The sequence below is a fragment of the Hordeum vulgare genome, chromosome 7H, assembly GCF_904849725.1.
Source record: "Hordeum vulgare subsp. vulgare chromosome 7H, MorexV3_pseudomolecules_assembly, whole genome shotgun sequence".
NCBI classification, from domain to species: domain Eukaryota; kingdom Viridiplantae; phylum Streptophyta; class Magnoliopsida; order Poales; family Poaceae; genus Hordeum; species Hordeum vulgare.
Genome location: NC_058524.1, coordinates 588,743,339 through 589,320,054, shown reverse-complemented (window position 1 = coordinate 589,320,054; position 576,716 = coordinate 588,743,339). Strand labels below are relative to the sequence as shown.

The window sequence follows — 576,716 nt, the reverse complement described above, 5'->3', positions numbered from 1 at the left end:
CAAGGTATGAGATTGAGTAAGACTCAGTCGCCGACCACGGCAGCAGATAGAGAGAAGATGAGTTCTGTCCCCTACGCTTCAGCCGTGGGCTCTCTAATGTATGCCATGCTGTGTACCAAACCTGATATAAACCTTGCGATAAGCTTGGTAGGGAGGTACCAAAGTAATCCCGGTGCAGAACACTGGACAGCGGTCAAGTATATCCTTAAGTACCTGAAAAGGACTAAGGAAATGTTTCTCATTTATGGAGGTGACGAAGAGCTCGTCGTAAAGGGTTACGTCGATGCTAGCTTCGACACAGATCCGGATGACTCTAAGTCACAAACCGGATACGTATATGTGTTGAATGGTGGGGCATTGAGCTGGTGCAGCAGCAAGCAAGAAGTCGTGGCAGCATCTACATGTGAAGCGGAGTACATAGCTGCTTCAGAAGCGGCTCATGAAGGAATTTGGATGAAGGAGCTCATCACCGACCTTGGAGTAGTTCCAAGCGCGTCGGGTCCTATGACACTCTTCTGTGATAACACTGGAGCCATTGCCATAGCCAAAGAGCCCAGGTTTCACCGAAAGACGAAGCACATCAAGCGCCGCTACAACTCCATCCAGGACCATGTCCAAACTGGAGTGATAGATATTTGTAAAGTACACACGGATCTGAATATTGCAGACCCGTTGACTAAACCTCTTCCACGAGCAAAACATGATCAGCACCATAATGCTATGGGTGTTCGATACATCACAATGTAACTAGATTATTGTCTCTAGTGCAAGTGGGAGACTGTTGGAAATATGCCCTAGAGGCAATAATAAAATGGCTATTATCATATTTCCTTGTTCATGATAATCGTCTATCGTTCATGCTATAATTGTATTAACAGGAAACAGTAATACATGTGTGAATGAATAGATTACAATGTGTCCCTAGCAAGCCTCTAGTTAGCTAGCTCGTTAGTCAATAGATGATCATGGTTTCCTGATCATGGACATTGGATGTCATTGATAACGGGATCACATCATTGGGAGAATGATGTGGTGGACAAGACCCAATCCTAAGCCTAGAACTAGATCGTATTGTTCGTGTGCTAATGCTTTTCCAATGTCAAGTATCTTTTCCTTCGACCGTGAGATTGTGCAACTCCCGGATACCGTAGGAGTGCTTTGGGTGTATCAAACGTCACAACGTAACTGGGTGACTATAAAGGTGCACTACGGGTACCTCCGAAAGTGTCTGTTGGGTTGGCACGAATCGAGATCGGGATTTGTCACTCCGTGTGACGGAGAGGTATCTCTGGGCCCACTCGGTAGAACATCATCATGAGCTCAATGTGAATAAGGAGTTAGTCACACGATGACGTGCTACGGAACGAGTAAAGAGACTTACCGGTAACAAGATTGAACAAGGTATTGGTATACCGACGATCGAATCTCGGGCAAGTTCTATACCGACAGACAAAGGGAATCGTATACGGGATTGATTGAATCCTTGACATCGTGGTTCATCCGATGAGATCATCGTGGAGCTAGTGGGAGCCACCATGGGTATCCAGACCCCGCTGATGGTGATTGGCCAGAGAGGTGTCTCGGTCATGTCTGCCTGTCTCCCGAACCCGTAGGGTCTACACACTTAAGGTTCGATGACGCTAGGGTTATAGGGAATTGTTATACGAGATTACCGAAAGTTGTTCGGAGTCCCGGATGATATCCCGGACGTCACGAGGAGCTCCGGAATGGTCCGGAGGTAAAGATTGATATATAGGACGGATGGTTTCGGACACCGGAAGTGTTTCGGGCATCACCGGTAACGTACCGGGACCACCAGGACCACCGGAGGTGGTCCCGGGGGACCACCGAAGGGGGGGCTGCGACCCCAAGAGGTAAGATGGGCTAAGTGGGGTGGGAACCAGCCCCTAGTTGGGCTGGTGCGCCTCCCCACTCAGCCCATGGCGCAGGGGAAAGAAAAAGGGGGGGGAACCCTAACTTAGGTGGGCCTTAGGCCCACCAGAGGGGTGCGCCACCCCCTCCTCCCCATCTGGCCGCCACAAACCCCATCTGGGAGGGCTGCCGCACCCCCTAGGGTGGGAACCCTAGGGGTGGCACCCCCTCTCCCCTTCCCCTATATATAGTGGGCACTTTTGGCCTTTGGAGGACACAGTTTTCCCTCTCCCTCGGCGCAGCCCTGCACTTCTTCCTCCTCCTCTCTGCCGGCGCTTGGCGAAGCCCTGCCGGGAGACCTCGTCTCTCCACCAACACCACGCCATCATGTTGCTGGTCTTCTTCCCCAACCTCTCCCTCCTCCTTGCTGGATCAAGGTGCGGGAGACGTCACCGGGCAGCACGTGTGTTGAACGCGGAGGTGCCGTTGTTCGGCACTAGATCGGAATCGCCGCGAGTACGACTCCATCAACCGCGTTCTAGCAACGCTTCCGCTCAGCGATCTTCAAAGGTACGAAGATGCTCTTACCCCTCTCTCGTTGCTGGTCTCTCCATAGGAAGATCTGAACATGCGTAGGAAAATTTTGAATTTATGCTACGTTCCCCAACACGTTTTGCACAGGAAGTGCATCCAGTTTTTGTCGTAGCCCTCTCAACTTTAAAACACATGCTATGTGGGTGAAATGATGATAGCATTGCAACTTTCAACATTTTCAGAGTTCATTTGTAGTGCTTTTCAATTTCAGGCTCAACTAGCTCAAAAAAAAAGTAAATGCACGAAATATACCAAATGAAGTCAGAAATTGTTGAAATTTTGTGATGTGCCTTTGAATGGTGCATTTTGAACACACAAAAAGTATGGAGTTCAAATAAATTCAGAAAAATGAAATCCCTTTGTAAGAGATGAGTTCTCGTTCGAAACCCTGATACTTCGAGAGAGATTGTCCGTTTTGTACACGAAGTGCATCCAGTTTTTGTCGTAGCCCTATCAACATTAAACAGATGCTATGTGGGTGAAATGATGATAGCATGCCAACTTTCAACATTTTCAGAGTTCATTTGTAGTGCATTTCAATTTCAGGGTCAACTAGCTCAAAAAAATAAAAAAAAATGCACGAAATATACCAAATGAAGTCAGAAATTGTTGAAATTTTGTGATGTGCCTTTGAATGGTGCATTTTGAACACACAAAAAGTATGGAGTTCAAATAAGTTCAAAAAAATGAAATCCCTTTGTAAGAGATGAGTTCTCGTTCGAAACCCTAATACTTCGAGAGAGATTGTCCGTTTTGTACACGAAGTGCATCCAGTTTTTGTCGTAGCCCTCTCAACGTTTTAACACATGCTATGTGGGTGAAATGATGATAGCATGCCAACTTTCAACATTTTCAGAGTTCATTTGTAGTGCTTTTCAATTTCAGGGTCAACTAGCTAAAAAAAAAAGTAAAAGCACGAAATATACCAAATGAAGTCAGATATTGTTGAAATTTTGTGATGTGCCTTTGAATGGTGCATTTTGAACACAAAAAAAGTATGGAGTTCAAATAAGTTCAAAAAAAATGAAATCCCTTTGTAAGAGATGAGTTCTCGTTCAAAACCCTGATTCTTCGAGAGAGATTGTCCGTTTTGTCCACGAAGTGTATCCAGTTTTTGTCGTAGCCCTCTCAACTTTTTAACACATGCTATGTGGGTGAAATGATGATAGCATGCCAACTTTCAACATTTTCACAGTTCATTTGTAGTGCTTTTCAATTTCAGGGTCAACTAGCTCAAAGAAAAAAAAGTAAATGCACGAAATATACCAAATGAAGTCAGAAATTGTTGAAATTTTGTGATGTGCCTTTGAATGGTGCATTTTGAACACACAAAAAGTATGGAGTTCAAATAAGTTCAAAAAAATGAAATCCCTTTGTAAGAGATGAGTTCTCGTTCGAAACCCTCATACTTCGAGAGAGATTGTCCGTTTTGTACACGAAGTGCATCTAGTTTTTGTCGTAGCCCTTTCAACGTTTTAACACATGCTATGTGGGTGAAATGATGATAGCATGCCAACTTTCAACATTTTCAGAGTTCACTTGTAGTGCTTTTCAATTTCAGGGTCAACTAGCTAAAAAAATAAGTAAAAGCACGAAATATACCAAATGAAGTCAGAAATTGTTGAAATTTTGTGATGTGCCTTTGATTGGTGCATTTTGAACACACAAAAAGTATGGAGTTCAAATAAGTTCAAAAAAATGAAATCCCTTTGTAAGAGATGAGTTCTCGTTCGAAACCCCGATACTTCGAGAGAGATTGTCCGTTTTGTCCACGAAGTGTATCCAGTTTTTGTCGTAGCCCTCTCAACTTTTTAACACATGCTATGTGGGTGAAATGATGATAGCATGCCAACTTTCAACATTTTCAGAGTTCATTTGTAGTGCTTTTCAATTTCAGGGTCAACTAGCTCAAAAAAAATAAGTAAATGCACGAAATATACCAAATGAAGTCAGAAATTGTTGAAATTTTGTGATGTGCCTTTGAATGGTGCATTTTGAACAGACAAAAAGTATGGAGTTCAAATAAGTTCAAAAAAATGAAATCCCTTTGTAAGAGATGAGTTCTCGTTCCAAACCCTGATACTTCGAGAGAGATTGTCCGTTTTGTACACGAAGTGGATCCAGTTTTTGTCGTAGCCCTCTCAACTTTTTAACTCATGCTATGTGGGTGAAATGATGATAGCATGCCAACTTTCAACATTTTCATAGTTCATTTGTAGTGCTTTTCAATTTCAGGGTCAACTAGCTCAAAAAAAAAAGTAAATGCACGAAATATACCAAATGAAGTCAGAAATTGTTGAAATTTTGTGATGTGCCTTTGAATGGTGCATTTTGAACACAAAAAAAAGTATGGAGTTCAAATAAGTTCAAAAAAATGAAATCCCTTTGTAAGAGATGAGTTCTCGTTCGAAACCGTGATACTTCGAGAGAGATTGTCCGTTTTGTACACGAAGTGCATCCAGTTTTTGTCGTAGCCCTCTCAACTTTTTTAAACATGCTATGTGGGTGAAATGATGATAGCATGCCAACTTTCAACATTTTCAGAGTTCATTTGTAGTGCTTTTCAATTTCAGGGTCAACTAGCTAAAAATAAATAAGTAAATGCACGAAATATACCAAATGAAGTCAGAAATTGTTGAAATTTTATGATGTGCCTTTGAATGGTGCATTTTGAACACACAAAAAGTATGGAGTTCAAATAAGTTCAAAAAAATGAAATCCCTTTGTAAGAGATGAGTTCTCGTTCGAAACCCTGATACTTCGAGAGAGATTGTCCGTTTTGTACACGAAGTGCATCCAGTTTTTGTCGTAGCCCTCTCAACTTTTTAACACATGCTATGTGGGTGAAATGATGATAGCATGCCAACTTTCAACATTTTCAGAGTTCATTTGTAGTGCTTTTCAATTTCAGGGTCAGCTAGCTCAAAAAAAAAGCACGAAATATACCAAATGAAGTCAGAAATTGTTGAAATTTTGTGATGTGCCTTTGAATGGTGCATTTTGAACACACAAAAAGTATGGAGTTCAAATAAGTTCAAAAAAGTGAAATCCCTTTGTAAGAGATGAGTTCTCGTTCGAAACCCTCATACTTCGAGAGAGATTGTCCGTTTTGTACACGAAGTGCATCCAGTTTTTGTCGTAGCCCTCTCAACTTTTTAACACATGCTATGTGGGTGAAATGATGATAGCATGCCAACTTTCAATATTTTTAGAGTTCATTTGTAGTGCTTTTCAATTTCAGGGTCAACTAGCTCAAAAAACCATTGCAGAACATATGACCAAATTAATACAAGTTCATCATCACATTAAAGCCAAAGAACAGTAGTGATCAAATGTTATTATTGCAAAAAATAAATACATAAAGTTCTCTCATAAAACAACATACAACTATGTAAAACATTTAAATGCAACAACAAACGCGATCAAAATCGCAACTAAGGTAACAATTGACCCAACAGCATAATGATACCAAGCCTCTTTATCAATGGCATATTTTCTAATATTCCTAATCTTCAAGCGCATTGCATCCATCTTCAACCGCATCGCATCGATCTTCATCTTGCGATCATCGATGACATCGACGACATGCAACTCCAGTTCCATATTCTTATCCTCAATTATTTTCAATTTTTTCTTCAAGTATTTGTTTTTTTTTCAACCAAATTTAACTTCTCGACAAGAATTTTTATGTGGGTTGGAATTTCCGGTTCACATACCTCCTAGATTAAAAAAATATATGTCACGTTGGTCGTCATAATTGTCATAAACACTAAATAAAACAAATAGTTGTAAAAGATAATATATACCACATCCGAATCATAGACAGGACGAGGGCCGACGGAGGCGGATACCAAAACCATCGCACTATATAATAACAAAAAATAATGAAAGTGAGTAATTTATACAAGTATGTATCTAAATCGTACAAGTAAGATTTTTTTCTTTTAAAAAGAAGATAAGAACAAGAGGCTCACCACGGTGGTGCTCGCGACGAGATCGGCATGGGGCGATCAAAAATGGTGAGGACGGGCACGGGACGGCACCCTACGCATGTGCAGACTCTAAGAAGTTAATTTGAGCATTTGAAATGAGCTACACTAGCAGTGACAAATGAAAGGATGAAGTAGCTAACCTTTTAAAACACTTGTGCAGTTGGTGCACGGCCAAACCTAGACAAATATTAAGGAAAATGGAGCTTGGAGGTCGAGCTTGGAGAGGAGAAAGCTTAAGTAGAGTGGCTCGGACATTTCATCGAACACGTCATGTGCATGAACTAGAGTGGCAAGAGCATGGCATGGTCACACTTCAACAACCAAAAAATAGGGGATATGGTGGGCAAGGGCGAGGGTTTATATAGGCAACACTTTAGTCTCGGTTCTTGCCACGCCCCGGGACTAAAGGCCGCTGCCTCCCGCCTTCTGGTCTGCCAAAAAAGGGCCTTTAGTCCCGGGTCGTGGCCCCACCCGGGACTAAAGGGGTCTTTAGTCCCGGATCGAGCCCCGAATCGGGACTAAAGATCCACCTGTATAAGCGGGAGTTAGAAAATTTCAAACCCAAATCATCCATTTCTCTTCTTCTTCCTCTTGTTCTCCTGCCCGACGCGGCACAGCTAGCGACGAACTCGACGACGCCATCAGGCTGCCCGCCGTCCTGCTCGCCGCCGCCTGCCGTCCTCCTCGCCGTCGTCGTCGTCCTCCTCGCCGCTGCCGTCCTCCTCGCCGCGCGCCGCCCTCCTCGCCGCGCGCCGTCGACACCTCCGGCCGGTAAGCCCCACGCCCCCTCATCCTCAACACTCCGGCCAGCACAAGCAAAGAAGAAAAAGGAGAAGAAAGGAAGAAAAAGGAGAATAAAAGAAGAAAAAGGAGAAGAAAGGAAGAAAAAGGAGAAGAATGGAAGAAAAAGGAGAAGAAAGGAAGAAAAAGGGAAGGAGAGAAGAAAAGAAGAAAAAGGAGAAGAAAAGAAGAAAAAGGGAAGAAAGGAAGAAAAAGGAGAAGAAAGGAAGAAAAAGGAGAAGAAAGGAAGAAAAAGGGAAGAAAAGAAGAAAAAGATTTTTTTGTCATTTAATTCCTATTGTTATTAGGTTTGTGCTAGATTATTAGGGTTAGTAATATGTGAAAAATATTGGAGATAGCTCTATATTGTATACATATACATTCATTTGACGAATGTTTCTCCCTCTTAGGCCTCCACATCGAGCAAATCTACGAAACGAGGCCCGATTAGAAAGTTGGATGCACGGACGCATTACACCTTTGAGGTGATAATGCCTACGGGCGAACCCAAGCTTCCTAAGAATGCTGCTGACACATTCAAGAAACAATGCAGAGTTCTCGTTAGGGATCACGTCCCGATCAGCGTTCGGGAGTGGAACAAGCGCAAAGGGGCAGCCGATAGTGACTATGTCGCCGAAAGGTACAAAGATAATCTTTGGAATGATCTCATGTCACATTTCAACCTGCCAGAATGTGAGAATGAAGACGCCGCAGACAAACTGAGGGCCAAAGTCAAGCAGTGGACTCTAAAGAAGATGGCCGAACTGTTCCGTAGCTGGAAGAAGAAGCTATGGAAAAACTATCTGAAGACAAAGAAAGTGCCAGTATTCGAGGGGTATCTAGCCAAGCAGGCGAATCACTGGAAGGAATTTCAAGAGTACAAGGAGTCAGAAGATGCCCAGGCATTATCAGAAAAGAACAAGATAAATGCCGACAAGAAGAAATATCACCACAAGCTGGGGCCAGGGGGCTATGAGACTGCCATCCCAAAGTGGGATAAGAAAGAGCAAGATCTGATAGATAAAGGCATCGTACCTGAACCACTCCGTGATGAGTGGGAATTGAGAGCAAGAAATTGGTTCCTTGCGCATGGTGGGTCGTACGACGAAACAACAGGGGACCTCATCTGCAATGACGATCTTAGGATACCCAGGGAGAATTTGAAAAGGATAGTGAAAGAAATTAAGGAGGGACAAAGAAAGTTCACTGCAGATAGAGATAAAGATTTGCTCACACTGGTCGTCGGCTATGACGAACATGGAGGATGAACGCGAGGCTTCGGTCCTTCTTACCCGTGGTGGCTTGGGTTTGCCAGAGACCAAGACACTTACATAAGCCGAGAGAGAGCAAAGAAGCGGCAGCAGGATGAGGAGAATGACAAGTTCAACCAGTTGCTTGCCAGGATTAACGAGCAACAGAAGCAGATTGATGAGCTTAGAGGAGTACCGCGCCAGGAAGATCCTGCACTTGATATTACCGGCGCCCCATCTAAGCGGAAAAGCAGCATGACTGAATCTGAGACCCCGCCCGACGATGAACGAAGAATGATAGAGGGCGGTCCCGGCTACCCCGTGGATGGAATCAAGGAGTCAACATCATGTGAACTCCATCAGAAATTCAAGAACATATCCATGAAGGTGGCCGTCAGACAAGCTTTACCTTCTGGCCCTGATGCACGCTGGCATGGCCGTGAGATTCCAGCTGGCTTTGCTAAAGTCGGGGTGGATGAAACCATGACGGGGTTTAATGATATGGAGCTCGACATAGCTGGACCCGAAGATGAGAGGACACTCGGAGAAGTACTGGGTGGAGTCATCCTATGGGACAAGAACTACATCAAGCTTCCACGCTCGCCCCAAGGACAACACCGCCTCCGAGTCGTCGCAGGTCACCTACACCTCCATGACCTCCAAGCCCTCCACATGACGTCGGCCAGCACAACACGAGTCCATCTCGATCACCGCCGCTGGACTTGGGTCGTCCGTCTCCGCCGCCGCCCGCTCCGGATACAAAGCGGGAGCGTGCCACCAAGAACGCTCCACCGACGATTCCTAAACCACAGAGCACCCCAAAGCGCAAACGGTCGCCCTCCCAAAGGTACGTCATGCTAATCTTCCTATCAAACCTGATGATCGTACCCCCGAGGAAAACGCCAGGATAGCAAAGGAACATCATGATGCGCAGATGAAAAAGAAGGAACCCGAGCCCCGCCCGGAATACACCGAGAAGCAAATAGCATTTTCAAAATACTTCACGACCCTTCCATCACAGTATGACTTACACCATAAGCCTGATGACTATACACGCACATTACAGAAGGAAGTGAAAAAGAGCAGATCACGTGCAAGCCCTCCACATGACGTCGGCCAGCACAACATGAGTCCATCTCGATCACCGCCGCCGTACTTGGGTCGTCCGTCTCCGCCGCCGCCCGCTCCGGATACTAAGCGCGAGCGTGCCACCAAGAACGCTCCACCGACGATTTCTAAGCCACAGAGCACCCCAAAGCGCAAACGGTCGCCCCTCCCAAAGGTACGTCATGCTAATCTTCCTATCAGACCTTATGATCGTACCCCCGAGGAAAACGCCAGGATAGCAAAGGAACATCATGATGCGCAGATGAAAAAGAAGGAACCCGAGCCCCGCCCGGAATACACCGAGAAGCAAATAGCATTTGCAAAATACTTCACGACCCTTTCATCACAGTATGACTTACACCATAAGCCTGATGACTATACACGCACATTGCAGAAGGAAGTGAAAAAGAGCAGATCACGTGCAAGTGCAAGTGGGAGCAAATCAAGTTCAACTACAAGCAAGAAAAAATCAGACGTTCCTCAGCTTGGACAACATGCCAAACATTCGATCCCACCCCTCAAGGTGTTAACCGAGAATGTTCCCCCTCCGGTGCAGGGGCTAGCTTTTGAAAGAGCAAAGGAGTTGGCGGCTGCATGTGGTGTCTCGGTTGAAGATTTGCTGGCTTCCCAAGACGACAGGATACCCAAGGCTGTGGTAGCCCCTAAGCCACAGTTTGTCATGGGTGAGCCTTTGTCAGCAAAGATGATCTCCCAACAAATATGCGTTACTTGCATCAATGGTACTTAAGTGAATCAAAGAATGGGAGAACGATGATCGTGCTGAGTATCCTAGAGGAGTACTACGGCCGCCCCGAACAAATCCATATCGACTTTGATGAACTCTTCGAGATGTACAATGGCGACGCCCTCGACAAATCGCTTATGAGTTGCTATTGTCTGTAAGTTTTTCAATTCGTTATCTACATATAACTTGTTTAGTTATTTCAATTCGTTGTCTATATATAACTTGTACTCTATTATGCAGAATGAAGATTCTGGATTGTAAAAGTAAGAGCATCCTAAATATTGGGTTTATTGACCCAGATAAAATACATATAGCGACGCTAACTAATTATCCCAAGGAGACGGAGGAAAACCTTCTAAGGTTTCTAACAGATCAAAATTTCTGTGACCACATACTGTTTCCATACAACTTCAGGTGAGGGTCTTTACTCTGTTGTGTCCATTCACTTATAAGTGTAATTGATAAGTTACTAACACACACACACACACACACACACACATATATATATATATACATGTGCAGCTTCCATTGGATTCTGTTGGACATTCAAATTGATAAGGGAAGAGTTGATGCCTTCGACCCATTATCGAGACCCTTGGAACAGTTCCAAAGCCTGCAGGACATGCTCCAAGGGTAATTTCAATCATTCTTGCGCTCTATCGGTCTCTTTCGATGATTTTCTGATATATCAGTTAATGAAAAACTTAGCAAATCATTATCCTTGTCGGGCAGGGTTTGGAAGCGGTTCAAGTGCGTGACTCCCGGTATCGAGCATGAGAAGCTGACCTTTAGAGCGGCTCAGGTAAGTAGTAGTATGATATACTTCTATTTTCAATACATTTATGATGCTAGATTATTATTTTGATTATATATATTCTATTCTCGTAAAGTGCGACCAGCAGCCACGGAGAACGCATCTATGCGGATACTATGTTTGCGAGACCATTCACACGTTTATCTCTGAGCACAAGGATCACAGATTCGACGTAAGCAATGAACATTCACACCTCTATTTTTACCCGTCATTCTTTGTTATCATGATTGATATTCATATTCATCTCCTCTTCTTATATAGCACACGGCCATGACGACGAAGGTCCTACCAGAGCAACGCGCGATTGTTGTTGCAGAGGAGGTTGCGACCTTTCTGAGGACGGAAGCTATAGATGACAAAGGACGATTTAGTGTAGCTAGGGGCCATTACTGATGTTCGTCCATGTAATCGAATAGATGGGCTCTAGTCCCAATAATTCAGATCTCCATATAATTGTATATATATGCTCGCTTGTAAGATAAGTTAACCTTATATATATATATATATATATATGCATAATTATTTCTATTTAAATTATATGAAAACTAATTCCCGAACACCAAACGGGGCATCACGTTAATCTCCCGAATACCTAAACCCTAAAACCCTAAAACCCAAAAATAATTTCATTAAAAAAACACGAAAATAAGCAAAATCTAAAACTCTTTAGTCCCGGCCCGTGTAATGAACCGGGACTAAAGGTCCTGCCCCTGGGGCGCTACGAGGCGCCCACGTGGAGCACCTTTAGACCCGGCTTGTAACAGGGCCGGGACTAAAGGTTAGGCCTTTAGTCCCACCCCTTTAGTCCCGGTTGGTGAACCGGGACTAAAGCCCCTTACGGGCCGGGGCTAAAGGCCCCGTTCCCACTAGTGCCTAGACAAATATTAAAGAAAAATGGAGATTGGAGGTCGAGCTTGGAGAGGAGAAAGCTTAAGTAGTGTGGCTCGGGCATTTCATCGAACACCTCATGTGCATGAAATAGAAGGGTGGCAAGAGCATGGCATGCACACCTCAACAACCAAAAATTAGAGGAGAGGGTGGCAGGGGCGGGGGTATATATAGGCAAAATTTAGTCCCGGTTTTTGTCTAAAACCGAGACTAATAGCCTACCATTTAGTCCCGGTTCCAGCTCCCAACCGGGACTAATGCTCCGGGGCACGCCACGTGTCTTTTGCTGGATCTTTAGTCCTGGTTTTTGGCACGAACAGGGACTAATGCGTCGAACCGAACCGGAACTATTGCCCTGTGAGGCCCTGGCAGCTCGAACTGGGACCAATGCCTCGCATTGGTCTCGGGTTTATTTCGACCCGGGGCTAATGGATTTTGCCACTCCGGCCGAAAGCCTCTTTTTTTACTAGTGTATCTTTTGTAAATTAACTCGCAACACACGATTTAAGACACGGCCGAACCGTTTTTTCTTCCAGAAAGCCCCTGTTGTTTCAGGTAAAAAATCCGCCATCCATATTTAAGTCAACCGGATCCTTATTTTATTTTAAAAGAAAACCCCCTGCCTTTTTCGGTTAATCAATCCGTAGTTTATCTAAAACAAACTTATTCTTATCTTTTAAACTGCAAATTCGATTTTAACATGTTATATATGAAATTTGATTAGAAAAATGTGTAGAATCTAAATATGATGTTACTTTTAGTTCTTAAATAATTTTTAATATTATTTTTGGTGCAAACTTCTATAGTGCATGGTTCGTTTTTCTTATGTACCGACGACGATCCGAATTGCAAATAGAACACTCATTAAAATTAGATTGAGAGAACAGAAAATATTGATAAGCACGCATGCTCTCCTCTGAAAAATCTCATAGGAAAAATCAATATATTTCACATCTTATTTTAAGCGAGTGTGTGTGCGAGAGAGAGAAAGAGAGAGAGACGTCCTAGAATTGACCATAGTGAGACCATCTTCGATATATAAGTATAATGCCATGTGAAAATAAAGAACGTGGATCTATTTGCTATATAAACAAATAAAAATGAACGAGCGGACCAAACTATGGAGCGGAACGAGATCCGTTGGCAAGGAAAGGAACCTTGCGTTTTTCTTTAGGTAGTAGACATAACGGCGTCAAAGACCGTGAGAGGGGTTTCTAGCTAGAGACATTGACACCCAGAAAGAGACTTCTATGGCTATAACGCTTCAGTTCAATTATCAATGGTTGGTTGTTCGAATAGCTTACCAAGCTTGACCGGGTAGTACGTACAATTAATGATTCCAACGGCCAGTTCAAAATGGGAAAATTAAATAAAATGAACCCTCTAACTGCGTGTGGATCACGTGAGCGTGACGAGGTGCTGCAACGCCGGAGGTACCGGCGGCGCATGGACCTGAACGACGCCTTCCAGCGCCTGCACGACCTGCGCCATGCTCGGCCGTCGCGCCTCTTCGTCCTGGATGCACCAACAAGCAACCCAGCACGCTCGCTCCAGCTCCTCAGGTGTCACGTTGCCGCGTAGTCGCGAGTCTATCACGGCGCTCACCTCCCCTTCCATGACCTTTCCCGCAACCCACACGGGGAAGAAGGTCCATGAATCACTGCTCTCACTCCCTATGGCCTCCACCTCGCTGTATCCTTTAGAGTTTCGTCGTCCCGAGATGAGCTCGAATAGCACCATTCCAAAGCTGTACACATCTGCCTTGGCGTTGATGGGCTGCCCGGAGATCCACTCCGGCGCTAGGTACCCGATGGTGCCCCGCATCGTCGTCAGAGCATGGCTGAAGTCCCTTCTCACCAGCTTTGCCATCCCAAAGTCGGCGATCCTCGGGGACATGTCCTCGTCCAGGAGGATGTTCTCCGGCTTGATGTCGCAGTGTATGATGCACTCATGACAACCGTGGTGCAGGTAGGCCAGCCCTTTTGCCACGCCGATCATGATGCGGTATCGTTCGCGCCAGCTAAGGTTCATGCCGCCGTCGTCAAAGAGATAGCGGTCGAGGGAGCCTCTGGGTATGTACTCGTACACCAGCATCTTCTCGTCGCCGGAGGAGCAGAACCCGAGGAGCCGTACAAGGTTCACGTGTTGGATGAGCCCCAACGTGCTCACCTCGGCTCGGAACTGCTTGTCGCCCTGCTGCCCACCAAGACCTTCAAGCTTCTTCACTGCCACTTGGACTTGGATTGCATTGTCGCCCTCATGCCGCTTCAAGACACCGCGGTACACTGAGCCAAAACTGCCGCCGCCCAGACGCTCCGAGAAGTTCTTCGTGGTGGCACGGAGGTCCTCGTAACTATATACGGTCAAGGAGGATCCCTTCTCGTATTCCATGCTGGCCAGTCGTCTCCGCCGGGCAAGGAGAAACCTCCAGGCGAGTATCACCGATGCGCCCAATGTTGCAACTCCGGCAAATGGGATGCCAAGAACAAACCATAATGTTCTCTCCCGTTTCTTGCTATCTGCGCCATGTAGAATATCCAATCCTTCTTGTGAAAGCCGGAGATGGAGTTCTGACCCGGAGACGCCGGAATCCGCATAGAGCTGCTCAAGGTTGCGGATCTCTCCATGCCACACGGTGCACCCCCCGCCACCGGAGGAGAAGGCGTAAGCCTGGCAAGAGCAGCTATTTTGGCAAGTCGATTCGCATTCTGCTTTGCTCTGGGCGGCGCCCACGGCGAGCGAGCCGTCGGGGAGCTTCATGTCCGGCAGCGCTAGGAACCCGTCCATCATCGACACATTGTGCGCGCAAGTCAGCGGTGAGCTCCGACGGCAGCCACCACTCCAGTCACTGAGCGTCCAGTCCTCCTCCGACACTGGAGCGAACCCGGGCGGGCACCGGCATGGGAGCTGACTCCTGTGCTCACAGACGCCGAACGCGCCGCAGAGCGCGTACACCTCGCACTGCATGGTGGGCGCGCTCCAGAACAATTGCCAGCTCTGTGTTGCGGGCACCCAGATGTACAGCTTCGCTTGCCCGGTGAGGTCGAGCACCAGTCGTGTGATGGTTGCGTTGTCTGTGATGACATTGGTGAGACGCCGGTACGCAGGCGTCTCCTCGTACGACGTGATGCTCTCCGTCGCATCCGGCAGCCTCTCGAAGATTTGCCCCGTCCAGACGCCACTCCGCCAGTACGCGCGGGATCTGTTCCACATGTAGAAGAACTCGCTCGTGCCGTTGGGGTCTATGATGTCTGTGAACATCCCTGGCGCAGGGTCTTGGGCGTTCCGCCACGACGTCAGCGTCTGGTACTCGCCGGTGAGCTTGTTCTCGCCGATCCACGCCCCCGGCACATGCGTGTCCGTCGGGTGGTCGAAGCTTTGCCACAACACGTTGGAATAGTTCCCGCCGTCGACAAGGACCAGGTTGCCGTCGTTGCGGATCTCGGCCGTGTTCGACCCCGGTGATGACGACAGAGAAGAAGACGATGACCGGTTCGAAGACCACACGACGACCGGCGAGGCTGAGGCGCCGGTGGGACCGACGAGCTCGAGGTTGCCGTCGTCGGCGGACACCCGGAGCTCAGCGGAGGCGAGGCCAGACAGAGGACTTGCCCGGTTGCCGACCCATATGACGGTCTGGCCGGGGATGTTCTTGTACCAGATCCCGAGGTAGAACCTGTCGCCGGAGCTGCCAGCGGGGCTGAACAGGCCGAGCTCGAACCTGCCCTGTGCCGAGACCAGCGTGTCGTTGCCCCGCAGCGGACGCCGCGCCGAGACTGTCGCCGCTGCACCCATTGCAGGGGCGAAGCACAGAGCAAGGGCTACAACCGTGGCCATGATCATGAGCGACATGGTGGGGCACTTCCGTTTGCCGGCGAACTCTCATGAATGTCAACGCTCGTGGTGATTGGAGGAAGAAATATGATCTCCTGGTCATCACGGCGTCAGTTATATGTTTGGTGCATGGCTGGTGAGAACATGGATTGGGCTTGCAAAAATGCTAGAGTTACGGAACTTGGGCTTGAGCGGTGAAAATGTGTGTTGCGAGTTCTCCCATCCAACAACTATCGATTTGACTATCAAGGCCTTCCGTCATCGCTGACCCAAACAACAATCACGTGACTGACTATCATTTCGTTATTGACGGCCTCATGTCTTCCGGTTGGTGAGACGCTTCATGCTAAGACCATCTCCAAAAAACGCGCTACGGCGCAGCATGTAAATTATTTTTACAACATCAAAATTGCCTTTTTGTGTATCGGACTACACAGTTGTTTCATTATCGCTGAAAATCTTTAGCACGTCAAAGCGTCGCTTCATCAGGCGCGGGAAAATAGGGCACGAGCCTAATGAAAACAGTATTTTACATTCAATGTGAAACAAAGAAGATCAAACAAGCACAAAATAATTCATCAAAAAACACTTCAATTGTTATTACAACTCAAACAAATAATTAAACTTATATACAATAAATTTAATCTAGCAAGCGTTCTGTCAAACACCTTGTGGACGCCGAGCTGCAAACCCTCGCCCGATGCTGTTCGTCGGCGGACCAGGCGCTCCAGGGACAGCCGCAGGGAAGGAAGCAGCGACGGCCACCGGGGAAGAGGGGGAAGTGACGCGCGAGGTGGGGAACGGCAGGGGGAAGCATCGACGGGTCGCCGTAAAGGATGGGGAAGTCGCGCGCGCGAGTTGATATATCAGATCCGGCGGTTGATGGACATTCGTGCAGACGAGTCGTTGTTCGGCGTCCCGTAGTGGACGCTGGAAAAAACAACGCGTGAAGTAGTTCTACTCGACACGCGGAATGTGTTTAGCGAGCGTGCCAATTTTACGTGTGTACTCGAGTTGTTGATTCGGCCGCACACGTTAAAAGCCTTTTTCCAAGCAGGCTTATTTAGCGTCTCTGTTGGAGATGTTTTAAGTTGAAACTGAAGGATGCTATTCGTGCATACCAGTTCTAGGAAATGATTTACGCACCGGTGATCCTTTCTTTTGCATGGATTTTTTGTCACTAGGGTACACGGATACATGGGCATGTGTTAATTTTTTTATATCCGTACTCATTTTATCCAATGGGTTTGAAATTTTCCTATATTATATATAATATATAATATTTTTCTCATATCCTTATTCTAATATACTCATCAGGTACGTGGGTATGGGTACCTAGTGTTATCCCTAGTAATTACTTGTAACGATTAAAATGCGGCCTTTTTCTATTTTGGGGCGTTGTCCTAAAAGGGAAAGAGACGCATCTAAGCGTTTCGCAAGGGAGATAATCATAGCAAATACATAAACGAAGATTAACAAATAGGGCATACATTTGTCATCTCACATAGTATAATATAAGGTTTACATCCACACAATTATTCAGACAAATTAGTCCCGCTACGGACTACATGAAACAAGGAAAAGACTATGATATCCCGCATGCTGGCCCACGATCACGACCACGGCCTCAGTCCTTCGGATAGTTCACATACAAACTATCATTCTCCTCATCGTACTGCCACGCCAGCTGCGTGCCATCTGGATCTCCTGCGTCGGGCGTACCTGTACCTGTTGGGGTGTTGTAGTAAACTGTGAGCCACGGGGACTCAGCAATCGGATGACCTTGGTACCGAAACTAGTCAAGTTATTAGGTGAGGAAGATTCAGTGTATAGGTTGCAGCATCCTAAGCATATATGGTGGCTAACTTACGAAGATAAGAGTTATTGATAAGGTGGTCTACGCGAGCGGTCGAAGACTAGGTGATCACTAAGTGATCCTGAAACACCTACTTACGTCAAACATAACCCCACCGTGTTCCCGATCGAAGAGAGGTCTTCGAAGGAGACAGTCATGGTTACGCACACAATTGGTAGTTTTATTATAGTTAATTCAAGTTATCTAGAACCGGATGTTAACAAATTATCCATGTTTGCCACATAACCGCGGGCACAACTTTCCGAAAGATTAAACCCTGCAGGGGTGCTACAACTAGTCCATCACAAATGGTCACGTGCCGCAAAGTAATCCTCTATCACGAATCTCGTGATCTTGTTGGATTCCTTGGAGGAAAACCTCAACTTTGAGGAGACCCAAAGTTTCACCGGGATTCCTATACGCAAGATATATCGCTAAGGTAAGACGAACCTAGCAGGACCTCCCGTCGTGTCGACGACCCCGATAAGAGCCGCGTATCTCAGTCTCAGGACATGACGGATAAGCCACGCGCACAGTGGCCTGATAGAAATCACTCAAGTTGACCTGAGTTGGCCCCGCACAATGCTCTAGTTTGGACCAACACTCATGAGGAGCACCGGCGTGGGTTGTTGATTAAATCCTCGGGGTAGCTATTCCCTATGCAAATTATTATTAGGTGATTAGCAAATTAAAACCAATGTTGGGTCCTGCCGGACAAGCCTTAACACTACACGATTTATCAAGGGGGGTCCCCATAACAACCCCGAACGTGTTAGGAGCGATCAGTTATGGAATCAAACACCGGTAGCCGAAACTAAGGCGGCAATAACGAAACAAATCACCCGGCAAAAGGCTAGGCCTTCCGTCATTTACCAAGTATATAGGTGTTGGAATTATGCCCTAGAGGCAATAATAAATATAGTTATTATTATAATTCCTGTATCAAGATAATCGTTTATTATCCATGCTATAATTGTATTGAATGAAGACTTATATACACACTACAGGAATCAGGGAAATTGCCATCTACCTAATCTTTGCCGTCTGCTGGCTGATGGCAAAGAGATTCTTTGCCATCAGCTACCAGCAAACAGATGGCAAAGAACTAACTGATGGCAAAGATACTCTTTGCCATGAGTGCATTCTTTGCCGTCTGCACGCAGATGGCAAAGATGGAATAAGCTGATAGTAAAGACACGGCTGATGACAAAGATGGTTCACACAGACGGCAAAAAATCACCATAACTAAAACCATCCTCTTTACCGTCAGGGGTCTCTTTATCGGCCTCTTTGCCTTCTGCCTCGACCCCTTTGTCGTCAGCTTATCCCCAGGCGGACGGCAAAGGTGACGGCCTTCTAACAGCGCCCCATCTCTCCACCTCCATCTGCCCTCCCCGATCCCCATTCTCTCTCTCCCAGATCCAGACCCCTCTTCCTCTCCTCCCCGCTCCCATCCGACAGGCAGAACGAGCCCCCGCCCCAAACCCTAGCCACCGAGGAACTGGTCTGGGCCAAGACCAAGGGCCACCACCACTGGTGGCCAGCGCGCCTCCACTCCCCCTCCACCCACCCATCCACTGAATCCCTACTCGGTTCCTCCCTCAGCACCGAGTACTCAGATGACCACCACCACACCGCAGCCGTCAAGCCCTTCCTCGCCGCCCTCGCCTGCGCCAACACCGGCCTGACGTGCGGCGCCGAGCACTCTCACGTGCGGCGCCGCCGCCGTCGCCATTCCCCTTTTTCCTCGCCGGCGCGTCACGTTTCACCTATCTCCACCCCGTCTCGGTCTTCAGCCACTGGGGTTCGACTTCGAGGCACCCGACGCACCATCCAGATCCGCCCCTGCTCTCCGCCCGAATCGCCATGGCGGGGCAGTCCGACCAGCATCTCTCCCTCTTCTCGCCCTCCGAGGTAATCCACCCATTCGCCCACCCGTATCTGTATGTATCCTTGTCGACCCAGGATGGCATGTTCCCTCGCTGCTGGCTCCATTTGTGATGGCGGCTGGTTGGTTGGTGCAGGTGGAGTTCGTGGCCGAGGACGAGATCGCCGAGATCGTCCCCAACATCCGCATGGAGGCCCTCAACATGATCTGCGGGCGTGCTCTCAACGAATTTTCAATTTTACTTATCAGTATTTTTCTCCTAGTCCACTAGTAGTTATATACACTGCACCTCCATTTCTTCAGATTTTATCCGGCCATTTATAACACAATACTTGTCTAGATACTTTATGCATCATTTGCTGTCTAGTCACTGGTACACTTCGATGTTCTGCTGACTGTTGGTTGCTGTATAGTATCATTATGTGGGAATTTTTGAGAGGGTTGGGCCAATTTTAGAGGTCAGTCATGTCTTGGTATGTTTGGTTTCTACTGCCAAACATTGGTGAAGCAATCCTCCGCTCTGGGTTGGCTAAAATTTTGGCAACAATTTTTGAATGGAGCATTAAAGGATCTGCAGGGAACCATTTTTTTTGCAACAGGCCAAGCAATAGACAAATGTCAAGTGGTGCTAAACATCTGGCCAGTCTTGACTAACATTGTACTCACCTTCACCATGTAGGGGGATTTCGGACCCTTCTTCCCCCAAATTCCAAGCAAGGTCCCTCTGTGGCTCGCTGTGGCGCTCAAGAGGCGTGGCAAGTGCACCATACGTGCACCCGAGTGGATGATTGTTGGTGAGTGCTCGTTCGCTCGCTTGTTTTAGTAGCTTCATTTCCTGTCAACGCCCTCACTCGCGCCAACACCGGCCTGACCTTCATCGCTGCCATCGCCCATGCTTGGGCCATCACCGTCGGGATGCCCCTGCGCGCGCGACCTCAACTCCTCCTTCGACCGACTCCGAATCCACCGACAAGGTCGTCATCACCACCGTCACCAACCTCGAGCCCCGCGGCTTCCTCGCCGCCCTTGCCAGCGCGGCCAGTGTGTGAGGAGTTGGGGTCCCAGGGATTAACGTGGAGCACATGGACATCTCCGCCCTGCCGCTGCTCAACACCGACCTCGAGACGTCCTGCCCGCCGTCGAGGCCATCCGTGACGACACCTGCGCCGCCGACTGCTTCCTCTTTGGCTCGCCACGCAAGAGCAAAAGTACTCCAACGCAAGTAATTGTTGCCCGTCCGCTCCTCCCCACTCCTTAATTTCAACCTTGTTTTCCTGCCAAGTATTCTCGGATTGCTCAAGCCATGTAAGAGTATCACCCAAATTGGCACTTTGTTGCTGCTGCACCAACTGAAATATAGAGTTAGTATTAGTGGTCAGTATATTTTGGCCACAAAGCAGGGGGAAACCCTTTTGTAAAGAAATGGATACAGTTTACAAGTTAGTATTAGTGGTCAGTATATTTTGGCCAACACATGTTCTGATGTTCCCTCTCAAATTAAACTAAGGATTATGTTATGGTTTCTCGCTGGAATGGGTAAATTTTGGCTGCCTGTGCCAAATCATGCATTTCTGTCTCCATAACTGCGGAGTTTCTATTCCACAAGGTGGATTCATATTTGGTTGTTCATGGTGCAAAACTAGTGGGTTCGGTTCAATTGCCATGATGGAAATTTGGTGGATATGTTTCCCATGCCGTTGTCATGATGCTTAGTTAGTGGAGTCCTGTCCGGACATGACCGGATAGTAGATTGTTCATAAAGTAGAATACTAAATTTCTTAGGCCAACTTAAAAAAACCAAGTAGCCCATTTTGTCTGGTCAGTAAGCATGTCAACATCAAGTGTTAGAACCTCCTTCATTCCTTTCTTACAGATTTTATAAAGAAAAGTGTCTCAATATTCTATCCTTCCCTTTTACTTCAATTTAATATGGTTATGTGACAACTGCTACACCTGAGAAATGCCCAATTCTACTGCACAGAATATCTGTACATTCCCGCTACCCTTGTCCAGGAGAAACCAACATTCATGTACTTATTGCTCTATTAAGTTTAATTCACACGAGTGCCCTTCACATAACAGTTCCATATCTTACTATTCCTTTTTTAGAAAAGGAGTTAAAGCCCCGGCCTCTGCATCAATCGATGCATGCGGCCATCTATTCTTGTCTTCCAGTAGTTATATACTCCAGTAGTTTAGTTCACACCATATCTGAAGTACAAATCAAGTTTATTGCTAAAAATATTTATTATGATGGAACATACAAATCAAGTATTATTTTTATATTAAACTAAAAAAGAAATGCAGATGTTGATTATAGCTAAATGGACAAATATGTCCAGCTGGTGGCGTTGACCTGCGACAAATGTTTTCAGCGGTTGGTCTTGCTGAGAGGGTTATTGTTCATGTCGAATGTATGTACACATGCTTATGTCCAATACTTTAGATTATTCTTTGTTTCCCTCCAACGGGCTAGACTCTGTACATGATTAATTGACATGTTTGCTTGAGTGCATGTAATTGTTTTTCTTCATCTAGTTATATACTCCAGTAGCTTAGTTCACACCATATCTGGAGCACAAATCATGTTCCCTTCATCTAGTTTAATACATGACGTACGTGAGCAAACCATGTGGTGTTGTTTGGGCATGCTTCTTTGGAGCAGAGTTCTTTGTAGTTTAACATGGATTGCTGACTTAGTATTTAGCATAGCTGTATTGGAGTTGGACCCTCAACTTGTCACTCCAATCATCTATGAAGATACTCCCATAGGTGAGGCAAAGTACCCCTATTCTCCCTCAATTTATTCGCTGATTGATATGTATACCGTTAATTAGAACTTTATATTAGGTCTGCAAACTAATTACTATTGCAACTATTAGGTCTGCAAACTTTATATTAGGTCTTTACAGATACTCCCATAGTAACAACTTTATATTAGGTCCGCAAACTAATTACTATTGCAACTATGCAACCACCAGCACACCCTATCACCTTAAATCACAAGCGACGGAGCAGAATCGATGTGAGCTAACATAAGCAACAGTTGCAGACTTGGCTGGGCTAGACCCCTCTCACATCATGGTAATATGCAATGCTCCTAACAACAATATCATCTCCATGCTTACCTTTACGTTTTTTTAAATATGATGGTTTCCTTTGTTAGTTCACCTCTTTTACACATTGTGATTTGAATACCTATATCTCTCACAAACAACTATGGGAAATAGTGTTGTTCGTTGTTAAGCTTGATACGAATGTCATTTATCTCCACGTCTATCTTCCCCATCAAATAACTAAGATCCATAAATATGCATCAATGTGTATGGCATTTTATTTAATTCCAGACTTCAATTTGAAGTTTTTTGAAAAAAATACTAATTTGTATGCAAGGAACATCATATTCTGTTTAAACCTAATTATTATCGCGTTGGTGTATGCTTTGGTGCATGAGTTTGTGCTCATGTAAACTAATGAGCACTGAAATTTGCCTTCCAAAATTAGTATTGTAACCATTGTATTTTACCATCCATTTATCATTATCGATCTACCATTGCCTCTACGGGCGCGGCGTGTCGCCACGCTTTTTGGTGCTAGTTGATATGATTCCTACTTCAGTTAGTGCTCTAAGTGGTTAACTAAACTTCTAAGTTTCAGCTACTAAAATCATGTTGAACTGAATAGTCTTACTGCACTACTTGCCGCAACACTTTTGTTTATTTTTTGGTATTAAGACAAGATTGGTTGGTCTATTTGATAAGATTTCTGGTTCAAAAGCTGTTAGGAATCATTTATAAAACACTAATGCGAGCTAACAGTGCATATACTAAAACACTAATTAGTATTTTTTTTGTCAGGCCTTAACAAGTTGTCTACATATATGCAATGAACATTCCCGCATATATGCACCTTCTACCTCTTCTTCTTCTTTTACTTATTATTCTTTTACTCTTTTTTCTTCTTCTACTTCTTCTAACTTTCTTAATTACTCTCCTTTTTGCAGATTTGAATCATTTCATGGAAGCTGGCATTGATGCTATGCCCTGTTAGTGTTTAGTTTTTTCATTTGTATTGACGAACAATGTAAAACTTATGTATGTATATATATGGATGAACTATGTGAAACTACATATTGTGCTAGCCTATGTGTTCTCTAGCTTGTTAAATATTTCATGATGATGTTGGAAATATATATGCTGTGAAATATATGTGTTGAAGATGTCTAAAACTATATATGCTATGAAATATGTATATATATATAGTATAAAAATGTAGGGAAATAAAAGAAAACAGACAAAAAATGGAGCAATACAGGCTCTTTGCCATCTGCCAGCAGATGGCAAAGCCCTTTGCCATCAGCGAGCAGACGGCAAAGGGCCACCCCACGGTAGACGGCAAAGGGTGGATGGGAGGCAGTCGACAAAGATGGAGGGGGAGGCAGACGGCAAAGCCTCCATTAACCCCTAACGGAGGCAACGCCTGTCGGCTGCCGTCTCAAGCACTTTGCTGACTGCTCCTAACGAAAGCTGACGGCAAAGAGCTTTGCCGTCTGCTTTGGGGGGGGGGGGCAGACGGCAAAGAAGGTCCTATGCCGTCGTAGGCTGACGCAGAAATTTTGCCGGCCGTGAGAATCTTTGCCGTCTGTGATATTGTCTTTGCCGTCCGAGGTATTGTCTTTGCCGTCTGTGATGGCAGACGGCAAAGAAGCTGATTCCTGTAGTGACATGTGTGGATACATAGACAAAACACTGTCCCTAGCAAGCCTCTAGTTGGCTAGCTAGTTGATCAAAGATAGTCAGGGTCTTCTGATTATATACAAGGTGTTGTTGCTTGATAACTGGATCACGTCATTAGGAGAATCACATGATGGACTAGACCCAAACTAATAGACGTAGCATGTTGATCGTGTCATTTTGTTGCTACTGTTTTCTGCGTGTCAAGTATTTGTTCCTATGACCATGAGATCATATAACTCACTGACACCGGAGGAATGCTTTGTGTGTATCAAACGTCTCAACGTAACTGGGTGACTATAAAGATGCTCTACAGGTATCTCCGAAGGTGTTCGTTACGTTAGTATGGATCGAGACTGGGATTTGTCACTCCGTGTGACGGAGAGGTATCTCGAGGCCCACTCGGTAATACAACATCACACACAAGCCTTGCAAGCAATGTGACTTAGCGTAAGTTGCGGGATATTATATTACGGAACGAGTAAAGAGACTTTCCGGTAAACGAGATTGAAATAGGTATGCGGATATTGACGATCGAATCTCGGGCAAGTAACATACCGAAGGACAAAGGAAATGACATACGGGATTATATGAATCCTTGGCACCGAGGTTCAAACGATAAGATCTTCGTAGAATATGTGGGATCCAATATGGGCATCCAGGTCCCGCTATTGGGTATTGACCGAGGAGTCACTCGGGTCATGTCTACATAGTTCTCGAACCCGCAGGGTCTGCACACTTAAGGTTCGACGTTGTTTTATGCGTATCTGAGTTATATGGTTGGTTACCGAATGTTGTTCGGAGTCCCGGATGAGATCACGGACGTCACGAGGGTTTCCGGAATGGTCTGGAAATGAAGATTGATATATAGGATGACCTCATTTGATTACCGGAAGGTTTTCGGAGTTACCGGGAATGTACTCGGAATGACGAATGGGTTCTGGGTGTTCACCGGGCGGGGGGAACAACCCACCCCGGGGAAGCCCATAGGCCTTGGGGGTGGCGCACCAGCCCTTGGTGGTCTGGTGGGACAGCCCAAGAGGGCCCTATGCGCCAAGGATAGAAAATCAAAGAGAAAGAAAAAAAAAGGAGGTGGGAAAGGAGAGAAGGACTCCACTTTCCAATCCTAGTTGGACTAGGATTGGAGGAGGACTCCTCCTCCCTTGGTGGCGCAGCCCTTGGGGCTCCTTGAGCCTCAAGGCAAGCCTCCCCTGCCTCGTCCTATATATATGGAGCAGTTAGGGCTGATTTGAGACAACTTTTCCAAGGCAGCCCGACCACATAACTCCACGGTTTTACCTCTAGATCGCGTTTCTGCGGAGCTCGGGCGGAGCCCTGCCGAGATTAGATCATCACCAATCTCCGGAGCGCCGTCACGCTACCGAAGAACTCTTCTACCTCTCCGTCTCTCTTGCTGGATCAAGAAGGCCGAGATCATCGTCGAGCTGTACGTGTGCTGAACGCGGAGGTGCCGTCCGTTCGGCACTAGATTGTGGGACGGATCGCGGGACGGTTCGTGGGACGGTTCGCGGGGCGGATCGAGGAACGTGAGGACGTTCCACTACATCAACCGCGTTCACTAACGCTTCTTCTATGCGATCTACAAGGGTACGTAGATCGGAAATCCCCTCTCGTAGATGGACATCACCATGATAGGTCTTCGTGCGCGTAGGAAATTTTTGGTTTCCCATGCGACGTTCCCCAACAGTGGCATCATGAGCTAGGTTCATGCGTAGATGTCTTCTCGAGTAGAACACAAAAGTTTTTGTGGGCAGTGATGTGCGTTTTGCTACCCTCCTTAGTCTTTTCTTGGTTCCGCGGTATTGTTGGATTGAAGCGGCTTGGACCGACATTACTCGTACGCTTACGAGAGACTGGTTTCATCGCTACGAGTAGCCCCCTTGCTCAAAGATGACTGGCAAGTGTCGGTTTCTCCAACTTTAGTTGAATCGGATTTGACCGAGGAGGTCCTTGTATAAGGTTAAATAGCAATTCATATATCTCCGTTGTGGTGTTTGCGTAAGTAAGATGCGATCCTACTAGATACCCATGGTCACCACGTAAAACATCCAACAACAAAATTACAGGACGTCTAACTTGTTTTTGCAGGGTATGCTTGTGATGTGATATGGCCAACGATGTGATGTGATATATTGGATGTATGAGATGATCATGTTGTAATAGATAATATCGACTAGCACGTCGATGGTACGGCAACCGGCAGGAGCCATAGAGTTGTCTTTAAAGTAACGTTTGTGCTTGGAGATGCGTTTACTATTTTGCTAGGATGTAGCTTTAGTAGTAATAGCATGAGTAGCACGACAACCACGATGGCGACACGTTGATGGAGATCATGGTGTGGCGCCGGTGACAAGAAGATCGTGCCGGTGCTTTGGTGATGGAGATCAAGGAGCACGTGATGATGGCCATATCATGTCACTTATGAATTGCATATGATGTTAATCCTTTTATGCACCTTGTTTTGCTTAGAACGAAGGTAGCATTATGAGGTGATCTCTCACTAAAATTTCAAGACGAAATTGTGTTCTCCCCGACTGTGCACCGTTGCTAGAGTTTGTCGTTTCGAGACACCACGTGATGATCGGGTGTGATAGACTCAACGTTCACATACAACGGATGCAAAACAGTTGCACACGCGGAACACTCAGGTTAAGCTTGACGAGCCTAGCATGTGCAGACATGGCCTCGGAACACATGAGACCGAAAGGTCGATCATGAATCATATAGTTGATATGATTAGCATAGAGATGCTTACCACTGAAACTATACTCAACTCACGTGATGATCGGACTTGAGCTAGTGCAAGTGGGTCATGAACCACTAAAATGACTAGAGAGATGTACTTTTTGAGTGGGAGTTTAGCAAGTAATTTGATTAAGTTAAACTCTAATTATCTTGAACATAGTCTAAGTCCACTTTGAATATATTTGTGTTGTAGATCATGGCTCACGCGACAGTCACCCTGAATTTTAATACGTTCCTAGAGAAAGCTAAGTTGAAAGATGATGGAAGCAACTTTGTAGACTGGGCTCGTAATCTTAAGTTGATCCTACAAGCTGGGAAGAAGGATTATGTCCTGAATGCTGCGCTAGGAGATGAACCACCCGCTACGGCTGATCAGGATGCTAAGAACGCTTGGTTAACACGTAAGGAGGACTACTCAGTAGTTCAATGTGCAGTCTTGTATGGCTTAGAACCGGGACTTCAACGTCGCTTTGAGCGTCATGGAGCATATGAGATGTTCCAGGAGTTCAAGTTTATCTTTCAGAAGAACGCCCGCATCGAGAGGTATGAGACCTCCGATAAATTCTATGCTTGCAAGATGGAGGAGAATTCGTCTGTCAGTGAACATGTGCTCAAAATGTCTGGGTACTCAAACCGTCTAGCTGAGCTGGGGATTGAACTCCCGCAAGAGGCTATCACTGATATAATTCTTCAATCACTGCCGCCAACCTATAAGGGCTTTGTGTTGAACTACAACATGCAAGGGATGAACAAGTCACCCGACGAGTTGTTTGCGATGCTGAAAGTCGCAGAGTCTGAACTCCGTAAAGAGCATCAAGTGTTGATGGTGAATAAGACCACTAGTTTCAAGAGAAACGGCAAAGGCAAGAAGGGCAATTCAAAGAAGAGCAGCAAGCCTGTTTCCAATCCGACGAAGAAACCCAAAGCTGGACCTAAGCCTGAAACAAAGTGCTACTATTGCAAGGGTATGGGTCACTGGAAGCGCAACTGCCCCAAGTATCTGGCAGATAAGAAGGCGGCCAAAGAAAAATCAGGTATATTTGATATACATGTTATTGATGTGTACTTAACCGGCTCTCGTAGTAGTGCCTGGGTATTCGATACCGGTTCTGTTGCTCATATTTGCAACTCGAAACAGGAACTGCGGAATAGGCGAAGGATGGCGAAAGATGAAGTGACGATGCGCGTAGGAAATGATTCCAAGTTTGATGCAATCGCCGTCGGCACAGTTTCACTTCAGTTACCATCGGGATTAGTTATGAACTTGAATATTTTTTATTTAGTGCCTGCGTTGAGCATGAACATTATATCTGGATCTTGTTTGTTGCGAGACGGTTACTCTTTTAAGTCAGAGAATAATGGTTGTTCTATTTCTATGAGTAACATCTTTTATGGTCATGCACCCAATGTGAGAGGATTGTTCATATTGAATCTTGATAGTGATACACATATACATAACATTGAGACCAAAAGAGTTAGAGTTAACAATGATAGCGCCATGTTTTTGTGGCACTGCCGCTTAGGTCATATTGGTGTAAAGCGCATGAAGAAACTCCATACCGATGGACTTTTGGAGTCACTTGACTTTGATTCACTTGACACGTGCGGACCATGCCTCATGGGCAAGATGACTAAAACTCCGTTCTCCGGAACAATGGAGCGTGCCAGTGACTTATTGGAAATCATACATACCGATGTGTGCGGTCCGATGAGCGTGGAGGCACGCGGCGAATATCGTTATTTTCTCACCTTCACAGACGATTTGAGTAGATATGGTTATGTCTACTTAATGAAGCACAAGTCTGAAATATTTGAAAAGTTCAAGCAGTTTCAGAGTGAAGTTGAAAATCATCGTAACAAGAAGATCAAGTTCCTACGGTCTGATCGTGGGGGTGAATATCTGAGTTTCGAGTTTGGTGCTCACTTAAGACAATGTGGAATTGTTTCACAGTTGACACCGCCTGGAACACCACAGCGTAATGGTGTGTCCGAACGTCGTAATCGTACTTTATTAGAGATGGTGCGATCTATGATGTCTCTTACCGATTTGTCGTTATCGTTTTGGGGTTATGCATTAGACACAGCTGCATTCACTTTAAATAGGGCACCATCAAAATCCATTGAGACGACACCATACGAACTGTGGTATGGCAAAAGGCCAAAGTTGTCGTTTCTTAAAGTTTGGGGATGTGATGCTTATGTCAAAAAGCTTCAGCCTGAAAAGCTGGAACCCAAAGCGGAAAGGTGCGTCTTCATAGGTTACCCAAAAGAGACAGTTGGGTACACCTTCTATATCAAATCCGAGGGCAAAGTGTTTGTTGCTAAAAACGGAGCTTTTCTCGAGAAGGAGTTTCTCTCGAGAGAATTGAGTGGGAGGAAGATAGAACTTGATGAGGTTGTCGAACCTCTCATCCCTCTGGATGGTGGCGCAGGGCAAGGGGAAACCCCTGTCGTTGCGACGCCGGTTGAGGAGGAAGTTAATGATTATGATCATGAAACTCCGGTTCAAGTTCCTATGGAACCATGCAGGTCGACGAGACCACGTGCTGCTCCAGAGTGGTACGGTAATCCCGTTTTGTCAATCATGTTGTTAGACAACAATGAACCTGCAAATTATGAAGAAGCAATGGTGGGCCCAGATTCCAACAAATGGCTGGAGGCCATGAAGTCCGAGATAGGATCCATGTATGAAAACAAAGTGTGGACTTTGGAAGTACTACCTGAAGGCCGCAAGGCTATTCAGAACAAGTGGATCTTTAAGAAGAAGACGGACGCTGACGGCAATGTGACCGTTTATAAAGCTCGACTTGTGGCAAAAGGTTTTTCACAAGTTCAAGGAGTTGACTACGATGAGACATTCTCACCCGTAGCGATGCTTAAGTCCGTCAGAATCATGTTAGCAATAGCTGCATTTTTCGATTATGAAATCTGGCAGATGGATGTCAAAACGGCGTCCCGTAACGGTTTCCTTAAGGAAGAGTTGTATATGATGCAACCCGAAGGTTTTGTCGATCCTAAGAATGCTAACAAGGTGTGCAAGCTCCAACGATCCATTTATGGACTGGTGCAAGCATCTCGAAGTTGGAACAAACGCTTTGATGAGGTGATCAAAGCATTTGGGTTTATACAAGTGGTTGGAGAATCTTGTATTTACAAGAAAGTGAGTGGGAGATCTGTGGCGTTTCTAATATTATATGTGGATGACATATTGCTGATTGGAAACAACGTAGAGTTTTTGGAGAGCATAAAGGATTACTTGAATAAAAGTTTCTCTATGAAGGACCTAGGAGAAGCTGCTTACATTCTAGGCATTAAGATCTATAGGGATAGATCAAAACGCCTGATAGGACTTTCACAAAGCACATACCTTGATAAAGTTTTGAAGAGGTTCAAAATGGAACAGTCCAAGAAAGGGTTCTTGCCGGTTTTACAAGGTACGAGATTGAGTAAGACTCAGTGCCCAGCAACTGATAAGGATAGAGAGTATATGAGCACCGTCCCCTATGCTTCAGCCATAGGTTCTATCATGTATGCAATGCTGTGCACTAGATCGGACGTTAGCCTGGCCATAAGTATGGCAGACAGGTTCCAGAGCAATCCAGGAGTGGATCACTGGACGGCGGTCAAGAATATCCTGAAGTACCTGAAAAGGACTAAGGAGATGTTTCTCGTGTATGGAGGTGACGAAGAGCTCGCCGTAAAGGGTTACGTCGATGCAAGCTTTGACATAGATCCGGACGACTCTAAGTCGTAGACCGGATACGTATTTATTCTTAATGGGGATGCGGTAAGCTGGTGCAGTTCCAAAGAAAGCATCGTAGCTGATTCTACATGTGAAGCGGAGTACATGGCTGCCTCGGAGGCGGCTAAGGAGGGTGTCTGGATGAAGCAGTTCATGACGGATCTTGGAGTGGTGCCAAGCGCACTGAATCCAATAACCTTGTTCTGTGACAACACGGCTGCCATTGCCTTAGCAAAGGAACCACGGTTTCACAAGAAGACCAGACACATCAAACGACGCTTCAACCTCATCCGCGACTACGTCGAAGGGGAGGATGTAAATATATGCAAAGTGCACACGGATCTGAATGTAGCAGACCCGCTGACTAAACCTCTTCCACGGGCAAAGCATGATCAACACCAGAACTGTATGGGTGTTAGATTTATTACAATGTAATTCGCATGATGATGTGAGGGCTAGATTATTGACTCTAGTGCAAGTGGGAGATTGTTGTAATTATGCCCTAGAGGCAATAATAAATATAGTTATTATTATAATTCCTGTATCAAGATAATCGTTTATTATCCATGCTATAATTGTATTGAATGAAGACTTATATACATGTGTGGATACATAGACAAAACACTGTCCCTAGCAAGCCTCTAGTTGGCTAGCCAGTTGATCAAAGATAGTCAGGGTCTTCTGATTATATACAAGGTGTTGTTGCTTGATAACTGGATCACGTCATTAGGAGAATCACGTGATGGACTAGACCCAAACTAATAGACGTAGCATGTTGATCGTGTCATTTTGTTGCTACTGTTTTCTGCGTGTCAAGTACTTGTTCCTATGACCACGAGACCATATAACTCACTGACACCGGAGGAATGCTTTTTGTGTATCAAACGTCGCAACGTAACTGTGTGACTATAAAGATGCTCTACAGGTATCTCCGAAGGTGTTCGTTAAGTTAGTATGGATCGAGACTGGGATTTGTCACTCTGTGTGACGGAGAGGTATCTCGGGGCCCACTCGGTAATACAACATCACACACAAGCCTTGCAAGCAATGTGACTTAGCGTAAGTTGCGGGATCTTGTATTACGGAACGAGTAAAGAGACTTGCCGGTAAACGAGATTGAAATAGGTATGCGGATACTGACGATCGAATCTCGGGCAAGTAACATACCGAAGGACAAAGGGAATGACATACGGGATTATATGAATCCTTGGCACTGAGGTTCAAACGATAAGATCTTCATAGAATATGTGGGATCCAATATGGGCATCCAGGTCCCACTATTGGGTATTGACCGAGGAGTCACTCGGGTCATGTCTACATAGTTCTCGAACCCGCAGGGTCTGCACACTTAAGGTTCGACGTTGTTTTATGCGTATTTGAGTTATATGGTTGGTTACCAAATGTTGTTCGGAGTCCCGAATGAGATCACGGACGTCACGAGAGTTTCCGGAATGGTCCAGAAACGAAGATTGATATATAGGATGACCTCATTTGATTACCGGAAGGTTTTCGGAGTTACCGGGAATGTACCGGGAATGACGAATGGGTTCCGGGTGTTCACCGGGGGGGGGGGGGGCAACCCACCCCGGGGAAGCCCATAGGCCTTGGGGGTGGCGCACCAGCCCTTCGTGGGCTGGTGGGACAGCCCAAGAGGGCCCTATGCGCCAAGGATAGAAAATCAAAGAGAAAGAAAAAAAAGGAGGTGGGAAAGGAGAGAAGGACTCCACTTTCCAATCCTAGTTGGACTAGGATTGGAGGAGGACTCCTCCTCCCTTGGTGGCGCAGCCCTTGGGGCTCCTTGAGCCTCAAGGCAAGCCTCCCCTCCCTCCTCCTATATATATGGAGCAATTAGGGCTGATTTGAGATAACTTTTCCAAGGCAGCCCGACCACATAACTCCACGGTTTTACCTCTAGACCGCGTTTCTGCGGAGCTCGGGCGCAGCCCTGCCGAGATTAGATCATCACCAACCTCCGGAGCGCCGTCATGCTGCCAGAGAACTCTTCTACCTCTCCGTCTCTCTTGCTGGATCAAGAAGGCCGAGATCATCGTCGAGCTGTACGTGTGCTGAACCCGGAGGTGCCGTCCGTTCGGCACTAGATCGTGGGACGGATCGCGGGACGGTTCGTGGGACGGTTCACGGGGCGGTTCGAGGGACTTGAGGACGTTCCACTACATCAACCGCGTTCACTACCTCTTCTGCTGTGCGATCTACAAGGGTACGTAGATCGGAAATCCCCTCTCGTAGATGGACATCACCATGATAGGTCTTCGTGCGCGTAGGAAATTTTTTGTTTCCCATGCGACGTTCCCCAACAATAGGTGCATTAATTAAATAGTAGTTTAATCATAATGATATCAAAATACTCATGTTATCACATGAGACAGCTGGCACCTGCAACTAGCAAAGCTAATCATAGAAGCTGAGCAAGCCTACTTAGCCAAACAACATTAGCTAGGGGGGTGGAAGGTGTTTGGGTTTCATGGCATTGACATGTGGTATTTTATCAAGTCATAGGAAGCGAGCATATATCAAAGGAAACGTGATTCTAAGCATAACAAAGCTAGATACGGTATCAAGGTCACGATCATCTTGCCTGTGATGTCTTCAGCTTGGAACTGCTCTTGATCGTCTTGCACGTACTCTCCAGAATCCACGTACTCGCTCTCCGATCCCGGTGCTACCCAAGATAAAAATAACAGCCAATGAACACCAACACAACATGATGCAACAAACAATATGATGCATGAGATGAGAAGGAAGCATGCATCACTATTCTAGTCACTTTCATATGCATGAGAAGAGAAGATAAACTTCTAGACAGAACTTCACACTAAGCTATCTTGACATGCATGGGAATGGCATAAACAAGTGCATCATGAGAAAACGATGCAAAAACACATAAAGAACATTGAGAACGGAGCTACGAATCAACCGGAAACTACGAAACAAGATATGGAGTCCTATGGTTCAAATCCACCACAAGCACACTCCAATGGCACTCTTCTAGTATTCCCAGGTTGCCACATGATTAAACAAACAAATATAAGTGGAGTGGTGCAAAGAAACTCACCACACCACCAACAATACTCACACAAGCTTCAAAACAACTAAAACATGCAATCTGTCCTAAACAGCATCATAGCAGTTTGTCCACAACATTCAAAGTACCTACAGCCACCCAAATGAGCCAAACAAGATATCCGGCAAAAGCCATTCAAAAGCTCTACAAGCCCGAGGAAGAAGCTACTGCAAAGGCATCACACATAAGAATATCTATGGACACAAACTTTGACAAAAATAACAGACTTCTAGGACTTGGTGAAAATCTCAGATTTTCACTAGCTACTTATGCTCAGAAGCATTTTGGCAGCCCCCAAAAAGATATCTACAGGAAGTGAAAGAGCATAAAATTTAACAGAGAGCTAGACAAACCCAAAAGCTGACAAACCTTAGTTTGTTGCATGGGCTGATCCCCAACACATGAGTGATGACCCACAAGTATAGGGGATCAATCGTAGTCCTTTCGATAAGTAAGAATGTCGAACCCAACGAGGAGCAGAAGGCTCTGATAAGAGGATTTCAGCAAGGTAATAACTGCAAGCACTGAAAGTAGCGGTAACAAGTGATGGTGTAGTGAGGTGAAACGTAGCAAGCAAAGAGTAACAAGTAGTAGCAACGGTGCAGCAAGTGGCCCAATCCCTTTTGTAGCAAGGGACAAGCCTGAACAAAGTCTTATAGGAGGAAAAACGCTCCTGAGGACACACGGGAATTTCTGTCATGCTAGTTTCATCATGTTCATATGATTCGCGTTCGTTACTTTGATAGTTTGATACGTGGGTGGACCGACGCTTGGGTACTGCCCTTACTTGGACATGCATCCCACTTATGATTAACCTCTCTCACAAGCATCCGCAACTACAAAAGAAGAGTTAAGACAAAGTCTAACCATAGCATTAAACTAGTGGATCCAAATCAGCCCCTCACGAAGCAACGCATAGACTGGGGTTTAAGCTTCTGTCACTCCAGCAACCCGTCATCTACTTACTACTTCCCAATGCCTTCCTCTAGGCCCAAATTGTTGGGTAACGCAGCATAAATTCAAAATTTTCCTACGCATATTCAGATCTTCCTATGGAGAGACCAGCAACGAGAGAGGGGTAAGAGCATCTTCATACCTTTGAAGATCGCTAAGCGGAAGCGTTGCTAGAACGCGGTTGATGGAGTCGTACTCGCAGCGATTCCGATCTAGTGCCGAACTACGGCACCTCCGCGTTCAACACACGTGCAGCCCGGTGACGTCTCCCGCACCTTGATCCAGCAAGGAGGAGGGAGAGGTTGGGGAAGAACTCCAGCAGCACGACGGCGTGGTGTCGATGGAGAGACGAGGTCTCCCGGCAGGGCTTCACCAAGCACCGGCACAGAGGAGGAGAAAGAACAGTAGGGCTGCGCCGAGGGAGAGGGAAAAGTCTGTCTCTCAATGGCCAAAAGTGCCCACTATATATAGGGGGAGGGGAGAGGGGGTGCCACCCCTAGGGTTCCCACCCTAGGGGGTACGGCAGCCCCCCATATGGGAGGTGCGGCGGCCAGAGGGGGGAGGAGGGGGTGGCGCACCAACTGGTGGGCCTTAGGCCCACCTGGCTTAGGGTTTGCCCCCCCTTTTCTCTCCCTTGCGCAATGGGCTGAGTGGGGAGGCGCACCAGCCCACCTAGGGGCTGGTTCCCACCCCCACTTGGCCCACCTTACCTCCCGGGGTCGTTGCCCCCCTTCGGTGGTCCCCTGGGGCCACCTCCGGTGGTCCCGGTGGTCCCGGTACATTACCGGTGACGCCCGAAACACTTCCGGTGTCCAAAACCATCCGTCCTATATATCAATATTTACCTCCGGATCATTCCGGAGCTCCTCGTGACGTCCGGGATCTCATCCGGGACTCCGAACAACTTTCGGTAACCTCGTATAATAATTCCCTATAACCCTAGTGTCATCGAACCTGAAGTGTGTAGACCCTACGGGTTCGGGAGACAGGCAGACATGACCGAGACACCTCTCTGGCCAATAACCATCAGCGGGGTCTGGATACCCATGGTGGCTCCCACTTGCTCCACGATGATCTTATCAGATGAACCACGATGTCAAGGATTCAATCAATCCCGTATACGATTCCCTTTGTCTGTCGGTATAGAACTTGCCCGAGATTCGATCGTCGGTATACCTATACCTTGTTCAATCTCGTTACCGGTAAGTCTCTTTACTCGTGCCGTAGCACATCATCGAGTGACTAACTCCTTAGTCACATTGAGCTCATGATGATGTTCTATCGAGTGGGCCCAGAGATACCTCTCCGTCACACGGAGTGACAAATCCCGATCTCGATTCGTACCAACCCAACAGACACTTTCGGAGGTACCCGTAGTGCACCTTTATAGTCACCCAGTTACGTTGTGACGTTTGATACACCAAAAGCACTCCTACGGTATCCGGGAGTTGCACAATCTCACGGTCGAAGGAAAAGATACTTGACATTAGAAAAGCATTAGCATACGAACAATACGATCTAGTGCTAGGCTTAGGATTGGGTCTTGTCCATCACATCATTCTCCCAATGATGTGATCCTGTTATCAATGACATCTAATGCCCATGATCAGGAAACCATGATCATCTATTGACTAACGAGCTAGCCAACTAGAGGCTTGCTAGGGACACATTGTGATCTATTTATTCACACATGTATTATTGTTTCCTGTTAATACAATTATAGCATGAACAATAGACGATTATCATGAACAAGGAAATATGATAATAACCATATTATTATTGCCTCTAGGGCATATTTCCAACAGTGTCCGACTTGCACTAGAGTCAATAATCTAGTTACACTGTGATGTATCGAACACCCATAGCATTATGGTGTTGATCATGTTTTGCTCGTGGAAGAGGTTTAGTCAACGGGTCTGCAATATTCAGATCCATGTGTACTTTACAAATATCTATCACTCCACTGTGGACATGGTCCTGGATGGAGTTGTAGCGGCGTTTGATGTGCTTCGTCTTCCGATGAAACCTGGGCTCCTTGGCTATGGCAATGGCTCCAGTGTTATCACAGAAGAGTGTCATAGGACCCGACGCGCTTGGAACCAATCCAAGGTCGGTGATGAGCTCCTTCATCCAAATTCCTTCATGAGCCGCTTCTGAAGCAGCTATGTACTCCGCTTCACATGTAGATACTGCCACGACTTCTTGCTTGCTGCTGCACCAGCTCACTGCCCCACCAATTAACACATATACGTATCCGGTCTGTGACTTAGAGTCATCCGGATCTGTGTCGAAGCTAGCATCGACGTAACCCTTTACGACGAGCTCTTCGTCACCTCCATAAACGAGAAACATTTCCGTAGTCCTTTTCAGGTACTTAAGGATATTCTTGACCGCTGTCCAGTGTTCCATACCTGGATCACTTTGGTACCTCCCTACCAAACTTATGGCAAGGTTTATATCAGGTCTGGTACACAGCATGGAATACATTAGAGAGCCCACGGCTGAAGCGTAGGGGACAGAACTCATCTTCTCTCTATCTGCTGCCGTGGTCGGCAACTGAGTCTTACTCAATCTTATACCTTGCAAAACTGGCAAGAACCCTTTCTTTGAGTTTTCCATATTGAACTTCTTCAATATCTTGTCAAGGTATGTACTTTGCGAAAGACCTATGAGGCGTCTCGATCTATCTCTATAGATATTGATGCCTAATATGTATGCAGCTTCTCCAAGGTCCTTCATTGAAAAACTCTTGTTCAAATAGGCCTCTATGCTCTCCAACATCTCTATATTATTCCCCATGAATAATATGTCATCCACATACAGTATGAGGAAAGCTACAGAGCTCCCACTCACTTTCTTGTACAGACAGGCTTCTCCGTAAACCTGTATGAACCCAAACGCTTTAATCACCTCATTAAAGCGAATGTTCCAACTCCGAGATGCTTGCACCAGCGCATAGATGGAGCGCTAGAGCTTGCATACTTTGTTAGCACCCTTAGGGTCGACAAAACCTTCTGGTTGCATCATATACAACTCTTCCTTAAGGTTCCCGTTAAGGAACGCTGTTTTGACGTCCATTTGCCAAATTTCATAATCATAAAAGGCGGCAATTGCTAACATGATTCGGACTGATTTCAGCTTCGCTACGGGAGAGAAAGTCTCTTCGTAGTCAACTCCTTGAATTTGTCGAAAACCGTTTGCGACAAGTCGAGCTTTGTAAACAGTTACATTACCATTTGCATCAGTCTTCTTCTTGAAGATCCATTTATTTTCTATGGCTCGCCGGTCATCGGGCAAGTCCACCAAAGTCCATACTTTGTTCTCATACATGGATCCTATCTCGGATTTCATAGCCTCAAGCCATTTGTTGGAATCCGGGCCCGCCATCGCTTCTTCATAGTTCGAAGGTTCACCGCTGTCTAACAACATGATTTCCATCACAGGGTTGCCGTACCACTCTGGTGCGGAGCGTGCCCTTGTGGACCTTCGCGGTTCAGTAGTAACTTGATCTGAAGCTTCATGATCATCATCATTAACTTCCTCTTCAGTCGGTGTAGGCGCCACAGGAACAACTTCCCGCGCTGCGCTACTATCCTGTTCGAGAGGGGGTGTAATTACCTCATCAAGTTCTACCTTCCTCCCACTTACTTCTTTCGAGAGAAGCTCTTTCTCCAGAAAGGATCCGTTCTTGGCAACAAAGGTTTTACCTTCGAATCTAAGATAGAAGGTATACCCAATAGTTTCCTTAGGGTATCCTATGAATACGCATTTCTCCGCTTTGGGTTCGAGCTTTTCTGGTTGAAGTTTCTTCACATAAGCATCGCAGCCCCAAACTTTAAGAAACGACAACTTAGGTTTGTTGCCAAACCATAGTTCATACGGTGTCGTCTCAACGGATTTAGACGGTGCCCTATTTAAAGTGAATGCTGCAGTTTCTAATGCGTATCCCCAAAATGATAGCGGTAAGTCTGTAAGAGACATCATAGATCGTACCATATCTAATAAAGTGTGATTACAACGTTCAGACACTCCGTTGCATTGCGGTGTGCCAGGAGGCGTCAATTGTGAAACGATTCCACACTTCCTTAGGTGTGTGCCAAACTCGTGACTCAAATATTCTCCTCCACGATCAGATCGTAGACATTTAATTTTTCTGTCACGTTGATTCTCAACCTCACTCTGAAATTCTTTGAACTTTTCAAACGTCTCAGATTTGTGCTTCATCAAGTAGATATACCCATACCTACTCAAATCATCGGTGAGAGTGAGAACATAACGATAACCACCGCGAGCTTCAATGTTCATTGGACCACACACATCAGTATGTATTATTTCCAATAAGTCGGTTGCTCTCTCCATTATTCCTGAGAATGGAGTCTTAGTCATCTTGCCCATGAGGCACGGTTCGCATGTGTCAAATGATTCAAAGTCAAGGGACTCTAATAGTCCATCAATATGGAGCTTCTTCATGCGCTTAACGCCGATATGACCAAGGCGGCAGTGCCACAAGTATGTGGGACTATCATTGTCAACTCTACATCTTTTGGTACTCACACTATGAATATGTGTAACATCACGATCGAGATTCATCAAGAATAAACCATTCACCAGCGGAGCATGACCATAAAACATATCACTCATATAAATAGAACAACCATTATTCTCTGACTTAAATGAGTAGCCATCTCGCATTAAGCAAGACCCTGATACAATGTTCATGCTTAAAGCTGGTACTAAATAACAATTGTTAAGGTTTAAAACTAATCCCGATGGTAGACGTAGAGGTAGCGTGCCGACGGCGATCACATCGACCTTTGAACCATTCCCGACGCGCATCGTCACCTCGTCCTTGGTCAGTCTCCGCTTATTCCGTAGTTCCTGCTTTGAGTTGCAAATGTGAGCAACAACACCGGTATCAAATACCCAGGAGCTACTACGAGCGCTGGTAAGGTACACATCAATAACATGTATATCACATATACCTTTAACGTTGCCGGCCTTCTTGTCCGCTAAGTATTTGGGGCAGTTCCGCTTCCAGTGACCTTTTCCTTTGCAATAGAAGCACTCAGTCTCAGGCTTGGGTCCATTCTTTTCTTCTTCCCAGCATCTGGCTTACCGGGCGCGGCAACAGCTTTGCCGTCTTTCTTGAAGTTCTTCTTACCCTTGCCTTTCTTGAAACTAGTGGTCTTGTTGACCATCAACACTTGATGCTCTTTCTTGATTTCTACTTCTGCAGACTTGAGCATCGAGTACAACTCGGGAATGGTCTTCTCCATCCCTTGCATGTTGTAGTTAAGCACAAAGCCTTTGTAGCTTGGTGGGAGAGACTGGAGGATTCTGTCAATTATAGCATCATCCGGAAGTTCGACTCCAAGTGAAGTCAGACGACCGTGTAACCCAGACATTTTGAGTATGTGCTCACTGACAGAACTGTTCTCCTCCATCTTACAACTAAAGAACTTGTCGGAGACATCATATCTCTCGACATGGGCATGATCTTGAAAAACTAGCTTCAGCTCCTGGAACATCTCATATGCCCCGTGTTGCTCAAAACGCCTTTGGAGCCCCGTTTCTAAACTGTATAACATGCCACACCTAACCAGAGAGTAGTCATCACTCCGCGTTTGCCAGATGTTCAGAATGTCCTGGGCTGCTGCGGGAACGGGAGGGTCACCTAGCGGCACATCAAGGACATAAGCCTTTTTAGTTGCTTCAAGGATGAGCTTGAAGTTGCGAACCCAGTCCGCATAGTTTCTACCATAATCTTTCAGCTTGTTTTTCTCTAGGAATGCGTTGAAATTGAGGTTGACGTTGGACATCTACAAAATTTATAAAGACAACTTTTAGACTAAGTTCATGACAATTAAGTTCATTTAATCAAATTAAGTATGAACTCCCACTTAAATCGACATCCCTCTAGTCATCTAAGTGATACATGATCCATGTTGACTAACCCGTGTCCGATCATCACGTGAGACGGAATAGTCACCATGGTGAGCAACTCCATGCTGATCGTATTCAACCATATGACTCATGTTCGACCTTTCGGTCTCTTGTATTCGAGGTCATGTCTGTACATGCTAAGCTCGTCGAGTCAACCTAGGTGTTTCGCGTGTGTAAATCTGGCTTACACCGGTTGTATGCGAACGTTAGAATCTATCACACCCGATCATCACGTGGTGCTTAGAGGAAACGAACCTTCGCAACGGTGCACACTTAGGGGAATACGTGCTCGAAATTTTAAGAGGGGTCATCTTATTATGCTACCGTCGTTCTAAGCAATAAGATGTAAAACATGATAAACATCACAATGCAATCATATAGTGACATGATATGGCCATTATCATCTTTGTTCTTTCGATCTCCATCTTCAGGCATTGCATGATCATCATCGTCACCGGTGTGACACCATGATCTCCATCATCGTGTCTCCGTGAAGTCGTCACGCCAACTACTAATATCACTACTACTATAGCTAACCGTTAGCAATGAAGTAAAAGTAGTAAGCACATGGCGTTGCATCTCATACAATAAATTAAGACAACTCCTATGGCTCCTGCCGGTTGTCATATCATCGACATGCAAGTCGTGAAACCTATTACAATAACATGATCATCTCATACATCATACATGCAACATCACAACTTTGGCCATATCACATCACATGTCAAACCCTGCAAAAACAAGTTAGACGTCCTCTAATTGTTGTTGCAAGTTTTACGTGGCTGATTTGGGTTTCTAGCAAGAACGCCTTCTGACCTACGTGACAGCCACAACGATGATATGCCAAAGCTATTTACCCTTCATAAGGACCCTTTTCATCAAATCCAATCCGACTAGAGTAGGAGAGACAGACACCCGCTAGCCACCTTTATGCACGGTGTGCATGTCTGTCGGTGGAACCAGTCTCACGTAAGCGTACGTGTAAAGTCGGTCCGGGCCGCTTCATCCCACAATACCGCCGAAAAAGAATAAGACTAGTAGCGGCAAGAAAATTGACAAATCATCGCCCACAACTTTTGTGTTCTACTCGTGCATAGAATCTACGCATAGAAAACCTGGCTCGGATGCCACTGTTGGGTAACGTAGCATAAATTCAAAATTTTCCTACGCATATTCAGATCTTCCTATGGAGAGACCAGCAACGAGAAAGGGGTAAGAGCATCTTCATACCTTTGAAGATCGCTAAGCGAAAGCGTTGCTAGAACGCGGTTGATGGAGTCGTACTCGCAGCGATTCCGATCTAGTGCCGAACTACGGCACCTCCGCGTTCAACACACGTGCAGCCCGGTGACGTCTCCCGCACCTTGATCCAGCAAGGAGGAGGGAGAGGTTGGGGAAGAACTCCAGCAGCACGACGGCATGGTGTCGATGGAGAGACGAGGTCTCCCGGCAGGGCTTCGCCAAGCACCGGCAGAGAGGAGGAGAAAGAAGAGCAGGGCTGCGCCGAGGGAGAGGGAAAAGTCTGTCTCTCAATGGCCAAAAGTGCCCACTATATATAGGGGGAGTGGAGAGGGGGTGCCACCCCTAGGGTTCCCACCCTAGGGGGTGCGGCAGCCCCCCAGATGGGAGGTGCGGCGGCCAGAGGGGGGAGGAGGGGGTGGCGCACCAACTGGTGGGCCTTAGGCCCACCTGGCTTAGGGTTTGCCCCCCCCCCTTTTCTCTCCCTTGCGCAATGGGCTGAGTGGGGAGGCGCACCAGCCCACCTAGGGGCTGGTTCCCACCCCCACTTGGCCCACCTTACCTCCCGGGGTCGTTGCCCCCCTTCGGTGGTCCCCCGGGGCCACCTCCGGTGGTCCCAGTGGTCCCGGTACATTACCGGTGACGCCCGAAACACTTCCGGTGTCCAAAACCATCCGTCCTATATATCAATCTTTACCTCCGGACCATTCCGAAGCTCCTCGTAACGTCCGGGATCTCATCCGGGACTCCAAACAACTTTCGGTAACCTCGTATAATAATTCCCTATAACCCTAGCGTCATCGAACCTTAAGTTTGTAGACCCTACGGGTTCGGGAGACAGGCAGACATGACCGAGACACCTCTCTAGCCAATAACCATCAGCGGGGTCTGGATACCCATGGTGGCTCCCACTTGCTCCACGTTGATCTCATCGGATGAACCACGATGTCAAGGATTCAATCAATCCCGTATACGATTCCCTTTGTCTGTCGATATAGAACTTGCCCGAGATCCGATCGTCGGTATACCTATACCTTGTTCAATCTCGTTACCGGTAAGTCTCTTTACTCGTTACGTAGCACGTCATCGAGTGACTAACTCCTTAGTCACATTGAGCTCATGATGATGTTCAACCGAGTGGGCCCAGAGATACCTCTCCGTCACACGGAGTGACAAATCCCGATCTCGATTCGTACCAACCCAACAGACACTTTCGAAGGTACCCGTAGTGCACCTTTATAGTCACCCAGTTACGTTGTGACGTTTGATACACCCAAAGAACTCCTACGGTATCCGGGAGTTGCACAATCTCGCGGTCGAAGGAAAAGATACTTGACATTAGAAAAGCATTAGCATACGAACAATACGATCTAGTGCTAGGCTTAGGATTGGGTCTTGTCCATCACATCATTCTCCCAATGATGTGATCCCGTTTTCAATGACATCTAATGCCCATGATCAGGAAACCATGATCATCTATTGAATAACGAGCTAGCCAACTAGACGCTTGCTAGGGACACATTGTGATCTATTTATTCACACATGTATTATTGTTTCCTGTTAATACAATTATAGCATGAACAATAGACGATTTTCTTGAACAAGGAAATATGATAATAACCATATTATTATTGCCTCTAGGGCATATTTCCAACACAAATATGGTGAAGTATTATGTAGTCGACGTTCACATAACACCACTAGAGGAAAAACAACATACAACATATCAAAATAGCGAACGAATATCAAATTCACATGGCTATTATCAGCATGACTTATCCCATGTCCTCAGGAACAAAAGTAACTACTCACAAGACATAATCATAATCATGACCAGAGGTGTAATGAATAGCATCAAGGATCTGAACATAAACTCTTCCACCAAGTAATCCAACTAGCATCAACTACAAAGAGTAATCAACACTACTACCAACCTAACAAGTACCAATCGGAGTTGCGAGACGAAGATTGGTTACAAGAGATGAAATAGGGATTGGAGAGGAGATGGTGCTGATGAAGATGTTGATGAAGATGCCTCCCCTCCGATGAGAGGAGTGTTGGTGATGATGATGGTGACGATTTCTCCCTCCAGGAGGGAAGTTTCCCCCGCACGATCATCCTGCCGGAGCTCTAGATTGGATCTGCTCAAGTTCCGCCTCGTGGCGGCGGCGAAACCACGAAATAGCTCCCCCTTTATTTTTTTCCAGACCAGGACGCTTCATATAGCAAAAGAGGGGGGCTAGTGGGCCGTTAGGCAGCCCACAAGCCTGCCCTGCGCCACCAGGGGGGATGGTGGCGGTGGGCAAGCTTGTGGAGCCCTGGTGGCCCCCCTCCGGTAGTTCTTTCACCCAGTATTTTTAATATATTCCAGAAAAAATCCACGTAAATTTTCAGAGCATTTGGAGATGTGCAGAATAGTGGACTAGGATTTGCTCCTTTTCATGTCTAGTATTCCAGCTACCTGAATTCTCACTCTTCAAATAATCCTTGCAAAATAAGAGAGAAAAGGCATAAATATGGTACCACAAGTAATATAACAGCCCAAAAAGCAATGAATATCAACATGAAAGCATGATGCAAAATGGACGTCTCAATGAGCTTGTGCAAACAAAACAACAAGGGAAGAAAATAGCAGCAGATTCTCAGACTTAGTGAAAATCACAGATTTTCACAAAGCTGACAATTTCAACCAAGTGTCAACTTTGACAAGGCACAACAAGTTCATACAAAGTCCTATGTATAAAACAAATACTCCATGTTCTAGAGGGGTTGACCCACTACTGCCACATCAAGGATTCATCCTCATAGGCCGAATACACCACATGACACTAAGCTCTAGACATGGCATCAAGACAGAAAAATGACGGTGTATGAAGTTGCGCTAAAGGGAAATCTGATTCCACCAGTGGATTCCTGGGATGATTCTACCCCAAATACATATATAATACATTGGTACTTGCATGGAACATGTAGGCACAAAGTTAGCTCGAAAATCAACCTAGAAACCACTATAAGCATATAAGAGCATTATCACATGTGAATCAATCATATATGGAATCTCTATACCTACCTATGCACACACACAAGGTCATACACTACCTCAACAACATAAGGCAAGCATGAGGGGTTAGTCCTCATGCACAAGTGCATAGGTGCACTCATGCCCTCACACACACATGCATGAACACCTACACACCCACACATCATCATGTGTGCTCACACACACATACACCAACAAGGGGTGCATCTAGAGGGCTGACCTCTTGCACATATGAATGTGTCACCACATGCACACATACACACTCACATTTATGCACCTCTTGTCATTTGCACACACACACAAAGCTAATCACATACACAAACCTACACACCATCTACACACACTAGTGCATGCACAAGCACTTGCACACTCACACACACATACATGTGTTGGTGCACACTTGCACAAATATGTGGGTGTAACCCACACACATACACACATACTTCACCCACATACACATGCATCAACTACACCACACACACACACCAAGCTTGTGCATATCCACACTAGCTAGTACCACACCATCACAAGCTAAACAACATGGGGTGAAACCCACTGGTTTTATGATGAACACAAGTCCCACTTGTTGCCCAAGCAAAGAATAATGCAAACAAAAATCCAAAACAGCAAAAGACAAATAAAGGGGGTGCACTGGGTCGAACTCAGGATCTCTCTGGTACACAAGCAGCACCCCAACAACTGCGCTAGACCATTCGCTAGGCCATTCCCTTCGACAGAGAGGAGGAGGGAAACATGGTAACATCTCCTGTCGAGGTATTGCACCACAAAAACATGAATTAAAAAGGGGGTGCCTCTGGGACTCGAACCCACGACCACCAGGCGACAAAACCACCTACTCACCACTCTGCTACGCTGCGGTACTTAACAGAGAGAGGGGCGTTGCTCTTTTGAGCATCCCCCTCTGTACCTACTACAGATCGACGGTGGCCGGAACAGGGGATGGTCACCAGCGACGCTACGGCCAAAATTGGCAAGGGGGAACTGATACGTCTCCAACGTATCTATAATTTTTGATGGTTTCATGCTATTATCATGTCAAACTTTGGATGTTTTGTATGCCTTCTATCTCTTTTTTGGACTAACTTATTAACTCAGTGCCAAGTGCCAGTTCCTGTTTTTTCCATGTTTTTGACCCCTTTCAGTGGAGGATTTTAAACGGAGTCCAAACGGAACGAAACTTCCAAAAAGTTTTTTCCGAAACAGAAGAAGATCGGGAAACTTGAGAACCAAGGCACGGGGGCACCAGGGACCCCACAAGCCCCCTAGCCGCGGCTAGGGGGCCCACGCCTCCAACGCTTGTGGGCTCCCTGGGCCACCTCTGCCCTAGGTCATTCACCTATATATTCCCAATAATTCCAGAAAAAATCAGGAGAGCCACGAAAAAACTTTTCCGCCGCCGCAAGCTTCTGTCTCCGCAAGATCCCATCTGGGGCACGTTCTGGTGCCCTGCCGGAGGGGGATTCGGACACGGAGGGCTTCTTCATCAACACCATGGCCTCTCCCATGATGCGTGAGTAGTTCACCATAGACCTACTGGTCCATAGCTAGTAGCTAGATGGCTTCTTCTCTCTCTTGGATCTTCAATACAAAGTTCTCCATGATCTTCATTGAGATCTATCCGATGTAATCTTGTTTTGCGGTGTGTTTGTCGAGATCCGATGAATTGTGGATTTATGATCAGATTATCCATGAATCTTATTTGAGTTTCTTCTGATCTCTCTTATGCATGATTTCATATCAGTGTAATCCTCTTCGAGTTGTGGGTTTTGTTTGGCCAGCTTGATCTATGATTCTTGCAATGGGAGAAGTGCTTGGTTTTGGGTTCATACCGTGCGGAGACCTCACCCAATGACAGAAGGGGTAGTGAGGCACGCATCATGTTGTTGCCATCAAGGGTAAAAATATGGGGTTTTCATCATTGGTTTGAGTTTATCCCTCTACATCATGTCATCTTGCTTAAGGCGTTACTCTGTTCGTCATGAACTCAATACACTAGATGCATGCTGGATAGCGGTCGATGTGTGGAGTAATAGTAGTAGATGCAGAAAGTATCGGTCTACTTGTCTCGAATGTGATGCCTATATGTATGATCATTGCCTTAGATATCGTCATGACTTTGCGCAGTTCTATCAATTGCTCGACAGTAATTTGTTCACCCACCGTAATATTTCCTATTTTGAGAGAAGCCTCTAGTGAACACTATGGCCCCCGGGTCTACTTCACACCATATTTTCAGCCTTACTCTTTTACTTCGTTGCACTTTCCGCCTTCAGATCTCAGTTTGCAATCAATCTTGAAGGCATTGACAACCCCTTTATAGCGTTGGGCGCAAGCTCTTTTGTGTTTGCGTAGGTACTCTGCACTTGACGAGATTCTCCTACTGGATTGATACCTTGGTTCTCAAACTGAGGGAAATACTTACTGCTCCTGTGCTGCATCACCCTTTCCTCTTCAAGGGAAAAACCAACGCAAGCAAGTCTCCGTCAATGTGTCAATTTCTGGCGCTGTTGTTTGAGAAGTAGCAGAAGGATTTCTGGCGCCGTTGCCGGGGAGGATCAAGTCAAGAACTCATCCAAGTAAGTGTCGCAAACTCATCTCATGCATTTACTTTTTTGCCTCTCGTTTTCCTCTCCCCAACTTCTGAAAAAAAATTACAAAAATATTTGCCTTTTTCGTTCGCCCTTTTCTTTCGCTTGCCTTTCCTTTGCTTGTGTGCTATGTGCCTTCAATATTCTTGCATCTTCGCTTGCTGAAAATCTAGTGATATGGATCCTCACCCACTTGCTAATCTCTTTAAGAGATCCACTTATGTTGATCCAATTGCTAGCGAGTTGAGTGCACTTGAGTTTCTCTATAGAGTTTTGCTTGAGATGCGTGAATCTGAAAATCGTGATGAAGAAATTTATGAAGTGATTCACAAGGTCTCCTTGAATGAAAAGCATGATTGCAATGGTTTCACTATAAATCCTATTAGTGTCAATCATGCTAAAAATATGCAAAACCCTAAGCTTGGGGATGCTAGTTTTGCTTTTCCCACTACTGGTTGCGATAATCATGATTGGGGCGATGATTTTTCTTATGATCTTGACAATTTGTTTAAGCCCCATGATGCATATGATATTTGCATTAAGATTGAAAGTGGGTTTGGAGAAGTCATGACTTTAGTTGATGATAATCCCACTATTTTTGAAGAGCGTCAACTTTGCATGCATGTGGATCATGAAAAGAATATCCTTTGTGATAGATATATTGTTGAATTTGATTATGATCCCACATGTAATTGCTATGAGAGAGGAAAATATTGTGGTAGAAACTTTCATGTTACCAAATTACCCCTCGTTATATTGAGATTGCTATTGTCTCTTTCTTCTTCCTTGCATTTGGTAACTATTGGTTGTCTTGCCAATTTGTTTTCCTGTAAAATGCCTATGCATAGGAAGTATGTTAGACTTAGATGTGATTTTCACATGCTTTATGATGCTCTCGTTATGCTTCAATTCTTGTCTTTTGTGTGAGCATCATTGAATTATAAATGCCTAGCTAAGGGCGTTGAACAATAGCGCTTGTTGGGAGGCAACCCAATGAACTTATCTTTGCTTTTTTCTTTCTGATTTGTTGCGTCCACACCATCATAATTCTGTTATGATTGTGTTTTTTGTGTTTCTTTTTGTGTTTGAGCCAAGCAAAACCTTTATGACTAGTCTTGGTGATGGTTGTTTTATCCTGCTGGAAAAAGACAGAAACTTTTCGCTCACGAGATTATTTTTCATTTTTATTCAGAAAGAGCTTTTGAGTTGATTCTTTTTGCTGCTGGTTGATATGCCTTTTTCCCAGGCAGTCGTAATGTTTCCGAATTTTTGAGGTACCAGAAGTATACAAAGTATACAGATTGCTACAGACTGGTCTGTTTTTGACAGATTCTGTTTTTGTTGAGTTGGTTGCTTGTTTTGATGAAACTATGGATAGTATCGGCGGGTAGTAGCCATGGAAAAGTGAGAATACAGTGATCTAACACCAATATAAATAGAAATCAAGATTGACATGCAGAAAAATAGTAGCAATAAACTAACACGATCATATGCTACGTTTATAGTTTGGGTCTTGCCCATCACATCATTCTCCTAATGATGTGACCCCATTATCAAGTGACAACACTTGCCTATGGCCAGGAAACATTGACCATATTTGATCAACGAGCTAGTCAACTAGAGGCTCACTAGGGACAGTGTGTTGTCTATGTATCCACACATGTATTTGATTTTCCAATGAATACAATTCTAGCATGGATAATAAACAATTATCATGAACAAGGAAATATAATAACAACCAATTTATTATTGCCTCTAGGACATATTTCCAACACTTAATTGGCTGTGCCTGGAAGTGACCTTGTTGACGTCATTGTTTTGCGAGCACGAATCTTCTCTAGGGTGAAAACCTAAGTTCTAGAATCGGACGATGACGGTGCTTGTGCACTGTTTCCTTTTTGGAGGCGTCACTTTTGGACAGTTTGACTTTGGGTGTTGCCTAGGTGGTGGTTTGATCACCCACAAGTACAGGGGATCAATCGTAGTCCTTTCGATAAGTAAGAGTGTCGAACCCAACGAGGAGCAGAAGGCTCTCATAAACAGTTTTCAGCAAGGTAATAACTGCAAGCACTGAAAGTAGCGGTAACCAGTGATGGTTTAGTGAGGTGAAACGTAGCAAGTGAAAAGTAACAAGTAACAAGTAGTAGCAGTGGTGCAGCAAGGTGGCCCAATCCGTTTTGTAGCAAGGGACAAGCCTGAACAAAGTCTTATAGGAGGAAAAACGCTCTCGAGGACACACGGGAATTTCTGTCATGCTAGTTTCATCATGTTCATATGATTCGCGTTCGTTACTTTGATAGTTTGATATGTGGGTGGACCGGCGCTTGGGTACTGCCCTTACTTGGACAAGCATACCACTTATGATTAACCCCTCTCACAAGCATCCGCAACTACGAAAGAGGAATTAAGACAACGTCTAACCATAGCATTAAACTAGTGGATCCAAATCAGCCCCTTACGAAGCAACGCATAGACTGGGGTTTAAGCTTCTGTCACTCTAGCAACCCATCATCTACTTACTACTCCCCAATGCCTTCCTCTAGGCCCAAAGATGGTGAAGTGTTATGTAGTCGACGTTCACATAACACCACTAGAGGAAAAGACAACATACAACATATCAAAATACCGAACGAATACCAAATTCACATGACTATTATCAGCATGACTTATCCCATGTTCTCAGGAACAAAAGTTACTACTCACAAAGCATAATCATAATCATGATCAGAGGTGTAATGAGTAGCATCAAGGATCTGAACATAAACTCTTCCACCAAGTAATCCAACTAGCATCAACTACAAAGAGTAATCAACACTACTAGCAACCTTACAAGTACCAATCGGAGTCGCGAGACGGAGATTGGTTACAAGAGATGAACTAGGGTTTGGAGAGGAGATGGTGCTGATGAAGATGTTGATGGAGATGACTCCCCTCCGACGAGAGGAGTGTTGGTGATGACGATGGCGACGATTTCCCCCTCCGGGAGGGAAGTTTCCCCGACAGGATCGTCCTGCCGGAGCTCTAGATTGGTTCTGCTCAAGTTCCGCCTCGTGGCGGCGGAGAATCCACGAAAAAGCTCCACCCAGATTTTTTCTCGGTCGAAACCCTTCATGTAGAAAAAGAGGGGGGCCAGTGGGCTGCCAGGGTGCCCACAAGCCTTGTAGCCGCCGCCAGGGGGGGTAGGTGGAGGCTACCAGGCTTGTGGGCTCCTGGTAGTTCCCCTCTGGCACTTTTTTCGCCCAGTATTTTTTATATATTCCCAAAAAATTCCACGTTGATTTTCAGGGCATTTGGAGTTGCGCAGAACAGAGGACTCAAACTTGCTCCTTTTCCAGTCCAGAATTCCAACTGCGAGTATTCTCCCTCTTCAAATAAACCTAGCAAAATAAGAGAGAAAAGGCATAAGTATAGTACCACAAAGTAATATAACAGTCCATAAAGCGATAAATATTAACATGAAAGCATGATGCAAAATGGACGTATCAACTCCCCCAAGCTTAGACCTCGCTTGTCCTCAAGCGAAAACCAAGATCCATAAACATGTCCACATGTTCAGGGATGAAGGTGTCGGTAAAACAAAATACGGACATGAGGGCATCATGATCACACATAGAACAGCAATACATCATAAAGATTCTTATGGGAAAGTAAAAATTCCTTCACAAAGCAAGGTATGAAACAAAAAACCTTACTGAGAAGTAGCCAACAACAATCCATAGTCATTGAGGCAATTGCAATTTATCATAACATCAGAAAGAGTCAAATAAGAGCTTGTAAAGCAAACCCACATACTCAATCATCTCTTTTGTTTTCCACAATTGTTACAACTCACGTGGTACTCATGGTATCAAAGTTTCAGCTGGACACACAGAAAGATAGGGGCTTATAGTTTTGCCTCCCAACCATTTACCTCAAGGGTAAAGTCAACAATAATAAAGCATATGTACTCATCTCCAAGTTGATATATGAATATAGATCTTTCCCTAGCATGTGACGGTAGCCAAGACAAAGGCAAAATAAGGAATTGGTGAAGATCACCATGACTCTTCCAAGGGAAAAAAGTAAAGGTACAAGATAGGCCCTTCGCAGAGGGAAGCAGAGGTTGTCATGCGCTTTTGAGGTTTGGATGCGTGTCCTCTTAGTGCGGAGGAACGTCACTTTACATTGCCTCCTATGTTAAAGAACTTTATTATGCAGTCTGTCGCTTTTATGTCTTCCTCATCACAGGTTCGTATAAAGCTTATTTTCCACACACTAATAGATCATACATATTAGAGAACATTTTTTATTGCTTGCACTGATGACAACTTACTTGAGGGATCTTATTCAATCCATAGGTAGGTATGGTAGACACTCATGGCAAAACTGGGTTGAAGGTTTACGGATGCACAAGTAGTATCTCTACTTGGTGCGGGAGTTTTGGCTAATATGAGGTGGAAGCAATCGTCACATGCTAACGGATCTCTAGACATATAACATTGTTTGGAACCAAGCAAACACAATTCATTATGTTGTCTTCCTTGTCCAACATCTACTTCTAATCATGTAATAGTTTGGTGAGTGCTCACAGTTATAGAAAGTGTCTAAGATGATATATTTATATGTGAACCTCTCTTTCCTTATTACTTCTTATTAATTGCAAAAATGACTGGGGTCTATGTTGGTCTATTCTCAACAAGTTTCAATCATCATACTTGTTATATGTGAAGCTATCACTTTCCATAAGATCATCTCATGATCTTTCATGCTATCGTTCTTTTAATACTTTTGATTACGGCACAAAACAAAGCCCTTGACTAAGATACTCTTTATTATTTAGCTTGCAAGCTCGAATACATCAGGGGAGACACAAGGCAAAAGACTCAAACTAAACACTAAAGACTTACTCCACTAAGAGAAGAAATAAAAACCAAAAAAGGAAAGAACTAAAACAAAGGTAAAAGAAAAAGATATAAAGGTGATACGATACCAGGGCAACTCCCCCAAGCTTGGAAAAAGCCAAGGGGATTGCCCATACCAATGCCTAGTTGTCTTCCTTTGGTGGTGATGGTGGTGGAGTCTTTGCCTTTGATTCCAAGAGATCTATCAATCTTTGATTTATACCTTTGAGATCTGCGACATGGTTTTCCAGAAAAACAACTTCACAAGAAAGGGAAATATTGCGAGCACGAGTTGTTTCACAAAACCTCAAGAGTTCAATCAAGGATGGAGACAGCACGTGGAGGAAGGGTTGGAGAAAATCTACTCCTTCAACGTCTTCAATGTTGAACATAGGTTGAACTTCCTCCCTAGCTTGGGTTTTCTCCTTAGCTTTGTCCCTGGCTTCCGTGACTTCTACTCTTTTCAGATCAGCATCTACTTCTTCATGAACTTGAGGGAGATTATTCTCCCCAACAAATTCCTGAGACATCTTTGCTCTAAACACTACAGGAATCAAATAATTTGCCGTCTGTGAGGATCTTTGCCGTCAGCTTTTTATCATGAATGACGGCAAAGACCTCTTTTGCCGTCATCTGCTGACGGCAAAGAATGCCTGACAGCGTAGACATATTTTGCCGTCTTTAATAAAAACTGCTGACGGCAAAGATATTTTGCCGTCTGTTAAAAAAACCCGATGACGGCAAATATATATTTTGCTGTCTGTAAAAAAAATTTGATGACGACAAATAATTTTTGCGGTCTGTAATAAAAAAGAGAGACAACAAAGAAGAAACACATCTCACATATCAATCTCCTGGATCGATGAGGTGGCATGATCAGGCACCGCATGCTGCCTATCTATGATCTCTCTGTCCCACGCCTACCCCACCACGTTCTCCCTCACACGTTCTCCCTCACACGTTCTCTCTCCCTCGTACATCTCTCTCTCTCACGCATCAGATCCAGAGCACCCCGGCCCCTGCCTCTTCCCGCTTCCTCCCCGGTGCCGGCGCCCCCGACCCCATGCCCCGGCGACCCCGGCCTCGCCGCCGCACCCCCCGGAGACCCCGGCACAACCCCCACACCCCCGCATGCCTCCTCGCCACAGCGCCGCCGGCCTCCTCGCGTGTTGCCACCGGCACCTCCGCCCTCCTCGCCCCAGCGCCGCCGGCTCCTCGCGTGTCGCCCCCGGCACCCCCGCAGGCCTCCTCGCCCCAGCGCCGCCGGCCACCTCGCGTGTCGCCCCCGGCACCTCCGCCCTCCTCGCCCCAACGCCGCCGGCCTCCTCGCGTGTCGCCCCGGCACCTCCGCCCTCCTCGCCCCAGCGCCGCCGGCCTCCTCGCGTGTCGCCCCCGGCACCTCCACCCTCCTCGCCCGTCACCCCCAGCATCGCCGGCTTCCTCACCTGTCGCCCCAGCACGCTTTAACACGAGGTTAAGGTGATGAATTGATGATACATGGCTGCTCTGCTCTATTCCTCAGATAGTTAGTACTGCCATGCCAAGAAAAAAAATCATATGTACGATCAATAGCATTAGTTATTTTAGTAACAAACTGACCATAACCATAGTCTCAAGTTCTTGTTATCTTTTATTTTCGTAGTCATTTATGTTGTATCAATATGAGTTAGCGTTGCTGCCAGATCTATTTGTGTGGCTATATCCTTTTCAATTGCACCTCAGATACTTCATACATCATGACACGTTTATTTCTTCTGTTTCAACTACGCTTATTTACTTCCAAATGATGATGAGGCGTTTGAGCATTTTGGCTCCTTTGTTTCAAGGAAAATTGATGAGGTTAGGATATTTTTCTTGTTGAATTCATTCTGTTCTAAGAAGGATCTTCTTTTTTTTCACAGGGTTATAAATGAGAACTATATGCATGTCATTGCAATGCATTCCAGATGTTTTTTATGCTTCCAACTTTTAGGTTTAGCAAATGACTTTCATTTCAAAAAGGAAAACAGTACCGTGTAAAGTCTCTTTATGCAAATACCATGATAGTTTGAAAACAGTATCGTGTAAATTGCTTTATGCAAATATCATGATAGTTCTTGTTCGAACCACTACATGAAAAGATGACCAATAACAAGTTGTCACATCGAAACTGGAACTCGACTCACAAACATATAAGAGTTGTATTTTTGATTGTCATCTTGTAGTTTTAGGCTTTCAAGGGGTGTCGTATTTCAAGTACCTCTATGTATAAGAACATCTCTTTCACCAGTAGAGATACACCGATTGAACTCTTCTGCTGGTTGCAGTAACCATGTTTTTAGTTACTCGACATATTTCAAGCTGTGCATGCAAATTTGGTCTTACTTTATGAAATGCCTGCATTGATCTTCAATACACTTGAATAATTATTATGGACACATTAGGGATTCAACTTATGGAGTTTACTCATCTCTTTCTTGATGCCAGGCTACTAAAATAGGCAAAATAAATCTTGCTGCTACTGGAAAGGACCTTATGGACGACGAGAAGCAAGAAATAACGATTGATTTATACACAACATTGGAGATGGAAAATGATATAATTGATGAGCGAGCCCCTGAGATAGAAAAGAACCAGAAGCTTGGACTTCTTCTTGGTTTCCTCTCAGTCCATGAATGGTATTATCTCGAGTGCCATTGATTCAAGATGTATTATAATATTGCAAAGTTTCCGCCAATAACATTTTATTGTTATGCTTAGTATATTTCGAATCTGCAGTAAAACACATCTGTCTTTTTGATATGTTATTAAATGTCACTGATTGACTTCTGGTGTTAGTTGCCAGGGACCATGAGTAGCTACTATTTCAACGTCTTGTGCAGCTAAATCCTGTGTAGCGTATTGTGTGTTAGTTTGTCATTCGTGTGCTTACACGTGCTCAGAGCTGCCGTTTTTAATTAGACCAAATTATGTTCAACTAAGATTAAATTAACACTCTGATCATATTCTCACTACCAAACAAAGGAATGGGACTACAAGTCTATTTCCCACATCTCGACCCCTCAGCCAACTCCCACTACTAATTCACATTCCCCTTCGTACTACCAAACGAGTTGTGTGTGGTGTGGTGTGGTGTGGTGTCCCAGCTCGATCGACAAGAGATTTGGGGAGAAGAGCACCATCGAGGCGAGGTAGACGAAAGAGAGGTTCAGACATGTATTGGAGATGAAATTTAGAGTTTGAGCTTCAGAGGAGATTCAGACTTCTTTTTATATTACATTATAATAACTGACCATGTACTGCTAGTTGTGGTTGTCAATAAAAAATAATTGGTTTATGATTCATAATGTCCAGATATTAGCTTTTCTTTTCAACAAATTGGTTTGCAACACATGCCCACGTATTCATTTTAGTTTTAAAGAAAAGAATTGGCTTGTGAATTGTAATGCTTACGCATTAATTTTCATTGTCACATGCACGGTTTCAGATTACTTGTGAGGTCGTCCACATCGACCTTGCCTATTGCGAGCTTGTTTTTTTTCATGCAAACCTTGTTCTGTTGTATCCTAGTTCGTATGTTTACCTAAAATTATATTTATTCTTGTATGTATGTATGATGCATGTGTGCTTTGATTTGGAGCAGCAGTAGGACGACGACGGGAGGGTGAGGACGTCGACGGTGATTGCAACTAGGAGGGATGAAACCATGCACAAGGATGCCGGCGCCAGCCATGGGGACAACGACGACTCGTCCTGCACCACCTTGTGTTGTGGCAGCTACAGGTAATTTTTCGGGGATTGCCTCTGTTTCAATCATATGGATCCGCTGCATGCTTGGTACTACCTGTAATTTGCCTTCAAGTTGATCAAATGAACATCCAAATATCTGAAAATTTAGTTTAGAATTCTATGGAATCCATCAGCAGAGAGAGGGACAAAGGGGTCCATGATCTAAACCGACACTTCATCTGCAATGCAGTCGAGAGAGAGGGAGGGAGGCCAACTAGTTTCCTGAGCCACATGCTTCCCATCTCAATTATTTTCAGGATTGTGTTTCTTTCCTGAGCCGTTCTGTTTAGGGAAAAGATGGGTCACAACTGTTCGTTTGGTACTTCTATAGTTACAAAGGTCACGTGTTACAGACCAAATGCTTATGAATTCCCTACAGAGTTGGAACTCTGAAGATCAGAGTACTGCTTTTATAGCACAAACCAATTTAAGTTGAAGTGCAAATAAGTTGAAGTTATTTTTCCATGTATGTTTATTTCCTATATTTAAGTTGAGAGCAATGACCTATAGCTCATATTATGTATGTTTATTTCCCCAATGCTGAATTTTTAGGTTCACAATCGTCTTAGCACTACCTCTTTCCCTTGCATCCTTGATATATAGTTATGCAATGCTTGATGGTTCCACCTAAAAGCTTTTACTTTACAGTCCAACTCCTTATTATGGCCTTTGCGGTGTACATAAATTCAATTTTTACGCCTTGGTCTTTCAAATTCTTTCATTTAGCTGAACTTGCACATGCCTTCTCGCATTGGTCACGTTTGGCATTCTGCAGGTAAGAAGGATGGAATGATATACAAGACGTGTAAGTAAACATATCTGTAATACCTAAAGGATTATTGTTGCTTTTTTGATTTTACATGTCTGCTCTCAGTTATGTGGGGTTTGGGTAAAAAGGCTAACAACTAAGAACTCTGCAATTTTCTGTATTTCTAGTCACCCTTATATCTTTAGACTCCTGATTCATTTGATATTTCATAGTTCTATGCAATACGTATAGCTAGATTTATGTAAGATTCTAACGTAATGGCTTATTATCTATTTATATGAGACAACAAAGCCTCCTACAACGCTGTAGCATTACTTCAGATGTTTCCATATCTGCATTGGTTGTGGGTCCCGACGGGTCCGATGGCTTTATTTAGGTTTGTCAACTTCCTCTGCATATTCTGCTAGCAGCCTCCGCAGTTGTATACTATTGCCAAAACTTTTGTAAAATATGGCTTATTATGGCATGCCCGAGTATGTTTATCCTAATGGAATGGTTGAGCACCCTAATTTATCTTGTTCAATTCTACTTCCATTTGTACAGAATTATTGAGAAGATAATTGAGGGACAATGCCAAGGATGCAAAGGAGCACCCAGTAGTAAATCTATTCTGTAGTACTGCTTGCATGGAGTACAATTTAATTTGATCACTCGTATTTATTCAGTGTGTTATCTAGTGTATGCCAAGGAACTCAAATAGTGTGTTGTATTTATATATTGCTGATGTTCATCTGATCTGAGCTTGCTAAGGGCAAGGATAAAGCCACAAGGGAGCTTCAAACTTCCACTACTCATCTAAACAAGATTCAAAACATTAGGTACGTATCTTGTACATCACCATCCCACTCACCATGATTTCCATAAATAAATTGTTCCTGCATTTACTCGAAAAATATTGGAAATGCATTACATCAATTTTAGACACCTGTGGGTGGGCATTATTACACATAAAACCATCTAGTATTCTAGCCTTATGCTTTTGTGCCCATGTTGATGCCTAGTGAAGTTATTTTTGTGCCCCAAATAACTGTTTCTTGTGTCCGTTGTATGTGGATGTGAACCTTTCTTGGTCTGTTGTGGTGCAGGTGCTGGATGAACTAGCCGACCTTCTTCGACCAGCAGAAGTTGGCCCAGCGATGATGAAGGAGTAAAAGGAGCAGCAGTTGCCATCGTGCTCAAGAAATGTATGTCGCTTCCTGTAGTGGGTCTAGCCTGTAGCTTGTATCTTAGGTGAACAATCTTGTAGTGCCAAAATTTCTCATAGTGATATATATTTATCTATGTGTGATATGGATCACCATGACATATGTGATATATATGGATCATGCATGAACATGTTCCGTTCATATATGTGATATGGATCATTTGTACTATGTGTGTCAGTTGCATTCGTGTAAACATTTCTGTCTATACGGATCATCGGTGTTTATAAGAATATGTATTGTCTGTTGAAGTACCAAAATAAAGTAATGCAAACAAAAAAAAGTGTGTACATATGCTTTGTCGTCTGCAGATGATCCCTCGCTGACGGCTAAGTGTCATTTTCTTTGCCGTCTGTAGAACCTCGGGAGACGGCAAAACCCTCATTTGCTTTGCCATCTGTAGAACCTCGGGAGACGGCAAAACCCCCATATAATTTGCTGTCTGTAGTTCTTTGGCTGAAGGCAAAGAGTTAACGCCGTCCAGGTGGTTCTGTTATGTATTTTGCCGTCTGCCTCATAATAGCTGACGGCAAACCATTTTCACTGACAGCAAATTTTTTGCCATCTGCTAGAAAAAACGCTGACGGCAAAATTACCCTTTGTGGGCACATGGGTTGACGACATTTTTTGCCGTCATCCCATGCCGTCTGTAATTCTCTCTTTGCCGTCTGTAGCGTCCTGACGGCAAAAATACCCGATTCCTGTAGTGAAATCTGCGGCAGAAACAAGCTCGAAACGAAAACAGAGGAAAACTGCGCGATACGGAGATCAAAACCCTCGAGCGTATATATAATGATTTTTTCTTGACCAGAAGGAGTGCTCCGCACGAAAACGGAGTCCCGGAGGCACACGAGGTGCCCACAAGCCCTGTAGCCGCCGCCAGGGGGGTAGGTGGCGGCTACCAAGCTTGTGGCCGCCTCGTGCGCTCTCTGGACTGCTTTTTATTTTTCTAATTTCCCAAAAATTCCAAAACGGAGAAAATTTCCTATTGGAAAAGTTTCGGAGTCCAATTACTTACCGAAACACAGACCTCTTCGTTTTCAGGGTCTGAAACAGGCTGATAAACATCCCTTATGTACTCCTCTGGAGTTATGGTATTGATGATATTGGTCTCAGCATTTATGGGAGTACCAGAGATATAATGCTTGATTCTTTGCCCATTTACCACTCTAGGAAAATTACCTTCCGTGTTATTTATTTTGATGGCACCGGAATGATATACTTCCTCGACAATGTAAGGACCTTCCCATTTAGAGAGAAGCTTGCCTGCGAAGAATCTTAAGCGAGAATGGTATAGCAGGACATAATCACCTACATTGAACTCTCGTTTTTGTATTCTTTTATCGTGCCATCTCTTAACCTTTTCCTTGAACAACTTGCCATTCTCATATGCCTGGGCCCTCCATTCATCTAATGAGCTGATATCAAACAACCGCTTCTCACCGGCAAGTTTGAAATCGAAGTTGAGCTCTTTGATTGCCCAATAAGCTTTGTGTTCCAACTCAAGAGGTAAATGACAGGCCTTACCGTAAACCATTTTGTACGGCGACATGCCCATGGGATTCTTATAAGCAGTCCTATAAGCCCATAGTGCATCGTCAAGTTTGCTAGACCAGTTCTTCCGAGATCTATTGACAGTCTTTTGTAAGATCAATTTGATCTCCCTATTACTCAACTCCACTTGACCACTAGACTGAGGATGATAAGGAGATGCAACTCTATGGTTGACATCATACTTTGCAAGCATATTGCGGAAAACACCGTGAATGAAGTGTGAACCTCCATCGGTCATTAAATATCTAGGGACTCCAAATCTTGGGAAAATGACTTCTTTAAGCATCTTAATAGAGGTGTGATGATCAACATTTCTAGTGGGGATAGCTTCTACCCACTTAGTGACATAATCAACAGCGACTAAGATGTGAGTATACCCATTGGAACTCGGGAAGGGTCCCATATAATCAAAGCCCCAGACATAAAACAGTTCAATGACAAGTGAATAGTTCATAGGCATTTCCTGACGCTTACTGATGTTCCCTATTCTTTGGCATTCGTCACAAGACAAGACAAACTTACGGGCATCCTTGAAGAGAGTGGGCCAATAGAAACCTGATTGCAATACCTTATGAGCAGTTCTATCTCCAGCATGGTGTCCTCCGTAGGCTTCGGAATGACACTTCTGCAAGATCTGTCCCTCTTCATGTTCAGGTACACAACGTCTAATAACACCATCTACTCCTTCCTTATAAAGGTGAGGATCATCCCAAAAGTAGTGTCTCAAATCAAAGAAGAATTTCTTCTTTTGCTGGTATGGGAAACTGGGTGGTATGTATTTGGCTACGATATAGTTTGCGTAATCAGCATACCACGGTGCACTATGTGAAGTGCGGATGACATTTATTTGCTCATCAGGAAAGCTGTCATCAATAGGTCGTGGGTCATCAAGGACATTCTCTAGCCTGGAAAAGTTATCTGCTACAGGGTTATCAGCACCCTTTCGGTCAACAACATGCAAATCAAATTCCTGTAGCAGGAGAACCCATCTGATTAGCCTAGGTTAGTGTCCTTCTTCTCCATAAGGTACTTAATAGAAGCATGATCAGAGTGAATAGTGACTTTGGAGTCAACTATATAAGATCTGAACTTTTCACATGCAAACACGACTGCTAAAAACTCCTTTTCCGTAGTGGCATAGTTTCTGTGGGCACTGTCTAGAGTTTTACTAGCGTAGTGAATAACATTCAACTTCTTGTCAATTCTTTGTCCTAGTACAACACCAAAAGCATAATCACTAGCGTCGCACATGATTTCAAAAGGCAAGTTCCAATCAGGTGGTTGAACAATAGGTGCGGTTATCAAGGCCTTCTTAAGTATTTCGAAAGCTTCCTCACAATCCTCATCAAAAACAAAAGGAACATCCTTCTGCAAGAGGTTGGTAAGAGGCCTAGAAATCTTAGAGAAGTCTTTAGTGAACCTTCTATAGAAACCAGCATGACCTAGGAAACTTCGTATACCTCTGATATCTGTGGGGCAAGGCATTTTCTCAATTGCATCAACCTTAGCCTTATCAACTTCAATGCCTTTCTCAGAGGTTTTGTGTCCTAAGACGATGCCTTCATTGACCATGAAGTGGCATGACTGGCACTCTCTGGCAATAGCTAGAAGAATGCTGATTCTATGACAACAAACCTTCCCTTGCAACGACACCAAAAGAATGCTACTAGCACTCCCGAGCAATGAAACTAGAAGAATGGTGTTGACGGCCCACCAGCGCGTGGGTTCACAACAGTTTTCGAGGGTAGAGTATTCGACCCAAATTTGTTGATTCGCCAAAGAGGAGGTGAGAGAATACTCTTGAGTATTAGGAGCTGAATGCGTCAGATTCAACCACACCTAAAAGATTAGTATCTGCAAGCAAAGTAGTAACAGCAAAGTAGTATGATAACAACGGTGTCAGAAACGATCTGTTGACACGGCAGACTATTTCTAACGATTGTATCAATGGCGCCAAGTAGTAACAGCAGTAGCAAGTAGCAACAGTAGTGACAGCAGTAGCAAGTAGCAACAGTAGTGACAGCAGTAGCAAGTAGCAAGATTAGCAAGCGACAGTAGTAGCAACAGTAGCAGCAGAGCAAGACAAGTAACAGCAGAAGCAACAGTAGTAACAGCAGTAGGACAAACTCGTAGGCAATGGGTTGGTGATTTGTTTGGATGATATTCATCATGCAATAGTTATAACATGGAGAGATATGTGGCTAGCTCCCGTTCGTCAATGTGATGTAGGCATGCATTCCGTGTGTCATCATACGTGCTTAGGGAAAAGAACTTGCATGACATCTATTGTCCATCCCTCCCATGGCAGCGGGGTCCATAAGGAAACTATGGCATATTAAGGTTCTCCTTCTAATAAAGAACCGTACCAACGCATTAGCACTTGGTGAACACATGAACTCCTCAAACTATGGTCATCACCGGGAGTGGTTCCGGTTATTGTCACTCTGGGGTTGCCGGATCATAACACATAGTAGGTAACTACAACTTGCAAGATCGGATCTTAAACACACATATATTGGTGACAACATAATAGTTTTAGATTTGAAATCATGGCACTCGGGCCCTAGTGACAAGCATTAAGAATGGCAAAGTACTAGCAACATCAATCTCAGAACATAGTGGATACTAGGGATCAATCCCCATCAAAACTAACTCGATTACATGATAGATCTCATCCTACTCATCACCGCCCAGCGAGCCTAAGAATAGATTACTCACGAACGACGAAGAGCTTCATGGAATTGGAGAGCGAAGAAGGTTGATGATGACGATGGCGACGATTTCCCCTCTCCGGAGCCCAAAACGGACTCCAGATCTGCCCTCGAGATGAAGAACAGGTTGTGGCGGCGCCTCCGTATCGCAAACGCGACGAAATCTTCTCTTTTTATTTTTTCTAGGACGAAAGTGAACTTATAGAGCTGAGATTGGGGGCGACAGAGCCGTGTGGGCCCCACAAGCTTGCCCACCGTCACCAGGGGGTGGCGGAGGCAACGCTTGTGGCCCACTGGCCCACCCCCTCAGGTGGATCTTGGCGCATGTATTTTTAATATTTTCCAAAAATGTTCCCCGTAAATTTTCAGGACATTTGGAGAACTTTGATTTCTGCACAAAAATAACACGAAGGCAATTCTGCTGAAAACAGCGTCAGTCCAGGTTAGTTCCATTCAAATCATGCAAATTAGAGTCCAAAACAAGGGCAAAAGAGTTTGGAAAAGTAGATACGATAGAGACATATAAACTCCCCCAAGCTTAAAACCTTGCTTGTCCTCAAGCAACTCAGTTGACAAACTAAGAGAGAAAGAAAAAAACTTTGACAAACTCTGTTTGATCTTGTTGTTGCAACTATGTCTAACTCATAACCAGAATTTCAGCAAGATCACAAGTTAACCACATAAGCAAGTGACACAAAGGTCTCACGGTAAGATAATATCAATGGCATAATCAGCTAACGAGCAAATGATAATGAGTTTCAAATACCAACACTTCAATCAAAACAAGCATGAAGCAATATGAATAGGTGGTATCTCGCTAGCTCTTTTTGAGACCGCAAAACATAAATGCAGAGCACTTTCAAAGATCAAGGGCTGACTAAACATTGTAATTCATAGCAACGAAGATCCAGTCATAGTCATACTCAATATCAATCAAAAGCAAAGCATAAAAATGACAGAGGTGCTCTCTAATTGGTGCTTATAGAAGAGGAGGATGACTCAACAGGAAAATAAATAGACAGACCCTTTGCAGAGGGAAGCATTGATTTGCATTGGTGCCAGAGCTCAAGCTTTGAAAACAGAGATAATAATTTTGGGTGGCATGCTTTCATTATCAACACAATGACCAAGAGTTCTCAATATATTCCATGCTACTCATGCTATAGGCGGTTCCCAAACACAAAACTAAAGTTTTAACTCCCCCACCACCAATCAATCACACTCCACGGCTAGCCGAATCCTCGAGTACCGTCCATACTAACATCAATCCGGGGGAGTCTTGTTTTACAGTTATGTTTTCGATTTAAGTGTGGAACTGGGCATTCCAATTACCGGCCCCTTTCTCGTGAATGACAGTGAATAAACACATGTCGAGGATAACACTCCTAGCATGGAAGATACCAATAGCCCTCTGTCACCACATGAGCAGTTCGGGCATGCAAAACAGATTATTTCTTGAAGATTTAGAGAATGGCACATGCAAATTTACATGGAACGGCAGGTAGATACCGCAAAATAGGTAGGTATGGTGGACTCTCATGGAAAAACTTTTGGGTTTATGGAAGTGGATGCACAAGCAGTATTCCGCTTAGTACAAGTGAAGGCTAGCAAAAGACTGGAAAGCGACCAACTAGAGAGCGACAACAGTCATCAAGATGCAATGAGTTTGACTAACATTGAATGCAAGCATGAATAGGACATAAATCACCATGAACACGAACATCATAGAGGCTATGTTGATTTTGTTTCAACTACATGCATGAACATGCGCCAAGTCAAGCCACTTGAAACATTCAAAGGAGAATATCATCCTATCATACTACATCATAGTCATCTCAGAATCTATGTTGGCATTCAAGACAAACCATTATAGGCTCCTAGCTAAATAAGAATGGCATCAGAAACTATGATCTCTAAGTTGTCATTGCAAACATGGTTCTCTCACAACAAAGCTGAATCTGGGTCGACAAGCTAGTCATATTTACAAAAACAAAATAGATAGAGTTCATACCAGCTTTTCAGTCTCAGTCACTTCATCATATATCATCATTATTGCCTTCCATTTGCACGAACGAACGTTGTGAACAATAATAAGAGTGCTCGTGCATTGGACTAAGCTGAATTTGCAAAAAAACGCAAAGGAGAAGACAAAGTAATATGGCTCTTTGAAAGCTAAATAGGTATGCATGCAACAACCACTAAACATTGTAACCAATATCTTCTACCTTGACCCAAAGAAAAAGAAAACTATTTACACGGGAAAGCTCCCAACAAGCAAAAGAAGAAAGACAAATATTTTTGGGTTTTCTCAAAAGGACACAAAACAAGAAAACAAGAAAACGAAAATAAACTAGTGTGGATAATACAGTGGCAAAGTGTAAACACCGGCTAACAAAGTGAAAGCATAAGCATGAATGTAAAGTCGGTGAGAACACGTACTCCCCCAAGCTTAGGATTTTGGCCTAGCTTGGTCTACTCCCATGGTGGGAAATCATCAGCTTCAGGATACTCCGGCGCAGACTATGGATGCCACTTCTGTGTGAGATCCTCTGGCTCCCACTGATAAACTGGCGTCTGGTACTCGACTGGTGGCTCGGGCACGGGCGCCTGTGGTTGGGCCAAGCCCCAATATGCGTAGATGTCCGAGGGCATAATAGTGTACCTGCCTGCATGAAGAAAGAACAAAGAAGGAACAGGCAAAGTAATAGTCTCTCGAGTACCCTGACTAAATACCAGGTTATAAATCATCTGTCTACTAGCATCTCTATCCAGAAAATCATGGCGAACCATGCTGTCATAATCCATATATTTTTCGGGGAGAAGTATTTCTCCTTCCTCTCCCAGTCTAATGGGTATCTCAAAGTGTCTGGCAAGACGGGTATCATAGATACCTCCATAGACGACACCCTTGGAACGGTTGATGTTCAACCGCTGGGCCACTATATCACCTAGGCTATAAGTCTTATCGCTATAAAGACCTTCGCGCAAAACCGCAAGGTCTGGAGAACTAAGTGATCCAGCCTCCCCACGGCCAATCAAACATTTTCCCCAAATAATGAGAAGTACCGAAGCACAGGAAAATGTATGCCAGCAATTCTAGCGCGAGACACTCCTCTCTCCTCTCCAACAGCAATAGAACCAATGAAATCCTCCAAGTCCCGTGGACGAGGGTAACAGATATCCCCAACATAAGGTAATTTGCATATATTGCAAAAATCATGTAGTGTCATGCACTGGGGGATGTCGTATATCATGAACTCAACCATGGGAGGATTCTTCCTCGGATAAAAGTTGAAGCTTTGAACGAAAATATTGGTGAGGAGGAGGTATTGTGAGCACTTATCTTCAACGAACGCAGTAAGACCTGCGTTCTCCACCAAGTAATAAAAGTCTTCATAAAGCCCAGCGGCGCGCAAAAATTCATCACTTGGCCACTCGCACGCTCGAACTTCTGTGACTCGAGGGACTACATACTTGGGGTGGTTCTTCTCATCCTCCTTGGGGTTACGGCTTGAAGAGCCTCTCAAGAACCTCTTCATCTTTTCATTTCTCTAGCTCTGAAAAATTCTGAAATTTTTAGAAACTTCGAAAGAAAAGTGAATAAAGATTAACCCAACTTGTAGCAACTACTCCTACTAGTGCCTAGAGAACGTATCACGTGCTAAAACTACTTGGGACCAGCTAAAATCAACCTTTCTAGCTCAAGAACAGGGTCACCAAGGTAGCAAGAATACGCGAAAGATAAAGCACTAGAGCAAAAACTAATTGGACCAATGGAGGAGTCACTTACCAAGGAGTAATTTCCCCAAAACGGTTCGGAGAATGGTGCTTTGAGCAAGGAGATCGAAAATCACAGCCAAATGAGCAACAGCACGGGTTTGAGCTGCAAAACAATTTTTTCTGGAGGTGGAAGAAGAGGCTGGGAGCTAGAATGAGTGGAGGGGGTCCCTGTGGGCCCCACAATCTTGCCCTCTGCCACCAGGGGGTGGTGGTGGGAGGGCTTGTGGCCCACTGGTCTGGCCCCCAGGCCAGCTCTGAGGCCCAGTAATTTTCAAAAATTCCAGAAAAAATCATACTAAATTTTCAGGACCATCGGAGAACTTTTATTTTCGAGGTATTTTTCTCCGGGACGCTAAAACAAAAAACAGGAAAAGCTAAACTAATTCCATCATTTTTCTTCTAAGCAAAAGAAAATTAAAGCTCAAAGCAGAGGTATGTGACTCTTTCATTCATCCATTTCATGATCATCGAAAGAAATCCGTCAATACGATTGATCAAGTCCTCATGACAAAACCTTCTCGAATCTCAAGAGAGAACGGAGAATTTTCTAATAGCCACTAAGTCACCTCAATGGGGATATGTATCTCCCCAACAAGCAAATCATACTTCATCTGAACACGAGGAATAGGGCATTCAAAGCTCCCAATAAGAATCGATGAAGTCTTTTCAATAGCATTGATGCAATGTACTTGATATCGTTTCTTTAGAAAGTGCACTGTGTGCTCATTACCGTTGACATGGAAAGTGACATTGCCTTTGTTGCAATCTATAACAGCCCCTGCCGTGTTTAAAAAGGGTCTTCCGAGGATGACAGCCATGGCATCGTCCTCGGGAATATCAAAGATAACAAAGTGTGTTAAGATAGTGGTGTTAGCAACCACAACAGACACATCCTCGCAAATTCCGATAGGGAAAGCAGTTGATTTGTCGGCCATTTGCAGAGAAATTTTAGTGGGTGTCAACTTATCCAACTCAAGTCTACGATAAAGAGAGAGCGGCATAACACTAACACCGACTCCAAGGTCACATAAGGCAGTTCTTACGTAGTTTCCTTTAATGGAGCAAGGTATAGTGGGCACTCCGGGATCACCAAGTTTCTTAGGAGTTCCACCTTTGAAAGTGTAATTGGCAAGCATGGTGGAGATCTCAAGATCTGGTATCTTCCGTTTATTAGTCACGTATCTTTCATGAACTTGGCATACGGAGATATCTTGAGCATATGAGTTAACCGCATCTGCAGAAATATGGGTCTTATCATCTCAACGAAGCGCTCAAAATCCTCATCATCCTTTTTCTTGGATGGCTTAGGAGGAAAGGGCATAGATCTCTGAACCCATGGCTTCCTTTCTTTACCATGCTTCCTAGCAGTAAAGTCATTCTTATCGTATCTCTTAGGTTGTGGGTTATCAGGATTAACCGTAGGTTCAATCTCCACATCCTCATCATTGCTAGGTTGAGCATTATTATGAACATCACTGTCCATATTGTCACCAGGTTCATGTTCATCACCAGATTTTGTTTCCGCATCACACGCAGAAATATCATTAGGTTCTTGAGGTGTGACAGTATTTGGTGAACTGGCATGTAGGTTTCTATCATCCTTCTTCTTCTCCTTAGGATGACTGGGTTTATCAGCATTGATTCCTTGAGAATCTTGATCAATTCTCTTAGGATGACCTTCAGGATACAAAGGTTCGTGAGTCATTTTGCCTCCTCTAGTGATGACTCTGACAGAGTTGTCATTTAATTCATTGAGCAGGTCATTCTGAGCTTTAAGTACTTGTTCTGCCTGAGTAGTAATCATAGAGGCATGTTTACTCAGAAGCTTCAGATCATTGACATTTCTGTCTATACAAGCACTTAAATGGCTAAGCATACGAGTACTTTGTTCCAAATGTCTGCTAACATAATCATTGAAACTCTGTTGTTTGACAACAAAGTTGTCAAATTCATCAAAGCATAGGCTAGCAGGTTTGTCAAAAGGAATATCACTCTCGTCAAACCTACGTAGAGAATTCACTTCTACTACTTGTATCGGGTTATCGAGACCATGGATCTCTTCGATAGGTGGTAGATTTTTGACATCTTCAGATCTAATGCCTTTCTCTTGCATAGATTTCTTGGCTTCTTGCATATCTTCGGGACTGAGGAATATAATACCTCTTTTCTTCGGAGTTGGCTTAGGAGGTGGTTCGGGAATAGTCCAAGCATTATCTTTGATCAAGATGTTATTCAGTAGGGTCTCAGCTTGTTCTACAGTTCGTTCCCTAAAAACACAACCGGCGCAACTATCTAGGTGGTCTCTAGAGGCATCGGTAAGTCCGTTATAGAGGATATCAAGTATCTCGTTCTTCTTAAGAGGGTGATCAGGCAAAGCATTCTGTAGCTGGACGAGCCTCCCCCAAGCTTGTGGGAGACTCTCTTCTTGGAGTTGAGCAAAGTTGTATATTTCCTGCAAGGCAGCTTGCTTCTTATGGGCAGGGAAATATTTCTCACAAAACTAATAGACCATATCCTGGGGACTAATCACACATCCAAGAGCAAGAGAGGTGAACCAGGCTTTAGCGTCATCCTTTAGAGAGAAAGGAAACAACTTAAGGATATAGTAGTGGCAGATCTTCTCCTCATTAGTGAAAAGGTGGCTATATCGTTTAGTTTGGCAAGATGGGCTACGACCGTCTCAGACTCATAACCGTGAAAAGGATCAGATTCGACTAGAGAGATTATCTCAGGATCGACAGAGAATTCATAATCCTTATCGGTGATAAAGATAGGTGAAGTGGCAAACTTCGGGTCGTATTTCATCCTAGCTTTTAGAGATTTTTCCTTCCACTTGAGAAGTAATTTGTCAGTGTCATAGGCATCCTTACACGCAAGAACATCCTCAGCTATCTCTCCCTCCATAACGTAACCCTCAGGTATATCAGGCAATTCATATCTAGGAGAGCTAGATCTAACAGGAGCAAAAGCAGGTTCTATCTCAATAGTATCTGCAGTTTCAGAAGCATCACGAGCATTGGCAGTAACTCTAGCAATATGAGCATCAAGGAATACCCCTAGTGGAACATCAGGCAAAGTAGTATCTCTAGCAGTATCAAGCATAGCATCATCAGGCAAAATAGCATCTCTAGCATCATCAGGCAAAGCAGTATCAGGCATAACATCTCTAGCAATATCAGGCAAAGCAGTATCAGGCATAGTATCAAGCATAACATCTTTAGCAGTAGCATCATAAGCATCATCAAGCACATGTGACATATCAAGATTTCTAGCAGGAGGTGATGTCCCAAACTTACTCATAACTGAAGGTGAATCAAGTGCAGAGCTAGATGGCAATACCTTACCTCCCCTCGTAGTTGAGGGCAAGACTTTGGTTTTTGGATCCTTCAGATTCTTCATAGTGATCAGCAGATATAAATCCCAAGTGACTCAGAGAATATAGCAATACCTCCCCGGCAACGGCGCCAAAAAAATGCTGACTGGCACTCTCTGGCAATAGCTAGACGAATGCTGATTCTGTGATAACAAACCTTCCCTTGCAACGACACCAGAAGAATGCTACTAGCACTCCCCGGCAATGAAACTAGAATAATGTTGTTGACGGCCCACAAGCGCGTGGGTTTGTATCAGTTTTCGAGGGTAGAGTATTCGACCCAAATTTGTTGATTCGCCAAACAGGAGGTGAGAGAATACTCTCGAGTATTAGCAGGTGAATGCGTCAGATTCAACCACACCTGAAAGATTAGTATCTGCAAGAAAAGTAGTAACAACAAAGTAGTATGACAACAACGGTGTCAGAAACGATCTATTGACACGGTAGACTATTTCTAACGATTGTATCAATGGAGCCAAGTTGCCTCGTTGACGGAAATTGTCAGTTCCCGTCAACGACGAGCGAATCAAGATTGTAGCAGGTAGCACAGTGTAACGAGTAATAGCAGTGGCAAGGAACATCAGTAGTGACAGCAGTAGCAACTAGCAACAGTAGCAGCAAAGCAAGACACGTAACAGCAGCAGAGCAAGACAAGTAACAGCAGCAGCAACAGTAGTAACAACATTAGGACAAACTCGTAGGCAATGGGTCGGTGATTTGTTTGGATGATATTCATCATGCAACAGTTATAACACGGAGAGATATGTGGTTAGCTCCCGTTCGTCAATGTGATGTAGGCATGTGAAAGGACATGGATGTCGCCTAGAGGGGGGGTGAATAGGCGCTTTAAAATAATTAAGGTTTAGGCTTGAACAAATGCGGAATAAAACTAACGTTTAATTTGTCAAGCACAAAACCTACAAACAACTAGGCTCACCTATGTGCAACAACAACTTATGCTAAGCAAGATAAACAACTAAGTGATAGCAAGATATATTACAATAAACAATATGTCTATCACAAAGTAAAGTGCATAAGTAAAGGGTTCGGGTAAGAGATAACCGAGGCACGGGGAGACGATGATGTATCCCAAAGTTCACACCCTTGCGGATGCTAATCTCCGTTGGAGCGGTGTGGAGGCACAATGCTCCCCAAGATGCCACTAAGGCTACCGTAATCTCCTCACGCCCTCGCACAATGCAAGATGCCGTGATTCCACTAAGGGACCCTTGAGGGCGGTCACCTAACCCGTACAAATGGCAAACCTTGGGGGCAGTCACCGAACCCGTACACGTGGCAACCCTTGGGGGCGGTTACCGGTACCCGTACAAATTGCTCGGGGCAATCTCGACAACCTAATTGGAGGCCCCAACGCTTGCCCGGAGCTTCACACCACAATGATTGAGCTCCGAGACACCACCAAGCTTCTAGGACGCCAAAGCATCCACGAAGAACAATATCTAGGGTACTAAGTACCAAAGGTAGTAAGCTTCTCAAATTCTCAGTTCCACGTATCACCGTGGAGAACTCAAACCGATGCAACTAATGCAATGGCAAGAACACACAAAGTGGTCAAGTCCCTCACACTCAAATCCCTCCACAACAACGAAAGCTATGGAGAAATATGAGAGGAAGAACAAGGAGCTCACAAAGAACTCCAAGATCTTGATCCAAGGGGTTCCCCTCACATAGAGGAGAAAGTGATTGGTGGAGATGTGGATCTAGATCTCCTCTCTCTTTTCCCTCAAGAACAAGCAAGAATCATTGGAGGGATTGAGAGGTAGCAAGCTCTAAGAATGTCAACAACGGAGGTAGAACAAGAGCTCCACGGATGGATAAGACCAAGGGGGAAGAAGACCCCCTTTATATAGTGGGGGAAGGAATCAGACCATTACCCCCACTTACAGCCCGAGCCCAGCGGTACTACCGCTGGCTCCAGCGGTACTACCGCTGACCCTCCAGTGGTACTACCGCTGGCTGCAACGGTACTACCGCTGAGCCCATGGTAGCGCAAAGATACTACCGGGTCAACCACCGCCAAGAAAGTCTTCGCAAAAAGTCCGACGCAGTACAACCGCAAAGATGACGGTACAAAAAGTTCTGGAGCGGTACTACCGCTGACCGGAGGCGGTACTATCGCTGGGCCAGCGGTACTACCGCCAGCTCTAGCGGTACTACCCTAGGGCCAGCGGTACTACCGCTCGCCACTGAAATAGCCAAAACTTTTGCATACGAGCTCCGAATCGAGCACACCCAAGCTTGTTGGATTCACGACGACAAGAGAAATCCAAACAGTGACCTCTATGAATGAAGAACCGGCAAAAACTCCAACATCGAAAACATCATAGTAGTTGCATATGGACTCCGTTTTCGATGAACTCGAGCTTGTCATGAAGATGACCATAAGCTCTAAAACTCACAAAGAGAAACACCAAATAAGAACGAAGAAGTATGATGCAAGGATGCAAATGGTTTGAGCTCTCAATGAACGATACGATCAAGCTAATCACTTGAGAGCCCCCCTTGACAGTACAACATTCTATCCTAAACAGAAAACCTATCAAGGGCAAACCTATACCTTGCACATCGACCTCTTGAGCTAGATGATGATGATCTTGGCTTCCTCAAGATGGTCCGCCTTTCTTGATTGCGTTGGCTTGATGAATACTAATTGATTGCTCCCCCATACTCACTATGGGTGATCCACTCTTCAGCATATCTTCACAAGTCCATTGCCACCACAATGGACGGCAAGCTTCAAGCATGATATCTTCGTGCTGATCCACTTGAACTTGCACACCGCAATCTTGATGACGATCACAACTTGACGTCATACTCCATGGGTTGTATGAGATCTTCCCTTTGACGCAAGCCCATGGAAACACACCTAACACCCACATAGAACTCTCACGAAGACCATGGGTTAGTACACAAACACGTAATGGACAATGCTTACCATACCATGGGATCACTTGATCCCTCTCGGTACATCTTGTACACTTTGTGTGTTGATCATCTTGATTTACTCTTCGTCTGAGATCTTGATCAACCTTGTGTCTCTATGACCATTCTTTGGATAATACCATCTTGGTCATCATATAAACTCCTTGAACCCAACAGATGGACTTCAAGAAGTGCCTATGGACAAATCCTATAAATGTAACTTAAGGCAACCATTAGTCCATAGGAATTGTCATCAATTACCAAAACCACATATGGAGATATATGCACTAACATCATGCATTCCGTGTGTCGTCATACGTGCTTAGGGAAAAGAACTTGCATGACATCTATTGTCCATCCCTCCCGTGGCAGCGGGGTCCATAAGGAAACTACGGGATATTAAGGTTCTCCTTTTAATAAAGAACCGGACCAACGCATTAGCACTTGGTGAACACATGAACTCCTCAAACTATGGTCATCACTGGGAGTGGTTCCGGTTATTGTCACTCCGGGGTTGCCGGATCATAACACATAGTAGGTAACTACAACTTGCAAGATCGGATCTAAAACACGCATATATTGGTGACAACATAATAATTTCATATCTGAAATCATGGCACTCGGGCCCTAGTGAAAAGCATTAAGCATGGAAAAGTAGTAGCAACATCAATCTAAGAACATAGTGGATACTAGGGATCAATCCCCATCAAAACTAACTCGATTACATGATAGATCTCATCCTACTCATCACCGCCCAGCGAGCCTACGAATAGATTACTCACGGACGACGAAGAGCTTCATGGAATTGGAGAGGGAAGAAGGTTGATGATGACGATGGCGATGATTTCCCCTCTCCGGAGCCCAAAACGGACTCCAGATCTGCTCTCCGGATGAAGAACAGGTTGTGGCGGCGCCTCCGTATCACAAACGCGACGAAATCTTCTCTTTTTATTTTTTCTGGGACGAAAGTGAACTTATAGAGCTGAGATTGGGGGCGGCAGAGCCGTGTGGGCCCCACAAGCTTGCCCACCGCCACCAGGGGGGTGGCGGAGGCAAGGCTTGTGGCCCATTGGCACACCCCCTCAGGTGGATCTTGGCACAGGTGTTTTTCATATTTTCCAAAAATGTTCCCCGTAAATTTTCAAGACGTTTGGAGAACTTTGATTTCTGCACAAAAATAACACCAAGGCAATTCTGCTGAAAACAACGTCAGTCCAGGTTAGTTCCATTCAAATCATGCAAATTAGAGTCCAAAGCAAGGGCAAAATAGTTTGGAAAAGTAGATACGATGGAGACGTATCATGGCACTTCTCCCAGTTCAAGACGAGGTTGGTATCTTTGCATCTCTGTAAGACTCGATCAAGGTTACCGAGGCAATCGTCAAAGGAAGAACCGTAAACGGAGAAATCATCCATGAAAACCTCAACAATCTTTTCACAAAAGTCTAAGAATATAGCCATCATACATCTTTGAAAGGTGGCGGGTGCATTGCATAAGCCAAAAGGAATACGTCTATAAGTAAAGGTACCGAAGGGGCAGGTGAAAGTAGTTTTCTCCTGATCAGATTGTGCAACAGGTATTTGCGAGAAACCTGAATAACCTTCTAGAAAGCAGAAGGTACCGAAGGGGCAGGTGAAAGTAGTTTTCTCCTGATCAGATTGTGCAACAGGTATTTGCGAGAAACCTGAATAACCTTCTAGAAAGCAGAAGTGTGTGTGTTTAGATAGCCTTTCTAGCATTTGGTCGATAAACGTCAAATGATAATGGTCTTTCCTGGTTGCCTTGTTCAGTTTTCGGAAGTCTATCACCATCCTATAGCCAGTAACAATCCTTTGTGGGATTAATTCATTCTTATCATTAGGAACGACGGTGATACCTCCCTTCTTAGGTACGCAATGTACTGGACTTACCCAATCACTATGAGCAACAGGATAAATGATTCCTGCTTCCAGAAGCTTTAATATTTCTTTTCTCACGACCTCTTTCATCTTAGGATTTAATCTCCTTTGATGATCAACAACTGGTTTAGAATTCGGATCAGTTTTAATCTTGTGCTGACACAAAGTGGGACTAATACCCTTAAGATCATCAAGAGTATATCCAATAGCCTCACGGTGCTTCCTCAAGGTTTTTAATAACTTCTTCTCTTCGTGATTCGAGAGGTGAGCACTAATAATAACATGATATATCTCCTTCTCATCAAGATAGGCATACTTAAGAGTATCTCGTGACTATTTTGGTGGGGGAGGATCCTCAAGCAGTTCAACAGGCAGATTATTCTTGAGAATAGGATATTGTTGTAAGACAATTTTATCTATCTCATCTCTTTCATCCATATGCATATCATTTTCATGCTCAAGCAGATATTGCCCTAAAGGATCTGTAGGAGGCACGACAATAGGGGCAAGAGCTATGATTTCATCCCTACCAAACGACTCTTTTTCATGGGGTTGTCTTCCAAACTTGGAGAAGTTAAATTCATGAGACACACCCTCAAAACTAACAGTGACAGTCTGCTTAATGCAATTAGTATGAGCATTGACAGTGTTGAGAAAGGGTCTACCAAATATGATGGGACAAAAGCTATCTTGTGCAGTAGCAAGGACGAGGAAATCAGTAGGATGCTTCGTCTTACCACACAGGACTTCTACGTCTCTCACAATTCCCAGAGGGCAGATAGTGTCTCTATTAGCTAGCGTAATAGTGACATAAATGGGTTCTAACTCAGCAGGTGCAATCTCATCTTTGATTTCATCATATAGGGACCGGGGTATTGCACTAACAGTAGAACCCATATAACATAAACCATGATAACAGTGATCTCCTATCTTGAGAGAAACAACGGGCAGGCCAACTACAAGTTCGTATTCGTCTTTCGCGTGAGGTTTAGCAATTCTAGCGAAGTCCTCACAGAATTTGATAACATGCCCGTCTATGTCTTCGGCTAAGAGATCTTTGATAATAGCAACACTAGGTTCAACTCTAATTTCCTCAGGGGGTGCAAGTGGTCTAATGTAACCCCTACGTATCACAGTGGGAGCTTTAGAATAATCCTTTTTCCTAGCAGGGTAAGGTGGTTTCTCAGCGTAGGCACAAGGAACAATAGGATCACTAAAGGCAATGACTTTCTCTTCAACTAGATTGGGTTTAACTATGTTGATTTCTACAGGAGGATGATACTTAAACCACTTCTCTTCGGGAAGATCAACATGAGCAGCAAAAGATTCACATAGAGAAGCTACTATCTCAGAGTCAAGTCCATACTTAGCGCTAAAATCTCTAGAAATGTTTGTTTCAACAAAAGATTTAATGCAATCAAACTGGAAATTCATACCTGACTCCTTACCTTCTTCAAGCTCCCAATCTTCAGAGTTACGTTTGATTCTTTCCAATAAATTGCACTTGGGGTCAATATCCTTCTTCATAAAAGAACCGGTACAAGAAGTCTCAAGCATGGTACGATCTTCATGAGAAAGCCGAGCATAAAAGTTTTTAGTGATAATTTCTCTCGAGAGCTCATGATTGGGGCATGAATATAGCATTGATTTAAGCCTCCCCCAATCTTGAGCTATGCTTTCCCTGTCACAAGGCCAAAAGTTATAAATATAATTCCGATTACGATGTACTAAATGCATAGGATAAAACTTTTGATGAAATTCCAATTTCAACCGATTGTAGTCCCATGATCCAGTATCATCACATAGCCTATACCATGTCAACGCCTTATCCTTCAAAGATAAAGGAAAGACTTTCTTCTTTACCTCATCCTCGGGCAAACCTGCAAGCTTAAATAAACCACAAACTTCATCTACATAGATTAGATGCAAGTTTGGATGTGATGATCCATCTCCTGTAAAAGGATTAGCCAGCAGTTTCTCAAGCATACCCGAAGGAATTTCATAACAGATATTTTCAGTAGGTACCTCAGGTTGAGGAGCAACTCCTCGTGCTTCCGTTCGTGGTGAAGATACCCCAAACAAATTCCTTAAAGGAACAGTTCCCATAGTGACAAGTGACAATAAATTTCAGCACAGTATGTAAATGTTTCCTTACCAAATTCCACTTACCAAAGGCGCTTCACTCCCCGGCAACGGCGCCAGAAAAGAGTCTTGATGACCCACAAGTATAGGGGATAAATTGTAGTCCTTTCGATAAGTAAGAGTGTCGAACCCAACGAGGAGCAGAAGGCCCTGATAAACAGTTTTCAGCAAGGTAATAACTGCAAGCACTGAAAGTAGCGGTAACCAATGATGGTATAATGAGGTGAAACGTAGCAAGTGAAAAGTAACAAGTAACAAGTAGTAGCAATGGTGCAGCAAGGTGGCCCAATCCCTTTTGTAGCAAGGGACAAGCCTGAACAAAGTCTTATAGGAGGAAAAACGCTCCCGAGGACACACAGGAATTTCTGTCATGCTAATTTCATCATGTTCATATGATTCGCGTTCGTTACTTTGATAGATTGATATGTGGGTGGACCGGCGCTTGGGTACTGCCCTTACTTGGACAAGCATCCCACTTATGATTAACCCCTCTCGCAAGCATCCGCAACTACGGAAGAAGAATTAAGACAACGTCTAACCATAGCATTAAACTAGTGGATCCAAATCAGCCCCTTACGAAGCAACGCATAGACTGGGATTTAAGCTTCTGTCACTCTAGCAACCCATCATCTACTTACTACTCCCCTATTCCTTCCTCTAGGCCCAAAGATGGTGAAGTGTTATGTAGTCGACGTTCACATAACAGCACTAGAGGAAAAGACAACATACAACATATCAAAATACCGAACGAATACCAAATTCACATGACTATTATCAGCATGACTTATCCCATGTTCTCAGGAACAAAAGTTACTACTCACAAAGCATAATCATAATCATGATCAGAGGTGTAATGAGTAGCATCAAGGATCTGAACATAAACTCTTCCACCAAGTAATCCAACTAGCATCAACTACAAAGAGTAATCAACACTACTAGCAACCTTACAAGTACCAATCGGAGTCGCGAGACGGAGATTGGTTACAAGAGATGAACTAGGGTTTGGAGAGGAGATGGTGCTGATGAAGATGTTGATGGAGATGACTCCCCTCCGACGAGAGGAGTGTTGGTGATGACGATGGCGACGATTTCCCCCTCCGGGAGGGAAGTTTCCCCGACAGGATCGTCCTGCCGGAGCTCTAGATTGGTTCTGCTCAAGTTCCGCCTCGTGGCGACGGAGAATCCACGAAAAAGCTCCACCCAGATTTTTTCTCGGTCGAAACCCTTCATGTAGAAAAAGAGGGGGGCCAGTGGGCCGCCAGGGTGCCCACAAGCCCTGTAGCCGCCGCCAGGGGGGGGGGGTAGGTGGCGGCTACCAGGCTTGTGGGCTCCTGGTAGTTCCCCTCTGGCACTTTTTTCGCCCAGTATTTTTTATATATTCCCAAAAAATTCCACGTTGATTTTCAGGGCATTTGGAGTTGCGCAGAACAGAGGACTCAAACTTGCTCCTTTTCCAGTCCAGAATTCCAACTGCGAGTATTCTCCCTCTTCAAATAAACCTAGCAAAATAAGAGAGGAAAGGCATAAGTATAGTACCACAAAGTAATATAACAGTCCATAAAGCGATAAATATTAACATGAAAGCATGATGCAAAATGGACGTATTATGGTTCATGTTGCAGCCACAAGGAATTGATCACCGTATGTCTTTTTTTCCTTCTTCCTCTTTTTTTCTTTTGGTTTTGTGCATCCGTATGTCTTTATGGCATTGCATTGTTGCAAAGGTTGGATGTAATTTGTATCTTCGTGATATTATTAAATTCCCCTTTTAAAAAAGAACCAGGAACCTAATGCTTGAGGACACGTAAGTATCCATTTTTAGCATCAAATTTATGTTTCCAATGAAACTCACATCGTCTTACTCAAAACCTCAATCATCACATCCCATCACTCCGACTTCACACCTCGGAACACATTGTCCTTATAGAGAGAAAGGCGCTTTCCCATCTTAACCTGAAATGAAGAGATCCAGTGGAGACTATTGGGCCGGTATATCTTAGAGGATTAGAGCACGTGGAAACGAACCACGATGTCGGGGGTTCGAGTCCCTCCTCACCCAGAACCTTGCAAAGGGGGAGGGCCTTTACTTTCCCCTTGAGTGTAGGAAAATCATGATCGGGATAGCGGGCCTTTACTTTCCCCTTGAGTGTAGGAAAATCATGATCGGGATAGCACACGTAAAGCTATTGAACATAGGTATGCTCTTTGCTTTTGTCAAAGTGGAATCGTAGAACATAATGTGATACAATACCGCTTCAAACTAGATGGTAATTTACTTCCATCAAAGAGAAAAATGACTGACTTCTTTTAGAAGGATCTCACTCTAGCTTCCAACAACTAGAGATTTGCTTCCAACCAAATAGTAACCTTCCATCAAAAGAGAAAAATAGTTGCACTCCCATAGTTACACATGCTTAAAATGAATTACATTTCAACCTGGCTTTGATCTAGAAGGAAGTTTGTTTCACATAAAATTATTTAAACCCAATGTAGCAAAGTTATGCTTATGTCAAGTTACCAGTTTACATCCACGCTGATGATTTAGGAGAATTTTTTTGTACTACGTAGTGATATATTTTGCTTCCAAATCATCACTACTTCTATCGGCCACTTTAGCTACATGTAAGTTGCATGAAGAGTAATTTTTGATCGATTTTTATGCCATTTATTGCTACGTTAACATTCATGCACTTTTTTCCTCGTCTGCTCTGTGTTGTTTTGGTTTTTTTAATCACTACATATTTGGGCCAGTCAATTCTTTAACGGGCCAAAGCCTATTCTAGTAAGACATAGGTTTCTTCTTTCTCCACCTTCCCCTATTTTAATGTGTTTTTGCTTTTGTTTTCTTTCTTGTATTATCCCTAAGCCTCATAGCTAACTTGCCCGCCTACAAAAATGAGTAGGCGAGGCCAGGCATACTCAACTACTACTTTGACAATATTTGGCTTTCTAGCCTTTTATTTTGTAACTCTTTCTCATGTTCTTTAGTTGTTTTTTTTCTAATTTTCCTTTATTGATATTTTTGGGATGTTGGGTGTGTAAATATATACATCGAAACTCTATATAATAACATGTGCCAAAAATTCATTGTTGTGATTATTCTTTGCATAATACAAAAAATATAATTTCGGTGTTAAGTTGTGTGCAAGTTTTTTATTTTTATTTTATTTATTCTTTCCCCTAATTTATTCTTTTTTGGAAATCTTTATTATCTTAATATTATCTTAGTTTTTATTTCATTTTCATTCTACTTTAAGGGTGATACGAATACCACTAATACATTCGTTCTTATTTATTTTTTTGAAAATTCTAATTTTATATGATTATTCTTGCACATTTTGAAAACCGCAACTTCTGTGTATATTTTGTGCACAATTTGTCATTGTTTGTTTTTTCTTTTTCTTTCTTCTTAAATGGTAATATGAATGCCAGTAATTCATTCTTTCTTAGAAAAAAATAATTATTATGAGTTTTTATATTTTTTATTTTTCCTCTTAACAGGTAATACCAATGTCATTAATTCATTATATCTTAGTATACATATTGTTTTGTGAAATTGCACCATTATATGCTTTGTTTTCCATATAATATAAGATAATTTTTTTGTAAATTATGTGCAAATGTTATCATTTTTTATTGTTTTGACTTGGCTAGCAGCAAGTCACTGTATGGTAGCAGCAGGACTAACATTAGTGTGCAACAGCCTGAGAGTGTGTCTTTGTGTTGTCCATGTAGGAGAGAACATCATGGGGAGGCACATAGTAGACCAGCACAGGAGAAGATCGGGACGACAAGGGGGGTGGCGAGCTTGCTCCGTGCATGATGGCGGGCGTGGTTGGGATGGCAGACCGGAGTGGTCAATCCCACGGTCGTGGAAGTTCGCTGGCGGGGAGAGCCAAGGAGGCGAGGGGAAAGATCAGACATGCAACTGTGTTGGGGGTAGGCGAGATGGGGACGAGGGTCAGGTTGGTCGGTGCGGTGAGATTAATACCACATTTAAAAATATAACACGAACATCCATATTTTTTTTTAGAAACAGATGGGTGTTATGGAGGCAACTCGCCAACAAAAATATCCTTAACTGGCACTATCAAAAACCTAAATTATTAACTATCTCATAAATCATAATATATAGGTATTGGTTTAGAAAGGTGGCTGTTATTGGGCGCATCGGGCCCTTTAGATGTTCATATTTTTGTGGACCTAAGTGTACATACTATGTTATGCGTCCGTAATATTTTGATATCAATAATGCTACATCAACGGGATTGTTAGAGAAGTTTAACATGCCCTTCCTATAATTCTCTCCACCACCCTTGAATTTAAGCTACTGGAAGCCCTTCCTCCCCTGACAACTTGCTAAGTTAAACCAATATTTTAAATAGTGGGCTATGTCATTTAGCGGCGGCTCGAGCAGAAGCTATGAAAGGCTATATCGGAGTTATAGCAGAGCTAAGACTTATTTAGCGTTTCTCTTAAGGAAAACACTTAAAAACAACCGTGTGATTTTTCACTCGCGTAAGCTGCGGCCAACGCCCGCCACGCGTCTCTGTTTGCTCGCTCATCCTTTCCCTTATATCTTCCCCCACAAGCTGGACCGCTCGTTCTTTTTCCTTCCTTTCTTCTTCCTTGAGCACACCGCACCACACACAAGTGCCAGTGCCTGCTGTCGTAGACCACCGCCACCGTTGCCGCTGCAAGCCGGTTTCACAAGGGACGGTGCTTTGATGCAATTTCAGTTGCCGGTCACCTCGTGCTGCTATAGGCTAGGTTGGGAGGACGGTGCTGTCATGGCCGACGGCGGAGCTGCGTTGCAGTATGCGATGCGCGGCGAGGTTGTTACCATGTTGACGGCGGAGCTGCGTTGGAGGAGGAGGGGATACGAGCAACTGCCATGGCCCTCGACAGAGCTGCGGGCAATGCTGCAACGAAGCTTCGCCGGGGCATCAATGAAGCTTTGCCGAAGCTGCAACGAAGCTTCGTCGGGGCGTCAATGAAGCTTCGCCGGTGCTGCACTGAAGCTTCGCCTGCGGCGTCGGTGCTCCATTGCAGTTTCGTCTCGCTGCTGGGGTTGCTATGAAGCTTTTGCCGATGCTTGATGTTGCCATGGACAGCACCTGCAGCTTCGGATGCAGCGCCAGATCGTACGTCCCCTAGCGTCAAATCTAACGGCTGGCTAGGCGGATGATTTCCTGGCGAAATCATCCGCCTGATCCATAGCAGCCGCCTTCTCTTAACTCATAAAAAATCAAAACAACAAGTATATAAGGCATCATATATGATATATTGCATATACTTTACATATACACATGTTCGCACATTAAAACGCGAATACCAAGAGGCATCCTAATTCAAGAACCAAACTTCACATCAATGAATCATATATATCATAAACAAGGACAAAAGATAATGCAGAAGTATAGTTTTGTATAATGGCTTAGCGGGCTAAATGACTTTAAATTTAGCCTTATAGGGGGGAATAGCGGGCTATTGTCTCATTTTCAATTTAACACTAAAAGTGAACAGCTTTAGCGGGAGAGCTCTCAGAGGCTATAACGAAGCTATAGCGGCTATTTAAAACATTGTGTTAAATTCATCTCATAAAATATCCGTAAAGATCCGTCGACGTATAGCTTCCACCGTTCTTAGGCTAGAAATCCATGGTTCCACGCAAGAACCTGTTATGCGGCAAGGTGGCGGTTGACCGTAGGGGGTTGGCTCCAGGTGTAGATAGGATAAAATGTGTTAGGATTTAACTAATCCTATTAATCCATGCTTAAGGAATAGATGACAGTTTTCATATGGAAACCGACGTCGGTTCCTGATGCCTTCTTGAACAGACACCTTTTCACTTCGTGTCTTTTATAACTCTATATATAGATGTACCATCATCAATAAAGATTAACTGATTCACTTTTACATGTCTGTCTTTTTTCATATTTTTACCTTCTAACACGTTATCAACACGCTCTCAGCGGAGCGAATTATTCCAGGCATCATCGACGGCGCACGGGCATAGCGGCGTGAAGAAAACCGATAACTGCGTACGCGACCAAGCCCTTGGCTAGGCCCTTCATAGTGAGGGGACGCGCAGGTACGCGCAGCGGCGTTCGCCGGCCACGGCCCTCGGCCCCGATGGCCTCACAACGTCTGACGTCGACGAAATTGAGATCAGAAACCGGCGACAGGCTACATCAAGTGTTGAGTCAAGAAGATAAAGAACTCGGCAAATCGCATATTGTGAGGTGTTCTTTTCCGATTTCCCTTCTTGCAAATTGATAGCACTTACCAACACTGCAAACCATGATCCCCGCACACAAGCGCTAGGAAGAGGCCAAGACGCCTCCGAGCGCGTGCGACGGCCTTCGGCCTGCGCCCACCCGTGCCGACTGCCAAGGCCTTGCCCTCGCGTCGCGCTGCGCCCGCGCCAAGGCCACGCTCTTGCGATGACTCCTCCGCCTCCACCGTGTACAGGCACTCGCCGCTGCCTCGTGTCCCTCGGCCTCCCGTTGGCGAGCCCGCCGTCGGGCAGCCGCTCCGGCCGATCTGGCACATGGAGCCCAGAGGCACTCGGACTCGTGAATGGCGCCTCCAACGGCGTCGCGCCCGGCACCCACCTCCACGATGGCTCCTACTCCGAGGACGAGCGCGATGGGAGATCCTCTTGCCGCCGGTGGTGCGGTCGGCCGGCTGTGGGCGTCTTCGCCTGTGCCCAATCGGGCCGACACGCCCTCCCCGGAGTCGTCTGGCGCAACCTTCTCCTGCCTCCCAACGCGAGGCTCGACGGCGCTCCGCCCGGGTCGTGGTCTCTCCACGAATTGCCGGAGAAACGGCCGACCGGCCATGGCAGTCGCCGCCCGCGTTGGTCGTGGGGATTGGGGATGGATGCTGGCTGGGAATCGCCATCCCTGGCAGCTTGATCCTTACCCAATTGGTTGACCAGGTCAGACCTGGGCTGGCTTCCCTGGATAAGGTTGGGCCACCGCTTTTTAGCGTTTTTTTGTTGAATTTTAACATTCCAGAAAATATGTGGTCATTACGTGGCATGTTTAATATGTTTGCTTTTTAGCAATCTCTATATGTCTTATTACTATAACGACATTGTTCTGCGATCGAGATTAAGTTTTCTCGCACAACAATATTAATTTATGATTAAGAAATATATATTTTTTTCTTGTAAAACAATCTCATTGCGATTGAGATCAATTTTCTCTCGCAAAATATTAATTCATTCTGCTGAATTATCTTGCAACTTGATACAAAATCTCTCATTTAATTGAGGTCTATACAATTCAAGTTTTCACTTGAGCATCAAGTTTGCAACATCATTACTATTCATTACAATAGTAGTGTATTTCTGTTGAGTACTGAGTTGTATTCCAGAACATATGTGTGATGTAGTATATTTCCATGTTATTCTACATGTTGAGATTATACATCCACGATTTGCAATTGAGATTTTTAATCTCTTGCAAAGATAGATTCAGTACATGTGAGTACTGTTTCTCCGTTAAGTACGGGGTATTCCGAAATATTTCTATGATGTATCTATTTTCATGTTAAACACATGTCGAGATTAATACGTCTATTTGCAATTGGGATTTTCAATTTCTTGCAAAAAAAATGCAAAATTCAACGTGATTTCTTCAAATTGATGCTTGGGATCACAAGGTAGTCATATGGATCTACTGCCTACGCAGATTATCGATGATTAGTGATAAAGCTTACATTTTGTCGTTTCGACATTATGATTGCTTTACAAAGTGCTCTCCCGCATATTTTTGTAAGTCATGACATAAGGCATTACGAGTGAGTATCTACTGATTTTATGAGATTATACTCCCTAGTGCTGCGAGATCCACTCCATTTTCGAGGTTATCTTCAAGGTGTCATACTTGGCAATTTGAGATTCACATCAATGATTTCAAGATAACTTCTTGAAATAGCCATTAATTTTGCTAAATTCATTACAACATCTATACGATTGTCTCAAGTGTGATTTATCCACATGAAACCATTGGCTCATTATCCTGACATCGATTTCAAGCAAATCGAATGGATAACATTGCAAAATTCTCCTTGAGTGCCTATTCTATGGCCCTTGGATTGAAGTTTAGCAATTTATCCTAATGGATAGACTCAAAATGGTTTGGTAGAATCCTTTATCCAAAGAATTAAGCTCATTGCATTATCTTTACTTTGGAATTGCAACTTACCAACTTTACGTTGGAGTCATGCAGTTTACACGCTCATGGCAGAACTGCATAATATTATTTCCCTGTATCTTTGATATGTGGAAATCTACCAAGTATTTTCCATCTGCGATAATTCGGTTGCATACCGATATCGCCACCCGGCATACATCATTGGCCCCTCAACATATAGTTGGGATCTATGTGATGAATAATTGTATTTCCGTCAATACCTCAAGCCCCTCACATGGGGTGTTACTCAAGGCCAGTATGCTGATTCAATGAGGAATATTTCCAGGCATTAGGGGGAGAACTCAAGTACCATAAAGAATGCCAGGAAATTAGTGGAATGTTCAACACATTTCTGCCTCAAATCCACGTACTCAAAGATCTGAACCATGCGTTCAGAAGATTTACAGCACATTGCAAATAACCTGCCAGATTCATTTACTGACTATAAAGGTGTCACCCAATCCTACAATCTTGTAAAAGTACGCCTGAAAGAGTGGAGGTACCAACAAAAACCACTCCACTCCCCGTTCGATGCAACAGGGGGAGTTGTATGGCAAAAGTACATTAGGATTCAGCTTCTTACAAGTAAGGATATCAAGGCCTATGAATCAGTAAATGCAAGTCAACTTCTAGTTGACAGACACCTAATGGGTAGCATACCCAGTGGATGGGAAACCTCCACCAACCCAGGTCATAGTGCACACAATGACCGGGACATCGGAATACCCGTCTCAATCGCATTGGGAAATCGTGAGTAGTCACCATGGGTAACGATATTTCCATCAACTATATATTGATATATAGATTCCGGAGAATCATATAACCAGAAGTCTACAATTGTCGACATACATTTCTCAACTAGATTGTAAAACCTTTCACATGATTCAGGTCCAAAGACCATGGCCATGGCAAAGTGTGAACAACACTCGGACTAAACTCAAGCAAAGGGTTATAATCTAGGTAGAAATAATCTTGCTCAATAATGGAAAGGTATTCATAAGCAATACCTACACAAATTTTTCTTCTGGAAACAGAATTGAGAACAACAAAGTGGCGAAACATACAATAAGTATTGTAGAACAAGGGTTCACGCAGATAGCCAACTATTCTCCAGAGGTGGAATCTCTTTCCGATAAATTATATCATTGACAGTGCAAAATCATCTATCTTTGCAGTTGATAGATGTAGTGATCACATATCCATGTGGATCACTAGATTCAGACATATATGATTGATTCCTGATGAAATCTCACTTCTGAATCGAAATGCAAAATGCAACATATATTGTGCAAAAATCACTAAGTCATCATACGACTTATTCTTGTCGGTACATATGGTACAACCGATGTAGTGAGTTCCTTATGCACAAGGATTACTCCTACAATTATGATTATCCATGTTTGTGTGTCTATAATGACGACACGTGTAATCATCTAAATGACGGAGTTTAAAATGAAGGATTTGGGTAAACCAAAATAGCGCTCGTTACTACACTTGAGCACCTTCATTCATACATTATGGTATACTAGTTAAATGCCCGTACGTTGTTACGGGATTGTATAACAATATCGCTCTAGTTCTATTGCTTTGTTTCATTTACTTCTTTATTGGTTTTATTTTTTCTTTACACGCATCTTATTTCACATACACACTAATAAGACAAAAGTCATTCTTCCTTCTCTTTTTTATCTAAGTACATACTTAGCTTACTTATTTACAAACATAGGTTGAAGTTTCCTACCACGTGTTGAACTAATATCTCTCTTCATGAAATTTTGAAAACTCGTTCACAAACTCAGATGTCTTTTACCCTCCACGGTGATCACCATGTTTGTTCCTCCACACCTAGGTCTCACCCAAAAGACAAGAAAATAAAGTGTGAGGGTGATCTTCCTCATTGGCTACTTCTCTTTTCTGTTGGTCTTCATTCGTGCGTCCGGTTTAGTGTATTGTTGTTTCCTACAAAAAGTGGTAAAACATAGAGAGCACATATTAATAAAAAAATAAAGAAGCTTAAAAAATATAATCAAGGAGGATATATAACAATCACAACATGGTGCAACCAAAACTTAACAATGTGAACTAATGTGCAAACAAATTTGCCTCTCCACATCAACAATTCCTGGGTGGGGTGAAGGGGCTGGAATAAATTTAATAATGTAAACCGAACACATACCATGCTATCTAATATCAAGCAAAAGAATAAAACATAGCTTGGAAACAAAACATACTAATGACCCTATGAGTTTTGGGCTTTGAATTTGCCCTAATAGCTTAACTTTATGTATTTGCCACTTCAATTTCATGAGATCATACTTTTTATACCGATGATAATCCATGGTAAGATGATGTGTACATCACCATGATTGATTGTAGTTTGATGGAAAGAGTAAGGAATGAAGTGGTACACAAAGCAAAGCTTAGATTAACAGCTCCAGCTTCACACAGAAACATCTTAGGTATATGTATATATGGCAATAATGTATAAAATTGTAAGTATTAAGAGCAACTTCAACGGGGTGACCCATTTCGTCTGACGCCGTCCGTTTGGGTCTGTGCGGACAAAAGTGATGGCCCAACGCGCCAACACATTGCCAAAACGCATTCGCGCCGACCCATTTCCGGCCCAAATTTGGGACTGAAATGCGTCGGCGTGAATGCGAAGCGGACGTGCGCGCGCCCTCTCGGTGTATGCCCCAACCACTGGCAGTCAACTTAATTATGACGTCCACACTCCACGCGTGCACGCGTCAAAGACCGCGGTTGGCCTTTTTTTAATCTGAGTGTGCGGTGGGGTTCGGCCTCATCAGCTTCCAGAACCCCCCGTCCCCATCTCGCCACCTAGCCAACAGTCATGGCCGGCTCCTTCCAAAATAAGGGCAAGTCCTCCGTCTACCCCGCACGATCTCCCCACCGGCCTCGCGAGTGTGCCAGCGTCCCGGTGCACCAAGCGCGGTGGCATTGGGAGCACCGCGCCCCGCTGCCGTACCCGAATGTCACCCTCTTGCACCACTGTCATCTGGATCTGACGAGGATCCCGGTGTCGGCCGTGCCGCGGTCAGCGCGGATGCACGCGAATGAGGTGAGTCGCCATCGGCGGCAGCTGACGCGGGAGCAGTGGCTCAACCCTGTGTACACGGCCGACTCTCCTCATTGGGAGGTCTGGTTCGCGATGAAGCACGAGGAGCAGCGCCGACCCAAACGTCGAGAAGGGCTCTGGTGTCCGTCGGGCGGACCAAATGGACAAAAGGCGGACAAAATCGCCGTCCGTTTGGGTCGACCGGTTAGAATTGCTCTAATGGCTTCTAGTCTCAAGTATGAGTTAGAAGGTCTCTCTTTCCCTCGCTAGGTCTAAATGCGTACACCAGAGTTAAAACAACAAGTGGATACTCATTCTCATATTTACTCAACTCAAAACTTATACATGTGTGTATACCTTTTAATGCATATAATTGCCATTATCATCCTGTACTGAGTCTGCAAACAAATGACAGCTTGTCAAGAGAAATGTAATTATCTTCACGAAATCAAGATGACAACCATAAGACAACTATTAGCTTAAAATAATTCATATTATGTTCCATTATACACCATGCATAATCCAAACTTTACATGGGTACAAAATTTTACTTTACTAGAATAAAACTTTGAACATATATAGATCCTGCTACTACTTCTCTTTGTACACTACTGAAAAAAAACAACACCAACCTAAGCATCCAAGGAATTAAAATAATTAAACATTGATTCAAGAAATGTGTTCTGCAAAATATGTGTACCTTCAATTTAGAAATCATATTTTAAGCCTAGAAATTGGTTTTCTCTTTTTCTACTCGGTAATCGTAACCATTCAGGTGTGACATGTTACGAGTTCACATTCTAAACATGGTTACTCAAATCAACTATGCTGAGGACAACCATTCTAAATTATGACCAACGTTGCATAGTAAGGGATAAACTCCTAGAAATTGATAGAAATTTACCAAAAGTATATTTATAGATCGTCTATCTGGTTAAGTCCTTCGTGGCTTTACAAAGGAAGATAATCCAAACCACGCAAACATCTCACAACATTAGATCCTGATGATTGAGTAGGTTATTCTACATGACAATTTTAAACAGAAAGCAAGAACAAGCAGTAGCAATTGTGTGTTGTCTGCAGTGAAAAACACCTTACATGCCGATTTTCAACAGAAAGCAAGAACAAGAAGTAGCAATGGTGTGTTGTCAGTCGAAATAATATTACTAAAGTCTCAATAATATAATGATGGCGTGTGTGATCTTCAGTGGACTAAACGGTCATATGGGCAGCTCAACCTCAAGTGAGAATTGATCTGCACGTCGTAAACAAAAAACCAATCGTGCCATTGTGCCAATGCGTGCAAGCTTTTGTGTGAGATGAACTCATTAACCAAATTCTGACATTAAATTAAACTTTCCTATGCAACTTGTATTGCCACGGAGTTATCAAATAAAATCGGTTTAATGGTTATCACTTGCTGGAAACTTGTCACGTACTAACAGACCATCATGGTACAAAATTTCCTTGGTTAACATCATTAGTGTAGGGGTCTAGATATTAATTAGTGCATATGTTCCTCCTAAATAATATGTTGAACTCTTGGAGAAAAAAAAACTCAGGTAGGGCATTATCACGTGATTTTTCTAATCTCATTTTCTCAGATAGGCGTTACCTGAGGGTGGACTCAAGAATTTAACCATGTGGTTTATGGTCAACTGGGTCGCCGCTACATGTTATCATTATCGCCTTCGGCAGCATGCCCTCTAAGGTAATGACTAATGAATGGTTTTGCTTTGAGAACAAAATATCCGAAGAGACAATAGCTAGAACATCAGACTAATTAATGGGACTGGCACCTGCACAATATGACATTATTCAGATAAACATCCTGCTCTAATCACACGAGGAACACTTGCAATAGAAGATTGATCACACGAGAAACACTTGTAATAGAAGATTAATCACACGAGAAACACGGGAAACAAAAGAAATAGAGCATTAAAAAGTATACATGTTGATTACGTGAAACTGGAACACCAACCAAATGAAGGTCCAACCTTTTTCACACCAACCAAATGAAGGTCCAACCTTTTTCTTTGTATGATGAACATTAAAATGGTCATCTCTTGATTATGCATGTGGCCGTATTCCCTGCACATCGCCTGATTAGCCTCCAGTGCTGGCGCGCTGCCAAAGGGATCGGGTTTATGTGAAGGAAAAAATATATGCCTGACTGCATACCTTACCTTTTGCCGAATATTTTCTGTTTGCAGCAATTGATGGTCCTTTACGCAGGTGGACAACTAATCCTCCAACGGGTCTACTAACAATTCAAACTTGAGAAACGATTGAAATGTAGTACAAGATCAAAATGTGATATAATTATAGGATGACAACAATAATAAATGTAGTACAGGTCGACCAAAATGCAAAATTCAACAGAAGACTGCAAGTTTCAAAAACTTGGAAAGAGATTATATAGTACTGTACAATATTTTAGGATCCTGTCCACACCACATGCCAAAACAAATTTGTATAGAACTGAAGAAAATTAGGACGTTCTGCAGGTATGCTAGTACTAATATGCTAAAACACACACTACGTACCAATATGCTAGTGCTAATCTAAAATGTCAGCTCTATATCTCTTGTGAATGTGTGATGCGTGCCTTAGGACCTCCTGTAGGTATGCCCTAGTTATGTGTGTGTTTTTCTTGGTGAGAAAGTTCTTGTTTTAGTCACAGAGGTAGAGCTGTCATCTTCTTCATCTACTATCTCTACTAAAAATGAAGCTTTGGGTGTCAGCAGTTGTCATTGAATTTTTAGACGACCAGCAATAAAGTTTGCTGCTTAATTTTGGACTGCCAAGTGTAAGTTTTCCAAGTGTGTGGGTGTAGCAAGTAACATCTCTGAACCCTGAAAAAAAGAATCAAAAATCAAATCCATTCTCTATGTCCTCACAATGCCTATGAATTTCACATAGTGGTAGTTTAAGCACCACACACATTGTCCATGCAAAAAAAGTGGAATAAAAGTAAATCTAAACTGAACTTTACAAAATTTTAAAATCAGAACCTTAGTATAGCTGACAATGGATCATCGTACACAACAAGATCTAGTAAGTAATGCAACAACACACGCGTACATAAAAGTCAAAAAATTGATTAGAAGGCAATACCTACATGGATAGACTAAGGTCTCTGCACTGCAAGGATTAGAAAATACGAGCAACACGCCAAGGACAACAATAGTCAAGGGTGGCATCTCCTTCGTCCATACGGTGGTCCATGCTCTCTGCAATCCCAGAAGAACAACAGGCCTTTAAGGGTTGAAATCAGGAGTAAAGAACATATCAAAAGGGTTTAGAAATAGAAAGGAGAAAATTCAAGAGTCGGTACAAAAACAAATAGATCTTTGTATCATAAACTTTGTACATCCAAATAGCTAAGAAGACCCTCTGCTCTACTACTCCTTCGAGAATGCCCGACAATGATGGATTTATATAGAATAATGTACTTACCAATGCAATATTTTTTATGTCTGAAACCTAGCTGCCCAAATATAAATATTTATATTTCAGACCAAATCAAGGAGGAGTGTAGTTACTAATATTGTTTTTTTCATGTCATCATTGTCGTTATGGATACAATCCGCAAAATCAGCAAGATAAAATATTATCTCACATTCCTGCTCTCAAACAAGCGGGAGCAAAAACAAATATCTCAATCCTCTCTGCTCCTCACACAATATCTAAAAACATCAAGCAAATAGACGCACAACAGCAGCAGGCAGAAACAGGGGAATAATAGAAAGGACAAAGGGCTTTGTATTAGATTAAGAATTTGTCTTACCTCCATAGCGCATTCATATATACATTGGAATTGCTATTTAAAATCTTGCAACTTTTATGCATGTCTTTTTCATGCTGTAACAATCAGTAAACTTTGCTTGTAAATCAAATATTGCTCCATCATAACTTGCACAAAGAAAACAGATAACTGCGGTGAAGTAGGCAGAGGCAATGGCTAATGATCTTCTGGCAAAGTCGGTGAAGGCGACATGGATGGAGCCTAAGCTAGGCTCATCTCCATCGTGCACAACTAGGGCGTCCACCGGCGAGCGGCGTGCCCTGGGGAGCCGGCGGCCGGTGCTCTGTCAAGGCTATTAGTTTAACAGCAAGTCGCCCCCACCAACATGCTCGCCTGCTTCATACCATTGTCTCGCTGCTCGCCGCAATACACTTGCCTTCTACTCGTTGTCGCTGTTGGCATCCTGCACACACACCAGCCACGAATTAACATATATGTGCGTCACACAAGAAACCACACACGCATGTCTATACACCGAGGATATCATCTTCTACATACTCTAAATTGACCATGTAGCAGCACAGAAAACAAATTTTGTAGTCACATTTCATCAAACAGTTTTTTCCTCCCTCGAAATAAGAATATCATGGTGGGGGTAATGCGTGATAAGTAGGAGGGTGCCTATGAGTTCATAACAATTTTGGGAGAACTGCTTATATTTGCAATCTACGTGTTCAACCTCATTTAAATTTAGTTCAATATAGTACCAAAAACATGATTCAATGGCTTGTGTTCAGTTGGAGATGTGGAGATGTGGTTATAGAACTGATTATAGATGTGGTTATAGAACTGATTATAGATGTGCATCCAGCACAAGGCTATTTTTTTCTTTTGCAAGATGTTTCAATGTACCTTTCATCCATATTGTACAAACAGGAGCTCTACTAACATCAATTGGCCAAAGTACATCTGCACTTTATGAAATGGACAATATAACTATAATAGGAGAATGAAGAAATAGACACCGAACTATGGAGAAAAACAATCATGACTAAATATCAAGAACTATTTGTGTCGACAAATACGGTGGAATCCTCACAAACAAACCATGTTTGACTCAAGTCAAGTGCTTGGATGTATCACTCTTGCATCTTTTCACTCTCATTCTTCTCAAACATTAGCCTTAGATATTTTCTCCAACCTAAATAAACAAATTAAGAAACAGTTAGTCACTAACAATATTCAGATAATTCACAGTAAAACAATCTGCCAATATATTCTGAATTTCCAATCCCTACAAACATGGAGAGGAAACACGTAGCACTATATCTCAAATATCCATTATTCTCCACCAAGAAGAAACATGCACTCTTTCTCTGCTCGAGTTATCCCGGATGGATCAATTTTTTTTGCAGTCTTGATATGCCACCAAAACTTTCTTTTCATTGACAGAGGCAAGGTAACCATCAATGGCTTGTGTTCAGTTGGAGAAGTGGAGTATATGGTATACCTGCGATTACTTTCTGACAAGCATCGTTGCCGTCGTCACCGCCCAGCTTGTTGATTCCGCGGTGAACGACACATGTCGTCTCGTCGTCACATCATATTTGGGGAGCTCTCCCCGGTGCGGCTTCCACCTTAGGTGGTCATTTCGGCGTGACTGTAAGCACTATCTCCACACTCCTTCTCTGTCTCGCCACCGGCATGCCCCGCCGCCTCTCCGTTCTTCCAGCCGCGCCCACTATCGCTTCGTTCCTCATCTCCATAGAACCCCTTTTCTCTCTGGTCCGTTGCGCGAACAGCCGGTCTACAGCCACTCGTTGCCACTCCCCGCTCCCTCCCATGGGAGATGAGAATGTGGGAGTGGTCCAGTACAGGATACGGGGAGAAGATGGGTTTGAGCAAGGGAGAAAGCGTTACCTGGGCCTCTGTCATTGCTGTCGTGGACGCGGCACTCCTGCTCGTCTCCCTCTCCGCGTAGAGCTCCCGATGGACTCAGTAAAGAACAGATGAGGCAGCGAGGGCTTGGATCCACCGCTCCCGTCTAATTTGGCTGTAGTGTGCAACCGCTTGAGGTCACCGTGGGCGTGAGGAGGTCGGCGGAGACGGGCATCAGAGGGGGTCGGGTAGCTCGGCGGCGGACGCGAACCCCCGCACGATGTCGTCCGGCGCGGTGGCGTAGGGGGAGAGGATGGAGGAGTCGGAGAAGAGCGGGCGGTCGGGCACGGCCTACGCGACGAGCAGGTCGACGACGAAGGACCTGAGCGCGCTGGCATCGACCCTCCGCAGCGCCCGCGCGCCGGCCGCGGTCACCGGGCAGAGGGGGAAGCATGGGGTGGCCGGCGGCGAGGGGGTCAGGGTGGGCGAGGCATTATCTTCTCGGGAGAGAACGGGGGCGACGGGGTCGGGGTTGATTGGATCGTGGGTTCGTGGGCTTCTCGTTGCTTCTTTTTCATTTTTTCTCTCTTGCCGTTTTTCTGTACGGGGGAGGAGGAGGTCGACCGTGCGATGTAGGTTTTTTTTATTAGGTGTACGAGAGGTTCTTGCGAGATGTTTTTTTTCTTCTAGTTAATAGTCTCGCTGGGAGCCGATAGTCTCGCTGGGAGCCGATTTTCTTTACCTGGGAGCCGATTTTCTTTACGTGGGAGGTGGGATCGCTTGCCAATTTTCTTTACGTGGGAGGTGGGATCGCTGGGAGAGGTCAAACCATCGCTAGGTTGAACCATCACGATGTTCGATCCTGCTTCAATAGTAGATACTATGTTGTCTATATCCAAAATATATTGGAGAAATTCAATGTGGACAAATCTTATCCATCCGTAACTCTCATGGTAGTTCATTCTCTAGACGTAGCGAAAGATCTATTTAGACCAAGAGATGATGGAAATGAGATATTGGGACTCAACGTTCCATAATGCCATTGAATCCACCAAACACAATTTGTTGGGAAGAATAGCTTTCAATATCTCCAAGGCATCAAACATCTTGTCTTGGGTTTTCAGTTTCACAGAAATGTGAGCACCGATATTATTGGATACATCGATCAGATCCCCACTATGTCAGATCGGAGACAAGCTTAGTGTTCATACTAGGTGTGGTAGCTCTCTCATGAAGAGTCTTCGAAACAGACCTCATGGCTACATCCACCAACCATTATCTCAAAGATAATGTTTCTTGTGTTGCCCGGATGCAAACAGGATACCTAATAAGCAATATTGCTATATTGCATTTCTTGCAAATCAAATCATGGGACTGATTTGGTCACGGAATCTCTACCAACTTTTACATTCCAGAAACATGTTCATGGAATTGGTATGTGACGACCGGCTTCGAAATTTGCAAGAATCAGGGGGAGTATCTTCCTAAATTGTTCATGCTCAATGCATCATATTATACTCTTTTTCCCTCCATGAGTTACTATATAGTTTCTCATGAAGGTTTTTAATGAGGTAATATCAATACAAGATCATATGTCATACTTTCAGTTTTCCCCATCAGGGTTTTAGGAAAGTATATACGACATATTTCTTGACCTCTTAATTCTATGAGTTTTCTCGTATTGAGTTAAAAGAGGCAATAACCATTATATGTTGCTTCATTTTTCTCCTTATTTTTCCCACTGGGTTTTGAAGGAGTTTTAGCAACATATCAAACACATATATCCTCATTTTTCCCACAGGGTTTTTGGAGGAGCTTTTCAAGATGATGATGCTTACACTAACAAGCATAGATTAGGGGGAGTGTTAGGATTTAACTAATCCTATTAATCCATGCTTAAGGAATAGATGGCAGTTTCCATATGGAAACCGACGTCGGTTCCTGGTGCCTTCTTGAACAGACACCTTTTCACTTCGTGTCTTTTGTAACTCTCTATATTGTAGGGGAACGTCGCATGGGAAACAAAAAATTTCCTACGCGCACGAAGACCTATCATGGTGATGTCCATCTACGAGAGGGGATGAGTGATCTACGTACCCTTGTAGATCGTACAGCAGAAGCATTAGAGAACGCGGTTGATGTAGTGGAACGTCCTCACGTCCCTCGATCCGCCCCGCGAACAATCCCGCGATCAGTCCCACGATCTAGTACCGAACGGACGGCACCTCCGCGTTCAGCACACGTACAGCTCGACGATGATCTCGTCCTTCTTGATCCAGCAAGAGAGACGGAGAGGTAGAAGAGTTCTCCGGCAGCGTGACGGCGCTCTGGAGGTTGGTGATGCCCTTGTCTCAGCAGGGCTCCGCCCGAGCTCCGCAGAAACGCGATCTAGAGGAAAAACCGTGGAGGTATGTGGTCGGGCTGCCGTGGAAAAATCGTCTCAAATCAGCCCTAAAACCTCCGTATATATAGGTGGGAGGGAGGGGGCCTTGCCTTGGGGCTCAATGAGCCCCAAGGGGGTCAGCCGAGTCCAAGGGGGAGGACTCTCCCCCCCCAAACCGAGTTGGACTAGGTTTGGTGGGAGGGAGTCCCCCTTCCTTCCCACCTCCTCCTTTTTTTTCTTTCTCTCTTGATTTTCTTCTCCTTGGCGCATAGGGCACTTGTGGGCTGTCCCACCAGCCCACTAAGGGCTGGTGTGTCTCCCCAAAGGCCTATGAGCTTCCCCGGGGTGGGTTGCCCCCCCCGGTGAACTCCCGAAACCCATTCGTCATTCCCGGTAACTCCGAAAACCTTCCGGTAATCAAATGAGGTCATCCTATATATCAATCTTCGTTTCCGGACCATTCCGGAAACCCTCGTGACGTCCGTGATCTCATCCGGGACTCCGAACAACATTCGGTAACCAACCACATAACTCAAATACGCATAAAACAACGTCGAACCTTAAGTGTGCAGACCCTGCAGGTTCGAGAACTATGTAGACATGACCCGAGAGACTCCTCGGTCACTATCCAATAGCGGGACCTGGATGCCCATATTGGATCCTACATATTCTATGAAGATCTTATCGTTTGAACCTCAGTGCCAAGGATTCGTATAATCCCGTATGTCATTCCCTTTGTCCTTCGGTATGTTACTTGCCCGAGATTCGATCGTCAGTATCCGCATACCTATTTCAATCTCGTTTACCGGCAAGTCTCTTTACTCGTTCCGTAATACAAGATCCCGCAACTTACACTAAGTTACATTGCTTGCAAGGCTTGTGTGTGATGTTGTATTACCGAGTGGGCCCCGAGATACCTCTCCGTCACACGGAGTGACAAATCCCAGTCTTGATCCATACTAACTCAACTAACACCTTCGGAGATACCTGTAGAGCACCTTTATAGTCACCCAGTTACGTTGCGACGTTTGATACACACAAAGCATTCCTCCGGTGTAAGTGAGTTATATGATCTCATGGTCATAGGAACAAATACTTGACACGCAGAAAATAGTAGCAACAAAATGACACGATCAACATGCTACGTCTATTAGTTTGGGTCTAGTCCATCACGTGATTCTCCTAATGACGTGATCCAGTTATCAAGCAACAACACCTTGTTCATAACCAAAAGACACTGACTATCATCGATCAACTGGCTAGCCAACTAGAGACATGCTAGGGATGGTGTTTTGTCTATGTATCCACACATGTAAATGAGTCTTCATTCAATACAATTATAGCATGGATAATAAACTATTATCTTGATACAGGAATTATAATAATAACTATATTTATTATTGCCTCTAGGGCATAATTCCAACAGTCTCCCACTTGCACTAGAGTCAATAATCTAGCCCTCACATCACCATGTGAATTACATTGTAATAAATCTAACACCCATACAGTTCTGGTGTCGATCATGTTTTGGCCGTGGAAGAGGTTTAGTCAGCGGGTCTGCTACATTCAGATCCGTGTGCACTTTGCATATATTTAAGTCCTCTTCCTCGACGTAGTCGCGGATGAGGTTGAAGCGTCGTTTTATGTGTCTGGTCTTCTTGTGAAACCGTGGTTCCTTTGCTAAGGCAATGGCACCAGTGTTGTCACAGAACAAGGTTATTGGATTCAGTGCGCTTGGCACCACTCCAAGATCCGTCATGAACTGCTTCATCCAGACACCCTCCTTAGCCGCCTCCGAGGCAGCCATGTACTCCGCTTCACATGTAGAATCTGCTACGACTCCTTGGAACTGCACCAGCTTACTGCACCCCCATTAAAAATAAATACGTATCCGGTTTGCGACTTAGAGTCGTCCGGATCTGTGTCAAAGCTTGCATCGACGTAACCTTTTACGGCGAGCTCTTCGTCACCTCCATATACGAGAAACATCTCCTTAGTCCTTTTCAGGTACTTCAGGATATTCTTGACCGCTGTCCAGTGACCCACTCCTGGATTACTCTGGAACCTACCTGCCATAATTATGGCCAGGCTAACATCCGGTCTAGTGCACAGCATTGCATACATGATAGAACCTATGGCTGAAGCATAGGGGACGGAGCGCATATGCTCTCTATCTTCATCAGTTGCTGGGCACTGAGTCTTACTCAATCTCATACCTTGTAAAACTGGCAAGAACCCTTTCTTGGACTGTTCCATTTTGAACCTCTTCAAAACTTTATCAAGGTATGTGCTTTGTGAAAGTCCTATCAGGCGTTTTGATCTATCCCTATAGATCTTAATGCCTAGAATGTAAGAAGCTTCTCCTAGGTCCTTCTTAGAGAAACTTTTATTCAAGTAAACTTTTATGCTCTCCAAAAGCTCTACGTTGTTTCCAATCAGTAATATGTCATCCACATATAATATTAGAAACGCCACAGAGCTCCCACTCACTTTCTTGTAAATACAAGATTCTCCAACCACTTGTATAAACCCAAATGCTTTGATCACCTCATCAAAGCGTTTGTTCCAACTCCGAGATGCTTGCACCAGTCCATAAATGGATCGCTGGAGCTTGCACACTTTGTTAGCATTCTTAGGATCGACAAAACCTTCGGGTTGCATCATATACAACTCTTCCTTAAGGAAACCGTTAAGGAACGCCGTTTTGACATCCATCTGCCATATTTCATAATCGAAAAATGCAGCTATTGCTAACATGATTCTGACGGATTTAAGCATCGCTACGGGTGAGAAAGTCTCATCATAGTCAACTCCTGGAACTTATGAAAAACCCTTTGCCACAAGTCGAGCTTTATAAACGGTCACATTGCCGTCAGCGTCCGTCTTCTTTTTAAAGATCCATTTGTTCTGAATAGCCTTGCGGCCCTCAGGTAGTATCTCCAAAGTCCATACTTTGTTCTCATACATGGATCCTATCTCGGACTTCATGGCTTCTAGCCATTTGTTGGAATCTGGGCCCACCATTGCTTCTTCATAATTTGCAGGTTCATTGTTGTCTAACAACATGATTGATAAGACGGGATTACCGTACCACTCTGGAGCAGCACGTGATCTCGTCGACCTGCGTGGTTCAACAGAAACTTGAACTGGAGTTTCATGATCATCATCATTAACTTCCTCCTCAACCGGCGTCGCAATGACAGAGGTTTCCCCTTGCCCTGCGCCACCATCCAGAGGGATGAGAGGTTCGACAACCTCGTCAAGTTCTATCTTCCTCCCACTCAATTCTCTCGAGAGAAACTCCTTCTCGAGAAAAGCTACGTTCTTAGCAACAAACACTTTGCCCTCGGACTTGAGATAGAAGGTGTACCCAACTGTCTCTTTTGGGTAACCTATGAAGACGCACTTTTCCGCTTTGGGTTCCAGCTTTTCAGGCTGAAGCTTTTTGACATAAGCATCACATCCCCAAACTTTAAGAAACGACAACTTAGGCCTTTTGCCATACCACAGTTCGTATGGTGTCGTCTCAACGGATTTTAATGATGCCCTATTTAAAGTGAATGCAGCTGTTTCTAATGCATAACCCCAAAACGATAACGGCAAATCAGTAAGAGACATCATAGATCGCACCATCTCTAACAAAGTACGATTACGACGTTCGGACACACCATTACGCTGTGGTGTTCCAGGCGGTGTTAACTGTGAAACAATTCCACATTTTCTTAAGTGATCGCCAAACTCGAAACTCAGATATTCACCCCCACGATCAGACCGTAGGAATTTGATCTTCTTGTTATGATGATTTTCCACTTCACTCTGAAATTGCTTGAACTTTTCAAATGTTTCAGACTTGTGCTTCATCAAGTAGACATAGGCATACCTACTCAAATCGTCAGTGAAGGTGAGAAAATAACGATATCCGCCGCGTGCCTCCACGCTCATCGGACCACACACATCGGTATGTATGATTTCCAATAAGTCAGTTGCACGCTCCATTGTTCCGGAGAACGGAGTCTTAGTCATCTTGCCCATGAGGCATGGTTCGCACGTGTCAAGTGAATCAAAGTCAAGTGACTCCAAAAGTCCACCAGCATGGAGTTTCTTCATGCGCTTTACACCAATATGACCTAAGCGACAGTGCCACAAAAATATGGCGCTATCATTGTTTACTCTAACTCTTTTGGTCTCAATGTTATGTATATGCGTATCGCTATCAAGATTCAATATGAACAATTCTCTCACATTCGGTGCATGACCATAAAAGATGTTACTCATAGAAATAGAACAACCATTATTCTCTGACATAAAAGAGTAACCGTGTCGCAATAAACAAGATCCAGATATAATGTTCATGCTCAACGCATGCACTAAATAACAATGATTTAAGTTCATCACTAATCCCGATGGTAGCTGAAGTGACACTGTGCCGATGGCGATTGCATCAACCTTGGAACCATTTCCTACGCGCATCGTCACTTCGTCTTTCGCCAGCCTTCGTCTATTCCGCAGTTCCTGTTTCGAGTTGCAAATATGAGCAACAGAACCGGTATCGAATACCCAGGCACTACTACGAGAGCCGGTTAAGTACACATCAATAACATGTATATCAAATATACCTGATTTTTCTTTGCCCGCCTTCTTATCTGCCAGATACTTGGGGCAATTGCGCTTCCAGTGACCCATACCCTTGCAATAGAAACATTTCGTTTCAGGCTTAGGTCCAGCTTTGGGTTTCTTCGGCGGATTGGCAACTGGCTTGCCGCTCTTCTTCGAATTGCCCTTCTTGCCTTTGCCGTTTCTCTTGAAACTAGTGGTCTTATTCACCATCAACACTTGATGCTCTTTACGGAGTTCAGACTCTGCGACTTTCAACATCGCAAACAACTCGCCGGGAGACTTGTGCATCCCTTGCATGTTGTAGTTCAACACAAAGCCTTTGTAGCTTGGCGGCAGTGATTGAAGGATTCTGTGAGTGATAGCCTCTTGCGGGAGTTCAATCCCCAGCTCAGCTAGACGGTTTGAGTACCCAGACATTTTGAGCACATGTTCACTGACAGACGAGTTTTCCTCCATCTTGCAGGCATAGAATTTATCGGAGGTCTCATACCTCTCGATCCGGGCGTTCTTCTGAAAGATAAACTTCAACTCCTGGAACATCTCAAATGCTCCACGACGCTCAAAGCGACGTTGAAGTCCCGGTTCTAAGCCATACAAGACTGCACATTGAACTATTGAGTAGTCCTCCTTACGTGCTAACCAAGCGTTCTTAACATCCTGATCAGCCGTAGTGGGTGGTTCATCTCCTAGCACAGCATTAAGGACATAATCCTTCTTCCCAGCTTGTAAGATTAGCTTAAGATTACGAGCCCAGTCTACAAAGTTGCTTCCATCATCTTTCAATAGCTTTCTCTAGGAACGTATTAAAATTCAGGATGACTGTTGCGTGAGCCATGATCTACAACACAAATATATTCAAAGTGGACTTAGACTATGTTCAAGATAATTAGAGTTCAACTTAATCAAATTATATGCTAAACTCCCACTCAAAAAGTACATCTCTCTAGTCATTTGAGTGGTTCATGATCCACTTACACTATCCCAAGTCCGATCATCACGTGAGTTGAGTATAGTTTCAGTGGTAAGCATCCCTATGCTAATCATATCAACTATATGATTCATGATCGACCTTTCGGTCTCATGTGTTCCGAGGCCATGTCTGCACATGCTAGGCTCGTCAAGCTTAACCCGAGTGTTCCGCGTGCGCAACTGTTTTGCACCCGTTGTATGTGAACATTGAATCTATCACACCCGATCATCACGTGGTGTCTCGAAACGATGAACTGTAGCAACGGTGCACAGTCGGGGAGAACACAATTTCGTCTTGAAATTTCAGTGAGAGATCACCTCATAATGCTACCATCGTTCTAAGCAAAATAAGGTGCACAAAAGGATTAACATCACATGCAATTCATAAGTGACATGATATGGCCATCATCACGTGCTTCTTGATCTCCATCACCAAAGCACCGGCACGATCTTCTTGTCACCGGCGCCACACCATGATCATCCATCAACGTGTTGCCATCGGGGTTGTCGTGCTACTCATGCTATTACTACCAAAGCTACATCCTAGCAAAATAGTAAACGCATCTGCAAGCACAAACGTTAGTATAAAGACAACCCTATGGCTCCTTCCGGTTGCCGTACCATCGACGTGCAAGTCGATATTTCTATTACAACATGATCATCTCATACATCCAATATATCACATCACATCGTTGGCCATATCACATCACAAGCATACCCTGCAAAAACAAGTTAGACGTCCTCTAATTTTGTTGTTGCATGTTTTACGTGGTGACCAAGGGCATCTAGTAGGATCGCATCTTACTTACGCAAACACCACAACGGAGATATATGAGTTGCTATTTAACCTCATCCAAGGACCTCCTTGGTCAAATCCGATTCAACTAAAGTTGGAGAAACTGACACTTGCCAGTCATCTTTGAGCAAAGGGGGTTACTCGTAACGATGAAACCAGTCTCTCGTAAGCGTACGAGTAATGTCGGTCCAAGCCGCTTCAATCCAACAATACCGCGGAATCAAGAAAAGACTAAGGAGGGCAGCAAAACGCACATCACCGCCCACAAAAACTTTTGTGTTCTACTCGAGAAGACATCTACGCATGAACCTAGCTCATGATGCCACTGTAGGGGAACGTCGCATGGGAAACAAAAATTTTCCTACGCGCACGAAGACCTATCATGGTGATGTCCATCTACGAGAGGGGATGAGTGATCTACGTACCCTTGTAGATCGTACAGCAGAAGCGTTAGAGAACGCGGTTGATGTAGTGGAACGTCCTCACGTCCCTCGATCCGCCCCGTGAACAATCCCGCGATCAGTCCCACGATCTAGTACCGAACGGACGGCACCTCCGCGTTCAGCACACGTACAGCTCGACGATGATCTCGGCCTTCTTGATCCAGCAAGAGAGACGGAGAGGTAGAAGAGTTCTCCGGCAGCGTGACGGCGCTCCGGAGGTTGGTGATGACCTTGTCTCAGCAGGGCTCCGCCCGAGCTCCGCAGAAACGCGATCTAGAGGAAAAACCGTGGAGGTATGTGGTCGGGCTGCCGTGGAAAAATCGTCTCAAATCAGCCCTAAAACCTCCGTATATATAGGTGGGAGGGAGGGGGCCTTGCCTTGGGGCTCAAGGAGCCCCAAGGGGGTCGGCCGAGTCCAAGGGGGAGGACTCTCCCCCCCCAAACCGAGTTGGACTAGGTTTGGTGGGAGGGAGTCCCCCTTCCTTCCCACCTCCTCCTTTTTTTTTCTTTCTCTCTTGATTTTCTTCTCCTTGGCGCATAGGGCACTTGTGGGCTGTCCCACCAGCCCACTAAGGGCTGGTGTGTCTCCCCAAAGGCCTATGGGCTTCCCCGGGGTGGGTTGCCCCCCCCCCTCCGGTGAACTCCCGAAACCCATTCGTCATTCCCGGTAACTCCGAAAACCTTCCGGTAATCAAATGAGGTCATCCTATATATCAATCTTCGTTTCCGGACCATTCCGGAAACCCTCGTGACGTCCGTGATCTCATCCGGGACTCCGAACAACATTCGGTAACCAACCACATAACTCAAATACGCATAAAACAACGTCGAACCTTAAGTGTGCAGACCCTGCGGGTTCGAGAACTATGTAGACATGACCCGAGAGACTCCTCGGTCAATATCCAATAGCGGGACCTGGATGCCCATATTGGATCCTACATATTCTACGAAGATCTTATCGTTTGAACCTCAGTGCCAAGGATTCGTATAATCCCGTATGTCATTCCCTTTGTCCTTCGGTATGTTACTTGCCCGAGATTCGATCGTCAGTATCCGCATACCTATTTCAATCTCGTTTACCGGCAAGTCTCTTTACTCGTTCCGTAATACAAGATCCCGCAACTTACACTAAGTTACATTGCTTGCAAGGCTTGTGTGTGATGTTGTATTACCGAGTGGGCCCCGAGATACCTCTCCGTCACAGGGAGTGACAAATCCCAGTCTTGATCCATACTAACTCAACTAACACCTTCGGAGATACCTGTAGAGCACCTTTATAGTCACCCAGTTACGTTGCGACGTTTGATACACACAAAGCATTCCTCCGGTGTCAGTGAGTTATATGATCTCATGGTCATAGGAACAAATACTTGACACGCAGAAAACAGTAGCAACAAAATGACACGATCAACATGCTACGTCTATTAGTTTGGGTCTAGTCCATCACGTGATTCTCCTAATGACGTGATCCAGTTATCAAGCAACAACACCTTGTTCATAATCAGAAGACACTGACTATCATCGATCAACTGGCTTGCCAACTAGAGGCATGCTAGGGATGGTGTTTTGTCTATGTATCCACACATGTAAATGAGTCTTCATTCAATACAATTATAGCATGGATAATAAACTATTATCTTGATACAGGAATTATAATAATATCTATATTTATTATTGCCTCTAGGGCATAATTCCAACATATATAGATGTACCATCATCAATAAAGATTAACTGATTCACTTTTACATGTCTGTCTTTTTTTCATATTTTTACCTTCTAACAAAATGGAGAAGTTCTGGTTGTCCCCCGTACTAGTGGACCTGGACCCTTTATTCCCACCGTCCATTTTTGGATCAAAGTTTGTGCAAGAAAACTTTTGTTTTTTCGTTTCTACCAAATAAAAGAACATTTTATACAATAAGTGACACCTGTGTATGGTTGATCTGTAAAGTTTCAGAATCAAATGCTCTCTTATTTGAAAGAAACCAAAAAAGAGAAATGTCTACATAAGAGCATCTCTAACAGATCCTGCAAAAACCGATACTGCAAAATCATTTTATAGGGAACCCTAAAATGAATTTGCGGGAACACGAAGGTTTCAAGTTTTGACAGAACATGACCTATATCTCACACTGGAAATTTAGAAACTTCTTCACGTTCAAATAAAAAGCATATATCTATAGATAAAATCAACAGCTCTCACTCATCTACGCCAAGGTAATAGACCTCGGCGGCCTTGCGAAGCGCGCGCGTTGGCGTGGGCGTGCTCCTCCTTGGCAGCAAGGACACGTGTTGGCGGCACCTTCTTCCCCGGACGCTACCGCACACTCCACAGCAGCGTCCCGATCCTGCTTGATGTGCGGGAACAGGCGGTTGTGGTCGACCCATGTGCTTTGCCTACCCCTACGGGAGAAGTTGTCGCGGTCCTACACCTGCTTGGACCGCGATAGCTCAACCGGAGGCCGGTTGGAGTTGCGGCTTCCGCGCCGTACCGATTGAGCTTGCGCGAGGGCAATCCGCCATGGCCGCCGCGCCTCGAGCAACACCGGTCATGAAGGAGAAGAAAAAACGGCGAAATGAGGTTTTGCTTCGTCGCTGAAGGTTAGGATGCTAGTGGTGGGTAGACGATTTAGCGGCATAGCGATATGGTTCGGTAACCCTAAATCCCGACTAGACTCGTAGATGTAGTGCCGGAGGAACGGTTTTGCGACCCACCTGTAATTTTTTATAGCCGAGCAAAGTTTACCGGATCTATTCAAGTAAGAAAAAAGTAAGATCCCGCAGAACGGCGGGAGTTTATGGGCCGATGAGTTTTTGCAGGATCTACTATAGATGATCTTATTAATGCAACCCCCTTTGCTTTTGCTGTAGGGGTAAAAAAGTCCAGGTCATTGTAAAAAAAAAGTCCAGGTTATTGTTCAAAAAAAAGTCCAGGTTAAATCCGCAGGGTCATGCAGATACATAGGCCCCTTTCCTTTTGCCGAGCTGTTTAGAAGGCGCTTTGCGATTTGCGTTCCACGGTTTTCTCGGAGCGAAGAAGCCTTGCATCCCCAGAACCCTAAACCCCGATCGAGCCACCCGTGCGCGAAGCGAGAGCAGAGACATGGGGCGGCGGCACGCAGCAAGGGGAAAGAAGAAGAGGAAACTCGAGGACGGCGGGGCCTCCCGTGCCGACGACGCCCAGGAGTTACCGCCACCGCAGGACGACGAAGGGAATGGAGAGGAGGATGCGAGTGCAACGGAGCGGGACGAGACCGTGGAGGTAGCGGAGGGGATTCCCGTCCTGCCCCGGCCAGTAGATGGGAGGAAGCAGCCCAGGGCGATCTTCGTGCTCGAGAGGGCCTGCCTCGAGGTCGGCAAAGTCGGTAAGGTATGTTAGCTAGCGTGGACTCTGGATGAATATTATTTTCTTGATTCTTTGGAGATTGGGAAACGAATTTGTTCTTAAGAATTCGTTTGTTCATTTGTGTATTGCAATCTACCATGGAATAGTTTGGTCAGTGAAGCATGCTTTATTTCCTGATATTTACAGCCAGTAAAGAACAGACTTCAACAAATCTGTTATTCCTCAAGCAGCACTACTTGCAGAGTACTGCAGTCGAATTTGTGAATTATCTGTTTGCTTTGAACCTTCGAGTACTTGGTAATTCGGTATATAATATATTGCAATCATCAAACAGTTAAACATATTATAATTTGATTAATGAGACTACATCTACGATCATTGTTAGTTGTGGTGTTCTGTCTCCGTGAGTTATGTGTGCATGACCGAAAGTTCGATTTACCCTGTTCCTGTAGTTTTGTGATGAGCATAATCAATGCAATATTGACAAGTGAACAAGTTTTATCCTGGTTCCTTTGTTATTTCTGTTGGTTGCTGTGTCCTACGGGTATCATTCCTAACGGAAGAACCTTTGCTTCCCCAATAAGAGTTCTGGTCATGTTAAATATGATTTTCCATTCACTTCATTACAGATTTAGTTTCCGTAGGTTGATTCTATTGTCTTAAAAGTCATCTTCTGATTCCTTGATTTTGAAAACTGAATTGCTTCAAGGATAGTTAAATTGACTGTCTGTTTCTTTTCTAGCTGTGTACCCAAATGGAATTAAGATTGTTTCATCTGCTAATCTCATGTGCTTATGGTGTGTATGGGTAGTCTGGTCCACGAGTAATTGTTTATCCGGATGGGAAATTAGAGGCTGCTAGGATGTAAAGAGCAAGTGCTTTCTATTCCACTTTGATAATTTATATAACTATGTAAACTCGAGTATACTATTAAAAGTTTTCCTAGTAAAACTCCAATCATTAAAGTGGTCAATACATCTTCCACCAAACAAAAATTTACTGTACACTTATGTTTGTTTTGACCACTCTTCTCGTAATTTTGTATAGACTATGCAAATTTTGAACTCAGATGATCATGCGAATTATTTGATGAAGCACAATCGGAATCCTGCTGATTATAGGCCTGATATCATTTACCAGGTATTGTAAATTCTTGTTGTTTTTAGTTTCTTTGGAGTACTGCCTATGATTAGAAAGCTGTTCTTTTTATCTGCCATTTAGAAATCTGTCTTGGTCTATCTCCCATTTAGAAATCTGTCTTGTGTTATAAGGAAATAAAATCAATTTTTTCGGTTAGTGTACTGTATCTCTCTCTCTCTCTCTCTCTCTGATGTTGCATACATGGGTTAGCATTTGTTTTTTTTGTGTCTGTGGATGACCACTGTTTTGGGCCTCTGAATAGAGGATTGCTATGAGAAACTCAGTTGGTTGTTAGGTTGCCTTGAAAGGTGATGATGTTGCGGAATGCCACTTTGGCACTGGTAGATGATTCGACAACATAGTCATTCAATTTAACTGACATAAAGTACCCCCTCTGTTCACGATTATAAGACCTTTCTAACTGTTTTTCTCATGCGGATGTATATAGATGCATTTTAGAGTCCCTGTTCACTCATTTCAGTGCATATGTAGTCCATATTGAAACATCCAAAACATCTTATAATTGTGAACGCAAGGAGAGTACACATATTATTTTATGAAATGCTGGCGGTGCAGTGTTTCACTGAATCAATTAGAAAGAGAAGAACGTCGTTACAGTCATCACAGGTGGTGGTTTACAAAGGCAGTACCCCACCCCGGCACCATCTAGTGTGCACATAGCCCCACTAGTCCTGTTCCCTTGGCCCATTGGTCCTGTTCTTGATGTGAGCAATTACTTGGTTGAAAGTGCGAACATGTTGACTTGTCTTCCAAATTATTTTTCAGGCTCTATTGGCAGTACTTGATAGCCCTCTAACTAAGGCTGGGAGGTTACAAGCTGTTTATGTTAGGACAGAAAAGGGGGTGTTGTTTGAGGTCAGCCCGAATGTTCGCTTGCCACGCACATTCAAACGTTTTTGTGGCTTGATGTGTAAGTTACAAACATCAAAAGAGTAAATATTGTGCATCTTTGTGTTTCTGTCCTGAATTATGCTGAAGTGCAAGTAATTTATGCGACATTGCAGCACAGTTATTGCAAAAGTTGAGCATTGCTGCAGTTGGGACGCATGAGAAGCTCCTTAATGTTATTAAAAATCCTGTTACCCAGTATCTACCTGTTGGCTCACGGAAGATTGGTCAGAATTTTTATTATATTAAGAAAAGTAAAAATATCTACCTGTTGGCTCATGGAAGCTGATTGATGTTTATTTGCTGCCTAGGCCTTTCATATAGCGCGGATAAGTCAGTTAAACTGAATGACTATGTTGCCGAATCCAGTGATGATGAAGCCCTTGTGTTTGTGGTGAGTGAAAACTGTGATGTGGAGCTAATTTGTAGTTTTTTCCCTCCCCCTGTTACCGCCTGGTGCCTAAATCCATCTCATATGTACAAATGTTCCAGGTTGGTGCCATGGCTCATGGAAAGGTTGACAGTGCATATACAGATGATTACATACAGAGTAAGTAGCCATATATGATCTTTTGGTGTGAAAAGAGTATTGTGTCCTGAGAATTACCTAATACATTTCAGAATTATATTCTGTATTTTCAGATTAAATTGGCTTTTGCTGTTGTTTGAATCTGTTATAATAATAGTGTATGATATACCCAGGGTGCACATTGTATAATAGACACTTTGGTCGAGCATACTGTTAGTTGCAGCCAGCAATGATTTATTAAAATGAGATGCACTCAATTTGGCCTGTTGATTTTTTGTTAGTACATTACCGTTAGGTATGGTATGTGTTTGCCAAGCTGTTTAGGATAGGGCTCTGGTTTGCCAGAAACTCTCGAGTAAGTGACTATTGGCTTTACTGTTGGATAACTTGGGAAGTCCATCCCTCTCCTGTATGCTTTTAAGTACTCCCTCTGTCCCAAAATAAGTGTTTTAAGTTTAATACAATTTTGTACTAGAGCTAGTATAAAGTTGAGACGCTTATTTTGAGACGGAGGGAGTAGTTCACAAGTATAGGCTTAGATTTTGCAGTTTCTTTGGATGGATAAGTTGATAAGAATTACATTATGTCTCGAGGTGTATTAATGTAATTTCTCTACTTTCTCATTTTCTTTCATTATGTCTTTTGCATTACATTATGTCTTTTGCAGTTTCTCTACTTTCTCATTTTCTTGAGTATTAATCTTAAAACTATATTTATGATGTACATATTTTCTCTTCGGGGTTTTCTTTGAGACTGTAGTGATATCTTACCTTGTTGCAGTTTCCAGCTCCCCGCTCAGTGCTGCCTGCTGTTTAGGTAAAATATGCACTGCTCTGGAGCAGAAGTGGGACATCCAGTGAGGAAATTTTGGAAACAAGCAGAACTTAGTATTTTTTAAGACATTCTCGCCAGGCTTTATTCAAACTGTCACAACATTTACAGTGTTACGTCCAGAACTTAGTAAGTAGAAGTGTTACATCTAGTGAGGAAATATGCACCGCTCTAGTTGGCTGATAGTGTTGGTCAGTTTTGCATGCCTGCTGCGGATTCTTTTTGTGGAGAGACTTGAAGCTCTGACTGTATAAGTATCAACATGTAACGCTTCGACCGCTTACGTATCTATACATAATGCTTGTGTTCCTTATGATTCTTTGCATTGAGTTAAGAGGGTTGGATAATTTTAGTGAAAAGGTTTGTTATTTGCTTGAGGAAACCTAATGAGGACAGGGTATGCGTTGTAAATCTTGTGAAGCTGTTTTGTTACATTTTGCCGCAATCTTTATTTCTTATTCCTTCTGTGCTTAAATAATTGTAGTCGAAGAAAACTAATCTAGTTCTTTTCAACTATAATTACTTAGGGCGTGTACAATGGTTGATAAGATGGTCATATCTTAAGTCTTGCATATAATTTAGAGATGACAAAAAAAAAAAATCTTACAATGGATCACCTCTTAGCCTTATCTTCAATAACTAGCTATTTCTAAAAACATGATGAGACATATTGTGCTAAGAGGTCACCTCTTGTTCTCTCTTAAATAAGAGGAGACAAACTTTTTTTTATGAGTTGTCTCTCCTCCACCTCATCATTTATCCTACATGACACTTCTAAGATAGCATCATTGTACATCACTAGTAGAAAACAGGGCATTGAGCCAACCACATTGGACCCGGATTGGATATAAACCGGTTCTAAAGGGTTTGTCCGCTGGGCCCCCTCCCTGCAGCAAATGGCCGCAAGGCCTTTAGGACCGGTTTGTAACACAAACCGGTCCTAAAGGGTTTTGGACCGTTTGCTGCAGGGAGGGGGGCCCAGTGGACAGACCCTTTAGAACCGGTTTGTATCACAAATCGGTGCTAAAGGTTTTCTCATTTTTGCAGCAACTGCGGGGCCCCGCTGTCAGACCCTTTAGCACCGGTTTTTAACACAAACCGGTCCTAAAGCCCTCCCCTATATTCCACCCCGAGCTCAGCTCCATTTTTTCCAGCTCGAGCTCAACTCCATTTTTGCTCTCTCCTTCCTCTTGGGAGCTCTAATCCATCCCCATTTTTCTCCACCATTTGTCAAGATTGTTGGCACCCATCGGTCCTACGGTTAGCATCAACATTCCCTCTTCCGGCATTGCAAGTTTTGCTCGTTTTCTTGCTCATTTCATTTTTGTTGTGCTAGCTAGGTGTTTGATGAAATGCCTAAGCTAGAGAGAGTTCATCATTTGTTATGTATACATATGCAATTTGAGCTCAAATTTAATTATGATTTGTGGTTTTTTTTAGTGTCGCGCGCCTTGTCCCCTTCCTCACCGCCGTCGATCGCCCCGTCACCGACACAACCTTGGTGAGCCTATTGTTTTTATTTACCAAAACAAATTTTGATTTGTATGATTTACATATTTACTTGTATATAATTTTCTTATTGTGTAAGATTTTTTTATATGTATAGCGTCATGGTTTTGATATCCGTCCCCGTTGGCCCTCGTCCAGTCTATGATTCGGATGTGGTATATTATCTTTTATAACTACATATTTTCATTTCCTGATTATATGACAATTAATTACGCCGACCAACTTGACATAGATATTTTTATCTAGGAGGTAGTGGAACCGGAAATGCCAATCGACCCTATTGTTGAGAAGTTACACTTAGTTGAACAAGAAAATGTTGGCCTGAAAGAAAGATTGAAAAAAACTGAAGAAAAGTTGGAAAAAACTGAAAGAGAGAAGATGACCTTGGAAAAGGTTCTTGCCGGTGTCGTCGATGGTCACAAGAGCGAGATGGACACAATGCGCCTGAAGATTAGAAAGATTAGAAAATATGCAATTAGTAAAGAGGCTTGGTATCATTATGCCGTCGGGTCAATTGTTACCTTTGTTGCGATTTTGATCGCATTTGTTGTTGTTTTTAAATGCATTAATTAGAGAGAGTTTTTATGGTTGGTTTCAGTGTGTATTTTTATAAGAACTATATATGTATGGTCACTACGCTACTTTGGTTTTAACGTGTGATGAACTTTTTGTATTAATTAATTAATTTAGTCATGATGATTTAGCATAATGGTTTTTGATAAATTTATATAATGCAGATGAACCGACAATGGATGTACAGTGATCGACGTCGTCCCGAATTCCTTAATGGCATGCATAGTTTTCTCAATGTGGCAGAGAAAAACATGCAGAATGGATTTATTTTTTGTCCATGTAAAAAATGCCAGAATTAGAGGAATTTCCCTAACTCAAGAACCATACACACCCACTGTTGCAAGAAGGCTTCATGCCCAGTTATTTTTGTTGGACCAAGCACGGAGAAAGAGGGGTTGTAATGGAAGACAATGAAGAAGAAGAGGATAATGATAACTATCCTATGTTCGGTGAACACGGTGATACTGAAATGGGGGAAGACGAGCCTGAACTTGAGGACATTGTTGATGAGTCTGATGATGATCTTCGTCAGGTCATTCGTGAAGAACAGATAAACTGCGCAAGTGAAAACGAGAGGTTGAAGTTGGAGAGCATGTTAGAAGATCACAAAAAATTGTTGTACCCAAATTGCGAAGATGGCCAGAAAAAGCTGGGCACCACCCTGGAATTGCTGCAATGGAAGGTAGAGAATGGAATATCTGACAAGGGATTTGAAAAGCTGCTGAAAATAATGAAGAAGATGCTTCCAAGAGATAACGTGCTGCCCTGCAGTACGTACGAAGCAAAGAAGGTTGTCTGCCCTCTAGGATTGGAAGTGCATAAGATACATACATGCATCAATGACTGCATCCTCTACCGCGGTCAGCACGAGAATTTAAATGCCTGCCCGGTATGCGGTGCATTTCGGTATAAGATCAGGCGAGATGACCCTGGTGATGTTGAGGGCGACGATCGCCCCGGGAGAGGGTTCCTGCCAAGGTGATGTGGCATGCTCCTATAATACCACGGTTGAAACGTTTGTTCCGAAACAAAGAGCATGCCAAGTTGCTACGATGGCACAAAGAAGACCGTAAGGAAGACGATATGCTGAGACAACCACTACTGGAATCCAGAAATTTGCCGTCAGCCAGTTCTTTACCGTCTGCTGGCTGACGGCAAAGAACCTCTTTGCCATCAGTTGACACAATACAGACGGCAAAGAACTGACACATGGCAAAAATACTATTTGCCATGTGTGGGTCCTTTGTCGTCTGCCAGCAGACGGCAAAGAGCCCCAGGGCAGACGGCAAAGGGGACGCGTGGGTCCCATGCCTGCCGTGTCCGAAATCCGGGGGCCTTTGCCGTCCGCGGGCCTTTGCCGTCTGCCATACGGCCCTTTGCCGTCGGGGGGCGGACGACAAAGGGGCAGCCCTATAACGGCCGTTACCCCCCCCCCCCCCCGCGCTCACTGTCTCTCTCTCTCTCCCTCACCCCGACCACTCTCTCTCTCCACGGCGGCGACCCCCTCCCCGCGAGATCCCCTCCCCGCGGCGAGCCCACCCCCCCGGCGAGCCCACCCCCCTGGCGACCCCCTCCCCGTGGGATCCCCTCCCCGTGAGGGAACCTCCCCGCGGCGACCCACCCCCACGGTGAGCACCTCCCCTGCGGCACGCCCCCTGCCGCCGCCGCCCCCTGCCGCCGCCGCCTGCCGCGCGCCCGCGCCACCTGCATTGCGCCCCCTGCCGTCGCCGCCCCTGCCGCCGCCGCCCCCTGCTGCGCGCCACCTGCATTGCGCCCCTGCCGTCGCCGCCCCCTGCCGCCGACGCCCCCTGCGGCGAGCCCCCAGCCGCTCGCCCCCTGCCGCCGCCGACCCCTGCCGCCGCCCCCTGCCGGTGAGTTTTTCCTGTTTTTCTTTTTAAAAAAGTTAATTACTTTAGTTAGTTTATTAGGTTAGTTTTTTTATTATATATAGGGTAATTTAGTTAGTTTATTTGGTTAGATTATTAGGCTAATTAGGTTAGTTAGTTAGGTTAGAAGAAAAAAAGCAGAAGGAAAAAAAGCAGGAGAAGAAGAAGAAGAAGAAGAAGAAGAAGAAGAGGAGGAGGAGGAGGAGAAAAAAGAAGAAGAAGAAGAAGAAGAAGAAGAAGAAGAAGAAGAAGAAGAAGAAGAAGAAGAAGAAGAAGAGGAGAGGAGGAGGAGGAGAAAGAGGAGGAGAAAGAAGAAGAAGAAGAAGAAGAAGAAGAAGAAGAAGAAGAGGAAGAAGAAGAAGAAGAAGAAGAAGAAGAATAGAAGGAGAAAAAGAGGAGGGGGAGTAGGAGGAGAAAAAAGAAGAAGAAGAAGAAGAAGAAGAAGAAGAAGAAGAAGAAGAAGAAGAAGAAAAAGAGGAGAGAGGAGAAGAAGAAAGAAGAGGAAAAGGGAACCCCGGCACCCCGAAACTGACCCTCGACCCCCGACCCCTGACGCTCGACGCCACTGACCCCCGACCATCGACCTCCGACGCCACTGACCCCCGACCCCCGACCCCCGACGCCACTGACCCCCGACGCCACTAACCCTCGACCCCCATAAATTTTGAGTTCATGTTAGGTATTCAATTTTTATTAGTCATGTTGGTATTTATGTTGTACTAATTTCATTTACTCTTTGTCATGACAGGTGTTGAAAGATGGTGGGAAAGGGTCGAAAGCATGCCGCGGCTGCTTCTTCGTCGGTGGGTGATGGGATGGGTACTTCCATTCCTGCCTCGCCTCTTCGGAGAGTGTTGCTCTCTACTATGCAAGGAGCGGCCCCCGTGAGAGGAGGTCGACCACCCGCGAAGCCGAGAGGCACTAAAGTTACACGTTGTATTCATGTTGGTATTTATGTTGTACTCATGTTGTATGCATATTGGTATTTATATACGTTTTATTACTCATGTTGGTATTTATGTTGTACTAAAGGTACACGTGGCCGCGGAAGAGGTAGGGCTACACGGTAACCGCCACCACCCCAAGCTGATTCACCTGAGCACAGGAGGACTTCTAGGGTGGATTCGTCTGAGGTGGAGGCTACACGGTCTCCGGTTCACGAGCCTCGGGTCGACGAGCCTCAGGTCGACGAGCCTTTGACCCACGAGACTCGTGTCCCAGAGGCTTCCTTCCACACGACTGCGGAGCACAGCAGGGATGAGGGTACGTCCCAAGAGACCCAGTGGGATCCCTGGCCAGAGCCAACTGGCCATGCTGGTAGCGACGAGGAGCTGGGTGAGGGGGATACCGTCTACCAGCGTGGTAGTTCGGGGCTCCCGCTCGTGCCAGCGACCCCCGAGCAGAGGTGCTCGATTAGGCCAAATGGGGACAAGTAAGTTAATTTACTCTTATTTAACCTTTTGCCTTCGCGTTTTCTCAAATATCTAATGTTTTGGCTTTAATTTGTCATACTGTAGGGGTTGGATTGTTGCCAAGGGTGTCCGCAAGCCCAACAGCGTCCTCGGTGTTCTTTGCCGTCAAAACTTCCCAGGGTTTGTTACGTTGCCCGGTCGGGAGCGAGAGGTAGGGATGACCTGGGAGCACTACTTGGGTGCCCCGGCCCCGCCGGAGGTGGAGATCGACGGTGTTTTGTGTGACACGAGGGCGGACATGGTGATCCGAAAGTTCTGGGTAATTTCTCTTTCACACAATTATAAATTAACCATAGCTATTTATTGTACTAATCGGTGTTGTCTCATTTGCAGACCTTCTACAGGTGTGAGGAGGGATACGAGGACGACGCGGCAAAGGTTATCAAAACCGAATGTCGCCGCCTACTTCAAAACTTTCGGCACGAGGCTCGGGTGCAGGCTGTTCGAGACTACTATGCCACGCGGCGTATTAGGATTGATAAGGCGAAGTGCCGTGATGCTAAGATGGAGAAGGAGCATTACATGAAGGTAATTACATATTATTAAGGCTTTGTAGTTAGTTTCCTTGATTTGGTTCTTACGCACTCAAATTTCTCTTTATTAACTTAGGTGCCCCCTAGATGGTGTGTGGATAAGATGGATTGTTGGGAGGCCTTGGTGGACCAGTGGTGCTCCGAAACGTGGGAGACCAGCCACAACAACGCCAAGGAGAGGCGTGGCAAAATGGTTGGCGTGCCACACCATCAAGGGAGCGTCAACTTAATCCAATTTGGCGAGAACTAGGTATGTGGTTTGCTTCATGCCTCATGCAATTCATTCTTAATGCTATCTTGAGCCCTTTACCAATACAATTTTCTGCTCTCTCTCTTTTCGGCACGTCACAATAAGACGGAGGCGCCACAGATGTACGACCTGTATGCGATGGCCCATACTGCCTCGTACAAGAAGTTCAAGGCATTCTGTGAGTCTGACCTCGAGCATCCAGAAAACTTCACCAACATCTCCTCCCACGACAAGCTCGTGAAGTACAGAGATCACGGGAAGGCGAGGAAAGGGGAGGACTTTAACCCGAGCGAGGGGCCTATTGATCCAGAGCTGGTGATGATAGCTGGCAACGGGAGGCCCCATGGCTCGATCGCCATTGGAGACGGCCTTATACGTTGTCCTAGCACTCTCCGGCAGATAAAGGCACGCCAAACGAGCTCTTGTCTGGAGATAACACGTCGTCCACGGCCAGTCGAGCTCGCCATCGAGGTTAGTTTAATGGACTCAACTATCTTTCCGCATTATGTTGTGCGTTGGAACCAATATGATTACATTGCTAACAATGAGTTGTGTTGCAGGCTGCTATTCAGAAAGAGATAGCGGCAATGCAGGCGGCTATGGCGGAGAAGGATAAGGAAATTAGGGAGCTGGAGGAGAGGACGATTGCATTGGTGGAGGCGGAGAGGGCACGAAATGAAGCGTCTACCAGGGCCATATACGAGCTCTTCGTGGTAAGTTTCTTCTTCATGTTATTTCAAATCTTGCATTTGAATGTCCGTTTCATTAATAAATAAAAAGTTTGACTTGTCGAAACCAAATGTACAGTCTATGTGCGAGAAGAACGGCCAAGTCCCTCCGCCGATGCCAGTCATTAACGTGGCGGGGACGGTGAGTTTCATTTCAGTGGAGTGATCTTAAGAGTGTCCTCATGCTAACTACACATTGCAAACGATGTTTGGTGCAGAATATGTCCCGAAACGCATCGCACGACCCTTCTACAGTCGAGCCTTCTCCAGGGCAGCCTTCTCCAGGTGAAACAAGCCAGAGCCACCGTGCTTCACCCTAACTTAGGTATGTTATTTCTAGTGTTTTAATAAAAAATAGCTAGACTTCCATCTAATGACATAATTAGCTTAGTTAGCTCCAAAATAGCTAGACTTCCATCTAATGACATAATTAGCTTAGTTAGCTCCAAAATGGCCTATTTAATAAAAAATGAGCTATACTTAGCTAATTATCCTCGAAATGACATAATTAGCTCCAAAAAGGCATTCTTAGCCAATTTAGCCCGAAGAAGGGGACAAGAAGAGAAAAAGAGGAAAAATGAAAGGAGGGAAGAGGAAAAATGAGGAGAAGAAGGAGGAGAGGGAGGAGGAGAAGAAGAAGGAGAAGAAGGAGAAGAAGGAGGAGAAGGAGAAGGAGCTCCTCCTACTCCTTCTTCTTCCTCCTTCTCCTTCTCCTTCTTCTTCTCCTTCTCCTTCTTCTTTTCTTCTTCTTCTCCTCTTCCTTCTTCTTCTCCTCCTCCTCCTCCTCCTCCTCCTCCTTATTTTACTTCTTCTTCTCTATCTCTTCTTCTACGTAGCTTAGACTCATCCAAGAAAGGCTAAATTAGCCAATTGTCCTACGAAATGACATAATTAGCTTAGTTAGCTCCAAAATGTCTTATTTAATAAAAAATGACCTATACTTAGCTAATTATCCTCAAAATGACATAATTAGCTCCAAAAAGGCATTCCTAGCCAATTTAGGCCGAAGAAGGGGACAAGAAGAGAAAAAGAGGAAAAATGAAAGGAAGGAAGAGGAAAAATGAGGAGAAGAAGGAGGAGAGGGAGGAGGAGAAGAAGAAGGAGAAGAAGGAGGAGAAGGAGAAGGAGCTCCTCCTTCCCCTTCTTCTTCCTCCTTCTCCTTCTCCTTCTCCTTCTCCTTCTTCTTTTCTTCTTCTTCTCCTCTTCCTTCTTCTTCTTCTCCTCCTCCTCCTCCTCCTCCTTATTTTACTTCTTCTTCTCTATCTCTTCTTCTACGTAGCTTAGACTCATCCAAGAAAGGCTAAATTGGCTAATTATCCTACGAAATGACATAATTAGCTTAGTTAGCTCCAAAATGGCCTATTTAATAAAAAATGACCTATACTTAGCTAATTATTCTCGAAATGACATAATTAGCTCCAAAAAGGCATTCTTAGCCAATTTAGCCCGAAGAAGGGGACAAGAAGAGAAAAAGAGGAAAATGAAAGGAAGGAAGAGGAAAAATGAGGAGAAGAAGAAGGAGGAGAGGGAGGAGGAGAAGAAGAAGGAGAAGAAGGAGAAGAAGGAGAAGGAGCTCCTCCTTCCCCTTCTTCTTCCTCCTTCTTCCTCCTTCTCCTTCTCCTTCTCCTTCTCCTTCTTCTCCTTCTTCTTTTCTTCTTCTTCTCCTCTTCCTTCTTCTTGTCCTCCTCCTCCTTCTCCTCCTTATTTTACTTCTTCTTCTCTATCTCTTCTTCTACATAGCTTAGACTCATCCAAGAAAGGCTAAATTGGCTAATTATCCTACGAAATGACATAATTAGCTTAGTTAGCTCCAAAATGGCCTATTTAATAAAAAATGACCTGTACTTAGCTAATTATCCTCGAAATGACATAATTAGCTCCAAAAAGGCATTCTTAGCCAATTTAGCCCGAAGAAGGGGACAAGAAGAGAAAAAGAGGAAACATGAAAGGAGGGAAGAGGAAACATAAGGAGAAGAAGGAGGAGAGGGAGGAGGAGAAGAAGAAGGAGAAGAAGGAGAAGAAGGAGGAGAAGGAGAAGGAGCTCCTCCTACTCCTTCTTCTTCCTCCTCCTCCTTCTCCTTCTTCTTCTCCTTCTCCTTCTTCTTTTCTTCTTCTTCTCCTCTTCCTTCTTCTTCTCCTCCTCCTCCTCCTCCTCCTCCTTATTTTACTTCTTCTTCTCTATCTCTTCTTCTACGTAGCTTAGACTTATCCAAGAAAGGCTAAATTGGCTAATTATCCTACGAAATGACATAATTAGCTTAGTTAGCTCCAAAATGGCCTATTTAATAAGAAATGACCTATACTTAGCTAATTATCCTTGAAATGACATAATTAGCTCCAAAAAGGCATTCTTAGCCAATTTAGCCCGAAGAAGGGGACAAGAAGAGAAAAAGAGGAAAATGAAAGGAAGGAAGAGGAAAAAGGAGAATAAGAAGGAGGAGAGGGAGGAGGAGAAGAAGAAGGAGAAGAAGGAGGAGAAGGAGAAGGAGCTCCTCCTTCCCCTTCTTCTTCCTCCTTCTTCCTCCTTCTCCTTCTCCTTCTCCTTCTCCTTCTTCTTCTCCTTCTCCTTCTTCTTTTCTTCTTCTTCTCCTCTTCCTTCTTCTTCTCCTCCTCCTCCTCCTCCTCCTTATTTTACTTCTTCTTCTCTATCTCTTCTTCTACGTAGCTTAGACTCATCCAAGAAAGGCTAAATTAGCCAATTGTCCTACGAAATGACATAATTAGCTTAGGTAGCTCCAAAATGGCCTATTTAATAAAAAATGACCTATACTTAGCTAATTATCCTCGAAATGACATAATTAGCTCCAAAAAGGCATTCTTAGCCAATTTAGGCCGAAGAAGGGGACAAGAAGAGAAAAAGAGGAAAATGAAAGGAAGGAAGAGGAAAAAGGAGAAGAAGAAGGAGGAGAGGGAGGAGGAGAAGAAGAAGGGGACAAAAGGATAAGAAGAAGAAGGAGAAGAAGGAGAAGAAGAAGGAGAAGAAGGAGAAGAAGAAGGAGAAGGCGCTCCTTCTTCTTTCCTTCTTCTTCTCCTTCTTCTCCTTCTTCTTCTTCTCCTCTTCCTTCTCCTTCTCCTCCTCCTCCTCCTCCTTTTTCTTCTTCTTCTCCTCTTCCTTCTGCTTCTCCTGCTCCTCCTCCTTCTTTTACTTCTTCTTTTCTTTCTCTTCTCCTATAGTTAGCTAGGGTTCCACCTAAATGACATAATTAGCTTAGTTAGCTCCTAAATGGTCTATACTTAGCTAATTTCTCTCCGAAATAACCTATATATACACTACTTCATCTAGTATTATTTTTCTAACTTTCTTATTTGTCATTTTGCAGATTACCTTCACTTCACGGGAAGCTTGGTTGATGGAATGCTTGAAGATGATTTCTTGTACCATGGGTTGTATTGAAACTATTGTAGTATATGAATATATGAAACTTTGTATGCACGTGGATGAAACTGGTGTAATATATGGTTTGGTACGGATGTAACTTCCATAATATGTATGCACTATGGATGAGAGTTATTTTAATATGGTTATGAGTACGGAAAGAAATTTATTTATGTCAAATATATATATATCCTGATTATTGTTAAAAATGCTGGATATAACAAAAAATAAATAAAAAAGGGGCTGGTTCCCCTCTTTGCCGTCTGCCAACACATGGCAAAGGGGTGGAGGCAGACGGCAAAGGGGGAATCTGCCCCCTCTCTCTCCCCTCTTTGCCGTCTGCCCCCACATGGCAAAGGGGGGGAGGCAGACGGCAAAGAGAGAATCTGCCCCCTCTCTCTCCCCTCTTTGCCGTCTGCCCCCACATGGCAAAGGGGGGAGGCAGACGGCAAAGAGAGAATCTGCCCCTCTCTCTCCCCTCTTTGCCGTCTGCCCCCACATGGCAAAGGGGGGGAGGCAGACGGCAAAGAGAGAATCTGCCCCCTCTCTCTCCCCTCTTTGCCGTTTGCCCCCACATGGCAAAGGGGGGGAGGCAGACGGCAAAGAGAGGAGGCCTGCCGTTAACACTTAACGGGGACATAGCAATATATGCCGTCCCACTTATTTTGCCGTCTGCCCCCTCATGGCAAAGATTCTTTGCCGTCCGCTTTGTGAAAGCAGACGGCAAAGAGCCTCTTCACCGGATTTTTTTTTACCGTCTACTTTGCCATGAGGGGGCAGACGGCAAAGCCTTTGCCGTCCGTGGTTGCCCCCTTTGCCGTCCGCCTTGGCAGACGGCAAATTTCTGAATTTCAGTAGTGAACCCGCTGATGGGTCGTAGTGGAGAAACATCGACGATAAGTACGAGGACTTTGCACGTGACGCAAGAAACTTAAGGTTTGGTCTAAGTACAGATGGCCTGAATCCGTTTGGGGAGCAGAGTAGCAGTCATAGCACCTGGCCCGTGACTCTATGTATCTATAACCTTCCTCCTTGGTTATGCATGAAGCGTAAGTTCATTATGATGCCAGTGCTTATCCCAGGCCCGTCGCAACCCGGCAACAACATTGATGTGTACCTGAGGCCACTGGTTGATGAACTTTTAGAGTTGTGGGCTGACGAAGGTGTACGTGTGTGGGACGAGTACAAACAGGAGGAATTTGACCTACGAGGGTTGCTGTTTGTAACCATCAATGATTGGCCCGCTCTTAGTAACATCTCAGGACAGTCAAACAAGGGATACAGCGCATGCACACACTGTTTAGGCGAGACTGAAAGTATACATATAAGCAAGAATGTGTACCCGGGGCATCGTCGATTTCTTCCAGACAGGCATCCCGTAAGAAAGAAAGGAAAGCATTTCAAAGGCGAGGCAGATACACGGAGGAAGCCAACCCTCCCTAAAGGTACTGATATATATGACATGGTCAAAGATATAAAAGTAATCTTTGGTAAGGGTCCTGGCGCACAATCTGTTCCGAATGACGCCGACAACCACGTAGCCATGTGGAAGAAGAAATCTATATTCTGGGAACTACCTTATTGGAAATTCCTAGAGGTTCGCTCTGCGATCGATGTGATGCACGTGACGAAAAATATTTGCGTGAACCTGCTAAATTATTGGGCGTGCATGGGAAGAAGTCGAGAGATACACCAAAAGCACGACTGCACCACCAACGTATGCACGAACGAGACGACCTGATGAATCCAGAGAATTTCAAAGGTCCTGCCAGCTACGCTCTTACCAAGGAAGAGAAGGAGATCTTTTTCCAAGTCCTGAGCAGTATCAAGGTCCCGTCTGGCTACTCGTCGAACATAAAAGGAATACTAAACCTGGAAGAGAAAAAGTTCCAAAACCTAAAGTCTCATGACTGCCACGTGATCATGACCCAGTTACTTCCGATTGCATTGAGGGGGCTTCTGCCAGAAAACGTGCGAGTACCCATTGTGAAGCTATGTGCATTCCTCAACGCAATTTCTCAGAAGGCAATCGATTCAGCAACTCTACCAAGTTTACAGAAGGACGTGGTCCAATGTCTTGCAGCTTCGAGTTGGTGTTCCCACCAACCTTCTTCAATATTATGACGCACCTCATAGTTCAGCTAGTCCAAGAGATTTCCGTTCTCGGTCCTGTATTCTTACACAATATGTTCCCCAATGAGAGGTTCACGGGAGTCTTGAAGAATTATGTTAAAAACCGCGCTAGGCCAGAAGGAAGCATGGTCAAGGGCTATGGAACAGAGGAGGTCATTGAGTTTTGTGTTGACTTTATTCCTGACCTGAACCAGATCGGTGTTCCTCAGTCGCGCCATGAGGGGAGACTGCGTGGAAAAGGCACGCTAGGAAAGAAATCAACAACATGTATGGACGAGCAATCTTTCACTCAAGCACACTACACAGTTCTAGTTAATTCCAGCTTGGCGGCTCCATATATCCAGGAACACAAGGATATTTTACACTCGGAATACCCGGAGCAACCTGAAGATTTCATTGCTAAAGAACACGCGAAGACTTTCGGCGGTTGGTTGCAAAGACGTCTCATTAATGACAACATTGTTGAAGATGAGCTATACTTGTTGGCCAAACAACCATCTTCGACTGTATTGACCTTTAAAGGGTACGAGATAAATGGTAACACATTTTACACGGCAGACCAAGATAAAAAGAGCACCAACCAAAACAGTGGCGTCCGGTTTGATGCAAAAGACGACAACAGGCAAAGGGTCACATACTATGGTTACATAGAGGAGATACGGGAACTTGACTACGGACCTTCCTTTAAGGTCCCTTTGTTCTGGTGCAAATGGTTCAACCTATCAGGCGTGAAGGTAGACCCGAAGTACGGAATGACAACAGTGGATTAGAAGAATCTTGGGTACGGCAATGATCAATTCCTCCTAGCCAATGATGTGGCTCAGGTTTTCTATGTGAAGGACATGTCTAGCAGACCGAGAAAAAGAAAAGATAAGGAAGCGAATACATCAGACGATGAGCCAAGGCGCCACATAGTTCTTTCAAGGAAAAGAAACATCATGGGAGTCAAGGACAAGACAGACATGTCAGAAGATTACAATAAATTTGATGAAATTCCTCCCTTCAAAGTCAAAGATGATCCAAGCATCCCGTTAAATGATGAAGATACTCCATGGTTACGGCGCAATCAGAAGAAAGGCAAGAAGAAAAATAAATAGGGGGTGTTGTTGGTGATGTGTAACAATGTATTAAACCTTTTATGTAATTGTGTTGACCATTTTGATAAATATCAAAAATTTGACCAGTTTCCACTAAATTTGACCATTTTGATAAATATCATTTTTATTTTTTAAGTGTTAAAATGACATTTAGACATTTTGTAAACAAAATATCAGAAAATATAAATATGTTGTTATAATATTTGATTTTACAAAAGCTTTTTGAGTCTACTTTGATTTTATAAATAAATGTAAAAGAAAACAGAAAAGGGAAACAAAAAAGAAAAATAAAAGAAGAAACAGGAAAAAGAAAAAGGAAACAAAAAGAAAAATAAAACAGGAAACAGAAAAAAGGAAAAAAGAAAAAGGAAAAAAACCTTTAGGACCGGTTTTTAACAACAACCGGTCCTAAAGGTGGGTTCGCTCGCGCAATTTGAATGTGGCCCAATTTTTGGACCTTTAGTACCGGTTTGTGTTAACAACCGGTGCTAAAGGGTCTTTAGGACCGGTTGTCAACACCAACCGGTGCTAAAGGCTTGTACAGCCTCGACCTCTTCGGTGCCGCCGTCTTCTCGCCTTCCCGCGCGTCTTCTCTCCTTCCCGCGCGTCTTCTCGCTGTCGTCGCCTCCTCGCCGCCGTCGCCGTCTGCCACGACCTCTCCGGTGCCGCCGCCCGACGTCCGCCTCCACGCCGCCACCGCCGTGCTCGACTTCCGCGCCGCCTCGACCTCGACGCCGCCGCGCGCCCCACGCCGTCCGCCGCCCCGACGCCGCCGCACGCCCCACGCCGTCCGCCCCCCCGACGCCGCCTCGACCTCGACGCCGCCGCACGCCCCACGCCGTCCGCCGCCTCCACGCCGCCCTCCTCGCCGCCGTCCGCCTCGCCGCCCCACGACGTCCGCCGTCCCGACGCCGTCTGCCTCCGCCGCCCCACGCCGTCGTCCGCTGCCCCGACGCCATGCTCGCCCCCACGCCGCCGTCCTCGCCCCCACGCCGCCGTCCTCGCCCCCACGCCGCCGTCGCCTCCACGCCGCCCTTCTCGCCTCCACGTTGCCGTCGCCGTGCTCGCCTCCACGACGCCGTCTGCCTCCGCTGCTCCGGCGCCGTCGTCTCCCCGGCCTCCCCTGCCGTCGGCGTCGTCGTTTTCCCCTAGCCCCCGCCGTCGACCTCTCCGGTAAATTCTTGTTAGTTTAGGGTTAGCAACAATTGGAAAGTTAATCGGAAAGTTTTACGGAATCGTCGGAGTCGGAATCGTCGGAAAGTTTTACGGAATCGTCGGAAAGTGAATCGTCGGAATCGTCGGGAAGTTTTACGGAATCGTCGGAAAGTGAATCGTCGGAATCGTCGGAAAGTTTTACAGAATCGTCGGAAAGTTTTACGGAATCCGTAAAACTTTCCAACGATTCCGACTCCGACGATTCCGTAAAAATTTTCCGTAAACTTTCCGACGATTACGACTCCGACGATTCCGTAAAACTTTTCCGTAAACTTTCCGGTTCCGTAAAACTTTTCCGTAAATAATTTTGCTAAGTTAAATTCTTGTTACTAGTAGGTGTTGAGCTATGGATCCCCAAGAACCACATGATCCGCACGCCGATCAGCTCGCGGAAATGGGTGAGGCGGAGAAGGAAAGATACATGTGCCAGATGATTTTTGAAGATGCAACGGCCATATATCATAATGACGACGGTGGACAGGTGTTTAGCAATCAATTTTTGAACGACTCCGGTGACGGAGCTGAGAATATAGAAGATGTAGTAGATGCAGAAGACCGGCGCCAACGTTGGAGCTACTTATGTCGATGACAGATTGAAAAGAGTGCTTTTCTACACGGTCTGGCTAAATTTCAGTGTAGTGGCAGATAAGAAGAAGAAAGTCGAGGAGTGGGCTTCACACAATTCCAGAGGTGGAAGAAAGACTTGTGGAAGAAATATAAGGACGAAGATCCAGTTTTCACTGGGCACCTACTGAAGATAAGAGACGCTTGGCCTGATTTTAAGGCGTACAAGAAATCGGGTGTCTTTACATCCCGATCAGCCACAAATACGGAGAATGCGAAGAAGAAGAAATATCACCATATTTTGGGGTCAGGTGGCTACATGACTGCCCTGCCTAGGTGGCGACGCTATGAAGATGCGCTTCTGAAAAGAAATATCATTCCACAGACACATGACTGGCCCGATAGGTCCAAGTTCTGGTTGTTCGCGCATGGGGGCAACGTTGGACGCTGAGACTGGGATGATTGTTGCGGAGGGACCATGGTCGGAAAAAATAACACAAGTCGTATCAGATCTAGAGAAGGCAATAGAAGCTGTTCGAAAAGGAACTTTTGTTCCCGATAGAGAGAACGACGAGCTGACGAAGGCACTCGGGAACCTCGAAAAGTGGGGAAGAACACGAGGCTTTGGAGCCACTACCCCGTGGAACCAAGGGTTTCCGGCGGACCTTGGCACTTACAGAAGCCGTGGTAGAAGCAAGAGGAAGGCGCTGGAACGGATATCGACATTAGAAGAAAAGGTGGCGTTTCTCTTGAAGAAAGGGGGACACCCTGTACCTGACACTGAAGAGGAGGAAGAAGATCCTGCACCTGACGCTGATCAGCAGCAATTAGAAGACGATCCTGTAGCAGATGACGTCCCATCTCAGCATAGAAGCAGCGTGGGTTCCACGCAGATGCAGCTAGAAGACGGTCCTGCAGTCGAACCGTCGGCGCCTCACTACCCCGTGGATGATATCACGGAGAAGAAAAACTATGAGATACATATGCCAATGGGGAACATATCCTTCATGGTGGCGTCAGGCTATGCTTTACCGAATCAACCTGGAGCAACCTACCATGGTGGTCAGATTCCAGCATCCCATGCTCGTGTCGGGTTGTCAACAATTACGCCGGGATGCCAGTCAATTGAGCTTGATATTCCTGGAGGTGAAGGCGAGAAGACACTGGGAGAAATGGAGCTTGGTATCATCTTGTGGAAGAAGAAACACATCGTGTTTCCTAACGCGGCGCCAAGGCCACCGACTCCTCCAGGTACAAATGCACCACCCCCAACAATTACTGAATGTTGCACCACATGTAAGCCTATTTTTAATAGTTTTTTCACTTTCGTACAGAGAATGCACGACCTCCAAGTCCACCCCCAAAGCACCTCCAAGTCCACCCCACAACGAAGATTGGGAGCCCGAGGCCGAGAGTCCATCGCCCGTGCACTCCAGTGATCCGACGGATGCGCCCACTACGGGTACGGCAAAGCGGAAGCTGCAGTTCAGAAGAAACGGGACTCCTCCCAAGAAGAGAGAAAGGAAAACCAAGAAAGTCAAGACTCCCCTGAAGTTACCAGGCTTGACGACTCCGGAGGAACTAGACGAGGCCGTGAAAGCCAAAAACAAAGCATGGTTCGCACGGTTTCCCCTGAAGCCCCCTCCAGACATCTGGAAGGAAACTCTGAAGAACATACCAAAGTGGAAAATTGAGCGCACCATCGACAACTTATATTATCCTGAACCGCCGCCACCGCCGCCCCTTTCAGACTATGAACGGTACATTGAAAACATGCACACCGCACAGATGAAGCAGGCGGAGCAGATGAAGCAGGCGGAGCAGACGAAATGCGGGAAACAAGTTCCCCAGCTCGGACAACAAGAAGCACAGTCAATTGCCCCGCTCAAGGTGTTATCTGACCAGGCTTCAGTGTCCGGTCCACGCATGGGTGACGTAGGTTACGCTATTGCTAATGTGGTATATAAATATAAGCCCGAGCACCCTCTGGTCGAAAATCCTAGTGCTCTAACAACCCAACTATGGAATTTACATGTTTGGTACTTGGAGGCCGCAAGGCAAAAGAGAGACTGTATCATGGCGGCAGTTCAGGATCAACACTACTTCGAGGAGTACGGTGTGGAGGTTGGGTTCGATGATTTTTTTCAGATGTACAATCAACGTGCCCTCGACAAACTATCGTCAGCTGCTACTGTTTGTAAGTGATTTATTTGTGTAATTTAATTATTTAGTTAAGCTCGCGTTCATTGCCCGTATAATTATCACTCACGAGACATTCTTTTTGTACGCTACTATGCAGAATGAAGATTCGTGAATGCAGGCTGGCAGGAATCTGGGACTTTGGGTTCATTGACCTGTATTCGTTTCATCAAGAGACAATAGAAAAGTTCAACAAGGATACACCGGATGATTTGCTAAGGTTTTTGAAGCGACAAAGTACCAAAAAAGAAATACTTTGGCCCTACGGATTCAAGTGAGTGTTACTGTCTTGTACACATTCCATTTTGCTTACCTGATGTTAAGTGTAATTGATGAGTATGCATGACTGCATGTGTACACGTGCGCAGGTCCCACTTCGTATTGTTCATCATTAGAATCGATCAAGGACAAGTTGAAGTCTGGGACCCGTTAACCTGGGACGCTGACACATGGAAGAGCGCGCGTCAGATGCTTCAAAGTATATATATATCGGCCTCTTTCGTTCATCGGCCTCTTTTTCGTTCATTTCCTGATATCAAGTAAGTAATAATTAACTCTTGTATTCATTTTTCTTTGTCGGCCAGGGTTTGGCAAATGTTCATCAAGGAAGAATCCGGTACATGGACAGACAAGCTCCACTTTCAGATTAACAAAGTAAGTAGTACTACGTACCCTGGTTTCAATACCATTATCATTCTTTTGATTATTATTAATTTGACTGAATTATGTTCTCGTATATAGGGCGTTCCGCAACAACCACCGGGCACTGATTATTGTGGATACTACGTTTGCGAGTACATTCACAGGATTATCAATGAGAAATCCCGTACTTCCAGAAATCTAGAGGTACGTAACCGGATCTTCACAACTTTATTTATGTTGCCATCAATTATGTTTAGTTTTGTTCATAACTTAATTGTTTTCATCTACTTCTTTTAAAGCTGCAACGAAAGCGGGCGATGGTCAGACCAATCCAACGTTGCAAGGCAGTTGCAGAGGAATTGGCAGGATTTCTCCTCACGCAAGTCATAGATGAAGGCGGAGAATTTTTCCATCCTATGAACCAATAGCCAGCTCCCTTCTCTATGCAAGTATACAGCTATAGGGAACAAACTTCAAATTATGTAATGATAATCGGTCGAGTACTTCGTGTTACATGTATATATGTACTTTTATTTGGTGCATCAACATTTAACCGCAAACACGGAATCGGAAACACTTAACCGCAAACACGGAATCGGTGTTTCCGGATACGTGTTTCCGATTACGTGTTTCCGATTCCGTGTTCGTAAAAACCGGAACACGGACACACGGAATCGGAAACACGGAGTCGGAAATACGGAATCGGAAAGACGTAAACGGAAATACGGAACCGAAAACACGTAAACGGCAACCCTGAAAATACGGAACACGGAAACACCGAAATACGGAATCGGAAACCCTGAAAAGAAAAGGAAAAAAAAAGAAAAAAAAAGCATTAGGACCGGTTGGTGTTACCAACCGGTTCTAAACGTCCTCCGCCTGCGCGCACTCTTCGGCGCCCACGTGGAGGCCTTTAGCACCGGTTTGTAAGAGACCGGTGCTAAAGGGGGCCTTTAGTCCCGGATACGTAGCACCGGATGTGTATCCGGGTCCAAAGGCCCTTACCAACCGGTTCTAATACCCCTTTCTCCACTAGTGCATGTTCTTAGATACAAAGGGAGTTGTTAGGATTTCTTGTCACGCTGGCAGCCTCCCGAGATGGGCGGCGGTACAAGGTGGATGTACCCTTGGACCTTCGCACGTCGCTAAGAACATCCCCAACAGTCTTTCTATAATTCTCTTGTATTGCTAAAAATTGCTTTTTTACAAATTGTGTCAAAGAAAAACTAATTTTAGCTGCATTTGTTTACTGGTCCCCACACCAAAAAAATTGTCCGGCATGCTAGAACTGGACCCTCGCTTTGCATATTTGCAAATTCCAGAGTCGGATTGCAAAACGGCCAAAAGATATGCGGGAGGGCCAACCGCCCCCGCGCGAAAATCTCACACCACGAGATGCCGGCCGCTCCCTCCACGCATGCCCGAGCATTACCACTGCCCCGCCTCACCTTTCGCTACCGGCGCGATCTTTGATGTGGAAAAGATGGGTTAAGCGTATGCAGCAAAGGAAGGGACGCATCTCATATATATGCATAGGCAGCCGGCCAGATTACATAGAGTTAGGTATAGACTTGATCTTCAAGTTAGCTAGACACTAGGAGATAACTCTAACCTAATACGGTAGTTACAAGGGATAAGACCCATGCACACAATTACATGTTTAACACTCCCCCTCAATTACAACTATCTAAGTTGATATTGTGTCTAAATGACTCTAGCTACCAAAGTGTAAGTGGTTTAGTAAACCCGTCTGCAACTTGATCACCGGTAGGGATGAACCTGATATTCAACAGCTAGTTTGCCACCCTTTCTCGAACAAAGTGATAATCAATCTCAATGTGCTTGGTTCTTGCATGGAAGATAGGATTAGCAGACATATATGTAGCACCGAGATTATCACACCAAAGTGATGCAGGCTTTGGGTGTTGAATACCCAATTCAGTCAATAAGTTTTGAACCCAAATGATTTCAGCAGTAGCATTAGCTAACACTTTATACTCAGCTTCTGTGCTCGACCTAGATACAATAGGCTGCTTGCGAGCACTCCATGAAACTAGGTTACCTCCTAGAAACACTGCAAAGCCTCCTATGGTCTCCTATCATCAGGACAGCCAGCCCAATCTGGATCTGAGAAGGCACTTACAAGCATAGAATCTGAATTGCTGATTTTAAAACCATGACTCTTTGTTTCCTGAAGATATCTCAATATCCTTTTAATTGTTGTCCAGTGAATATTGGTAGGAGCATGCAAAAACTGACAGACTTTATTTACTAAAAATGAAATGCATGGCCTAGTCAATGTCAGACATTGTAGTGCTCCTACAATACTCATGTACCTGGTAGAATCGTCTCCTCCAAGTACTTCACCATCCTAGATGGACAGTTTTTCAGAGGTGGACAATGGTGTGGATGAAGGCTTACACCCCAACATACCTATTCTCTGAAGTATCTCTTGAACATATTTCTCTTGTGACACTAAGATGCCATTTGGAACATGTTTTACCTCAATCCCAAGGAAGAAATGAAGGCTACCAAGATCTGTGAGAGCAAAATCCTTGCGCAAATCCTTGAGGAGGGCTTCAACTGCTTGGGATGATGAGCTAGTAACAACTATGTCATCCACATAAATGAGCATAAAGATAGTTATCCCATGCTTATGATAAAAGAAGAGCGATGTATCCCCCTTGGATGGAAAAAACCAAGAGATTGGAGCTTTGAGGATAACCGAGAGTACCAAGCACGAGGTGCTTGTTTCAACCCATATAATGCATTATTAAGTTGGCAAACATAACGTGGTGAGTGTGAACTTTCATACCCAGGAGGTTGTCTCATGAACACTTCCTCTTCCAGAACACCATGCAGAAACGCGTTCTTCACATCTAACTGTCGCATGCATCAGTTCCGTGACACTGCAACTGACATAATTATTCTGATAGTAGCAGCTTTGACTACACGACTAAAGGTGTCCTCACAGTCAATCCCATACCTTTGCTTGAACCTCTTTGCAACAAGACGTGCCTTGTATCTGTCAATACTGCCATCAAATTTGCGCTTTACCTTGTAGATCCATTTGCAGTCAATGATATTGCTGCCTTTGACAGGAGGAACTAGCTGCCAAGTGTTGTTCCTCATGAGTGCAGAGTACTCCTCATCCATAGCCGTTTTCCAACGTGGATCACCAAGGGTTTCTCCCAAGTTTTGGGGTCACCTGTTGCACAAAAAGAGCCCCACCGAATACAGCCATCTGTGTAAACTTTGGGTTTAGTGACACCACCTTGTGATCGTGTATGTGCACGAGCAGGTGGCGGCAGAGCAGGGCACGCAAGCTGCTGTTGTAGTCGGTTGGAAGTTGCAGACACAGGAGAATCAGCGGCAGCGGACGAAGCCGCAGAAGATCCGGTGGCTGCATCGCTACTGGAGTCAGTGCCCACCTCGGAGAGCACATCAAGCGCAACGTCTCCTACACCGTCAGGGAGAGAGGACCCGCCGTGACTTGGGACCGGTGCAGAGTGGCGATTGGGCGAATCAACAGGGGGCGCGGGATCCGGGGCACCTGCTGACCCGGCTGCGGCAGGGGATCCCGAGGGGATTCTGTTGGGGAACGTCGCATGGGAAACAAAAATTTTCCTACGCGCACGAAGACCTATCATGGTGATGTCCATCGACGAGAGGGGATGAGTGATCTACGTACCCTTGTAGATCGTACAGCAGAAGCGTTAGAGAACGCGGTTGATGTAGTGGAACGTCCTCACCTCCCTCGATCCGCCCCGCGAACAATCCCGCGATCAGTCCCACGATCTAGTACCGAACGGACGGCACCTCCGCGTTCAACACACGTACAGCTCGACGATGATCTCGGCCTTCTTGATCCAGCAAGAGAGACGGAGAGGTAGAAGAGTTCTCCGGCAGCGTGACGGCGCTCCGGAGGTTGGTGATGATCTTGTCTCAGCAGGGCTCCGCCCGAGCTCCGCAGAAACGCGATCTAGACGAAAAACCGTGGAGGTATGTGGTCGGGCTGCCGTGGAAAAGTCGTCTCAAATCAGCCCTAAAACCTCCGTATATATAGGTGGGAGGGAGGGGGGCCTTGCCTTGGGGTCCAAGGACCCTCAAGGAGTCGGCCGAGCCAACGGGGAGGACTCTCCCCCCCCCAAACCGAGTTGGACTAGGTTTGGTGGGAGGGAGTCCCCCTCCCTTCCCACCTCCTCCTTTTTTTCTTTTTCCTTTGATTTCTTATCCTTGGCGCATAGGGCCCTTTTGGGCTGTCCCACCAGCCCACTAAGGGCTGGTGCGCCACCCTTATGGCCTACGGGCTTCCCCGGGGTGGGTAGCCCCCCCGGTGAACTCCCGGAACCCATTCGTCATTCCCGGTACATTCCCGGTAACTCCGAAAACCTTCCGGTAATCAAATGAGGTCATCCTATATATCAATCTTCGTTTCCGGACCATTCCGGAAACCCTCGTGACGTCCGTGATCTCATCCGGGACTCCGAACAACATTCGGTAACCAACCATATAACTCAAATACGCATAAAACAACGTCGAACCTTAAGTGTGCAGACCCTGCGGGTTCGAGACTATGTAGACATGACCCGAGAGACTCCTCGGTCAATATCCAATAGCGGGACCTGGATGCCCATATTGGATCCTACATATTCTACGAAGATCTTATCGTTTGAACCTCAGTGCCAAGGATTCGTATAATCCCGTATGTCATTCCCTTTGTCCTTCGGTATGTTACTTGCCCGAGATTCGATCGTCAGTATCCGCATACCTATTTCAATCTCGTTTACCGGCAAGTCTCTTTACTCGTTCCGTAATACAAGATCCCGCAACTTACACTAAGTTACATTGCTTGCAAGGCTTGTGTGTGATGTTGTATTACCGAGTGGGCCCCGAGATACCTCTCCGTCACACGGAGTGACAAATCCCAGTCTTGATCCATACTAACTCAACTAACACCTTCGGAGATACCTGTAGAGCATCTTTATAGTCACCCAGTTACGTTGCGACGTTTGATACACACAAAGCATTCCTCCGGTGTCAGTGAGTTATATGATCTCATGGTCATAGGAATAAATACTTGACACGCAGAAAACAGTAGCAACAAAATGACACGATCAACATGCTACCTCTATTAGTTTGGGTCTAGTCCATCACGTGATTCTCCCAATGACGTGATCCAGTTATCAAGCAACAACACCTTGTTCATAATCAGAAGACACTGACTATCATTGACTAACTGGCTAGCCAACTAGAGGCATGCTAGGGACGGTGTTTTGTCTATGTATCCACACATGTAAATGAGTCTTCATTCAATACAATTATAGCATGGATAATAAACTATTATCTTGATACAGGAATTATAATAATAACCATATTTATTATTGCCTCTAGGGCATAATTCCAACAGTCTCCCACTTGCACTAGAGTCAATAATCCAGCCCTCACATCACCATGTGAATTACATTGTAATAAATATAACACCCATACAGTTCTGGTGTCGATCATGTTTTGGCCGTGGAAGAGGTTTAGTCAGCGGGTCTGCTACATTCAGATCCGTGTGCACTTTGCATATATTTACGTCCTCTTCCTCGACGTAGTCGCGGATGAGGTTGAAGCGTCGTTTGATGTGTCTGGTCTTCTTGTGAAACCGTGGTTCCTTTGCTAAGGCAATGGCACCAGTGTTGTCACAGAACAAGGTTATTGGATCCAGTGCACTTGGCACCACTCCAAGATCCGTCATGAACTGCTTCATCCAGACACCCTCCTTAGCCGCCTCCGAGGCAGCCATGTACTCCGCCTCACATGTAGAATCTGCTACCACGCTTTGCTTGGAACTGCACCAGCTTACTGCACCCCCATGAAGAATAAATACGTATCCGGTTTGCGACTTAGAGTCGTCCGGATCTGTGTCAAAGCTTGCATCGACGTAACCTTTTACGGCGAGCTCTTCGTCACCTCCATACACGAGAAACATCTCCTTAGTCCTTTTCAGGTACTTCAGGATATTCTTGACCGCTGTCCAGTGATCCACTCCTGGATTACTCTGGAACCTACCTGCCATACTTATGGCCAGGCTAACATCTGGTCTAGTGCACAGCATCGCATACATGATAGAACCTATGGCTGAAGCATAGGGGACGGAGCGCATATGCTCTCTATCTTCATCAGTTGCTGGGCACTGAGTCTTACTCAATCTCGTACCTTGTAAAACTGGCAAGAACCCTTTCTTGGACTGTGCCATCTTGAACCTCTTCAACACTTTATCAAGGTATGTGCTTTGTGAAAGTCCTATCAGGCGTTTTGATCTATCCCTATAGATCTTAATGCCTAGAATGTAAGCAGCTTCTCCTAGGTCCTTCATAGAGAAACTTTTATTCAAGTAACCTTTTATGCTCTCCAAAAGCTCTACGTTGTTTCCAATCAGTAATATGGCATCCACATATAATATTAGAAACGCCACAGAGCTCCCACTCACTTTCTTGTAAATACAAGATTCTCCAACCACTTGTATAAACCCGAATGCTTTGATCACCTCATCAAAGCGTTTGTTCCAACTCCGAGATGCTTCCACCAGTCCATAAATGGATTGCTGGAGCTTGCACACCTTGTCAGCATTTTTAGGATCGACAAAACCTTCGGGTTGCATCATATACAACTCTTCCTTAAGGAAACCGTTAAGGAACGCCGTTTTGACATCCATCTGCCAAATTTCATAATCGAAAAATGCAGCTATTGCTAACATGATTCTGACGGACTTAAGCATCGCTACGGGTGAGAAAGTCTCATCGTAGTCAACTCCTGGAACTTGTGAAAAACCCTTTGCCACAAGTCGAGCTTTATAAACGGTCACATTACCGTCAGCGTCCGTCTTCTTCTTAAAGATCCATTTGTTCTGAATAGCCTTGCGGCCCTCAGGTAGTATCTCCAAAGTCCACACTTTGTTCTCATACATGGATCCTATCTCGGATTTCATGGCTTCTAGCCATTTGTTGGAATCTGGGCCCACCATTGCTTCTTCATAATTTGCAGGTTCATTGTTGTCTAACAACATGATTGATAAGACGGGATTACCGTACCACTCTGGAGCAGCGCGTGATCTCGTCGACCTGCGTGGTTCAACAGAAACTTGAACTGGAGTTTCATGATCATCATCATTAACTTCCTGCTCAACCGGCGTCGCAACGACAGAGGTTTCCCCTTGCCCTGCGCCACCATCCAGAGGGATGAGAGGTTCGACAACCTCGTCAAGTTCTATCTTCCTCCCACTCAATTCTCTCTCGAGAAACTCCTTCTCGAGAAAAGCTTCGTTTTTAGCAACAAACACTTTGCCCTCGGATTTGAGATAGAAGGTGTACCCAACTGTCTCTTTTGGGTAACCTATGAAGACACACTTTTCCGCTTTGGGTTCCAGCTTTTCAGGCTGAAGCTTTTTGACATAAGCATCACATCCCCAAACTTTAAGAAATGACAACTTTGGCCTTTTGCCACACCACAGTTCGTATGGTGTCGTCTCAACGGATTTTGATGGTGCCCTATTTAAAGTGAATGCAGCTGTTTCTAATGCATAACCCCAAAATGATAACGGCAAATTAGTAAGAGACATATAGATCGCACCATCTCCAACAAAGTACGATTACGACGTTCGGACACACCATTACGCTGTGGTGTTCCAGGCGGTGTTAACTGCGAAACAATTCCACATTGTCTTAAGTGAGCACCAAACTCGAAACTCAGATATTCACCCCCACGATCAGACCGTAGGAACTTGATCTTCTTGTTACGATGATTTTCCACTTCACTCTGAAATTGCTTGAACTTTTCAAATGTTTCAGACTTGTGCTTCATCAAGTAGACATAACCATATCTACTTAAATCGTCAGTGAAGGTGAGAAAATAACGATATCTGCCGCGTGCCTCTACGCTCATTGGACCACACACATCGGTATGTATGATTTCCAACAAGTCACTTGCACGCTCCATTGTTCCGTAGAACGGAGTCTTAGTCATCTTGCCCATGAGGCATGGTTCGCACGTGTCAAGTGAATCAAAGTCAAGTGACTCCAAAAGTCCATCAGCATGGAGTTTCTTCATGCGCTTTACACCAATATGACCCAAGCGGCAGTGCCACAAAAATATGGCGCTATCATTGTTTACTCTAACTCTTTTGGTCTCAATGTTATGTATATGCGTATCGCTATCAAGATTCAATATGAACAATCCCCTCACATTCGGTGCATGACCATAAAAGATGTTACTCATAGAAATAGAACAACCATTATTCTCAGACTTAAGAGAGTAACCGTCTCGCAATAAACAAGATCCAGATATAATGTTCATGCTCAACGCAGGCACTAAATAACAATGATTTAAGTTCATCACTAATCCCGATGGTAGCTGAAGTGACACTGTGCCGACGGCGATTGCATCAACCTTGGAACCATTTCCTACGCGCATCGTCACTTCGTCTTTCGCCAGCCTTCGTCTATTCCGCAGTTCCTGCTTCGAGTTGCAAATATGAGCAACAGAACCGGTATCAAATACCCAGGCACTACTACGAGAGCCGGTTAAGTACACATCAATAACATGTATATCAAATATACCTGATTTTTCTTTGCCCGCCTTCTTATCTGCCAGATAGTTGGGGCAATTGCTCTTCCAGTGACCCATGCCCTTGCAATAGAAGCACTCTGTTTCAGGCTTAGGTCCAGCCTTGGGTTTCTTCGGCGGATTGGCAACAGGCTTGCCGCTCTTCTTCGAATTGCCCTTCTTGCCTTTGCCGTTTCTCTTGAAACTAGTGGTCTTGCTCACCATCAACACTTGATGCTCTTTACGGAGTTCAGACTCTGCGACTTTCAGCATCGCAAACAACTCGCCGGGAGACTTGTTCATCCCTTGCATGTTGTAGTTCAACACAAAGCCTTTATAGCTTGGCGGCAGTGATTGAAGGATTCTATCAGTGATAGCTTCTTGCGGGAGTTCAATCCCCAGCTCAGCTAGACGGTTTGAGTACCCAGACATTTTGAGCACATGTTCACTGACAGACGAGTTTTCCTCCATCTTGCAAGCATAGAATTTATCGGAGGTCTCATACCTCTCGATCCGGGCGTTCTTCTGAAAGATAAACTCCAACTCCTGGAACATCTCAAATGCTCCATGACGCTCAAAGCGACGTTGAAGTCCTGGTTCTAAGCCATACAAGACTGCACATTGAACTATTGAGTAGTCCTCCTTACGTGCTAACCAAGCGTTCTTAACATCCTGATCAGCCGTAGCGGGTGGTTCATCTCCTAGCGCAGCATTAAGGACATAATGCTTCTTCCCAGCTTGTAAGATTAGCTTAAGATTACGAGCCCAGTCTACAAAGTTGCTTCCATCATCTTTCAACTTAGCTTTCTCTAGGAACGTATTAAAATTCAGGATGACTGTCGCGTGAGCCATGATCTACAACACAAATATATTCAAAGTGGACTTAGACTATGTTCAAGACAATTAGAGTTCAACTTAATCAAATTATATGCTAAACTCCCACTCAAAAAGTACATCTCTCTAGTCATTTGAGTGGTTCATGATCCACTTATACTATCCCAAGTCCGATCATCACGTGAGTGGAGTATAGTTTCAGTGGTAAGCATCCCTATGCTAATCATATCAACTATATGATTCATGATCGACCTTTCGGTCTCATGTGTTCCGAGGCCATATCTGCACATTCTAGGCTCGTCAAGCTTAATCCGAGTGTTCTGCGAGCGCAACTGTTTTGCACCCGTTGTATGTGAACATTGAGTCTATCACACCCGATCATCACGTGGTGTCTCGAAACGACGAACTGTAGCAACGGTGCACAGTCGGGGAGAACACAATTTCGTCTTGAAATTTTAGTGAGAGATCACCTCATAATGCTACCGTCGTTCTAAGCAAAATAAGGTGCATGAAAGGATTAACACCACATGCAATTCATAAGTGACATGATATGGCCATCATCACGTGCTTCTTGATCTCCATCACCAAAGCACCGGCACGATTGTCTTGTCACCGGCGCCACACCATGATCATCTATCAACGTGTTGCCATCGGGGTTGTCGTGCTACTTATGCTATTACTACTAAAGCTACATCCTAGCAAAATAGTAAACGCATCTGCAAGCACAAACGTTAGTATAAGGACAACCCTATGGCTCCTGCCGGTTGCCGTACCATCGACGTGCAAGTCGATATTTCTATTACAACATGATCATCTCATACATCCAATATATCACATCACATCGTTGGCCACATCACATCACAACCATACCCTGCAAAAACAAGTTAGACGTCCTCTAATTTTGTTGTTGCATGTTTTACGTGGTGACCAAGGGTATCTAGTAGGATCGCATCTTACTTACGCAAACACCACAACGGAGATATATGAGTTGCTATTTAACCTCATCCAAGGACCTCCTCGGTCAAATCCGATTCAACTAAAGTTGGAGAAAACGACACTTGCCAGTCATCTTTGAGCAAAGGGGGTTACTCGTAACGATGAAACCAGTCTCTCGTAAGCGTGCGAGTAATGTCGGTCCAAGCCGCTTCAATCCAACAATACCGCGGAATCAAGAAAATACTAAGGAGGGCAGCAAAACGCACATCACCGCCCACAAAAACTTTTGTGTTCTACTCGAGAAGACATCTACGCATGAACCTAGCTCATGATGCCACTGTTGGGGAACGTCGCATGGGAAACAAAAAATTTCCTACGCGCACGAAGACCTATCATGGTGATGTCCATCTACGAGAGGGGATGAGTGATCTACGTACCCTTGTAGATCGTACAGCAGAAGCGTTAGAGAACGCGGTTGATGTAGTGGAACGTCCTCACGTCCCTCGATCCGCCCCGCGAACAATCCCGCGATCAGTCCCACGATCTAGTACCGAACGGACGGCACCTCCGCGTTCAGCACACGTACAGCTCGACGATGATCTCGGCCTTCTTGATCCAGCAAGAGAGACAGAGAGGTAGAAGAGTTCTCCGGCAGCGTGACGGCGCTCCGGAGGTTGGTGATGATCTTGTCTCAGCAGGGCTCCGCCCGAGCTCCACAGAAACGCGATCTAGAGGAAAAACCGTGGAGGTATGTGGTCGGGCTGCCGTGGAAAAGTCGTCTCAAATCAGCCCTAAAACCTCCGTATATATAGGTGGGAGGGAGGGGGGCCTTGCCTTGGGGTCCAAGGACCCTCAAGGAGTCGGCCGAGCCAAGGGGGAGGACTCTCCCCCCCCCCAAACCGAGTTGGACTAGGTTTGGTGGGAGGGAGTCCCCCTCCCTTCCCACCTCCTCCTTTTTTTTCTTTTTCCTTTGATTTCTTATCCTTGGCGCATAGGGCCCTTTTGGGCTGTCCCACCAGCCCACTAAGGGCTGGTGCGCCACCCTTATGGCCTATGGGCTTCCCCGGGGTGGGTTGCCCCCCCCGGTGAACTCCCGGAACCCATTCGTCATTCCCGGTACATTCCCGGTAACTCCGAAAACCTTCCGGTAATCAAATGAGGTCATCCTATATATCAATCTTCGTTTCCGGACCATTCCGGAAACCCTCGTGACATCCGTGATCTCATCCGGGACTCCAAACAACATTCGGTAACCAACCATATAACTCAAATACGCATAAAACAACGTCGAACCTTAAGTGTGCAGACCCTGCGGGTTCGAGAACTATGTAGACATGACCCGAGAGACTCCTCAGTCAATATCCAATAGCGGGACCTGGATGCCCATATTGGATCCTACATATTCTACGAAGATCTTATCGTTTGAACCTCAGTGCCAAGGATTCGTATAATCCCGTATGTCATTCCCTTTGTCCTTCGGTATGTTACTTGCCCGAGATTCGATCGTCAGTATCCGCATACCTATTTAAATCTCGTTTACCGGCAAGTCTCTTTACTCGTTCCGTAATACAAGATCCCGCAACTTACACTAAGTTACATTGCTTGCAAGGCTTGTGTGTGATGTTGTATTACCGAGTGGGCCCCGAGATACCTCTCCGTCACACGGAGTAACAAATCCCAGTCTTGATCCATACTAACTCAACTAACACCTTCGGAGATACCTGTAGAGCATCTTTATAGTCATCCAGTTACGTTGCGACGTTTGATACACACAAGGCATTCCTCCGGTGTCAGTGAGTTATATGATCTCATGGTCATAGGAATAAATACTTGACACGCAGAAAACAGTAGCAACAAAATGACACGATCAACATGCTACGTCTATTAGCTTGGGTCTAGTCCATCACGTGATTCTCCCAATGACGTGATCCAGTTATCAAGAAATAACACCTTGTTCATAATCAGAAGACACTGACTATCATTGACTAACTGGCTAGCCAACTAGAGGCATGCTAGGGATGGTGTTTTGTCTATGTATCCACACATGTAAATGAGTCTTCATTCAATACAATTATAGCATGGATAATAAACTATTATCTTGATACAGGAATTATAATAATAACCATATTTATTATTGCCTCTAGGGCATAATTCCAACAGATTCCACCTGAATCCAACTCGAGAAAGGAGCCAGAACCACCTGCGGCTGTCGGGGCAGACCCAACAGCAGCTGTCGGGCCTGGGGAAGCTCGTGTAGACGTAAAACCATGGGACGAACCCTCATCCAAATCATCAGTGCGATCCTGCACAGTTGCACTAGAAATGGGGTCAGTAGCATGAGACATGGACATATGATCAACAATATTAGCTAGCCCCTCGACAAAAGTAGATGATGGGAGGAGGTGGGTGGGTAAAAGAACAAGTTCTTTCCGTAATTGTGCACCGGCATTGGGGTGTAGTTGTGAAAAAGGGAAGACTTGTTCATCGAAAACCACATCATGGGAAATATAAACACGACCAGATGCAACGTCTAAGCACTTATATCCTTTGTGCATGGTACTGTAACCCAAAAACACGCATTGCTTGGAGCGGAACTCAAGTTTGTGTTTGTTAAAGGGGCGAAGATTTGGCCATACGGCACACCAAAAGATGCAGAGAAAGGTGTAGTTGGATTTAGTACCAAAAATACGTTCAAGTGGTGTTTGGTTTTTGATGACCTTACTAGGGACACGATTTATAAGGTAGACATCGGTAAGGAAGGCTTCATCCCAAAATTTGAGTGGCATAAATGCACGAGCAAGAAGTGATAAGCCTACTTCAAAAATATGTCTGTATTTACATTCGGCGGAGCCATTTTGTTGATGAGCATGAGGGCATGATACATGATGGGAGATACCAATGCGTTCAAAGAAGGAATTTAGTGCTTGGTATTCTCGTCCCCAATTTGTTTGCATGGAAAGAATTTTGCGATCAAAGAGGCGTTCAACATGTTGTTGAAAAATATGAAATTTCTCAAACACATCGGACTTATTTTTAAGCAAATAAACCCAAATAAACTTGCTGAAATCATCAATAAAGCTAACATAATATTTTTGTCTACCTACATAAACGGGTCCAGGACCCGACACATCTGAAAAAATAAGCTCTAAAGAAGCTTTTGACTCACTAGTAGATGGCGAATAGGGAAGTTGATGGCTCTTGGCCATCTGACATGAATCACAAACCAACAAATGGTCTTGTTTATTGGAAACTGGAAGACAGAAATCACGCAAAATTTTCTGGAGCACCGGTAGGGCAGGATGCCCCAGGCGTTTGTGCCACCTTGAGGTAGACGGCTTGACATACCAAGGACTTGACGTTGAGGAGTATCATGGCGACCAGACACATGAAACAAGCGATTTTACTCTTGCTTTGAAGAATGGTTCTCCGAGTGGCCCGATCCTTAACAAAGACAATTTCAGGGTAAACTTCAAGAAAAGCATGATTAGCTTGAATAAGTTGATAGGCAGAGAGGAGGCTTTTATCGGCTTGTGGTGCATGAAGGATATTTTTCTAGTTCTAGCGAGCCATGAGGGGTAGACAAAACTGAATGACCAATATGTGCAATGCTCATACCTTGACCACTTGCAGTGTGGATTTGTTCTGTGCCGGTGTAGCGATCACGGACAACAAGCTTCTTGAGCTCTCCGGTTACGTGATCCGTCGTGTCGGTGTCGAGATACCAACTGGTATCAACTCCATAGGAGTGGGCGATGTTGGCAGTCCTGTGGCCTCCGCCTCCGCCATCGCCAACGCCCGCAGGGTTGCGCATGTTGTTGCTGAAGCCACGGTCGTAGCGCTTCCTGCAGCGCCACGCACCATGCCCGCTCTCCTTACGGATTTGGCAGCGCTCGTATTGCTAATCACCATGGTCGCCGCGGTCACCAGGCTAACACGACTGACCACCGCCGTTGCCACCACCAGGGTTTCAGTCGTCCGTGTTGTTGTTGTTGGAGTAGCCGCGTCCGCCGCCGTTGCCACCTCTGGGGCCGCCTCCCGAGCATCCGTAGCTGCCTCGGCCTCCACCCTTTGCAGCAAGGTTGGCGGTGTAGGCTGCTGTTTGGGCAGTGATTCTGGCCTCGGAAGCGAGCAGCAAGGAGAATAATTCTCCTAGGCTGCTCGGTTGATTGGTGATGGTGCGGGTGGAGATGGCAGAGACGAAGCTGTTGTACTTCGGCTCATGCATGAGGCCTTGGAGGATGTGGGAGACAACGTCATCCTCATCCAAGGCTTTTCCGCAGCAACAAGTTCGTCGGCTAGCCCTTTCATGTTGGTGAAATAGGCAGCCGCAGAGAGGTGACCCTTCCGGGTGTTGCCGATCTGAGAGTGCAGTTGGATGATGCGTGCCCGAGACTGCGAGGTGAAGCTGTGAAGGATCTCCTTCCATGCCGATGCAGCGGTGTCGCAGTTGCTGGCCTGTAGAAGTACATCGCGCGCGAGAGAGGCGAGCAAGAACGTGAGAACCTGGTGGTCTTGCGTTACCCAGACTACATGCTCCGGGTTGGGGTGGCGGTGATCTCCTTCTTGCCGGTGACATCCTTCTCCGACAGAAGTTCAGCGGTTGGCTCCTTGATGGAGCCATCGATGTAGCCCATCATGCCGGCTGTCTTGATGTGCGGCAGCACCTGGGCGCGCCAGACCAGGAAGTTGTCCCGGCCTAGTTTCTCGGTGATGGTGTGTCCAAGGAAAGCGATGGATGGAGCAGCCATAGCAACGGCGGAGGAGGATGTCGACATGGGTAGTTAGATGCGATGTGAAGAAGATGCTCTGTATACCATGTGGAAAAGATGTGTTAAGCGTATGCAGCAGAGGCAGGGACACATCTCATATATATGCATAGGCAGCGGGCCGATTACATAGAGTTAGGTATAGACTTGATCTCCAAGTTAGCTAGATACTAGGAGATAAGTCTAACCAAATACGGTAGTTATAAGGGATAAGACCCACGCACACAATTACATGTTTAACATTTGATGCCGCCGAATTGAGGTCTGCCCTGCCCGCGGAGCTGCCGGTCGATTTAACCCAGTGGACGCCATCAGGAGCGCAAGAGAAGCCACGATGCGGCCCCCAGGTGCGCACGACCATCGTTCGCCGCACCGCCCGCGCCCTCTCGCCACCGCGGCGACCTGGGCCACCGCAGTGAGCTCACTCGGCCCCGCCGTCGGCAATTGGCACTTCTGCCACGAGCTCATGCCGTCTCCCCTTGTCCTCACTCGCACCTGGACGCATCCGCGTCGGCCGACGAGCTCGTGACATCGAGTTCGGCCACGGTCATCCCTTGTCTCCCACCCGTTGATGACCCACCTGCAAGGTGTTCGGCAATTTGCATTTGTTTGCACGGTAGCACGTAGGTGTAGTCTAATTTAATTGTGGTAAAACAAATTGTGGATGAATTGGTATGATATGGATTCATCGTACAAGGAGGAGGATGAATGAGATGAAGATGAGGAGCTCGTCATTCTTATGACGACGGAGAGCAACAAGAAGCCAAAAATGGAGGTTTTGTTGTTGGTCGAGAGGACATTCGTAGAAGGAGCTGAAACTTGTGATTTGCTTCATTCGGATTGTGTTTTATCGATGAACATTCTGTTCTAATAAATATGTACTACTTGTTTCCATTTTTTTTTTCAAATTTTATGTTACCATATTTAAATTTGTTTAGTGATTCGGACTACATTTACATACGTACACGATTCGAGCTTATATGTTGCGACTCTAATTATACAAATCCTATTATACAAAGGCTGTAAAAGCACAACTTACTTTGGATTGCTAAACCTTCTTTCTTCTCTTGCTATATCCACTTTTTACCAATCCATTATAGAAAGTTTGTTGGAGATGCTCGCTCATTTCCTTTTTTGTTGGGGGCACCTGAATGCATTACTCAAGCCACCAAAACGGTAAGGTTACGAGAGGACGCTAGTGCGCAGAACGTGGTATTTGCACCAAGACATGGAAACCACCTTCTAAGTACGGTCCTAAAATCAAAAGATCCAGAGAGAAGAGTCATTTACAATATTCGAAATAGTGGTGGTAACAGAGCGATCCCATTCTGGAAGACACGAGCATTCCTGTGATTGCAAATCTTCCAAAGAATGGTGAGGGCGACCGAGGGCCAAATGTTGTCATTGATCCCTGTGGCTGTGGGCGCACGCATTTCCCAAATCAGAGCATCCCACAATTGAGTTCAAACATTAATATTTGAACGCTTCTCCTTACACCATGCCACTTTATGTGATATATGAGCACACTGTGTAAAGAAAACTAACAAGAAATTTTGTGCAAGACATTGACCGAAATCTATGGAAAATCATGAAGTCCTGCTGCTCATAACATATGATAACGCTTAGTGAGATTTCTAGATGAGAATTTCAAACATCTAACCGATTCATAACTACCAGTATCATATAAGTATGAACAAAATCTGTTGGAAAGCTGAGAATAAAGAAAATGAAATGCATTTCCAAGATTTCCTACAACAAACTAACCTTCTCTGCACCAGTCATTGCAAAAAGGAAACACGGAAATTTTGACAGACACGGTAGATGAACCGTCTATATATGAACCTTCTCTGCACTGGCCAAGCATAGAAAAATACCCACCATGTAAAATTTTGCAAACACAACTAATTCACCTATGACTTTGGTCAAATTTGGTGTCTTCATGATCATCCTACTCCACAGATTAAACTTAATTAGAAAGACCTCCCTTATGTTCAGCAAGTGAAGTTCATTAGCTCCCTCCCCAGAGTGGATTTTTAGCTCCCGGGTGCCTAGGCACCCTCTATGAACAGTAAAATCGAAAAAATAGAAAACAAAATCAAAAATATCTGAAACCTTGCAGCATCAATGCTGATCATACTTTGTAGGTGTTTACAAATTTTCATACCAAAAACCTATTCGTGGAGCTCTACACACGAAAAAGATTTCAGCTCTTGAAGTTTTGAGCACTTTTAGCATCAAAATCTGAAACTTGTTTGTACATCTTTCTCTACAAGATATTTTGGCATGATAATTTGCAGAAATGTACAAAGTTTGATCATCTTCGATGCTGCAAAGTTTCAGATTTTTTTATTTTGTTTTCTGTTTCTTTTGATTTTACTGTTCATAGAGGGTGCCTAGGCACCCGGATGCTGTCACACCTTTCTCCTCCCTGATTGTCAGCTCTGTACTTTGAGCTAGTCAACTGAAGTTCTGAAAATATTCTACATATTAAACCCCTAGAAATGTACGCAATAAAACTTAGGTAACTGAGTTTAATCTTAAAAAATATATGAGGTTGGGTTACATTATCAATTGCATTCCTATTAGTTGTTCCCTAGGTAGATTCATGGGGGCAATAAATTCAGACATTGGATCCAACCAAAGGAAAAGACACTTTGGGGTGAGCCCATAAATTTACATAGGCCACAGGATCAGTCTACAAAAGCTACTCACCTAAACTAAATATGAGGTTTTGTGAGAAATGAGGTACTATTTCTTTGCTTTGGCCAATGAAGGCACCAATGAAGCTGATGCACTATATGGCAGACTGATATGAAGAACAAGCACACAGTAGCTAGTCTCAGGGTCCCCACTCAAACACTGCAAGTATATCCTAAATCGCAAGTCCCAGTGCCTCCCATTTCGATCAGACCACCAAACACACTAGCTAGAAAAAAATGGAAGACCAAGTGGCAGTCACCGGGGGAACGATAGCACCCGTTATCGAAGCTAGACTTACTGTTATAAATACAGATGGAGATGGTGAGATAAGAATCAAGAAGGGTAGCTGAAACTTGAAGTGAGTGATTCCCCCAATAAATAAAAATGAAGTGTACAAAGAAGGGTGACACTGGAGTAAATTGAAGAGGAACAGAGAGGACGATGCAGGACATTACAATCACTTAATCAAGCTTGGAAAATGTACACTGAACTTGATTGCAAGTTCGAGATATAACCATTGTGTGCCACATACACCAAAAAATAAAGGAAATGTGTGTAAAGAAAAAGTAAGGACACAGTTGATCTCATGTGTGTGCGCTGAAAAATAAAGCCTAAATAACCAAAGAGTTCAGACTTCAGACATATGCATGAATGCTAACATTGGGTTATTTTTTGCGGTTACCCCAGCCCTCTGCCCGGAGTACACAGGCAGGTGGGCGGCCGGTTTTGGGTGTTGGCGGATGACGCCTGCGACAACGAGGCTGACGACGACGACATCTGCCAGCCGGAGGTGACCTCGCCGACACCATCGGACTTGATCTGCGAATCCATTCAGGTAGGCTACTCCGAGGAACAGATCGCAAAATGCATTGACGACTTCGTCCCTCCCACCGACTGCGCTTGGGATGGACTGGGAGATGACGATGACGATAGGGTGGAGGTCCTCCGCCGGATCATACACCGGCGAACCTCGGCAGCCGCAGTACGACCATGGTAAGGTCCGTTACCGAAGGTACGTCTACCGGCGCTCGCTCTCGTAGATTTCTTAGACGGTTGGAAAAAAGTTCCTATGAGAAGAAAGAACAACTGACCGGCGGCGGAGAAACGGCCGCCGGCGACATCGCCGGCCGAACCGAATCTAGGGATCCGTGCGGCAAGGAGATTGCGTTTGAATTCGCTAATAGGCCACGATGGGCCGGTAATTCAGCAAGAGGGGCCCGTGACAGCTGGGTATACGGCCCAGCTGAAGACGACGGAAGGCCTGCATGGAGTTGCCGAAGTGGCTTCACGTTCGACGACTACGCGATGCGATCGTGAGTATCGTGGTGCGATAGAAAGCGACCAGACCGCTAGGTCTCGCGACAAAAAAAGGGAGTCGACGGGTCTTGCGACAGGATTCGATTGCTTCGAGGGTTCCCATTGCGACCAGGGAGAACGAGGCGCGTTCCGACGCTGAGTTCCCCTCCGCCGGCACCGATGGCCGCGGGGCTCCGGTCAGACTCCACCCGTTGCCGCTACTAACTTGCAGGGCAAGCCGCCGACTGCTGTTCAAGGAGCAGGCGGGGAAGCCCAACCTACCGCCACACAGCGCACCGGCGAAGGTGGCCGGGCCACTGCTGCTGGTGGTTCGCGTGAGGGTTAGGGGCGCGGCGGTTCCTTCGCCGTACGAGGAGGAACGGGATCGGGTCGCAGTGGCGGCGGCTATCACGGGTACAGTCTACAGATACAACGGGAATCACTGGAACAACAATGTGGGCGGTCCGGGCGGTGGCTACAGTTAGTGGAACGAAGGAGGGGGTACAGGGGGAGGTGCCAATCAGTGGCATCGGCCCTTCCACCCCCCGGAAGGTAACTCTGTTGAAGGTGCAAGGGGTACAAACTATCGGCAGCGCGGCGGCGGCGGAGTGCCTACCTTTGGTCGGAAGAACTCTATTTCGAAGTGAAAGAAAGTAACACCGACAACAACTGATGTGGCTGCGGTTACCACTGCCAGTTCTACTTTGCCTATAGAAGCTATTGCACCCAAGTTGACGGCAGAGGATAGAGACATGGCGCGGGCCAATAAGGCGACTCGTAAGAAAGAAAAGTTGACTTGTTATAGATGTGGGGTTTCTGGTTACTTTGTCGTGGATTGCACCATTGAGCTTTGTGATGTTTGTCAAAAACCATGACACAATGAGGCAGCTTGTCCACTTCTTTTAGCTCCCAAGTCGGTGATCAACATATATGGTGTTTGCCAGAATAGACTTATGTTCTTCGGACACCACGATCGACACGAGTCCTTGTACCTCCATATCTTGAGAGTTCAAGAACACGATTGGTAAAAGTCACAAATGGTACGTTGATAGCCGAGCAAGTTTCTCAGCAACTGAGAAGACTTGTGTCTGAGACTTACCAATGGGCCCCGACTAGAGTGGATGAGCAGATATATCGGGTGGAGTTTCCTAGAAGAGAGGACCTTCAACGTTTGTTGACATTCGGGGTCAGCAAGGTGAGTGGGAGCAAATGCTGGTTAGAGTTTAAGGAATGTAAAAAACCGGAACCACAGGGTACACGATTAGAGAAGGTTTGGATCAGATTTTCAGGCATTCCAGAGATTCTGCTCAATGACTTCCTTATTGTCTGGAGCCTTGGCTCACTGGTTGGTAAGACCGAGAAAGTAGACATGCCATTCACGCGCAAAAGGGGGATCGCCAGATTGCTTGTGACTGTGGTGGATGTTGAGTTTATTCCTGATTTTGCACCATGCTCTTATGACGGTGTGCATTATGATCTCGACGTGGAGGTGGAGGAGGTAATCCAACCACAGTCACAGGATGGTGATGTTCACATGGCTGATGGATATGATCGTGATAGGGACCATGGAGATGCGAATCAGGATGAGCAATCCGAGAGGTCCAAGGAGGACAGAAACCCTTCATCATATACTGCTAATGATAAACCGCTTAATACCGGGGCTGCACCTACGACTACACCCATGTCCACCCTCCGTTTCGGACCGTTTGAGGTGATACCTATGTCGAGTCGACTATGGGGGGGAATATGGTGTGAAGGAGGGATTTGAGCAACCGCTCTAGGAGTTGAAGAACCTGCCACCGGTTATGGACATGAGTCCCCCCATTCTCTAGTACGCGATCGAGCATGTTGGCGCGTCGTGATGATGTGGACTCTCAGGTCTGTGTGTGTTGGGGAACGTTGAATGGGCAACAAAAAAATTTCTACGCACACGAAGACCTATCATGGTGATGATCATCTACGAGAGGGAGATCGGATCCACATACCCTTGTAGATCACTAAGCGGGGAGCGCTAAGAAACGCGGTTGATGTAGTGGAACGTCTTCGGCGATCCAAATCGCCGCCGTCCCACGATCCGTCCCGATCTAGCGCCGAACGAACGACACCTCCGCGTTCAGCACGCGTACAGCTCAATGATGATCTCCGTCTTCTTGATCCAGCAAGAGAGACGAAGAGGTAGCTGAATTCTCCGGCAGCACGAGAGTGTGGTGGTGATGATGGTTGAGCTACTCTATTTCAATATTGTTACCGGCAAGTCTCTTTACTCATTCCGTAATACAAGATACCGTGGCTAACTCTTTAGTCACATTGCTTGCAAGGCTTGTTTGTGATGTTGTATTACCGAGTGGGCCCTGAGATACCTCTCTGTCACACGGAGTGGCAAATCCCGGTCTTGATCCATGCTAACTCAACGGACACCTTCGGAGATGCGTGTAGAGTACCTTTATAGTCACCCAGTAACGTTGCAACGTTTGATACACACAAGGCATTCCTCCGGTGTCAGTGAGTTACATGATCTCATATTCATATTAATGTGTACTTGACATGCAAAAAACAATAGCAACAAAATGACACGATCATATGCTACGTTTATAGTTTGGGTCTTGTCCATCACATCATTCTCCTAATTATGTGATCCCGTCATCAAGTGACAACACTTGTCTATGGCTAGGAAACCTTAAACATCCTTAACCAACAGGCTAGTCAACTAGAGGCTCACTAGGGACATTGTTGTGTCTATATATACACACATGCATTTATGTTTCCATTCAATACAATTATAGAATGGATAATAAATGATTATCTTGAAACAGGAAATATAATAATTATTATTTTATTATTGCCTCTAGGGCATCTTTCCAACAGTTTGGACCAGCTCGGCGGACAGGAGGTTGAAAGTGCGTTATATCGACTAAAGGGGGCGTGAATAGGAGATTTTTAGAATTTCATCACTGAGGAAATTCCTTTTGAGGAAATTCCTCACTGATGACTAACTTACAGCGGAAACAGTTAAGGATCAGTTGTGCAATCGTTCACAACAGCAGTATTACAGAGTGAAGATTATGAAAACAGATTACACAGCAAGCAGGCACGCAGAATACAGATGTTGATTTACTCAAGTGAAGAATTTGGGGTTGAGGAAATTCAGAGAAAGTCTTCAGCAAATTCTTCAAACAGTCACAGTGAAAGTCATCAACACATAATACAGAGAATGTAAAGAGTTGAGGAATTAGAACCCGATTCTTGGTGAAGACTGTTGTTGATGACCCAGTTCCAACTGCTGTGACAGTTGTACATCTGGTTTGGAGCGGCTTGGTATTTAAACCAAAGGACACCCAGTCCCGGGACACACAGTCCCTACCGTATTCTCCTTGAGCTAAGGACACACAGTCCTCGCCCAACACTCGTGGTAAGTCTTCAGGGCAGACTTCCAAACCCTCACAAACTCGGTCACCCGGCGATCCACAATTGACTGCTGGATTGCTCTAGACCATGACGCCTAACCGTCTGGAGGATGCACAGTCCTCAAAGGTAAAAGGCTTCAGTCCCACACAGGAACAAGTTCTTCAGTGATGCTCAATCACTAGGTTTGGTTTGTGGTTTCGGTGGGTGGTGTATTTTCTCACTGATGATTTACTCTCGAAAGCTCTGAGGAATTGGGTTGCTCTTATGACAAGTGTCAGTTTCTAACAGAGCAGCCAACCAGCTAGTGGTTGTCGGGGCGGCTATTTATAGCCTGGGAGCATCCCGACATGATTTGACATTAATACCCTTAAATAATATGACCGTTGGAGTGGATAAGACCAGTGACTTGGCGTGTCTATCGAAACGGTCGGGACTTTCAACTGTGAGAGTCCTCATGTCACTCATATTCCTCACTTGAGGCTTTTGGTAGGATTTGGCTTGGGTTGAGCATCATGAGGAAATTCATTCCATAGCGTTACTTTGACCCCCTTTAATAGTACGGTGTTCCTATTCATCAAATGCGAAGAAAGTAAAACAGAAAGCGAAAATCTTCATGCTTCAATTTCTTCAGAACGATTTTCTTCAGGAACCACCGATCTTCTCAATATCAATATCTTCATGAGGAATATCAATTTCATCACAAATTCTTCGCGATTCATTTCTTCAGCTTCAGACCAATTTCTTCAACTCAAGACATATATTTTTAGGGGTCGATATTCTTCAAATATCTCAAACTCCTCAATGACTTATAGATCGTGTGTACACTTATAAACACATTAGATACTTAACCTATAAGTCTTCAAACCACCAAAATCACTAAGGGGCACTAGATGCACTTACAATCTCCCCCTTTTTGGTGGTTGATGACAATTAGGTTAAGTCTTCAACGGGATCAAAAATATGAAGTGTAAATACATATTTGAGGAATTTAAAAAAAACAAGATTCACAGAGACTCCCCCTGAAGATGTGCATACCTTGAGGATTTTGCTTTTATAGCATATGCACATTGATGATTTGTATCATGAAGATCTCCCCCTGAATCTTGTAAATCATGCATACATATAACATATTATATGAAGAAAATGAAGATGCATGATGGCAAATGGTATCTGACGAATTTCAGCTTGCGTGCATTAAAACTTGAGGAATAAGCATGCGAAGAAAAACGTTCAAAAGCGTCAGAGTACCATCGGGCTTAAGTTACAACTCATTACATAAAAACTTCAGAAGAGCCAAGAGTTTGTAACTTAAATATAGTTCATAAGCCCCAAAAATAAATCCCGTTTGAAGACTAACTCTCAAGTTTCTCCCCCTTTGTCATCAAGTGACAAAAAGGGACAACTGAGGACTAACGCCCGTGAAGACTTCATTGCTTGGCGGTTGATGAAGATCCTTGGCGCTTCTTGGGTGTAGTCTTCTTTCTTGGGCCTGTTGCGGTGTCGAGCTGTTCCTCATCAGATTCGGCGGTGTGGAAGGACGAGAAGGAGCTATCTTCAAGATCTGGCACTGGAATGGGCCTGAACTTCTTCTTGGGAGGCCACGACTAGTCAAAGTCCTGCTCAAAGTTCAATTCTTCAAGCTTAGTCTGGGTCTTCAGATGTGCAAGGGTAGCCCAGGTGCGATCAAAAACCTCATGCAGATAGTGATGATTAAGCTTCACACTGTTCTGTGTCTCAGTGAGGGTTTTCACAATGGCACCAAACTGGCGTTTGACCCATTTGTGGTTATGATCCACCTTCTGATGAAGACTGAGAAGAAGCTCTATGGTGTTTAGCACGCGAGGAGGAACTGGGCTTGGTGGACGAGTCTCAGTATCGTCCCATGAGGAATATGCATCTGGCTCTTTAAATTGACCATCAAGAGGCCTGCTTCCTTCATCAATTACGGACTTTCCTTTTCCCTCAATGGGCTCGAAAGTCTTCTTGTTGACCCGGATAGGAGGCATATAACCAACATGGTTCTGGAAATCTACGTGAAAGTTGATGCCTGTCCTTGTCCTGAGGAATCTCATGATCCATGGTGCATAAATTTTGTGATCATAGGGGCACATTGCATTGTCAGCCAAAGTCCTCAAGAAGAAATCATGGATATTCATGGGGATACCGTGAATGATGTTGAAGAGGATATTCTTCATGAGGCCGACGACATCTTCGTCATCATCATGGCCTTTGATTGGCGCTAGCACACTACAGAGAATGCAGTAGACAGACCGGGGTGTGTACTTTAGCTCATGGACTAGGAATGTGGTTTTTGAGGGTTTTCCTGAAGCCAAAGGCTTCATGAGGACTTCCATCATTCCATTTGGCAGCTCACGCTCACCATAAAGCTTCACTGCCCCTTCTGAAGGAATTGGTACGGGCAGTTCTCTGAGGAGTTCAGACGCTGGAGCCTTGTAGTGAGTATTTTGGGTCATCCAGTCGAACACCCAAGTGTTGATGTCATCAGCATTGCCCGAGATGTGCAGAGTTGAATAGAACTGAAGAATTAGCTCACTATTCCAATCTGATATGTCGGAGCACATAGGGAGCAAACCTGCATCATGTAGTACACTGAGAACTGGTTCCATGCAGGGAATCTCTTCAAGTTCACCATGAGGAATGTGCCTGTGCTGGAATATCTTGTTGCGGCCACAGAGCACAAAAGCATAGTAGTTCATCTGACTCCTTGTCCAAAACTTCAGATGCCTCATTTGAGGCTTGTCATAAGGATTCTCTCCGATGAAATACATGCGTTCCTCAAAGAAATTCTCTTTCTGAAACTTTGGCCTCTTCGAGAATGGCAGGCGCTGAACTGGATTGAGATTGTGCTGAGGAATGGGAGGGGAAACAACCATGGCAGATTCTGGGTTGAGGGCAATGAATTCATTGTCAGGGGCGGGAACATTTTCTTCAGCAGTTTCCTCAGGGTGAGGAATTTCATGCTCTGGCTGAGCATCAGGCTGAGGAATTTCTTCTTCCTTCTCAGCTTGAGGAGTTTGGTCAGCCTGTTCAGTGGGAGGAGCCTGCTCAGACTGGACATTTTCTTCAGCTTGATTTTCATCAGCTGACTTTGTGGCAGAAGCAGATTCATCAGCTGCTGCAGCTGAGGCTTCAGTAGTCTCTTTCTGAGGAATATGAGGTTGAGGACTGTCATCAATTTGTATTTCCTCATCAGTATGCTCCTCAGAGGCAGCATCCTTCATTTCCTCATCTGCCCTCTTAGTGTGGTCACCAACGACGACCATTTCAAATGAGGGTGCAACATTAAGAGGCACCGGGTCCAGTGGGGCAGATTCTTCAGTTTCCTTGAGGCGTTTTGCCTCAATCTTTTCTTCTGCTGAGGAAGCTTTTCTCTTTTTCGCTTCCTTCTCAGCAGCCCTTGTCTTTTTCGCGTCTGATGCAGACGGGATTAACTTCTTCACCTTTGAAGTTTTTGGTGAAGGTGTTTTCTTAACAGATTCTTCAGCTGGCAATGAGGAACCAGCTGGAACATAGTCATCAGCCTGCTTTGGTGAAGCAGCTGGATCAGTAGCAGTTTCATCAGGGTTTGCAGTTTCATCAGGAGCGGTTTCAGTGATAATTTCTTCAATGGCCGACTCATCAGCACGGCGCTCTTGGTGTTGTTCCTCAGCTTGAGGAATTTCCTCCTCAACAGGAGATGCATCTTCTGGCTGTTCAACCAGGGGCTGAGGAGTTGGTGCTGGTGGGGGGTGACGTCTGTTGTAGTCATCAACAGCACTAGTGGCTAGCTTGATGAAATTGCGTTTGATGCTTGTGCGATCTGACAGTTTCTCACACTTGTCAGTCAAGACTTGCAGCTCTGCCTGGGTGGACACCAATGCTTCAGGCGTCAGTTTGAGAACATTTTGCCTGAGGAATTTCTCCTTTCTGGCCTTTGCAACCTTTGCCTGCTTGGCCTTCTGTTCTTTCCACTTGGCTTCGTTTATGAAAGTAGCCACCATGTGGCTGACACCAGGAGGAAGTTTCAAATCATCAATGGGTGTGTTTGGGTCTTCATACCACACATTGATGAAATCGAGGAGGACCTTGGGGTCCATCGCCAGAGGAATAGCACTGCCTGATGCTTGTGCTACCCTTTCTTGCTTGTTCCTGATGATGGCTTCTAGAGTTTCATCATCATATTCTTCACTTCCCTCTGGTGCAGACGGGACTGTGATGATTTTGTTGGGGCTGGGCAGAGGTGCAGGTTCAATTGTTGTCAAAGTCTTCAAAAGAGGTGTTGAAGACTTTGTCTCCGAGCTAGTTGCAGCTGGGAGTGAGGAGCTGGAGCTGGCAGTCGTAGTCTTCACGACTTTCTTCTGTACTGGCTTTGGAGGTGGAGCTGAGGACTTTGGTGTAGATGCGATTGGTGCTGAGGGTTTTGGCGCTGATGGTTTTGGTGTTGACGGTTTTGGAACCGAGGGTTTTGGAGCTGAGGGTTTGGTGACAGAAGTGTGTGCAAACTTCTCTTGAGGTTTTGAAGCTTTTGGCTTTGTTGGCACAGACTTTGGTTGAGGAATCTCGGAGCCTAAGGTTTCTGCTGCTGAGGAATGAGCAGCACCGGAGGCAGCAACTGAGGATTCATGAAATTTCTTCACTGCTGTTTCTGCTTGCTTCTTGAGCTTGGCCAGATCCCTTTCTTTTTCATCTGGGTAGTCATCAAGTGTCATAAGACTTGAGGGATGAGCTACTTGATGATCCTCAAGTGGGGCCCTTCTGCCAGGAGGCTTCAAAGCGAATTTCTTCGCATATTTTGGAGTCACAAACCTGTACTCCTTCCACTCCTTTGCCCATCTGCGTTCAATTTTCTGCAGCCTAATCTTTCTTTTAGGCATAGTCTCAGGTTCATCATCAGGCGTGCAATAGTCCAGGTATATGTCATCAGGAATATCAACTGCCGTGTTCTACTCCAGTTTCTTTCCTCCCTTCTGTTTCCTTTCTTCCTCCATTTTCTTCAGACGAGGAACTTTCTGAGGATTTTGAACTCTTGAGGATTCTGATGAGCCTTGAAGAGTTTCTTCCAGAAACGCTGCAAATGAGTTAATGTGATGAGAACCGAGAGATTCATCAGCTGATATGTGTGTACCTGTGAACAGAGTATAGTTGCGAGGAATTTGGAGAGGTCATATGCGTTCTTAGATTTGAAGAAAATGGAAAAGTTTGACAGTTTGAGAAATATAACCAGTGGTTGAGGAATTTGCTTAAGCATTCTGTTCTTGGGTTCCACAGTTGTACAGATCCGAAAATTCGCACAATTGAGGAATCTCGTGAAAATCTTAGATGCTTAGCTAGTTCATCAATGATTGTGGTGATGGATAGTGTTTGAGGAATCATGTGCGCATCGTATCTTGAGGAAAAACAGATTTCACATGGGAGAGGTAAAATTGCAGATCTAATCTGTTGTAAAAATGGGATGTAATTACCCTGGAAGGTGCGAACGAAGAACACAAAAAGGTGGTGTTGGAGAGGCTCTTCGGTCAAGTGTCCAATGCACCCTAACTTGGCAGCAGAGGACGTCTACGGCGGCGGCGGATGTAGATATTCCGACTCCGGCGTGATCCTGGCGGCGAGAAGGTTGAGGCAGTGAAGCTCTTCCTTGCCGGCGACAAGACTACCAGCGGTGGCGCTAGGGTTCGGTGTGCTGTGGCAGGAGAGCGATGGGGCGAAGAAGATGATACCGAGGGGGTTAAGGACATATTTACAGCCCGAAAGTTACTGTTTGGCGCGAAAGTTTCGGACCGAATAGCCCTTGCCTCTACGTCTCCGCAGGACACGTGTAGCTCCCGTACGATGCGGTGGAGATAGTGGAGATCGTGGCTATCCAATCGTGGGAAGTGGGGGTTCAGTTACTGTTCCTTTGAAGAAAATAATTTTTCGAAGATTTGAGGATTTTTGTTACAAAATCATCAGCTGACAAGGATGCAGTGAGGATTTTAAACAAAGTTTCAAGTAGAACGCATATGATGAATTGAATAGACTGGATAAGTATAGCATAGAGGGAAAATAGGGTCCGATCACATTCACTTAGCAGAAACATCAACTTGAAGAATTAGCAATAAGTGAATGCTGTTGAGGACTAGAAATCACAGTCTACCTAGGCAAATGAAAGTCATCAAGTGTTTTTGAAGATTTTGCAATAGATCATCACAATGAAGAACAGTTGTTTTGAAGAAAAATGCATTGTGAGGAATTTGATAATTTGAAGGAAATCAACTTGAGGAATTTCACTTGGGCGGTGGCGTTGCCCACCATATAAGAATGTTGATTACAGATGCCGCGTACAATTGTCGTAGGGCCCTGAGAATCAATTTCTTCGTTAATTTCTTCACATTCAGAGTGACTTTCTTCATCGGTTGAAGAAAATCGTTTCATCATGTGTTGCACATCTAAGTCATCAACTTTGCATAAGTGTTAGGATGTGTGCATGTTTTTACAAAACATTTGAAGATTCTAAGATATTTAGCTCACACCGCAACTTGCAAAACCTTTTCTCATCCAAGGGCTTAGTGAAGATATCAGCCAGTTGATCATCAGTCTTCACATGGTCGATGAGGATATTGCCCTTGAGGACATGGTCCCGAAGAAAATGATGACGAATCTGGATGTGCTTGGTCTTCGAGTGTTGTACTGGGTTATAGGCAATCTTGATACCACTCTCATTGTCACAGTAGAGAGGCACATTCTTCATGTTGATGCCGTAGTCCTTGAGGGTTTGCTTCATCCATAGTAATTGAGCACAGCAAGAACCAGCAGCAATGTACTCAGCTTCGGCAGTGGAGAGTGATACGCAGTTCTGCTTCTTTGAGGACCAGCAAACCAGTGATCTTCCGAGGAAATGGCATGTGCCAGAAGTTGACTTGCGATCCACACGGTCACCAGCATAGTCTGAATCAGAATACCCTACCAGATGAAGATTGGAGCCCTTGGGATACCATAATCCTAGTGTTGGTGTGTGAGCTAAGTATCGAAGAATATGTTTCACAGCCTTATGGTGTGATTCCTTCGGTTTTGCTTGAAAACGTGCACACATGCAAACACTAAGCATTATGTCTGGCCTAGATGCACATAGATACAATAAAGAACCAATCATAGAACGGTATACCTGCTGATCGAAATCTTTACCATTTTCATCAGTGCCGAGGTGACCGTTGGTAGGCATTGGAGTCTTGGCACCTTTGCATTCATGCATGTCGAATTTCCTCAGAACATCCTTGAGATATTTTTCCTGTGATATGAAGATTCCATTGCTTTGTTGACGAATTTGAAGACCTAAGAAGAATTTCAGCTCCCCCATCATAGACATCTGATATTCTTCACTCATCATATAGGGAAATTCATCACTGTATCTTTTGTCAGTACAGCCAAATATGATATCATCAACATATATTTGACATACAAACAGTTCATTATCATAAGATTTTGTGAAAAGAGTTGGATCGAGTGAACCACGTTTGAAGCCTTTCTTCATGAGGAATTCCTTCAATGTATCATACCATGCCCGAGGGGCTTGCTTGAGGCCATACAGAGCCTTTTTGAGTCTGAAGACTTTGTCTGGATTCTTTGGATCCTCAAAACCTGGGGGCTGAGCAACATATACTTCTTCCTCAAGCTTACCATTGAGGAATGCACTTTTCACATCCATTTGATATAAGATGATGTTATGATGATTAGCATAAGCAAGTAGGATTCGAATAGCTTCAAGTCTAGCAATAGGTGCAAAAGTTTCATCGAAATCTATTCCTTCAACCTGGGTGTAGCCTTGGGCTACAAGTCGTGCCTTGTTCCTCACCACTTGACCGTCCTCATCTTGCTTGTTTCGGAAAATACACTTGGTGCCGATTATGTTATGCTTGCGAGGATCTGGTCGTTTGACGAGCTCCCATACGTCATTCAGCTTGAATTGAAGAAGTTCGTCTTGCATGGCATGGATCCACTCCGGTTCCAGAAAAGCCTCAGCTACTTTTGAGGGTTCTGTGATAGATACAAAAGAAAAATGCCCACAAAAGTTAACTAAGTGTGAAGCTTTTGAGCGAGTGAGAGGACCTGGCGCGTTGATGTCGTTGAGGATTTTGTCAAGTTCTACTTCATTTGCAATCCTCGGATGAGCTGGTTGAGGATTTTGTCTGGGCTGAGGAAGTGGTGTTGTTGCAATTTCCTCAGGAGCATCTTCTTGGTTTTCATCAGCGATGGGAATTGTTTCTTCACCAATTTCCTTAGTGGGGACAACGTCTTCAGTACGCTTAAGCTTTATTGCTTCCTCAGGAGACAGCTTATCTGGATCAGAAGGCAATTGCTCTCTTTGCGAGCCATTAGTTTCATCGAACCGCACATCTACAGTCTCAACAACTTTGTTGTGATAGTTGTTGAAGACTCTGTAGGTGTGCGAGTCCTTTCCATAACCGAGCATAAAACCTTCATGTGCCTTAGGTGCAAATTTTGAGCTATGATGAGGATCTCTAATCCAGCATTTTGCACGGAAGACTTTGAAATAACTTACATTGGGTTTCTTGTCAGTGAGGAGTTCATATGAGGTTTTCTTGAGGAATTTGTGAAGATATACCCTGTTGATGATATGACATGTAGTGTTGATTGCTTCAGGCCAGAAGCGACGAGGAGTCTGATATTCTTCAAGCATAGTTCTTGCCATTTCAACCAGAGTCTTGTTCTTTCTTTCGACGACACCATTCTGCTAAGGAGTATAAGGAGCAGACAATTCGTGAGTAATACCAAGTTCATCAAGATAATCATCAAGACCAGTGTTTTTGAATTCGGTTCCATTATCACTCCTAATATGTTTGATCTTGATGCCGAAGTTCGTCGAGGCCCTTGAAGAAAATCGTTTTAAGATTTCCTGCACTTCAGTTTTATACACTATGATATGCACCCAAGTGTATCTGGAATAATCATCAACTATGACAAAGCCATATAGAGATGCTGCATTGGTTAGTGTTGCATAGTGAGTAGGTCCAAATAAATCCATATGAAGCAATTCAAATGGACGTGTAGTGGTCATGATGGTTTTGGAGGGATGCTTGGATCTGGTCATTTTCCCAGATTCACAAGCACCGCAGAGATGATCCTTGAGGAATTTGACTGATTCGATGCCAATGACATGCTTCTTCTTTGCAAGTGTGTGCAAATTCCTCATGCCTGCATGACCTAGTCTTCTGTGCCACAGCCATCCTTCTGAGGTTTTTGCTAGTAACCAAGTGGCTGGTTGAGGACTTGTAGAGAAGTCAGCAATGTACAAATCCCCTCTTCTTACACCTTCGAAGACTTTGGATCTGTCAGATTCCATGATGACTACACATCTATATCTACCAAAGATAACAATCATATCAAGATCACAAAGCATCGAGACTGACATGAGGTTAAAACCAAGGGATTCAACAAGCATCACTTTGTCCATATGCCTATCCTTGGAAATAGCTACTTTGCCAAGTGCCAATACCTTGCTTTTACCTTTATCAGCATATGTGATTTGCTTCAGAGGTGATGGAGTTAGTGGCATATTCATCAGTGGGCTTTTATCACCAGTCATGTGATGTGTGCAGCCACTATCGAGAACCCACTCAGTATTTTTTGGGTTTGTCATCCTGCAGATGAATTAGTACAGCTTACCATCTCATATGCTTCAAGTTTGAAGAATATGATACTAATTTCATCATAACAGAAATGTAAGAACGTGTGAAATATTTCTATTTCATCAATCATTAGCTTGCGTCCTATCAAGCATTTCCTCAGGTCTCCAGCAAATTCTTCAGATGATGATTTTCATCTGGAGACCTGACCTGCAGAAGTGATTAGTTTGATTTCTTCACCACCCACATTTGAAGGGGTGGCAAAGCGTTCATCATCCTGCGAGCACCATATGAAAAAGGTGGCATTGACGCTAATGCACTTCTCTTAACAGTAGGGGGGTTAAAGTACTCATATGAATATGCAGAGAACTGGTTTGAGGATTTATGAACATAATGATTTGAAGAATAGCGCTCATAATCATATACCTTGTAGTTTCCCTGCATGTTAGACGCATAAGCACGGGTATGAGCATAGTTTTGACCAGTTGAGGATTTTGATCCTCTTGAAGACTTTGGTCCTCCTGAGGAATTTGATCTGGGGTTCAGATTCTTCACAGGTGATGTCATGAGGACATTTACTTGAAGATTTTCAAGACAATTTTTGGGAACCCAGATTTTCCTCAGAGGAGGGCCATTCCTGCAGTTAGTTCCAACATATCGAGCAAATACTTCACCAGATTGATTTTTGAACAGTTTATAGTTGGAATCAAATGACTCATCCGAGGAATAGGATAATTCACATGAGAATCCAGTTAGATTAGATGGATCAAAAGGAGACCCAGTAGCAGCAACCCATGAGGTTTTGGGATACTACTCAGGTTTCCAATAAGATCCATCAGCATTCAATTTCCTCTCAAAGGCAATTCCTTCTTTCCTCGGGTTCCTGTTCAAGATCTTCTTTTTGAGCACATCACAAAGGATTTGATGCCCTTTGAGGCTTTTGTACATGCCTGTCAAGTACAATTCCTTCAACCCTGCATTTTCATCAGTGACATTTGTGTTTTCCTCAAGTGAGGAAATAGACACAACAGGTGCAGTTGAAGAATTTGTAGCAGTGGTAGCATTTGAAGATTCTGGTGAAGAATTAGCAGTTTCACGATCAATGCATTTAAGACATGGAGGAATAAATTCAACTTGACTAGCGCTGATCTGTTGAGCTAGTAATGAATCATTTTCCGTACGAAGATCATCATAAGACATCCTCAGCTTCTCAAGATCAAGCTTCCTTTGAAGAAATTCGTAGGAAAGCTTCTCATGATAAGTGAGGAGTGTATCATAACGATCCTGAAGAATATCAAATCTAGACTGAAGATTTTTCATGTCATCAGCGAGGATTTGATTAAGATTCATTTCATCATTCAACAGATCATCACTTTTGTCTAGCAGTTTTTGAAGCTTTTCCAGAGCAGTTTGTTGTTTAGTGGCAATGATGGCAAGTTTACTGTAACTAGGTTTTTTATAATCATCATGTTCACAGTCACTTGAATCAGATGAGGAGGCATTATGTGATACCTTTGAACCTTTTGCCATGAAGCAATAGGTTGGAGCGAAGTCATCAGCATAGTCATCAGTATGGATGGTGCACTTATTTTCTTCAAGATTGAGGATTGACTTGCTGACGAAATTGGTTGCTAGTGCAAGACTAGCCTGTCCAGATTCTGAATCTTCTCCAGAGCCTTCTTCATCATCACATTCTTCTCATTCTGCCTCGGAATCCATTTCCTTGCCAATAAGTGCCCGAGCCTTTCTGAAGCTAGTCTTCTTGTGTGAGGAGGACTTTGAAGATGAGGATTTTGAAGATTTCTTCTTCTTCTTTGAGTCATCAGAACTGTCATCCTTGTATTTCTTCTTCTTTGATTCCTTTCCCCAGCGAGGACAATCAGCAATGTAATGACCTGATTTCTTGCACTTGTGACAGGTCCGTTTCTTGTAGTCCTCAGATGAAGATTCTGATTTCCTCATGTCTCTTCTTGATGATTTACCGAACTGGCCTCGTCGTGTAAATCTCTGGAATTTCCTCACAAGCATTGCAAGTTCCTGACCAAATTCTTCAGGGTCACAACTGCTGTCATCTGTGTCTTCTTCTTCAGATGAGTAAATTGCTCTTGCCTTCAGTGCACGTGGTCTGGAATAGCTTTGTCCATATAGATCTCTCTTTTCTTCTAGCTGGAATTCATGAGTATTTAGCCTTTCAAGGATATCAGCAGGATCTAGCATCTTGTAATCTGGTCTTTCTTGGATCATCAGAACTAAAGTGTCAAATGAAGAATCCAAAGATCTCAGCAGTTTCTTCACAACTTCGTGATCAGTGATGTCTCGAGCTCCCAGTGCTTGCAGTTCATTTGATATGTCAGTGAGGCGATCAAAGGTGTCTTGGCAGCTTTCGTTTTCATGTCTCTTGAAGCGATTGAAGAGATTGTGAAGAATATCAACACGAGAGTCGCGTTGGGTTGATACTCCTTCATTTACCTTGCACAGTCTCTCCCAGATCAGTGTTGCAGAGCCTAAGGCACTTACTCTTCCAAACTGGCCATGGCTCAGATGACCACAGATGATGTTCTTCGCTTGAGAATCGAGTTGCTTGAATTTCTTCACATCAGCTGCAGTGACACTAGCAGAATTCATGGGGACACCATTTTCCACAATATACCAGAGATCATTGTCTATAGCTTGTAGATGCATTTGCATTTTGTTCTTCCAGAAGGGAAAATTCTTTCCCTCGTAGGTAGGACATGCTGCAGTCACCTTAAACATGCCTGCAGTCGAAATAACTAAAACTCCAGGTGGTTAAACCAAAATCACACAGAACAAGGGAGTACCTTGCTCTGATACCAATTGAAAGTGCGTTATATCGACTAGAGGGGGGGTGAATAGGAGATTTTTAGAATTTCATCACTGAGGAAATTCCTTTTGAGGAAATTCCTCACTGATGACTAACTTACAGCGGAAACAGTTAAGGATCAGTTGTGCAATCATTCACAACAGCAGTATTACAGAGTGAAGATTATGAAAACAGATTACACAGCAAGCAGGCACGCAGAATATAGATGTTGATTTACTCAAGTGAAGAATTTGGGGTTGAGGAAATTCAGAGAAAGTCTTCAGCAAATTCTTCAAACAGTCACAGTGAAAGTCATCAACACATAATACAGAGAATGTAAAGAGTTGAGGAATTAGAACCCGATTCTTGGTGAAGACTGTTGTTGATGACCCAGTTCCAACTACTGTGACAGTTGTACATCTGGTTTGGAGCGGCTTGGTATTTAAACCAAAGGACACCCAGTCCCGGGACACACAGTCCCTACCGTATTCTCCTTGAGCTAAGGACACACAGTCCTCGCCCAACACTCGTGGTAAGTCTTCAGGGCAGACTTCCAAACCCTCACAAACTCGTTCACCCGGCGATCCACAATTGACTGCTGGATTGCTCTAGACCATGACGCCTAACCGTCTGGAGGATGCACAGTCCTCAAAGGTAAAAGGCTTCAGTCCCACACAGGAACAAGTTCTTCAGTGATGCTCAATCACTAGGTTTGGTTTGTGGTTTCGGTGGGTGGTGTATTTCCTCACTGATGATTTACTCTCGAAAGCTCTGAGGAATTGGGTTTCTCTTATGACAAGTGTCAGTTTCTAACGGAGCAGTCAACCAGCTAGTGGTTGTGGGGGCGGCTATTTATAGCCTGGGAGCATCCCGGCATGATTTGACATTAATACCCTTAAATAATATGACCGTTGGAGTGGATAAGACCAGTGACTTGGCGTGTCTATCGAAACGGTCGGGACTTTCAACTGTGAGAGTCCTCATGTCACTCATATTCCTCACTTGAGGCTTTTGGTAGGATTTGGCTTGGGTTGAGCATCATGAGGAAATTCATTCCATAGCGTTACTTTGACCCCCTTTAACAGTACGGTGTTCCTATTCATCAAATGCGAAGAAAGTAAAACAGAAAGCGAAAATCTTCACGCTTCAATTTCTTCAGAACGATTTTCTTCAGGAACCACCGATCTTCTCAATATCAATATCTTCATGAGGAATATCAATTTCATCGCAAATTCTTCACGATTCATTTCTTCAGCTTCAGACCAATTTCTTCAACTGAAGACATATATTTTTAGGGGTCGATATTCTTCAAATATCTCAAACTCCTCAATGACTTATAGATCCTGTGTACACTTATAAACACATTAGATACTTAACCTATAAGTCTTCAAACCACCAAAATCACTAAGGGGCACTAGATGCACTTACAGAGGTCCGCCAGCCAGACCTTCACGTCACGTCGGCCAGCAAGGGTATTGTGGCGATGTCGGTGGGCAGCGGGCAGGTGGCCCATCATACAGGTTTTGCGATGACGCTCGTGGGCAGCGGGAGTCAGGACTTGCTACCATCTTCTCTTCATCATTCCGCTAGTGTGGGGCCTCAGGTCATCGGGCAGGAGGCCCGAGTTTCCTCGCCCTGCATTATAGCTGATTCTGGCCGGTCCATGGAGAGGCAACACTTGCAAGTACCTATTACTACGACTGAGCCACTGGTTCAGATTTTCTCACCAGGACAGGCTAATATTACTCTCGGGATTGAGGCAGGAGGCCACAACTCTACAGTGATATCCACAGATGAGGTGATCATTTGGAGGGATACCAGACCCTACGTCCGGGGATCGACGCTTCAGTCACCGCATCCAGGAGTAGACGGACGCTGATGACATGCTGCTAGGGTGTGCCATGAGGGCCGCAAAGCTTCGAGACGTCGAGGCAACTACAACTATGTCGATCGATCCTAGTGCTTCAAAACTTCATTTTTCGGATGCAGAGATCATACATAATGCTAGTGACATAGGCATTTCTATGGGTACGTCTGGCAAACAATTAGCTAAATCAATTAATGATATTTTAGATTTAGAAGCAGACAGAGCCATAGAGTTTATTCAAAACCTAGCAGCGGTGAAACCAATGAATGGGTCAGATATTAATGATTTAGGAGGCGCAGAAATACAAAATTTATGTGAGAAATTACTGCACTTAGAGGGAGATGAGGAGGATGTAGATGACATGGGATCAGAGGGGTATATGGCCTCTTCGATTGACGGTTGTCATCCACGTGTAATAGCTTCACAGAGTAACACAGAAATGATTCTGGACAAACCAGAGACCTTGGAAAAGGAAGGCTTACCCTGAATCAGCAGCTAGGAGAAGTGCGAGAGTGAAGCACAAGAAAAATTTCATGATGAAATATGAAAGGAATCTTCTGGAATAGAAGAGGTCTAGCAGGCTTGGCTAAAAGGAGGTTTCTTCGAGAGGCATCGTTCGAATATAAGCTTGACTTTATGGCATTACAAGAAACGGGTAGAGATAACTTCACACCGCAATTCCTAAATACTTTATCAGGAGGAGTTGATTTTGATTGGCAGTGCTTGCCACCAAGAGGTAGATCTGGTGGAATCTTACTTGGGGTTAAGTGTGAAACTTTTGAGGTGATAAGTGTGGTTTATGGTGAGTTCTCTGTCAAATTTCGGGTGAGGTCAAAACTTGATGGTTTCAGATGGGCTCTGGTGGCCGTATATGGGGCGGCGCAACCGGAGCTCAAATCCGATTTTCTTGCTGATCTAGTAAGAATTTGTGGAGAAGAAAGACTTCCAATTATGGTGGGGGAGACTTTAATATCATCAGAATACAAGATGAAAGAAAATGATAACTTCGATGCACGGTGGTCACTTATATTCAACATGGCTATTGAGAGTCTCGATTTGAGGGAGATTGACCTCACTCGTAGACAATTCACATGGGCGAACTCACCAACGGTGCCAACATATGAGAAGTTGGACCGGGTACTGACGAGTGTCGAGTGGGAACAGAAGTACCCTCTGGTTTCAGTACAGGCTTTACAGAGAGCCATCTCAGATCACACACATCTCCTGGTTGACTCAGGAGACGCTAACCATGCGGGTAATAGAAATGTCTTCACTTTTGAACTAAGTTGGTTCGAAAGAGAAGGATTCATGGATATCATAGCTACCGAATGGGCTAGGGATTCATGTGGATCTACGAATGTAGAAAGATGGCAAAACAAAATCCGACACTTGCGCCAGCTCTTGAGAGGATGGGCGAAAAATCAGAGTAGTATATATAAAATGGAAAAAGATGAGTCTGCTCATCTCGTCTCATTGATGGGGACGATAACACTCAATGTGACACTCATTCTTCTGATTGATGAATTAGATGTGAAAGCTGAGTCTGCTCATCTCAATCTGACTAATAGGAATAACAAGATTGAAGCTGAGAAGAAGTTACAAAAACTTTTGAGAGAAGAGGAGATGAAATGGGCAATTCGAGCTAAGGTGACAAAGGTGCTTCATGGGGACAATAACACTCAATTCTTTCACATGATTGCAAATGGCAAACATCGAAAGAAGAAAACAACCCAACTCGAACAAGACGAAGGAACAATAGTAGGTCACGAGAACTTAAAACTATATATCTTTGAATATTACAAGAAATTATTTGGTGCACCAGTCGAGACTTTGGTCTCTTTGGATGAAAGCACAACCCATGATATACCTCAACTCAATTCATATGAGAATGAGGTGCTAGCAGCTCCATTTACCGAGAAGGAGGTGTACGACTCAATAGCACAAATGAAACAAAATAAGGCACCAGGGCCGGACGGATTTCTGGCAGAATTTCATAAAAAATGCTGGCATATCATTAAGGGGGATCTGTTGCCTATGTTCCATGATTTATTTAGTGGCCAGTTATAGCTATTCCACCTTAACTTTCGAATAATCACGTTGTTGCCAAAGAAGGTGGAGGTTGTATGCATTGAGCAGTTCAGACCGATATGTTTGCTCAATGTCAGCTTCAAAATCTATACAAAGGTTGGCATGGATAGATTGACGAAGATAGCTCACTCGGTAGTCCAACCGACGCAGACGACGTTTATGCCTGGGAGACACATCTTAGAGGGTGATGTTGTCCTGCATGAAACGCTGCACGAAATTCATACAAAGAAACTAGACGGGGTTATCTTTAAAGTGGATTTCGAGAAAGCATATGATAAAGTCAAATGGCCATTTCTTCAACAGGCCTTACATATGAAAGGATTCAATGAAAGATGGAGAGATCGGGTTGATACTTTCATTCAGAAAGGCAATGTGGGGGTTAAAGTTAATGATGACATAGGCCATTTTTTCAAACACACAAGGGATTATGGCAGGGTGATTCAATGTCCCCAGTGTTGTTCAACATTGTAGCAGACATGTTGACAATACTCATTGCCAGCGCCAAAGAAAAGGGCCAAGTAGGAGGTCTTATTCCACATCTGGTAGAGGGTGGTGTATCCATACTGCAATATGCGGATGATACGATAATTTTCATGGAACACGATATGGCTAAAGCGAGGAATATGAAACTATTATTGTGCTTACTTGAACAACTCTCGGGGCTGAAAATTAATTTCAACAAAAGCGAACTGCTCTGCTTTAGGAAGGCAAAAGAGGAGCAAGACGCTTGCAGGCAGCTATTTGGATGTGAAATGGAATCACTACCGTTTAGCTCTCTAGGGATTCTTATTCATCATAGCCGACTGACGAATAAGGAATGGAAATGTATTGAAGATAGATTTGAAAAAAACTTAGTTTCTGGAAGGGCAAGCTTATTTCATATGGAGGGAGACTAGTACTAATACACTCCGTGTTAACAAGCCTTCCCATGTTCCTCTTGTCTTTTTTTTGAAGTACCAGTAGGGGTACGAAAAAGACTAGATTTTTACAGATCTCGTTTCTTCTGGCAAAGTAACGAGGCTAAGAAGAAATACAGGCTGACACGTTAGGATATTATATGTAGACCAAAAGACCAGGGGGTTTGGGCATTGAAAATCTGGAAGTGTAGAACAGATGCTTGCTGAGCAAATGGCTTTACAAGTTATCCACAGAGAACGAGGGGATGTGGATTCAAATATTGAAGAATAAATACTTACATTCCAAAACTTTAGCCCGGGTTACAACTAGATCAAATGACTCACCTTTCTGAAAAGGGCTAATGAAGATAAAGGTGACTTTGTTTCATAGGGTGAAATTTGTAGTTGGTGATGGTGCATCAACAAGATTTTGGGAAGATACTTGATTTGGGGACACCCCTTTAGCACTTCAATACCCTATGCTTTATAATATTGCACAACGTACAGAGGACTATGTGTCCGCGGTACTACAAGCGATACCTCTTAATATGCAGTTCAGGCGAGCTTTAGTGGGAGTATGTTGGAATGCATGGTTACATCTGGTTAGAAGACTTATGCAGGTGCAACTAACTGACCAGACAGATAGTGTTCGATGGACGTTAGCTGAGAATGGTATATTCTTAGTAAAGTCCATCTACATGGATCTGATAAACACTGGACCGCTCTCCAGATCATTACATATTTGGAATATCAAAGTGCCATTCAGGATTAAAAAAAATTATGTGGTTTATACACAAAGGTGTGGTATTAACCAAAGATAACTTGATAAAACGAAGATGGGGAGGCAGACCTAACTGTTGTTATTGTCATCAGAATGAAACAATAAAACACATCTTTCTAGATTGCCCTCTTGCAAAACTACTATGACGCACGGTTCATATAGCTTTTATTGTTACACCACCTACATGTATAACATCGTTATTTACAACGTGGCTCAATGGAGTAGACGTTAAAATATCGAAACTTATCAGAATTGGGATCCATGCTCTATTTTGGGCTATATGGAATACGAGGAATGACATGATTTTTAATGGCAAGAACTTCAACAACTTTTTGCAGGTTATCTACAAAGTGACGGTGCCTTGAGAAAGGAAACGACACCTGAGCGCCGCCACCATAAAATAGTGTTCTAAATGCTCTTATATTAGTTTACACAGGAAGTACTTTCGGTAGCTCTGTGCTCGTTGGTGCTGTAATAATGTAGGGGTAGTTATGTTCTGGGGATGGCGTAGCAGCTTGCCCCTAAAGGTGTTCATGTATGAATTGTGGTTTCATTTTCAATGAGAACGGAGCAGCGGCTGGTGCCCTTTTCAACTAGAAAAAACAACTCCATATATAACCATAAGTGTCTTGGCAGTTTCACCCAGTTAACAGATGCAATGACTAGTCCGGCACCCCATATTGTTCATAGAAATCTTGTAGCGTTAAAAGATTTGCCTCATGGGAGAACGGAGAACAATACCTTCAAGGTCCTAACTCTTTTGGGTAGCATTTCTATTGCACCTTAGTTTTACTTTGCAGATCACAAACTTCCCATGCCAATCCAGGACAAATGGTTAATTGGGCCAATGAGCTAGCAAAAACAGAAGATCAAGCGACAAGCGGTGAGCGAGATCAGATGAAACAATCATGCCGGACATACTATAAACAGGGCATAGATGGATAACGAGGAATGTGTAAATCGTTCTCTAGAATGAAATATTACATGATGTGGGGCGTTAACAGATTAATGCTGCTTCTACCACCACACATGGCACTACCTAGGTCTGCAGAATGTAGGCTGAATTGCAGATGACCTACACTTGGAATTAGACGTGAGATCTTAATGCTCTTAGTTATGTTTCTGTATTACATACACTGCATCAACAGATTATAGAAACATCTATCTGATAGACATTCACCATGAATGTGTGTTTTTTTTCTCACGGCAAAGAAACTTATACTCCCCAAGACATAAAAATGACTAAGAAACTTAAGACAGATGCCGTCAGCCAAATGCATGCATCTTCTACAGGAACAAGACAATGTGCATGCTCCCCAAGAAACAACTTATACCCTTCCACGATAATTAGCCGTAGAATGAAATATAAAAGCATTTACGGAACAAGTTTGTCTCAAGGTAACAGGACAATAGCCTAAGCTTCATACTGTAATAAATCTTTAGTGTATTACGTTAACTAATCTAAGAAAGGCCGTTAATTTAGCTACAGCTAAAAAATATCAAAACCAAAGTTAAGTGGTCTTTTCTTCATCAAGCCTTACGTATGAAAGGGTTCAATGAAAAGTGGAGACAGCAGGTTGACACTTTCATTAATAAAGGGAGTGTTGGAGTTAAAGTTAATGACGACATTGCTCATTTCTTCCAAACCCATAAGGGGTTAAGACAGGGTGATTCAATGTCTCCTGTATTGTTTAATATAGTAGCAGATATGTTGACAATACTCATTGAAAGAGCCAAAGAGAAAGGTCAAATAGGTGGCCTTATTCCACATCTGGTAGATGGTGGGGTGTCCATTTTACAATATGCTGATGATACAATTATCTTCATGGAACATTATATGGAGAAAGCAAGGAATATGAAATTAATATTGTGTTTATTTGAACAACTATCCCGGTTGAAAATAAATTTTAATAAAAGTGAACTATTATGCTTTAGGAAGGCAAGAGAAGAGCAAGATGCGTATCGACAGCTATTTGGTTGTGAGATGGGTTCTCTACCTTTTAGCTATCTTGGTATCCCTATACATCACATGCGTTTAACAATTAAAGAATGGAAATGTATTGAAGAACGCTTTGAAAAGAAACTAAGTTGCTGGAAGGGAAAGCTTATGTCATATGGAGGCAGGCTGGTTTTAATTAACTCTGTGTTAACAAGCCTACCCATGTTTCTTTTGTCCTTTTTCGAGATACCTAAAGGGGTACGGAAAAGACTGGACTTTTATAGATCACGTTTCTTTTGGCAGTCTGATGAGAATAAGAAAAAATACAAATTAGCGCGTTGGGATATGATTTGTAGACCCAAAGACCAGGGTGGTTTGGGAATTGCAAATTTAGAAGTTAAGAACAAATGCTTACTTAGCAAATGGTTGTATAGACTATCCACTAAGACTGAAGGCATGTGGATTCAAATTTTAAGAAATAAGTACCTTAACACAAGAACTTTAGCTCAAGCAACAATTAGACCCGATGGTTCTCCTTTTTGGAAATGGCTAATGAGGATAAAGATTAATTTTTTCCATAGGGTGAAATTCATTATAGGGGATGGTACTTCGACAAGATTTTGGGAAGATACTTGGCTTGGTAACACACCACTAGCTTTACAATATCCTATGATTTACAATATTGCACAGCGTAAGCAGGACTATGTGTCCACAGTCTTACAATCTATACCTATTAATATGCACTTCAGGCGAGCTCTAGTAGGTGCACGTTGGGAGGCATGGATGCATTTGGTAAGAAGACCTATGCAGGTCCAATTATCAGATCATTCAGATAGCGTTTGGTGGATTTTAACTGCGAATGGGGTATTCTCAGTAAAGTCTATGTATACAGATTTGATTAATTCAGGACCGTTATCTACTTCTTTACATATATGGAATACTAAAGTGCCACTACGGATTAAAAATTTATGTGGTTTGTACACAAAGGTGTGGTATTAACCAAAGATAATTTAATGAAACGTAGTTGGAGGGATAGATCTAACTGTTGTTACTCTGATCAACATGAAACAATTAGACACTTGTTTTTGGATTGCCCTCTCGTAAAACTACTTTGGCGTGCTGTCCATATAACTTTTAATGTGATCCCACCTACATGCATCAATTCAATTTTTACAACGTGGCTCAATGAAGTGGACGTCAGAGTATCTAAACTTATTAGAATTGGGATATGTGCTCTTTTGTGGGCTATATGGAATACGAGGAATAACATAATCTTTAATGGGAAGAAATTCAACAATTTTTTGCAGGTCATATTTCGAACAACCTCCTGGATCCGTACGTGGTCGTTACTCAATCATGTGGACAGCAGGGATATTATAGCTATTGGGTGCAACCAATGGGAGATGGCCGCACGGGTTATCTTCAACCGGTTTGGATGGAGTGCTAGTAATAGACTAGGTGTATAGGCATCGTAGTCTGATATTAGTTACGCCGGATGTGGCAAGTTCTTGAGAGTTGGTTTACTCATCTTATCCTTGAACTATGTTGTTACTTTGGATTTTTAATAATATGGCTGCATGCATCGATTGATGCAGAGGCCGGGGGCTCTTTCCTCCTTTTAAAAAAAAATGTAAAGCGACATTGGTTCGCTTACTGGATGACATCCTTGGACAGCGAAACAACCCCACAGAGCACAAGGTGTGCATGTGTAGGTCGCCCCAACTAAGGTTTCTGCCGCCACCCCAAGCACCGGCAAGGCGGTGACAACGGGCACACAGAGGGTGAAATCGATGGAGGCGAGGCAGAAGGGAGGGGGAACAAGCCAGGCATATCGGAATGCAAAGGGCAACGAGCAGCCTTACCAGATCTCCACAGCCACGATGACACCCGCTTCCAGGCAGGTTCTAGATCCGGCATCGTGGAGACGTGTTAGGCGAGACAGCGCCCGTCGGGAGCAAACTTGTGGCCACGATAGTAAGAGCACGGCGGAGACTTCCTGAGACTAGTGTTAGGGTGACGAACTCCAGATCCTCATCGGAATCCACTTAAGACAACAGGGCCCAAAAAGGGAACCAAGTGACTGCGTCGACTGCACGGATCCACCAGTAGAGAGAGGGCGCACCGGGGAGGTGGGGGAGAGGGGGTTAGGGGGAACGGAGTTGTCACACAACAGGGTGGCCGGCGGGGAGAGGGGTGGGGAGGGGAGAGAAGACATGAGCGGCGACGGGCAAGAGAGCCCCAATTTGTTCCTTTCTAAACACAAATGGCGCATTTGGCTATCTTCCCACTGCAACCTGTCTAGTGGAGTCTGGCTGAGCGGAGCCTGTTTGTGTATGTACAGAGAGAAAACGAAAACTAACATCTGCACATTATTGATCGCCCGCATCTAGGCCTCTTGTATTAGGGGAGAAATTTTTGCAAAGCGTTTGCTATCCTGCATTAGTTCGGATCATGCAACTACATGATGTTTACTTATATACACGGGATATGATTAAGAGCTAACACTTACATTTAACATACAAAGTTACATTATGGTCACGACGGCGGTGACGGTGACCGCGGCACCGCGTCCTACACGACGAGAATAGAGTTTCGGGCAAGCGTTCCTACGGGCACTGCAATGATCTTGCTGCTAGCGTCGCCGTCGTAGAGAAAGTCTGTGCGGAGGAGTGTTGAGGCAGCGAACGGCGGAGTAGAAATGCAATGTGTGCTGGACCATAGCGATGGTGTTGGACAGATAATGTCCGTCGTGCCGCGTCCCAACGACAAGAAGAAAGTCGTGGGTGAGCGACCCCTTGGCGGCACGACGAACTAGTTGCTATCATCTCTGCCACAGAGAAAGTCCGCACATAGACACATGACAAATGATCAGAAATGCAGTGCACGTGCCATAGCAGCGTCAATGCAGTATGACAAGAGAAAGGAGGCCAAGATGAAAGACGCCGAAAGAGACTCCATTGTATTAGGATGCGGGCAAGGAGTGGCGTCGGCGTCGAAAGGGACGACTAGGAGGGCTTTCAGACAGAGGACAAAGAAGAAATAAAATGTGCGTGCCATGACGGTGTTAGTGCAGTAGGATCCTAGAGAGAAGGAGGAGATGAACGATGGCGACAATGGCACTACTGTTACAAGACTCGGAGGAGGAGATGGAGAGGAACCACGTCGATCTAGAGGAATGATTAAGCGTTGTCTTAAATCAGACCGCTCTATTGCATATGATCGTCAAAACAGAAAACTTACAACACGAATGTCGTGTAGAACTGCGAGATGAAGTTACTGGTCAAAGGAAGTTTCAAATGGTTGACTATGCGCGATGAATTTAATAAAATTTATCTAAAATAGCTCCAAACATGAACACAAAATTGAGCATTTACGGTCGAAGAAACTACAAACCAATCGCAAAAATGAAACCATAACATTGAGGTTCATCATTTTCGTGTAGAGCTTATCTCGCATCAAAGCACCGTTGTGTGTAGATTGGAAGGGATAAGGAACAAAGACGGTTAGGGAGGAGCTTAGTACACGTAAAAGAAGATAGCGCGTACATGCTCGGTAGTACCTCGCATCCCTCCAGCCTCCTCTCGGGTAAGGGGACCCTGTTAGGTTGATCTCTTTCCCCAATGGGCCCAACGGCCCATTGGACCTTGACTCACGCCCTGATCGGGGGCGTCCAGCCCAAGTAAGGCTGGTGGGCCCCTGTCGCGCAGTGCTATAAAGAGGAGGTGGGGACCATGGCACAAGTTACGAGGTTCGCTGCTGCCACTGGTTCCCCACTCCTAACCCTAATCCGATCTAGAGGGATGCACTGAAGCGACGGGAAGTCCACCGCCGCCACTACTGGATCTCTCTCCTTCCCCACCGTCGTCACCACTTCACGACGGTCACCGAAGGGAGCTCATCGAGAAGCCACAAGGTATTAATCACTACTCTCACCGAACACATCTAGCCTTGGCGATCCACGGGATCTATCAATGGTATCATGAGCCACGAGGCTTTAGATGAGTTTCGGTTGAAACATGTACAAGAAATTTTTTCCCCTCCCCGATATGAACCCGAGAAGGGCAAAGATCAAAGAAAAGAAAGGTTTCACCGGAGTCCTCTCCGGCAAAGAGCGCTGCCTCGGCCGCGCCTGTTCCTCTCGATCCCCACACGCATCGGCAAGCCGAGGTGTGGGGAAGAAGAACCAACCTCCTCGGAGGCAAAGTATGGATCTAACTAGATCCAAAAGAAAAATGAACAAAGAAATCTGATCGAATCCGAAAAAGAAAAGCAAAAAACAAGGGGGGGAGGAACATGCAATGAATCGGCATAGGCAAAAGGAAAAAGAAAAGGGCACCGCAAACACGCCGTTCGACGGCGGTGCGCTTCCGAAAGGGAAACGCACCACCGACGAAGGGGTGGTCGCGGCGCCATAGGACCAAGGTCGCGAGACAAAGTAACATGGCCATGGGGCACCCTCTCGGCAGGGACAGTAGGCACCCCAACACATCACTTGACGGCGGCGCACTGTCCCTCGAGAGAGGGCGCGCACCGGCAAGGGGAGTGAAGGGGTCCGTCGTTGCAAAAGAAAGGGGAGGGACCATCGGCACAAAGTATTAACGGGACAAGGGAGACCCCGCTCCTCCGCTTGACGGCGACGCGTTCACCGTCAAGGTGTTCGCGCACACCGGCAAAAGGGAGAGGGAGGCCTCCCTGCCTCGACGAGCTCAACGGTGGGGCTACAGAGAGGCATCGATGCCACCGCACGAGAGAAGCCCTCGGCCGCCGCGCTAGGAACGTACCGGTGGGGCATGTAAGCCACCACGGGAGAGGAAATGGGCTCCGCCACCCGCAGGTTACCGCCGGCGGCTGCTGTCCTACCCCGTCGCTCGAGGGCGGCGGGAGCAGTGCCACGGCTCCAACCGGAGCACGACAAGGCTCGGGGATAAGCAGCAGAGGGGCTGCGGGAGCTTCGGCGGGGCATGAGAGCCACCGCTCGAAGGGAAGCGCCCGCAGTCGCTCTGCCACCCACGAGGAGCCCCTGCTCCGGTGGCCTGAGGTACGCCGCGGGGATCCAGATCTGGCGAGAGGGAGAGCCGCCGCTCGAGAAAGGAAGAAGGACCGAGCGGCGCTGCAGGTCGAAAGGAAAGAAAAATGGGACTAGGTTTCGGGTCTGTGGCTGCCGGTTGCGTTTTTGATCTCCCGATCTGGGTGGAGAACCGTTGGATCTCCACCAACGACCATGATTGCCCCAGCGCTAACCCTAGCTGATGCGGGCCAGCAGACCGGCGGGAGCCAGGCCGAGGCCCAGCCCAGGCCGAAGAAGCCGAGGTGGCTCGGCCAAAGGAGCCAAGCCGGCTCGGGCGCTTTTCCCCGGCTGGCCCAGGTAGCGATGGGCACCAGCTCGGGCCAAGTAATCGAAAGGCCCCAGGCCGGTCAATTTTTCCTTTTTTTAAGCAGATTTCTTTTCCTGCTTATTAGAGGAAGAAATAAAAGGCCCTTCTAGACATTTTTCTTACTAAATTATGTCTAGATAACAGGAAATAAAAATGTTGCAATTTTTCTGTTTAAATCAACATAAATATGATAATATTTTTCTGAAAAGAAAAATAAAAGGTTCTGAAAATAAAAGAAAGATTTCCAGAAAAATAAAAGTTCATGAATTTTATAAAAAAAGGATTATAAAGTTCATGAATTTTTAATTATGACAGAATATTTTTCTGTAATAGTAACATGTTTTTTTCTGCAAAGAGAAATAAAAGGTTCTGAAAATAAAAGAAATATTTTCAGAAAGAGAAAAGTTCATGGATTTTATAAAAGGAAAATAAAGTTCATGAATTTTTTTTTAACAGAATAATTTTCTGTAAAGGTATATGAATTTTCATATTCACGTTTTTCCGCTGCAAAGTAAAAAGGTTTAGTCCTCCAATTAAATTGGAACCAACGGGAAAATTTAATTGGAAGAACTGTTATTAGCAAAGTTTTTCGCTTGTGGGTGAAATAAGATTCAAAGAGTTTCCGCTATGACAAAAGAATGAAGTTTGTTTTAAAGTTAAAATATGGTATTGTTGTTTTCTGACCAACGTTGATGATAACAATACTATATTTGTATGAGTCATCTTATGTTTAAAGCTTAAATCTCTGATAAATTTTGTATCAAAGTGATCAATTTTTAGAGCACAGATAAAGAAATGCATATGGTTAATGATGATGATTTTTATTTCTTAGCAAAGTTGTTCAATAGAAATACTATCATCACATTGTTTATGAGTTATATGCATTATTCCCATTTCAGCCCAACGGTGATATGGAATTAATGCAGAAGAATGATGTTTTATTCTAATTCTGCCACAACGGTGTTTTAGAATATTCCAGAAAGTTTTAAAAGGTTTAATGTGCATGATTTTAATCAGACCAACGTAGGGTTATTTTTATGCTCATTACCGTTGGTTATTGGCTAAGTTTTCTCAGACTAAAAGTTATTCAAGCTTTCACTCATGAAAGCGAATGCTTGGGTACTAGTGACCCAAAAGATGGAAAAGAAAGGTCATAACTTGAGGGAATAAATTCTCTCTAAAGAATGGCTTCAAAAGAAAAGAACTCTTGGATATTAATTCAAGAAAAGAAAAGAGATAGATCATTGAGAGTCTTGGTTGACGAATGTCTTTCATGTACTCTCTATGATGGAGTATCCTTTTTTCAGTCAACATGATTCAAATGAAACAAGCAACATGCATGTTTAATTTGACCAACGTCGGATCAAACATGTGTGTCAAAGATAATTCAGATTTATTTCTGAATTTGATGTAGTCAAAAGAGCCAATTATGACATTTATGATGTCCCTTAAAGGGAATTACCCGCATGGCGGGAAAAGTCTGGGAAGAATGCCTGCGTAACCGGGTAAAGTTGACATTGTATTATGTCAACAATCCGTGTATGGCGGGAGAAATTTTGGCAAAGGTCTTATCCTGTATGACAGGAGAAAGTTATGATGACTCATGTGCGGTTAATGTGTCCCACTATGGGAGGAAAAGTATGGAGTAGCTATTAAGCTTTCCTATCATCGACCGTACACGTTATGTGTAACGGTCATTATGCAATCACTAAATCCAGAAAGAATAAAAGTAACAGGCGAACCTAAAGACAAGAATGATATGCAAGTGTGACTTACAAAAGAGACAATGATAAAGAACTTTGTTGAGTTTCTGAAATGAAATGAGGAAAAAGTACTCCCATACTAGTTAACTTATAACTTCATTTTACATGAAGTGATAAGATGAATGAGCTAGATAATCGAAGTTTCCTCATTTCACAAGAGCTATGAGTGGGTTTCGAAATTGTGGCACAAAAGTTCTTGCCACATTTCGAGGGGGAGATAGAGACATGAAATACATTATAGTGTATTTCATGACTCCTCTGTACTTTAGATGATGTGATGCACATTATGCATCTAAAGTGATCCATTAATGAAGAATGTGATTGTCAAGGGGAGTACGACAGTCATCTGAATACCGTCATTATGATACCCCTAAAGAAAAGAAATAGTTGTATTTTCGGATCTTTTATAGTTCCGAAAGCAGACTAAGGAATACAACGGTGGTGCTTAAAGTGCCATAAAGAAGAAAGTTTAAAGATACGTCATTTCTTCAGTGAAGATGGAGTAATCTGGGGGAGCATGTTGTTTGACCTATACAACACTTGTTGTTAGCTGTACAAGGGATCTTGTGATACAGGTTCCTGTAAAACCTATTGCCTTTTGGAAATGGGTGACTAAAGAATGAATTTGCCTCTTGGCAATGACAGAGCAACGACAACCCCATATGAAATAAGTGCCAGTACCTGAGATTTTGATGGTCTCTAGGAATGTGAAAATCAGATACTTGTGACTACTATAAAGTCTATGTTAGTGAAATTCCATCATTTGAATTTCACTAAAATAGACTTTATGAGGGGTCTACAAGGAAAATGTGACCCCAAAGGAAATATGTAAAGGTGTAAAACATGAGTTAAATCGGAAGATTTTGTGCAAAGAAAATGAGAGGACAATTGCATTCATGCAAAGTTATAGAATGAGAAATTCGTTTCCCAATTCCTGTGCATGTGGGATGACGTCCTACTTACTAGTGGTGATGTCAATTCTAGTGCAGGAGGAGAGAAGAAGTTCTTGTCCTCAAAGTTCAAAAGAATAGAAGGGGGTATTAGGAATGTCGCATGGACATGCTAAGAAAGATCTCTAAAGTATGAATACGAGAAAACCTACGCTTGTTCTTATAGTCAAGGGTAATGGAAGTGGAAACTATGGTGTTCCAAAAGTTAATAAGAAAAGATTGTAAACGGATATGGTACCATATGCTTCAGTTGTTGGAAGCTCAAGATATTACCCTGACACAGTTCACGTATATATCCGGGTTGTTTTGGCAATGTCCAGTCCATAGATAAATCAATGGAATGGATTCAAAGATATCGGCCTCATGCTGAAAGAAATAAGTGCTCTCAAAACATTGTGAGTACAAAGGAGGACTTGTGAAATGTATAGCGAAATCCACAATTGTCGCTAACTTTCACACTCGGAGTTTTGTGTGGAAAATCTCCAAATGAGTGAAACCATTGTCATCAATGTGATGCAATGATATATTATAGCTTGATATGAGGCTGAAGGACGGGCAACATGGTTAATGGCTACCTGTACCCGGAGTGGATAATGGTTGACAACGACGATTACCATTTTAAGATCTTTCGCTCCTGTCACAACGAGTCAAGTGTTGATGCCAAACACACTGACAAAGAGTTACGTGTTGTGAAGGAGAAAGTCCGGAACTATGGAAAAATGCTTGAAAGCATAAAAGCGACAAACAAGTGTTTGCAGATCTGCTTATCAAAGGCTTACCGTCCAGTGCGTTCGGAGAACACACAGTCGACATGGGTTTTATGGTATAGTCTAAAATTTCCGGACAATAAAGGACCCAAGGTTAAAGAATCTGTCTCAAAATAGAGAGGTACATTGTGGCTGTCTGATTCCATCGGCAATTGAGCCGTGACGATGAAACATGCCCTATGTATTGATCTGTTACGAAACGGGTAAAGTTAAAAGTATATGACGAGATCAAGGGGGAGAATGTTAGGTTGATCTCTTTCCCCAATGGGCCCAACGGCCCATTGGACCTTGACTCACGCCCTGACCGGAGGTGTCTAGCCCAAGTAAGGCTGGTGGGCCCCTGTCGCGCAGTGCTATAAAGAGGAGGTGGGGACCATGGCACAAGTTACGAGGTTCGCTGCTGCCACTGGTTCCCCACTCCTAACCCTAATCCGATCTAGAGGGATGCACTGAAGCGAGGGGAAGTCCACCGCCGCCACTACTGGATCTCTCTCCTTCCCCACCGTCGTCACCACTTCACGACGGTCACCGAAGGGAGCTCATCGAGAAGCCACAAGGTATTAATCACTACTCTCACCGAACACATCTAGCCTTGGCGATCCACGGGATCTATCAGACCCAACATATATATGCACTCGATGTGGCTCATCTTAGCCTGACTCTCTGCAATCAGACGATTTAAGCATTTTCAGAAGGTGCGTCGGGGAGCTTCTTTAAGTTCCATACAATGCAGGCCTAACAGTGAACACAGGAAAACAAACAAGCCATCTTCATCCAACGCGGGCTTGGTTGGCCTCTATGCGGGCTATCAAACATGCCCCAAAAAGTTCTTTCTCCGAGCCCTAGATTAGACTCGATCAATCCTCCATGTGCATCACCTACCAATAGTCACAATGATTGTTCCCCTCCGTTCGTCCATAATATGAGAAAAAACGCTTTTATATTATAAAACGAAGGGAGTAGAAATTAGCAAATTAATATGCCTATTTTATACTCAGAACGGCAAAAAAACAGTAAGCAGATAGACAAGTCCAGCAAGAAGCTCTTTCAAAATATGATCAACGACAGACATTTTTATCTTGCGTGGGCCTGGTTGACCTTTAGATTCAAGTCGGTACGATTAGAAGTTGTAGCACAGAACAAAGTGTCAACATTTTTTAAGAATTGAGACGCTTATCCGGTTTTAGCAAACTGAAGCCAGGTTCAACAATAAAGAGAAAAGGAAAAAATATGCTCGATAACCCTATAGGGCCAAAGGCTCACATAGACCTCCCAATCATCTACAGATCGGTTGTGCATCTCCTTGAACTTCCTACATTGAAGAAGAAAGTTGTGACTGAGCGGTTGTCAACATGGGATAAGAAGACGTTGGTTCTTCCAATTGACGGCCTGGCAGGGAAGAACATCAGCGAAGAAGGCCGCTTGTTTCATTCTGTCTTGCCATCCAACGGGCCGTTTCTACTTCCACACATCTATTTGTCCCGGTACCTCCATGCCAAACTAATGGCCACGCTACCGCGCCACCAAAAAAAATGGAACTAGGATTAGTAGGCTAAGCTGCAGGAGTGTTTAGAGATTGCCGCACAAACTAAAACATGCATGGACTCATGGTATTAGAGCGAAGAAGATGAAGAGAAGCTTGTATATAAATAAGGACGGTAGTAGATGGTGATATGAAGGGGAGAAAGGCTGAAATGAGTGAAAAATAGATGATGGTAGAGTGAAGGTGCATTTGTAGAGAAGATACGATGACTAAAACGGTAGCGTGGTAGGAATAGAGAGAAAGGTCCATGAACCAACCACTACATGAAAGTAGTTTCACTGCATTTTAGTTAATGCTCACACATGCATGCTTCTACGGGTCCATTGTCGGTGCCTTGCAGTATTTAACACTTACTCGGTCCGAGTTGCAGTATGTTGTTCAATAAGTGTTCCTCCACATGCATGTTCCCCGCGATGCTCACTGGTCTCTAGTGAAGCGGATTCTTCGGTACCGCCGTGGGTCACATGGATGATTGTGTTTGTTGCATGTACCCACGTATTTGTATTACGTGTAGTTGTCCCACATGTCACCCAAGTCTGTATTCTGCAATTAGGATATTAACCGTGGACGAAACTACCTATATATGTGTTATATATGGGCACCTATGAGGTGAATACAATTGTCTTACACTAAATCATGCTTCCACAAGAAAAGGTAGTTCATTTCAATGTGGTGAGGACCATAGCGCGGAGAAAGCACCTCAATGATCATAGGCAGCGCAAGATACCGGAAGAACTCAAGTATGCTTTGGTTCTCCAGGACGACGTACGTCCCAGCAGCTCAGTTTATTTGTTGTCCCAGATACCTACCATCAATGAGCTCAGCGTATGTTTTTCCTGTCTAAGCTAGTTCACGAGTCCAAACCAAACTAGGTTGAATTTGTGTCACGTAGAGTTGGTTGCCGAGTCCGGCAGGGTGTTGGACGCGGCGAGTCTGTATCCTATATATACGTAAGAAAAAGCCTTGAAAAGATGCAAGTTGTAAGCACCACAAAATCACTTTTCATCGACCTGTTTCGTTTGCTACCGCACAAGAGTTTCCATCGAGATCAATTCGATCCAGTGCAAAAACCATCAAGCTTCTACCAGGTCGCGTACGTAACGTATACTTGCATGCAAAATCCATCAAGCTGCTAGCTTGTTTGCTTGTTAGCTTTGCTGCACGTACACGTCATAGCACTGGCAGATTTGATCTAGGGATCAAAAGCCAATACAAGAAAAGATAATCGAACGAACATCTTCGTGTGGTGCTTTGTCTGAACTGGAGTGAAGTCTGAATAAACCTTGAATTTATATGCCTAGTCGAAATCGAACCCTCAACTTTAAATCCCTAAAGTATGTACCCTCTACTCTTTGAGCCCGGTCATTTTTAACCTTGAACCTGTTTGGCGCGCTGGGAAAAGATCATTCCCGCTCAGGATTATATGAAACTCTCACTGTTATGCAGACCCATTGTCATATTCGTCTTGATCTTTCCTTTTTGCGTTGTATTCATCTTATTCTTTAGTCCATGCTAGAGTTGCGATGGCCTAAAAAAAGAAAAAAGAAAATTTGAAGCGTTTTACAGATCATCATCGTCCTTGGTCCATGTTATAGAGTAATAAAGAATAAATAAATCTTAAAATAAAAAAGATCACTTCTGCTTTCTTCTTCCTCCTCCCTTTGTCTTGCCCAAAACTGAACATCTGATCCATCAAACCCATGGCCAAAGACAGTGGATCTGTATGCAGCTTAGCCAAAATGAAATCTCCATACTCTCTTGTGATCACGCATCCCATTTTCACCATTGATTAGATCTTCTAAAGTTCCACTTTCTAAGCTCGGATCTTGATGGGCAAGATAAAAGGAGAGACATGAATCATGGAGTCCACTTTGCCTTCAGCTTGCAGGTGGTGGAGCACCTGTTGGAGGGCCGACGACGGCGCTGCTTCCTAGGCAGCGGGCTCATTCCTTCCCTTCGATGAGGTGGTAGTGACGAGCTCGGCGGCGACGAGCAAAGATCTAGCAGCTCTGGCTTGCATCGATACGGAGCTCAACGCAGTAACTATTTTTTGCCGGTCGTCGTTGCAGCTTTATAACACCCATTAGTATAGTGCAGAGCTGAGCTCCTCTTTGCATCTCCGTCATCGACCACAAGAAATAGAGGCAGGCAAGAGAAGACCACATACCACACACCCACGCATGGATGCGGACAGCAAGATGCAGAGCCAGATGCTGGCATGCTGCCACCAACGGCGGGTAGCATCGGCGAGGAGAGGCACGGGAGGCGAGTAGAAAGTGGCTGGAGAGCATCCTGAGCGACAAGTTGGTGCCGTGGGGCATGACGGGCAGGCGTTCGCGGAGCCGGCGCAGGTAGCGTGATTGCCGCCATGGCGCCCCTGGAACTGAAGAAGTGAGAAACGGGCTACACAAGAGATAGAGATTGGAAGCACAGGAGGAGGAGGATGAAATTGACGTGTGGGGCCGTGCAGTCAGTGAGAGTAGAGATTCATCCTGGATGGGATCGTCCTTGTCCCCGGTACGTCAAACATGAATTCACAGGCATAAGGTCAGGATCGACCGGGATTAGTAAGTATGGGGTATCAATTTCAAGGATTTGAAGGTCGAGGTTTAATTTTGACGGGTTGTATCAGTTTAAGGTTTTTTTTCAGACTTTACCCTGTGAACTGCAATAGGAAAAAATGGACAGAAAGACGTTATGCTGTTTGGTGCTCCAGGCATTGGAAGGGATATATAGGAAGGAAGACTTGCATAAATAAGGAGGGCACGAGGGGTCAGTATGCCTAAATAAGGACTGGGTTACAATTTTAGTTTCAAAAGGGACAAATGGTAACCAAAAACCCCGGGCCGGAGTAAAGATAGGAGATTCTAAGGGATCATCGCCCATAGCGAACTTTGTCAAGTCTAAACTAGCCCACCTGTTACTTCCATTTTTATAAATTAGGAAAAACAGAAAAATATTCGATAAAATTCTATTACTGACAACATGCCAATGTTATTCTGTAATAAAAGCTTGTTCTTTACCCTAAATAAAGTTTACCAAAAATGTGTATACTCTCAACATCTTGGATTTATTTTTCAATTGTTTGACAATATGCTTACTCACTTGCCACGCAGTAGTATTTCCTGGACTTTATCCCTACAGAATACAGACTAAGATTCATGATTTTTTGTCACCATATATTAGAAATGTCATATTAGTTGTCGAAACAACCTCCAAAATGGTTCCAATAGATCAATCAGCTCGTTATGTCAATAGTTTAAAAAAAATATCTTCTGACCTGTAATCTAAATTAAATAAAGAGTTATATATAACCAACATTTCCCGAAGCAACATAAAACTCTAAAATATTTAAGAGAACTAACTAACTGATGGGATGGAGCGTGTCCATTGAGCTCTTCTAGTGAAAGTACTGCATTTGGAATAATGCTAATTTGGGAAGCTTTGCTGACTTGTTTACCCAGAATTATTACTGCTTATAAGGACTTACCATCTTTCGGCTTCATGTTTTAAGCCACCAACAAAGAAATCAGTGCACAGGGCCAGATGCTGTCACGTCATAGGGCATTGGCTCCAGCCAGACAGGTCCTAATTGTTTCTCAAGTCAAAATAGTTTGGTTAGTTCAAATTTTGGTTAGATCTTTCCTTGTTAGTTGCGTCGGTTCAAGTCTTCCCTACTACTGCCAATCTCTCGCATCCTCCTATCATCGACGACTACCCCCTCCGTACCTAAGTCGTGACCGAGGTTTTTTCTCCCATTCCACCGTTTTTTCGGTGGTGGCCAGAATCACTCAAGGTTGATGAGCAAGTCTCCCAGAAGTCTTAAGGAGAAGCATCTATCGAAGACAGCCTTAAGAACAAAGTCTGTTCATTTCAATGTGGTGAGGACAGCGCATGATGCCCGACGAACTCAAGTATGCTTTGGTTCTCTAGGACGACGTACACCAGAGCAAATCAGTGTATTTGCTTTCCCTGATACCTCCCACACCAAACTAATTGTACAAACTAGAAAAGATAGTTGAACCAACATGTACGTGTGATGCTTTGTCTGGATTACAATAGAAAAACTGGAAAACAAGGACACTATGTTGTTTGGTGCTCCAGGCATTGGTAGGGATACATAAGAAGGAAGATTTGCATAAATAAGGAGGGCACGATGAGGGTGAGCATATATGCTTAAATAAATGGGTTGCGGCACAATTTTAGTTGCAAAAGGGACAAATGCAAACCAAAAACCCCCCGGAGAGGAGTAAAGATGGGAGCTTAGTTAAGTGTAACTGGCCCACCTGTTACTTCCATTTTTTCTAATTAGAAAAAAGAGAAAAAGGTTCACTGTTGTATTACCGGCAACATGCCCAACGTTATTCTGTAGTAAAGCTCGTGCTTTAGCCTAAAAAATGTTTACTAAAAAAGTGTAGTCGCAACATCTGGTAGAAAAAGATGTTCCAGTATTTCTTGGATTTATTTTTCAATGGTTTGACAATTTATTACTCTCACCTGCCACGCGCTAGTGTTTCCTGGACTTTATCCCTACATAGTACAGACTAAGATTCATGATTTTTTGTCACCATATAATAGAAATGTCATATTAGTTACCGAAACAACCTCCAAAATGGTTCCAATAGATCAATCAGTTCCTTATGTAAACATTTTTTTAAATATGTTCTGATCTTTAATATAAATTAAATAAAGAGTTATGAACCAGCAGTCCACAAAGGAACGTAAAATTTAAAATATTCAAGAGAACTAACAAACTGACGGGATGGATCCTGTCGATTGATCTCATTCAGTGAAACTACTGCATTTGGAATAATGCTAATTTGTGAACCTTCCTGACTTCCTTAGCCAGAGTTATTACAGCATTTGGAATTTTGCTAATTTGCGAAGCTTTACTTACACCTTTTTACGCTTCTAGTTCTAAGGAACCAACAAACAGGTCAGTGTACACAGCCACATGCTATCACTTCATAGGGAGGGAATAGTTCCCAATTGCTTTTGAAGTCAAATTAGTTTTGTTACTTCAAATTCCGTTTCGATCTTTCCTTGTTAGTTGTGTGGGTTCAGGTTTTTCTACCATCCACGACTACCCCTCCATAACCTAGGTCATCACCGAGTTTTTGTTTTCGATCCTGCTTTTTTTTTGGTGGTAGTCAGACTATTCGGTTTTTGGAAAATCTTGGAAAAATTTAATTTTTTCCGCTTCAATTATTCGAACAAACTTTCAATTCAAAATCAAAATAGTGTTAAAATACATTTTGTTTGACCCACCGATTACATGAACAAGTTTCTGCACATAGTCGGACAGGTGGTTGGACTGAATTCCTAGACGACCCACCATTTCTTTTATCTTTTAATTTTTGAACGGCCACTGACTCAGACTAAAAATTGTAACGGACAGTTATGAGAGATGAACTCGCAACCTGATGAGGTGCTATATAGTCGGTTGCCACTGTTGTAAGTGCTAGTAGAGCTACGATATATGATAGTTTGCCCAGTACAAATTCAAATTTAAATTATATTCATTTCTCACCAGTTTTCGGAGAACCCGTTTGAGAAAACAAAAACTAGTCTCCGGCCTCTCTGTTGTCTTCTTCTCCAAGTTCGCTTGCTTGTATCCTCCTCATGTCCGGCGATAGACGTATCGAAGCGCCATTTGTATGGATGCAATGGATTCCCGCAGGGTTGCGTCCGACTGCAGTCGGATGGACTCCTCCCGGGAGCGGTGAAGGGTCATGCGTAGAACCATTTTCTCCTCAGACCAGCATGGGACGTGGTCCCAGTCAACAAATCGGGATATATTGGAGTCGAATCCGCTGCCCATGATTTCGGAGAGGGTCGAAACAGAGTTTGGGGCGGAGTGGACCGGAGTGGAGTGGAGTGGAGTGGAGTGATTAAGGTTTAATCAATATATGTGAGGATGGAGTTGACCAATGTGGACCGGATCCGACAAGACAAGCGTGCTCGGACGCGTCTGTGCCTCTTGATATCCGTCCTAAATTGGGTTAGATATGTGAGGTGTTAATTAGCCCGGATGTATAAGACCGGTTTGTGGCAAGGTCACTTTTTTTACTCTGCTCACTCATGAGGCCGTCCTTCGAGACGTATAAGGTGAGTTTGAAGAGTTCGGTTATAGATGCTGAGTTTATTATTAGGAGCAGCTTGGTTACGTCAAAGATTAATTGGTCAGCATGCGAGTCTCAAGTTAATCTACCTTACGATCGACAGATAAAAATACCCTTCTAAATTATTTTGGAAGGTACGACGCACGGAAGGCAAACTCACTCGCCCTCTCTCTTGCATGCACATCTTAATTTTACCACCATTTGATTGTTCTTGTAGGCTCCAGAATTTTGCACTGCTGACAAGACCTGTTAAATTACTCGTCTTTCTTTCCCCGCCTTATATATGGAAGAGTCTTCCTTTCCTCTCCTTCTCTCCAACGCACATAGTAAAAAAGTGCAGTCTTTGTCCGTGTGTGTGTATGAACTACAATCTCTGACTTGGATGAAATATATGGTTCAGAGAGAGAAAGTTCAGGTACTCATCCAACAGATCCAGGGTAGTAATTCTTAACCAAAATACATAACCACACTATCGTCAAGATAGAGAACAGTGTTACTTTTCCCTTGTTCATGGCGACAAGTTCTAACTGAAGTCAGTTATGTTCGCAGAGTGGAGAACTAACGATCCGAAATTCCTGGAGAGATATCCTGGGGCGATTCTGAGGCGACAGGAGGGGTGTGCCCTGAGATGGGCTCCCCGCCGGCCGGCAGGGGACTCGGCCTCGTCGGCGGACGATTCTGGGCGCTGCCTGACGACGACGATGACTTACAGAACGCACCAGCGGCTTCTCCAACTCCTTCCGACATCGTATGCGAATCCATTCTGGTGGGATACTCGGAGGAGCAGGTCGCAGAATCCATAGATGGGTTCGTTCCTGATTCCGATCCTGCCTGGGAAGGGCTGACGGCTAATGACGAAGACAGGGTCGAGGTGCTTCGACGCGTCGTCCACCGGCGAACGACGACGAACGTGATAAGACCATGGAAGGGACCTCTACCGAAGGTACGTCTTCCGGCTCTTACGTTAGCAGATTTTTTTCATTCTTGTAAACAAGCACCGGTCAGGAAACCACGTCGATCGGCGGCGACATCTCGACCGGCGGCACATGTTTCAGACAAAACGGATCTTGGGATCCGTGAGGTCAAAGAGTCTCGTTTGAATTCAATTCTATGTCAACATGGGCTGGACTCTAAATCTGATGACTTACGAACGCCTGGGTATATGACCCAGTACGTTGCGCAAACACATCAGATTCTGGACTCTCCTGGTACAATTCTTACCGAGATTGAGGAGGTTACCGACGTGGTCAAGGAAGGTCCATTGTCGGCTGATTCTCCAACAGGTTATAAAGACCGTGGGGTACGATCGGGAATAACTGGAGGGAGCAAGGCGATTCCAGGTTTCCCGTCACGATCTGGTACAGCTAGGAGTATCCCTGCGTTGATGGCGGCGAGGCAAGCGCCCTCTGCGCCCGCGGCAAGTGCGTCCGCTGGGGCAGCGCCTGCGGTGACTGCACCTGCGGCAGCAGGGCCGGTTGCTGGGGTAGCTGCTACAGCGGTGGCAGGCGCGCGGGAGCCTAAGGTGCCTGATGGTCAGGGACGCGGGTCTGCTGGTGCTGGAAGAGGCGGCCCTGGAGCTTATAATCGTGGTGGCGGAGGTGGTTTTCATGGACACAGAGGTTATGCAAACCATTGGAATGATTTTGCCGGTGGATCAGGTGGTGGTCGGTCCAATTGGATGGCCGGAGGAGGTCCTGGGGGAGGAGCCAATCAATGGCGTCGTCCCTTCCAGCCACCCCAAGGCAACTTTGTCGAAGGAACTCGTGGATCGAATTTCCAGCAAAGAGGCGGGGGCGGAGTACGCAATTATGGTCGGAATAATTCTGGGCCGATATGGAAGGAAGTCACACAGGAGGACGGGGGGGAAGATGACACCCCGCCAACACAGCAAATAACGACGGAGGACAGGGAAGTAGCGCGAGCCAACAAGGCGGCTCGCAAAAAAGAAAAATTGACATGTTATAGGTGTGGGATACCCGGACACTTCGTAGTGGACTGTACCACGGATTTATGTGATATCTGTCAAAAGCCTGGGCATATTGATGAGGCAAGCCCATTACTTTTAGCTCCAAAGCCTGTCATGAGTATCTATGGGGTTTGCCATAGCAAACTGATGTTTTTTGAGACACCAGGTTCCACTTCAGTTCTAACTCCACCTCGGCTAGAGAGCTCAAGAACGGGTCTCGTCAAAGTTACGAATGGGGAGTTGACTGCTGAGCAAGTCTCTCAACAGATGAGAAGGCTTGTTTCGGAGGCATACAATTGGGAACCAATAAGGGTGGAGCAAAATACTTACCAAGTTGAGTTTCCTAGACGAGAGGATCTTCAACGTTTACTCGCTTTCGGGGTAAGTAAGGTTAGTGGCAGCAAGTGTTTACTTGAATTTGAGGAATGCATTAAACCAGCACCGCAGGGTACTAGGTTGCAGAAGGTTTGGATCCGATTTACTGGTATTCCAGAAATTCTGCTTAACGATTTCCTAATCACATGGAGCCTTGGTTCGTTAATTGGGAAGACTGAGAAAGTAGATATGCCCTTTACACGCAAGAGGGGGATAGCCAAATTGCTTGTGATGGTGCTTGATGTTGACCAGATTCCTGATTTTGCTCCGTGGTCTTATGATGGTGTGCATTATGATCTTGAGGTGGAGGTCGAGAAGATGTCACAAAATGAGCCAAATGATGATGATATCCTCATGGCAGATGGGGAGGATAGGGATAAAGATCATGATGATGCGAATGATCAACATTCCGAGAAGTCAAGAGATAATAACAATCCTCATGCCTCTTCTAAGAAAGAGAAACTACTTATTGGGGGTGCATCTTCGGCATCAAAAGTTCCCATGGAGACATTACGTTTTGGTTCTTTTGATGTCCCAACTACACCATATAAGCTTGGCAGTGAGTTTGCTAAAAAGGCGGCGAATGGGCAAGCCCCTTCTGTTTCAATTCAAAGATCGGTCTCCACATCTAAGCTGGAAGAAGCCACGCATTTGATCACTAAGGAGAATAGAAAAACATCTTCTGCAGTACCGCTCGCTAGGAGGCTGAGCCACTGCATATGCCTGAACATGATAACACGCAGCAAGCTTGCTGTCAAATGGCTCCGTCATCACCTACTGACAGGGAGGTGCACTCGATTATGAGGGATATCAAGCAGGAGGCGAGTCGGCCTTCTAGTCCTGTTTCTGCCCATATCCTCTCGAACAGTAAGCAGCAAATGACACTTTTGAACTATGATAACATTGTTGAAGGGACAAATTCTGACCAGCACTTTGACTCTGTCCTAACAGGGAATACCCACAATGATATTACTAATGATGATGTGATTTCATTTGGGGGGATCCCGGATCCTTCATCATGTGATAGACGTTTCAGTCAACGTATTCAGGAGAAGCCTGATGCTGATGATATGTCGATAGGTCGTGCCATGCGAGCTGCAAAAATACAAGATGCTGAAACAACTTCAGGTTTGTCTATTGATCAGACTGCATCTATTTTAAAATTATCCGAATCTGAAATCTTGAATAATGCTAGTGAAATAGGAGTCTCTATGGGTACATCTAGTAAAACTATAGCTAAGTCCATCAATGATATTCTTGATCTAGAAGTTGACAGAACCATAGAGTTTATCAAAAATCTAGCAACGGTTAAACCTATGAATGATTCGGATATGACTGAATTAGGAGGTGCTGGTCTTCAAACATTATGTGATAACATTTTTCGGATAGACGGGGAAGTAGACGAAGTGGATGATGTGGGTTTGGAGGGGTATATGGCCCCTTCAGATGCCGACAAGCATTCACAATCTTTACATACACATAATGATTTTAAAAGTGGTCACGAAATTACTAGGAGGCCTTGGAAAAGGAAGGTGTATCATGAATCAGCGGTTAGGAGGAGTGCGAGAGTTAAGCAAAAGAAAAAATTCCATGATGAACTATGAAAGGGATTTTTTGGAATAGCAGAGGTCTGGCGGACTTGGCTAAAAAAAGGTTCCTTAGAGAAGCATCGATACAATATAATCTGGATTTCATGGCATTACAAGAGACTGGGAGAGATAATTTCACAACCCAATTCTTAAATAATTTATCAGGAGGGGTTGATTTTGACTGGCATTGTTTACCACCAAGGGGTAGACCCGGTGGGATCTTACTTGGGGTTAAATGCGAAACGCTAGAAGTGATGAGTGTGGTCTATGGTGAGTTCGCCGTCAAATTTCGTGTAAGGTCGAAAGTTGATGGTTTTAAGTGGGCTCTAGTGGCAGTATATGGGGCGGCACAATTGGAGTTCAAACCCGATTTTCTAGCAGATCTAGTGAGAATCTGTGGAGATGAAACATTACCAATTATGGGGGGGGGACTTTAATATCATTCGTAGACAGAATGAAAAGAATAATGACAACTTTGACACAAGATGGTCAACGATGTTTAATATGGTTATTGAGAGTATGAATCTAAGGGAGATTCATCTTTCTGGCAGACAGTACACTTGGGCAAACTCTTTGCCGATACCAACGTATGAAAAGTTGGATCGGGTATTGACTAGTGTTGAGTGGGAGCAAAAATACCCATTAGTTACGGTACAAGCATTACAGAGGGCAATCTCAGATCACACGCCTCTTCTAGTTGACTCAGGGGAGGCCAATTATAGAGGCAACAAGAATGTCTTTTCTTTCGAACTAAGCTGGTTTGAAAGAGAAGGGTTCATGGATCTAATTACAAAGGAATGGGGTACACACTTAGGTGGTTCCACCAGTGTCGAAATTTGGCAAAACAAAATAAGAAACTTGCGTCGAGTTCTTAGAGGATGGGCCAAAAACCAAAGTGGTATTTATAAGAAATAAAAAGAAAGACTAACAAACCTGATTGATGAACTTGACGTTAAGGCTGAGTCAGCACAGCTAAATTCTATTGATAGGAATATCAAAACAGATGCTGAGATTAGATTGGAAAAATTACTGAGAGAAGAGGAGATGAAATGGGCACTAAGAGCTAAGGTGATGAACGTGGTTCATGGGGATGATAATACTAAGTTCTTTCACATGATTGCAAATGGCAAACATCGAAAGAAGATTATTACTCAGCTAGAGCAAGATGAGGGTACTATTATAGGACATGAAAACTTAAAGGTGTATATCTCAGAATACTATAGGAGTCTTTTTGGTGCACCAGAGGAGAATATGATATATCTGGATGAAACCAATGTTCAGGATATTCCTCAATTAAATGATCAGGAGAATGAGGTTCTATCCGCTAGATTCACAGAGCAAGAGGTGTATGACGCAATAGTACAAATGAAACACAATAAAGCACCGGGACCAGATGGGTTTCCTGCAGAATTTTACAAAAAGTGTTGGCATGTTATTAAGGGAGATCTAATGGCTATGTTTCATGACCTATTCAATGGTCGGTTACAGCTGTTCCACCTTAACTTTGGAACAATAACGTTGTTGCCAAAAAAGATGGACGCCATGCGTATCCAACAATTTAGACCTATTTGTTTACTAAATGTTAGTTTTAAGATTTTTACTAAGACAGCCACCAACAGATTAACAAAGATAGCTGATTCAGTTGTTCAACCAACGCAGTCAGCGTTCATGCCTGGGCGACACATTTTGGAGGGTGTTGTTGTTTTGCATGAAACGCTTCATGAAATCCACACAAAGAAACTAGACGGAGTTATCTTTAAAGTGGATTTTGAAAAGGCTTATGATAAAGTTAAGTGGTCTTTTCTTCAACAAGCCTTACGTATGAAAGGATTTAATGAAAAGTGGAGACAGCAGGTTGACACTTTTATCCAGAAAGGGAGTGTCGGAGTTAAAGTTAATGATGACATTGCTAATTTTTTTCAAACACATAAGGGGTTAAGACAGGGGGATTCAATGTCTCCAATACTATTTAATATAGTAGCAGACATGTTGACAATACTTATTGAAAGAGCCAAAGAGAAAGGACAAATAGGTGGTCTCATTCCACATCTGATAGATGGAGGTGTGTCCATTCTACAATATGCGGATGATACAATCATTTTCATGGAACATGATATGGAGAAAGCGAGGAATATGAAATTAATTTTATGTCTTTTTGAACAACTTTCGGGGTTAAAAATAAACTTTAACAAAAGCGAACTCTTATGCTTTGGGAAGGCAAGAGAAGAGCAAAACGCTTATCGACAGCTATTTGGTTGTGAGATGGGTTCTCTACCTTTTAGCTATCTTAGGATTCCTATTCATCACAGATGGTTAACAATTAAAGAATGGAAATGTATTGAAGAAAGATTTGAAAAGAAACTAAGTTGCTGGAAGGGCAAGCTTATGTCATATGGAGGTAGATTGGTCTTAATAAACTCTGTTTTAACAAGTCTACCAATGTTTCTCTTGTCTTTTTTCGAGATACCTGTAGGGATACGGAAAAGACTGGATTTTTATAGATCTCATTTCTTTTGGCAAAATGATGAGAATAAGAAAAAATACAGATTAGCACGTTGGGATATGATTTGTAGACCCAAAGATCAGAGGGGTTTGGGAATTGAAAATTTAGAAGTAAAGAACAAATGTTTGCTTAGCAAATGGTTATATAGAATTTCCACAGAGACAGAGGGTATGTGGATTCAAATTTTGTGAAATAAATATCTTACATCAAGAACTTTAGCTCAAGCTACAATTAGACCCAATGACTCAACTTTCTGGAAAGGGTTAATGAGGATAAAGAGTAATTTCTTTCAAAGGGTGAAATTTGTTGTAGGGGATGGTACATCAACAAGATTTTGGGAAGATACTTGGCTTGAGGATTCACCACTTGCTTTACAATATCCCATGCTCTACAACATTACGCAACGTAAGCAGGACTATGTGTCCACAGTCTTACAATCGATACCTATCAATATGCACTTCAGATGAGCTCTAGTAGGCACACGTTGGGAGGCATGGATGCATCTAGTAAGAAGGCTTATACAAGTACAACTATCTGATCATTCAGACAGCGTTAGATGGACTTTAACTGTCAATGTGATTTTTTCAGTTAAATCCATGTACACAGATTTGGTTAATTCAGGACCATTAGCTAGATCGTTGCATATTTGAGATATTAAAGTGCCGTTAAAGATTAAAAAATTTATGTGGTTTTTACACAAAGGTGTGGTATTAACCAAAGATAATTTAATTAAGCGTAGTTGGAGAGGTAGATCCAATTGTTGTTATTGCGATCAACATGAAACTATCAGACACTTGTTTTTGGACTGCCCCCTCGCAAAACTACTTTGGCGTACTATCCATATAACTTTTAACGTGATCCCACCTACGTGCATCAATTCAATGTTTACAACATGGCTCAATGGAGTGGACGTTAAACTATCCAGACTTATTAAAATAGGGATATGTGCTCTCTTGTGGGCTATATGGAATACCAGAAACGACATCATATTTAATGGTAAGAAATTCAACAATTTTTTGCAGGTCATTTGCCGAGCAACGTCCTGGATCCGTACGTGGTCATCACTCAGTCTTGCGGACAGCAGGGAGCTTATGGCTACTAGGTGCAACCGGTGGGAGATGGTCGCACGGGTTATCTTCAACCGGTTTGGATGACGTGCTAGTAATAGACTGGGTGTATAGGCATCGTAGTCTGCTATTAGTTACGCCGGATGTGCGTTCTTTCTTAAGAGTTTGTTTAGTTTCAGAACATTTTTATTTTCAGCCTTCAGGATTGCTTTGAACTATTTTGTTACTTTGGATTTTTAATAATATGGCTGCATGCATCGATTGATGCAGAGGCCGGGGGCTCGTTTCCTCTTTTTTTTTTTAAAATGGCGACAAGTTCTAGCTGGGCACGTGAGGTATTGGGATAAGTAAATATGCAGACCTGTCAATTGCTCGGATAGTAAATAGGCTATTAGCTTCTTCGATTTGGGTATCGTGTGTCGGCATCTCATCTTCACTCGCAGCTGCATGTCGATGGGTCAGCTTAGGTCCTTGATGACCTTGTGTTATGAACACGCTTGACAGCCAAGATGTATTGTTGGGCGCAAGGCCGGCGTCTGGTTGCACAATCTCATTGAGCATGTGTGCAACTATTGTGTGTGCGGGGTGGAATTGAGTGGATTGGAAGTCTGTGCCTTGTATCGGGGATAAAGTTAAGTTTGAAGAAATAGAAGTAAAATCTAGTCTCCGCTGTGCCTCATATCGGAGATAAAATTCAGCTTGAAGAGATAAACTGAAATCTCGTCTCCGGCGTGTTTTCTTTTATGGGAAATGATAACCATCCCCCGGCTGATTATAGCGTATGGTCCGCAGCCTCAGACGCACGCCACGCGTCTCATGTGGGTCATCACCAAGCATTCTTTTTTCCTTCTTATCTCCTCATTCATCACATAGCTAGCGACCGTGAGCCATTTGTTCCTTTTTCCCCCTCATTCATCCTCTACATCTAGCTCTGTAGTCACATCATGCCTATCATGCCTCCATGCCATGAGTCTCCCCAGCGAAGTGTTGAGCTCGTCTGTGACGACAAGCGCTCCTTGGCCGGTGGCTGGTGCAGCAACTTGTGAGTACGCACTCGCGGCCAGTGCATAGATGCTAGAGGCTGGCCACTCCGGTTCTGCCTGCCTGCTGCGCTTGCACCGGAAGCCGCTGGACCGCATCGCCCACCTCTGCGAGGCACGCCGCCGCTAGAGCTACATCTGCCGTCACTCGCCGTTCGGTGTCGCTGCCGTCCTGGATGAGCGCCAGCTCTCGCCTCTTTGAGCTCAGACACAACAACAGTTCTATTGCAATTCTGCAACAAGGGTTTTGTTACAGAAAATTAAAAACGAGAGGAGATGTTTAATTATTTTTGCAACAAGGGTCTTGTTGCGAAAAATTAGACGCAAAGGAGATGTTGTTTCAATTTTTATAAAAAGGATCTTGTTGTAGAAAATTAGATGCGGCGCAAGATGTTGTTGCAATTTTTGCATGGGTCTCGTTGCAAGAAATTAGACGTGACATGAGATGTTGTTGCAATTTACAACAAGAATCTTGTTGTAGAAAATTAAATGTGGCGGAAGATGTTGTTGCAATTTATGTATGGGTCTTATTGCAGAAAATTAGAGACGAAGAGGTTTTGCAACATGAGTTTTGTTACAGAAAATTGTAGACTTATAGAAGATGAGGTTTCGCAACAAATATCTTGTTGCGGGGAACCAATAAAAAAAAGATTTTGCTACAAGAGCATTGTTGCAGAAAATTAATGAAAAGGATTCAACGACTCGTGTCACACAATCGAACGGCTCGCGAGGCGTTGGATTTTTTTAAAAAGATCCGCCGGCCGAACGCGTAGCACGTCTCTTTTTTTATCCCCTTTTCCTCGGTGCTGGATGGAATAACCGGTTTTCACTTTTTTAGAAAATTTCATATGTCTTGCCTGAAATATTCCAATCAATTCTCAATTCAGAATCAAAAAGTCTTAGAATATATTTTGTTTGACCGATTAATCACATGACTTAGTTTCCGCACACACTTGGACAGGTCGTGGGATCAAATGCTGCGTTGGCCGAACGGCCACCGGTTCAAACTAAAAAAAACTAAAATGAGTAGTTGTGAGGGATCCAAACTCGCGACCACCTGACAAGGTGCTCTAGAGCCGGATAGGTACCATATATGATCGTTTGTGCACTTCAAGTTCATTTTTTTAATTCATTTGGTATCTTGATTTCTCGGTGGGTAGCTGAATCACCTGTTTTTGGCCAGTTTCCTGAAAACTTGTTTGAGAGAAAAAACAGCATGGAGATGCGCTGAAGTATCATTTTGTTTAGCAATCGCACACAATGTTCCTATTTCCACACATCTGCTTTCCCTAATGGCTACCATGACTAACTAATGGTTAGTGCAACAACCTGCCAAACGAATGCGTTGAGCTAGTATTTGTAGGCTGACCACCTTGAGGTGTTTGTGTACTCTGAATCCACCTTGCTCACAGAGTGCAGCAAACCCTAAAACATGGACTCACTTGCGTGAACACGGATGGTAGTAGAGGGTGATAGAGGGAGAGGAAAAGCTCAAGTGAATCACAACTCACAAAGTGATAATGGCAAAATGAATATGCATTTTAGAGAATATATAGAACACTGAGAATGGTTCAAGAACCAATCACACCATTAAAGTTGTTTCACATGCATGTTTGTAAATGTTCTCTGGCTCAGATTTACCCCTTCACTCCACCACTCTACCACCGAGTGATTTTGTAGTGCCAACAGGTTGTTCCGTTGTTCGCTTATGATGAACTGAACAATAGGACCCAACACTTAATCTGTATGTGTAGCACTTATCTACCTTTTATTCCTCTGTTCCAAAATAAGTGTCTCAACTTTATAGTGCAACTTTGTACTGAAGTTTAGACACTTATTTGGATTTGTACTAAAGTTGAGATATTTATTTTGGGACGGGGTGTAGGAAGGAAACATCCAGGAACAAACGTATGGATGCTCAAGGTGATCTTCCGTGAACTAATAACAATACTTCAAGCATCACCATCATGTCTGGGTATTGAAAAGAAGCATTCATGCATACACCTAAAAGTAAAGTACATATAAATTTTCTATGCACCCAGTTCCTAGAAGGACTTCAGGAGAAGTGAAAACATTTCAAACTCGCACTTCTGTTACACAATGTTATCTAGCTAAGGCAAAGGTGAATGAAAACATATCCAAGTGAATGCTAGAGCTACATGGATGGAGTCAAAGATACTTATCGCGGGATGGCTTTGTCATCGAAGACCTGAAGTATCGGGGAGTTAACGACGTAGTTGAGGTCGTCGACCGGATCTGGTGGCAGGCGGGCGCGGCAAGAGTTGGTATCCACACGCCACTCATCGAGATCGACGGAATGGACACCCGATCTACAGAGAGATGCGAGTTGTTGGGGAAGTGGACGTCACTCGACGGGAGTGGCATACCCATCTCCCAATAGCGCCAATAGATATCGGTGCTAACGTGCGATCGAATGCGCTCTTGTGTCATTGGTGACGAGAGGCTAAACTCGGGCCGCGTGGAGCTAGGTGGAATGGCGGTGACCAGAGGACAACTCCGCCTCATGGTCATGCTTCCCCTTGCGATCGGGGATCCACTTCTAGACCATGGCCGCCGGCATGAAGGTGGAGTAGGAGGAGGTCGAAGAGCGGCAGCCGAGAGCTAGGGTTTGCCTGTGTCGGGGCTCGAGGAGGCAAGCGGGTTCGGAAGTGGAAGTATGTGGACTGACCGGTCCACGACTTCGACACTAAAAAGGACGATGATCGGGCGGTTCGATGGCTAGCAAGTAGGTCCACCCACGCGCTCGTCTTTAATTTGAGAGGTGGAAGGTAGGTGGGCGCTGACACGCGGGCCCAAGCCAAACGAGGAGTGTGCACGTGGGCGTCTGTTTGGTATTTGTCTGAATGCAAACCGGGCGGAAGTTTGCGCTAGAAAATGAATCGAGCCGGACGTCAAATGGGCAGAATTTAAAGATGGGGTCGCGCGCGTTGGGCCGTGACATTTTTCTGTTTGGATAAAAAAACACGTACGGACCAGATGGTGTCATGTACATAGTAAGGAGGGTCCTGTTTTGATTTATCAGGACTAATTTGCCCCTGCGCAACAGTGGTTGGCCGGTGTCATGTACGGATGGTGTCATGTACGGACCAGATGGAGTATGGATGAGTATAGGGAATACATATGCATGCAATGGTTGGCCGGTCTTCCTTCTTTTTCACTGATAAGGTTGAACCCGCCCGCAACCCGCTCAGCCGCATGATGCATGCCGTTGCCTGCTGCCATTTTTCTCGGAAACTGGCACAATGAATGAGGACAGAAGTGGATGGGGTGGGTGCACAGAAGGAAACCAACGCTATGAATCCACAACGCGCAGACTAATAAGAGAAAAATGAGAAAGACTTATACGCAAAGTAAAAAAGAATCGGAGGGAGTAGTTGGCCCTAAGAATGGTGTCGCATATTTATTTCTTCCAATACTCCCTCCTTTCCGGTTTATAGTGCATTGTTGGTATGAGAAACGGATTTTCTGTACAGAGCTTTAGCTCACTGTCGGCTACAAAAAACGGATTTTCTTTTATGTACAGAGCTAAAGCTAGCTCTGTACAGTGACATACCAACATGGGATTTTTTTTATGTGAAAACGGTTCGGCATAGTACATCATATGCCGAACTAAAGCTCTGTACAGTGAGCTAGGTAAAAATAACCTTTATCCCTCTCTTGGTGGAAGATCAGTTATGTATTTCAGCTAGAAGTTAGATGGCTGAGGTTCAGAACTCAGAAGTGTTTGTCATTGAACCATATACTATCACCTTGGTTACAGATTACAACTCACACCCACACATGAACCACAGCAAGATACTCCCTTCGTTATTTTATATAAAATGTATTTGTTTTTGTAAATCGAAGGAATGCATGTTTGCCCGAATTTTTAGAAACATATATCAACATCCACAATACAAAATTTATATTATTTGGTGCATGATGAAAAGTAGTTTCATATGTTACCTATTAGGTACTGGAGACATTGTTATTTTATTGTATAATCTTTGTTAAAAAATTAAATGTTTGACATGAATGGAGATAAATACACTTTATATTCTGAAACAGAGGGAGTAGTTTCAAGCTCGGGTGTGGAGATAAGGATCAGGCCACGAACGAAGACCCTTGCATATATAAATAAGGAAGCAGTAAATAAACAATGTTACTTACAAGGAGTAAAAAAACATGAAGCATGTTAAATAGAACTCTGAGGGGGCTACGACTATGTGGCTCGACAGAGGAACCTCGTGTATTGAGAAACTCTTGCCGTTGGATTGTAGCCCTACCCATTTGAAATAAACTTCTATTGATCTCACAAAACAATATAGAGCTATGGTGGTAAACTAAAATATGTACGGAACAAAGAGTGGGAGTGAGTTTGGCTTTAATATATTGCACCCTGCCAAATTAATACAAAGGGTATTTTTGTATTCTGATGCTAATATAGATTACGAGAATACTAACCTCTAGTCGGCAGGAGTTTAGCAACTGATCCAGACCCGGATCCCGGCAGGAGTTTAGCAACAGATCCAGACCCGGATCCCTTCGCTGAACAGCATCCATCAACGGAGGAAAGAGATGCAGCCGATGTTCAACACCATCCCATGCATGCATGTAAACTAAGAGAAAAAAAGATGACATCAGCAAAAGATTCTTTCTATTTCAAAGCTTTCAAACGTTTTGCAGCTTAAACCATCACTCAGATTCAAAATCCGTTTTCACATAAAAAATCGCCTCAACGAGATCTTCGAAACTAGATTCTATGTTGATATGTTTCGATGACTTTTCTTTCACATCAAAAGTTATCGATGCATGTACTATGTAGCTTATCATGGTCTTTACACTAAAATTACTGGGGTATGTTTTAACTACTTTTTTTGACCAGGTCAAAAATTTACGATGATATACACACAGTCAAGCTGGTAACTGACGTACAAACATCACGACAACTTTTATGACCCGAGAAAAAAGTTGTTCAAAAATACACCACCGGTATTTTCTGTGTAAATAGCATGTAATACATGCACAACATAGTAGATAACCCACGTACAAACACCGTGATTTTTTTGACCTGATTTTTTGTTGTTGAAACATCTCCCAATAATGTTGTGTGAATAATATGGTCATTAACGCATCGCGGATCTGATAACTTACATACAAACACCCTGATAACTGACACATCACATACGTGATAATTTATGTACACCGATCCTGATAACTTTGACGATGACGGAGAGGGGGGTGATGATCAAGTATCCCTGATATCTTTCATGTGAATAGCATGGTAACTAACGCATCGGAGACCCGATAACTTATGCACCCTGGTCCTGGTATTTTTTGCGATGGAGGGGTGATGAAATTGTTGGGGAACGTCGCATGGGAAACAAAAATTTTCCTACACGCACGAAGACCTATCATGGTGATGTCCATCTACGAGAGGGGATGAGTGATCTACGTACCCTTGTAGATCGTACAGCAGAAGCGTTAGAGAACGCGGTTGATGTAGTGGAACGTCCTCACGTCCCTCGATCCACCCCGCGAACAATCCCGCGATCAGTCCCACGATCTAGTACCGAACGGACGGCACCTCCGCGTTCAGCACACGTACAGCTCGACGATGATCTCGGCCTTCTTGATCCAGCAAGAGAGACGGAGAGGTAGAAGAGTTCTCCGGCAGCGTGACGGCGCTCCGGAGGTTGGTGATGACCTTGTCTCAGCAGGGCTCCGCCCGAGCTCCGCAGAAACGCGATCTAGAGGAAAAACCGTGGAGGTATGTGGTCGGGCTGCCGTGGAAAAGTCGTCTCAAATCAGCCCTAAAACCTCCGTATATATAGGTGGGAGGGAGGGGACCTTGCCTTGGGGCTCAAGGAGCCCCAAGGGGGTCGTCCGAGTCCAAGGGGGGAGGACTCCCCCCCCCCCAAACCGAGTTGAACTTGGTTTGGTGGGAGGGAGTCCCCCTTCCTTCCCACCTCCTCCTTTTTTTTCTCTTTGATTTTTTATCTCTATGGTGCATAGGGCTCTTTTGGGCTGTTCCACCAGCCCACTAAGGGCTGGTGTGCCACCCTCAAGGCCTATGGGCTTCCCCGGGGTGGGTTGCCCCCCCCCCCCCCCCCCCGGTGAACTCCCGGAACCCATTCGTCATTCCCGGTACATTCCCGGTAACTCTGAAAACCTTCCGGTAATCAAATGAGGTCATCCTATATATCAATCTTCGTTTCTGGACTATTCCGGAAACCCTCGTGACGTCCGTGATCTCATCCGGGACTCCGAACAACATTCGGTAACCAACCATATAACTCAAATACGCATAAAACAACGTCGAACCTTAAGTGTGCAGACCCTGCGGGTTCGAGAATTATGTAGACATGACCTGAGAGACTCCTCGGTCAATATCCAATAGCGGGACCTGGATGCCCATATTGGATCCTACATATTCTACGAAGATCTTATCGTTTGAACCTCAGTGCCAAGGATTCATATAATCCCGTATGTCATTCCCTTTGTCCTTCGGTATGTTACTTACCCGAGATTCGATCGTCAGTATCCGTATACCTATTTCAATCTCGTTTACCGGTAAGTCTCTTTACTCGTTCCGTAATACAAGATCCCGCAACTTACACTAAGTTACATTGCTTGCAAGGCTTGTGTGTGATGTTGTATTACCGAGTGGGCCCCGAGATACCTCTCCGTCACACGGAGTGACAAATCCCAGTCTTGATCCATACTAACTCAACTAACACCTTCGGAGATACCTGTAGAGCATCTTTATAGTCACCCAGTTACGTTGCGACGTTTGATACACACAAAGTATTCCTCCGGTGTCAGTGAGTTATATGATCTCATGGTCATAGGAATAAATACTTGACACGCAGAAAACAGTAGCAACAAAATGACACGATCAACATGCTACGTCTATTAGTTTGGGTCTAGTCCATCACGTGATTCTTCCAATGACGTGATCCAGTTATCAAGCAACAACATCTTGTTCATAATCAGAAGACACTGACTATCTTTGATCAACTGGCTAGCCAACTAGAGGCTTGCTAGGGACGGTGTTTTGTCTATGTATCCACACATGTAAATAAGTCTTCATTCAATACAATTATAGCATGGATAATAAACGATTATCTTGATACATGAATTATAATAATAACTATATTTATTATTGCCTCTAGGGCATAATTCCAACAGTCTCCCACTTGCACTAGAGTCAATAATCTAGCCCTCACATCATCATGTGAATTACATTGTAATAAATCTAACACCCATACAGTTCTGGTGTTGATCATGCTTTGGCCGTGGAAGAGGTTTAGTCAACGGGTCTGCTACATTCAGATCCGTGTGCACTTTGCATATATTTACGTCCTCTCCCTCGACGTAGTCGCGGATGAGGTTGAAGCGTCGTTTGATGTGTCTGGTCTTCTTGTGAAACTGTGGTTCCTTTGCTAAGGCAATGGCACCCGTGTTGTCACAGAACAAGGTTATTGGATTCAGTGCACTTGGCACCACTCCAAGATCCGTCATGAACTGCTTCATCCAGACACCCTCCTTAGCCGCCTCCGAGGCAGCCATGTACTCCGCTTCACATGTAGAATCTGCTACGACGCTTTGCTTGGAACTGCACCAGCTTACCGCAACCCCATTAAGAATAAATACGTATCCGGTTTGCGACTTAGAGTCGTCCGGATCTGTGTCAAAGCTTGCATCGACGTAACCTTTTACGGCGAGCTCTTCGTCACCTCCATACACGAGAAACATCTCCTTAGTCCTTTTTAGGTACTTCAGGATATTCTTGACCGCTGTCCAGTGATCCACTCCTAGATTACTCTGGAACCTACCTGCCATACTTATGGCCAGGCTAACATCCGGTCTAGTGCACAGCATCGCATACATGGTAGAACCTATGGCTGAAGCATAGGGGACGGAGCGCATATGCTCTCTATCTTCATCAGTTGCTGGGCACTGAGTCTTACTCAATCTCGTACCTTGTAAAACTGGCAAGAACCCTTTCTTGGACTGTTCCATTTTGAACCTCTTCAAAACTTTATCGAGGTATGTGCTTTGTGAAAGTCCTATCAGGCGTTTCGATCTATCCCTATAGATCTTAATACCTAGAATGTAAGCAGCTTCTCCTAGGTCCTTCATAGAGAAACTTTTATTCAAGTAACCTTTTATGCTCTCCAAAAACTCTAGTTGTTTCCAATCAGCAATATGTCATCCACATATAATATCAGAAACGCCACAGAGCTCCCACTCACTTTCTTGTAAATACAAGATTCTCCAACCACTTGTATAAACCCAAATGCTTTGATCACCTCATCAAAACGTTTGTTCCAACTCCGAGATGCTTGCACCAGTCCATAAATGGATCGCTGGAGCTTGCACACCTTGTTAGTATTCTTAGGATCGACAAAACCTTCGGGTTGTATCATATACAACTCTTCCTTAAGGAAACCGTTAAGGAACGCCGTTTTGACATCCATCTGCCAGATTTCATAATCGAAAAATGCAGCTATTGCTAACATGATTCTGACGGACTTAAGCATCGCTACGGGTGAGAAAGTCTCATCGTAGTCAAGTCCTTGAACTTGTGAAAAACCCTTTGCCACAAGTCGAGCTTTATAAACGGTCACATTGCCGTTAGCGTCCGCCTTCCTCTTAAAGATCCATTTGTTCTGAATAGCCTTGCGACCCTCAGGTAGTACCTCCAAAGTCCATACTTTGTTCTCATACATGGATCCTATCTCGGATTTCATGGCTTCTAGCCATTTGTTGGAATCTGGGCCCACCATTGCTTCTTCATAACTTGCAGGTTCGTTGTTGTCTAACAACATGATTGATAAGACGGGATTACCGTACCACTCTGGAGCAGCATGTGGTCTCGTCGACCTGCGTGGTTCGACAGAAACTTGAACTGGAGTTTCATGATCATCATCATTAACTTCCTCCTCAACCGGCGTCGCAACGACAGAGGTTTCCCCTTGCCCTGCGCCACCATCCAGAGGGATGAGAGGTTCGACAACCTCGTCAAGTTCTATCTTCCTCCCACTCAATTCTCTCGAGAGAAACTCCTTCTCGAGAAAAGCTCCGTTTTTTAGCAACAAACACTTTGCCCTCGGATTTGAGATAGAAGGTGTACCCAACTGTCTCCTTTGGGTAACCTATGAAGACGCACTTTTCCGCTTTGGGTTCCAGCTTTTCGGGCTGAAGCTTTTTGACATAAGCATCACATCCCCAAACTTTAAGAAACGACAACTTTGGCCTTTTGCCATACCACAGTTCGTATGGTGTCGTCTCAACGGATTTTGATGGTGCCCTATTTAAAGTGAATGCAGCTGTTTCTAATGCATAACCCCAAAATGATAACGGCAAATCAGTAAGAGACATCATAGATCGCACCATTTCTAATAAAGTACGATTACGACGTTCGGACACACCATTACGCTGTGGTGTTCCAGGCGGTGTTAACCGTGAAACAATTCCACATTGTCTTAAGTGATCACCAAACTCGAAACTCAGATATTCACCCCCACGATCAGACCGTAGGAACTTGATCTTCTTGTTACGATGATTTTCCACTTCACTCTGAAATTGCTTGAACTTTTCAAATGTTTCAGACTTGTGCTTCATCAAGTAGACATAACCATATCTACTCAAATCGTCAGTGAAGATGAGAAAATAACGATATCCGCCGCGTGCCTCCACGCTCATCGGACCACACACATCGGTATGTATGATTTCCAACAAATCACTTGCACGCTCCATTGTTCCGGAGAATGGAGTCTTAGTCATCTTGCCCATGAGGCATGGTTCGCACGTGTCAAGTGAATCAAAGTCAAGTGACTCCAAAAGTCCATCAGCATGGAGTTTCTTATGCGCTTTACACCAATATGACCTAAGCGGCAGTGCCACAAAAATATGGCGCTATCATCGTTTACTCTAACTCTTTTGGTCTCAATGTTATGTATATGCGTATCGCTATCAAGATTCAATATGAACAATCTTCTCACATTCGGTGCATGACCATAAAAGATGTTACTCATAGAAATAGAACAACCATTATTCTCTGACTTAAAAGAGTAACCGTCTCGCAATAAACAAGATCCAGATATAATGTTAATGCTCAACGCATGCACTAAATAACAATGATTTAAGTTCATCACTAATCCCGACGGCAGCTGAAGTGACACTGTGCCGACGGCGATTGCATCAACCTTGGAACCATTTCCTACGCGCATCGTCACTTCATCTTTCGCCAGCCTTCGTCTATTCTGCAGTTCCTGTTTCGAGTTGCAAATATGAGCAACAGAACCGGTATCGAATACCCAGGCACTACTACGAGAGCCGGTTAAGTACACATCAATAACATGTATATCAAATATACCTGATTTTTCTTTGGCCGCCTTCTTATCTGCCAGATACTCGGGGCAATTGCGCTTCCAGTGACCCATACCCTTGCAATAGTAACACTCCGTTTCAGGCTTAGGTCCAGCTTTGGGTTTCTTCGGTGGATTGGCAACAGGCTTGCCGCTCTTCTTCAAATTACCCTTCTTGCCTTTGCCGTTTCTCTTGAAACTAGTGGTCTTATTCACCATCAACACTTGATGCTCTTTACGGAGTTCAGACTCTGCGACTTTCAGCATCGCAAACAACTCGCCGGGAGACTTGTTCATCCCTTGCATGTTGTAGTTCAACACAAAGCCTTTATAGCTTGGCGGCAGTGATTGAAGGATTCTGTCAGTGATAGCCTCTTGCGGGAGTTCAATCCCCAGCTCAGCTAGACGGTTTGAGTACCCAGACATTTTGAGCACATGTTCACTGACAGACGAGTTTTCCTCCATCTTGCAAGCATAGAATTTATCGGAGGTCTCATACCTCTCGATCCGGGCGTTCTTCTGAAAGATAAACTTCAACTCCTGGAACATCTCAAATGCTCCATGACACTCAAAGCGACGTTGAAGTCCCGGTTCTAAGCCATACAAGACTGCACATTGAACTATTGAGTAGTCCTCCTTACGTGCTAACCAAGCGTTCTTAACATCCTGATCAGCCGTAGCGGGTGGTTCATCTCCTAGCACAGCATTAAGGACATAATTCTTCTTCCCAGCTTGTAAGATTAGCTTAAGATTACGAGCCCAGTCTACAAAGTTGCTTCCATCATCTTTCAACTTAGCTTTTTCTAGGAACGTATTAAAATTCAGGATGACTGTCGCGTGAGCCATGATCTACAACATAAATATATTCAAAGTGGACTTAGACTATGTTCAAGATAATTAGAGTTTAACTTAATCAAATTATTCGCTAAACTCCCACTCAAAAAGTACATCTCTCTAGTCATTTGAGTGGTTCATGATCCACTTATACTAGCTCAAGTCCGATCATCACGTGAGTTGAGTATAGTTTCAGTGGTAAGCATCCCTATGCTAATCATATCATCTATATGATTCATGATCGACCTTTCGGTCTCATGTGTTCCGAGGCCATGTCTGCACATGCTAGGCTCGTCAAGCTTAATCCGAGTGTTCCGCGTGCGCAACTGTTTTGCACCCATTGTATGTGAACGTTGAGTCTATCACACCCGATCATCACGTGGTGTCTCGAAACGACGAACTGTAGCAACGGTGCACAGTCGGGGAGAACACAATTTCGTCTTGAAATTTTAGTGATATATCACCTCATAATGCTACCGTCGTTCTAAGCAAAATAAGGTGCATAAAAGGATTAACATCACATGCAATTCATAAGTGACATGATATGGCCATCATCACGTGCTTCTTGATCTCCATCACCAAAGCACCGGCACGATCTTCTTGTCACCGGCGCCACACCATGATCATCCATCAACGTGTTGCCATCGGGGTTGTCATGCTACTCATGCTATTACTACTAAAGCTACATCCTAGCAAAATAGTAAACGCATCTGCAAGCACAAACGTTAGTATAAATACAACCCTATGGCTCCTGCCGGTTGCCGTACCATCGACGTGCAAGTCGATATTTTCTATTACAACATGATCATCTCATACATCCAATATATCACATCACATCGTTGGCCATATCACATCGCAAGCATACCCTGCAAAAACAAGTTAGACGTCCTCTAATTTTGTTGTTGCATGTTTTACGTGGTGACCAAGGGTATCTAGTAGGATCGCATCTTACTTACGCAAACACCACAACGGAGATATATGAGTTGCTATTTAACCTCATCCAAGGACCTCCTCGGTCAAATCCGATTCAATTAAAGTTGGAGAAACCGACACTTGCCAGTCATCTTTGAGCAACGGAGTTACTCGTAACGATGAAACCAGTCTCTCGTAAGCGTACGAGTAATGTCGGTCCAAGCCGCTTCAATCCAACAATACCGCGGAATCAAGAAAAGACTAAAGAGGGCAGCAAAACGCACATCACCGCCCACAAAAACTTTTGTGTTCTACTCGAGAAGACATCTACACATGAACCTAGCTCATGATGCCACTGTTGGGGAACGTCGCATGGGAAACAAAAAATTTCCTACGCGCACGAAGACCTATCATGGTGATGTCCATCTACGAGAGGGGATGAGTGATCTACGTACCCTTGTAGATCGTACAGCAGAAGCATAAGAGAACGCGGTTGATGTAGTGGAACGTCCTCACGTCCCTCGATCCGCCCCGCGAACAATCCCGCGATCAGTCCCACGATCTAGTACCGAACGGACGGCACCTCCGCGTTCAGCACACGTACAGCTCGACGATGATCTCGGCCTTCTTGATCCAGCAAGAGAGACGGAGAGGTAGAAGAGTTCTCCGGCAGCGTGACGGCGCTCCGGAGGTTGGTGATGACCTTGTCTCAGCAGGGCTCCGCCCGAGCTCCGCAGAAACGCGATCTAGAGGAAAAACCGTGGAGGTATGTGGTCGGGCTGCCGTGGAAAAGTCGTCTCAAATCAGCCCTAAAACCTCCGTATATATAGGTGGGAGGGAGGGGACCTTGCCTTGGGGCTCAAGGAGCCCCAAGGGGGTCGGCCGAGTCCAAGGGGGGAGGACTCCCCCCCCAAACCGAGTTGGACTTGGTTTGGTGGGAGGGAGTCCCCCTTCCTTCCCACCTCCTCCTCTTTTTTTCTTTCTCTTTGATTTTTATCTCTATGGCGCATAGGGCTCTTTTGGGCTGTTCCACCAGCCCACTAAGGGCTGGTATGCCACCCACAAGGCCTATGGGCTTCTCTGGGGTGGGTTCCCCCCCCCCCCCCGGTGAACTCCCGGAACCCATTCGTCATTCCCGGTACATTCCCGGTAACTCCGAAAACCTTCCGGTAATCAAATGAGGTCATCCTATATATCAATCTTCGTTTCTGGACTATTCCGGAAACCCTCGTGACGTCCGTGATCTCATCCGGGACTCCGAACAACATTCGGTAACCAACCATATAACTCAAATACGCATAAAACAACGTCGAACCTTAAGTGTGCAGACCCTGCGGGTTCGAGAATTATGTAGACATGACCTGAGAGACTCCTCGGTCAATATCCAATAGCGGGACCTGGATGCCCATATTGGATCCTACATATTCTACGAAGATCTTATCGTTTGAACCTCAGTGCCAAGGATTCATATAATCCCGTATGTCATTCCCTTTGTCCTTCGGTATGTTACTTACCCGAGATTCGATCGTCAGTATCCGTATACCTATTTCAATCTCGTTTACCGGTAAGTCTCTTTACTCGTTCCGTAATACAAGATCCCGCAACTTACACTAAGTTACATTGCTTGCAAGGCTTGTGTGTGATGTTGTATTACCGAGTGGGCCCCGAGATACCTCTCCGTCACACGGAGTGACAAATCCCAGTCTTGATCCATACTAACTCAACTAACACCTTCGGAGATACCTGTAGAGCATCTTTATAGTCACCCAGTTACGTTGCGACGTTTGATACACACAAAGTATTCCTCCGGTGTCAGTGAGTTATATGATCTCATGGTCATAGGAATAAATACTTGACACGCAGAAAACAGTAGCAACAAAATGACACGATCAACATGCTACGTCTATTAGTTTGGGTCTAGTCCATCACGTGATTCTTCCAATGACGTGATCCAGTTATCAAGCAACAACATCTTGTTCATAATCAGAAGACACTGACTATCTTTGATCAACTGGCTAGCCAACTAGAGGCTTGCTAGGGACGGTGTTTTGTCTATGTATCCACACATGTAAATAAGTCTTCATTCAATACAATTATAGCATGGATAATAAACGATTATCTTGATACATGAATTATAATAATAACTATATTTATTATTGCCTCTAGGGCATAATTCCAACAGTCTCCCACTTGCACTAGAGTCAATAATCTAGCCCTCACATCATCATGTGAATTACATTGTAATAAATCTAACACCCATACAGTTCTGGTGTTGATCATGCTTTGGCCGTGGAAGAGGTTTAGTCAACGGGTCTGCTACATTCAGATCCGTGTGCACTTTGCATATATTTACGTCCTCTCCCTCGACGTAGTCGCGGATGAGGTTGAAGCGTCGTTTGATGTGTCTGGTCTTCTTGTGAAACCGTGGTTCCTTTGTTAAGGCAATGGCACCCGTGTTGTCACAGAACAAGGTTATTGGATTCAGTGCACTTGGCACCACTCCAAGATCCGTCATGAACTGCTTCATCCAGACACCCTCCTTAGCCGCCTCCGAGGCAGCCATGTACTCCCCTTCACATGTAGAATCTGCTACGACGCTTTGCTTGGAACTGCACCAGCTTACCGCAACCCCATTAAGAATAAATACGTATCCGGTTTGCGACTTAGAGTCGTCCGGATCTGTGTCAAAGCTTGCATCGACGTAACCTTTTACGGCGAGCTCTTCGTCACGTCCATACACGAGAAACATCTCCTTAGTCCTTTTCAGGTACTTCAGGATATTCTTGACCGCTGTCCAGTGATCCACTCCTGGATTACTCTGGAACCTACCTGTCATACTTATGGCCAGGCTAACATCCGGTCTAGTGCACAGCATCGCATACATGGTAGAACCTATGGCTGAAGCATAGGGGACGGAGCGCATATGCTCTCTATCTTCATCAGTTGCTGGGCACTGAGTCTTACTCAATCTCGTACCTTGTAAAACTGGCAAGAACCCTTTCTTGGACTGTTCCATTTTGAACCTCTTCAAAACTTTATCGAGGTATGTGCTTTGTGAAAGTCCTATCAGGCGTTTCGATCTATCCCTATAGATCTTAATACCTAGAATGTAAGCAGCTTCTCCTAGGTCCTTCATAGAGAAACTTTTATTCAAGTAACCTTTTATGCTCTCCAAAAACTCTAGTTGTTTCCAATCAGCAATATGTCATCCACATATAATATCAGAAACGCCACAGAGCTCCCACTCACTTTCTTGTAAATACAAGATTCTCCAACCACTTGTATAAACCCAAATGCTTTGATCACCTCATCAAAACGTTTGTTCCAACTCCGAGATGCTTGCACCAGTCCATAAATGGATCGCTGGAGCTTGCACACCTTGTTAGTATTCTTAGGATCGACAAAACCTTCGGGTTGTATCATATACAACTCTTCCTTAAGGAAACCGTTAAGGAACGCCGTTTTGACATCCATCTGCCAGATTTCATAATCGAAAAATGCAGCTATTGCTAACATGATTCTGACGGACTTAAGCATCGCTACGGGTGAGAAAGTCTCATCGTAGTCAAGTCCTTGAACTTGTGAGAAACCCTTTGCCACAAGTCGAGCTTTATAAACGGTCACATTGCCGTTAGCGTCCGCCTTCCTCTTAAAGATCCATTTGTTCTGAATAGCCTTGCGACCCTCAGGTAGTACCTCCAAAGTCCATACTTTGTTCTCATACATGGATCCTATCTCGGATTTCATGGCTTCTAGCCATTTGTTGGAATCTGGGCCCACCATTGCTTCTTCATAACTTGCAGGTTCGTTGTTGTCTAACAACATGATTGATAAGACGGGATTACCGTACCACTCTGGAGCAGCATGTGGTCTCGTCGACCTGCGTGGTTCGACAGAAACTTGAACTGGAGTTTCATGATCATCATCATTAACTTCCTCCTCAACCGGCGTCGCAACGACAGAGGTTTCCCCTTGCCCTGCGCCACCATCCAGAGGGATGAGAGGTTCGACAACCTCGTCAAGTTCTATCTTCCTCCCACTCAATTCTCTCGAGAGAAACTCCTTCTCGAGAAAAGCTCCGTTTTTTAGCAACAAACACTTTGCCCTCGGATTTGAGATAGAAGGTGTACCCAACTGTCTCCTTTGGGTAACCTATGAAGACGCACTTTTCCGCTTTGGGTTCCAGCTTTTCAGGCTGAAGCTTTTTGACATAAGCATCACATCCCCAAACTTTAAGAAACGACAACTTTGGCCTTTTGCCATACCACAGTTCGTATGGTGTCGTCTCAACGGATTTTGATGGTGCCCTATTTAAAGTGAATGCAGCTGTTTCTAATGCATAACCCCAAAATGATAACGGCAAATCAGTAAGAGACATCATAGATCGCACCATTTCTAATAAAGTACGATTACGACGTTCGGACACACCATTACGCTGTGGTGTTCCAGGCGGTGTTAACCGTGAAACAATTCCACATTGTCTTAAGTGATCACCAAACTCGAAACTCAGATATTCACCCCCACGATCAGACCGTAGGAACTTGATCTTCTTGTTACGATGATTTTCCACTTCACTCTGAAATTGCTTGAACTTTTCAAATGTTTCAGACTTGTGCTTCATCAAGTAGACATAACCATATCTACTCAAATCGTCAGTGAAGATGAGAACATAACGATATCCGCCGCGTGCCTCCACGCTCATCGGACCACACACATCGGTATGTATGATTTCCAACAAATCACTTGCACGCTCCATTGTTCCGGAGAACGGAGTCTTAGTCATCTTGCCCATGAGGCATGGTTCGCACGTGTCAAGTGAATCAAAGTCAAGTGACTCCAAAAGTCCATCAGCATGGAGTTTCTTATGCGCTTTACACCAATATGACCTAAGCGGCAGTGCCACAAAAATATGGCGCTATCATCGTTTACTCTAACTCTTTTGGTCTCAATGTTATGTATATGCGTATCGCTATCAAGATTCAATATGAACAATCTTCTCACATTCGGTGCATGACCATAAAAGATGTTACTCATAGAAATAGAACAACCATTATTCTCTGACTTAAAAGAGTAACCGTCTCGCAATAAACAAGATCCAGATATAATGTTAATGCTCAACGCATGCACTAAATAACAATGATTTAAGTTCATCACTAATCCCGACGGCAGCTGAAGTGACACTGTGCCGACGGCGATTGCATCAACCTTGGAACCATTTCCTACGCGCATCGTCACTTCATCTTTCGCCAGCCTTCGTCTATTCTGCAGTTCCTGTTTCGAGTTGCAAATATGAGCAACAGAACCGGTATCGAATACCCAGGCACTACTACGAGAGCCGGTTAAGTACACATCAATAACATGTATATCAAATATACCTGATTTTTCTTTGGCCGCCTTCTTATCTGCCAGATACTTGGGGCAATTGCGCTTCCAGTGACCCATACCCTTGCAATAGTAACACTTCGTTTCAGGCTTAGGTCCAGCTTTGGGTTTCTTCGGTGGATTGGCAACAGGCTTGCCGCTCTTCTTCAAATTACCCTTCTTGCCTTTGCCGTTTCTCTTGAAACTAGTGGTCTTATTCACCATCAACACTTGATGCTCTTTACGGAGTTCAGACTCTGCGACTTTCAGCATCGCAAACAACTCGCCGGGAGACTTGTTCATCCCTTGCATGTTGTAGTTCAACACAAAGCCTTTATAGCTTGGCGGCAGTGATTGAAGGATTCTGTCAGTGATAGCCTCTTGCGGGAGTTCAATCCCCAGCTCAGCTAGACGGTTTGAGTACCCAGACATTTTGAGCACATGTTCACTGACAGACGAGTTTTCCTCCATCTTGCAAGCATAGAATTTATCGGAGGTCTCATACCTCTCGATCCGGGCGTTCTTCTGAAAGATAAACTTCAACTCCTGGAACATCTCAAATGCTCCATGACACTCAAAGCGACGTTGAAGTCCCGGTTCTAAGCCATACAAGACTGCACATTGAACTATTGAGTAGTCCTCCTTACGTGCTAACCAAGCGTTCTTAACATCCTGATCAGCCGTAGCGGGTGGTTCATCTCCTAGCGCAGCATTAAGGACATAATCCTTCTTCCCAGCTTGTAAGATTAGCTTAAGATTACGAGCCCAGTCTACAAAGTTGCTTCCATCATCTTTCAACTTAGCTTTTTCTAGGAACGTATTAAAATTCAGGATGACTGTCGCGTGAGCCATGATCTACAACATAAATATATTCAAAGTGGACTTAGACTATGTTCAATATAATTAGAGTTTAACTTAATCAAATTATTCGCTAAACTCCCACTCAAAAAGTACATCTCTCTAGTCATTTGAGTGGTTCAAGATCCACTTATACTAGCTCAAGTCCGATCATCACGTGAGTTGAGTATAGTTTCAGTGGTAAGCATCCCTATGCTAATCATATCATCTATATGATTCATGATCGACCTTTCGGTCTCATGTGTTCCGAGGCCATGTCTGCACATGCTAGGCTCGTCAAGCTTAACCCGAGTGTTCCGCGTGCGCAACTGTTTTGCACCCGTTGTATGTGAACGTTGAGTCTATCACACCCGATCATCACGTGGTGTCTCGAAATGACGAACTGTAGCAACGGTGCACAGTCGGGGAGAACACAATTTCGTCTTGAAATTTTAGTGAGATATCACCTCATAATGCTACCGTCGTTCTAAGCAAAATAAGGTGCATAAAAGGATTAACATCACATGCAATTCATAAGTGACATGATATGGCCATCATCACGTGCTTCTTGATCTCCATCACCAAAGCACCGGCACGATCTTCTTGTCACCGGCGCCACACCATGATCATCCATCAACGTGTTGCCATCGGGGTTGTCGTGCTACTCATGCTATTACTACTAAATCTACATCCTAGCAAAATAGTAAACGCATCTGCAAGCACAAACGTTAGTATAAATACAACCCTATGGCTCCTGCCGGTTGCCGTACCATCGACGTGCAAGTCGATATTTTCTATTACAACATGATCATCTCATACATCCAATATATCACATCACATCGTTGGCCATATCACATCACAAGCATACCCTGCAAAAACAAGTTAGACGTCCTCTAATTTTGTTGTTGCATGTTTTACGTGGTGACCAAGGGTATCTAGTAGGATCGCATCTTACTTACGCAAACACCACAACGGAGATATGAGTTGCTATTTAACCTCATCCAAGGACCTCCTCGGTCAAATCCGATTCAACTAAAGTTGGAGAAACCGACACTTGCCAGTCATCTTTGAGCAACGGAGTTACTCGTAACGATGAAACCAGTCTCTCGTAAGCGTACGAGTAATGTCGGTCCAAGCCGCTTCAATCCAACAATACCGCGGAATCAAGAAAAGACTAAAGAGGGCAGCAAAACGCACATCACCGCCCACAAAAACTTTTGTGTTCTACTCGAGAAGACATCTACACATGAACCTAGCTCATGATGCCACTGTTGGGGAACGTCGCATGGGAAACAAAAAATTTCCTACGCGCACGAAGACCTATCATGGTGATGTCCATCTACGAGAGGGGATGAGTGATCTACGTACCCTTGTAGACCGTACAGCAGAAGCATAAGAGAACGCGGTTGATGTAGTGGAACGTCCTCACGTCCCTCGATCCGCCCCGCGAACAATCCCGCGATCAGTCCCACGATCTAGTACCGAACGGACGGTACCTCCGCGTTCAGCACACGTACAGCTCGACGATGATCTCGGCCTTCTTGATCCAGCAAGAGAGACGGAGAGGTAGAAGAGTTCTCCGGCAGCGTGACGGCGCTCCGGAGGTTGGTGATGACCTTGTCTCAGCAGGGCTCCGCCCGAGCTCCGCAGAAACGCGATCTAGAGGAAAAACCGTGGAGGTATGTGGTCGGGCTGCCGTGGAAAAGTCGTCTCAAATCAGCCCTAAAACCTCCGTATATATAGGTGGGAGGGAGGGGACCTTGCCTTGGGGCTCAAGGAGCCCCAAGGGGGTCGGCCGAGTCCAAGGGGGGAGGACTCCCCCCCCAAACCGAGTTGGACTTGGTTTGGTGGGAGGGAGTCCCCCTTCCTTCCCACCTCCTCCTTTTTTTTCTTTCTCTTTGATTTTTATCTCTATGGCGCATAGGGCTCTTTTGGGCTGTCCCACCAGCCCACTAAGGGCTGGCGTGCCACCCTCAAGGCCTATGGGCTTCCCTGGGGTGGGTTGCCCCCCCCCCCCCCCCCGGTGAACTCCCGGAACCCATTCGTCATTCCCGGTACATTCCCGGTAACTCCGAAAACCTTCCGGTAATCAAATGAGGTCATCCTATATATCAATCTTCGTTTCCAGACTATTCCGGAAACCCTCGTGACGTCCCTGATCTCATCCGGGACTCCGAACAACATTCGGTAACCAACCATATAACTCAAATACGCATAAAACAACGTCGAACCTTAAGTGTGCAGATCCTGCGGGTTCGAGAATTATGTAGACATGACCCGAGAGACTCCTCGGTCAATATCCAATAGCGGGACCTGGATGCCCATATTGGATCCTACATATTCTACGAAGATCTTATCGTTTGAACCTCAGTGCCAAGGATTCATATAATCCCGTATGTCATTCTCTTTGTCCTTCGGTATGTTACTTACCCGAGATTCGATCGTCAGTATCCGTATACCTATTTCAATCTCGTTTACCGGTAAGTCTCTTTACTCGTTCCGTAATACAAGATACCGCAACTTACACTAAGTTACATTGCTTGCAAGGCTTGTGTGTGATGTTCTATTACCGAGTGGGCCCCGAGATACCTCTCCATCACACGGAGTGACAAATCCCAGTCTTGATCCATACTAACTCAACTAACACCTTCGGGGATACCTGTAGAGCATCTTTATAGTCACCCAGTTACGTTGCGACGTTTGATACACACAAAGTATTCCTCCGGTGTCAGTGAGTTATATGATCTCATGGTCATAGGAATAAATACTTGACACGCAGAAAACAGTAGCAACAAAATGACACGATCAACATGCTACGTCTATTAGTTTGGGTCTAGTCCATCACGTGATTCTCCCAATGACGTGATCCAGTTATCAAGCAACAACATCTTGTTCATAATCAGAAGACACTGACTATCTTTGATCAACTGGCTAGCCAACTAGAGGCTTGCTAGGGACGGTGTTTTGTCTATGTATCCACACATGTAAATAAGTCTTCATTCAATACAATTATAGCATGGATAATAAACAATTATCTTGATACATGAATTATAATAATAACTATATTTATTATTGCCTCTAGGGCATAATTCCAACAGAAATATACCCCTGGTAACTTTTATGTGAATAACACGGTAACTCACACATCGTAGACCTGATAACTACTGTACCCTAGTCTTGGTAAATTTCGTGACCAGGTGAGGGGTGATGAAATATACCATTGGTGACTTTTATGTGAATAATATGATAACTCACACATCCCAGACCTGTACTCTAATACATTTGCATGTGAAGAGAATTTTGGAGGAACCATTTTTATGCCCTGGTAATTTCCATGTAAACATGATGGTAACTGGCGTACCCCGTAGGTGACAACTTATTTAGCCTAGGTCTGGTAACTTTTGACTCAAAAAAAATATCATTGAAACATACCAATATAGGATCTAGTTTAGGAGGTCTTGTCGTGACGAATCTTTTATATGAAAACGGTTCTTCAATCAGACCAACGGTTTGACCTACAAAACATATTGAAGGTTCGTTTCTAATGGAATCTTTGATGACACACCTTTTCTTCTTACCTACATGGATGCATTGTTAATTAGGTGCAATACCTGCGCTCCATGCAAACAAAAGAGATATGCATGCAAGATTGCAGGTCAATGTTGCATGCGAGATTGCACCGAAATATAATCGTCCACACGTGTTGCTAAAAACGCGTCGTCCGGAAATTAGTCGCGTCCTTTTGAAATAGCGAGAATTTACAATGACATCAAGTTTCATGTGCTCTACTGCATTTGCATGTGGAGAGAATGTTGGAGGAGCCTTTTTTTTTGCCCCGGTAATTTCCAATGTAAACAGGATGGTAACTCGCATATCACATAGGTGATAACTTATTTAGCCTAGGTCTGATAATTTTTTACCCGAGAAAAAAATTCGTTGAAACATACTGACATCCGATCTAGTTTCGAAGCTCACGTTGCGACGAATCTTTTATGTGAAGACGGTTTTTCAATCCGACAGATGATTTGAGCTATAAACATTTTGAATTTTCAGTTTTAAAAAAAATCTACGCTGACATTATCATTTTTGTAAGCAAACTATACACATTTAAATATTATATTGATGCAAAGTTGGAGGAGAGGGAAAAAAGAAGGTTGTAGATTAAGATCCAATTACACCAAAAGCTCCAAGATACTTTATGAGAGAGTGAGAGGGGCCAGGTATCAATGAAGTGGATTATATTTTCAACAAACTACTACACGTGATGGCTATGAGCTGTTCATAGATGATATGGCTACGTGACATAGCCCACAACTTACTACTGTTACAGGAAAAACATCTAGGCCATCCCAATGGTAGGTGGAAATTAGTTATTGCGATGATCCAGTAATAGAGCGTATTATTCTTCTGGTCTAAAGGATTGGTTTCTATCATTTTACGAAATATAAAAAAAATGGCACCACACATGTATATCATCCTTTTGGGCATGGAGTCACTCGACGAGGTACAACATTGTATGTTCATACAAGAAATAAAGTAGAATATTCAAGAAGCGGGGAAGACAACAAGGAAAACAAGTGAGTTACATAATAAGAACTTCTGAGCAACGGGTTGAGTAACTGCATTTCTTTTACTTTGGCACTTCACTGGTTGAATCGCGATTGCACCACTTGTCCTAACACATGTCATGGAAAATTAAGGATCATCCCAGTGAGCTTGAATAATGCACTACTGCAGAAATGTGTAGCGGTGGCGGGTGGGAAAAGCCCAGCAGTGGCGGGCAAGGCTCCGAGGGCCGCCCGCCACTGACCTCATGTCACTGCTAGAACGATATGAGTGGCGGGCCCCGCCCGCCACTGTTAGGGGCTTAGGGCAGGAGCAGTGGAGGGCCATAGGTCTTGCCCGCCACAACACCTGGTGTTGCCCGCCACAGATTTTGCGCGTTGCTGTGGCAGTCATTCTCAGTCGCTCGTCACTGCTATTGCTGTTTGCACCTCGATCATATCATCATATTGCATTTGGTAAATAAATTTTGGTTTGAACCTTGATCCACATAGAAGCAGCACATTACAATGATCTCAGATTAATGAAAAGTAGTTATAAAGTATAACAAGTTCATTGCAATAATTAATAATAATTTATATAAGTGAAATGAATGTCGGACGATGTTCAACACGCAGACCGTTAGTAGAAGCCGCACATACTACATCAATTAGTACTTGACGAAAAGAACGGCGACCAACGGGCCGCTTGCTTTGGAATTGAAGATTTGGCCTCTCGAAGGGCCCATTGCACAACCTTAGCGGGCGTGGGTATGGTGGTTGAACTCATACCTGGCCAGATCCCCAACCTCTCATTCGGCGCGAATCTGGAATAACTCGTATCCGAATCTGGAATTGTATGATTCGGGGTCGCCTCCAGAAGGATGCACACTGCAAGGTCAATGAACCGCCTCTCCTCAATCTTCTCAGTCGCTGGGAGAGAACAATGGGACATTGGAACACTTTTGACCCAAGCTAACATCGCCTCCTTGAGGTGCTCTCCCCTGATACTTTTCCCGTGTCCATGGAGAGTGCTTCTCCAAGTCTGCCACATAGACCTCCTTCCACATATCTTTTGGTGGTCGCATCTGTTATTTTTAGCAGACAATAACATTCAAAATATATACATATAGAAGAGATCACAGGGTTAATAGATAAACATGTGACACCCATACACATAAACTAGCTAGAGATCACAAGGTAACAATCATTGTGACATAGTTTAATGTTTCTGCGACTTACTAGACTAGAAATGACCATGTATATCGCCATGTTGATGTTTCATTCTCATGTCTCATTCTTCTTGACTCTCTGTCCCGCAGTAGAGCATCCCCTCATCCCTCACTACATGGCAATTGATGATATTCGTGAGCACTGTCTCATGCTCTATACAAAAGTGAGCTAGCTTGACTTCCTTCTCATTGTCTTCGGACCATTTCTGCAACATTGAATCACTTCTTAATAGTGGTCTTACGCACACATAGTCATCCATCAATACCATGGCATAGTAGCAAGGCATGTGCATGGCTTTGCCTTTCAGTTGTTGCGAGCAACAGAAGCTACTGTTAAATTTGTACAACGAATGTGGCATGTTCTTATGGTCGGACTTATAACATATAAGAAGAGAAGCATTGATAATTTCTTCAGATCGGTCCATGCCTTCTTAGGGTCTTTCCTGGAATAAGAGAAATAAGCTTGGTCGTCCTGGGACATCAGTGCGATGACGATCCAGTGTTCATTGCTGCACAAAACAATCGAACAATGCAACATTATTGAGATTGACATCAAAGTACCCATGTGTATATGTGCAAGCAAAAAGAAATGAACTTACGTTTCGAAGTAAGGCACGATACAGTTGTTCTTGTGCCGAGGACTATGAAGAATGGACTTGTGGAGGTGATTCGCCATAAGACATTGACCTTGACCAGAATCCAGATTGGCCCAATGCATGAGATATGGATCAAGGAAGCGAACTTCCTCATTACGGAGTAAGGATATGTAGCATGCGAGAGAGAACAAAGCCTCATTAAGATGGCTTGATTACGTCCACATAAAAAATATTGTCGTTGACCACACTATCAAATCCAAGATATATTTTATCAGCATGGTACTCGTCGACAAATCCAAGGCCCTTTACCACATTGGAGGTGCAATACATCTCACCCTTTCCTGACCTAGCTACTACGCCTTTGTGTAGAAGCTGAATTTCAACGCTTAGTGCACTCAAGTTGTGTTGTGGCAACATCGGTTCACCGAGCTTAAACTTTCTCATGAAGCACCGACTGACAGAAACATTCACCACATCTTCTTCTGGTGCCTTACTGGTGGTAGGTTCATTAGGTGATTTCTTCTTTTGCTTTCTGCCCTTTTTAAAATGTTGAGTTAAAGGGTCCGTAGAAGATGGTTCTCCAGAATGTAGTTGTTGGATTGCTAAAATTTAGTGTGTAATTATGAGTCATCATGCATAAAAATGAAAGAAATTTTTTGACATGATCATTGCTTAAAAGATGGCATAACGAGTGGCAGAAATCCGGCGAAATGGAAATTAATCGATGTTCGCTAAGACATTGACACTCATGTCAATACCTACAAATACTACAATCACTAGTAGAAAATAGGGCTTTGGTCCACTTGTTGAAATCCCATTAGTCCCGGTTCACTTACGAACCGGGACCCATGGGGGCATCGGTCCCGGTTCGTATGGCCCCTTTGGTCCCGGTTCTAGACACGAACAGGGACGAATGTGCCTCGCTCCTGGCCCACAACAATTGATCCCGGTTTTTGGCTGGAACCGGGACCAAATGTTGTCCTTCACTCCCGGTTCTGTCCACAAACCGGGACCAATGCTTGGCCTATATATACCACCCGACCGCAAGCAGAGCAGTCCACTGCTCTGTTTTTTTGGCTGGCCGTGGGAGAGCTTTGTGGTGCTCTAGCTCACCTCCTATGCACATGAGGTGTTCGATGAAATGCCCAAGCCACACTTAATCTTTCTCCTCTCGAAGCTCCTTGTCCAAGCTCCATTTTCATCTAGTTTTGTGTAGCTTTGGCGGTCCGTCCGTGTCCCGTCCCGGTCCTCACCGCCGTCAACCGCCCGCACCCATCTCGGCATCGGCACCACCGTGGTTATTCTCTTCTTCTTATCTTCTTTATAAAATTAAAAAGTTCTTACTTGTATGATTTAGATAGATACTTGTGTAATTGTCTTACTTCTACTATTGTTTGTTATTATATAGTGCTATGGTTTTGCTATCCACCTCCGTCGGCCCTCGTCCTGTCTATGATTCGAATGTGGTATATATTATCTTTTATAACTATTTGTTTTATTTAGTGTTTATGACAATTATGAAGACCAACGTGATATATATTTTTTAATCTAGGAGGTATGTGAACCGGAAATTCCAACCCACATAACAATTCTTGTCGAGAAGTTAAATTTGGTTGAAAAAGAAAAACAATTACTTGAAACAAAAATTACGAAGAGTTGAAGAGGAGAAGATGATATTGGAGTTGGATGTTGCCGATGTGCGTGACGATCACAAGATCAAGATGACTGCATGCGCTTGAAGATTAGAAACATTAGAAAATATGGCATTCATACTGAGGCTTGGTATCATTATGCCGTTGGATCAATTTGTACCTTAGTTGCGGTTATGATCGCATTTATTGTTGCATTTAAATTTAGTAGTTTCAATATATGTTCTAATTAGATGCTCTACAAAGCTATATGTTGTTCAATAATGAGAACTATGTAAGAACGTTACGTATTTATTTTGGTCACTACTATACTTTTGGCTTTAATGTGATGATGAATTTCTATTAATTTGGTCACTTCTCTATTCATGATATGTTGTAATGGTTTTTAATACACGCACCCATGTGGAAAAAATGAAATAAGTTCGAAAAAATGAAATGCCTTTTGTAACAGATGAGTTTTCGTATAAAACCCTCATACTTCGAAAAAGATTGTTCGATTTGTACACGAAGTGCATTCAGTTTTTGCGGCAAGCCTATCAACTTTTTAGCACATGCTATGTGGGCGAAATGATGATACCATGCCAACTTTCAACCTATTAAGAGTTCATTTGTAGTGCTTTCTAATTTCTGGGTCATTTAGCTCCAAAAAATAAGTAAAAGCATGAAAAATACCAAATGAAATCAGAAAGTGTTGAAAATTGATGGTGTGGTCTTGAATGGTTCATTTTGAATACACAAAAAGTCTGGAGTTCAAATAAGTTCAAAAAAATGTAATGCTTTTTTGTAACAGATGAATTTTCATATGAAACCTTCATACTTCGAAAGATATTGTCCGATTTATACACGAAGTGCATCCAGTTTTTGCGGCAACCCTGTCAACTTTTTAGCACATGCTATGTGGGTGAAATGATGATACCATGCCAACTTTCAACCTATATATTAAGAGCTCATTTGTAGTGCTTTTCAATTTCTGGATCATTTAAAACCAAAAAATCACTAAAATCATGAAAAATACCAAATGAAGTCAGAAAATGTTGAAAATTGATGATGTGGACTTGAATGGTTCATGAGGACTCTGTTTTTAGTGTGGATCTATATGACATGTTATGTTTCATGTGTCGAATCATGTAAAGAATAGATCTTGTTGGAATTTCTTGAATCATATCGAATCATGTGGAATCATGTCGAATCGATCATGTGAAGAATAGATCTTGTTGGCATTTCTTGAATCATGTTGAATCATGTGAAGAATAGATCTAGTTGGATTTTCTTGAATCATGTCGAATCATGTCGAATCATCTAGAATCATGTGAAGAATACCAAGCAGTGCCCGTAGGGGCGGTCGCGGGTGCCCGCCTTGAACACGCGCACGATCACCGCCTTCTTCCCGGCGTACCTGCCCTGTAGCGGGATCACTGCCTTGCCCGACTTCAGGAACTTCACCATCTTCCTTCTCCTCTCCTCGCGCCGCGCCGCCGCCGATGGGTTTCGGGTTGGGGAGGGGTTGGAGGCTGTTGGCGGGGGAAAGCTGGCGGCGTAGTTGGGGTTGGCGGTGCTAGGGTTTCGCTGAATCATGTGAAGAATAGATCTTGTTTTTGGTGGTTCTTCACCAAGCACTTCGGTCGTGGCAGGCACAAGCCATTCGTGTCAGTTTGTGGCACCAACCGGGACCAAAGACACCCTTTCGTGTCGGTTGGTGGTACAAACCGGGACCAAAGACCCCCTTTAGTGTCGGTTTGCGGCACAAACCGGGACTAATGGTTTCTTCTTCCCACCCGTTAGGCTGCTGAAATTTGACGTTTAGTCCCGGATTGTTCCTCGGACCGGGACAAGAGGTTTTCGCATATAAGTCGGGAGTTATCAAATTTTCCCCAACCTCTCCCATTTGCCCCGCGCCGTCGCCGCCGATCCATTCCTTCTCCTCGTCGCCGCCGTCGCCGAGCCCGTCGTCGTCGCCGCCCCCGATCCTGTCGCCGTCGCCGCCCCGAGCCCATCGCTGTCACCGCTCCCGCCCTAAGCCCGTCATCGTAACCACCCCCGAGCCCATCGCCGTCGCCGCCCCCGCCCCGAGCCCGTCGCCATCGCCGCCCCGCCCCGAGCCCGTCGTTGCCGCCGCCGCCGAGCCCGTCGCCGTCGCCGCCTCCGCCCCGAGCCCGTCGTCGTTGCCGCCCCTGAGCCCGTCGCCGTCGCCACCCTGCCCCGAGCCCGTCGCCGCCCCGATCCCGTCACCGTCGCCGCCCCCGCCCCGAGCCTGTCGCCGACCTTGACCCCGGCCTCGACCCCAACCTCAACCCCGACACCAACCCAAACCTCTGGTGAGACATCCCCATATCCCCATGCCGAGGGTTCTTGCTAGGATACGATTCTTGTATATTTGCAAAATATTTGCTCAAGCCCCGAATGTTGTTGCGGAAATATTTGCAAAACATATATATTGTGTTTTATTGTTGTATATTTGGTGTCATACTTGCATGTTGAGAAAAATAGGTAGTGGGCGCTAGATAAATTCAAATGAGATGATTATTGTATAAATGATAACTAGAAAGTAAAACAGTAAACAATAAAAAAAATTCTTAGAGGAATCTGTCTTGAGGTCGACGATGCCCGGCCCGCATCCTCGTCGTCGAGTGGTCAGCGAGAGCCTGCTTGATAGGCGCCAGCACGTCCGGGACTGGGCCTTGCCGGGCTGGCACTGGGAGGTGCTACCTTCCGAGGGCGCACCTTGGTGAGGAATCCGGGTCTCATCGTTGACCCGAAGCTTCTTTGGTGGCGGTCGCGTGGGCCATTATCGGTGCCGAGGGAGCTGGCCCCCACGGAGGTGGTACGTCGCCGTGTCAGGGAGGAGCATGAGCACGTCTGTCGCTACATGGTTGCGTTGGATGCCACGTTCTCCAATACCTGGCAGGTTCTCCAGGGACATCACCTGAGCTATGATCTGGTGATGGTTCCTTATCTTTGGGTTGCCACTGCCTGCACCGTGAGACGTCAACTGGTTTTTTATCCGTGATATTGTATGATAATATTCGAGATGTATTAGTGATAATATCGGTTATGTTTCAGTTTGTCGTTGCTCCTTGTATGACTTTAATGAGTTGTTAAATGTGTAAGATGATGATGAGTTATATGTCATTTATTTGATGTATGGAACGGGTTGACTTTAGGTGTCGTGGGGGTCGTTTCTCCTTCTTTTTCCTTGTGTGCTAGATAGAGGAAGAATCCCGACTATTGTCGTGAGGGTCGCTTCTCCTTCTTTTTCTTGTGCTAGATATTTGTAATGCACTAGGGAAAGGAGGAGTAGCGACCATCACCGACGGTCGAAATATCAGAGGGAGTGTCCATCATATACGTGAGATGAGAGTTTAGGAAGGAAAGACTCCACAGACCTAAAGTCAACCCGTTGCATATTGAGTAATAGTGATTTGTGTGTTGATCAGTTTTAGGAAGGAAATGTCTCACGACAAAAGGAAATTTGCTATGTGTGAATACTGCCAAGACGAGTGCGTCATGTGCGACACGTCCCACCTAGTTGATGATAGGCGCTTCAACATCTTGCTGGATGAGGACTTCGAAATGGATACAGTAATTCACAACTATAAGTGTTTTTTCTAATTAAGCATGGCTTCTTTTGCTTCAACTTATAATTTTTATTTTTTACTATTCTACTAGCGTATCCCCTGCCATGCAAGAATTTATGTCTTGGATAAGATTGGTTTCAGTATTGAAAAAACTATGGAGGTAAAGAGAGTTCGCTTGAGGACCGAGCATGATTATACTTTTGCCGTAAAGTTGTACAATGTAGACACCTACTCCTATTTTGAATACACAAATTGGCAAGCACTATGCAAGGCTTATGCATTAGAAATCCGGTATGGACAGGAGTGATGCAAATTAGGTATCTGCATCACTCCTCTCCATACCGGATTTCTAAAAACGATGAAATGACAATCAAAGATTGGAAAAAATGTATGGTCAATCATAGAGAGCTACTTGAAAGCAACATTGTGCGTAGATCAAGAATGGGAGACAAGATGATCTCCATTCTCCATAATGGAGAGTCAGGGCCTATCTTGTTTTATGATATTCTACCTAAGAGAGGGTAGAGTAGGTCCTATGAGAGAGGAGTTGTGATTATGACTAGTGACCAACTTTTGTTATATGATATCTCATTGACGAAAATGATGATTAAATAGTGTTGGTGGTAATGACTATGATGATTATTAGCTATAGTGATGCAAGAGTTTTTGTATTAATATGATGATGATGTTGATCATGATTATCATGATGATTTGTTATTATGATCATGATTGGTTATTATATCATTGGGGGAAGGAAAGCGGATTAGATTCATGTGTGGATGAATCTTCGACGTTGGATTCATTAGCCCAGATGTTGTAAGTGAATGGTCGGTACGCCACAATACCTAAGAGACCGAGGATAACTTGCTAAAGTCATTACTTCTACATCACGGAGAAAGAGAGGACACTTCTCTCTATTAGGAAGCTAACACAATATGAAACCCTTAAATTAACCCTCCAAAACCCCCAACACACCCCCTCATTCATAAAAAAACCACCTCTTGGTCCCGGTTGGTATTACCAACCGGGACTATAGGCCCTCCTGCGTGGGCTCCCCGCAGAGGCCACGTGGAGGCCCTTCTGTCCCGGTTGGTAAAGGAACCGAGACTAAAGGTTTTGGGCTTTAGTCCCGACCCTTTAGTCCCTGTTCCGGAACCGGGGCTAATGGGCCTCTGGAACCGGGACAAATGGGCCATTTTCTACTAGTGAATGTATCCTAGTTAAAAAATGAAAGAAAAATTCAACATAGCCTTTGCTAACAAGATGGCATAACGAGTCACAGAAATTCGACAAAACGGAAATAAATCGATGTTCCACCAAAACATTGTCACTCATGTCATAACTTACAGTCAAACACACTAGAATGGTTCCTACATCTTTTTATAAACTACTAGTATATATTTACCCTAACACAAATCTAACCATGATACAAAATAACACTAAGAAACATTGGCATGTATTTCTAAACTACTAATATTTACACTAGGCACAAATCTGACAATGAATACCAGAGAGGTGTACCGCTTGGAGTTCGAATGCATCCCGAGGTCTTGATGTTGGTGGGGGGGAGACATGCCTGCACCGCTATCCATCGGGGTGGAGCTCGGAGGTGGTGCTCGTGCTGGCGATGAGATGCCTTCTCTGGTGTTGGAGGAGGAGGCCATGCACGCCCGCGACAGCGCGAGAAGGGGCGCAACGACGACTAGGGGCGTGGGAGTGACGGGCAACGAGGGAGCGCGCGACGGCGAGAGGCGACACGATGACTGGGGGCACGCGGCGCGGTGAGGAGCGACGACACCGAGGGGCGCGATGGCGTCTCAGATGAGATGTGAGCGGGGAAGTGACGACGCGGCATGAATGATTTCTGTGTGATAATTGACCCGCCCACTTAGTGGAAATACGAGTGGCGGGCGGTGTATAAGGCCCACCACACGAATGGTAACAAGCTATGGTGGTCCGTAACTTTGGCTTGCCACTGCTTAAATGACACCCCTCCCAAAAGTTACGACCATTTAGTTATGGCGGGTGCAAAGTCGTGCCCGCCACAACTGATAGAAGTAACAGTGGCGGACACGACATGCGGCCCGCCGCTACTGCGTTTCATTGCGGGATAGGATTTGGTATGGTTCACCTATGGTGAGCACGTGTGGGCGCTCGCCTCTGCTATGTGTGCAGCTGTGGCGGGCACTTACTCATATTCGCCACTCCATGGTTTCAGAATTAGCAGTGACGGGTGCCTCGTGAGGCCGTCGCTAATTGGGGTTCACCTATAGTCTTTTTTCAGTAGTGATGTAAAGTAATTCTCCTCATCTACATACCATGGACGTCCCATTGACTCACTTGTTCAGAAATGGTCTGTTTGGCTTGTTGAGGATTTGAGGTGGTTGTGTCTGAACTCACAACTAATTCTCCTCCTCTACATATCATGGAGGTCCACTCACTATCTTGTTCCAAAATGCTCCCAATTGCTTGTTGAGTAGTTGATGTAGTTATTGTGTGTGAACTCAAACTTGATATCATAACATTTAGTATTTGGCACTTTCAGGGATGACCAAGAAGAATGACTTCTTATAAATAAAAAAGACAAGACATGGGTATATGGAAATCTATAGGTGGTACTAAAAAAATGGAGACATTACAAAATTACTAGGAACGGTTGCCTGCATGAAATTACAATGGCAATGCCATTGTGAAGATTAGAAAGGGTTTGGTGAAGAAGATTAAGGGAGGTGAGATTAGAATGTAGGAGGTGAGAATAGAATGCATGTATTGTCACACCACGTGTGCATCATCTTGCTTGCTTGCTCTCTTGCTCTTGCCTATAAAAAAACAGTCAATTCAAGTGTTTCTTCTCAACGAGGCCCATGTCTGATTTGAGGTTTACGTAGGCCAACATTTTTGTGCAGGCCATAGCTTGGCTGGGTGAAATTCATCTAACAAACATGCCCTTAGCGCTTGGCTAATTGGGAATATCCTATATGACGCTTCTTGCGTCAAACTGATGGCGTTTGGCACAGTCGACCAGCCAAAGCGTCGCAATGGGCCGCCCGTTCGCTTACACGGCGTATCTAAGAATAAAAATGAACTGGTTTTGGGAACCTTCTAGAAGGTTCCCTAAACCAGGTATTGTTTTTGTTCTCGGTTTTCCTATTTGCATTCAGCTTTTTCATGCTTTTGTTCCTTTTTTTTAATCTTCTATGTATCTTTCAAAAGACGATCGTTTTTTTTATTTTTGTTCATAAATTCACAAAATGTTTGTCTTTTTAAAAAGTGCTCGCTTATTCAAAAATGGCTTGTGCTTTTGCAAAAAAAAGTTTGGAATGATTCTTCTCCAAAATTTCACAACTTTTCAATAAATATTCATGTTTTCAAAAGATGTTCATGTTTTCATTTTTTTAAGTTTCAAAAAAATGTTCCCATTTAAAAAAATCAGAAATTTTAAAAAATGTTCATGTTTTCAAATTTAGTCTGGAGTTTAAAAATGTTCGCATTGTCCAGTTTTGTTTTAGAATTTCTGAAGAAGTTCCCATTTAAAAATAAGTAGTTCAGGATTTTCTGAAATATTTCAGTTTTTATAGAACCATTCTCAAATTTAATAAGTGTTTGCATTTCACAAACACTCAACTTTTTATTCAAAATTTCCAAAAATAATTCAGATCTGCCCTGTTGGTTGGTTCTTAAAGAGGTGATGCTGCTAATTAATCAGGAATCCTGAATAGCTCAACTGGTTGCAAGGTTCATTTTTTTCTGAGGTACAGTTCATGTTTCCTGGCGGTCATTGACCGGCACAGTCCGACGCCTGTGCAAAGCGACGACCCTTTGCTGCAGAATGAGGTACATAAGAGGTGGCCCTCGCATTGTTTGCCTGCATCATTGTGTACAGGGAGCTCTTGTTCGGCGCCGGCTTAGTCTGACGCCTGTGCAAAGCGATGACCCACTGCGCGTTCTTATTGGACCGGCCCGCAAAAGAAAAGCGCAGCCAATATATAATAACAAAAAAACTCAGTCTCCAGGTTTCAAACTCGGCCCACCACATCCTTGTATAAAATTGGTTAGCCACTAAAACCAATAAGCACTAGTGAATAACAATAACGCTAAGTATATAATAACAAGCGTAACCGCGCTACTTGTTAATCACATACATTTTCTTTGAACGTGAATTTGAAAACGTACATCATTTGGGAATAGAAGTTCACAGACTTAATCATTTTTCAAGAAAATTTCACAAACTTTATAAAGGTTTATCAATTTGTAACTTGTTCTATAAAAAAGTAAAAAAAGTTCATCATTTTTTTTAAATCATCAGCTTATTAAAAAATCATCAATTTTCAAAGAAATCATAAATATAGAAAAAGGTTAATCGAGTTTGGAAAAAAAGTTCACAAAATTTTGAAAAAAGTTCATAAATTTGGAGAAAAAAATATCGATTTAAAAAAAACTCATTGGATTTGAGAAAATGTTCATCAAATTTAATAAAATTTCACAAACTTGAAAAATTGTTCATCGAATTTGAAAAAAGTTCATCAATATGAACAAAATGTGCATGAGTTTGAAAAATCATTCATCCAATTTGCTAAAAGTTAAACAAATTTAAGAAAACTTCATCTATTTTTTTTGAAAGAAAACTTCATCTATTTTGGAAACACGTTGAGAGATCAAAGACGGAAAAGACAAAACAAAACCGTTCCGAATAAAAAGAAAGACAAAAAAAATTATAAGTGATAAAAGAAATAGAAAAAAGGAAAAGACGTATGAAAAAAGAGAGGAAGAAGCCGAAACTGAGCGGCTAACGTGGGAAGTTGGAGTGGTTAGCGCGTCATACCACTGACCGTTAGGTCGCAGAGTCTAAGCCCAGCAAATGCGGGCGTAATTTTTTTGTTCATACAGCAGGAAATAAAAGATTAGATGGGCCGAGCCCAGCTAACGCGCTGCAAGTGCCGCTTTGGGGTAAACCGAAGAAACCGGCGCCTGCAGCGCTAAATAGGAAAAGCCCAGTGTACACCCCTCCCACCACCAGCCTCCCCCTCCATCTGGGCTCAACCCGTTTATTATCACTTTTCTTTTTTGTTCGCACCCATGTGTCTCTCTGCCCTCGCGTTCTCGCCAGGTTAACAAGCCAGTGGTGCAGCTCGATTTTGGAAAACATTTAGATGGTTCCTACTCTATTTTTCCCTATTTGTTATTTCGGTTTTCCTTTCGGTTTTTGATTTTTTGGTTTATTTTTCTATTTTTATAAAAACTGAACATTTCCTTCAAATTCATGAACGTTATTCCCTTATACATGATATATTCCAAATTAGAGGCTTCACTGAAATTCATGAATTTTTTGTTAATTTTGTAGACTTTTTCTTAATCCCAAAAACCTTTCAACTTCATGAGCGTTCTTTTTGTCCATGAACATTCAATTTCACAAACCTTTTGTCATACCCACGACTTCATGATCTTTTTAAGTAATTCCTAAACTATTTGGAATTAAAAACTTATATTTTTTTTACCCCGACACGATGATTTATGACGTCGGCTCTTTCAATCTGGGGGCAAATGACCTAGGAGGAAAAGGAAAAACAAGGCAGGGTGAATCTTTCTACTCAGCATTCTCATGCCACATTTCTAGATACACATATATGTTTTTCGCAATGCGTCACATGTCGAACGAATGCTTAATGCGGTTCACCAGAAAAGAAGGCAACGAGCTAAGATCAGCAGGCTAGTCCTCTGAGTTGTGTGTGTACTCGGAATCCATAGAGTGCAGATGGTGCAGCACACCTAAACTATGTAGTCATGATGTTATAGAGAAGAACGTGAAGGAAGACTTGCATATATAAGAAAAGTACTACCTCCGTTCAAATGTATAGGGCATGCGCGTAGTTTTAGGTTGTCAATTTAACTAGCTAAATATATATTTTATGCGATAAAAATTACATATTTAGAAACTACATCCCCGCACGAATCTAATGGTATATTATTTATTACATATAATACATATTTAAGTGGTTAAATTAACGACCTAGAACTACGCGCATGCCCTATACACCTGGACGGAGGGAGTAGTACAGTATAAAGAGGGGCTGTTCAATTCGTACATCAAACACAAAATCCTGAAATGAGTAAGAAATAGACGACAGTAGAAAAATGAAGATTAATCGAGAAGAAACGACAAGTAGTAAAATGGTACCGTATAGGACTAGAGGGAAAAGTTGCACGAACCAACCACTGCATTCAGAGCAATTTCATTGAATTTCTAGTGACTTTGCACCGACATGTGTGTTTGCACATGTCCACATGGTTACACTTATGCCCCCACAACTCCAATGAGCGGTGATTTTCTCAAGCCAAAACGCCATTCTCAAATGACCCAGGGTCGAGATGAACAGTACACGGACGGGTGGGACGTGTGCCCTTGTCGTCCCCTGGACCGCCCGTTGCTAGCACAGACGCCCATTTTCACTTCAACTGCCCCTCCCTCTACACCCCACCATCGCCGCCACCACCCATCGGTACCGTTTCCAAGGCCGCCTTCCTCGATTTCTTCTTAGGCCGCCCAAACCATGACCACCCCACGCCATAGCTGGTCGACACAAGTGTTTAAGAGGAGTTTTGTCGGTGTATCGTGTCTCTTCCGGTGCAGAGAGAAGCTTCGGCCGCCAACGACACCCATCGACCCCCAACACCTTTTGGCAGGCACTGCATAGCCGTAGGGTGCCGCCCGCCAACGCCAATCTTACCTGCTGCATGTGAACAAGATCTTGACGTGCTCTTCCCATCCGCGTCTCCACCACGACTGCATGGTTTTCGACACTTTCCTCATAAGGTACCATGGATAGTGGGGATGAGTATTTTTTCACAACTTCATTTGTTCATCGGATGACAAAGACCTTGTGGTGGCTGCATTGGTCATCAATGACCACATCGCTAGGCAACAACCTCGGTTTAGGAGATCAATCCCTAGTCATGCTCCGGCCTTAAACCGCAATAGGGAGAGCGGCCACACCCTGCTCTCTGCCAGTTACTTTGAGAATATTGCGCTCTACAAACCACACCAATTTCGCCGCCGATTTTGTATGTCAAGAGATGTGTTCAATCTTATTCAGAAGGGAATTGTAGTACATGATCCATTCTTCTAGGGCCAACAGGCTGCCCTTGGCAAGCTTGAGTTCTCCTCTTATCGGCTATTCGAATGCTTGCGTATGGAATTCCAGGCAATCTTGTGGACGAGTACGTGCGTATGAGTGAGTCCACATTCCTTCTATCAATGTACAATTCCCGCAGGGCTGTGGTGGCAGTGTTTGGCCCTGAGTATCTGGGAGAGCGTATTACCGCTGATACAAAGAGGTTGTTGACGATCAATGTCGAAAGGGGCCTTTTGGGCATGCTTATTAGTATAGATTATGTGGACTAGAAATGGAATAACTGTTCATTTGCTTGCCAGGGGTAGTACAAGGGTCACGTGAAAGTTTCCACTTTCATACTAGAAGCGGTGGCTTCACAAGATCTGTGAATATGGCATTATTTCTTCCGGATGACTATTTCTCACAATGATATCAACTAGCTTCAACATTCTCCAATGTTCGCAAGGCTTGCAGAAGGTCACTCCCTAGAGTTCAACTTTAAGATCAATGGCAACCATTACAATAAAATATACTATCTAGTTGATGGTATCTATCCTCGATGGTGAGCTCTTGTTAAGACAATGTCGAATCCGCAAGGAGAGAGGAGAACACGCTTTGCCCAAATGCAAAAGAGTGGTAGGAAGGGTGTGGGGCATGCTTTTCATGTGCTTTAATCACGATGGTGTGTCATTCGAAACCCCGCAGTGACACGGTGCACCGAGAAGCTTTAGAAGGTGATGACTACTTGTGTAATCATGCACAACGTAATCATGGAGAATGAGCGTGATGACAACATCTACGACCAAGGATTTAATTTTTAGGGTGAAAATGTTGAGCCTGAGCACCAACAAGCGGGAACCTTTGGACAGTTTACCCAATTTCATTGTGAAATGTGTGACTGACATACTCACATGCAGTTCCAGGATGATTTGGTTGAACACATGTCGACTCACATTGGTAACCAGTAGATCTATCGGTTCATTTAGGTTTCATCTATTAAGGACAATTTTGATTGGGTTGTAAATCTATTTGATTGTGTTTTTATTATACGTGAAAATATCTTGTTTGTAAAACTATTTGCAATTTTTGATTTATTTGGTTATTTGCATAGTCATAGGGCCTTTTCCCGACCGTGGCGGACCAGGTGCGGTCCTACGTTGGACACACGACCGGCGCATACAGAAAAACAGTCAGACGCCGCCCCATTGCCATAGCCAAACGGATAAAATCCGGATAAAAATGAATGTTCGTTTGGGGTTGTGCGTTGCAGTTGGTCTAATTTCGGTGTACCTGGGACCGTTGTTGGAGAAAAGCCAATGGCAGTTTACAACTTAGAAGAGCTGCTGGCATCAATAGTATAAAGTACATTACACTGTTTTTCAAATATGAATTAAGCAAAAAAATTGCTGGTAAGAATCAAGTACTTAAATTAAAACTGATAAAAAATGAGCTAGTACTTCTATTTTACAAGAAAAAAATGTAATATAAAATGCCATTATCTTTTTGATTTCAGCTTCACAGTTGATGAACATGTGGAAATCAGTGGAAGAGTTTGATGTAGGCGCAGCAGGGACTTACTAATAAATAGGCAAAACAGTTTACAGGTGCCACCATCGTTTAATCAGACTTGGCTCGGAAGAAAGCTATACAGAAGACATAGCAAGATCGTAGGATTACAACAACACAAGTCACCAAACACTCCTATATATACATGTACTTCAACAGAGCAAGTCCCGCACAAGTCTAAAGAGAAGCCTCTGTGAATTAACCTATCCAAGATAGCCTCAAGCTTCACGTGTAGCTCATATCAACTTTGTGAGGACCATGGCGCGGAGAAAGCACTTGCGATCCTTATAGGCAGCGCAAATATGGTTTCATCTGCATTCTGAGATGATACTACCTCTGATTAGAAGAACTCAAGTACCCTTTGGTTCTCTATGCCGAGACACATCATACAACATTGTATAGTTGCTTTTCCTGATGCCTCCCACACCAAAAAACTTCTATAGGTGTTCAAGTATCCCTTCGGTTGTGGACGAACTAGAAACGATAATTGAACTAACATCTACTTGTGCTTCTGTGCCTCTACTGCAATAGGAAAATTCTAGACACAAAGTAAGTTGTTCGGTGCTCCAGGTATTGGAAGGGATAGGAAGGGAGACTTGCATAAATAAGGAGGGGAGGTGAAGGGCGCATATTCATATAAGGGGGTTGCGGACCGAACTTGCGGTACTGTTTGTGGTTTCTAATACTATCCTCAATTTATGTTTCAGAAGGCATCAATGCAACCGAAAAATCATGGACATCAGTCCCGCAGATCTTCTCACCAAAAAGAAGTGCCCACAAATGACATTATAGCACCAGTCTAATACATGCGGCCACAAGGACAAGAAACTTCCACCATATACTTTGAGGAATGGGCAGATTACTGAGCGTCGCCCATGCTAGGGCGACTCAGGCAGCGCCCAATCCCTAGCCGCTTGGGCGCGCACTCCCTCCTCCCCTCACTCCGTTGCCGTCAGGGGAAGTCGTCGTGCTACGCCCGGGGGCTGTTGGCGGTGGTCAGTGGCGGATACAGGAGGGTGCCAGCCAGGGCCCTGCCCCCCTAACATTAGGGATTTAAGCCTAGAATGAATAGTAATAGTTATTTCTTGTGTGCTAAATGGTGTATTTTGATGGATTGCCCCCCTAACAAGGTTTAACTATACTTGGCCCCCTTGTCGTAATTTTCTGGCTCCGCCATTGGCGGTGGTGGGGGAGTCCCTCTCTCTCACGTCTCAGGGGTGGTGCGGGGTCCCTACACGTGTGGAGGCGCATCCGATTTGTTGGAGCGGCGGGGATGGCTGGGCGCGGGAATAATCCGTAGCCGCCGCCCAAACAAACTGCTCCGGCGGGGTCTGGGGCCAACGGGGGTGCAGGCTGTGGTGAAACTGGAGGCCTTGCCATTGCTCGTGGGTGCGGTGACTACAACGGCGACCAGAGTTTCCAACCACAGAACGAAGGTCGAAACTTCGGGCGCGGATGCTGGGTGACGATGGCTACTATGCCTATGGCAACGATGTGCACCGAGGCTCCGCATCTACCGGCGGTAGCTAGGGGTTCACAGGCCCCCCTGGCCCATTTGATGAAGGAGAAACCAGTCCTTTGTACTGCAACCGGCCGGTGTGTACCGACCTAATTACGATGGTCGGGGGGGTGGAAGAAGGCCACGGGACCCTATTCCCCCACGGGTTGATGCTCCTCCTAAGGCACTAGATGGTGCACAGGCTAGGGCACAACCGACAGCAAGCGCTGATGGTACGGGTACTGGTTCCACGTCTCTTTCGGGAGCTTCCATGGAGGCGGTTCGTGCTCTTGCCATGATCAATGTGCCGGCTGTCAAGGCTGCTGCTAGTCTAGATGTGGTATCTGATAGGGCCAGTGATAAGTTTGATATTGACAGAGCTACAAAGTGGGCTCGGAAAATAGAAAAGATGACTTGCTACCGTTGCGGAGGACCAGTGCATTTTGTGGCTGAGTGCACGGTAGAGCTTTGTGGCATTTGCCGAAAGCCGAAGCATGAGACGGGAGAGTGTACCTTATTCCGGAGGCCGAAACCGGTGGTTACTATTTATGGGGCATGCTACCCAGAGCTAATGTTCTTTGAATCCCCTCGCTCTACCTCGACAACACCGACTTTGGAGAGTTCCCGGATCGGGGTTGTGAGGGTAACTCGTGGAACAATGAGAATAGACCAGATTGTTCAGCGTCTGCGAGAGTTAGTTTCTGCTAGTTTCTAGTGGGACCCGGTCAGGCTCGATGAGCAAGTATTCAGGGTTGACTTTCCTACTAAGGAGGATCTTGTGAGGCTTCTTAAGTTTGGGATGAGCAGAGTTCCAAACAACACATGTGTTTTTGAGTTTGATGCCTGGACTCACAAGGAACGTGAGGGAACTCCTCTATCCCAGCTTTCGGTCAGGTTCCGAGGAGCTCCACGGGTGGCATTAGATGATTTCATGGTGACCTGGATCTTGGATCTCTGATTGGTAAGATAGAGAATGTGGGCATGCCTTTCACATGTGCGCAGGGAGTCGCTCGCCTGCTTGGTAGCATTATCAGTATTGAGCATATTTGTGACACCGCGACATGGACGTATAATGGCAAGAGCTTTGATTTGGATATTGAGCTAGAGGAGAATGCCGACTTTCAGGAGCTGGCTAAGCAGGTTGATATGGACATTGATGATGGGCATGGAGGTGATGGGAACCTACACGAGGGTTCGGTTCAGAGGGATACCATTGACATAGGTTCGACACCGTCGGACAAGCCAGCGGAGACTGGTTCTATTAGGGAGCAAACACATAGCTCTACCACGATGCATCCGTTGAGGTTTGGATCGTTTGGGCTTATTCGGACCCTACCAGACTATGGGGTGTCAGGGCGGACATGAATGATCCGATGGAGCAGGAGTTGCAACCGATATCACCTCCGGCGACACCGAGGGCGTCCAGAACGTCGCCGCCGGCTCCAGGTCTAGTGTCAGATGAGGCCTCACCGAGGACGTATGTGAGATTTACACCGTGTTCTAAGGACCGTACTCTGGTTCGACGGTTGACATCTCCTGTGGCATCAGCCTGCCAAGGAAGGACGAATGTTGTTGGGACCCTAGCAGGTGGCCATACCCCCAACTGTTTCGGCGACGATGCGTTCGGTTGTCGGTGTGGTAGGTGACCACAACCCAGCTATGGCCGGGACTGTCTCGGCAGCGATGCATTCTGCTCGCGATGTGGTAGGTGACCACAACCTAGCTATGAGCGTGTCTGCATTGAGCGATGCAGGAGGATATGCTAGCATCAGCGGGAACACGACAGGTGGTCGCGTTTGTGTCAGTGGCACACGGACTAGCCAAGTTGGACATACGGCAGGCGGCCATGTTCCGACAAGGCCCACCACCGAGGAGGTCATCCAGTTTGCAACAAGGGTTTTGTTATAGAAAATTAAAGACGACATGAGATGTTGTTGTAATTTTTGCAACGAGGGTCTTGTTGCGAAAAATTAGACGCAAAGGAGATGTTGTTTCAATTTTCATAACAAGGATCTTGTTGTAGAAAATTTGATGCGGCGCGAGATGTTCTTGCAATTTGTGCATGGGTCTTGTTGCAAGAAATTAGACGTGACATGATATGTTGCAATTTACAACAAGAATCTTGTTGCAGAAAATTAAATGTGGTGGAAGATGTTGTTGCAATTTTTGTATGGGTCTTATTGCAGAAAATTAGAGACGAAGAGGTTTTGCAACATGAGTTTTGTTACAGAAAATTGAAGAATTATAGAAGATGAGGTTTCGCAACAAATATCTTATTGAAGGAAATCAATAAAAATAAGATTTTGCAACAAGAGCATTGTTGCAGAAAATTAGTGAAGATGATTCAAAGACTCGTGTCACACAATTGAACGGCTCGCGAGGCGTTGGATATTTTAAAAAGATACACTGGCCGACGCGTAGGATGTTTCTTTTTTTATGCCCTTTTCCTCAGTGGTGGTCGGAATATCCGGTTTTCACTTTTTTATGAATTTTTGAATGTTTTGCCAGAAATATTCAAGTGAATTTTCAATTCAGATTCAAAAAGTCTTGGAATATATTTTGTTTGACTGATTAATCACAGGTCGTGGGTCGAATGCCTTGGCCACCCATCATTTTATTTTGCCTTTTAACTTTGAACGGCCACCGGCTCTGACTAAAAAAAACTAAAATGAGTAGTTGTCAGGGATCCAAACTCACGACCTGACGAGGTGCTCTAGAGCCGGATAGGTACCATGTATGATTGTTTGTGCACTTCAAGTTCATTTTTTTAATTCATTCGGTATCTTGATTCCTCTGTGGGTAGCTGAATCACCTGTTTTTGGCCAGTTTCCCCAAAACTTGTTTGAGAGAAAAACAGCATGCAGATGCGCTTAAGTGTCATTTTGTTCAGCAATCGCACACAATGTTCCTATTTCCACACATCTGCTTTCCCTAATGCCTACCATGCCTAACTAATGGTGAGTGCAACAACCTGCCAAACGAATGCGTTGACCTAGTATTTGTAGGCTGACCACCTTGAGGTGTTTGTGTACTCTGAATCCACCTTGCTCACAGAGTGCATCAAACCCCTAAAACATGGACTCACTTGCGTGAACACGGATGGTAGTAGAGGGTGATAGAGGGAGAGGAAAAGCTCAAGTGAATCACAACTCACAAAGTGATAATGGCAAAATGAATATGCATTTTAGAGAATATATAGAACACTGAGAATGGTTCAAGAACCAATCACAGCATTAAAGTTGTTTCACATGCATGTTTGTAAATGTTCTCTGGCTCAGATTTACCCCTTCACTCCACCACTCTACCACCGAGTGATTTTGTAGTGCCAACAGGTTGTTCCGTTGTTCTCTTATGATGAACTGAACAATAGGACCCAACACTTAATCTGTATGTGTAGCACTTATCTACCTTTTATTCCTCTGTTCCAAAATAAGTGTCTCAACTTTATAGTGCAACTTTGTACTGAAGTTTAGACACTTATTTGGATTTGTACTAAAGTTGAGATATTTATTTTGGGACGGGGTGTAGGAAGGAAACATCCAGGAACAAACGTATGGATGCTCAAGGTGATCTTCCGTGAACTAATAACAATACTTCAAGCATCACCATCATGTCTGGGTATTGAAAAGAAGCATTCATGCATACACCTAAAAGTAAAGTACATATAAATTTTCTATGCACCCAGTTCCTAGAAGGACTTTAGGAGAAGTGAAAACATTTCAAACTCGCACTTCTGTTACACAATGTTATCTAGCTAAGGCAAAGGTGAATGAAAACATATCCAAATGAATGCTAGAGCTACATGGATGGAGTCAAAGATACTTATCGCGGGATGGCTTTGTCATCGAAGACCTGAAGTATCGGGGAGTTAACGACGTAGTTGAGGTCGTCGACCGGATCTGGTGGCAGGCGGGCGCGGCAAGAGTTGGTATCCACACGCCACTCATCGAGATCGACGGAATGGACACCCGATCTACAGAGAGATGCGAGTTGTTGGGGAAGTGGACGTCACTCGACGGGAGTGGCATACCCATCTCCCAATAGCGCCAATAGATATCGGTGCTAACGTGCGATCGAATGCGCTCTTGTGTCATTGGTGACGAGAGGCTAAACTCGGGCCGCGTGGAGCTAGGTGGAACGGCGGTGACCAGAGGACAACTCCGCCTCATGGTCATGCTTCCCCTTGCGATCGGGGATCCACTTCTAGACCATGGCCGCCGGCATGAAGGTGGAGTAGGAGGAGGTTGAAGAGCGGCAGCCGAGAGCTAGGGTTTGCCTGTGTCGGGGCTCGAGGAGGCAAGCGGGTTCGGAAGTGGAAGTATGTGGACTGACCGGTCCACGACTTCGACACTAAAAAGGACGATGATCGGGCGGTTCGATGGCTAGCAAGTAGGTCCACCCACGCGCTCGTCTTTAATTTGAGAGGTGGAAGGTAGGTGGGCGCTGACACGCGGGCCCAAGCCAAACGAGGAGTGTGCACGTGGGCGTCTGTTTGGTATTTGTCTGAATGCAAACCGGGCGGAAGTTTGCGCTAGAAAATGAATCGAGCCGGACGTCAAATGGGCAGAATTTAAAGATGGGGTCGCGCGCGTTGGGCCGTGACATTTTTCTGTTTGGATAAAAAAACACGTACGGACCAGATGGTGTCATGTACATAGTAAGGAGGGTCCTGTTTTGATTTATCAGGACTAATTTGCCCCTGCGCAACAGTGGTTGGCCGGTGTCATGTACGGATGGTGTCATGTACGGACCAGATGGAGTATGGATGAGTATAGGGAATACATATGCATGCAATGGTTGGCCGGTCTTCCTTCTTTTTCACTGATAAGGTTGAACCCGCCCGCAACCCGCTCAGCCGCATGATGCATGCCGTTGCCTGCTGCCATTTTTCTCGGAAACTGGCACAATGAATGAGGACAGAAGTGGATGGGGTGGGTGCACAGAAGGAAACCAACGCTATGAATCCACAACGCGCAGACTAATAAGAGAAAAATGAGAAAGACTTATACGCAAAGTAAAAAAGAATCGGAGGGAGTAGTTGGCCCTAAGAATGGTGTCGCATATTTATTTCTTCCAATACTCCCTCCTTTCCGGTTTATAGTGCATTGTTGGTATGAGAAACGGATTTTCTGTACAGAGCTTTAGCTCACTGTCGGCTACAAAAAACGGATTTTCTTTTATGTACAGAGCTAAAGCTAGCTCTGTACAGTGACATACCAACATGGGATTTTTTTTATGTGAAAACGGTTCGGCATAGTACATCATATGCCGAACTAAAGCTCTGTACAGTGAGCTAGGTAAAAATAACCTTTATCCCTCTCTTGGTGGAAGATCAGTTATGTATTTCAGCTAGAAGTTAGATGGCTGAGGTTCAGAACTCAGAAGTGTTTGTCATTGAACCATATACTATCACCTTGGTTACAGATTACAACTCACACCCACACATGAACCACAGCAAGATACTCCCTTCGTTATTTTATATAAAATGTATTTGTTTTTGTAAATCGAAGGAATGCATGTTTGCCCGAATTTTTAGAAACATATATCAACATCCACAATACAAAATTTATATTATTTGGTGCATGATGAAAAGTAGTTTCATATGTTACCTATTAGGTACTGGAGACATTGTTATTTTATTGTATAATCTTTGTTAAAAAATTAAATGTTTGACATGAATGGAGATAAATACACTTTATATTCTGAAACAGAGGGAGTAGTTTCAAGCTCGGGTGTGGAGATAAGGATCAGGCCACGAACGAAGACCCTTGCATATATAAATAAGGAAGCAGTAAATAAACAATGTTACTTACAAGGAGTAAAAAAACATGAAGCATGTTAAATAGAACTCTGAGGGGGCTACGACTATGTGGCTCGACAGAGGAACCTCGTGTATTGAGAAACTCTTGCCGTTGGATTGTAGCCCTACCCATTTGAAATAAACTTCTATTGATCTCACAAAACAATATAGAGCTATGGTGGTAAACTAAAATATGTACGGAACAAAGAGTGGGAGTGAGTTTGGCTTTAATATATTGCACCCTGCCAAATTAATACAAAGGGTATTTTTGTATTCTGATGCTAATATAGATTACGAGAATACTAACCTCTAGTCGGCAGGAGTTTAGCAACTGATCCAGACCCGGATCCCGGCAGGAGTTTAGCAACAGATCCAGACCCGGATCCCTTCGCTGAACAGCATCCATCAACGGAGGAAAGAGATGCAGCCGATGTTCAACACCATCCCATGCATGCATGTAAACTAAGAGAAAAAAAAAGATGACATCAGCAAAAGATTCTTTCTATTTCAAAGGTATGTGGTCGGGCTGCCGTGGAAAAGTCGTCTCAAATCAGCCCTAAAACCTCCGTATATATAGGTGGGAGGGAGGGGACCTTGCCTTGGGGCTCAAGGAGCCCCAAGGGGGTCGTCCGAGTCCAAGGGGGGAGGACTCCCCCCCCCAAACCGAGTTGAACTTGGTTTGGTGGGAGGGAGTCCCCCTTCCTTCCCACCTCCTCCTTTTTTTTTCTCTTTGATTTTTTATCTCTATGGCGCATAGGGCTCTTTTGGGCTGTTCCACCAGCCCACTAAGGGCTGGTGTGCCACCCTCAAGGCCTATGGGCTTCCCCGGGGTGGGTTGCCCCCCCCCCCCCGGTGAACTCCCGGAACCCATTCGTCATTCCCGGTACATTCCCGGTAACTCCGAAAACCTTCCGGTAATCAAATGAGGTCATCCTATATATCAATCTTCGTTTCTGGACTATTTCGGAAACCCTCGTGACGTCCGTGATCTCATCCGGGACTCCGAACAACATTCGGTAACCAACCATATAACTCAAATACGCATAAAACAACGTCGAACCTTAAGAGTGCAGACCCTGCGGGTTCGAGAATTATGTAGACATGACCTGAGAGACTCCTCGGTCAATATCCAATAGCGGGACCTGGATGCCCATATTGGATCCTACATATTCTACGAAGATCTTATTTGAACCTCAGTGCCAAGGATTCATATAATCCCGTATGTCATTCCCTTTGTCCTTCGGTATGTTACTTACCCGAGATTCGATCGTCAGTATCCGTATACCTATTTCAATCTCGTTTACCGGTAAGTCTCTTTACTCGTTCCGTAATACAAGATCCCGCAACTTACACTAAGTTACATTGCTTGCAAGGCTTGTGTGTGATGTTGTATTACCGAGTGGGCCCCGAGATACCTCTCCGTCACACGGAGTGACAAATCCCAGTCTTGATCCATACTAACTCAACTAACACCTTCGGAGATACCTGTAGAGCATCTTTATAGTCACCCAGTTACGTTGCGACGTTTGATACACACAAAGTATTCCTCCGGTGTCAGTGAGTTATATGATCTCATGGTCATAGGAATAAATACTTGACACGCAGAAAACAGTAGCAACAAAATGACACGATCAACATGCTATGTCTATTAGTTTGGGTCTAGTCCATCACGTGATTCTTCCAATGACGTGATCCAGTTATCAAGCAACAACATCTTGTTCATAATCAGAAGACACTGACTATCTTTGATCAACTGGCTAGCCAACTAGAGGCTTGCTAGGGACGGTGTTTTGTCTATGTATCCACACATGTAAATAAGTCTTCATTCAATACAATTATAGCATGGATAATAAACGATTATCTTGATACATGAATTATAATAATAACTATATTTATTATTGCCTCTAGGGCATAATTCCAACAGTCTCCCACTTGCACTAGAGTCAATAATCTAGCCCTCACATCATCATGTGAATTACATTGTAATAAATCTAACACCCATACAGTTCTGGTGTTGATCATGCTTTGGCCGTGGAAGAGGTTTAGTCAACGGGTCTGCTACATTCAGATCCGTGTGCACTTTGCATATATTTACGTCCTCTCCCTCGACGTAGTCGCGGATGAGGTTGAAGCGTCGTTTGATGTGTCTGGTCTTCTTGTGAAACCGTGGTTCCTTTGCTAAGGCAATGGCACCCGTGTTGTCACAGAACAAGGTTATTGGATTCAGTGCACTTGGCACCACTCCAAGATCCGTCATGAACTTCTTCATCCAGACACCCTCCTTAGCCGCCTCCGAGGCAGCCATGTACTCCCCTTCACATGTAGAATCTGCTACGACGCTTTGCTTGGAACTGCACCAGCTTACCGCAACCCCATTAAGAATAAATACGTATCCGGTTTGCGACTTAGAGTCGTCCGGATCTGTGTCAAAGCTTGCATCGACGTAACCTTTTACGGCGAGCTCTTCGTCACCTCCATACACGAGAAACATCTCCTTAGTCCTTTTCAGGTACTTCAGGATATTCTTGACCGCTGTCCAGTGATCCACTCCTGGATTACTCTGGAACCTACCTGCCATACTTATGGCCAGGCTAACATCCGGTCTAGTGCACAACATCGCATACATGGTAGAACCTATGGCTGAAGCATAGGGGACGGAGCGCATATGCTCTCTATCTTCATCAGTTGCTGGGCACTGAGTCTTACTCAATCTCGTACCTTGTAAAACTGGCAAGAACCCTTTCTTGGACTGTTCCATTTTGAACCTCTTCAAAACTTTATCGAGGTATGTGCTTTGTGAAAGTCCTATCAGGCGTTTCGATCTATCCCTATAGATCTTAATACCTAGAATGTAAGCAGCTTCTCCTAGGTCCTTCATAGAGAAACTTTTATTCAAGTAACCTTTTATGCTCTCCAAAAACTCTAGTTGTTTCCAATCAGCAATATGTCATCCACATATAATATCAGAAACGCCACAGAGCTCCCACTCACTTTCTTGTAAATACAAGATTCTCCAACCACTTGTATAAACCCAAATGCTTTGATCACCTCATCAAAACGTTTGTTCCAACTCCGAGATGCTTGCACCAGTCCATAAATGGATCGCTGGAGCTTGCACACCTTGTTAGCATTCTTAGGATCGACAAAACCTTCGGGTTGTATCATATACAACTCTTCCTTAAGGAAACCGTTAAGGAACGCCGTTTTGACATCCATCTGCCAGATTTCATAATCGAAAAATGCAGCTATTGCTAACATGATTCTGACGGACTTAAGCATCGCTACGGGTGAGAAAGTCTCATCGTAGTCAAGTCCTTGAACTTGTGAAAAACCCTTTGCCACAAGTCGAGCTTTATAAACGGTCACATTGCCGTTAGCGTCCGCCTTCCTCTTAAAGATCCATTTGTTCTGAATAGCCTTGCGACCCTCAGGTAGTACCTCCAAAGTCCATACTTTGTTCTCATACATGGATCCTATCTCGGATTTCATGGCTTCTAGCCATTTGTTGGAATCTGGGCCCACCATTGCTTCTTCATAACTTGCAGGTTCGTTGTTGTCTAACAACATGATTGATAAGACGGGATTACCGTACCACTCTGGAGCAGCACGTGGTCTCGTCGACCTGCGTGGTTCGACAGAAACTTGAACTGGAGTTTCATGATCATCATCATTAACTTCCTCCTCAACCGGCGTCACAACGACAGAGGTTTCCCCTTGCCCTGCGCCACCATCCAGAGGGATGAGAGGTTCGACAACCTCGTCAAGTTCTATCTTCCTCCCACTCAATTCTCTCGAGAGAAACTCCTTCTCGAGAAAAGCTCCGTTTTTTAGCAACAAACACTTTGCCCTCGGATTTGAGATAGAAGGTGTACCCAACTGTCTCCTTTGGGTAACCTATGAAGACGCACTTTTCCGCTTTGGGTTCCAGCTTTTCAGGCTGAAGCTTTTTGACATAAGCATCACATCCCCAAACTTTAAGAAACGACAACTTTGGCCTTTTGCCATACCACAGTTCGTATGGTGTCGTCTCAACGGATTTTGATGGTGCCCTATTTAAAGTGAATGCAGCTGTTTCTAATGCATAACCCCAAAATGATAACGGCAAATCAGTAAGAGACATCATAGATCGCACCATTTCTAATAAAGTACGATTACGACGTTCGGACACACCATTACGCTGTGGTGTTCCAGGCGGTGTTAACCGTGAAACAATTCCACATTGTCTTAAGTGATCACCAAACTCGAAACTCAGATATTCACCCCCACGATCAGACCGTAGGAACTTGATCTTCTTGTTACGATGATTTTCCACTTCACTCTGAAATTGCTTGAACTTTTCAAATGTTTCAGACTTGTGCTTCATCAAGTAGACATAACCATATCTACTCAAATCGTCAGTGAAGATGAGAACATAACGATATCCGCCGCGTGCCTCCACGCTCATCGGACCACACACATCGGTATGTATGATTTCCAACAAATCACTTGCACGCTCCATTGTTCCGGAGAACGGAGTCTTAGTCATCTTGCCCATGAGGCATGGTTCGCACGTGTCAAGTGAATCAAAGTCAAGTGACTCCAAAAGTCCATCAGCATGGAGTTTCTTATGCGCTTTACACCAATATGACCTAAGCGGCAGTGCCACAAAAATATGGCGCTATCATCGTTTACTCTAACTCTTTTGGTCTCAATGTTATGTATATGCGTATCGCTATCAAGATTCAATATGAACAATCTTCTCACATTCGGTGCATGACCATAAAAGATGTTACTCATAGAAATAGAACAACCATTATTCTCTGACTTAAAAGAGTAACCGTCTCGCAATAAACAAGATCCAGATATAATGTTAATGCTCAACGCATGCACTAAATAACAATGATTTAAGTTCATCACTAATCCCGACGGCAGCTGAAGTGACACTGTGCCGACGGCGATTGCATCAACCTTGGAACCATTTCCTACGCGCATCGTCACTTCATCTTTCGCCAGCCTTCGTCTATTCTGCAGTTCCTGTTTCGAGTTGCAAATATGAGCAACAGAACCGGTATCGAATACCCAGGCACTACTACGAGAGCCGGTTAAGTACACATCAATAACATGTATATCAAATATACCTGATTTTTCTTTGGCCGCCTTCTTATCTGCCAGATACTTGGGGCAATTGCGCTTCCAGTGACCCATACCCTTGCAATAGTAACACTTCGTTTCAGGCTTAGGTCCAGCTTTGGGTTTCTTCGGTGGATTGGCAACAGGCTTGCCGCTCTTCTTCAAATTACCCTTCTTGCCTTTGCCGTTTCTCTTGAAACTAGTGGTCTTATTCACCATCAACACTTGATGCTCTTTACGGAGTTCAGACTCTGCGACTTTCAGCATCGCAAACAACTCGCCGGGAGACTTGTTCATCCCTTGCATGTTGTAGTTCAACACAAAGCCTTTATAGCTTGGCGGCAGTGATTGAAGGATTCTGTCAGTGATAGCCTCTTGCGGGAGTTCAATCCCCACCTCAGCTAGACGGTTTGAGTACCCAGACATTTTGAGCACATGTTCACTGACAGACGAGTTTTCCTCCATCTTGCAAGCATAGAATTTATCGGAGGTCTCATACCTCTCGATCCGGGCGTTCTTCTGAAAGATAAACTTCAACTCCTGGAACATCTCAAATGCTCCATGACACTCAAAGCGACGTTGAAGTCCCGGTTCTAAGCCATACAAGACTGCACATTGAACTATTGAGTAGTCCTCCTTACGTGCTAACCAAGCGTTCTTAACATCCTGATCAGCCGTAGCGGGTGGTTCATCTCCTAGTGCAGCATTAAGGACATAATCCTTCTTCCCAGCTTGTAAGATTAGCTTAAGATTACGAGCCCAGTCTACAAAGTTGCTTCCATCATCTTTCAACTTAGCTTTTTCTAGGAACGTATTAAAATTCAGGATGACTGTCGCGTGAGCCATGATCTACAACATAAATATATTCAAAGTGGACTTAGACTATGTTCAATATAATTAGAGTTTAACTTAATCAAATTATTCGCTAAACTCCCACTCAAAAAGTACATCTCTCTAGTCATTTGAGTGGTTCAAGATCCACTTATACTAGCTCAAGTCCGATCATCACGTGAGTTGAGTATAGTTTCAGTGGTAAGCATCCCTATGCTAATCATATCATCTATATGATTCATGATCGACCTTTCGGTCTCATGTGTTCCGAGGCCATGTCTGCACATGCTAGGCTCATCAAGCTTAACCCGAGTGTTCCGCGTGCGCAACTGTTTTGCACCCGTTGTATGTGAACGTTGAGTCTATCACACCCGATTATCACGTGGTGTCTCGAAATGACGAACTGTAGCAACGGTGCACAGTCGGGGAGAACACAATTTCGTCTTGAAATTTTAGTGAGATATCACCTCATAATGCTACCGTCGTTCTAAGCAAAATAAGGTGCATAAAAGGATTAACATCACATGCAATTCATAAGTGACATGATATGGCCATCATCACGTGCTTCTTGATCTCCATCACCAAAGCACCGGCACGATCTTCTTGTCACCGGCGCCACACCATGATCATCCATCAACGTGTTGCCATCGGGGTTGTCGTGCTACTCATGCTATTACTACTAAAGCTACATCCTAGCAAAATAGTAAACGCATCTGCAAGCACAAACGTTAGTATAAATACAACCCTATGGCTCCTGCCGGTTGCCGTACCATCGACGTGCAAGTCGATATTTTCTATTACAACATGATCATCTCATACATCCAATATATCACATCACATCGTTGGCCATATCACATCACAAGCATACCCTACAAAAACAAGTTAGACGTCCTCTAATTTTGTTGTTGCATGTTTTACGTGGTGACCAAGGGTATCTAGTAGGATCGCATCTTACTTACGCAAACACCACAACGGAGATATGAGTTGCTATTTAACCTCATCCAAGGACCTCCTCGGTCAAATCCGATTCAACTAAAGTTGGAGAAACCGACACTTGCCAGTCATCTTTGAGCAACGGAGTTACTCGTAACGATGAAACCAGTCTCTCGTAAGCGTACGAGTAATGTCGGTCCAAGCCGCTTCAATCCAACAATACCGCGGAATCAAGAAAAGACTAAAGAGGGCAGCAAAACGCACATCACCGCCCACAAAAACTTTTGTGTTCTACTCGAGAAGACATCTACACATGAACCTAGCTCATGATGCCACTGTTGGGGAACGTCGCATGGGAAACAAAAAATTTCCTACGCGCACGAAGACCTATCATGGTGATGTCCATCTACGAGAGGGGATGAGTGATCTACGTACCCTTGTAGATCGTACAGCAGAAGCATAAGAGAACGCGGTTGATGTAGTGGAACGTCCTCACGTCCCTCGATCCGCCCCGCGAACAATCCCGCGATCAGTCCCACGATCTAGTACCGAACGGACGGCACCTCCGCGTTCAGCACACGTACAGCTCGACGATGATCTCGGCCTTCTTGATCCAGCAAGAGAGACGGAGAGGTAGAAGAGTTCTCCGGCAGCGTGACGGCGCTCCGGAGGTTGGTGATGACCTTGTCTCAGCAGGGCTCCGCCCGAGCTCCGCAGAAACGCGATCTAGAGGAAAAACCGTGGAGGTATGTGGTCGGGCTGCCGTGGAAAAGTCGTCTCAAATCAGCCCTAAAACCTCCGTATATATAGGTGGGAGGGAGGGGACCTTGCCTTGGGGCTCAAGGAGCCCCAAGGGGGTCGGCCGAGTCCAAGGGGGGAGGACTCCCCCCCCAAACCGAGTTGGACTTGGTTTGGTGGGAGGGAGTCCCCCTTCCTTCCCACCTCCTCCTTTTTTTTTCTTTCTCTTTGATTTTTATCTCTATGGTGCATAGGGCTCTTTTGGGCTGTCCCACCAGCCCACTAAGGGCTGGTGTGCCACCCTCAAGGCCTATGGGCTTCCCTGGGGTGGGTTTCCCCCCCCCCCCCGGTGAACTCCCGGAACCCATTCGTCATTCCCGGTACATTCCCGGTAACTCCGAAAACCTTCCGGTAATCAAATGAGGTCATCCTATATATCAATCTTCGTTTCCGGACTATTTCGGAAACCCTCGTGACGTCCGTGATCTCATCCGGGACTCCGAACAACATTCGGTAACCAACCATATAACTCAAATACGCATAAAACAACGTCGAACCTTAAGTGTGCAGACCCTGCGGGTTCGAGAATTATGTAGACATGACCCGAGAGACTCCTCGGTCAATATCCAATAGCGGGACCTGGATGCCCATATTGGATCCTACATATTCTACGAAGATCTTATCGTTTGAACCTCAGTGCCAAGGATTCATATAATCCCGTATGTCATTCTCTTTGTCCTTCGGTATGTTACTTACCCGAGATTCGATCGTCAGTATCCGTATACCTATTTCAATCTCGTTTACCGGTAAGTCTCTTTACTCGTTCCGTAATACAAGATACCGCAACTTACACTAAGTTACATTGCTTGCAAGGCTTGTGTGTGATGTTCTATTACCGAGTGGGCCCCGAGATACCTCTCCATCACACGGAGTGACAAATCCCAGTCTTGATCCATACTAACTCAACTAACACCTTCGGGGATACCTGTAGAGCATCTTTATAGTCACCCAGTTACGTTGCGACGTTTGATACACACAAAGTATTCCTCCGGTGTCAGTGAGTTTTATGATCTCATGGTCATAGGAATAAATACTTGACACGCAGAAAACAGTAGCAACAAAATGACACGATCAACATGCTACGTCTATTAGTTTGGGTCTAGTCCATCACGTGATTCTCCCAATGACGTGATCCAGTTATCAAGCAACAACATCTTGTTCATAATCAGAAGACACTGACTATCTTTGATCAACTGGCTAGCCAACTAGAGGCTTGCTAGGGACGGTGTTTTGTCTATGTATCCACACATGTAAATAAGTCTTCATTCAATACAATTATAGCATGGATAATAAACAATTATCTTGATACATGAATTATAATAATAACTATATTTATTATTGCCTCTAGGGCATAATTCCAACAGAAATATACCCCTGGTAACTTTTATGTGAATAACACGGTAACTCACACATCGTAGACCTGATAACTACTGTACCCTAGTCTTGGTAAATTTCGTGACCAGGTGGGGGGTGATGAAATATACCATTGGTGACTTTTATGTGAATAATATGATAACTCACACATCCCAGACCTGTACTCTAATACATTTGCATGTGAAGAGAATTTTGGAGGAGCCATTTTTATGCCCTGGTAATTTCCATGTAAACATGATGGTAACTGGCGTACCCCGTAGGTGACAACTTATTTAGCCTAGGTCTGGTAACTTTTGACTCAAAAAAAATATCATTGAAACATACCAATATAGGATCTAGTTTAGGAGGTCTTGTCGTGACGAATCTTTTATATGAAAACGGTTCTTCAATCAGACCAACGGTTTGACCTACAAAACATATTGAAGGTTCGTTTCTAATGGAATCTTTGATGACACACCTTTTCTTCTTACCTACATGGATGCATTGTTAATTAGGTGCAATACCTGCGCTCCATGCAAACAAAAGAGATATGCATGCAAGATTGCAGGTCAATGTTGCATGCGAGATTGCACCGAAATATAATCGTCCACACGTGTTGCTAAAAACGCGTCGTCCGGAAGTTAGTCGCGTCCTTTTGAAATAGAGAGAATTTACAATGACATCAAGTTTCATGTGCTCTACTGCATTTGCATGTGGAGAGAATGTTGGAGGAGCCTTTTTTTTGCCCCGGTAATTTCCAATGTAAACAGGATGGTAACTCGCGTATCACATAGGTGATAACTTATTTAGCCTAGGTCTGATAATTTTTTACCCGAGAAAAAAATTCGTTGAAACATACTGACATGGGATCTAGTTTCGAAGCTCACGTTGCGACGAATCTTTTATGTGAAGACGGTTTTTCAATCCGACAGATGATTTGAGCTATAAACATTTTGAATTTTCAGTTTTAAAAAAAATCTACGCTGACATTATCATTTTTGTGTTTTATGCATGCATATCTTAGTTGCTAATTAAACTAATTGTTAGTGGACAACGTACACACCGGCACTGAACATGAAAAAAGAAATGAGATGAGCTAATGTATGCATGTAAATTAGAAAGGTGGATATCTATCAATCGTCTCGATATGTCGATAACGTCCGGTTGACTAGACGTTAGCACAGTCCTATAGATTAATAAGATGCATCTACATGATACATGAGTACTCCCTCCATCCTTTAATAGGTGGACCTTTAGCATTGAAAATTTGTCCACAAAACAATATACAATGCTTCAACCTTCTCAATATACTTTAAAGTAGAAAAATGTTTCTCTCCCATCACACGAGAAATAGACTCAATAACAATCAACACATGGTATACTCATCTTTTACATGTACTTAACTTATTGGAGGTGGGGGAATTATGATAGAGAGAGATTGTGGCTTGCACCTTCCCTATCCATTTTCTACTCCACTCCATAATCTCTCAATAAATCTCTATATGTGCACTTATTTAAGGACGGAGGGAGTAGTCTTTATACTTTCCGTCGAAAATAAACTGTTGAGATCTTGGGAACAAAACTCATTATATGTCATTATTCTTCTGTTCCATGTGTTGTACACAAATGACATACTAATAAATGCTCGTCAAATTTTAAGAGCAACTATGAAAAGGTGTTGTAAGCAAACTATACACATTTAAATATTATATTGATGCAAAGTTGGAGGAGAGGGAAAAAAGAAGGTTGTAGATTAAGATCCAATTACACCAAAAGCTCCAAGATACTTTATGAGAGAGTGAGAGGGGCCAGGTATCAATGAAGTGGATTATATTTTCAACAAACTACTACACGTGATGGCTATGAGCTGTTCATAGATGATATGGCTACGTGACATAGCCCACAACTTACTACTGTTACGGGAAAAACATCTAGGCCATCCCAATGGTAGGTGGAAATTAGTTATTGCGATGATCCAGTAATAGAACGTATTATTCTTCTGGTCTAAAGGATTGGTTTCTATCATTTTACGAAATATATGGCTACGTGACATAGCCCACAACTTACTACTGTTACGGGAAAAACATCTAGGCCATCCCAATGGTAGGTGGAAATTAGTTATTGCGATGATCCAGTAATAGAACGTATTATTCTTCTGGTCTAAAGGATTGGTTTCTATCATTTTACGAAATATAAAAAAAATGGCACCACACATGTATATCATCCTTTTGGGCATGGAGTCACTCGACGAGGTACAACATTGTATGTTCATACAAGAAATAAAGTAGAAGATTCAAGAAGCGGGGAAGACAACAAGGAAAACAAGTGAGTTACATAATAAGAACTTCTGAGCAGCGGGTTGAGTAACTGCATTTTTTTTACTTTGGCACTTCACTGGTTGAATCGCGATTGCACCACTTGTCCTAACACATGTCATGGAAAATTAAGGATCATCCCAGTGAGCTTGAATAATGCACTACTGCAGAAATGTGTAGCGGTGGCGGGTGGGAAAAGCCCAGCAGTGGCGGGCAAGGCTCCGAGGGCCGCCCGCCACTGACCTCATGTCACTGCTAGAACGATATGAGTGGCGGGCCCCGCCCGCCACTGTTAGGGGCTTAGGGCAGGAGCAGTGGAGGGCCATAGGTCTTGCCCGCCACAACACCTGGTGTTGCCCGCCACAGATTTTGCGCGTTGCTGTGGCAGTCATTCTCAGTCGCTCATCACTGCTATTGCTGTTTGCACCTCGATCATATCATCATATTGCATTTGATAAATAAATTTTGGTTTGAACCTTGATCCACATAGAAGCAGCACATTACAATGATCTCAGATTAATGAAAAGTAGTTATAAAATATAACAAGTTCATTGCAATAATTAATAATAATTTATATAAGTGAAATGAATGTCGGGCGATGTTCAACACGCAGACCGTTAGTAGAAGCCGCACATACTACATCAATTAGTACTTGACGAAAAGAACGGCGACCAACGGGCCGCTTGCTTTGGAATTGAAGATTTGGCCTCTCGAAGGGCCCATTGCACAACCTTAGCGGGCGTGGGTATGGTGGTTGAACTCATACCTGGCCAGATCCCCAACCTCTCATTCGGCGCGAATCTGGAATAACTCGTATCCGAATCTGGAATTGTATGATTCGGGGTCGCCTCCAGAAGGATGCACACTGCAAGGTCAATGAACCGCCTCTCCTCAATCTTCTCAGTCGCTGGGAGAGAACAATGGGACATTGGAACACTTTTGACCCAAGCTAACATCGCCTCCTTGAGGTGCTCTCCCCTGATACTTTTCCCGTGTCCATGGAGAGTGCTTCTCCAAGTCTGCCACATAGACCTCCTTCCACATATCTTTTGGTGGTCGCATCTGTTATTTTTAGCAGACAATAACATTCAAAATATATACATATAGAAGAGATCACAGGGTTAATAGATAAACATGTGACACCCATACACATAAACTAGCTAGAGATCACAAGGTAACAATCATTGTGACATAGTTTAATGTTTCTGCGACTTACTAGACTAGAAATGACCATGTATATCGCCATGTTGATGTTTCATTCTCATGTCTCATTCTTCTTGACTCTCTGTCCCGCAGTAGAGCATCCCCTCATCCCTCACTACATGGCAATTGATGATATTCGTGAGCACTGTCTCATGCTCTATACAAAAGTGAGCTAGCTTGACTTCCTTCTCATTGTCTTCGGACCATTTCTGCAACATTGAATCACTTCTTAATAGTGGTCTTACGCACACATAGTCATCCATCAATACCATGGCATAGTAGCAAGGCATGTGCATGGCTTTGCCTTTCAGTTGTTGCAAGCAACAGAAGCTACTGTTAAATTTGTACAACGAATGTGGCATGTTCTTATGGTCGGACTTATAACATATAAGAAGAGAAGCATTGATAATTTCTTCAGATCGGTCCATGCCTTCTTAGGGTCTTTCCTGGAATAAGAGAAATAAGCTTGGTCGTCCTGGGACATCAGTGCGATGACGATCCAGTGTTCATTGCTGCACAAAACAATCGAACAATGCAACATTATTGAGATTGACATCAAAGTACCCATGTGTATATGTGCAAGCAAAAAGAAATGAACTTACGTTTCGAAGTAAGGCACGATACAGTTGTTCTTGTGCCGAGGACTATGAAGAATGGACTTGTGGAGGTGATTCGCCATAAGACATTGACCTTGACCAGAATCCAGATTGGCCCAATGCATGAGATATGGATCAAGGAAGCGAACTTCCTCATTACGGAGTAAGGATATGTAGCATGCGAGAGAGAACAAAGCCTCATTAAGATGGCTTGATTACGTCCACATAAAAAATATTGTCGTTGACCACACTATCAAATCCAAGATATATTTTATCAGCATGGTACTCGTCGACAAATCCAAGGCCCTTTACCACATTGGAGGTGCAATACATCTCACCCTTTCCTGACCTAGCTACTACGCCTTTGTGTAGAAGCTGAATTTCAACGCTTAGTGCACTCAAGTTGTGTTGTGGCAACATCGGTTCACCGAGCTTAAACTTTCTCATGAAGCACCGACTGACAGAAACATTCACCACATCTTCTTCTGGTGCCTTACTGGTGGTAGGTTCATTAGGTGATTTCTTCTTTTGCTTTCTGCCCTTTTTAAAATGTTGAGTTAAAGGGTCCGTAGAAGATGGTTCTCCAGAATGTAGTTGTTGGATTGCTAAAATTTAGTGTGTAATTATGAGTCATCATGCATAAAAATGAAAGAAACTTTTTGACATGATCATTGCTTAAAAGATGGCATAACGAGTGCCAGAAATCCGGCGAAATGGAAATTAATCGATGTTCGCTAAGACATTGACACTCATGTCAATACCTACAAATACTACAATCACTAGTAGAAAATAGGGCTTTGGTCCACTTGTTGAAATCCCATTAGTCCCGGTTCACTTACGAACCGGGACCCATGGGGGCATCGGTCCCGGTTCGTATGGCCCCTTTGGTCCCGGTTCTAGACACGAACAGGGACGAATGTGCCTCGCTCCTGGCCCACAACAATTGATCCCGGTTTTTGGCTGGAACCGGGACCAAATGTTGTCCTTCACTCCCGGTTCTGTCCACAAACCGGGACCAATGCTTGGCCTATATATACCACCCGACCGCAAGCAGAGCAGTCCACTGCTCTGTTTTTTTGGCTGGCCGTGGGAGAGCTTTGTGGTGCTCTAGCTCACCTCCTATGCACATGAGGTGTTCGATGAAATGCCCAAGCCACACTTAATCTTTCTCCTCTCGAAGCTCCTTGTCCAAGCTCCATTTTCATCTAGTTTTGTGTAGCTTTGGCGGTCCGTCCGTGTCCCGTCCCGGTCCTCACCGCCGTCAACCGCCCGCACCCATCTCGGCATCGGCACCACCGTGGTTATTCTCTTCTTCTTATCTTCTTTCTAAAATTAAAAAGTTCTTACTTGTATGATTTAGATAGATACTTGTGTAATTGTCTTACTTCTACTATTGTTTGTTATTATATAGTGCTATGGTTTTGGTATCCACCTCCGTCGGCCCTCGTCCTGTCTATGATTCGGATGTGGTATATATTATCTTTTATAACTATTTGTTTTATTTAGTGTTTATGACAATTATGAAGACCAACGTGATATATATTTTTTAATCTAGGAGGTATGTGAACCGGAAATTCCAACCCACATAACAATTCTTGTCGAGAAGTTAAATTTGGTTGAAAAAGAAAAACAATTACTTGAAACAAAAATTACGAAGAGTTGAAGAGGAGAAGATGATATTGGAGTTGGATGTTGCCGATGTGCGTGACGATCACAAGATCAAGATGACTGCATGCGCTTGAAGATTAGAAACATTAGAAAATATGGCATTCATACTGAGGCTTGGTATCATTATGCCGTTGGATCAATTTGTACCTTAGTTGCGGTTATGATCGCATTTATTGTTGCATTTAAATTTAGTAGTTTCAATATATGTTCTAATTAGGTGCTCTACAAAGCTATATGTTGTTCAATAATGAGAACTATGTAAGAACGTTACGTATTTATTTTGGTCACTACTATACTTTTGGCTTTAATGTGATGATGAATTTCTATTAATTTGGTCACTTCTCTATTCATGATATGTTGTAATGGTTTTTAATACACGCACCCATGTGGAAAAAATGAAATAAGTTCGAAAAAATGAAATGCCTTTTGTAACAGATTAGTTTTCGTATAAAACCCTCATACTTCGAAAAAGATTGTTCGATTTGTACACGAAGTGCATTCAGTTTTTGCGGCAAGCCTATCAACTTTTTAGCACATGCTATGTGGGCGAAATGATGATACCATGCCAACTTTCAACCTATTAAGAGTTCATTTGTAGTGCTTTCTAATTTCTGGGTCATTTAGCTCCAAAAAATAAGTAAAAGCATGAAAAATACCAAATGAAATCAGAAAGTGTTGAAAATTGATGGTGTGGTCTTGAATGGTTCATTTTGAATACACAAAAAGTCTGGAGTTCAAATAAGTTCAAAAAAAATGTAATGCTTTTTTGTAACAGATGAGTTTTCATATGAAACCCTCATACTTCGAAAGATATTGTCCGATTTATACACGAAGTGCATCCAGTTTTTGCGGCAACCCTGTCAACTTTTTAGCACATGCTATGTGGGTGAAATGATGATACCATGCCAACTTTCAACCTATATATTAAGAGCTCATTTGTAGTGCTTTTCAATTTCTGGATCATTTAAAACCAAAAAATCACTAAAATCATGAAAAATACCAAATGAAGTCAGAAAATGTTGAAAATTGATGATGTGGACTTGAATGGTTCATGAAGACTCTGTTTTTAGTGTGGATCTATATGACATGTTATGTTTCATGTGTCGAATCATGTAAAGAATAGATCTTGTTGGAATTTCTTGAATCATATCGAATCATGTGGAATCATGTCGAATCGATCATGTGAAGAATAGATCTTGTTGGCATTTCTTGAATCATGTTGAATCATGTGAAGAATAGATCTAGTTGGATTTTCTTGAATCATGTCGAATCATGTCGAATCATCTAGAATCATGTGAAGAATACCAAGCAGTGCCCGTAGGGGCGGTCGCGGGTGCCCTCCTTGAACACGCGCACGATCACCGCCTTCTTCCCGGCGTACCTGCCCTGTAGCGGGATCACCGCCTTGCCCGACTTCAGGAACTTCACCATCTTCCTTCTCCTCTCCTCGCGCCGCGCCGCCGCCGATGGGTTTCGGGTTGGGGAGGGGTTGGAGGCTGTTGGCGGGGGAAAGCTGGCGGCGTAGTTGGGGTTGGCGGCGCTAGGGTTTCGCTGAATCATGTGAAGAATAGATCTTGTTTTTGGTGGTTCTTCACCAAGCACTTCGGTCGTGGCAGGCACAAGCCATTCGTGTCGGTTTGTGGCACCAACCGGGACCAAAGACACCCTTTCGTGTCGGTTGGTGGTACAAACCGGGACCAAAGACCCCCTTTAGTGTCGGTTTGCGGCACAAACCGGGACTAATGGTTTCTTCTTCCCACCCGTTAGGCTGCTGAAATTTGACGTTTAGTCCCGGTTTGTTCCTCGGACCGGGACAAGAGGTTTTCGCATATAAGTCGGGAGTTATCAAATTCTCCCCAACCTCTCCCATTTGCCCCGCGCCGTCGCCGCCGATCCATTCCTTCTCCTCGTCGCCGCCGTCGCCGAGCCCGTCGTCGTCGCCGCCCCCGATCCTGTCGCCGTCGCCGCCCCGAGCCCATCGCTGTCACCGCTCCCGCCCTAAGCCCGTCATCGTCACCACCCCCGAGCCCATCGTCGTCGCCGCCCCCGCCCCGAGCCCGTCGTCGTCGCCGCCGCCGAGCCCGTCGCCATCGCCGCCCCGCCCCGAGCCCGTCGTTGCCGCCGCCGCCGAGCCCGTCGCCGTCGCCGCCTCCGCCCCGAGCCCGTCGTCGTCGCCGCCCCTGAGCCCGTCGCCATCGCCACCCCGCCCCGAGCCCGTCGCCGCCCCGATCCCGTCACCGTCGCCGCCCCCGCCCCGAGCCTGTCGCCGACCTTGACCCCGGCCTCGACCCCAACCTCAACCCCGACACCAACCCAAACCTCTGGTGAGACATCCCCATATCCCCATGCCGAGGGTTCTTGCTAGGATACGATTCTTGTATATTTGCAAAATATTTGCTCAAGCCCCGAATGTTGTTGCGGAAATATTTGCAGAACATATATATTGTGTTTTATTGTTGTATATTTGGTGTCATACTTGCATGTTGAGAAAAATAGGTAGTGGGCGCTAGATAAATTCAAATGAGATGATTATTGTATAAATGATAACTAGAAAGTAAAACAGTAAACAATAAAAAAAATTCTTAGAGGAATCTGTCTTGAGGTCGACGATGCCCGGCCCGCATCCTCGTCGTCGAGTGGTCAGCGAGAGCCTGCTTGATAGGCGCCAGCACGTCCGGGACTGGGCCTTGTCGGGCTGGCACTGGGAGGAGCTACCTTCCGGGGGCGCACCTTGGTGAGGAATCCGGGTCTCATCGTTGACCCGAAGCTTCTTTGGTGGCGGTCGCGTGGGCCATTATCGGTGGCGAGGGAGCTGGCCCCCACGAAGGTGGTACGTCGCCGTGTCAGGGAGGAGCATGAGCACGTCTGTCACTACATAGTTGCGTTGGATGCCACGTTCTCCAATACCTGGCAGGTTCTCCAGGGACATCACCTGAGCTATGATCTGGTGATGGTTCCTTATCTTTGGGTTGCCACTGCCTGCACCGTGAGACGTCAACTGGTTTTTTATCCGTGATATTGTATGATAATATTCGAGATGTATTAGTGATAATATCGGTTATGTTTCAGTTTGTCGTTGCTCCTTGTATGACTTTAATGAGTTGTTAAATGTGTAAGATGATGATGAGTTATATGTCATTTATTTGATGTATGGAACGGGTTGACTTTAGGTGTCGTGGGGGTCGTTTCTCCTTCTTTTCCTTGTGTGCTAGATAGAGGAAGAATCCCGACTATTGTCGTGAGGGTCGCTTCTCCTTCTTTTTCTTGTGCTAGATATTTGTAATGCACTAGGGAAAGGAGGAGTAGCGACCATCACCGACGGTCGAAATATCAGAGGGAGTGTCCATCATATACGTGAGATGAGAGTTTAGGAAGGAAAGACTCGACAGACCTAAAGTCAACCCGTTGCATATTGAGTAATAGTGATTTGTGTGTTGATCAGTTTTAGGAAGGAAATGTCTCACGACAAAAGGAAATTTGCTATGTGTGAATACTGCCAAGACGAGTGCGTCATGTGCGACACGTCCCACCTAGTTGATGATAGGCGCTTCAACATCTTGCTGGATGAGGACTTCGAAATGGATACAGTAATTCACAACTATAAGTGTTTTTTCTAATTAAGCATGGCTTCTTTTGCTTCAACTTATAATTTTTATTTTTTACTATTCTACTAGCGTATCCCCTGCCATGCAAGAATTTATGTCTTGGATAAGATTGGTTTCAGTATTGAAAAAACTATGGAGGTAAAGAGAGTTCGCTTGAGGACCGAGCATGATTATACTTTTGCCGTAAAGTTGTACAATGTAGACACCTACTCCTATTTTGAATACACAAATTGGCAAGCACTATGCAAGGCTTATGCATTAGAAATCCGGTATGGACAGGAATGATGCAAATTAGGTATCTGCATCACTCCTGTCCATACCGGATTTCTAAAAACGATGAAATGACAATCAAAGATTGGAAAAAATGTATGGTCAATCATAGAGAGCTACTTGAAAGCAACATTGTGCGTAGATCAAGAATGGGAGACAAGATGATCTTCATTCTCCATAATGGAGAGTCAGGGCCTATCTTGTTTTATGATATTCTACCTAAGAGAGGGTAGAGTAGGTCCTATGAGAGAGGAGTTGTGATTATGACTAGTGACCAACTTTTGTTATATGATATCTCATTGACGAAAATGATGATTAAATAGTGTTGGTGGTAATGACTATGATGATTATTAGCTATAGTGATGCAAGAGTTTTTGTATTAATATGATGATGATGTTGATCATGATTATCATGATGATTTGTTATTATGATCATGATTGGTTATTATATCATTGGGGGAAGGAAAGCGGATTAGATTCATGTGTGGATGAATCTTCGACGTTGGATTCATTAGCCCAGATGTTGTAAGTGAATGGTCGGTACGCCACAATACCTAAGAGACCGAGGATAACTTGCTAAAGTCATTACTTCTACATCACGGAGAAAGAGAGGACACTTCTCTCTATTAGGAAGCTAACACAATATGAAACCCTTAAATTAACCCTCCAAAACCCCCAACACACCCCCTCATTCATAAAAAAACCACCTCTTGGTCCCGGTTGGTATTACCAACCGGGACTATAGGCCCTCCTGCGTGGGCTCCCCGCAGAGGCCACGTGGAGGCCCTTCTGTCCCGGTTGGTAAAGGAACCGAGACTAAAGGTTTTGGGCTTTAGTCCCGACCCTTTAGTCCCTGTTCCGGAACCGGGGCTAATGGGCCTCTGGAACCGGGACAAATGGGCCATTTTCTACTAGTGAATGTATCCTAGTTAAAAAATGAAAGAAAAATTCAACATAGCCTTTGCTAACAAGATGGCATAACGAGTCACAGAAATTCGACAAAACGGAAATAAATCGATGTTCCACCAAAACATTGTCACTCATGTCATAACTTACAGTCAAACACACTAGAATGGTTCCTACATCTTTTTATAAACTACTAGTATATATTTACCCTAACACAAATCTAACCATGATACAAAATAACACTAAGAAACATTGGCATGTATTTCTAAACTACTAATATTTACACTAGGCACAAATCTGACAATGAATACCAGAGAGGTGTACCGCTTGGAGTTCGAATGCATCCCGAGGTCTTGATGTTGGTGGGGGGGAGACATGCCTGCACCGCTATCCATCGGGGTGGAGCTCGGAGGTGGTGCTCGTGCTGGCGATGAGATGCCTTCTCTGGTGTTGGAGGAGGAGGCCATGCACGCCCGCGACAGCGCGAGAAGGGGCGCAACGACGACTAGGGGCGTGGGAGTGACGGGCAACGAGGGAGCGCGCGACGGCGAGAGGCGACACGATGACTGGGGGCACGCGGCGCGGTGAGGAGCGACGACACCGAGGGGCGCGGTGGCGTCTCAGATGAGATGTGAGCGGGGAAGTGACGACGCGGCATGAATGATTTCTGTGTGATAATTGACCCGCCCACTTAGTGGAAATACGAGTCGCGAGCGGTGTATAAGGCCCACCACACGAATGGTAACAAGCTATGGTGGTCCGTAACTTTGGCTTGCCACTGCTTAAATGACACCCCTCCCAAAAGTTACGACCATTTAGTTATGGCGGGTGCAAAGTCGTGCCCGCCACAACTGATAGAAGTAACAGTGGCGGACACGACATGCGGCCCGCCGCTACTGCGTTTCATTGCGGGATAGGATTTGGTATGGTTCACCTATGGTGAGCACGTGTGGGCGCTCGCCTCTGCTATGTGTGCAGCTGTGGCGAGCACTTACTCATATTCGCCACTCCATGGTTTCAGAATTAGTAGTGACGGGTGCCTCGTGAGGCCGTCGCTAATTGGGGTTCACCTATAGTCTTTTTTCAGTAGTGATGTAAAGTAATTCTCCTCATCTACATACCATGGACGTCCCATTGACTCACTTGTTCAGAAATGGTCTGTTTGGCTTGTTGAGGATTTGAGGTGGTTGTGTCTGAACTCACAACTAATTCTCCTCCTCTACATATCATGGAGGTCCACTCACTATCTTGTTCCAAAATGCTCCCAATTGCTTGTTGAGTAGTTGATGTAGTTATTGTGTGTGAACTCAAACTTGATATCATAACATTTAGTATTTGGCACTTTCAGGGATGACCAAGAAGAATGACTTCTTATAAATAAAAAAGACAAGACATGGGTATATGGAAATCTATAGGTGGTACTAAAAAAATGGAGACATTACAAAATTAATAGGAACAGTTGCCTGCATGAAATTACAATGGCAATGCCATTGTGAAGATTAGAAAGGGTTTGGTGAAGATTAAGGGAGGTGAGATTAGAATGTAGGAGGTGAGAATAGAATGCATGTATTGTCACACCACGTGTGCATCATCTTGCTTGCTTGCTCTCTTGCTCTTGCCTATAAAAAAACAGTCAATTCAAGTGTTTCTTCTCAACGAGGCCCATGTCTGATTTGAGGTTTACGTAGGCCAACATTTTTGTGCAGGCCATAGCTTGGCTGGGTGAAATTCATCTAACAAACATGCCCTTAGCGCTTGGGTAATTGGGAATATCCTATATGACGCTTCTTGCGTCAAACTGATGGCGTTTGGCACAGTCGACCAGCCAAAGCGTCGCAATGGGCCGCCCGTTCGCTTACACGGCGTATCTAAGAATAAAAATGAACTGGTTTTGGGAACCTTCTAGAAGGTTCCCTAAACCAGGTATTGTTTTTGTTCTCGGTTTTCCTATTTGCATTCAGCTTTTTCATGCTTTTGTTCCTTTTTTTAATCTTCTATGTATCTTTCAAAAGACGATCTTTTTTTTATTTTTGTTCATAAATTCACAAAATGTTTGTCTTTTTAAAAAGTGCTCGCTTATTCAAAAATGGCTTGTGCTTTTGCAAAAAAAAGTTTGGAATGATTCTTCTCCAAAATTTCACAACTTTTCAATAAATATTCATGTTTTCAAAAGATGTTCATGTTTTCATTTTTTTAAGTTTCAAAAAAATGTTCCCATTTAAAAAAATCAGAAATTTTAAAAAATGTTCATGTTTTCAAATTTAGTCTGGAGTTTAAAAATGTTCGCATTGTCCAGTTTTGTTTCAGAATTTCTGAAGAAGTTCCCATTTAAAAATAAGTAGTTCAGGATTTTCTGAAATATTTCAGTTTTTATAGAACCATTCTCAAATTTAATAAGTGTTTGCATTTCACAAACACTCAACTTTTTATTCAAAATTTCCAAAAATAATTCAGATCTGCCCTGTTGGTTGGTTCTTAAAGAGGTGATGCTGCTAATTAATCAGGAATCCTGAATAGCTCAACTGGTTGCAAGGTTCATTTTTTTCTGAGGTACAGTTCATGTTTCCTGGCGGTCATTGACCGGCACAGTCCGACGCCTGTGCAAAGCGACGACCCTTTGCTGCAGAATGAGGTACATAAGAGGTGGCCCTCGCATTGTTTGCCTGCATCATTGTGTACAGGGAGCTCTTGTTCGGCGCCGGCTTAGTCTGACGCCTGTGCAAAGCGATGACCCACTGCGCGTTCTTATTGGACCGGCCCGCAAAAGAAAAGCGCAGCCAATATATAATAACAAAAAAACTCAGTCTCCAGGTTTCAAACTCGGCCCACCACATCCTTGTATAAAATTGGTTAGCCACTAAAACCAATAAGCACTAGTGAATAACAATAACGCTAAGTATATAATAACAAGCGTAACCGCGCTACTTGTTAATCACATACATTTTCTTTGAACGTGAATTTGAAAACGTACATCATTTGGGAATAGAAGTTCACAGACTTAATCATTTTTCAAGAAAATTTCACAAACTTTATAAAGGTTTATCAATTTGTAACTTGTTCTATAAAAAAGTAAAAAAAGTTCATCATTTTTTTTAAATCATCAGCTTATTAAAAAATCATCAATTTTCAAAGAAATCATAAATATAGAAAAAGGTTAATCGAGTTTGGAAAAAAAGTTCACAAAATTTTGAAAAAAGTTCATAAATTTGGAGAAAAAAATATCGATTTAAAAAAAACTCATTGGATTTGAGAAAATGTTCATCAAATTTAATAAAATTTCACAAACTTGAAAAATTGTTCATCGAATTTGAAAAAAGTTCATCAATATGAACAAAATGTGCATGAGTTTGAAAAATCATTCATCCAATTTGCTAAAAGTTAAACAAATTTAAGAAAACTTCATCTATTTTTTTGAAAGAAAACTTCATCTATTTTGGAAACACGTTGAGAGATCAAAGACGGAAAAGACAAAACAAAACCGTTCCGAATAAAAAGAAAGACAAAAAAAATTATAAGTGATAAAAGAAATAGAAAAAAGGAAAAGACGTATGAAAAAAGAGAGGAAGAAGCCGAAACTGAGCGGCTAACGTGGGAAGTTGGAGTGGTTAGCGCGTCATACCACTGACCGTTAGGTCGCAGAGTCTAAGCCCAGCAAATGCGGGCGTAAGTTTTTTGTTCATACAGCAGGAAATAAAAGATTAGATGGGCCGAGCCCAGCTAACGCGCTGCAAGTGCCGCTTTGGGGTAAACCGAAGAAACCGGCGCCTGCAGCGCTAAATAGGAAAAGCCCAGTGTACACCCCTCCCACCACCAGCCTCCCCCTCCATCTGGGCTCAACCCGTTTATTATCACTTTTCTTTTTTGTTCGCACCCATGTGTCTCTCTGCCCTCGCGTTCTCGCCAGGTTAACAAGCCAGTGGTGCAGCTCGATTTTGGAAAACATTTAGATGGTTCCTACTCTATTTTTCCCTATTTGTTATTTCGGTTTTCCTTTCGGTTTTTGATTTTTTGGTTTATTTTTCTATTTTTATAAAAACTGAACATTTCCTTCAAATTCATGAACGTTATTCCCTTATACATGATATATTCCAAATTAGAGGCTTCACTGAAATTCATGAATTTTTTGTTAATTTTGTAGACTTTTTCTTAATCCCAAAAACTTTTCAACTTCATGAGCGTTCTTTTTGTCCATGAACATTCAATTTCACAAACCTTTTGTCATACCCACGACTTCATGATCTTTTTAAGTAATTCCTAAACTATTTGGAATTAAAAACTTATATTTTTTTTACCCCGACACGATGATTTATGACGTCGGCTCTTTCAATCTGGGGGCAAATGACCTAGGAGGAAAAGGAAAAACAAGGCAGGGTGAATCTTTCTACTCAGCATTCTCATGCCACATTTCTAGATACACATATATGTTTTTCGCAATGCGTCACATGTCGAACGAATGCTTAATGCGGTTCACCAGAAAAGAAGGCAACGAGCTAAGATCAGCAGGCTAGTCCTCTGAGTTGTGTGTGTACTCGGAATCCATAGAGTGCAGATGGTGCAGCACACCTAAACTATGTAGTCATGATGTTATAGAGAAGAACGTGAAGGAAGACTTGCATATATAAGAATAGTACTACCTCCGTTCAAATGTATAGGGCATGCGCGTAGTTTTAGGTTGTCAATTTAACTAGCTAAATATATATTTTATGCGATAAAAATTACATATTTAGAAACTACATCCCCGCACGAATCTAATGGTATATTATTTATTACATATAATACATATTTAAGTGGTTAAATTAACGACCTAGAACTACGCGCATGCCCTATACACCTGGACGGAGGGAGTAGTACGGTATAAAGAGGGGCTGTTCAATTCGTACATCAAACACAAAATCCTGAAATGAGTAAGAAATAGACGACAGTAGAAAAATGAAGATTAATCGAGAAGAAACGACAAGTAGTAAAATGGTAACGTATAGGACTAGAGGGAAAAGTTGCACGAACCAACCACTGCATTCAGAGCAATTTCATTGAATTTCTAGTGACTTTGCACCGACATGTGTGTTTGCACATGTCCACATGGTTACACTTATGCCCCCACAACTCCAATGAGCGGTGATTTTCTCAAGCCAAAACGCCATTCTCAAATGACCCAGGGTCGAGATGAACAGTACACGGACGGGTGGGACGTGTGCCCTTGTCGTCCCCTGGACCGCCCGTTGCTAGCACAGACGCCCATTTTCACTTCGACTGCCCCTCCCTCTACACCCCACCATCGCCGCCACCACCCGTCGGTACCGTTTCCAAGGCCGCCTTCCTCGATTTCTTCTTAGGCCGCCCAAACCATGACCACCCCACGCCATAGCTGGTCGACACAAGTGTTTAAGAGGAGTTTTGTCGGTGTATCGTGTCTCTTCCGGTGCAGAGAGAAGCTTCGGCCGCCAACGACACCCATCGACCCCCAACACCTTTTGGCAGGCACTGCATAGCCGTAGGGTGCCGCCCGCCAACGCCAATCTTACCTGCTGCATGTGAACAAGATCTTGACGTGCTCTTCCCATCCGCGTCTCCACCACGACTGCATGGTTTTCGACACTTTCCTCATAAGGTACCATGGATAGTGGGGATGAGTATTTTTTCACAACTTCATTTGTTCATCGGATGACAAAGACCTTGTGGTGGCTGCATTGGTCATCAATGACCACATCGCTAGGCAACAACCTCGGTTTAGGAGATCAATCCCTAGTCATGCTCCGGCCTTAAACCGCAATAGGGAGAGCGGCCACACCCTGCTCTCTGCCAGTTACTTTGAGAATATTGCGCTCTACAAACCACACCAATTTCGCCGCCGATTTTGTATGTCAAGAGATGTGTTCAATCTTATTCAGAAGGGAATTGTAGTACATGATCCATTCTTCTAGGGCCAACAGGCTGCCCTTGGCAAGCTTGAGTTCTCCTCTTATCGGCTATTCGAATGCTTGCGTATGGAATTCCAGGCAATCTTGTGGACGAGTACGTGCGTATGAGTGAGTCCACATTCCTTCTATCAATGTACAATTCCCGCAGGGCTGTGGTGGCAGTGTTTGGCCCTGAGTATCTGGGAGAGCGTATTACCGCTGATACAAAGAGGTTGTTGACGATCAATGTCAAAAGGGGCCTTTTGGGCATGCTTATTAGTATAGATTATGTGGACTAGAAATGGAATAACTGTTCATTTGCTTGCCAGGGGTAGTACAAGGGTCACGTGAAAGTTTCCACTTTCATACTAGAAGCGGTGGCTTCACAAGATCTGTGAATATGGCATTATTTCTTCCGGATGACTATTTCTCACAATGATATCAACTAGCTTCAACATTCTCCAATGTTCGCAAGGCTTGCAGAAGGTCACTCCCTAGAGTTCAACTTTAAGATCAATGGCAACCATTACAATAAAATATACTATCTAGTTGATGGTATCTATCCTCGATGGTGAGCTCTTGTTAAGACAATGTCGAATCCGCAAGGAGAGAGGAGAAAACGCTTTGCCCAAATGCAAAAGAGTGGTAGGAAGGGTGTGGGGCATGCTTTTCATGTGCTTTAATCACGATGGTGTGTCATTCGAAACCCCGCAGTGACACGGTGCACCGAGAAGCTTTAGAAGGTGATGACTACTTGTGTAATCATGCACAACATAATCATGGAGAATGAGCGTGATGACAACATCTACGACCAAGGATTTAATTTTTAGGGTGAAAATGTTGAGCCTGAGCACCAACAAGCGGGAACCTTTGGACAGTTTACCCAATTTCATTGTGAAATGTGTGACTGACATACTCACATGCAGTTCCAGGATGATTTGGTTGAACACATGTCGACTCACATTGGTAACCAGTAGATCTATCGGTTCATTTAGGTTTCATCTATTAAGGACAATTTTGATTGGGTTGTAAATCTATTTGATTGTGTTTTTATTATACGTGAAAATATCTTGTTTGTAAAACTATTTGCAATGTTTGATTTATTTGGTTATTTGCATAGTCATAGGGCCTTTTCCCGACCGTGGCGGACCAGGTGCGGTCCTACGTTGGACACACGACCGGCGCATACAGAAAAACAGTCAGACGCCGCCCCATTGCCATAGCCAAACGGATAAAATCCGGATAAAAATGAATGTTCGTTTGGGGTTGTGTGTTGCAGTTGGTCTAATTTCGGTGTACCTGGGACCGTTGTTGGAGAAAAGCCAATGGCAGTTTACAACTTAGAAGAGCTCCTGGCATCAATAGTATAAAGTACATTACACTGTTTTTCAAATATGAATTAAGCAAAAAAATTGCTGGTAAGAATCAAGTACTTAAATTAAAACTGATAAAAAATGAGCTAGTACTTCTATTTTACAAGAAAAAAATGTAATATAAAATGCCATTATCTTTTTGATTTCAGCTTCACAGTTGATGAACATGTGGAAATCGGTGGAAGAGTTTGATGTAGGCGCAGCAGGGACTTACTAATAAATAGGCAAAACAGTTTACAGGTGCCACCATCGTTTAATCAGACTTGGCTCGGAAGAAAGCTATACAGAAGACATAGCAAGATCGTAGGATTACAACAACACAAGTCACCAAACACTCCTATATATACATGTACTTCAACAGAGCAAGTCCCGCACAAGTCTAAAGAGAAGCCTCTGTGAATTAACCTATCCAAGATAGCCTCAAGCTTCACGTGTAGCTCATATCAACTTTGTGAGGACCATGGCGCGGAGAAAGCACTTGCGATCCTTATAGGCAGCGCAAATATGGTTTCATCTGCATTCTGAGATGATACTACCTCTGATTAGAAGAACTCAAGTACCCTTTGGTTCTCTATGCCGAGACACATCATACAACATTGTATAGTTGCTTTTCCTGATGCCTCCCACACCAAACAACTTCTATAGGTGTTCAAGTATCCCTTCGGTTGTGGACGAACTAGAAACGATAATTGAACTAACATCTACTTGTGCTTCTGTGCCTCTACTGCAATAGGAAAATTCTAGACACAAAGTAAGTTGTTCGGTGCTCCAGGTATTGGAAGGGATAGGAAGGGAGACTTGCATAAATAAGGAGGCGAGGTGAAGGGCGCATATTCATATAAGGGGGTTGCGGACTGAACTTGCGGTACTGTTTTTGGTTTATAATACTATCCTCAATTTATGTTTCAGAAGGCATCAATGCAACCGAAAAATCATGGACATCAGTCCCGCAGATCTTCTCACCAAAAAGAAGTGCCCACAAATGACATTATAGCACCAGTCTAATACATGCGGCCACAAGGACAAGAAACTTCCACCATATACTTTGAGGAATGGGCAGATTACTGAGCGTCGCCCATGCTAGGGCGACTCAGGCAGCGCCCAATCCCTAGCCGCTTGGGCGCGCACTCCCTCCTCCCCTCACTCCGTTGCCGTCAGGGGAAGTCGTCGTGCTACGCCCGGGGGCTGTTGGCGGTGGTCAGTGGCGGATACAGGAGGGTGCCAGCCAGGGCCCTGCCCCCCTAACATTAGGGATTTAAGCCTAGAATGAATAGTAATAGTTATTTCTTGTGTGCTAAATGGTGTATTTTGATGGATTGCCCCCCTAACAAGGTTTAACTATACTTGGCCCCCTTGTCGTAATTTTCTGGCTCCGCCATTGGCGGTGGTGGGGGAGTCCCTCTCTCTCACGTCTCAGGGGTGGTGCGGGGTCCCTACACGTGTGGAGGCGCATCCGATTTGTTGGAGCGGCGGGGATGGCTGGGCGCGGGAATAATCCGTAGCCGCCGCCCAAACAAACTGCTCCGGCGGGGTCTGGGGCCAACGGGGGTGCAGGCTGTGGTGAAACTGGAGGCCTTGCCATTGCTCGTGGGTGCGGTGACTACAACGGCGACCAGAGTTTCCAACCACAGAACGAAGGTCGAAACTTCGGGCGCGGACGCTGGGTGACGATGGCTACTATGCCTATGGAAACGGTGTGCACCGAGGCTCCGCATCTACCGGCGGTAGCTAGGGGTTCACAGGCCCCCCTGGCCCATTTGATGAAGGAGAAACCAGTCCTTTGTACTGCAACCGGCCGGTGTACCGACCTAATTACGATGGTCGGGGGGGTGGAAGAAGGCCACGGGACCCTATTCCCCCACGGGTTGATGCTCCTCCTAAGGCACTAGAGGGTGCACAGGCTAGGGCACAACCGACAGCAAGCGCTGATGGTACGGGTACTGGTTCCACGTCTCTTTCGGGAGCTTCCATGGAGGCGGTTCGTGCTCTTGCCATGATCAATGTGCCGGCTGTCAAGGCTGCTGCTAGTCTAGATGTGGTATCTGATAGGGCCAGTGATAAGTTTGATATTGACAGAGCTACAAAGTGGGCTCGGAAAATAGAAAAGATGACTTGCTACCGTTGCGGAGGACCAGTGCATTTTGTGGCTGAGTGCACGGTAGAGCTTTGTGGCATTTGCCGAAAGCCGAAGCATGAGACGGGAGAGTGTACCTTATTCCGGAGGCCGAAACCGGTGGTTACTATTTATGGGGCATGCTACCCAGAGCTAATGTTCTTTGAATCCCCTCGCTCTACCTCGACAACACCGACTTTGGAGAGTTCCCGGATCGGGGTTGTGAGGGTAACTCGTGGAACAATGAGAATAGACCAGATTGTTCAGCGTCTGCGAGAGTTAGTTTCTGCTAGTTTCTAGTGGGACCCGGTCAGGCTCGATGAGCAAGTATTCAGGGTTGACTTTCCTACTAAGGAGGATCTTGTGAGGCTTCTTAAGTTTGGGATGAGCAGAGTTCCAAACAACACATGTGTTTTTGAGTTTGATGCCTGGACTCACAAGGAACGTGAGGGAACTCCTCTATCCCAGCTTTTGGTCAGGTTCCGAGGAGCTCCACGGGTGGCATTAGATGATTTCATGGTGACCTGGATCTTGGATCTCTGATTGGTAAGATATAGAATGTGGGCATGCCTTTCACATGTGCGCAGGGAGTCGCTCGCCTGCTTGGTAGCATTATCAGTATTGAGCATATTTGTGACACCGCGACATGGACGTATAATGGCAGGAGCTTTGATTTGGATATTGAGCTAGAGGAGAATGCCGACTTTCAGGAGCTGGCTAAGCAGGTTGATATGGACATTGATGATGGGCATGGAGGTGATGGGAACCTACACGAGGGTTCGGTTCAGAGGGATACCATTGACATAGGTTCGACACCGTCGGACAAGCCAGCGGAGACTGGTTCTATTAGGGAGCAAACACATAGCTCTACCACGATGCATCCGTTGAGGTTTGGATCGTTTGGGCTTATTCGGACCCTACCAGACTATGGGGTGTCAGGGCGGACATGAATGATCCGATGGAGCAGGAGTTGCAACCGATATCACCTCCGGCGACACCGAGGGCGTCTAGAACGTCGCCGCCGGCTCCAGGTCTAGTGTCAGATGAGGCCTCACCGAGGACGTATGTGAGATTTACACCGTGTTCTAAGGACCGTACTCTGGTTCGACGGTTGACATCTCCTGTGGCATCAGCCTGCCAAGGAAGGACGAATGTTGTTGGGACGCTAGCAGGTGGCCATACCCCCAACTGTTTCGGCGACGATGCGTTCGGTTGTCGGTGTGGTAGGTGACCACAACCCAGCTATGGCCGGGACTGTCTCGGCAGCGATGCATTCTGCTCGCGATGTGGTAGGTGACCACAACCTAGCTATGAGCGTGTCTGCATTGAGCGATGCAGGAGGACATGCTAGCATCAGCGGGAACACGACAGGTGGTCGCGTTTGTGTCAGTGGCACACGGACTAGCCAAGTTGGACATACGGCAGGCGGCCATGTTCCGACAAGGCCCACCACCGAGGAGGTCATCCAGTTTGCAACAAGGGTTTTGTTATAGAAAATTAAAGACGACATGAGATGTTGTTGTAATTTTTGCAACGAGGGTCTTGTTGCGAAAAATTAGACGCAAAGGAGATGTTGTTTCAATTTTCATAACAAGGATCTTGTTGTAGAAAATTTGATGCGGCGCGAGATGTTCTTGCAATTTGTGCATGGGTCTTGTTGCAAGAAATTAGACGTGACATGATATGTTGCAATTTACAACAAGAATCTTGTTGCAGAAAATTAAATGTGGTGGAAGATGTTGTTGCAATTTTTGTATGGGTCTTATTGCAGAAAATTAGAGACGAAGAGGTTTTGCAACATGAGTTTTGTTACAGAAAATTGAAGAATTATAGAAGATGAGGTTTCGCAACAAATATCTTATTGAAGGAAATCAATAAAAATAAGATTTTGCAACAAGAGCATTGTTGCAGAAAATTAGTGAAGATGATTCAAAGACTCGTGTCACACAATTGAACGGCTCGCGAGGCGTTGGATATTTTAAAAAGATACACCGGCCGACGCGTAGGATGTTTCTTTTTTTATGCCCTTTTCCTCAGTGGTGGTCGGAATATCCGGTTTTCACTTTTTTATGAATTTTTGAATGTTTTGCCAGAAATATTCAAGTGAATTTTCAATTCAGATTCAAAAAGTCTTGGAATATATTTTGTTTGACTGATTAATCACAGGTCGTGGGTCGAATGCCTTGGCCACCCATCATTTTATTTTGCCTTTTAACTTTGAACGGCCACCGGCTCTGACTAAAAAAAACTAAAATGAGTAGTTGTGAGGGATCCAAACTCACGACCTGACGAGGTGCTCTAGAGCCGGATAGGTACTATGTATGATTGTTTGTGCACTTCAAGTTCATTTTTTTAATTCATTCGGTATCTTGATTCCTCTGTGGGTAGCTGAATCACCTGTTTTTGGCCAGTTTCCCCAAAACTTGTTTGAGAGAAAAACAGCATGCAGATGCGCTTAAGTGTCATTTTGTTCAGCAATCGCACACAATGTTCCTATTTCCACACATCTGCTTTCCCTAATGCCTACCATGCCTAACTAATGGTGAGTGCAACAACCTGCCAAACAAATGCGTTGACCTAGTATTTGTAGGCTGACCACCTTGAGGTGTTTGTGTACTCTGAATCCACCTTGCTCACAGAGTGCATCAAACCCCTAAAACATGGACTCACTTGCGTGAACACGGATGGTAGTAGAGGGTGATAGAGGGAGAGGAAAAGCTCAAGTGAATCACAACTCACAAAGTGATAATGGCAAAATGAATATGCATTTTAGAGAATATATAGAACACTGAGAATGGTTCAAGAACCAATCACACCATTAAAGTTGTTTCACATGCATGTTTGTAAATGTTCTCTGGCTCAGATTTACCCCTTCACTCCACCACTCTACCACCGAGTGATTTTGTAGTGCCAACAGGTTGTTCCGTTGTTCGCTTATGATGAACTGAACAATAGGACCCAACACTTAATCTGTATGTGTAGCACTTATCTACCTTTTATTCCTCTGTTCCAAAATAAGTGTCTCAACTTTATAGTGCAACTTTGTACTGAAGTTTAGACACTTATTTGGATTTGTACTAAAGTTGAGATATTTATTTTGGGACGGGGTGTAGGAAGGAAACATCCAGGAACAAACGTATGGATGCTCAAGGTGATCTTTCGTGAACTAATAACAATACTTCAAGCATCACCATCATGTCTGGGTATTGAAAAGAAGCATTCATGCATACACCTAAAAGTAAAGTACATATAAATTTTCTATGCACCCAGTTCCTAGAAGGACTTCAGGAGAAGTGAAAACATTTCAAACTCGCACTTCTGTTACACAATGTTATCTAGCTAAGGCAAAGGTGAATGAAAACATATCCAAGTGAATGCTAGAGCTACATGGATGGAGTCAAAGATACTTATCGCGGGATGGCTTTGTCATCGAAGACCTGAAGTATCGGGGAGTTAACGACGTAGTTGAGGTCGTCGACCGGATCTGGTGGCAGGCGGGCGCGGCAAGAGTTGGTATCCACACGCCACTCATCGAGATCGACGGAATGGACACCCGATCTACAGAGAGATGCGAGTTGTTGGGGAAGTGGACGTCACTCGACGGGAGTGGCATACCCATCTCCCAATAGCGCCAATAGATATCGGTGCTAACGTGCGATCGGATGCGCTCTTGTGTCATTGGTGACGAGAGGCTAAACTCGGGCCACGTGGAGCTAGGTGGAACGGCGGTGACCAGAGGACAACTCCGCCTCATGGTCATGCTTCCCCTTGCGATCGGGGATCCACTTCTAGACCATGGCCGCCGGCATGAAGGTGGAGTAGGAGGAGGTCGAAGAGCGGCAGCCGAGAGCTAGGGTTTGCCTGTGTCGGGGCTCGAGGAGGCAAGCGGGTTCGGAAGTGGAAGTATGTGGACTGACCGGTCCACGACTTCGACACTAAAAAGGACGATGATCGGGCGGTTCGATGGCTAGCAAGTAGGTCCACCCACGCGCTCGTCTTTAATTTGAGAGGTGGAAGGTAGGTGGGCGCTGACACGCGGGCCCAAGCCAAATGAGGAGTGTGCACGTGGGCGTCTGTTTGGTATTTGTCTGAATGCAAACCGGGCGGAAGTTTGCGCTAGAAAATGAATCGAGCCGGACGTCAAATGGGCAGAATTTAAAGATGGGGTCGCGCGCGTTGGGCCGTGACATTTTTCTGTTTGGATAAAAAAACACGTACGGACCAGATGGTGTCATGTACATAGTAAGGAGGGTCCTGTTTTGATTTATCAGGACTAATTTGCCCCTGCGCAACAGTGGTTGGCCGGTGTCATGTACGGATGGTGTCGTGTACGGACCAGATGGAGTATGGATGAGTATAGGGAATACATATGCATGCAATGGTTGGCCGGTCTTCCTTCTTTTTCACTGATAAGGTTGACCCCGCCCGCAACCCGCTCAGCCGCATGATGCATGCCGTTGCCTGCTGCCATTTTTCTCGGAAACTGGCACAATGAATGAGGACAGAAGCGGATGGGGTGGGTGCACAGAAGGAAACCAACGCTATGAATCCACAACGCGCAGACTAATAAGAGAAAAATGAGAAAGACTTATACGCAAAGTAAAAAAGAATCGGAGGGAGTAGTTGGCCCTAAGAATGGTGTCGCATATTTATTTCTTCCAATACTCCCTCCTTTCCGGTTTATAGTGCATTGTTGGTATGAGAAACGGATTTTCTGTACAGAGCTTTAGCTCACTGTCGGCTAGAAAAAACGGATTTTCTTTTATGTACAGAGCTAAAGCTAGCTCTGTACAGTGACATACCAACATGGGATTTTTTTTATGTGAAAACGGTTCGGCATAGTACATCATATGCCGAACTAAAGCTCTGTACAGTGAGCTAGGTAAAAATAACCTTTATCCCTCTCTTGGTGGAAGATCAGTTATGTATTTCAGCTAGAAGTTAGATGGCTGAGGTTCAGAACTCAGAAGTGTTTGTCATTGAACCATATACTATCACCTTGGTTACAGATTACAACTCACACCCACACATGAACCACAGCAAGATACTCCCTTCGTTATTTTATATAAAATGTATTTGTTTTTGTAAATCGAAGGAATGCATGTTTGCCCGAATTTTTAGAAACATATATCAACATCCACAATACAAAATTTATATTATTTGGTGCATGATGAAAAGTAGTTTCATATGTTACCTATTAGGTACTGGAGACATTGTTATTTTATTGTATAATCTTTGTTAAAAAATTAAATGTTTGACATGAATGGAGATAAATACACTTTATATTCTGAAACAGAGGGAGTAGTTTCAAGCTCGGGTGTGGAGATAAGGATCAGGCCACGAACGAAGACCCTTGCATATATAAATAAGGAAGCAGTAAATAAACAATGTTACTTACAAGGAGTAAAAAAACATGAAGCATGTTAAATAGAACTCTGAGGGGGCTACGACTATGTGGCTCGACAGAGGAACCTCGTGTATTGAGAAACTCTTGCCGTTGGATTGTAGCCCTACCCATTTGAAATAAACTTCTATTGATCTCACAAAACAATATAGAGCTATGGTGGTAAACTAAAATATGTACGGAACAAAGAGTGGGAGTGAGTTTGGCTTTAATATATTGCACCCTGCCAAATTAATACAAAGGGTATTTTTGTATTCTGATGCTAATATAGATTACGAGAATACTAACCTCCAGTCGGCAGGAGTTTAGCAACTGATCCAGACCCGGATCCCGGCAGGAGTTTAGCAACAGATCCAGACCCGGATCCCTTCGCTGAACAGCATCCATCAACGGAGGAAAGAGATGCAGCCGATGTTCAACACCATCCCATGCATGCATGTAAACTAAGAGAAAAAAAAAGATGACATCAGCAAAAGATTTTTTCTATTTCAAAGGTATGTGGTCGGGCTGCCGTGGAAAAGTCGTCTCAAATCAGCCCTAAAACCTCCGTATATATAGGTGGGAGGGAGGGGACCTTGCCTTGGGGCTCAAGGAGCCCCAAGGGGGTCGGCCGAGTCCAAGGGGGGAGGACTTCCCCCCCAAACCGAGTTGGACTTGGTTTGGTGGGAGGGAGTCCCCCTTCCTTCCCACCTCCTCCTCTTTTTTTCTTTCTCTTTGATTTTTATCTCTATGGCGCATAGGGCTCTTTTGGGCTGTTCCACCAGCCCACTAAGGGCTGGTATGCCACCCTCAAGGCCTATGGGCTTCTCTGGGGTGGGTTCCCCCCCCCCCCCCCCCCCGGTGAACTCCCGGAACCCATTCGTCATTCCCGGTACATTCCCGGTAACTCCGAAAACCTTCCGGTAATCAAATGAGGTCATCCTATATATCAATCTTCGTTTCTGGACTATTCCGGAAACCCTCGTGACGTCCGTGATCTCATCCGGGACTCCGAACAACATTCGGTAACCAACCATATAACTCAAATACGCATAAAACAACGTCGAACCTTAAGTGTGCAGACCCTGCGGGTTCGAGAATTATGTAGACATGACCTGAGAGACTCCTCGGTCAATATCCAATAGCGGGACCTGGATGCCCATATTGGATCCTACATATTCTACGAAGATCTTATCGTTTGAACCTCAGTGCCAAGGATTCATATAATCCCGTATGTCATTCCCTTTGTCCTTCGGTATGTTACTTACCCGAGATTCGATCGTCAGTATCCGTATACCTATTTCAATCTCGTTTACCGGTAAGTCTCTTTACTCGTTCCGTAATACAAGATCCCGCAACTTACACTAAGTTACATTGCTTGCAAGGCTTGTGTGTGATGTTGTATTACCGAGTGGGCCCCGAGATACCTCTCCGTCACACGGAGTGACAAATCCCAGTCTTGATCCATACTAACTCAACTAACACCTTCGGAGATACCTGTAGAGCATCTTTATAGTCACCCAGTTACGTTGCGACGTTTGATACACACAAAGTATTCCTCCGGTGTCAGTGAGTTATATGATCTCATGGTCATAGGAATAAATACTTGACACGCAGAAAACAGTAGCAACAAAATGACACGATCAACATGCTACGTCTATTAGTTTGGGTCTAGTCCATCACGTGATTCTTCCAATGACGTGATCCAGTTATCAAGCAACAACATCTTGTTCATAATCAGAAGACACTGACTATCTTTGATCAACTGGCTAGCCAACTAGAGGCTTGCTAGGGACGGTGTTTTGTCTATGTATCCACACATGTAAATAAGTCTTCATTCAATACAATTATAGCATGGATAATAAACGATTATATTGATACATGAATTATAATAATAACTATATTTATTATTGCCTCTAGGGCATAATTCCAACAGTCTCCCACTTGCACTAGAGTCAATAATCTAGCCCTCACATCATCATGTGAATTACATTGTAATAAATCTAACACCCATACAGTTCTGGTGTTGATCATGCTTTGGCCGTGGAAGAGGTTTAGTCAACGGGTCTGCTACATTCAGATCCGTGTGCACTTTGCATATATTTACGTCCTCTCCCTCGACGTAGTCGCGGATGAGGTTGAAGCGTCGTTTGATGTGTCTGGTCTTCTTGTGAAACCGTGGTTCCTTTGCTAAGGCAATGGCACCCGTGTTATCACAGAACAAGGTTATTGGATTCAGTGCACTTGGCACCACTCCAAGATCCGTCATGAACTGCTTCATCCAGACACCCTCCTTAGCCGCCTCCGAGGCAGCCATGTACTCCCCTTCACATGTAGAATCTGCTACGACGCTTTGCTTGGAACTGCACCAGCTTACCGCAACCCCGTTAAGAATAAATACGTATCCGGTTTGCGACTTAGAGTCGTCCGGATCTGTGTCAAAGCTTGCATCGACATAACCTTTTACGGCGAGCTCTTCGTCACCTCCATACACGAGAAACATCTCCTTAGTCCTTTTCAGGTACTTCAGGATATTCTTGACCGCTGTCCAGTGATCCACTCCTGGATTACTCTGGAACCTACCTGCCATACTTATGGCCAGGCTAACATCCGGTCTAGTGCACAGCATCGCATACATGGTAGAACCTATGGCTGAAGCATAGGGGACGGAGTGCATATGCTCTCTATCTTCATCAGTTGCTGGGCACTGAGTCTTACTCAATCTCGTACCTTGTAAAACTGGCAAGAACCCTTTTTGGACTGTTCCATTTTGAACCTCTTCAAAACTTCATCGAGGTATGTGCTTTGTGAAAGTCCTATCAGGCATTTCGATCTATCCCTATAGATCTTAATACCTAGAATGTAAGCAGCTTCTCCTAGGTCCTTCATAGAGAAACTTTTATTCAAGTAACCTTTTATGCTCTCCAAAAACTCTAGTTGTTTCCAATCATCAATATGTCATCCACATATAATATCAGAAACGCCACAGAGCTCCCACTCACTTTCTTGTAAATACAAGATTCTCCAACCACTTGTATAAACCCAAATGCTTTGATCACCTCATCAAAACGTTTGTTCCAACTCCGAGATGCTTGCACCAGTCCATAAATGGATCGCTGGAGCTTGCACACCTTGTTAGCATTCTTAGGATCGACAAAACCTTCGGGTTGTATCATATACAACTCTTCCTTAAGGAAACCGTTAAGGAACGCCGTTTTGACATCCATCTGCCAGATTTCATAATCGAAAAATGCAGCTATTGCTAACATGATTCTGACGGACTTAAGCATCGCTACGGGTGAGAAAGTCTCATCGTAGTCAAGTCCTTGAACTTGTGAAAAACCCTTTGCCACAAGTCGAGCTTTATAAACGGTCACATTGCCGTTAGCGTCCGCCTTCCTCTTAAAGATCCATTTGTTCTGAATAGCCTTGCGACCCTCAGGTAGTACCTCCAAAGTCCATACTTTGTTCTCATACATGGATCCTATCTCGGATTTCATGGCTTCTAGCCATTTGTTGGAATCTGGGCCCACCATTGCTTCTTCATAACTTGCAGGTTCGTTGTTGTCTAACAACATGATTGATAAGACGGGATTACCGTACCACTCTGGAGCAGCACGTGGTCTCGTCGACCTGCGTGGTTCGACAGAAACTTGAACTGGAGTTTCATGATCATCATCATTAACTTCCTCCTCAACCGGCATCGCAACGACAGAGGTTTCCCCTTGCCCTGCGCCACCATCCAGAGGGATGAGAGGTTCGACAACCTCGTCAAGTTCTATCTTCCTCCCACTCAATTCTCTCGAGAGAAACTCCTTCTCGAGAAAAGCTCCGTTTTTTAGCAACAAACACTTTGCCCTCGGATTTGAGATAGAAGGTGTACCCAACTGTCTCCTTTGGGTAACCTATGAAGACGCACTTTTTCGCTTTGGGTTCCAGCTTTTCAGGCTGAAGCTTTTTGACATAAGCATCACATCCCCAAACTTTAAGAAACGACAACTTTGGCCTTTTGCCATACCACAGTTCGTATGGTGTCGTCTCAACGGATTTTGATGGTGCCCTATTTAAAGTGAATGCAGCTGTTTCTAATGCATAACCCCAAAATGATAACGGCAAATCAGTAAGAGACATCATAGATCGCACCATTTCTAATAAAGTACGATTACGACGTTCGGACACACCATTACGCTGTGGTGTTCCAGGCGGTGTTAACCGTGAAACAATTCCACATTGTCTTAAGTGATCACCAAACTCGAAACTCAGATATTCACCCCCACGATCAGACCGTAGGAACTTGATCTTCTTGTTACGATGATTTTCCACTTCACTCTGAAATTGCTTGAACTTTTCAAATGTTTCAGACTTGTGCTTCATCAAGTAGACATAACCATATCTACTCAAATCGTTAGTGAAGATGAGAAAATAACGATATCCGCCGCGTGCCTCCACGCTCATCGGACCACACACATCGGTATGTATGATTTCCAACAAATCACTTGCACGCTCCATTGTTCCGGAGAACGGAGTCTTAGTCATCTTGCCCATGAGGCATGGTTCGCACGTGTCAAGTGAATCAAAGTCAAGTGACTCCAAAAGTCCATCAGCATGGAGTTTCTTATGCGCTTTACACCAATATGACCTAAGCGGCAGTGCCACAAAAATATGGCGCTATCATCGTTTACTCAAACTCTTTTGGTCTCAATGTTATGTATATGCGTATCGCTATCAAGATTCAATATGAACAATCTTCTCACATTCGGTGCATGACCATAAAAGATGTTACTCATAGAAATAGAACAACCATTATTCTCTGACTTAAAAGAGTAACCGTCTCGCAATAAACAAGATCCAGATATAATGTTAATGCTCAACGCATGCACTAAATAACAATGATTTAAGTTCATCACTAATCCCGACGGCAACTGAAGTGACACTGTGCCGACGGCGATTGCATCAACCTTGGAACCATTTCCTACGCGCATCGTCACTTCATCTTTCGCCAGCCTTCGTCTATTCTGCAGTTCCTGTTTCGAGTTGCAAATATGAGCAACAGAACCGGTATCGAATACCCAGGCACTACTACGAGAGCCGGTTAAGTACACATCAATAACATGTATATCAAATATACCTGATTTTTCTTTGGCCGCCTTCTTATCTGCCAGATACTTGGGGCAATTGCGCTTCCAGTGACCCATACCCTTGCAATAGTAACACTCCGTTTCAGGCTTAGGTCCAGCTTTGGGTTTCTTTGGTGGATTGGCAACAGGCTTGCCGCTCTTCTTCAAATTACCCTTCTTGCCTTTGCCGTTTCTCTTGAAACTAGTGGTCTTATTCACCATCAACACTTGATGCTCTTTACGAAGTTCAGACTCTGCGACTTTCAGCATCGCAAACAACTCGCCGGGAGACTTGTTCATCCCTTGCATGTTGTAGTTCAACACAAAGCCTTTATAGCTTGGCGGCAGTGATTGAAGGATTCTGTCAGTGATAGCCTCTTGCGGGAGTTCAATCCCCAGCTCAGCTAGACGGTTTGAGTACCCAGACATTTTGAGCACATGTTCACTGACAGACGAGTTTTCCTCCATCTTGCAAGCATAGAATTTATCGGAGGTCTCATACCTCTCGATCCGGGCGTTCTTCTGAAAGATAAAATTCAACTCCTGGAACATCTCAAATGCTCCATGACACTCAAAGCGACGTTGAAGTCCCGGTTCTAAGCCATACAAGACTGCACATTGAACTATTGAGTAGTCCTCCTTACGTGCTAACCAAGCGTTCTTAACATCCTGATCAGCCGTAGCGGGTGGTTCATCTCCTAGCGCAGCATTAAGGACATAATCCTTCTTCCCAGCTTGTAAGATTAGCTTAAGATTACGAGCCCAGTCTACAAAGTTGCTTCCATCATCTTTCAACTTAGCTTTTTCTAGGAACGTATTAAAATTCAGGATGACTGTCGCGTGAGCCATGATCTACAACATAAATATATTCAAAGTGGACTTAGACTATGTTCAATATAATTAGATTTTAACTTAATCAAATTATTCGCTAAACTCCCACTCAAAAAGTACATCTCTCTAGTCATTTGAGTGGTTCAAGATCCACTTATACTAGCTCAAGTCCGATCATCACGTGAGTTGAGTATAGTTTCAGTGGTAAGCATCCCTATGCTAATCATATCATCTATATGATTCATGATCGACCTTTCGGTCTCATGTGTTCCGAGGCCATGTCTGCACATGCTAGGCTCGTCAAGCTTAACCCGAGTGTTCCGCGTGCGCAACTGTTTTGCACCCGTTGTATGTGAACGTTGAGTCTATCACACCCGATTATCACGTGGTGTCTCGAAATGACGAACTGTAGCAACGGTGCACAGTCGGGGAGAACACAATTTCGTCTTGAAATTTTAGTGAGATATCACCTCATAATGCTACCGTCGTTCTAAGCAAAATAAGGTGCATAAAAGGATTAACATCACATGCAATTCATAAGTGACATGATATGGCCATCATCACGTGCTTCTTGATCTCCATCACCAAAGCACCGGCACGATCTTCTTGTCACCGGCGCCACACCATGATCATCCATCAACGTGTTGCCATCGGGGTTGTCGTGCTACTCATGCTATTACTACTAAAGCTACATCCTAGCAAAATAGTAAACGCATCTGCAAGCACAAACGTTAGTATAAATACAACCCTATGGCTCCTGCCGGTTGCCGTACCATCGACGTGCAAGTCGATATTTTCTATTACAACATGATCATCTCATACATCCAATATATCACATCACATCGTTGGCCATATCACATCACAAGCATACCCTGCAAAAACAAGTTAGACGTCCTCTAATTTTGTTGTTGCATGTTTTACGTGGTGACCAAGGGTATCTAGTAGGATCGCATCTTACTTACGCAAACACCACAACGGAGATATGAGTTGCTATTTAACCTCATCCAAGGACCTCCTCGGTCAAATCCGATTCAACTAAAGTTGGAGAAACCGACACTTGCCAGTCATATTTGAGCAACGGAGTTACTCGTAACGATGAAACCAGTCTCTCGTAAGCGTACGAGTAATGTCGGTCCAAGCCGCTTCAATCCAACAATACCGCGGAATCAAGAAAAGACTAAAGAGGGCAGCAAAACGCACATCACCGCCCACAAAAACTTTTGTGTTCTACTCGAGAAGACATCTACACATGAACCTAGCTCATGATGCCACTGTTGGGGAACGTCGCATGGGAAACAAAAAATTTCCTACGCGCACGAAGACCTATCATGGTGATGTCCATCTACGAGAGGGGATGAGTGATCTACGTACCCTTGTAGATCGTACAGCAGAAGCATAAGAGAACGCGGTTGATGTAGTGGAACGTCCTCACGTCCCTCGATCCGCCCCGCGAACAATCCCGCGATCAGTCCCACGATCTAGTACCGAACGGACGGCACCTCCGCGTTCAGCACACGTACAGCTCGACGATGATCTCGGCCTTCTTGATCCAGCAAGAGAGACGGAGAGGTAGAAGAGTTCTTCGGCAGCGTGACGGCGCTCCAGAGGTTGGTGATGACCTTGTCTCAGCAGGGCTCCGCCCGAGCTCCGCAGAAACGCGATCCAGAGGAAAAACCGTGGAGGTATGTGGTCGGGCTGCCGTGGAAAAGTCGTCTCAAATCAGCCCTAAAACCTCCGTATATATAGGTGGGAGGGGGGACCTTGCCTTGGGGCTCAAGGAGCCCCAAGGGGGTCGGCCGAGTCCAAGGGGGGAGGACTCCCCCCCCAAACCGAGTTGGACTTGGTTTGGTGGGAGGGAGTCCCCCTTCCTTCCCACCTCCTCCTTTTTTTTTCTTTCTCTTTGATTTTTATCTCTATGGCGCATAGGGCTCTTTTGGGCTGTCCCACCAGCCCACTAAGGGCTGGTGTGCCACCCTCAAGGCCTATGGGCTTCCCTGGGGTGGGTTGCCCCCCCCCCCCCCGGTGAACTCCCGGAACCCATTCGTCATTCCCGGTACATTCCCGGTAACTCCGAAAACCTTCCGGTAATCAAATGAGGTCATCCTATATATCAATCTTCGTTTCCGGACTATTCCGGAAACCCTCGTGACATCCGTGATCTCATCCGGGACTCCGAACAACATTCGGTAACCAACCATATAACTCAAATACGCATAAAACAACGTCGAACCTTAAGTGTGCAGACCCTGCGGGTTCGAGAATTATGTAGACATGACCCGAGAGACTCCTCGGTCAATATCCAATAGCGGGACCTGGATGCCCATATTGGATCCTACATATTCTACGAAGATCTTATCGTTTGAACCTCAGTGCCAAGGATTCATATAATCCCGTATGTCATTCTCTTTGTCCTTCGGTACGTTACTTACCCGAGATTCGATCGTCAGTATCCGTATACCTATTTCAATCTCGTTTACCGGTAAGTCTCTTTACTCGTTCCGTAATACAAGATACCGCAACTTACACTAAGTTACATTGCTTGCAAGGCTTGTGTGTGATGTTCTATTACCGAGTGGGCCCCGAGATACCTCTCCATCACACGGAGTGACAAATCCCAGTCTTGATCCATACTAACTCAACTAACACCTTCGGGGATACCTGTAGAGCATCTTTATAGTCACCCAGTTACGTTGCGACGTTTGATACACACAAAGTATTCCTCCGGTGTCAGTGAGTTATATGATCTCATGGTCATAGGAATAAATACTTGACACGCAGAAAACAGTAGCAACAAAATGACACGATCAACATGCTACGTCTATTAGTTTGGGTCTAGTCCATCACGTGATTCTCCCAATGACGTGATCCAGTTATCAAGCAACAACATCTTGTTCATAATCAGAAGACACTGACTATCTTTGATCAACTGGCTAGCCAACTAGAGGCTTGCTAGGGACGGTGTTTTGTCTATGTATCCACACATGTAAATAAGTCTTCATTCAATACAATTATAGCATGGATAATAAACAATTATCTTGATACATGAATTATAATAATAACTATATTTATTATTGCCTCTAGGGCATAATTCCAACAGGAATATACCCCTGGTAACTTTTATGTGAATAACACGGTAACTCACACATCGTAGACCTGATAACTACTGTACCCTAGTCTTGGTAAATTTCGTGACCAGGTGGGGGTGATGAAATATACCATTGGTGACTTTTATGTGAATAATATGATAACTCACACATCCCAGACCTGTACTCTAATACATTTGCATGTGAAGAGAATTTTGGAGGAGCCATTTTTATGCCCTGGTAATTTCCATGTAAACATGATGGTAACTGGCGTACCCCGTAGGTGACAACTTATTTAGCCTAGGTCTGGTAACTTTTGACTCAAAAAAAATATCATTGAAACATACCAATATAGGATCTAGTTTAGGAGGTCTTGTCGTGACGAATCTTTTATATGAAAACGGTTCTTCAATCAGACCAACGGTTTGACCTACAAAACATATTGAAGGTTCGTTTCTAATGGAATCTTTGATGACACACCTTTTCTTCTTACCTACATGGATGCATTGTTAATTAGGTGCAATACCTGCGCTCCATGCAAACAAAAGAGATATGCATGCAAGATTGCAGGTCAATGTTGCATGCGAGATTGCACCGAAATATAATCGTCCACACGTGTTGCTAAAAACGCGTCGTCAGGAAGTTAGTCGCGTCCTTTTGAAATAGCGAGAATTTACAATGACATCAAGTTTCATGTGCTCTACTGCATTTGCATGTGGAGAGAATGTTGGAGGAGCCTTTTTTTTTGCCCCGGTAATTTCCAGTGTAAACAGGATGGTAACTCGCGTATCACATAGGTGATAACTTATTTAGCCTAGGTCTGATAATTTTTTACCCGAGAAAAAAATTCGTTGAAACATACTGACATGGGATCTAGTTTCGAAGCTCACGTTGCGACGAATCTTTTATGTGAAGACGGTTTTTCAATCCGACAGATGATTTGAGCTATAAACATTTTGAATTTTCAGTTTTAAAAAAAATCTACGCTGACATTATCATTTTTGTGTTTTATGCATGCATATCTTAGTTGCTAATTAAACTAATTGTTAGTGGACAACGTACACACCGGCACTGAACATGAAAAAAGAAATGAGATGAGCTAATGTATGCATGTAAATTAGAAAGGTGGATATCTATCAATCGTCTCGATATGTCGATAACGTCCGGTTGACTAGACGTTAGCACAGTCCTATAGATTAATAAGATGCATCTACATGATACATGAGTACTCCCTCCATCCTTTAATAGGTGGACCTTTAGCATTGAAAATTTGTCCACAAAACAATATACAATGCTTCAACCTTCTCAATATACTTTAAAGTAGAAAAATGTTTCTCTCCCATCACACTAGAAATAGACTCAATAACAATCAACACATGGTATACTCATCTTTTACATGTACTTAACTTATTGGAGGTGGGGGAATTATGATAGAGAGAGATTGTGGCTTGCAACTTCCCTATCCATTTTCTACTCCACTCCATAATCTCTCAATAAATCTCTATATGTGCACTTATTTAAGGACGGAGGGAGTAGTCTTTATACTTTCCGTCGAAAATAAACTGTTGAGATCTTGGGAACAAAACTCATTATATGTCATTATTCTTCTGTTCCATGTGTTGTACACAAATGACATACTAATAAATGCTCGTCAAATTTTAAGAGCAACTATGAAAAGGTGTTGTAAGCAAACTATACACATTTAAATATTATATTGATGCAAAGTTGGAGGAGAGGGAAAAAAGAAGGTTGTAGATTAAGATCCAATTACACCAAAAGCTCCAAGATACTTTATGAGAGAGTGAGAGGGGCGAGGTATCAATGAAGTGGATTATATTTTCAACAAACTACTACACGTGATGGCTATGAGCTGTTCATAGATGATATGGCTACGTGACATAGCCCACAACTTACTACTGTTACGGGAAAAACATCTAGGCCATCCCAATGGTAGGTGGAAATTAGTTATTGCGATGATCCAGTAATAGAGCGTATTATTCTTCTGGTCTAAAGGATTGGTTTCTATCATTTTACGAAATATAAAAAAAATGGCACCACACATGTATATCATCCTTTTGGGCATGGAGTCACTCGACGAGGTACAACATTGTATGTTCATACAAGAAATAAAGTAGAAGATTCAAGAAGCGGGGAAGACAACAAGGAAAACAAGTGAGTTACATAATAAGAACTTCTGAGCAGAGGGTTGAGTAACTGCATTTTTTTTACTTTGGCACTTCACTGGTTGAATCACGATTGCACCACTTGTCCTAACACATGTCATGGAAAATTAAGGATCATCCCAGTGAGCTTGAATAATGCACTACTGCAGAAATGTGTAGCGGTGGCGGGTGGGAAAAGCCCAGCAGTGGCGGGCAAGGCTCCGAGGGCCGCCCGCCACTGACCTCATGTCACTGCTAGAACGATATGAGTGGCGGTCCCCGCCCGCCACTGTTAGGGGCTTAGTGCAGGAGCAGTGGAGGGCCATAGGTCTTGCCCGCCACAACACCTGGTGTTGCCCGCCACAGATTTTGCGCGTTGCTGTGGCAGTCATTCTCAGTCGCTCGTCACTGCTATTGCTGTTTGCACCTCGATCATATCATCATATTGCATTTGATAAATAAATTTTGGTTTGAACCTTGATCCACATAGAAGCAGCACATTACAATGATCTCAGATTAATGAAAAGTAGTTATAAAATATAACAAGTTCATTGCAATAATTAATAATAATTTATATAAGTGAAATGAATGTCGGGCGATGTTCAACACGCAGACCGTTAGTAGAAGCCGCACATACTACATCAATTAGTACTTGACGAAAAGAACGGCGACCAACGGGCCGCTTGCTTTGGAATTGAAGATTTGGCCTCTCGAAGGGCCCATTGCACAACCTTAGCGGGCGTGGGTATGGTGGTTGAACTCATACCTGGCCAGATCCCCAACCTCTCATTCGGCGCGAATCTGGAATAACTCGTATCCGAATCTGGAATTGTATGATTCGGGGTCGCCTCCAGAAGGATGCACACTGCAAGGTCAATGAACCGCCTCTCCTCAATCTTCTCAGTCGCTGGGAGAGAACAATGGGACATTGGAACACTTTTGACCCAAGCTAACATCGCCTCCTTGAGGTGCTCTCCCCTGATACTTTTCCCGTGTCCATGGAGAGTGCTTCTCCAAGTCTGCCACATAGACCTCCTTCCACATATCTTTTGGTGGTCGCATCTGTTATTTTTAGCAGACAATAACATTCAAAATATATACATATAGAAGAGATCACAGGGTTAATAGATAAACATGTGACACCCATACACATAAACTAGCTAGAGATCACAAGGTAACAATCATTGTGACATAGTTTAATGTTTCTGCGACTTACTAGACTAGAAATGACCATGTATATCGCCATGTTGATGTTTCATTCTCATGTATCATTCTTCTTGACTCTCTGTCCCGCAGTAGAACATCCCCTCATCCCTCACTACATGGCAATTGATGATATTCGTGAGCACTGTCTCATGCTCTATACAAAAGTGAGCTAGCTTGACTTCCTTCTCATTGTCTTCGGACCATTTCTGCAACATTGAATCACTTCTTAATAGTGGTCTTACGCACACATAGTCATCCATCAATACCATGGCATAGTAGCAAGGCATGTGCATGGCTTTGCCTTTCAGTTGTTGCGAGCAACAGAAGCTACTGTTAAATTTGTACAACGAATGTGGCATGTTCTTATGGTCGGACTTATAACATATAAGAAGAGAAGCATTGATAATTTCTTCAGATCGGTCCATGCCTTCTTAGGGTCTTTCCTGGAATAAGAGAAATAAGCTTGGTCGTCCTGGGACATCAGTGCGATGACGATCCAGTGTTCATTGCTGCACAAAACAATCGAACAATGCAACATTATTGAGATTGATATCAAAGTACCCATGTGTATATGTGCAAGCAAAAAGAAATGAACTTACGTTTCGAAGTAAGGCACGATACAGTTGTTCTTGTGCCGAGGACTATGAAGAATGGACTTGTGGAGGTGATTCGCCATAAGACATTGACCTTGACCAGAATCCAGATTGGCCCAATGCATGAGATATGGATCAAGGAAGCGAACTTCCTCATTACGGAGTAAGGATATGTAGCATGCGAGAGAGAACAAAGCCTCATTAAGATGGCTTGATTACGTCCACATAAAAAATATTGTCGTTGACCACACTATCAAATCCAAGATATATTTTATCAGCATGGTACTCGTCGACAAATCCAAGGCCCTTTACCACATTGGAGGTGCAATACATCTCACCCTTTCCTGACCTAGCTACTACGCCTTTGTGTAGAAGCTGAATTTCAACGCTTAGTGCACTCAAGTTGTGTTGTGGCAACATCGGTTCACCGAGCTTAAACTTTCTCATGAAGCACCGACTGACAGAAACATTCACCACATCTTCTTCTGGTGCCTTACTGGTGGTAGGTTCATTAGGTGATTTCTTCTTTTGCTTTCTGCCCTTTTTAAAATGTTGAGTTAAAGGGTCCGTAGAAGATGGTTCTCCAGAATGTAGTTGTTGGATTGCTAAAATTTAGTGTGTAATTATGAGTCATCATGCATAAAAATGAAAGAAATTTTTTGACATGATCATTGCTTAAAAGATGGCATAACGAGTGCCAGAAATCCGGCGAAATGGAAATTAATCCATGTTCGCTAAGACATTGACACTCATGTCAATACCTACAAATACTACAATCACTAGTAGAAAATAGGGCTTTGGTCCACTTGTTGAAATCCCATTAGTCCCGGTTCACTTACGAACCGGGACCCATGGGGGCATCGGTCCCGGTTCGTATGGCCCCTTTGGTCCCGGTTCTAGACACGAATAGGGACGAATGTGCCTCGCTCCTGGCCCACAACAATTGATCCCGGTTTTTGGCTGGAACCGGGACCAAATGTTGTCCTTCACTCCCGGTTCTGTCCACAAACCGGGACCAATGCTTGGCCTATATATACCACCCGACCGCAAGCAGAGCAGTCCACTGCTCTGTTTTTTTGGCTGGCCGTGGGAGAGCTTTGTGGTGCTCTAGCTCACCTCCTATGCACATGAGGTGTTCGATGAAATGCCCAAGCCACACTTAATCTTTCTCCTCTCGAAGCTCCTTGTCCAAGCTCCATTTTCATCTAGTTTTGTGTAGCTTCGGCGGTCCGTCCGTGTCCCGTCCCGGTCCTCACCGCCGTCAACCGCCCGCACCCATCTCGGCATCGGCACCACCGTGGTTATTCTCTTCTTCTTATCTTCTTTCTAAAATTAAAAAGTTCTTACTTGTATGATTTAGATAGATACTTGTGTAATTGTCTTACTTCTACTATTGTTTGTTATTATATAGTGCTATGGTTTTGGTATCCACCTCCGTCGGCCCTCGTCCTGTCTATGATTCGGATGTGGTATATATTATCTTTTATAACTATTTGTTTTATTTAGTGTTTATGACAATTATGAAGACCAACGTGATATATATTTTTTAATCTAGGAGGTATGTGAACCGGAAATTCCAACCCACATAACAATTCTTGTCGAGAAGTTAAATTTGGTTGAAAAAGAAAAACAATTACTTGAAACAAAAATTACGAAGAGTTGAAGAGGAGAAGATGATATTGGAGTTGGATGTTGCCGATGTGCGTGACGATCACAAGATCAAGATGACTGCATGCGCTTGAAGATTAGAAACATTAGAAAATATGGCATTCATACTGAGGCTTGGTATCATTATGCCGTTGGATCAATTTGTACCTTAGTTGCGGTTATGATCGCATTTATTGTTGCATTTAAATTTAGTAGTTTCAATATATGTTCTAATTAGATGCTCTACAAAGCTATATGTTGTTCAATAATGAGAACTATGTAAGAACGTTACGTATTTATTTTGGTCACTACTATACTTTTGGCTTTAATGTGATGATGAATTTTTATTAATTTGGTAACTTCTCTATTCATGATATGTTGTAATGGTTTTTAATACACGCACCCATGTGGAAAAAATGAAATAAGTTCGAAAAAATGAAATGCCTTTTGTAACAGATGAGTTTTCGTATAAAACCCTCATACTTCGAAAAAGATTGTTCGATTTGTACATGAAGTGCATTCAGTTTTTGCGGCAAGCCTATCAACTTTTTAGCACATGCTATGTGGGCGAAATGATGATACCATGCCAACTTTCAACCTATTAAGAGTTCATTTGTAGTGCTTTCTAATTTCTGGGTCATTTAGCTCCAAAAAATAAGTAAAAGCATGAAAAATACCAAATGAAATCAGAAAGTGTTGAAAATTGATGGTGTAGTCTTGAATGGTTCATTTTGAATACACAAAAAGTCTGGAGTTCAAATAAGTTCAAAAAAAATGTAATGCTTTTTTGTAACAGATGAGTTTTCATATGAAACCCTCATACTTCGAAAGATATTGTCCGATTTATACACGAAGTGCATCCAGTTTTTGCGGCAACCCTGTCAACTTTTTAGCACATGCTATGTGGGTGAAATGATGATACCATGCCAACTTTCAACCTATATATTAAGAGCTCATTTGTAGTGCTTTTCAATTTCTGGATCATTTAAAACCAAAAAATCACTAAAATCATGAAAAATACCAAATGAAGTCAGAAAATGTTGAAAATTGATGATGTGGACTTGAATGGTTCATGAAGACTCTGTTTTTAGTGTGGATCTATATGACATGTTATGTTTCATGTGTCGAATCATGTAAAGAATAGATCTTGTTGGAATTTCTTGAATCATATCGAATCATGTGGAATCATGTCGAATCGATCATGTGAAGAATAGATCTTGTTGGCATTTCTTGAATCATGTTGAATCATGTGAAGAATAGATCTAGTTGGATTTTCTTGAATCATGTCGAATCATGTCGAATCATCTAGAATCATGTGAAGAATACCAAGCAGTGCCCGTAGGGGCGGTCGCGGGTGCCCTCCTTGAACACGCGCACGATCACCGCCTTCTTCCCGCGTACCTGCCCTGTAGCGGGTTCACCGCCTTGCCCGACTTTAGGAACTTCACCATCTTCCTTCTCCTCTCCTCGCGCCGCGCCGCCGCCGATGGGTTTCGGGTTGGGGAGGGGTTGGAGGCTGTTGGCGGGGGAAAGCTGGTGGCGTAGTTGGGGTTGGCCGCGCTAGGGTTTCGCTGAATCATGTGAAGAATAGATCTTGTTTTTGGTGGTTCTTCACCAAGCACTTCGGTCGTGGCAGGCACAAGCCATTCGTGTCGGTTTGTGGCACCAACCGGGACCAAAGACACCCTTTCGTGTCGGTTGGTGGTACAAACCGGGACCAAAGACCCCTTTTAGTGTCGGTTTGCGGCACAAACCGGGACTAATGGTTTCTTCTTCCCACCCGTTAGGCTGCTGAAATTTGACGTTTAGTCCCGGTTTGTTCCTCGGACCGGGACAAGAGGTTTTCGCATATAAGTCGGGAGTTATCAAATTTTCCCCAACCTCTCCCATTTGCCCCGCGCCGTCGCCGCCGATCCATTCCTTCTCCTCGTCGCCGCCGTCGCCGAGCCCGTCGTCGTCGCCGCCCCCGATCCTGTCGCCGTCGCCGCCCCGAGCCCATCGCTGTCACCGCTCCCGCCCTAAGCCCGTCATCGTCACCACCCCCGAGCCCATCGCCGTCGCCGCCCCCGCCCCGAGCCCGTCGTCGTCGCCGCCGCCGAGCCCGTCGCCATCGCCGCCCCGCCCCGAGCCCGTCGTTGCCGCCGCCGCCGAGCCCGTCGCCGTCGCCGCCTCCGCCCCGAGCCCGTCGTCGTCGCCGCCCCTGAGCCCGTCGCCGCCCCGATCCCGTCACCGTCGCCGCCCCCGCCCCGAGCCTGTCGCCGACCTTGACCCCGGCCTCGACCCCAACCTCAACCCCGACACCAACCCAAACCTCTGGTGAGACATCCCCATATCCCCATGCCGAGGGTTCTTGCTAGGATACGATTCTTGTATATTTGCAAAATATTTGCTCAAGCCCCGAATGTTGTTGCGGAAATATTTGCAAAACATATATATTGTGTTTTATTGTTGTATATTTGGTGTCATACTTGCATGTTGAGAAAAATAGGTAGTGGGCGCTAGATAAATTCAAATGAGATGATTATTGTATAAATGATAACTAGAAAGTAAAACAGTAAACAATAAAAAAAATTCTTAGAGGAATCTGTCTTGAGGTCGACGATGCCCGGCCCGCATCCTCGTCGTCGAGTGGTCAGCGAGAGCCTGCTTGATAGGCGCCAGCACGTCCGGGACTGGGCTCCGCCGGGCTGGCACTGGGAGGTGCTACCTTCCGGGGGCGCACCTTGGTGAGGAATCCGGGTCTCATCGTTGACCCGAAGCTTCTTTGGTGGCGGTCGCGTGGGCCATTATCGGTGCCGAGGGAGCTGGCCCCCACGGAGGTGGTACGTCGCCGTGTCAGGGAGGAGCATGAGAACGTCTGTCGCTACATGGTTGCGTTGGATGCCACGTTCTCCAATACCTGGCAGGTTCTCCAGGGACATCACCTGAGCTATGATCTGGTGATGGTTCCTTATCTTTGGGTTGCCACTGCCTGCACCATGAGACGTCAACTGGTTTTTTATCCGTGATATTGTATGATAATATTCGAGATGTATTAGTGATAATATCGGTTATGTTTCAGTTTGTCGTTGCTCCTTGTATGACTTTAATGAGTTGTTAAATGTGTAAGATGATGATGAGTTATATGTCATTTATTTGATGTATGGAACGGGTTGACTTTAGGTGTCGTGGGGGTCGTTTCTCCTTCTTTTTCCTTGTGTGCTAGATAGAGGAAGAATCCCGACTATTGTCGTGAGGGTCGCTTCTCCTTCTTTTTCTTGTGCTAGATATTTGTAATGCACTAGGGAAAGGAGGAGTAGCGACCATCACCGACGGTCGAAATATCAAAGGGAGTGTCCACCATATACGTGAGATGAGAGTTTAGGAAGGAAAGACTCGACAGACCTAAAGTCAACCCGTTGCATATTGAGTAATAGTGATTTGTGTGTTGATCAGTTTTAGGAAGGAAATGTCTCACGACAAAAGGAAATTTGCTATGTGTGAATACTGCCAAGACGAGTGCGTCATGTGCGACACGTCCCACCTAGTTGATGATAGGCGCTTCAACATCTTGCTGGATGAGGACTTCGAAATGGATACAGTAATTCACAACTATAAGTGTTTTTTTCTAATTAAGCATGGCTTCTTTTGCTTCAACTTATAATTTTTATTTTTTACTATTCTACTAGCGTATCCCCTGCCATGCAAGAATTTATGTCTTGGATAAGATTGGTTTCAGTATTGAAAAAACTATGGAGGTAAAGAGAGTTCGCTTGAGGACCGAGCATGATTATACTTTTGCCGTAAAGTTGTACAATGTAGACACCTACTCCTATTTTGAATACACAAATTGGCAAGCACTATGCAAGGCTTATGCATTAGAAATCCGGTATGGACAGGAGTGATGCAAATTAGGTATCTGCATCACTCCTCTCCATACCGGATTTCTAAAAACGATGAAATGACAATCAAAGATTGGAAAAAATGTATGGTCAATCATAGAGAGCTACTTGAAAGCAACATTGTGCGTAGATCAAGAATGGGAGACAAGATGATCTCCATTCTCCATAATGGAGAGTCAGGGCCTATCTTGTTTTATGATATTCTACCTAAGAGAGGGTAGAGTAGGTCCTATGAGAGAGGAGTTGTGATTATGACTAGTGACCAACTTTTGTTATATGATATCTCATTGACGAAAATGATGATTAAATAGTGTTGGTGGTAATGACTATGATGATTATTAGCTATAGTGATGCAAGAGTTTTTGTATTAATATGAAGATGATGTTGATCATGATTATCATGATGATTTGTTATTATGATCATGATTGGTTATTATATCATTGGGGGAAGGAAAGCGGATTAGATTCATGTGTGGATGAATCTTCGACGTTGGATTCATTAGCCCAGATGTTGTAAGTGAATGGTCGGTACGCCACAATACCTAAGAGACCGAGGATAACTTGCTAAAGTCATTACTTCTACATCACGGAGAAAGAGAGGACACTTCTCTCTATTAGGAAGCTAACACAATATAAAACCCTTAAATTAACCCTCCAAAACCCCCAACACACCCCCTCATTCATAAAAAAACCACCTCTTGGTCCCGGTTGGTATTACCAACCGGGACTATAGGCCCTCCCGCGTGGGCTCCCCGCAGAGGCCACGTGGAGGCCCTTCTGTCCCGGTTGGTAAAGGAACCGAGACTAAAGGTTTTGGGCTTTAGTCCCGACCCTTTAGTCCCTGTTCCGGAACCGGGGCTAATGGGCCTCTGGAACCGGGACAAATGGGCCATTTTCTACTAGTGAATGTATCCTAGTTAAAAAATGAAAGAAAAATTCAACATAGCCTTTGCTAACAAGATGGCATAACGAGTCACAGAAATTCGACAAAACGGAAATAAATCGATGTTCCACCAAAACATTGTCACTCATGTCATAACTTACAGTCAAACACACTAGAATGGTTCCTACATCTTTTTATAAACTACTAGTATATATTTACCCTAACACAAATCTAACCATGATACAAAATAACACTAAGAAACATTGGCATGTATTTCTAAACTACTAATATTTACACTAGGCACAAATCTGACAATGAATACCAGAGAGGTGTACCGCTTGGAGTTCGAATGCATCCCGAGGTCTTGATGTTGGTGGGGGGGAGACATGCCTGCACCGCTATCCATCGGGGTGGAGCTCGGAGGTGGTGCTCGTGCTGGCGATGAGATGCCTTCTCTGGTGTTGGAGGAGGAGGCCATGCACGCCCGCGACAACGCGAGAAGGGGCGCAACGATGACTAGGGGCGTGGGAGTGACGGGCAACGAGGGAGCGCGCGACGGCGAGAGGCGACACGATGACTGGGGGCACGCGGCGCGGTGAGGAGCGACGACACCGAGGGGCGCGGTGGCGTCTCAGATGAGATGTGAGCGGGGAAGTGACGACGCGGCATGAATGATTTCTGTGTGATAATTGACCCGCCCACTTAGTGGAAATACGAGTGGCGGGCGGTGTATAAGGCCCACCACACGAATGGTAACAAGCTATGGTGGTCCGTAACTTTGGCTTGCCACTGCTTAAATGACACCCCTCCCAAAAGTTACGACCATTTAGTTATGGCGGGTGCAAAGTCGTGCCCGCCACAACTGGTAGAAGTAACAATGGCGGACACGACATGCGGCCCGCCGCTGCTGCGTTTCATTGCGGGATAGGATTTGGTATGGTTCACCTATGGTGAGCACGTGTGGGCGCTCGCCACTGCTATGTGTGCAGCTGTGGCGGGCACTTACTCATATTCGCCACTCCATGGTTTCAGAATTAGCAGTGACGGGTGCCTCGTGAGGCCGTCGCTAATTGGGGTTCACCTATAGTCTTTTTTCAGTAGTGATGTAAAGTAATTCTCCTCATCTACATACCATGGACGTCCCATTGACTCACTTGTTCAGAAATGGTCTGTTTGGCTTGTTGAGGATTTGAGGTGGTTGTGTCTGAACTCACAACTAATTCTCCTCCTCTACATATCATGGAGGTCCACTCACTATCTTGTTCCAAAATGCTCCCAATTGCTTGTTGAGTAGTTGATGTAGTTATTGTGTGTGAACTCAAACTTGATATCATAACATTTAGTATTTGGCACTTTCAGGAATGACCAAGAAGAATGACTTCTTATAAATAAAAAAGACAAGACATGGGTATATGGAAATCTATAGGTGGTACTAAAATAATGGAGACATTACAAAATTAATAGGAACAGTTGCCTGCATGAAATTACAATGGCAATGCCATTGTGAAGATTAGAAAGGGTTTGGTGAAGAAGATTAAGGGAGGTGAGATTAGAATGTAGGAGGTGAGAATAGAATGCATGTATTGTCACACCACGTGTGCATCATCTTGCTTGCTTGCTCTCTTGCTCTTGCCTATAAAAAAACAGTCAATTCAAGTGTTTCTTCTCAACGAGGCCCATGTCTGATTTGAGGTTTACGTAGGCCAACATTTTTGTGCAGGCCATAGCTTGGCTGGGTGAAATTCATCTAACAAACATGCCCTTAGCGCTTGGGTAATTGGGAATATCCTATATGACGCTTCTTGCGTCAAACTGATGGCGTTTGGCACAGTCGACCAGCCAAAGCGTCGCAATGGGCCGCCCGTTCGCTTACACGGCGTATCTAAGAATAAAAATGAACTGGTTTTGGGAACCTTCTAGAAGGTTCCCTAAACCAGGTATTGTTTTTGTTCTCGGTTTTCCTATTTGCATTCAGCTTTTTCATGCTTTTGTTCCTTTTTTTTAATCTTCTATGTATCTTTCAAAAGACGATCTTTTTTTTATTTTTGTTCATAAATTCACAAAATGTTTGTCTTTTTAAAAAGTGCTCGCTTATTCAAAAATGGCTTGTGCTTTTGCAAAAAAAAGTTTGGAATGATTCTTCTCCAAAATTTCACAACTTTTCAATAAATATTCATGTTTTCAAAAGATGTTCATGTTTTCATTTTTTTAAGTTTCAAAAAAATGTTCCCATTTAAAAAAATCAGAAATTTTAAAAAATGTTCATGTTTTCAAATTTAGTCTGGAGTTTAAAAATGTTCGCATTGTCCAGTTTTGTTTCAGAATTTCTGAAGAAGTTCCCATTTAAAAATAAGTAGTTCAGGATTTTCTGAAATATTTCAGTTTTTATAGAACCATTCTCAAATTTAATAAGTGTTTGCATTTCACAAACACTCAACTTTTTATTCAAAATTTCCAAAAATAATTCAGATCTGCCCTGTTGGTTGGTTCTTAAAGAGGTGATGCTGCTAATTAATCAGGAATCCTGAATAGCTCAACTGGTTGCAAGGTTCATTTTTTTCTGAGGTACAGTTCATGTTTCCTGGCGGTCATTGACCGGCACAGTCCGACGCCTGTGCAAAGCGACGACCCTTTGCTGCAGAATGAGGTACATAAGAGGTGGCCCTCGCATTGTTTGCCTGCATCATTGTGTACAGGGAGCTCTTGTTCGGCGCCGGCTTAGTCTGACGCCTGTGCAAAGCGATGACCCACTGCGCGTTCTTATTGGACCGGCCCGCAAAAGAAAAGCGCAGCCAATATATAATAACAAAAAAACTCAGTCTCCAGGTTTCAAACTCGGCCCACCACATCCTTGTATAAAATTGGTTAGCCACTAAAACCAATAAGCACTAGTGAATAACAATAACGCTAAGTATATAATAACAAGCGTAACCGCGCTACTTGTTAATCACATACATTTTCTTTGAACGTGAATTTGAAAACGTACATCATTTGGGAATAGAAGTTCACAGACTTAATCATTTTTCAAGAAAATTTCACAAACTTTATAAAGGTTTATCAATTTGTAACTTGTTCTATAAAAAAGTAAAAAAAGTTCATCATTTTTTTTAAATCATCAGCTTATTAAAAAATCATCAATTTTCAAAGAAATCATAAATATAGAAAAAGGTTAATCGAGTTTGGAAAAAGAGTTCACAAAATTTTGAAAAAAGTTCATAAATTTGGAGAAAAAAATATCGATTTAAAAAAAACTCATTGGATTTGAGAAAATGTTCATCAAATTTAATAAAATTTCACAAACTTGAAAAATTGTTCATCGAATTTGAAAAAAGTTCATCAATATGAACAAAATGTGCATGAGTTTGAAAAATCATTCATCCAATTTGCTAAAAGTTAAACAAATTTAAGAAAACTTCATCTATTTTTTTTGAAAGAAAACTTCATCTATTTTGGAAACACGTTGAGAGATCAAAGACGGAAAAGACAAAACAAAACCGTTCCGAATAAAAAGAAAGACAAAAAAAATTATAAGTGATAAAAGAAATAGAAAAAAGGAAAAGACGTATGAAAAAAGAGAGGAAGAAGCCGAAACTGAGCGGCTAACGTGGGAAGTTGGAGTGGTTAGCGCGTCATACCACTGACCGTTAGGTCGCAGAGTCTAAGCCCAGCAAATGCGGGCGTAAGTTTTTTGTTCATACAGCAGGAAATAAAAGATTAGATGGGCCGAGCCCAGCTAACGCGCTGCAAGTGCCGCTTTGGGGTAAACCGAAGAAACCGGCGCCTGCAGCGCTAAATAGGAAAAGCCCAGTGTACACCCCTCCCACCACCAGCCTCCCCCTCCATCTGGGCTCAACCCGTTTATTATCACTTTTCTTTTTTGTTCGCACCCATGTGTCTCTCTGCCCTCGCGTTCTCGCCAGGTTAACAAGCCAGTGGTGCAGCTCGATTTTGGAAAACATTTAGATGGTTCCTACTCTATTTTTCCCTATTTGTTATTTCGGTTTTCCTTTCGGTTTTTGATTTTTTGGTTTATTTTTCTATTTTTATAAAAACTGAACATTTCCTTCAAATTCATGAACGTTATTCCCTTATACATGATATATTCCAAATTAGAGGCTTCACTGAAATTCATGAAATTTTTGTTAATTTTGTAGACTTTTTCTTAATCCCAAAAACTTTTCAACTTCATGAGCGTTCTTTTTGTCCATGAACATTCAATTTCACAAACCTTTTGTCATACCCACGACTTCATGATCTTTTTAAGTAATTCCTAAACTATTTGGAATTAAAAACTTATATTTTTTTTACCCCGACACGATGATTTATGACGTCGGCTCTTTCAATCTGGGGGCAAATGACCTAGGAGGAAAAGGAAAAACAAGGCAGGGTGAATCTTTCTACTCAGCATTCTCATGCCACATTTCTAGATACACATATATGTTTTTCGCAATGCGTCACATGTCGAACGAATGCTTAATGCGGTTCACCAGAAAAGAAGGCAACGAGCTAAGATCAGCAGGCTAGTCCTCTGAGTTGTGTGTGTACTCGAAATCCATAGAGTGCAGATGGTGCAGCACACCTAAACTATGTAGTCATGATGTTATAGAGAAGAACGTGAAGGAAGACTTGCATATATAAGAATAGTACTACCTCCGTTCAAATGTATAGGGGATGCGCGTAGTTTTAGGTTGTCAATTTAACTAGCTAAATATATATTTTATGCGATAAAAATTACATATTTAGAAACTACATCCCCGCACGAATCTAATGGTATATTATTTATTACATATAATACATATTTAAGTGGTTAAATTAACGACCTAGAACTACGCGCATGCCCTATACACCTGGACGGAGGGAGTAGTACAGTATAAAGAGGGGCTGTTCAATTCGTACATCAAACACAAAATCCTGAAATGAGTAAGAAATAGACGACAGTAGAAAAATGAAGATTAATCGAGAAGAAACGACAAGTAGTAAAATGGTACCGTATAGGACTAGAGGGAAAAGTTGCACGAACCAACCACTGCATTCAGAGCAATTTCATTGAATTTCTAGTGACTTTGCACCGACATGTGTGTTTGCACATGTCCACATGGTTACACTTATGCCCCCACAACTCCAATGAGCGGTGATTTTCTCAAGCCAAAACGCCATTCTCAAATGACCCAGGGTCGAGATGAACAGTACACGGACGGGTGGGACGTGTGCCCTTGTCGTCCCCTGGACCGCCCGTTGCTAGCACAGACGCCCAATATCACTTCAACTGCCCCTCCCTCTACACCCCACCATCGCCGCCACCACACATCGGTACCGTTTCCAAGGCCGCCTTCCTCGATTTCTTCTTAGGCCGCCCAAACCATGACCACCCCACGCCATAGTTGGTCGACACAAGTGTTTAAGAGGAGTTTTGTCGGTGTATCGTGTCTCTTCCGGTGCAGAGAGAAGCTTCGGCCGCCAACGACACCCATCGACCCCCAACACCTTTTGGCAGGCACTGCATAGCCGTAGGGTGCCGCCCGCCAACGCCAATCTTACCTGCTGCATGTGAACAAGATCTTGACGTGCTCTTCCCATCCGCGTCTCCACCACGACTGCATGGTTTTCGACACTTTCCTCATAAGGTACCATGGATAGTGGGGATGAGTATTTTTTCACAACTTCATTTGTTCATCGGATGACAAAGACCTTGTGGTGGCTGCATTGGTCATCAATGACCACATCGCTAGGCAACAACCTCGGTTTAGGAGATCAATCCCTAGTCATGCTCCGGCCTTAAACCGCAATAGGGAGAGCGGCCACACCCTGCTCTCTGCCAGTTACTTTGAGAATATTGCGCTCTACAAACCACACCAATTTCGCCGCCGATTTTGTATGTCAAGAGATGTGTTCAATCTTATTCAGAAGGGAATTGTAGTACATGATCCATTCTTCTAGGGCCAACAGGCTGCCCTTGGCAAGCTTGAGTTCTCCTCTTATCGGCTATTCGAATGCTTGCGTATGGAATTCCAGGCAATCTTGTGGACGAGTACGTGCGTATGAGTGAGTCCACATTCCTTCTATCAATGTACAATTCCCGCAGGGCTGTGGTGGCAGTGTTTGGCCCTGAGTATCTGGGAGAGCGTATTACCGCTGATACAAAGAGGTTGTTGACGATCAATGTCGAAAGGGGCCTTTTGGGCATGCTTATTAGTATAGATTATGTGGACTAGAAATGGAATAACTGTTCATTTGCTTGCCAGGGGTAGTACAAGGGTCACGTGAAAGTTTCCACTTTCATACTAGAAGCGGTGGCTTCACAAGATCTGTGAATATGGCATTATTTCTTCCGGATGACTATTTCTCACAATGATATCAACTAGCTTCAACATTCTCCAATGTTCGCAAGGCTTGCAGAAGGTCACTCCCTAGAGTTCAACTTTAAGATCAATGGCAACCATTACAATAAAATATACTATCTAGTTGATGGTATCTATCCTCGATGGTGAGCTCTTGTTAAGACAATGTCGAATCCGCAAGGAGAGAGGAGAAAACGCTTTGCCCAAATGCAAAAGAGTGGTAGGAAGGGTGTGGGGCATGCTTTTCATGTGCTTTAATCACGATGGTGTGTCATTCGAAACCCCGCAGTGACACGGTGCACCGAGAAGCTTTAGAAGGTGATGACTACTTGTGTAATCATGCACAACGTAATCATGGAGAATGAGCGTGATGACAACATCTACGACCAAGGATTTAATTTTTAGGGTGAAAATGTTGAGCCTGAGCACCAACAAGCGGGAACCTTTGGACAGTTTACCCAATTTCATTGTGAAATGTGTGACTGACATACTCACATGCAGTTCCAGGATGATTTGGTTGAACACATGTCGACTCACATTGGTAACCAGTAGATCTATCGGTTCATTTAGGTTTCATCTATTAAGGACAATTTTGATTGGGTTGTAAATCTATTTGATTGTGTTTTTATTATACGTGAAAATATCTTGTTTGTAAAACTATTTGCAATTTTTGATTTATTTGGTTATTTGCATAGTCATAGGGCCTTTTCCCGACCGTGGCGGACCAGGTGCGGTCCTACGTTGGACACACGACCGGCGCATACAGAAAAACAGTCAGACGCCGCCCCATTGCCATAGCCAAACGGATAAAATCTGGATAAAAATGAATGTTCGTTTGGGGTTGTGCGTTGCAGTTGGTCTAATTTCGGTGTACCTGGGACCGTTGTTGGAGAAAAGCCAATGGCAGTTTACAACTTAGAAGAGCTGCTGGCATCAATAGTATAAAGTACATTACACTGTTTTTCAAATATGAATTAAGCAAAAAAATTGCTGGTAAGAATCAAGTACTTAAATTAAAACTGATAAAAAATGAGCTAGTACTTCTATTTTACAAGAAAAAAATGTAATATAAAATGCCATTATCTTTTTGATTTCAGCTTCACAGTTGATGAACATGTGGAAATCGGTGGAAGAGTTTGATGTAGGCGCAGCAGGGACTTACTAATAAATAGGCAAAACAGTTTACAGGTGCCACCATCGTTTAATCAGACTTGGCTCGGAAGAAAGCTATACAGAAGACATAGCAAGATCGTAGGATTACAACAACACAAGTCACCAAACACTCCTATATATACATGTACTTCAACAGAGCAAGTCCCGCACAAGTCTAAAGAGAAGCCTCTGTGAATTAACCTATCCAAGATAGCCTCAAGCTTCACGTGTAGCTCATATCAACTTTGTGAGGACCATGGCGCGGAGAAAGCACTTGCGATCCTTATAGGCAGCGCAAATATGGTTTCATCTGCATTCTGAGATGATACTACCTCTGATTAGAAGAACTCAAGTACCCTTTGGTTCTCTATGCCGAGACACATCATACAACATTGTATAGTTGCTTTTCCTGATGCCTCCCACACCAAACAACTTCTATAGGTGTTCAAGTATCCCTTCGGTTGTGGACGAACTAGAAACGATAATTGAACTAACATCTACTTGTGCTTCTGTGCCTCTACTGCAATAGGAAAATTCTAGACACAAAGTAAGTTGTTCGGTGCTCCAGGTATTGGAAGGGATAGGAAGGGAGACTTGCATAAATAAGGAGGGGAGGTGAAGGGCGCATATTCATATAAGGGGGTTGCGGACCGAACTTGCGGTACTGTTTTTGGTTTCTAGTACTATCCTCAATTTATGTTTCAGAAGGCATCAATGCAACCGAAAAATCATGGACATCAGTCCCGCAGATCTTCTCACCAAAAAGAAGTGCCCACAAATGACATTATAGCACCAGTCTAATACATGCGGCCACAAGGACAAGAAACTTCCACCATATACTTTGAGGAATGGGCAGATTACTGAGCGTCGCCCATGCTAGGGCGACTCAGGCAGCGCCCAATCCCTAGCCGCTTGGGCGCGCACTCCCTCTTCCCCTCACTCCGTTGCCGTCAGGGGAAGTCGTCGTGCTACGCCCGGGGGCTGTTGGCGGTGGTCAGTGGCGGATACAGGAGGGTGCCAGCCAGGGCCCTGCCCCCCTAACATTAGGGATTTAAGCCTAGAATGAATAGTAATAGTTATTTCTTGTGTGCTAAATGGTGTATTTTGATGGATTGCCCCCCTAACAAGGTTTAACTATACTTGGCCCCCTTGTCGTAATTTTCTGGCTCCGCCATTGGCGGTGGTGGGGGAGTCCCTCTCTCTCACGTCTCAGGGGTGGTGCGGGGTCCCTACACGTGTGGAGGCGCATCCAATTTGTTGGAGCGGCGGGGATGGCTGGGCGCGGGAATAATCCGTAGCCGCCGCCCAAACAAACTGCTCCGGCGGGGTCTGGGGCCAACGGGGGTGCAGGCTGTGGTGAAACTGGAGGCCTTGCCATTGCTCGTGGGTGCGGTGACTACAACGGCGACCAGAGTTTCCAACCACAGAACGAAGGTCGAAACTTCGGGCGCGGACGCTGGGTGACGATGGCTACTATGCCTATGGCAACGGTGTGCACCGAGGCTCCGCATCTACCGGCGGTAGCTAGGGGTTCACAGGCCCCCCTGGCCCATTTCATGAAGGAGAAACCAGTCCTTTGTACTGCAACCGGCCGGTGTACCGACCTAATTACGATGGTCGGGGGGGGGTGGTGGAAGAAGGCCACGGGACCCTATTCCCCCACGGGTTGATGCTCCTCCTAAGGCACTAGAGGGTGCACAGGCTAGGGCACAACCGACAGCAAGCGCTGATGGTACGGGTACTGGTTCCACGTCTCTTTCGGGAGCTTCCATGGAGGCGGTTCGTGCTCTTGCCATGATCAATGTGCCGGCTGTCAAGGCTGCTGCTAGTCTAGATGTGGTATCTGATAGGGCCAGTGATAAGTTTGATATTGACAGAGCTACAAAGTGGGCTCGGAAAATAGAAAAGATGACTTGCTACCGTTGCGGAGGACCAGTGCATTTTGTGGCTGAGTGCACGGTAGAGCTTTGTGGCATTTGCCGAAAGCCGAAGCATGAGACGGGAGAGTGTACCTTATTCCGGAGGCCGAAACCGGTGGTTACTATTTATGGGGCATGCTACCCAGAGCTAATGTTCTTTGAATCCCCTCGCTCTACCTCGACAACACCGACTTTGGAGAGTTCCCGGATCGGGGTTGTGAGGGTAACTCGTGGAACAATGAGAATAGACCAGATTGTTCAGCGTCTGCGAGAGTTAGTTTCTGCTAGTTTCTAGTGGGACCCGGTCAGGCTCGATGAGCAAGTATTCAGGGTTGACTTTCCTACTAAGGAGGATCTTGTGAGGCTTCTTAAGTTTGGGATGAGCAGAGTTCCAAACAACACATGTGTTTTTGAGTTTGATGCCTGGACTCACAAGGAACGTGAGGGAACTCCTCTATCCCAGCTTTCGGTCAGGTTCCGAGGAGCTCCACGGGTGGCATTAGATGATTTCATGGTGACCTGGATCTTGGATCTCTGATTGGTAAGATAGAGAATGTGGGCATGCCTTTCACATGTGCGCAGGGAGTCGCTCGCCTGCTTGGTAGCATTATCAGTATTGAGCATATTTGTGACACCGCGACATGGACGTATAATGGCAGGATCTTTGATTTGGATATTGAGCTAGAGGAGAATGCCGACTTTCAGGAGCTGGCTAAGCAGGTTGATATGGACATTGATGATGGGCATGGAGGTGATGGGAACCTACACGAGGGTTCGGTTCAGAGGGATACCATTGACATAGGTTCGACACCGTCGGACAAGCCAGCGGAGACTGGTTCTATTAGGGAGCAAACACATAGCTCTACCACGATGCATCCGTTGAGGTTTGGATCGTTTGGGCTTATTCGGACCCTACCAGACTATGGGGTGTCAAGGCGGACATGAATGATCCGATGGAGCAGGAGTTGCAACCGATATCACCTCCCGCGACACCGAGGGCGTCCAGAACGTCGCCGCCGGCTCCAGGTCTAGTGTCAGATGAGGCCTCACCGAGGACGTATGTGAGATTTACACCGTGTTCTAAGGACCGTACTCTGGTTCGACGGTTGACATCTCCTGTGGCATCAGCCTGCCAAGGAAGGACGAATGTTGTTGGGACGCTAGCAGGTGGCCATACCCCCAACTGTTTCGGCGACGATGCGTTCGGTTGTCGGTGTGGTAGGTGACCACAACCCAGCTATGGCCGGGACTGTCTCGGCAGCGATGCATTCTGCTCGCGATGTGGTAGGTGACCACAACCTAGCTATGAGCGTGTCTGCATTGAGCGATGCAGGAGGACATGCTAGCATCAGCGGGAACACGACAGGTGGTCGCGTTTGTGTCAGTGGCACACGGACTAGCCAAGTTGGACATACGGCAGGCGGCCATGTTCCGACAAGGCCCACCACCGAGGAGGTCATCCAGTTTGCAACAAGGGTTTTGTTATAGAAAATTAAAGACGACATGAGATGTTGTTGTAATTTTTGCAACGAGGGTCTTGTTGCGAAAAATTAGACGCAAAGGAGATGTTGTTTCAATTTTCATAACAAGGATCTTGTTGTAGAAAATTTGATGCGGCGCGAGATGTTCTTGCAATTTGTGCATGGGTCTTGTTGCAAGAAATTAGACGTGACATGATATGTTGCAATTTACAACAAGAATCTTGTTGCAGAAAATTAAATGTGGTGGAAGATGTTGTTGCAATTTTTGTATGGGTCTTATTGCAGAAAATTAGAGACGAAGAGGTTTTGCAACATGAGTTTTGTTACAGAAAATTGAAGAATTATAGAAGATGAGGTTTCGCAACAAATATCTTATTGAAGGAAATCAATAAAAATAAGATTTTGCAACAAGAGCATTGTTGCAGAAAATTAGTGAAGATGATTCAAAGACTCGTGTCACACAATTGAACGGCTCGCGAGGCGTTGGATATTTTAAAAAGATACACCGGCCGACGCGTAGGATGTTTCTTTTTTTATGCCCTTTTCCTCAGTGGTGGTCGGAATATCCGGTTTTCACTTTTTTATGAATTTTTGAATGTTTTGCCAGAAATATTCAAGTGAATTTTCAATTCAGATTCAAAAAGTCTTGGAATATATTTTGTTTGACTGATTAATCACAGGTCGTGGGTCGAATGCCTTGGCCACCCATCATTTTATTTTGCCTTTTAACTTTGAACGGCCACCGGCTCTGACTAAAAAAAACTAAAATGAGTAGTTGTGAGGGATCCAAACTCACGACCTGACGAGGTGCTCTAGAGCCGGATAGGTACTATGTATGATTGTTTGTGCACTTCAAGTTCATTTTTTTAATTCATTCGGTATCTTGATTCCTCTGTGGGTAGCTGAATCACCTGTTTTTGGCCAGTTTCCCCAAAACTTGTTTGAGAGAAAAACAGCATGCAGATGCGCTTAAGTGTCATTTTGTTCAGCAATCGCACACAATGTTCCTATTTCCACACATCTGCTTTCCCTAATGCCTACCATGCCTAACTAATGGTGAGTGCAACAACCTGCCAAACAAATGCGTTGACCTAGTATTTGTAGGCTGACCACCTTGAGGTGTTTGTGTACTCTGAATCCACCTTGCTCACAGAGTGCATCAAACCCCTAAAACATGGACTCACTTGCGTGAACACGGATGGTAGTAGAGGGTGATAGAGGGAGAGGAAAAGCTCAAGTGAATCACAACTCACAAAGTGATAATGGCAAAATGAATATGCATTTTAGAGAATATATAGAACACTGAGAATGGTTCAAGAACCAATCACACCATTAAAGTTGTTTCACATGCATGTTTGTAAATGTTCTCTGGCTCAGATTTACCCCTTCACTCCACCACTCTACCACCGAGTGATTTTGTAGTGCCAACAGGTTGTTCCGTTGTTCGCTTATGATGAACTGAACAATAGGACCCAACACTTAATCTGTATGTGTAGCACTTATCTACCTTTTATTCCTCTGTTCCAAAATAAGTGTCTCAACTTTATAGTGCAACTTTGTACTGAAGTTTAGACACTTATTTGGATTTGTACTAAAGTTGAGATATTTATTTTGGGACGGGGTGTAGGAAGGAACATCCAGGAACAAACGTATGGATGCTCAAGGTGATCTTCCGTGAACTAATAACAATACTTCAAGCATCACCATCATGTCTGGGTATTGAAAAGAAGCATTCATGCATACACCTAAAAGTAAAGTACATATAAATTTTCTATGCACCCAGTTCCTAGAAGGACTTCAGGAGAAGTGAAAACATTTCAAACTCGCACTTCTGTTACACAATGTTATCTAGCTAAGGCAAAGGTGAATGAAAACATATCCAAATGAATGCTAGAGCTACATGGATGGAGTCAAAGATACTTATCGCGGGATGGCTTTGTCATCGAAGACCTGAAGTATCGGGGAGTTAACGACGTAGTTGAGGTCGTCGACCGGATCTGGTGGCAGGCGGGCGCGGCAAGAGTTGGTATCCACACGCCACTCATCGAGATCGACGAAATGGACACCCGATCTACAGAGAGATGCGAGTTGTTGGGGAAGTGGACGTCACTCGACGGGAGTGGCATACCCATCTCCCAATAGCGCCAATAGATATCGGTGCTAACGTGCGATCGAATGCGCTCTTGTGTCATTGGTGACGAGAGGCTAAACTCGGGCCGCGTGGAGCTAGGTGGAACGGCGGTGACCAGAGGACAACTCCGCCTCATGGTCATGCTTCCCCTTGCGATCGGGGATCCACTTCTAGACCATGGCCGCCGGCATGAAGGTGGAGTAGGAGGAGGTTGAAGAGCGGCAGCCGAGAGCTAGGGTTTGCCTGTGTCGGGGCTCGAGGAGGCAAGCGGGTTCGGAAGTGGAAGTATGTGGACTGACCGGTCCACGACTTCGACACTAAAAAGGACGATGATCGGGCGGTTCGATGGCTAGCAAGTAGGTCCACCCACGCGCTCGTCTTTAATTTGAGAGGTGGAAGGTAGGTGGGCGCTGACACGCGGGCCCAAGCCAAACGAGGAGTGTGCACGTGGGCGTCTGTTTGGTATTTGTCTGAATGCAAACCGGGCGGAAGTTTGCGCTAGAAAATGAATCGAGCCGGACGTCAAATGGGCAGAATTTAAAGATGGGGTCGCGCGCGTTGGGCCGTGACATTTTTCTGTTTGGATAAAAAAACACGTACGGACCAGATGGTGTCATGTACATAGTAAGGAGGGTCCTGTTTTGATTTATCAGGACTAATTTGCCCCTGCGCAACAGTGGTTGGCCGGTGTCATGTACGGATGGTGTCATGTACGGACCAGATGGAGTATGGATGAGTATAGGGAATACATATGCATGCAATGGTTGGCCGGTCTTCCTTCTTTTTCACTGATAAGGTTGACCCCGCCCGCAACCCGCTCAGCCGCATGATGCATGCCGTTGCCTGCTGCCATTTTTCTCGGAAACTGGCACAATGAATGAGGACAGAAGCGGATGGGGTGGGTGCACAGAAGGAAACCAACGCTATGAATCCACAACGCGCAGACTAATAAGAGAAAAATGAGAAAGACTTATACGCAAAGTAAAAAAGAATCGGAGGGAGTAGTTGGCCCTAAGAATGGTGTCGCATATTTATTTCTTCCAATACTCCCTCCTTTCCGGTTTATAGTGCATTGTTGGTATGAGAAACGGATTTTCTGTACAGAGCTTTAGCTCACTGTCGGCTAGAAAAAACGGATTTTCTTTTATGTACAGAGCTAAAGCTAGCTCTGTACAGTGACATACCAACATGGGATTTTTTTTATGTGAAAACGGTTCGGCATAGTACATCATATGCCGAACTAAAGCTCTGTACAGTGAGCTAGGTAAAAATAACCTTTATCCCTCTCTTGGTGGAAGATCAGTTATGTATTTCAGCTAGAAGTTAGATGGCTGAGGTTCAGAACTCAGAAGTGTTTGTCATTGAACCATATACTATCACCTTGGTTACAGATTACAACTCACACCCACACATGAACCACAGCAAGATACTCCCTTCGTTATTTTATATAAAATGTATTTGTTTTTGTAAATCGAAGGAATGCATGTTTGCCCGAATTTTTAGAAACATATATCAACATCCACAATACAAAATTTATATTATTTGGTGCATGATGAAAAGTAGTTTCATATGTTACCTATTAGGTACTGGAGACATTGTTATTTTATTGTATAATCTTTGTTAAAAAATTAAATGTTTGACATGAATGGAGATAAATACACTTTATATTCTGAAACAGAGGGAGTAGTTTCAAGCTCGGGTGTGGAGATAAGGATCAGGCCACGAACGAAGACCCTTGCATATATAAATAAGGAAGCAGTAAATAAACAATGTTACTTACAAGGAGTAAAAAAACATGAAGCATGTTAAATAGAACTCTGAGGGGGCTACGACTATGTGGCTCGACAGAGGAACCTCGTGTATTGAGAAACTCTTGCCGTTGGATTGTAGCCCTACCCATTTGAAATAAACTTCTATTGATCTCACAAAACAATATAGAGCTATGGTGGTAAACTAAAATATGCACGGAACAAAGAGTGGGAGTGAGTTTGGCTTTAATATATTGCACCCTGCCAAATTAATACAAAGGGTATTTTTGTATTCTGATGCTAATATAGATTACGAGAATACTAACCTCCAGTCGGCAGGAGTTTAGCAACTGATCCAGACCCGGATCCCGGCAGGAGTTTAGCAACAGATCCAGACCCGGATCCCTTCGCTGAACAGCATCCATCAACGGAGGAAAGAGATGCAGCCGATGTTCAACACCATCCCATGCATGCATGTAAACTAAGAGAAAAAAAAAGATGACATCAGCAAAAGATTCTTTCTATTTCAAAGGTATGTGGTCGGGCTGCCGTGGAAAAGTCGTCTCAAATCAGCCCTAAAACCTCCGTATATATAGGTGGGAGGGAGGGGACCTTGCCTTGGGGCTCAAGGAGCCCCAAGGGGGTCGTCCGAGTCCAAGGGGGGAGGACTCCCCCCCCCCAAACCGAGTTGAACTTGGTTTGGTGGGAGGGAGTCCCCCTTCCTTCCCACCTCCTCCTTTTTTTTTTCTCTTTGATTTTTTATCTCTATGGCGCATAGGGCTCTTTTGGGCTGTTCCACCAGCCCACTAAGGGCTGGTGTGCCACCCTCAAGGCCTATGGGCTTCCCCGGGGTGGGTTGCCCCCCCCCCCCGGTGAACTCCCGGAACCCATTCGTCATTCCCGGTACATTCCCGGTAACTCCGAAAACCTTCCGGTAATCAAATGAGGTCATCCTATATATCAATCTTCGTTTCTGGACTATTTCGGAAACCCTCGTGACGTCCGTGATCTCATCCGGGACTCCGAACAACATTCGGTAACCAACCATATAACTCAAATACGCATAAAACAACGTCGAACCTTAAGAGTGCAGACCCTGTGGGTTCGAGAATTATGTAGACATGACCTGAGAGACTCCTCGGTCAATATCCAATAGCGGGACCTGGATGCCCATATTGGATCCTACATATTCTACGAAGATCTTATTTGAACCTCAGTGCCAAGGATTCATATAATCCCGTATGTCATTCCCTTTGTCCTTCGGTATGTTACTTACCCTAGATTCGATCGTCAGTATCCGTATACCTATTTCAATCTCGTTTACCGGTAAGTCTCTTTACTCGTTCCGTAATACAAGATCCCGCAACTTACACTAAGTTACATTGCTTGCAAGGCTTGTGTGTGATGTTGTATTACCGAGTGGGCCCCGAGATACCTCTCCGTCACACGGAGTGACAAATCCCAGTCTTGATCCATACTAACTCAACTAACACCTTCGGAGATACCTGTAGAGCATCTTTATAGTCACCCAGTTACGTTGCGACGTTTGATACACACAAAGTATTCCTCCGGTGTCAGTGAGTTATATGATCTCATGGTCATAGGAATAAATACTTGACACGCAGAAAACAGTAGCAACAAAATGACACGATCAACATGCTACGTCTATTAGTTTGGGTCTAGTCCATCACGTGATTCTTCCAATGACGTGATCCAGTTATCAAGCAACAACATCTTGTTCATAATCAGAAGACACTGACTATCTTTGATCAACTGGCTAGCCAACTAGAGGCTTGCTAGGGACGGTGTTTTGTCTATGTATCCACACATGTAAATAAGTCTTCATTCAATACAATTATAGCATGGATAATAAACGATTATCTTGATACATGAATTATAATAATAACTATATTTATTATTGCCTCTAGGGCATAATTCCAACAGTCTCCCACTTGCACTAGAGTCAATAATCTAGCCCTCACATCATCATGTGAATTACATTGTAATAAATCTAACACCCATACAGTTCTGGTGTTGATCATGCTTTGGCCGTGGAAGAGGTTTAGTCAACGGGTCTGCTACATTCAGATCCGTGTGCACTTTGCATATATTTACGTCCTCTCCCTCGACGTAGTCGCGGATGAGGTTGAAGCGTCGTTTGATGTGTCTGGTCTTCTTGTGAAACCGTGGTTCCTTTGCTAAGGCAATGGCACCCGTGTTGTCACAGAACAAGGTTATTGGATTCAGTGCACTTGGCACCACTCCAAGATCCGTCATGAACTTCTTCATCCAGACACCCTCCTTAGCCGCCTCCGAGGCAGCCATGTACTCCCCTTCACATGTAGAATCTGCTACGACGCTTTGCTTGGAACTGCACCAGCTTACCGCAACCCCATTAAGAATAAATACGTATCCGGTTTGCGACTTAGAGTCGTCCGGATCTGTGTCAAAGCTTGCATCGACGTAACCTTTTACGGCGAGCTCTTCGTCACCTCCATACACGAGAAACATCTCCTTAGTCCTTTTCAGGTACTTCAGGATATTCTTGACCGCTGTCCAGTGATCCACTCCTGGATTACTCTGGAACCTACCTGCCATACTTATGGCCAGGCTAACATCCGGTCTAGTGCACAGCATCGCATACATGGTAGAACCTATGGCTGAAGCATAGGGGACGGAGCGCATATGCTCTCTATCTTCATCAGTTGCTGGGCACTGAGTCTTACTCAATCTCGTACCTTGTAAAACTGGCAAGAACCCTTTCTTGGACTGTTCCATTTTGAACCTCTTCAAAACTTTATCGAGGTATGTGCTTTGTGAAAGTCCTATCAGGCGTTTCGATCTATCCCTATAGATCTTAATACCTAGAATGTAAGCAGCTTCTCCTAGGTCCTTCATAGAGAAACTTTTATTCAAGTAACCTTTTATGCTCTCCAAAAACTCTAGTTGTTTCCAATCAGCAATATGTCATCCACATATAATATCAGAAACGCCACAGAGCTCCCACTCACTTTCTTGTAAATACAAGATTCTCCAACCACTTGTATAAACCCAAATGCTTTGATCACCTCATCAAAACGTTTGTTCCAACTCCGAGATGCTTGCACTAGTCCATAAATGGATCGCTGGAGCTTGCACACCTTGTTAGCATTCTTAGGATCGACAAAACCTTCGGGTTGTATCATATACAACTCTTCCTTAAGGAAACCGTTAAGGAACGCCGTTTTGACATCCATCTGCCAGATTTCATAATCGAAAAATGCAGCTATTGCTAAGATGATTCTGACGGACTTAAGCATCGCTACGGGTGAGAAAGTCTCATCGTAGTGAAGTCCTTGAACTTGTGAAAAACCCTTTGCCACAAGTCGAGCTTTATAAACGGTCACATTGCCGTTAGCGTCCGCCTTCCTCTTAAAGATCCATTTGTTCTGAATAGCCTTGCGACCCTCAGGTAGTACCTCCAAAGTCCATACTTTGTTCTCATACATGGATCCTATCTCGGATTTCATGGCTTCTAGCCATTTGTTGGAATCTGGGCCCACCATTGCTTCTTCATAACTTGCAGGTTCGTTGTTGTCTAACAACATGATTGATAAGACGGGATTACCGTACCACTCTGGAGCAGCACGTGGTCTCGTCGACCTGCGTGGTTCGACAGAAACTTGAACTGGAGTTTCATGATCATCATCATTAACTTCCTCCTCAACCGGCGTCACAACGACAGAGGTTTCCCCTTGCCCTGCGCCACCATCCAGAGGGATGAGAGGTTCGACAACCTCGTCAAGTTCTATCTTCCTCCCACTCAATTCTCTCGAGAGAAACTCCTTCTCGAGAAAAGCTCCGTTTTTTAGCAACAAACACTTTGCCCTCGGATTTGAGATAGAAGGTGTACCCAACTGTCTCCTTTGGGTAACCTATGAAGACGCACTTTTCCGCTTTGGGTTCCAGCTTTTCAGGCTGAAGCTTTTTGACATAAGCATCACATCCCCAAACTTTAAGAAACGACAACTTTGGCCTTTTGCCATACCACAGTTCGTATGGTGTCGTCTCAACGGATTTTGATGGTGCCCTATTTAAAGTGAATGCAGCTGTTTCTAATGCATAACCCCAAAATGATAACGGCAAATCAGTAAGAGACATCATAGATCGCACCATTTCTAATAAAGTACGATTACGACGTTCGGACACACCATTACGCTGTGGTGTTCCAGGCGGTGTTAACCGTGAAACAATTCCACATTGTCTTAAGTGATCACCAAACTCGAAACTCAGATATTCACCCCCACGATCAGACCGTAGGAACTTGATCTTCTTGTTACGATGATTTTCCACTTCACTCTGAAATTGCTTGAACTTTTCAAATGTTTCAGACTTGTGCTTCATCAAGTAGACATAACCATATCTACTCAAATCGTCAGTGAAGATGAGAACATAACGATATCCGCCGCGTGCCTCCACGCTCATCGGACCACACACATCGGTATGTATGATTTCCAACAAATCACTTGCACGCTCCATTGTTCCGGAGAACGGAGTCTTAGTCATCTTGCCCATGAGGCATGGTTCGCACGTGTCAAGTGAATCAAAGTCAAGTGACTCCAAAAGTCCATCAGCATGGAGTTTCTTATGCGCTTTACACCAATATGACCTAAGCGGCAGTGCCACAAAAATATGGCGCTATCATCGTTTACTCTAACTCTTTTGGTCTCAATGTTATGTATATGCGTATCGCTATCAAGATTCAATATGAACAATCTTCTCACATTCGGTGCATGACCATAAAAGATGTTACTCATAGAAATAGAACAACCATTATTCTCTGACTTAAAAGAGTAACCGTCTCGCAATAAACAAGATCCAGATATAATGTTAATGCTCAACGCATGCACTAAATAACAATGATTTAAGTTCATCACTAATCCCGACGGCAGCTGAAGTGACACTGTGCCGACGGCGATTGCATCAACCTTGGAACCATTTCCTACGCGCATCGTCACTTCATCTTTCGCCAGCCTTCGTCTATTCTGCAGTTCCTGTTTCGAGTTGCAAATATGAGCAACAGAACCGGTATCGAATACCCAGGCACTACTACGAGAGCCGGTTAAGTACACATCAATAACATGTATATCAAATATACCTGATTTTTCTTTGGCCGCCTTCTTATCTGCCAGATACTTGGGGCAATTGCGCTTCCAGTGACCCATACCCTTGCAATAGTAACACTTCGTTTCAGGCTTAGGTCCAGCTTTGGGTTTCTTCGGTGGATTGGCAACAGGCTTGCCGCTCTTCTTCAAATTACCCTTCTTGCCTTTGCCGTTTCTCTTGAAACTAGTGGTCTTATTCACCATCAACACTTGATGCTCTTTACGGAGTTCAGACTCTGCGACTTTCAGCATCGCAAACAACTCGCCGGGAGACTTGTTCATCCCTTGCATGTTGTAGTTCAACACAAAGCCTTTATAGCTTGGCGGCAGTGATTAAAGGATTCTGTCAGTGATAGCCTCTTGCGGGAGTTCAATCCCCAGCTCAGCTAGACGGTTTGAGTACCCAGACATTTTGAGCACATGTTCACTGACAGACGAGTTTTCCTCCATCTTGCAAGCATAGAATTTATCGGAGGTCTCATACCTCTCGATCCGGGCGTTCTTCTGAAAGATAAACTTCAACTCCTGGAACATCTCAAATGCTCCATGACACTCAAAGCGACGTTGAAGTCCCGGTTCTAAGCCATACAAGACTGCACATTGAACTATTGAGTAGTCCTCCTTACGTGCTAACCAAGCGTTCTTAACATCCTGATCAGCCGTAGCGGGTGGTTCATCTCCTAGCGCAGCATTAAGGACATAATCCTTCTTCCCAGCTTGTAAGATTAGCTTAAGATTACGAGCCCAGTCTACAAAGTTGCTTCCATCATCTTTCAACTTAGCTTTTTCTAGGAACGTATTAAAATTCAGGATGACTGACGCGTGAGCCATGATCTACAACATAAATATATTCAAAGTGGACTTAGACTATGTTCAAGATAATTAGAGTTTAACTTAATCAAATTATTCGCTAAACTCCCACTCAAAAAGTACATCTCTCTAGTCATTTGAGTGGTTCATGATCCACTTATACTAGCTCAAGTCCGATCATCACGTGAGTTGAGTATAGTTTCAGTGGTAAGCATCCCTATGCTAATCATATCATCTATATGATTCATGATCGACCTTTCGGTCTCATGTGTTCCGAGGCCATGTCTGCACATGCTAGGCTCGTCAAGCTTAACCCGAGTGTTCCGCGTGCGCAACTGTTTTGCACCCGTTGTATGTGAACGTTGAGTCTATCACACCCGATCATCACGTGGTGTCTCGAAATGACGAACTGTAGCAACGGTGCACAGTCGGGGAGAACACAATTTCGTCTTGAAATTTTAGTGAGATATCACCTCATAATGCTACCGTCGTTCTAAGCAAAATAAGGTGCATAAAAGGATTAACATCACATGCAATTCATAAGTGACATGATATGGCCATCATCACGTGCTTCTTGATCTCCATCACCAAAGCACCGGCACGATCTTCTTGTCACCGGCGCCACACCATGATCATCCATCAACGTGTTGCCATCGGGGTTGTCGTGCTACTCATGCTATTACTACTAAAGCTACATCCTAGCAAAATAGTAAACGCATCTGCAAGCACAAACGTTAGTATAAATACAACCCTATGGCTCCTGCCGGTTGCCGTACCATCGACGTGCAAGTCGATATTTTCTATTACAACATGATCATCTCATACATCCAATATATCACATCACATCGTTGGCCATATCACATCACAAGCATACCCTGCAAAAACAAGTTAGACGTCCTCTAATTTTGTTGTTGCATGTTTTACGTGGTGACCAAGGGTATCTAGTAGGATCGCATCTTACTTACGCAAACACCACAACGGAGATATGAGTTGCTATTTAACCTCATCCAAGGACCTCCTCGGTCAAATCCGATTCAACTAAAGTTGGAGAAACCGACACTTGCCAGTCATCTTTGAGCAACGGAGTTACTCGTAACGATGAAACCAGTCTCTCGTAAGCGTACGAGTAATGTCGGTCCAAGCCGCTTCAATCCAACAATACCGCGGAATCAAGAAAAGACTAAAGAGGGCAGCAAAACGCACATCACCGCCCACAAAAACTTTTGTGTTCTACTCGAGAAGACATCTACACATGAACCTAGCTCATGATGCCACTGTTGGGGAACGTCGCATGGGAAACAAAAAATTTCCTACGCGCACGAAGACCTATCATGGTGATGTCCATCTACGAGAGGGGATGAGTGATCTACGTACCCTTGTAGATCATACAGCAGAAGCATAAGAAAACGCGGTTGATGTAGTGGAACGTCCTCACGTCCCTCGATCCGCCCCGCGAACAATCCCGCGATCAGTCCCACGATCTAGTACCGAACGGACGGCACCTCCGCGTTCAGCACACGTACAGCTCGACGATGATCTCGGCCTTCTTGATCCAGCAAGAGAGACGGAGAGGTAGAAGAGTTCTCCGGCAGCGTGACGGCGCTCCGGAGGTTGGTGATGACCTTGTCTCAGCAGGGCTCCGCCCGAGCTCCGCAGAAACGCGATCTAGAGGAAAAACCGTGGAGGTATGTGGTCGGGCTGCCGTGGAAAAGTCGTCTCAAATCAGCCCTAAAACCTCCGTATATATAGGTGGGAGGGAGGGGACCTTGCCTTGGGGCTCAAGGAGCCCCAAGGGGGTCGGCCGAGTCCAAGGGGGGAGGACTCCCCCCCCAAACCGAGTTGGACTTGGTTTGGTGGGAGGGAGTCCCCCTTCCTTCCCACCTCCTCCTTTTTTTTCTTTCTCTTTGATTTTTATCTCTATGGCGCATAGGGCTCTTTTGGGCTGTCCCACCAGCCCACTAAGGGCTGGTGTGCCACCCTCAAGGCCTATGGGCTTCCCTGGGGTGGGTTGCCCCCCCCCCCCCGGTGAACTCCCGGAACCCATTCGTCATTCCCGGTACATTCCCGGTAACTCCGAAAACCTTCCGGTAATCAAATGAGGTCATCCTATATATCAATCTTCGTTTCCGGACTATTTCGGAAACCCTCGTGACGTCCGTGATCTCATCCGGGACTCCGAACAACATTCGGTAACCAACCATATAACTCAAATACGCATAAAACAACGTCGAACCTTAAGTGTGCAGACCCTGCGGGTTCGAGAATTATGTAGACATGACCCGAGAGACTCCTCGGTCAATATCCAATAGCGGGACCTGGATGCCCATATTGGATCCTACATATTCTACGAAGATCTTATCGTTTGAACCTCAGTGCCAAGGATTCATATAATCCCGTATGTCATTCTCTTTGTCCTTCGGTATGTTACTTACCCGAGATTCGATCGTCAGTATCCGTATACCTATTTCAATCTCGTTTACCGGTAAGTCTCTTTACTCGTTCCGTAATACAAGATACCGCAACTTACACTAAGTTACATTGCTTGCAAGGCTTGTGTGTGATGTTCTATTACCGAGTGGGCCCCGAGATACCTCTCCATCACACGGAGTGACAAATCCCAGTCTTGATCCATACTAACTCAACTAACACCTTCGGAGATACCTGTAGAGCATCTTTATAGTCACCCAGTTACGTTGCGACGTTTGATACACACAAAGTATTCCTCCGGTGTCAGTGAGTTATATGATCTCATGGTCATAGGAATAAATACTTGACACGCAGAAAACAGTAGCAACAAAATGACACGATCAACATGCTACGTCTATTAGTTTGGGTCTAGTCCATCACGTGATTCTCCCAATGACGTGATCCAGTTATCAAGCAACAACATCTTGTTCATAATCAGAAGACACTGACTATCTTTGATCAACTGGCTAGCCAACTAGAGGCTTGCTAGGGACGGTGTTTTGTCTATGTATCCACACATGTAAATAAGTCTTCATTCAATACAATTATAGCATGGATAATAAACAATTATATTGATACATGAATTATAATAATAACTATATTTATTATTGCCTCTAGGGCATAATTCCAACAGAAATATACCCCTGGTAACTTTTATGTGAATAACACGGTAACTCACACATCGTAGACCTGATAACTACTGTACCCTAGTCTTGGTAAATTTCGTGACCAGGTGGGGGGTGATGAAATATACCATTGGTGACTTTTATGTGAATAATATGATAACTCACACATCCCAGACCTGTACTCTAATACATTTGCATGTGAAGAGAATTTTGGAGGAGCCATTTTTATGCCCTGGTAATTTCCATGTAAACATGATGGTAACTGGCGTACCCCGTAGGTGACAACTTATTTAGCCTAGGTCTGGTAACTTTTGACTCAAAAAAAATATCATTGAAACATACCAATATAGGATCTAGTTTAGGAGGTCTTGTCGTGACGAATCTTTTATATGAAAACGGTTCTTCAATCAGACCAACGGTTTGACCTACAAAACATATTGAAGGTTCGTTTCTAATGGAATCTTTGATGACACACCTTTTCTTCTTACCTACATGGATGCATTGTTAATTAGGTGCAATACCTGCGCTCCATGCAAACAAAAGAGATATGCATGCAAGATTGCAGGTCAATGTTGCATGCGAGATTGCACCGAAATATAATCGTCCACACGTGTTGCTAAAAACGCGTCGTCCGGAAGTTAGTCGCGTCCTTTTGAAATAGCGAGAATTTACAATGACATCAAGTTTCATGTGCTCTACTGCATTTGCATGTGGAGAGAATGTTGGAGGAGCCTTTTTTTTGCCCCGGTAATTTCCAATGTAAACAGGATGGTAACTCGCGTATCACATAGGTGATAACTTATTTAGCCTAGGTCTGATAATTTTTTACCCGAGAAAAAAATTCGTTGAAACATACTGACATGGGATCTAGTTTCGAAGCTCACGTTGCGACGAATCTTTTATGTGAAGACGGTTTTTCAATCCGACAGATGATTTGAGCTATAAACATTTTGAATTTTCAGTTTTAAAAAAAATCTACGCTGACATTATCATTTTTGTGTTTTATGCATGCATATCTTAGTTGCTAATTAAACTAATTGTTAGTGGACAACGTACACACCGGCACTGAACATGAAAAAAGAAATGAGATGAGCTAATGTATGCATGTAAATTAGAAAGGTGGATATCTATCAATCGTCTCGATATGTCGATAACGTCCGGTTGACTAGACGTTAGCACAGTCCTATAGATTAATAAGATGCATCTACATGATACATGAGTACTCCCTCCATCCTTTAATAGGTGGAACTTTAGCATTGAAAATTTGTCCACAAAACAATATACAATGCTTCAACCTTCTCAATATACTTTAAAGTAGAAAAATGTTTTTCTCCCATCACACGAGAAATAGACTCAATAACAATCAACACATGGTATACTTATCTTTTACATGTACTTAACTTATTGGAGGTGGGGGAATTATGATAGAGAGAGATTGTGGCTTGCACCTTCCCTATCCATTTTCTACTCCACTCCATAATCTCTCAATAAATCTCTATATGTGCACTTATTTAAGGACGGAGGGAGTAGTCTTTATACTTTCCGTCGAAAATAAACTGTTGAGATCTTGGGAACAAAACTCATTATATGTCATTATTCTTCTGTTCCATGTGTTGTACACAAATGACATACTAATAAATGCTCGTCAAATTTTAAGAGCAACTATGAAAAGGTGTTGTAAGCAAACTATACACATTTAAATATTATATTGATGCAAAGTTGGAGGAGAGGGAAAAAAGAAGGTTGTAGATTAAGATCCAATTACACCAAAAGCTCCAAGATACTTTATGAGAGAGTGAGAGGGGCCAGGTATCAATGAAGTGGATTATATTTTCAACAAACTACTACACGTGATGGCTATGAGCTGTTCATAGATGATATGGCTACGTGACATAGCCCACAACTTACTACTGTTACGGGAAAAACATCTAGGCCATCCCAATGGTAGGTGGAAATTAGTTATTGCGATGATCCAGTAATAGAACGTATTATTCTTCTGGTCTAAAGGATTGGTTTCTATCATTTTACGAAATATATGGCTACGTGACATAGCCCACAACTTACTACTGTTACGGGAAAAACATCTAGGCCATCCCAATGGTAGGTGGAAATTAGTTATTGCGATGATCCAGTAATAGAACGTATTATTCTTCTGGTCTAAAGGATTGGTTTCTATCATTTTACGAAATATAAAAAAAATGGCACCACACATGTATATCATCCTTTTGGGCATGGAGTCACTCGACGAGGTACAACATTGTATGTTCATACAAGAAATAAAGTAGAAGATTCAAGAAGCGGGGAAGACAACAAGGAAAACAAGTGAGTTACATAATAAGAACTTCTAAGCAGCGGGTTGAGTAACTGCATTTTTTTTACTTTGGCACTTCACTGGTTGAATCGCGATTGCACCACTTGTCCTAACACATGTCATGGAAAATTAAGGATCATCCCAGTGAGCTTGAATAATGCACTACTGCAGAAATGTGTAGCGGTGGCGGGTGGGAAAAGCCCAGCAGTGGCGGGCAAGGCTCCGAGGGCCGCCCGCCACTGACCTCATGTCACTGCTAGAACGATATGAGTGGCGGGCCCCGCCCGCCACTGTTAGGGGCTTAGGGCAGGAGCAGTGGAGGGCCATAGGTCTTGCCCGCCACAACACCTGGTGTTGTCCGCCACAGATTTTGCGCGTTGCTGTGGCAGTCATTCTCAGTCGCTCATCACTGCTATTGCTGTTTGCACCTCGATCATATCATCATATTGCATTTGATAAATAAATTTTGGTTTGAACCTTGATCCACATAGAAGCAGCACATTACAATGATCTCAGATTAATGAAAAGTAGTTATAAAATATAACAAGTTCATTGCAATAATTAATAATAATTTATATAAGTGAAATGAATGTCGGGCGATGTTCAACACGCAGACCGTTAGTAGAAGCCGCACATACTACATCAATTAGTACTTGACGAAAAGAACGGCGACCAACGGGCCGCTTGCTTTGGAATTGAAGATTTGGCCTCTCGAAGGGCCCATTGCACAACCTTAGCGGGCGTGGGTATGGTGGTTGAACTCATACCTGGCCAGATCCCCAACCTCTCATTCGGCGCGAATCTGGAATAACTCGTATCCGAATCTGGAATTGTATGATTCGGGGTCGCCTCCAGAAGGATGCACACTGCAAGGTCAATGAACCGCCTCTCCTCAATCTTCTCAGTCGCTGGGAGAGAACAATGGGACATTGGAACACTTTTGACCCAAGCTAACATCGCCTCCTTGAGGTGCTCTCCCCTGATACTTTTCCCGTGTCCATGGAGAGTGCTTCTCCAAGTCTGCCACATAGACCTCCTTCCACATATCTTTTGGTGGTCGCATCTGTTATTTTTAGCAGACAATAACATTCAAAATATATACATATAGAAGAGATCACAGGGTTAATAGATAAACATGTGACACCCATACACATAAACTAGCTAGAGATCACAAGGTAACAATCATTGTGACATAGTTTAATGTTTCTGCGACTTACTAGACTAGAAATGACCATGTATATCGCCATGTTGATGTTTCATTCTCATGTCTCATTCTTCTTGACTCTCTGTCCCGCAGTAGAACATCCCCTCATCCCTCACTACATGGCAATTGATGATATTCGTGAGCACTGTCTCATGCTCTATACAAAAGTGAGCTAGCTTGACTTCCTTCTCATTGTCTTCGGACCATTTCTGCAACATTGAATCACTTCTTAATAGTGGTCTTACGCACACATAGTCATCCATCAATACCATGGCATAGTAGCAAGGCATGTGCATGGCTTTGCCTTTCAGTTGTTGCGAGCAACAGAAGCTACTGTTAAATTTGTACAACGAATGTGGCATGTTCTTATGGTCGGACTTATAACATATAAGAAGAGAAGCATTGATAATTTCTTCAGATTGGTCCGTGCCTTCTTAGGGTCTTTCCTGGAATAAGAGAAATAAGCTTGGTCGTCCTGGGACATCAGTGCGATGACGATCCAGTGTTCATTGCTGCACAAAACAATCGAACAATGCAACATTATTGAGATTGACATCAAAGTACCCATGTGTATATGTGCAAGCAAAAAGAAATGAACTTACGTTTCGAAGTAAGGCACGATACAGTTGTTCTTGTGCCGAGGACTATGAAGAATGGACTTGTGGAGGTGATTCGCCATAAGACATTGACCTTGACCAGAATCCAGATTGGCCCAATGCATGAGATATGGATCAAGGAAGCGAACTTCCTCATTACGGAGTAAGGATATGTAGCATGCGAGAGAGAACAAAGCCTCATTAAGATGGCTTGATTACGTCCACATAAAAAATATTGTCGTTGACCACACTATCAAATCCAAGATATATTTTATCAGCATGGTACTCGTCGACAAATCCAAGGCCCTTTACCACATTGGAGGTGCAATACATCTCACCCTTTCCTGACCTAGCTACTACGCCTTTGTGTAGAAGCTGAATTTCAACGCTTAGTGCACTCAAGTTGTGTTGTGGCAACATCGGTTCACCGAGCTTAAACTTTCTCATGAAGCACCGACTGACAGAAACATTCACCACATCTTCTTCTGGTGTCTTACTGGTGGTAGGTTCATTAGGTGATTTCTTCTTTTGCTTTCTGCCCTTTTTAAAATGTTGAGTTAAAGGGTCCGTAGAAGATGGTTCTCCAGAATGTAGTTGTTGGATTGCTAAAATTTAGTGTGTAATTATGAGTCATCATGCATAAAAATGAAAGAAATTTTTTGACATGATCATTGCTTAAAAGATGGCATAACGAGTGCCAGAAATCCGGCGAAATGGAAATTAATCCATGTTCGCTAAGACATTGACACTCATGTCAATACCTACAAATACTACAATCACTAGTAGAAAATAGGGCTTTGGTCCACTTGTTGAAATCCCATTAGTCCCGGTTCACTTACGAACCGGGACCCATGGGGGCATCGGTCCCGGTTCGTATGGCCCCTTTGGTCCCGGTTCTAGACACGAACAGGGACGAATGTGCCTCGCTCCTGGCCCACAACAATTGATCCCGGTTTTTGGCTGGAACCGGGACCAAATGTTGTCCTTCACTCCCGGTTCTGTCCACAAACCGGGACCAATGCTTGGCCTATATATACCACCCGACCGCAAGCAGAGCAGTCCACTGCTCTGTTTTTTTGGCTGGCCGTGGGAGAGCTTTGTGGTGCTCTAGCTCACCTCCTATGCACATGAGGTGTTCGATGAAATGCCCAAGCCACACTTAATCTTTCTCCTCTCGAAGCTCCTTGTCCAAGCTCCATTTTCATCTAGTTTTGTGTAGCTTTGGCGGTCCGTCCGTGTCCCGTCCCGGTCCTCACCGCCGTCAACCGCCCGCACCCATCTCGGCATCGGCACCACCGTGGTTATTCTCTTCTTCTTATCTTCTTTCTAAAATTAAAAAGTTCTTACTTGTATGATTTAGATAGATACTTGTGTAATTGTCTTACTTCTACTATTGTTTGTTATTATATAGTGTTATGGTTTTGGTATCCACCTCCGTCGGCCCTCGTCCTGTCTATGATTCGGATGTGGTATATATTATCTTTTATAACTATTTGTTTTATTTAGTGTTTATGACAATTATGAAGACCAACGTGATATATATTTTTTAATCTAGGAGGTATGTGAACCAGAAATTCCAACCCACATAACAATTCTTGTCGAGAAGTTAAATTTGGTTGAAAAAGAAAAACAATTACTTGAAACAAAAATTACGAAGAGTTGAAGAGGAGAAGATGATATTGGAGTTGGATGTTGCCGATGTGCGTGACGATCACAAGATCAAGATGACTGCATGCGCTTGAAGATTAGAAACATTAGAAAATATGGCATTCATACTGAGGCTTGGTATCATTATGCCGTTGGATCAATTTGTACCTTAGTTGCGGTTATGATCGCATTTATTGTTGCATTTAAATTTAGTAGTTTCAATATATGTTCTAATTAGGTGCTCTACAAAGCTATATGTTGTTCAATAATGAGAACTATGTAAGAACGTTACGTATTTATTTTGGTCACTACTATACTTTTGGCTTTAATGTGATGATGAATTTCTATTAATTTGGTCACTTCTCTATTCATGATATGTTGTAATGGTTTTTAATACACGCACCCATGTGGAAAAAATGAAATAAGTTCGAAAAAATGAAATGCCTTTTGTAACAGATTAGTTTTCGTATAAAACCCTCATACTTCGAAAAAGATTGTTCGATTTGTACACGAAGTGCATTCAGTTTTTGCGGCAAGCCTATCAACTTTTTAGCACATGCTATGTGGGCGAAATGATGATACCATGCCAACTTTCAACCTATTAAGAGTTCATTTGTAGTGCTTTCTAATTTCTGGGTCATTTAGCTCCAAAAAATAAGTAAAAGCATGAAAAATACCAAATGAAATCAGAAAGTGTTGAAAATTGATGGTGTGGTCTTGAATGGTTCATTTTGAATACACAAAAAGTCTGGAGTTCAAATAAGTTCAAAAAAAATGTAATGCTTTTTTGTAACAGATGAGTTTTCATATGAAACCCTCATACTTCGAAAGATATTGTCCGATTTATACACGAAGTGCATCCAGTTTTTGCGGCAACCCTGTCAACTTTTTAGCACATGCTATGTGGGTGAAATGATGATACCATGCCAACTTTCAACCTATATATTAAGAGCTCATTTGTAGTGCTTTTCAATTTCTGGATCATTTAAAACCAAAAAATCACTAAAATCATGAAAAATACCCAATGAAGTCAGAAAATGTTGAAAATTGATGATGTGGACTTGAATGGTTCATGAAGACTCTGTATTTAGTGTGGATCTATATGACATGTTATGTTTCATGTGTCGAATCATGTAAAGAATAGATCTTGTTGGAATTTCTTGAATCATATCGAATCATGTGGAATCATGTCGAATCGATCATGTGAAGAATAGATCTTGTTGGCATTTCTTGAATCATGTTGAATCATGTGAAGAATAGATCTAGTTGGATTTTCTTGAATCATGTCGAATCATGTCGAATCATCTAGAATCATGTGAAGAATACCAAGCAGTGCCCGTAGGGGCGGTCGCGGGTGCCCTCCTTGAACACGCGCACGATCACCGCCTTCTTCCCGGCGTACCTGCCTTGTAGCGGGATCACTGCCTTGCCCGACTTCAGGAACTTCACCATCTTCCTTCTCCTCTCCTCGCGCCGCGCCGCCGCCGATGGGTTTCGGGTTGGGGAGGGGTTGGAGGCTGTTGGCGGGGGAAAGCTGGCGGCGTAGTTGGGGTTGGCGGCGCTAGGGTTTCGCTGAATCATGTGAAGAATAGATCTTGTTTTTGGTGGTTCTTCACCAAGCACTTCGGTCGTGGCAGGCACAAGCCATTCGTGTCGGTTTGTGGCACCAACCGGGACCAAAGACACCCTTTCGTGTCGGTTGGTGGTACAAACCGGGACCAAAGACCCCCTTTAGTGTCGGTTTGCGGCACAAACCGGGACTAATGGTTTCTTCTTCCCACCCGTTAGGCTGCTGAAATTTGACGTTTAGTCCCGGTTTGTTCCTCGGACCGGGACAAGAGGTTTTCGCATATAAGTCGGGAGTTATCAAATTTTCCCCAACCTCTCCCATTTGCCCCGCGCCGTCGCCGCCGATCCATTCCTTCTCCTCGTCGCCGCCGTCGCCGAGCCCGTCGTCGTCGCCGCCCCCGATCCTGTCGCCGTCGCCGCCCCGAGCCCATCGCTGTCACCGCTCCCGCCCTAAGCCCGTCATCGTCACCACCCCCGAGCCCATCGCCGTCGCCGCCCCCGCCCCGAGCCCTTCGTCGTCGCCGCCGCCGAGCCCGTCGCCATCGCCGCCCCGCCCCGAGCCCGTCGTTGCCGCCGCCGCCGAGCCCGTCGCCGTCGCCGCCTCCGCCCCGAGCCCGTCGTCGTCGCCGCCCCTGAGCCCGTCGCCATCGCCACCCCGCCCCGAGCCCGTCGCCGCCCCGATCCCGTCACCGTCGCCGCCCCCGCCCCGAGCCTGTCGCCGACCTTGACCCCGGCCTCGACCCCAACCTCAACCCCGACACCAACCCAAACCTCTGGTGAGACATCCCCATATCCCCATGCCGAGGGTTCTTGCTAGGATACGATTCTTGTATATTTGCAAAATATTTGCTCAAGCCCCGAATGTTGTTGCGGAAATATTTGCAAAACATATATATTGTGTTTTATTGTTGTATATTTGGTGTCATACTTGCATGTTGAGAAAAATAGGTAGTGGGCGCTAGATAAATTCAAATGAGATGATTATTGTATAAATGATAACTAGAAAGTAAAACAGTAAACAATAAAAAAAATTCTTAGAGGAATCTGTCTTGAGGTCGACGATGCCCGGCCCGCATCCTCGTCGTCGAGTGGTCAGCGAGAGCCTGCTTGATAGGCGCCTGCACGTCCGGGACTGGGCCTTGTCGGGCTGGCACTGGGAGGTGCTACCTTCCGGGGGCGCACCTTGGTGAGGAATCCGGGTCTCATCGTTGACCCGAAGCTTCTTTGGTGGCGGTCGCGTGGGCCATTATCGGTGGCGAGGGAGCTGGCCCCCACGAAGGTGGTACGTCGCCGTGTCAGGGAGGAGCATGAGCACGTCTGTCACTACATAGTTGCGTTGGATGCCACGTTCTCCAATACCTGGCAGGTTCTCCAGGGACATCACCTGAGCTATGATCTGGTGATGGTTCCTTATCTTTGGGTTGCCACTGCCTGCACTGTGAGACGTCAACTGGTTTTTTATCCGTGATATTGTATGATAATATTCGAGATGTATTAGTGATAATATCGGTTATGTTTCAGTTTGTCGTTGCTCCTTGTATGACTTTAATGAGTTGTTAAATGTGTAAGATGATGATGAGTTATATGTCATTTATTTGATGTATGGAACGGGTTGACTTTAGGTGTCGTGGGGGTCGTTTCTCCTTCTTTTCCTTGTGTGCTAGATAGAGGAAGAATCCCGACTATTGTCGTGAGGGTCGCTTCTCCTTCTTTTTCTTGTGCTAGATATTTGTAATGCACTAGGGAAAGGAGGAGTAGCGACCATCACCGACGGTCGAAATATCAGAGGGAGTGTCCATCATATACGTGAGATGAGAGTTTAGGAAGGAAAGACTCGACAGACCTAAAGTCAACCCGTTGCATATTGAGTAATAGTGATTTGTGTGTTGATCAGTTTTAGGAAGGAAATGTCTCACGACAAAAGGAAATTTGCTATGTGTGAATACTGCCAAGACGAGTGCGTCATGTGCGACACGTCCCACCTAGTTGATGATAGGCGCTTCAACATCTTGCTGGATGAGGACTTCGAAATGGATACAGTAATTCACAACTATAAGTGTTTTTTCTAATTAAGCATGGCTTCTTTTGCTTCAACTTATAATTTTTATTTTTTACTATTCTACTAGCGTATCCCCTGCCATGCAAGAATTTATGTCTTGGATAAGATTGGTTTCAGTATTGAAAAAACTATGGAGGTAAAGAGAGTTCGCTTGAGGACCGAGCATGATTATACTTTTGCCGTAAAGTTGTACAATGTAGACACCTACTCCTATTTTGAATACACAAATTGGCAAGCACTATGCAAGGCTTATGCATTAGAAATCCGGTATGGACAGGAATGATGCAAATTAGGTATCTGCATCACTCCTGTCCATACCGGATTTCTAAAAACGATGAAATGACAATCAAAGATTGGAAAAAATGTATGGTCAATCATAGAGAGCTACTTGAAAGCAACATTGTGCGTAGATCAAGAATGGGAGACAAGATGATCTTCATTCTCCATAATGGAGAGTCAGGGCCTATCTTGTTTTATGATATTCTACCTAAGAGAGGGTAGAGTAGGTCCTATGAGAGAGGAGTTGTGATTATGACTAGTGACCAACTTTTGTTATATGATATCTCATTGACGAAAATGATGATTAAATAGTGTTGGTGGTAATGACTATGATGATTATTAGCTATAGTGATGCAAGAGTTTTTGTATTAATATGATGATGATGTTGATCATGATTATCATGATGATTTGTTATTATGATCATGATTGGTTATTATATCATTGGGGGAAGGAAAGCGGATTAGATTCATGTGTGGATGAATCTTCGACGTTGGATTCATTAGCCCAGATGTTGTAAGTGAATGGTCGGTACGCCACAATACCTAAGAGACCGAGGATAACTTGCTAAAGTCATTACTTCTACATCACGGAGAAAGAGAGGACACTTCTCTCTATTAGGAAGCTAACACAATATGAAACCCTTAAATTAACCCTCCAAAACCCCCAACACACCCCCTCATTCATAAAAAAACCACCTCTTGGTCCCGGTTGGTATTACCAACCGGGACTATAGGCCCTCCTGCGTGGGCTCCCCGCAGAGGCCACGTGGAGGCCCTTCTGTCCCGGTTGGTAAAGGAACCGAGACTAAAGGTTTTGGGCTTTAGTCCCGACCCTTTAGTCCCTGTTCCGGAACCGGGGCTAATGGGCCTCTGGAACCGGGACAAATGGGCCATTTTCTACTAGTGAATGTATCCTAGTTAAAAAATGAAAGAAAAATTCAACATAGCCTTTGCTAACAAGATGGCATAACGAGTCACAGAAATTCGACAAAACGGAAATAAATCGATGTTCCACCAAAACATTGTCACTCATGTCATAACTTACAGTCAAACACACTAGAATGGTTCCTACATCTTTTTATAAACTACTAGTATATATTTACCCTAACACAAATCTAACCATGATACAAAATAACACTAAGAAACATTGGCATGCATTTCTAAACTACTAATATTTACACTAGGCACAAATCTGACAATGAATACCAGAGAGGTGTACCGCTTGGAGTTCGAATGCATCCCGAGGTCTTGATGTTGGTGGGGGGGAGACATGCCTGCACCGCTATCCATCGGGGTGGAGCTCGGAGGTGGTGCTCTTGCTGGCGATGAGATGCCTTCTCTGGTGTTGGAGGAGGAGGCCATGCACGCCCGCGACAACGCGAGAAGGGGCGCAACGACGACTAGGGGCGTGGGAGTGACGGGCAACGAGGGAGCGCGCGACGGCGAGAGGCGACACGATGACTGGGGGCACGCGGCGCGGTGAGGAGCGACGACACCGAGGGGCGCGGTGGCGTCTCAGATGAGATGTGAGCGGGGAAGTGACGACGCGGCATGAATGATTTCTGTGTGATAATTGACCCGCCCACTTAGTGGAAATACGAGTCGCGGGCGGTGTATAAGGCCCACCACACGAATGGTAACAAGCTATGGTGGTCCGTAACTTTGGCTTGCCACTGCTTAAATGACACCCCTCCCAAAAGTTACGACCATTTAGTTATGGCGGGTGCAAAGTCGTGCCCGCCACAACTGATAGAAGTAACAGTGGCGGACACGACATGCGGCCCGCCGCTACTGCGTTTCATTGCGGGATAGGATTTGGTATGGTTCACCTATGGTGAGCACGTGTGGGCGCTCGCCTCTGCTATGTGTGCAGCTGTGGCGGGCACTTACTCATATTCGCCACTCCATGGTTTCAGAATTTGTAGTGACGGGTGCCTCGTGAGGCCGTCGCTAATTGGGGTTCACCTATAGTCTTTTTTCAGTAGTGATGTAAAGTAATTCTCCTCATCTACATACCATGGACGTCCCATTGACTCACTTGTTCAGAAATGGTCTGTTTGGCTTGTTGAGGATTTGAGGTGGTTGTGTCTGAACTCACAACTAATTCTCCTCCTCTACATATCATGGAGGTCCACTCACTATCTTGTTCCAAAATGCTCCCAATTGCTTGTTGAGTAGTTGATGTAGTTATTGTGTGTGAACTCAAACTTGATATCATAACATTTAGTATTTGGCACTTTCAGGGATGACCAAGAAGAATGACTTCTTATAAATAAAAAAGACAAGACATGGGTATATGGAAATCTATAGGTGGTACTAAAAAAATGGAGACATTACAAAATTACTAGGAACAGTTGCCTGCATGAAATTACAATGGCAATGCCATTGTGAAGATTAGAAAGGGTTTGGTGAAGAAGATTAAGGGAGGTGAGATTAGAATGTAGGAGGTGAGAATAGAATGCATGTATTGTCACACCACGTGTGCATCATCTTGCTTGCTTGCTCTCTTGCTCTTGCCTATAAAAAAACAGTCAATTCAAGTGTTTCTTCTCAACGAGGCCCATGTCTGATTTGAGGTTTACGTAGGCCAACATTTTTGTGCAGGCCATAGCTTGGCTGGGTGAAATTCATCTAACAAACATGCCCTTAGCGCTTGGGTAATTGGGAATATCCTATATGACGCTTCTTGCGTCAAACTGATGGCGTTTGGCACAGTCGACCAGCCAAAGCGTCGCAATGGGCCGCCCGTTCGCTTACACGGCGTATCTAAGAATAAAAATGAACTGGTTTTGGGAACCTTCTAGAAGGTTCCCTAAACCAGGTATTGTTTTTGTTCTCGGTTTTCCTATTTGCATTCAGCTTTTTCATGCTTTTGTTCCTTTTTTTTAATCTTCTATGTATCTTTCAAAAGACGATCGTTTTTTTTATTTTTGTTCATAAATTCACAAAATGTTTGTCTTTTTAAAAAGTGCTCGCTTATTCAAAAATGGCTTGTGCTTTTGCAAAAAAAAGTTTGGAATGATTCTTCTCCAAAATTTCACAACTTTTCAATAAATATTCATGTTTTCAAAAGATGTTCATGTTTTCATTTTTTTAAGTTTCAAAAAAATGTTCCCATTTAAAAAAATCAGAAATTTTAAAAAATGTTCATGTTTTCAAATTTAGTCTGGAGTTTAAAAATGTTCGCATTGTCCAGTTTTGTTTCAGAATTTCTGAAGAAGTTCCCATTTAAAAATAAGTAGTTCAGGATTTTCTGAAATATTTCAGTTTTTATAGAACCATTCTCAAATTTAATAAGTGTTTGCATTTCACAAACACTCAACTTTTTATTCAAAATTTCCAAAAATAATTCAGATCTGCCCTGTTGGTTGGTTCTTAAAGAGGTGATGCTGCTAATTAATCAGGAATCCTGAATAGCTCAACTGGTTGCAAGGTTCATTTTTTTCTGAGGTACAGTTCATGTTTCCTGGCGGTCATTGACCGGCACAGTCCGACGCCTGTGCAAAGCGACGACCCTTTGCTGCAGAATGAGGTACATAAGAGGTGGCCCTCGCATTGTTTGCCTGCATCATTGTGTACAGGGAGCTCTTGTTCGGCGCCGGCTTAGTCTGACGCCTGTGCAAAGCGATGACCCACTGCGCGTTCTTATTGGACCGGCCCGCAAAAGAAAAGCGCAGCCAATATATAATAACAAAAAAACTCAGTCTCCAGGTTTCAAACTCGGCCCACCACATCCTTGTATAAAATTGGTTAGCCACTAAAACCAATAAGCACTAGTGAATAACAATAACGCTAAGTATATAATAACAAGCGTAACCGCGCTACTTGTTAATCACATACATTTTCTTTGAACGTGAATTTGAAAACGTACATCATTTGGGAATAGAAGTTCACAGACTTAATCATTTTTCAAGAAAATTTCACAAACTTTATAAAGGTTTATCAATTTGTAACTTGTTCTATAAAAAAGTAAAAAAAGTTCATCATTTTTTTTAAATCATCAGCTTATTAAAAAATCATCAATTTTCAAAGAAATCATAAATATAGAAAAAGGTTAATCGAGTTTGGAAAAAAAGTTCACAAAATTTTGAAAAAAGTTCATAAATTTGGAGAAAAAAATATCGATTTAAAAAAAACTCATTGGATTTGAGAAAATGTTCATCAAATTTAATAAAATTTCACAAACTTGAAAAATTGTTCATCGAATTTGAAAAAAGTTCATCAATATGAAAAAAATGTGCATGAGTTTGAAAAATCATTCATCCAATTTGCTAAAAGTTAAACAAATTTAAGAAAACTTCATCTATTTTTTTTGAAAGAAAACTTCATCTATTTTGGAAACACGTTGAGAGATCAAAGACGGAAAAGACAAAACAAAACCGTTCCGAATAAAAAGAAAGACAAAAAAATTATAAGTGATAAAAGAAATAGAAAAAAGGAAAAGACGTATGAAAAAAGAGAGGAAGAAGCCGAAACTGAGCGGCTAACGTGGGAAGTTGGAGTGGTTAGCGCGTCATACCACTGACCGTTAGGTCGCAGAGTCTAAGCCCAGCAAATGCGGGCGTAAGTTTTTTGTTCATACAGCAGGAAATAAAAGATTAGATGGGCCGAGCCCAGCTAACGCGCTGCAAGTGCCGCTTTGGGGTAAACCGAAGAAACCGGCGCCTGCAGCGCTAAATAGGAAAAGCCCAGTGTACACCCCTCCCACCACCAGCCTCCCCCTCCATCTGGGCTCAACCCGTTTATTATCACTTTTCTTTTTTGTTCGCACCCATGTGTCTCTCTGCCCTCGCGTTCTCGCCAGGTTAACAAGCCAGTGGTGCAGCTCGATTTTGGAAAACATTTAGATGGTTCCTACTCTATTTTTCCCTATTTGTTATTTCGGTTTTCCTTTCGGTTTTTGATTTTTTGGTTTATTTTTCTATTTTTATAAAAACTGAACATTTCCTTCAAATTCATGAACGTTATTCCCTTATACATGATATATTCCAAATTAGAGGCTTCACTGAAATTCATGAAATTTTTGTTAATTTTGTAGACTTTTTCTTAATCCCAAAAACTTTTCAACTTCATGAGCGTTCTTTTTGTCCATGAACATTCAATTTCACAAACCTTTTGTCATACCCACGACTTCATGATCTTTTTAAGTAATTCCTAAACTATTTGGAATTAAAAACTTATATTTTTTTTACCCGGACACGATGATTTATGACGTCGGCTCTTTCAATCTGGGGGCAAATGACCTAGGAGGAAAAGGAAAAACAAGGCAGGGTGAATCTTTCTACTCAGCATTCTCATGCCACATTTCTAGATACACATATATGTTTTTCGCAATGCGTCACATGTCGAACGAATGCTTAATGCGGTTCACCAGAAAAGAAGGCAACGAGCTAAGATCAGCAGGCTAGTCCTCTGAGTTGTGTGTGTACTCGGAATCCATAGAGTGCAGATGGTGCAGCACACCTAAACTATGTAGTCATGATGTTATAGAGAAGAACGTGAAGGAAGACTTGCATATATAAGAATAGTACTACCTCCGTTCAAATGTATAGGGCATGCGCGTAGTTTTAGGTTGTCAATTTAACTAGCTAAATATATATTTTATGCGATAAAAATTACATATTTAGAAACTACATCCCCGCACGAATCTAATGGTATATTATTTATTACATATAATACATATTTAAGTGGTTAAATTAACGACCTAGAACTACGCGCATGCCCTATACACCTGGACGGAGGGAGTAGTACGGTATAAAGAGGGGCTGTTCAATTCGTACATCAAACACAAAATCCTGAAATGAGTAAGAAATAGACGACAGTAGAAAAATGAAGATTAATCGAGAAGAAACGACAAGTAGTAACATGGTAACGTATAGGACTAGAGGGAAAAGTTGCACGAACCAACCACTGCATTCTGAGCAATTTCATTGAATTTCTAGTGACTTTGCACCGACATGTGTGTTTGCACATGTCCACATGGTTACACTTATGCCCCCACAACTCCAATGAGCGGTGATTTTCTCAAGCCAAAACGCCATTCTCAAATGACCCAGGGTCGAGATGAACAGTACACGGACGGGTGGGACGTGTGCCCTTGTCGTCCCCTGGACCGCCCGTTGCTAGCACAGACGCCCATTTTCACTTCAACTGCCCCTCCCTCTACACCCCACCATCGCCGCCACCACCCGTCGGTACCGTTTCCAAGGCCGCCTTCCTCGATTTCTTCTTAGGCCGCCCAAACCATGACCACCCCACGCCATAGCTGGTCGACACAAGTGTTTAAGAGGAGTTTTGTCGGTGTATCGTGTCTCTTCCGGTGCAGAGAGAAGCTTCGGCCGCCAACGACACCCATCGACCCCCAACACCTTTTGGCAGGCACTGCATAGCCGTAGGGTGCCGCCCGCCAACGCCAATCTTACCTGCTGCATGTGAACAAGATCTTGACGTGCTCTTCCCATCCGCGTCTCCACCACGACTGCATGGTTTTCGACACTTTCCTCATAAGGTACCATGGATAGTGGGGATGAGTATTTTTTCACAACTTCATTTGTTCATCGGATGACAAAGACCTTGTGGTGGCTGCATTGGTCATCAATGACCACATCGCTAGGCAACAACCTCGGTTTAGGAGATCAATCCCTAGTCATGCTCCGGCCTTAAACCGCAATAGGGAGAGCGGCCACACCCTGCTCTCTGCCAGTTACTTTGAGAATATTGCGCTCTACAAACCACACCAATTTCGCCGCCGATTTTGTATGTCAAGAGATGTGTTCAATCTTATTCAGAAGGGAATTGTAGTACATGATCCATTCTTCTAGGGCCAACAGGCTGCCCTTGGCAAGCTTGAGTTCTCCTCTTATCGGCTATTCGAATGCTTGCGTATGGAATTCCAGGCAATCTTGTGGACGAGTACGTGCGTATGAGTGAGTCCACATTCCTTCTATCAATGTACAATTCCCGCAGGGCTGTGGTGGCAGTGTTTGGCCCTGAGTATCTGGGAGAGCGTATTACCGCTGATACAAAGAGGTTGTTGACGATCAATGTCGAAAGGGGCCTTTTGGGCATGCTTATTAGTATAGATTATGTGGACTAGAAATGGAATAACTGTTCATTTGCTTGCCAGGGGTAGTACAAGGGTCACGTGAAAGTTTCCACTTTCATACTAGAAGCGGTGGCTTCACAAGATCTGTGAATATGGCATTATTTCTTCCGGATGACTATTTCTCACAATGATATCAACTAGCTTCAACATTCTCCAATGTTCGCAAGGCTTGCAGAAGGTCACTCCCTAGAGTTCAACTTTAAGATCAATGGCAACCATTACAATAAAATATACTATCTAGTTGATGGTATCTATCCTCGATGGTGAGCTCTTGTTAAGACAATGTCGAATCCGCAAGGAGAGAGGAGAAAACGCTTTGCCCAAATGCAAAAGAGTGGTAGGAAGGGTGTGGGGCATGCTTTTCATGTGCTTTAATCACGATGGCGTGTCATTCGAAACCCCGCAGTGACACGGTGCACCGAGAAGCTTTAGAAGGTGATGACTACTTGTGTAATCATGCACAACATAATCATGGAGAATGAGCGTGATGACAACATCTACGACCAAGGATTTAATTTTTAGGGTGAAAATGTTGAGCCTGAGCACCAACAAGCGGGAACCTTTGGACAGTTTACCCAATTTCATTGTGAAATGTGTGACTGACATACTCACATGCAGTTCCAGGATGATTTGGTTGAACACATGTCGACTCACATTGGTAACCAGTAGATCTATCGGTTCATTTAGGTTTCATCTATTAAGGACAATTTTGATTGGGTTGTAAATCTATTTGATTGTGTTTTTATTATACGTGAAAATATCTTGTTTGTAAAACTATTTGCAATGTTTGATTTATTTGGTTATTTGCATAGTCATAGGGCCTTTTCCCGACCGTGGCGGACCAGGTGCGGTCCTACGTTGGACACACGACCGGCGCATACAGAAAAACAGTCAGACGCCGCCCCATTGCCATAGCCAAACGGATAAAATCCGGATAAAAATGAATGTTCGTTTGGGGTTGTGCGTTGCAGTTGGTCTAATTTCGGTGTACCTGGGACCGTTGTTGGAGAAAAGCCAATGGCAGTTTACAACTTAGAAGAGCTCCTGGCATCAATAGTATAAAGTACATTACACTGTTTTTCAAATATGAATTAAGCAAAAAAATTGCTGGTAAGAATCAAGTACTTAAATTAAAACTGATAAAAAATGAGCTAGTACTTCTATTTTACAAGAAAAAAATGTAATATAAAAATGTAATCAAGTACTTCAATTGATTTCAGCTTCACAGTTGATGAACATGTGGAAATCGGTGGAAGAGTTTGATGTAGGCGCAGCAGGGACTTACTAATAAATAGGCAAAACAGTTTACAGGTGCCACCATCGTTTAATCAGACTTGGCTCGGAAGAAAGCTATACAGAAGACATAGCAAGATCGTAGGATTACAACAACACAAGTCACCAAACACTCCTATATATACATGTACTTCAACAGAGCAAGTCCCGCACAAGTCTAAAGAGAAGCCTCTGTGAATTAACCTATCCAAGATAGCCTCAAGCTTCACGTGTAGCTCATATCAACTTTGTGAGGACCATGGCGCGGAGAAAGCACTTGCGATCCTTATAGGCAGCGCAAATATGGTTTCATCTGCATTCTGAGATGATACTACCTCTGATTAGAAGAACTCAAGTACCCTTTGGTTCTCTATGCCGAGACACATCATACAACATTGTATAGTTGCTTTTCCTGATGCCTCCCACACCAAACAACTTCTATAGGTGTTCAAGTATCCCTTCGGTTGTGGACGAACTAGAAACGATAATTGAACTAACATCTACTTGTGCTTCTGTGCCTCTACTGCAATAGGAAAATTCTAGACACAAAGTAAGTTGTTCGGGGCTCCAGGTATTGGAACGGATAGGAAGGGAGACTTGCATAAATAAGGAGGGGAGGTGAAGGGCGCATATTCATATAAGGGGGTTGCGGACCGAACTTGCGGTACTGTTTTTGGTTTCTAATACTATCCTCAATTTATGTTTCAGAAGGCATCAATGCAACCGAAAAATCATGGACATCAGTCCCGCAGATCTTCTCACCAAAAAGAAGTGCCCACAAATGACATTATAGCACCAGTCTAATACATGCGGCCACAAGGACAAGAAACTTCCACCATATACTTTGAGGAATGGGCAGATTACTGAGCGTCGCCCATGCTAGGGCGACTCAGGCAGCGCCCAATCCCTAGCCGCTTGGGCGCGCACTCCCTCCTCCCCTCACTCCGTTGCCGTCAGGGGAAGTCGTCGTGCTACGCCCGGGGGCTGTTGGCGGTGGTCAGTGGCGGATACAGGAGGGTGCCAGCCAGGGCCCTGCCCCCCTAACATTAGGGATTTAAGCCTAGAATGAATAGTAATAGTTATTTCTTGTGTGCTAAATGGTGTATTTTGATGGATTGCCCCCCTAACAAGGTTTAACTATACTTGGCCCCCTTGTCGTAATTTTCTGGCTCCGCCATTGGCGGTGGTGGGGGAGTCCCTCTCTCTCACGTCTCAGGGGTGGTGCGGGGTCCCTACACGTGTGGAGGCGCATCCGATTTGTTGGAGCGGCGGGGATGGCTGGGCGCGGGAATAATCCGTAGCCGCCGCCCAAACAAACTGCTCCGGCGGGGTCTGGGGCCAACGGGGGTGCAGGCTGTGGTGAAACTGGAGGCCTTGCCATTGCTCGTGGGTGCGGTGACTACAACGGCGACCAGAGTTTCCAACCACAGAACGAAGGTCGAAACTTCGGGCGCGGACGCTGGGTGACGATGGCTACTATGCCTATGGAAACGGTGTGCACCGAGGCTCCGCATCTACCGGCGGTAGCTAGGGGTTCACAGGCCCCCCTGGCCCATTTGATGAAGGAGAAACCAGTCCTTTGTACTGCAACCGGCCGGTGTACCGACCTAATTACGATGGTCGGGGGGGGGGGTGGAAGAAGGCCACGGGACCCTATTCCCCCACGGGTTGATGCTCCTCCTAAGGCACTAGAGGGTGCACAGGCTAGGGCACAACCGACAGCAAGCGCTGATGGTACGGGTACTGGTTCCACGTCTCTTTCGGGAGCTTCCATGGAGGCGGTTCGTGCTCTTGCCATGATCAATGTGCCGGCTGTCAAGGCTGCTGCTAGTCTAGATGTGGTATCTGATAGGGCCAGTGATAAGTTTGATATTGACAGAGCTACAAAGTGGGCTCGGAAAATAGAAAAGATGACTTGCTACCGTTGCGGAGGACCAGTGCATTTTGTGGCTGAGTGCACGGTAGAGCTTTGTGGCATTTGCCGAAAGCTGAAGCATGAGACGGGAGAGTGTACCTTATTCCGGAGGCCGAAACCGGTGGTTACTATTTATGGGGCATGCTACCCAGAGCTAATGTTCTTTGAATCCCCTCGCTCTACCTCGACAACACCGACTTTGGAGAGTTCCCGGATCGGGGTTGTGAGGGTAACTCGTGGAACAATGAGAATAGACCAGATTGTTCAGCGTCTGCGAGAGTTAGTTTCTGCTAGTTTCTAGTGGGACCCGGTCAGGCTCGATGAGCAAGTATTCAGGGTTGACTTTCCTACTAAGGAGGATCTTGTGAGGCTTCTTAAGTTTGGGATGAGCAGAGTTCCAAACAACACATGTGTTTTTGAGTTTGATGCCTGGACTCACAAGGAACGTGAGGGAACTCCTCTATCCCAGCTTTTGGTCAGGTTCCGAGGAGCTCCACGGGTGGCATTAGATGATTTCATGGTGACCTGGATCTTGGATCTCTGATTGGTAAGATATAGAATGTGGGCATGCCTTTCACATGTGCGCAGGGAGTCGCTCGCCTGCTTGGTAGCATTATCAGTATTGAGCATATTTGTGACACCGCGACATGGACGTATAATGGCAGGAGCTTTGATTTGGATATTGAGCTAGAGGAGAATGCCGACTTTCAGGAGCTGGCTAAGCAGGTTGATATGGACATTGATGATGGGCATGGAGGTGATGGGAACCTACACGAGGGTTCGGTTCAGAGGGATACCATTGACATAGGTTCGACACCGTCGGACAAGCCAGCGGAGACTGGTTCTATTAGGGAGCAAACACATAGCTCTACCACGATGCATCCGTTGAGGTTTGGATCGTTTGGGCTTATTCGGACCCTACCAGACTATGAGGTGTCAGGGCGGACATGAATGATCCGATGGAGCAGGAGTTGCAACCGATATCACCTCCGGCGACACCGAGGGCGTCTAGAACGTCGCCGCCGGCTCCAGGTCTAGTGTCAGATGAGGCCTCACCGAGGACGTATGTGAGATTTACACCGTGGTCTAAGGACCGTACTCTGGTTCGACGGTTGACATCTCCTGTGGCATCAGCCTGCCAAGGAAGGACGAATGTTGTTGGGACGCTAGCAGGTGGCCATACCCCCAACTGTTTCGGCGACGATGCGTTCGGTTGTCGGTGTGGTAGGTGACCAGAACCCAGCTATGGCCGGGACTGTCTCGGCAGCGATGCATTCTGCTCGCGATGTGGTAGGTGACCACAACCTAGCTATGAGCGTGTCTGCATTGAGCGATGCAGGAGGACATGCTAGCATCAGCGGGAACACGACAGGTGGTCGCGTTTGTGTCAGTGGCACACGGACTAGCCAAGTTGGACATACGGCAGGCGGCCATGTTCCGACAAGGCCCACCACCGAGGAGGTCATCCAGTTTGCAACAAGGGTTTTGTTACAGAAAATTAAAGACGACATGAGATGTTGTTGTAATTTTTGCAACGAGGGTCTTGTTGCGAAAAATTAGACGCAAAGGAGATGTTGTTTCAATTTTCATAACAAGGATCTTGTTGTAGAAAATTTGATGCGGCGCGAGATGTTCTTGCAATTTGTGCATGGGTCTTGTTGCAAGAAATTAGACGTGACATGATATGTTGCAATTTACAACAAGAATCTTGTTGCAGAAAATTAAATGTGGTGGAAGATGTTGTTGCAATTTTTGTATGGGTCTTACTGCAGAAAATTAGAGACGAAGAGGTTTTGCAACATGAGTTTTGTTACAGAAAATTGAAGAATTATAGAAGATGAGGTTTCGCAACAAATATCTTATTGAAGGAAATCAATAAAAATAAGATTTTGCAACAAGAGCATTGTTGCAGAAAATTAGTGAAGATGATTCAAAGACTCGTGTCACACAATTGAACGGCTCGCGAGGCGTTGGATATTTTAAAAAGATACACCGGCCGACGCGTAGGATGTTTCTTTTTTTATGCCCTTTTCCTCAGTGGTGGTCGGAATATCCGGTTTTCACTTTTTTATGAATTTTTGAATGTTTTGCCAGAAATATTCAAGTGAATTTTCAATTCAGATTCAAAAAGTCTTGGAATATATTTTGTTTGACTGATTAATCACAGGTCGTGGGTCGAATGCCTTGGCCACCCATCATTTTATTTTGCCTTTTAACTTTGAACGGCCACCGGCTCTGACTAAAAGAAAACTAAAATGAGTAGTTGTGAGGGATCCAAACTCACGACCTGACGAGGTGCTCTAGAGCCGGATAGGTACCATGTATGATTGTTTGTGCACTTCAAGTTCATTTTTTTAATTCATTAGGTATCTTGATTCCTCTGTGGGTAGCTGAATCACCTGTTTTTGGCCAGTTTCCCCAAAACTTGTTTGAGAGAAAAACAGCATGCAGATGCGCTTAAGTGTCATTTTGTTCAGCAATCGCACACAATGTTCCTATTTCCACACATCTGCTTTCCCTAATGCCTACCATGCCTAACTAATGGTGAGTGCAACAACCTGCCAAACGAATGCGTTGACCTAGTATTTGTAGGCTGACCACCTTGAGGTGTTTGTGTACTCTGAATCCACCTTGCTCACAGAGTGCATCAAACCCCTAAAACATGGACTCACTTGCGTGAACACGGATGGTAGTAGAGGGTGATAGAGGGAGAGGAAAAGCTCAAGTGAATCACAACTCACAAAGTGATAATGGCAGAATGAATATGCATTTTAGAGAATATATAGAACACTGAGAATGGTTCAAGAACCAATCACACCATTAAAGTTGTTTCACATGCATGTTTGTAAATGTTCTCTGGCTCAGATTTACCCCTTAACTCCACCACTCTACCACCAAGTGATTTTGTAGTGCCAACAGGTTGTTCCGTTGTTCGCTTATGATGAACTGAACAATAGGACCCAACACTTAATCTGTATGTGTAGCACTTATCTACCTTTTATTCCTCTGTTCCAAAATAAGTGTCTCAACTTTATAGTGCAACTTTGTACTGAAGTTTAGACACTTATTTGGATTTGTACTAAAGTTGAGATATTTATTTTGGGACGGGGTGTAGGAAGGAAACATCCAGGAACAAACGTATGGATGCTCAAGGTGATCTTTCGTGAACTAATAACAATACTTCAAGCATCACCATCATGTCTGGGTATTGAAAAGAAGCATTCATGCATACACCTAAAAGTAAAGTACATATAAATTTTCTATGCACCCAGTTCCTAGAAGGACTTCAGGAGAAGTGAAAACATTTCAAACTCGCACTTCTGTTACACAATGTTATCTAGCTAAGGCAAAGGTGAATGAAAACATATCCAAGTGAATGCTAGAGCTACATGGATGGAGTCAAAGATACTTATCGCGGGATGGCTTTGTCATCGAAGACCTGAAGTATCGGGGAGTTAACGACGTAGTTGAGGTCGTCGACCGGATCTGGTGGCAGGCGGGCGCGGCAAGAGTTGGTATCGACACGCCACTCATCGAGATCGACGGAATGGACACCCGATCTACAGAGAGATGCGAGTTGTTGGGGAAGTGGACGTCACTCGACAGGAGTGGCATACCCATCTCCCAATAGCGCCAATAGATATCGGTGCTAACGTGCGATCGAATGCGCTCTTGTGTCATTGGTGACGAGAGGCTAAACTCGGGCCACGTGGAGCTAGGTGGAACGGCGGTGACCAGAGGACAACTCCGCCTCATGGTCATGCTTCCCCTTGCGATCGGGGATCCACTTCTAGACCATGGCCGCCGGCATGAAGGTGGAGTAGGAGGAGGTCGAAGAGCGGCAGCCGAGAGCTAGGGTTTGCCTGTGTCGGGGCTCGAGGAGGCAAGCGGGTTCGGAAGTGGAAGTATGTGGACTGACCGGTCCACGACTTCGACACTAAAAAGGACGATGATCGGGCGGTTCGATGGCTAGCAAGTAGGTCCACCCACGCGCTCGTCTTTAATTTGAGAGGTGGAAGGTAGGTGGGCGCTGACACGCGGGCCCAAGCCAAATGAGGAGTGTGCACGTGGGCGTCTGTTTGGTATTTGTCTGAATGCAAACCGGGCGGAAGTTTGCGCTAGAAAATGAATCGAGCCGGACGTCAAATGGGCAGAATTTAAAGATGGGGTCGCGCGCGTTGGGCCGTGACATTTTTCTGTTTGGATAAAAAAACACGTACGGACCAGATGGTGTCATGTACATAGTAAGGAGGGTCCTGTTTTGATTTATCAGGACTAATTTGCCCCTGCGCAACAGTGGTTGGCCGGTGTCATGTACGGATGGTGTCATGTACGGACCAGATGGAGTATGGATGAGTATAGGGAATACATATGCATGCAATGGTTGGCCGGTCTTCCTTCTTTTTCACTGATAAGGTTGACCCCGCCCGCAACCCGCTCAGCCGCATGATGCATGCCGTTGCCTGCTGCCATTTTTCTCGGAAACTGGCACAATGAATGAGGACAGAAGCGGATGGGGTGGGTGCACAGAAGGAAACCAACGCTATGAATCCACAACGCGCAGACTAATAAGAGAAAAATGAGAAAGACTTATACGCAAAGTAAAAAAGAATCGGAGGGAGTAGTTGGCCCTAAGAATGGTGTCGCATATTTATTTCTTCCAATACTCCCTCCTTTCCGGTTTATAGTGCATTGTTGGTATGAGAAACGGATTTTCTGTACAGAGCTTTAGCTCACTGTCGGCTAGAAAAAACGGATTTTCTTTTATGTACAGAGCTAAAGCTAGCTCTGTACAGTGACATACCAACATGGGATTTTTTTTATGTGAAAACGGTTCGGCATAGTACATCATATGCCGAACTAAAGCTCTGTACAGTGAGCTAGGTAAAAATAACCTTTATCCCTCTCTTGGTGGAAGATCAGTTATGTATTTCAGCTAGAAGTTAGATGGCTGAGGTTCAGAACTCAGAAGTGTTTGTCATTGAACCATATACTATCACCTTGGTTACAGATTACAACTCACACCCACACATGAACCACAGCAAGATACTCCCTTCGTTATTTTATATAAAATGTATTTGTTTTTGTAAATCGAAGGAATGCATGTTTGCCCGAATTTTTAGAAACATATATCAACATCCACAATACAAAATTTATATTATTTGGTGCATGATGAAAAGTAGTTTCATATGTTACCTATTAGGTACTGGAGACATTGTTATTTTATTGTATAATCTTTGTTAAAAAATTAAATGTTTGACATGAATGGAGATAAATACACTTTATATTCTGAAACAGAGGAAGTAGTTTCAAGCTCGGGTGTGGAGATAAGGATCAGGCCACGAACGAAGACCCTTGCATATATAAATAAGGAAGCAGTAAATAAACAATGTTACTTACAAGGAGTAAAAAAACATGAAGCATGTTAAATAGAACTCTGAGGGGGCTACGACTATGTGGCTCGACAGAGGAACCTCGTGTATTGAGAAACTCTTGCCGTTGGATTGTAGCCCTACCCATTTGAAATAAACTTCTATTGATCTCACAAAACAATATAGAGCTATGGTGGTAAACTAAAATATGTACGGAACAAAGAGTGGGAGTGAGTTTGGCTTTAATATATTGCACCCTGCCAAATTAATACAAAGGGTATTTTTGTATTCTGATGCTAATATAGATTACGAGAATACTAACCTCCAGTCGGCAGGAGTTTAGCAACTGATCCAGACCCGGATCCCGGCAGGAGTTTAGCAACAGATCTAGACCCGGATCCCTTCGCTGAACAGCATCCATCAACGGAGGAAAGAGATGCAGCCGATGTTCAACACCATCCCATGCATGCATGTAAACTAAGAGAAAAAAAAAGATGACATCAGCAAAAGATTTTTTCTATTTCAAAGGTATGTGGTCGGGCTGCCGTGGAAAAGTCATCTCAAATCAGCCCTAAAACCTCCGTATATATAGGTGGGAGGGAGGGGACCTTGCCTTGGGGCTCAAGGAGCCCCAAGGGGGTCGGCCGAGTCCAAGGGGGGAGGACTCCCCCCCCCCAAACCGAGTTGGACTTGGTTTGGTGGGAGGGAGTCCCCCTTCCTTCCCACCTCCTCCTCTTTTTTTCTTTCTCTTTGATTTTTATCTCTATGGCGCATAGGGCTCTTTTGGGCTGTTCCACCAGCCCACTAAGGGCTGGTATGCCACCCTCAAGGCCTATGGGCTTCTCTGGGGTGGGTTCCCCCCCCCCCGGTGAACTCCCGGAACCCATTCGTCATTCCCGGTACATTCCCGGTAACTCCGAAAACCTTCCGGTAATCAAATGAGGTCATCCTATATATCAATCTTCGTTTCCGGACTATTCCGGAAACCCTCGTGACGTCCGTGATCTCATCCGGGACTCCGAACAACATTCGGTAACCAACCATATAACTCAAATACGCATAAAACAACGTCGAACCTTAAGTGTGCAGACCCTGCGGGTTCGAGAATTATGTAGACATGACCCGAGAGACTCCTCGGTCAATATCCAATAGCGGGACCTGGATGCCCATATTGGATCCTACATATTCTACGAAGATCTTATCGTTTGAACCTCAGTGCCAAGGATTCATATAATCCCGTATGTCATTCCCTTTGTCCTTCGGTATGTTACTTACCCGAGATTCGATCGTCAGTATCCGTATACCTATTTCAATCTCGTTTACCGGTAAGTCTCTTTACTCGTTCCGTAATACAAGATCCCGCAACTTACACTAAGTTACATTGCTTGCAAGGCTTGTGTGTGATGTTGTATTACCGAGTGGGCCCCGAGATACCTCTCCGTCACACGGAGTGACAAATCCCAGTCTTGATCCATACTAACTCAACTAACACCTTCGGAGATACCTGTAGAGCATCTTTATAGTCACCCAGTTACGTTGCGACGTTTGATACACACAAAGTATTCCTCCGGTGTCAGTGAGTTATATGATCTCATGGTCATAGGAATAAATACTTGACACGCAGAAAACAGTAGCAACAAAATGACACGATCAACATGCTACGTCTATTAGTTTGGGTCTAGTCCATCACGTGATTCTTCCAATGACGTGATCCAGTTATCAAGCAACAACATCTTGTTCATAATCAGAAGACACTGACTATCTTTGATCAACTGGCTAGCCAACTAGAGGCTTGCTAGGGACGGTGTTTTGTCTATGTATCCACACATGTAAATAAGTCTTCATTCAATACAATTATACATGAATTATAATAATAACTATATTTATTATTGCCTCTAGGGCATAATTCCAACAGTCTCCCACTTGCACTAGAGTCAATAATCTAGCCCTCACATCATCATGTGAATTACATTGTAATAAATCTAACACCCATACAGTTCTGGTGTTGATCATGCTTTGGCCGTGGAAGAGGTTTAGTCAACGGGTCTGCTACATTCAGATCCGTGTGCACTTTGCATATATTTACGTCCTCTCCCTCGACGTAGTCGCGGATGAGGTTGAAGCGTCGTTTGATGTGTCTGGTCTTCTTGTGAAACCGTGGTTCCTTTGCTAAGGCAATGGCACCCGTGTTATCACAGAACAAGGTTATTGGATTCAGTGCACTTGGCACCACTCCAAGATCCGTCATGAACTGCTTCATCCAGACACCCTCCTTAGCCGCCTCCGAGGCAGCCATGTACTCCCCTTCACATGTAGAATCTGCTACGACGCTTTGCTTGGAACTGCACCAGCTTACCGCAACCCCATTAAGAATAAATACGTATCCGGTTTGCGACTTAGAGTCGTCCGGATCTGTGTCAAAGCTTGCATCGACATAACCTTTTACGGCGAGCTCTTCGTCACCTCCATACACGAGAAACATCTCCTTAGTCCTTTTCAGGTACTTCAGGATATTCTTGACCGCTGTCCAGTGATCCACTCCTGGATTACTCTGGAACCTACCTGCCATACTTATGGCCAGGCTAACATCCGGTCTAGTGCACAGCATCGCATACATGGTAGAACCTATGGCTGAAGCATAGGGGACGGAGCGCATATGCTCTCTATCTTCATCAGTTGCTGGGCACTGAGTCTTACTCAATCTCGTACCTTGTAAAACTGGCAAGAACCCTTTTTGGACTGTTCCATTTTGAACCTCTTCAAAACTTCATCGAGGTATGTGCTTTGTGAAAGTCCTATCAGGCGTTTCGATCTATCCCTATAGATCTTAATACCTAGAATGTAAGCAGCTTCTCCTAGGTCCTTCATAGAGAAACTTTTATTCAAGTAACCTTTTATGCTCTCCAAAAACTCTAGTTGTTTCCAATCATCAATATGTCATCCACATATAATATCAGAAACGCCACAGAGCTCCCACTCACTTTCTTGTAAATACAAGATTCTCCAACCACTTGTATAAACCCAAATGCTTTGATCACCTCATCAAAACGTTTGTTCCAACTCCGAGATGCTTGCACCAGTCCATAAATGGATCGCTGGAGCTTGCACACCTTGTTAGCATTCTTAGGATCGACAAAACCTTCGGGTTGTATCATATACAACTCTTCCTTAAGGAAACCGTTAAGGAACGCCGTTTTGACATCCATCTGCCAGATTTCATAATCGAAAAATGCAGCTATTGCTAACATGATTCTGACGGACTTAAGCATCGCTACGGGTGAGAAAGTCTCATCGTAGTCAAGTCCTTGAACTTGTGAAAAACCCTTTGCCACAAGTCGAGCTTTATAAACGGTCACATTGCCGTTAGCGTCCGCCTTCCTCTTAAAGATCCATTTGTTCTGAATAGCCTTGCGACCCTCAGGTAGTACCTCCAAAGTCCATACTTTGTTCTCATACATGGATCCTATCTCGGATTTCATGGCTTCTAGCCATTTGTTGGAATCTGGGCCCACCATTGCTTCTTCATAACTTGCAGGTTCGTTGTTGTCTAACAACATGATTGATAAGACGGGATTACCGTACCACTCTGGAGCAGCACGTGGTCTCGTCGACCTGCGTGGTTCGACAGAAACTTGAACTGGAGTTTCATGATCATCATCATTAACTTCCTCCTCAACCGGCGTCGCAACGACAGAGGTTTCCCCTTGCCCTGCGCCACCATCCAGAGGGATGAGAGGTTCGACAACCTCGTCAAGTTCTATCTTCCTCCCACTCAATTCTCTCGAGAGAAACTCCTTCTCGAGAAAAGCTCCGTTTTTTAGCAACAAACACTTTGCCCTCGGATTTGAGATAGAAGGTGTACCCAACTGTCTCCTTTGGGTAACCTATGAAGACGCACTTTTTCGCTTTGGGTTCCAGCTTTTCAGGCTGAAGCTTTTTGACATAAGCATCACATCCCCAAACTTTAAGAAACGACAACTTTGGCCTTTTGCCATACCACAGTTCGTATGGTGTCGTCTCAACGGATTTTGATGGTGCCCTATTTAAAGTGAATGCAGCTGTTTCTAATGCATAACCCCAAAATGATAACGGCAAATCAGTAAGAGACATCATAGATCGCACCATTTCTAATAAAGTACGATTACGACGTTCGGACACACCATTACGTTGTGGTGTTCCAGGCGGTGTTAACCGTGAAACAATTCCACATTGTCTTAAGTGATCACCAAACTCGAAACTCAGATATTCACCCCCACGATCAGACCGTAGGAACTTGATCTTCTTGTTACGATGATTTTCCACTTCACTCTGAAATTGCTTGAACTTTTCAAATGTTTCAGACCTGTGCTTCATCAAGTAGACATAACCATATCTACTCAAATCGTTAGTGAAGATGAGAAAATAACGATATCCGCCGCGTGCCTCCACGCTCATCGGACCACACACATCGGTATGTATGATTTCCAACAAATCACTTGCACGCTCCATTGTTCCGGAGAACGGAGTCTTAGTCATCTTGCCCATGAGGCATGGTTCGCACGTGTCAAGTGAATCAAAGTCAAGTGACTCCAAAAGTCCATCAGCATGGAGTTTCTTATGCGCTTTACACCAATATGACCTAAGCGGCAGTGCCACAAAAATATGGCGCTATCATCGTTTACTCAAACTCTTTTGGTCTCAATGTTATGTATATGCGTATCGCTATCAAGATTCAATATGAACAATCTTCTCACATTCGGTGCATGACCATAAAAGATGTTACTCATAGAAATAGAACAACCATTATTCTTTGACTTAAAAGAGTAACCGTCTCGCAATAAACAAGATCCAGATATAATGTTAATGCTCAACGCATGCACTAAATAACAATGATTTAAGTTCATCACTAATCCCGACGGCAGCTGAAGTGACACTGTGCCGACGGCGATTGCATCAACCTTGGAACCATTTCCTACGCGCATCGTCACTTCATCTTTCGCCAGCCTTCGTCTATTCTGCAGTTCCTGTTTCGAGTTGCAAATATGAGCAACAGAACCGGTATCGAATACCCAGGCACTACTACGAGAGCCGGTTAAGTACACATCAATAACATGTATATCAAATATACCTGATTTTTCTTTGGCCGCCTTCTTATCTGCCAGATACTTGGGGCAATTGCGCTTCCAGTGACCCATACCCTTGCAATAGTAACACTCCGTTTCAGGCTTAGGTCCAGCTTTGGGTTTCTTCGGTGGATTGGCAACAGGCTTGCCGCTCTTCTTCAAATTACCCTTCTTGCCTTTGCCGTTTCTCTTGAAACTAGTGGTCTTATTCACCATCAACACTTGATGCTCTTTACGAAGTTCAGACTCTGCGACTTTCAGCATCGCAAACAACTCGCCGGGAGACTTGTTCATCCCTTGCATGTTGTAGTTCAACACAAAGCCTTTATAGCTTGGCGGCAGTGATTGAAGGATTCTGTCAGTGATAGCCTCTTGCGGGAGTTCAATCCCCAGCTCAGCTAGACGGTTTGAGTACCCAGACATTTTGAGCACATGTTCACTGACAGACGAGTTTTCCTCCATCTTGCAAGCATAGAATTTATCGGAGGTCTCATACCTCTCGATCCGGGCGTTCTTCTGAAAGATAAACTTCAACTCCTGGAACATCTCAAATGCTCCATGACACTCAAAGCGACGTTGAAGTCCCGGTTCTAAGCCATACAAGACTGCACATTGAACTATTGAGTAGTCCTCCTTACGTGCTAACCAAGCGTTCTTAACATCCTGATCAGCCGTAGCGGGTGGTTCATCTCCTAGCGCAGCATTAAGGACATAATCCTTCTTCCCAGCTTGTAAGATTAGCTTAAGATTACGAGCCCAGTCTACAAAGTTGCTTCCATCATCTTTCAACTTAGCTTTTTCTAGGAACGTATTAAAATTCAGGATGACTGTCGCGTGAGCCATGATCTACAACATAAATATATTCAAAGTGGACTTAGACTATGTTCAATATAATTAGAGTTTAACTTAATCAAATTATTCGCTAAACTCCCACTCAAAAAGTACATCTCTCTAGTCATTTGAGTGGTTCATGATCCACTTATACTAGCTCAAGTCCGATCATCACGTGAGTTGAGTATAGTTTCAGTGGTAAGCATCCCTATGCTAATCATATCATCTATATGATTCATGATCGACCTTTCGGTCTCATGTGTTCCGAGGCCATGTCCGCACATGCTAGGCTCGTCAAGCTTAACCCGAGTGTTCCGCGTGCGCAACTGTTTTGCACCCGTTGTATGTGAACGTTGAGTCTATCACACCCGATTATCACGTGGTGTCTCGAAATGACGAACTGTAGCAACGGTGCACAGTCGGGGAGAACACAATTTCGTCTTGAAATTTTAGTGAGATATCACCTCATAATGCTACCGTCGTTCTAAGCAAAATAAGGTGCATAAAAGGATTAACATCACATGCAATTCATAAGTGACATGATATGGCCATCATCACGTGCTTCTTGATCTCCATCACCAAAGCACCGGCACGATCTTCTTGTCACCGGCGCCACACCATGATCATCCATCAACGTGTTGCCATCGGGGTTGTCGTGCTACTCATGCTATTACTACTAAAGCTACATCCTAGCAAAATAGTAAACGCATCTGCAAGCACAAACGTTAGTATAAATACAACCCTATGGCTCCTGCCGGTTGCCGTACCATCAACGTGCAAGTCGATATTTCCTATTACAACATGATCATCTCATACATCCAATATATCTCATCACATCGTTGGCCATATCACATCACAAGCATACCCTGCAAAAACAAGTTAGACGTCCTCTAATTTTGTTGTTGCATGTTTTACGTGGTGACCAAGGGTATCTAGTAGGATCGCATCTTACTTACGCAAACACCACAACGGAGATATGAGTTGCTATTTAACCTCATCCAAGGACCTCCTCGGTCAAATCCGATTCAACTAAAGTTGGAGAAACCGACACTTGCCAGTCATCTTTGAGCAACGGAGTTACTCGTAACGATGAAACCAGTCTCTCGTAAGCGTACGAGTAATGTCGGTCCAAGCCGCTTCAATCCAACAATACCGCGGAATCAAGAAAAGACTAAAGAGGGCAGCAAAACGCACATCACCGCCCACAAAAACTTTTGTGTTCTACTCGAGAAGACATCTACACATGAACCTAGCTCATGATGCCACTGTTGGGGAACGTCGCATGGGAAACAAAAAATTTCCTACGCGCACGAAGACCTATCATGGTGATGTCCATCTACGAGAGGGGATGAGTGATTTACGTACCCTTGTAGATCGTACAGCAGAAGCATAAGAGAACGCGGTTGATGTAGTGGAACGTCCTCACGTCCCTCGATCCGCCCCGCGAACAATCCCGCGATCAGTCCCACGATCTAGTACCGAACGGACGGCACCTCCGCGTTCAGCACACGTACAGTTCGACGATGATCTCGGCCTTCTTGATCCAGCAAGAGAGACGGAGAGGTAGAAGAGTTCTTCGGCAGCGTGACGGCGCTCCGGAGGTTGGTGATGACCTTGTCTCAGCAGGGCTCTGCCCGAGCTCCGCAGAAACGCGATCCAGAGGAAAAACCGTGGAGGTATGTGGTCGGGCTGCCGTGGAAAAGTCGTCTCAAATCAGCCCTAAAACCTCCGTATATATAGGTGGGAGGGGGGGACCTTGCCTTGGGGCTCAAGGAGCCCCAAGGGGGTCGGCCGAGTCCAAGGGGGGAGGACTCCCCCCCCAAACCGAGTTGGACTTGGTTTGGTGGGAGGGAGTCCCCCTTCCTTCCCACCTCCTCCTTTTTTTTTCTTTCTCTTTGATTTTTATCTCTATGGCGCATAGGGCTCTTTTGGGCTGTCCCACCAGCCCACTAAGGGCTGGTGTGCCACCCTCAAGGCCTATGGGCTTCCCTGGGGTGGGTTGCCCCCCCGGTGAACTCCCGGAACCCATTCGTCATTCCCGGTACATTCCCGGTAACTCCGAAAACCTTCCGGTAATCAAATGAGGTCATCCTATATATCAATCTTCGTTTCCGGACTATTCCGGAAACCCTCGTGACGTCCGTGATCTCATCCGGGACTCCGAACAACATTCGGTAACCAACCATATAACTCAAATACGCATAAAACAACGTCGAACCTTAAGTGTGCAGACCCTGCGGGTTCGAGAATTATGTAGACATGACCCGAGAGACTCCTCGGTCAATATCCAATAGCGGGACCTGGATGCCCATATTGGATCCTACATATTCTACGAAGATCTTATCGTTTGAACCTCAGTGCCAAGGATTCATATAATCCCGTATGTCATTCTCTTTGTCCTTCGGTATGTTACTTACCCGAGATTCGATCGTCAGTATCCGTATACCTATTTCAATCTCGTTTACCGGTAAGTCTCTTTACTCGTTCCGTAATACAAGATACCGCAACTTACACTAAGTTACATTGCTTGCAAGGCTTGTGTGTGATGTTCTATTACCGAGTGGGCCCCGAGATACCTCTCCATCACACGGAGTGACAAATCCCAGTCTTGATCCATACTAACTCAACTAACACCTTCGGGGATACCTGTAGAGCATCTTTATAGTCACCCAGTTACGTTGCGACGTTTGATACACACAAAGTATTCCTCCGGTGTCAGTGAGTTATATGATCTCATGGTCATAGGAATAAATACTTGACACGCAGAAAACAGTAGCAACAAAATGACACGATCAACATGCTACGTCTATTAGTTTGGGTCTAGTCCATCACGTGATTCTCCCAATGACGTGATCCAGTTATCAAGCAACAACATCTTGTTCATAATCAGAAGACACTGACTATCTTTGATCAACTGGCTAGCCAACTAGAGGCTTGCTAGGGACGGTGTTTTGTCTATGTATCCACACATGTAAATAAGTCTTCATTCAATACAATTATAGCATGGATAATAAACAATTATCTTGATACATGAATTATAATAATAACTATATTTATTATTGCCTCTAGGGCATAATTCCAACAGAAATATACCCCTGGTAACTTTTATGTGAATAACACGGTAACTCACACATCGTAGACCTGATAACTACTGTACCCTAGTCTTGGTAAATTTCGTGACCAGGTGGGGGGTGATGAAATATACCATTGGTGACTTTTATGTGAATAATATGATAACTCACACATCCCAGACCTGTACTCTAATACATTTGCATGTGAAGAGAATTTTGGAGGAGCCATTTTTATGCCCTGGTAATTTCCATGTAAACATGATGGTAACTGGCGTACCCCGTAGGTGACAACTTATTTAGCCTAGGTCTGGTAACTTTTGACTCAAAAAAAATATCATTGAAACATACCAATATAGGATCTAGTTTAGGAGGTCTTGTCGTGACGAATCTTTTATATGAAAACGGTTCTTCAATCAGACCAACGGTTTGACCTACAAAACATATTGAAGGTTCGTTTCTAATGGAATCTTTGATGACACACCTTTTCTTCTTACCTACATGGATGCATTGTTAATTAGGTGCAATACCTGCGCTCCATGCAAACAAAAGAGATATGCATGCAAGATTGCAGGTCAATGTTGCATGCGAGATTGCACCGAAATATAATCGTCCACACGTGTTGCTAAAAACGCGTCGTCCGGAAGTTAGTCGCGTCCTTTTGAAATAGCGAGAATTTACAATGACATCAAGTTTCATGTGCTCTACTGCATTTGCATGTGGAGAGAATGTTGGAGGAGCCTTTTTTTTTGCCCCGGTAATTTCCAGTGTAAACAGGATGGTAACTCGCGTATCACATAGGTGATAACTTATTTAGCCTAGGTCTGATAATTTTTTACCCGAGAAAAAAATTCGTTGAAACATACTGACATGGGATCTAGTTTCGAAGCTCACGTTGTGACGAATCTTTTATGTGAAGACGGTTTTTCAATCCGACAGATGATTTGAGCTATAAACATTTTGAATTTTCAGTTTAAAAAAAAATCTACGCTGACATTATCATTTTTGTGTTTTATGCATGCATATCTTAGTTGCTAATTAAACTAATTGTTAGTGGACAACGTACACACCGGCACTGAACATGAAAAAAGAAATGAGATGAGCTAATGTATGCATGTAAATTAGAAAGGTGGATATCTATCAATCGTCTCGATATGTCGATAACGTCCGGTTGACTAGACGTTAGCACAGTCCTATAGATTAATAAGATGCATCTACATGATACATGAGTACTCCCTCCATCCTTTAATAGGTGGACCTTTAGCATTGAAAATTTGTCCACAAAACAATATACAATGCTTCAACCTTCTCAATATACTTTAAAGTAGAAAAATGTTTCTCTCCCATCACACTAGAAATAGACTCAATAACAATCAACACATGGTATACTCATCTTTTACATGTACTTAACTTATTGGAGGTGGGGGAATTATGATAGAGAGAGATTGTGGCTTGCAACTTCCCTATCCATTTTCTACTCCACTCCATAATCTCTCAATAAATCTCTATATGTGCACTTATTTAAGGACGGAGGGAGTAGTCTTTATACTTTCCGTCGAAAATAAACTGTTGAGATCTTGGGAACAAAACTCATTATATGTCATTATTCTTCTGTTCCATGTGTTTTACACAAATGACATACTAATAAATGCTCGTCAAATTTTAAGAGCAACTATGAAAAGGTGTTGTAAGCAAACTATACACATTTAAATATTATATTGATGCAAAGTTGGAGGAGAGGGAAAAAAGAAGGTCGTAGATTAAGATCCAATTACACCAAAAGCTCCAAGATACTTTATGAGAGAGTGAGAGGGGCCAGGTATCAATGAAGTGGATTATATTTTCAACAAACTACTACACGTGATGGCTATGAGCTGTTCATAGATGATATGGCTACGTGACATAGCCCACAACTTACTACTGTTACGGGAAAAACATCTAGGCCATCCCAATGGTAGGTGGAAATTAGTTATTGCGATGATCCAGTAATAGAGCGTATTATTCTTCTGGTCTAAAGGATTGGTTTCTATCATTTTACGAAATATAAAAAAAATGGCACCACACATGTATATCATCCTTTTGGGCATGGAGTCACTCGACGAGGTACAACATTGTATGTTCATACAAGAAATAAAGTAGAAGATTCAAGAAGCGGGGAAGACAACAAGGAAAACAAGTGAGTTACATAATAAGAACTTCTGAGCAGAGGGTTGAGTAACTGCATTTTTTTTACTTTGGCACTTCACTGGTTGAATCGCGATTGCACCACTTGTCCTAACACATGTCATGGAAAATTAAGGATCATCCCAGTGAGCTTGAATAATGCACTACTGCAGAAATGTGTAGCGGTGGCGGGTGGGAAAAGCCCAGCAGTGGCGGGCAAGGCTCCGAGGGCCGCCCGCCACTGACCTCATGTCACTGCTAGAACGATATGAGTGGCGGTCCCCGCCCGCCACTGTTAGGGGCTTAGTGCAGGAGCAGTGGAGGGCCATAGGTCTTGCCCGCCACAACACCTGGTGTTGCCCGCCACAGATTTTGCGCGTTGCTGTGGCAGTCATTCTCAGTCGCTCGTCACTGCTATTGCTGTTTGCACCTCGATCATATCATCATATTGCATTTGATAAATAAATTTTGGTTTGAACCTTGATCCACATAGAAGCAGCACATTACAATGATCTCAGATTAATGAAAAGTAGTTATAAAATATAACAAGTTCATTGCAATAATTAATAATAATTTATATAAGTGAAATGAATGTCGGGCGATGTTCAACACGCAGACCGTTAGTAGAAGCCGCACATACTACATCAATTAGTACTTGACGAAAAGAACGGCGACCAACGGGCCGCTTGCTTTGGAATTGAAGATTTGGCCTCTCGAAGGGCCCATTGCACAACCTTAGCGGGCGTGGGTATGGTGGTTGAACTCATACCTGGCCAGATCCCCAACCTCTCATTCGGCGCGAATCTGGAATAACTCGTATCCGAATCTGGAATTGTATGATTCGGGGTCGCCTCCAGAAGGATGCACACTGCAAGGTCAATGAACCGCCTCTCCTCAATCTTCTCAGTCGCTGGGAGAGAACAATGGGACATTGGAACACTTTTGACCCAAGCTAACATCGCCTCCTTGAGGTGCTCTCCCCTGATACTTTTCCCGTGTCCATGGAGAGTGCTTCTCCAAGTCTGCCACATAGACCTCCTTCCACATATCTTTTGGTGGTCGCATCTGTTATTTTTAGCAGACAATAACATTCAAAATATATACATATATAAGAGATCACAGGGTTAATAGATAAACATGTGACACCCATACACATAAACTAGCTAGAGATCACAAGGTAACAATCATTGTGACATAGTTTAATGTTTCTGCGACTTACTAGACTAGAAATGACCATGTATATCGCCATGTTGATGTTTCATTCTCATGTATCATTCTTCTTGACTCTCTGTCCCGCAGTAGAACATCCCCTCATCCCTCACTACATGGCAATTGATGATATTCGTGAGCACTGTCTCATGCTCTATACAAAAGTGAGCTAGCTTGACTTCCTTCTCATTGTCTTCGGACCATTTCTGCAACATTGAATCACTTCTTAATAGTGGTCTTACGCACACATAGTCATCCATCAATACCATGGCATAGTAGCAAGGCATGTGCATGGCTTTGCCTTTCAGTTGTTGCGAGCAACAGAAGCTACTGTTAAATTTGTACAACGAATGTGGCATGTTCTTATGGTCGGACTTATAACATATAAGAAGAGAAGCATTGATAATTTCTTCAGATCGGTCCATGCCTTCTTAGGGTCTTTCCTGGAATAAGAGAAATAAGCTTGGTCGTCCTGGGACATCAGTGCGATGACGATCCAGTGTTCATTGCTGCACAAAACAATCGAACAATGCAACATTATTGAGATTGATATCAAAGTACCCATGTGTATATGTGCAAGCAAAAAGAAATGAACTTACGTTTCGAAGTAAGGCACGATACAGTTGTTCTTGTGCCGAGGACTATGAAGAATGGACTTGTGGAGGTGATTCGCCATAAGACATTGACCTTGACCAGAATCCAGATTGGCCCAATGCATGAGATATGGATCAAGGAAGCGAACTTCCTCATTACGGAGTAAGGATATGTAGCATGCGAGAGAGAACAAAGCCTCATTAAGATGGCTTGATTACGTCCACATAAAAATTATTGTCGTTGACCACACTATCAAATCCAAGATATATTTTATCAGCATGGTACTCGTCGACAAATCCAAGGCCCTTTACCACATTGGAGGTGCAATACATCTCACCCTTTCCTGACCTAGCTACTACGCCTTTGTGTAGAAGCTGAATTTCAACGCTTAGTGCACTCAAGTTGTGTTGTGGCAACATCGGTTCACCAAGCTTAAACTTTCTCATGAAGCACCGACTGACAGAAACATTCACCACATCTTCTTCTGGTGCCTTACTGGTGGTAGGTTCATTAGGTGATTTCTTCTTTTGCTTTCTGCCCTTTTTAAAATGTTGAGTTAAAGGGTCCGTAGAAGATGGTTCTCCAGAATGTAGTTGTTGGATTGCTAAAATTTAGTGTGTAATTATGAGTCATCATGCATAAAAATGAAAGAAATTTTTTGACATGATCATTGCTTAAAAGATGGCATAACGAGTGCCAGAAATCCGGCGAAATGGAAATTAATCCATGTTCGCTAAGACATTGACACTCATGTCAATACCTACAAATACTACAATCACTAGTAGAAAATAGGGCTTTGGTCCACTTGTTGAAATCCCATTAGTCCCGGTTCACTTACGAACCGGGACCCATGGGGGCATCGGTCCCGGTTCGTATGGCCCCTTTGGTCCCGGTTCTAGACACGAACAGGGACGAATGTGCCTCGCTCCTGGCCCACAACAATTGATCCCGGTTTTTGGCTGGAACCGGGACCAAATGTTGTCCTTCACTCCCGGTTCTGTCCACAAACCGGGACCAATGCTTGGCCTATATATACCACCCGACCGCAAGCAGAGCAGTCCACTGCTCTGTTTTTTTGGCTGGCCGTGGGAGAGCTTTGTGGTGCTCTAGCTCACCTCCTATGCACATGAGGTGTTCGATGAAATGCCCAAGCCACACTTAATCTTTCTCCTCTCGAAGCTCCTTGTCCAAGCTCCATTTTCATCTAGTTTTGTGTAGCTTCGGCGGTCCGTCCGTGTCCCGTCCCGGTCCTCACCGCCGTCAACCGCCCGCACCCATCTCGGCATCGGCACCACCGTGGTTATTCTCTTCTTCTTATCTTCTTTCTAAAATTAAAAAGTTCTTACTTGTATGATTTAGATAGATACTTGTGTAATTGTCTTACTTCTACTATTGTTTGTTATTATATAGTGCTATGGTTTTGGTATCCACCTCCGTCGGCCCTCGTCCTGTCTATGATTCGGATGTGGTATATATTATCTTTTATAACTATTTGTTTTATTTAGTGTTTATGACAATTATGAAGACCAACGTGATATATATTTTTTAATCTAGGAGGTATGTGAACCGGAAATTCCAACCCACATAACAATTCTTGTCGAGAAGTTAAATTTGGTTGAAAAAGAAAAACAATTACTTGAAACAAAAATTACGAAGAGTTGAAGAGGAGAAGATGATATTGGAGTTGGATGTTGCCGATGTGCGTGACGATCACAAGATCAAGATGACTGCATGCGCTTGAAGATTAGAAACATTAGAAAATATGGCATTCATACTGAGGCTTGGTATCATTATGCCGTTGGATCAATTTGTACCTTAGTTGCGGTTATGATCGCATTTATTGTTGCATTTAAATTTAGTAGTTTCAATATATGTTCTAATTAGATGCTCTACAAAGCTATATGTTGTTCAATAATGAGAACTATGTAAGAACGTTACGTATTTATTTTGGTCACTACTATACTTTTGGCTTTAATGTGATGATGAATTTCTATTAATTTGGTCACTTCTCTATTCATGATATGTTGTAATGGTTTTTAATACACGCACCCATGTGGAAAAAATGAAATAAGTTCGAAAAAATGAAATGCCTTTTGTAACAGATGAGTTTTCGTATAAAACCCTCATACTTCGAAAAAGATTGTTCGATTTGTACACGAAGTGCATTCAGTTTTTGCGGCAAGCCTATCAACTTTTTAGCACATGCTATGTGGGCGAAATGATGATACCATGCCAACTTTCAACCTATTAAGAGTTCATTTGTAGTGCTTTCTAATTTTTGGGTCATTTAGCTCCAAAAAATAAGTAAAAGCATGAAAAATACCAAATGAAATCAGAAAGTGTTGAAAATTGATGGTGTAGTCTTGAATGGTTCATTTTGAATACACAAAAAGTCTGGAGTTCAAATAAGTTCAAAAAAAATGTAATGCTTTTTTGTAACAGATGAGTTTTCATATGAAACCCTCATACTTCGAAAGATATTGTCCGATTTATACACGAAGTGCATCCAGTTTTTGCGGCAACCCTGTCAACTTTTTAGCACATGCTATGTGGGTGAAATGATGATACCATGCCAACTTTCAACCTATATATTAAGAGCTCATTTGTAGTGCTTTTCAATTTCTGAATCATTTAAAACCAAAAAATTACTAAAATCATGAAAAATACCAAATGAAGTCAGAAAATGTTGAAAATTGATGATGTGGACTTGAATGGTTCATGAAGACTCTGTTTTTAGTGTGGATCTATATGACATGTTATGTTTCATGTGTCGAATCATGTAAAGAATAGATCTTGTTGGAATTTCTTGAATCATATCGAATCATGTGGAATCATGTCGAATCGATCATGTGAAGAATAGATCTTGTTGGCATTTCTTGAATCATGTTGAATCATGTGAAGAATAGATCTAGTTGGATTTTCTTGAATCATGTCGAATCATCTAGAATCATGTGAAGAATACCAAGCAGTGCCCGTAGGGGCGGTCGCGGGTGCCCTCCTTGAACACGCGCACGATCACCGCCTTCTTCCCGCGTACCTGCCCTGTAGCGGGATCACCGCCTTGCCCGACTTCAGGAACTTCACCATCTTCCTTCTCCTCTCCTCGCGCCGCGCCGCCGCCGATGGGTTTCGGGTTGGGGAGGGGTTGGAGGCTGTTGGCGGGGGAAAGCTGGCGGCGTAGTTGGGGTTGGCAGCGCTAGGGTTTCGCTGAATCATGTGAAGAATAGATCTTGTTTTTGGTGGTTCTTCACCAAGCACTTCGGTCGTGGCAGGCACAAGCCATTCGTGTCGGTTTGTGGCACCAACCTGGACCAAAGACACCCTTTCGTGTCGGTTGGTGGTACAAACCGGGACCAAAGACCCCTTTTAGTGTCGGTTTGCGGCACAAACCGGGACTAATGGTTTCTTCTTCCCACCCGTTAGGCTGCTGAAATTTGACGTTTAGTCCCGGTTTGTTCCTCGGACCGGGACAAGAGGTTTTCGCATATAAGTCGGGAGTTATCAAATTTTCCCCAACCTCTCCCATTTGCCCCGCGCCGTCGCCGCCGATCCATTCCTTCTCCTCGTCGCCGCCGTCGCCGAGCCCGTCGTCGTCGCCGCCCCCGATCCTGTCGCCGTCGCCGCCCCGAGCCCATCGCTGTCACCGCTCCCGCCCTAAGCCCGTCATCGTCACCACCCCCGAGCCCATCGCCGTCGCCGCCCCCGCCCCGAGCCCGTCGTCGTCGCCGCCGCCGAGCCCGTCGCCATCGCCGCCCCGCCCCGAGCCCGTCGTTGCCGCCGCCGCCGAGCCCGTCGCCGTCGCCGCCTCCGCCCCGAGCCCGTCGTCGTCGCCGCCCCTGAGCCCGTCGCCATCGCCACCCCGCCCCGAGCCCGTCGCCGCCCCGATCCCGTCACCGTCGCCGCCCCCGCCCCGAGCCTGTCGCCGACCTTGACCCCGGCCTCGACCCCAACCTCAACCCCGACACCAACCCAAACCTCTGGTGAGACATCCCCATATCCCCATGCCGAAGGTTCTTGCTAGGATACGATTCTTGTATATTTGCAAAATATTTGCTCAAGCCCCGAATGTTGTTGCGGAAATATTTGCAAAACATATATATTGTGTTTTATTGTTGTATATTTGGTGTCATACTTGCATGTTGAGAAAAATAGGTAGTGGGCGCTAGATAAATTCAAATGAGATGATTATTGTATAAATGATAACTAGAAAGTAAAACAGTAAACAATAAAAAAAATTCTTAAAGGAATCTGTCTTGAGGTCGACGATGCCCGGCCCGCATCCTCGTCGTCGAGTGGTCAGCGAGAGCCTGCTTGATAGGCGCCAGCACGTCCGGGACTGGGCTCCGCCGGGCTGGCACTGGGAGGTGCTACCTTCCGGGGGCGCACCTTGGTGAGGAATCCTGGTCTCATCGTTGACCCGAAGCTTCTTTGGTGGCGGTCGCGTGGGCCATTATCGGTGCCGAGGGAGCTGGCCCCCACGGAGGTGGTACGTCGCCGTGTCAGGGAGGAGCATGAGAACGTCTGTCGCTACATGGTTGCGTTGGATGCCACGTTCTCCAATACCTGGCAGGTTCTCCAGGGACATCACCTGAGCTATGATCTGGTGATGGTTCCTTATCTTTGGGTTGCCACTGCCTGCACCATGAGACGTCAACTGGTTTTTTATCCGTGATATTGTATGATAATATTCGAGATGTATTAGTGATAATATCGGTTATGTTTCAGTTTGTCGTTGCTCCTTGTATGACTTTAATGAGTTGTTAAATGTGTAAGATGATGATGAGTTATATGTCATTTATTTGATGTATGGAACGGGTTGACTTTAGGTGTCGTGGGGGTCGTTTCTCCTTCTTTTTCCTTGTGTGCTAGATAGAGGAAGAATCCCGACTATTGTCGTGAGGGTCGCTTCTCCTTCTTTTTCTTGTGCTAGATATTTGTAATGCACTAGGGAAAGGAGGAGTAGCGACCATCACCGACGGTCGAAATATCAGAGGGAGTGTCCATCATATACGTGAGATGAGAGTTTAGGAAGGAAAGACTCGACAGACCTAAAGTCAACCCGTTGCATATTGAGTAATAGTGATTTGTGTGTTGATCAGTTTTAGGAAGGAAATGTCTCACGACAAAAGGAAATTTGCTATGTGTGAATACTGCCAAGACGAGTGCGTCATGTGCGACACGTCCCACCTAGTTGATGATAGGCGCTTCAACATCTTGCTGGATGAGGACTTCGAAATGGATACAGTAATTCACAACTATAAGTGTTTTTTCTAATTAAGCATGGCTTCTTTTGCTTCAACTTATAATTTTTATTTTTTACTATTCTACTAGCGTATCCCCTGCCATGCAAGAATTTATGTCTTGGATAAGATTGGTTTCAGTATTGAAAAAACTATGGAGGTAAAGAGAGTTCGCTTGAGGACCGAGCATGATTATACTTTTGCCGTAAAGTTGTACAATGTAGACACCTACTCCTATTTTGAATACACAAATTGGCAAGCACTATGCAAGGCTTATGCATTAGAAATCCGGTATGGACAGGAATGATGCAAATTAGGTATCTGCATCACTCCTGTCCATACCGGATTTCTAAAAACGATGAAATGACAATCAAAGATTGGAAAAAATGTATGGTCAATCATAGAGAGCTACTTGAAAGCAACATTGTGCGTAGATCAAGAATGGGAGACAAGATGATCTTCATTCTCCATAATGGAGAGTCAGGGCCTATCTTGTTTTATGATATTCTACCTAAGAGAGGGTAGAGTAGGTCCTATGAGAGAGGAGTTGTGATTATGACTAGTGACCAACTTTTGTTATATGATATCTCATTGACGAAAATGATGATTAAATAGTGTTGGTGGTAATGACTATGATGATTATTAGCTATAGTGATGCAAGAGTTTTTGTATTAATATGATGATGATGTTGATCATGATTATCATGATGATTTGTTATTATGATCATGATTGGTTATTATATCATTGGGGGAAGGAAAGCGGATTAGATTCATGTGTGGATGAATCTTCGACGTTGGATTCATTAGCCCAGATGTTGTAAGTGAATGGTCGGTACGCCACAATACCTAAGAGACCGAGGATAACTTGCTAAAGTCATTACTTCTACATCACGGAGAAAGAGAGGACACTTCTCTCTATTAGGAAGCTAACACAATATGAAACCCTTAAATTAACCCTCCAAAACCCCCAACACACCCCCTCATTCATAAAAAAACCACCTCTTGGTCCCGGTTGGTATTACCAACCGGGACTATAGGCCCTCCTGCGTGGGCTCCCCGCAGAGGCCACGTGGAGGCCCTTCTGTCCCGGTTGGTAAAGGAACCGAGACTAAAGGTTTTGGGCTTTAGTCCCGACCCTTTAGTCCCTGTTCCGGAACCGGGGCTAATGGGCCTCTGGAACCGGGACAAATGGGCCATTTTCTACTAGTGAATGTATCCTAGTTAAAAAATGAAAGAAAAATTCAACATAGCCTTTGCTAACAAGATGGCATAACGAGTCACAGAAATTCGACAAAACGGAAATAAATCGATGTTCCACCAAAACATTGTCACTCATGTCATAACTTACAGTCAAACACACTAGAATGGTTCCTACATCTTTTTATAAACTACTAGTATATATTTACCCTAACACAAATCTAACCATGATACAAAATAACACTAAGAAACATTGGCATGTATTTCTAAACTACTAATATTTACACTAGGCACAAATCTGACAATGAATACCAGAGAGGTGTACCGCTTGGAGTTCGAATGCATCCCGAGGTCTTGATGTTGGTGGGGGGGAGACATGCCTGCACCGCTATCCATCGGGGTGGAGCTCGGAGGTGGTGCTCGTGCTGGCGATGAGATGCCTTCTCTGGTGTTGGAGGAGGAGGCCATGCACGCCCGCGACAACGCGAGAAGGGGCGCAACGATGACTAGGGGCGTGGGAGTGACGGGCAACGAGGGAGCGCGCGACGGCGAGAGGCGACACGATGACTGGGGGCACGCGGCGCGGTGAGGAGCGACGACACCGAGGGGCGCGGTGGCGTCTCAGATGAGATGTGAGCGGGGAAGTGACGACGCGGCATGAATGATTTCTGTGTGATAATTGACCCGCCCACTTAGTGGAAATACGAGTGGCGGGCGGTGTATAAGGCCCACCACACGAATGGTAACAAGCTATGGTGGTCCGTAACTTTGGCTTGCCACTGCTTAAATGACACCCCTCCCAAAAGTTACGACCATTTAGTTATGGCGGGTGCAAAGTCGTGCCCGCCACAACTGGTAGAAGTAACAATGGCGGACACGACATGCGGCCCGCCGCTGCTGCGTTTCATTGCGGGATAGGATTTGGTATGGTTCACCTATGGTGAGCACGTGTGGGCGCTCGCCACTGCTATGTGTGCAGCTGTGGCGGGCACTTACTCATATTCGCCACTCCATGGTTTCAGAATTAGCAGTGACGGGTGCCTCGTGAGGCCGTCGCTAATTGGGGTTCACCTATAGTCTTTTTTCAGTAGTGATGTAAAGTAATTCTCCTCATCTACATACCATGGACGTCCCATTGACTCACTTGTTCAGAAATGGTCTGTTTGGCTTGTTGAGGATTTGAGGTGGTTGTGTCTGAACTCACAACTAATTCTCCTCCTCTACATATCATGGAGGTCCACTCACTATCTTGTTCCAAAATGCTCCCAATTGCTTGTTGAGTAGTTGATGTAGTTATTGTGTGTGAACTCAAACTTGATATCATAACATTTAGTATTTGGCACTTTCAGGAATGACCAAGAAGAATGACTTCTTATAAATAAAAAAGACAAGACATGGGTATATGGAAATCTATAGGTGGTACTAAAAAAATGGAGACATTACAAAATTAATAGGAACAGTTGCCTGCATGAAATTACAATGGCAATGCCATTGTGAAGATTAGAAAGGGTTTGGTGAAGAAGATTAAGGGAGGTGAGATTAGAATGTAGGAGGTGAGAATAGAATGCATGTATTGTCACACCACGTGTGCATCATCTTGCTTGCTTGCTCTCTTGCTCTTGCCTATAAAAAAACAGTCAATTCAAGTGTTTCTTCTCAACGAGGCCCATGTCTGATTTGAGGTTTACGTAGGCCAACATTTTTGTGCAGGCCATAGCTTGGCTGGGTGAAATTCATCTAACAAACATGCCCTTAGCGCTTGGGTAATTGGGAATATCCTATATGACGCTTCTTGCGTCAAACTGATGGCGTTTGGCACAGTCGACCAGCCAAAGCGTTGCAATGGGCCGCCCGTTCGCTTACACGGCGTATCTAAGAATAAAAATGAACTGGTTTTGGGAACCTTCTAGAAGGTTCCCTAAACCAGGTATTGTTTTTGTTCTCGGTTTTCCTATTTGCATTCAGCTTTTTCATGCTTTTGTTCCTTTTTTTTAATCTTCTATGTATCTTTCAAAAGACGATCGTTTTTTTATTTTTGTTCATAAATTCACAAAATGTTTGTCTTTTTAAAAAGTGCTCGCTTATTCAAAAATGGCTTGTGCTTTTGCAAAAAAAAGTTTGGAATGATTCTTCTCCAAAATTTCACAACTTTTCAATAAATATTCATGTTTTCAAAAGATGTTCATGTTTTCATTTTTTTAAGTTTCAAAAAAATGTTCCCATTTAAAAAAATCAGAAATTTTAAAAAATGTTCATGTTTTCAAATTTAGTCTGGAGTTTAAAAATGTTCGCATTGTCCAGTTTTGTTTCAGAATTTCTGAAGAAGTTCCCATTTAAAAATAAGTAGTTCAGGATTTTCTGAAATATTTCAGTTTTTATAGAACCATTCTCAAATTTAATAAGTGTTTGCATTTCACAAACACTCAACTTTTTATTCAAAATTTCCAAAAATAATTCAGATCTGCCCTGTTGGTTGGTTCTTAAAGAGGTGATGCTGCTAATTAATCAGGAATCCTGAATAGCTCAACTGGTTGCAAGGTTCATTTTTTTCTGAGGTACAGTTCATGTTTCCTGGCGGTCATTGACCGGCACAGTCCGACGCCTATGCAAAGCGACGACCCTTTGCTGCAGAATGAGGTACATAAGAGGTGGCCCTCGCATTGTTTGCCTGCATCATTGTGTACAGGGAGCTCTTGTTCGGCGCCGGCTTAGTCTGACGCCTGTGCAAAGCGATGACCCACTGCGCGTTCTTATTGGACCGGCCCGCAAAAGAAAAGCGCAGCCAATATATAATAACAAAAAAACTCAGTCTCCAGGTTTCAAACTCGGCCCACCACATCCTTGTATAAAATTGGTTAGCCACTAAAACCAATAAGCACTAGTGAATAACAATAACGCTAAGTATATAATAACAAGCGTAACCGCGCTACTTGTTAATCACATACATTTTCTTTGAACGTGAATTTGAAAACGTACATCATTTGGGAATAGAAGTTCACAGACTTAATCATTTTTCAAGAAAATTTCACAAACTTTATAAAGGTTTATCAATTTGTAACTTGTTCTATAAAAAAGTAAAAAAAGTTCATCATTTTTTTTAAATCATCAGCTTATTAAAAAATCATCAATTTTCAAAGAAATCATAAATATAGAAAAAGGTTAATCGAGTTTGGAAAAAGAGTTCACAAAATTTTGAAAAAAGTTCATAAATTTGGAGAAAAAAATATCGATTTAAAAAAAACTCATTGGATTTGAGAAAATGTTCATCAAATTTAATAAAATTTCACAAACTTGAAAAATTGTTCATCGAATTTGAAAAAAGTTCATCAATATGAACAAAATGTGCATGAGTTTGAAAAATCATTCATCCAATTTGCTAAAAGTTAAACAAATTTAAGAAAACTTCATCTATTTTTTTTGAAAGAAAACTTCATCTATTTTGGAAACACGTTGAGAGATCAAAGACGGAAAAGACAAAACAAAACCGTTCCGAATAAAAAGAAAGACAAAAAAAATTATAAGTGATAAAAGAAATAGAAAAAAGGAAAAGACGTATGAAAAAAGAGAGGAAGAAGCCGAAACTGAGCGGCTAACGTGGGAAGTTGGAGTGGTTAGCGCGTCATACCACTGACCGTTAGGTCGCAGAGTCTAAGCCCAGCAAATGCGGGCGTAAGTTTTTTGTTCATACAGCAGGAAATAAAAGATTAGATGGGCCGAGCCCAGCTAACGCGCTGCAAGTGCCGCTTTGGGGTAAACCGAAGAAACCGGCGCCTGCAGCGCTAAATAGGAAAAGCCCAGTGTACACCCCTCCCACCACCAGCCTCCCCCTCCATCTGGGCTCAACCCGTTTATTATCACTTTTCTTTTTTGTTCGCACCCATGTGTCTCTCTGCCCTCGCGTTCTCGCCAGGTTAACAAGCCAGTGGTGCAGCTCGATTTTGGAAAACATTTAGATGGTTCCTACTCTATTTTTCCCTATTTGTTATTTCGGTTTTCCTTTCGGTTTTTGATTTTTTGGTTTATTTTTCTATTTTTATAAAAACTGAACATTTCCTTCAAATTCATGAACGTTATTCCCTTATACATGATATATTCCAAATTAGAGGCTTCACTGAAATTCATGAAATTTTTGTTAATTTTGTAGACTTTTTCTTAATCCCAAAAACTTTTCAACTTCATGAGCGTTCTTTTTGTCCATGAACATTCAATTTCACAAACCTTTTGTCATACCCACGACTTCATGATCTTTTTAAGTAATTCCTAAACTATTTGGAATTAAAAACTTATATTTTTTTTACCCCGACACGATGATTTATGACGTCGGCTCTTTCAATCTGGGGGCAAATGACCTAGGAGGAAAAGGAAAAACAAGGCAGGGTGAATCTTTCTACTCAGCATTCTCATGCCACATTTCTAGATACACATATATGTTTTTCGCAATGCTTCACATGTCGAACGAATGCTTAATGCGGTTCACCAGAAAAGAAGGCAACGAGCTAAGATCAGCAGGCTAGTCCTCTGAGTTGTGTGTGTACTCGGAATCCATAGAGTGCAGATGGTGCAGCACACCTAAACTATGTAGTCATGATGTTATAGAGAAGAACGTGAAGGAAGACTTGCATATATAAGAATAGTACTACCTCCGTTCAAATGTATAGGGCATGCGCGTAGTTTTAGGTTGTCAATTTAACTAGCTAAATATATATTTTATGCGATAAAAATTACATATTTAGAAACTACATCCCCGCACGAATCTAATGGTATATTATTTATTACATATAATACATATTTAAGTGGTTAAATTAACGACCTAGAACTACGCGCATGCCCTATACACCTGGACGGAGGGAGTAGTACGGTATAAAGAGGGGCTGTTCAATTCGTACATCAAACACAAAATCCTGAAATGAGTAAGAAATAGACGACAGTAGAAAAATGAAGATTAATCGAGAAGAAACGACAAGTAGTAAAATGGTAACGTATAGGACTAGAGGGAAAAGTTGCACGAACCAACCACTGCATTCAGAGCAATTTCATTGAATTTCTAGTGACTTTGCACCGACATGTGTGTTTGCACATGTCCACATGGTTACACTTATGCCCCCACAACTCCAATGAGCGGTGATTTTCTCAAGCCAAAACGCCATTCTCAAATGACCCAGGGTCGAGATGAACAGTACACGGACGGGTGGGACGTGTGCCCTTGTCGTCCCCTGGACCGCCCGTTGCTAGCACAGACGCCCATTTTCACTTCGACTGCCCCTCCCTCTACACCCCACCATCGCCGCCACCGCCCGTCGGTACCGTTTCCAAGGCCGCCTTCCTCGATTTCTTCTTAGGCCGCCCAAACCATGACCACCCCACGCCATAGCTGGTCGACACAAGTGTTTAAGAGGAGTTTTGTCGGTGTATCGTGTCTCTTCCGGTGCAGAGAGAAGCTTCGGCCGCCAACGACACCCATCGACCCCCAACACCTTTTGGCAGGCACTGCATAGCCGTAGGGTGCCGCCCGCCAACGCCAATCTTACCTGCTGCATGTGAACAAGATCTTGACGTGCTCTTCCCATCCGCGTCTCCACCACGACTGCATGGTTTTCGACACTTTCCTCATAAGGTACCATGGATAGTGGGGATGAGTATTTTTTCACAACTTCATTTGTTCATCGGATGACAAAGACCTTGTGGTGGCTGCATTGGTCATCAATGACCACATCGCTAGGCAACAACCTCGGTTTAGGAGATCAATCCCTAGTCATGCTCCGGCCTTAAACCACAATAGGGAGAGCGGCCACACCCTGCTCTCTGCCAGTTACTTTGAGAATATTGCGCTCTACAAACCACACCAATTTCGCCGCCGATTTTGTATGTCAATAGATGTGTTCAATCTTATTCAGAAGGGAATTGTAGTACATGATCCATTCTTCTAGGGCCAACAGGCTGCCCTTGGCAAGCTTGAGTTCTCCTCTTATCGGCTATTCGAATGCTTGCGTATGGAATTCCAGGCAATCTTGTGGACGAGTACGTGCGTATGAGTGAGTCCACATTCCTTCTATCAATGTACAATTCCCGCAGGGCTGTGGTGGCAGTGTTTGGCCCTGAGTATCTGGGAGAGTGTATTACCGCTGATACAAAGAGGTTGTTGACGATCAATGTCGAAAGGGGCCTTTTGGGCATGCTTATTAGTATAGATTATGTGGACTAGAAATGGAATAACTGTTCATTTGCTTGCCAGGGGTAGTACAAGGGTCACGTGAAAGTTTCCACTTTCATACTAGAAGCGGTGGCTTCACAAGATCTGTGAATATGGCATTATTTCTTCCGGATGACTATTTCTCACAATGATATCAACTAGCTTCAACATTCTCCAATGTTCGCAAGGCTTGCAGAAGGTCACTCCCTAGAGTTCAACTTTAAGATCAATGGCAACCATTACAATAAAATATACTATCTAGTTGATGGTATCTATCCTCGATGGTGAGCTCTTGTTAAGACAATGTCGAATCCGCAAGGAGAGAGGAGAAAACGCTTTGCCCAAATGCAAAAGAGTGGTAGGAAGGGTGTGGGGCATGCTTTTCATGTGCTTTAATCACGATGGTGTGTCATTCGAAACCCCGCAGTGACACGGTGCACCGAGAAGCTTTAGAAGGTGATGACTACTTGTGTAATCATGCACAACATAATCATGGAGAATGAGCGTGATGACAACATCTACGACCAAGGATTTAATTTTTAGGGTGAAAATGTTGAGCCTGAGCACCAACAAGCGGGAACCTTTGGACAGTTTACCCAATTTCATTGTGAAATGTGTGACTGACATACTCACATGCAGTTCCAGGATGATTTGGTTGAACACATGTCGACTCACATTGGTAACCAGTAGATCTATCGGTTCATTTAGGTTTCATCTATTAAGGACAATTTTGATTGGGTTGTAAATCTATTTGATTGTGTTTTTATTATACGTGAAAATATCTTGTTTGTAAAACTATTTGCAATGTTTGATTTATTTGGTTATTTGCATAGTCATAGGGCCTTTTCCCGACCGTGGCGGACCAGGTGCGGTCCTACGTTGGACACACGACCGGCGCATACAGAAAAACAGTCAGACGCCGCCCCATTGCCATAGCCAAACGGATAAAATCCGGATAAAAATGAATGTTCGTTTGGGGTTGTGCGTTGCAGTTGGTCTAATTTCGGTGTACCTGGGACCGTTGTTGGAGAAAAGCCAATGACAGTTTACAACTTAGAAGAGCTGCTGGCATCAATAGTATAAAGTACATTACACTGTTTTTCAAATATGAATTAAGCAAAAAAATTGCTGGTAAGAATCAAGTACTTAAATTAAAACTGATAAAAAATGAGCTAGTACTTCTATTTTACAAGAAAAAAATGTAATATAAAATGCCATTATCTTTTTGATTTCAGCTTCACAGTTGATGAACATGTGGAAATCGGTGGAAGAGTTTGATGTAGGCGCAGCAGGGACTTACTAATAAATAGGCAAAACAGTTTACAGGTGCCACCATCGTTTAATCAGACTTGGCTCGAAAGAAAGCTATACAGAAGACATAGCAAGATCGTAGGATTACAACAACACAAGTCACCAAACACTCCTATATATACATGTACTTCAACAGAGCAAGTCCCGCACAAGTCTAAAGAGAAGCCTCTGTGAATTAACCTATCCAAGATAGCCTCAAGCTTCACGTGTAGCTCATATCAACTTTGTGAGGACCATGGCGCGGAGAAAGCACTTGCGATCCTTATAGGCAGCGCAAATATGGTTTCATCTGCATTTTGAGATGATACTACCTCTGATTAGAAGAACTCAAGTACCCTTTGGTTCTCTATGCCGAGACACATCATACAACATTGTATAGTTGCTTTTCGTGATGCCTCCCACACCAAACAACTTCTATAGGTGTTCAAGTATCCCTTCGGTTGTGGACGAACTAGAAACGATAATTGAACTAACATCTACTTGTGCTTCTGTGCCTCTACTGCAATAGGAAAATTCTAGACACAAAGTAAGTTGTTCGGTGCTCCAGGTATTGGAAGGGATAGGAAGGGAGACTTGCATAAATAAGGAGGGGAGGTGAAGGGCGCATATTCATATAAGGGGGTTGCGGACCGAACTTGCGGTACTGTTTTTGGTTTCTAATACTATCCTCAATTTATGTTTCAGAAGGCATCAATGCAACCGAAAAATCATGGACATCAGTCCCGCAGATCTTCTCACCAAAAAGAAGTGCCAACAAATGACATTATAGCACCAGTCTAATACATGCGGCCACAAGGACAAGAAACTTCCACCATATACTTTGAGGAATGGGCAGATTACTGAGCGTCGCCCATGCTAGGGCGACTCAGGCAGCGCCCAATCCCTAGCCGCTTGGGCGCGCACTCCCTCCTCCCCTCACTCCGTTGCCGTCAGGGGAAGTCGTCGTGCTACGCCCGGGGGCTGTTGGCGGTGGTCAGTGGCGGATACAGGAGGGTGCCAGCCAGGGCCCTGCCCCCCTAACATTAGGGATTTAAGCCTAGAATGAATAGTAATAGTTATTTCTTGTGTGCTAAATGGTGTATTTTGATGGATTGCCCCCCTAACAAGGTTTAACTATACTTGGCCCCCTTGTCGTAATTTTCTGGCTCCGCCATTGGCGGTGGTGGGGGAGTCCCTCTCTCTCACGTCTCAGGGGTGGTGCGGGGTCCCTACACGTGTGGAGGCGCATCCGATTTGTTGGAGCGGCGGGGATGGCTGGGCGCGGGAATAATCCGTAGCCGCCGCCCAAACAAACTGCTCCGGTGGGGTCTGGGGCCAACGGGGGTGCAGGCTGTGGTGAAACTGGAGGCCTTGCCATTGCTCGTGGGTGCGGTGACTACAACGGCGACCAGAGTTTCCAACCACAGAACGAAGGTCGAAACTTCGGGCGCGGACGCTGGGTGACGATGGCTACTATGCCTATGGCAACGGTGTGCACCGAGGCTCCGCATCTACCGGCGGTAGCTAGGGGTTCACAGGCCCCCCTGGCCCATTTGATGAAGGAGAAACCAGTCCTTTGTACTGCAACCGGCCGGTGTACCGACCTAATTACGATGGTCGGGGGGGGGGGGGGTGGAAGAAGGCCACGGGACCCTATTCCCCCACGGGTTGATGCTCCTCCTAAGGCACTAGAGGGTGCACAGGCTAGGGCACAACCGACAACAAGCGCTGATGGTACGGGTACTGGTTCCACGTCTCTTTCGGGAGCTTCCATGGAGGCGGTTCGTGCTCTTGCCATGATCAATGTGCCGGCTGTCAAGGCTGCTGCTAGTCTAGATGTGGTATCTGATAGGGCCAGTGATAAGTTTGATATTGACAGAGCTACAAAGTGGGCTCGGAAAATAGAAAAGATGACTTGCTACCGTTGCGGAGGACCAGTGCATTTTGTGGCTGAGTGCACGGTAGAGCTTTGTGGCATTTGCCGAAAGCCGAAGCATGAGACGGGAGAGTGTACCTTATTCCGGAGGCCGAAACCGGTGGTTACTATTTATGGGGCATGCTACCCAGAGCTAATGTTCTTTGAATCCCCTCGCTCTACCTCGACAACACCGACTTTGGAGAGTTCCCGGATCGGGGTTGTGAGGGTAACTCGTGGAACAATGAGAATAGACCAGATTGTTCAGCGTCTGCGAGAGTTAGTTTCTGCTAGTTTCTAGTGGGACCCGGTCAGGCTCGATGAGCAAGTATTCAGGGTTGACTTTCCTACTAAGGAGGATCTTGTGAGGCTTCTTAAGTTTGGGATGAGCAGAGTTCCAAACAACACATGTGTTTTTGAGTTTGATGCCTGGACTCACAAGGAACGTGAGGGAACTCCTCTATCCCAGCTTTCGGTCAGGTTCCGAGGAGCTCCACGGGTGGCATTAGATGATTTCATGGTGACCTGGATCTTGGATCTCTGATTGGTAAGATAGAGAATGTGGGCATGCCTTTCACATGTGCGCAGGGAGTCGCTCGCCTGCTTGGTAGCATTATCAGTATTGAGCATATTTGTGACACCGCGACATGGACGTATAATGGCAGGAGCTTTGATTTGGATATTGAGCTAGAGGAGAATGCCGACTTTCAGGAGCTGGCTAAGCAGGTTGATATGGACATTGATGATGGGCATGGAGGTGATGGGAACCTACACGAGGGTTCGGTTCAGAGGGATACCATTGACATAGGTTCGACACCGTCGGACAAGCCAGCGGAGACTGGTTCTATTAGGGAGCAAACACATAGCTCTACCACGATGCATCCGTTGAGGTTTGGATCGTTTGGGCTTATTCGGACCCTACCAGACTATGGGGTGTCAGGGCGGACATGAATGATCCGATGGATCAGGAGTTGCAACCGATATCACCTCCGGCGACACCGAGGGCGTCCAGAACGTCGCCGCCGGCTCCAGGTCTAGTGTCAGATGAGGCCTCACCGAGGACGTATGTGAGATTTACACCGTGGTCTAAGGACCGTACTCTGGTTCGACGGTTGACATCTCCTGTGGCATCAGCCTGCCAAGGAAGGACGAATGTTGTTGGGACGCTAGCAGGTGGCCATACCCCCAACTGTTTCGGCGACGATGCGTTCGGTTGTCGGTGTGGTAGGTGACCAGAACCCAGCTATGGCCGGGACTGTCTCGGCAGCGATGCATTCTGCTCGCGATGTGGTAGGTGACCACAACCTAGCTATGAGCGTGTCTGCATTGAGCGATGCAGGAGGACATGCTAGCATCAGCGGGAACACGACAGGTGGTCGCGTTTGTGTCAGTGGCACACGGACTAGCCAAGTTGGACATACGGCAGGCGGCCATGTTCCGACAAGGCCCACCACCGAGGAGGTCATCCAGTTTGCAACAAGGGTTTTGTTACAGAAAATTAAAGACGACATGAGATGTTGTTGTAATTTTTGCAACGAGGGTCTTGTTGCGAAAAATTAGACGCAAAGGAGATGTTGTTTCAATTTTCATAACAAGGATCTTGTTGTAGAAAATTTGATGCGGCGCGAGATGTTCTTGCAATTTGTGCATGGGTCTTGTTGCAAGAAATTAGACGTGACATGATATGTTGCAATTTACAACAAGAATCTTGTTGCAGAAAATTAAATGTGGTGGAAGATGTTGTTGCAATTTTTGTATGGGTCTTACTGCAGAAAATTAGAGACGAAGAGGTTTTGCAACATGAGTTTTGTTACAGAAAATTGAAGAATTATAGAAGATGAGGTTTCACAACAAATATCTTATTGAAGGAAATCAATAAAAATAAGATTTTGCAACAAGAGCATTGTTGCAGAAAATTAGTGAAGATGATTCAAAGACTCGTGTCACACAATTGAACGGCTCGCGAGGCGTTGGATATTTTAAAAAGATACACCGGCCGACGCGTAGGATGTTTCTTTTTTTATGCCCTTTTCCTCAGTGGTGGTCGGAATATCCGGTTTTCACTTTTTTATGAATTTTTGAATGTTTTGCCAGAAATATTCAAGTGAATTTTCAATTCAGATTCAAAAAGTCTTGGAATATATTTTGTTTGACTGATTAATCACAGGTCGTGGGTCGAATGCCTTGGCCACCCATCATTTTATTTTGCCTTTTAACTTTGAACGGCCACCGGCTCTGACTAAAAGAAAACTAAAATGAGTAGTTGTGAGGGATCCAAACTCACGACCTGACGAGGTGCTCTAGAGCCGGATAGGTACCATGTATGATTGTTTGTGCACTTCAAGTTCATTTTTTTAATTCATTAGGTATCTTGATTCCTCTGTGGGTAGCTGAATCACCTGTTTTTGGCCAGTTTCCCCAAAACTTGTTTGAGAGAAAAACAGCATGCAGATGCGCTTAAGTGTCATTTTGTTCAGCAATCGCACACAATGTTCCTATTTCCACACATCTGCTTTCCCTAATGCCTACCATGCCTAACTAATGGTGAGTGCAACAACCTGCCAAACGAATGCGTTGACCTAGTATTTGTAGGCTGACCACCTTGAGGTGTTTGTGTACTCTGAATCCACCTTGCTCACAGAGTGCATCAAACCCCTAAAACATGGACTCACTTGCGTGAACACGGATGGTAGTAGAGGGTGATAGAGGGAGAGGAAAAGCTCAAGGGAATCACAACACACAAAGTGATAATGGCAGAATGAATATGCATTTTAGAGAATATATAGAACACTGAGAAAGGTTCAAGAACCAATCACACCATTAAAGTTGTTTCACATGCATGTTTGTAAATGTTCTCTGGCTCATATTTATAGCCCCTTAACTCCACCACTCTACCACCAAGTGATTTTGTAATGCCAACTTTATAATACAACTTTGTACTAAAGTTTAGACACTTATTTGGATTTGTACTAAAGTCGAGATATTTATTTTGGGACGGGGTGTAGGAAGGAAACATCCAGGAACGAACGTATGGATATTCAAGGTGATCTTCGGTGAACTAATAACAATACTTCAAGCATCACCATCATGTCTGGGAATTGAAAAGAAGCATCCATGCATACACCTAAAGGTAAAGTACATATAAAATTTGTATGCACCCAGTTCCTAGAAGGACTTCAGGAGAAGTGAAAAAGTTTCAAACTTGCATTTCTGTTACACAACGTTATCTAGCTAAGGCAAAGGTGAATGAAACCATATCCAAGTGAATGCTAGAGTTACATGATGGAGTCAAAGATACTTATCGCAGGATGGCTTTGTCATCGAAGACCTGAAGTATCGGGGAGTTAACGACGTAGTTGAGGTCGTCGACCGGATCTGGTGGCAGGCGGGCGCGGCAAGAGTTGGTATCCACACGCCACTCATCGAGATCGATGGAATAGACACCCCATCTGTGGAGAGATGCCAGTTGTTGGGGATGTGGACGTCACTCGACGGGAGTGGCATACCCATCTCCCAATAGCTCCAATAGATATCCACGCTGACGTACGATCGAGTGTGCTACGGTGTCATTGGAGCTGGGTGGAACGGCGGTGACCAAAGGACTACTCCACCTCATGGTCATGCTTCCCCTTGCGATCGGGGATCCACTTCTAGACCATGGCCGCCGACATGAAGGTGGAGTAGGAGGAGGTAGAAGAGCGGCAGCCGAGAGCTAGGGTTTGCCTGTGTCGGGGCTCGAGGAGGCAGGCAGGTTCGGAAGTGGAAGTATGTGGACTGGCCGGTCCATGACTTCGACACTAAAAAGGATGACGATCAGGTGGCTCGATGGCTAGCGAGTAGGTCCACCCACACGTTCGTCTTTTATTTGAGAGGGGGAAGGTAGGTGGGCGGCTGACACGCGGCCCCAAGCCAAACGAGGAGCGTCCGCGTAGGCGTCCGTTCAGTATTTGTCTGAATGCAAACTGGGCGGAAGTTACCGCTAGAAAATGAATGGCTGAGGTAGGAAAAATAACCTTTATCCCTCTCTTGGTGGAAGATCAGTTATGTATTTGAGCTGGAAATTAGATGGCTGAGGTTCAGAACTCAGAAGTGTTTGTCATTGAACCATATACTAGCTATCACCTTATTTAGAGACTACAACTCACACCCACACATGAACCACAGCAAGATACTCCCTTCGTTATTTTATATAAAATGTATTTGGAATAACCCCTATTTGGAATAACCCCATGTATTGAGCAACTCTTGCCGTTGGATTGTGGCCCTACCCATTTGGAATAATCTTCTATTGATCTCAGAAAAAAATATAGAGCTATGGTGGTAAACTAAAATTTGTACGGAACAAAGAGCGAGAGTGAGTTTGGCTTTAGTACACCGCACCCTACGAAATTAATACAAAGGATATTTTTATATTCTGATGCTAATATAGATTACGAGAATACTAACCTCCAGTCGACAGGAGTTTAGCAACACATCCACACGACCCGGATCCCTTCACTAAACAACGTCCATCAACGGAGGAAACAAATGCACCCGACGTTGAACACCATCCCATGCATGCATGCAAACTAAAAGACAAAAAAATGACACCAGCAAAAGATTATTTCGATTTCAAAGCTTTCAAACGTTTTGTAGCTTAAACCATCGCTCAGATTCAAAATCCGTTTCACATTAAAAAAAGCCTCGACGAGATCTTCGAAACTAGATCCCATGTTGATATGTTTCGATGATTTTTTTTCACGTTAAAAGTTATCGATGCATGTAGTATGTAGCTTATCATGGTGTTTACACTAAAATTACCGGGGTATGTTTCAACTACTTCTTTTAACCGGGTCAAAAAAATTACGATGGTATATGCACAGCCAAGCTGGTAACTGACGTACAAACATCACAACAACTTTTTTGACCCGGGAAAAAAGTTGTTCAAAAATACACCACCGGTATTTTCTGTGTAGATAGCATGTAATACATGCACAACATAGTAGATAACCCACTTACAAACACTGTGATTTTTTGACCTGATTTTTGTTGTTGAAACATCTCCCAATAATGTTTTGTGATTAACATGGTCATTAACGCATCATGGACCTGATAACTTACGTACAAAGTCCCTGATAACTCACACATCACATATGTGATAATTTATGTACCCCGGTTCTGATAACTTTGGTGGCGGCAGGGAGGGGGTGACGATCAAGTATCCCCTCATAAGTTTGTGTGAATAGCATGGTAACTAACACATCGGAGACCCGGTAACTTATGCACCATGGTCCTGGTATTTTTCGCGACGGAGGGGTGATGAAATATACCCCTAGTAACTTGTATGTGAATATATAGCACGGTAACTCACACGTCGTAGACCTGATAACTATTGTACCCTAGTCTTGGTAAATTTGGTGATCGGGTGGGGGTGTGGTTGATGAAATATACCATTTGTGACTTTTGTGCGAATAATATGACAACTCACACATCGCAGACCTATGCTCTACTACATTTTCATGTGAAGAGAATGTTGGAGGAGCCATTTTTATACCCTGTTAATTTCCATGTAAACATGATGGTAAGTGGCGTACCACGTGGGTGATAACTTATTTAGCCTAGGTCTGATAACTTTTGAATCAAAAAAAGTCACTGAAACATACCAACATAGGATCTAGTTTTGGAGGTCTCGTCGCGACGAATTTTTTATATGAAAACGTCTTCTCAATCGGACGAACGGTTTGAGCAACAAAACATTTTGAAGGTTCGTCTCTAATGAAATCTTTGATGACATCACCTTTTCTTCTTACCTACATGGATGCATTGTTAATTAGGTGCAATACATGCGCTTCATACAAACAAAACAGATATGCATGCAAGATTGCAGGGCAACGCTCCATGCGAGATTGCACCAAAATGTAATCGCCCGCACCTCTTGCTAAAAACCTGCGGTCCGAAAGTTAGTCGTGTCCTTTTGAAATAGCAAGAATTTACAATGACATCAAGTTTCATGTGCTCTACTGCATTTGCATGTGGAGAAAATGTTGGAGGAGCCATTTTTTGCTCTGGTAATTTCCAATGTAACCAGAATGGTAACTCGCGTAGCACATATGTGATAACTTATTTAGCCTAGGTGTGATAACTTTTGATCCGAGAAAAAAATTCGTCGAAACATACTGACATGGGATCTAGTTCTGAAGGTCTCATTTCGATGAATCTTTTATGCGAAGACAATTTTTCAATCCGACAGATAGTTTGAGCTATAAAACATTTTGAATTTTCAGTTTTAAAAAAGAATCTACAGTGACATCATCATTATTGTTTTTTATGCATGCATATGATTAGTTGCTAATTAAACTAATTGTTAATGGACAATGTACACACTGGCACCGAACATAAAAAAAAGAAACGAGATGACCTAATGTATGCATGTAAATTAGGAATGATGGATATCTATCCAGCGTCCGAATCTGTCGTTAACGACTGGTCGATTGGACGTTAGCACAATCCTATAGATTAATAAGATGCATCTACATGATACATAAGTACTCCCTCCATCCTTTAATAGGTTGACCTTTAGCATTGAATATTTATCCATAAAACAATATACAGTGCTTCAACCTTCTCAATATACTTTAAAGTAGAAAAATGCTTCTCTCCCATCAGACGAGAAACAACCTCAATAACAATCAACACATGGTATACTCATCTTTTACATGCACTTAACTTACTAGAGGTGGGGAAATTATGATAGAGAGAGATTATGGCTTGCAACTTCCCAATCCATTTTCTCCTCCACTCCATAGTCTGTCAATAAATTTCTATATGTGCACTTATTTGAGAACAGAGGTAGGAGTCTTTATACGTTCCGTCGAAAATTGTTGAGATCTTGGGAACAAAACTCATTATATGTCATTATTGTTCTGTTCCATGTGTTGTACACAAATGACGTACTAATAAATGCTCGTCAAATTTTAAGAGCAACTATGAAAAGGTGTAGCAAGCAAACTATACACATTTAAATATTATATTAATGCAAAGTTGCAGGAGAGGGTAAAAAGAAGGTTGTAGATTAAGACCCAATTACACCAAAAGCTTCAAGATACTTTATGAGAGAGTGAGAGGGGCCAAGTATCAATGAAGTGGATTATATTTTCAACAAACTACTTCACGTGATGGCTATGAGCTGTTTATAGATGATATGGCTACGAGTATATCTCGGCATGGGTCGGGCCTTAAAAAGCCTACGGCAGAAAAGTGAGGCCCAGGACCGGCATAGGCCCTGCAATCAGGCCTACTTTGAAGCCCAAGCCTGACCCCTCTGTTGAAAAGCCTGTCGGGCTTGGGGCCGTGGGCCGGGCCTCTTCCTTAAAATCCCAATATGTCAAGACCAAGCCCGACCCAACCCTGTTGGTGGGTTCAAAACTCAGGCCCAAGCCCGGCCCATGGGCAAGCCCATAGGGCCTAGGCCCTTGATTTTGGGGCCGGGCCGGAGATGCCGTATAGCTACGAGACATAGCCCACAACTTACTACTATTACGGGGAAGAACATCTAGGCCATCCCAATGGTAGGTGGAAATTAATTATTGCGATGATCCAGTAATAGAGCGTATTATTCTTCTGGTCTAAAGGATTGGTTTCTATCATTTTTCAAAATATAAAAAAATGGCACCACACATGTATATCATCCTTTTGGTCATCACTAGTAGAAAATGGGTCTTTCGGCCGAAGCCGAAAACAACATTAGTCCCGGTTCAAACTAAAATCGGGACCAATGCCACGCATTGGTCCCGGTTGAGTTTGCCAGGGCATTGGTCCCGGTTTGGTTCACCTCATTAGTCCCGGTTCGTGGCAAAAATCGGGACTAAAGATCCAGTGAGTGCCACATGGCGTGTCGCGGAGCATTATTCCCGTTTTTTTGGTCAGAATCGGGACTAAATGGTAGGCTATTAGTTCCGGTTTTTTTCTTCTAAAACCGAGATTAAAGTGCTGCCTATATATACCCTCGACCCTGCCACCCTCTCCTCTGTTTTTTGGCTGTTGAGGTGTACATGCCATGCTCTTGCCATCCTTCTAGTTCATGCACATGAGGTGTTCGATGAAATGCCCGAGCCACACTACTTAAGCTTTCTCCTCTCCAAGCTCGACCTCCAAGCTCCATTTTCCTCAATATTTGTCTAGGTTTGGCCGTGCACCAACTACACAAGTGTCCCGTACCCGTCCTCACCGTTATCGACCGTCCGCGCTGATCTCGTCACGAGCACCACCGTGGTGAGCCTCTTGTTCTTGTCTTCTTTTTAAAAGAAAAAAAATTCTTAGTTGTATGATTTAGATAGATACTTGTATAATTTACTTACTTTCATTATTTTTTGTTATTACATAGTGCGATCGTTTTGGTATCCACCTCCGTCGGCCCTCGTCCTGTCTATGATTCGAATGTGGTATATATTATCTGTTATAACTATTTGTTTTATTTAATGTTTATGACAATTATAACGACCAACATGACATATATTTTTTAATCTAGGAGGTATGTGAACCGGAAATTCCAACCTACATAGAAATTCTGGCCGAGAAGTTAAATTTGGTTGAAAAACAAAATAATTACTTGAAGAAAAAAATAAAAATAATTGAGGGGAAGAATATGGAACTGGAGTTGCATGTTGCCGATGTCGTCGATGATCGCAAGATGAAGATGGATGCGATGCGGTTGCAGATGGATGCAATGCGCTTGAAGATGGATGAAATGCATTTGAAGATTATGAATATTAAAAAATATGTCATTGATGAAGAGCCTTGGTATCATTATGTTGTTGTTGCATTTAAATGTTTTACATTGTTGTATATTGTTTTATGAGAGAAATTTATGTATTTATTTTTGCAATAATAACATTTGTTCACTACTGTGCTTTGGTTTTAATGTGATGATGAACTTGTATTAATTTGGTCATTTCTCTATACATGATGTTCTCCAATGGTTTTTTTATATACTTAATTTCATAATACAGATAAACCGTCAATGGATGTACGGTGACTAATGCCCGAGTCACACTTAAGTTCACACAAAATGGTATCCTCGACCGAGGTTAACAACCTTATCCTTTTATCTGTAATTGATACAAAAATATTGCATGTGTTAATGTATGGTGGTCATTTCACTATTGATGTATGATGCGAAATCGATGCAGGGAAGCGATGGATGTACGACGAACGACGTGGTTCCGGATTTATTGCAGGCCTGCATAAATTTATCGATGTGGCTGAGGCAAACAAAGTGGATAATTTTATCTGACAAGGATAAATTTATCGATGGATGCCCACATATTATTGTTGGACCATGCACGGAGAAAGAGGGGTTAGGATGGAAGACAATAAAGAAGAAGATGATGATGACAACTATCCTATGTTCACTGAAGAATACGGTGATACTACAATGGAAGACAATGAAGAAGGAGGTGAAGAACAATCGGCACCACATGAGCCCGCTGATGGTCTTGGTCGGGTCATTTCTGACGCAAAGAGAGAATGCGTTACAGAAAAAGGAGAAGCTGAAATTGGAGGCTATGCTAAAGGATCATAAAAAGTTGTTGTACCCAAATTGCGAAGATGGCAGCACAAAGCTCGGTACCACACTGGAACTGTTGAAATGGAAGGCAGAAACTGGTTTATCTGACAAGGGATTTGAGAAGTTACTGAAAATATTGAAGCCGAAGCTTCCAAAGGATAACAAATTTCCCGAGACTACATACGAAGCAAAGAAGGCTACCTGCCCTCTTGGATTAGATGTACAGAAGATACATGCATGCATTAATGACTGCATCCTGTACCACGGTGAGAAGTACGAGAATATGGATAAATGTCCGGTATGCACTGCATGTCGGCAGAAGATCAGACAGGATGACCCTGGTGATGTTGAGGGCGATGGCGAGCCCCCCAGGAAGAAGGTTCCTGCTAAGGTTATCTGGTATGCTCCAATAATACCACGGTTAAAACGTCCATTGAGAAACAATGAGCATGCCAAGTTGATGCGATGGCAGAAAGACGGGCGTAAGAAAGACGGGAAAAAGTTGAGACACCTCGAAGATGGGTCACAGTGGAGGAAAATCGAGAGGGAGTGGCCGGACTTTGCAGATGACCCAAGGAACTTATGGCTTGGTCTAAGTACAGACGACATGAATCCTTTTGGGGAGCAGAGCTGTAGTCACAGCACCTGGCCCGTGACTATGTATCTACAACCTTCCTCCTTGGTTGTGCATGAAGCGGAAGTTCATTATGATGTTCATGCTCATCCAAGGAACGAAGCAAACCGGCAATGACATTGATGTGTACCTAAGGCCATTAGTTAATGAACTTATGCAGTTGTGGGCCAAACCAGGTGTACGTGTGTGGGACGAGCACAAACAACAGGAATTTGACCTACGAGCATTGTTGTTCGTAATCATCAATGGTTGGTCTCCTCTTAGTAACATTTCAGGACAATCAAACAAGGGATACAATGCATGCACGCATTGTTTAGATAAGACTAAAGGTACATATTTGGAAAAATCTAAGAAGGTTGTCTACCTGGGGTGTCGTCAATCTCTTCCAACCAATCATCCCGTAAGAAAGAAAGGCAAGCATTTCAACGATGAGGCAGATCACCGGAAGAAGCCTAACCTCCCTACTGGTGATAAGTTATTGGCTATGGTAAAGGATTTGTATCAAATAGTAATCTATGGAAAGGGTCCTGACGGTCAATCTGTTCAAAAAGACGACGTTACCGGACACGTGCCCATGTGGAAAAAGAAATATTTATTTTGGGAGCTACCCGGTTGGTTTGAAACACCTAGAGGTCCGGTCTTCAATCGACGTGATGCATGTGATACAGAATCTTTGCATGAACCTTCTAGGCTTCCTGAGAGTGTATGGGAAGACAAAAGATACAACAGAAGCACGGGAGGAGAAGCAACGTATGAAAGACCCATATGACAAGAAGATTTATAAAGTGCATCAATACTTAAGCAGCTACGCTCTTACCAAAGCAGAGAAGGATATCTTTTTTGAATGCCTGAGCAGTATGAAGGTCCCCGCTGGCTTCTCATGTAATATAAAAGGAATAATAAATATGGCAGAGAAAAAATTCCAGAACCTGAAGTCTCATGATTGCCACGTGATTATGACGTAGTTGCTTCCCATTGCATTGAGGGGGTGATGACCCACAAGTATAGGAGATCAATCGTACTCCTTTTAGTAAGTAAGAGTGTCGAACCCAATAAGGAGTAGAAGGATCTGACAAGTGGTTTTCAGCAAGGTAAAATCTGCAGGCACTGAAATTGTTGGTAACAAGTGATTGTGTGGTGAGATGATTCGTAGCAAGCAATAAATAACAAAAGTAGCAACGGTGCAGCAAAGTGGCCCAATCCCTTTTGTAACAAGGGACAAGCCTGGACAAAGTCATATCGGAGGAAAAACGCTCCCGAGGACACACGGGAATTTCTGTCATGCTACTTTTCATCACGTTCATATGATTCGCGTTCGTTACTTTGATAGTTTGATATGTGGGTGGATCGGCGCTTGGGTACTGCCCTTACTTGGACAAGCATGCCACTTAATATTAACCCCTCTCGCAAGCATCCGCAACTACGAAATAAGAATTAAGACAAAGTCTAACCATAACATTAAACTAGTGGATCCAAATCAGCCCCTTACGAAGCAACGCATAAACTAGAGTTTAAGCTTCTGTCACTCTAGCAACCCATCATCTACTTACTACTTCCCAATTCCTTCCTCTAGGCCCGAATAATGGTGAAGTGTTATGTAGTAGACGTTCACATAACACCACTAGAGGAAAAAAACATACAACATATCAAATTACCGAACGAATACCAAATTCACATGACTACTATTAGCATGACTTATCCGATGTCCTCAGGAACAAAAGTAACTACTCACAAAGCATAATCATATTCATGACCAAAGAGGTAATGAGTAGCATCAAGGATCTGATCGTAAAGTCTTCCACCAAGTAATCCAACTAGCATCAACTACAAAGAGTAATCAACACTACTAGCAGCCTTACAAGTACCAATCGGAGTCGCAAGACAGAGATTGGTTACAAGTGATGAACTAGGGTTTGGAGATGAGATGGTGTTGATGAAGATGTTGATGGTGACGAGTCCCCTCCGATGAGAGGAGTGTTGGTGATGACGATGGCGACGATTTCCCCCTCCGGGAGGGAAGTTTCCCCGGCAGGATCGTCCTGTCGGAGCTCTAGATTGGTTCTGCTCAAGTTCCGCCTCGTGGCGGCAGCGAAACCACGAAATAGCTCCTCCCTGATTTTTTTCCATACGAAACCCTTCATATAGCAGAAGAGGTGGGCAAGTGGGCCAGCAGGCTGCCCAATAGCTCTCATGGCGCGGCCTAGGGGGGTGGCCGCGCCGTGCAGGCTTGTGGCCATCCCCTGGCGCCCCTCTCGCGCTTCTTCGACCTAGTATTTTTTATAAATCTGGAAAAAAATCCTCATTGATTTTTACGGCGTTTGGAGTTGCACAAAATAGGTATCTCAACTTTGCTCCACTTTCAGGACAGAATTCCAGCTGCCGGCATTCTCCCTCTTCATGTAAACCTTGCAAAATAAGAGAGAAAAGGCATAAGAATTTTACCGTGAAGTGAAATAACAGCCCAAGAAGCGATAAATATCAACATGAAAACATGATGCAAAATGGACGTATCAACTCCCCCAAGCTTAGACCTCGCCTGTCCTCAAGCGAAAGCCTAGCTCAATAAATATGTCCACATGTTTAGGGACAGAGGTGTCGAAAAAACAAGATACGAACATGCATGCATCATGATCATGATCAGAACAGCAATACCAACATATAATCTCTCATGCTAAAGTGATAATTCCTACACAAAGTAAAGCATGGATCAAGAACCTTACCAAGAAGTAACAACCGATAGCCTTTAGTCATTGAAGCAATTGCAATTTATCACAACATCAGAAAGAGTCAATTAAGAGCTTGTAAAGCAAATCCACATACTCAATCATTCTTTCGTTCTCTACAATTGCTACAACTCACGTGGTACTCATGATATCAAAATTTCAGCTGGACACAGAGAAAGATAGGGGCTTACAGTTTAGCCTCCCAACTGCTTACCTCAAGGGTAATGTCAACAATAATAATTCATGAATACTTACCTCCAAGTTGACATATGAATATAGATCTTTCCCAAGCATATGACGTTAGCCAAGATAAAGGCGAGAGAAGGAATTGGTGAAAATCACCATGACTCTTTCAAGGGAAAAAAGTAAAGGTACAAGATAGGCCCTTCGCAGAGGGAAGCAGAGGTTGTCATGCGCTTTGAGGTTTGGATGCGTGTCCTCTTAGTGCGGAGGAACGTCACTTTATATTGCCTCCTGTGATAAAGAACTTTATTATGCAGTCTGTCGCTTTTATGTCTTCGTCATCACAAGTTCGTACAAAGCTTATTTTCCACACACTAATAGATCATACATATTAGAGAGCAATTTTTATTCCTTGCACCGATGACAACTTACTTGAGGGACCTTATTCAATCCATAGGTAGGTATGGTGGACTCACATGGAAAAACTGGGTTGATGGTTTGTGGATGCACAAGTAGTATCTCTACGTAGTGCGGGAGGTTTGGCTAATGTGAGGTGGAAGCAATCGTCACATGCTAAGGGATCTCTAGTCATATAACATTGTTCGGAACCAAGCAAACACAATTCATTATGTTGTCTTCCTTGTCCAACATCTACTTCTAGGCATGCTATATTTTAGTGAGTGTTCACAATCATAGATGGGGTCAGAGATGATATATTTATATGTGAAGCCATTAATTGCAACCATGACCAAGGCCTACGTTTGCCTACCCTCAACAAGTTTCAATCCTCATTCTTTTTATATGTGAAGCCATCACTTCCCATAAGATCATTACATGATCTTTCATGCTTTTGTTCTATTCTCACTCTTTTGATCATGGCAAGAGGCAAAGCCCTTCAACTAATACACTCTTTATTATATGGCTCACGAGCTCGAATACATCAGGGGTGACACAAAGGAAAACTCAAGACTAAAACACTAAGACTTTTAAATCTACTAGAGAAAGAGAAAACTGAAAAGGAAAACTAAAACAAAGGTAAAGGCAAAAGATGTGATGATGATACGATACTGGGGAAACTCCCCCAAGCTTGGCACAAGCCAAGGGGATTGCCCATACCCATGTTTAGTTGTCTTCCTTTGGTGGTGATGGTGGAGGAGTTGTTGCAACATGGGTTTGATCCTCCGTCTTCGAAGGCATAGTTGCTCCATCATGGAAGGATGAACGAGTCTCCGAAATCCTCAAATCTGCAGCCAACCGTATTGATTTAAATCTATACTCATACTCACAGTTTTGGTTCTGCAGGTCATAGATCTGGGCCTGGAGTTGATTAATCTTGTCAAAGAGCCTGGAGAGGTGCTTCTCAATGTCATTGGCATCAATCATTTGCTTGTTGGTGAACTCCGTGATCATCACGTGGTTGGCGTTGAGTCCACGCTCCACCATCCCTTGGCACTTGAAGACTTGTTGCTCCATTGCTTCGAGCCTCGTCTCCACGCTTACGGTCTTCTTGGGCCCCTAAACATCACAGATGTGCAACATCCCCTCACGCATCTCGATAGATTGAGGGTGTTGCAGCACTCCCGTGAGGTAGGGGTTGATGACCTTCTCGAAGATCTTGTCCTTCGGAGCTTTTGGGGAAGTCATAGCGATCTAGATCTGCAACAGAAATAGGCTCGAAACGAAAAACAGAAGAAATCTGCGAGATGCAGGGGTCAGACCAAACGGGAGTATATATAATGATATTTTTCAGACCAGAAGGAGTACCCCGCACGAAAACGGAATCCGGGATGCGCACGAGGTGGCCACAAGCCCTCACGGCGCGGCCACGGGGTGGGCCCGCGCCGTGCAGGCTTGTCGCCTCCTCGCGCACTTTCCGGACAACTTCCAATTTTTGTATTTTTTCAAATATTCCAAAACAGGCTGATAAATATCCCTTAGGTATTGTTCCGGAGTTATGGTATTGATAATATTGCTTTCAACATTTATGGGAGTACCCGAGATATAATGCTTGATTCTCTGCCCATTTACAACTCTCGGACAATTACCTTCCGTGTTGTTGATCTTGATAGCGCCGGAACGATATACTTCGTCAACAACATAGGGACCTTCCCATTTAGAGAGAAGCTTGCCTGCAAAGAATCTTAAACGAGAGTTATATAGCAAGACATAATCACCTACATTGAACTCACGCTTTTGTATCCTCTTATCATGCCACCTCTTAACCTTTTCTTTGAACAACTTGTGTTGGGGATATTATCTGTGGTGTGGCCCGCCCTAGTTGGGCCGGGTCACCAAGTGGGCGACTCATCCTTTGACGATTTAAGATTTGGCCCAATAGGCTTCGGAGCTCGATGGCGGTTCAAGATCCTCGTGGAGAACCTATTATTGGGGAGTACTCCAGTCTTGGAAAGCACGGCGACTTAGAGATAGAAAGAATCATGACTTGAACGATGGCAAGCACTCTTGTAAACCCTAAGGGCTCGACCTATATATAAAGGCGAGTCCCAGGGAAGGAGGGGCAGGTTAGAAATCATCGAGTACTAGGTCAGGCGAGTTACGCCCTCCTTGTAATCGAAATACCATCAATACAACACAAAGCATGACGTAGGCTTTTACCTCCTCACGAGGGGCCGAACCTGGGTAAATCTTTGTCTCGCTCCCGTTCAACCCCTTTGAGTCGCCACCAAGGTGCGATGGCTCCAACACTAAGTCCTTTCATGAGGACATCTGCCGTGACAAAACCACGACAGTTGGCGCCCACCGTGGGGCCTGCGGACGGTGGAGTTGAGTTCTCAAAGGGAGCCCTACCAGGGTTAGGGAGCTACGCAGCGGGGCTCATGACTCGAAGCCGCCGCGGGAAGTACTACATCAATAACTTGCTGTGGGGGCCCGAGGCCGATTCAATCGAATCCGGCTATAGAATCCCCTTCGGCAAGATCAACATCTTTGTCGGCTTGGTTGGATCGCCTATGCCTGAGCCAGACATCTTCACCGACATCATCGAGCCGGCCAGGTATATCCGCCCTGTCGCGATGCCAAATCTAATCCGCCCGGTCTTTGTTGGTTTCACATTGGGATCTGAGGAACCAGATCGATCGGAGACTCAAGAGACCACGCCGGACAACACTGATGACGAATCATCCATGGGCGACTCAGATTCAATTCAGTCTCTACATGGGGGCTGCCTCGGAGGCCTGTCATTGGCAATGGACCCCGAGGTTCTCGACCGGACCCGCCGTCAGATCGCCGTTTACATGGCAGGGGCGACTCAGCCCCCGCCAAACCCGGCAGGCAACGACGGGACTGGCGAAACATCCAGAAGCCCAGCTGCGATCTTGGTGGATTTGGCGTGAGAGATAACAAGGCTCATGGCGACACCTGTAACAACAGAAAACCAGGACACGATAAATGCCGAGTTGACAAAGCTAAGAGATGGGGTGGCAAAGGCTCAGCGAGATGTTGAAATAGAAGCCGCCAGGATCGAGACCCGGCAAGCTCAAATCACCGCTGAGGCAGCCCGCTTGAACACCGAAAACTGGCGGCTCGAGAGGCATCAGCGCGCATCTGACGTTGTCCATCAGCGGAGGCACCAGGGGCGTTTACCCCCTGATCTCAACCCTACCCGCCTATTCGACACTCCACGCACTCCCGGGGCAGGAGACGCTCCGGGAGGAGGGCCGGGCCAGCCGCCAAACCCGCCGCTTTAGCCAGCGGTTGAACGCTTCCCTCAATTCCAGACACCTCGGGGTCACTTTTCCAACCTGGTGGACAACGTGATCGCCGCGACTCGCCATTTAGAGTCCCTTCCGATTCATGGCAACACCCCGGCTGAAATAGAAGCAAGGAACACCATTGAGATGTTGAAGACGGCGGTGGTTCAAAACGCCCAGTTCTCGCACAGCCTCGATCGGCTGCACTCCACCCCCAGGCAATCCACACTAGGAGCCGGCCAGAGGACCAGCCCGCCATAACTAGCGGACCGCGACCCCTTCCCCAGGTTAACCCGCCTGACCATCGGGACCTGCCGGGTCGGGATCACCCGGACATCCAAACCGGCCCAGCACCGCTTGTTGGAGGCGGCAGGCAGGTAGGGGTGCCATGCTTGGGCCCCGCCCTTCGCAATGAGCGAATGCCGAAGGATTTTAAGGGACCAAGAAAGGTGCCTAACCACACCCCGGACCTTGAGCCAGCTTCATGGGTTGAGAGTTACGAAATTGCCATGGACATGCTCGATGTAAATGAAGCAATTTGCGCTAGGTACTTCACAATGATGCTCGAGGGAACGACGCGTACTTGGTTGAAAAACCTGCCCCCCAACTCCATCCAAACTTGGGGCTGAATTGAAAGAGCGTTTCATCAGAAACTTTCGGGGAACTTGCAAGCGCCCAATGACAATAGTTGATTTACAGAACTGCGTTCAGCGCCCTGATGAGTCGGCTCACCACTGGACGCGGCGGGTCGCGGAAATCATTCACTCGTCGGACGGCATCATGGCGGCTCAGGCTATGCTGATCTTGGAGCAAAACTGCCACTATGAGCCCTTGGTACAGAAGTTGGGGCAGCTCATGCGAAAGGTCCAGGATATGGGGGAACTAATGGACACCCTCACTAGGTACGTCGAGGAGGACGATACCAAAGATCCAGGAGAAGATGGCGGCAAGGCCAACTCGCCGAGGAAATGCGAGTCATCCAAAAATCATACCCGGCTTCAGGGACGCGCCCACCATAATCACGGGGGGAACGGCAAGAGAAGGTAGGAGGAAGGATCCACGAACTTCGTTGCCAACACCAATGCCAACAACGGCAACCAGCGCCAGAAGAAGGGGGGTTACAGTGGAAAGAAGCCACGCAATTATAACGAGATACTCAAGGGCCCTTGCCCGCACCACGACATGGTGGACGGACCGGCGACTCACTCCTGGGAGGACTGTTATGTGATGCGGGAATTTCGGGCACAAGTGATCAAAAAGGGCCAAAACGGTGACCCAGACCAACGGTAGGAACAGTTCGGTGCACCTAACCAACGTCAGAACCCGTTCGGCGGCTTCCCGAACCGGGGGCTCATGGCGGCTCGTAGCCAAGCAGCGGCCAGTATCCAGTGCATAACCAACAGCGGTATAACCCGCCCGGGTTTTTTCAGCAGCCACCCGCACAGGGGGCTCCACAGGGGCAAGATGATCATGGAGGGTTCCGCAACAATCCCAAACAATTAAGCAACATGCAATACCACGTCTTCACCACCAATGCCTGCAAGCGTGATAAAAAGGTGAATCACCGAGCGTACAACGTATCTGAGCCGGCACTCCCTAGGTACCTCCACTGGTCCGAGCAGATTATATCATGGAGTAGGGAGGATCACCCGCCCAGAGTTGACGACCCCGACGACTTAGCATTGGTTGTGGCTCCTCAAGTCGGGGGATATACCTTATCGAAGGTACTGATGGATGGTGGTAGCAGCATCAACATACTATACGTCGACACTTTTTGAAGGATGAACCTGCTGGAGAAAGATTTAATGCCGTCAACCACTGTATTCCACGGAATTGTCCCAAGTAAATCGACATACCCCATAGGCCGCGTTAAACCCACAGTTGCGTTTGGAACAACATCCAATTACAGGAGAGTCTCTTATGTTTGAGGTGGTCAAGTTAAAGAGCCCCTATCATGCGTTGTTTGGGCGACCGGCTTACGCCCGTTTCATGGCTCGCCCCTGCTATGTTTACCTAAAACTCAAGATGCCCGGTCCTAAGGGGCCCATCACGGTTGATGGTGACAGGAGGATAGCAAGAGAGTATGAGGAAGGGGATGCGGCTTACGCAGAAGTCGCCTGCGCTGCAGAAGGGCTCAAATATCACCACGCCAATGTTGATCCAGCACATATGTCACCTCTAAAGAAGCCAACAACAGACGCTGAGCCGCCCCTCAAGTTCAAACCAGCAGATGACACTAAGATAGTGGATTTCGTCCCTGGCGACTCAACCAAGCAGTTCACTATCGGGGCGGGTCTGGACCCCAAATAGGAAAGCGCGCTCACAAAATTCATCCTTGAGAATCGGGACATCTTCGCATGGAAACCTTCTGACATGCCTGGTGTACCGAGAGAATTTGTTGAGCACCATCTTAATGTTGACCCAAAAGCAAAGCCGATTCAGCAATATCTTCGCAGGTTCAATGAGGAACGACGCAAGGCAATTGGGGAAGAAGTCGCCCGTCTTTTGGCCGTCGGATTCATCGTAGAGGTCTTCCATCCCAAATGGTTGGCTAACCCGGTCCTGGTGCTCAAGAAGAACGACACCTTCTGCATGTGCATTGATTACACGGATCTTAACAGAGCCTGTCCAAAGGACCCTTTCGCCCTTCCCCGCATCGATGAAATCATTGATTCAGTGGCGGGCTGCGAGCGTTTGTGTTTCCTGGATGCTTATTTCGGATATCATCAAATTAAGATGGCTGTGGAAGATCAGGAGAAGACAACTTTTCTAACACCCTTCGGGGCTTTTTGTTATGTGTCCATGCCGTTTGGGCTCAAAAGCGCTGGGGCGACTTACCAGCGCCGCATCCAAAATTGTCTCCATGGCCAAATCGGACGCAACGTCCACGCTTACGTTGATGACATTGTGGTTAAAACTCATAGGAAGGAGACGCTCTTGGAAGATTTAAGGGAAAATTTTGACAATCTGCGGGTATACCAGATGAAGCTTAATCCCACCAAATGTGTCTTAGGCATTCATGCAGGAAAGTTGTTGGGTTTCCTGGTGTCTGAGCGCGGCATTGGGGCCAACCTAGACAAAATCGAGGCGGTTACTTCGCTTGGGAAACCAGCGAATATGAATCAAGTTCAACGGATGGCGGGTCGTATCGCGGCTTTAAGTCGCTTCATAAGACGCCTGGGAGAAAAAGCTATTCCCCTCTATCAGTTTCTTAAGAAATCTGACCGTTTTGTTTGGACAGACGAGGCCGATGAAGCTTTTGAAGCCTTGAAGCAGCAGCTGGTCAACCCGCCAGTTTTGGCCGCCCCGACTGAAAAAGAGCCTATGCTTCTGTACATTGCGGCAAACTCCAAGGCGGTGAGCGTGTCAGTGGCCGTCAAAAGGAAGGAAGAAGGGAAGGAATATCCGGTGCAACGCCCGGTGTATTTCATTAGTGAGGTTCTAGCTCTCTCCAAACAACGATACCCGCACTGGCAGAAGCTGGTCTATGGGATCTTTATGGCGAGTTGAAAGCTCAAACACTATTTCCAAGAGCATCCCATCACGGTGGTTAGCTCCGCTCCTCTCGGGGACATCATCCAAAACCGAGAAGCAACAGGGCGAATCGCCAAATGGGCGATCGAACTTGGGCCGCACCACGTGCGATACACCCCTCGCACGACTATCAAGTCTCAGGCCTTGGTTGACTTCGTCAACGATTGGACCGAGTTACAGATTCTAGAAGACAGGCCCGACCTCACGTACTGGACTATTTACTTTGACGGGTCTAGGCAATTGGAAGGCTTGGGGGCTGGCGTGGTGTTGATTTCGCCCGAGGGAGACAAATTCTGTTATGTTCTCCGACTCATGTTTCCATGCACCAACAACGCTACGGAGTACGAATCTTTGCTTCATGGTTTGCGACTCGCCAAGGAGATGAACCTCACGTGTGTCAGATGTCTCGGCGATTCTGATCTGGTGGCTCAGCAAGTTTCAGGTACTTGGGACTCTCGGGACCCCCTGATGGCGGCTTACAGAAGGGATGTGTCCGATGTGGCAGGTCATTTCCATGGCTATCAAGTCGACCATATCGACCGGCGCCTTAATGAAGTAGCTGACGCCCTTTCACGTCTCGATTCACAATGTAAGCCGGTTCCTCCCAATGTCTTTTTGAATATTTTGCATAATCCTTCCGTAAGTTTGCCCTCAAAAGAGGAGTTGGCAATACCAGGCCCTGAGTCCCAGTTTGTGGCCGCTCTCCGTGTTACGCCGGATTGGGTTCTTCCATATTTGGCTATTTTGCACGAGGCGAGTTACCTTCGGATGAGGTGTTGGCTCGCCAAATCGTCTGTCGGAGCAAATCCATGGTCATCATCAATGGCGAATTGTTTAAGCGAAGCACTTCTGGGGTATTCCAATGATGCGTTTCTTCCGAAGAAGGATGCGTGATTCTAAACGACATCCATGCCGGAGATTGTGGGCATCATGCTGGGTGACGCTCCCTGGTCTCAAAGGCGTTCCGCCATGGATTCTTTTGGTTGACGGCTCATGCAGATGCAGAAGAGATAGTTTGTCGATGTGATGGTTGCCAACGTTACGGACGACAGGCTCATGTGCCGGCTCAAGAACTAAGGATGATACCTATTACTTGGCCTTTCGCAGTCTAGGGGCTAGACATGGTTGACCCCTTTAAGATGTCGTCCAACAAAAAAACTCATCTGTTGGTGGCGGTTGATAAATTTACCAAGTGGGTCGAAGCAGAACCTGTTGGTGCTTGTGATGCGGAGACAGCGGTCAAGTTCTTGAAAAAACTGATCTTCCGGTACGGATATCCACACAACATTATTACTGATAATGGTACTAATCTATCACAAGGAGCGATGCAGGAGTTTTGCCACCGTGAGCACATCCGGCTTGATGTCTCTGCAGTGGCTCATCCACAATCTAATGGGCAGGCGGAACGAGCGAATCAGGAAGTATTGCGAGGAATCAAACCCCGACTTATGGTTCCCCTGGAACACACCCCAGGGTATTGGGTTGAGGAGTTGCCTTCAGTACTGTGGAGCATCCGGACCATCCCAAACCGTTCTACGGGTTTTACTCCCTTTTTCCTGGTATACGGAGCAGAAGCTGTTCTTCCCACTGACATTAGGCATGACTCGCCCAGAGTTGCTGCTTATGTGAAACAGGACAAAGAGTTGGCGCGTCAAGATTCTTTGGACGCTTTGGAGGAAGCAAGCGACTTGGCTGCCGCCCGATCGGCTATTTATCAGCAGGACTTGCGGCGTAACCACAGCCGCCGGGTCAAGAGCCGAACCTTTCAGGAGGGCGACTTAGTGCTTCGATTGATCCAAGATCGCACTGGCATGCATAGGTTATCACCACCATGGGAAGGACCGTTCGTCGTCAGCAAAAGCCTTCTCAACGGGTCATACTATCTGGTGGATCTTCGGCCTGATCGGCCAACCACGGAGGCTGAGTCAACTCGCCCTGGAACATAGCCCACTTGCGGCCTTATTACACTTGAGCTATTAGCTCCGTTTTTTCTTCTCTTGAAAATTTGTATGTTTTTCATTTTTATGAAGCAATAAAATTGATGCCCACGAGCTCGGGGGCTTTCCTGCTATTTCATCTTATTGAAAGTATGGATCTTTTATTTTGCTCCTTAACAAGTCGCGTAAGCATGGACGCTATCCATACCAGAGAGCATAAGTCTCCATGATGCACTTATTACAACACTCGGTATCGACAAGCCAAAGAGGATCAAGTCGCTACAAGCGCGTGATTCCAACATAGGCGCCTTATATGATTCTGTGGATTAGGCCGGCTTACTTGGGGGTTATTTGTTCCCAAGTCGTTTTGTGGTAATAGCGTATACGCTTCTACAATCCTATGACCGGTCTTTCCCCTAATCATAGGTCACTTGGGGGCTTCCTCTCACTTAGATCAGCCTTACTACCCATTTGGCCTGCGAAAAATTACCGCATTACAAATGGTTATACTGGACTCTGTGTTGGCCGAATCGCCATATGGACCCATGAACTGTTGGCGAGTTACTCCGCTTTATGGACCCTGAACTCGCCTTGGTTAAAACATGTCTGGTACCGGCTAGCGCCCCACATGGAAAATAGAGAAACCATTGGTTCACTGAACCTGCTTCATTGAAGCTTGACTCGTGCCTGATCATCCGGTCTAAATACTTGAGCTTTTTTATACAAAAAGTCTCCCTCGGGTAGCACTTGAGTTTATATAACTCGTCCTATCCTGTCGCGACTTGAATGAGCCGACGAAACTCTTATTTTTCACCTTCCTGGCACTGCCACAAGGTTTTTCAAATTTTGCCGACTCACCCTAACATCTTGAGTCGGTTATTATTTATTATCATCCATTACTCATTGAGGTGGTTTGATGTATGTTTTTAAGCCTAACAGGTTGATGATCAAAATCACTATTTCCATGGCGGGTCAAGCATCATAAGGCGCCTCGAGGGCGACACAAGGGTTTTAAAAAAATCACGACACAAGGTTGTTTTCTATGAATGACTTATTACATGGCTCTGATGGCCAAATCCATGAAGAACTACTCCGCTGATGTCCCCGGGTCAGCCTGCTTTGAGCTCTAACCGACTTCAATTTGCAAGTCGCCCAATACCCAATTACACTTGGATAAGGCGGCGAATTCATCTTCATCGTTCAAAAATGACGAGAGATCCGCCTCCAAATCAAAAGGGTTCTTGGGTCGACGCAGAGTCAAGCTGGTTGTCACAAAGGTTGGCGGATTTACTTTCTTATTCTTGTCATCATAAGCAGCTTGATACTTTGATAAATCCAAGCTTGCTGCAAGCTGAGTCGCTGCCAAGCGGGATTCTTTGACAGCGCGTTGATAATCCTCTTGAGCAAATTCTGACCCGTCGTCCTTGAGCTGGGGAAAGCATGCTGCTACTTCTTCGGGTTTTAACTCTGGAGCGTACGCTAAGCACCGACTCAACGTAGTCAGTACTCCTTTTCGGGCAGCTGACCGGGTTAGCTCACCTATCTGAGGCGGAAGGGTAGATAAGCAGCCAAGCATCTTTTTGATTGATGTTATGGGTTCCTTGGCACCCATCACTGCCTTCACGGTCAGCACGCTTCCGGTATACAGCTGCTCTGTTAAGGTGTAAATCGCCTTCAGCATCAGGACACAATCATTCTGAAGGTTGGCGGCTCTCGGACCTATATAAGGGATAATGATGGTCAGTAACTTCTTCATACTAAGTTATTTTTTACAAAGTGCAAGATCAGGGTTTTGCTTCTTACCAAAGATAGCATGTGCCATGTTGGAGATATGTTGCTTTAAGCCGGCCAGCTCTTGTTGCACGATTTCCAATTTTGCTTCAGCTTTTTCCGCTCGCTTTATGGCGGCGTCTTGATCAGCTTGAGCCTTCTTCTGGGCGGCCTTCAGCTTCTCCATCTCAGATAAGGTTACTTGATATTTCCTTCTGATTTTGCCCGCGCCTCCTGCTGGTTGGCAAAATTTATCTTTAAATCGCCAACTGCCGACTCAGCTTGGGCAAGAGATTCCTGTCAAAATATATTATCAAGGGGTAAGTCTCAGAATTATTGCAAGCAACATCTCTGACACTTGGGGGCTAATATATATTTTTTTAGAAACAAATTATACAATATTAAGACCCAGCTCATCTTTCAACAGATGACCCAGCCCTTGGGGGTTACAGGTCGAAAGATTTTTTCAGATCAAGCCCCAGCTCATCTTTCAACAGATGACCCGGCCCTTGGGGGTTACAGGTCGAAAGATTTTTTCTAATATCAAGACCCGGCTCATCTTTTAACAGATGACCCGACCCTTGGGGGTTATAGTTCGAAAGATTTTTCTAAATATCAAGACCCGACTCATCTTTTAACAGATGACCCGGCCCTTAGGGGTTAATGAGGATGGTATGCATTAAGGCGTACCTCATGTCTGTTCTTCATCATAAGGAGAAGACTCTTCTCCATTTCATAACTCGCCTCCAGGCGACTTGCAAAGCCGGAACAGAGCTCTTTAAATTCAAGATTTTCATATTGAGATAGCTTGGCCTTGGAAATTTCATGTTCAATAGAAGGCTGGGCTGATGTTGATACGTGCTTCAACAAGACTACTGAAGCCGGCTTAGAGGCGCGAGTACCAGCGATGATTACAACATCTGGATTCTCTGTCGTATTCAACGGACTCGGTGGATTGGGCGTTTCCATGCCTTCCTTGGGTGAATTCGGGAGATCCGCTTGGCCATCAGATTTATCCTTGGCCGGGTTATCCTGAGTCGGCGTCGGTTTTTCAATAGACTCTGGAGCTGTGATGGAAGTTGACCGGCCAATTTTCCTTTTCTTCGCTTGTGCCCTAAAAAGAGAAGGGGGTGCGCTTAAAAAAGACATCATCATCATCAGGAAAATGTAAGTACTATAAGAACTTACTGTGGAACGGAGATCATCGGCGGAAGGGCTGACATCACCAAGTCGCCTGACGAAGGGGGAGAATCCTGCAAAAGTAATACCTCAAGATATGAGCAAGTTATAAGTATGATCCAAAAGGAAACGAAAGGGGACGCTGTTAAAAGGATACCTCATTCTGCCTCTTCTTGGTAGGAGTTTTCGTTGGTAACCCGGACACCAAGTCTCCAGAATGACTCCGAGTTTTCCGATTGGAAGCATATTGCGTTTTCTTCAAAAGGAAATTAGGATCCAAACAAGCATTTGGGTGAGACATGGGAACCTTCCCACAAATCCGCCTGGCCGGCTTAGGCGAAGGAGAAGATGAGTCGGAGGAAACAGAAATTACCTCTACGAAGTCTTCTTGGCTTTCGTTGTCCTCATTCTACACAAGAGATACAGAGGTATAAAAAAACTATAGCAATGAATGGCAAGACAAAGAAGATAGAATTTTTACCTATCAAAGTACATCGCCGACTTGAGATTCGTCCACATCAGATGGTTCAGTAACGGCGGCTTTGCCTTTGCCCTTGGATTTCTTCTTTGGTGGCGGCCTGGCTTGCTTCAGGGCCATCTTTTTCGGCCTCTTGGACCAGAATTTGTCACCTTTTTGAAGTGGCATTTTTATGAGAATCATAATTCAAGTAAGTCGGAAGGAATAAAGTAAAGGCGGGTTAAGTTCCTTACCTTCGGAGCCGGGTTGATCTTGCAGAATGGCTTAAGACCTATTTGGCCACACTTGGCCAAGGGCTCACCGGTCAGCTTCTTGATGATGGACACAATGTCATTTACTGTCAGTGGTGTATGGAAGTAGCACTGGGGATGGTCCAAGGTGCCATCAAACTCACACATTATGCCGTCTCGGCGACTTAAGGGGAGGATGCGCCATTCAACCCAGCAACGGATCAAATCAATCCCGGTAAGACCGTTGTTTGTGAGAGATCGTAACTCGGATAGCACCAGGATGAAATCTGAATCCTCTTCTTCAGTAAGCTTGTCTGGAAGTTAAAAGTTCGTAGGAAGGCGTTCCTCCCTGTAGCCAAGGAGCTTGTTTTCACCCTGAGGAGAAGTTTCTTGGCAATAAAACCAAGACTCGCCCAACCTTTGGGATGGCTTGGCATGGCGAGTGATGGGAATGGGCTGTCCCTGCGGCGTTGAATGTTGACGCCTCCAAGTTCCAAGCTAGGGCCATTGGAAAATTCGGTCTGGCGATTCAAATGAAAGAAATACCAGAACAAAGGAACTGAAGGTTCCATCCGCATGTAGGCTTCGCAGAACACTTGGAACTGACATAAGTTGCTAATCGAGTTAGGTCCTAAGTCTTGGAGGCGGACATTCATGAAAGTCATGGCATCTCTGAGGAATTTTGACCCTGGTGGCTTAAACCACCGTTCGAGGTGCTCAGCAAAGACAACTATCTCCCCTTCCTTCGGTTGGGAATTTCTTCTCCAAACCCGAATCGCCATCCGATAACCTCTTTCGGGTCGAGATTTCCCGTCTTCACACAGTCGTTGAGAAAAGCTTCATCAACTTTGGTCGGGAGCCAATCGGCTTTGAAAACGATACCCATGGCTACAAAGGAAAAGATTACGGGTAAATTAACTCGCCGAGCGCTTGCTGAGTGGTTAAAAGATCAATTAACTCGCCGAACATTTGTCAGATGACTAAGGGAGTCTGTTGACTCGCCAACAAGTGGCCGGGTCAGAATACAAGGGCGATTTAGGAATTTCCTACTGCTTAAGAGAGACGACTCAGAGCTTCAGAGATGTTCGTTAAAATGGTGAAGTACGGATCTACAAACAGATTTTATACAACATGCAGTAACATGTAGATCTACAGAGCAGGCAAAGATGAATGAAAAAAGCCTGGATAAAGAAGAACAGCCTGTGGCTAGGGTAAGAATAGTAAAGCTGATTTGACAGGAGCCTTTTTGGATCTTCAAACAGGAGCTAATCAACTGAGGATATGATCTAATCAACGTTTATGGGGGCATTCGAGGTGTTCTAAGAAACCGGCAAGCGATGAACCTTGAGGGGCTAAGATCTACCTCTAATGGCGGAAGACTGACCTGGTGTTGGCGACCGGAGGCGACCAAGGAAGATCCACGATGAGTGCTGCGCGCTTAGCTGGCAGGGGGATGCGTCGGACGCGGCGGCCGGAGACGGAGGTCTTCGGGCGGCGACGGAGCTCTCGGTACAGTCGCAAGGAAGAAGGGGTCGACGAAATGGGTAGGTGGGAATGTTCACTGCCCCCTTCCCCCAGCCTATTTATTGGGTCAGGCGCTGGAATCAAGGCGCCCCGCACGGGAACTAACGAAGGGATGAAGATTCACTATAATGATGCCCAAATTTTTTGGGATATATGTGCCGAAGGATCCGTTGGGGATTGCGTCATCATCTCTTCCGAGATTAAAGGGATAAGATGGTGCCAACAAGAAGTGGTTCGGCGACTTGGGTATCTCCACAACAGATGGCGGTTTAAGCGTATGATGCATAAAAGGAGCAGAATGAGTCGCCCTAACTAGGTAAGAGTATTGGCGTGAACATGTTCAAGTCAATCTGGGGCCTAATGTTGGGGATATTATCTGCGGTGTGACCCGCCCTAGTTGGGCCGGGTCACCAAGTGGGCGACTCATCCTTTGACGATTTAAGCTTTGACCCAATAGGCCCGGGAGCTCGATGGCGGTTCAAGATCCTCGTGGAGAACCTATTATCGGGGAATACTCCAGTCTTGGAAAGCACGGCGACTTAGAGATAGAAAGAATCATGACTAGCACGATGGCAAGGACTCTTGTAAACCCTAAGGGCTCGACCTATATATAAAGGCGAGTCCGAGGGAAGGAGGGGCAGGTTAGAAATCATCGAGTACTAGGTCAGGCGAGTTACGCCCTCCTTGTAATCGAAACACCATCAATACAACACAAAGCAGGACGTAGGCTTTTACCTCCTCACGAGGGGCCGAACCTGGGTAAATCTATGTCTCGCTCGCGTTCAACGTATTTGAGTCGCCACCAAGGTGTGATGGCTCCAACACTAAGTCCTTTCACGAGGACATCTGCCATGACAAAACCACGACAACTTGGCATTCTCATATGCCTGAGTTCTCCATTCATCAAATGAGCTAATATCAGATAACCTCTTCTCACCGGCAAGTTTGAAATCAAAGTTGAGCTCTTTGATTGCCCAATAAGCTTTATGCTCTAGCTCAAGAGGTAAATGACATGCTTTACCGTACACCATTTTGTACGGAGACATGCCCATGGGATTCTTATAGGCAGTTCTATAAGCCCACAGTGCATCATCGAGCTTCTTAGACCAATTCTTTCTAGACCTGTTGACAGTCTTTTGCAGAATTAGTTTAATCTCTCTGTTGCTTAGCTTTACTTGACCACTGGACTGAGGGTGATAGGGAGACGCAATTCTATGGTTGACATCGTACTTAGCAAGCGTTTTACGGAAAGCACCATGAATGAAGTGTGAACCACCGTCAGTTATTAGATATCTAGGGACTCCAAATCTAGGGAAGATAACTTCTTTAAGCATCCTGATAGAAGTGTTGTGATCAACACTACTAGTGGGGATAGCTTCTACCCACTTAGTGACGTAATCAACATCAACTAGGATATGAGTATACCCGTTGGATTTTGCAAAAGGTCCCATATAGGGGGTGTTTGGTTGGGCTTTCAGCCAACTTCTGGCTTCCAGCTTCGAAGCCAAAAGCTCCTATTTAGGGGCTTCCAGCTGCAGCTGTGGCTTTCGGCTGCGGCTGTGACAAGGCCGAAAGCCACACCTGCAACCGGAAGCCCCTAAATAGGAGCTTTTGGCTTAGAAGACGGTAGACGGAACCTGGCTGGAAGCCCAACCAAACACCCTCATAATCAAAGCCCCAGACATCAAATGGTTCAATGACAAGTGAATAGTTCATAGGCATTTCCTGACATTTGCTAATATTACCTATTCTTTGACATTCGTCACAAGACAAGACAAACTTACGGGCATCCTTGAAGAGAGTGGGTCAATAGAAACCTGATTGCAATACCTTGTGTGCAGTTCTATCTCCCGCATGGTGTCCTCCGTAGGCCTCGGAGTGACACTTCTGTAGGATATGTCCCTGTTCATGTTTAGGTACACAATGTCTAATAACACCATCTACTCCTTCCTTATAAAGGTGAGGATCATCCCAAAAGTAGTGTCTCAAGTCAAAGAAGAATTTCTTCTTTTGCTGGTACGTGAAACTAGGTGGTATATATTTGGCAATGATATAGTTTGCATAATCAGCATACCACGATGCACTATGTGAAGCATTGATGACATTCAATTGCTCATCAGGAAAGCTATCATCAATAGGTTGTGGGTCATCAGGAACGTTCTCCAACCTAGACAAGTTATTTGCTACTTGGTTGTCAGCACCCTTTCCGTCGTCGACGTGCAAATCAAATTCTTGTAGCATGAGAACCCATCTAATAAGTCTAGGTTTAGCGTCCTTCTTCTCCATGAGGTACTTAATAGCAGCATGATCAGTGTGAATAGTGACTTTGGAATCAACTATGTAAGACCTAAACTTTTCACATGCAAATACGACTTCTAAAAATTTCTTCTCCGTAGTAGCATAGTTTCTCTGTGCACTGTCTAGAGTTTTACTAGCATAGTGATTAACATTCAACTTCTTATCGACTCTTTGCCCTAGAACAGCACCAACAGCATAATAACTAGCATCACACATGATTTCAAAAGGTAAGTTCCAATCGGGTGGTTGAACAATAGGTGCAGTTATCAAAGCCCTCTTAAGTATTTCGAAGGCTTCCTCACAATCATCGTCAAAGACAAAAGGAATATCCTTTTGTAAGAGATTGGTAAGAGGCCTAGAAATCTTAGAGAAGTCTTTAATGAACCTTCTATAGAAACCAGCATGACCAAGGAAACTTCTTATACCTTTGATATCTGGGGGGTATGGCATTTTCTCGATTGCATCAACCTTAGCCTTATCGACTTCAATACCTCTTTCAGAAATTTTATGTCCTAAGACGATGCCTTCATTAACCATAAAGTGGCACTCCTCCCAATTCAAGAAAAGATTGGTGTCTTTACATCTCTGCAAGACTCGATCAAGGTTGCTGAGGCAATCATCAAAAGAAGACCCGTAAACGGAAAAGTCATCCATGAAAACCTTGACAATCTTTTCACAAAAGTCAGAGAATATAGCCATCATACATCTTTGAAAGGTGGCAGGTGCATTACATAAGCCAAAAGGCATACGTCTATAAGCAAAGGTACCGAAAGGGCAGGTGAAAGTGGTTTTCTCCTGATCAGATTGTTCAACTGGTATTTGGGAGAAACCAGAATAACTGTCTAGAAAGCAGAAGTGTATGTGTTTAGACAACCTTTCTAGCATTTGGTCAATAAAAGGCAGAGGGTAATGATCTTTCCTAGTGGCTTTATTCAATTTCCTAAAATCGATCACCATCCTATAGGCAGTAATAATCCTGTGTGGGATCAATTCATCCTTATCATTAGGGACAACGGTAATGCGTCCCTTCTTAGGGACGCAATGCACCAGACTCACCCAATCGCTATGAGCGACAGGATAGATAATACCCGCTTCCAGGAGCTTTAGTATTTCTTTTCTTACTACTTATTTCATCTTAGGATTCAATCTCCTTTGATGATCAGCAACTGGTTTGAAATTAGGATCAGTTTTAATCTTGTGCTGGCATAGAGTGGGACTAATGCCCTTAAGATCGTCAAGAGTATATCCAATAGCAGCACGGTTCTTCCTCAGAGTTTTTAGTAACTTCTTTTCTTCATGCTCCGAGAGGCTAGCACTAATAATAACATGACATATCTCTTTTCCATCAAGATAAGCATACTTAAGAGTATCAGGCAACTGTTTAACCTCGAACATAGGATCACCCTTTGGTGGAGGTGGATCCCCAAGCAGTTCAACAGGGAGATTATTCTTAAGGATAGGATATTGTTCTTAGACAACTCTATCTATTTCATCCCTTTCATCCATATGCATATCATTTTCATGCTCAAGCAAGTATTGCTCTAAGGGATCAGTAGGAGGCACGGCAATAGAAGCTAAGGCAATAGCTTCATCCCTACTAGGCAACTCTTTTTCATGAGGTTGTCTACCAAACTTGGAGAAATTGAACTCATGTGACACACCTTCAAAGCCAACAGTGACAGTTTGCTTCTCACAGTCAATATGAGCATTGACGGTATTGAGAAAAGGTCTGCCAAATATGATGGGACAAAAGCTATCTTGTGCGGTATCAAGAACGAGGAAATCAGCAGGATACTTCGGTTTACCACACAAGACTTCAACATCCCTAACAATTCCCACAAGGCAGATAGTATCTCTATTGGCAAGCTGAATAGTGACATCGATAGGCTCTATCTCAACAGGTGCAATCTCATCTTTGATTTCATCGTATAAGGATTGAGGTATTGCACTAACACTAGCACCCACGTCACATAAATCATGATAACAATGATCTCCTATCTTAACAGAAACCATAGGCATGCCAACAACAGGCCTATGTTTGTCTCTAACGTGACGTTTAGCAATTCTAGCAGCATCTTCACAGAAGTGAAAATTATGTCCCTCAACATCGTCGGACAGAAGATCTTTGATAATAGAAATGCTAGGTTCAACTCTAATTTTCTCAGGGGGTGTAGATGTTCTAATGTAGCCTCTATGTATCACAGTTGAAGCTTTAGAATGATCCTTTATCCTAACAGGGAAAGGTGGTTTCTCAATGTAAGCACTGGGAACAATAGGATCATTATAGGCAATGACTTTCTCTTCAACTAGAGTGGGTTTAACTATATTGACTTCTAAAGGAGGATGATATTTAAACCACTTCTCTTTGGGGAGATCAATATGAGCAGCAAATGATTCACACAGTGAAGCTACTATCTCAGAGTCAAGTCCATACTTAGTGCTAAAGTCAAAAAAAGTATTTGTCTCAACAAAGGATTTAACGCAATCAAAAGTGAAATTCATACCTGACTCCTTACCTTCTTCAAGCTCCCAATCTTCAGAGTTGCATTTAATTCTCTCCAATAAATTCCATTTGAAGTCAATATCTCTCTTCATAAAAGAACTGGTACAAGAAGTGTCAAGCATGGTGCGATCATCATGAGAAAGCCAAGCATAGAAGTTCTGAATGATAATTTCCCTCGAAAGCTCATGGTTGGGGCATGAATATAGCATTGATTTAAGCCTCCCCCAAGCTTGAGCGATGCTTTCTCTGTCACGAGGCCAAAAATTATAAATATAATTCCGATCACGATGTACTAAATGCATAGGATAAAACTTTTGATGAAATTCCAGTTTCAACCGATTGTAGTCCCATGATCCAGTATCATCACATAGCCTGTACCATCTCAACGCCTTATCCTTCAAAGATAAAGGAAAGATCTTCTTCTTGACCTCATCCTCGGTCAAACCTGCAAGCTTAAATATACCACAAACTTCATCTACATAGATTAGATGCAAGTCTGGATGTGATGTTCCATCTCCTGTAAAAGGATTCGCCAGCAGTTTCTCAAGCATACCTGAAGGAAATTCAAAGAAAATATTTTCAGTAGGTGCAGCAGGTTGAGGAGCAACTCTTTGTGCTTCCGTTCAAGGTGAAGATACCCAGAACAAGCCCCTCAAAGGATTAGTATCCATAGTGACAAGTGACAACAAATTTCAGCACACTATATGAATGTTTCCTTACCAAGTTCCACTTACCAAAGACGCTTCACTCCCCGGCAACGGCGCCAGAAAAGAGTCTTGATGACCCACAAGTATAGGGGATCAATCGCAGTCCTTTCGATAAGTAAGAGTGTGGAACCCAACGAGGAGAAGAAGGATCTGACAAGTGGTTTTCAGCAAGGTAAAATCTGCATGCACTGAAATTGTCGGTAACAAGTGATTGTGTGGTGAGATGATTCGTAGCAAGCAACAAGTAAAAAAAGTAGCAATGGTGCAGCAAAGTGGCCCAATCCCTTTTGTAGCAAGGGACAAGCCCGGACAAAGTCTTATAGGAGGAAAAACGCTCCCGAGGACACACGGGAATTTCTGTCATGCTAGTTTTCATCATGTTCATATGATTCGCGTTCGTTACTTTGATAGTTTCATATGTGGGTGGACCGGCACTTGGGTACTGCCCTTACTTGGACAAGCATCCCACTTATGATTAACCCCTCTCGCAAGCATCCGCAACTACGAAAGAAGAATTAAGACAAAGTCTAACCATAGGATTAAACTAGTGGATCCAAATCAGCCCCTTACGAAGCAACGCATAAACTAGGGTTTAAGCTTCTGTCACTCTAGCAACCCATCATCTACTTACTACTTCCCAATTCCTTCCTCTAGGCCGAAATAATGGTGAAGTGTTATGTAGTCAACGTTCACATAACACCAGTAGAGGGAAAACAACATACAACACATCAAATTACCGAACGAATACCAAATTCACATGACTACTATTAGCATGACTTATCCCATGTCCTCAGGAACAAAAGTACCTACTCACAAAGCATAATCATATTCATGACCAAAGAGGTAATGAGTAGAATCAAGGATCTGAACATAAACTCTTCCACCAAGTAATCCAACTAGCATCAACTAGAAAGAATAATCAACACTACTAGCAACCTTACAAGTACCAATCGGAGTCGCGAGACGGAGATTGGTTACAAGTGACGTACTAGGGTTTGGATATGAGATGGTGCTGATGAAGATGTTGATGGTGACGAGTCCCCTCCGATGAGAGGAGTGTTGGTGATGACGATGGCGACGATTTCCCCCTCCGGGAGGGAAGTTTCCCCGGCAGGATCGTTCTGCCGGAGCTCTAGATTGGTTCTGCTCAAGTTCCGCCTCATGGCGGCGGTGAAACCACGAAAGAGCTCCTCCCTGATTTTTTTCCAGACGAAACCCTTCATATAGTAGAAGAGGGGGGCAAGTGGGCCAGCAGGCTGCCCACAACCCCTCATGGCGCGACCTGGGGGGTGGCCGCGCCGTGCAGTCTTGTGGCCATCCCCTGGCGCACCTCTGGCGCTTCTTCAGCCCAGTATTTTTTATAAATCCGGAATAAAATCCTCGTTGATTTTTACGACGTTTGGAGTTACGTAGAATATGTATCTCAACTTTGCTCCACTTTCAGGCCAGAATTCCAGTGCCGACATTCTCCCTCTTCATGTAAACCTTGCAAAATAAGAGAGAAAAGGCATAATAACTGTACCGTGAAGTGAAATAACAGCCCAAGAAGCGATAAATATCAACATGAAAACATGATGCAAAATGGACGTATCACGGGGCTTCTACCAAAAAATGCTCGATTATCCATTGTGAAGCTACGTGCATTCCTCAATGCAATATCTCAGAAGGAAATTGATCGAGGACGTCTGGAAAGGCTATAGAAGGATGTGATCGAGGACGTCTCATGAATGACAACACTTTTGGAGATCAACTCTACTTGTTGTCTGCGTCACCTTCTTCGATTGTATTACATTTCCAAGGGTACGAGATAAACGGGAATACATTTTACACGACCGCCCAAGATAAAAATAGCACCAACCAAAACAGTGGTGTCCGCTGTGATGCGACGGACGAGATTGGGAAAAAGACACATACTATGATTACATAAAGGAGATATGGGAACTTGACTACGGACCTACTTTTAAGGTCCCTTTGTTTTTGTTTAGTTGGTGAACATGAATGGAGAAGGGGTAAAGGTAGACCAGTTGTACGGAATGACAAATGAGCCATTCGTGCTAGCCAATGATGTGGCTCAGGTTTTCTACGTGAAGGACATGTTCTCCAGACAGAAAAAAGAAAAAAAAAGCAAATGAATACATCAGACGATGAGCCAAAGCGTCACATAGTTATTTCAGGGAAAAGAACATCGTGGGGATTGAGGACAAGACAGACATGTCAGCAGATTATAATAAGTTTGATGAAATTCCGCCCTTCATAGTGAGAATTGACCCAAGCACATCGTTAAATGATGAAGATGCTCCATGGTTACGGCCAAAGCGATCATAGGCAAGGGATAGAAATATAAATCTATGTAATGTATTAAACTTTATGTGATTTGTACTAATGTATTAAACTTTATGTGATGTGTACGAAAAATATCAAATGAAGCCAGAAATTGTTGAAAAATTGTGATGTGCCTTTGAATGGTGCATTTCAAACACAGAAAAAGTATGGAGTTCAAATAAATTCGAAAAAATGAAATCCCTTTGTAACATGTAACGACCAAACCTCGAAGGATTTGAGTCTCAGTGCTTTACTGTGCTAGTCCCTGGATCGACTCGCTAGCACACACAGTATAGATGAAAACCAGATATAACAAGTGCATCATTTATTACAACGTATGATCCAGAATTTGTAAAATATAACAATCTGCATATCACTTAGCTAGCTTTATTCTAATAAACAGCGGAAAAGTAGGAGAATAGTAACGATGAGTCCCATCATAGCCCACTGGCGATGTTGAGTGAAGACTCGCGACCCTAACGGTACCTTACTCCTCGTCTGAATGTCCTGCAACAAGATACGTTGCAGCCATATAGGTCAATACTTTGAATGTATTGGCAAGTTACACAGGAAAAGTAATATAACAGACCTACATGTATATGCATAGTATAACAAGAGAAAGGCTGATGGTTATTTTGCAGAAAGCTGATTTTATCCTCAAATCTACCTAATAGTCAAGTTTTAATTAGTTTGCTACAATAATTCACATATGGTTGAATTGGCATCTCCAACTCCAACCTATTACCATTATTAAGTTTCCCATCAAATTTTATTAAGTGTGTCATCTGTCAAGATCATCCAACAACTGTAATGGCCTAGCTGCTCAAAATTGTCCATAACCGGGGACACGGCTAATCATGATTAGTTTATACACTCTGCAGAGGTTAGTACGCTGTACCCACTGGACCCAACCCGAAGATTGAGATGAAGTCTTTCATGCAGTCACCTAGTCCCACAGGAGGCCCATCCGACCTATCATAGCTACATCAGCTGGCACATCCGGATAAGGTTTCCACGACTGATCAACTAAGCGAGAGCCCATAATAGCCAGTGGTCGCACAAGGAAGCTACTAGTCACTAAGTCTGTTTGATCTTTTTGAACCTGGGCGGCATCCACTTACATTCATAAGGTAGATACCCTGATGTTCTTGAAACCACCCAGCAATACCATATCCGCCAAGAGGTGAATTAAATCCTTAATTACTACTCAAATTTATTTTGTAGTAGTCCTCACATTATCTCAATGAATACAGGAACCAATCCCCGTCTACATAGCATAGGAAAATATATCTAGCACGACCTTCAATGACGAGGGAAATATAGCTCAATAGCATAGCAATAATAATAATATTCCTATACATGCATAATTTACATAGGGTGATATAATACTACATGCATAGAAAAATAATAGGTAAAGGATGATCAACATGTAACTTCCCTTGATTCTGGTTCAGAAAGTCACACTCCTGACAATAGTTTGCGTCGCACTCCGCACAATCTACACGTTGCAAACAATCACACCAATCAATCACCACAATCACATAACACCAAATAAGACCATCGGCAATAAAACAACTTGTTTAAAACCAATGCATAAATAGCATGGCAGCAGGTATAAAATCATCTACATGCTGATACGATGACAACGCAAAAAGAATCAACTAAACCGGGTGATCGGTTTGCAAAATATGGCCTCTAGTAGGTTTAAAATAATCTGTTTCAACAAAAAAATAAATTTTCGTAAAACTGAAAACTACTGGTTCTAACATGTTCTACTCATCAATACGAGATCACAGGAAAAAGAATTTCCTGAATCGGAGTTACGAGTAAAAAGATAAACGCGTTTCAAAATTATACCAAGAATCTGAGAGAGCTAAAATAGATTAAAAACAGATTGAATTTCGTCCTGAAGCTGTTCATCAGAGTTTGATGAATCGGCTCGTGCGTGCGTTCTCACCACGAACAGCGGGGAAAAACGGAAACGTCTCGGTGGGGCTCCTCCGATGATGCTCCGGTGGCGGTCGAACGGACTCCGGCGACGGCGGCTCCGCGAACTCCGACGAACACGGACGAACTCGGACGTGCGCGTCGTTGCTCCGCGGTGCTCGAGGCTACTACGTGTGCGGGGCGGTGGCGCTGTTTGTGCGAGACGGCGACGGGGCGAATCAGGAGCAGGGGATTCAGTTGTGGGACGTATTCCCTGGCCAGGAACAAGAGTCCTAGTCGGTTCCTAGCAGAAAACGAGGCAGGCTATACCGGCTCGGGACAGGAGTCCATGGGACTCGGTCCCTGGAGCTGCCTCGCTGGAAAGTGGCTCGTGGGTAGGAGCACGTGGGCTGCAGCCTCCCTGGTGGCTGTACTCCTGGAGCTAGGAGCAGGGCCGATGGGGCTTGGCTCGGTGGGAGCTGGACTCGTGCTCGGTGCTGGCACCTGGAGCACGTGGCTCGGTCAAAGCCAGGGGCACTGGCTCGGTCTGGAGCCTTTTGCTCTCCTGGCTGGTGCACGTGGTGTGCTAGTGCACGTGATGTGCTGGTGGTGCCTAGGGCGCTGGCCTGCCAGCTTGGTGCTGGTGGGCTGGCCCCTGGTGTTTTTTAAATAAAACCATAAAAAGTAAATAAGTAAATAATATATTTTTTTAAAGAAAAACAAAGAGAAAATAAAATAACGATATACATATATAAATATATATACATATGTATATTAAAAACAAACGCATATAGTAATATATATTTATAGGTATATATAGATACATATATTAAAATCTAATATAGATATATATATAAGTATAAAATAAATATCCTAATAAATACTAAAGGAAACCTAGTTCCACCTAATGTAAATAAAAAAAATAAAAAAATAGTTTTTAATGCAATAGACCATGCAAAAAGCATTTGAAAACTAAACTAAAGATAATTTCGGACATTATAAAAATTTGCAAAACCAAGTCGGTAACTCCAAATAATATTTGAAACGTTATGCACTTTAATTCGACAGGGGAGAAGTCATATTATCTTCACTCCAATAAATTGCCCGCAGTCACATAATGAATAAAATTTCAGAAGAACAAAATAATGCATAGAAGAATATGAGATGCATATGAATGATCTATTAACATCCGAATTTAAGAAAATTGGGGTGTTACAAACCTACCCCCCATTAAGATGAATCTCGCCCTCGAGATTCGGGTTGGCTAGCAAATAGGTGTGGGTGTCCCTACTTGAGATCCTCCTCTCGTTCCCAAGTAGCCTCTTCTTCGGTATGATGATCCCACTGAACTTTGCATAGTCTGATTGCCTTGGTGCGGGTAACTCTCTCTGCTGGCTCCAGAATCTTAACAGGCTTCTCCTCATATGTCAAGTCAGTCTCCAACTGAATTGCTTCAAGTGACACTGTATCTCTCAAAGGAACATCTGCCATCTCGGCATGACACTTCTTCAGCTGGGATACGTGAAACACATTATGAACTCCTGACAAAGCTTCTGGCAACTCCAGCTGATAAGCTACTTCTCCTCGACGCTCCAAGATCTTGTAAGGCCCCACAAAGCGTGGTGCTAACTTACCTTTGATTCCAATCCTCTTAATTCCACGAAGCGGTGAAACTCTAAGGTATGCACGGTCTCCTACCTCATATGTCACCTCCTTACGCTTTGCATCTGCATAACTCTTCTATCTGGACTGTGCTATCTTTAGTCTGTCACGAACCAACCTGACTTTCTCCTCAGCATCTCTAATCAAGTCTGGTCCAAAGAACTGACGCTCTCCAACCTCATCCCACATCAATGGTGTCCTGCACTTCCTACCATACAGAAACTCAAACGGTGCCATGTGCAAACTAGCCTGATAACTGTTATTATATGAGAACTCTGCATATGGTAAATTATCATCCCAACTGGACCCGTAGTCTAAAGCACAAGCTATCAACATGTCCTCCAATATCTGATTCACCCTCTCAGTCTGCCCATCTGTCTGTGGATGGAATGCTGTACTGAACTCCAGTCTAGTACCCAATGATTCATGCAACTGACGCCAAAATTCAGAAGTGAACTGAGTACCTCTATCAGACACTACCTTCTTTGGAACGCCATGCAGACTGACAATTCTGGACATATAAATCTTAGCTAGCTTAGCACTGGTATAAGTAGTCTTTACCGGGATGAAGTGAGCGACTTTAGTCAAATGATCAACAACTACCCAAATAGAATCATAAGCTGATCGAGTCCTGGGTAATCCAGTGATGAAATCCATACCAATCTGATCCCACTTCCAATCAGGTATAGGCAAGGGTTGTAACAAACCTGCTGGTTTCTGATGTTCTGCTTTAACTCTCTGGCACACATCACATACTGCAATATACTCAGCAATTTCCCTCTTCAGGCTAGGCCACCAAAATCTCTCCCTCAAATCCAAATACATCTTAGTATTACCTGGGTGGATAGAATAAGGTGAATCATGCGCCTCCTGAAGAATCAATTTCCTTATATCTGCATCCTGGGGTACACAAATACGCTTCTCAAACCATATGGTTCCATGTTCATCCTCACGGAAATCCTTTGCTTTCCCTTTTAGCATATTCTCCTTTATCTCAGCAATATACTTATCATCCTTTTGAGCTTCTCTAATTCTGTCAAGCAAAGTAGGCCTTACCTCAAGTGTAGCCAAATAGCCTCTAGGGACCATATCCAATCTCAGATTTCTGAACTGCTCACATAACTCCGGTGGCATATCCTCAATATCAATTGCATTAGCATGGCTCCTACGACTCAGTGCATCAGCAACAACATTAGCCTTACCAGGATGATACTACACATTCAAATCATAATCCTTAATAAGCTCCAACCAACTCCTCTGTCTCAGATTCAACTCCCTTTGAGTAAATATGTACTTCAGGCTCTTATGATCAGTAAATATATCACAATGATTACCAACGAGATAGTGCCTCCAAGTTTTCAATGCATGCACAACTGAGGCTAACTCCAAATCATGTGTAGGATAATTATGCTCATGATTCTTAAGCTGTCGTGAAGCATAAGAAACAACTTTACCTTCCTGCATCAAAACACTCCCAAGTCCCTGACGAGAAGCATCACAATATACCTGGAAGTCTTTATGTATATCTGGCAAAGTTAAGACTGGTGCTGTGACTAAACGTTGCTTCAACTCCTGAAAGCTAGCTTCACAATCATCAGTCCAAACAAACTTATTTCCCTTCTTCAACAATTCAGTCATAGGCTTTGCAATCTTTGAGAAATTCTCAATAAACCTCCTGTAATAACCTGCTAAGCCCAAAAAGCTGCGAACCTCACCAACTGACGTGGGTGTCTCCCACTCTGTAACAACAGCAACCTTGGATGGATCAACTGCAACTCCATTACCTGATATAACATGGCCAAGGAATGCTACCTCATCCAGCCAAAACTCACATTTACTGAACTTGGCATACAACTGGTGCTCCCTCAGTTTCTCCAACACCAAACGCAATTGCACTTCATGCTCCTGCTTATTCTTGGAGAACACCAATATATCATCAATGAAAACAACCACAAATTTATCCAAGAACTCCATAAACACCTTGTTCATCATATTCATGAAGTATGCTTGGGCATTAGTCAATCCAAATGACATAACAGTATACTCATACAACCCATACCTTGTAGTGAAAGCAGTCTTTGGAATATCTTGCTCACGAATCTTTAATTGATGATAACGAGAACAAAGATTAATCTTAGAAAACACAGTAGCTCCCTCCAACTGGTCAAACAGATCATTTATCATAGGCAAAGGATACTTATTCTTAATGGTTACCTCATTCAGAGAACGATAATCAATACACATCCTCAAGGTTCCATCCTTCTTCTCCACAAACAATATAGGGGCTCCCCAAGGTGATGAACTTGGGCGAATAAATCCTTGTGCCTGTAACTCCCTCAACTGCTTCTTCAATTCCTCCAACTCTTGAGGAGGCATTCTGTATGGTCTCTTTGCAATAGGTCCAGTACCAGGTATTAAATAAATGAGAAACTCAATATCTCTATCTGGTGGCATACCTGGCAACTCCTCCGGAAACACATCTGGATAATCCTTCACAACTGGCACCTCTTCCAGGCTACCGCCCTTAAGAGAGTTCACCTGCATCCTCTTATGCTGGTACTTACATACATATTTGATTCTCTTCCCTCCTGGTGCACTGCGAGAGATAGATCGACTAGCACAATCGATAACTCCTTCATATAATTGTAACCAGTCCATACCCAAAATAATATCAAGACCTTGTGACTTCAGTATGATCAAATCTGTAGGGAACTCATGCTTCCCAATAGACAAGTTTAACTGATGACAACCAACACCTGCTATCATCTCAGCTCCTGGGGAACTCACTCTAATAGGCATACTAAGGGTTTTGGTTGGCAATCCATGTTTATCAACGAATACCCTCGAAATAAATGAATGTGATGCACCAGTATAAAAAAGAACAAGAGTGGGTACTGAATTGATCAAAAACTTACCAATCACTACCTTTGGCTCATTATAGACCTCCTCCACATTAACATGGTTGACATGACCCTTTTGAAAGGGGTTTGGCTTGATGACTCCAGAATTCCCATTACCATTATTGCTCTCTGGACAAGCATTGGAGTAGTGGCCCATCTTTCTGCACTTGAAGCACTGGACCTGATTAAGGTCCCTCTGCACTGGCACATTCTGGCGGTTCTGGTTATTATTACCACCATTACCATTACCATTACCGTTGCCATTGTTGCCCTTGTGTCCATTATGATGATGGTGGCCATTATGATTGAGGCCATTACCTCCATGATGATGATGCTCATTACCTCCATGGTGATGATGTCCATTACCTCCATGATTATGATATGAAGTGCGTGGCTTCTGGTGTGGTCCTGAATTAAACTTGTTGTTGCTATACTTCCTCTTGCGGTTCTCTATTTCCTGATGCTTTCCCTCAAGCACAATAGCCTTATCAACAAGCTCCTGGTAATTACCAAAAGTGGCCACAGTCAACTGAACTCCCAAATCATCATTCAGGCCCTCCAAGAACTTCTCTTTTCTAGCTGCATCAGTATTAACATCATTAGGAGCATAACGTGCAAGTTTGTTGAACTCCTCCACATACTCATTAACTAAGCGACCTCCCTGACGCAAGCTGCAAAACTCCTTCTTCTTTAGACTCATGGCGCCAGCAGACACATGTGCGGTGCGGAAAGCTGCCTCAAACTGTGCCCATGTGATAGTATCAATGGGATAGGTGACCAAGTAGTTGTCCCACCAAGCTGCGGCAGGACCCTCCAATAGATGTGAGGCAAACCTCACCCTCTCTGCATCTGTGCATCCAACGGTCTGCAGGTTCCTACCAATAGAACGAAGCCAATCATCCGCCATAATAGGTTCAGGGCTGCTGGAGAACCTCTGAGGATTCAACCTTAAGAACCTAGTGAGCATATCCATAGGTGGCAGAGGCGGTGGGTTGTTGTTGTTATTGTTGGCCAAACTCTGGGCAAGCAACTGGATCAACTGGCCTTGTCCCTCAAGTATCTGCCGCACATATTGCGGTGCATCATTGCCATTGCCATCATTGTTGCCTGCTCCTGCATTCCTGTCCATAGGCTCACGTCTCGGTCGCATCTGGTGGGCAAGAATAGATAAGAAAATTGATAGAGTAGGTCTAAAGGAATATAGATATTCTACCCATATGCATATTATGATCAAGGTAATATATACGAGGCAACAAAACAACATAGCTATAACACAAACAAGCATAACAATAATCAAGCATATCTATATATATAGTTGAATAATTCCAACAAGATCCTAATTTAACAAACAAGCAAGATAACAATCAAGCAAGCAACCTAGTATCGTCATGCCACAAAGCGGGCATAAACAGATACGCTAACACGTTAATAGCGCAATAAAAACAAGATAAGTGGTGGTCTCAGCACTAGTTCCTACTTATGCTGGTCAAGATACTAGAGTGGTTGTCTAATGAAAGAGTAAGATGTAGACAAAGTTAATAAAATAAATTTAGACTCCTATGGCTTTTCTAATCCATTTTCTAGGGTCACGACCTACAGTCAACGCATTGCTCTGATACCATCTGTAACGACCAAACCTCGAAGGATTTGAGTCTCTGTGCTTTACTGTGCTAGTCCCTGGATCGACTCACTAGCACACACAGTATAGATGAAAACCAAATATAGCAAGTGCATCATTTATTACAACGTATGATCCAGAATTTATAAAATATAACAATCTGCATAGCACTTAGCTAGCTTTATTCTAATAAACAGTGGAAAAGTAGCAGAATAGTAACGATGAGTCCCATCATAGCCCACTAGCGATGTTGAGTGAAGACTCGCGACCCTAACGGTACCTTACTCCTCGTCTGAATGTCCTGCAACATGATACGTTGCAGCCATATAGGTCAATACTTTGAATGTATTGGCAAGTTAGACAGGAAAAGTAATATAACAGACCTACATGTATATGCATAGTATAACAAGAGAAAGGCTGATGGTTATTTTGCAGAAAGCTGATTTTATCCTCAAATCTACCTAATAGTCAAGTTTTAATTAGTTTGCTACAATAATTCACATATGGTTGAATTGGCATCTCCAACTCCAACCTATTACCATTATTAAGTTTCCCATCAAATTCTATTAAGTGTCATCTGTCAAGATCATCCAACAACTGTAATGGCCTAGCTGCTCAAAATTGTCCATAACCGGGGACACGGCTAATCATGATTAGTTTATACACTCTGCAGAGGTTAGTACGCTGTACCCACTGGACCCAACCCGAAGATTGAGACGAAGTCTTTCAGAAGCAGTGACCTAGTCCCACAGGAGGCCCATCCCACCTATCATAGCTACATCAGCTGGCACATCTGAGTAAGGTTTCCATGACTGATCAACTAAGCGAGAGCCCATAATAGCCAGTGGTGGCACAATGAAGCTACTAGTCACTAAGTCTGTTTGATCTTTTTGAACCTGGGCGGCATCCACTTACATTCAGAGGGTAGATACCATGATGTTCTTGAAACCACCCAGCAATACCATATCCGCCCAGAGGTGAATTAAATCCTTAATTACTACTCAAATTTATTTTGTAGTAATCCTCACATAATCTCAATGAATACAGGAACCAATCCCCGTCTACATAGCATAGCAAAATATATCTAGCACGACCTTCAATGACGAGGGAAATATAGCTCAATAGCATAGCAATAATAATAATATTCCTATACATGCGTAATTTTCATAGGGTGAAATAATACTACAGGCATAGAAAAATAATAGGTAAAGGATGATCAACATGTAACTTGCCTTGATTCTGGTTCAGAAAGTTACACTCCTGACAATAGTTTGCGTCGCACTCTGCACAATCTACACGTCGCAAACAATCACACCAATCAATCACCACAAGCACATAACACCAAATAAGACCATCGGCAATAAAACAACTTGTTTCAAACCAAAGCATAAATAGCATGGCAGCAGGTACAAAAACATCTACATGCTGATACGATGACAACGCAAAAAGAATCAACTAAACCGGGTGATCGGTTTGCAAAATATGGCCTCCAGTAGGTTTAAAATAATCTGTTTTAACAAAAAAAAATCGTAAAACTGAAAACTACTGGTTCTAACATGTTCTACTCATCAATACGAGATCACAGGAAAAAGAATTTCCTGAATCGGAGTTACGAGTAAAAAAGATAAACGCGTTTCAAAATTATACCGAGAATCTGACAGAGCTAAAACAGATTAAAAAAAGATTGAATTTCGTCCTGAAGCTGTTATCAGAGTTTGATGAATCGACTCGTGCGTGCTTTCTCACCACGAACAGCGGGGAAAAACGGAACCGTCTCGGTGGGGCTCCTCCGATGATGCTCCGGTGGCGGTCGAACGGACTCTGGCGACGGCGGCTCCACGAACTGCGACGAACACGGACGAACTCGGACGTGCGCAGCGTTGCTCCGCGGTGCTCGAGGCTACTGCGTGTACGGGGCGGTGGCGCTGTTTGTGCGAGACGGCAGCGGGGCGAATCAGGAGCAGGGGATTCGGTTGTGGGACTTATTCCCTGGCCAGGAACAAGAGCCTACTCGGTTCCTAGCAGAAAAGGAGGCAGGCTATACCGGCTCGGGACAGGAGTCCCTAGGACTCGGTCCCTGGAGCTGCCTCGCTGGAAAGTGGCTCGTGGGTAGGACCACGTGGGCTCCAGCCTCCCTGGTGGCTGTACTCCTGGAGCTAGGAGCAGGGCCGATGGGGCTTGGCTCGGTGGGAGCTGGACTCGTGCTCGGTGCTGGCACCTCGAGCACGTGGCTCGGTCAAAGCCAGGAGCTGGCTCGGTCAAAACCAGGGGCACTGGCTCGGTCTGGAGCCTTTTGCTCTCCTGGCTGGCTGGTGCACGTGGTGTGCTAGATACATATATTAAAATCTAATATAGATATATATATATAAGTATAAAATAAATATCCTAATAAATACTAAAGGAAACCTAGTTCCACCTAATGTAAATTAAAAAAAATAGTTTTTAATGCAATAAACCACGCAAAAAGAATTTGAAAACTTAACGAAAGTTAATTTCGGACATTATAAAAATTTGCAAAACCAAGACGGTAACTCCAAATAATATTCGAAACGTTATGCACTTTAATTCGACAAGGGAGAAGTCATATTATCTCCACTCCAATAAATTGTCCGCAGTCACATAATGAATAAAATTTCAGAAGAACAAAATAATGCATAGAAGATTATGAGATGCATATGAATGATCTACTAACATCCGAATTTAAGAAAATTGGGATGTTACATAACAGATGAGTTCTCGTTTGAAACCCTAATACTTCACGAGAGATTGTTCATTTTGTACACGAAGTGTATCCTGTTTTTGTCGTAACCCTCTCAACTTCCTAGCACATGCTATGTGGATGAAATTATGATACCATGCCAACTTTCAACATTTTCAGAGTTCATTTGTAGTGCTTTTCAATTTCAGGGTCACCTAGCTGAAAAAAATAAGTAAATGCACGAAAAGTATCAAATGAAGTCAGAAATAGTTGAAAGTTTTTTTATGTGCCTTTGAATGGTGCATTTTAAACACACAAAGAGTATGGATTTCAAATAAGTTCAAAAAATGAAATCCCTTTGTAACACATGAGTTCTCGTTCGAAACCCTGATACTTCGACACATATTGCCTGTTGTGTACACAAAGTGCATCCAGTTTTTGTTGTAACCCTCTCAACTTCCTAGCACATGCTATGTGGATGAAATTATGATACCATGCCAACTTTCAACATTTTCAGAGTTCATTTGTAGTGCTTTTCAATTTCAGGGTCACCTAGCTGAAAAAAATAAGTAAATGCACGAAAAGTATCAAATGAAGTCAGAAATAGTTGAAAGTTTTTTTATGTGCCTTTGAATGGTGCATTTTAAACACACAAAGAGTATGGATTTCAAATAAGTTCAAAAAATGAAATCCCTTTGTAACACATGAGTTCTCGTTCGAAACCCTGATACTTCGACACATATTGCCTGTTGTGTACACAAAGTGCATCCAGTTTTTGTTGTAACCCTCTCAACTTTTTATCACATTCTATTTGGGTGAAATGATGATACCATGCCACCTTTCAACATTTTCAGAGTTCATTTGTACTGCTTTTCAATTTCAGGGTCAACTAGCTCAAAAAAATAAGTAAATGCACGAAAAATACCAAATGAAGTCATAAATTGTTGAAAATTTGTGATGTGTCTTTGAATGGTGCATTTTGAACACACAAAAAGTATGGAGTTCAAGTAAGTTCAAAAAAAATGAAATCCTTTTGTAACAGATGAGTTCTCGTTCGAAACCCTTATACTTCGAGAGAGATTGTCCGTTTTGTACCCTAAGTGCATCCAGTTTTTGTCGTAACCCTCTCAACTTTTTATCACATGCTATGTGGGTGAAATTATGATACCATGCCAACTTTCAACATTTTCAGAGTTCATTTGTAGTGCTTTTCAATTTCAGGGTCAACTAACTCAAAACAAATAAGTAAATGCACGAAAAATATCAAATGAAGTCAGAAATTGTTGAAAATTTGTGATGTGCCTTTGAATGCTGCATTTTGAGCACACAAAAAGTATGGAGTTCAAATAAGTTAAAAAAATCTCTTTGTAACAGATGAGTTCTCGTTCGAAACCCTAATACTTCGAGAGAGATTGTCCATTTTCTACACGAAGTGCATCTAGTTTTTGTCATAAACCTCTCAACTTTTTAGCAAATTCTATGTGGGTGGAATGATGATACCATGCCAATTTTCAACATTTTCAAAGTTCATTTGTAGTGCTTTTCAATTTCAGGGTCAAGTAGCTCAAAAAAATGCACGAAAAATATCAAATGAAGTCAGAAATTTTTGAAAATTTATGATGTGCCTTTGAATGGTGCATTTTAAACACACAAAAAGTATGGAGTTCAAATAAGTTCAAAAAAAATGAAATCCCTTTGTAACAGATGAGTTCTCGTTCGAAACCCTGATACTTCGAGAGAGATTGTCCGTTTCGTACACGAAGTGCATCCAGTTTTTTATGTAACCCTCTCAAGTTTTTTATGTAACCCTAGCACATGATATGTGAGTGAAATGATGATACCATGCCAACTTTTAGCATTTTTAGAGTTCATTTGTAGTGCTTTTCAATTGCAGGGTCAACTAGCTCAAAAAAAGTAAATGCACAAAAAATACCAAATGAAGTCAGAAATTGTTGAAAATTTGTGATGTGCCTTTGAATGGTGCATTTTGTACACACAAAAAGTATGGAGTTCAAATAACTTAAAAAAATGAAATCCATTTGTAATAGATGAGTTCTCGTTCGAAACCCTAATACTTCGAGAGAGATTGTCCATTTTGTACACGAAGTGCATCCAATTTTTGTCGTAACCCTCTCAACTTTTTAGCACATGATATGTGGGTGAAATGATGATACCAATGCCAACTTTCAACATTTTTAGAGTTCATTTGTAGTGCTTTTCAATTTCAGGGTCAACTAGCTCAAAAAAGTAAATGCACGAAAAATACCAAATGAAGTCCGAAATTTCATAAATTGTTTTTGTTAAAATACTTAATAGAAAAAAAGAGTCAACTAAAAATAATCAACTAAAACATTAACTAAAAAGAAGAAATTAAAAATAATCAACATAAAATTATCAAAGTGCTTATTTGTTAAAAAGAATCAAGTAAAACATTAACTAAAAAGAAACAAAAAAAATATCAACTCAAAAGAGTTTTCATAAAGTTTTTTGTTTAAAATCTTTAATAGAAAACTAAAATAAAAGAGAAAAAAATCTTTAATAGCAAAAAACGAAAGTAATGTTATTCAAAAAATTCAAAGAATTCAAATTTGAAAACTAAATATTTAGCTGTAAGTATTTAGCTGTAAGTACGAAAAAACAAAATAAATAAAGCAAAGAACAAAACAAAAAATGGAAAAAATTGAAAATAGATGAGAATTTATAGAGAAAATTCAACCCAAATTCAAAGTGAGCTCACTTTGAATTTAGATTGAATTTTGTCTTTAAATTCACATATATTTTCAATTTTTAAATTTAGGCAGAGAGAGTGCGTTTAGACGTGTAAGCCTCCTTTAGAGAGGAGCTCGAAAGAGCACGCGCAGCGGTGCTTATAAAGCACTACGAGAGCCCCCCGCTCAGCGAGGTGGGACTAAACGTTGCGTGTCCTGCGCCGGAGCCAGCCCAGGTCTTTAGTCCCGGGTCGTGACTCGAACCAGGACTAAAGACCCCCTTTAGTCCCGGGTCGAGCCACGACTCGGGACTAAAGGCCCTAACTTCCCGCCCCTCCGCCTGCCGAAAAGGAGTCTTTAATTATTCCCGGGTCGTGGCTCGACATGAGACTAAAGGGGGTCTTTAGTGCCGGTTCGAGCCACGACCCGGGACTAAAGCTCCGCCTATATAAGCGGGAGTTTGAAATTTCCAACCCAAATCGCCATTTCGAGCCCGATCTTTTTCTTCCTCCTCTAGCGCTCGGACGAACTGCTCGACGCCGTCGCCCCGCCGGTGAGCCTCTCTCCTCTCCTCTCTCGATCGATCGTCGATCGTGCATGTAATTTACTACATACGTACGTAGATGCTTAATTAGCTAGATGCTTAAGTAGTAGATTAATTAGGTTATTTGTAGATTAGGTAGATGCTTAATTAGTAGATTAGGTAGATGCTTAATTAGCAGATTAGGTTATGTAAATTGTGTTATTAGGGTTAGGTAGTGAATTAGTGTTAATTAATAGGTTAGTGTTAGCTAGTTTAGGGTTATGTAAATTTAAGTAAGTTAGTTTAGGGCCTTTACTTTAGGTCACATTTAGTGTTTAAGTATATACAAATTAATCGACAATCTACAAATATCACTTAAATCAGTACAAAAATCACTTAAGCATTTATTGTAGTGATTTAAGTGATATTTGTAAACTATAGAATATTTGTAGATTGTAGATTGTACATGTTTAAGTTGATTTTATTTTAGGTGTAGGTTAAGCTAGCGAAAACAACATTGTTAGCTAGTGTTAATAATAGACTTATCAAGACTGCCACATTATGTATGTGCACAAGTTGATTCAATTTTTTATCTCATCTATGTAACCTAGCTAGCTAGATTCTATATGTCATGTTGTCTGTCAAAGTATTGAAGAAATCAATGGCTTCATCATTACCTGGTAGTAACAGACGCATGGCGCTATCAAGCTCTCGAAAGTTGTTTGGGAACGGAGTTCCTGATAGAATAATTCACTTTTTGGTACAAAGTTCAGCAAAGTCCTTCCAAATAGCAATATTTGGACGACTCTTTTTGAACTGCGTACCAAAAAGCTAATTATCCTATTCGGAATTCTGTTACAAAACAACTTTGTAAAGCTTCATATCATCATGCGCCTCTTACTACTAGGTAATGATGAAGTCATGGTCCATGATGACCATTACTTCATCATTACCTGATAGTAACATACGCATGCGCTATCAAGCTTTAGAAAGTTGTTCCGGAACGGAGTTGCTGATAGAATAATTCGGTTTTTGGTAAGAAGTTCAGCAAAGTCCTTCCAAATAGCATTATTCGGATGGCTCTTTTTGAATTGCGTACCAAAAAGCTAATTATCCTATTCGGAATTCCATTACAAAACAACTTTGTAAAGCTTCATAGCATCATGCGCCTATTACTACTAGGTAATGATGAAGTCATGGTTTTCTTCAATCGTTTGACAGTAGACAATGTGACATATAGAAGAAGGGTAGATGAGATCAGGAAAAATATGGATCATTTTCTACACATCCAGAATGTCGCCATTTTGTTAAATCCCTTAAAGGTTAAGAGAATCTGTTAGACATATTTTAGATTATAGATTCACTCATTTTGCTCCGTATGTAGTTTACTGATGAAATCTTTAAAAGGTCTTATATTTTAGAAGGGAGGGAGTACAAGTTTAGAAAAGTTTATTAAACAGTAGGACATACGATGCCCGACCTGCATCCTCGTCGTCAACTCGGTGGCGATCACCTGCTTGATAGGCGCCAGCATGTGCGGGAATGGGATCTGCCGAGCTGGCACTGGGAGGAGTTACCTTCCAGGGTGCGCATCTTGGTGAGGAACAAGGCTTCCATCGTCGACCCAGAGCTTCTTTGGTGGCGGTCGTGGGGACCAGTTTCGGTGCCTAGGTTGCCGGCCCCCGAGGAGATCGTACGTGGCCGTGTCAGGGAGGAGGACGAGCATGTGCGTCGCTACATGGAGGCATTGGATGCCAGGTTCCCCAGTACCTGGCAGGTTGTTCAGAGCTCTCACCCGAGCTATGATCCGGTGATGGTCCCAGCTCTTTGGGTGTCCACCGCCCGCGCCTCACTACATCGACGGCTCTTTGTTGGTTGACCAGTTATATATTATTCGATGTATTACTGTATTCGAGAGATGTATTTCTTGGAAATATGCCCTAGAGGCAATAATAAATTAGTTATTATTATATTTCTTTGTTCATGATAATCATTTATTATCCATGCTATAATTGTATTGATTGGAAACACAATACTTGTGTGGATACATAGACAAAACACTGTCCCTACTAAGCCTCTAGTTGACTAGCTCTTTGATCAAAGATGGTCAAGGTTTCCTGACCATAGGCAAGTGTTGTTACTTGATAATGGGATCAAATCATTAGGAGAATCAAGTGATGGACTAGACCCAAACTAATAAACGTAGCATGTTGATCGTGTCATTTTGTTGCTAATGTTTTCTGCGTGTCAAGTATTTATTCCTATGACCATGAGATCATATAACTCACTGACACCGGAGGAATAATTTGTGTGTATCAAACGTCACAACGTAACTGTGTGGCTATAAAGATGCTCTACAGGTATCTCCGAAGGTGTCTGTTGAGTTAGTATGGATCAAGACTGGGATTTGTCACTCCGTAGGACGGAGAGGTATCTCGGGGCCCACTCAGTAATACAACATCACACACAAGCCTTGCAAGCAATGTGACTTAGTGTATGTCACGGGATCTTGTATTACGGAACGAGTAAAGAGACTTGTCGGTAAACGAGATTGAAATAAGTATGCGGATACTAACGATCGAATCTCGGGGAAGTAACATACCAAAGGACAAAGGGAATGACATACATGATTATATGAATCCTTGGCACTGAGGTTCAAGCGATAAGATCTTCGTCGAATATGTAGGATCCAATATGGGCATCCAGGTCCTGCTATTGGATATTGACAGAGGAGTCCCTCGGGCTACATAGTTCTCGAACCCGCAGGGTCTGCACACTTAAGGTTCAACGTTATTTTATGCGTATTTCAGTTATATGGTTGGTTACCAAATGTTGTTCGGAGTCCCGGATGAGATCACGGACGTTACGAGGGTTTCCAGAATGGTCCGGAAACGAAGATTGATATATAGGATGACCTCATTTGATTACCGGAAGGTTTTCGGAGTTACCGGGAATGTACCGGGAATGACGAATGGGTTCCGGATGTTCATCGGGGGGGGGGGGGCAAGCCCACCCAGGGGAAGCCCATAGGCTTTAGGGGTGCCACACCAGCCCTTAGTGGGCTGGTGGGACAGTCCAAGAAGCCCTATGCGCAGGAGAAAAAAATCAAAGAGAAAAGGAAAAAAAGGGGAAGTGGGAAAGTGGAGAAGGACTCCACCTTCCAATCCTAGTTGGACTAGGATTGGAAGGGGAGGACTCTCCCCCTTGGTTCGGCCGAACCCCTTGGGGATCCTTGAGCCCCAAGGCAAGTACCCTCCCCTCCCACCTATATATACGGAGGTTTTAGGGCTGATTTGAGACAACTTTTGCCACGGCACCCCGACCACATACCTCCACGGTTTTTCCTCTAGATCGCGTTTCTGCGGAGCTCGGGCGGAGCCCTGCTGAGATAGATCATCACCAACCTCCGGAGCGCCGGCATGCTGCCGAAGAACTCATCTACCTCTCCGTCTCTCTTGCTGGATCAAGAAGGCCGAGATCATCGTCGAGCTGTTCGTGGGAACTAGATCGGAGCGGATCGTGGGACGGATCGCGGGACGGTTCGTGGGACGGTTCGCAGGGCGGATCGAGGGACCTGAGGACGTTCCACTACATCAACCGCATTTCTTAATGCTTCCTGTTGTGCGATCTAGAAGGGTACGTAGATCGGAAATCCCCTCTAGTAGATGGACATCACCATGATAGGTCTTCGTGCGCGTAGGAATTTTTTTTCCCATGTGACGTTCCCCAACAGTGGCATCATGAGCTAGGTTCATGCATAGATGTCTTCTCGAGTAGAACACAAAAAATTTTGTGGCCGGTGATGTGCGATTTGCTGCCGTCCTTAGTCTTTTCTTGATTCCGCGGTATTGTTGGATCGAAGCGGCTCGGACCGACATTACTCGTACGCTTACGAGAGACTGGTTTCATCGCTACGAGCAACCCCGTTGCTCAAAGATGACTGGCGAGTGTCGGTTTCTCCAACTTTAGTTGAATCGGATTTGACCGAGGAGGTCCTTGGATGAGGTTAAATAGCAATTCATACATCTCCGTTGTGGTGTTTGTGTAAGTAAGATGCGATCCTACTAGATACCCATGGCAACCACGTAAAACATGCAACAACAATTAGAGGACGTCTAACTTGTTTTTGCAGGGTATGCTTGTGATGTGATATGGCCAACGACGTGATGTGATATATTGGATGTATGAGATGATCATGTTGTAATGGTTAATATCGACTTGCACGTCGATGGTAGGGCAACCGGCACGAGCCATAGGGTTGTCTGTAAACTAACGTTTGTGCTAGTAGATGCGTTTAGTACATTGCTAGGACGTAGCTTTAGTAGTAATAGCATGAGTAGCACGACAACCCCGATGGCGACACATTGATGGAGATCATGATGATGGAGATCATGGTGTGACGCCGGTGACAAGAAGATCGTGCCGGTGCTTTGGTGATGGAGATCAAGAAGCACATGATGAAGGCCATATCATGTCACTTATGAATTGCATGTGATGTTAATCCTTTATGCACCTTATCTTGCTTAGAACGACGGTAGCATTGTGAGGTGATCCCTCACTAAAATTTCAAGACGAAATTGTGTTCTCCCCGACTGTGCACCGTTGTGACAGTTCTTCGTTTCGAGACACCACGTGATGATCGGGTGTGATAGACTCAACGTTCACATACAACGGGTGCAAAACAGTTGCACACGCGGAACACTCGGGTTAAGCTTGACGAGCCTAGCATGTGCAGACATGGCCTCGGAACACATGAGACCTAAAGGTCGAGCATGAATCGTATGGTTGATATGATTAGCATAGAGATGCTTACCACTGAAACTATTCTCGACTCACGTGATGATCGGACTTGAGATAGTGGATTTGGATCATGTACCACTCAAATGACTAGAGAGATGTAATTTTTGAGTGGGAGTTCTTAAGTAATATGATTAATTGAACTAATTGTCATGAACATAGTCTAATGGTCTTTGCGAATTACGATGTAGCTTGCGCTATAGCTCTACTATTTTTTATATGTCCTAGAGAAAATTTAGTTGAAAGTTGATAGTAGCAACTTTGCAGACTGAGTCTGTAAAACTGAGGATTGTCCTCGTTGCTGCGCAGAAGGCTTATGTCCTTAATGCACCACTCAGTGTGCTGCACCTCGAGCGTCGTCTGTGGATGTTGTGAACATCCGACATACACGTTTCTGATGACTACACGATAGTTCAGTGCAAAATACTTAATGGCTTAGAAGCAAGGCGCCGAAGACGTTTTTAAACGTCACGGAACATAAGAGATGTTCTAAAGAGATGAAATTGTGATTTCATGCTTATGCCCTTGTTAAGAGGTATGAGACCTCTGACAAGATTCTTTGTCCACAAAGTAAAGGAGAAAAACTCAATTGTTGAGCGTGTGCTCAGATTGTTTGAGTACGATAATCGCTTGAATCAAGTGGGAGTTGATCTTCCAGCTGAGATAGTGATGGTTCTCCGAAGTCACTGGCACCAAGCTGTGTGAGCTTCGTGATGAACTATAATATATCAAGTATAGATATAATGATCCTTGAGTGATTCACAATGTTTGACACTTCGAAAGTAGAAATCAAGAAGGAGCATCAATTGTTGATGGTTAGTAAAACCACTAAGTTTCGAGAAAGGCAAGGGCCAGAAGGGATACTTCGTGAAACGACAAAACAGTTGGTGCACTAATGAAGAGACCCAAGATTAAACCCAAGCCCAAGACTAAGTGCTTCTGTTATGAGGGAAACAGTCACTGAGGCGGAGCAACCCTAGATACTTGGTAGATAAGAAGGTTGGCAAAGTCGACATAAGTATATTTGATATACATGATATTGATGTGTACTTTACTAGTGCTCCTAGTAGCGCGAGGGTATTGGATACCGGTTCGGTTGCTAAGTGATTAGTAACACGAAATGAAAGCTACGGTATAAAGGGAGACTAGCTAAAGGCGAGGTGACGATACGTGTTGGAAGTGTTTCCAAGGTTGTTATGATCAAATGTCGCACGCTCCCTCTATCATCGGGATTGGTGGTAAAACCTAAATAATTGTTATTTGGTGTTTGCGTTGAGCATGAACATGATTGGATCGTGTTTATTGCAATACGATTATTCATTTAAAGAGAATAATAGTTGTTCTATTTGCTTGAATAATTACCCTCAATGGTTTATTGAATCTCGATCGTAGTGTTACACATGTTCATGATATTAGTACCAAAGATACAAAGTAATAATGATAGTACCACTTAGTTGTGGCACTGCCACTTCAGTCATGTTGGTATAAAATGCATGTAGAAGCTCCATGCTGATGGATCTTTGTATTCACTCATTTTTGAAACGTTTGAGACATGCAAACCATACCTGTTGGTATAAATGCCCGAAGAAACTCCATGAGAGATGGATCGTTTGGACTCGCTTGATTTTGAATCACTTGAGACATGCAAAACATGCCACATGAAACAAGAGTGTAACTTGTTGGGAATAATACATTTTTGATGTGTGCAGTCCAATGAGTACTAAGGCACGCAGTGGATATCGTTATGTTATTACTTCACTGACGATTTGAGTAGATACAGGACTATTTGCTTGATGAATCACAAAGTCTGAAATATTGAAAAGTTCAATTCTGTTTCAGAGTGAAGTTCGTCGTAACAAGAGGATAAATTGTCTACGATATGATCATAGAGATGAATATCTGAGATACGAGTTTTAGTATGCAATTAAGACAATGTGGAAATTGTTTCGCAGTTCATGCCACCTGGAACACCATAGTGTGATGATGTGTCTGAACTTCATAGCCACACCCTATTTGATATGGCGCATACTATGATGTCTCTTATCGAATTACCACTATCGTTTATGGGTTATGCATTAGAGACAACCGCATTCACTTTAAATAGGGCACCACGTATTTCCACTAAGATGACACAGTATAGACTGACGTTTAGATAAATCTAAGCTGTCGTTTCTTGAAAGTTTGGGGCTGCGATGATTATATGAAAAGGTTTCAGTCTGATAAGCTCGAACCCAAAGCGGATGAAAGCATCTTCATAGGATATCCAAAACAGTTGGATACATCTCTTATCTCAGATCTGGAAGCAAAGTGTTTGTTTCTAGAAACGGATCCTTTCTCGAGGAAAGGTTTCTCTCGAAAGAGTTGAGTGGGAGAGTGGTGGAACTTGATGAGGTTATTGAACCGCCACTTCAACCAGTGTGTAGCAGGGCACAGGAAGTTGTTCCTGTGGAGCCTACACCAGTTGAAGTGGAAGTTGATGATAGTGATCATTGAGCATCACATCAAGTTACTACAGACCGCGTAGGTCGACAAGGTCGCGTACTACTATAGAGTGGTACGGTAACCCTGTCTTGGAAATCATGTTGTTGAACAACAATGAACCTACGAGTTATGGAGAAGCAATGGTGGACCCGGATTCCGACAAATGGTTGGGGGCCATGAAATCCGAGAGAGGATCCATATATGAAAACAAAGTGTACACTTTGGAAGAACTACTTGATGGTCGTAGGACTATTGAGTAAAGATGGATCTTTAAAAGGAAGACAGACGATGATGGTGATAAGTCACTATTAAGAAAAGCTCGATTTGTCGCAAAGAGGTTCCCGACAAGTTCAAAAGAGTTGACTATGATGAGACTTTCTCACTCGTAGAGATGCTAAAAGTCTGTTGAAATTATGTTAGTAGTTGCTGCATTATTTATGAAAAATTGCACATAGGATGTCAAAACAGTGTTTCCTCGATGGTTTCCTTGAGGAAAGGTTCTATGTGATACAACCAGAAGGTTTTGTCGATCCTAAGGATACTAACAAGTATGCAAGCTCCAGCGATCCTTCAATGGACTGGTGCAAGCATCTCGGAGTTGGAATATACACTTTGATGAGATGATCAAAGATTTTGGGTTTGTACAAGGTTTATGAGAAACTTGTATTTCCAAAGAAGTGAGTGGGAACACAATAGTATTTCTGATAAAGTATATGTGGTTGACATATTGTTGATCAGAAGTAATGTACAATTCCAATGAAGCATAATAGGTTGTTTGAAAGGAGCTTTTCAAAGGAAGACCTGGGTAGAGCTACTTGAACATTGAGCATCAAGATGTATGGAGATAGATCAAAATGCTAAACAAAACTTTCAAATAAAATGCATGCCTTGACAAGTTTTTGAAGAAGTTCAAAATAGATCAGCAAAGAAAGAGTTCTTGGCTGTGCTGTAAGGTGTGAATTTGAGTAAGATTCAAAAGCCCGACCACGGAAGAAAAAAAGAGAAAGGACGAAGGTCGTCCCCTATGCCTTGGCCGTAGACTCTATAGTATGCCATGCTGTGTACCGCACCTGATGTGTGCCTTGCCACAAGTCTGTTAAGAGGTACGGAGAGTGATCCAGGATTGAATCACTGAACATCGGTCAAAATTTATCCTTAGTAACTAATGGACTAAGGAATTTTTCTCGATTATGGAGGTGGTTAAAGAGTTCGTCGTAAAGGGTTACATCGATGCAAGCTTTGACACTAATCCGAATAACTATGAGTAGTGAAACGGATTCGTATAGTAGAGTAGGTATTTGGAGAATTTCCGAATAGCACGTAGTAGCAGCATCTATAAGATGACATAAAGATTTGTAAAGAACACACGGATCTGAAAGTTTCAGAACCGTTGACTAAAACCTCTCTCACGAGCAAGACGTGATCAGACCCCAGAACTATATGGGTGTTGGATTCATTGAAATCACATGGTGATGTGAACTAGATTATTGACTCTAGTGCAAGTGGGAGACTATTGGAAATATGCCCTAGAGGCAATAATAAATTAGTTATTATTATATTTCTTTGTTCATGATAATCGTTTATTATCCATCCTATAATTGTATTGATTGGAAACACAATACTTGTGTGGATACAGAGACAAAACCCTGTTCCTAGTAAGCATTTAGTTGACTAGCTCGATGATCAAAGATGGTCAAGGTTTCCTGACCATAGGCAAGTGTTGTTACTTGATAATGGGATCACATCATTAGGAGAATCATGTGATGGACTAGACCCAAAGTAATAAACGTAGCATGTTGATCGTGTCATTTTGTTGCTAATGTTTTCTGCGTGTCAAGTATTTATTCCTATGACCATGAGATCATATAACTCACTGACACCGGAGGAATACTTTGTGTGTATCAAACGTCATAACATAACTGGGTGGCTATAAAGATGCTCTACAGGTATCTCCGAAGGTGTGTGTTGAGTTAGTATGGATCAAGACTGGGATTTGTCACTCCGTATGACGGAGAGGTATCTCGGGGCCCACTCGGTAATAAAACATCACACACAAGCCTTGCAAGCAATGTGACTTAGTGTATGCCACGGGATCTTGTATTACGGAACGAGTAAAGAGACGTGCCGGTAAACGAGATTGAAATAAGTATGCAGATACTGACGATCGAATCTCGGGCAAGTAACATACCGAAGGACAAAGGGAATGACATACGGGATTATATGAATATGTAGAATATGTAGGATCCAATATGGGCATCCAGGTCCCGCTATTGGGTATTGACCGAGGAGTCCCTCGGGTCATGTCTACATAGTTCTCGAACCCGCAGGGTCTGCACACTTAAGGTTCAACGTTGTTTTATGTGTATTTGAGTTATATGGTTGGTTACCGAATGTTGTTCGGAGTTCCGGATGAGACCATAGGCATCACGCAGGTTTCCGGAATGGTCCGGAAACGAAGATTGGTATATAGGATGACCTCATTTGATTACAGGAAGGTTTTCGGAGTTACGGAGAATGTACCGGGAATGACGAATGGGTTTTGGATGTTCACCAGGGGGGCAAGTCCACCCAGGGGAAGCCCATAGGCTTTAGGGGTGCCACACCAGCCCTTAGTGGGCTGGTGGGACAGCCCAAGAAGCCTTATGCGCAGGAGAAAGAAAAATCAAAGAGAAAAGGAAAAAAAGGGGAAGTGGGAAAGTGGAGAAGGCCTCCACCTTCCAATCCTAGTTGGACTAGGATTGGAAGGGGAGGACTCTCCCCCTTGGTTCGGCCGAACCCCTTGGGGCTCCTTGAGCCCCAAGGCAAGGCCCCTCCCCTCCCACCTATATATACGGAGGTTTTAGGGCTGATTTGAGACAACTTTTGCCACGGCAGCCCGACCACATACCTCCACGGTTTTTCCTCTAGATCGCGTTTCTGCGGAGCTCGGGCGGAGCCCTGCTGAGATGGATCATCACCAACCTCCGGAGCATCGTCACGCTGCCGGAGAACTCATCTACCTCTCCGTCTCTCTTGCTGGATCAAGAAGGCCAAGATCATCGCCGAGCTGTACGTGTGCTGAACGCAGAGGTGCCGTCCGTTCGGCACTAGATCGGAGCGGATCTTGGGACGGATCGCGAGACGGTTCGTGAGACGGTTCGCGGGGCGGATTGAGGGACGTGAGGAGGTTCCACTACATCAACTGCATTTCATAATGATTCCTGCTGTGCGATCTACAAGGGTACGTAGATCGGAAATCCCCTCTCATAGATGGACATCACCATGATAGGTCTTCGTGCGCGTAGAATTTTTTTTGTTTCCCATGCGACGTTCTCCAACAGTATTATTTATGTATTCCAGATTATGTATTCGATAATATTAAGTTGATTATTCGATGATGCATTAATTAAGTCGATTATTTGATGATGTTTAATTAATTTGTAGATACCACTAGTGGAAAACGGGCTTTTGGCCGGTTCCCTTTAGTCGAGGCTTTAGTCCCGGCCCGTAAGGAGCCTTTAGTCCCGGTTCGTGTCCCAAACCGGGACTAAAGGGCTACGCGGCGGGCAGTGGTGGTGGCAACCGTTCGTATCCCCCTTTAGTCCCGGTTGGTGGCTCAACCCGGGACTAAAGGCCTAACACGTGGCCTGCCGTAGTGGTGGCAACCGTTGGTATACCTCTTTAGTCCCGGTTGGTGGCTCAACCCGGGACTAAAGGCCGAAACGCTTTGCATCCCGCGTTGTTTCGGGCGATGAAAAGCACGAACCGAAGCAGAGTCGCCATTTCTCTGTTTCTTCTTCTCTCTCGCTCTCGCTCTGTTCTTCTCCTCTCTTCTTCCCTTCTCTTCTTCCACCACGCCAACTCACTTTGGAGAGGTGCTCGCACATGGAAAGACCAAGCTAGATGTCGTGTACACGAACGAGAGCAGGGAGATGCCGTATTTTCTTGAACAGTTGAAGGAACGATGGCTTGACGCCGCAATGGATCATGAGAAGTACTTGGGGCTTGCTCTGGAGTACACGGCCGATCAACGCAGTGTTGCCGTCATCCAACTATGCTTCGCACACCATGTCTTGATCTTCCAATGGGCGAGGTAAGTTTTGAGGCTTTCTTTGATCCAAGGTAATGACATTGTAAGTTAATTTGTTTCAATCATAGTTGGTTCCCTTCAAATAGTTGTAGTGAAACAATTTTGATTAGTTGAAGGGGAACACAATCTGATTGGAATAGTGTTCCATAATGTGAAAAATCGTATTAGAATCAACTAGTGTTTAATATGTTCCATTGGAATCATAGTTGGTTCGTTTCAAATAGTTGTAGTGAAACAATTTTGATTAGTTGAAGGGAACACAATCTGATTGGAATAGTGTTCCACAATCGGAAAAATCTGATTGGTTCAATATGTTCCATTGAAATCATAGTTGTAGTGATACAATTTTATGCGGTGTTCTTTGATCCAAGGTTATGAAAATTGCATATAGCTAGTGATCTCTCAAGGTTCCATTGGATAGCAATATGATATGTCATAGTCATGAAAATTGCATATAGCTAGTGATCTCTCTAGGTTCCATTGGATAGCTATAGTGATCTCTCTAGGTTCCATTGCATATGTTCTATTTGAATCCTAAAGATAATTTTCTCTTTAGTTGTAGTGAAACATGTTTCCTTATTGCAGCAGTATGTAACATTTGTTCCATTTTAATTTGTTTCTGTTGCAGTAGTGACAAGCATTGTCCAGAACTCATGGACTTCCTTCGCAGCGGCATCACTTTGCTACCGTTGACATAACGAACGACAAGCTGAATATGAGGTACAGCTTCGGTATTGAGATACCAACTGGTTGCCTCATTGATCTCCAAACGGTATTCAGGCTTCGACATGTCAGGACTTCGATGGCTCATATGGCACTTGCCTTGATCGACGAGGAATATGGTGATATGAAGACCAATTTCCCAAAGTCTCAGCACAAACTTTGGGAGAAGGCCCCACTTGATCGTATCAACATTGAGTATGCAGCAAAAGATGCATACGTTTCATACGAGTTGTACCGCAAGATTCGAGTCGTCAACTATGGCAAGCGTCACCTCGAATAAGGTCGACATTCTGATTCGAGTCGTCAACTATGGCCAGCGTCACCTCGAATATATATATATATATATATATATATATATATATATGATGGCTATTATTATGTACTGTTTGGACTAGTATCATGTACTGCGTTGACCAATTTATATATGTCTAGTTTCTGTTTGTGCCAATTATAGTTTCCAAATTTGAATGGTTTAGCCCTTTCTAACTTCATTTGCTACTTTTGAATGGTTTAGCCCTTTCTAACTTCAAGGTATCATGCATTTCGACCACATATATATACAAAAAGTCTTCAGTTCAAATAAGTTCAAAAAATGAAATCCCTTTTGTAACAGATTTGTTTTTGATTAAAATAGTCATTTAAAAATGAAAGACCATTAGTCCCACGTGGTGTGCAGCGGAACCACGTGGCGTGCCGCGGAACCACTTTTGTTGTGGGGGTCGCTTTTCCTTCTTCTCCTTGTGCTAGATATTTGTTATGCATTAGGGAAAGAAGGAATAGCAACCATCATCGACGGTCAAAAAATCAGGTGAGGGAGTGTCCACCATACATGAGAGAAGAAGAATGCCGACTGTTGTTGTGGGGGTTGCTTCTCCTTCTTCTCTTTGTGCTAGATATTTGTTATGCACAATGGGAAGAAGGAGTAGCGACCATCATCGACGGTCGAAAAATCAGGTGAGGGAGTGTCCACCATACATGAGAGAAGAAGAATGTAAACTCTTGCTGTGGGGGGTCGTTTCTCCTTCTTCTCCTTGTGCTAGATATTGGTTATGCACTAGGGGAAGTAGGAGTAGCGACCATCATCGACGATTGAAAAAACAGGTGAGCTAGTGTCCATCATATATGAGAGAAGAAGAATGTCCACCATATACCATTGTTGAAATTTTGTGATGTGCCCTTGAATGGTGCATTTTGAACACACAAAAAGTATGGAGTTCAAATAAGTTCAAAAAATGAAATCCCTTTGTAAGAGATGAGTTCTCGTTCGAAACGCTGATACTTCGAGAGAGATTGTCCGTTTTGTACATGAAGTGCATCCAGTTTTTGTCGTAGCCCTCTCAACTTTTTAACACATGCTATGTGGGTGAAATGATGATAGCATGCCAACTTTCAACATTTTCAGAGTTCATTTGTAGTGCTTTTCAATTTCAGGGTCAACTAGCTCAAAAAAAATAAGTAAATGCACGAAGAATACCAAATGAAGTCAGAAATTGTTGAAATTTTGTGATGTGCCAATGAATGGTGCATTTTGAACACACAAAAAGTATGGAGTTCAAATAAGTTCAAAAAAATGAAATCCCTTTGTAAGAGATGAGTTCTCGTTCGAAACGCTGATACTTCGTGAGAGATTGTCTGTTTTGTATACGAAGTGCATCCAGTTTTTGTCGTAGCTCTCTCAACTTTTTAACACATGCTATGTGGGTGAAATGATGATAGCATGCCAACTTTCATCATTTTCAGAGTTCATTTGTAGTGCTTTTCAATTTCAGGGTCAACTAGCTCAAAAAAAATAAGTGAATGCACGAAGAATACCAAATGAAGTCAGAAATTGTTGAAATTTTGTGATGTGCCTTTGAATGGTGCATTTTGAACACACAAAAAGTATGGAGTTCAAATAAGTTCAAAAAAATGAAATCCCTTTGTGAGAGATGAGTTCTCGTTCGAAATGCTGATACTTCGAGAGAGATTGTCCGTTTTGTACACGAAGTGCATCCAGTTTTTGTCGTAGCCCTCTCATCTTTTTCACACATGCTATGTGGGTGAAATGATGATAGCATGCCAACTTTCAACATTTTCAAAGTTCATTTGTAGTGCTTTTCAATTTTAGGGTCAACTAGCTCAAAAAAAAAGTAAATGCACGAATAATACCAAATGAAGTCAGAAATTATTGAAATTTTGGTGATGTTCCTTTGAATGGTGCATTTTGAACACACAAAAAGTATGGAGTTCAAATAAGTTCAAAAAAATGAAATCCCTTTGTAAGAGATGTGTTCTCGTTCGAAACGTGATACTTCGAGAGAGATTGTCCCTTTTGTACACGAAGTGCATCCAGTTTTTGTCGTAGCCCTCTCAACTTTTTAACACATGCTATGTGGGTGAAATGATGATAGCATGCCAACTTTCAACATTTTCAGAGTTCATTTGTAGTGCTTTTCAATTTCAGGGTCAACTAGCTCAAAAAAAATAAGTAAATGCACGAAGAATACCAAATGAAGTCAGAAATTGTTGAAATTTTGTGTTGTGCCTTTGAATGGTGCATTTTGAACACACAAAAAGTATGGAGTTCAAATAAGTTCAAAAAAATGAAATCCCTTTGTAAGAGATGAGTTCTCGTTCGAAACGTGATACTTCGAGAGAGATTGTCCGTTTTGTACACGAAGTGCATCCAGTTTTTGTCGTAGCCCTCTCAACTTTTTAACACATGCTATGTGGGTGAAATGATGATAGCATGCCAAATTTCAACATTTTCAGAGTTCATTTGTAGTGCTTTTCAATTTCAGGGTCAACTAGCTCAAAAAAAAAGAGTAAATGCACGAAGAATACCAAATGAAGTCAGAAATTGTTGAAATTTTGTGTTGTGCCTTTGAATGGTGCATTTTGAACACACAAAAAGTATGGAGTTCAAATAAGTTCAAAAAATGAAATCCCTTTGTAAGAGATGAGTTCTCGTTCGAAACACTGATACTTCGAGAGAGATTGTCCGTTTTGTACACGAAGTGCATCCAGTTTTTGTCGTAGCCCTCTCAAGTCTTTAACACATGCTATGTGGGTGAAATTATGATAGCATGCCAACTTTCAACATTTTCAGAGTTGATTTGTAGTGCTTTTAAATTTCAGGGTCAACTAGCTCAAGAAAAATAAGTAAATGCACGAAGAATACCAAATGAAGTCAGAAATTGTTGAAATTTTGTGATGTGCCTTTGAATGGTGCATTTTGAACACACAAAAAGTATGGAGTTCAAATAAGTTCAAAAAAATGAAATCCCTTTGTAAGAGATGAGTTCTCGTTCGAAACGCTGATACTTCGAGAGAGATTGTCCGTTTTGTACACGAAGTGCATCCAGTTTCTGTCGTAGCTCTCTCAACTTTTTAACACATTCTATGTGGGTGAAATGATGATAGCATGCCAACTTTCAACATTTTCAAAGTTCATTTGTAGTGCTTTTCAATTTCAGGGTCGACTAGCTCAAAAAAAAAGTAAATGCACGAATAATACAAATGAAGTTAGAAATTGTTGAAATTTTGTGATGTTCCTTTGAATGGTGCATTTTGAACACACAAAAGTATGGAGTTCAAATAAATTCAAAAAAATGAAATCGCTTTGTAAGAGATGTGTTCTCGTTCGAAACGTGATACTTCGAGAGAGATTGTCCGTTTTGTACACGAAGTGCATCCAGTTTTTGTCGTAGCCCTCTCAACTTTTTAACACATGCTATGTGGGTGAAATGATGATAGCATTGCCAACTTTCAACATTTTCAGAGTTCATTTGTAGTGCTTTTCAATTTCAGGGTCAACTAGCTCAAAAAAATAAGTAAATGCACGAAGAATACCAAATGAAGTCAGAAATTGTTGAAATTTTGTGATGTGCCTTTGAATGGTGCATTTTGAACACACAAAAAGTATGGAGTTCAAATAAGTTGAAAAAAATGAAATCCCTTTGTAAGAGATGAGTTCTCGTTCGAAACGCTGATACTTCGAGAGAGATTGTCCGTTTTGTACACGAAGTGCATCCAGTTTTTGTTGTAGCCCTCTCAACTTTTTAACACATGCTATGTGGGTGAAATGATGATAGCATGCCAAATTTCAACATTTTCAGAGTTCATTTGTAGTGCTTTTCAATTTCAGGGTCAACTAGCTCAGAAAAAAGAGTAAATGCACGAAGAATACCAAATGAAGTCAGAAATTGTTGAAATTTTGTGTTGTGCCTTTGAATGGTGCATTTTGAACACACAAAAAGTATGGAGTTCAAATAAGTTCAAAAAAATGAAATCCCTTTGTAAGAGATGAGTTCTCGTTCGAAACGCTGATACTTCGAGAGAGATTGTCCGTTTTGTACACGAAGTGCATCCAGTTTTTGTCGTAGCCCTATCAACTTTTTAACACATGCTATGTGGGTGAAGTTATGATAGCATGCCAACTTTCAACATTTTCAGAGTTCATTCGTAGTGCTTTTCAATTTCAGGGTCAACTAGCTCAAGAAAAATAAGTAAATGCACGAAGAATACCAAATGAAGTGAGAAATTGTTGAAATTTTGTGATGTGCCTTTGAATGGTGCATTTTGAACACACAAAAAGTATGGAGTTCAAATAAGTTCAAAAAAATGAAATCCCTTTGTAAGAGATGAGTTCTCGTTCGAAACGCTGATACTTCGAGAGAGATTGTCCGTTTTGTACACGAAGTGCATCCAGTTTTTGTCGTAGCCCTCTCAACTTTTTAACACATGCTATGTGGGTGAAATGATGATAGCATGCCAACTTTCAACATTTTCAAAGTTCATTTGTAGTGCTTTGCAATTTCAGGGTCAACTAGCTCAAAAAAAAGTAAATGCACGAATAATACCAAATGAAGTCAGAAATTGTTGAAATTTTGTGATGTTCCTATGAATGGTGCATTTTCAACACACAAAAAGTATGGACTTCAAATAAGTTCAAAAAAATGAAATCCCTTTGTAAGAGATGAGTTCTCGTTCGAAACGCTGATACTTCGAGAGAGATTGTCCGTTTTGTACACGAAGTGCATCCAGTTTTTGTCGTAGCCCTCTCAACTTTTTAACACATGCTATGTGGGTGAAATGATGATAGCATGCCAACTTTCAACATTTTAAGAGTTCATTTGTAGTGCTTTTCAATTTCAGGGTCAACTAGCTCAAAAAAACAAGTAAATGCACGAAGAATACCAAATGAAGTCAAAAATTGTTGAAATTTTGTGATGTGCCTTTGAATGGTGCATTTTGAACACACAGAAAGTATGGAGTTCAAATAAGTTCAAAAAAATGAAATCCCTTTGTAAGAGATGAGTTCTCGTTCGAAACCCTGATACTTCGAGAGAGATTGTCCGTTTTGTACACGAAGTGCATCCAGTTTTTGTCATAGCCCTCTCAACTTTTGAACACATGCCATGTGGGTGAAATGATGATAGCATGCCAAATTTCAACATTTTCAGAGTTCATTTGTAGTGCTTTTCAATTTCAGGGTCAACTAGCTCAAAAAAAGAGTAAATGCACGAAGAATACCAAATGAAGTCAGAAAGTGTTGAAATTTTGTGTTGTGCCTTTGAATGGTGCACTTTGAACACACAAAAAGTATGGAGTTCAAATAAGTTCAAAAAAATGAAATCCCTTTGTAAGAGATGAGTTCTCGTTCGAAACCCTGATACTTCGAGAGAGATTGTCCGTTTTGTACACGAAGTGCATCCAGTTTTTGTCGTAGCCCTCTCAACTTTTTAACACATGCCATGTGGGTGAAATCATGATAGCATGCCAACTTTCAACATTTTCAGAGTTCATTTGTAGTGCTTTTCAATTTCAGGGTCAACTAGCTCAAGAAAAATAAGTAAATGCACGAAGAATACCAAATGAAGTCAGAAATTGTTGAAATTTTGTGATGGGCGTTTGAATGGTGCATTTTGAACACACAAAAAGTATGGAGTTCAAATAAGTTCAAAAAAATGAAATCCCTTTGTAAGAGATGAGTTCTCGTTCGAAACGCTGATACTTCGAGAGAGATTGTCCGTTTTGTACACGAAGTGCATCCAGTTTTTGTCGTAGCCCTCTCAACTTTTTAACACATGCCATGTGGGTGAAATTATGATAGCATGCCAACTTTCAACATTTTCAAAGTTCATTTGTAGTGCTTTTCAATTTCAGGGTCAACTAGCTCAAGAAAAATAAGTAAATGCACGAAGAATACCAAATGAAGTCAGAAATTGTTGAAATTTTGTGATGGGCCTTTGAATGGTGCATTTTGAACACACAAAAAGTATGGAGTTCAAATAAGTTCAAAAAAATGAAATCCCTTTGTAAGAGATGAGTTCTCGTTCGAAACGTGATAATTCGAGAGAGATTGTCCGTTTTGTACACGAAGTGCATCCAGTTTTTGTCGTAGCCCTCTCAACTTTTTAACACATGCTATGTGGGTGAAATTATGATAGCATGCCAACTTTCAAAATTTTCAAAGTTCATTTGTAGTGCTTTTCATTTTCAGGGTCAACTAGCTCAAAAAAAAGTAAATGCACGAAGAATACCAAGTGAAGTCAGAAATTGTTGAAATTTTGTGATGTTCCTTTGAATGGTGCATTTTCAACACACAAAAAGTATGGAGTTCAAATAAGTTCAAAAAAATGAAATCCCTTTGTAAGAGATGAGTTCTCGTTCGAAACGTGATAATTCGAGAGAGATTGTCCGTTTTGTACACGAAGTGCATCCAGTTTTTGTCGTAGCCCTCTCAACTTTTTAACACATGCTATGTGGGTGAAATGATGATAGCATGCCAACTTTCAAAATTTTCAAAGTTCATTTGTAGTGCTTTTCATTTTCAGGGTCAACTAGCTCAAAAAAAAGTAAATGCACGAATAATACCAAATGAAGTTAGAAATTGTTGAAATTTTGTGATGTTCCTTCGAATGGTGCATTTTGAACACACAAAAAGTATGGAGTTCAAATAAATTCAAAAAAATGAAATCTCTTTGTAACAGATGTGTTCTCGTTCGAAACCCTGATACTTCGAGAGAGATTGTCCGTTTTGTACACGAAGTGCATCCAGTTTTTGTCGTAGCCCTCTCAACTTTTTAACACATGCTATGTGGGTGAAATGATGATAGCATGCCAACTTTCAACATTTTCAGAGTTCATTTGTAGTGCTTTTCAATTTCAGGGTCAACTAGCTCAAAAAAATAAGTAAATGCACGAAGAATACCAAATGAAGTCAGAAATTGTTGAAATTTTGTGATGTGCCTTTGAATGGTGCATTTTCAACACACAGAAAGTATGGAGTTCAAATAAGTTCAAAAAAATGAAATCCCTTTGTAAGAGATGAGTTCTCGTTCGAAACCCTGATACTTCGAGAGAGATTGTCCGTTTTGTACACGAAGTGCATCCAGTTTTTGTCGTAGCCCTCTCAACATTTTAACACATGCTATGTGGGTGAAATGATGATAGCATGCCAACTTTCAACATTTTCAGAGTTCATTTGTAGTGCTTTTCAATTTCAGGGTCAACTAGGTCAAAAAAACAAGTAAATGCACGAAGAATACCAAATGAAGTCAAAAATTGTTGAAATTTTGTGATGTGCCTTTGAATGGTGCATTTTGAACACACAGAAAGTATGGAGTTCAAATAAGTTCAAAAAAATGAAATCCCTTTGTAAGAGATGAGTTCTCGTTCGAAACCCTGATACTTCGAGAGAGATTGTCCGTTTTGTACACGAAGTGCATCCAGTTTTTGTCATAGCCCTCTCAACTTTTGAACACATGCTATGTGGGTGAAATGATGATAGCATGCCAAATTTCAACATTTTCAGAGTTCATTTGTAGTGCTTTTCAATTTCAGGGTCAACTAGCTCAAAAAAAGAGTAAATGCACGAATAATACCAAATGAAGTCAGAAATTGTTGAAATTTTGTGTTGTGCCTTTGAATGGTGCATTTTGAACACACAAAAAGTATGGAGTTCAAATAAGTTCAAAAAAATGAAATCCCTTTGTAAGAGATGAGTTCTCGTTCGAAACGCTGATACTTCGAGAGAGATTGTCCGTTTTGTACACGAAGTGCATCCAGTTTTTGTCGTAGCCCTCTCAACTTTTTAACACATGCTATGTGGGTGAAGTTATGATAACATGCCAACTTTCAACATTTTCAGAGTTCATTTGTAGTGCTTTTCAATTTCAGGGTCAACTAGCTCAAGAAAAATAAGTAAATGCACGAAGAATACCAAATGAAGTGAGAAATTGTTGAAAGTTTGTGATGTGCCTTTGAATGGTGCATTTTGAACACAAAAAAAGTATGGAGTTCAAATAAGTTCAAAAAAATGAAATCCCTTTGTAAGAGATGAGTTCTCGTTTGAAACGCTGATACTTCGAGAGAGATTGTCCGTTTTGTACACGAAGTGCATCCAGTTTTTGTCGTAGCCCTCTCAACTTTTTAACACATGCCATGTGGGTGAAATTATGATAGCATGCCAACTTTCAACATTTTCAAAGTTCATTTGTAGTGCTTTTCAATTTCAGGGTCAACTAGCTCAAGAAAAATAAGTAAATGCACGAAGAATACCAAATGAAGTCAGAAATTGTTGAAATTTTGTGATGGGCCTTTGAATGGTGCATTTTGAACACACAAAAAGTATGGAGTTCAAATAAGTTCAAAAAAATGAAATCCCTTTGTAAGAGATGAGTTCTCGTTCGAAACGCTGATACTTCGAGAGAGATTGTCCGTTTTGTACACGAAGTGCATCCAGTTTTTGTCGTAGCCCTCTCAACTTTTTAACACATGCCATGTGGGTGAAATTATGATAGCATGCCAACTTTCAACATTTTCAGAGTTCATTTGTAGTGCTTTTCAATTTCAGGGTCAACTAGCTCAAGAAAAATAAGTAAATGCACGAAGAATATCAAATGAAGTCAGAAATTGTTGAAATTTTGTGTTGTGCCTTTGAATGGTGCATTTTGAACACACAAAAAGTATGGAGTTCAAATAAGTTCAAAAAAATGAAATCCCTTTGTAAGAGATGAGTTCTCGTTCGAAACGCTGATACTTCGAGAGAGATTGTCCGTTTTGTACACGAAGTGCATCCAGTTTTTGTCGTAGCCCTCTCAACTTTTTAACACATGCCATGTGGGTGAAATGATGATAGCATGCCAACTTTCAACATTTTCAGAGTTCATTTGTAGTGCTTTTCAATTTCAGGGTCAACTAGCTCAAGAAAAATAAGTAAATGCACGAAGAATACCAAATGAAGTCAGAAATTGTTGAAATTTTGTGATGGGCCTTTGAATGGTGCATTTTCAACACACAAAAAGTATGGAGTTCAAATAAGTTCAAAAAAATGAAATCCCTTTGTAAGAGATGAGTTCTCGTTCGAAACGCTGATACTTCGAGAGAGATTGTCCGTTTTGTACACGAAGTGCATCCAGTTTTTGTCGTAGCCCTCTCAACTTTTTAACACATGCCATGTGGGTGAAGTTATGATAGCATGCCAACTTTCAACATTTTCAGAGTTCATTTGTAGTGCTTTTCAATTTCATGGTCAACTAGCTCAAGAAAAATAAGTAAATGCACGAAGAATACCAAATGAAGTCAGAAATTGTTGAAATTTTGTGTTGTGCCTTTGAATGGTGCATTTTGAACACACAAAAAGTATGGAGTTCAAATAAGTTCAAAAAAATGAAATCCCTTTGTAAGAGATGAGTTCTCGTTCCAAACGCTGATACTTCGAGAGAGATTGTCCGTTTTGTACACGAAGTGCATCCAGTTTTTGTCGTAGCCCTCTCAACTTTTTAACACATGCTATGTGGGTGAAGTTATGATAGCATGCCAACTTTCAACATTTTCAGAGTTCATTTGTAGTGCTTTTCAATTTCAGGGTCAACTAGCTCAAGAAAAATAAGTAAATGCACGAAGAATACCAAATGAAGTGAGAAATTGTTGAAATTTTGTGATGTGCCTTTGAATGGTGCATTTTGAACACACAAAAAGTATGGAGTTCAAATAAGTTCAAAAAAATGAAATCCCTTTGTAAGAGATGAGTTCTCGTTCGAAACGCTGATACTTTGAGAGAGATTGTCCGTTTTGTACATGAAGTGCATCCAGTTTTTGTCGTAGCCCTCTCAACTTTTTAACACATGCCATGTGGGTGAAATGATGATAGCATGCCAAATTTCAACATTTTCAGAGTTCATTTGTAGTGCTTTTCAATTTCAGGGTCAACTAGCTCAAGAAAAATAAGTAAATGCACGAAGAATACCAAATGAAGTCAGAAATTGTTGAAATTTTGTGATGGGCCTTTGAATGGTGCATTTTGAACACACAAAAAGTATGGAGTTCAAATAAGTTCAAAAAAATGAAATCCCTTTGTAAGAGATGAGTTCTCGTTCGAAACGCTGATACTTCGAGAGAGATTGCCCGTTTTGTACACGAAGTGCATCCAGTTTTTGTCGTAGCCCTCTCAACTTTTTAACACATGCCATGTGGGTGAAGTTATGATAACATGCCAACTTTCAACATTTTCAGAGTTCATTTGTAGTGCTTTTCAATTTCAGGGTCAACTAGCTCAAGAAAAATAAGTAAATGCACGAAGAATACCAAATGAAGTGACAAATTGTTGAAATTTTGTGATGGGCCTTTGAATGGTGCATTTTGAAAACACAAAAAGTATGGAGTTCAAATAAGTTCAAAAAAATGAAATCCCTTTGTAAGAGATGAGTTCTCGTTCGAAACGCTGATACTTCGAGAGAGATTGTCCGTTTTGTACACGAAGTGCATCCAGTTTTTGTCGTAGCCCTCTCAACTTTTTAACACATGCCATGTGGGTGAAGTTATGATAGCATGCCAACTTTCAACATTTTCAGAGTTCATTTGTAGTGCTTTTCAATTTCAGGGTCAACTAGCTCAAGAAAAATAAGTAAATGCACGAAGAATACCAAATGAAGTGAGAAATTGTTGAAATTTTGTGATGGGCCTTTGAATGGTGCATTTTGAACACACAAAAAGTATGGAGTTCAAATAAGTTCAAAAAAATGAAATCCCTTTGTAAGAGATGAGTTCTCGTTCGAAACCCTGATACTTCGAGAGAGATTGTCCGTTTTGTACACGAAGTGCATCCAGTTTTTGTCGTAGCCCTCTCAACTTTTTAACACATGCCATGTGGGTGAAATTATGATAGCATGCCAACTTTCAACATTTTCAGAGTTCATTTGTAGTGCTTTTCAATTTCAGGGTCAACTAGCTCAAGAAAAATAAGTAAATGCACGAAGAATACCAAATGAAGTCAGAAATTGTTGAAATTTTGTGATGGGCCTTTGAATGGTGCATTTTGAACACACAAAAAGTATGGAGTTCAAATAAGTTCAAAAAAATGAAATCCCTTTGTAAGAGATGAGTTCTCGTTCGAAACGCTGATACTTCGAGAGAGATTGTCCGTTTTGTACACGAAGTGCATCCAGTTTTTGTCGTAGCCCTCTCAACTTTTTAACACATGCCATGTGGGTGAAATTATGATAGCATGCCAACTTTCAACATTTTCAGAGTTCATTTGTAGTGCTTTTCAATTTCAGGGTCAACTAGCTCAAGAAAAATAAGTAAATGCACGAAGAATACCAAATGAAGTCAGAAATTGTTGAAATTTTTTGTTGTGCCTTTGGATGGTGCAGTTTGAACACACAAAAAGTATGGAGTTCAAATAAGTTCAAAAAAATGAAATCCCTTTGTAAGAGATGAGTTCTCGTTCGAAACGCTGATACTTCGAGAGAGATTGTCCGTTTTGTACACGAAGTGCATCCAGTTTTTGTCGTACCCCTCTCAACTTTTTAACACATGCTATGTGGGTGAAGTTATGATAACATGCCAACTTTCAACATTTTCAGAGTTCATTTGTAGTGCTTTTCAATTTCAGGGTCAACTAGCTCAAGAAAAATAAGTAAATGCACGAAGAATACCAAATGAAGTGAGAAATTGTTGAAATTTTGTGATGTGCCTTTGAATGGTGCATTTTGAACACACAAAAATTATGGAGTTCAAATAAGTTCAAAAAAATGAAATCCCTTTGTAAGAGATGAGTTCTCGTTCGAAACGCCGATACTTTGAGAGAGATTGTCCGTTTTGTACACGAAGTGCATCCAGTTTTTGTCGTAGCCCTCTCAACTTTTTAACACATGCCATGTGGGTGAAATTATGATAGCATGCCAACTTTCAACATTTTCAGAGTTCATTTGTAGTGCTTTTCAATTTCAGGGTCAACTAGCTCAAGAAAAATAAGTAAATGCACGAAGAATACCAAATGAAGTCAGAAATTGTTGAAATTTTGTGATGGGCCTTTGAATGGTGCATTTTGAACACACAAAAAGTATGGAGTTCAAATAAGTTCAAAAAAATGAAATCCCTTTGTAAGAGATGAGTTCTCGTTCGAAACGCTGATACTTCGAGAGAGATTGCCCGTTTTGTACACGAAGTGCATCCAGTTTTTGTCGTAGCCCTCTCAACTTTTTAACACATGCCATGTGGGTGAAATTATGATAGCATGCCAACTTTCAACATTTTCAGAGTTCATTTGTAGTGCTTTTCAATTTTAGGGTCAACTAGCTCAAGAAAAATAAGTAAATGCACGAAGAATACCAAATGAAGTCAGAAATTGTTGAAATTTTGTGTTGTGCCTTTGAATGGTGCATTTTGAACACACAAAAAGTATGGAGTTCAAATAAGTTCAAAAAAATGAAATCCCTTTGTAAGAGATGAGTTCTCGTTCGAAACGCTGATACTTCGAGAGAGATTGTCCGTTTTGTACACGAAGTGCATCCAGTTTTTGTCGTAGCCCTCTCAACTTTTTAACACATGCTATGTGGGTGAAGTTATGATAACATGCCAACTTTCAACATTTTCAGAGTTCATTTGTAGTGCTTTTCAATTTCAGGGTCAACTAGCTCAAGAAAAATAAGTAAATGCACGAAGAATACCAAATGAAGTGAGAAATTGTTGAAAGTTTGTGATGTGCCTTTGAATGGTGCATTTTGAACACAAAAAAAGTATGGAGTTCAAATAAGTTCAAAAAAATGAAATCCCTTTGTAAGAGATGAGTTCTCGTTCGAAACGCTGATACTTCGAGAGAGATTGTCCGTTTTGTACACGAAGTGCATCCAGTTTTTGTCGTAGCCCTCTCAACTTTTTAACACATGCCATGTGGGTGAAATTATGATAGCATGCCAACTTTCAACATTTTCAGAGTTCATTTGTAGTGCTTTTCAATTTCAGGGTCAACTAGCTCAAGAAAAATAAGTAAATGCACGAAGAATACCAAATGAAGTCAGAAATTGTTGAAATTTTGTGATGGGCCTTTGAATGGTGCATTTTGAACACACAAAAAGTATGGAGTTCAAATAAGTTCAAAAAAATGAAATCCCTTTGTAAGAGATGAGTTCTCGTTCGAAACGCTGATACTTCGAGAGAGATTGCCCGTTTTGTACACGAAGTGCATCCAGTTTTTGTCGTAGCCCTCTCAACTTTTTAACACATGCCATGTGGGTGAAATTATGATAGCATGCCAACTTTCAACATTTTCAGAGTTCATTTGTAGTGCTTTTCAATTTCAGGGTCAACTAGCTCAAGAAAAATAAGTAAATGCACGAAGAATACCAAATGAAGTCAGAAATTGTTGAAATTTTGTGTTGTGCCTTTGAATGGTGCATTTTGAACACACAAAAAGTATGGAGTTCAAATAAGTTCAAAAAAATGAAATCCCTTTGTAAGAGATGAGTTCTCGTTCGAAACGCTGATACTTCGAGAGAGATTGTCCGTTTTGTACACGAAGTGCATCCAGTTTTTGTCGTAGCCCTCTCAACTTTTTAACACATGCTATGTGGGTGAAGTTATGATAACATGCCAACTTTCAACATTTTCAGAGTTCATTTGTAGTGCTTTTCAATTTCAGGGTCAACTAGCTCAAGAAAAATAAGTAAATGCACGAAGAATACCAAATGAAGTGAGAAATTGTTGAAAGTTTGTGATGTGCCTTTGAATGGTGCATTTTGAACACAAAAAAAGTATGGAGTTCAAATAAGTTCAAAAAAATGAAATCCCTTTGTAAGAGATGAGTTCTCGTTCGAAACGCTGATACTTCGAGAGAGATTGTCCGTTTTGTACACGAAGTGCATCCAGTTTTTGTCGTAGCCCTCTCAACTTTTTAACACATGCCATGTGGGTGAAATTATGATAGCATGCCAACTTTCAATATTTTCAGAGTTCATTTGTAGTGCTTTTCAATTTCAGGGTCAACTAGCTCAAGAAAAATAAGTAAATGCACGAAGAATACCAAATGAAGTCAGAAATTGTTGAAATTTTTTGTTGTGCCTTTGGATGGTGCATTTTGAACACACAAAAAGTATGGAGTTCAAATAAGTTCAAAAAAATGAAATCCCTTTGTAAGAGATGAGTTCTCGTTCGAAACGCTGATACTTCGAGAGAGATTGTCCGTTTTGTACACGAAGTGCATCCAGTTTTTGTCGTAGCCCTCTCAACTTTTTAACACATGCTATGTGGGTGAAGTTATGATAGCATGCCAACTTTCAACATATTCAGAGTTCATTTGTAGTGCTTTTCAATTTCAGGGTCAACTAGCTCAAGAAAAATAAGTAAATGCACGAAGAATACCAAATGAAGTGAGAAATTGTCGAAATTTTGTGATGTGCCTTTGAATGGTGCATTTTGAACACACAAAAAGTATGGAGTTCAAATAAGTTCAAAAAAATGAAATCCCTTTGTAAGAGATGAGTTCTCGTTCGAAACGGTGATACTTCGAGAGAGATTGTCCGTTTTGTACACGAAGTGCATCCAGTTTTTGTCGTAGCCCTCTCAACTTTTTAACACATGCTATGTGGGTGAAATGATGATAGCATGCCAACTTTCAACATTTTCAAAGTTCATTTGTAGTGCTTTACAATTTCAGGGTCAACTAGCTCAAAAAAAAAGTAAATGCACGAATAATACCAAATGAAGTCAGAAATTGTTGAAATTTTGTGATGTTCCTTTGAATGGTGCATTTTCAACACACAAAAAGTATGGAATTCAAATAAGTTCAAAAAAATGAAATCCCTTTGTAAGAGATGAGTTCTCGTTCGAAACGTGATAATTCGAGAGAGATTGTCCGTTTTGTACACGAAGTGCATCCAGTATTTTTTGTAGCCCTCTCAACTTTTTAACACATGCTATGTGGGTGAAATGATGATAGCATGCCAACTTTCAAAATTTTCAAAGTTCATTTGTAGTGCTTTTCATTTTCAGGGTCAACTAGCTCAAAAAAAAGTAAATGCACGAATAATACCAAATGAAGTTAGAAATTGTTGAAATTTTGTGATGTTCCTTTGAATGGTGCATTTTGAACACACAAAAAGTATGGAGTTCAAATAAATTCAAAAAAATGAAATCTCTTTGTAACAGATGTGTTCTCGTTCGAAACGTGATACTTCGAGAGAGATTGTCCGTTTTGTACATGAAGTGCATCCAGTTTTTGTCGTAGCCCTCTCAACTTTTTAACACATGCTATGTGGGTGAAGTTATGATAACATGCCAACTTTCAACATTTTCAGAGTTCATTTGTAGTGCTTTTCAATTTCAGGGTCAACTAGCTCAAGAAAAATAAGTAAATGCACGAAGAATACCAAATGAAGTGAGAAATTGTTGAAATTTTGTGATGTGCCTTTGAATGGTGCATTTTGAACACACAAAAAGTATGGAGTTCAAATAAGTTCAAAAAAATGAAATCCCTTTGTAAGAGATGAGTTCTCGTTCGAAACGCCGATACTTTGAGAGAGATTGTCCGTTTTGTACACGAAGTGCATCCAGTTTTTGTCGTAGCCCTCTCAACTTTTTAACACATGCCATGTGGGTGAAATTATGATAGCATGCCAACTTTCAACATTTTCAGAGTTCATTTGTAGTGCTTTTCAATTTCAGGGTCAACTAGCTCAAGAAAAATAAGTAAATGCACGAAGAATACCAAATGAAGTCAGAAATTGTTGAAATTTTGTGATGGGCCTTTGAATGGTGCATTTTGACACACAAAAAGTATGGAGTTCAAATAAGTTCAAAAAAATGAAATCCCTTTGTAAGAGATGAGTTCTCGTTCGAAACGCTGATACTTCGAGAGAGATTGCCCGTTTTGTACACGAAGTGCATCCAGTTTTTGTCGTAGCCCTCTCAACTTTTTAACACATGCCATGTGGGTGAAATTATGATAGCATGCCAACTTTCAACATTTTCAGAGTTCATTTGTAGTGCTTTTCAATTTCAGGGTCAACTAGCTCAAGAAAAATAAGTAAATGCACGAAGAATACCAAATGAAGTCAGAAATTGTTGAAATTTTGTGTTGTGCCTTTGAATGGTGCATTTTGAACACACAAAAAGTATGGAGTTCAAATAAGTTCAAAAAAATGAAATCCCTTTGTAAGAGATGAGTTCTCGTTCGAAACGCTGATACTTCGAGAGAGATTGTCCGTTTTGTACACGAAGTGCATCCAGTTTTTGTCGTAGCCCTCTCATCTTTTTAACACATGCTATGTGGGTGAAGTTATGATAACATGCCAACTTTCAACATTTTCAGAGTTCATTTGTAGTGCTTTTCAATTTCAGGGTCAACTAGCTCAAGAAAAATAAGTAAATGCACGAAGAATACCAAATGAAGTGAGAAATTGTTGAAATTTTGTGATGTGCCTTTGAATGGTGCATTTTGAACACAAAAAAAGTATGGAGTTCAAATAAGTTCAAAAAAATGAAATCCCTTTGTAAGAGATGAGTTCTCGTTCGAAACGCTGATACTTCGAGAGAGATTGTCCGTTTTGTACACGAAGTGCATCCAGTTTTTGTCGTAGCCCTCTCAACATTTTAACACATGCCATGTGGGTGAAATTATGATAGCATGCCAACTTTCAACATTTTCAGAGTTCATTTGTAGTGCTTTTCAATTTCAGGGTCAACTAGCTCAAGAAAAATAAGTAAATGCACGAAGAATACCAAATGAAGTGAGAAATTGTTGAAATTTTGTGATGGGCCTTTGAATGGTGCATTTTGAACACACAAAAAGTATGGAGTTCAAATAAGTTCAAAAAAATGAAATCCCTTTGTAAGAGATGAGTTCTCGTTCGAAACGCTGATACTTCGAGAGAGATTGTCCGTTTTGTACACGAAGTGCATCCAGTTTTTGTCGTAGCCCTCTCAACTTTTTAACACATGCCATGTGGGTGAAATTATGATAGCATGCCAACTTTCAACATTTTCAGAGTTCATTTGTAGTGCTTTTCAATTTCAGGGTCAACTAGCTCAAGAAAAATAAGTAAATGCACGAAGAATACCAAATGAAGTCAGAAATTGTTGAAATTTTTTGTTGTGCCTTTGGATGGTGCATTTTGAACACACAAAAAGTATGGAGTTCAAATAAGTTCAAAAAAATGAAATCCCTTTGTAAGAGATGAGTTCTCGTTCGAAACGCTGATACTTCGAGAGAGATTGTCCGTTTTGTACACGAAGTGCATCCAGTTTTTGTCGTAGCCCTCTCAACTTTTTAACACATGCTATGTGGGTGAAGTTATGATAGCATGCCAACTTTCAACATACTCAGAGTTCATTTGTAGTGCTTTTCAATTTCAGGGTCAACTAGCTCAAGAAAAATAAGTAAATGCACGAAGAATACCAAATGAAGTGAGAAATTGTTGAAATTTTGTGATGTGCCTTTGAATGGTGCATTTTGAACACACAAAAAGTATGGAGTTCAAATAAGTTCAAAAAAATGAAATCCCTTTGTAAGAGATGAGTTCTTGTTCGAAACGGTGATACTTCGAGAGAGATTGTCCGTTTTGTACACGAAGTGCATCCAGTTTTTGTCGTAGCCCTCTCAACTTTTTAACACATGCTATGTGGGTGAAATGATGATAGCATGCCAACTTTCAACATTTTCAAAGTTCATTTGTAGTGCTTTACAATTTCAGGGTCAACTAGCTCAAAAAAAAGTAAATGCACGAATAATACCAAATGAAGTCAGAAATTGTTGAAATTTTGTGATGTTCCTTTGAATGGTGGATTTTCAACACACAAAAAGTATGGAGTTCAAATAAGTTCAAAAAAATGAAATCCCTTTGTAAGAGATGAGTTCTCGTTCGAAACGTGATAATTCGAGAGAGATTGTCCGTTTTGTACACGAAGTGCATCCAGTATTTTTCGTAGCCCTCTCAACTTTTTAACACATGCTATGTGGGTGAAATGATGATAGCATGCCAACTTTCAAAATTTTCAAAGTTCATTTGTAGTGCTTTTCATTTTCAGGGTCAACTAGCTCAAAAAAAAGTAAATGCACGAATAATACCAAATGAAGTTAGAAATTGTTGAAATTTTGTGATGTTCCTTTGAATGGTGCATTTTGAACACACAAAAAGTATGGAGTTCAAATAAATTCAAAAAAATGAAATCTCTTTGTAACAGATGTGTTCTCGTTCGAAACGTGATACTTCGAGAGAGATTGTCCGTTTTGTACACGAAGTGCATCCAGTTTTTGTCGTAGCCCTCTCAACTTTTTAACACATGCTATGTGGGTGAAATTATGATAGCATGCCAACTTTCAACATTTTAAGAGTTCATTTGTAGTGCTTTTCAATTTCAGTGTCAACTAGCTCAAAAAAATAAGTAAATGCACGAAGAGTACCAAATGAAGTCAGAAATTGTTGAAATTTTTTGATGTGCCTTTGAATGGTGCATTTTGAACACACAGAAAGTATGGAGTTCAAATAAGTTCAAAAAAATGAAATCCCTTTGTAAGAGATGAGTTCTCGTTCGAAACCCTGATACTTCGAGAGAGATTGTCCGTTTTGTACACGAAGTGCATCCAGTTTTTGTCGTAGCCCTCTCAACTTTTTAACACATGCTATGTGGGTGAAATGATGATAGCATGCCAAATTTCAACATTTTCAGAGTTCATTTGTAGTGCTTTTCAATTTCAGGGTCAACTAGCTCAAAAAAAATAGTAAATGCACGAAGAATACCAAATGAAGTCAGAAATTGTTGAAATTTTGTGTTGTGCCTTTGAGTGGTGCATTTTGAACACACAAAAAGTATGGAGTTCAAATAAGTTCAAAAAAATGAAATCCCTTTGTAAGAGATGAGTTCTCGTTCGAAACGCTGATACTTCGAGAGAGATTGTCCGTTTTGTACACGAAGTGCATCCAGTTTTTGTCGTAGCCCTCTCAACTTTTTAACACATTCCATGTGGGTGAAATTATGATAGCATGCCAACTTTCAACATTTTCAGAGTTCATTTGTAGTGCTTTTCAATTTCAGGGTCAACTAGCTCAAGAAAAATAAGTAAATGCACGAAGAATACCAAATGAAGTCAGAAATTGTTGAAATTTTGTGATGGGCCTTTGAATGGTGCATTTTGAACACACAAAAAGTATGGAGTTCAAATAAGTTCAAAAAAATGAAATCCCTTTGTAAGAGATGAGTTCTCGTTCGAAACGCTGATACTTCGAGAGAGATTGTCCGTTTTGTACACGAAGTGCATCCAGTTTTTGTCGTAGCTCCCTCAACTTTTTAACACATGCTATGTGGGTGAAATGATGATAGCTTGCCATCTTTCACCATTTTCAGAGTTCATTTGTAGTGCTTTTCAATTTCAGGGTCAACTAGCTCAAAAAAAAAAGTAAATGCACGAAGAATACAAAATGAAGTCAGAAATTGTTGAAATTTTGTGATGTGCCTTTGAATGGTGCATTTTGAACACACAAAAAGTATGGAGTTCAAATAAGTTCAAAAAAATGAAATCCCTTTGTAAGAGATGAGTTCTCGTTCGAAACGTTGATACTTCGAGAGAGATTGTCCGTTTTGTACACGAAGTGCATCCAGTTTTTGTCGTAGCCCTCTCAACTTTTTAACACATGCTATGTGGGTGAAGTTATGATAGCATGCCAACTTTCAACATTTTCAGAGTTCATTTGTAGTGCTTTTCAATTTCAGGGTCAACTAGCTCAAGAAAAATAAGTAAATGCACGAAGAATACCAAATGAAGTGAGAAATTGTTGAAATTTTGTGATGTGCCTTTGAATGGTGCATTTTGAACACACAAAAAGTATGGAGTTCAAATAAGTTCAAAAAAATGAAATCCCTTTGTAAGAGATGAGTTCTCGTTCGAAATGCTCATACTTCGAGATAGATTGTCCGTTTTGTACACGAAGTGCATCCAGTTTTTGTCGTAGCCCTCTCAACTTTTTAACACATGCTATGTGGGTGAAATGATGATAGCATGCCAAATTTCAACATTTTCAGATTTCATTTGTAGTGCTTTTCAATTTCAGGGTCAACTAGCTCAAAAAAAAAGAAGTTAAAAGTTTGGATAGTCAAAATAATTACTTTTGAAAATAGAAAATAGTTTTGCATGATTTATTCAATTTCAAACACTTTCCATTATCATAGTTTTGTCAAATTATCAAATATGCAAAAAGAATTTTAATAAACATAGTTTTTAATTGAAAATAACAAAATAGTTAATAGTTTGGATAGTCAAAATAATTACTTTTGAAAATAGAAAATAGTTTTGCATTATTTATTCAATTTCAAACACTTTTCATTATCATAGTTTTGTCAAATTCTCAAATATGCAAAAAGAATTTTTAATAAACATAGTTTTTAATTGAAAATAACAAAATAGATAATAGTTTGGATAGTCAAAATTATTAATTATGAAAATAGAAAATAGTTTTTCATTATTTATTCAATTTCAAACACTTTTCATTATCATAGTTTTGTCAAATTCTCAAATATGGAAAACTAATTTTTAATAAACATAGTTTTGATTGAAAATAACAAAATAGATAATAGTTTGGATAGTCAAAATTATTAATTATGAAAATAGAAAATAGTTTTGCATTATTTATTCAATTTCAAACACTTTTCATTATCATAGTTTTGTCAAATTCTCAAATATGCAAAAAGAATTTTTAATAAACATAGTTTTTAATTGAAAATAACAAAATAGATAATAGTTTGGATAGTTAAAATTATTAATTATGAAAATAGAAAATAGTTTTGCATTATTTATTCAATTTCAAACACTTTTTATTATCATAGTTTTGTCAAATTCTCAAATATGCAAAAAGAATTTTTAAGAAACATAGTTTTTAATTGAAAATAACAAAATAGTTAATAGTTTGGATAGTCAAAATAATTACTTTTGAAAACAGAAAATAGTTTTGCATTATTTATTCAATTTCAAACACTTTTCATTATGATAGTTTTGTCAAATTCTCAAAAATTTAAAAATAATTTTTAATAAACATAGTTTTTAATTGAAAATAACAAAATAGTTAATAGTTTGGATAGTCAAAATAATTAATTTTGAAAATATAAAAAAATTGAAACTATATGAGAATTCATACAGAAAATTCAATCTAAATTCAACGTGAACTCACTTTGAATTCAGATTGGATTTTCTCCACAATTTCGAATATAGTTTCAATTTTCAGTAAGTTTAGGCTCGTAAGCCTGCTTTAGAGAGGAGCTCGACGGACAAGCTGCGACGGGGCTTATAAACAAGTGTTTGTCCCCCTCGCTAGGCGAGGTGGGACTAAACTTATCGTGCAGCCGAGGAGGGGCTTTAGTTCCGGGTGGAGCCACGCCCCGGGACTAAAGACACCCTTTAGTCCCGGCTGGAGCCACGCACCAGGACTAAATACCCCCTCCTTCCCGCCTCCTGGTCTGCCCGAAAAGAGGCCTTTAGTCCCGGGTCGTGGCTCCAGCCGGGACTAAAGGGGGTGTTTAGTCCCGGGTGGAGCCACGCACCGGGAGTAAAGATCCACCTATATAAGCGGGACTACGAAAATTTCCAACCCATATCGTCCATTTCTCTTCTTCTTCCTCTCGTTCTCCTGCCCGGCGCGGCACATCGATGAACTCGACGACGCCGTCAGGCTGCCCGCCGTCCTTCTCGCCGCCGCCTCCGTCCTCCTCGCCGTCGGCCGTCCTCCTCGCCGCCGCGCGGTCCTCCTCGCCGTCCTCCTCGCCGTCTCGCCGTCCTCCTTGCCGCCATGCTGTCCTCCTCGCCGTCGCGTCGTCCTCCGTGCCATCCTCCTCGCCGTCCTCCTCGCCGCGCGCTGTCGACACCTCCAGCCGGTAAGCCCCCCGCCCCCTCCTCCCCAACACTCCGGCCAGTAGAAGAAAAGAAGAAAAAGGAGAAGAAAGGAAGAAAAAGGGAAGAAAAGAAGAAAAAAAATTGTCATTTAATTCCTATTGTTATTAGGTTTGTGCTAGATTATTAGGGTTAGTAATATTTAGAATTAGGAAAAAGGAAAATAAGAAGAGGAGGAGAAGAAAAGGAGAAAAAGGAGAATAAGAAGAGGAGGAGAGGAGAAGAAGAGGAAAAATAGAAGAAGAGGAGAAGTAGAAGAAGAAAAAAAATTAGAAGAGGAGGAGAGGACAAGTAGAAGAAGAGAAGAGGAGAAGTAGTAGAAGAAGAGGAGAAGTAGAAGTAGAAGAAGAGGAGAAATAGAAGAAGAGGAAAAATTAGTTTAGGGTTACAAGAAGAAGAAATATTGTGTAGTGTATATGCTTAAGTGTTAATAGTGTTTCTTAGATTATTGCTTAATTTTGCTATTGTATATGCTTAAGTGTTAATAGTTTATTTTTAGCAAGAAAATTAATATAACTAGTTTATTTTTTTAGTTCATTTTACGATGCCTATCCCGCATCCTCGTCGTCGACTCGGCGTAGGACACCTGCTTGATCAGAGGGGCCCTGTCCGGGACTGGGCTCCGTCCGGCTGGTATTGGGAGGTGCTACGTTCCGGGGGCGTAGGTTGGTGAGGAGCCAGCCCGTCGTTGACCCGATCCTTGTTTGGTGGCGGTCGCATGGGCCAGTGAGGGTGCCGAGGCTTCCGGACACCGCAGAGGTGGTACGTCGCCGTGTCAGCGAGGAGGATGAGCACGTCCGTCGCTACATGGTTGCTTTGGAGGGCAGGTTCGAGCATACCTGGCAGGTTCTTCGGGGATCTCACTGGAGCTATGATCCTGTGATGGTTCCTTCTCTTTGGGTGTCCACCGCCCGCGCCGATACCCGTCGGGCGCTACGGTTCTAGATGTATCAGTGATGCTATATGTATGATAGTATTCGAGGAGTATTAGTGATAATATTCGACAATGTACGGACAAAAGAGATGATGTATTTGCTTATAATTGAATTCATGCTAATTTGAATACTACTTTATTTTAAGATTTGGTTTTGCCACGACCCGGGACTAAAGTTGTTTTGGAACGGAGTTCCTGATAGAATAATTCTTTTTTGGTACAAAGGTTAAGAGAATCCGTTTTTTGCAGAACTATGGATCCACATATCAGGAACCTCGAAGAGGAAGAACTTCTCGAAGATATAATCAAAGACGGCCCCGATGTTGAACCAGCTGAATCTCCGTCGTCATATCTAAACCACGACGTTGGAATGGAGGTCGAGCGACACGAAGATGAAGCCGATGGGGCAGGAGATAGGTCCAATGACGGAGAAGGTGATAGCTCCACTGATGGAGAAGTCGATGAAGAAATAATAAAGTCCGGCGAGGTATACATATGAAGTTCGACAATCACTTGTAATATGTGAAAAATATTGGAGATAGCTCTATATTGTATACATCACAAATGTTTCTCCCTTTTAGGCCTCCACATCGAGCAAAACTACGAAACGAGGCCCGACTAGAAAGTTGGATGCACGGACGCATTACACCTTTGAGGTGATAATGCCTACGGGCGAACCCAAGCTTCCTAAGAATGCTGCTGACACATTCAAGAAGCAATGCGGAGTTCTCGTTAGGGATCACGTCCCGATCAGCGTTCGGGAGTGGAACAAGCGCAAAGGGGCAGCCGATAGTGAATATGTCGCCGAAAGGTACAAAGATAATCTTTGGAATGATCTCATGTCACATTTCAACCTGCCAGAATGTGACAATGAAGACGCCGCAGACAAACTGAGGGCCAAAGTCAAGCAGTGGACTCTAAAGAAGATGGCCGAACTGTTCCGTAGCTGGAAGAATAAGCTATGGAAAAACTATCCGAAGTCAAAGAAAGTGCCAGTATTCGAGGGGTATCTAGCCAAGCAGGCGAATCACTAGAAGGCATTTCAAGAGTACAAGGAGTCAGAAGATGCCTAGGCATTATCAGAAAAGAACAAGATAAATGCCGACAAGAAGAAATATCACCACATGCTGGGGCCAGGGAGCTATGAGACTGCCATCCCAGAGTGGGATAAGAAAGAGCAAGATCTGCTAGATAAAGGCATCGTACCTGAACCACTCCGTGATGAGTGGGAATTGAGAGCAAGAAATTGGTTCCTTGCGCATGGTGGGTCGTACGACGAAAAAACAGGGGACCTCATCTGCAATGACGGTCTTAGGATACCCAGGGAGAATTGGAAAAGGATAGTGAAAGAAATTAAGGAGGGAAAAAAAGTTCACTGCACATAGAAATAAAGATTTGCTCACACTGGTCCTCGACAATGACGAACATGGAGGACGAACGCGAGGCTTCGGTCCTTCTTACCCGTGGTGGCTTGGGTTTGCTAGAGACCAAGACACTTACAGAAGCCGGGAGAGAGCAAAGAAGCGGCAGCAGGATGAGGAGAATGACAAGTTCAACCAGTTGCTTGCCAGGATTAACGAGCAATAGAAGCAGATTGATGAGCTTAGAGGAGTACCGCGCCAGGAAGATCCTGCACTTGATATTACCGGCGCCCCATCTAAGCGGAAAAGCAGTGTGGCTGAATCTGAGGCCCTGCCCGACGATGCACGAAGAATGATAGAGGGCGGTCCCGGCTACCCCGTGGATGGAATCAAGGAGTCAACATCATGTGAACTCCATCAGAAATTCAAGAACATATCCATGAAGGTGGCCGTCGGACAAGCTTTACCTTCTGTCCCTGATGCACACTGGCATGGCCGTGAGATTCCAGCTGGCTTTGCTAAAGTCGGGGTGGATGAAATCATGATGGGGTTTCATGATATGGAGCTCGACATAGCTGGACCTGAAGATGAGAGGACACTCGGAGAAGTACTCGGTGGAGTCATCCTATGGGACAAGAACTACATCAAGCTTCCAGGCTCGGCCCCAAGGACAACACCGCCTCCGAGTCGTCGCAGGTCACCTACACCTCCATTACCTCCAAGCCCTCCACATGACGTCGGCCAGCACAACACGGGTCCATCTCGATCACCGCCGCCGGACTTGGGTCGTCCGTCTCCGCCGCCGCCCGCTCCGGATACTAAGCGGGAGCGTGCCACCAAGAACACTCCACAGACGATTACACTTATAAGTTCACGACCCTTCCATCACAGTATGACTTACACTATAAGCCTGATGACTATACACGCACATTGCAGAAGGATGTGAAAAAGAGCAGCTCACGTGCAAGTGCAAGTGGGAGCAAATCAAGTTCAACTACAAGCAAGAAAAAATCAGACGTTCCTCAGCTTGGACAACAGGCCAAACAGTCAATCCCACCCCTCAAGGTGTTAACCGAGAATGTTCCCCCTCCGGTGCAGGGGCAAGCTTTTGAAAGAGCAAAGGAGTTGGCGGCTGAATGTTGTATCTCGGTTGAAGATTTGTTGGCTTCCCAAGACGACAGGATACCCAAGGCTGTGGTAGCCCCTAAGCCACAGTTTGTCATGGGAGAGCCTTTGGTCAGCAAAGATGATCTCCCAACAAATATGTGTTACTTGCATCAATGGTACTTAAGGGAATCAAAGAATGGGAGAACGATGATCATGCTGAGTGTCCCACAGGAGTACTACGGCCGCTCCAAAGAAATCCATATCGACTTTGATGAACTCTTCCAAATGTACAATGGCGACGCCCTCGACAAATCGCTTATGAGTTGCTATTGTCTGTAAGTTTTTTAATTCGTTGTCTACATATAACTTGTTTAGTTATTTCAATTCATTGTCTATATATAACTTGTACTCTATTATGCAGAATGAAGATTCTGGATTGTAAAACTAAGACCATCCTAAATATTGGGTTTATTGACCCAGATAAAATACATATAGCGACGCTAACTAATAAACCCAGGGAGACGGAGGAAAACCTTCTAAGGTTTCTAATAGATCAAAATTTCTGTGACCACATACTGTTTCTATACAACTTGAGGTGAGGGTCTTTACTCTGTTGTGTCCATTCACTTATAAGTGTAATTGATAAGTTACTGACACATATATATATATATATACATGTGCAGCTTCCATTGGATTGTGTTGGACATTCAAATTGATAAGGGAAGAATTGATGCCTTCGACCCATTATCGAGACCCTTGGAACAGTTCCAAAGCCTGCAGGACATGCTCCAAGGGTAATTTTAATCATTCTTGCACTCTATCGGTCTATTTCGATGATTTTTTGATATATCAATTAATGAAAAACTTAGCAAATCATTATCCTTGTCGGGCAGGGTTAGGAAGCGGTTCAAGTGCGTGACTCCCGGTAACTTTCATGAGAAGCTGACCTTTAGAGCGGCTCAGGTAAGTAGTAGTATGATATACTTCTATTAATTTTCAATACATTTATGATGCTAGATTATTATTTTGATTATATATATTCTATTCTCATAAAGTGCGACCAGCAGCCACGGGAACGCATCTATGCGGATACTATGTTTGCGAGACCATTCACACGTTTACCTCTGAGCTCAAGGATCACAGATTCGACTTAAGCAATGAACATTCACACCTCTATTTTTACCCGTCATTCTTTGTTATCATGATTGATATTCATATTCATCTCCTCTTCTTATATAGCACACGGCCATGAGGATGAAGGTCATACCAGAGCAACGCGCGATTGCTGTTGCACAGGAGCTTGCGGGATTTCTGAGGACGGAAGCTATAGATGACAAAGGACGATTTAGTGTAACTAGGGGCCATTACTGATGTTCGTCCATGTAATCGAATAGACGGGCTCTAGTCCCGATAATCAGATCTGCATATAATTGTATATATATGCTCGCTTGTAAGATAAGTTAATCTGATATATATATGCATAATTATTTCTATTTAAATTATATGAAAACTAATTCCCGAACACCAAACGTGGCATCACGTTAATCTCCCGAACACATAAACCCTAAAACCCTAAAACCCAAAAATAATTTCATTCAAAAAAACCCAAAAATAAGCAAAATTTGAAAATCTTTAGTCCCGGCCCTTGTAACGAACCGGGACTAAAGGGCCTGCCCCTGGGGCGCTACGAGGCGCCCAGGTGGAGCACCTTTAGTCCCGACTTGTAACAGGGCCGGGTCTAAAGGTTAGGCCTTTAGTCCCACCCCTTTAGTCCCAGTTGGTGAACCGGGACTAAAATCCCTTACGGGCCGGGGCTAAAGGCCCCGTCCCCACTAGTGAAACTTAAAGAATGGATAAACATTTGGCAGAAATGTACTTAAAAACGCAATTATATATGTGGAACCATTTTGAGAAGATAAGGGTTGATGGTGTGCTGAAGAACACAAGATGCAACTACTACAAAAATTGTGTGCATAATTTTGCAGCTGATCTCATGTATCAAACCATCCTACATGTTGTCTGTTGGTGCAGTTTGCGACTGTCTCTAGTTTTTTGTGAGAGAAAACTGTGCGCATTTGCGTGTGTGTGCCTCTTTAACACTTGTTTGCATGTATGTCTCGCGTTTCTTTACTTTTTATGAGTGGATGTGACATTTGTTTGCTACTAGGCCAGATAACAAACAGTTCCCAATCAATCTGCATTAGCAGCTATCTAGCCAACCAGCCGAGCCCAGTGCGGCGAGCCCAGTGCCATGTCTTGCAATAGCATGCCAATCCAGCGGCCCCTCTTGTAGTAGCAGGTCTGTTCGGTCCAGAACCTATCCCATACCAAAATTACAAGAACAATGGATTTTCCGAAGCACTAGAACGTAGGTGTTCCTTAATTGCACCATTATCAACATTTCCGTCCTCAAGCGCGACACATCACTAACAGTATTTGGCGTAAAATATCCCATTTCGGCTAAATTATCTCTAAGGCTCAAAAGGGACCCGACGGAGCGAATCGCAAGAAGGTGAAGTAGAAGATACGGCGAGGCGGCATACCCTGCTCTTGGCCTCGACGGCGTGCTCGTCGTTGATGTGGCAGCAGAGGCCTATGAAGTCGAAATCAAAGCCACAAAAGGGGCAGTTGTAGGCCTCCGCCCCGCATGCCTCCACCTCGTCCGCGCCGGCGTCTGCGTCGTCGAACCCCATGTACAGATTTGGCGAGCCACCGTAGCCAATCGCGCATCAGCCCCAAACGCCGAACCAAAGAAAGACGAAACCAGTCGGTCGATCGATGGATCGTTACCGTAGCGGGACTGCAGGCGCCTCGCGACTACGGCGACGGCGGAGGAGGAGGTGAAGGAGGAGCGGCCCCACGCGTCGCCGAATCCATGGCGGGATTGGTAGTACCCCTCCCAAACCGTCGCTGGCCCGACGCGCATCACCAGCCTACGCCACCGCCCGCGCCCGCCCTCCTCGCGGCCCCGAGCGGCGCGGTGAAGGGGCGGAGCCCCGTGGCCGCCGCAACCTCCATGGTTGGCCGGCGCAGGGGTTGACCCTGCGGAGTGCGGAGGAATAGTTTGCGGAGTGCGGTTCGGGAGGGGGCGGGGATGGGGAGGAGTGGCGGTGGTCGCGAGGAGATGGGGATGAGGGGATATGAGATAGGGTTTGCGCTGCGGATATGGTTATCTCTTTTTTAGTTTTTTTAGATAGATGGAGGGATGGATGTGGGATGGAGAGATGGATGGATGTGGGATGGACAGATGGATGGATGGATGGATGAGCGCCCTGTTATCGATCCGTGGGAAGGGTTTTAATTGGTTCGAAAAATCAGTGATTTAAAATAGTTTGCAAGTACTAAAAATAGAGGAATTTTGTGAAACATCTATCAACAATGTTTTTCAAAAGGGCACCACACAAATTTTCACTAAAGTTAGACCAAATTTTACGGATGAGGACCAATTTGTATGCATTTCTACTCTTTCTAGCTATTTTTAATTATTTTCTGAATGGAAAATTTTGGTTTTTTGTGAAGAACCTACCAAATATTTGTTACGAAAGTTTTCATGAGGCAATGATTTGGATAGGAAAGAGTGCCCAAAAAATATGAGGGTAATCAAAGAAATAGAATAACACTTCCTTCACAAAGTGCTATTCTGCAAAGAATAGAAAAATGAATATTGTTGAATTATTTTTGAACTATGGAAGGACGGGTTTTGACATATTTGAGGAATATATGATCCAAAGTATTTATGAGAATTTTTCGAGAATTTTTGGAATGACAGAATAGTAGGTTGTTTCACAAACTAGGATGAGGTGGGATAGAATGGACCCACGAGTGACATGTCAACATAGTTAGAACATGTTACGACATTTTTATAATCATCATAAAAGTTATGACGATTTCATCTTATGCGGTTACGACATTTTTGACTCACATCGTCATAATTTATATGTAGATTTGATCCCCTCAAACGGCTTACGACAATCTTGGATGAAATCGTCATAGATTTATGACGAATTCATCAACGACATCTTACAGAACGTCATGTATGAGCATATTTCTTGTAGTGAACATAACTCTAAATATTACCAAATCCACGTCTCAAAACTAATTGAGAGGAATCAAAACTTCTCTTTATATTCAATGCACATGAAGATGGAGGTTTTTGTATCCTCTTTGGGTACCTATCTCGTTTGGGACTACTTTCATAGCACAAGCCAACTACCAAGTCACGCACCGCAGTGCTCTAAAAGATCTAAGTGAAGCACCTAGAGCAAAATTATCTAGCTCAAAAGATATAAGTGAAGCACGATGAGCATTCTAGCAAATTCACAATGAGTACATGTCTCTCTCAAAAGGTGTGCAGCAAGGATTATTGTGACACAACAAAAAAGAAAAGACTCCTACGATACAAGACACTCCAAGCAAAACACATATCATGTGGTGAATAAAAATATAGCTCCAAGTAATGTTACCGATGGATTGAAGACGAAAGAGGGGATTCCTTCCCGGGGCATCCCCAAGCTTAGGCTTTTTGGTGTCCTTGAATTTGGCTTGGGATGCTTAGGGAATCCCCAAGCTTGTGCTCTTTCCACTCTTTATCCCTTTGTCCATGAGAACATCACCCAAAACATGAAAACTTCACAACACAAAACTTAAACAGAAACTCGTGATATCATTAGCACAAGAAAACAAACTACCACCTCTTTAGGTAGTGTAGCAATCTTGATTCCTATTTTTATTGGTGTGAGATTACTGTACTCTCACTTTTCCATGGCTAGTACCCCCGATACTATCCATAGTTTCATCAAAACAAGCAACCAACTCAACAAAAACAGAATGTGTCAAAAACAGACCAGTCTGTAGCAATCTGTATACTTCGTATACTTCTGGTACCTCAAAATTCTGAAAAATTATGACTGCCTGGGAAAAAGGCATATCAACGAGAAGCAAAAAGAATCAACTCAAAATCTCTTTCTGAATAAAAGTGAAAAATAATCTCGTGAGTGAAAAGATTCTGTCTTTTTCCAGCGGGATCAAACAACGATCATCAAGGCTAGTCATAAAAGTTTTGCTTGGCTCAAACACAATAATAAACACAAAAAAACACAATCATAACAGAATTATGGTGGTGTAGACGCAACAAAACATAAAGAAAAAGATAAATTCATTGGGTTGCCTCCCAACAAGCGCTATTGTTTAACGCCCTTAGCTAGGCATAAAGCGATAGAATCATGTATCGTCGTCTTTGGTGCTCGAACCATAAGTAGCCCTCATCATGGATTCATAAGGCAATCTTATTTTGTTTATAGGAAAGTGCTCCATGCCCTTCTTTAAAGGAAATTGAAATCTAATATTCCCTTCCTTCATATCGATGATAGCACCGATAGTCCTTAGGAAAGGTCTACCAAGAATAATAGGGCAAGTAGGATTGCAATGAATATCAAGCACAATGAAATCCACGGGTACATAGTTCCTATTTGGAATAATAAGAACATCATTGATCCTTCCCATGGGCTTCTTGACAGTAGAATCCGCAGGATGCAAATTAAGAGAACACTCCTCAATCTCATTAAAACCCAGAACATCACATAAAGACTTTGGAATCGTGGAAACACTAGCACCCAAATCACACAAAGCATTGCATTCATAGTTTTTGATTTTGATTTTGATAGTAGGTTCCCACTCATCATGAAGCTTTCTAGGGATATAGACTTCCAATTCAAGTTTCTCTTCAAGAGATTTTATCATAGCTTCGACGATATGATCGGTAACGGCCTTGTTTTGGTTATAAGCGTGTGGAGAGTTTAGCATGGATTGCATCAAGGAAATGCATTCAATCAAGGAGAAACTATCATTATTGAATTCCTTGAAATCCAAAGTAGTAATTTCATTACTACTCAAGGTTTTAATATCTTCTACTCCACTTTTAATGCTTTTAGCATCAAGATAGATGGACTCCGAATCATTGGGGCGTTTTTCAACCGAAGTGGATTCATATCCAGCCCCATCATCATTAGGTTTGACAAAAGAGAACAAAGATTCAATGGGAGTCACACCAAGCACTTTAAGATCTTCGTGATTCTTATCACGAGAACACGCCTTTTTAAGCCATTCATGTCTAGCACGAATTTGGGCGGTTCTTTCTTTGCTCTCACTCATGGAAACACGCATAGCTTTCAAATTTTCATCCATATTGATCTTGGGAGGAGCACATCTAACTTTCAAAGCATCAATATCACTAGACATTCTATCAACGCTCCTAGCCAAATCGTCAATTTTGAGTAGTTTTTCATCTATGGACGCATTGAAAATCTTTTGTGAGTTGATAAACTCTTTGATATTGCTCTCTAGATCAGAGAGTAATCTATTGTAGTTTCCATGAGTATTGTTGTAGGAGTTGCCAAAGTTGTTAGAAGAGTTACTAGGAAAAGGCCTCGGAACATAGTTTCCTCTAAAAGCATTGTTGTTGCTAAAATTATTCCTACCAACAAAATTAACGTCCAAGCTAGCGTTGCTACTCTCAATCAAGGAAGGCAAGGGCATATCATTAGGATCTAAAGGAGGACTTCTACTAGCAACCAAATTCATTAACTCATCCATCTGAGCACTCAATGAGTTAATTTCTTCTATAGCCTGTACTTTCTTACTAGTAGGTGACCTTTCACTGTGCCACTAAGAGTAGTTCGTCATGGTATTGTCTAGGAGTTTTGTGGCTTCTCCTAACATGATTTCCATGAACGTTCCACCTCAGGCGGAGTCCAGGATATTTCTAGAAGCGAAATTCAAGCCAGCGTAGAAGATTTGTATAATCATCCAAACACTCAAGCCATGAGCGGGACAATTTCAAATCATCAATTTCATTCTCTCCCAAGATTGTGCAACATGTTCATGACCAAGTTGCCTAAAATTCATGATATCATTACGGAGAGAGATAATCTTAGTTGGTGGTAAATACTTGGATATATAAGCATCTTTGCACTTGTTCCAAGAATCAATACTATTTTTGGGCAAAGACGAAAACCAAGTTTTTGCTCGATCTCGCAACGAGAAAGGAAAAATCTTCAATTTAATCACATCATTATCCACATCTTTCTTCTTTTGCATATCGCAAAGCTCAATGAAGGTATTAAGATGGGATGCGGCATCTTCACTAGGAAGGCCGGAGAATTGCTCTTTCATAACAAGATTCAGCAAAGCAGCATTGATTTCGTATGATTCCGCACTAGTGCCGGGAGCAATCGAAGTACTAATAAAATCATTATTATTAGTATTCAGAAGTCACAAAGTTTGGTGTTTTCAGTCATGGTGATTTCAGCAAGCAAGCAAGCACACAAGCGAACAGAAAGCAAGCGAGAGAAAAAGGCGAACGTAAAAGGCAAATTTTTTTGTAAATTTTTGTTTTTCAGATGTGGGGGAGAGGAAAACGAGACGCAAAAAAGTAAATGCAAGAGATGAGTTTGTTACACTTACTTGGATGAGTTCTTGACTTGATCCTCCCCGGCAACGGCGCCAGAAATCCTTCTGCTACTTCTCAAACAACAGCACCAGAAATTGACACGTTGACGGAGACTTGCTTGCGTTGGTTTTCCCTTGAAGAGGAAAGGGTGATGCAGCACAGGAGCAGTAAGTATTTCCCTCAGTTTGAGAACCAAGGTATCAATCCAGTAGGAGAATCTCGTCAACTCCAGAGTACCTGTGCAAACACAAAAGAGCTTGCACCCAACACTATAAAGGGGTTGTCAATCACTTCAAGATTGATTGCAAAGTGAGATCTGAAGGCAGAAAGTGCAACGAAGTAAAAGAGTAAGGCTGAAAATATGGTGTGAAGTAGATCAGGGGGCCATAGTGTTCACTAGAGGCTTCTCTCAAAATAGCAAATATTACAGTGGGTGAACAAATTACTGTCGAGAAATTGATAGAACCGCGCAAAGTCACTAGAGGTCATGATGTTGATGAAGAAGCTCTCCGTATCCGAATCCCCCCTCTGGAAGGGCACCAGAACGTGCCCGAGATGGGATCTCGCGGAGACAGAAGCCTGCGGCGGCGGAAAATTACTTTTGATGATCTCTTGATTTTTTTTTTGGGATTTTAGTGGATACATAGGCGAAAGACCTAGGGCAGAGGAGGCCCAGGGAGCCCACAAGTCTGGGAGGCATGGGCCCCCCTGACCGCGCCATGAGGGCTTGTGGGGTCCCTGGTGACCCTCTTCCTTGGTTCTCAAGTCTCCCAATCGTCTTCTGTTTCGAAAAAAATCTTTTTGGAAGTTTTATTCCGTTTGGACTCCGTTCAAAATTCTCCTCGGAAAAGGGTCACAAACACGGAAAAAACAGGAACTGGCACTTGGCAATGAGTTAATAAGTTAGTCCGAAAAAAGATTAAAAAGGCATACAAAACATCCAAAGTTTGAAAAGATAATAGCATGAAACCATAAAAAATTATAGATACGTGATACGTCCATTTTGCATCATGTTTTCATGCTGATACTTATCGCTTCTTTGGCTGTTATTTCACTTCACGGTACTATTCTTATGCCTTTTCTCTCTTATTTTGCAAAGTTTACGTGAAGAGGGAGAATACCGGCAACTGGAATTCTGGCCTGAAAGTGGAGCAAAGTTGAGATACCTATTCTGCGCAACTTCAAACGCCGTGAAAATCAACGGAGATTTTTTTCCCAATATATAAAAAATAGTTGGCCGAAGAAGTACCGGAGGGGCACCAAGGGGTGCCCACAAGGCTGCACGGCGCGGCCACCCCCCAGGCCGCGCCATGGGGGCTTGTGGGCAGCCCACTGGCCCACTGGCCCCCTCTTTTTCTATATGGAGGGTTTCGTCGAGAAAAAAATCAGAAGTGAGCTTTTCCGTGGTTTCGTCGCTGCCACGAGGCGGAACTTGAGCAGAACCAATCTAGAGCTCCGGCAGGACGATCCTGCCGGGGAAACTTCCCTCCCGGAGGGGGAAATTGTCACCATCGTCATCACCAACACTCCTATCATCGGAGGGGACTCTTCACCATCAACATCTTCACCAGCACCATTTCATCTCCAAACCCTAGTTCGTCTCTTGTAACCAATCTCCGTCTCGCGACTCCGATTGGTACTTGTAAGGTTGCTAGTATTGTTGATTACTCTTTGTAGTTGATGCTAGTTGGATTACTTGGTGGAAGAGTTTATGTTCAGATGCTTGATGCTACTCATTAGACCTCTGATCATGATTATATTATGCTTTGTGAGTAGTTACTTTTGTTCCTGAGGACATGGGATAAGTCATGCTAATAATAGTCATGTGAATTTGGTATTCGTTCGGTATTTTGATATGTTGTATGTTGTTTTTCCTCTAGTGGTGTTATGTGAACGTCGACTACATAACACTTCACCATTATTTGGGCCTAGAGGAAGGCATTGGTCAGTAGTAAGTAGATGATGGGTTGCTAGAGTGACAGAAGCTTAAACCCTAGTTTATACGTTGCTTCGTAAGGGGCTGATTTGGATCCACTAGTTTAATGCTATGGTTAGACTTTGTCTTAATTTTTCTTTCGTAGTTGCGGATGCATGCGAGAGGGGTTAATCATAAATGGGATGCTTGTCCAAGTAAGGGCAGTACCCAAGCGCCGGTCCACCCACATATCAAACTATCAAAGTAATGAACGCGAATCATATGAACATGATGAAACTAGCATGATAGAAATTTCCTTGTGTCCTCGGGAGCGTTTTTCCTCCTACAAGACTTTGACCAGGCTTGTCCCTTGCTACAAAAGGGATTGGGCCACTTTGTTGCACCGTTTCTACTTTTGTTACTTGTTGCTTGCTACGAATTATCTCACCACACAATCACTTGTTACCGACAATTTCAGTGTTTGCAGTTTTTTCCTTGGTGAAAACCACTTGTGAGATACCTCTGCTCCTCGTTGGGTTCGACACTCTTACTTATCGAAAGGACTACGATTGATCCCCTATACTTGTGGGTCATTAATAGGTTGGAGACGTATCAGCAGTTCCTTCACCGGACGAGGAGGAACGGGATCGGGTCGCAGTGGCGGCGGCTATCACGGGTACAGATACAACGAGAATCACTGGAACGACAACATGGGTGGTCCGGGAGGTGGCCACGGTTAGTGGAACGAAGGAGCGGGTACAGGGGGAGGTGCTAATCAGTGGCACCGGCCCTTCCACCCCCCGGAAGGTAACTCTGTTGATGGTGCAAGGGGTACAAACTATCGGCAGCGCGGCGGTGGCGGAGTGCCTACCTTTGGTCGAAATAACTCTATTTCAAAGTGAAAGAAAGTAACACCGACAACAACTGATGTGGTTGCGGTTACCACTGCCAGTTCTACTTTTCCTGTAGAAGCTATTGCACACAAGTTGACGGCAGAGGATAGAAACATGGCGCGGGCCTATAAGGCGACTCGTAAGAAAGAAAAGTTGACTTGTTAGAGATGTGGGGTTTCTGGTCACTTTGTCGTGGATTGCACCATTGAGCTTTGTGATGTTTGTCAGAAACCAGGACACAATGAGGCAGCTTGTCCACTTCTTTTAGCTCCCAAGCCGGTGATCAACATATATGGTGTCTGCCAGAATAGACTTATGTTCTTCGGACACCACGATCGACATGAGTCCTTGTACCTCCACGTCTTGAGAGTTCAAGAACAGGATTGGTAAAAGTCACGAATGGTATGTTGATAGCCGAGCAAGTTTCTCAGCAGCTGAGAAGACTTGTGTCTGAGACTTACCAATGGGCCCCGGCTAGAGTGGATGAGCAGATATATCGGGTGGAGTTTCCTAGAAGAGAGGACCTTCAACGTTTGTTGACATTCGGGGTCAGCAAGGTGAGTGGGAGCAAATGCTGGTTAGAGTTTAAGGAATGTAAAAAACTAGAACCACAGGGTACACGGTTAGAGAAGGTTTGAATCAGATTTTCAGGCATTCCAGAGATTTTGCTCAATGACTTCCTTATTGTCTGGAGCCTTGGCTCACTGGTTGGTAAGACCGAGAAAGTAGACATGCCATTCACGCGCAAAAGGGGGATCACCAGATTGCTTGTGACTGTGCTGGATGTTGAGTTTATTCCTGATTTTGCATCGTGGTCTTATGACGGAGTGCATTATGATCTCGACGTGGAGGTGGAGGAGGTAGTCCAACCACAGTCACAGGATGGTGATGTTCACATGGCTGATGGATATGATCGTGATAGGGCCATGGAGATGCGAATCAGGATGAGCAATCCGAGAGGTCCAAGGAGGACAGAAACCCTTCATCATATACTGCTAATGATAAACCGCTTAATACCGGGGTTGAACCTACAACTACACCCATGGCCACCCTCCGTTTCGGACCGTTTGAGGTGATACCTACGCCGAGTCGACTATGGGGGGGGGGGGAATATGGTGTGAAGGAGGGATTTGAGCAACCACTCTAGGAGTTTGGGTCACAAGAAGAACCTGCCACCGGTTATGGACATGAGTCCCCCCATTATCTAGTTACGCGATCGAGCATGTTGGCGCGTCGTGATGATGTGGACTCGCAGGTCTGTGTGTTGGGGAACGTTGCATGGGAAACAAAAAATTTCCTATGCACACGAAGACCTATCATGGCGATGATCATCTACGAGAGGGAGATCAGATCCACATACCCTTGTAGATCACTAAGCGGGGAGCGTTAAGAAACGCGGTTGATGTAGTGGAACGTCTTCGACGATCCAAATCGCCGCCGTCCCACGATCTGTCCCGATCTAGCGCCGAACGAACGACACCGCCGCATTCAGCACACGTACAGCTTAATGATGATCTCCGCCTTCTTGATACAGCAAGAGAGACGAAGAGGTAGCTGAATTCTCCGGCATCACGACAGCGTGGTGGTGATGATGGTGAAGCTACTCTATTTCAATCTCGTTACCGGCAAGTCTCTTTACTCGTTCCGTAATACAAGATACCGTGGCTAACTCTTTAGTCACATTGCTTGCAAGGCTTGTTTGTGATGTTGTATTACCGAGTGGGCCCCGAGATACCTCTCTGTCACACGGAGTGGCAAATCCCGGTCTTGATCCATGCTAACTCAACGGATGCCTGTAGAGTACCTTTATAGTCACCCAGTAACGTTGTGACGTTTGATAGACATAAGGCTTTCCTCCGGTGTCAGTGAGTTACATGATCTCATGGTCATAGAAATGTATACTTGACATGCAAAAAACAATAGCAACAAAATGACACGATCATATGCTACTTTTGTAGTTTGGGTCTTGTCCATCACATCATTCTCCTAATTATGTGATCCCGTCATCAAGTGACAACACTTGTCGATGGCTAGGAAACCTTAAACATCCTTGAACAATAGGCTAGTCAACTAGGGCTCACTAGGGACATTATTTTGTCTATATATCCACACATGCATTTATGTTCCCATTCATTACAATTATAGCATGGATAATAAATGATTATCTTGAAACAGGAAATATAATAATAACTATTTTATTATTGCCTCTAGGGCATATTTCCAACAGTTTGGACCAGCTCGGCGGACAGAGGTCCGCCAGCCAGACTTTCACGTCACGCCGGCCAGCAGGGGTACTCTGGCGATGCCGGTGGGCAGCGGGCAGGTGGCCCGTCATACAGGTTTTGCAACGACGCTGGTGGGCAGTGGGAGTCAGGACTTGCTACCATCTTCTCTACAGCATTCCGCTAGTGTGGGGCCTCAGGTCATCGGGCAGGAGTCCCGAGTTTCCTCGCCCTGCATTATAGCTGATTGTGGCCGGTCCATGGAGAGGCAACACTTGCAAGTACCTATTACTGCGACTGAGCCACCAGTTCAGATTTTCTCACCAAGACAGGGTAATATTACTCTAGGGATTGAGGCAGGAGGCCACAACTCTACTGTGATATCCACATATGAGGTGATCTCATTTGGAGGGATACCAGACCCTACGCCCGGGGATCAACACTTCAGTCATCGCATCTAGGAGCAGACGGACGCTGATGACATCCTGCTAGGGCGTGCCACGAGGGCTGCAAACCTTCGAGACGTCGAGGCAACTACAACTATGTCGGTCGATCCTAGTGCTTCAAATCTTCATTTTTCGGATGCACAGATCATACATAATGCTAGTGACATAGGCATTTCTATGGGTACCTTTGGCAAACAATTAGCTAAATCAATTAATGATATTTTAGATTTAGAAGCGAACAAAGCCATAGAGTTTATTCAAAACCTAGCAGCGGTGAAACCAATGAATGAATCAGATATTAATGATTTAGGAGGCGCAAAATTACAAAATTTATGTGAGAAATTACTACACTTAGAGGGAGATGAGGAGGATGTAGATGACATGGGATTAGAGGGGTACATGGCCTCTTTGATTGACGGTTGTCATCCACGTGTAATAGCTTCACAGAGTAACACAGAAATGATTCTGGACAAACCAAACAGATCTTGGAAAATGAAGGTTTACCCTGAATCAGTAGCTAGGAGAAGTGCGAGAGTGAAGCACAAGAAAAAATTTCATGATGAAATATGAAAGGAATCTTCTGGAATAGCAGAGGTCTAGTGGACTTGGCTAAAAGGAGGTTTCTTCGAGAGGCATCGTTAGAATATAAGCTTGACTTTATGGCATTACAAGAAACGACAGAGATAACTTCACACCGCAATTCCTAAATACTTTATCAGGAGCAGTTGAGTTTGATTGGCAGTGCTTGCCACCAAGAGGTAGATCTGGTGGAATCTTACTTGGGGTTAAGTGTGAAACTTTTGAGGTGATAAGTGTGGTTTATGGTGAGTTCTCTATCAAATTTCGGGTGAGGTCAAAACTTGATGGTTTCAGATGGGCTCTGGTGGCCGTATATGGGGCGGCGCAAGCGGAGCTCAAATCCGATTTTCTTGCCGATCTAGTAAGAATTTGTGGAGAAGAAAAACTTCCAATTATGGTGGGGGAGACTCTAATATCATCACAATACAAGATGAAAAAATGATAACTTCGATGCACGGTGGTCAGTTATCTTCAACATGGTTATTGAGAGTCTCGATTTGAGGGAGTTTGACCTCACTGGTAGACAATTCACATGGGTGAACTGACCACCGGTGCCAACATATGAGAAGTTGGACCGGGTACTGACGAGTGTCGAGTGGGAACAAAGTACCCTCTGGTTTCAGTACAGGCTTTACAAAGAGCCATCTCAGATCACACACCTCTCCTGGTTGACTCAGGAAACGCTAACCATGCGGGTAATAGAAATTTCTTCTCATTTGAACTAAGTTGATTCGAAAGAGAAGGATTCATGGATATCATAGCTACCGAATGGGCTAGGGATTCAGGTGGATCTACGAATATAGAAAGATGGCAAAATAAAATCCGACACTTGCGCCAGTTCTTGAGAGGATGGGCGAAAAATCAGAGTGGTATATATAAAATGGAAAAAGATGAGTGTGCTCATCTCGTCTCATTTATGGGGACGATAACACTCAATCTGACACTCATTCTTCTGATTGATGAATTAGATGTGATAGCTGATTCTGCTCATCTCAATCTGACTGATAGGAATAACAAGATTGAAGCTGAGAAGAAGTTACAAAAACTTTTGAGAGAAGAGGAGATGAAATGGGAAATTCGAGCTAAGGTGACAAAGGTGGTTCATGGGGACAATAACACTCAATTCTTTCACATGATTGCAAATGGCAAACATCGAAAGAAGAAAATAACCCAACTCGAACAAGATGAAGGAACTATACCGCTATCCAGCATGCATCTAGTGTATTGAGTTCATGGCGAACAGAGTAATGCTTTAAGCAAGATGACAAGATGTAGAGAGATAATCTCAAACCAATAATTAAAACCCCATCTTTTTACCCTTGATGGCAACAACACGATACGTGCCTCGCTACCCCTTCTGTCACTGGGTGAGGTCACCGCACGGTATGAACCCAAAACCAAGCACTTCTCCCATTGCAAGAATCATAGATCTAGTTGGCCAAACAAAACCCACAACTCGAAGAGAATTACAAGGATATGAAATCATGCATAAGAGAGATCATAAGAAACTCAAATAAGATTCACAGATAATCTGATCACAAATCCACAATTCATCAGATCTCGACAAACACACCGCAAAATAAGATTACATCGGATAGATCTCCATGAAGCTCATGGAGAACTTTGTATTGAAGATCCAAGAGAGAGAAGAAGCCATCTAGTTACTAGCTATGGACCCGTAGGTCTATGGTGAACTACTCACGCATCATCGGAGAGGTCATGGTGTTGATGAAGAAGCCCTCCGTATTCGAATCCCCCTCCGGCAGGGCACAAGGACGTGCCCCAGATGGGATCTTGCGGAGACAGAAGCTTGCGACGGCACAAAAGTAATTGCGATCGTCTCCTGCTTTTTTGGGAATATTTGGGAATATATAGGCGCAAGATCTAGGTCAGGGGACCTCCAGGGGGGCCACTAGCCTGGATGGCATGGCCCCTTGGCCGCGGGGTGGGGTCTTGTGGGGCCCCTGGGGCTCTTCTGGCTTGGCTCCCAAGTCATCCGATCTTCTTCCCTTCCAGAAAAAATCTTTTCGGGGATTTTCTTCCGTTTGGACTCCGTTTCAAAATCTCCTCTGAAAGGGGTAAAAAACATGGAAAAAAGAGGAACTGGCACTTGGCACTGAGTTAATAAGTTAGTCCCAGAAAATAAATAAAAGGCATGCAAAACATCCAAAGTTTGACAAGATAATAGCATGAAGCCATCAAAAATTATAGATACGTAGGAGATGTATCAAGCATCCCCAAGCTTAACTCCTCCTCGTCCTCGAGTAGGGAAGTGATAAAGAATGAATTTTTGATGTGGAATGCTACCTAGCATAGTTTTCCTTTGCAACTTCTTTCACGTGGCATGAACGCTCAGATCCGTAAGATTCAAAACAATAGTTTGCTATTGACATGAAAACAGTAATACTTCAAGCAAACTAGAAAAGTAATCATGAACTTTCAAAATAACAAGGCCAAAGAAAGTTATCCCTACAAAATCATATAGTCTGGCTATGCTCCATCGTCCTCACACAACTAATGTAAATCATACACAACCCCGGAATTGGCCAAGTGATTGTTTTCGCACTCTTACTTTCTCAAACTTTTTATAACTATCACGCAATACATGAGCGCGAGCCATGGATACAGCACTATAGGTGGAATAGAGTGTGGTGGTGGTTGTGAGACAAAAAGGAGGAGATGGTCACATTGACTCGGCGTATCAAAAGGTTATGAAGATGCCCATTAATAGATATCAATGTGAATGAGTAGGGATTGCCATACAAGAGATGCACTAGAGCTATAAGTATGTGAAAGCTCAAGAGGAAAACTAGTGGGTGTACATCCAACTTGCTTGCTCACGAAGACCTAGGGCAATTTTGAGGAAGCCCGTCATTGGAATATACAAGCCAAGTTATAAAACAAAGATTCCCACTAGCATATGGTAGTGACAAAGCAAGAACCTCTCAATCATGAAGAACATGGTGCTAATATGAAGCACAAGTGGAGAAAAAGATAGCAGCATTGTCCCTTCTCTCTTTTTCTCTCATTTTTTTATTTGGGCTCTTAGGCCTCATTTTTTTCTTTTCTCGCCTTTTTTTATTTGGGCTCTTTGGCCTATTTTTTTCCTCACATGGGACAATGCTTTAATAATGATGATCATCACACTTTTAGTTCCTCAAAGCTCAAAGATCACAATGATGATGACTCCATAGGAAATGCCTCCGGCAATGTACCGGGATGTGCAACGATCTAGTATGATCATGCAATGGCAATATGAGAGTGACGGCACAAGTCATGAGATGGAACGATGGGAATAGCATGGCAATATATCTCGGAATGGCTATGAAAATGCCATAGTAGGTAGGTATGGTGGCTGTTTTGAGGAAGGAATTTGGTTGGTTTGTGCACCGACGAGAATTGCGCGGCACTAGGGAGGCTAGCAATTGTGGAAGGTGAAAGTGCATCTATACCATGGGCTCACATTAGTCATGAAGAACTCACATACTTATTGCGAAAGTTTTTATTTGTAATCGAAACAAAGTGCTAAACGCATACTCCGAGGGGAAGGGTTGGTAGGTGTAAACCATCGCGCGATCCCGACCTCAACACAAAGGATGAAAATCAATAGATCAATTATGCTCCGACTTCCTAAAATAGCGGTTCACCATACGTGCATGCTACGGGAATCACTAACTCCAACACAAGTATCTCTAGATTCACAACACCCTACTAACATAACTCTCAATATTACCGAATCCACGTCTCAAAACTAATTCAGAGGAATCAAAACTTCTCTTTCTATTCAATGCACATGAAGATGGAGGTTTTTGCATCCTCTTTGGGTACCTAGCACATTTGGGACTACTTTCATAGCATAAGCCAACTACCAAATCACGCACCGCCGTGCTCTAAAGATATAAGTGAAGCACAAGAGCAAAATTATATAGCTCAAAATATATATGTGAAGCACTAGAGCAAAAGTATCTAGCTCAAAAGATATAAGTGAAGCACTATGAGCATTCTAGCAAAATCACGATGAATGCATGTCTATCTCTCTCAAAAAGGTGTGCAGCAAGGAAGATTGTGACACAACAAAAAGAAAAGACTCCTAAGACACAAGACGCTCCAAGAAAAACACATATCATGTGGTGAATAAAAATATAGCTCCAAGTAAAGTTACCGATGGATTGAAGACGAAAGAGGGGATGCCTTCCCGGGGCATCCCCAAGCTTAGGCTTTTTGGTGTCCTTGAATTTGGCTTGGGATGCCTTGGATATCCCCAAGCTTGGTCTCTTTCCACTCCTTATCTCTTTGTCCATGAGAACGTCACCCAAAACTTGAAAACTTCACAACACAAAACTTAAACAAAAACTTGTGATAACATTAGTACAAGAAAACAAACTACCACTTCTTTTGGTACTGTAGCAAACTTGAATTCCATCTATATTGATGATGGGCTACTGTACTCTCACTTTTCCATGGCTAGTACCCCCGATACTAACCATAGTTTCATCAAAACAAGCAACCAAATCAACAAAAACAGAATCTGTCAAAAACAGACCAGTCTGGAGCAATCTGTATACTTCGTATACTTATGGTATCTCAAGAAATATGAAAAACTCCGACGGTCTGGGGAAAAAGCATATCAATCAGCAGCAAAAAGAATCAACTCAAAATCTCTTTCTGAATAAAAATTAAAAATCATCTCGTGAGCGAAAAGTTTCTGTCTTTTTCCAGCAGGATCAAACAACCATTACCAAGTCTAGTCATAAAGGTTTTGCTTCGCTCAAACACAAAAAGAAACACACACAAAAACAATCACAACAGTATTATGAAAGTGTGGACGCAACAAAACAGAAAGAAAAAGATAAATTCACCCTCCCAACAAGCACTATTGTTTAACGCCCTTAGCTAGGCATAGAAGCGATAGAATCACGTATCGTCGTCTTTGGTGCTCAAACCATAAGTGGCCCTCATCATGGATTCATAAGGCAATCTTATTTTATTTCTAGGAAAGTGTTCCATGCCCTTCCTTAAAGGAATTTGAAATCTAATATTCTCTTCCTTCGTATCGATGATAGCACCAATAGTCCTTAGGAAAGGTCTACCAAGAATAATAGGGCATGTAGGATTGCAATCAATGTCAAACACAATGAAATCCACGGGTACATAGTTCCTATTTAAAATAATAAGAACATCATTGATCCTTCCCATGGGTTTCTTGATAGTAGAATCGGCAAGATGCAAATTAAGAGAACACTCTTCAATCTCATTAAAACCCAGAATATCACATAAAGACTTTGGAATCGCAGAAACACTAGCACCCAAATCACACAAAGAATTGCACTCATAGTTTTTCATTTTGATTTTGATGGTAGTTTCCCACTCATCATGAAACCTTCGAGGGATAGAGACTTCCAATTCAAGTTTCTCTTCAAGAGCTTTTATCATAGCTTCGACGATATGATCGGTAAAAGGCTTTGTTTTGGCTATAAGCGTGTGAAGAGTTCAACATGGATTGCATCAAAGAAATGCATTCAATCAAGGAGCAACTATCATAATTGAATTCCTTGAAATTCACGGTAGTAATTTCATTACTACTCAAAATTTTAACGTCTTCTACTCCACTTTTAACGCTTTTAGCATCAAGATAGATGGACTCCGGATCATTGGGGCACTTTTCAACCAAAGTGGATTCATATCCAGCCCCATAATCATTAGGTTTGACACAAGAAAACAAAGATTCAATGGGAGTCACACTAAGCACTTTAAGATCTTCGTGATTCTCATCACGAGTTTCGGGTTTAGCAGCCATTTTATTGACTAAAGTAGCTTGGTTATCAGAAATCTAGCCCACTAGCTTTTCAAGACGAGCAAACTGGGAATTCAGCGCAAGGAATTCTTTGGCCATATCATCAACTTCTCTACTCATAAAAGCCAAAAAAGAATTTTGCTCCTTCAGCTCTCGACGGAAATAACTATTATATTCAAACTGTGTAGACCTGAAGCCTTTAACACTAGTTTCAATCTCTTCTAACTTCACAAAGTGAGCATCAAAATCCCTTAGTGGGGCCATTCGGGATTTAGTAGGCAAGCAAGCGCACGAGCAAAGAAAAAGCGGGCGAGAAAAAGGGCGAACGAAAAGGCGAACAAAAAAGACAAATTGGTGAAGTGGGGGAGAGGAAAACAAGAGGCAAGTGGTAAACAAAGTAAATGCAAGAGATGAGTTTCCGACACCTACTTGGATGAGTTCTTGACTTGATCTTCCTCCCCAGCAACGGCGCCAGAAATTCTTCTGCTGTGGCAACAAAAGTCCTTCCCTGGCGCGTAGGAATTCTTCTCGTTACTTCTCTGGTTTGCGTCCGTTTTTTCCCTTGAAGAGGAAAGGGTGATGGAGCACAGGAGCAGTAAGTATTTCCCTCGGTTTGAGAACCAAGGTATCGATCCAGAAGGAGGGCCTCGTCAAGTCCAAAGTACCTGCGCAAACACAAACAAGCTTGCACCCAACGCTTCAAAGGGGTTGTCAATCCCTTCAAGATTGTTCGCAAAGTGAGATCTAAAGGCGGAAAGTGCAACGAAGTAAAAAGGTGTAAGGCTGAAAATATGGTGTGAAGTAGACCCTCGGGGCCATAGTGTTCACTAGAGGCTTCTCTCAAAATAGCAAATATCATGGTGGGTGAAAAAATTACTGTCGAGCAATTGATAGAACCGCGCAAAGTCATGACGATATCTAAGGCAATGATCTAGCATATAGGCATCACGTCCGAGACAAGTAGACCGATACTTTCTGCATCTACTACTATTACTCCACATATCGACCGCTATCCAGCATGCATCTAGTGTATTGAGTTCATGACGAATAGAGTAACGCTTTAAGCAAGATGACATGATGTAGAGGGATAATCTCAAACCAATGATGAAAACCCATCTTTTTACCCTTGATGGCAACAACACGATACGTGCCTCGCTACCCCTTCTGTCACTGGGTGAGGTCACCGCACGGTATGAACCCAAAACCAAGCACTTCTCCCATTGCAAGAATCATAGATCTAGTTGGCCAAACAAAACCCACAACTCGAAGAGAATTACAAGGATATGAAATCATGCATAAGAGAGATCAGAAGAAACTAAAATAAGATTCATAGATAATCTGATCATAAATCCACAATTCATCGGATCGCGAAAAACACACCGCAAAAGAAGATTACATCGGATAGATCTCCATGAAGATCATGGAGAACTTTGAATTGAAGATCCAAGAGAGAGAAGAAGCCATCTAGTTACTAGCTATGGACCCGTAGGTCTATGGTGAACTACTCACGCATCATCGGAGAGGTCATGGTATTGATGAAGAAGCCCTCTGTATCCGAATCCCCCCTCTGGCAGGGCACCAGGACGTGCCCCAGATGGGATCTTACGGAGACAGAAGCTTGCGGCGGCAGAAAAGTAATTGCGATCGTCTCCTGATTTTTTGGGAATATTTGGGAATATATAGGCGCAAGATCTAGGTCAGGGGACCTGCAGGGGGCCCACAAGCCTGGATGGCGTGGCCCCCTGGCCACAGGGCGGGGGCTTGTGAGGCCCCTAGGGCTCTTCTGGCTTGGCTCCCAAGTCCTCCGATCTTCTTCCGTTCGAGAAAAAATCTTTTCGGGGATTTTCTTCCGTTTCGACTCGGTTTCAAAATCTCCTCTAAAAGGGGTCAAAAACATGGAAAAAATAGGAACCGGCACTTGGCACTGAGTTAATAAGTTAGTCCCAGAAAATAAATAAAAGGTATGCAAAACATCCAAAGTTTGACAAGATAATAGCATGAAACCATCAAAAATTATAGATACGTTGGAGACATATCACGTATGTTCCATGATTTATTTAGTGGCCAGTTATAGCTATTCCACCTTAACTTTCGAACAATCATGTTGTTGCCAAAGAAGGTGGAGGCTGTATGCATTGAGCAGTTCAGACCGATATGTTTGCTCAACGTTAGCTTCAAAATCTTTACAAAGGTTGGCACGGATAGATTGACGAAGATCGCTCACTCGGTAGTCCAACCGACGCAGGCGGCGTTTATGCCTGGGAGACACATCTTAGAGGGTGATGTTGTCCTGCATGAAATGCTGCACGAAATTCATAGAAAGAAACTAGACGGGGTTATCTTTAAAGTGGATTTCGAGAAAGCATATGATAAAGTCAAATGGCCATTTCTTCAACAGGCCTTACATATGAAAGGATTCAATGAAAGATGGAGAGATCGGGTTGATAGTTTCATTAAGAAAGGCAATGTGGGGGTTAAAGTTAATGATGACATAGGCCATTTTTTTCAAACACACAAGGGATTAAGGCAGGGTGATTCAATGTCTCGAGTGTTGTTCAACATTGTAGCAGACATGTTGACAATTCTCATTGCCAGGGCCAAAGAAAAGGGCCAAGTAGGAGGTCTTATTCCACATCTGGTAGAGGGGGGTGTATCCATACTGCAATATGCGGATGGTACGATAATTTTCATGGAACACGATATGGCTAAAGCGAGGAATATGAAACTACTATTGTGCTTATTTGAACATCTCTCGGGGCTGAAAATTAATTTCAACAAAAGCGAACTGCTCTGCTTTAGGAAGGCAAAAGAGGAGCAAGACGCTTGTAGGCAGCTATTTGGATGTGAAATGGAATCACTACCGTTTAGCTCTCTAGGGATTCTTATTCATCATAGCCGACTGACGAATAAGCAATGGAAATGTATTGAAGATAGATTTGAAAAAAAAACTTAGTTGCTGTTAGGCAAGCTTATGTCATATTGAGGGAGGCTAGTACTAATAAACTCCGTGTTAACAACCCTTCCCATGTTCCTCTTGTCTTTTTTTGAAGTACCAGTAGGGGTACGAAAAAGACTAGATTTTTACAGATCTCGTTTCTTCTGGCAAAGTGACGAGGCGAAGAAGAAATACACGCTGACACGTTAGGATATTATATGTAGACCAAAAGACCAGGGGGTTTGGGCATTGAAAATCTGGAAGTGCAGAACAAATGCTTGCTGAGCAAATGGCTTTATAGGTTATCCACAGAGAACGAGGGGATGTGGATTCAAATATTGAAGAATAAATACTTACATTCCAAAACTTTAGCCCGGGTTACAACTAGATCAAATGACTCACCTTTCTGAAAAGGGCTAATGAAGATATAGGTGACTTTTTTTTCAGAGGGTGAAATTTGTAGTTGGTGATGGTGCATCAACAAGATTTTGGGAAGATACTTGGTTTGGGGACACCCCTTTAGCACTTCAATACCCTATGCTTTATAATATTGCACAACGTAAAGAGGACTATGTGTCCACGGTACTACAAGCGGTACCTCTTAATATGGAGTTCAGGCGAGCTTTATTGGGAGTATGTTGGAATGCATGGTTACATCTGGTCAGAAGACTTATGCAGGTGCAACTAACTGACCAGACAGATAGTGTTCGATGGACGTTAGCTGCGAATGGTATATTCTCAGTAAAGTCCATGTACACGAATCTGATAAACACTGGACCGCTCTCCAGATCATTACATATTTGGAATACCAAAGTGCCATTCAGGATTAAAAAATTTATGTGGTTTATACACAAAGATGTGGTATTAACCAAAGATAACTTGATAAAACGAAGATGGGGAGGCAGACCTAACTTTTTTTTGTCATCGGAATGAAACAATAAAACACACCTTTCTAGATTGCCCTCTTGCAAAACTACTATGACGCATGATTCATATAGCTTTTAATGTTACACCACCTACATGTATAACATCGTTATTTACAATGTGTCTCAATGGAGTAGACGTTAAAATATTGAAATTTATCAGAATTGGGATCTGTGCTCTACTTTGGGCTATATGAAATACGAGGAATGACATGATTTTTAATGGCAAGAACTTCAACAACTTTTTGCAGGTTACCTACAAAGTGACGTCTTGGATCCGTACGTGGTCGTTACTCAGCAATGCGGACTCCAGAGAGCTTATGGATATTGGATGCAACAGATGGAAGATGGTCGCACGGGTTATCTTCAATCGGTTTGGATGGCGTGCTAATAATAGGCTAGTTGTATAGGCATCGTAGTCTGCTTTTAGATATGCTAGATATGGCAGTTGCTTCCATATCATCTTTGTTATGATTTTAAGCCTCAGAGCTTTGTGGATCTAAGACTATGTTTTGAACGTATTTTAATAAGATGGCTGCATGCATCGATTGATGCACAGGCCGAGGGCTTGTTTCCTCCTTTAAAAAAAACTTAGATTCAGGCCCTTGAGAGACCTAGATGCGAATCATCATACAGTAATTTGGTGTAGCTTTTCTCATATTGGGAGAAAAACCAATGACCAATGACCATTTACAAGTTACAATACAAAATATATTACTTTGTTTTTTAAATCCGAATTAAGAACTTTAATTAAAAGTGATTGATATGAGCTAGTACTTCTGTTTTACAAGAAAATATGCAGTACAGAACGTGCGGTATCCTTTTCAACATGAGCTTCACAGTTGAGACCAAGTCTCCCACAAGTCTAAAGAGAAGCCTCTGTCAATTAAGCTATACTAGACAGTCTCAAGCTTCACGGGCAGTTCATTTCAACGTGGTCAGAAGCCTCTGTCAATTAAGCTATACTAGAAAGCACCTTCGACGATCATACGCAGCACAGATGGTGTCCTTTACGTTCTGAAATTATATTACCTTGAATTGCAAAAAGAAGAACGCAAGTACACATTGGTTCTCCAGACCGAAGTAAGCCCCACACCTTCATATAGTTGCTTTCCCTGGTACCTCCCACACCTAACTAATGGTTGTGGACAAACTAGAAACGATAAACGAACTAACATCTTCATATGTGGTGCTGGGTCTAAACTGTAATAGAAAAATCTGGATTCAAAGTAAGTTGTTTCGTGCTTCCAGGTCTTGGAAGGGAGACTTGCATAAATAAGAAGTCCACAAGCAGGGTGGGTATACTTATATTGGACGTAAAAAGGTTTTCCCTACTTTATATATAAAGCAATCATCACCGAACAAAGCCGATACAACACACACACCCCATACCAAGACAACACACTCACCCAAGGCTAGATACAAGGACGGTGAAAACAGCAACACCACCCGCAACTACTCCAAGCAAACATCACATAAAACACTAAGCAGTACTATGAAGTGGTTGGAGGGTTCGGAGCCCTTAGCAGCGGATGAGCCACCGCGATGAGGAGAAGTTGTGCATGATTAACAATGGGCTCCAAGATGGTGCCTTGAGAAAGGAAACGACACCTGAGCGCCGCCACCACAAAATAGTGTTCTAAATGCTCTTATATTAGTTTACACAGGAAGTACTTTTGGTAGCTCTGTGCTCGTTGGTGCTGTAATAATGTTGGGGTAGTTATGTTCTGGGATGGCGTAGCAGCTTGCCCCTAAAGGTGTTCATGTATGAATTGTGGTTTCATTTTCAATGAGAACGGAGCAGGGGCTGGTGCCCTTTTCAACTAGAAAAAACAACTCCATATATAACCGTAAGTGTCTGGGCAGTTTCACCCAGTTAACAGAAGCAATGACTAGTCCGGCACCCCGTATTGTTCACAGAAATCTTGTAACGTTAAAAGATTTGCCTCATTGGAGAACGGAGAACGATACCTTCAAGGTCCTAACTCTTTTGGGTAACGTCACAGCATTTCTATTGCACCTTAGTTTTACTTTGCAGATCACAAAACTTCCCATGCCAATCCAGGACAAATGGTTAATTGGGCCAATGAGCTAGCAAAAACAAAAGATCAAGCGACAAGCGGTGAGCGAGATCAGATGAAACAATCATGCCGGACATAATATAAAGAGGGCATAGATGGATAACGAGGAATGTGTAAATCGTTCTCTAGAATGAAACTTTACATGATGTGGGGCGTTAACAGATTAATGCTGCTTCTACCACCACACATGGCGCTAGCTAGGTCTGCAGAATGTAGGCTGAATTGCAGATGACCTACACTTGGAATTAGACGTGAGATCTTAATGCTCTTAGTCATGACTCTCACGCACATCTCCCTCCCTCCCTGCCTCCCAACCCTAGCAGCCTCCCCCTCCCCATCCCTTCCTCGCCGCCGCCTGAGGCAGCCGCCGGGCAAGCCCGGGGCGCCAAGGATGGTGGCGGTGGGGCCTAGGTTGCCCTGCCTCTCCATGCGGAGTCCCGGATATGGAGCGGCGGCTGCATTGGCGAGGCACGGCAGGCTAGCAGCCGTGCGGGAGGTGGATCCGGCGTCTCGGCCGCGCGGGCGGCGGGATCTGGTGGTCCCTGAAGCCTGGCTGCGGCTTTTGCGGTGGTCGGTGCGCGCGATCTAGCGCCTCCCCTCCTTCCTTGTTCGGCGTGCGGGCCAGCCTGGTCGGGCCACGCTTCCTTGGATTGCCGGTTTTGTACAGGAGGTGCTGCTGGTGGTGGGGATCTAGTTCGGGCGAAATCCCTGGTCGGCCATGGCCGACCGCGTCGACGGCGACGCTTGAGGGCGTCGTTCCCCTCCTTGGAGGCGTTGGTATGGACTGATCCCCTCACTTCCTCTTCCCCTAGGTCTCCCGGGCGAAAGCCTTAACTTTGTTGGGCGGCGGTGGCGCTCACGGCGCCGTTCCCTTCTTGAAGGCGCCGCTTTGGGAACCTTGGGGTTGGGTGGCGCTTGTGGGTGGTGGGCGACAGCGGTGGTGCGGCCCTATCCTAGCATGGATCTCCGTCCGTTGCTTGGAGATGGACTCGCGTAGGTGTAGGTCGTCGTTTGGCGTCATGATGGCGTCGATGGCGGAGGCACCTGCCAAGGCTAGTACCTCAATCTGATCTGAAGATGGACCAGTGGAAGATGGTGGCGACGACACATGTGAGTGCGTCGGACCGGTTTGTGCCCCGGACCCGGTATGTAGCTCGGTCAGGGTCTCCGGCTTTAGATGTTAGGCTTAGGTGAGAGGTCTGGGTATTTGGTCCAGCTTGCACCCCTTCATCATATGGATAGGAGTAGCGGCAGATGTTGCCAAGATGGCGGATTCAGGCTCATTGTTGTACTGCTTTGTAAGGTCCTCGAGAATAATCAATAAAATAGCCGCATGCATCTCCGAGATGCAAAGGCCGGGGGTCATCCTCCTTTTCTAAAAAGAAAATGTTTCTATATTACATACACTGCATCAACCGATTATAGAAACATCTGTCTGATAGACATTCACCATGAATGTGTGTTTTTTTCTCATTGCAAAGAAACTTATACTCCCCAAGACATAAAAATGACTAAGAAACTTAAGACAGATGCCGTCAGCCAAATGCATGCATCTTCTACAGGAACAAGACAATGTGCATGCTCCCCAAGAAACAACTTATACCCTTCCACGATAATTAGCCGTAGAATGAAATATAAAAGCATTTACGGGAACAAGTTTGTCTCAAGGTAACAGGACCAAAGCCTAAGCTTCATGGGCGAATAGCTACTGTGCAACGTTTTTGAGGTGAATTGGAAGGATTGCGACGTCGTTGATAAGAATGGCTCTGCTGCGACACCTCTGTGCGCACAAATAGCCCAGGCACGACATGACCCCTAAGCACAATATGTATCAGGATTAGGTGGAGCCGGGCGGGACCCACAGCTTATTCACGTCGGCATGGGACCCAGATGGCGGCTACTACAGTCAAACAGTTATCCCGTGTGCGCGCATCCTCCCTCTTCTTCTTCTCCGGCGATGAAGCACGGCAACGCCGACGAGCTCCGATTCAGAAAAGCGGGCAAATTTACAAGCATTTAAAAGAAAAGAGACCGAATTCGAACAAACATAGATCCATTACAGAAAATATCATAGGTTCGATTACAAGGGCTCGTCGGAGACGATTACAAGTTCGACACCCTCCCCGATTACATGGGCTAGCTCCTAACCTCGGGCACCTAAGCTCCTACCTCACCATCTCCAAAAGTGGGCGCTCACCAGAGCCCCAGCGGTGCGGCCCCGACGTTGCGGCGGCGCCGGTCAGTCAGAGTCGGAGTCGGAGGCGCCCCACCCCCTGTCGGCGCGGAATGCCTCGATGGTTTGGCGGAGGCGGATCTCGTCGAGCTCCTCTTCCCTCTGCCGGCACGCGGCAACCTGCTGGGCCTCTTCCTTGGTGCGCTCCATCACCTCGGCCATGACGTACTCGAGCTCGCGTCGTTATCGTAGTCCTCCGGCAGAAAGCCCGGCGGCAGTAGCGCGGGTGCAATGGCGGAGGAGCCCGCGGCAGAGGACCGCGCCACTTCCCCCATCTGGCAGGGGCGGTCGTACTCCTCCACCTCGCGCCGAGCGAAAGCACGCCGTGGCGCGAGCCCCCAGTTGGTGTACCTTCGGGCGCCGCGCTTTCGAGCAGCGGCGGAAGCAACCCGCGCCGCGCATTCGCGCTCAGACTCCGGGGTTTCAGGTGCCGGCCGCTTCGGCCTCCGGTTTCCACCGCCGGAATGGCCGTCACGCGAGCTGGAAGATCCTGGGCTCCCCATGATCCGTGCGGCGGCGAGGCTGGAATGCGTGGTTTTGGTGGGGTTCGCCGATGGTGAGGGGCGAGAGGAGCTAGAGTGGCGCAGATCTGGAAATAGCTAGGGTACGACAACTTATACACTGATGCGAAGCCCGCTGACTTCCCTGGCCCACGGGTCAGTTTGACCGCTCGGTCAGATTGACCGGTCAGCCCGAGCGCCCTGGTCTGTTTCCAACGGGGTTGCCCTGTTTTCAGTTTTCAGCTTAAATACATACACGTTTCCGATGTAAATAAATACACATGTATTTTTGTTCCAGGTGTAAACGAAGAGCAATTTACAGGTGTAAATGAAAACGAAAACGGCGAACAGAGTGGTATGTTTAAATGTTTGTCAAACTTTGGTTTGACCAAGTTTGAAATGAGCATAAAAAATAAAAAATAAAAATATTGGAAAACCAGTGCACATATTCTTACTTTGTCATATTCTAACAACTCAAATTGATTTGGCTGTTTTAGACATGATGGACAAAAAAACTTGTTTTAGAAATGGGGTATTTACCCCCTTTGGAGCTAATTTGAAACTCATGTGTGAAGACAAATGGTTTTGGGTGTTGAACTTCAAACTTTCAAAAACATCACAAAAGCTTCATTTTGGAGTGACTAAGAAGGATCCAGGCTTGGTTTGTCATTTTCATGTTTACAACTTGTTTAAATGTTTGTCAAACTTAGGTTAGACCAAGTTTGAAATGAGCATAAAAAATTAAAAAAAATATTGGAAAACCAGTACACATGTTCTTACTTTGTCATATACTAACAACTCAAATTGATTCTTACCAGTTTTCTATTTTTGTAATTGTTTTTGAATTACTTATGCTCAACCCTAACGTTTGAAAACCGTACAACCTCGTTCGTGATAGCCAAGTTTGTGAAGGTTTTTTCATGAAAAACTCCATAGTCCAGATTTCTTATTTTTCCTATGGAGTCAGTCACATAAAATGATGATTGCCACAAGTTTCCTATTTTTTTGATTTTTTTTTGAATTATTTATGCTCAACCCTAACGTTTGAAAACCGTACAACCTCGTTCGTGATAGCCAAGTTTGTGAAGGTTTTTTCATGAAAAACTCCATATTCCAGATTCCTTATTTTTCCTATGGAGTTAGTCACATATAATGATGATTGCCACAAGTTTCCTATTGTTTGATAGTTTTTTGAATTACTTATGCTCAACCCTAACGTTTGAAAACCGTACAACCTCGTTCGTGATAACCAAGTTTGTGAAGGTTTTTTCATGAAAAACTCCATAGTCCAGATTTCTTATTTTTCCTATGGAGTTAGTCACATATAATGATGATTGCCACAAGTTTCCTATTTTTTTATTTTTTTGAATTACTTATGCTCAACCCTAATGTTTGAAAACTCCATCAAAACCTCGCACCTGTCCGGACCATTGGATCGCCGTGAATGAACGATCTGTATCAGGAAGTAGGGCTACGTCAGCGATCCGCGGGCTGTGCTTTCATTGGTCAAAGTTGTGAAACAACTATGTTTTATGTTTTGGATTGTGGAGCAACTATGTTTTATGTTGCTCCATAAATTCTGAAATTTTACCAGGACATTCTCCTATCCATATCATTGCCCCATGCCAAAATTCAACTCAATTTAGCTAGTAAATATTTCTTGGCAAATTTCCAAAGTTTCTGATCCAAAGGAAGCTTGGTGAAGTAAGTGCTAGCTAGGAGTGTCCAAATGCGTTGAAACTTTGCCATCATCTCAAAATGCTCAAATAATGCCTCTTCTACAAATTTGAGCATCACTCCTTCAACCATGTGACCATAGCATCAAATCTTTGTCTCTCGTCATTATTTTGGATTGTGAAGCAACTATGTTTTATGTTGCTCCATAAATTGACAAATTTTACCAGGACATTCTCCTACCTATAAAACCTCTCTAAACAAATGTTGAGCTCATTTTATTTACCAATTATTCCCAGTAATTCTTCTAAGATTGTGTCCAGCAGGATGCTGTGTGAAGGAAGTGCTCGCGGGTATAAATCTCTGTTGTGTATCTCGCTGGCGAGTGTGTGTGTTGAGTCTGAGCTCAAGGAAGGGCGTTCGAGCGCCAGAAAAACCACCTCGACGTGTCCCTGTTCTTCTTCCTTCTCCGATCCGACAAGGTGTTTGTGCACCGGGGAACCCTGGGCATTGTCGCTCTCGTGTTTGCTTGTTGTCTCCGGTGATCGCCGGAGCGTGGTGTTTCCATTTTTGTCCTTACATTTGGCATCAGAGCTAGGTTGAGAGGGGGAGGTCGCCGACCATGGCGCTCGTGCCGTACTCTGGTGGATCGGGGACTGCGATGGCGACGTCAGTCCCCTTGCTCACAGGGGAGAACTTCACCACCTGGGCCATCAAGGTGGAGGCCGACCTGGATGCCGCCGGTCTCTGGGAGGTAGTGGTGGCGCCAGAGGACGCGGCGTTGGCGGTGATCGCCAAGAAGGATAAACCGCTGGTCTCAAGTTTACAGATGTGAGTGATGACTCTTTGGATGGCTTGATATATAAACTTGCAATGAGAGTGAAGCAGCCGGAACGAGCGGCATGCCTGGCGACCTCCCCCTCTCACCCTCACTTTGATACCAAATGTGAGGACAAAATGGAACCGCGGCTCGCCGGTGATCGCCGCAGACACGACCGGGGAGGAGGAAGATGAACCGAGTGGATTTTCAAGCGCACGAATGCCACCGCGGCGACAAGGGCCTTCTGTGTATTCCTCGAGCTCGAACTCGAGAACAGAGGAAAACAGAGGGTGCTTTCACCACAGCCGCCGATGTCGCCGAGAACGAAAGCGCCTCCACTGCTGTCACCCAGAACAAAAGCTTCGCCGCCGCCGCTGGCTCACCACCGGGAATGAAGAGGAGGGAGCAACATAGGTTCAGACAGGGATACTCATTCAGACAGGCACGGTGATACGTTTGACCTGATGCAGTGACAAGTGGGGCCCGTGCTTATGTCGATAAGTTGTGGGTCCAGCTCTATATAGCTAATGAGGGCATCAGTTCAGATTAAGGGCCATGTCGTGTGTGGGATATTTCCTCGATCAGAAACGTCGCACTGAGGCAATTCAGACGAATGACGTCGCACTCCTTCCAATTCACCTTAAAAACGTCGCACAGGAGCCATTGACCGAAGCTTCATACTGTAATAAATCTTTAGTGTATTACGTTAACTAATCTAAGAAAGGCCGTTAATTTAGCTACAGTTAAAAAATATCAAAATCAAAGTTGAATGTTTACATGTAAAGCGACGTTGGTTCGCTTACTCGATGACTTTTTTTTTGAAAGTTAGCAGGAGAGCTGCTAAGATTCCATTTAGAAGAAGTACGCCGACGGCGAGAACTGCTCGGTTTATTAAAGGAAAACCGAGCAAAAACCTGTACAACAGGCAACCACACCTAGCTAAACTAGGAAACATCTCACATGATATACATGGATGCGGGTAAAACAAAACAAGAAGAATAGAGTACACCACAGTCATGGTAGTGTCATCGTATATCACCCATCGCGCTCGCGACCCGACGACTTCGACTTCACTACAAGAACATTGAAGGGCACCCGCATCGAGCATGTTTGCCACAAGTGTGTTCTTCAACTTCATCGACCTTAGAGCGAGAAGACATGTCCGAAAGGAGGCAAACATGTGCCACTCCAATCCCGAGAGGAGGACGAACAAACTTGTCTGATGCACACTGCATGTCAAGTGTGCTCATGCTGCCAACACCGCCGTGCAACAGCCACCCTTGACAAATGCCGAAGCCCAACCATCCACACCACCACTAACCAAGTGTGCTTCACCTGGAACCTCTCCAAAACAATGCTTCCAACAAAGTAAGGCAGCCAAGCATACCCCATTGCTGATCCGACAAGGCGGATCTAGGTTTTCACCCGGAGAAAGGATCACAAAGGCAGAAGACGGTGGATCTCCTTGGTGATCCCTTCAAGAAGGAAAACAGCATCAGCAGATGTTGCCATCACCAGCATCAAGCAAGATTTTCATCTGGAGAATCCACACGCAACCACACTACCACCAGCCGACCGCACTGCACCCAACTCCACGCAGCCTCATCACCTTGCACCTTTCACCGCCGGACCGTAAGCACCAAAGCAGGTCTGAACATGAACAGATCGCACATGCCCGCCTGCCCGCAGCCCCGCTGCACGAGCCCCCGCCTGGGACTCCACCGCACAGGCAGGAAGGCGCACATCCGCCTTCCCAGCTGCATCAGCCAGCGTAAGGCCCCGAAGAATCCAGATCGGGACCCTTCAGCACACATCTGCAGCTGTGTGCCCACCGGAGAACGGCAGAGGCGACGTGGCCTCGAGCACCAGCGTCCCACCTCGGCCAACCACCGCCGCCATCGGCAACTGCTGAATACATCCCAGATCTGCCCGTCCGCCGCCAAGCAAGGTCAGACTTTCGAGATCCGCGACTCAGCCAGAGAAAACGCCCCGCCGCTGCCATCCCCGGAGCCGGCCGGACTTCGCCGGCGAGCCCCTCAGGCAGGGGCAAGGGGAGGGAGGGAGGTGGGGGGAGTAGGTGGCCGGTGAGATTTTCTTCCCCCGAGTCGCCGGGGAGACGACGCGGGGGTGCAGCGAGAGAGGCCGGTCCGCGCTACTAGACCCGCTTACTCGATGACATCCTTGGACAGCCAAACAACCCCACTGAGCACAAGGTGTGCATGTGTAGGTCGCTCCCAACTAAGGTTTCAGCCGCCGCCCCCAGCACCGGCAAGGCGGTGACAACGGGCACAGAGAGGGTGAAATCGATGGAGGCGAGGCAGAAGGGAGGGGGAACAAGCCAGGCATATCGGAATGCAAAGGGCAACGAGCAGCCTTACCAGATCTCCACAGCCACGACGACACCCGCTTCCAGGCAGGTTCTAGATCCGGCACCGTGGAGACGTGTTAGGCGAGACAGCGCCCGTCGGGAGCAAACTTGTGGCCACGATAGTAAGAGCACGGCGGAGACTTCCTGAGACTAGGGTTAGGGTGACGAACTCCAGATCCTCATCGGAATCCACTTAAGACAACAGGGCCCAAAAAGGGAACCAAGTGACTGCGTCGATTGCACAGATCCACCAGTAGAGAGAGGGCGCACCGGGGAGGTGGGGAGAGGGGGTTAGGGGGAACGGAGTTGTCACTCAACAGGGTGGCCGGCGGGGAGAGGGGTGGGGAGGGGAGAGAAGACATGAGCGGCGACGGGCAAGAGAGCCCCAATCTGTTCCTTTCTAAACACAAATGGCGCGTTTGGCTATCTTCCCACTGCAACCTGTCTAGTGGAGTCTGGCTGAGCGGAGCCTGTTTGTGTATGTACAGAGAGAAAACGAAAACTAACATCTGCACATTATTGATCGCCCGCATCAGAAATTTTTGCAAAGCGTTTGCTATCCTGCATTAGTTCGGATCATGCAACTACATGATGTTTAGTTATATACACGGGATATGATTAAGAGCTAACACTTACATTTAACATACAAAGTTACATTATGGTCACGACGGCGGTGACGGTGACCGCGGCACCGCGTCCTACACGACGAGAATAGAGTTTCAGGCAAGCGTTCCTACGGGCACTGCAATGATCTTGCTGCTAGCATCGCCGTCGTAGAGAAAGTCTGTGTGGAGGAGTGTTGAGGCAGCGAACGGCGGAGTAGAAATGCAATGTGTGCCGGACCATAGCGATGGTGTTGGACGGATAATGTCCGTCGTGCCGCGTCCCAACGACAAGAAGAAAGTCGTGGGTGAGCTACCCCTTGGCGGCACGACGAACTAGTTGCTATCATCGCTGCCACAGAGAAAGTCCGCACATAGACACATGACAAATGATCAGAAATGCAGTGAGCCTGCCATAGCAGCGTCAATGCAGTATGACGAGAGAAAGGAGGCCAAGATGAAAGACGCCGGAAGAGACTCCATTGTATTAGGATGCGGGCAAGGAATGGCGTCGGCATCGAAAGGGACGAACTAATAGGAGGGCTTTCAGGCAGAGGACAAAGAAGAAGAAATAAAATGTGCGTGCCATGGCGGTGTTAGTGCAGTAGGATCCTAGAGAGAAGGAGGAGATGAACGATGGCGACAATGGCACTACTGTTACAAGACTCGGAGGAGGAGATTGATAGGAACCACGTCGACCTAGAGGAATGATTAAGCGTTGTCTTAAATCAGACCGCTCTATTGCATATGATCGTCAAAACAGAAAACTTACAACACGAATGTCGTGTAGAACTGTGAGATGAAGTTACTGGTCAAAGGAAGTTTCAAATGGTTGACTATGCGTGTAATAAAATTTATCTAAAATAGCTCCAAACATGAACACAAAATTAAGCATTTACGGTCGAGGAAACTACAAACCAATCGTAAAAATGAAACCATAACATTGAGGTGCATCATTTTCGTGTAGAGCTTATCTCGCATCAAAGCACCGTTGTGTGTAGATTGGAAGGGATAAGGAACAAAGACGGTTAGGGAATAGCGCGTACATGCTCGGTAGTACCTCGCATCCCTCCAGCCTCCTCTCGGGTAAGGGGACCCAACATATGCACTCGATGTGGCTCATCTTAGCCTGACTCTTTGCAATCGGACGATTTAAGCATTTTCAGAAGGTCTGTCGGGGAGCTTCTTTAAGTTCCATACAATGCAGGCCAAACAGTGAACACAGGAAAACAAACAAGCCATCTTCATCCAACGGGACCTGGTTGGCCTCTATGCGGGCTATCAAACATGCCCCAAAAACTTCTTCCTCCGAGCCCTAGATTAGACTCGATCAATCCTCCATGAGCATCACCTACCAACAGTCACAATGATTGTTCCCTCCGTCCGTCCCATAATATGATAAAAAACGTTTTTATATTATAAAACGAAGGGAGTAGATATTACCAAATTAATATGCCTATTTTATACTCAGAACGGCAAAAAACAGTAAGCAGATAGACAAGTCCAGCAAGAAGCTCTTTCAAAATAATATGATCAACGACGGACATTTTTATCTTGCGTGGGCCTGGTTGACCTTTAGATTCATGTCGGTACGATTAGAAGTTGTAGCACAGAACAAAGTGTCAACATTTTTTAAGAATTGAGACGCTTATCCGGTTTTAGCAAACTGAAGCCAGGTTCAACATTAAAGAGAAAAGAAAAAAATATGCTCGATAACCCTATAGGGCCAAAGGCTCACATAGACCTCCCAATCATCTACAAATCGGTTGGGCATCTCCTTGAACTTCCTACATTGAAGAAGAAAGTTGTGACTGAGCGGTTGTCAACATGGGATAAGAAGACGTTGGTTCTTCCAATTGACGGCCTGGCAGGGAAGAACATCAGTGAAGAAGGCCCACTGTTTCATTCTGTCTTGCCATCCAACGGGCCGTTTCTACTTCCACACATCTATTTGTCCCGGTACCTCCCATGCCGAACTAATGGCCACGCTACCGCGCCACCAAAAAAATGGAACTAGGATTAGTAGGCTAAGCTGCAGAGGTGTTTAGAGATTGCCGCACAAGCTAAAACATGCATGGAATCATGGTATTAGAGCGAAGAAGATGAAGAGAAGCTTGTATAAATAAGGACGGTAGTAGATGGTGATATGAAGGGAAGAAAGGCTGAAATGAGTGAAAAATAGATGATGGTAGAGTGAAGGTGCATTTGTAGAGAAGATACGATGACTAAAACGGTAGCATGGTAGGAATAGAGAGAAAGGTCCATGAACCAACCACTACATTAAAGTACGTAGTTTCACTGCATTTTAGTTAATGCTCACACATGCATGCTTCTACGGGTCCATTGTCGGTGCCTTGCAGTATTTATCACTTACTCGGTCCGAGTTGCGGTATGTTGATAGGTGTTCCTCCACATGCATGTTCCCCGCGACGCTCACTGGTCTCTAGTGAAGCGGATTCTTCGGTACGGCCGTGGTCACATGGATGATTGTGTTTGTTCCATGTACCCACGTACTTGTATTAGGTGTAGTTGTCCCACATGTCACCCAAGTCTGTATTCTGCAATTAGGATATTAACCGTGGACGAAACTACCTATATATGTGTTATATATGGGCACCTATGAGGTGAATACAATTGTCTTACACTAAATAATGCTTCCACAAGAAAAGGTAGTTCATTTCAATGTGGTGAGGACCATAGCGCGGAGAAAGCACCTCAATGATCATAGGCAGCGCAAGATACCGGAAGAACTCAAGTATGCTTTGGTTCTCCAGGACGACGTACGTCCGAGCAGCTCAGTTTATTTGTTGTCCCAGATACCTACCATCAATGAGCTCAGCGTATGTTTTTCCTGTCTAAGCTAGTTCACGAGTCCAAACCAAACTAGGTTGAATTTGTGTCACATAGAGTTGGTTGCCGAGTCCGGCAGGGTGTTGGACGCGGCGAGTCTGTATCCTATATATACGTAAGAAAAAGCCTCTAAAAGACGCAAGTTGTAAGCACCACAAAATCACTTTTCCATCGACCTGTTTCGTTCGCTACCGCACAAGAGTTTCCATCGAGATCGATTCGATCCAGTGCAAAATCCATCAAGCTTCTACCTGGTCGCGTACATAACGTATACTTGTATGCAAAAATCCATCAAGCTGCTAGCTTGTTTGCTTGTTAGCTTTGCTGCACGTACACGTCATAGCACTGGCAGATTTGATCTAGGGATCAAAAGCCAATACAAGAAAAGATAATCGAACGAACATCTCCTGTGTGGTGCAATAGGAAAAAATGGACAGAAAGACGATATGCTGTTTGGTGCTCCAGGCATTGGAAGGGATATATAGGAAGGAAGACTTGCATAAATAAGGAGGGCACGAGGGGTCAGTATGCCTAAATAAAGGGCTGGGTTACAATTTTAGTTTCAAAAGGGACAAATGGTAACCAAAAACCCCGGGCCGGAGTAAAGATAGGAGATTCTAAGGGATCATTGCCCATAGCGAACTTAGTCAAGTCTAAACTAGCCCACCTGTTACTTCCATTTTTATAAATTAGGAAAAACAGAAAAATATTTGCTAAAATTCTATTACTGACAACATGCCCAACGTTATTCTGTAATAAAAGCTTGTTCTTTACCCTAAAAATAGTTTACCAAAAATGTGTATACTCTCAACATCTTGGATTTATTTTTCAATTGTTTGACAATATTGCTTACTCACTTGCCACGCAGTAGTATTTCCTGGACTTTATCCCTACAGAATACAGACTAAGATTCATGATTTTTTGTCACCATATATTAGAAATGTCATATTAGTTATCGAAACAACCTCCAAAATGGTTCCAATAGATCAATCAGCTCGTTATGTCAAAAAATTTAAAAAATTATCTTCTGACCTGTAATCTAAATTAAATAAAGAGTTATAACCAACATTTCCCGAAGCAACATAAAACTCTAAAATATTTAAGAGAACTAACTAACTGATGGGATGGAGCGTGTCGATTGAGCTCTTCTGTGAAAGTACTGCATTTGGAATAATGCTAATTTGGGAAGCTTTGCTGACCTGTTTACCCAGAATTATTACTGCTTATAAGGACTTACCATCTTTCAGCTTCATGTTTTAAGCCACCAACAAAGAAATCAGTGCACAGGGCCAGATGCTGTCACGTCATAGGGTATTGGCTCCAGCCAGACAGGTCCTAATTGTTTCTCAAGTCAAAATAGTTTGGTTAGTTCAAATTTTGGTTAGATCTTTCCTTGTTAGTTGCGTCGGTTCAAGTCTTCCCTACTACTGCCAATCTCTCGCATCCTCCTATCATCGACGACTACCCCCTCCGTACCTAAGTCGTGACCGAGTTTTTTTTCTCCCATTCCACCGTTTTTTCGGTGGTGGCCAGAATCACTCAAGGTTGATGAGCAAGTCTCCCAGAAGTCTTAAGGAGAAGCATCTATCGAAGACAGCCTTAAGAACAAAGTCTGTTCATTTCAATGTGGTGAGGACCATTGCATAGACAGCGCATGATGCCCGACGAACTCAAGTATGCTTTGGTTCTCTAGGACGACGTACACCCGAGCAAATCAGTGTATTTGCTTTCCCTGATACCTCCCACACCAAACTAATTGTACAAACTAGAAAAGATAGTTGAACCAACATGTACGTGTGATGCTTTGTCTGGATTACAATAGAAAAACTGGAAAACAAGGACATTATGTTGTTTGGTGCTCCAGGCATTGGTAGGGATACATAAGAAGGAAGATTTGCATAAATAAGGAGGGCACGATGAGGGTGAGCATATATGCTTAAATAAATGGGTTGCGGCACAATTTTAGTTTCAAAAGGGACAAATGCAAACCAAAAACCCCCGGAGAGGAGTAAAGATGGGAGCTTAGTTAAGTGTAACTGGCCCACCTGTTACTTCCATTTTTTCTAATTAGAAAAAAGAGAAAAAGGTACACTGTTGTATTAACGGCAACATGCCCAACGTTATTCTGTAGTAAAGCTCGTGCTATACCCTAAAAATGTTTACTAAAAAAGTGTACTCGCAACGTGTGGTAGAAATAGATGTTCCAGTATTTCTTGGATTTATTTGTCAATGGTTTGACAATTTATTACTCACCTGCCACGCGCTAGTGTTTCCTGGACTTTATCCCTACATAGTACAGACTAAGATTCATGATTTTTTGTCGCCATATAATAGAAATGTCATATTAGTTACCGAAACAACCTCCAAAATGGTTCCAATAGATCAATCAGTTCCTTATGTAAATATTTTTTTAAATATGTTCTGATCTTTAATATAAATTAAATAAAGAGTTATGAACCAGCAGTCCACAAAGGAACATAAAATTTAAGATATTCAAGAGAACTAACAAACTGACGGGATGGATCCTGTCGATTGATCTCATTCAGTGAAACTACTGCATTTGGAATAATGCTAATTTGTGAACCTTCCTGACTTCCTTAGCCAGAGTTATTACTGCATTTGGAATTTTGCTAATTTGCGAAGCTTTACTTACACCTTTTTATGCTTCTAGTTCTAAGGAACCAACAAACAGGTCAGTGTACACAGCCACATGCTATCACTTCATAGGGAGGGAATAGTTCCCAATTGATTTTCAAGTTAAATTAGTTTGGTTACTTCAAATTCCGTCTCGATCTTTCCTTGTTAGTTGTGTGGGTTCAGGTCTTTCTACCATCCACGACTACCCCCTCCATAGCCTAGGTCATCACTGAGTTTTTGTTTTCGATCCCGCTTTTTTTGGTGGTGGTCAGACTATTCGCTTTTCGGAAAATCTTGGAAAAATTTAATTTTTCCGCTTCAATTATTCGAACAAACTTTCAATCCAAAATCAAAATAGTGTTAAAATACATTTTATTTGACCCACCGATTACATGAACAAGTTTCTGCACATAGTCTGACAGGTGGTTGGACTGAATTCCTAGACGACCCACCATTTCTTTTATCTTTTAATTTTTGAACGGCCACTGACTCAGACTAAAAATTATAACGGACAGTTATGAGAGATGAACTCGCAACCTGATGAGGTGCTATATAGTCGGTTGCCACTGTTGTAAGTGCTAGTAGAGCTAAGATATATGATAGTTTGCCCAGTACAAATTCAAATTTAAATTATATTCATTTCTCACCAGTTTTCGGAGAACCCCGTTTGAGAAAACAAAAACTAGTCTCCGGCCTCTCTGTTGTCTTCTTGTCCAAGTTCGCTCGCTTGTATCCTCCTCATGTCCGGCGATAGACGTATCGAAGCACCATTTGTATGGATGCAATGGATTTCCGGAGGGTTGCGTCCGACTGCAGTCGGATGGACTCCTCCCGGGAGCGGTGAAGGGCCATGCGTAGAACCATTTTCTCCTCAGACCAGCATGGGACGTGGTCCCAGTCAACAAATCGGGATATATTGGAGTCGAATCCGATGGCCGTGATTTCGGAGAGGGTCAAAAATCGTCGAAACAGTGTTTGGGGGCGGAGTGGACCGGAGTGGAGTGGAGTGGAATGGAGTGATTAAGGTTTAGTCCTTGATGCGGAAGGGAATCAATATATGTGAGGATGGAGTTGACCAATGTGGACCGGATCCGACAAGACAAGCATGCTCGCACGGGTCTGTGCCTCTTGATATCCGTCCTAAATTGGGTTAGATATGTGAGGTGTTAATTAGCCCGGATGTATAAGACCGGTTTGTGGCAAGGTCACTTTTTTTACTCTGCTCACTGACGAGGCTGTCCTTCGAGACGTATAGGGTGAGTTTGAAGAGTTCGGTTATAGATGCTGAGTTTATTATTAGGAGCAGCTTGGTTACGTCAAAGATTAATTGGTCAGCATGCGAGTCTCAAGTTAATCTACCTTACGATCGACAGATAAAAATACCCTTCTAAATTATTTTGGAAGGTACGACGCACGGAAGGCAAACTCACTCGCGCTCTCTCTTGCATGCACATCTTAATTTTACCACCATTTGATTGTTCTTGTAGGCTCCAGAATTTTGCACTGCTGACAAGACCTTTTAAATTACTCGTCTTTCTTTCCCCGCCTTATATATGGAAGAGTCTTCCTTTCCTCTCCTTCTCTCCAACGCACATAGTAAAAAAGTGCAGTCTTTGTCCGTGTGTGTGTATGAACTGCAATCTCTGACTTGGATGAAATATATGGTTCAGAGAGAGAAAGTTCAGGTACTCATCCAACAGATCCAGGGTAGTAATTCTTAACCAAAATACATAACCACACTATCGTCAAGATAGAGAACAGTGTTACTTTTCCCTTGTTCATGGCGACAAGTTCTAGCTCGGCACGTGAGGTATTGGGATAAGTAAATATGCAGACCTGTCAATTGCTCGGATAGTAAATAGGCTATTAGCTTCTTCGATTTGGGTATCGTGTGTCGGCATCTCATCTTCACTCGCAGCGGCATCTCATCTTCACTCGCAGCTGCCTCTAGTGAAAAACAGGGCATTGGTCCAATCACATTGGACCCGGATTGGATATAAACCGGTTCTAAAGGGTCTGTCCGCTGGGCCCCCTCCCTGCAGCAAATGGCCGCAAGGGGTTTGTAACACAAACCGGTCCTAAAGGTTTTTGGACCGTTTGCTGCAGGGAGGGGGGCTCAGTGGACAGACCCTTTAGAACCGGGTTGTATCACAAACCGGTGCTAAAGGTTTTCTCATTTTTGCAGCAACTGCGGGGCCCCGCTGTCAGATCCTTTAGCACCGGTTTTTAAAACAAACCGGTCCTAAAGCCCTCCTCTCCTTCCTCCCCGAGCACCCCGATATTCCACCCCGAGCTCAGCTTCATTTTTTCCAGCTCGAGCTCAACTCCATTTTTGCTCTCTCCTTCCTCTTGGGAGCTCTAATCCATCCCCATTTTTCTCCACCATTTTTTTTATATGTATAGCGCCATGGTTTTGATATCCGTCCCCGTTGGCCCTCGTCCAGTCTATGATTCGGATGTGGTATATTATCTTTTATAACTACATATTTTCATTTCCTGATTATATATATGACAATTAATTACGTCGACCAACTTGACATAGATATTTTTTATCTAGGAGGTAGTGAAACCGGAAATGCCAATCGACCCTATTGTTGAGAAGTTACACTTAGTTGAACAAGAAAATGTTGGCCTGAAAGAAAGATTGAAAAAAACTGAAGAAAGGTTAGAAAAAACTGAAAGAGAGAAGATGACCTTGGAAAAGGTTCTTGCCGGTGTCGTCGATGGTCACAAGAGCGAGATGGACGCAATGCGCCTGAAGATTAGAAAGATTAGAAAATATGCAATTAGTAAAGAGGCTTGGTATCATTATGCCGTCGGGTCAATTGTTACCTTTGTTGCGATTTTGATCGCATTTGTTGTTGTTTTTAAATGCATTAATTAGAGAGAGTTTTTATTGTTGGTTTCAGTGTGTATTTTTATGAGAACTATATATGTATGGTCACTACGCTACTTTGGTTTTAACGTGTGATGAACTTTTTGTATTAATTAATTAATTTAGTCATGATGATTTAGCATAATGGTTTTTGATAAATTTATATAATGCAGATGAACCGCCAATGGATGTACAGTGATCTACGTCGTCCCGAATTCCTTAATGGCATGCATAGTTTTCTCAATGTGGCTGAGAAAAACAGGCAGAATGGATTTATTTTTTGTCCATGTAAAGAATGCGAGAATAAGAGGAATTTCCCTAACTCAAGAACCATACATACCCACCTGTTGCAAGAAGGCTTCATGCCCAGTTATTTTTGTTGGACCAAGCACGAAGAAAGAGGGGTTGTAATGGAAGACAATGAAGAAGAAGAGGATAATGATAACTATCCTATGTTCGGTGAACACGGTGATACTGAAATGGGGGAAGACGAGCCTGAACTTGAGGACATTGTTGATGAGTCTGCTGATGATCTTCGTCAGGTCATTCGTGAAGAACAGATAAACTGCGCAAGTGAAAACGAGAGGTTGAAGTTGGAGCGCATGTTAGAAGATCACAAAAAATTGTTGTACCCAAATTGCGAAGATGGCCAGAAAAGCTGGGCACCACCTTGGAATTGCTGCAATGGAAGGCAGAGAATGGAATATCTGACAAGGGATTTGAAAAGCTGCTGAAAATAATGAAGAAGATGCTTCCAAGAGATAACGTGCTGCCCTGCAGTACGTACGAAGCAAAGAAGGTTGTCTGCCCTCTAGGATTGGAAGTGCATAAGATACATGCATGCATCAATGACTGCATCCTCTACCGCGGTCAGCACGAGAATTTAAATGCCTGCCCGGTATGCGGTGCATTTCGGTATAAGATCAGGCGAGATGACCCTGGTGATGTTGAGGGCGACGATCGCCCCAGGAAGAGGGTTCCTGCCAAGGTGATGTGGCATGCTCCTATAATACCACGATTGAAACGTTTGTTCCGAAACAAAGAGCATGCCAAGTTGCTGCGATGGCACAAAGAAGACCGTAAGGAAGACGATATGCTGAGACAACCCGCTGATGGGTCGCAGTGGAGAAACATCGACGATAAGTACGAGGACTTTGCACGTGGCCCAAGAAACTTAAGGTTTGGTCTAAGTACAGATGGCCTGAATCTGTTTGGGGAGCAGAGTAGCAGTCATAGCATCTGGCCCGTGACTCTATGTATCTATAACCTTCCTCCTTGGTTATGCATGAAGCGTAAGTTCATTATGATGCCAGTGCTTATCCCAGGCCCGTCGCAACCCGGCAACAACATTGATGTGTACCTGAGGCCACTGGTTGATGAACTTTTAGAGTTGTGGGCTGACGAAGGTGTACGTGTGTGGGACGAGTACAAACAGGAGGAATTTGACCTACGAGGGTTGCTGTTTGTAACCATCAATGATTGGCCCGCTCTTAGTAATATCAGAGGACAGTCAAAAAGGGATACAGCGCATGCACACACTGTTTAGGCGAGACTCAAAGTACGCGGGGCATCGTCGATTTCTTCGAGACAGGCATCCCGTAAGAAAGAAAGGAAAGCATTTCAAAGGCGAGGCAGATACACGGAGGAAGCCAACCCTCCCTAAAGGTACTGATATATATGACATGGTCAAAGATATAAAAGTAATCTTTGGTAAGGGTCCTGGCGCACAATCTGTTCCGAATGACGCCGACAACCACGTAGCCATGTGGAAGAAGAAATCTATATTCTCGGAACTACCCTATTGGAAATTCCTAGAGGTTCTCTCTGCGATCGACGTGATGCACGTGACGAAAAATATTTGCGTGAACCTGCTAAACTTATTGGGCGTGCATGGGAAGAAGTCGAGAGATACACCAAAAGCACGGCTGCACCACCAACGTATGCACGAACGAGACGACCTGATGAATCCAGAGAATTTCAAAGGTCCTGCCAGCTACGCTCTTACCAAGGAAGAGAAGGAGATCTTTTTCCAAGTCCTGAGCAGTATCAAGGTCCCGTCTGGCTACTCGTCGAACATAAAAGGAATACTAAACCTGGAAGAGAAAAAGTTCCAAAACCTAAAGTCTCATGACTGCCACGTGATCATGACCCAGTTACTTCCGATTGCATTGAGGGGGCTTCTGCCAAAAAACGTGCGAGTACCCATTGTGAAGCTATGTGCATTCCTCAGCGCTATTTCTCAGAAGGCAATCGATCCAGCAACTCTACCAAGTTTACAGAAGGACGTGGTCCAATGTCTTGTCAGCTTCGAGTTGGTGTTCCCACCAACCTTCTTCAATATTATGACGCACCTCATAGTTCACCTAGTCCAAGAGATTTCCGTTCTCGGTCCTGTATTCTTACACAATATGTTCCCCTTTGAGAGGTTCACGGGAGTCTTGAAGAATTATGTTAAAAACCGTGCTAGGCCAGAAGGAAGCATGGTCAAGGGCTATGGAACAGAGGAGGTCATTGAGTTTTGTGTTGACTTTATTCCTGACCAGAACCCGATCAGTGTTCCTCAGTCGCGCCATGAGGGGAGACAGCGTGGAAAAGGCATGCTAGGAAAGAAATCAACAACATGTATGGACGAGCAATCTTTCACTCAAGCACACTACACAGTTCTAGTTAATTCCAGCTTGGCGGCTCCATATATCCAGGAACACAAGGATATTTTACGCTCGGAATACCCGGAGCAGCCTGAAGATTTCATTGCTAAAGAACACGCGAAGACTTTCGGCGGTTGGTTGCAAAGACGTCTCATTAATGACAACATTGTTGAAGATGAGCTATACTTGTTGGCCAAGCAACCATCTTCGACTGTATTGACCTTTAAAGGGTACGAGATAAATGGTAACACATTTTACACGGCAGACCAAGATAAAAAGAGCACCAACCAAAACAGTGACGTCCGGTTTGATGCAAAAGACGACAACGGGCAAAGGGTCACATACTATGGTTACATAGAGCAGATATGAGAACTTGACTACGGACCTTCCTTTAAGGTCCCTTTGTTCTGGTGCATATGGTTCAACCTGTCAGGCGTGAAGGTAGACCCGAAGTACGGAATGACAACAGTGGATCAGAAGAATCTTGGGTACGGCAATGATCAATTCGTCCTAGCCAATGATGTGGCTCAGGTTTTCTATGTGAAGGACATGTCTAGCAGACCGAGAAAAAGAAAAGATAAGGAAGCGAATACATCAGACGATGAGCCAAGGCGCCACATAGTTCTTTCAGGGAAAAGAAACATCATGGGAGTCGAGGACAAGACAGACATGTCAGAAGATTACAATAAATTTGATGAAATTCCTCCCTTCAAAGTCAAAGATGATCCAAGCATCCCGTTAAATGATGAAGATACTCCATGGTTACGGCGCAATCAGAAGAAAGGCAAGAAGAAAAATAGATAGGGGGTGTTGTTGGTGATGTGTAATAATGTATTAAACCTTTTATGTAATTGTGTTGACCATTTTGATAAATATCAAAAATTTGACCAGTTTCCACTAAATTTGACCATTTTGATAAATATCATTTTTATTTCTTAAGTGTTAAAATGACATTTAGACAATTTGTAAACAAAATATCAGAAAATATAAATATGTTGTTATAATATTTGATTTTACAGAAGCTTTTTGAGTCTACTTTGATTTTATAAATAAATGTAAAAGAAAACAGAAAAGGGAAACAAAAAAGAAAAATAAAAGAAGAAACAGGAAAAAGAAAAAGGAAACAAAAAGAAAAAGAAAAAAGGAAACAGAAAAAAGGAAAAAAGAAAAAGAAAAAAAACCTTTAGGACCGGTTTTTAACAACAACCGGTCCTAAAGGTGGGTTCGCTCGCGCGCCCAATTTTTGGACCTTTAGTACCGGTTTGTGTTAACAACCGGTGCTAAAGGGTCTTTAGGACCGGTTGTCAACACCAACCGGTGCTAAAGGCTTGTACTTTTCTTTTTGTTTCCCGGTGCCGCCGTCTTCTCTCCTTCCCGCGCGTCTTCTCTCCTTCTCTCCTCGCAGAGTCGACCCTCGCCGCGCGCCGCCTCCTCGCCGCCCCACGCCGTCGCCTCCTCGCCGCCGTCGCCGTCCCACGCCGTCCGCCGCCCCACGCCGTCCGCCGCCCCACGCCGTCCGTCGCCGTCCCACGCCTCCTCGCCGCCCCACGCCGCCCCGACGCCGTCTGCCTCCGCCGCCCCCACGCCGTCGTCCGCCGCCACGACGCCTCCACGCCTCCGTCGCCTCCACGCCGCCGTCGCTAAGTTAATCGTCGGAAAGTTAGAAATTTTTTGCTAAGTTAATCGGAAAGTTTTACGGAATCGTCGGAGTCGGAATCGTCGGAAAGTTTTGCTAAGTTAATCGGCAAATTATTAGTTAGAATTTTTTTGCTAAGTTAATCGAAAAGTTTTACGGAATCGTCGGAGTCGGAATCGTCGGAACGTTTTACGGAATCGTCGGAAAGTGAATCGTCGGAAATTGAATCGTCGGAATCGTCGGAAAGTTTTACGGAATCGTCGGAAAGTGAATCGTTGGAATCGTCGGAAAGTTCTACGGAATCGTCGGAAAGTTTTACGGAATCGTCGGAATCGTCGGAAAGTTTTACGGAATCGTCGGAAACTTTCCGATGATTCCGTAAAACTTTCCGACGATTCCGACTCCGACGATTCCGTAAAACTTTTCCATAAACTTTCCGACGATTACGACTCCGACGATTCCGTAAAACTTTTCCGTAAACTTTCCGGTTCCGTAAAACTTTTCCGTAAATAATTTTCCTAAGTTAAATTCTTGTTACTAGCAGGGTGTTGGGCTATGGATCCCCAAGACCACATGATCCGCACGCCGATCAGCTCGCGGAAATGGGTGAGGCAGAGAAGGAAAGATACATGTGCCAGATGATTTTTGAAGATGCAACGGCCATATATCATGATGACGACGGTGGACATGCGTTTAGCAATCAATTTTTGAACGACTCCGGTGACGGAGCTGAGAATATAGAAGATGTAGTAGATGCAGAAGTGCCCTCCGGAACAAACTCTGCCAATGTATATCTCAAGTCACTGTTGACGCAACAATTAATTTGTATTGCACTTACTAACGAATCATTATTTTCCCGTTTAGGCGCCCTCCGGAACAGCTAGCGCAAGTACTGAGACAAAGTCGAAACGAGGCCCGGCCGCAAGGTTGAAAGATACTGCAAGGTACTCGGTCGATAAAGTTGCTGCTGATGGCAAACCACTGGAACCCCCAGAAACTTATCGTAAATTTGTAAATCAGTGCGGAGTTGTTGTAAGAGACCTGGTCCCGATCAACTTAATAGAATGGAATAAGACGAAGACCGGCGCCAACGTTGGAGGTACTTATGTCGATGACAGATTGAAAAGAGTGCTTTGCGACACGGTCTGGCTAAATTTCAGCGTAGCGGAAGATAAGAAGAAGAAAGTCGAGGAGTGGGCTTTGAAGAAGATGGCCACACAATTCCAGAGGTGGAAGAAAGACTTGTGGAAGAAATATAAGGACGAAGATCCAGTTTTCACTGGGCACCTAGTGAAGATAAGAGACGCTTGGCCTGATTTTAAGGCGTACAAGAAATCGGGTGTCTTTACATCCCGATCAGCCACAAATACGGAGAATGCGAAGAAGAAGAAATATCACCATATTTTGGGGTCAGGTGGCTACATGACTGCCCTGCCTTGGTGGCGACGCTATGAAGATGCGCTTCTGAAAAGAAATATCATTCCACAGACACATGACTGGCCCGATAGGACCAAGTTCTGGTTGTTCGCGCATGGGGAAACGTTGGACGCTGAGACTGGGATGATTGTTTCGGAGGGACCATGGTCGGAAAAAATAACACATGTCGTATCAGATCTAGAGAAGGCAATAGAAGCTGTTCGAAAAGGAACTTTTGTTCGCGATAGAGAGAACGACGAGCTGACGAAGGCACTCGGGAACCCCGAAAAGTGGGGACGAACACGAGGCTTTGGAGCCACTACCCCGTGGAACCAAGGGTTTCCGGCGGACCTTGGCACTTACAGAAGCCGTGGTAGAAGCAAGAGGAAGGCGCTGGAATGGATATCGACATTAGAAGAAAAGGTGGAGTTTTTCTTGAAGAAAGGGGGACACCCTGTACCTGACACTGAAGAGGAGGAAGAAGATCCTGCACCTGACGCTGATCAGCAGCAATTAGAAGACAATCTTGTAGCAGATGCCGTCCCATCTCAGCATAGAAGCAGCGTGGGTTCCACGCAGCTGCAGCTAGAAGACGGTCCTGCAGTCGAACCGTCGGTGCCTCACTACCCCGTGGATGATATCACGGAAAAGAAAAACTGTGAGATACATATGCCAATGGGGAACATATCCTTCATGGTGGCGTCAGGCTATGCTTTACCGAATCAACCTGGAGCAACCTACCATGGTGGTCAGATTCCAGCATCCCATGCTCGTGTCGGGTTGTCAACAATTACACCGGGATGCCAGTCAATTGAGCTTGATATTCCTCGAGGTGAAGGCGAGAAGACACTGGGAGAAATGGAGCTTGGTATCATCTTGTGGAAGAAGAAACACATCGTGTTTCCTAACGCGACGCCAAGGCCACCGACTCCTCCAGGCACAAATGCACCACCTCCAACAATTACTGAATGTTGCACCACATGTAAGCCTATTTTTAATAGTTTTTTCACTTTCGTACAGAGAATGCACGACCTCCAAGTCCACCCCCCAACGCACCTCCAAGTCCACCCCACAACGAAGATTGGGAGCCCGAGGCCGAGAGTGCATCGCCCGTGCACTCCAGTGAGCCGACGGATGCGCCCACTACGGGTACGGCAAAGCGGAAGCTGCAGTTCAGAAGAAACGGGACTCCTCCCAAGAAGAGAGAAAGGAAACCCAAGAAAGTCAAGACTCCCCCGAAGTTACCAGGCCTGATGACTCCGGAGGAACTAGACGAGGCCGTGAAAGCCAAAAACAAAGCATGGTTCGCACGGTTTCCCCTGAAGCCCCCTCCAGACATCTGGAAGGAAATTCTGAAGAACATACCAAAGTGGAAAATTGAGCGCACCATCGACAACTTATATTATCCTGAACCGCCACCACCGCCGCCCCTTTCAGACTATGAACGGTACATTGAAAAGATGCACACCGCACAGATGAAGCAGGCGGAGCAGATGAAGCAGGCGGAGCAGACGAAATGCGGGAAACAAGTTCCCCAGCTCGGACAACAAGAAGCACAGTCAATTGCCCCGCTCAAGGTGTTATCTGACCAGGCTTCAGTGTCCGGTCCACGCATGGGCGACGTAGGTTACGCTATTGCTGATGTGGTATATAAATATAAGCCCGAGCACCCTCTGGTCGAAAATCCTAGTGCTCTAACAACCCAACTACGGAATTTACATGTTTGGTACTTGGAGGCCGCAAGGCAAAAGAGAGATTGTATCATGGCGGCAGTTCAGGATCAACACTACTTCGGAGAGTACGGTGTGGAGGTTGGGTTCGATGATTTTTTCCAGATGTACAATCAACGTGCCCTCGACAAAGCTATCGTCAGCTGCTACTGTTTGTAAGTGATTTATTTGTGTAATTTCATTATTTAGTTAAGCTTGCGTTCATTGCCCGTATAATTATCACTCACGAGACATTCTTTTTGTACGCTACTATGCAGAATAAAGATTCGTGAATGCAGGCTGGCAGGAATCTGGGACTTTGGGTTCATTGACCCGTATTCGTTTCATCAAGAGACAATAGAAAAGTTCAACAAGGATACACCGGATGATTTGCTAAGGTTTTTGAAGCGACAAAGTACCAAAAAAGAAATACTTTGGCCCTACGGATTCAAGTGAGTGTTACTGTCTTGTACACATTCCATTTTGCTTACCTGATGTTAAGTGTAATTGATGAGTATGCATGACTACGTGTGTACACGTGCGCAGGTCCCACTTTATATTGTTCATCATTAGAATCGATCAAGGACAAGTTGAAGTCTGGGACCCGTTAACCTGGGACGCTGACACATGGAAGAGCGCGCGTCAGATGCTTCAAAGATATATATATCGGCCTCTTTCGTTCATCGGCCTCTTTTTCGTTCATTTCCTGATATCAAGTAAGTAATAATTAACTCTTGTATTCATTTTTCTTTGTCGGTCAGGGTTTGGTAAATGTTCATTAAGGAAGAACCCGGTACATGGGCAGACAAGCTCCACTTTCAGATTAACAAAGTAAGTAGTACTACGTACCCTGGTTTCAATACCATTACCATTCTTTTGATTATTATTAATTTGACTTAATTATGTTCTCGTATATAGGGCGTCCCGCAACAACCACCGGTCACTCATTATTGTGGATACTACGTTTGCGAGTACATTCACAGGATTATCAATGAGAAATCCCGTACTTCCAGACATCTAGAGGTACGTAACCGGATCTTCACAACTTTATTTATGTTGCCATCAATTATGTTTAGTTTTGTTCATAACTTAATTGTTTTCATCTACTTCTTTTAAAGCTGCAACGAAAGCGGGTGATGCTCAGACCAATCCAACATTGCAAGGCAGTTGCAGAGGAATTGGCAGGATTTCTCCTCACGCAAGTCATAGATGAAGGCGGAGAATTTTTCCATCCTATGAACCAATAGCCAGCTCCCTTCTCTATGCAAGTATACAGCTATAGGAAACGAACTTCAAATTATGTAATGATAATCGGTCGAGTACTTCGTGTTACATGTATATATGTACTTTTATTTGGTCCATCAACATTTAACGGCAAACATGGAATCGGAAAAACTTAACCGCAAACACGGAATCGGTGTTTCTGGATACGTGTCTCCGATTACGTGTTTCCGATTCCGTGTTCGTAAAAAACGGAACACGGAATCGGAAACACGGAATCGGAAATACGGAATCGGAAAGACGTAAACGGAAATACGGAACCGGAAACACGTAAACGGAAACCCTGAAAATACGGAACACGGAATCACCGAAATACGGAATCGGAAACCCTGAAAAGAAAAGGAAAAAAAAAGAAAAAAAAAGCATTAGGACCGGTTGGTGTTACCAACCGGTTCTAAAGGTCCTCCGCCTGCGCGCACTCTTCGGCGCCCACGTGGAGGCCTTTAGCACCGGTTTGTAAGAGACCGGTGCTAAAGGGGGGGGGGCTTTAGTCCCGGATACGTAGCACCGGATGTGTATCCGGGTCCAAAGGCCCTTACCAACCGGTTCTAATACCCCTTTCTCCACTAGTGTGCATGTCGATGGGTCAGCTTAGGTCCTTGATGACCTTGTGTTATGAACACGCTTGACAGCCAAGATGTATTGTTGGGCGCAAGGCCGGCGTCTGGTTACACAATCTCATTGAGCATGTGTGCAACTATTGTGTGTGCGGGGTGGAATTGAGTGGATTGTAAGTCTGTGCCTTGTATCGGGGATAAAGTTAAGTTTGAAGAAATAGAAGTAAAATCTAGTCTCCGATGTGCCTCATATCGGAGATAAAGTTCAGCTTGAAGAGATAAACTGAAATCTTGTCACCGGCGTGTTTTCTTTTATGGAAAATGATAACCATCCCCCGGCTGATTATAGCGTATGGTCCGCTGCCTCAGACGCATGCCACGCGTCTCATGTGGGTCATCACCAAGCATTCTTTTTTCCTTCTTATCTCCTCATTCATCACATACCTAGCGACCGTGAGCCATTTCACTAGTAGAAAATGAGCCTTTGGCCGGGATCTTTTAGTCCCGGCCTGCCTCTGGGCCGGGACTAAAGGCCTCGCCACGTCGCCCCAATTCTCATATCCTCCCTCGAGGCTTTAGTCCCGACTCGTAAGGAATCTTTAGTCCCGGTTCGTGTTCCAAACCGGGACTAAAGGGCTACGCGGTGTGTAGCCCGCATGTGCGCCACCTTTAGACCCGGTTTGTGTCTCAAACCGGGACTAAAGTCCTCTGCCTATATATAGCACATCCCTCCTCTCCCCTTTTCGTTGCATTTTTCTTGGATGGAGGATTGTGGGTGGGTGCTTGCTCTCCACTTTTTTTTATGCACTAGAGGTGTTTGTTGAAATGTGTGTTAGAGTGATGCCGCTTCAGTTCACCGAACACAATTACGATATGAAATGCCTGAGCCACGCTTAAACCTCTTCCTCTTTATTTCTACTTATTCTAAAAGGTTAGCAACTATATTTCCTCGTTTAGACCGTGCGGTACTAATTTTTAGGATCGTGATTGTATTTGATATACTGTCGTATAACGCAGATGAGCCATCCATGGATATACGGTGATCGACGCACAACCGCTTATAGAGAAGGCGTGCATTCTTTTCGAGATGCAGCCGATGCGAACAAGCATGGTGGTGGCTATATATTTTGTCCATGTGTTGAATGTCGGAATGAGAAGGATTACACTTCCTCAAGAGTCATTCAGAGCCACCTGCTTCGGTCCGGTTTTATGTCGGGCTATAATGTTTGGACCAAGCACGGAGAAAGAGGGGTTATGATGGAAGACGACGATGAAGAAGAAGAGAACGACGATGACAACTACCGATCTATGTTCCCTGAGTATGCTGATACCGCAATGGAAGACAATGAAGAAGAAGATCAGGATGAAGAACGGGAACCAGATGAGCCCGCTGATGATCTTGGCCAGGTCATTTCTGATGCACGGCGAGGTTGCGACACAGAAAAGGAGAGGTTGCAGTTCGAGCAGATGTTACAGGACCACAACAAATTGTTGTACCCAACTTGTGAAGATGGCCAGAAGAAGCTGGGTAGCACACTGGAATTGCTGAAGTGGAAGGCAGAGACCGGTGTGACTGACTCGTCATTCGAAAAGTTGTTGGTACTGATGAAGAAGATGCTTCCAAGAAAGAACGAATTGCCCGCCAGCACGTACGAAGCAAAGAAGCTTGTCTGCCCTCTAGGATTAGACGTGCAGAAGATACACGCATGCCCTAATGACTGCATCCTCTACCGCGGTGAGAAGTACGAGAATATGGATAAATGTCCGGTATGCACTGCATTGCGGTATAAGATCAGAAAAGATGACCCTGGTGATATTGAGGGCGAGCCACCCAGGAAGAGGGTTCCTGCCAAGGTGATGTGGTATGCTCCTATAATACCACGGTTGAAACGTCTGTTCAGAAATAAAGATCATGCGAAGTTGTTGCGATGGCACATGGAAGATCGTATGAAAGACGATAAGTTGAGGCACACCGCTGATGGTCGGCAGTGGAGAAAAATCGAGAGAGAGTTCCCGAGATTTGCAGCTGACGCAAGGAACTTATGGTTAGGTCTGAGTACAGATGGCATGAATCCTTTTGGGGATCTGAGTTGCCGTAACAGCACCTGGCCCGTTACTCTATGTATCTACAACCTTCCTCCTTGGTTGTGCATGAAGCGGAAGTTCATTATGATGCCAGTGCTTATACAAGGTCCAAAGCAACCCGGCAACGATATTGATGTTGGAAATATGCCCTAGAGGCAATAATAAAATGGTTATTATCATATTTCCTTGTTCATGATAATCGTCTATTGTTCATGCTATAATTGTATTAACAGGAAACAGTAATACATGTGTGAATAAATAGATCACAATGTGTCCCTAGCAAGCCTCTAGTTGGCTAGCTCGTTAGTCAATAGATGATCATGGTTTCCTGATCATGGGCATTAGATGTCATTGATAACGGGATCGCATCATTGGGAGAATGATGTGATGGACAAGACCCAATCCTAAGCCTAGCACTAGATCGTATTGTTCATATGCTAATGCTTTTCTAATGTCAAGTATCTTTTCCTTCGACAGTGAGATTGTGCAACTCCCGGATACCGTAGGAGTGCTCTGGGTGTATCAAACGTCACAACGTAACTGGGTGACTATAAAGGTGCACTACGGGTACCTCCGAAAGTGTCTGTTGGGTTGGTACGAATCGAGATCGGGATTTGTCACTCCGTGTGACGGAGAGGTATCTCTAGGCCCACTCGGTAGAACATCATCATGAGCTCAATGTGACTAAGGAGTTAGTAACACGATGACGTGCTACGGAACGAGTAAAGAGACTTACCGGTAACGAGATTGAACAAGGTATAGGTATACCGACGATCGAATCTCGGGCAAGTTCTATACCGACAGACAAAGGGAATCGTGTATGGGATTGATTGAATCCTTGACATCGTGGTTCTTCCGATGAGATCATCGTGGAGCATGTGGGAGCCACCATGGGTATCCAGACCCCGCTGATGGTTATTGGCCAGAGAGGTGTCTCGGTCATGTCTGCCTGTCTCCCGAACCCGTAGGGTCTACACACTTAAGGTTCGATGACGCTAGGGTTATAGGGAATTGTTATACGAGGTTACCGAAAGTTGTTCGGAGTCCCGGATGAGATCTCGGACGTCACGAGGAGCTCCAGAATGGTCCGGAGGTAAAGATTGATATATAGGACGGGTGGTTTCGGAGACCGGAAGTGTTTCGGGCATCACCGGTAACGTACCGGGACCACCGGGACCACCGGAGGTGGCCCCGGGGGACCATCGAAGGGGGGCAACGACCCCGGGAGGTAAGCTGGGCCAAGTGGGGGTGGGAACCAGCCCCTAGGTGGGCTGGTGCGCCTCCCCACTCAGCCCATTGCGCAAGGGAGAGAAAGGGGGGGCAAACCCTAAGCCAGGTGGGCCTAAGGCCCACCAGTTGGTGCGCCACCCCTCCTCCCCCCTTTGGCCGCCGCACCACCCATCTGGGAGGGCTGCCGCACCCCCTAGGGTGGGAACCCTAGGGGTGGCACCCCCTCTCCCCTTCCCCTATATATATCGGGCACTTTTGGCCATTGAGACACACGGTTTTTCCCTCTCTCTCGGCGCAGCCCTGGTCTTCTTCCTCCTCCTCTCCGCCGGTACTTGGCGAAGCCCTGCCGGGAGACCTCGTCTCTCCATCGACACCATGCCGTCGTGTTGTTGGAGTTCTTCCCCAACCTCTCCCTCCTCCTTGCTGGATCAAGGTGCGGGAGACGTCACCGGGCTGCACGTGTGTTGAACGCGGAGGTGCCGTTGTTCGGCACTAGATCGGAATCGCTACGAGTACGACTCCATCAACCCCATTCTAGCAACGCTTCCGCTTAGCAATCTTCAAAGGTATGAAGATGCTCTTACCCCTCTCTCGTTGCTGGTCTCTCCATAGGAAGATCTGAATATGCATAGGAAAATTTTGAATTTATGCTATGTTACCCAATAGTGGCATCCGAGCCAGGTTTTCTATGCGTAGATTCTATGGACGAGTAGAACACAAAAGTTGTGGGCGATGATTTGACAATTTGCTTGCCGCTACTAGTCTTATTCTTTTCCGGCGGTATTGTGGGATGAAGCGGCCCGGACCGACTTTACACGTACGCTTACGTGAGACTGGTTCCACCAACAGACATGCACACCGTGCATAAAGGTGGCTAGCGGGTGTCTGTCTCTCCTACTCTAGTCGGATTGGATTTGATGAAAAGGGTCCTTATGAAGGGTAAATAGCTTTGGCATATCATCGTTGTGGCCGTCACGTAGGTAAGAAGGCGTTCTTGCTAGAAACCCAAATCAGCCACGTAAAACTTGCAACAACAATTAGAGGACGTCTAACTTGTTTTTGCAGGGTTTGACATGTGATGTGATATGGACAAAGTTGTGATGTTGCATGTATGATGCATGAGATGATCATGCTATTGTAATAGGTTTCACGACTTGCATGTCGATGAGTATGACAACCGGCAGGAGCCATAGGACTTGTCTTAATTTATTGTATGAGATGCGATGCCATGTGCTTACTACTTTTACTTCATTGCTAACGGTTAGCTATAGTAGTAGTGATAGTAGTAGTTGGCGTGACGACATCACGGAGACACGATGATGCAGATCATGATGATGGAGATCATGGTGTCACGCCGGTGACGATGATGATCATGCGATGCCTGAAGATGGAGATCGAAAGAGCAAAGATGATAATGGCCATATCATGTCACTATATGATTGCATTGTGATGTTTATCATGTTTTACATCTTATTGCTTAGAACGACGGTAGTATAATAAGATGATCCCTCTTAAAATTTCGAGAACATATTCCCCTAAGTGTGCACCGTTGCGAAGGTTCGTTGTCTCGAAGCACCATGTGATGATCGGGTGTGATAGATTCTAACGTTCGCATACAACGGGTGTAAGCCAGATTTACACACGCGAAACACCTAGGTTGACTCGACGATCTTAGCATGTACAGACATGAACTCGAATACAAGAGACCGAAAGGTCAAACATGAGTCGTATGGTTGAATACGATCAGCATGGAGTTGCTCACCATGGTGACTAGTCCGTCTCACGTGATGATCGGACACGGGTTAGTCAACATGGATCATGTATCACTTAGATGACTAGACGGATGTCGATTTAAGTGGGAGTTCATACTTAATTTGATTAAATGAACTTAATTGTCATGAACTTAGTCTAAAAGTTGTCTTTATAAATATTGTAGATGTCCAACGTCAACCTCAATTTCAACGCATTCCTAGAGAAAAACAAGCTGAAAGATGATGGTAGCAACTATGCGGACTGGGTTCGCAACTTGAAGCTCATCCTTGAAGCAGCTAAAAAGGCTTATGTCCTTGATGCGCCGCTAGGTGACCCTCCCGCTCCCGCAGCAGCCCAAGACATTCTGAACATCTGGCAAACGTGAAGTGATGACTACTCTCTGGTTAGGTGTGGCATGTTATACAGTTTAGAAACGGGGCTCCAAAGGCGTTTTGAGCAACACGGGGCATATGAGATGTTCCGAGAGCTGAAGCTAGTTTTTCAAGCTCATGCCCGTGTCGAGAGGTATGAAGTCTCCCACAAGTTCTTCAGTTGTAAGATGGAGGAGAACAGTTCTGTCAGTGGGCACATACTCAAAATGTCTGGGTTACACGGTCGTCTGACTTCACTTGGAGTCGAACTTCCGCATGATGCTATAATTGACAGAATCCTCCAGTCTCTCCCACCAAGCTACAAAGGCTTTGTGCTTAACTACAACATGCAAGGGATGGAGAAGACCATTTCCGAGTTGTACTCGATGCTCAAGTCTGCAGAAGTAGAAATCAAGAAAGAGCATCAAGTGTTGATGGTCAACAAGACCACTAGTTTCAAGAAAGGCAAGGGTAAGAAGAACTTCAAGAAAGACGGCAAAGTTGTTGCCGCACCCGGTAAGCCAGATGCCGGGAAGAAGGAAAAGAACGGACCCAAGCCTGAGACTGAGTGCTTCTATTGCAAGGGAAAGGGTCACTGGAAGCGGAACTGCCCCAAATACTTAGCGGACAAGAAGGCCGGCAACATTAAAGGTATATGTGATATACATGTTATTGATGTGTACCTTACCAGCACTCGTAGTAGCTCCTGGGTATTTGATACCGGTGTTGTTTCTCACATTTGCAACTCAAAGCAGGAACTGCGGAATAAGCGGAGACTGACCAAGGACGAGGTGACGATGCGCGTCGGGAATGGTTCAAAGGTCGATGTGATCGCCGTCGGCACGCTACCTCTACATCTACCATCGGGATTAGTTTTAAACCTTAATAATTGTTATTTAGTACGAGATTTAAGCATGAACATTGTATCAGGGTCTTGCTTAATGCGAGACGGCTACTCATTTAAGTCAGAGAATAATGGTTGTTCTATTTATATGAGTGATATGTTTTATGGTCATGCTCCGCTGGTGAATGGTTTATTCTTGGTGAATCTCGATCGTGATGTTACACATATTCATAGTGTGAGTACCAAAAGATGCAAAGTTGATAATGATAGTCCCACATACTTGTGGCACTGCCGCCTTGGTCATATCGGCGTTAAGCGCATGAAGAAGCTCCATACTGATGGACTATTAGAGTCTCTTGACTTTGAATCATTTGACACATGCGAACCGTGCCTCATGGGCAAGATGACTAAGACTCCATTCTCAGGAATAATGGAGAGAGCAACCGACTTATTGGAAATAATACATACTGATGTGTGTGGTCCAATGAACGTTGAAGCTCGCGGTGGTTATCGTTATGTTCTCACTCTCACCGATGATTTGAGTAGGTATGGGTATATCTACTTGATGAAGCACAAATCTGAGACGTTTGAAAAGTTCAAGGAATTTCAGAGTGAGGTTGAGAATCAACGTGACAGAAAAATTAAATGTCTACGATCTGATAGTGGAGGAGAATATTTGAGTCACGAGTTTGGCACACACCTAAGGAAGTGTGGAATCGTTTCACAACTGACAACGCCTGGCACACCGCAGCGCAACGGAGTGTCTGAACGTCGTAATCGCACTTTATTAGATATGGTACGATCTATGATGTCTCTCACCGACTTACCGCTATCATTTTGGGGATACGCATTAGAAACTGCAGCATTCACTTTAAATAGGGCACCGTCTAAGTCCGTTGAGACGACACCGTATGAACTGTGGTTTGGCAAGAAACCTAAGTTGTCGTTTCTTAAAGTTTGGGGCTGCGATGCTTATGTGAAGAAACTTCAACCAGAAAAGCTCGAACCCAAAGCGGAGAAATGCGTATTCATAGGATACCCTAAGGAAACTATTGGGTATACCTTCTACCTTAGATCCGAAGGTAAAACCTTTGTTGCCAAGAACGGATCCTTTCTAGAGAAAGAGTTTCTCTCGAAAGAAGTAAGTGGGAGGAAGGTAGAACTTGATGAGGTAATTACACCCCCTCTCGAACAGGAAAGTAGCGCAGCGCGGGAAGTTGTTCCTGTGGCGCCTACACCGACTGAAGAGGAAGTTAGTGATGATGATCATGACGCTTCGGATCAAGTTACTACTGAACCGCGAAGGTCCACAAGGGCACGCTCCGCACCAGAGTGGTACGGCAACCCTGTGATGGAAATCATGTTGTTAGACAACGGTGAACCTTCGAACTATGAAGAAGCAATGGCGGGGCCGGATTCCAACAAATGGCTTGAGGCTATGAAATCCGAGATAGGATCCATGTATGAGAACAAAGTATGGACTTTGGTGGACTTGCCCGATGATCGGCGAGCCATAGAAAATAAATGGATCTTCAAGAAGAAGACTGATGCAAACGGTAATGTAACCGTTTACAAAGCTCGACTTGTCGCAAAGGGTTTTCGACAAATTCAAGAAGTTGACTATGAAGAGACTTTCTCTCTCGTAGCGAAGCTGAAATCAGTTCGAATCATGTTAGCAATTGTCGTCTTTTATGATTATGAAATTTGGCAAATGGACGTCAAAACAGCGTTCCTTAACGGGAACCTTAATGAAGAGTTGTATATGATGCAACCAGAAGGTTTTGTCGACCCTAAGGGTGCTAACAAAGTATGCAAGCTTGAGCGCTCCATCTATGGGCTGGTGCAAGCATCTCGGAGTTGGAACATTCGCTTTAATGAGGTGATTAAAGCGTTTGGGTTCATACAGGTTTAGGGAGAAGCCTGTCTGTACAAGAAAGTGAGTGGGAGCTCTGTAGCTTTCCTCATACTGTATGTGGATGACATATTATTGATGGGGAATAATATAGAGATGCTGGAGAGCATAAAAGGCCTATTTGAACAAGAGTTTTTCAATGAAGGACCTTGGAGAAGCTGCATACATATTAGGCATCAAGATCTATAGAGATAGATCGAGACGCCTCATAGGTCTTTCGCAAAGTACATACCTTGACAAGATATTGAAGAAGTTCAATATGGAAAACTCAAAGAAAGGGTTCTTGCCAGTTTTGCAAGGTATGAGATTGAGTAAGACTCAGTCGCCGACCACGGCAGCAGATGGAGAGAAGATGAGTTCTATCCCCTACGCTTCAACCATGGGCTCTCTAATGTATGCCATGCTGTGTACCAGACCTGATATAAACCTTGCCATAAGTTTGGTAGGGAGGTACCAAAGTGATCCCGGTACGGAACACTGGACAGCGGTCAAGAATATCCTTAAGTACCTGAAAAGGACTAAGGAATTGTTTCTCATTTATGGAGGTGACGAAGAGCTCGTCGTAAAGGGTTACGTCGACGCTAGCTTCGACACAGATCCGGATGACTCTAAGTCACAGACCGTATACGTATATGTGTTGAATGGGGGGCAGTGAGCTGGTGCAACAGCAAGCAAGAAGTCGTGGCAGCATCTACATGTGAAGCGGAGTACATAGCTGCTTCAGAAGCGGCTCATGAAGGAATTTGGATGAAGGAGCTCATCACCGACCTTGGAGTGGTTCCAAGCGCGTCGGGTCCTATGACACTCTTCTGTGATAACACTGGAGCCATTGCCATAGCCAAGGATCCCAGGTTTCACCGGAAGACGAAGCACATCAAGCGCCGCTACAACTCCATCCAGGACCATGTCCAGAGTGGAGTGATAGATATTTGTAAAGTACACACGGATCTGAATATTGCAGACCCGTTGACTAAACCTCTTCCACGAGCAAAACATGATCAACACCATAATGCTATGGGTGTTCGATACATCACAATATAACTAGATTATTGACTCTAGTGCAAGTGGGAGACTGTTGGAAATATGCCCTAGAGGCAATAATAAAATGGTTATTATCATATTTCCTTGTTCATGATAATCGTCTATTGTTCATGCTATAATTGTATTAACAGGAAACAGTAATACATGTGTGAATAAATAGATCACAATGTGTCCCTAGCAAGCCTCTAGTTGGCTAGCTCGTTAGTCAATAGATGATCATGGTTTCCTGATCATGGGCATTAGATGTCATTGATAACGGGATCGCATCATTGGGAGAATTATGTGATGGACAAGACCCAATCCTAAGCCGAGCACTAGATCGTATTGTTCGTATGTTAATGCTTTTCCAATGTCAAGTATCTTTTCCTTCGACCGTGAGATTGTGCAACTCCCGGATATCGTAGGAGTGCTTTGGGTGTATCAAACGTCACAACGTAACTGGGTGACTATAAAGGTGCACTACAGGTACCTCCGAAAGTGTCTGTTAGGTTGGTACAAATCGAGATCGGGATTTGTCACTCCGTGTGACGGAGAGGTATCTCTAGGCCCACTCGGTAGAACATCATCATGAGCTCAATGTGACTAAGGAGTTAGTCACACGATGACGTGCTACGGAACGAGTAAAGATACTTACCGGTAACGATATTGAACAAGGTATAGGTATACCGACGATCGAATCTCGGGCAAGTTCTATACCGACAGACAAAGCGAATCGTGTACGGGATTGATTGAATCCTTGACATCGTGGTTCATCCGATGAGATCATCGTGGAGCAAGTGGGAGCCACCATGGGTATCCAGACCCCGCTGATGGTTATTGGCCAGAGAGGTGTCTCGGTCATGTCTGCCTGTCTCCCGAACCCGTAGGGTCTACACACTTAAGGTTCGATGACGCTAAGGTTATAGGGAATTGTTATACGAGGTTACCGAAAGTTGTTCGAAGTCCCGGATGAGATCCCGGACGTCACGAGGAGCTCCGGAATGGTCCGGAGGTAAAGATTGATATATAGGACGGGTGGTTTCGGAGACCGGAAGTGTTTCGGGCATCACCGGTAACGTACCGGGACCACCGGGACCACCGGAGGTGGCCCCGGGGGACCACCGAAGGGGGGAAACGACCCCGGGAGGTAAGCTGGGCCAAGTGGGGGTGGGAACCAGCCCCTAGGTGGGCTGGTGCGCCTCCCCACTCAGCCCATTGCGCAAGGGAGAGAAAAGGGGGGGGCAAACACTAAGCCAGGTGGGCCTAAGGCCCACCAGTTGGTGCGCCATCCCTCCTCCCCCCTCTGGCCGCCGCACCACCCATCTGGGAGGGCTGCCGCACCCCCTAGGGTGGGAACCCTAGGGGTGGCACCCCCTCTCCCCTTCCCCTATATATATCGGGCACTTTTGGCCATTGAGACACACGGTTTTTTCCTCTCTCTCGGCGCAGCCCTGCTCTTCTTCCTCCTCCTCTCTGCCGGTGCTTGACGAAGCCCTGCCGGGAGACCTCGTCTCTCCATTGACACCACGCCTTCGTGTTGCTGGAGTTCTTCCCCAACCTCTCCCTCCTCCTTGCTGGATCAAGGTGCGGGAGACGTCACCGGGCTGCACGTGTGTTGAACGCGGAGGTGCCGTTGTTCGGCACTAGATCGGAATCGCTACGAGTACGACTCCATCAACCGCGTTCTAGCAACGCTTCCGCTTAGCGATCTTCAAAGGTATGAAGATGCTCTTACCCCTCTCTCGTTGCTGGTCTCTCCATAGGAAGATCTGAATATGCATAGGAAAATTTTGAATTTATGGTACGTTACCCAACGATTGATGTGTACCTAAGGCCATTAGTTGATGAACTTTTACAGCTGTGGTCCAAACCAGGTGTACGTGTGTGGACGAGCACAAACAAGAGGAATTTGACCTTCGAGCGTTGCTTTTCGTAACCATCAATAATTGGCCTGTTGTTAGTAACATTTCAGGACAGTCAAACAAGGGATACAATGCATGCACGCACTGTTTGGATCAGACAGAAAGTATATATCTCGACAACTGTAGGAAGAATGTGTATCCGTACAATTGTTGTTTTCTTTCGCCCAAGCATCCCTTAAAGAAAAAATGCAAGCATTTCAATGGCAAGGCAGAACCCCGGGGGAAGCCTGTCATCCGTACTGGTGCTGAAGTATTTGATATGGTGAAAGATTTAAATGTAATCTTTGGAAAGGGTCCTGGCAGCCAACCTGTTCCTAACGGCCCTGATAAGCGCGTACCCATGTGGAAGAAGAAATCTATATTTTGGGAGCTACCCTACTAGGAAGTCCATGAGGTCTGCTCGGCAATCGACGTGATGCACCTGACGAAGAATCTCTACGTGAATATTCTAGGCTTCATGGGCTTGTATGGGAAGTCAAAAGATACACCGGAAGCACGGGAGGACCAGGAATGTCATAAAGGAAGAGATGGCATGCATCCAGGGCAGTTTCAAGGGCGTGCCAGCTACGCTCTTACTAAGGAAGAGAAGGAAATCTTCTTTGAAGTCCTGTTCAGTATCAAGGTCCCGACTGGCTTCTCGTCGAATATAAAGGGAATCGTAAATATGAAAGACAAAAATTCCAAAACCTAAAGTCTCATGACTGCCACGTGCTTATGACGCAATTGCTTCCGGTTGCATTGAGGGGAATTCTACCGGAAAATGTTCGCCTGGCAATTGTGAAGGTATGTGCATTCCTCAATGCAATTTCTCAGAAGGTAATCGATCGAGAAAGTCTATCAGGGTTACAGATTGATGTGGTCCAATGTCTGGTCAGCTTTGAGTTGTTGTTTCCGCCATCCTTCTTCAATATAATGACACACCTCCTAGTTCACCTAGTCGAAGAGATTAGAATTCCCGGTCCTGTGTTTCTAGAAAATATGTTCCCCTTCGAGAGGTTCATGGGAGTCTTAAAGAAATATGTTCGTAACCGTGCTAGGCCAGAAGGAAGCATCTCCAAGGGCTATGGAACAGAGGAGGTCATTGAGTTTTTTGTGGACTTTCTTCCTGACCTTAAGCCGATTGGTGTTCCTGAATCTCGGTATGAGGGTAGGCTGATAGGAAAAGGCACACTAGGAAGGAAAGCAAAAGTATGTATGGACGGGCATTCTTTCTCTCAAGCACACTACACAGTTCTACACAATTCCACCGTGGTCGCTCCGTATATCGTGAGACACAAGAATATTCTACGCTCCGAAAACCCGGGGAAGGCTGACATTTGGATTAAAGGGGAACACGAGAAGACTTTCGGCAGTTGGTTGCAGACACATCTCATGAATGACGACACCGTTGGATATGAGCTGTACTGTTTGGCCAGGCCACCATCTTCGACTATATGTACTTTCCAAGGGTATGAGATAAATGGGAATACATTTTGCACGGTTGCCCAAGATAAAAAGAGCACCAACCAAAATAGTGGTGTCCTCTTTGATGCAACAGATGAGAATGGGCACTGTTTGGAAACATATTACGGGTACATAGAGGAGATATGGGAACTTGACTATGGACCTACTTTTAAGATCCCTTTATTTTGGTGCAAATGGGTGAAGCTGACAGGAGACGGGGTAGTTGTAGACCAAAAGTATGGCATGACAACAGTGGATCTCAACAATCTTGCGTACATGGACGAACCATTTGTCCTAGCCAATGATGTCGCTCAGGTTTTCTATGTGAAGGACATGTCTACATTAACGAGAAAAAGAAATCAGCAAAAGAAGATATCGTCCGATGAGCCAAAACGCCACATAGTTCTTTCAGAGAAAAGAAACATCGTGGGAGTAGATGACAAGACAGACATGTCATAAGATTATAATAAGTTTCATGAAATTCCGCCCTTCAAAGTGAAAACTCACCCAAGCATCCTACTGAATGATGAAGATTCTCCATGGCTACAACCCAGAAGAAAACAGAAATAATAGATAGGAATATTGGTGCAATAATGTAATAATGTATTAAACCTTTTATGTAATGCATGTATGGAATGTACTAAATTTCAAACACTTTTCATTTTCATAGTATCCATGTAAGATATGAGTTCTCGTTCGAAACCCTGATACTTCAAGAGAGATTGTCCGTTTTGTACACGAAGTGCATCCAGTTTTTGTCGTAGCCCTATCAACTTTTTAACACATGCTATGTGGGTGAAATGATGATAGCATGCCAACTTTCAACATTTTCAGAGTTCATTTGTAGTGCTTTTCAATTTCAGGGTGAACTAGCTCAAAAAAATAAGTAAATGCACGAAATATACCAAATGAAGTCAGAAATTGTTGAAATTTTGTGATGTGCCTTTGAATGGTGCATTTTGCACGCACAAAAAGTATGGAGTTCAAATAAATTCAAAAAAATGAAATCCCTTTGTAAGAGATGAGTTCTCGTTCGAAACCCTGATACTTCGAGAGAGATTGTCCGTTTTGTACACGAAGTGCATCCAGTTTTTGTCGTAGCCCTCTCAACTTTTTAACACATGCTATGTGGGTGAAATGATGATAGCATGCCAACTTTCCACATTTTCAGAGTTCATTTGTAGTGCTTTTCAATTTCAGGGTGAACTAGCTCAAAAAAATAAGTAAATGCACGAAATATACCAAATGAAGTCAGAAATTGTTGAAATTTTGTGATGTGCCTTTGAATGGTGCATTTTGCACACACAAAAAGTATGGAGTTCAAATAAGTTCAAAAAAATTAAATCCCTTTGTAAGAGATGAGTTCTCGTTCGAAACCCTGATACTTCGAGAGAGATTGTCCGTTTTGTACATGAAGTGCATCCAGTTTTTGTCGTAGCCCTCTCAACTTTTTAACACATGCTATGTGGGTGAAATGATGATAGCATGCCAACTTTCCACATTTTCAGAGTTCATTTGTAGTGCTTTTCAATTTCAGGGTGAACTAGCTCAAAAAAATAAGTAAATGCACGAAATATACCAAATGAAGTCAGAAATTGTTGAAATTTTGTGATGTGCCTTTGAATGGTGCATTTTGAACACACAAAAAGTATGGAGTTCAAATAAGTTCAAAAAATGAAATCCCTTTGTAAGAGATAAGTTCTCGTTCGAAACCCTGATACTTCGAGAGAGATTGTCCGTTTTGTACACGAAGTGCATCCAGTTTTTGTCGTAGCCCTCTCAGCTTTTTAACACATGCTATGTGGGTGAAATGATGATAGCATGCCAACTTTCAACATTTTCAGAGTTCATTTGTAGGGCTTTTCAATTTCAGGGTCAACTAGCTCAAACAAAATAAGTAAATGCACGAAATATACCAAATGAAGTCAGAAATTGTTGAAATTTCGTGATGTGCCTTTGAATGGTGCATTTTGAACACACAAAAAGTATGGAGTTCAAATAAGCTCAAAAAAATGAAATCCCTTTGTAAGAGATGAGTTCTCGTTCGAAACCCTGATACTTCGAGAGAGATTGTCCGTTTTGTACACGAAGTGCATCCAGTTTTTGTCGTAGCCCTCTCAACTTTTTAACACATGCTATGTGGGTGAAATGATGATAGCATGCCAACTTTCAGCATTTTCAGAGTTCATTTGTAATGCTTTTCAATTTCAGGGTCAACTAGCTCAAAAAAATAAGTAAATGCACGAAATATACGAAATGAAGTGAGAAATTGTTGAACACACAAAAAGTGTGGAGTTCAAAAAACCATATTATGAAATTAAATATTATCATTGGCGATTCATCTCTATTATGAAATCAAATATATCAAAAAACCATTGCAGAACATATGACCAAATTAATACAAGTTCATCATCACATTAAAGCCAAAGAATAGTAGTGATCAAATGTTATTATTGCAAAAAATAAATACATAAAGTTCTCTCATAAAACAACATACAACTATGTAAAACATTTAAATGCAACAACAAACGCGATCAAAATCGCAACTAAGGTAACAATTGACCCAACAACATAATGATACCAAGCCTCTTTATCAATGTCATATTTTCTAATATTCCGAATCTTCAAGCGCATTTCATCCATCTTCAAGCGCATTGCATCCATATTCAACCGCATCGCATCGATCTTCATCTTGCGATCATCGATGACATCGGCGACATGCAACTCCAGTTCCATATTCTTATCCTCAATTATTTTCAATTTTTTCTTCAAGTATTTGTTTTGTTTTTCAACCAAATTTAACTTCTTGACAAGAATTTTTATGTGGGTTGGAATTTCCGGTTCACATACCTCCTAGATTAAAAAAATATATGTCACATTGGTCGTCATAATTGTCATAAACACTAAATAAAACAAATAGTTATAAAAGATAATATATACCACATCCGAATCATAGACAGGACGAGGGTCGACGGAGGCGGATACCAAAACCATCGCACTATATAATAACAAAAAATAATGAAAGTGAGTAATTTATACAAGTATGTATCCAAATCATACATGTAAGATTTTTTTGATTTTAAAAAGAAGATAAGAACAAGAGGCTCACCACGGTGGTGCTCACAGTTGGTGCACGGCCAAACCTAGATAAATATTAAGGAAAATGGAGCTTGGAGGTCGAGCTTGGAGAGGAGAAAGCTTAAGTAGAGTGGCTTGGGCGTTTCATCGAACACGTCATGTGCATGAACTAGAGTGGCAAGAGCATGGCATGGTCACACTTCAACAACCAAAAAACAGGGGATATGGCGGGCAGGGGCGAGGGTTTATATAGGCAACACTTTAGTCCCGGTTCTTGCCACGCCCCGGGATTAAAGGCCCCTGCTTCCCGCCTTCTGGTCTGCCGAAAAAGGGCCTTTAGTCCCCGGTCGTGGCTCCACCCGGGACTAAAGACCCCCTTTAGTCCCGGTTGGAGCTCCGCACCGGGACTAAAGGCCCCTGCTTCCCGCCTTCTGGTCTGCCCGAAAAAGGCCCTTTAGTCCCGGTTCGTGGCTACACCCGGGACTAAAGGGGTCTTTAGTCCCAGATCGAGCCCTGAACCGAGACTAAAGATCCACCTATATAAGCGGGAGTTAGAAAATTTCGAACCCAAATCGTCCATTTCTTTTCTTCTTCCTCTCGTTCTCCTGCCCGGCGCGGCAAGCGACGAACTCGACGACGCCGTCAGGCTGCCCGCCGTCCTGCTCGCCGCCGCCGTCGTCCTGCTCGCCGCTGCCATCCTCCTCGCCGCGCGTCGCCGTCCTCCTCGCCGCGCGCCGTCGACACCTCCGGCCGGTAAGCCCCACGCCCCCTCCTCCCCAACACTCTGGCCAGCACAAGCAAAGAAGAAAAAGGAGAAGCAAAGAAGAAAAAGGAGAAGAAAGGAAGAAAAAGGAGAAGAAAGGAAGAAAAAGGAGAAGAAAGGAAGAAAAATGAGAAGAAAGGAAGAAAAAGGAGAAGAAAGGGAGAAAAAGGAGAAGAAAGGGAGAAAAAGGAGAAGAAAGGGAGAAAATGGAGAAGAAAGGAAGAAAAAGGAGAAGAAAAGAAGAAAAAGGAGAAGAAAAGAAGAAAAAGGGAAGAAAGGAAGAAAAAGGAGAATAAGAAGAGGAGGAAAAGAAAAGAAGAAAAAGGAGAATAAGAAGAGGAGGAGAGGAGAAGAAGAGGAAAAATAGAAGAAGAGGAGAGGAGAAGTAGTAGAAGAAGAGGAGAAGTAGAAGTAGAAGAAGAAGTAGAAGAAGAGGAGAAATAGAAGAAGAGGAAAAATTAGTTTAGGGTTACAAGAAGAAGAAATATATTTTTTTCATTTAATTTTGCTATTGTATAGTGTATATGCTTAAGTGTTAATAGTGTTTCTTAGATTATTGCTTAATTTTGCTATTGTATATGCTTAAGTGGTAATAGTTTCATTTTTCTATTGTATATGCTTAAGTGTTAATAGTTTATTTTTAGCAAGAAAATTAATAGAACTAGTTTAATTTTGCTATTGTATATGCTTAAGTGTCCGGGACTGGGCTCCGCCCGGCTAGTATTTTAGAGTTTAGGTTCTAGCCAAGACCCGGGACTAAAGGTCCTCCTATAAAAAACGAGCCTTCGAAGTTTCCAAGCCCTCTTATATAGTTTGTTAGTTTATTAGTTAATCAAATGGCCGTTTTTTGCAGAACTATGGATCCACATATCAGGAACCTCGAAGAGGAAGAACTTCTCGAAGATATAATCAAAGACGGCCCCGACGTTGAACCAGCCGAATCTCCGACGTCATATCTAAACGACTCCGGATATGGAATGGAGGTCGAGCGACACGAAGATGAAGCCGATGAGGCAGGAGATAGGTCCAATGACGGAGAAGGTGATAGCTCCACTGATGGAGAAGCCGGTGGAGAAGCCTGTGGAGAAGCCGGTGAAGAAATAATAAAGTCCGGCGAGGTATACATATGAAGTTCGACAATCACTTGTAATATGTGAAAAATATTGGAGATAGGTCTATATTGTATACATATACATTCATTTGACGAATGTTTCTCCCTCTTAGGCCTCCACATCGAGCAAATCTACGAAACGAGGCCCGACTAGAAAGTTGGATGCACGGACGCATTACACCTTTGAGGTGATAATGCCTACGCGCGAACCCAAGCTTCCTAAGAATGCTGCTGACACATTCAAGAAGCAATGCGGAGTTCTCGTTAGGGATCACGTCCCGATCAGCGTTCGGGGGTGTAACAAGCGCAAAGGGGCAGCCGATAGTGACTATGTCGCCGAAAGGTAGAAAGATAATCTTTAGAATGATCTCATGTCACATTTCAACCTGCCAGAATGTGAGAATGAAGACGCCGCACACAAACTGAGGGCCAAAGTCAAGCAGTGGACTTTAAAGAAGATGGTCGAACTGTTCCGTAGCTGGAAGAAGAAGCTATGAACAAACTATCTGAAGACAAAGAAAGTGTTAGTATTCGAGGGGTATCTAGCCAAGCAGGCGAATCACGGGAAGGAATTTCAAGAGTACAAGGAGTCAGAAGATGCCCAGGCATTATTAGAAAAGAACAAGATAAATGCCGACAAGAAGAAATATCACCACAAGCTCGGGCCAGGGGGCTATGAGACTGCCATCCCAAAGTGGGAAAAGAAAGAGCAAGATCTGATAGATAAAAGCATCGTACCTGAACCACTCCGTGATGAGTGGGAATTCAGAGCAAGAAATTGGTTCCTTGCGCATGGTGGGTCGTACGACGAAACAACAGGGGACCTCATCTGCAATGACAATCTTAGGATACCCAGGGAGAATTGGAAAAAGGATAGTGAAAGAAATTAAGGAGGTACAAAGAAAGTTCACTGCAGATAGAGATAAAGATTTGCTCACACTGGTCCTCGACAATGACGAACATGGAGGACGAACGCGAGGCTTTGCTCCATCTTACCCGTGGTGGCTTGGGTTTGCCAGAGACCAAGACACTTACAGAAGCCGAGAGAGAGCAAAGAAGCGGCAGCAGGATGAGGAGAATGACAAGTTCAACCAGTTGCTTGCCAGGATTAACGAGCAACAGAAGCAGATTGATGAGCTTAGAGGAGTACCGCGCTAGGAAGATCCTGAACTTGATATTACCGGCGCCCCATCCAAGCGGAAAAGCAGCGTGGCTGAATCTGAGGCCTCGCCCGACGATGAACGAAGATTGATAGAGGGCGGTACCGGCTACCCCGTGGATGGAATCAAGGAGTCAACATCATGTGAACTCCATCAGAAATTCAAGAACATATCCATGAAGGTGGCCGTCGGACAAGCTTTACCTTCTGGCCCTGATGCACGCTGGCATGGCCGTGAGATTCCAGCTGGCTTTGCTAAAGTCGGGGTGGATGAAATCATGACGGGGTTTAGTGATATGAAGCTCGACATAGCTGGACCCGAAGATGAGAGGACACTCGGAGAAGTACTGGGTGGAGTCATCCTATGGGACAAGAACTACATCAAGCTTCCAGGCTCGGCCCCAAGGATAACACCGCCTCCGAGTCGTCGCAGGTCACCTACACCTCCATTACCTCCAAGCCCTCCACATGACGTCGGCCAGCACAACACGAGTCCATCTCGATCACCGCCGGCGGACTTGGGTCGTCCGTCTCCGCCGCCGCCCGCTCCGGATACAAAGCCTGCCACAGATACAAAGCGGGAGCGTGCCACCAAGAACGCTCCGCCGCCGCCCGCTCCGGATACAAAGCCTGACCCTGCCACGGATACAAAGCGGGAGCGTGCCACCAAGAACGCTCCGCCGCCGCCCGCTCCGGATACAAAGCCTGAGCCTGCCACGGATACAAAGCGGGAGCGTGCCACCAAGAACGCTCCGCCGCCGCCCGCTCCGGATACAAAGCCTGAGCCTGCCACGGATACAAAGCGGGAGCGTACCACCAAGAACGCTCCGCCGCCGCCCGCTCCGGATACAAAGCCTGAGCCTGCCACGGATACAAAGCGGGAGCGTGCCATCAAGAACGCTCCGCCGACGATTCCTAAGCCACAGAGCACCCCAAAGCGCAAACGGTCGCCCCTCCCAAAGGTACGTCATGCTAATCTTCCTATCGGACCTTATGATCGTACCCCCTTCCATCACAGTATGACTTACACCACAAGCCTGATGACTATACACGCACATTGCAGAAGGAAGTGAAAAAGAGCAGATCACGTGCAAGGCCTCCACATGACGTCGGCCAGCACAACACGAGTCCATCTCGATCACCGCCGCCGGACTTGGGTCGTCCGTCTCTGCCGCCGCCCGCTCCGGATACTAATCAGGAGCGTGCCACCAAGAACGCTCCACCGACGATTCCTAAGCCATAGAGCACCCCAAAGCGCAAACTGTCGCCCCTCCCAAAAGTACGTCATGCTAATCTTCCTATCAGACCTTATGACTTACACCATAAGCCTGATGACTATACACGCACATTGAAGAAGGAAGTGAAAAAGAGCAGATCACGTGCAAGTGCAAGTGGGAGCAAATCAAGTTCAACTACAAGCAAGAAAAAATCAGACGTTCCTCAGCTTGGACAACAGGCCAAACAGTCGATCCCACCCCTCAAGGTGTTAACCGAGAATGTTCCCCCTCCGGTGCAGGGGCTAGATTTAGAAAGTGCAAAGGAGTTGGCGGCTGCATGTGGTGTCTCGGTTGAAGAATTGCTGTCTTCCCAAGACGACAAGATACCCAAGGCTGTGGTAGCCCCTAAGCCACAGTTTGTCATGGATGAGCCTTTGGTCAGCAAAGATGATATTCCAACAAATATGCGTTACTTGCATCAATGGTACTTAAGTGAATCAAAGAATGGGAGAACGATGATCGTGATGAGTGTCCCGCAGGAGTACTACGGTCGCCCCGAACAAATCCATATCGACTTTGATGAACTCTTCCAGATATACAATGGCGACGCCCTCGACAAATCGCTTATGAGTTGCTATTGTCTGTAAGTTTTTCAATTCGTTGTCTACATATAACTTGTTTAGTTATTTCAATTCATTGTCTATATATAACTTGTACTCTATTATGCAAAATGAAGATTCTGGATTGTAAAAGTAAGAGCATCCTAAATATTGGGTTTATTGATCCAGATAAAATACATATAGCGACGCTAACTAATTATCGCAAGGAGACGGAGGAAAATCTTCTAAGGTTTCTAATAGATCAAACTTTCTGTGACCACATACTGTTTCCATACAACTTCAGATGAGGGTCTTTACTCTGTTGTGTCCATTCACTTATAAGTGTAATTGTTAAGTTACTGACACACACACACACACACATATATATATATATACATGTGCAGCTTTCATTCGATTCTGTTGGACATTCAAATTGATAAGGGAAGAGTTGATGCCTTCGACCCATTATCGAGACCATTGGAACAGTTCCAAAGCCTGCAGGACATGCTTCAAGGGTAATTTTAATCATTCTTGCGCTCTATCGGTCTCTTTCGATGATTTTCTGATATATCAATTAATGAAAAACTTAGCAAATCATTATCCTTGTCGGGCAGGGTTTGGAAGCGGTTCAAGTGCGTGACTCCCGGTAACTTTCATGAGAAGCTGACCTTTAGAGCGGCTCAGGTAAGTAGTAGTATGATATACTTCTATTAATTTTCAATACATTTATGATGCTAGATTATTGTTTTGATTATATATATTCTATTCTCGTAAAGTGCGACTAGCAGCCACGGGGAATGCATCTATGCGGATACTATGTTTGCGAGACCATTCGCACGTTTACCTCTGAGCACAAGGATCACAGATTCGACGTAAGCAATGAACATTCACACCTCTATTTTTATCCGTCATTCTTTGTTATCATGATTGATATTCATATTCATCTCCTCTTCTTATATAGCACACGGCCATGACGACGAAGGTCCTACCAGAGCAACGCGCGATTGCTGTTGCAGAGGAACTTGCGACCTTTCTGAGGACGGAAGCTATAGATGACAAAGGACAATTTAGTGTAGCTAGGGGACATTACCGATGTTCGTCCATGTAATCGAATAGACGGGCTCTAGTCCCGATAATTCAGATCTCTATATAATTGTATATATATGCTCGCTTGTAAGATAAGTTAATCTTATATATATATGCATAATTATTTCTATTTAAATTATATGAAAACTAATTCGCGAACACCAAACGAGGCATCACGTTAATCTCCCGAACACCTAAACCCTAAAACCCAAAAATAATTTCATTCAAAAAAAACCAAAAATAAGCAAAATCTGAAAATCTTTAGTCGCGGTCCTTGTAACGAACCGGGACTAAAGGGCCTGCCCCTGGGGCGCTACGAGGCGCCCACGTGAAGCACCTTTAGTCCCGGCTTGTAACAGGGCCGGGACGAAAAGGTTAGGCCTTTAGTCCCGGTTGGTGAACCGGGACTAAAGCCCCTTACGGACCGGGGCTAAAGGCCCCGTCCCCACTAGTGTTTGTTCTTTTTTCCCCCTCATTCATCCTCTACATCTAGCTCTGTAGTCACATCATGCCTATCATGCCTCCATGCCATGAGTCTCCCCAGCGAAGTGTTGAGCTCGTCTGTGACGACGAGCGCTCCTTGGCCGGTGGCTGGTGCAGCAACTTGTGAGTAGGCACTCGCGGCCAGTGCATAGATGCTAGAGGCTGGCCACTCCGGTTCTGCCTGCCTGCTGCGCTTGCACCGGAAGCCGCTGAACCGCATCGCCCACCTCTGCGAGGCACGCCGCCGCTAGAGCTACATCTGCCGTCACTCGTCATTCGATGTCGCTGCCGTCCTGGGTGAGCGCCAGCTCTCGCCTCTTTGAGCTCACACACAACAACAGTTCTATTGCAATTCTGCAACAAGGGTTTTGTTACAGAAAATTAAAAACAAGAGGAGATGTTTAGTATTTTTGCAACAAGGGTCTTGTTGCGAAAAATTAGACGCAAAGGAGATGTTGTTTCAATTTTTATAAAAAAGGATCTTGTTGTAGAAAATTAGATGCGGCGCGAGATGTTGTTGCAATTTTTGCATGGGTCTTGTTGCAAGAAATTAGACGTGACATGAGATGTTGTTGCAATTTACAACAAGAATCTTGTTGTAGAAAATTAAATGTGGCGGAAGATGTTGTTGCAATTTATGTATGGGCCTTATTGCAGAAAATTAAAGACGAAGAGGTTTTGCAACATGAGTTTTGTTATAGAAAATTGTAGAATTATAGAAGACGAGGTTTCGCAACAAATATCTTGTTGCGGGAAATCGACAAGAAAAAAGATTTTGCTACAAGAGCATTGTTGCAGAAAATTAGTGAAAAGGATTCAACGACTCATGTCACACAATCGAACGGCTCGCGAGGCGTTGGATTTTTTAAAAAGATCCATCGGCCGCGTAGCACGTCTCCTGTTTTATCCCCTTTTTTCGGTGGTGGACGGAATATCTGGTTTTCACTTTTTTAGGAAATTTCGTATGTCTTGCCTGATATATTCAAATGAATTCTCAATTCAGAATCAAAAAGTCTTAGAATATATTTTGTTTGACCGATTAATCACATGACTTAGTTTCGACAGGTCGTGGGATCGAATGTGTTGGCCACCCATCATTTTATTTTGCCTTTTAACTATGAACGGCCACCGGTTCAGACTAAAAAAAAACTAAAATAAGTAGTTGTGAGGGATCTAAACTCGCGACCTGACGAGGTGCTCTAGAGCCGGATAGGTACCATATATGATCGTTTGTGCACTTCAAGTTTATTTTTTTAATTCATTTGGTATCTTGATTTCTCGGAGGGTAGCTGAACACCTGTTTTTGGCCAGTTTCCCCAAAACTTGTTTGAGAGAAAAAACAGCATGGAGTTGCGCTGAAGTATCATTTTGTTCAGCAATCGCACACAATGTTCCTATTTCCACACATCTGCTTTCCCTAATGCCTACCATGCCTAACTAATGGTCAGTGCAACAACCTGCCAAACGAATGCGTTGAGCTAGTATTTGTAGGCTGACCACCTTGAGGTGTTTGTGTACTCTGAATCCACCTTGCTCACAGAGTGCAGCAAACCCCTAAAACATGGACTCACTTGCGTGAACACGGATGGTAGTAGAGGGTGATAGAGGAAGAGGAAAAGGTCAAGTGAATCACAACACACAAAGTGATAATGGCAGAATGAATATGCATTTTAGAGAATATATAGAACACCGAGAAAGGTTCAAGAACCAATCACACCATTAAAGTTGTTTCACATGCATGTTTGTAAATGTTCTCTGGCTCAGATTTATAGCCCCTTAACTCCACCACTCTACCACCGAGTGATTTTGTAATGCCAACAGGTTGTTGTGTCGTTTACTTATGATGAACTGAACAATAGGACCCAACACTTAATCTTTATGTGTAGCATTTATCTATCTTCTATTCCTCTGTTTCAAAATAATTGTCTCAACTTTATAATACAACTTTGTACTAAAGTTTAGACACTTATTTGGATTTGTACTAAAGTCGAGATATTTATTTTGGGACGGGGTGTAGGAAGGAAACATCCAGGAACGAACTTATGGATATTCAAGGTGATCTTCGGTGAACTAATAACAATACTTCAAGCATCACCATCATGTCTGGGAATTGAAAAGAAGCATCCATGCATACACCTAAAGGTAAAGTACATATAAAATTTGTATGCACCCAGTTCCTAGAACGACTTCAGGAGAAGTGAAAAAGTTTCAAACTTGCATTTCTGTTACACAACGTTATCAAGCTAAGGCAAAGGTGAATGAAACCATATCCAAGTGAATGCTAGAGTTACATGATGGAGTCAAAGATACTTATCGCGGGATGGCTTTGTCATCGAAGACCTGAAGTATCGGGGAGTTAACAACGTAGTTGAGGTCGTCGACCGGATCTGGTGGCAGGCGGGCGCGGCAATAGTTGGTATCCACACACTACTCATCGAGATCGACGAAATGGACACCCGATCTACAGAGAGATGCCAGTTGTTGGGGATGTGGACGTCACTCGACGGGAGTGGCATACCCATCTCCCAATAGCGCCAATAGATATCGGCGCTAACGTGCGATCGAATGCGTTGTTGTGTCATTGGTGACGAGAGGCTAAACTCGGGCTGCGTGGAGCTAGGTGGAACGGCGGTGACCAGAGGACAACTCCGCCTCATGGTTATGCTTCCCCTTGCGATCGGGGATCCACTTCTAGACCATGGCCGCCGACATGAAGGTGGAGTAGGAGGAGGTAGAAGAGCGGTAGCCGAGAGCTAGGGTTTGCCTGTGTCGGGGCTCGAGGAGGCAGGCAGGTTCGGAAGTGGAAGTATGTGGACTGGCCGGTCCATGACTTCGACACTAAAAAGGATGACGATCGGGCGGCTCGATGGCTAGCGAGTAGGTCCACCCACACGTTCGTCTTTTATTTGAGAGGAGGAAGGTAGGTGGGCGGCTGACACGCGGCCCCAAGTCAAACGAGGAGCGTGTGCGTAGGCGTCCATTCGGTATTTGTCTGAATACAAACCGGGGGAAGTTTTCGCTAGAAAATGAATCGAGCCGGACGTCAAATAGAAGGAATTTAAAGATGGGGTCACACGTTGGACCGTGACATTTGGCCGTTTGGATAAAAAAAACATGCAGACCAGATGGCGTCATGCATAGTACTTCCTTCGATTCTATTTACTCTGAGCTTTTGACCCGCATACCAAGGATGGTCTTGTTTTGATTTATCTGGACTAATTTGCCGTGCTATGAATGAGTATTGGGAATACATATGCATGCAATGGTTGCCCAGTCATTTTCTTTCACTGGCCTTGTTTGGATCCTAGGGTTAGAGTTAGAGTGAGTTACATTTGAGCTATCTAACCCTTAAAAATCCGAACAGATAGGGTTAGAGTTGGTTAGATGCATCTAACCCATCCAAGAGGTGCTTTTTTGGGTTAGACTTAGGTGAGGACAAAAAAAAGAAAAAAAAATCAACATCCAGCCACACCAGATCCTGCCTCCCACCAACCCCGCTCCCGTCGCTCCCACCAGCCCCGCTCCTGTCGCTGCCTACCTCCTCACCGTACCGCGCCGCCGGCGGCAACCACGTCCCGCGCCGTTCCGCCCCGCCCCAGCCGCAGGCCGCCGCGCCGTTCCGCCCCGCCCCAGGCGCCGGCTGCAGCACCCCGCCCTGCCCCGCCCCGCCCCGCGCCGTTCCGCCCCGCCCCAGCCGCCGGCTGCATCACCCCGCCCCGCCCCGCCCCGCCGGCTGCAGCACCACGCCCCGCCCCGCCCCGCCGGCTGCAGCACCACACCCCGCCCCGCCCCGCCGGCTGCAGCACCCCGCCCCGTGCCGTTCCGCCCCGCCCCGTGCAGTTGGACAAGAAGTTTGCGGAGAGGACGCTCCGAGAGCACAAGGGCGACGCGGTTGCTGCAGTCCGATTCTTGCTTCGTTGATTCGGAATCATGCTGCCAGCGTGCAAATGTTTATTTGATCTGTAAACCATGCGGATGGGGCTGTACTTTGTCTTTTATATCACAGTGAAACGATCATTTAAGTCACCCGTGCAGAACTTATATGTACATGGTGCTGCATACTGGTTTCTGTTTCCTTCATATCAGTAAAATCTAAATAGTCAGGAAGTTGAAAAAACCATGTTGGATGGTGCATTGTGGTCGTGCTGGATGCTTGAGGGAGGGCGAATACCTACATGACTACAGAATATATAAAGACTGTTCATGTCAATTCAATGATTCTTGCTGCAAGAAGTCCTTTCTTTTGCAAGGTATTTCTTATGGCATTTTCTATAATACCTTTACTCTGTAGCCGTTCATGCTTTGTCATAAGCTTCACGCTCTTTAGCTTCTCTCAAGTGGCATGAAAGAATCAGATCAGACACATCAGCACTCAGGGACGGAGCCAGGATTTAGACTTGAGGGGGGCAAAGAACAATATGATTGTGTAAAATTAGAGCATCAAAATATATCAAGTCAGAGTTATTGTTTGTGTCTTCCCCTCTGTTCTTGTGTCATACCAACATATTATAATTAGGATGTGCATATTTTTTTATCTCGGCCGTTTTTCTGTTTAGTTGAATTTGCATCCAACCATACTCATCTCGCCTCTATGCGTTGGCATCTATCACATATTAATCACAGAGTCTAAAGTTGCTCTTAGATTGCAATTTCAATAATGAATTACATGCTAACTAATGTGCAAATTTAACTCAAATGAGATTTAAGAAAAATATTGACAACTCAAAATTAGTAGAAGCAAATTAAAAAGATACACACCCCATTAGTGAATTAATCTATGGGATGTACAGCTCATATGAAGAAAACTGAACCGGTAGATTGTAATCCATACAGAAATGAACTAGCTACTAGTTATAATCCGTGTATCGACATACGTACCTTCTGATTGCCAACCAAGTAGATGCAATGGTGAACTCGTGGACACAACACCTATGGACAAGCAATGGAGATAGAGCAGCCATGACTAGCTAGCTAACACCATACCACTAGAACCCAAGTAGCCGACAGTGTGCTTGTCTCCTTAGCGCAGCGACTAGCGTAGACTCAATGGACGATGGACGATGGTGACGACCAATCATACGCGAATGAAGCAAAAAATCACCACGTCGATTAACTAATCCATCTGAGACGACATGCGGCGCCGCTAGCCGCTAGGTCATGGGGCAAAGAGATGGAAAATATGAGGACTCACGATGGCCTAATCATGGGCTCGTTTTTGTTTTTGTTTTTTTGAAGTAAATCATGGGCTCGTTTAATTGGGCTCTGTTGCATGCGCAGAAGCGTGAAACTGCATGAATTGGACTAGGCCTAAAATATGAACTATTAACGAATTATTTACTGCCATCAGTATTTAAATCTTAGCATTACAGGACGTGATCTGTTGAGGGGGGCGAATCATTAGGGGGGGGGGGGTCTAGCCCCTGTTCGCCCCCTCTTGTCTCCGCCCCTGCCAGCACTTAGGATCGCTCATTCAGGTAATGTGATGATTTGTGAGCAAGAGAAGGCCACACAACAACCGGCCACACCAAATCCGACAGTGAATTATGGGCAAAAGTAACCAAATGATTGAGAAAGAACATTTATTGTCAATCTAACCCTCTCATCCAAACACCTCTTGGGTTAGAGTTAGTTCAGGGTTATTTGAGGGTTAGAATCTAACTCTAACCTCTAACCCGGTTAGAGTATCCAAACATAGCCACTGATGAGGTTGACCCCGCAAACCGCTCAGCAGCATGAGCCAATGCATGCTGTTGCGTGCTGCCATTTTTCTGGAAAACTGGCGCAATGGATGAGGACAAAAGCGGATGGGGTGGGGGCACAGAAGGAAATCATCGCTATGAATCGGCAACGCACAAACTAATAAGAGAAAAATAAGAAAAACTTATACCCAAAGTAAAAATGAATCGGAGGGAGTAGTCGGCCCTAAGGATGGTGTCGCATATTTACTTCTCCAAATACCTCCTAGGCCGAACTAAAGCTCTGTACAGCGAGCTAGGAAAAATAACCTTTATCCCTCTCTTGGTGGAAGATCAGTTATGTATTTGAGCTAGAAATTAGATGGCTGAGGTTCAGAACTCAGAAGTGTTTGTCATTGAACCATGTACTATCACCTTATTTAGAGACTACAACTCACACCCACACATGAACCGCAGCAAGATACTCCCTTCGTTATTTTATATAAAATGTATTTGTTTTTGTAAATCGAACGAATGCGTGTTTGACTGAATTTTTAGAAACATATATCAACATCCACAATACAAAAGTTATATTATTTGGTGCATGATGAAAAGTAGTTTCATATGTTATCTACTAGCAAAAGGACCCGTGCGTTGCAACGGGAGAAAAAAATACCACACACTTTTAAATTTTTTATAATCATTTTGATTTATTAAAATAATAAGCTAACTAACTAATGTAGTCAGTCCTATCTTATTTTGTTGAGAAATCAACCCGTCCATTGTTAATTCCATCATGATGAGAAATTGAGCGGAACAAGCAAAGCAAAACAAAGAGGCTACATGAATTGATCAATGGACTGTTATCTTATTTCACTCATGGGGTAGAGAATGTGGGATCAGATGAAAAACTAAAGGTGGTGTTCCATTCTCTGTCTCTACAACAATGCAATCTTACATTCAATACATTCATTCATCAGCAAACAAATCCCCACAAAACAAAATTTCTTGTCGGTGCTTGGCACACGGTTGGAGGCATGGGGAGTGGATATCACCAGATGATGAGTTCCTGTCGAAGGAGGGGATACGATGAGGGGAGCAAGGGTTAGACACCTCTATCTGGCCATAAGGAGTCGTCGTTGCTGCACCATAACCTCGGAGTTCCCCGTGTGAGCCATGGAGGCCCGCCTCCACGTGCAAATACTTCGCTCCGCCGCGCCTTATCCGCGCGCCGCCGCCGTTCTACATCGAGCAGACGCATCATCCCCAGTCACTGTAGCTGTCGCGTTGATTTGATCCAGAAGCTGTGCTCGAGCGCCGAAACGGCAGCAGCAAGCGGGCAGAGGTACGGCCGCGGAGGCGGGTGGGTTGAGATCGACAGCAGTGGTGGTTGAGGTCGGCCGCGGCGGCGAGTGGTGTGGCAGCGGCCTGGGCACAGGCAGGGTCAACGCGATGCGCTCGAGCGCCGCAACGGGGGCAGTGAGCGGGGAGAGGTACGACCGCGGAGGCGGGTGGGTTGAGATCGGCAACGGTGGTGGTTGAGGTCGGCCGCAGCGGCGAGTGGTGTGGCGGCTGCCTGGGCACAGGCCAGGGTGGCCCAGGGTCGACGGGAGGAGGCGATGCATACGGGTATAATTTTTGCAGCGAATCATTTTTTCCTTTTACGTTGCAGATAAATAATGGAGTGCGGGTTGAATAACAAAAATTACAGTTTTTATATAATTTTGTCGCGGTGGGTTTTCCGACGGAAGCAATAGCCGCTTTATTATTAGGTATAGATTAGGTATTGGAGACATTGTTATTTTATTGTATAATCTTTTTTAAATAATTAAATGTTTGAGATGAACGAAAATCAATACACTTTATATTCTGAAACAGAGAGAGTAGTTTCAAGCTCGGGAATGGAGATAAGGATCAGGACACAAACGAAGACCCTTGCGTATATAAAGAAGGAAGCAGTAAATAAACAATGTTACTTACAAGGAGTAGAAAAACATGAAGCGTGTTAAATAGAACTCTGAGCGGGCTAAAGCTGTGTGGCTTGACAAAGGAACCCCATGTATTGAGCAACTCTTGCCGTTGGATTGTGGCCCTACCCATTTGGAATAATCTTCTATTGATCTCAGAAAAAAATATAGAGCTATGGTGGTAAACTAAAATTTGTACGAAACAAAGAACGATAGTGAGTTTGGCTTTAGTACACCGCACCCTACCAAATTAATACAAAGGATATTTTTATATTCCGATGCCAATATAGATTACGAGAATACTAACCTCCAGTCGGCAAGAGTTTAGCAACACATCCAGACGACCCGGATCCCTTCACTAAACAACATCCATCAACGGAGGAAACAGATGCACCCGACGTTGAACACCATCCCATGCATGCATGCAAACTAAAAGATAAAAAAATGACATCAACGAAAGATTATTTCGATTTCAAAGCTTTCAAACGTTTTGTAGCTTAAACCATCGCTCAGATTCAAAATCTTTTTCACATTAAAAAAAGCCTCGACGAGATCTTCGAAACTAGCACTAGTAGAAAACGGGCCTTTGGCCGGGACCCTTTAGTCCCGGCCTGCCTCTGGGCCGTGACTAAAGGCCCGGCCACGTCGTCCCAATTCTCATATCCTCCCTCGAGGCTTTAGTCCCGGCCCGTAAGGAACCTTTAGTCCCGGTTCATGTCCCAAACCGGGACTAAAGGGCTACGCGGTGTGCAGCCTGCATGTGCGCCACCTTTAGTCCCGGTTTGTGTCTCAAACCGGGACTAAAGTCCTCTGCCTATATATAGCATAGCCCCCCTCTCCCCTCTTAGTTGCATTTTTCTTGGATGGAGGATTGTGGGTGGGTGCTTGCTCTCCACTTTTTTTGATGCACTAGAGGTGTTTGTTGAAATGTGTGTTAGAGCGATGCCGCTTCAGTTCACCGAACACAACTACGATATGAGATGCCTGAGCCACGCTTAAACCTCTTCCTCTTTATTTCTACTTATTCTAAAAGGTTAGCAACTATATTTCCTCATTTAGACCGTGCGGTACTAATTTTTAGGATCGTGATTGTATTTGATATTCTGTCGTATAACGCAGATGAGCCATCCATGGATGTACGGTGATCGACGCACAACCGCTTACAGAGAAGGCGTGCATTCTTTTCGAGATGCAGCCGATGCGAACAAGCATGGTGGTGGCTATATGTTTTGTCCATGTGTTGAATGTCAGAATGAGAAGGATTACACTTCCTCAAGAGTCATTCAGAGCCACCTACTTCGGTCCGGTTTTATGTCGGGTTATAATGTTTGGACCAAGCACGGAGAAAGAGGGGTTATGATGGAAGACGACGATGAAGAAGAAGAGAACGATGATGACAACTACCGATCTGTGTTCCCTGAGTATGCTGATACCGCAATGGAAGACAATGAAGAAGAAGATCGGGATGAAGAACGGGAACCAGATGAGCCCGCTGATGATCTTGGCCGGGTCATTTCTGATGCACGGCGAGGTTGCGACACAGAAAAGGAGAGGTTGCAGTACGAGCAGATGTTACAGGACCACAACAAATTGTTGTACCCAACTTGTGAAGATGGCCAGAAGAAGCTGGGTAGCACACTGGAATTGCTGAAATGGAAGGCAGAGACCGGTCTGACTGACTCTGTCATTCGAAAAGTTGCTGGTACTGATGAAGAAGATGCTTCCAAGAAAGAAAGAATTGCCCGCCAGCACGTACGAAGCAAAGAAGCTTGTCTGCCCTCTAGGATTAGACGTGCAGAAGATACATGCATGCCCTAATGACTGCATCCTCTACCGCGGTGAGAAGTATGTTCCTCAGCTTGGACAACAGGCCAAACAGTCGACCCCACCCCTCAAGGTGTTAACCGAGAATGTTCCCCCTCCGGTGTAGGGGCTAGCTTTAGAATGTGCAAAGGAGTTGGCGGCTGCATGTGGTGTCTCGGTTGAAGAATTGCTGTCTTCCCAAGACGACAAGATACCCAAGGCTGTGGTAGCCCCTAAGCCACAGTTTGTCATGGGTGAGCCTTTGGTCAGCAAAGATGATCTCCCAACAAATATGCGTTACTTGCATCAATGGTACTTAAGTGAATCAAAGAATGGGAGAACGATGATCGTGCTGAGTGTCCCATAGGAGTACTACGGCCGCCCCGAACAAATCCACATCGACTTTGATGAACTCTTCCAGATGTACAATGGCGACGCCCTCGACAAATCGCTTATGAGTTGCTATTGTCTGTAAGTTTTTCAATTCGTTGTCTACATATAACTTGTTTAGTTATTTCAATTCATTGTCTATATATAACTTGTACTCTATTATGCAGAATGAAGATTCTGGATTGTAAAAGTAAGAGCATCCTAAATATTGGGTTTATTGACCCAGGTAAAATACATATAGCGACGCTAACTAATTATCGCAAGGAGACGGAGGAAAACCTTCTAAGGTTTCTAATAGATCAAAATTTCTGTGACCACATACTGTTTCCATACAACTTCAGGTGAGGGTCTTTACTCTGTTGTGTCCATTCACTTATAAGTGTAATTGATAAGTTACTGACACACACACACATATATATATATATATATATATATACATGTGCAGCTTCCATTGGATTCTGTTGGACATTCAAATTGATAAGGGAAGAGTTGATACCTTCGACCCATTATCGAGACCCTTGGAACAGTTCCAAAGCCTGCAGGACATGCTCCAAGGGTAATTTTAATCATTCTTGCGCTCTATCGGTCTCTTTCGATGATTTTATGATATATCAATTAATGAAAAACTTAGCAAATCATTATCCTTGTCGGGCAGGGTTTGGAAGCGGTTCAAGTGCGTGACTCCCGGTAACTTTCATGAGAAGCTGACCTTTAGAGCGGCTCAGGTAAGTAGTAGTATGATATACTTCTATTAATTTTCAATACATTTATGATGCTAGATTATTATTTTTATTATATATATTCTATTCTCGTAAAGTGCGACCAGCAGCCACGGGGAACACATCTATGCGGATACTATGTTTGCAAGACCATTCGCACGTTTACCTCTGAGCACAAGGATCACAGATTCGACGTAAGCAATGAACATTCATACCTCTATTTTTACCCGTCATTCTTTGTTATCATGATTGATATTCATATTCATCTCCTCATCTTATATAGCACACGGCCATGACGACGAAGGTCCTACCAGAGCAACGCGCGATTGCTGTTGCAGAGGAGCTTGCGACCTTTCTGAGGACGGAAGCTATAGATGACAAAGGACGATTTAGTGTAGCTAGGGGCCATTACTGATGTTCGTCCATGTAATCGAATAGACGGGCTCTAGTCCCGATAATTCAGATCTCCATATAATTGTATATATATGCTCGCTTGTAAGATAAGTTAATCTTATATATATATATATGCATAATTATTTCTATTTAAATTATATGAAAACTAATTCCCGAACACCAAACGAGGCATCACGTTAATCTCCCGAACACCTAAACCCTAAAACCCAAAAATAATTTCATTCAAAAAAAACCAAAAATAAGCAAAATCTGAAAATCTTTAGTCGCGGTCCTTGTAACGAACCGGGACTAAAGAGCCTGCCCCTGGGGCGCTACGAGGCGCCCACGTGGAGCACCTTTAGTCCCAGCTTGTAACAGGGCCGGGACGAAAAGGTTAGGCCAGGACGAAAAGGTTCACCAACCGGGACTAAAGCCCCTTACGGGCAGGGGCTAAAGGCCCCGTCCCCACTAGTGTAGATCCCATGTTGATATGTTTCGATGACTTTTTCCACGTTAAAAGCTATCGATGCATGTAGTATGTAGCTTATCATGGTCTTTACACTAAAATTACCGGGGTATGTTTCAACTACTTCTTTTAACCGGGTCAAAAAAATTACGACGGTATATGCACAGCCAAGCTGGTAACTGACGTACAAACATCAGAACAACTTTTTTGACCTGGGGAAAAAAGTTGTTCAAAAATACACCACCGGTATTTTCTGTGTAGACAACATGTAATACATGCACAACATAGTAGATAACCCACTTACACACACTGTGATTTTTTTGACCTGATTTTTGTTGTTGAAACATCTCCCAATAATGTTGTGTGATTAACATGGTCGTTAACGCATCGCGGACCTGATAACTTACGTACAAACTCCCTGAAAACTCACACATCACATACGTGATAATTTATGTACCCCGGTTCTGATAACTTTGGTGGCGGCAGGGAGGGGGGTGATGATCAAGTATCCCCTCATAATTTTGTGTGAATAGCATGGTAACTAACACATCGGAGACCCGATAACTTATGCACCATGGTCCTGGTATTTTTCGCGATGGAGGGGTGATGAAATATACCCCTAGTAACTTTTATGTGAATATATAGCACGGTAAGTCACACGTCGTAGACCTGATAACTAGTGTACCCTAGTCTTGGTAAATTTGGTGATCGGGTGGGGGTGTGGTTGATGAAATATACCATTGGTGACTTTTGCGCGAATAATATGATAACTCACATATCGCAGACCTATGCTCTATTACATTTTCATGTGAAGAGAATGTTGGAGGAGCCATTTTTATACCCTGTTAATTTCCATGTAAACATGATGGTAACTGGCGTACCACATGGGTGATAACTTATTTAGCCTAGGTCTGATAACTTTTGAATCAAAAAAAGTCACTGAAACATACCAACATAGGGTCTAGTTTTGAAGGTCTCGTCGCGACAGTTTTTTTATATGAAAACGTCTTCTCAATCGGACGAACGGTTTGAGCTACAAAACATTTTGAAGGTTCGTCTCTAATGAAATCTTTGATGACGTCACCTTTTCTTCTTACCTACATGGATGCATTGTTAATTAGGTGCAATACATGCGCTCCATACAAACAAAAGAGATATGCATGCAAGATTGCAGGGCAACGCTGCATGCGAGATTGCACCAAAATGTAATCGCCCGCACCTCTTGGTAAAAACCTGCCGTCCGAAAGTTAGTCGCGTCCTTTTGAAATAGCAAGAATTTACAATGACATCAAGTTTCATTTGCTCTACTGCATTTGCATGTGGAGAAAATGTTGGAGGAGCCATTTTTTGCTCCGGTAATTTCCAATGTAACTAGAATGGTAACTGGCGTAGCACATATGTGATAACTTATTTAGCCTAGGTGTGATAACTTTTGATCCGACAAAAAAATTCGTCGAAACATACTAACATGGGATCTAGTTCTGAAGGTTTCGTTGCGATGAATCTTTTATGAGCTATAAAACATTTTGAATTTTCAGTCTTAAAAAGAATCTACACTCACATCATCATTTTTGTTTTTTATGCATGCATATGATTAGTTGCTAATTAAACTAATTGTTAATGGACAATGTACACACTGGCACTGAACATAAAAAAAAGAAACGGGATGACCTAATGTATGCATGTAAATTAGGAATGATGGATATCTATCCATCGTCCCGATCTGTCGTTAACGACTGGTCAACTGGACGTTAGCACAGTCCTATAGATTAATAAGATGCATCTACATGATACATAAGTACTCCCTCTATCCTTTAATAGGTGGACCTTTAGCATTGAAAATTTGTCCATAAAACAATATACAGTGCTTCAACCTTCTCAATATACTTTAAAGTAGAAAAATGCTTCTCTCCCATCACACAAGAAGCAGCCTCAATAACAATCAACACATGGTATACTCATCTTTTACATGCACTTAACTTACTAGAGGTGGGGAAATTATGATAGAGACAGATTGTGGCTTGCAACTTTTCAATCCATTTTCTACTCCACTCCATAGTCTGTCAATAAATTTCTATATGTGCACTTATTCGAGAACGGAGGTAGGAGTCTTTATACTTTCCGTCGAAAATAAACTGTTGAGATCTTGGGAACAAAACTCATTATATGTCATTATTGTTATGCTCCATGTGTTGTACACAAATGACATACGAATCAAAGTTGCAGGAGAGGGAAAAAAGAAGGTTGTAGATTAAGATCCAATTACACCAAAAGCTTCAAGATACTTTATGAGAGAGTGAGAGGGGCCAAGTATCAATGAAGTGGATTATATTTTCAACAAACTACTTCACGTGATGGCTATGAGCTGTTTATAGATGATATGGCTACGAGTATATCTGGGATTGGGTCGGGCCTTAAAAAGCCTACGGCAGAAAACTGAGGCCCAGGACCGGCATAGGCCCTGCAATCAGGCCTACTTTGAAGCCCAAGCCTGTCGGGCTTGGGGCCGTGGGCAGGGCCTCTTCCTTAAAATCCCAATATGTCAAGCCCAAGCCCGACCCAACCCTGTTGGTGGGTTCAAAACTCAGGCCCAAGCCCGGTCCATGGGCAAGCCCATAGGGCCTAGGTCCTTGATTTCGGGGCCGGGTCGGGCCGGGCCGGAGATGTCGTATAGCTACGAGACATACCACAACTTACTAGTATTACGGGGAAAAACATCTAGGCCATCCCAATGGTAGGTGGAAATTAATTCTTGCGATGATCGAGTAATAGAGCATATTATTCTTCTGGTCTAAAGGATTGGTTTCTATCACTTTTCAAAATATAAAAAATGGCACCACACATGTATAGCATCCTTTTGGTCATCACTAGTAGAAAATGGGTCTTTCGGCCGAAGCCGAAAACCACATTAGTCCCGGTTCAAACTAAAACCGGGACCAATGCCACGCATTGGTCCCGGTTCAGTTTGCCAAGGCATTGGCCCCGGTTCGGTTCACCTCATTAGTCCCGGTTCGTGGCAAAAACCGGGACTAAAGATCCAGCGACTGCCACATGGCGTGTCGCGGAGCATTATTCCCGTTTTTTGGCCAGAATCGGGACTAAATGGTAGGCTATTACTCCCGGTTTTTGTCTAAAACCGAGATTAAAGTGCTGCCTATATATACCCTCGCCCCTGCCACCCTCTCCTTTGTTTTTTGGCTGTTGAGGTGTACATGCCATGCTCTTGCCACTTTTCTACTTCATGCACATGAGGTGTTCGATGAAATGCCCGAGCCACACTACTTAAGCTTTCTCCTCTCCAAACTCGACCTCCAAGCTCCATTTTCCTCAATATTTGTCTAGGTTTGGCCGCGCACCAACTACACAAGTGTCCCGTGCCCGTCCTCACCGTTATCGATCGCCCGCACCGATCTCGTCGCGAGCACCACCGTGATGAGCCTCTTGTTCTTGCCTTCTTTTTAAAAGAAAAAAATTCTTAGTTGTATGATTTAGATAGATACTTTTATAAATTACTTACTTTCATTATTTTTTGTTATTATATAGTGCGATCGTTTTGGTATCCGCCTCCGTCGGCCCTCGTCCTGTCTATGATTCGGATGTGGTATATATTATCTGTTATAACTATTTGTTTTATTTAATGTTTATGACAATTATGACGACCAACATGACATATATTTTTTAATCTAGGAGGTATGTGAACCAGAAATTCCAACCTACATAGAAATTCCCGTAAGAAAGAAAGGCAAGCATTTCAACGATGAGGCAGATCACCGGAAGAAGCCTAACCTCCCTACTGGTGATGAGTTATTGGCTATGGTAAAGGATTTGGATCAAATAGTAATCTTTTGAAAGGGTCCTGGCGGTCAATCTGTTTCGAAAGACGACGTTACCGGATACGTGCCCATGTGGAAAAAGAAATATTTATTTTGGGAGCTACCCTATTGGTTCGAAACACCTAGAGGTCCGGTCTTCAATCGACGTGATGCACGTGATGAAGAATCTTTGCGTGAAACTGCTAGGTTTCCTGAGAGTGTATGGGACGACAAAAGATACAACAGAAGCACGGGAGGAGAAGCAACGTATGAAAGACCCATTTGACAAGAAGATTTATAAAGTGCGTCAATACTTAAGCAGCTACGCTCTTACCAAAGCAGAGAAGGATATCTTTTTTGAATGCCTAAGCAGTATGAAGGTCCCCGCTGGCTTCTCGTCTAATATAAAAGGAATAATAAATATGCCAGAGAAAAAATTCCACAACCTGAAGTCTCATGATTGCCACGTGATTATGACGTAGTTGCTTCCCATTGCATTGAGGGGGTGATGACCCACAAGTATAGGGGATCAATCATAGTCCTTTCGATAAGTAAGAGTGTCGAGCCCAACGAGGAGCAGAAGGATCTGACAAGTGGTTTTCAGCAAGGTAAAATCTGCACGCACTGAAATTGTCGGTAACAAGTGATTGTGTGGTGAGATGATTCGTAGCAAGCAACAAGTAACAAAAGTAGCAACGGTGCAGCAAAGTGGCCCAATCCCTTTTGTAGCAAGGTAAAAGCGTGGACAAAGTCTTATAGGAGGAAAAACGCTCCCCAGGACACACGGGAATTTCTGTCATGCTACTTTTCATCATGTTCATATGATTCGCGTTTGTTACTTTGATAGTTTGATATGTGGGTGGGCCGGCGCTTGGGTACTGCCCTTACTTGGACAAGCATCCCACTTAATATTAAACCCTCTCGCAAGCATCCGCAACTACGAAAGAAGAATTAAGACAAAGTCTAACCATAGCATTAAACTAGTGGAACCAAATCAGCCCCTTACGAAGCAACGCATAAACTAGGGTTTAAGCTTCTGTCACTCTAGCAACCCATCATCTACTTACTACTTCCCAATGCCTTCCTCTAGGCCCAAATAATGGTGAATTGTTATGTAGTCGACATTCACATAACACCACTAGAGGAAAAACAACATACAACACATCAAATTACCGAACGAATACCAAATTCACATGACTACTATTAGCATGACTTATCCGATGTCCTCAGGAACAAAAGTAACTACTCACAAAGCATAATCATATTCATGACCAAAGAGGTAATGAGTAGCATCAAGGATCTGAACATAAACTCTTCCACCAAGTAATCCAACTAGCATCAACTACAAAGAGTAATCAACACTACTAGCAACCTTACAAGTACCAATCAGAGTCGCAAGACGGAGATTGGTTACAAGTGATGAACTAGGGTTTGTAGATGAGATGGTGTTGATGAAGATGTTGATGGTGACGAGTCCCCTCCGATGAGAGGAGTGTTGGTGATGACGATGGCGACGATTTCCCCCTCCGGGAGGGAAGTTTCCCCAGTAGGATCGTCGTGCGGGAGCTCTAGATTGGTTCTGCTCAAGTTCCACCTCGTGGCGGCAGCAAAACCATGAAAAAGCTTCTCCCTGATTTTTTTTCCATATGAAACCCTTCATATAGAAGAAGAGGGGGGCAAGTGGGCCAGCAGGCTGCCCACAAGTCCTCATGGCGCGACCTGGGGGGTGGTCGCGTCGTGCAGGCTTGTGGCCATCCCCTGGCACCCCTCTCACGCTTCTTCGGCCCACTATTTTTTATAAATCTGGAAAAAAAATCCTCGTTGATTTTTACGGCGTTTGGAGTTGCGCAGAATAGGTATCTCAACTTTGCTCCACTTTCAGGCCAGAATTCCAGCTGCTGACATTCTCCCTCTTCATGTAAACCTTGTAAAATAAGAGAGAAAAGGCATAAGAATTGTATCATGAAGTGAAATAACTGCCCAAGAAGCGATAAATATCAACATGAAAACATGATGCAAAATGGACGTATCAACTCCCCCAAGCTTAGACCTCGCTTGTCCTCAAGCGAAAGCCTAGCTCAATAAATATGTCCACATGTTTAGGGAGAGAGGTGTCGAAAAAACAAGATACGAACATGCATGCATCATGATCATGATCAGAACAACAATACCAACATATAATCTCTCATGCTAAAGTGATAATTCCTACACAAAGTAAAGCATGGATCAAGAACCTTACCGAGAAGTAACAACCGATAGCCTTTAGTCATTGAAGCAATTGCAATTTATCACAAGATCAGAAAGAGTCAAATAAGAGCTTGTAAAGAAAATCCACATACTCAATCATTCTTTCATTCTCTACAATTGCTACAACTCACGTGGTACTCATGATATCAAAGTTTCAGCTGGACACAGAGAAAGATAGGGGCTTACAGTTTAGCCTCCCAACTGCTTACCTCAAGGGTAATGTCAACAATAATAATTCATGAATACTTACCTCCAAGTTGACATATGAATATAGATCTTTCCCAAGCATATGACGTTAGCCAAGATAAAGGCGAGACAAGGAATTGGTGAAAATCACCATGACTCTTTCAAGGGCAAAAAGTAAAGGTACAAGATAGGCCCTTCGCAGAGGGAAGCAGAGGTTGTCATGCGCTTTGAGGTTTGGATGCGTGTCCTCTTAGTGCGGAGGAACGTCACTTTATATTGCCTCCTGTGATAAATAACTTTATTATGCAGTCTGTCGCTTTTATGTCTTCGTCATCACAAGTTCGTACAAAGGTTATTTTCCACACACTAATAGATCATACATATTAGAGAGCAATTTTTATTGCTTGCACAGATGACAACTTACTTGAGGGATCTTATTCAATCCATAGGTAGGTATGGTGGACTCACATGGCAAAACTGGGTTGATGGTTTATGGATGCACAAGTAGTATCTCTATGTAGTGCGGGAGGTTTGGCTAATGTGAGGTGGAAGCAATCGTCACATGCTAAGGGATCTCTAGTCATATAACATTGTTCGGAACCGAGCAAACACAATTCATTATGTTGTCTTCCTTGTCCAACGTCTACTTCTAGGCATGCAATAGTTTAGTGAGTGTTCACAATCATAGATGGGGTCAGAGATGATATATTTATATGTGAAGCCATTAATTGCAACCATGACCAAGGTCTACGTTTGCCTACCCTCAACAAGTTTCAATCCTCATTCTTTTTATATGTGAAGCCATCACTTCCCGTAAGATCATTACATGATCTTTCATGCTTTTGTTCTATTCTCACTCTTTTGATCATGGCAAGAGGCAAAGCCCTTCAGCTAAGACACTCTTTATTATATGGCTCACGAGCTCGAATACATCAGGGGTGACACAAAGCAAAACTCAAGACTAAAACACTAAGACTTTTAAATCTACTAGAGAAAGAGAAAACTGAAAAGGAAAACTAAAGCAAAGGTAAAGGCAAAAGATGTGATGGTGATACGATACCGGAGCAACTCCCCCAAGCTTGGCACAGGCCAAGGGGATTGCCCATACCCATGTTTAGTTGTCTTCCTTTGGTGGTGGTGGTGGAGGAGTTTTTGCAACATGGGTTTGATCCACCGTCTTCCAAGGCATAGGTGCTCCATCATGGAAGGATGAACGAGTCTCCGGACTCCTCAATTCTACAGCCAACCATATTTATTTAAATCTATACTCATACTCACAGTTTTGGTTCTGCAGGTCATAGATTTGGGCTTGGAGTTGATCAATCTTGTCATAGGGCCTGGAGAGGTGCTTTCCAATGTCATCGGCATCAATCATGTGCTTGTTGGTGAACGCCGTGATCATCATGTGGTTGGTGTTGAGTCCACGCTCCACCATCCCTTGGCACTTGAAGACTTGTTGCTCCATTGCTTCGAGCCTCGTCTCCACGCTTCCGGTCTTCTTGGGCCCCTAAACATCACGGATGTGCAACATCTCCTCACGCATCTCGATAGATTGAGGGTGTTGCAGCACTCCCGTGAGGTAGGGGTGGATGACCTTCTCGAAGATCTTGTCCTTCGGAGCTTTTGGGGAAGTCATAGCGATCTAGATCTGCAACAGAAATAGGCTCGAAACGAAAAACAGAAGAAATCTGCGTGATGCAGGGGTGTGACCAAACGGGAGTATATATAATGATTTTTTTAGACCAGAAGGAGTACCCCGCATGAAAATGGAGTCCGGGAGGCACACGAGGTGGCCACAAGCCCTCACGGCGCGGCCACGGGGTGGGCCCGCGCCGTTCGCCTCCTCGCGCACTTCCCGGACTACTTCCAATTTTTGTATTTTTTCAAATGTTCCAAAACAGGCTGATAAATATCCCTTAGGTATTCTTCCGGAGTTATGGTATTGATAATATTGCTTTCGACATTTATGGGAGTATCCGAGATATAATGCTTGATTCTCTGCCCATTTACAACTCTCGGACAATTACCTTCCATGTTGTTGATCTTGATAGCACCGGAACGATATACTTCCTCAACAACATAGGGACCTTCCCATTTAGAGAGAAGCTTGCCTGCAAAGAATCTTAAACGAGAGTTATATAGCAAGACATAATCACCTACATTGAACTCACGCTTTTGTATCCTCTTATCATGCCACCTCTCAACCTTTTCTTTGAACAACTTGTGTTGGGGATATTATCTGCGGTGTTACCCGCCCTAGTTGGGCCGGGTCACCAAGTGGGCGACTCATCCTTTGACGATTTAAGCTTTGGCCCAATAGGTCCGGGAGCTGGATGGCGGTTCAAGATCCTCATGGAGAACCTGTTATCGGGGAGTACTCCAGTCTTGGAAAGCAGGGCGACTTAGAGATAGAAAGAATCATGACTTGCGCGATGGCAAGGACTCTTGTAAACCCTAAGGGCTCGGCCTATATATAAAGGCGAGTCCCAGGGAAGGAGGGGCAGGTTAGAAATCATCGAGTACTAGGTCAGGCGAGTTACACCCTCCTTGTAAACGAAACACCATCAATACAACACAAAGCAGGACATAGGCTTTTACCTCCTCACGAGGGGCCGAACCTGGGTAAATCTCTGTCTCGCTCCCGTTCAACCCCTTTGAGTCGCCACCAAGGTGCGATGGCTCCAACACTAAGTCCTTTCACGAGGACATCTGCCGTGACAAAACCACGACAGTTGGCGCCCGCCGTGGGGCCTGCGCACGGTGGAGTTGAGTTCTCAAAGTGAGCCCTACCAGGGTCAGGGAGCTACGCAGCGGGGCTCATGACTCAGAGCCGCCGCGGGAAGTACTACATCAATAACTTGCTGTGGGGGCCCGAGGCCGATTCAATCGAATCCGGCTACAGAATCCCCTTCGGCAAGATCAACAACTTTGTCGGCTTGGTTGGATCGCCTATGCCTGAGCTGGACATCTTCACCGACATCGTCGAGCCGGCCAGGTATGTCTGCCCTGTCGCGACGCCAAATCTAACCGACCCGGTTTTGTTGGTTTCACACAGGGATCTGAGGAACCAGAACGATCGGCAACTGAGGGACCACGCCGGACAACACTGATGACGAATCATCCATGGGCGACTCAGATTCAATTCAGTCTCTACCTGGGGGCTGCCTCGGAGGCTGTCATTGGCAATGGACCCCAAGGTTCTCGACCGGACCCGCCGTCAGATCGCCGTTTACATGGCAGGGGAGACTCAGCCCCCGCCAAACCCGGCAGGCAACGACGGGACTGGCGAAACATCCAGAAGCCCAGCTGCGATCTTGGTGGATTTGGCGGCAGAGATAACAAGGCTCATGGCGACCCGTGTAATAGCAGAAAACCATGACACGATAAATGCCGAGTTGACAAAGCTAAGAGATGGGGTGGCAAAGGCTCAGCGAGACTCTGAAATAGAAGCCGCCAGGATCGAGACCCGGCAAGCTCAAATCACCGCTGAGGCAGCCCGCCTGAACACTGAAAACTGGCGACTTGAGAGGCATCAACGCGCATCTGACGATGTCCATCAGCGGAGGCACCAGGGGCATTTAGCCCGTGATCTCAACCCTACCCGCCTATTCGACACTCCATGCAGTCCCAGGGCAGGAGACGCTCCGGGAGGAGGGCCGGGTCAGCCGCCAAACCCGCCGCTTCAGCCAGCGGTTGATCGCGTCCCTCGATTCCACACACCCCGGGGTCACTTTTCCAACCCGGTGGACAACGTGCTCGCCGCGACTCGCCATTTAGAGTCCCTTCCGATTCATGGCAACACCCCGGCTGAAATAGAAGCAAGGAACGCCATTGAGATGTTGAAGACGGCGGTGGTTCAAAACGCCCAGTTCTCGCACAGCCTCGATCGGCTGCACTCCACCCCCAGGCAAGCCGCACCAGGAGCCGGCCAGAGGACCAGCCCGCCATAACCAGCAGACCGCGACCCCTTCCCCAGGTTAACCTGCCTGACCATCGGGACCCGCCGGGTCGGGATCACCCGGACATCCAAACCGGCCCAGCACGCTTGTTGGAGGCGGCAGGCAGGTAGGGGTGCCATGCTTGGCCCCCGCCCTTCGCAATGAGCGAATGCCGAAGGATTTTAAGGGACCAAGAAAGGTGCCTAACTACACCCCGGACCTTGAGCCGGCGTCATCGATTGAGAGTTATGAAATCGCCATGGACATGCTCGAAGTAGATGAAGCAATCTGTGCCAGGTACTTCACAATGATGCTCGAGGGAACGGTGCGTACTTGTTTGAAAAACCTGCCCCCCAACTCCATCCAAACTTGGGCTAAATTGAAAGAGCGTTTCATCAAAAACTTCCGGGGAACTTGCAAGCGCCCAATGACAATAGTCGATTTACAGCACTGCGTTCAGCGCCCTGATGAGTCGGCTCGCCACTGGATGCGGCGGGTCGCGAAAATCATTCACTCGTCGGACGACATCATGGCGGCTCAGGCTGTGCTGATCATGGAGCAAAACTGCCACTATGAGCCCTTGGTACAGAAGTTGGGGCGGCTCAAGCGAAAGGTCCAGGATATGGGGGAACTAATGGACACCCTCACTAGGTACGCCGAGGCGGACGATACCAAAGATCCAGGAGAAGATGGCGGCAAGGCCAACTCGCCGAGGAAAGGCCAGTCATCCAAAAATCATACCCGTCTTCAGGGACGCGCCCACCATAATCACGGGGGGAACGACAAGAGAAGGTAGCAGGAAGGATCCACGGACTTCGTTGCCAACACCAATGCCAACAACGGCAAACAGCGCCTGAAGAAGAGGGGTTACAGTGGCAAGAAGCCGCGCAATTATACCGAGATACTCAAGGGCCCCTGCCCGCACCACGCCATGGCGGACGGATCGGCGACTCACTCCTGGGAGGACTGTTATGTGATGCGGGAATTTCGGGCAGAGGCGATCAAAAAGGGCCAAAACGGTGACCCGGACCAACGGCAGCAATAGTTCGGTGCACCTAACCAACACCAGAACCCTTTCGGCGGTTCCCTGAACCGGGGGCTCAGGGCGGCTAGCAGCCAAGCAGCGGCCAGTATCCAGTGCATAACCAACAGCGGTATAACCCGCCCGGGTTTTTTCAACAGCCACCCCCACAAGGGGGTTCCACAGGGGCAAGATGATCATGGCGGGTTTCGCAACAATCCCAAACAATTAAGCAACGGGCAATACCACGTCTTCACCACCAATGCGTGCAAGCGTGATAAAAAGGTGAATCACCGAGCGTACAGTGTATCTGAGCCGGCACTCCCTAGGTAGCTCCACTGGTCCGAGCATATTATATCGTGGAGTAGGGAGGATCACCCGCCCAGAGTTGACAACCCCGGCGACTTAGCATCGGTCGTGGCTCCTCAAGTCGGGGGATATACCTTATCGAAGGTACTGATGGATGGTGGTAGCAGCATCAACATACTATACTTCGACACTTTTCGAAGGATGAACCTGCTGGAGAAAGATTTAATGCCGTCAACCACGGTATTCCAACGAATTGTCCCAAGTAAATCGGCATACCCCATAGTCCGGGTTAAACTCACAGTTGCGTTTGAAACAACATCCAATTACAGGAGTGAGTCGCTTATGTTTGAGGTGGTCAAGTTAAAGAGCCCCTATCATGCGTTGTATGGGCGACCGGCTTACGCCCGTTTCATGGCTCGCCCCTGCTATGTTTACCTTAAACTCAAGATGCCCGATCCTAAGGGGCCCATCACGGTTGATGGTGACAGGAGGATAGCAAGAGAGTGTGAGGAAGGGGATGCGGCTTACACAGAACTCACCTGCGCTGCAGAAGAGCTCAAATATCACCAGGCCAATGTTGATCCAGCAGATATGTCACCTCTAAAGAAGCCAACAACAGACGCTGAGCCGCCCCTCAAGTTCAAACCAGCGGATGACACTAAGATAGTGGATTTCGTCCCTGGCGACTCAACCAAGCTGTTCACTATCGGGGCGGGTCTGGACCCCAAATAGGAAAGCACGCTCATCGAATTCATCCGCGAGAATCAGGACATCTTCGCATGGAAACCTTCTGACATGCCTGGTGTACCGAGAGAATTCGTTGAGCACCATCTTAATGTTGACCCAAAAGCAAAGCCGATTCAGCAATATCGTCGCAGGTTCAATGAGGAACGACGCAAGGCAATTGGGGAAGAAGTCGCCCGTCTTTTGGCTGCCGGATTCATCGTAGAGGTCTTCCACCCGAAATGGTTGGCTAACCCGGTCCTGGTGCTCAAGAAGAACGGCACCTTCCGCATGTGCATTGATTACATGGATCTTAACAGAGCCTGTCCAAAGGACCCTTTCGCCCTTCCCCGCATCGATCAAATCATTGATTCAGTGGCGGGCTGCGAACGTTTGTGTTTCCTGGATGCTTATTCCGGATATCATCAAATCAAGATGGCTGTGGAAGATCAGGAGAAGACAACTTTTATAACCCCCTTCGGGGCTTTTTGTTATGTGTCCATGTCATTTGGGCTCAAAAGCGCTGGGGCGACTTACCAACGCTGCATCCAAAATTGTCTCCATGGCCAAATCGGACGCAACGTCCACGCTTACGTTGATGACATTGTGGTTAAAACTCATAGGAAGGAGACGCTCTTGGAAGATTTAAGGGAAACTTTTGACAATCTGCGGGTATACCACATGAAGCTTAATCCCACAAAATGTGTCTTTGGCGTTCCCGCAGGAAAGTTATTGGGTTTCCTGGTGTCTGAGCGCGGCATTCAGGCCAACCCGGACAAAATCGAGGCGGTTACTTCGCTTGGGAAACCAGCGAATATAAATCAAGTTCAACGGATGGCGGGTCGTATCGCGGCTTTAAGTCGCTTCATAAGCCGCCTGGGAGAAAAAGCTATTCCCCTGTATCAGTTGCTTAAGAAATCTGACCGTTTTGTTTGGACAGACGAGGCCGATGAAGCTTTTGAAGCCTTGAAGCAGCAACTGGTCAACCCGCCGGTTTTGGCCGCCCCAACTGAAAAAGAGCCTATGCTTCTGTACATTGCGACAAACTCCAAGGCGGTGAGCGTGGCAGTGGCCGTCGAAAGGAAGGAAGAAGGGAAGGAATATCCGGTGCAACGCCCGGTGTATTTCATTGGTGAGGTGCTAACTCTCTCCAAACAACGATACCCGCACTCGCAGAAGCTGGTCTATCGGGTCTTTATGGCGAACCGAAAGATCAAACACTATTTCCAAGAGAATCCCATCACGATGGTTAGCTCCGCTCCTCTCGGGGACATCATCTAAAACCGAGAAGCAACAGGGCGAATCGCCAAATGGGCGATCGAACTTGGGCCTCACCACGTTAAATACACCCCTCGCACGGCTATCAAGTCTTAGGCCTTGGTTGACTTCGTCAACAATTGGACCGAGTTACAGATTCTGGAAGACAGGCCCGACCTCACGTACTGGATTATTTACTTTGACGGTCTAGGCAATTGGAAGGCTCGGGGGCTGGCGTGGTGTTGATTTCGCCCTAGGGAGACAAATTCTGTCATGTTCTCCGACTCATGTTTCCATGCACCAACAACGCTGCGGAGTACGAAGCATTGCTTCATGGTTCGCGACTCGCCCAGGAGATGAACCTCACGCGTGTCAGATGTCTCGGCGATTCTGATCTGGTGGCTTAGCAAGTTTCAGGTACTTGGGACTCTCGGGACCCCCTGATGGTGGTTTACAAAAGGGCTGTGTCCGATGTGGCGGGTCATTTTCATGGCTATCAAGTCGACCATATCGACCGGCGCCTTAATGAAGCAGCTGATGCCCTTTCACGTCTCGGTTCACAACGTAAGCCGGTTCCTCCCAATGTCTTTTTGGATATTTTGCATAATCCTTCCGTAAGTTTGCCCTCAGAAGAGGAGTTGGCAATACCAGACCCCGAGTCCCAGTTTGTGGCGGCTCTCCGTGTTACGCCAGATTGGGTTCTTCCGTATTTGGCATATGTTGCACAAGGCGGGTTACCTTCGGATGAGGTGTTGGCTCGCCAAATTATCCGTCGGAGCAAATCCATGGTCATCATCAATGGCGAATTGTTTAAGCGAAGCACTTCTGGGGTATTCCAACGATGCGTTTCTTCCGAAGAAGGATGCGTGATTCTAAACGACATCCATGCCGGAGATTATGGGCATCATGCCGGGTCACGCTCCCTGGTCTCAAAGGTGTTCCACCATGGACTCTTTTGGTTGACGGCTCATGCAGATGCAGAAGAGATAGTTCGTCGATGTGATGGTTGCCAACGTTACGGACGACAGGCTCATGTGCCGGCTCAAGAACTAAGGATGATACCTATTACTTGGCCTTTCGCAGTCTGGGGGCTAGACATGGTTGGCCCCTTTAAGATGTCGTCCAACAAAAAAACTGATCTGCTAGTGGCGGTTGATAAATTTACCAAGTGGGTCGAAGCAGAACCTGTTGGTGCTAGTGATGCAGAGACAACGGTCAAGTTCTTGAAAAAACTTATCTTCCGGTTTGGATATCCACACATCATTATTACTGATAATGGTACTAATCTATCACAAGGAGCGATGCAGGAGTTTTGCCACCGTGAGCACATCCGGCTTGATGTCTCTGCAGTGGCTCATCCACAATCTAATGGGCAGGCGGAACGAGCGAATCAGGAAGTATTGCAAGGAATCAAACCCTGACTTATGGTTCCCCTGGAACGCACCCGAGAGTGTTGGGTTGAGGAGTTGCCTTCAGTAGTGTGGAGCATCCAGACCACCCCAAACCGTTCTACGGGTTTTACTCCCTTTTTCCTGGTATACGGAGCAGAAGCTGTTCTTCCCACTGACATTAGGCATGACTCGCCCACAGTTGCTGCTTATGTGGAACAGGACAACGAGTTGGCGCGTCAAGATTCTTTGGACGCTTTGGAGGAAGCACGCGACTTGGCTGTCGCCTGATCGGCTATTTATCAGTAGGACTTGCGGCGTTACCACAGCCGCCGGGTCAAGAGCGGAACCTTTCAGGAGGGCGACTTAGTGCTTCGATTGATCCAAGATCGCACTACATGCATAAGTTATCACCATCATGGGAAGGACCGTTCGTTATCAGCAAAAGCCTTCGCAACGGGTCATACTATCTGGTGGATCTTCGGTCTGATCGGCCAACCACGGAGGCTGAGTCAACTCGCCCCTGGAACATAGCCCACTTGCGGCCTTATTACACTTGAGCTATTAGCTCTGTTTTTTCTTCTCTTGAAAAATTGTAGGTTTTTCATTTTTATGAAGCAATAAAATTGATGCCCACGAGCTCGGGGGCTTTCCTGCTATTTCATCTTATTGAAAGTATGGATCTTTTATTTTGCTCCTTAACAAGTCACCCAAGCATGGACGCTATCCATACCAGAGAGCATAAGTCGCCATGATGCACTTATTACAACACTGGGTATCGATAAGCCAAAGAGGATCAAGTCGCTACAAGCGTGTGATTCAAACATAGGTGCCTTATATGATTCTGTGCATTAGGCCGGCTTACTTGGGGGTTATTTGTTCCCAAGTCGTTTTGTGGTAATAGCGTATACGCTTCTACAATCCTATGACCGGTCTTTCCCCTAATCATAGGTCACTTGGGGGCTTTCTCTCACTTAGATCAGCCTTACTACCCATTTGGCCTGCAAAAAATTACCGCATTACACATGGTTATACTAGACTGTGTGTTGGCCGAATCGCCATATGGACCCATGAACTTTTGGCGAGTTACTTCGCTTTATGGACCCTGAACTCGCCTTGGTTAAAACATGTCTGTTACCGGCTAGCGCCCCACATGGAAAATAGAGAAACCATTGGTTCACTGAACCTGCTTCATTGAAGCTTGACTCGTGCCTGATCAGCCGGTCTAAATACTTGAGCTTTTTTATACAAAAAGTCTCCCTCGGGTAGCACTTGAGTTTATATAACTCGTCCTATCCTGTCGCGACTTGAATGAGCCGACGAAACTCTTACTTTTCACCTTCCTGGCACTGCCACAAGGTTGTTCAAATTTTGCTGACTCACCCTAACATCTTGAGTCGGTTATTATTTATTATCACCCATTACACACTGAGGTGGTTTGATGTATGTTTTTAAGCCTAACAGGTTGGTGATCAAAATCACTATTGCCATGGCGGGTCAAGCATCATAAGGCGCCTCGAGGGCGACACAAGGGTTTAAAAAAAATCACGACACAAGGTTGTTTTCTACGAATGATATATTACATGGCTCTGATGGCCAAATCCATGAAGAACTACTCCGCTGATGTCCCCGGGTCAGCCTGCTTTGAGCTCTAACCGACTTCAATTTGCAAGTCGCCCAATACCTAATTACACTTGGATAAGGCGGCGAATTCATCTTCATCGTTCAAAAATGACGAGAGATCCGCCTCCAAATCAAAAGGGTTCTTTGGTCGATGCGGAGTCAAGCTGGTTGTCACAAAGGTTAGCGTATTTACTTTCTTATTCTTGTCATCATAAGGAGCTTGATACCTTGATAAATCCAAGCTTGCTGCAAGCTGAGTCGCCACCAAACGGGATTCTTTGACAACACACTGATAATCCTCTTGAGCAAATTCTGACCCGTCGTCCTTGAGCTGGGGAAAGCCTGCTGCTACTTCTTCAGGTTTTAACTCTGGAGCGTACGCTAAGCACCGACTCAACGTAGTTAGTACTCCTTTTTGGGCAGCTGACCGGGTTAGCTCACATATCTGAGGCGGAAGGGTAGATAAGCAGCCAAGCATCTTTTTGATTGATGTTATGGGTTCCTTGGCACCCATCACTGCCTTCATGGTCAGCATGCTTCCAGTATACAACTGCTCTGTTAAGGTGTAAATCGCCTTCAGCATCAGGACACAATCATTCTGAAGGTTGGCGGCTCTCGGACCTATATAACGGATAATTATGGTTAGTAACTTCTTCATACTAAGTTATTTTTACAAAGTGCAAGATCAGGGTTTTGCTTCTTACCAAAGATAGCCTCTGCCATGTTGGAGATATGTTGCTTTAAGCCGGCCAGCTCTTGTTGCACGGTTTCCAATTTTGCTTCACCTTTTTCCGCTCGCTTTACCGTGGCGTCTTGATCAGCTTGAGCCTTCTTGTGGGCGGCCTTCACCTTCTCCATCTCAGATAAGATTACTTGATATTTTTCTTCTGATTTTGCTCGCGCGTCTTGCTGGTTGGCTAAATTTATCTTTAAATCGCCAACTGCCGACTCAGCTTGGGCAAGAGATTCCTGTCAAAATATATTATCAAGGGGCAAGTCTCAAATTATTGCAAGCAACATCTCTAACACTTGGGGGCTAATGTATAATTTTTTAGACAAAATTATACAATATCAAGACCCGGCTCATCTTTCAACAGATGACCCGACCCTTGGGGGTTACAGGTCGAAAGATTTTTTCATATCAAGACCCGGCTCATCTTTCAACACATGACCCGACCCTTGGGGGTTACAGGTCGAAAGATTTTTTCTAATATCAAGACCCGGCTCATCTTTTAACAGATGACCTGATCCTTGGGGGTTACAGGTCGAAAGATTTTTCTAAATATCAAGACCCGGCTCATCTTTTAACAGATGACCCGGCCCTTGGTGGGTTAATGAGGATGGTATGCATTAAGGCATACCTCATGTTTGTTCTTCATCATAAGGAGAAGACTCTTCTCCATTTCATAACTCGCCTCCAGGCGACTTGCAAAGCCGGAACAGAGCTCTTTAAATTCAAGATTTTCATATTGAGACAGCTTGGCCTTGGAAATTTCATGTTCAATAGAAGGTTGTGCTGATGTTGATACGTGCTTCGACAATACTGCTGAAGCCGGCTTAGAGAAGCGAGTACCAGTGATGATTACAGCATCTGGATCCTCTGCCGTTTTCAACGGACTCGGTGGATTGGGCGTTTCCATGCCTTCCTTGGGCGAATTCGAGAGATCCGCTTGGCCATCAGATTTATCCTTGGCCGGGTTATCCTGAGTCGGCGCCGGTTTTTTAATAGGCTCTGGAGCTGTGATGGAAGTTGACCCGCCAGTTTTCCTTTTCTTCGCTTGTTCCCTAAACAGAGAACGGGGTGTGCTTAAAAACAGACACCATCATCATCAGGACAATGTAAGTACTATAAGAACTTACCCTGGAACACGGATCATCGGGGGAAGGGCTGACATCACCGAGTCGCGTGACGAAGGGGGAGAATTCTGCAGAAGTAATACCTCAAGATATGAGCAAGTTATAAGTATGATCCAAAAGGAAATGAAAGGGGACGCTGTTAAAAGGATACCTCATTCTGCCTCTTCTTGGTAGGAGTTTTCGTTGGTAACCCGGACACCAAGTCTCCAGAATGACTCCGAGTTTTCCGATTGGAAGCATATTGCGTTTTCTTCAAAAGGAAATTAGTATCCAAACAAGCATTTGGGTGACACATGGGAACCTTCCCACAAATCCTCCTGGCCAGCTTAGGCGAAGGAGAAGATGAGTCGGAGGAAACATAAATTACCTCTACGGAGTCTTCTTGGCTTTCGTTGTCCTCATTCTACACAAGAGATACAAAGGTATAAACACAAAACTATAGCAATGAATGGCAAGACAAAGAAGATATAATTTTTACCTCTGAAAGTACATCGCCGACTTGAGATTCGTCCGCATCATACGGTTCAGTAACGGCGGCTTTGCCTTTTCCCTTGGATTTCTTCTTTGGTGGCGGCCTGGCTTGCTTCAGGGCCATCTTTTTCGGCCTCTTGGACCAGAATTTGTCACCTTTCTGAAGTGGAATTTTTATGAGAATCATAATTCAAGTAAGTCGGAAGCAATAAAGTAAAGGCGGGTTAAGTTCCTTACCTACGGAGCCGGGTTGATCTTGCAGAATGGCTTAAGACCTATTAGGCCACACTTGGCCAAGGGCTCACCGGTCAGCTTCTTGATGATGGACACAATGTCATTTTCTGTCAGTGATGTATGGAAGTAGCACTGGAGATGGTCCAAGGTGCCATCAAACTCACACATTAAGCCATCTCGGTGACTTAAGGGGAGGATGCGCCATTCAACCCAACAGCGGATCAAATCAATCCTGGTAAGACCGTTGTTTGTCAGAGATCGTAACTCGGATAGCACCAGGGTGAAATCTGACTCCTCTTCTTTAGTAAGCTTGTCTGGAAGTTTAAAGTTCGTAGGAAGGCGTTCCTCCCTGTAGCCAAGGAGCTTGTTTTCACCCTTAGGAGAAGTTTGGAACTGACATAAGTTGCTAATCGAGTTAGGTCCTAAGTCTTGGAGGCGGACATTCATGAAAGTCATGGCATCTCTGAGGAATTTTGACCCTGGCGGCTTAAACCCCCGTTCGAGGTGCTCAGCAAAGACAACTATCTCCCCTTCCTTCGGGTTGGGAATTTCTTCTCCAAACCCGGATCGCCATCCGATAACCTCTTTCGGGTCGAGATTTCCCGTCTTCACACATTCGTTGAGAAAAGCTTCATCAACTTTGGTCGGGAGCCAATCGGCTTTGAAAATGGTACCCATGGCTACAAAGGAAAAGATTACGGGTAAATTAACTCGCCGAGCGCTTGCTGAGTGGTTAAAAGATCAATTAACTCGCCGAACATTTGTCAGATGACTAAGGGAGTCTGTTGACTCGCCAAAAAGGGGCCGGGTCAGAATACAAGGGCGATTTAGGAATTTCCTACTGCTTAAGAGAGACGACACAGAGCTTCAGAGATGTTCGTTAAAATGGTGAAGTACGGATCTACAAACAAATTTTATACAACAGGCAGTAACATGTAGATCTACAGAGCAGGCAAAAATGAATGAAAAAAGCTTGGATAAAGAAGAACAGTCTGTGGCTAGGGTAAGAATAGTAAAGCTGATTTGATAGGAGCCTTTTTGGATCTTCAAACAGGAGCTAATCAACTGAGGATATGGTCGATGCTATTGTACCTATTATTACCGTTGTGATCTAATCAACATTTATGGGGGCATTCGAGGTGTTCTAAGAAACCGGCAAGCGATGAACCTTGAGGGGCTAAGTTCTACCTCTAATGGAGCAAGACTGACTTGGTGATGGCGACCGGAGGTGACCAAGGAAGATCCGCGGCGAGTGCTGCGCGCTTAGCTGGCGCGAGGATGCGTCGGACGCGGCGGCCGGAGACGGAGGTCTTCGGGCGGCGACGGAGCTCTCGGTACAGTCGCAAGGAAGAAGGGGTCGATGAAATGGGTAGGTGGGAATGTTCCCTGCCCCCTTCCCCCAGCCTATTTATTGGGTCAGGTGCTGGAATCAAGGCGCCTCGCGCGGGAACTGACGACGGGATAAAGATTCACTATAATGACGCCCAAAATTTTCGGGATATCTATGCCGAAGGATCCGTTGGGGATTGCATCATCATCTCTTCCGAGATTAAAGGGATAAGATGATGCCAACAAGAAGTGGTTCGGCGACTTGGGTTATCTCCACAACAGATGGCGGTTTAAGCGTATGATGCATAAAAGGAGCAGAATGAGTCGCCCCTAACTAGGTAAGAGTATTGGCGTGAACAAGTTCAAGTCAATCTGGGGCCTAATGTTGGGGATATTATCTGCGGTGTGACCCGCCCTAGTTGGGCCGAGTCACCAAGTGGGCGACTCATCCTTTGACGATTTCAGCTTTGGCCCAATAGGCACGGGAGCTGGATGGTGGTTCAAGATCCTCGTGGAGAACCGATTATCGGGGAGTACTCCAGTCTTGGAAAGCACGACGACTTAGAGATAGAAAGAATCATGACTTGTGCGATGGCAAGGACTCTTGTAAACCCTAAGGGCTCGACCTATATATAAAGGCGAGTCCCAGGGAAGGAGGGCCAGGTTAGAAATCATCGAGTACTAGGTCAGGCGATTTACGCCCTCCTTGTAATCGAAACACCATCAATACAACACAAAGCAGGACGTAGGCTTTTACCTCCTCACGAGGGGCCGAACCTAGGTAAATCTCTGTCTCGCTCCCGTTCAACCCCTTTGAGTGGCCACCAAGGTGCGATGGCTCCAACACTAAGTCCTTTCACGAGGACATCTGCTGTGACAAAACCACGACAACTTGGCATTCTCATATGCCTGAGTTCTCCATTCATCAAGCGAGCTAATATCAGATAACCTCTTCTCACCGGCAAGTTTGAAATCAAAGTTGAGCTCTTTGTTTGCCCAATAAGCTTTATGCTCTAGCTCAATAGGTAAATGACATGCTTTACCGTACACCATTTTGTACGGAGACATGCCCATGGGATTCTTATAGGCAGTTCTATAAGCCCACAGTGCATCATCGAGCTTCTTAGACCAATTCTTTCTAGACCTGTTGACAGTCTTTTGCAGAATTGGTTTAATCTCTTTGTTGCTTAGCTTTACTTAACCACTGGACTGAGGGTGATAGGGAGACACAATTCTATGGTTGTCATCGTACTTAGCAAGCGTTTTACAGAAAGCACCATGAATGAAGTGTGAACCACCGTCGGTCATTAGATATCTAGGGACTCCAAATCTAGGGAAGATAACTTCTTTAAGCATCCTGATAGAAGTGTTGTGATCAGCACTACTAGTGGGGATAGCTTCTACCCACTTAGTGACGTAATCAACAGCAACTAGGATATGAGTATACCCGTTGGATTTTGCAAAAGGTCCCATATAATCAAAGCCCCAGACATCAAATGGTTCAATGACAAGTGAATAGTTCATAGGCATTTCCTGACGTTTGCTAATATTACCTATTCTTTGACATTCGTCACAAGACAAGACAAACTTACGGGCATCCTTGAAGAGAGTGGGCCAATAGAAACCTGATTGCAATACCTTGTGTGCAGTTCTATCTCCCGCATTGTGTCCTCCGTAGGCCTCGGAGTGACACTTCTGTAGGATCTGTCCCTGTTCATGTTCAGGTACACAACGTCTAATAACACCATCTACTCCTTCCTTATAAAGGTGAGGATCATCCCAAAAGTAGTGTCTCAAGTCAAAGAAGAATTTCTTCTTTTGCTGGTACGTGAAACTAGGTGGTATATATTTGGCAACGATATAGTTTGCATAATCAGCATACCACGGTGCACTACATGAAGCATTGATGACACTCAATTGCTCACCGGGAAAGCTATCATCAATAGGTTGTGGGTCATCAAGAACGCTCTCCAACCTAGACAAGTTATCTGCTACTGGGTTGTCAGCACCCTTTCTGTCGACAACGTGCAAATCAAATTCTTGTAGCATGAGAACCCATCTAATAAGTCTAGGTTTAGCGTCCTTCTTCTCCATGAGGTACTTAATAGCAGCATGATCAGTGTGAATAGTGACTTTGGAATCAACTATGTAAGACCTGAACTTTTCACATGCAAATACGACTTCTAAAAATTCCTTCTCCGTAGTAGCATAGTTTCTCTGTGCACTGTCTAGAGTTTTACTAGCGTAGTGAATAACATTCAACTTCTTATCGACTCTTTGCCCTAGAACAGCACCAACAACATAATCACTAGCATCACACATGATTTCAAAAGGTAAGTTCCAATCAGGTGGTTGAACAATAGGTGCAGTTATCAAAGCCCTCTTAAGTATTTCGAAGGCTTCCTCACAATCATCGTCAAAGACAAAAGGAATATCCTTTTGTGAGAGATTGGTAAGAGGCCTAGAAATCTTAGAGAAGTCTTTAATGAACCTTCTATAGAAACCAGCATGACCAAGGAAACTTCTTATACCTTTGATATCTGTGGGGTATGGCATTTTCTCGATTGCATCAATGTTAGCCTTATCGACTTCAATACCTCTTTCAAAACATTTATGTCCTAAGACGATGCCTTCATTAACCATAAAGTGGCACTCCTCCCAATTCAAGACAAGATTGGTGTCTTTACATCTCTGCAAGACTCGATCAAGTTTGCCGAGGCAATCATCAAAATAAGACCCATAAACGGAAAAGTCATCGATGAAAACCTCGACAATCTTTTCACAAAAGTCTGAGAATATAGCCATCATACATCTTTGAAAGGTGGCACGTGCATTACATAAGCCAAAAGGCATAAGTCTATAAGCAAAGGTAAAGAAAGGGCAGGTGAAAGTGATTTTCTCCTGATCAGATTGTGCAACTGGTATTTGGGAGAAACCAGAATAACCGTCTAGAAAGCAGAAGTGTATGTGTTTAGACATCCTTTCTAGCATTTGGTCGATAAAAGGTAGAGGGTAATGATCTTTCCTAGTGGCTTTATTCAATTTCCTAAAATCGATCACCATCCTATAGCCAGTAATAATCCTGTGTGGGATCAATTCATCCTTATCATTAGGGACAACGGTAATGCCTCCCTTCTTAGGGACGCAATGCACCGGACTCACCCAATCGCTATGAGCGACAGGATAGATAATACCCGCTTCCAGGAGCTTTAGTATTTCTTTTCTTACTACTTATTTCATCTTAGGATTCAATCTCCTTTGATGATCAGCAACTGGTTTGAAATCAGGATCAGTTTTAATCTTGTGCTGGCATAGAGTGGGACTAATGCCCTTAAGATTGTCAAGAGTATATCCAATAGCACCACCGTGCTTCCTCGGAGTTTTTAGTAACTTATTTTCTTCATGCTCCGAGAGGCTAGCACTAATAATAACAAGACATATCTCATTTTCATCAAGATAAGCATACTTAAGAGTATCAGGCAACTGTTTAAGCTCGAACATAGGATCACCCTTTGGTGGAGGTGGATCCCCAAGCAGTTCAACATGCAGATTATTCTTAAGGATAGGATATTGTTCTAAGACAACTCTATCTATTTCATCCCTTTCATCCATATGCATATCATTTTCATGCTCAAGCAAGTATTGCTCTAAGGGATCAGTAGGAGGCACGGCAATAGAAGCTAAGGCAATAGCTTCATCCCTACTAGGCAACTCTTTTTCATGAGGTTGTCTACCAAACTTGGAGAAATTGAACTCATGTGACACACCTTCAAAGCCAACAGTGATAGTTTGCTTCTCACAGTCAATATGAGCATTGACGGTATTGAGAAAAGGTCTGCCAAATATGATGGGATAAAAGCTATCTTGTGCGGTAGCAAGAACGAGGAAATCAGCAGGATACTTCGTTTTACCACACAAGACTTCAACATCCCTAACAATTCCCACAGGGCAGATAGTATCTCTATTGGCAAGCTGAATAGTGACATCGATAGGCTCTATCTCAACAGGTGCAATCTCATCTTTGATTTCATCGTATAAGGATTGAGGTATTGCACTAACACTAGCACCCATGTCACATAAACCATGATAACAATGATCTCCTATCTTAACAGAAACCACAGGCATGCCAACAACAGGCCTATGTTTGTCTCTAACGTGAGGTTTAGCAATTCTAGCAGCATCTTCAGAGAAGTGAAAATTATGTCCCTCAACATCGCCGGTCAGAAGATCTTTGATAATAGCAATGCTAGGTTCAACTCTAATTTTCTCAGGGGGTGTAGATGTTCTAATGTAGCCTCTACGTATCACAGTTGAAGCTTTAAAATGATCCTTTATCCTAACAGGGAAAGGTGGTTTCTCAATGTAAGCACTGGGAACAATAGGATCATTATAGGCAATGACTTTCTCTTCAACGTGAGTGCGTTTAACTACATTGACTTCTAAAGGAGGATGATATTTAAACCACTTCTCTTTGGGGAGAACAATATGAGCAGCAAATGATTCACACAGTGAAGCTACTATCTCAGAGTCAAGTCCATACTTAGTGCTAAAGTCACAAAAAGTATTTGTCTCAACAAAGGATTTAACGCAATCAAAAGTGAAATTCATACCTGACTCCTTACCTTCTTCAAGCTGCCAATCTTCAGAGTTGCGTTTAATTCTCTCCAATAAATTCCATTTGAAGTCAATATCTCTCTTCATAAAAGAACCGGTACAAGAAGTGTCAAGCATGGTGCAATCATCATGAGAAAGCCGAGCATAGAAGTTCTGAATCATAATTTCCCTCGAGAGCTCATGGTTGGGGCATGAATATAGCATTGATTTAAGACTCCCCCAAGCTTGAGCGATGCTTTCTCTATCACGAGGCCAAAAATTATAAATATAATTCCGATCACGGTGTACTAAATGCATAGGATAAAACTTTTGATGAAATTCCAATTTCAACCGATTGTAGTCCCATGATCCAGTATCATCACATAGCATGTACCATCTCAATGCCTTATCCTTCAAATATAAAGGAAAGATCTTCTTCTTGACCTCATCCTCGATCAAACCTGCAAGTTTAAATAAACCACCAACTTCATCTACATAGATTAGATGCAAGTCTGGATGTGATGTTCCATCTCCTGTAAAAGGATTAGCCAGCAGTTTCTCAAGCATTCCCGAAGGAAATTCAAAGAGAATATTTTCAGTAGGTACAGCAGGTTGAGGAGCAACTCTTTGTGCTTCCGTTAGAGGTGAATATACCCCGAACAAGCCCCTCAAAGGATTAGTATCCATAGTGACAAGTGACAACAAATTTCAGCACACTATATGAATGTTTCCTTACGAAGTTCCACTAAGCAAAGGCGCTTCACTCCCCGGCAACGGCGCCAGAAAAGAGTCTTGATGACCCACAAGTATAGGGGATCAATCGTAGTCCTTTCGATAAGTAAGAGTGTGGAACCCAACGAGGAGAAGAAGGATCTGACAAGTGGATTTCAGCAAGATAAAATCTGCACGCACTAAAATTGTCGGTAACAAGTGATTATGTGGTGAGATGATTCGTAGCAAGCAACAAGTAACAAAAGTAGCAACGGTGCAGCAAAGTGGCCCAATCCCTTTTGTAGCAAGGGACAAGCCCGGACAAAGTCTTATAGGAGGAAAAACGCTCCCGGGGACACACGGGAATTTCTATCATGCTAGTTTTCATCGTGTTCATATGATTCGCGTTCGTTACTCTGATAGTTTGATATGTGGGTGGACCGGCGCTTGGGTACTGCCCTTACTTGTACAAGCATCCCACTTATGATTAACCCCTCTCGCAAGCATCCGCAACTACGAAAGAAGAATTAAGACAAAGTCTAACCATAACATTAAACTAGTGGATCCAAATCAGCCCCTTACGAAGCAACGCATAAACTAGGGTTTAAGCTTCTGTCACTCTAGCAACCCATCATCTACTTAGTACTTCCCAATGCCTTCCTTTAGGCCCAAATAATGGTGAAGTGTTATGTAGTCAACGTTCACATAACACCATTAGAGGAAAAAACAACATACAACACATCAAATTACCGAACGAATACCAAATTCACATGACTACTATTAGCATGACTTACCCCTTTTCTTAAGAACAAAAGTAACTACTCACAAAGCATAATCATATTCATGACCAGAAAGGTAATGAGTAGCATCAAGTATTTGAACATAAACTCGTCCACCAAGTAATCCAACTAGAATCAACTACAAAGAATAATCAACACTACTAGCAACCTTACAAGTACCAATCGGAGTCACGAGACGGAGATTGGTTACAAGTGACGAACTAGGGTTTGGAGATGAGATGGTGCTGATGAAGATGTTGATGGTGACGAGTCCCCTCCGATGAGAGGAGTGTCGGTGATGACGATGGCGACGATTTCCCCCTCCAGGAGGGAAGTTTCCCCGCAGGATCGTCCTGCCGGAGCTCTAGATTGGTTCTGCTCAAGTTCCGAATCGTGGCGGCGGCGAAACCACGAAAGAGCTCCTCCCTGATTTTTTTTCTAGACGAAACCCTTCATATAGCAGAAGAGGGGGGCAAGTGGGCCAGCAGGCTGCCCACAACCCCTCATGGCGCGACCTGGGGGGTGGCCGCGCCATGCAGTCTTGTGGCCATCCCCTGGCGCACCTCCGGCGCTTCTTCGGCCTAGTATTTTTTATAAATCTGGAAAAAAATCCTCGTTGATTTTTACGACGTTTGGAGTTGTGTAGAATATGTATCTCAACTTTGCTCCACTTTCAGGCCAGAATTCCAGTGCCGACATTCTCCCTCTTCATGTAAACCTTGCAAAATAAGATAGAAAAGGCATAATAATTGTACCATGAAGTGAAATAACAGCCCAAGAAGCAATAAATATCAACATGAAAACATGATGCAAATTGGACGTATCAGGGGGCTTCTACCGAAAAATGTTCGATTATCCATTGTGAAGCTACGTGCATTCCTCAATGCAATATCTCAATAGGAAATCGATCGAGGACGTGTGGAAAGGCTACAGAAGGATGTGATCGAGGACGTCTCATGAATGACAACACTTTTGGAGATCAACTCTACTTGTTGTCTGCGTCACCTTCTTCGATTGTATTACATTTCCAAGGGTACGAGATAAACGGGAATACATTTTACACGACTGCCCAAGATAAAAATAGCACCAACCAAAGCAGTGGTGTCCGCTATGATGCGACGGACGAGAATGGGAAAAATACACATACTATGATTACATAAAGGAGATATGGGAACTTGACTATGGACCTACTTTTAAGGTCCCTTTGTTTTGGTTTAGTTGGCGAACATGAATGGAGAAGGGGTAAAGGTAGACCAGTTGTACGAAATGACAAACGAGCCATTCGTGCTAACCAATGTTGTGGCTCAGGTTTTCTACGTGAAAGACATGTCCTCCAGACAGAAAAAATAAAAAAAAATAAGCAAATGAATACATCACACGATGAGCCAAAGCGTCACATAGTTATTTGAGGGAAAAACATCGTGGGGATCAAGGACAAGACAGACATGTCAGCAGATTATAATAAGTTTGATAAAATTCCGTCCTTCATAGTGAGAATTTAACCAAGCATCTCGTTAAATGATGAAGATGCTCCATGGTTACGGCCAAAGCGATCATAGGCAAGGGATAGAAATATAAATCTATGTAATGTATTAAACTTTATTTGATGTGTACGAAAAATGTCAAATGAAGTCAGAAATTGTTGAAAATTTGTAATGTGCCTTTGAATGGTGCATTTTGAACACAGAAAAAGTATGGAGTTCAAATAAATTCGAAAAAAATGAAATCCCTTTGTAACAGATGAGTTCTCGTTCAAAACCCTCATACTTCAAGAGAGATTGTTCATTTTGTACACGAAGTGCATCTAGTTTTTGTCGTAACCCTCTCAACTTTTTAGCACATGCTATGTGGATGAAATTATGATACCATGCCAACTTTCAACATTTTCAAAGTTCATTTGTAGTGCTTATCAATTTCAGGGTCAGCTAGTTGAAAAAAATAAGTAAATGCACGAAAAATATCAAATGAAGTCAGAAATAGTTGAAATTTTTTTATGTGCCTTTGAATGGTGCATTGTGAACACACAAGAAGTATGTATTTCAAATAAGTTCAGAAAATGAAATCCCTTTGTAACAGATGAGTTCTCGTTCGAAACCCTGATACTTCGACACAGATTGTCTGTTTTGTACACGAAGTGCATCCAGTTTTTGTCGTAACCCTCTCAACTTTTTATCACATTCTATGTGGGTGAAATGATGATACCATGCCAACTTTTAACATTTTCAGAGTTCATTTGTAGTGTTTTTCAATTTGAGGGTCAACTAGCTCAAAAAAATAAGTAAATGCACGAAAAATACCAAATGAAGTCAGAAATTGTTGAAAATTTGTGATGTGCCTTTGAATGGTGCATTTTGAACACACAAAAAGTATGGAGTTCAAATAAGTTCAAAAAAATGAAATCATTTTGTAACAGATGAGTTCTCGTTCAAAACCCTTATACTTCGAGAGAGATTGTCCGTTTTGTACCCTAAGTGCATCCAGTTTTTGTCGTAACCCTCTCAACTTTTTATCACATGCTATGAGGGTGAAATTATGATACCATGCCAACTTTCAACATTTTCAGAGTTCATTTGTAGTGCTTTTCAATTTCAGGGTCAACTAACTCAAAACAAATAAGTAAATGCACGAAAAATATCAAATGAAGTCAGAAATTGTTGAAAATTTGTTATGTGCCTTTGAATGGTGCATTTTGAACACACAAAAAGTATGGAGTTCAAATAAGTTCAAAAAAAATCTCTTTGTAACAGATGAGTTCTTGTTCGAAACCCTGATACTTCGAGAGAGATTATCCATTTTGTACACGAAGTGCATCCAATTTTTGTCGTAACCCTCTCAACTTTTTAGCAAATTCTATGTGGGTGAAATGATGATACCATGCCAAGTTTCAACATTTTCAGAGTTCATTTGTAGTGCTTTTCAATTTCAGGGTCAAGTAGCTCAAAAAAATGCACGAAAAATATCAAATGAAGTCAGAAATTGTTGAAAATTTATGATGTGCCTTTGAATGGTGCATTTTGAACACACAAAAAGTACAGAGTTCAAATAAGTTCAAAAATATGAAATCCCTTTGTAACAGATGAGTTCTCGTTCGAAACCCTGATACTTCGAGAGAGATTGTCCGTTTCGTACACGAAGTGCATTCAGTTTTTTATGTAACCCTCTCAACTTCTTAGCACATGATATGTGAGTGAAATGATCATACCATGCCAACTTTCAGCATTTTCAGAGTTCATTTGTAGTGCTTTTCAATTTCAGGGTCAACTAGCTCAAAAAAAATAAGTAAATGCACAAAAAATACCAAATGAAGTCAGAAATTGTTGAAAACTTGTGATGTGCCTTTGAATGGTGCATTTTGAACACAGAAAAAGTATGGAGTTCAAATAAGTAAAAAAAATCCATTTGTAACACATGAGTTCTCGTTCGAAACCCTAATACTTCGAGAGAGATTGTCCATTTTGTACACGAAGTGCATCCAATTTTTGTCGTAACCCTCTCAACTTTTTAGCACATGATATGTTGGTGAAATGATGATACCAATGCCAACTTTCAACATTTTCAAAGTTCATTTGTAGTGCTTTTCATTTTCAGGGTCAACTAGCTCAAAAAAAGTAAATGCACGAAAAATACCAAATGAAGTCCGAAATTTCATAAAGTTTTTTTGTTAAAATACTTAATAGAAAAAAAAGAGTCAACTAAAAAGAATCAACTAAAACATTAACTAAAAAGAAGGAATTTAAAATAATCAACATAAAATTATCAAAGTGCTTATTTGTTAAAAAGAATCAAGTAAAACATTAACTAAAAAGAAACAAAAAAAAGATCAACTCAAAAGAATTTTCATAAAGTTTTTTGTTTAAAATCTTTAATAGAAAACTAAAATAAAAGAGGAAAAAATCTTTAATTTCAAAAAATGAAAGTAATGTTATTCAAAAAATTCAAAGAATTCAAATTTGAAAACTAAATATTTAGGTGTAAGTATTTAGCTGTAAGTACAAAAAAACAAAATAAATAAAGCAAAGAACAAAACAAAAAAAATGGAAAAAATTGAAAATAGATGAGAATTTATAGAGAAAATTCAACCCAAATTCAAAGTGAGCTCACTTTGAATTTATGTTGAATTTTGTATTTAAATTCACATATATTTTCAATTTTTAAATTTAGGTAGAGAGAGTGCGTTTAGACGTGTAAGCCTCCTTTAAAGAGGAGCTCGAAAGAGCACGCGCAGCAGTGCTTATAAAGAACTACGAGAGCCCCTCGCTCAGCGAGGTGGGACTAAACGTTGCGTGTCCTGCGCCGGAGCCAGCCCAGGTCTTTAGTCCCGGGTCATGGCTCGAACCAGGACTAAAGACCCCCTTTAGTCCCGGGTCGAGCCACGACCCGGGACTAAAGGCCCTTACTTCCCGCCCCTCCGCCTGCCGAAAAGGGGTCTTTATTCCCGGGTCGTGGCTCGACACGGGACTAAAGGGGGTCTTTAGTCCCGGTTCGAGCCATGACCCGGGACTAAAGCTCCGCCTATATAAGCGGGAGTTTTAAATTTCCAACCCAAATCACCGTTTCGAGCCCGATCTTTTTCTTCCTCCTCTCGCGCTCGGATGAACTGCTCGACGTCGTCGCCGTCGCCGTCGCCCCGCCAGTGAGCCTCTCTCCTCTCCTCTCTCGATCGATCGTCGGTCGTGCATGTAATTTACTACATACGTACGTAGATGCTTAATTAGTAGATTAATTAGGTTATTTGTAGATTAGGTAGATGCTTAATTAGTAGATTAGGTAGATGCTTAATTAGCAGATTAGGTTATGTAAATTTGTGTTATTAGGGTTAGGTAGTTAATTAGTTTAATTAATAGGTTAGTGTTAGCTAGTTTAGGGTTATGTAAATTTAAGTAAGTTAGTTTAGGGCCTTTTACTTTAGGTCAGAGTTAGTGTTTAAGTATATACAAATTAATCTACAATCTACAAATATCACTTAAATCAGTACAAAAATCACTTAAGCATTTATTGTAGTGATTTAAGTGATATTTGTAAATTGTAGAATATTTGTAGATTGTACATGTTTAAGTTGATTTTCTTTTAGGTGCAGGTTAAGCTAGCGAAAACAACATTGTTAGCTAGTGTTAATAATAGATTTATCAAGACTGCCACATTATGTATGTGCACAAGTTGATTCAATTTTTTTATCTCATCTATGTAACCTAGCTAGCTATATTTTATATGTCACGTTGTGTGTCAAAGTATTGAAGAAATCAATGGCTTCATCATTACCTGGTAGTAACAGACGCATGGCGCTATCAAGCTCTCGAAAGTTGTTTTGGAACGGAGTTCCTGATAGAATAATTCACTTTTTGGTACGAAGTTCAGCAAAGTCCTTCCAAATAGCGATATTTGGATGACTCTTTTTGAACTGCGTACCAAAAAGCTAATTATCCTATTCGGAATTCTGTTACAAAACAACTTTGTAAAGCTTCATAGCATCATGCGCCTCTTACTACTAGGTAATGATGAAGTCATGGTCCATGACTTCATCATTACCTGATAGTAACAGACGCATGCGCTATCAAGCTTTAGAAAGTTGTTCTGGAACAGAGTTCCTGGTAGAATAATTCGGTTTTTGGTAAGAAGTTCAGCAAAGTCCTTCCAAATAGCGATATTCGGATGGCTTTTTTTGAATTGCGTACCAAAAAGCTAATTATCCTATTCGGAATTCCATTACAAAACAACTTTGTAAAGCTTCATAGCACCATGCGCCTATTACTACTAGGTAATGATGAAGTCATGGTTTTCTTCAATCCTTTGACAGTAGACAATGTGAC

General features: G+C 44.0%; 4 protein-coding genes, 1 long non-coding RNA gene and 1 pseudogene across 5 annotated transcripts; 4 read left to right on the top strand and 2 right to left on the bottom strand.

The window, feature by feature from the left end:
• Window positions 1-13,291: 13,291 nt before the first annotated feature.
• LOC123411423 (G-type lectin S-receptor-like serine/threonine-protein kinase At2g19130) lies at window positions 13,292-16,062 on the bottom strand. Its single transcript, XM_045104364.1, has one exon. It carries the CDS (start codon window positions 15,892-15,894, stop codon window positions 13,441-13,443), a length of 2,454 nt encoding a protein of 817 aa, XP_044960299.1. The 5' UTR covers window positions 15,895-16,062; the 3' UTR covers window positions 13,292-13,440.
• Window positions 16,063-19,597: 3,535 nt separating this feature from the next.
• Window positions 19,598-20,442, top strand: LOC123409397 (DNA replication complex GINS protein PSF2-like). Its single transcript, XM_045102314.1, has 3 exons — window positions 19,598-19,645; window positions 19,756-19,836; window positions 20,299-20,442. Exons 1-3 carry the CDS (start codon window positions 19,598-19,600, stop codon window positions 20,440-20,442), a joined length of 273 nt encoding a protein of 90 aa, XP_044958249.1.
• A 69-nt stretch (window positions 20,443-20,511) lies between these two features.
• Window positions 20,512-21,144, top strand: LOC123413005 (annotated as a pseudogene).
• A 33,250-nt stretch (window positions 21,145-54,394) lies between these two features.
• Window positions 54,395-55,132, top strand: LOC123413162. Its single transcript, XR_006613686.1, has 2 exons — window positions 54,395-54,446; window positions 55,074-55,132. It is a non-coding gene; the product is annotated as an uncharacterized LOC123413162 (long non-coding RNA).
• Window positions 55,133-81,369: 26,237 nt separating this feature from the next.
• On the bottom strand, window positions 81,370-84,089 carry LOC123413012. Its single transcript, XM_045105957.1, has 2 exons — window positions 83,037-84,089; window positions 81,370-82,936 (listed from the first exon to the last, which is right to left on the bottom strand). The coding sequence occupies exons 1-2, from the start codon at window positions 83,792-83,794 to the stop codon at window positions 82,744-82,746; spliced, it is 951 nt and encodes a 316-aa protein (XP_044961892.1). The 5' UTR covers window positions 83,795-84,089; the 3' UTR covers window positions 81,370-82,743.
• A 21,881-nt stretch (window positions 84,090-105,970) lies between these two features.
• On the top strand, window positions 105,971-109,835 carry LOC123413543 (ribosomal RNA small subunit methyltransferase nep-1-like). Its single transcript, XM_045106475.1, has 7 exons — window positions 105,971-106,237; window positions 107,261-107,353; window positions 108,140-108,284; window positions 108,379-108,489; window positions 108,574-108,656; window positions 108,755-108,812; window positions 109,572-109,835. Exons 1-7 carry the CDS (start codon window positions 105,971-105,973, stop codon window positions 109,649-109,651), a joined length of 837 nt encoding a protein of 278 aa, XP_044962410.1. The 3' UTR covers window positions 109,652-109,835.
• Window positions 109,836-576,716: the final 466,881 nt, after the last annotated feature.

Bases quoted from the DNA above. Each gene is read 5' to 3' on its own strand.
- LOC123411423 (XM_045104364.1), bottom strand. From the start codon at position 15,894: ATGTCGCTCATGATCATGGCCACGGTTGTAGCCCTTGCTCTGTGCTTC.
- LOC123409397 (XM_045102314.1), top strand. From the start codon at position 19,598: ATGGCGGGGCAGTCCGACCAGCATCTCTCCCTCTTCTCGCCCTCCGAG. The intron at 19,646-19,755 runs GTAATCCACCCA...TGGTTGGTGCAG, and splicing joins CCCTCTTCTCGCCCTCCGAG to GTGGAGTTCGTGGCCGAGGA. The intron at 19,837-20,298 runs GCTCTCAACGAA...TTCACCATGTAG, and splicing joins TCAACATGATCTGCGGGCGT to GGGGATTTCGGACCCTTCTT.
- LOC123413012 (XM_045105957.1), bottom strand. From the start codon at position 83,794: ATGCCACGTAATGACCACATATTTTCTGGAATGTTAAAATTCAACAAA. The intron at 82,937-83,036 runs GTAAGTGCTATC...CACTTGATGTAG, and splicing joins GATCATGGTTTGCAGTGTTG to CCTGTCGCCGGTTTCTGATC.
- LOC123413543 (XM_045106475.1), top strand. From the start codon at position 105,971: ATGGGGCGGCGGCACGCAGCAAGGGGAAAGAAGAAGAGGAAACTCGAG. The intron at 106,238-107,260 runs GTATGTTAGCTA...AATTTTGTATAG, and splicing joins AGGTCGGCAAAGTCGGTAAG to ACTATGCAAATTTTGAACTC. The intron at 108,813-109,571 runs GTAAGTAGCCAT...ACCTTGTTGCAG, and splicing joins TACAGATGATTACATACAGA to TTTCCAGCTCCCCGCTCAGT.